General features: G+C 37.8%; 3 protein-coding genes across 6 annotated transcripts; 2 read left to right on the top strand and 1 right to left on the bottom strand.

Annotated features, from left to right (window-relative positions):
- The first annotated feature begins 98499 nt into the window (after positions 1 to 98499).
- Positions 98500 to 380169, top strand: PPFIA2 (PTPRF interacting protein alpha 2). The gene is made up of 32 exons (XM_030446493.1): positions 98500 to 98710; positions 110584 to 110834; positions 242552 to 242614; positions 267107 to 267208; positions 275384 to 275548; positions 286587 to 286661; positions 306545 to 306661; positions 314890 to 315111; positions 317305 to 317451; positions 319358 to 319492; positions 327824 to 327907; positions 328271 to 328402; positions 329192 to 329254; positions 330383 to 330474; positions 333659 to 333794; positions 334248 to 334468; positions 335397 to 335634; positions 339788 to 339817; positions 340702 to 340832; positions 341406 to 341560; positions 345549 to 345642; positions 361329 to 361410; positions 366023 to 366223; positions 368357 to 368419; positions 370038 to 370064; positions 371709 to 371884; positions 372744 to 372841; positions 374374 to 374549; positions 374644 to 374712; positions 375705 to 375864; positions 377775 to 377867; positions 380091 to 380169. The coding sequence occupies exons 2-31, from the start codon at positions 110586 to 110588 to the stop codon at positions 377831 to 377833; spliced, it is 3762 nt and encodes a 1253-aa protein (XP_030302353.1). The 5' UTR covers positions 98500 to 98710; positions 110584 to 110585; the 3' UTR covers positions 377834 to 377867; positions 380091 to 380169.
- A 4607-nt stretch (positions 380170 to 384776) lies between these two features.
- On the bottom strand, positions 384777 to 472246 carry ACSS3 (acyl-CoA synthetase short chain family member 3). 4 transcript variants are annotated; one of them, XM_030453486.1, is made up of 16 exons: positions 471572 to 472246; positions 466914 to 467058; positions 453668 to 453856; positions 448206 to 448340; positions 447774 to 447914; positions 444822 to 444902; positions 444641 to 444736; positions 431200 to 431351; positions 423363 to 423466; positions 407830 to 407925; positions 403908 to 403971; positions 391374 to 391455; positions 390338 to 390460; positions 385861 to 385960; positions 385606 to 385781; positions 384777 to 385336 (listed from the first exon to the last, which is right to left on the bottom strand). In XM_030453486.1, the coding sequence occupies exons 1-16, from the start codon at positions 471883 to 471885 to the stop codon at positions 385271 to 385273; spliced, it is 2064 nt and encodes a 687-aa protein (XP_030309346.1). In that variant the 5' UTR covers positions 471886 to 472246; the 3' UTR covers positions 384777 to 385270. The 4 variants fall into 4 exon arrangements, with proteins under 4 accessions (XP_030309346.1, XP_030309353.1, XP_030309364.1 ...); XM_030453493.1 differs by having other exon boundaries at positions 385606 to 385769; positions 471572 to 472242; XM_030453504.1 differs by lacking the exon at positions 385606 to 385781 and having other exon boundaries at positions 471572 to 472244.
- A 46090-nt stretch (positions 472247 to 518336) lies between these two features.
- On the top strand, positions 518337 to 564361 carry LIN7A (lin-7 homolog A, crumbs cell polarity complex component). Its single transcript, XM_030458750.1, has 6 exons — positions 518337 to 518619; positions 535785 to 535903; positions 552553 to 552624; positions 554976 to 555185; positions 560845 to 561057; positions 564309 to 564361. The coding sequence occupies exons 1-5, from the start codon at positions 518337 to 518339 to the stop codon at positions 561055 to 561057; spliced, it is 897 nt and encodes a 298-aa protein (XP_030314610.1). The 3' UTR covers positions 564309 to 564361.
- The last annotated feature ends 12355 nt before the right edge of the window (positions 564362 to 576716 follow it).

Raw genomic sequence — 576716 nt, 5'->3', positions numbered from 1 at the left:
AATGAGGTCTTTTATTATATCTAATAGTAATGGTCAGAGGGAACAGGTGCTGTTTAGTCATTAATTGAGAAAATAAATTCAAAAGAACTGTCTTATTACTGCCATTCCACAAAGCGGACTAAACTTATGATGGGCATTTAGTTCATTACTCTAAAAAATTGTAGTTGCTGTTACAGTACATTGAAAGAAAACGAACTATGTATGGGATGCAAAATATTTCACATTCAAAAAATTTCTTCAAAAATCACTCAAAAAATTGAACTTATTGAAGAAGAAATCAAGTTCCTGATTTCAATGGTTGACATTTGACTTATTCTTTCTGTCTAAATTCAGTTAATGTTCTAAGGCATTTTAACCTGATTTTAAACTTCAAAATTACTTTGTTAATAATGGAATTGGCATTATAGAATACATAAAACACAGTTGATTGAAAAGTGTTCTTTGCATTAATACCCTACAGTAATACTGTTCAATACTACACCTGTACTGCTGTATACTTTATACTGTACTGTTACTGTGACACAGCGGAGGAAGAATGTAGCTGAAAACCAAAAAATTAATTTCTCAAGACTGAGGAAATCACAAGGAGAACTGAAGGACTGTAGTGTGACTTCAATCCAAAGGTGTTCCTTCACTCTTGCATGAAGAAATGGTCCAGCTAGAATTTACATGCTGATTTACCAAATATATTCTTAGCAATTTAGCTTTCCTCCTTGATCACTCTTAAAACTTATTATCTGATGTGCAAATTTCTTTGTAATTTTTTTCCCAGCCTCATCAAGACAGATATTTATTGAGTTCTTGCTTCTAAAGGAAAGGATTAGGTCACAAGAACCTTCCCAATTTCTTCAGCAGTGAACACCGATCAGTATTTTTCCATTTCTATTCCTTCTAATGGTTTTGTCCTCTTTGTGCCTTCCTTCTATAGATCCTGATCACCAGTTTGCCCTACAGACTCTCTGGAAGCTTTCAGTCTCAAGCTGAGCTTGTAAAAGGATTTTATATTAATTTTTATTCTTTTACTGTTCATTCTTCACCTATTCTTCTAACTATATTTTTATATCTATTTTGCCAGAGTTGAAAAGTTTGGATTTTTTTTTTACTTTTTCTTATTTGCATATATCATCAGCTTCCTTTCACCTTGTTCAAGATTTTAATAGGGATATATACTTTTCAGTCAGGCATTTCATTCTTACTGTTCATAAGTATATAACTGTCTGAACTGTTCTTTCTGGCAACCTTTTAAACAATTGCCCTCATTTTTACCAGTTTCCTTTTTTTAACTCTCAACACTCCAATTTAGTGGAGTTTTGGCCTTTATTGTTATTCTAGGTATTTCCAGTTCTCAGTTCCCAATGACCAGTGCTACAGACCCACTCTTTTCCTGGAGCCCTTTGAAACAGAATCTGTGCATTACTCACAACCTAGCCTGGGGTTGCATTTCTTACTGCTGGCTCCCTAATCAACCATTTCTCTATTTCTTGCTCGAGCCACTGATAGTATCTAAAAATTCTTTCCTTTACATCCGGATATGACATTTGTCTAGTCTGTCTGAGAGTAATTAAAGTCTCTTGTTACAGCTGTATTTCCTGCTTCTGTATCTTGTTCAGCATATCCCAGTCAATGTTGCTCTCCTAGTTGAGTTGCTGATAAGACAGATCCAATACTACATTCTTAGTCTTAGGACTGAAACACCAATTCACAGGTAACCTTCTCTCTGTGTGACTTTCATTGGACTTTTTTCTGCATGGAGAGAAGCAGGGTATACACAAAATAAGAGTAAGCAATTATTTATTAGCTGTTGCACATAATAGGCAAACCAAGACTAGTGACCTACTAGGCTAAGCATTAATATGCTTACGTCCTCTTCACTGATGTAGCAGTAGAGCCTTCCCTTCTACTGTCTACGTCTGTGTTTTGTCTTTTTTATCTTGAATGGTTTACCTCACATACTTTCTTCTGTCTTCACAAGACAGAAGCCAAATCGGAGCCATGTTATGCCAAACCAGGCCCTGGACTGCAGACAACAGAGCATCAGGGCTGAAAGCTATTAATATAAGATCCCTGTAACTCACTGAGGTGTTTGGTTCTTTAATTAAAAGTCTGAACATGAGGGCCTCCTCTATGACTACTGGAATTTATTCTACCTTTTTTGCATATTTTTTTAACATTGCCATTAGCCATCAAACATTTTAAAAAGCTAGCAAAACAATGTCTTGATTTAGGAGTAGATTTCATTCTAGTTCTGTCAATTTACTTCTTAGTTTGCTATCACTGAAGCCAAAGTAGATCCTGATACTCTGGTTCCCTTTTGTGAGTTCCAATATGAATGGCACTGTATGTTTGATGGCCTGTGTGATAAAATGCTAAAAAGGAATGTTTTCAGAATAGAAGATTTGGCATTTCTTCAAGCAAGGTGAAATTGAATATGAAAAAAGATCGAATTAAAAAAAAAAAAATTAATGTAAATGTCTTTGAATATGAAATATGTTTCAACTTTGCACAGGAAAATGCTGTGGTTTTGAATTCTTTTCACTCTCAGCCCTGAGGTCTGCGACCCTAGAGATGACGCGTTTCTGTGAGCACTTGTGAGATTGCCTGTGTGGGAGAGCAGCTGGGAGGTTTCAGAGCTCAGTAAGAGCAGAGCAGACTGCTGGGATGAGCAGGCAGGAATCCTGATGAGGGCACTGCCCTGCCATCCCCATGGTCTCTGTCCCATGGGGAGCAGCCCCCTGCATCTGCCCCAAGAGGCTGGGACCCAGCACCAAGTGCTGCTCCAATACAGTTTCTGAGGACATGGGGGAAGTACACTTTCCCAAAATCTCTTTTCCTGCATCCTGGTCTGTGGCTGTACTATAGCAAAGCTGACCATGAGCACAGGCAGCCAATCTTGCAGTGGGAATGGGGGTAAATGAGGTTGCAGAGCCCACTAGTGCAACCAGGACCCTGAGAGCCATTATGGTTTAAGTTTTATTTTAATTTCCTTTTTTCTTCACAGTATTTTCTGGTGATTTTGCATTCTCAGACATGTTCAATATAAATTCATGAAGCATTACATCTTCAGCTGCCTTTCCAGCATCTTTCCTTGATTTGTCTTTTATCATTCCAGCCACCTCACTTGTGCATAGTTTTTGTTGGTATGGTTGGGAGGAAGGACACCCATCTCCTGTGTGCTACGTGTTGACTAATAACTGAATTACATTTGGTTTATTACTCCTCAGATATTTCCTCTTTTTCTTCCATTTCTGTTTTCCCACCTCTCTCTCTCAAAATGTAATTTTTTCTTACCGTCGTTGCTAGCCAAGGGACCACATGCTGGTTGCTCTTTGAATACAGGATGTGTCTGTTGGATCCTTCCCCCCTTCACCACGACACATTTAACCCAAGTTCCCACTTTGAGCCCCTATCTCATGTAATAAATTGAAGTATTTCATCCTTTATTTCCATATTGCCAGACAACCACTTTTGCCTCCAAATCAACTTTTAACTTTGTTTATTTTTCATTGCTCTACTCCTGGGCTCCTCAGCTGTCGTGACACCACACACCATCTGTGATGAGCTGAGGTATCAAAGACCCAGTGCTGCACCAACTCACAGAGCTACACACAATGCAACACGGTCACTCACAGTCTGCCCCAACTATCAGTTCCTCCATGTGCCTGCAGCTTTCAGCCATCAGGTGGTTGTCCCTAATGCTGCTGCTCTGCTGATACATCTTGGCTGCTGTGCAAGGCCAACCTATGCTCATGCTACCACCAACCAAGCCCAGCCCATGCCAGTGGCCACATTAATTTATTTCACCAAAGAATTGGAGAGAAGTCTCTCCATCCTTAGCTCTTGCATCTTTGGAAATGCGTTTCTTTTGTTTTAACTAGCCTAGAGATGTCATAGTTTGAGTACCAGGGCTTTCAGACTCTGAGAGGGGCGGATCACAGAGGGGTTTGTTCCCTCCCATTCCCTGACCCTACTCTATAAAGCTCAGGCAGGCCCCAGCCCCTCCTCTCTTTCCCCTGCTCCTCACTGTACTGCTGTTCCCCTGAGTTCCTTTATCCCCAGCTCCCCACCTGCTCTCCAGAATCCACATCCATCGGCTGCTGGGAAGAGCCCTGGAGCCCCTCCTGAGTCGGCCCTGCTGCAAGGGGCCCTCAGGCACCTATCCCTGCCAGCATCAAGATCAGGCTGGATATAGATGCTTGTACACAGTTGTATTTTTGTTCCTTATCCCATATATTACTGCCTTTCCCCTGTTTTATTAAATCTGCTTCTGTTTTAATTTCCAACTTTATTGCCTTATTCCCCTTTTATCTTCCCTTTGGAGGATGGGGGGGTGTGGGTGGCAGGTAGGGTGGTAGTAGAAAATAATTCTGTCCTCTGGCTTTTGGTCCCCCCAACCTGCTAAGCCATGACAGGACTCTTGAATCAATATTTTAACAATAATTTTTACTTTAAAAGACATATAGATATATATATACACATGTAACTGTATACATGTATATACATACAGGCACAGAGACACATATGCAAGTATATATAAATGCAATATAAAAGCTATGTGTGACCAACCTTTATACATGGAGAGCCTGCAAAACAAAGTAGGGATTCATACCAGAAGCAGCTGCTGCTCCATTCCCATGTTGTTGCCCAAGCAGTGAGCTCCTACAGCATTAGACTCTATAGTATCAGTGCTAGTAAACCAATAAAAAGTTGTCTGATATTTTAATTTCACTGATTTTTGTTGTAAGTAAGTAAGTCCTTTTTTTCCTATGTGCGATTGATACCAAATTATTTATTGGCCATTGCTACCAAGCATCCTGAGGTCCTTGTCAATTTTTGTAATGAATTCTTCCCAGCTAAGCACTTGGTTTTGGCTAATTGGAAGTCTTCCAAGTTTTGAAATTTTCAAGTTTCTGTATAAAATCTCAAGTGAGACTCCATTGGTGCCAGAGTTTACTAAAGGTGAAGAGGTTAGAGGTCAGATATCCCTGTGTTTCAATGCTTTCAGGTCTATCAAGACACAACAATACACAGCAAATAATTATCTATTTGTATGCCCACATTTGTATGCTGGTTTATTGCCCATGTAAATACTGGCCAATACATCACTTATTCCTTCAGTGTTTCAAATCAGCAGCAAAGATGAAGGTGAAAGATTTGGAGTTGGAAGCTGGGAAAAGAAGATCAGTACCTGCTGTACAGAACAGGTACTGTTGTTGACCCAGTGGAAGAAGCCGATGAAAAGAAGTGGAACCTGGCTATTCTTGTTAGGAAGAAAATAGAAAGTTAAATGAATGAGGGGGGAAAAGATATTTTTGATTTAAGTCTACTGTAAGTAAAACACAGTAATGATAATGAGACCGCATTTTCATATCTGTTTTGTCTTCACCTTTATCTTTTCTATACATTTGTGATGATGTAGTGTTTTGAATGCTATAAATAGGAGCTTGTGATTGTATTTCACCCACTTTGCTTTAGTTAGGTAATTTCAAGTAACTAGATTACATCAAAGACCTATTCAAGGTATAGTAAAACTGCCTTGGAGAAATTCTCAGTTGTAAGGTTGTGTGCATTACTTCTGTCAATGAAAATAACATATCACTCCAACAGCAAGATTTTTTTAATGACTGGATTTAAAGGATAATGTACAACTATAAAAAACTCAGTTTCTCCTGATCGTATAGAAATTATTTTCCTTTGTCTAGCTTTGGGGCACTTCTATGTGAAAAAAAAAGCTTTCAAACAGTAGAACTTTGTCCTGCTGGCAATCTTTAGTTCACAAAGTAGCATCAAAAATCATTGTCACTAACCTGATGAGTGTTCAGTGAGGGAATCAACACTTACTTTCTCCTCCTGCTTGAAAAGGAAACAGATGACCCTTTCATATTTAACAATATTATCAGTCATCTTGTAAATGCAGCTCATTTTTTATACTGTTCTAAAAATAATCTGTTAAGTCAAGAGAGCATGTGTATCACCAAGTTTGTAAAGAAATCAGAGACCCACTGTTGTATTAGTACTGATACTGATGTGCTTGTCACACACCAGTTGAACGAAGTATCATTTTTTGGCTACATACACTGGTTTATTTTGGATTTGGATATGAAAAGATCTCATTACTTCACTGCTGGTGAGTAATCTACACTGTATCTGAAATCTCAACCTTTTAGGTTTTGAATCAGTTCAAATTCAGATATGCAACAAGACAAGGATGTGTGGTATGCAGCAGTTGTTTTACAGATCTGCAGAACTACACTACTAATTAAAAATCTAAAATGGTGTTGGTGTTGTTGGCACTCCAGACAACCTAAAAAAATGTGAATCCCTGAACAGCATGATCCAGAGTTTTAAAAGTTCTTATAACTTACGATTTTGAAAAGAATGAATGGAAGCAGCCTTTTATGGGCTCTACAGAAGAGTGCATCCCTGGGAAGCACTTACTTTTGAGCATCCTGTAACTATGAATTGCCTTCAAGATCAGTTTCTGCTGCAAAGCAGATCTTCATATTGTTACCTATGATTTAAGTAGGTGCTGTATAAATATGCATTGCTGAAACAAACAGGCAGAGAGAGAATAGGAGCTTGGGATCCTCTTGCTCCCATGGTAATGCTCTTTCCAATACAGTAAATTTCTAATCTATGGCAACATGTTCTAAATGAAAGAGTAATATGAGCAATAACAAGGCATTGTATCTTGAATAAATGATCATAGCCTTTCCCATTGCACTAACAGCTTTTTCAAAACAATTAGGTTCAAATATCTTAGGATAATGACATTTTGAAAACACTGAATGTATGACATTTCATGTAAAGAATGCCCTCTGAAATGATTTAGTTGCCTAACTATTCAAAGATTATAGTTAAGCAAAACAAACTGATGACAGATTCATAATTTAAAATAGTAAGTATATTCTTTACACTCAGAAATTTCACTGAGAAAGTACATTGCCTCTACTACACTTCACTCAGTCTATTACCTGATCATAATCACACTTTTTTTGTGGAGCACTGGTACAATTCCATCCCTTCCAAGAGGAAAATATTACTATCTTGAATGGCTGTAGTGTAACCATAAACCATTCCCAGTTGTTTCCTAATTTTAAGATTTTATTGTTTGGGTTTTTTTTTTTCTTGTGTGCAGGATTTTGGCTACTTTAGCTGTTACCTTGGCAACTGTTTGGTCATTTATATTGCAAACACTGTTTTTAAGATAAGGAGACCTTTTTGAGGAGAAAGGGGAAAGATTAAATGATAATTCTTATTCTCTTTATTTATTTCTATTCTTATTCTCTTTAACCTTTCTATTTCTGCAATCCCTTGCTACCTCATGACAGAAACCTTGGGGACTCTACCTGTGCTTGAATTTCTGTCAGAAAGGAAGGGAGTGAGGGAAAAGAGTAAGTGCTTGTGAAGGTGCATTTCTGTAGTAGTACAAATTTGTGAAAGAAACATAAGACTTCCGAACCCATATTAAAATGAAAATGAATTATTAATATAATAATGATTGAGAAATTGTATTTTTACTCAGAAAGAGTGAAAAAGGGTAAAAGCTGTTGCTTATTGTGTAATGTCACCTATCATATATAGAAAGACCATGCTATTTCAGCTGCTGAAAAATCATAGCCTGGCAATAGCACCTCTACTCTCTTCTCAAGCAAGCTGACAGAACCAGTGCTGATCCCTCAGCTACTATCACAAAAAAAAAAAAATCTCCATCCTCTTGCTCATTCAAAGCCTACAGCAGTCTTTCAATCCTGCGCTGCTTTCAGCAATGTAGAATTAACTATAGACTATTAATCAAATAACAGTCAAAAATTCCAAACAAGATTTACAAACTAAAAGACTACAATCAAATCCAGAATTACTTACAAACCCTAGGTGACTGTATTTTGCTGTGTGACATGCTTAGGAATGCATTATGTCAGTGGCATTTGCTTTCTAAACACGGTTATGAAAAAAGCAGTAGTTCCTCTTCATATCAGGATACAAGTTGTAGATCAGTATTCCTATATGAAGGTATTTCAAATAATTTGGAAATCCCCAAAACACTTTGAAAAAAAGAAGATAATTTATATCCAGATATGAAGGACCTACATTTTAATTCCATAGGCTAAGGAAGACTTGAAACTTGCATATATTGTATGTGAATTTCAATTATAAAAAAATCCCTCCAGAAATATCAAGAAAATTGATAGCAAAAAGCTAGTATATATGAACTCACAGTAATAATTATAAGTCTAGTCAAAGAACACATAAAACTTGGTTTCAAAACGAAAGATGAGTATTAGAATGACACAGTCTCTACAGCACAATAGTATCACAGATGCTGCAAGAAGAGTAGCTGATTATCAGACAAACTGCTGTGTAGATAAAGAAACAGAAACAGAATTGATCATAGAATGTCAGGTTGGAAGGCACCTAAACGGTCGTTTCTTCCAAACTTGCTTGGCAAAATCATGGTCTAGAAAAGATGGCCCAGAACCCTGTCCAGCTGTGCCTCAAAAGTGTCCAGTGTTGGGGAACTTGAAATATGCTGCTGATTTGTTAGGGTAATTAGTTTTCAGCATAAACATGTCAAAAAAAGCCAACAGATGAAAAAATCTACCAAAAATCCCTTAATTTGCAGCTTTTAGATTTTAATGAAGTATTTGCCTTTACATACAACGATTCATTAAGATACTTTAAGGTCTACCGATGGAAATAAGTAGCTTTGAAAAGGCTTCACATTAAGATTAAGGTCAAACTGCACAAGCCAATAGTAACAGAAAATTACATCAGTGAGAATTTCTCTTACATCTGCCTGCATTGCCCTTGATTTCTGCATGGTAAAAAGCAGAGAGACTCATTCAACAAAGACAGCATTGAATTAAAAAAAAAAACAACCAACATTCCCCAGATTCAGATTTTCTAAGTGAAGAAATCTTTAGGAGGAAATTATATAAGGTGGTACTTCCAAAAAGTGACACAAGAACATGCCAGGAAACAATATTATCTTCCAGAATTACACAAACAGACTAAAAATACAAAAACCAAAGCAGTTCTAAAATCAGGTATGATAGTAGAAGAAAAAATTATACACAGCACTGGACCGTTTCTTTTCTCCAGTGGTAATGTGAATTCTGATAACAGCCAAAGAAGTAAAATGTCTAAATTGCCAAAGCAGCAGTTTCAGTTGATCACTGAAAATCCACTACTTAAAAAAGAAGACCTATGAACTTAATACCAGTGCAATTATTTCAACACAATGGAAATGGAAGATAGGCAAAATACAGACAGAACTGAAAGCTCTATGTAGTTAATGCAAAGTATTTTAAAATGCATCCATTTTTATCAAAATAAAGATAATTTTTCCACTACATTTTTTCTGGAAGATAGAAATTACTAGGTATATATCTTATATACAAATCAAGACGACCTCTAAGACTGACATGTGCTGTACATGGAGAGATATGAAAGACAACCTACCCAATTTGATGTAGAAGATTGACAAAACTAGGACAGACAATGACAGTGGAACCTGATTTATGTTCTCTGTCTCACTGGATGACAGAAACAAATCACGATTAACATAAAAAACCCAAATCTAATGATCATCAGGTTAGCTGACTATATCACTGACTTTGAATCTGCAGTATGGTTCCACATGTGCCATATCAAATTCAGGATTTAATATCATTGACTTGCAAAATTACACCTCTCATTGATCATGTAAGCTTTTTTACTACACTACTGTGTGAACAGCCTCATGTCTTCTTCATAGTATCTTTTATTCTTCCTTGAACACTCCACACACTCACAGTTTACAGCTTCTTCTCTGATGTCTAAGTCTTTTATTCATTAAAGGCATAAATTCAGCAAGCCCGTAAAGATAATTCATATGTTTAGACATGTATTTAGTTCTATTAAGTCAATACTTCAAAGTGATCTTTAAATGAAGCTTATGCCCTAAGGGTATTTTTGAACCAGAGCTACAAATCCCATCATTTCTTTCATGCAGACTTTGTTCCATTGTCTTTCAAGACTGTACATCACATTATCTAAGCTGCAGTGTGTGCTCAAATGACAGAATTGCCTCAGATTGTACCCATGGGTTTTATAAAGTAAATAGTTTAGGAAACTCCTCTTCTGCTAAAATACAGTATATCAGAAATAAAAACATTTATTAATTTGTGGGTAAAAAAAAAAAAAAAAAAGAAGAAAGAAAAAGAAAGAATGAAAGAACAAAAGAAAGGAAGGAAGAAAAGGAATGCAATTTTCTGTCATTAAGACAGAATTTTGAAGGGGATATACTCATTGAGATACTCAATTCTTCCTTGAAGCCTGAGGAATAGAGCATATGATCTCCGTTCTAAGGCTTTGGAAAAAACCAATAAAATTCATCATCTGATCCAGACTTTTAAATTGTGACCTGGGGAGCCAAGGCTACTCCTGGGGGGAGCAAATCAGAGGTCTACTTTCTATTTTAATATTGATGATAGAACTTGGAAGTCATTTACATTTTTTATGTTAGTACAATGTAAGTTTTTCTCCTTATTTTATTCACTGATTAAACTTTCACAAAAATTAGAGTAATGGAAACTGATTTGTCAGGATTAGGATTTCCTAGTGGAGCTGTAGTACTGATTGTTTCTAGCACCAAAGCCATGCAAATTTCCCTTCTCCCAGATACAATAAAATAAAACCAGACAGGCTGAAACAGCTTGAGAGAGCTAGGTTTGCAGAATTTTGTGCATATTTCAGCTGGCTGATGAGAGAAGGCATCATATGATGATCCGTATGTTTTTCTGGGCTGACAGACAATAACTTTCTGGTTTTAGTTCAACAGAACCTCGGAGTTCTATTTTTGCTTCTTAAGGAACCCAAACATGAAACTACGTTCTTAGGAATTCTACTCATTATTTAGGAAACAGGAAAGAAATCCAGAAAAAATAAGTTGTGCCTAGCTGTAAAATAAACCTTTTATGGTCAAAAGCAAGAAATTTTAACATAAGATTCTCAGCAACCTGTTTGATTTGTCAAAGGAATCCTCACCCATTTAACAGATTTCTGGCCATTCCTCTCTTAAATAATTAGACTAACTTCACCTGATGCATTGATACATTTAGTATCCCACAGGGTTTTGTAACAGGCAATCTCTCCCCTTGCAATTTTCATTTATAGATTCTATGTGTTTGGGACCCAAAAAGGATAATGGCAACAACAGTAGGGGCACATATTCTGAGCTGCATTTCTAGATTATCCCAAACAATGACACTATGGCCAATAAATCTGTTAGCCCAAGAGATTAATATCAGGAAGGATGAACGAAAGATTTGTGTGGCTTCTTCTGTACTAAAAAAAAAAAAAAAATAAAAAAAAAATAATAACCAAGCATGAGAACCTGGGGTGACACCCAGTTCTTCTAGTTCTTTTGTTCTATTTCTGTCTCACTTTTAATCTCTGAGGTCTAGTGTAATAAGGAATAACCTTTCCTGTATACATCCAGGCTGTGACCTCTACAGTTGCAAACTTGCTTTAAGCTGAACCAGCAGCCAACCATTTCATGAGCATGTTATTTCAGGAAAAATTACCTGGAAGAACCCAAGACTTTATAGATCAGCATCCTTCATCTGTATGCAGAATGTCAGCAGGTCTCTGATGGAAAATATTGTGACACCTTGCCCAGGAAAATTTTTTTGCTTGCTGCTGGGATAATACTGCATGCCTGTTTGGTTGTCTGGCTCTTCACCCAAAAATCTGTCCTGTGCTTGCTCATTTTACCTTTATTTCCACCACAGCTTCCTTTTCTAAGCTTTGGTTTAATCTGCCACTTAGGTTTCAGAGCCTACCCACACTTTTAAACGTTTCTGTATATTACCACTTTTTGCCTTTTCTGCCAACAGTGGGACCTTTAGCATTATTTTTTTGGCCTTGAAGAAGTTTCTGTCTCTTGACAACTGCCACAGATTCCAGAAAGTGCTTGTTCTGCAATTGTAATTTTGCTGCTTCATATAAGAGCAGAGCTTGCTCTGAAGCCCTTGCTATAAATAGAGCAGAATTTTCCTTGGGTTTCCTACTGATTTGCCAGATTGATTGTACCTCTGCTAATCAACTTGAATAAGACACTGGCATTTTCTTTTTCTCTTAAAATCCTATTGTCTAAATATTTTGCTTGGTGCTTCTGAAAGTTTGTTTTAAATAGAAGAGTATTATGTTTAGATGTTTCAACCCTAAATTTTACACTGAAATATTAGAACAGGTACGTGTCATTTTTGTATATATGTACAAGCTTTTTGAAGTTTAATTCCAATAAGGTGGCCTTAAACTAACTTTTCTCCTTCTCTTTCTGTCTTCCTGGATATCACTCTTCAAAACATGCCAGTAAAACCAAGGTGTTTATCAAGCATTTCAAATAAAAACTTGCTCTCTTCCCCTTACACTCCCCTATAGATGTCTTGAAAATGCTGTTTTAAATTACAGATTAACATCCTGAAAAAAATCATATATATAAGTTCATAAAACCAGTTGAGATATCTCAGTGTGGAAGGAGAAAGAAATTTTGTTAATATGGCTTTTAAAACTAATGCAATTAAGAATCCAGGTCATCAAGAGTATAATGGAGAATTGGTCATTCATATGATAATTTCATTATTAAGAGGAAATACGTAGGTCTATTAAAAGAGTGATTGACAGTGTAGCCTTAAGTATTTGCATAGTTTGCAAGTACATTTAAATAAAATGTGGTCTAATTTCCTTTGGAAGAAAATACTTGCACCTGCAAAATTTGCAATGGAAAAAATGAAGTAGAGATACAGTTTGCACTTTCATTACTACAGGAACCACTCTGGTGCAAAAGGAAGTACCTACACCTTTAATGAGATGCCTGACTGTTCAAAACAGATATATCAAATTTGTATTTTCAGACGATTGCCCAAGAGAGTACAATAATTAAGAAAATAGCCCAGGAATGAGACAGCTATTCCCCATTCCTTTGTCTGCTGTAAAATGTTACTGCTGTATATTTAAGGTGGCATTTCAAATCCTCAGGCATATATAGGAAATCTGTTGCAGTCTCTTCTGGGGGTAAAGAGAAGAGCAGGTATATTTTTGGGTGAACACAAGACACTTTCTATAGTGCTGATGTCTCACCACAATCTGAAGCCCCCCCCCCAGCAGTTCTGCTGGCACATTTGCACCTGATGCACGACAGACAGGATGGCAAACCCAGAGTGCCTAAGCCTGGCACTATTGCCAAGAGAAACAGAAAGCAAACACAGAAAATGAATGACACATGCATCCATCATTCATATGGGATTAGCAGGAATGTTTCCTCCATTTTGCTGAAACTGTCAGATCTCCAGTAATTATTAGCATATTGAGCAGAAAACAAGCCAAGAATACTGGCAGGAAAGGGATTTCCACATGCTTTAGCTAAATGAAGGTGAGCTCAGCACTAACCCTGTATTTATTTATATCCAGAGATGTTGCCTATGAATCAATAGGAGCAAAGGACATTCTAAATAGCAAAAGAAAAATTAATCATACTTCTGCTTAATTAAGGTGAGGAAGCTACTATTTCTTTTTCAGATGAGCACTAGGAAGAATATTTATCACAAGGCAAATACCTTGATGTCTCAATCATTAAAAAAGGCCATTTGTTACAATTGGCAGTTCACTGCAATAATTCCTGTTATTTTAATGTTATTTAGAAAAAATTAAGGTTCTTTGCACTCACCCTCATTAAAGATGGGGATTCAGAAGCATATAAATGTTCTGGTGCCACTGAAGATATTGAGCATATTTCTGTACGTTTACCCAAGTAAATAAAGCAGAAAGAAGATACAGACAGATTTGCTAAGATTACAAAGTGTGTCATTAATAGAGACAGTAACAGTAAAAGAAGTAATCATAGCTGGTCCTCTGTGTTAATGAGTATATCTCATGCACTGTCTTTCCAAATGCATGTGATAATGAAGAAGGTCTTTGTATCATAAGAAACCTCCTCCATACCCTAACTGTTGTGAATCTGCCTGTCCAGCTGCTTATTAACACAAACAAGCAGCAATAAACATTTAGGCAACACAACACATGATTAACTTCCAAGTAAGGCTCTGGACAATAGTTAAGGGAAGAGACCTTCACTGTACATTGTACATAAAACTGATGGATATGAAGTGCATTTGATGTTACCTCTTTTGTGTTTACCAGCCAAATTAAATCTATATCCAATATCTAGAGAAAGTAGTACTGCTTAAACAACTGCAGTATAAAATCAGTCATACACAATTTACAAGGCAGCTTTTGTATATCAAACGGGAGCTTACTGAATAAAGGAGTCCTATAGAATCATAGAATTGGCTGGGTTAGAAAGGACCTCAGAGATCATCAAGTCCAACCCTACACTCCTTATGGAGTGTAGAATGGAGATGTATGCATAAAAGAAGTGATTATCAAATATATGCATGAAGAAATGCTGATGGCTTTAAATAAAGTTGCAGAATCAAAGACACTTTTCAATCAAATTCCTGTTCAAATATACTCTGCAAACACTAACTATCATGTAATGACCATAACAAAACTGAAGGGCAGTCCAGTATGGAAATCTGCTATTTGTACAAAACAGGTCTACTTTTGTCATTTAGAATTGATAAAGCCTTATTTTAAAAGATGTCTCATTGAAGTTTAAAGATACCAAAGCGAATAAAGGTTTCAGAATCCATCCAGTAGCAATTAACACAAGTGCTTGTGAAAAGGATAACAACATACTCTTTGAATATGATTTGGTTAATAAATAATCTTTATGTAAACACAAACCCATGCACTCACTGAAAAATAGTGTTTTATTATATTTTTCAAGAGTGTGATTCTATTATCCCAATTTATATTGTCACACCAATTATTATACCCACAACAGTCAAACCTAGGAAGATTATTTCTAGAGTACAGAGAAATTTCAGAAATACACTGCTACCTAATACTGGAGATGACTTGAGTTTGTGATCCTAATCATATATCATATGTCATAGATGTATCACATATCATTGACCTTCCCAACTGCAATGCAACCAAACAGCCAGACGCAAAGCTGAAACTGACTGATAGTATTCTGCAGTTGACTTTGTTAGAAGGAAATTTTTTGTTAAACACTACAAGAATACACCTTGCATTGACTTCTCTTGCCTACTGCAGTGTTGTCCATAAGGTAGGCTCTTGAAAAACATATGCTATACATTTGATCCAAACAAATGATATTTGAGATACAGGAAAATACAAGCCAAGCATAGAAACAGTAGATTGGCAAACAAGAACAGATCTGGATAGGTATGAGAAGTGGCACAAAAGTTTTAAAGAGAAATAAAATTTCCAGTACCAATGTAAACAAAAAACCAAAAACAAAACCAAAAAACAAACAGATAGTCAAGAAATGGAGATAACCTCAGATGAAAGGAGAAGTCTTATGATAGAAATTTAGTTGGGCAGATTTTGGAAATAGAACTGAGGCTGGGTTTTGTACTTGCAGACAGATGAGTAGGATCTTGAACAATCATGGTATGGGTAGTACAGCTGCAATTATTAATTCAGGGAGAAGCCCACAGCATAGTAGGAACACAGAAAGAAGGGATTTCTTGAGTGAAACCTCTGCTGTTTTGCTCATGGTCCTACAGATTCTGTGGTATCTATCAGGGCAACATGACTGGCAGAACCACAACTTTCCTTTCATGATCTTTACTATTTAGCTGCACTTGTTTTGGGGGACAATACTGCAATTCGAGTAAATTGCCTCTGGAACTGCAAGATGATCCTTCTTACACACACCAAGTATTATCCAATTCCCATCAAATTTAGCCACCACAAATGGAGTTATTTGGAAGTTCTGTGTCACAGTTGCCAAGTGTGCCAAGACAGATGGCACATTTGTCTTGTGAATTCTCCTTTCCTTTAACTGGAATGTGAAGAGCTCTTATCATATACCAGTTTGACAAATATTTTGTGAGTTCAGTTTAGGAGAAGTAACCATTGCTATATGGGAAAAAGTGCTGCAAAGAACTGAGGAAGGGAAAGAAATACCTTTAACAAGCAAAGCAGTAGAAAGAACAAGGTGTTGGGATACACGGGAATGCAGAGCCTGGAGCATGAATTGTAGTTCAGTTTCCATTAGTGAGAACTGACAATGGAAGTGTGTGATCATTATCTCCTGAAGAGAGTCTGAAGGGCACGAGTGGGGAAGCTTTAAGTCAGTTACCATCAGCTCTGAGAGAGAGTTGCAAACATTACTGAAGTGACTGCATTTGTCACCAAGTCACCTCTCCTTAAAATAGGCGTCTGATGGTTGGCCAGCTAAATGATTCTTCATACTCCATTTGCTGTATCAGATGGCCATATTGATCCCTGTAGTGAAATGAGGCAACCAGGTGCCACTAATTGCCAGGCAGTGAGCATGAGCTTGTGTTAAGCCCACCTGTGCCTGATTAGGGTGGGACCCCACTGCGCATGAGCAGGACCAGGGGGCCAATAGAAGGGCCACTCAAGCCTCACCCTAATTAGGCACAGGTGGGCTTGACACAAGCTCATGCTCACTCCCTGGCAATTAGTGGCACCTGGTTGCCTCATTTCACTACAGATCCCCTTTGCCCGTAACACCACATCTAGCTCAAGCTAGATAACTATGTTTAGTCTTAATCTCAGACTGAATCCGACTCATTAAGACAATTTATCTAAAAAGCTGAAAGTCCATCTTAACCCCATTTGTGAATATCAGGATGTTTGGATGTAGGTCTTGAGAAGAACCTACTGAGACTGCTGTTAGCTCTCACTGGGAAGAAGGATATCATCCCATCTGCATCTGTTGTCATAAGTGAAAAAATAGGCTAAACTGTGATCTTCAACAGGTGTGTGTGTGGGGGGGGGGGGCTTATGATTGTCCAAATCATGAGCACGCTGGTTGTAAATTTTGATAACACTGACTAAAATTGAATCTCCAGAATCCTCCAGTGTATAAAGAGAAATAAGCCAGAAATACCAGTTAGTACATACATGGCCCATTGTGCTTTTGCACACATGCTATTTACATTCAGAAAAGAAGGGAACCGGGGTGGTGGGGGAAAAAATAACCAAACCCAAACTATTTTCAGAAAGGAGAAGGGAGTCTGGAAAGAAAATCCTGTCTGGAGGGAAGATTCTGGAAGTCAGGAGACTTCTTGACTCCAGAGGGTGGAGATTAGAGAGGTGCTGGATGATACTCTGGGTCCTTGGTGCAGTAACACCCAAGACTGGGAACCGTAAACAGCAGAAACCAATGTTTAGACCCACTGTCCTGCGTGGGAAGAGTTAATGCAGAGCTCTTCCAGTTTTTCAGAACAAACTGATAAGGCAGAGAATTGGGTAGCAGTAATCCAAAAGGCAAACATTGAAGTGCAATCTGAATCAGAATAGGAAGAAAGTGAGAGAATGCTATATAGTAAAATAGCAGAAACTGTAATGTGTTACCTTGTCACCTGTAGTGAAATGAGGCAACCGGGTGCCACTAATTGCCAGGGAGTGAGCATGAGCTTGTGTCAAGTCCACCTGCCTCTGATTAGGGTCAGGCTCGAGTGGCACAGCCTTCTAAGCCACAGTACTGTAATGCCGAGGCCCCAGGTTCGAAACACCCCACAACCTTACCCTGAGGGCGATGAGCACTAGTGGCGCCATGAAGGTAATACAGTGCTCCAAGAGCAACTGACCTCTCTGCAGACGTGCTCAGGACTGAACTGAGCTTGTGCTTCAGGCCTCGCCTTTTATTGGCCCTCTGGTCCTGCTCATGCGCAGTGGGGGCCCACCCTAATCAGGCACAGGTGGGCTTGACGCAAGCTCATGCCACTCCCTGGCAATTAGTGGCACCTGGTTGCCTCATTTCACTACAGTCACCCACACAAGAGCAGGGGGTTGCTGCACAGACCATCTAGCTACTGGCATTTGAGGTGTGCAGGTATTCTCTACACATGACAGTGATCTTTGGTCTTTGCATGTAGTTATTGAGGGGCTTTATTAGTACTGTCTCTATGTCAGGTCCCTCAGCACCAATCACAAAAGTCCTAAGAAGATCATACCAGGGTATTCAGGTCTGCTCCCGGTTGATCTTCTCTGCCTTATGGGTTTTAGAGCTAGGTTCACCTACTATTTCAGCAGCATCACTACTTTTGGGTTTTTTTACTACTTCCATGAGTACTAATATCATAATCAGAAGCTAGTGTAGCTCTGATCTTTTAATCAAGGTCAATTTAAACATTTATTGTTTTGTTAGTATATGGTCATATTAAGATGTTAATTGCCTCAGTTTCATCCTCCACGAAACTGGCTGTTCTACAAATATATCCAGCTGATATTTCTATTTAAAGTAGTAATATTTTATTTAAAGCAAAACAAAAAACCCTCACAATCTGATAGACATGTGAATATATCAAGGAGACCCATTACAAGGCAAGTAGGTGAAAGTCACTGTGACCTGGTAGTGCTAAGGTATGGGTCAACCACACAGTGAAAAACTCTTATAGCTGAAATATCTTAAGATGACATTGCAAATAATCTCACCGGGACAAAAGCTTAGACATGTGTGCATTCCAGTCCTTGTTTCAGCTTCCCTTCTATATTGATGCAGACCTTAAAGAATGATATTTGGTTTCCAGAACTCTGAGTTTTAGATTAGTTGTCATAGTGCTGAGAGCCACTCGTGTTTCTGTAGTAACAGGTGAAGGGATTTTCAGTTCCAAGTTAGGACATCACAGGAATTTAATATAAAATTAATGTCTGAAGAGCTCATCAGCCAACAGAGCCTCTCAACAGCTTGCTCTTTCAACTGAGAACACACAGCAGGTATATTTGTGTGTGCATGTATATATATAGTATATGCATATGTATATATATAACAGATGCAATTGTGTATGTAGACATACACAGATGGATGTATGGATGTCTGGTTGGATGAACAGATAGATAAATATAATCTGAAGATGCATATATTCTACCTTTATTTTTAATTTGTCAGGCCAAAACACTATCAAGCTTTACACTTTCCTTTTCTAACCCAGTCAGCAATCAAATCTTTTTTCAGTATTTCTTGATACTTATTTTTCCTAGTTACAACTCAAAGAACACATCATATGAGCCTTTCAGCTTCTCTAACAGATTTCAACTCCCAAACTTTATTTTGCGAACATTATTATTTTTATTTTCTTTAGAAAGAACCTGTTGCTTTTATTCAAGGACATCTCACCTCATATCAGTTCCTCCTCAGAAAAATCCCAACCTGTCAGCAGCCCTTGCTTCTGTCTTTTCTTGTCTTACTCTTGTAACCCTGTTGGTCAGCTCTATCTAGGACACATATGGTCCAGAATAAATGTATCTGAATCAGCTTTGGGGATGGTTCTAAAAACTCTTACATGGCAGGAAATGACTGGTATTTCTACAGAGGCAATTGGACTGTATGGAGTCTTACAGACTGATTGTGATTTTTCTGCCATAATTTTGAGCTACGGTTTTATCACAAATGAGACTACTGCTCAGTTTCTACCTCTCTGAGTTTCAAAGGTGAACCTGCTGGTGTTATTATAAGTTAAGCAGTCATACAAAGAGATGTGGGTTTTTTTCTTCATACTGATATTTTGGACTTAAGTAGTACCTATCTTTTTCCTTTTTTCTTTTTTCTTCTCTCTTTTTTTTTTTTTCTTTTTTTTTTTTTAATAGTGTTCCAGGGACTTATACATTATGTTGCCAGGGACTAATTTGATCAACTCCACTGCTGTTCAAAGTGCTACTGCACTGGGATTATGTTGTTATTATTACATTGTTCCTCTTACAGAGGTGCGCCCAGTCACCCCCTTTGGAAGGAGCTGGATGAAAGCCACGGGGGCAGTGTTGTCCCTTTGCATAGCTGCCAAATAAAAATCAGGAAAAGAAGTTAAATTTTAGCTTTATATTTTCAAGCTAATTGTTTTAACTTGAAAAACCCTGAGAGTTATGCCCGAGCAAACTAAGGTGTTTCAGATGCTGTTGTCTGTAGATAAGGAAAGAGATGTTTTTCCAGCTCCTTTATCTGCTGTACTAAGAAATAGCTACAACAACTGTGAACCCATTGAAGTGCAGAGCACAAGACCTCATTACCTGTATCGCCCTTCCATGATGCTTTTATTTATAATGAGCTTTAATAAGATGGTATTTTTCTTAACATCCTAAGCACAATGACTGAGAGAATATGACAGCAACCTGGTGTCATATTTTCCTTTTTATCTCATCAGATCATTCATCCTGGAAGGAAAAGGTGCAGTGTTATTCATTCAAATCCCCCCAGTCAAGTAAAGACTGTATGTTAAACTGTGTAGCTCTCAGATTTAAATTTTTCTTATAATTTTTGAGTACTTGCATAACAATGATTGAAGAGGCTGTGACATCTCTGCGTACAACAAGAAAGATTTCTTCCTCCTATTCGTGCCAGAACTGCTTATAGAAACAGTACTGAGCACTCATTAGAATAATTCTGTTGAAATCTATCTTCAGGCAAGTTTTCAGTGTCTCTTACCCTGAGTTATACCTCCAGAAGTCCAGCCTTTGCTCCTTGAGTGGGGAATGGTGGTGGGCCACAATCACACAAAGAACAAGTAAGTGAAATGCCAAGTTCTTTGTGCTTTCTTTGTCTTTCATTGAGCAGAACAAAATACAGCCATATAGAAAATCTATAAAAATCATAAGGCAGCCTGAGGCTACTTTTTTACTTTACCTTTTTTTCCTGATTTATCTTGCTCTACAATGGGCATTCACGCTTCAAGGGATTCCTCAGGAAAGAGAGAATAATTTTTTCCCCATTATTTCTTTGATCCAGACTGCAAAATCTTCACTTCTTCGTTTCACTCCTCGATGGGTAAAATGGATGAAGTCTAAATTTCTGAGGACAGAGGATTAATTGCAAAGATATTTGGTCTTCATGGTAATGTTGAATCTTTGCTATTAGAGATGAAACATCACAGGTAAATAATGCAGAAGAATCAAAAGCCTGGACTTTTGTAACTAATAACTCTTAACCTCTTCCCCCATCAGTCCATGTGTTCTGTAGAAATAAAAGTTTGCATTGTTCAAACAATTAAATATTGCTAGCCAATTTGAGAGAATGCTGACATCTAATTGATGGATTGGTTAATTACAATAAAATACAGGCATATAGTCATATAAACCAATTTTTTTAAAAAGCCATTCCCTAGCAGAACAGAACATTTAAGATTAAAATGTAAGCTTAATGTAGGCTACTGTGAGAAAAGAAAAAGAAGCAACAATATGCACCCTATCTGCTTTTTGATACTTCTCTGTGCATTATAATATGCTCACTCATGCACATTAGCCACTATTGCCCAAGTTGTCTTCTATTTTAACACACTATGAGTTTGAATGCAGCTTTTTATCTCAAAGAAAAAATTTCTGGAAGAATGAACAGAATAAAAGGAAGAAAATTCAATTATTCCTTCACATTCACATTTATTGAAGATATTCTTTTGTCTGCTACAAACAAAAAGAGAAAATTCACACAAAGGGAAGGTGCACTTTGGTTAAATATCTGAATTCCTTCCAAGTAGCTGCAATATCCACATATACTGTCATAACACTACAATTCATAAAAGTATATATGGGTTTAGTGGGAAGAAATGAAATGATTATTCAATTTACCATGAAAGCACACTCAACAGCTCATCTCCTGAGAATTCATTGCAGGTCATTGTTCAGTTTGCTCACAGAACAAAGACAAAAAGTCAATGAAAATAAACCAGGATATGTGAGAACTTAGCATTGTTTGCTAATTGATTTAAAGAAATTAGCAGTCGTAGCAGCTCATGCAGGTTCTAAGAAGATATATTTTAAGAAGATACAGCTTTCTGGAAGCATATTTGTCCATCACCTTTTTAGCCTTTGGTTCAAATCCTAATTTAGATGAGGTAATTAAAAGGAAACAAAAAGAGAAAAAGAAACAAAGAAAAAGGACAACATGACGCTTACTGATGTCTTCTGCATGCAAATATCCTTGTTGAATTTTTTTAATATTCTCCCTTCACAAGACATGCAGGTTTTTCATTCTTCAGTGAATTAATTTTTTTTCTCTGTAATATTTTGTTGCAGACTGATGACTATATTGCAGTACAGAACATTATGGAAGTTATCACTCGTTGAACATCTGCATGTGGTGAAGCTGATGTTAAAGAAACATCATAAAATTAATTCTTTATTTTGAAGCACAGAATAGTAAAATCAGCCTTGCTGTTGTTTGTTTGTTTTTCTGTCTACATTCCTCTGGTAAGTTTAAGCTACCTGGGACAGTATATTTTTTAATTGCTTTCCTACATCCTTGGGAAGTAAGATCTTAGGTATAGTTGATTGTTCCTTGGTTGTTTCTTTTGTCTGTTTTGTTTTTATTACTCTTCAGCCTAAAGGCTGACATACACATAAATACTGTTATTTCACCTCTGGGACAAATTACCGTCTCTCTCAGTAGCTTAAGACAATACTGTATCAAGAAATGTTTGATGAATTGGGCTTGAAAGAAAAAAAGTAGAATGTCTACATTTTATATTACCAGTATTTAATCTTCATATGTGGATACAGAATAAAACCCCAGAGCCAATATATTCTGATAACAATTTATTAATATGCAGTTTATTTTACAGTGTAAAAAGCCTATTTGCATATAAATACAAAACTGAAAGGAGTTGCTGTGTTCTTGCACTTTTTCTATATATTTGGAGTTTGAAATTTCTTGGGAGCTTCAGATACTGTCTTGGGCAGGAGTATATGGCATAACCATATAATGGAAAAATAAATTAATAATAATAAAAAAGTTGCTGCCATTATAGCATCCTGAAGTCTTCATGCACTGGTCTTTCTCACACACAGAGATTGACAGTCAGGAGCAAACTTTAGGTAAGAAATTAAAAAGTTTTTAAGTTGATGTATTCACTTGTATTATATATGTATATGATTATATTGAACAGGGCTTTGAAAATTCATCATGTCAAAATAATTCTGTCTTCTCTCAGATAAAATTAGTTTCCCCCCCCAAAAAAAACATGTGGAAGAAACTGTATTTCTCTTATGCTACTATTCTTCATATTCTTTTTGCCTTTGAGTTCTGAATTGTTATATTTGTTTTCTATGATTATAAATGAGCAGGACATTTCTGATGGAGCTTTTATGCTAGAAAGAAATAGTCAGAAAGAAAAATTTTCATTAATATCTTGTCCATCTCTTTTGGGAAAATTTTCCAACGTCTAAGACAGCAAGTGTGTCACAGGGAGAAGGTCAGACAGGTAGATTCCAGGGCTTTGTTATTTAACCTAAAACTATATGACAGAAAATTTTCAGATATACCGTAGGGTCATTCTGGACTATCTGGGAAGCCTATTGCTGCTAAAAGCAAATTGATTTCCTTCTAACTCTCACTATATAGTACTCATAATTTACTCATGCTAATTTGCCTTATGATGGCTCTTGGCTTAATGATGGCTTGAATTTGACATCGAACTTGCTCAAACCTCATTATTAATAAATGCAGCAGTTGTATATTAATCAAAAAATGGCAGGATATTAAACTTTCCGCTGAGCGTGAAGTGTTATTTATGTGCTTATGAAGTGGTATTCAGTGTTTGTAAAATTATGATGCCAGGTAAGTGTGGCTTGTGCATCTGCTTATCTCAGATTCACTACTTTGATGAATAATTAACCATACATACATTTGTCAGGATTAGCCACTATTTATCACTCTCTGCTGTGATGAAGTTTTCTGTTAAATAGTATTTTCCATTTCCTTCAGAGACATTTCTGTATTTCCAAAAATAATTAATAGTAATGAAATTCAACATTCTAGGTGAAGTAGTTTCATACAAAGCTCTGTGCCAGAACACATTTGTTGAAAAAGCAGTAGCCAAAAGAATGGAAAAAGGAGTTGGCCCATGATGTGACACAGGGAGAAAGCAGAGGAGACACCAGGCTAAGCAGGTAGCCAGCCAGAACCAAAGGCATAAAAGACCTGATGCTGCTAAATACAGCTGAACATTTCCTCACCCCATCATCCCACAGCTACACAAAAGGAGTAGCATAAGGCAGCAGCCCAAGCCATATGGGTATCTGCAGGAACTCCATCAAAGATCACAACAAAGGCAGTGAGTGAGCTGCCTGCCAAGAGATGGTGGGTTTATGCATCACAAGAGCAGACACTAAGGAAACATCCCTGTCCCATCACCTTCACATTAGTACCCTTCAAAATTACCAGCAAGTTCATGTTTTAAGTTCCCGAAAAAATGCACAGTATTAAAGAAACAGCCACCTGTACTGGTCTGTCCCAGGAACAGGTACAAGTCCGGTGAGCAAGCATTTACAGGAGGTAAAACACTGTTAATCTGTTCACACCAACAATAGGAAATCTGTCAAAAAGAGTAGCCTGCTACTAACTCTCCTGAGACAACAACATGGTGATTTTTGCAAATACAATTTTCCCCTTTGTACATCAGCTCTGAAGGTGATTCAAGGAGCCTTTGTCATAAGGACTCAAGAGAAGGAGGCACAAAGAGGCTCTGGGTGAGTTACTACTTCTACTCACTTGGAATCCCTTTCGCCTTCTGATTTCAAATATTTTCTGTAGGTTTTAGCTAAGTCACTTTACCTTTTTTTTTGTTTTTTTTCCCCATTATTTGCTTTCAGCTTTTGTAAATTACCAGCATTTTTCTATGGAGTGGTCAAAATCCTGTTTGATCATCTTCACAGATCTTTGTATTAGTCTAAGTAGATTTGCAGTGTAATTTTACAGAATTGCCACTCATTGTACATAAAGTACAGTCTGTTTTTCTTATGAAAAATCCAAATCTAAATGCTGTATTGTATTTTTAAAACAAGTTATGTGTCCCTGCAAGTAATTCCACTTAGCAGTGATGGCTTGCAAGGGGTCATCTTGTAAATGGAAAAAAGATAGTATTGCAATAGATCTCCTCAGGTTTCTAACAAAATGGTAACAGAAACTTGATGTATAAAGCATAGTATACGTTTCTTATCTTCATGAATATCAATCAATATTACTTACCTAAAGCTTAACACTCCCCTTTAAAACCAGAATAATAATATGTGTTCACATGTTTTGTTATGTATATACATAACAATGTTTTAGGAATAAGGACTGTATCTCTCTTTCACTAATCCCTGGGATTTATGCATTACACAGAGTCTAAGTGCTATATGTCTCCTGTCTTTTTCTGCCAGACTGCTATTTTTCAAGTCAGTAGCATCTTGTGACAGCATCAGAAACTTTATGGTAGTCTCACATTCATGCATGACCGATTATCTTTTACTCAAAGGCAAAATACTTTGCACTCCAGAACTGGTAAAAATTTTCCCGAGTATGGAGACTCTCTTTCCAGAACACTTGATGATGTCTGTAAGTGTAGGTAAGGTGAAATGAGGCCTCTTCTACGGGCTGCTCCATGTAATAAAGGAGAAGTGACATATTATGGGGCTGCAGTCCCAGGTGCATGCAGGTGACAACAGAAGACAGCAGCTCCTGTGGCTCTGGTCCTCCATAGGACTGCTGTTCTTTTCCACTTGTCCCACCACAAAGCTACATTAAAGATCCTGTAGAATGGACTGGCCTGGACATAGCTTGTGGGGACTATTCTGATGTAGGCATTCAAAGGTGATATGATTTTAGCAATCTAGATCTACTTAGAGTTTTGGCAAAGTATCATGAGCATGCCTGAAATGTCCTTTCTGACAAATAATAAATTCACCAAGCAATCTACAATAAATGTGTTTATACAGTGGATCAAAAGGATGCATTTTTGCTGCATTGAAAGAGAACATGGCATTAGGCAATGACTTTTCAGGATGACAGTTTCTAAGATTTCACACTCATTGTCTTGTGTTGATAGTTTTGCCAGCTGGAATAGAAAATATTTGTGCCTTTTTCTTCAGCCTGTACATGTAATTTTGTCAGAGGTTTGGATTACAAATGTATAGAGCCCAGGACAGTAATACTCATCACATTACTTTATACAGCATATAAACTTAATGCTGCCTTGCTACTAAATCGAGAATTGCTCTTTTTCTTGGACAGATGATAGATCTTCCATGAGATGAATAATATGAAAATATTCATGTCTTTGGAGAACAAAGTCTGGTATTGGCATTCATCTTTCATATATAACAAAATGATTGATACTAGTTTAAATATTAGCCCACCATACAAAATACCAAGGCAGTAATTCATTAGCATGTTGTTGTCCATTCTGTACGGACCAGGTGTAGGAAAACAGCTAGTAGAATACTTGAAAAAGTATTGGAAAACTGCATTGAGGTCACACAATAAGGCAGTTAATGAGTCTTGTTCCCAGCTAAGCCCAATTCAGAGCATGCAAAGTAGCAAGAAGAACAATTAATTGCTAATAAACCACCACATGTTATAATAAACTGGTAATGACCTTGGAGCAAGATGCAAATTCTGTTTTTCATTATTTGATTTTCAGAAGATAACAATAAGCACTTGCAGTGGTAACTTCTGGTTACCACTATGGTTTGTCTAGGTGACTGTTAGTTTAGAACTTGTCTGTAAATAATGTTTTTTCTATAACTGTGTTTGGAGTTTCCCACAGTTTTTAAGTAAATACAGAAATAGCCTTGTCTGCTTCACTTCCTCCTTTTGCTATGATTAAAGAAGGGACCTTTTCTAGAGATGTTTACAGAACTTCTGAGCCATATGATGCCATTCACTGCTATCATATGACCAAAATCTCTGATCAGTCTACTGGTTGCATAGTAAGAGGTCTTCAAGAATTCAGTTTAGACTAGATATTAGGAAGAATTTCTTAACTGAGAGAGTAGTTAGGTGTTGGAACAGGCTGCCCAGGGGGGTGATGGACTCCACGTGCTGGAAATATTTAAACACCATGTAGATGAAGCACTTCAGCACATGCTTTAGTGGGCTGAAGTGTACTCACTTAACCTCGTTCACCCATTACCTTGCTGATCATAAGTGTCATCATCCACTTCTATGGGAAAGCATTAGTGCAGGTTTAGGCCAATTTTATGGGTTCCTTTGAATTGATACAGGCAGTGATGATTGTCCACTCTCCAAGAAAGGAATGTAATACATGACCAATAGCAATTTTGACACATCACAGTCCCCAGTAGGAGCAACTATTCTTGGCAGCTGTTGAGACCAAAAGTCAGCCATTTCCACAGTTCTAAAAAACTTCCTGAATTCAGCTCGAATCCATGTCACTTAGATGTTTCTTACTCTTCATGCAGATATCCTCAGGGAAATGGGCTGCTCTAGGGAATACTCTGATGTCTTTCATCTGCCTGACCTCATTAGTGACAAGGCAGAGCTGGTAGCTAGAGGCTGCACAGGGTACAGGTGTGGTCACACAACAGGTAAATATTCCTTGGATGACACTACAGGAACTTCCAGTACCCAGGGCTTCCTTTTCCAAAATATTAGTTTGAGTGGCCTGCATATATTCCCAAGGGCCAGATGGGCAGGCAGCATGCTTTGCTTCCTGTCAGCCTTGCAATACTGTCATCAATGTAATGTGACTCTTAGCAAGGACTCTTTAAGTACGATTTTAGACAGACTCAGTTCCAAATTTAGCAACCAAGAGCCTCTCTGCTAAGTACTACACAGGGCAAATTCACAAACAATATGTTCCTCAACCTGGATGACCTCAAGTCAGGAGAAAGACAAAGCATAAGGGTCAATGAGAAGATGAACAGAGGTTACAAGAACAGAATTACAATCAATCTGAATAATTTTAATGTAAAATCCAGACAAGATTGGATGAAATGTGTATGGTTATGGGTTGAGTGCATTAAGCTGGTGTGGCTAAAGATATGAAGCTTTGTGCTACTGTTTAAACTCATCAGACCACATACAAAGAGAGGAAAAAAACCCACCTCACAGCCCTAAATTACTTGCTTAAATGAACCTTTTAAAAAGATAGTGATGTACAAGGAACCCTGCAGGATTTAGGAAGCTTATCAGCCTCTATGCAGAGCTGCTTGTTTCTGCTCTGTGTATCCAGCTTTATTCTAAGGGCTGGAAATTAATTTTCTCCTCTCCTCTTGCACTGTTTTATCCGTAGACTGTCAAAGCTGAGAGGTTCAAAATATGTTCCAACCTTGAAAATGCTTCTTTTTTCTTTTTTTTTTTTTTTTTTTTTTCCCAGAAACAACTTTGATAAGTTTTAGTCAATAATCCTGATCAATAACCCTGTATCAGGCTTTAAAACAGTTCTGAAATGCTAGCTTCTCAGGCATGGGAAGACAACTATTCAGCAAATCAAGGGAGGAGTTTCATTACAAGTGACCAAAAGAGCAGCACCTCAATCTTTATGTATTTTTTTTTTACTTTTTAAAAATGGTCCTGTCACTATATGAACATATATCATGCCCTCTGGGAACATTAGAAACTGCAAAGCTTGCCAGTTTAATTCTCTGCTATTTCACTAAAGTGTGAGGAAGCCCAGGCATGAGTATTCATTGTCTTTAAAACACACATTCTGGACAGAGTACCTCTGACACATCTGAGCACATCTGAGCAATCCCCCAACAATTTCAGAGCCTGCTTTAGAAAAGCTGAGCGTGAAGAATATGACTTTAACATTATTCCAGAATCTTTGGGACTTGAGTCTAGTTCAGAAGATAAGCCTACAGAAGCAGAAAAAAGTAAGATACCTCACATAGCCCTCTGAAAATACTATACAGAGATGTGTTAGGTGCATATTGCATAGCAAGCAATTTTTAAGCAAAATATGTAGGAAAGGGAGTGTGAGGAATGGATAGTGTCAACCTTCTGTGTCCCCAGAGTGTTGGATGGCAGAGATGACCTGAAGAATGCATCATAATTAATAAGAGTATAAGTCATAAGCCCGAAGCAATAAGGAGGCAAAGTGGAATTGAATTTTGTGAGTGTGAAACTACTTCTAAGATGGTACAGCTTTAACACCACATTTTGCCAGGGGCTCTGCCAATGGACATACTAAACCTTCAATGCTGTGTAACATCTTTCCCAGGGAAAAGCAGAGGGCTTTTTCATGCTGAATATTGTTATAAAATGTGACAAAAATATGAGAGGAAAACTAGATTCCTAACCAACAACTTACTGTGATTTAGGAATAGTAGCCAACATCCACTGTGATTTAATTTGTCTATTGACCAAAAGGCTTTCAGAGTGCATATAGGCAATTTCTCTGCACTGCTCAGTTCATTGGTGTAATTCAAACCAAACAGTAAAAATATTCATTTCATCACATGAATCAATGTGCAAATCATAGAACTGAGGAAAAGCTGCATGAGCAATGCAGAAAAGATGGAATTTATCTTGGAGATAAGTACTAAGACCAAGGGCTTAAGATACACACAGTACGTCTTAAAAGCACGTGGCAAACATGTTACATCACCCGTTTGTGGTTTCAGTCTGAGGCCAGCTACATCACTTTTCCAAGCAGAATTTAAGAGTATTGGAAGGTTTCATCATTGGCTCCTGGGTAGGCAGGCAAGGGATGGATCAGCTTGATATAAATACCCCCATTGTCAGTGATGGGGAGTAGGAAGGCAGAGGCAAGTATGTACAAGATATAAGACCTTTTCTGGTGTCAAATTCCAGGTTGCTTCTTTCCTGCTGTCAGGCTCTGTGAAAGGCTCACTGCAAGCTGGCATAATGGCTGAAAATGGGAAAGAGAGAAAACAGCAGTTTGAGAAAAATCTGCATTTATTCAGTCAAAGTTTAAATGGTTGCAGTAATCTTAAATAAAAAAATGTTATGCAGTCTACGGTAGAATAAAGGGCAAAGTTTACAACTTTACAGTTGCATATTTAAAAACAATGTTTTGTTTTTTTTTTTTTTAAAAAAAAACACCTTGTGTTTTAAAAACATATTTAATTCAATTAGTTTCCAAAACATTCAAGTCACATAGAGCAGCTATCATCAGGACCCCAAGGGGTGACTCCTACCTATGTTTCTCATAATGCTCACAAACATCTCTTTTTCTTAAAGAAACCTGTAATCTTGCATGGTTCTCATTTCCTTTCATTGCATTAGTATTGACTTCATTAGTACTAATTATCCTTTTGAGTGCCTTATTTCAGATGGCTAAGACACCCTGTAATGGAAGCTGCATCAATTAACTCTGTTCTGAACTGGGAGAGTAGATTGGAAGATCTTTGGGGCAAGAATTATTCCTTCTTTTTTATCTAAACAGCCCCTAAGAGTAACTATTTTTTCTGATCTTGGTCAAAGACTCCAAAGCATTGCTGTAATAGAAACACAACGGTCCACATTCCATTGCCAGTGAGTGATTTAATGTAGTTCACATGGCGCAGAGGGAATTAGGAGTCCTGAGCCTAGACCAGAAGAGATGCTGCATTGCAACTTGGCCTCTGCTATAATAACAGCTTTTGCTGTGCAGCCTTCCTCAGCATTGTTGACCAAAAGCTTACAAAAAACCCCATTGTATTTTGTTTGGCTTTACGATCATGAAATTTAATATAAGAATAATTTAAATTTCATTCCTTCTGTGACTTAAGCTTTGCATTTGTAGCCCATTTTCTCAACATTACAAAATAAATGCTTACAGGTAGAATAGGTAAACAGAATATTTTTTACATTTAGCCTCAGAACAATGTAAACCTGTCAAAACTAACAACTCTTGGTGCTTTCACTGCTAAAAAACACATAATCTAAAAAATATATATTATTTTATTTTTATTAACATTTATGTTTAGATTCTTATGAGTCAGAAACACTAGCAATAATTTCTGAGAGTGCACCATAAAAAGCACAATTAGGGGAATGCCATATCAGAGCTTTTCCTCAATCAAAGTGCACAGAAAAAATTTATTTCTACTGATCTGTGCAATAGTTATGGGAATAACAGCCTCAGGCATTCTACCCTTTAATCTCCAGCCACAAAATACTGCGTATAATAAAAAACTGTTCATGAGCTTGTGTGTATATACATAAATATTTACAATCCAGTCACCATTTCACACTCCAGCAGTGCTATACTAAAGACTTTCATAACTGCAATTCCCAGTAAGTGCAAATGTAGAAATTAAATGCTGCAGGGCACCGAGTGAAATGAGACACAGTTCATCCATTTAAGATTCCAGTCTGGAAATTCAGGTATCATAGCTATATCAGCAGCCACACATCCCTCTCATTAGTGGTGAATAAACTGGGCCACACGTCACATAGGATTAAGTACAGGCCATAGAGTAAAGGAGCAACTGGAAAACAAAAGAAAACAACCTGGCCCCCATTTCCTTCAACAGAAATAATCTTTTCAGTGAGCTGTGCTTAACTTGAGCCTTTAAAAAAATGCCCTAAGCAGCTGGCCAATGGGGTGAAATTCCTTTTGCTCTAGTTTTAGGTCATAGGACCTAGTTTTAGGTCCATAGGTAGCCGCAGGGGCATCAGGGTCCCCAGGCTCTCATCTGAGTCCTTAAGGAGGTTTGGGGGAGGTGGGACCTGCTCAGCAGGGCAGAGGGGAAGCTAAAACACCCCCATACCATGGCTGCAGTCAGGGGCTGGAATGGGATGTGGGTCTCTCCCACCAAGCAGAGGGTGTCCCCAGCCCCACACCGAGCCCTCACAGGGTGGCAGGGGATGTCCCCCAGCATCCACCCTACTCACCTCTGCCACCAGATTGATGGAGCCACACAGGGTCTCCTGGTGCAAGGCTGACAAGAGAAGCAAAAGTTCCAGTTTTACCCGTGTGCATGACCATGCTTTATCTGTAGGATGATTCACCTAGGAGGATGTCTATTTTTGTAGAGAAATCAAAATTTTAAAGCATTTATCTATTAAGAAACAGTATGTCACAGCTTAGCAGTTTGGGCAGGCCACAAACCTAATGACAGAATTCCTCTCTATTCCCACCCTCCTCCACAAAGGGAAGATAAAAGGGGAATGAAGACCGAAGACTACAAGTTGGAAAATCAAAACAAATGGGTACAGATTTTGCTAACACATGGGAAAGGCAATAACATAAAGGACAAAGTAACAAAGAGTACAAATGCATACAAATATGGACGTGGTGAGCTGGTGGACAGGGACAGCAGCACGGACAGCAGAAGAAAAGAGGGAGGAGCGGCTGACTTCCCAATTTTTATGGAGTATGGGCAGGAAATAGGAGGGAATAGATCCCTCCCTTTACGTTCCATCTCTTTCAAAGTCCAAAAGCCCTCCTGCTTTAGTTCCTCATGTTCAAACGATGACAGGGTAAATGCCTCATGAATAGAATTGGTGTGTATGTTTGAGTACATTTTTGCCCACACCAAATAACATCTTTATGTGTTGTTAAGTGTATGCTGAAAAGGATGAAGAGAGAGTTTCTCTGTGTGTTTGCAATCTGCAGTACGGAGTGATGAGTGAAGTTCTGATTAGCAATGTTTTATTGCACAACTGTAGATCACTCTAGGAATAAGAAAGAAGTCAGAGACCTCAACATGACCTGCGAAATATAGTAATGATTGGATTATTTTTATCATGACACCTGCACTACTAGTTAGTTTTTAAAACCTATCTAAAATGTGTACTTCAGAAATGTATTTCCCTAGAATACATCTATTTTCTGGTGCACATTTCTTGAGGCTGATGTGTTTCTCATACTTTTTTGATTGAGTAGTGCTGGAACAAAAAGTGAACGGATTGGATTTATTGGAAAGGACTGAGAAATAGCTATGAAGGGTCATAAATTGCACTGACAGCAGGAAAATTATATTGAACAATATCCAGTGATTGCACTGAAATGATTCTTCATGAGGCTAAATTTAAATTATATTTCTGAAGACTCAGGAAATAACTACAGAATGCTTAAAATTAGTGCAGGAAAATTGTTTCCAGCAATGAGCAAGGATTGAACTGGAAAACAATTCATTGTAGCACTGAATTTTTAAAAATAACTTTTTTTTTTTTTTTTTTTTTTTTTTTACCTTGAATTTGGCATTGAGGGGCTCTGAATGTCTTCTATCAAATTAAGTATTTGGGTCATGAAATCAGTGAGTTTTTCTCTCTTTGCTATAAAAAGGATGAGAACTTTCCTTCCAAGACAAAATTTCCATGTATAATCGACTTAGCATTCAGTGATAACTCATTATCATCACAGACTAAATAAAGCAGAATAGTCTAGTAGCTTTGTTTGCATTATTCTGCTCCATGAGTCCTGACCTAAACTTAATTCAGCTGAGCACAGCTGCATTGTCACTGTCTTTTGCAAATTGAGTTGATGTCCTTGCTACTTCTTCCAGCACTGATTTATAACTATTTAGTAAAATATTGCTAATCAACACTTCACCCATACCCACAAACCCACTCAAAACTGATCTTTCCATGCTCTTCAACAAAGAGTTAATAGTAATTATGGTAACAAGTCTTCAGAGAAAAGAATCAACAGAACTTGTGTAGACTATTGTAAATGTTGTTAGAAATTAAATAATGCTTCAGGAATTCCACAAACAATAGTATATGGCACTTCATTATTTATAAAAGTTTATTTTTATTTCTACAAAGCTATAAAAAATTCAGAGACTCTAAAATTATCATTCAGTCCTCCAAGTACAATAATAAAACTCCATTGCTTTGAAAATCATGTTGGCATTTATTCTGGTTTTATTTTTCAAAGTAACTTGTCTTTTCTTCCATCTTAAACAGAAAATAGTAGGAAGGTCCTATTAATAAGAAAACTACCTTACAATGAAAAACACGGAGGTCTTCTTTCTGTAGGTAAAATTAAAAAATCTTGAATTTCTGTTTTGTCTGATTAAAATCTCTTTCTGTAAAGGGCTGTAATTCTTTATGCTCCACCTATCAGTTTCAACAAATACATAAGCCATAAAGTGCATGAAATAATTAATTTGTAGAATTAAAGTGCTGTAAAATTGTTTTAATGCATCTAGTAATGAGGCCCAAGACTTTAAAAACAGCTGTGATCTCCAAGGGATTCTGTTAGGACTTACTTTATAATGGATAAATTGGCAATAATTTCTATGGAAGAATAGTTTGAGTACTAAGTTTTTGGTCACTTTGGAAATGTGTGTCTTACTCTGGCATTTATCACATTCAAGCAGAAAATTAATTTGTTTCCTTCCAAGTTAGATATTTGTTTGAATGGACACCATTTCCCACATTTTCTTTCTTTGCTTTTGTTTTTATTTCTCATTGTATAGCTAGATGAAATGAATCCCTCCATAGTGTCACTGTGTGGTTTCTTAGGAGAAAAGGCATCCATCCCTACAGAGAAATGTGTCTGAAATGGATGGGGAGAAAGAAGGGAGCAACTTTCTGAAAACAGTTGGAGTTGGCACACTGTCCAAAACTAAATTATTTAAAGAAGTCATAAACAAGCTATAAACAGGTCTAAATTCTGGCATTATTTTCAACATAAGCATGAGATATCAAAACATACTTTGTTTTTGTCACCCTAGGCAAAACATACTGAATATGCCACAAAATGCCATCAAGTAAAAGAACACAGAAATAAAACCACCAAAGTGAAGTTTTCTTTTACATAAGACTTCTTCACAGTGGGCATTCCCCTGTGTCCATAGCAGCTATTGATGCTTTCAGTTTTTGAGTTCATTCATTACTGTTGCTGATATCCACATGCAGCAGCCTTTTGAGTCTATATGAATAAGAGCCTTGACAGAATTTTAAGACAGACAGGGATAATACTATTTTGTATATATATATATAGTGTACTTTATTTTCACCAATTAGCTTTGACAGTTTTAATAAAAACTTACTAAACCTTTATCTCTTTTGTGTGTCTGAGTCAGTCTCATAAACACTGGGTAAATCCTCACAGACAACTGGATATAGGTGGTGAAAAGCAGACCCAGGTTTTGCACAAACAAGATCCTAACCCAGTTTTTCTGCGTCCTTCACTGAAAACAGACAAAATAAATGACAAAGAATTGAGGGCAATTGTTTTTCAGCTGCCTCTTCACTCTCCTGAAAAGCTGTAGAAAAATTGGAAAGAGCCAAGAAGATGACTTTTTTTGTTCATAATCAGTATAAAGGGAAGCTATGTAGTGTCTCTCTTTTCTTGAGATGTTTTACCTGCCAGACCACAGGTTTCTCATGAGAATAATATTTCTCATTGCACTAAATCATTTATTTCCAGATGCTGTTGTCCTCCCTCTTTGCCCCCCAGATTATCCTCAAGATATTCTGTTTATTAATACACAGAAAGGTCCTACCTTCCTTGTTTACAGTCTGCTCCTTATGTCAAGAAAGAGAAAAGACAGAAACAAAAAGTAAATCAAACAAATTGATGTACTTACTATGTGAAAGGGATTACATCACTTATCTTATTTGGTTCATAAAAAATGAAGTAGAAAGGCAATTATTGGTTCAATTCCATAAAAAATATTCTGGCAAAAATTGTAGGGCTGGTACAGCCACTAGATTCTTCATGGTATGAAAGGAAGCTTTTCATGCTCGTTTTAGCTTTCAAGTCTCAGCATACAAGTCAGTAGGCAGACAAGTGTTTCAAAACCTATGACTGAGACTGTTATTACAGCTCTCTTAAAAAACTATGGAACATAAACCAAATTTCCTGTAGAAGTACTGATGATCTCTTCTGGGAGAATCTCAAAGAGATCTTTTAGGTTTTTTAACAAGACATGCCTTCAATATCATTAAAAACCACCACTAGAACCCCTTCAGAACAAGTCTGGGAGTGAAACAAGGGAACAACTACTTACAGCTTTTCAACTGCTCCATTCTGTGTTCTGTGATCTTTTATCCTAAAAGGAAAGGAGAAAGTGAATTGTAAATACCTGATTCCCCAAATGCCTGCACACTTTTAAGAAAATGTGTCTTGGCTCCTTAGCCACTGTATAAATGGCAGGATTCTTGCTTTACTTTTAGCTTGCCAAAACAGCAACACAGTATGTGAAAATATTGGCTCTTACCCACTCATTCCTTTGGGGAATGGTTTTAGGTCTAGTTAACTTATCCTCCCGTATGGATCAGGAAAAGCTGCTTATCAGTATGGACACCACAGACTGTATGAAAGGATCTTAAGAAATACGGCACATATGTAAATGCTAAAAAGGCAGAAAATAATCACAAGCATCAGGAGTAGCTGGAAACGTGTGCAGGGGAGAAGTCTTGGGAGAGAAAGTCAGAATTCACCTTGTTGTGAACAACCTTAGCGCTGAGATGATGCAGTCTGTACCAGGCATTAAAGCTTGGAAATTGGTTTGTGTGCTTTACATTCAAATCCAGATGCAAAGTTAAAAGAGCTTTATTGGATGACATGGAAAAGCAGAGACTGTTTCAGAAATAGACTAAAGGCTTTGCTCGTATCTCTCTTCAGGACTGAAGGTGAAGTTAGTAAAAAAGGATTGTGAAGGGACAAGCCCCTGTGATTACAACTGCTGTCACATTACCCCTCAGGTCTTTGTTATGGTTCTTGATTTAAATGTAATTGAAAACCCTTCTCAGTAACATATTTGCCAAACACATTAGAACAGAGATCAGTCCTGGAATCAGAGCCTGTTGTTTGGGAGAGGAACAGGAATTGCTTATTGTAAAGGAGTAAGTGCATTTGCTTCGTGTCAGTTCTTATATTCACTAAGGAATAACTAGATCTTTATTCTGGAGCTATCAAAATCTTCACGCACCATGAAACTGCAGACCTATGTAGGACAGAGTCACATTTATGGAATGACATGCTAGGTAAATTAACAAGCAGTGGTTATGTACACACACACACATATATATGACATTGGCAATAATAAAGATACTTGTATTTCTTTATTATGCTAAATATGTATGTATTAAATGTATGTTAAGTACATAGACTTAGTAAGTTCTCCTCATTTCAAGCACTGATAATATTAAACATCCAGAGAAACAGCATTGAAAATCACATTATAGTTATCTCTGAAAACTGTAAAACTAGATCAGATTTCTAAACATATAAACAAAAAAATTACATCAAAATAATGAGAAATAAGAAGACATAAAATGCCAACTTGAACTACTTTATTATTATACAGCTATGAATACATCCTCTATGAGTAGTTCTTGAAGCTGCATTGCTCCCACTCAGATTTACTCAATCTGCTTTCTTAGAATTGGAAAACTGCAACAAGGAGCAGTTTATAATCATTACTTATTACTTAAAAACTTTTTAAAAGCTTTGTTTTCTTGTTTCACATATTCACTCTGAATACCTCATTTTACTAACAAGTTATTCCCCCTTTCCTTACTGTTATTAAGGACCAAAACTAAACAACACTTTAAAAGGAAATCCATTTGGCCCTCACTACTGAGCCTGTTATCTAGCCTTGTTTACTTGAATTGTTGAAATAAATTAATAAACTGTGTATCAGAAAGTTTGTGTATATTTAAATAAATTTACAAGTTACAGAAGTGGACACAAAATTATAAATCTAAACAGTCAAAGAAAATAAATTCCACCTTTTCCCAGATCCTTCAAGATATACTGAATAAGCTGTGGGCATTTGGTGGCTCATCCTTACTATATACTTCTTTTAAAAGTCAGCAAGTTTGTGGACAAAAGGATTAGGAGGCAGTTAGGAGGCAAAATACAAGTGACTGCAGAAATTTCCCTCCTGTTCTCAAGCAGTAGAGAAGAAACCTGTTCCCTTCTCTAGTGTATCACTTCTTATGGAGTACTGAAGATGAGAGTTACCTAGTTACTCTTCCCTTCATCCCAACTAAGCCAATCAACCCCTTCATCCCTTCTTATGGATGAATTTGAAATGCAAAAATGCATTGAAAGTGTGTTACATAATTCTGTTAGTTACATTTAAATATTCCACAGTATTAACTGTAAGGAGTGAATAGAGGCTACAGCATTCTTTAAAATATCTGAAATTGCAGTAGAATAAGTTAATAAAGATTAAATGGAGTTTTCATGTCAGCTTGAGAAAGAATAAGAATTTCAATATGTTATATTAGTCGTTCCAGACTAGCTTTGCAGTTTCCCAGGGAAACTTATGTAAATTTGGTATTAATAAAAAGTATTAGAATTGCACAAGATATGAATTTTTAAAAGGGACTGACAGATGGTACTGGCAAGCAGAGATTATAAATAACCCATTATGTTCTCCAAGTTGTTAAATATTTTGTTGTACTTTTAAATTATTATTTCTTCTCCACATGGTTTTTAATTGCTAACTATTTTTAAAAGCTAAGAAATAAGCCAAAAGTTATAATACATGAAGGCATTGGTTTCTCATTTCTGTTTCAACAATCAAAGCATGCAATTTATCTTGTTGACATAGGTCACTAGAAATGTACAGGAAGCCCCAACACAAACTTTCTAGGGCAAGTACTTACAAGGCAGCATGAGCTTTTTGTCATTTTGCATTTCTTTGCAGCTTTTCAGGACGATTGTATGAATGAAAGAGTGCATGAACATGGACAAGGAACACTTTGGGGTAGTCTATCTATTCTTTATGCAGTGTGCCAAGAAAGTTAAATGGAAGAAAAGCTAGATTGTTGAGGTCAATCTTTTGACAAACAGCTGAAGCAAGATTTTACCCTCTTTGGTGGAACCTTGGTTTAAATGTAAGTACTGAAAATCTGGGATGGCTCCATGGTATGAGACTGCATTGCAGAAATTGGAGGTAATAGTTGGAGAGTGTATTTATCTACATAAAATACACTCACCTCCTGGTATCTCAGCAGATTGACTACTGCTTTAAACACTGTTACTCCCAATTGTATAATAGTAAAACTCCTGTTGTCTTCTACATGAGCAGGGAAGGATTTTTCTCTCTTAAATTCTATGGGAGGGGATACCTAAAAATAATCACACTACCAAACCTCACCTGTGACATGATAATCTGGTCTCTTTAGACTCTGCAGTTAGGAAAGGTAACACAGACTGTCCAAATCACATTTCAGTTCTGAGCATCTTTCTCCTAGAACCAAACTCTCTCTCCAGTTCATGCAGAGAGAGCCTAGGGACTGATTTGCTGTTTAGGGTAAAGCAGGATTCTGGGAAATTTTGTTTTATTCTCAATTTTTGTATAAAGTGGAAATAATTATTAGACTTCTGAGTGATTGACACCACAGTCATGCAATTATGTTCAATTTTTGTTTTAATTCCTGCCAATTGCATTTTTATTACTCATTATTATAAAACCTATATATATTTTAAAATGTCTTCATTAGTATGTGAGCTCTGCTTCATTTTATTTGAATTATTAATTCCATTGAAGACAGAAATAGCAGGTATAGAGAGAATACTCTCAAATATCTGCAGTTTGCATGACTGTTTTGCTGCTACAGTTTCATTTTTCTGTCATTAAAAATTTTCTGAACATTTAACTCAACGATATCCAACTGTTTTCTGTATCCAAAGTTTTCTCAGCTGTATCCCAGACCCCTCTTAAAACAATTTCAAATCTCTTTTGAAGAACCATCTATTACCTAGTCTTTAATCTCAATTTCTTTTGTTGGTAAGGAGGTTGTTCCACAGGATTGCAAAGTGAGTGTAAAAAGGTCTTACTGACATTTTAAAACTGAATTTTAGAAACCTCTGGTTCTGATTTTTTTCCTTAGCCTTTAGTATTTGCCAGTGTTTCATCTTCCTTTATCCAGATAATCAATGATTCTAATTTTTTTTATTAGTGTTACTCCAAAGAATGTGCACAAGACAAAAAGCATTGCTGTAGTACTTCAAAGCTATCTAGCACTGTTACATAAATCTGAGTTATTACAACTTTAGAATCTGAAAACAGTCTGATAAAATTAAATATACATCCTAATTCTTAGAAGACACCCAGACATTCTCATTTATTCTTTTTCCAAAAGTCCTGCGAGTGACTTGAAGGGACAAAACACTTATTGCGTTCTCACCTTATCCTTTCATCTGCCCTTTTCCATAAAAAGCAACATATTTGTGATACAATTTTTCATCAAAATCTATGCTTTTGAAAGTGAGACATGCAGGGAGGGAATTTTTTACTTTTGTTTTCATAAAAGTAAGGTATGCATAAAAATGACTGTTGCAGCTTACCCATAATACTCCATGAGAAAAAAAACATTAGTCTTCACTGTGCATAATGCCTTCTTTTTTTCCAATAATATACATAAAGAAGCAAGTCTGTGATAGCTCAAGCATGGAAGTTGGAGTTCCCTGAGGAACTTGTTCTTTTAGCATTTTCATCAGTATGCAAGAAATCCTGTCCCTTCATTGAGAGAATGCTTTATTTTAGTCTGTTGGCATCTATGAAAAATTATTTAGAAAATGATGGTACTCATACTGTTCTTTCATAAAGAGAAAACAAGATATTTTTTATAATGGCAAATGAACTGCTCCCACTGTTTTTAAAAAACAAGAGTGCTGGCAGAACACTTATGCAGATATACACGTCTTTATACGTATCCTGTATGTGTTTAGAAACATCTGCTCTTGATTGAGCTGTTCAAACCCTGATTTAGTGAGATAGCTTTATGTTGCTGTCTACAGAGTTCTGAGCTGATGTTTCCTTTTAAAACTGGGATTTCAGTTAAAATGGTATTGTTAGCATTACATTTTTATTTTTAAATAAATAAATAAAAGGAGGTGCCCAGCAGATCCAAATCATCGTGACTTCTCAGCACAAATGAACAGTGAGCACTAAAGATCTAACTTCAGTAGGTAGTGGAGGCCATATAAAGACCAAAGAAAACATTTCCTTAGCTATAACTTTTGCTATAACCACAGATTTTCTAAAAGTAACAAACAGTTTGAGTAGAAAAACTGAATAACTAAAAATTTTCTAGTCACTGAGATGGTACTTCTTCTAGGTCTTCTTCTAGGACATAGAGAGAGAAGTAAGGGGATTATGGAGAGAAGTACTATTAACTGAATTTACTCATCCTGGGGTTTCTTTTACATTTGTGTTTTTGGTATAAAAAAGTTCAATATTTTATAATATTTAGCACTGATGCTGGTTAATAGGAAAGCCTTTGTTTCTCTGTTCCCAACTATGTGATGATCTGATGAGAAGGAATTCCAGGCATCGCCTTTCTATTGTGAAGTTTTCCTCATAAAATTTATACCTTTGTGAAAATTTTTTTTAAAACTATGCCACTAGGTTATTAACAATGATTTTTGCACTGTTTGTGTGCACTGTTTTTCTAATATGTAGAAAAATTATCAGTTCTTATTCAAGAGAAAGAAAGATAGTTTTCCACTGCTTTTGCTTCATGACTGCAAAACTTGTCTAAATGTATCAAAGGATTAAAATAGAATATAACATGGAGGATGACTTGATGTGAAAGGTTTGTGGGGGTAGAGAAAGCTTGGGAGAGAGAATAGGGAGAACAAAAGCAAGAGCACTCATGGGTTCAAATGAAACCAGTTTCATAGGTGAAGGAGTAACAGGGAAAAAAAATCCAACATGAGGCAAAGGAAATCATTGCCTCCCATAGGCAGCCTGATATCCCTCCACTGTCTGCACAGTAACCACCTTGGAGAACAAAACAACCTCCTATTTTTCCTCTAACCCAGATTTTTTGCTGAGTTACGATGTTGTTATGGTCTTAAGTAACTTATAATTTTTGCATCCACAAGAAAAATGTCCAGTCCCCAATGGTTGGGTGCAAGCATAAAGTTTTATTCGACAAATAACACAAGAAAAGTGATATAACCTCGTGGAGATATGGGAAACAGGTTGTGAGGAAAAAGAGAAAAGGAAAAGATACAAGGAAAAAAGAGAAAGAGATGGGAGAGAAAAAAGTAAGAAAGCAAGCAAGAAAGAAAAGAATGAGGGGGTTTGAGAAAGTCACCACCACGGGTCCAGAGGTGTCTGGCGAAGGTTTCCTGTTTGTGGTGCTGTTCTGATTCTGGCCCAGTGCAGGATGGTGGCTCGTTGAAGGACGATGACCCAATGTGAACCTCAGTATTGCTTATGTGCCCCTAAATTCCCACCATTGCAGGCAAATGATTCACTCCTACTTTGCTGTCCCAGGATGAGGCATAAGTTAGTCAGTTGCCCTCTATCAGCAGGAGAGGAGCAGAGGTGTCCCATTCAATTCAGAGACACTTTGCCCAAGGCAACATCTCACTGCAAATGACATTCAATTCAGTGTAAGTCTGCCCCCCCCATAAAAAAAAATAAAATTCCTGTTTGTCACATTGTCATTTGGGGCAAAGAAAATTCAGCCTTATATGCCCTGTAATATTCCTCTGGCCAATTGGTGTCAGCTGGCCCAGCTGTGTCCCTGCCCACCAGTCTGCTGCCCACCCTCAGCATACTTGCTGGGGTGGAGGCAGAGTGGTGAAAAAGGAAAGGCTTTGATGCTGTGCTATCACTGTTCTGCAGTAGCCAAAACATCAGTGTGTTATTGACCCCGTCTTAGTCACAAAAGCCAAACAGAGCCATAAGGGTTGTCATAAAGGAAATAGATTTAACAGCCAGGTTTATTTAGCTGTGTGGCTTGCTCTTCTCTCTAATTACATATCAAACCAGCAGACATACCAGCAGAGACAACAGATTTACACAGGATTTTCTGATGGTTTTGAGAAATACTGTTAAATCACTGAGCAACTTTCAACCTTTTTAGGGACAGTGCTGAAAATAAATGGGAGGAGGATATGGAACTGGTTAAATGCCAACAGATTTTCAGTAACTGTCTTTCCTGAAAGCTTTATAGAGAGTTGATTATGTTGTAGGCAGTTGTACATTCTTTAAGCAATACAATTGCTCAAGTAAATTTTGCTGTTTAGGCTACAGATGTTTCATTCTGTCTATAATCAAGCCTAATAAAAACTAATAAAACTGAATAACTGGTCATGCCATAAGGAGATTTGACTCAGCATACTTTTGTGTTTAAAAATGCTCTAGATACAGATTAAGCTTTATTCACTTGGAAAAGGTAATTTAAATTATGAGACAAGTGCTATCTCTTGTTTCATTACAATTCCTCTGCTTTCTCATATTGTATTTTTTTATTTATTTTCAATCTGAGGACGGATGTAAATCTTTCTCAGGACAGAGGAGACAGCAGCCATTAATTACTACTTCAGTTCAAAACTGAACAAGCCAGACTATTTCTCTAGCTAACCTTCAATTTGTAATGTTATGGATATGGATCTTCATAAAGATGTTGCAAAGCACATACAATAGCAATACAACTGGTATTTCTGGCAGATAGAAAGCAAATAATGAAGAATTATTTTAAGCACTCACGGAAGAATGGTTTTAGCACAGAAGACACATTAATTTACGTTGAAATTCAATGCCTCAGTCTGTCACACTGACCATGCCTTAAAACCATAGGCTCTTAGCCCCTGAACTCTTGCTTTTGAGCTTGCATTTGAAGCTTTTATTGCATGGGATGTTTTTGATTTAAAACTCTTAGTAGGGTAGAAGACAAAAGTACACAAAAACTCTTTCTCTATATATATAACGAAAGACCCCATAGCTCATAACAATATAATACAGGAGTTTTGCCCTTTCTCTACAGTGTCAGAAAAGTGGAGGTCTTTCAGACTAGGGGTAAACACAACCCTCTCTGAATTCTATACATGCAGAAGTATGTTACAGATAAAGTATCCAGATGTCATGGAAGGTATAATACATTTTTAATACAAGGAAAGATTAAAAATGCAACACTCTCTGAATACTGTATCTGTAATGACATGTTTTGTGGGAGGAATCCAGACCTCCTGAAAAGGTTATTATATTTTTAATACATGAAAAGATTAAAAATCAACAAGAACAACTCATAATGAATGATGTTTAGATTATATGAATTTACCCATTGTCTCTTTGAAAACCACTACTATTTCCAATTTACATAACTAAACTAATTGCCATATCAGCATTTGCCCACGTTAACAAGAAGGATGACATGGAAGCTTTACTACATGGCAGAATAACTAAATAGGATCATAATTGAAGATCTTCAAATGAAAATAATTCAAAATACATTTTAAAAGGGCAATAAATCATTACAGTAGAAGTTGGTTACCAGACAGGTGCATCATAAAATTGTCTCAATATAGTAATTTTTTAAAGAAACCCACAACTAAAAGTCCTTGTCTATCTATGCTGTAATGCGTGTCTGGATAATTTCCAGCCCATTTCTTGCTCTGAAAACAGGGAAGTCTCAAAACCTATTTGTTTCTGTGCACTTATGTTGGATATGGTCACCACTTTTCCCTACACATCCAAATCAGCAGCTGAGCTACTGGACCAGATCTTCTCTTTCCTCAGCAGCCTCTGAGGTCTCTGGGGCAATATCTTGAGCTATGCTTTGTCTTAGCCCATCTTGCACACTTTGTAACCCTGAATACTGTTTTTATTTCCTCTTGCTTTTCTTCTTTTGTAAATGATAGTTGGCTACACCCATACAGGGGCTGAGTATACTTTTACTGTGAATACCATGGAGTGTATTGTGCCTCTAGCCTAGAGACCTTTGTCAGAACCATGCGCAGTTCTACTTAAGCTACACCTTGGGTTTTTACTCAGTTTTTTCCAAAGCAATATGTCCTCTGGGGACTAAACCTGCCTGTGTATTGACAGAGCACTGCTACACCTCCCCTCCAGCCTGTCCTCTCCACAGCTTTAGAATATCTGTATTCCAAGATTCTTTTGTAACCCAAATATCCACTGAACTTGAAAATCAGAAATCCCTGGAGGCAGAAAGAGAGGGGAGTGGGTTAAGAGATGATTCATACTCTGACTTCCAGATAGCAAAAGTGGGAATACAGTGTTGTACACCCCGACTGCTACATGCCTACTTATAAAGCAGCTCACAGAAGATATTGGCACTGCCTGCAGAGACTCCAAATGGTAAAATCCCTGTGTTAAATATTTATGCTCCAAATACAGTTTGTATGAATAGAAATAGAGTACCACAAACTGAAGTATTCTCATTTTGAAAAACTATTACAATGTGCAATTAACTTGACAAAGGAACATAAGACCTATTATCTTTCCTCTGGCACTGGAAATCCAGGGAAGTTTTTCTTATTTGCAATGAGCTCTAAAGGTTGTAATATGATTTGAAGTAAAAAGTAATATTTTTTTCTTTTAGGATCCTGTTTTGATTTTTTTTGTTTGGTTTTGTTTGTTTAATTTGTTTCAGTTTTTCTGCTACTTCATTGCCAGTATTTTATATTTTAAAAGATGTTAGACAGTGTATGCCCCTACCAAATATCTCATAAAAATATACTGGTTTGTCACACAATAAAAAAAGCAACGTACCCATAGTACTGTAATATCTGAAATCATTACCACAGGTGTGGTATTTGTGAAATATATAAAAAGATTGTTCTGAAAAACAATTCCAAGCCAGACTTCACAGAAGTGTAGATAGTGAGTTTGAGGTTTCCTGAATTTTTTCTTCTCAGAGAGCTACAGGACAACATCTTTGTTGTCTGGTGACATGGTATGAAAACAAAATAATCCATTTTAACATGCAAATAAGTAAAGAGGGTTCTGAACTCAGGAAGGCATAAATGAAAGGTGAAAAAGAAGTGTGGGAAGAAATGGACTAGGAATAGGTGTACAGGCAAAGTGGACATTGCTGCAGTTGCAAGCAATAAGAGAATGGATAAAAGGAACTCCAGCCTTCCTTATTTTTTATACAGAAGGTGATACTCTCAAGCTGTTTTGCAGATGTGCTCGGGAGAAAAAATGCAATTAGTGAGAGCCCTGTTTTGAATCTTAGAAGACATCACATGCTGCTAAATACTCTGAAAAATATACCTTGGGCTTCTGCAATTAGCATCCACAGCTACTTATCGAAAATATATGAATTATCTGTATACTTAAATTCTAGGTGGACAAGTAGGTATAATACTTCCACTTTTTTTTCACAGAGTTGATACTAAAATACATGCTTTAACATCTCTTATATATTTCTTATAATGTAGAAACTGAAACCCTTAAAAACCAAGTAGCTGTGTTTTCTGCTCAGGATATCGACAACATATTAGTGAAAAGGGAATTTAGCCAGGAACTGCCTGATCTTTATGGAAAGCAATACTGAGCAACTATGCATTCAGTGAAGGATGCATGAAATCTGTGATGAAAGAACAGAATGAGAGCTTATATGTGAAATCTGAAATCCATAATCAAAGAGGATCCAAATTAAGGCTTAAGCAATTAAGCAACAGGAATTATGTGCTGCTCAAAAATTGTCTGCTTCATTCAGCACTTAAAGACCACAAAGTTCTTTCAACATAGGGAATCTTTCATGTAGTATTCATATACTTTAGAGAGCTATCATTCCCAATTATATTGAGTAAGTTGGTGCTGGTTGACAATAAATATTATTGCACCACAATTTCTACAAGCTATGCTGTACTCCTGAGGGTTTCTGAAAAGTTGAAAATGTAAAAAAAGGATGTTTTGCCTGGATGTAAAAAGACACCCTGCCTACCTGTTGTCAGGAGACAACAGCTGACAGCCTCACCAAGATTCAGGCATGCATATAGAAGTCAAAGTTCATTCAAAGATTTTGTAAAATGCTGGCCATGTGAAAGTAGAAATCATCAACTTATTAATTAGTCATGAGAATCTGCAAACATTTATTTAGGATTATCTCCACACAATTCCTTGTGGAATTACTGGTTTTAATTATTTATTTGTGTTCACAAACTGACTTCAGGAAAATAAAATATTGTTAAATATGAGACAAAGAATGGATTAATATTTTCTCCTGAGTTTCTGTTAAAATTTCTCTGATAAACACCTTTATATTCTAGCCATTCATCCTTTAAAGGTCAGGCCAGTTCATGTGTAGGAACAGTCTGATTAAACTTTTTCATAGGCAAAGAGCATTCACTTCCAGAAATATTGCATACTATGAAAAAAGCATTCTTCACATCACTTACCTCTAATTCCTTAGGTAATTGATTACATTTCTAACAGTCATCTGTAAGGACAAGTATGTTTTTCCTTAAGAAGTCTAACTTCCTGGAATAATGCTGAAAGTTAAAGTAGATGATAAAGATAGCAGATGTGTCCTATTAATATACTGCATACTTCAGTAAGGAGGAATGAGCAGCCTCTCAATGTGCTAACAAACAAAACCATCAGTTACACCAGAATACATTTTTTCCCACAGAAAGCATGAAATAATGTTGGTTTTCATGAAATATTTTTTTTCCAGAGGAAACTAAATCAGGAGGTCTGCTTTCTAAGTGCTTCAGGACATTAAGTTCCTAGCAAATGTGCATGTTGTACCACCACAAGATCTTTTAGCATATACTTAGCCTTCTTTATTTAGAAAAAGAGTGCAACCACATGAGTAGCTGAAACAGTCAACCTGAAGAATGGGTTGAATTACACAGTCCAGATTGAATTTATGGTGAAATAACCCTTGAACTATCATGTGGTGGGAGTGGGACTAGCCTTAGCTTCAATCATTTCTATTTACAGATCATTTGCCATTGTGCTACATTGCTTACTAATACAGACATAGAGAAAAATTGTTTATTTTTTTAGCACTTAAATAAACTTTAAAAAAAAAAAAAGACTATTTAGAAACCTAGGTGCAGGCACCTCTATGACATTTTTTTTTCAGTGGAAGGAACCTTGATAGAAAACTCAGAAGTTCTTTCTCTCATTCCCTCTTGAAATAGATAGTCAAGAGTAGACCTGTCCTTGCTGATACAGTTAAAAGGTCTAGAAAAAACAGAGTAAATTATTAGCAGAATTTGCTCAGAAATGTTTCAAATGTTGCTGATTTTTGAAAATCAAAAATTTCGAAAATCAAAAAAAGTCTTTTTCAGTGTCTATGACTTATAAAGTAAAGTTGAGGAAGCTAAGCATGCAATGTGGGCTGTGGCTCAGATTTTCTTAAACAAAACTGAGCAGTGCCATTAAGAGTTCTTTAACAAATCATTCTTAGTATGGATACTTTGAAAGAAATGTCTGTCATTAATCTAGAAGTCTTACTACACGATACTGGATTTAAAGAATCATAGAATCATAGAATCATAGAATTGGCTGGGTTGGAAGGGACCTCAGAGATCAAGTATTGAGGTCCAAGAGGCCTCAACATGGCAAGTAGATTTTTATTGATGCAACACTGGTAATTGATCCTACACTGGTAATTGTTAGAAATCATGAAATGTAAGTATGAAAACAACTCCTACAAAGTTAAGGTCATGTTCTGTAAGTTCCAGCATATGTATATACAATGTTACCTAGAAAGTGAAATGACTGCTGGCTTTAGATACTGAAAAGTGCTGGCATTAATAGTGATACTGATATAATTCAGATTCAGGCAAAACAAAAAAAATTCTATACAAATTTTAAAACAAGAAAAAAAAGTCTTATTTTAATTTACATAATATGTGTTTTGTGAATATGTATATCTGGGTTTTTTAATAGCTTATTACATTTTATTCTTCCTGAGTATAAAAGAAAATATTCCTTTTTCAGAGGCTAGTCTGTTGTAAACAAAAATATTTCAAATCCATCTAAAAAAACCCTTTTATTTTGCTTTATCCAGAAGAATGACTACATAATACGTGCAACGCGTGCATCTGAGGTCTGAGCCAGCAAAACAATACTTAGTAGATTTTGCCTTAAATTTCATGGGAAGAAAGGGCTTTCCCCATGCTCATTTTATGCTTGTTTGGAAGTGAGTATTATCAGCAGTAGGGAATGAAGGTTTTGAGGAAATAATAGTGGGCTGATGGTAGGCACAGTATGGTCCTTCTCTGGTCTGCATTCAACCCAGCAGGAGTGCCAGAACCGCAGTTTTCACTCACTCGTAACTGTGTGTTAAAATACCAGTTAAACTCTTTAAAATATTTTTCTATATTACTACTTTAAATTGACTTTCAGTGCCTGGGGCTGTCAGCTGCATGCGAAGTCTTTCAGAAAACAGCCTTTCCATCTCTGTCTCTTCATACATTGAATACTGACATTTTATAAAATGCAGGGTACGATATCCTTCCAACTTGAAAAACAAGAATTCTTTTCTGTTGCATTTATAAACCATTATTATAGCATTCAAATGATGTTCAGCAAACCAAAAGTAGGTTACAAAGCAATGCTTCAGCCTCTGGGACCTGAGGTCTTTAGGTATTGTATTTTTGCTCTGTGCCATTCCTACCTTTTTTTCTTAATGATCTGTCACTACTTTAAGACAATTTTAATTAAGTGCCAATGCATGTGGAAAACTAAAATACCTAATAAGGGACAGAGGGGTCTTCCATTTATAGGCCCAGTTCCAAAGGTATTGCAGGCAGCAGTTCTTGTAAATACTAATTACTTTCCAGCTGTCAGTACTGAAACAATGTTTATTCATTAATAATGAGAGTGTTTTTACTTGTGTGTCTCTGTAGTACTCCAAAAGCTGTCATGCTTCCAGTCTAATACATTGCTCTATGTTTACAGAGTTTACAAACCTGGTCATTTATATATGAGGAGAAAATAGGAACAACTCTTATTATGGCATTTGCTCTACAGTAATCCCTATTCACCGTAATTCCAAAATATCTGAGATGACATATTCATGGCTGTGACTGCCACTTTCTTATTTAAGACAGTTACAGCCTTCTTCTCATTTTATGGACCCTCTCAATCGTTCACACTGAGTTTTAATAAATATTTTTTGGGTCCTGAGCATCTTAAATTTCCTCTTAGAAATGCCAATATTCTGACACCTGTAGTTTAAAATTATATTTATTAATTCAAATGGTAGAAATAGTAAAACAATGGCATAATGAAATAGAAGCTTTTCCACTAATGTTAGCAGGAAATGTTTTTGAAGTATTTATTTAAAAAAGAAAAATCTGACAGAATATGGCATTAGTGCCTGACACAACACATATTTTAAATTCTTTAATTGACTAATTAATCACTGTGCCATTATTTCCCCTCAGATAAATATTGTGGGATGATAAGTAACTGGAAATTATAACACTCCAAACTAAAGAAAAAACATTTATTCTAAGGAGTATGTACATGGTGCAGAAAGTGTTGTGGGTTATTTAAAGTGCAAAGCCATTCAGGTACACAGAAGATATAACATTTTCTTGGAACCGAGCACTCAGTGAATCACACAATTAATTTTGATAATAGAGTAGACAGTCTATAAAATTCTACAGGGACTTTAGCAATATGAAGTATTTCCTAGAGAAAATATTTTCCTGATGATGTATATACTTGACCTTCAGAGAATTATTAGGTCTGACAGTATCAGTTGCTATTACTTCACTTCTAATAAATGAAATTGCTGATTGAGAACTGAAATATTAGAAACTGTGAACTATAATTGCTCGATTGACTACTTCACATGGTGGCTGTCAGCCAGTCAAAACACATATGTTAGGTTATTATTTAATACAATAAACTACAGCAGAATTCCAGCAGAAATCATAATACATATTGCCTAATTAAAGCATATCAAAGTGTATTGTTGTGGAGAAAATAACTCAATGTTACGGCAATAAACGTACCCTTACTGTTAATATTCTTTGAGTTAGGAGTGTTTCACTTTGCAGGATTAGCATAACAGTAGAACTATTTTCAAGACCAAATTTCCTGGCAAGGTTTGAATGCAAATTGCCACACATGATGAGGCCACTAAGTCTCTAATCCATGATGTGCTTCAGGAGCTGCAAGATCCACCTGAGTGGCAGTGGCAAGGCAGAGAGATGCTGAGCAACACGCAGCTTCCCCAGTCCAGCACTTCAAGGCTGGAAAATGCCATGACACATTGTTTGGATCTCTTTTAGTTTTTGATTAGTGTCTTTGGATACTGAGCTTGCTACCCTTACAAATTCAACATCCTACCTTTGTAATAGTTATGATAAGATCTGTACTTAGATCTTTTGCATGGCCATCACTTCATCAGTCTTTTTTCTCCCCCTACAACTGGGACTACCCTAATCAATGTGATACAAAATCCCTGTTGTTCTGTTTATAACTTTCTCTGCATAAATTTTGAGATTAAAAGTCTATTATTTGATGATTTCACATGCTGTCTAAGAGGACTGAACACATCATCATCTCTTTGTGAGGTAAAGAGGTCCCAAAGTCTCTTTCCTACTTTCTTTTTATAGCAGATTTGAAGGGGTGCATTTCAGAAGTGTTTTTTCACAATTGGGAACATCAAAGGCAAAATAATCTCGTAAGTCCTAACACAATGTCATGTTACATGCTGTTGGTTAGTAAACATTTTACATTGATTTTGTTTAAAACCATACTTTATTATACCTGCTGGAAAGCTGTGTCCATGTAGTGAATTTGCTAATGAAATAAGAGGATATGGGGATGAAACCCGCGATCTGCAGAAGTTTTTTTCATCTTCTAAAATAATAAACTTTAGCAGTTATTGTACAATAAAAAATAAAAATGGAATTTATCTGTCAAAATTTGTGTATGTATAGGAAGGAAAGATATTATTAAAATTTTCTTTCAGTTCGTGAATCACTAAGTCCCATTCTTGAAAAAGTGATATGAAGCCTCTCTCTACTGGGGCTGCAGTCCCTTTTCACACCTTTCAATTCCCCATTTCCCTGCTTTAGAAGGTGTATTCTGAAACTCTTTGAGTAGTATGTGCTAATGCTGCATGTGGATCCTGTCACTCTGGACATGTAATGTTCAGTCTTTTTGCAAAAATATCAGGAATACTGAGGACTGCAAGTGAGAATGAGGAACTGGCAGCTTTATGTCACTTGTAATTGGTAGCTGGACTGAGTCAAATCTGTGTGTAAGCTTATTTTATTATTTTTAGCTGCAAGGTAGTTACCAGCCAGTTACTAGTGGTTAATGTTAAAGAACAAAACAAAACAAAAAAACATCTGCATGCTGGTACTGGAATGAAAAGAAAAGTTTATAATGGAAATTCACAGTGACTCTAGTTTATTGGCTTCTCTTCTAATAGATTGTAATGCTCAACTCTACATAGAATGAAGTTATCTGAAACACATAATCTCCCAATGCAAAATCTGGCAGAATGGCAAGATTAAAAAGTTAAACAACTTAAACTTGTAAAGTTGTTGTAACTTAAAGCTATAAATAGTCCTTCCAAGTACAATGAACTGTCCATTGTTGTACAAGATGAAGGAAAATCAGATAAATTGTAATAATGATGCATTTAGCATTTAGTCTAGGTAGTCCTTTTAAATTTTCTTAAAAAACTACATTATAGCAAGTTTTATCAGCAAGTTGTAAAGAATAATGGTGAAGTTTTTACATGGAAAAAGATTTAACAAAATAGCCCCCCAAAGGCTGCCTTTTTTAATAGTTGAGGTGGGAGTCTTTTTTTTTTGGAAGAGCTTTTCTTGATATCCATGCCAGGTAAGATTTCCTCGGAATTGCACTGGTCTTGGTTTCTCTGAGACCTGTCTCCCCAGCATGCAATTCCATGCCATTGTTTCAGAAAATTTTGTGCAACAGCTGCTTCCAGAGGCTATGATGATGTTTCAGGCTTCACCATTGTTTACTATCTCTTTAATATCATAAGTGATATCATAAGTGATATCATAAGTGATATCATAAGTGATATCATAAGAGCCTTCCTTTGATGTCGTGTAATTTCATGCAAGTCATGAGTTGCATTCCTGTAAGAGAAGCACTCCTTTCATTGCCATGTGCCCTTTATATTTTGATGAAGACTACCTCTCTTCCATTCTATTAAAACAAATAGAAAATTCTTACTATGTCTAAAAATAAGGACAGTAAATTATATAGCATAATATACACTATTGGATTTTTTTCCCCAGTTCTGGCCAGGAAGTAATATGAGAATGATAACAAGGAAAAAAAAAGAAAGCATGAAACCAAAATGAAGAAATGTCTACAAGGGAATAATCAGGAAAAGATTTGATTGTATGGTTAGTATTAGAGCACCAAGCATATAAAAAATTAAACTTTCCTTCTGATTTCTCCTTTAGGGCAGAATTACTATTTGAAACTTCGCAGAAACTGGTACTTGTCATTTTTCCCTATGAGTACTGTATCTGTGATCATTGCTGTAGAAAAGGATATAGTTCACTGCTATGCAGCTCTTTACCCAAGCTTATCTTGAATAAATCTTAGATTAACCCTTTGAAACTTAAAAGTACCAAGGTTAAATATTTCTTTCTGAAGAAAGAATTGTTTGCATTAGAGAACAGGTGAAAGTGTCAATAATACATTTCCTTGGAATGGCACTGAATATTAGATCTGTTTACAGATGTTTGTCTCATTTTGTTTAGGAGTATATATGGAACATGATTATGATTTTAGGGGTTTAGCACAGAAATAAGTTTGGAACAAAGACAGTAAATGGACTGAGAAAGATTGCTCACAGACTGCCCATCATGCAGCTATTGTCAGCTGACAGACAAAGGTGGATGCTTTCAGCATCATAAACTCACCATAAATCAGAACTGAAAGCTAAATCAGCCCATCAATTAAAACTCATGCTATTTTTATACTCCCTGAAACAAATGTATTTGTTTCTAATTCTTTCCAGGTATGCACACTCTTGCTTAAGTGTAAACCTCATGAACATTCAAAATTTTCAGGGCTTTTTGAGACAGATTCTTCATTTCTCAGTTGAAATTGAGCAAGACGAAATACAAGCTTCTATTCCTGGAAAGTAAAAACTAGAATTTTATTTATTTATTTATGACAGGGGCTTGTTGGGAAACTGTCTGGAAGAAAACAGACATGTGAGCAATCCTGACTGAACATGATAGTAACTCTTGATTCTAGTGAAAGAACTTCTGCATATTTGATGTATTTATTTACTTACAACCGGATTAAACCTGATGTGTGAGGAGGACAGATGTTAATAAGAATTTTTGTAACCATGTGCATGTGCACATGAATACACATATACTAACACACTGCACAGTTGGACAATTCAATATTAAATAATTTTTTAGCTGATTTTCATTATGTTTAAGCTATTTAAAAATATATCAGTGAGCAGAAAGATCATGGAAAGAGCTGTCTCCAGAGGTATCTAAAATGAGGCGCTTATTAAAATACAGATTCCTTGTTTTAAACAGTAATTTTCTTGTTTTAAAAAAAAAAAATTATTGTTAAAACCAATTGAGGGCTCTGCATAATGACAGCAAATATAATTGTCAGTCATTCACAGAGAAAGAAAATGCAAAATTAAATCTACCATCCTGAAATGAATCCACTAAAATGTCCTTAGAAATAAAAAATTAATTCATGTTTCACTGCAAAAACCTTTATTCTCAAATATAAAAGCCTCACCACACTGGTTAGAAATTTCTCATCCAGAATAAGCCTCTTTGTGTATTAACACTCTCTAATTTACAGTTCGGTTTTGAAAAACAGCAGAAGCAACTGGACCGTGGAATAAATTATCAAGGGAAGTGGTCATGGCAACACTACTTCAGAGAGTGAAGTCTGTGACACTAGGAAGGATGGCTTAATGAAGTGCTGTGCCAAATGTAGGTCAAGTTGTACTGTACAGATGGATTATCTGATCCCCAAACCAAAAACTTCAGTTTCTACCATCATCAGTCTGCCCTTTCCCCTTTTCCCAGCCTTTATGTCTCATTCTAGCGCTTCTTCCAGCTGGAGGTGGCTGCTAGTGAAGGGGGATGGCTGTGGCTACATTATAGCCTCCACCCTGGTGGTACCCCTGGGTCAGGTTTTGTCTGACTGCTTTCACTGCCTTCTGTACCCCTTGAGAATCCTTGTTTCTTGTTTTGCCCCAGTGAGAAAGCAACACACAAACCTCAAGAGCACACCAGCCTGACAGCCTGCATCTGCCCACATAGTTACATAGACGAAGCAGGTGGCATTTGACATCTCTCCTCAAGAAAAAATAAAACACAGAACAAAACTAGCCAACCAAATTCATTAAGAAAATAAAGAGATGAGAAAAATCCTTCACCCTATTCTGTGCCAGGGACTTGTTTCAGGCATTTCTCAGGCTACTTCTGGTTGCCAGAGGCCAGAGCTGTGCCAGGGATCATGTTAACAACTAAACAGAAACAGAGAATCATAGAATCATAGAATGGCGAAGATCCCCAGATCTCCAAACTGCAAAGTCCAGGTTCTCATGCCATCGTTTGTGAACAGAAACTGAAACAAAACCTGAGCTTTTTCTCAAAGGGATGACAATAATCTCTGTTAGCCATGCAATATAGTGAACCAGATGGACTCTTCAGACCGTATTTTTGTTTCAGTACTGAAACTCCTCTGAATGGGCCTTTTTCCTAAAGTAGAATCCAGGCTCATGCCCAAAATTGCAGAGTGAGGGATGCTACTAGGTGTAGTTAATGAGCATGTTTGTGTGGGTCTTTGTGTCACCTTTATAGCCCAGAAATGCACACAGCCAGCTGAAGAACAGTTAAAATAGAACGTAATTACTTTCCTATAGTTTGCTGATGCCTCTAGAGCAAACAATGGCAGAATATTATATCATATCATATATCATATCAGGTCATCTTATAATATGTTAATTACATTATAATATTTTATTCCTATTTATCATTATATATTGCATTACATTATCGCACATTACAGATTTTATTATGTTATTATATTATATTGTTATATATCTTATATGATGTTTTAACATACTATTTTATATATTCTAGACATTTAAGTTTTTCAGAAGAATATGATTCTCTGCATGCCTCTACCTCCAAGACTGACTAACAAAATTTTGTACTCACACATTTTACTGTAAATGAAAACAGAAGCAGAGGAGTTTAAATCAAACCATTCAGGAGGAGTGGCTGTGTGGTGAGAAACATCTGCTGATAAACACCTCGTAGAAAACAGGTGACTACAGGCATGTAGCAATATTTGGAAGCAATATTTGAGAGTTTGAGTTGGTTTTCAGTCTGGCCAGAGGTCTTCCAGCCTCTCCAGTCCTCAAGGCAATTCAGAGAAAAATGCACTCAGTGATTTCTGCTAAGATCTGAATTTGTGGTTTGGGAGAATTTTGCAACATTGTACTCATATGTTATCATTTCATAGTAGATTTAATAGCTCTGCTAATTAGACCAAAGCCATCCTTACCTTGTCTTAGAAGTAGTCAACATCTTTTGTTACCGATAGGCTGACCCTGTAGAATTATGGCTTCCTTTCACAGCAAGGGGACTTGTGCAAAGCAAGGACCAAGATGACTTCACCTACGTTTTTGTTATCACAAGAGATGATTCTACATCGTGTAATAATTGAAGAGCATTACTCTAAGTGCTGTGCAGCTAACAGCTGCTATATTATTAGTGGGAAATCACTCTGTTAGTGCTTTCTGACAAGCTATCTGGCTTTGTTTGCATGATTTCAACAAAATATATTCTAAAAAGCATGAAAATAGACTAACAGAACATGTAATTTGTTTTTTCCATTTATTACTAAAGAACAAGTACTTTATAATTTTAAAAATGTTTCGAGTTGTGAAGTAAGATAATGCTGCTTTAAAGTTTTTAAATGGGTTTTCATGGATCTTATGTGTGCATAATGTATTAGAAAATAATAAAAGTTCAAAGTGTTTTAGTAAAAATCAGCAACAGATTTGCTTTTTATGCTTACACAATAAAATTGTTTGTTACAGGTGGTGGAAGTAGTAAAGCCTGTACTTAAGGATGCCTACTGGTTTCCATTAAAAGATTCAGTCTGTAATTACTTTTAATCTTGTCAGACTTAATGTACTGCTCAGACTGGAATTTTCCATGCTACCAAAGAGAGAATTTGCTGAGGAAATATCAGGTTAACCACTTTATCCATTGCCTAGGAAGAGATTAGGGAAAATATTTTCATTCCTTATATTAATAACACTCTTAAAAGCAGAGATTTTTTTTCCTGTTGAAGGATGTCATGCCTTCTTATTAAATATAATAAAATAAAGATAGTTTATTATTTCTCTTAATGTTCTCCCAAACTTGATCAGATGGTAAACTGTTAGCAAATTACAATACACAGTTGTCAGTGAAGGTTCTATTCTGCCTGTTGTGACCAATCCCCTCTCAGCTCATTTGTGTTCTAGCTTGGACTAGGAATATAGAACATATGTAGGCTGTTGACATATTAATGGTAGTAACAGGGGGCATGCAAGAAGCCTCTGATTCCAGAAAGTTAGTGGAAAAGCAGGGCTGCTTGGCTTCACAGGGGATGAGATAATTCCTTTGTTCCAGGGAAGTGGGAAGAGTTGTTGAGAGCTGCAGGAAATGACAGCCTTGTCAATTCACTGAGTGAAAAGGGAAAAGGTAGTTGAAGGTGAACATGTGTTACGATAAGGATGGACAAGTTCCCTGAAGGGATGGCACTTGGTGCCATCTTATTTTGCTAAGTGCCACCTCCTCCTCTTCCCTCCAGGAGATATACTATGTAGATTTCTGGCTGAAACTATCTAAACTGGCACTTACAAATATATATGGTGATCCAGGAAGAGGAGGAGGATGTACTCACAGGTGGCTGGAGTCAGGAAAGGATACCTAAAGGCTGGAGACCTGACTAGGCTGTAGAGCCCTCCTGAGAGTTACCAACACTATCCCAGAAATACTTTGGAGTGCTATGGGTTGGCAGGGAGCTGGGATGAGAGCTGGCATCCTCTGGAGGGAGGATTGTGCTGAATACCAAGAGCTTAGTCAGCCAGGGGAGAGGGAGAAGAGCTAGGTAGCTAAGCAATGGAAGAAGGATTTTGAAGGAGGACAGGATGTAAGAAAAAGTTCAGGGGTGGTTTAGAGACCGAGCAAGGAAGAGCAGAAGGGAAACCTAAGGAGAAGGAACATGAGGGAAAGAAGCTTGGAGTGATACAAGAGAGATGGGCTCTGGAAGGTTAGCCTGAAAAGGAGATGGGTTTGGGTATGCCCATGGAGAGGAATAAAAAGAGAGAGTGCTCACAAGAGCATGGTGGTCTCCTCCACAATAGGGTGGACTGCATATAGAGGAAAAAGGAGAGTCTGAGAATACAGACAGATCCAGAAACATTTTCCCCCCATGAGGATTAGACATTCACAGAATGTGTGTCAAACAAATTATTACAGAATTATTTACTATACAATACATAATTACGTGATCATGAGCATGAGCACCCTTTTCAACAAGAACCTGACCTTATTAAGTATGAAGAACAAAGAGAAGTAAGCAGATAGTAAGACTGTAGTAGGGCAAGAATAATAATGGATTTGTGGCCTGAATATCATTGTTGCATCCGTTCAGAAGAACAGTGAACAAGAAGGAAAATTAAAAAAAGAATTACGCCCTGGAGGAGTGGAGGGTATCCTTGCTTCTGCCACTAGCTTTTTGAGAGGCTGGACAGTTCATTTAAATAAGACTGCTAGTATGTGGTTTTGGATATCTCAAAGAACACACCTTAGCTTTGTTTTGTGGAAATGAAAAAGGAGCTCTGCTTTCTGCATATGAAGACATAAAATGCATACAAATGCTATCAAAGAACTAAGCATTCTGAAAGACCTCTATGTGTTTCAAATTAGCATTCTGAAGAATAGGTACTTACAATAGTTTTGGCCTTCTGTTATTTATGATAGCTCTGCATGTGTGGGATGGAGCTACCTTACAGAAGGATTGTGTAGATGATTTCATTTGCATCTTTAAAAAATGCACTGGATGCACTGCAAGCATTTAGAAAAGCTCATGAGAGAACGAACAATTCTGTGTTTAGGACAGGTTCAGTGAATAATGGATGGATCCATACACCTGGAATAATGAAGAACAAACAAATAAAATAACATCAAGCTATCCCTTCAAGGAATACTCTTTATTCTTGCACCTCAGCAGACAGGGTTTTATGGGGAAAAAAAAGAATGTAGATATATATACCAATCAAAACTGCACCATGATATATAGGAATCCTAGTTGATGTAGCCTTAGACAGTTCTGCATTTTCAACATAGACTTCAGGAGTGGGAGGAAATGTATTATTATATATGTTATACAATATCAGAGATTTCGATCACTACTTTATTATTTGGTGTGAATATAGCAAGGAAGAAAGGTTTTCCTTAGTAGATATTTTCATTAAAATAAAATGATTCCTTTTGGGCCTCCACTGAGGGAGAGGTAAAGCTTTCAATTTCAAAGATGGGAAGACTGAACCATACTTCTAAATGTACAGCGCACATTTGAGTTTTGTATCACTACTATTAGTCTTTGAAAAAGTCAGACTTTGGAACTGTACTCTTGTGTATACATTTTCTGGTGCTTTTAAAATTATTAATGACATCTGTGTGTATCTTTGGCACACTTTCCAGTTTTTCTCTTTTAAACACTGTTGCATTTAGTTACTCCATCTCAAACAGCAATCATGTCTTGAAACAAACAGCTGCTTTAGAATGTGGAAAATAAGATAAATCTGAATCCATTTTCTTAGAATTTTTCTCAGCATTAGATACACAACTTTCTCCAAGCCAAGGTTGACAGCATTTTCATGTTGTTCCAATAAATTTAATAAATCTCTCAAGCCCAGTTTTTCTACTTGGCATTTTCACCATGTTCCATTGTTACAAAAAAAGTTTTTAATCTTTAAGGACAGCTAGATCATTAGATCAGGTTCCTCAAAGCTCCATCCAGCATGGCCTTGAACACTTCCAGGGAGGAATCAGCCACAACTTCCTTGGCCAACCTGTTCCTGTGTCTCACCACCCTCAAATTAAAGAATTTCTTCCTAATGTCTAACCTAAATCTCCCCTCTTCAAATTTTAAATTGCTTCCCCTTGCCTCTCACTACACACCCATGTAAGCCCTACCCCAGCTTTCTTGTAGGCCCCCTTCAGATATTCGAAGGTTGCTACAAGGTCACCTCAGACCCTCCTCTTCTCCAGGCTGAACAACCCCAACTTGCTCAGCCTGGCTTCACAGGGGAGGTGCTCCAGCACCTCCAGTTGCTCTCCTCTGGACATGTTCCAAGAGCTCTGTGTCCTTTTTATGCTGGCGACTCCAGAACTGGACACAGGACTCCAGGTGGGGTCTCACAAGAGCAGAGCAGGGACATGGAAATCACCTCCCTCAATTTGCTATCTAGGAGTCTTTTGATGGTCCCATGGATTTGTTCACCTTCAAGTACTTTAGGTGATCTCGAACCTGCTCTTCATCTACAGTGAGAGGATCTTCCTTTTCCCAGTCCCAGCTTTTAGTCTGTGCAACATTGAGAGTGTGACCAGAGTTCTTGCTGGTGAAAACAGAGGCAAAGCAGTCATTGAGTACCTTGGCCTTCTCAACATCTTGGGTGGGCAGACCTTCTATTTCCTTCTGTAGTGGGCCCACATTTTCCCTAGTCTTCCTCTTATCATTGACATAGGTATAGAGATTTTTCCTGTTGTTTTTAACCCCCTACCCAGATACAACTCTCTCTGTGCTTTTGCTTTCCTAACTTGATCCGTTGCTTCTCTAACCACTTCTCTGTACTTCTCCCAGGTTATCTGTCCTTGCTTCCATCCTCTGTAAACTTTGGTTTTGTCCCTAAGCTTATCCAGAAGTTCCATGCTTATCCACGCTGGCCTCCTCCAGGCACTTCTCCCTGCCGTCCTCTTCATTGGGACACCTTGGTCCTATGCAGGAGGTAATCCTTATTCCTACAGAACTTCTGGATAGCTGGTAAGCAATTCTTATATTGTGAGCAAAAGTGAACATCAGAAATATGTTTACTTTTTTTTTTTTTTGAGAATGATGTCCAAAAACAAATGCCAAAATAAAATGTGGCAGCTTGTAGTACACCTTGGAATACTCTAGTGTGTTGCAGTGCCTTAGCCTTTGGCACTGTTAAAGGCCTTCTATGTGCAGCTCTCTAACCTCCCTTTTCTTTTCCCTTATGGCTAACAGCCATAAGGTCACTAATAACTCTTTGTACATGTAAACATCCAGTTTGTGCAATGTAAGTGAAGAAGGATTAAATCCCAAACCCTTTGGGTTTTAGATTGCTGCTTTGTGCACCTTATTACATGCTGAAATGTCTGCAAAGGTAGGGATGTTATGAAACACATGTTGAGACACTTTCTAAATGTTCATAGTGCTTTGATACTTTTTCATGATAGTAGTAGCTGATTACATTGTATGCAGCAGCAAGTGCCAAAGATAATATGCTGTTTAACAAGATCAAGGAAGGCTGTCAAAAGATGGAGTACATTTTAACACCATCCTTCGATGTTAAAATGCAACTTTGAAAAGAAATCTGCATTACAGTGGAAAGGTCTTCCTGTCAAGCATCTGAAGAAATAGCTAGCCCTCATGTCGTGAAGAGTAAATTCCAGAAATTATGTTTTATCTTTAACCACCTGTCAGTTGGTTTCTTTGGCAGCAATGTAATGGAATAGTAAGATCTCTTTCTAAAGCTAGGTGGAAAGGCTTCCTACTTCTGGCATGAAAATACAAAAACCTCCATGTAACTAAACAGCACACTTGGCAAGAACAAATATTAGAAATGAACAGTTCTGGCATAGCCATGCAAAATTATGCAACTACTAAGAATTAAAGTAGTATTCCTTCAATTACATTTACAAATTTAATTATTTCATGGTTAAAATAATTTTAAATATTTGCTCATTACTTTAGAAATAAAGACTCTGTTTTCCATGTACCATTAGGATTTTTTTCATGATTTCTCTCAGATCTTCAGAGTGCTTGTTCAGAACACAAATATGACAGTGAGCTTCATAAAGTAAAATTAAAGTAGAACCTGATGGTTTAGATTTCAAGAAAAATTATAATCCAACTTTTACCACATTGAGAAATATGCCTACAATTTCAATGCTTCAAAATAGCCCAGGTGACTTTATATTCACCTATCTGAAATCACAGATGAACAGCCAGCCTCTGAAAAGTCTCAGTATGTTGAGTCAGAAGATTAATGTGATCTTTTGGTCATGGAAATTAACTTTAATTAAGACAATTGGGTGCAATTCTGGGGACTTTTAAACTGAGTTTGAATGCGTTTTCCGGCTGCCTATGAGTAAACTTCATCTCTGTGTCCTTTTTCTGTCTTGTGAGGTTGTAAGCTCTCAAGGACAGAGCCATTGTGAAAAAAGAAGTTTCCTGCCTTCCTAGTGAGGGTGGGAAGTGATATCCATAGCTCTGAAAGGGGATGTCATGTGGGAAAGACTAATTGAACCTTACCAGGCATTCAAAAGACACTGATCTTGATATTGGTAAAGAAGGAGCTTGAGCATCAACGGAGACCTTACTATTCAAGCGTTCTAAACTCTGAAGTTGGTGAACTCAGAAGAATTGTTGGCTATGGAAACATGCCATCTGAAATAGCAGTGCTTTTCCTAAAGCGAATGTGGCTTGTTGCCCATTTATTCTAGACTGGGCTACTAGGAGGTTAGTAGTAGCCAAATCTCAGCTGCAAATTAAGTTGTACCTTCTGCTACCTTGGTAATGCCGCACTAAGAAAGCAATCATCAATTCTTGTGATTTTATAAAGTCAAAAGATTTCCAATTTCGTTATTTTCCAACAGGTTTTTAAATTTCATATTACTTATATACTACAGTTATATTTACAATGTTGCTACAACAGGAAATGCCCACTCACCTTTGAATTTGCCAGCAAATATTATTGCTATTACCAATGAGCAGTGAAAAGAGAAAGATCAAATACTCAGATTTCTGGAAAGCAGTTCATTGCTCTCTGCACATACACAGAATGGAAAGGAAATACTTGTGAAACTAGTAATGAATCAGCATATTAGTTGCTCATCCAAAAGCTATCAATTTTACATGTTACTGTCAGTAAGAAGCAAATGGAAAAAAATCACTTACAGATTTCCTGTTTAATCACTTGTCAGGCTACATTAGTCAATAGAAGTCTCAACTACTATATATAGGTGAACAATAATATGGGAAATAAATATTATATTCTCTTGAACATAAGTATATTAAAAGTCTAAAGTCTATTTCCATCGTTTGAAAACAGGTTTTGTGCTTACAGAATTGTAAGGAGGGTCAATTCCAATGCATGTTTTGCACGTGGTTACACACCTATATTTTAAGGAATTTACTGGTTTGATTTATATGTTTCTCAATTCTGTCGTGATTTTATTCTTGCTGCATGAGTAAAAATCCTTAACATTTCTATTACGTACAAAACTTGTCTCTGATCAAAGTGCTACACAGATGCATTTTGATAAAGTTATCTGAAAACTGATCACACCAAAATTGTCATCACTCTAACTCCTTGGGAGTTATTACTTATTCATATTAAGAAAAACAAGGCACTTTGTAAAAGAAATTATGTTCAAAAAAATCTGTTAAAAAGTATCTATGCTTTAAAATTACATTTATCCTTTGCAGTTGGGGGGGACTTAGAGTTTCCATTAAGGTTATTCACTTAAGCAACAATTGAAGATTTTGGCTCCCAGTATCTCAAATCTTAAACGTTTCTACATGCTATATTTGTTTGAAAGAACCATCTTACAAATGGCATTTTATAAAAATAAATAATGAGGCTTTGGAACATTTTTCCCCATTTTTGCTATGTTCTGCTTTTTTTCTGAAGAGCATATATGAGAGTAGCAGTAAATAATAACTAGTATGGGACTTAAGTGTCCAATGATTCTAAGGCTTAAAATAGAGGCTGCATGAAGGTGAGATCAAAGAATAGCATGATCTAGGAAAAAAATAAAATATCCTAACTTTTCTTAAAATATAAAAATAACATGGCTGCTCTTTTCCAGCCACTGTACTAACATGCTATAAACAGTGATGTCTAACACAGAAAACAGATGCTTTAAAAAATAGGCCAGAAGCAAAACACTCTGACAACCTCCACTGATGACAAAATATGACAAGGCATAGGAAGCTCCACTCAGTCAGCTAAACTGAGTTGTCCAGTGGTCTCTGAGAATCTCCTGAGCATCTGAAGCACTCACCTTGGACTTTTCTCCACACATCACCTGAAGGAGTCCCATAGCCTTTTGCACTTGCAAAGCTCAAGTATGATTCCACAAATGGCATTAGATGCTCCCTGTTTATAATGGAAACTCAGGGACTTGCACTTACATCAGCATCTGCCCAGCGAGTTCAGAGACACTTAAGAAAACAGCAATTGAATCTGCCTCTCACAATCCCAAGACACAGCCAAGTTGACTACATGGGTTTCCTTAAGAAAGGAGGGTTTCAGCCTACGTGAGAAGACCCAAATTTCTGTCTTTGAACCTGCATCCTTTGAGTAAACGCTGTGGGGTTTTGAAGGCATCAGTTTGATTTGCTTGCATCCTAGGTGATTCTGGAAGAATGGCTTCAAATACACATGGTCTGTCAGTGTGTCTGTGACTGCCAACATTATCTTCCTCATGGAAAAAGGAGGGGAAGGTAGCCAAGATTGTCCCAGAAAGAATGCACTTATGGAAACATAAAAGGACTCAAACTGTAACTGTTGTACAGGTCGATTAGGGAAATTAATTTTTAATTGTTTTCAAATTAAAGTTTCCGGTTTGTGTGAAATAATCAAGCATATGTCATTCATTAAGCTGTGGCTCTCAAGAATTCACAGGGCACCACAGAGTATCACAGAACTGTCATGACTGAAAAAGACCTCTAAGGTCACTGTGTCCAACCATAATCCCAGAAAAAGTATTTTTTTTGCCACCTCAGCTGTGAAGTAGCAAACACTTTACAGCATGCCTTCTGTGCATGGCTGCTGCTGCTTCTGTTTCTTTATCACAGCTTCCTTTGTTGTAGATTCAACTCTGAGTAAATTTGTAGGTCACAGCAGAACTGAAGAGGTCAACCCAGATAAAACTGTAAAGAGATCTGAAAAACAAACTGTAAGGAAACTTGAGATCTGCAAAGACATTTTTGTACTGTTAACCTCATACCAATAAGCAATGGAATAGATACACCATGGAAGCATACGACCAAGCAGCTACATTTATCTTTCTGTTCACTGGGAACCTATTTCACTAAAATAGAGGGTGGCTTAATTTAGATCTTTAGTCTTTTAATTTCTCTTAAGAGAATGCTTTGATGCCAGTTTATCTGACAAGGCAAGGCTTTAATAAATGAGGAAAAGAGCTTAGCAGATACAAGTGTAATCAGTACACAGTGCAAGCAGTCAAAGCTCTGTTTCTGCTCAAAAAACCAAGATAATAATGCAAGAAGCACTCATTTTCTCTTCTGCCTTATGCAATTCACATTTAAAAATCTTTACTCAATTATACAGAAAAAAACACCCAAGTGAAGGTTAAGTGAAATAACAGATGTAAAAAAGACTCATTTGGATAGTGCTTTTGTAGACCTCCAGGACTGCATATGAATATGAGTAAGACTAGTAGAGGTATCAGTGCTCCCAATAGGATTTTATTATGAAAACCACAGCTTCTGATAGCACAAAATCGATGTTAGACTTTTATGCAGTATGTATAATAATAGGTGTGTCTAGCCTACAGTATTTTTTCCAATAGTCACTTAAATGAAGAGAGACCCTCCTATTTTAGTTTTCTTTAAAAAAAAGAAAAAAGAGGTAATTAAAGATGAACTAGAGGTTAAAAAGGCAAACAAAAAATCTTGGTTTGAGTGACCTCGGATGCATTTAATTGAATAAAAGCATATCTATAGCTAAGGTTCTCCAGTCTGACTCACTTCCCATCAGTTTTCTCTCCTCTAGGGAAAATGCCATTTTTCATTAAGAGTTATTGTTAAGCAAGTGGGAAGGCAAAATAATGACTCAGAATAACATCCCACAGCAAATATTTTGAGGGTAGTTGCAGATGAGTCACTGAAGAGGCTAAGTTCAAAGTCCTGAATTCACTGCATTATTTTTCAGTGGACTGAGTCAAAAACCCCCAAAACACAACAAATCCAAAATCAGGCTGAGAAAGAGAAATTCAGTCAGAAATGAAATTCAAAATGGAAAAGGAATGGGAAAAGGGCTATTCAAAGCATTGGTAGAGAAAAAGGCTGGTGTCTGTACCAAACAGTGCAGTTCATCTGTGACTGGTATTTGTGTATCCAGTCTGATTTTTTAAAATATCTTGTTCTTCAATACAATGCTTAAATCACTTATTTAGATTAAATAATGTATTCACTTGAAGAAAATCTGCCATTTTGTCTGTTCAGCACTGATTACAGCCTCACAAAGGCAGGAACAGTTGATCCAGAAATTATTGTAAACTAGGATTCTGCCTGAAAACAAGATTGGGTAGCACAGGAGATAGAGGATGAAAAGTGTTAGCCAAGAAACTGTCTTCACATACCTAAAAAAGGATTATGTAGTGTCAAAAGCCCTAGGGACTGGTTTTGACACTGAGACCAGAGAGTGCTGACTGTCTGTGTCCACACAGTGTAGTATTTGGTCAGGGTAATTCTTCCCTCTCCCAGCCTGTGAGGAACTTGTGGCTCCAGATGAGCATTATTTGTTTGCTCTTTCCACTTCATATTGTATGCATCAATGTAAAGGAACATGTTGTATGGAACTATTTCATGTCATAAAACTGAATCCATCTATCACCTGTTCCTCGAGGGCACAAGAACATGCAGAGGTTGCAAAGCCCAGTGGGAGCATAGTGTTAAAAATTGATGTACAGTAGAAGGAGCTCAGGTTGGTGAAGTCTTGTCCCTGTTGCCTATTAGGAACAGTATCAGGAGCAAGCTATCATCTGACCTCTCCCTGGTGTTGTTCCAGGGGCCAGACACTGAAAAGGAAAATGGTAGTTGAGGCTGAACAGAAGATTCTATGGGTTACATTCACTATGCAGGATATGCAGATAGTAAGCAGGGCTGCCATCATCATCATTGTCATCGTCATTGTCATCTATTGCTTAATTCCCATAATGAGAGGAGAATTTTCCTGGATTTCTTGCAGCCTTATGGGATATTTAGTTAATTAATTTGCTGGGAAGAATGCTGGAGACATACTTCAGACTAAGAAGCACTCTTCCACTTTGCTAGTATTTTTGGTTGGTCAGACTTAGCACCTGACTTGCTAGTAAGAAGTTGTGTTCCCTGTTCTTCATATTTTCACTCAGAAGGCACTAAACCATTTTTTAGAAGCATGGTGCAAGCCAAAAGAAGCTTGACCAATGGGGGGAAAAAATGAGACTATGTATTGAAATATTTTAAAGTAATTATCAATATGTTTTTAAAATCCCATAAAAGAGGGACTATCATAATCTTAGCAAAAAAAAAAAAACCACCAAAACAAACCAACACATGGCCAGACTATGATGCTGTGGAAAATATGTGCTACGCAGCCAAGTGCCATTGTATTGACAAGGTAAAACACATAAATACAATTAGGACAACTCTTAAAAATATTAATTGTAATTTTCTATGTTTCATTACACTTGAGAATCACATTTTGAAAGCACAAATGCTTAATGAACTGGAAAGTGGTTGTCCTGCCTGAGGTCACTGTAATCTCATGCTAAGAATTCTTATATGTCACTAGAATTTCTACTGGCAACTAGAAAGAAATCATAAGAATAGCTAATTAGAAAGTATTAATTTTACATGATGATTCTTTTTTTCCATGTGCACCCACAGGGGAGAAAAAGACCCAATGTGACAAGTCATACAAGTTCTCAGGAAGATGGCTGCTGGATGGCTCCTTTCAGTCACCCAGGTAGAGACTGAAGTGGAAAAACTAAACCAGGAAATGATGAAACACAAAACTGTAGGTAGAGTATAGAGAAAATAAAGTGAAAAAGAAAAACAAAGGCAAAAAACTGGAAAAACCAACAAAATACAGTGGGAATAAAGCATTACCTCACTACATGTATGGAAGAGTATGTTATGTGTATGTGAAATAAGTGGGAGAGCAAAAATTATAATGAGATGTGCAGTAAGTCAGGTTCAGCTTGCTCCTCACTAGCAGCATCTTCTTTCCATTGAGCTGTTTTCATGAAACTTGTAGGAGCTTAATATATTTCACTCATCTTCCCTTCAGGGGAAACAGACCAGCCAGACATACCACATACAATGTGTGATAATGAAATATTATTATATTTGAAATTAGATATATTTCATTATCACAGCAGTGAAATCTTGTTGGTATAGTTAGCACAATGAATTATGGTTGAAGATTTTGAGTTAAACAACCAAGATTAGATAGCAAATAATGGTTTCTAGTAGCTAGGAAAGAAATAATAGAATCATAGAATATCTTGAGTGAGAAGGAACCTATGAGGGTCAGATCCAGCTAGGATTTACAGAACTCTTTTGATTCTGTACTTTTTTTAACTTTAAAAAAAAATATTCTAAATAAGCAGCCTAATACCAAAATACTTCACCTCTATAGATAATAAAGCCAGTTCACAAGAGAAAGCCAAGGCTCTCAATTACTTCTTTGCATCAGTCACCACTGGGAAGTGCTCCAGCTTCATTGAAAAGTCCACAGCATTTGAAAGCAGGAACTGAGAGATTCTCCATTTCTCCATGGGACCACTAATAAGATATCATTTCTCTGTACAGCTATCTATTTTCATAAATATTTAAATCATATCTTTCCAAAATTGAGGTACCAAGCTTGGTTGAAACTGGCCAATGTGATCAGAAAATACTGGATGTTGACAGAGGGGAGGTGTCAGACTCAGGTGTACAAAAACTGGAACAAAAAGAAAAAAAAAAAGGGGTGCAGTGTCTTCACTGGGAGAAAACATTTTCAGTGCCTTCTGGGTTCTAGTCCTACATCATGTTATTTTCAAGTTCATTCCATCTATATCTGAGCAAAAGAACAGAAACACAATCACACTACAGAATTTTACACCTCTCTACCCTCAAGGGGACACATGGGAAATAACTAGTTTTTAAAAGATGGGAAGAAAAAGAGAGACAAAAAGCCAGTTTCAGACAAGGAATCCAGTAGGGTATTCCTCAGAAAAAAACAGGAAACTTTGAAACTTTAGCTTCTCAACAGATGATCACAAAGATAAGATAGATGAAAACAGCTTGCAAAGTGAACTTGGTAGGCAGAATACTGTATCTGTCTGAAAGAAAATGACCTCCCTTCAGTTTGTCCAGACATGCTGCAACACAAATAAATATATATAGTTTCTAGAGGAAGGTGCAGTTATAGTGGGGCTGAAGTGTTTTGCTGTGTGTCTAGAAGACTTTGAGTCTCACTTCATACTCATGTCAAAGCTGGCCTTCAGTGGTCCAACTCAAAGGGATGCAGGTTATCAACTGGGCAAACAAAACTGCCTGGAATGTCAAACATACATCACCAGCTATAAAAACTTTTATCTTATAACTGTTCTTGCCCTACAAACTGCCTAGGTTTAAGACATAATTTGCCTGAATGGTAGAAATACCAGCCAGGTAATTTTAACCATTAGTTTAGAAAATTCTAAATGTTAGATGAGGGTTCACAGGGCATTTATGAAATTATTTTTAAGGTGCCTTCCAACCCTAGCCACCCTATGATTCTGTAATTCATGCTGCCATTATACTGCCCTTTCAAGTCTTCTGGAAAAGGTTCTGTTGGCAGCATATAGCATGCACAGCACATAGAGATCCTAGCCTTAACAGCCTTATCAGTGCCTTAACATGCTCTCTATATTTCAATATGTAAGATATTCTAAAAGTACACAAATATAGGTAGACTGCCTAAACACATCTTGCCATATGTCCAGTTTTGCCTTTGTAGCAGTTCTTAGTCCTTTTTGTGCTTTTATACAATACTGCATGAGACAAAATGCTGCATACTCAGTTGGATTTGTATTGAAGGCAGTGTATCATGCTAGAGAACATCTGCTGCCAGCATTGGTGAAGCTGTGCCATTAATTAATGCTTAAAGTACCTTTAAGATTAAAAGTGTTATGTGCTATTATTGCTTGCTGGGTATTAAATGAAATTAAATTAATGTGTATTAAATTAAAGTCTTGATGCTAATTCATGAAATATCAGAATGCATCTTTTGATGAACCATTAATATACTGGAACATTTACTCTATGGGTAAACAGAAAATAGGTTATTTCCTTCCAACACATCACCTGTAAGATAAATTATTTTTTTCTTAAATTAAAGAGAGGAAACATGAGTTAAAATAAAATTAAATGCTTAGAAATTCTATGTATTCTGTGATTTTTTTTAATCTTTGTTTTACTTCTAACAAATACCTTCCATTACCGAATAGTGAATCACTTCTCACTGATAACTAAATGCACCATCAACAGTTTTCAGCTGAGTTAATTGGTACCAGGATCAAACACCCTCTGTGACTATCTGTCAAATGGCACGGGTAACAAAATGCTGAGTGGTTTAATGACCTAGAGGACACAGAGCATGCCAGTAATTGCAAGTGCTAGCATAGTTATTTGCTAGATTTCAAATAATAAATTGACTATCAGAGGAAAAACTGTCTCTTGCTTTTTCACATGAGACCTACATTTGAGAAAATAACAAGTCTGTTTCTTTGTTTTCCATTAATGAAGAAGGATAATTTGGTTTTAGAACTTCCAGTTATTAAAAATGGAAGAATTTCAATCATTTAATATTTTCTTTGCAGGGGCAGGGGGGGGAAGGTATAAAAATGACCATTTCACTGCATCACCATTAGTACTATTTAGAAGGGGAAGCAGGGAGACAAATATTTTTTCTTCATTTCAGGAGAGGATTCAGCATTAATATCCCTAAGGACCCTCCTCAGGAGTAATTTCGACAATTTATAAATCAGTTTTAACAGTTGGTCTCTTTTCAAAGTGTGTTAGCTACATTGATTCATGTCCTTATGTATTGTCAGACTAAGGTTGTTGATGAAGATCCTTAATTTTTTCCTAGACTTTCTAAGCTTTTTGTATTTTAAAAATTCTAATTTAAAAAATTCTTTTTCATAAAAGCATCCAGCTACTACTTCTAGAAATTCATGGGAAGAAACAAACATGCCTTTGTTTTCAAATTATTATGCCTCTATCTTTCCCTTACAAACTTCAGGAGTATCTCCACATGTGAAATATTTGAGAGTAAAGTTTGGATACTTCTTGGTTCTAACAAAAGGTGGCTTTTTGCCTGTCATATTTTAATTTTGTCTCAAGAGAAGATTAAGCACCCTAGTAAAATCTGTTTCTTAATCTACATGAGGTATAAATTCCCTGGGGCTTGAGGAGTGTTCTCTCTAAATATGCTGACAGTGACTGCAGAGTGTTGCACACACACAGGTGCATGGTCAGTGCCAGCCCCTTGTGTGAAGAACTGGCTGAGCAGTAGTAGATTTGCAGGGGGCATATATCTGCTCATGGCAATTTGATTCTGCTTCCTTCTCCAAAGAGAGCAATAGGTTGGGAGGAAAGGGAGGTCATGTGGCAGCAGGGAAGACATTTGGAAATGAGTTGGTCAGAGTGGCAGGTTCCCTGAAGAGACAGGGGGTTGTCTAACAGAGCACAGGTGGTTGAGTGCAAGTACAGAAGCTTCTGCACAGTGATGTTACATTAAATCATTCTGTATCCATACAAACTGAACTGATGGCTCTTACCTTCCCCTGGCACCCCTTCCAAAGCCCCACCAACACTGAAGCTCCCTGCTTGCCTTAGCAACTAAAACTTCAAACGCTTGTGCCATCAGCCTCCAAATCCATCTAAATTCAACTCCTAATTTCTGACCCTTGAGGAAAGCTACTTGACACTGATACCCAACTGCAACCACCCAGCCAGTTCCTTATCAGACAAGTGGTCCATCCACCAGTCCCACATCTCTGTAATTTAGAGATCAGACTGTTGTGTGGGACAGTGTGAAATTCTTTGCACAAGTCCAGATAAGTGACATCAGTTGTTCTTCCATCATCCACTAATGCTGTAACCCTGTTGCAGACAGCCACCAAATGTGTCAGACACAATTTGCCATTCCTTAATGCTGGCTGTCACCAACCACCTCCTTATTTTCCATGTACCCTAGCATAGTTTCCAGGAGGATCTGCTCCATGATCTTGCCAGGCACACAGGTGACTGACTGCCTGTAGCTTATCATGTGTTCCTTTTTGAAAATGGGGGTTCTGATTCCCCTTTTCCAGTCATTGGGAACTTCAGGACTGGCATAATTTCTGAAATATGATGATGGACTGGGGCTAAGTAACTTCATCCACCAGTTCCCTCAGGACCATGGATGTATCTTATCAGGCCCCATGGATATGTGAACTTCAGGTTCCTTAGATAGTTTTTGAATCTGACCTACCCCTACCATGGTGTCTGGGTTTGAGAGGACCAGGATAAAAAAACCTGCTTGGGACACCACCTTAGAGTGCCTTTACCTTATTCCCTTGATCATCTTCCCTGGGAGGGTAGGGGGGAATAAACAGTGAGCACCTGTCACTGCCTAGTTACTGTCTAAAACTGTGAAACATGGGCAGCTCTTCATTCTCCCACTCCCTGCCTTTACCTTCTCTAACTTTAATGGTGTGGCTTAAGCATACTGACCCTTCACACGGGAGGCATGAGTGTAGACTAAAAAGATACTGCTCATATAACTTACATTTTGCAGGGTAATGCCATCGAAAGTCAGAAGCTCAGGTTTCAGGGTAGGCCTTTAAGAAAATACTTCCAGAAATTTAACTACAGGTATAACTTTTGTGGAACGAATGCTTCTAAGTATAGCTACAGTGAGTTGTAATGTAGGCATAACATAAGAACTCCCACAGAGAGATAAATCAAACTCTGAAAGTCAAATGCATTTGGTTTCTCAGACATGTTTCAGGTAATTTACAATTATGAAATTTGCACAGTAGGACTGCTGCTTCAACATGCTATAAGCTCCTCTGCTTATGCTGTGCTTCAGCAATTCTCTCTGCAAAAGGGAAAACTGGGATGAGATATTATTTTAAATTAGAAAAAGAGATGATAAAACAAGAAAGTAAATCAATCCAACACTTTCAGACAGCCACATATCAGATCACAGAAAGCTGAATGATTTGACTCAATGATTTTTCATGCCATAAAATGAGGAAACATATCTGCCACTATGATAAGGTTAATATTAGCATAATTTTTGTGCAGTAATACCTATTACTGGTACTAATACAATATTTTTTCACATTGTCTTTCCCTAATTATGCAGACAGCAGTACAACAGAAAGAAAAAAGTCCTTCTGTGAAAAATATAAGAACTCACTGTAGCAGATGGAACCTTCCTTGGGGCACGGCACTTCCAAGTCAAGCAGGTGTTCTTGTTGGGGTGCACAAACAGTGCTCTGACCTTGTCACCTTTAGACTTGGCTAACCTTGTTTGGTGCTCCTGCTCCAGACTCAGCTAACCTCCTCCTCTGGCTACTCGAGAGTGAGCTGGGCATGCCCTCTGAAGTTCACTTTTTGTTGGCCCCCCAACCCTGCTCATGCCCAGTTGGGGTAGGCCTTAACTGGGCACAGGTGGGCTTGGCACAAGCTCACGCCTCCCACCTCGTAATTAGCCACACCTGATTGCCTCATTGCCTCATTTCACTACAACTCACCATGGAATATTATGGATTTCTTCATTCTTTCACCTGGTTTTGGTGACAGGTAACAAAATTATATACTAATTTCTTGTTTCACACAGGTCTAAGGGACCTGAGAGTCTGGATTGACAGGAAGCTGAACATGAGCCAGCAGTGTTCCCAGGTAGCCAAGAAGGCCAATGGCATCCTGGCCTGTGTCAGGAACAGCGTGGCCAGCAGGTCCAGGGAAGGGATTCTGTCCCTGTACTCAGCCCTGGTGAGGCCACAGCTTGAGTCCTGTGTCCAGTTCTGGGCCCCTCAGTTTAGGAAGGAGATTGAGGTGCTGGAGCAGGTCCAAAGGAGGGCAACCAGGCTGGTGAAGGGACTCGAGCACAGGCCCTATGAGGAGAGGCTGAGGGAGCTGGGGCTGTTCAGCCTGGAGAAGAGGAGGCTCAGGGGAGACCTCATCACTCTCTGCAACTCCCTGAAAGGAGGGGGTAGCCAGCGGGGGGTTGGTCTCTTTTCCCAGATGACATTCAACAAGACAAGAGGGCACGGTCTTAAGTTGTGCCAGGGGAGGTTTAGGTTAGATATTAGAAAGAATTTCTTTACAGAGAGAGTAATCAGACATTGGAATGGGCTGCCCAGGGAAGTAGCGGATTCTCCGTCCCTGGAGATATTTAAAAAGAGACTGGATGTGGCACTCAGTGCCATGGGCTGGGAACTGCAGCGGTGGTTCAAGGGTTGGACTCGATGATCTCTGAGGTCCCTTCCAACCCAGCCAATTCTATGATTCTATGATTCTATATTTCTCATATTTATTACAGACAAAAATTTAGGCTAGTAAGATATACTTGTGAAGGTCAAAGAACAAAAACTAAGTTGATAAAAGTTTCCTCCTAATTGTATTTACAACTACATATCAGATGTGTATTACTAGACATATACATTACCTCTTTGATAGATTTAGCTAGAACACCCTGTTTATTTTAATTCAAAACTGGATGACATAGGGTATAAAGGCCTTGTGACCTCTTTTGTGAGACAACACTTCAGGCTAAAAGTACTCTAATGTGTTCATTAATCCAGTTAAAATCTAAAATACACTCTCTGTGTGGCAGTGCTTTCTCCTTGGCTGCAGACATTCAAAGTTACTAGGCATCTACAGCCACTGAAAAGGAGGTATGCTTTAACATACATTAGTTCATACAGGATGACAAGATGATATGAAAGAATGAATAACCTAAAAAAAGAAAAAAATATTCCTTGCACGTGACCAAGGTGACAGATGTTATTTCATGTTTGGCAGAGGTCTGATCCATTATCTTCTGAAGTCAGTGGAAATTATATGGCTTTACCGAGACTGAAGGAGACTCACAGAGCACTATGGACTTTTATATATCAAATTAGGTCACTTTGCCTAGCAGTTTAATTCATAAAGTTGTTCTCTCTGAAAGGAAAAAAAATCAATTAGTAAGAAGCATCTGTTCTTTGGAAGAAATCAGTTCCCAACAGTTATTCAAAGCTAATTGTGAATAATTTTGTGTAGTTTCATGTACTTCCAAACATGAACTACTGTTGTACAGGTGTTGCCATGACTATATTGCACTGTCAACAAAATTTTCTTCACTGTCAATTTTTTCAGAAATGTCAGTTCTTTTAATAATGCTGCAAACATAATACCCAGGAAGATGGATATTAGCAGAGTTGTAGATATAGTGACATTGATACCAAAGTATCATCTGTCTGTGACTTCCTTAGGATCACCTGTATGCTTTGTGAAGAAATCAAATTTCCATAGAGGACACAAGTTGGTCTTCTGTCAAATTATCATAACTTAGTAAAAAAAAAAAAAAAGAACTTAGAGGAAATCAAAAGCATGGATGTCCTATGTTGGTTTTAATATAAGGACGTGTCTATTCAGGTAGAGATAGAACATAATGGGCTCATGGCACACACACTCTGAGCCAAAGGGACTGCACCAAGCAAAGTCTGGAAGCCTTGGGAGCCGTGGCTGAGTCAATGGGTTTATCACAAGTAACAAAAGCAAGAACAAAGCAGGAAGAAGGATCTACAAAGAGGACAGAGGGGTGTATGCACATCCTCATACTCAGATCCCACGCAAGGTCTGTAGTTAGTTGTAGCACTTTCTGCCTCAGGGGCCTCCAGCTCTCCCAGAACTTCAGACTTTCTGCTCCAGGGCTTACCTGCTATGTTCTTACTTGCCAGAACTTTCAAGTCACGGTCTCTTCTTTGCTCACACCTCCCTCATACAACTTAATTATTGTAGTGCCCTACTACTCTTGTCCAAGAGTCCCTAGGCTTATTTAGTATTTGAGAGCTACTCAGCTGTCAGCAACCACTTCACTCACAATTTGTCCTCATAATGAACCTTCCCATAGAAGACCTCTTTCTACATTTGCCTGATCCAATCCTTTCCATTGAGAAGCTCATGTATCTTCTATCCACATTTATGATCCTGGAGATAATTCACGGAATTACAGTAAATATTGTCACAAACTCTTTGAACTAAGTAGAGAATTGCGTGTCTTACTAATAAGGAGATTCCTGAAGAATGTAAATATCAGTGACTTACCAAAAGGAAGATGTCCCCAAACAAGTTTGAAGAGCTGGGCTTCAGTGACTTCCAAAGCTTACAGAGGGAGCTGGTGGCAGAGAGAGCAATTACAGAATACAAACTGCAAAATTATCTTTTCTTTTGCAGTAGGTGACCTAACTTTAACAACACATTGTAGAAAGTGTCTTATATCCCTGGATATACCTCACTGAATTCTAAATTTTTCCAATGCCTCATCTTTCTCCAGACCATGCCTCTTCATTTATTTACCTTCTTGTCTTTGAGTGAATTTTTATGTTCTATTTAGCCACTCATCAAACTAGCCCTGAAAAAAAAAAATTATGACTTCTGAGAAGTATTAAATGCTTAATGTGTCCTGGTTTTGACAGGATCTAATTATAAAATCTTTTTTTCTGTTTGGAAAAACTGCAGTTTTGAGAGACTGCAGAGTCCAGTCCTATGAGAGCAAGAAAGATAAGATGCTCTGCTGTGCAGGTTTCCACAGTGACAGAGTTATTGTCAAGGGTACTTCTGAACCACGCAGGTACAGTGAGCTGGGAGGGGCAAAGCCCAGGGCTGATACCCCAAGCTGGCCAGCCCAAGGGTTCCATTCCTCAAATGTGACCCTCACTATAAATCAGGAAGTTTGCAAGTATGTTTGGGTTCCCTGCCATGGCTGCCTTCCCTAGAGGGTCCCATCTGTTTGATCAGTCATCCCACACCTGAGGCCATTGCTCCATTTGCTGGGGCTGTCGTGCTCTGGATGGAGCTGTGGGGCTGGCAGTGGGGACATTCAGCCTGCACTGCTGGGAGCACACAGCTCCCACTGCAATCTGGAGCTGAGTCTAACTTTGCCTACGAAATTAGCACTGGGGTTAACATTAGTTCGTGATTATTATTCTCCTACATCTATCTGTCTTCACTTCAGCCCACAGATCTTCTTTCCTTTTCCTGAGTCCCACTCTTGGGCTGGGGATGGGTGACAGAACAGCTGTCCAAACTATGACACAGTGCTACAGCGTTTCTTTCAAAACAGATTTACTTCACACAGGAAAAGGAATTACAAGTAGCAGATCTCTACCTGTATATACTCTTACTGCTGGCTTTCCCTGAAGCCCTTGCACAGATAGAATTTCATTTTGATGTTTGCAGGTGTCTTTGTGACAAAATTATAGCGTTTTTGCAACAGTATAAATATCACACTGGGACATCTGTTGGGCCTCTTCCTTTTCTTATAGGTTGAACACTTTTCCCTAGAGATTCTTTTGGTCTACAGATTCTTAATCTGAGCAAAAGAAAATTTAACATTTGGGTTCTGATGCTTATCAAAGCCTAATAGCCTTTCATGATCTCTACAGTAATTTAGCTTAAATAGTAAGCATAGCTGTTCAAACTAATATATATATATATATATATATATATATATATATTAAGTTACCTATGGTGCTATTCTCACAGTTGTGTTATAATTTTTCAGAAATGTTTGGGGTTAAACTAAGACTAGATTAAAATATCACAAAGTGTCATGTTTGCACTTTATTTTTTTTCTACTGGTGAAAACAATAACCAAGCTGTCTTATCTTCTTTTAGGTTGCTATTTAAATCTTTTTCAGTTATGACTCATATATTAAAAATAAACTAGCAATATTTATGTGTATCCTGAGTGTGCTTTCATAAGGAAAGATGAAGATGTTCTCTCTGAAGATCTAAACCATTCTGAGGGCAAGTTATTTTTAAAAAATTACATATTTTTGAATATGTGGAGATCCTGCCATTGTGGGACTATTTGGCTGCATTCAATCTTGGTACTGATTCCACCCATCTTGGGCAGAGTTATTTATCATCATGCTTATTGGTGTAATACAGATAGTTAAGGAGACAGTTTCCTTTTTTTGCCTAATGCAGAATTAAAAATTATATCTTCATTTTTAAAGCAATATAGCTATCCTATTATTGGAATCTATAGAAGTACATGGAAAGGCTTGTGATGTAGATTCCAACCAAGGCATTTTCTGTCCTACTATTAAACACTCTAAACCCAATTGAAATATAACTGATTTTTCTGTACATGAAACAAAACTGACACTAGGCAACGAGTAATCTTTTAAACTGATGAAATAAATATATTCATATATACATTTCATTATCAGTAGTTAATATAATTTGTAAATATATTAGTAATCTGCTCCTTCCACATAAGTGCCAGGGATTAAAAATTACATAGATTTTACAGTGCAAGCCAAATTATATAAGAAGAGAAGTAAGTGTAAGTCGTACTTTTTCAACAAATGGACCAATATGTTAAAATCTTACATTAAAATCTTACTTTGAATGCCCAGATAAAACCACTTGACTTTCACTACAATCATCTGAAAAAGCTGGCAAACAGTCTAGTGCTATAAAAGCTTAAGACATGCAAAAGTCTTTGATGCCTTATTTGTCAGAACAAGTAGTGGAAAATATTATCTGTTTCAGAGCGGGAGGGTGAAGAGTATGAAATGTGATGAGTTTGCTTTGCTAGGGTTATATCTGAATTTACTTCATGAATTAGAGTAAATACAGGCTCCAGAAGTTTTTCATTACTTGAGCCACGCACAAGAATTTTTTGGTTAACAGGTCTTCTAAGTTATTCAGCACTGCAGTAATAATCATAGAATCATAGAATAAACCAAGTTGGAAGGGACCCATCAAGATGATCAAGTCCAACTCCTCTCCCTGTGTAGGGCCCCCCTCACCTCCCTGGATCACACCAAGTGCCTGAGAGCACCATCCAAACACTTCTTGAACTCAGGCAAGCTTTGTGCTGTGACCACTTCCCTGGGGAGTTGTTCTACTGCTCAACCTCCCTCTGGGTGAAAAACCTTTCCCTAATATCTAACCTAAGCCTCCCCTGATTCAGCTTCCTACCATTTCCCCAGGTCCTGTCTTTGGTCACAGAAGTTAAGAAATTAGTACCAGTAACTCAGCTGCTATACTCAATTGTATAATATAGTATCATTGTTGAAATATATTCCAAACTTGCATTGAACTGCTATCTAATACAGATTTTCAAATCTGTTTCATGTTTACCATTCAGCCTGGATATGAGTCTGTAACTAGCTGTGGATATGATTTAAAATCTAGTTTTCCTAGATTTTTTTTCCTAGATCAGCAAAAGAAGGCCAAGATTCAGGCTTTGCCATAAAGTTTTAGGTAGCTTTGACTGGAAAATGCTTGCTATTAAAGAAGCTTACAGATTATACTAAAGCACTCAAATGCAGTAATTGTAATTCTGAGTACCGTGATCTAAAACCTCTTGCCATCTCACAGAGTTCCATCTCTGATTTAAGCATTCAGACCTGCCAAACTATGGAACAACTTGCTGAAAGGGAAAATCTGGAATGATTTATCAGCCTAAACCAATCATAAGTTGCAATGCTGAAAAACTGAGAGGAACTTAAGTTCGCTTAACATCAGATTCTTTCTGGATGAGATATCTTTGTAGGAATTCTCTTCTATTAGTTGTTCAGAGCTTGCTTTTTGTTAAGAAGAAACCAACATTATGTGCAGCAAAATGAGACAATAAATTAGCAGTCAAATTTCTTCAGCTAAATAGTGAAAACCAGTGTCAAAATTGTGTTTCATCCAGCTTAAAGCAGGGACTTCTTCACCATGAAAATTAGTGCTAAAACCATCATAGATCTGAATAGCACAATTCTCTTTCAGAACTGTCTGAGCAGAAATTTCTCCCAACACAATAAAATACCAATAATGGGCAAGTTCTTTAAATCTCTGCAAATTACAAAAAGAAGCTTTCACTACCATCACCTGTTTACATTCCCCAAAGCAATAAATATTACAACCTAAGCCACCCAATTAAAACCATTTGTGCAATTCATGAAACACTGTAAAAAACAACTTGCTTTTGAAATAAATAATTTTTCCTGTGATTAAAAAACCTACTAAGTAGTTCTAATTTATATTCCAGATCCCTCCCACACACTCACAAGGAGCCTGTTGTGTTTCTTCAACTGCAGAAGATACTAGGATTTATATTTCTTCCAAGCATAAACCACATGGAGACAAATTTCTTTGTATTGCAACTCTTGCTAATGTAAAAAATAACCTATTGAAAATAATAATGTCTGTTCCTGGTTGCAATTCTAAAATACATCAACACAACTAAGAGAATAATTAATATCAACATATTTAGTAACGAAACAAACCTAAATTTTTATCTCATAACCCATTAATTTCATATACACAGATATTTTTTTCCTTGAGCCATAAAAAAATTCTGCACTAGACTTTAAAGATGAAAACATTTCCCCCCATTAATCCAAGTATAGGTCCTTCTTTGGTTCAGATTGCTTTCAAAATTTATTCTGGGATTCAGCGTTGCTACAGCCACAAGTCTAAATAACCCTTAATATGATCTCATTTTTATGTGGTTCAACTGAAGATATATTATTTTAGTTAAATCAATGCAAAATTTAAATGTAGACAGGGCCTATATTCCAACTGTTAAATATTTATTATTGGTAGTAGTATGACTCAAGGAGGTATCACTGGTTGCTTGTATTTACAAGTAGGAACATACAGACTTTCTCATTCTCTTCCCAGCCATATCTAATACTTTCTAGTCTTCAAGATTTGTTCATTTGACATGGGGTATTAAGTAGTGACAAGAAAGGTAATATCCATAATGTTATTTTCATGGGGTTATTTCCAAGACCATTTGTCATTTCTTAGCAGGTCACAAAATTTGACTGAAATACAGGTTATTAGATCACACATTTATTTCTAACAATTTCATTTGCTTTCATATTTCCTTTTATTGTTCTTTCTGGAACTATACTATTTTGGATCATTTTTTAATGATACAGTTTGTGCTTGCTATTAGTAATCAATTTTTTTGCAGCTTTCCCAGTGTAAATTCAATTTTTCCTCAAGGAAGTTACACTCAGGAAATATTTACAGAGATATTCCAAAGATAGAACCTTTTTTTTTAGCTTTCTTTCCAAATTTTCTTAAAAGCTTGAGATCAAATGGCTCACTGCATGCACAGCATAGAAAAAGAAATTAAAAAATCCTGTTGATATTTCATTGATATTAGGTTTGAAGATGAACAGCATTCTACATCCTTCCAACCTAAGGATTTATCTTCCTAAGGGAAAAAAGCATTACAGAGCAGAAGAGACTGTAGTCCTCAATGGCCACAATGATACCTAGAAAGCTTTTCTTTAGTGTGTAGTAAAAAAAAAAATTAATTTTGGGATGTAAAAACTTTATCCATATTAGACTACAGAAAATAAGTAATGCTAAACACCTTAGATAGAAAATAAAATGCATTTTATTGCTTCTACCTTTTTTACTTATGTCCAAATCATCTTGTCTAAAGATTTATTCTTTTAAAAAGAATGACTTGGTACTTTCTTGAAATTAAATAGCTCACAACATCTCTATTGCTAGGCTGCGTTAGGAAACCAACCTTCTCATGTTGTCACGCTAATTTGTTTATTCTCTGTTAGAGCTTTTCCCATTTTTAAATTTTGTCCATTGTTACTTTATGTCAATTTCAGCTGTGCAATTAACTTCTATAATTTTTGTAGTCTAAGGATTACCTTTTTTTGCATCCTGCTTTTATACTTCAATTCTGTTCTCAGCCCATCCTCTCTCTAGTCACCAGGACGCCACACAGAGTTAGTGTCATCCAGAGCTAAGTATTGCAGATGCAGCCACTTAGGCTCCATAGACCAACTCAGTACTCATACAACTCAATATATATCAGCACTGAACTGGAGCTAAATGAAAAGGTAGAAATATTCAAACTAGACAGAAACCTTGCTCTTTTTTTTTTTTTTTGCAGATATGGTAACGATGGATTTGAATTGTTTGTGATTATTCAGCATCAGTTTTCCTGATCATAGAATCATAGAATCATAGAATCATAGAATCCTAGGGGTCTGTACTGATCTGTACTAATTCCTTTCTGTTCTGTATGTAGTCATCTCTTAAAACAGAGGACATAATTCTGCAAATTGTTAAATTTCCTTATAAATTTTAAGAAAGTTAAAAACATAAGTGAGGAAATCTGTACAAGCTTGTGTTACGGAATTGGTGGTCATTTTCAGGTGATCAAAATATCTGTAGTGCCATGCTCTTGTCCAGTGCACAACACTACTTATCCAGGCACACTGAATGAAGATGTCTAATAAAAATCATGATAATTTAGAGAAAATGAAGCAGAATAGACACATAGCTATTTTTCACATGTAACAGCATTCCTCACCCATTCAAAACCCTTTGCTGGCAAGTCTGAATTCATTCATTTGAGGGGCTTGATGATTCAACTTTTTTGAGATGAGCAATCTTCTCCTTGTACAGCAAATTATCTTTGTTGGGAACTGTTTTGTTTTGGTTTTGGGTTTTGTTGTTAGATTTTTTTTCCTTCTGACTTGGTGTGCTGTATGCACTACTTCAGAGTGAAAAATATGATACCATGTAAACATTACAAATGATAATGAATGTACTGCTATTCCAAAACTTCACTCAACTGAAAGAAGTTGTAAGAATTAATTCTGACACTGCTATAAGCTCTAAACATGCCACAGCTATTGCTGTCTGCAACTACCTGAAAGAAGAGGTGGTGGGGTGGGTGTTAGTCTCTCCTCCCAAGTAACAAGCAATAGAACAAGAGGAAATTACTTCACACCAAAGTGATTCTATGATTCCATTATTCCAATTAGACTAATCATCCTCAAGAGGGGTGCCACAGTAGGTATTGAAAAAGCATGTTCAAGTGTGTTGCAAGAAAAGAGGCAAGTATGATATAAGAAAGAGTACATGCAAATGAAATTCAAGCCCTGTAGCTGTAAATGTCATCCTGTGTTCAGCAAAATCTGAATATCAAAGATTTTCTTTTCTGCTCTATTTGCTGTCCTGGTGTAGAAGATATAAATATTCTGGGAAGAGAGGACACATTCTGTTTGAAAAATGATAGAATATCATGGAATATCACAGAATCAGCCAGGTTGGAAAGGACCTCTGCAAATATCAAGTCCAACCCTTGATCCACTGACACTGTGGTTCCCAGACCATGGCACTGAGTGCCACATCAGTCTCTTCTTAGAAATATCTCCAGGGATGGAGAATCCACTACTTCCCTGGGCAGCCCATTCCAATGCCTGATCACCCTCTCCGTAACAAAATTCTTTCTAATATCCAACCTAAAACTCCCCTGGCACAATTTAAGACCATGCCCTCTTGTCTTGTTGAAAGTCGTCTGGGAAAAGAGACCAACCCCCCCTGGCTACACCCTCCTTTCAGGGAGTTGTAGAGAGTGATGAGGTCTCCCCTGAGCCTCCTCTTCTCCAGGCTGAACAGCCCCAGCTCCCTCAGCCTCTCCTCATAGGATCTGTGCTCGAGTACCTTCACCATCCTTGATACATCCAATGCTTTGTTTGCTGACCCATTTGAACTCCTGCCATTTAGTATTTTACTTTTAGAACAGTTTCATTAATTTTTAGTCTGTCCCTGAGTCCAGGGAGAAAAGTGCCTAGTATGAGTTCTGATTTGGTTTTGCTTTACATCAGTGATTCAGAAGGAAGGACAACTGATATGTTATTTGAAAAGAAGTTATGTCAACTCAGCATGCTCCCACTTGCTGAAGAGTCATGAGGGCATATTTAGACATCTGAAATTTTAGAACTCCTTCTAGAACACTTTTGCTCAAAAGAGGACCATAGTTAGGTATCTGAAGGATTTCTGTCCCTCCCTGTCCCATCCCTACCCTGCCTCCCTCCCTCTTTTTCCCTAAATACTGGAACAACTACTAGCACTTGAGATGCTGGATACATGCCTACAATGAAGGACACAACAAAATTGCAAGGGAATCATCAGTGATGCAGATACAACTTATTTCCACTGTAACCATGGTTTCATCAGTGAGTACTTCTATTGTTAGTACACCATTTTAAAGGCAAAGAGGAAAACAGCGGGCCTTCCTGATAGCAAGATAGATTTGAATCCAACATGACAGATTGTCTTACATAAGGAAGACACAAGACTTAGAGAAGTATATTATAGTTCTCCTTATTGCCAGGACATTTCTGACTTAACTGAAAAAAATCACATGCTTGAAAACACACACTTGTAAAATGCCTTCACTGATTTCATACTGATTTGTAGAATACTCTGAACTTATGAAGACTGCATAACACAGTAAAAAGCTAAAATAGGACAACATATGCAGATAGTTTCCAGTAAAATCATCAGTATTGTATGTGCTCATCAAGTATTTTTTTTCTGTCCTTTGATGTAACAAGCAGTTTTGGATTAATTGAATGAATTTAAACTACATTCATTTCCAAATAGACACTTTATATAGACTACAGCAAATCATATTAATACATTTGGAAGACATTTCTGTTCCTCTTAAAATTTTATCTGAAACTTTATCTGAATCTTTAATCCTCACAGTTGGTATCTGCTTCAGATATAATGGCAAAGATTAATGCAATACAGACTGAAAAGTGAAAACTAGGGAAGGAATTCACCAGAAGAGTGAATAAACATACATGAAGGCATCTCTGTTTCCTAGAAATGCTGGCTACAAGATAATTAGTATGGTAAGGAGGTTGAAAATTCAAGCACTCAGATAGTAAGAAACTCCAAATATAAAGACAACCCCCCATATCATAGGAAGTATTAGCATAGCTGTATTTTACTATACTGTATTTTTAATATCTCATTCATTAGTTATCTATGAATATCATGGGTCAAAAAAGTTGACTCTCTGAAATCAAATAGTGTCAGGGTAGTAATGTAGTAAGAAAGTTTTGTCCCTTTATATACTTATCAATGAAACTCATGACTGACCCTACCATGACAGTGTTTAGAAAGTAATGAAAGTGTTTAGAAATTTTGCCATAGGAGTTTCTGTTTATCATCTGCAGAAGAGATCTGGGCTGTGGGAAAACCAGCTTACATCAGCCTCAGAACCACTGACAGGCATATAGCAGTGTTTTTCTTGATTTTAACACTTACATTGTGGAGGTGATGTTTAAGAACACAGATGATGTATATTTAGGTCAGTCTATCTACTATGGAATCTACTGTTTGTATGGAGAAGTCAGGACAAAGACTTAGCTATATCTAATGCAATTTTTGCTTTCCTAATTCTCCCAGGTTGAGATCATAATTTGAATCTTCTTGGAATTGTTTCATCAGGTTCAGATGCACTGACCCATGTATAAAAGAAAACCAAAATAATATCAAAGAGGACACAAGCGCTCACTGATTTTTTCACAAGCATCATGCTAGTTGTCCTTATTCTGTCTCTTTAATCCTCCCTACTAAAAACTCCTAGTTAGCACAATTTTGACATGACTATAATTTCAAATCCCAGAGTCATAAGACTGCATGGTGGTAAATTTAATTTTAAACAAAACGTGAAACTCTCTGGTTTATTATCTTACAAATGAAGGCTTGAAAACACAATTAAATGTAACAAATACAGCAGTATGTGCAGAAAACCTGAAACGCAAGTTGTGAAATTTGTCACAATCAGATGCAGCTAGAGAAAGAGCAAGGACCTCACAGCCTCTCTAGAGCTCATTCCTTGGGCATGCATCCCTTCAGCTCCATATACTATCTCCGTCCCTGGAGATATTTAAAAAGAGACTGGATGTGGCACTCAGTGCCATGGTCTAGTAACCGCGGCGATAGTGGATCAAGGGTTGGACTTGATGGCTCTGAGGTCCCTTCCAACCCAGATGATTCTATGATTCTATAATTCTATGATTAACTGCCTGGGAACCTAGTGACAGTGTGGCAGCAGTGACAGGAGAGGACGAGCTGCCTCTCTGGAGGTGAAAGGCAGAGAAACATCCCCAAGCAAGTGCCTGGCTTGCCCTGGGAGAGGTCCTTCAGGAGACACTGACTTGCATTGCAAGCCAAGGCCACCGAGGGTAGCAGTAACAAAGCACTGGGCACAGGCTGGAAGAATCATTGCTGGGGTCACAGGCTGACATACAGGCTCAGGGACAGACACATGGCTCGCCGGCAGCATACCAATGGATGCTTCTCCCAGACAAAGCTCAGTCAGTCACCTGGAATGCACCCTAACTTAAAAACCTCAACAAAAGCAACAAAAAAGCAAGAAAGCTGCATGCATTTCAGTCTCTTGTTCTTTAATTTGTTACCCGTTTATGTTGCTTGCTATTTAAAGCGTTCAGTCTTTGTGTATAGTCAGTATGAAGCTATCTGTAAAAGTAATGTGTGGTAAATTGGCAGATAAGTACCCTTTAAAATATAGACAATCTGTTGACCAATTTAGGAGAGATGCCATAAAATTTAATTTCTTACCTATAATATGTTTAACATTTTATGCAACATAGTACTTCATGAAAAAATGATAAAATGAAACAATAAAGATTATTTGAAAACGCTTGCAGGGAAGAACACAGAGTGTCCTGGCCTGTGTCAGGAACAGCATGGCCAGCAGGTCCAGGGAAGGGATTCTGCCCCTGTACTCAGCCCTGGTGAGGCCACACCTCGAGTCCTGTGTCCAGTTCTGGGCCCCTCAGTTCAGGAAGGATATCAAGGTCCTGGAGCAGGTCCAAAGGAGGGCAACCAGGCTGGTGAAGGGACACAGAACCTATGAGGAGAGGCTGAGGGAGCTGGGGCTGTTCAGCCTGGAGAAGAGGAGGCTCAGGGGAGACCTCATCACTCTCTACAACTCCCTGAAAGGAGGGTGTAGCCAGGGGGGGGTTGGTCTCTTTTCCCAGGCAACTCTCAGCAAGACAAGAGGGCATGGTCTCAAGTTGTGCCAGGGGAGTTTTAGGTTGGGTATTAGAAAGAATTTTGTTACAGAGAGGTTGATCAGGCATTGGAATGGGCTGCCCAGGGAAGTAGTGGATTCTCCGTCCCTGGAGATATTTAAAACGCGAGCGGATGTGGCACTCAGTGCCATGGTCTGGGAACTGCAGCAGTAGTGGATCAAGGGTTGGACTTGGTGATCTCTGAGATCCCTTCCAACCCAGCCAGTTCTATGATTCTATGACTCTCAGGACAAGCAAGGGCAGGGGCTGGGCTCACTGGGACTGCCCTGGGGCAGTGGTGTTCTGTACCAGCCCAGGGACAGGCTGGGATATCTGACCACTGGTGGGACCAGAGGCTCTGTGGAGCCCATGGCCAGGCAGGGCAGGGCTGTGGGAAGCTGGAGACCATTCCTGCTGCAGCATCACTGGGGCAGGGGCTGATAGTCCCAAGGGGGCTGATGTCTGGTCCTGGACCATGGACAAGGTTGGAGGAGCCTCAGGAAAGGGGTCAGGGACAACCAGGGTTGATGGTGCCCTTGGGGCCTTGATTTATTAAGATTTGATGGGAGGGAAAAATATCTACAAACAGTACTATTTTAAACTTTAAGAAAAAAACCCCTATCACTGATATTCTATGACTCAGAAAAAAACCCAAATTTCAGTGTATTTTTCCACAGTGGAGTTTATAGCACTGTGATCTGATGAGCTTATGGAATAGTAATATTTCACTACTGGAAACTTCCTACTTAGATTCACCACTTCTTAAAATTACATAAAGACTCAGAAGACAATAATAATCTTCTATTCACACTAAGTAATATGGCAATCAACAGCCCAAGTTGTCCAAACACATGAAGAAAAGGCCGTAGCAATTGTTTATGTAATTGTAAGTAAAAAATTAAATAGACATAAAGAGTTATTTTCTGAACATCTGAACACTGAAATTCAAAATCTGTGGAGGCTAAAACCCACACCTGTGTAGAGACAGAACTTCATCATGGTTATTTACATCAATACTTAACACACAATGTAGTCTCTTTGTGTTCTCATTGTTCTGTATTACAAACTATCTCAAGAAAGGAGCAATTATACAAAATATTCTTTATTTTGTTAAAACCGGTTTTGATTTTCAAGGTTTAATTTTTAAGGAAAGTAAATCATCTCTTTTTTGTTGTTGTTGTTCAGATGTTTATTAGATAGGGAAAAGAGTTGTTGGGGAGCTTTCAGTACCTGGAAACTGGCAAAACACTTGCCATATTTTTAAGTTCAAGGTCTGCAGAAACTTCCTCCATATTTAAATATATGTTTTATTGCTGGTTAGCATTAAGGCTTCATTGTTTTTCATTTTCTACATCTGTAGGTTTATCAGTAAAATGTTTTCTATGCCAAGCTCAGTTTTCTTTAACCATTTTCCTGGCAAGAGTACACTTAAACATATCTCTCCTTGTGCACCTGTAGCACTGAATATCCATAGCAAGGAAGTTCTCACCTTTGTAAGACCCAATCGACCCCACCATACTCTTTAGGTCTGAGTTAAGTGCTTGGCAAAGAGGTATCCTATTGCTTCTGATAAAATTCACAAAGGAAACTGAGCCAAGGACAGTTTGTCTCTGCAAAACAGTAGAAGATGCTCTCAAGGAAAGCAAGGTTTAGTCTTGCATTCCAAGAGGGCCATAAAGCATCATGGGATGAGGCCTCTCAATAAATATTTATTATGGATATGAAAAGACCATCCTGTAGTTTGTCAATGCTTTAATCACTGAACTCTGATGCTAGTGGTAGTAATTATTTCTACTCTTCCTTAGGAGAATGAGAATTATTAAAGTTACACAGCTTTGCTTTAACTGAGAAATAACTGACTAATTGTATTAATCATCATATGAATTATAACATTTTTTGCTTTGTTTTTTGTTGGATTTTTTACTTTAAACTGTGTATTTTTCTTCTTTGCAAATTTCAGATGCTCTTTTTTCCTATAATTTGAATATTATTATCATTTATAATAGTTATCTGTGCTTATTAGATTTGATTTGCTTTTACCTCAACAAATGAAGACAGACAGAAGTGAACTAACTGGAAGCAAAAAGTAAAGTTCCTTAAAAAAAAATAAATTAATAATCCATAATAGCTATTAGTTGTCATCTTCAGCTTTCCATTAATGCACTGGAAAAATATTTTCACAAAAATGAAACAAATGTTGAAAAGCAGGGACATAAAAGAAATTCTCCAGGAGATATAAAGGCGATATTGAGAAGCAGAATGTGAACAAGAGATAATTTCTTAGGTCAGTACAATTTCACCCTAAGCTGAGATTTCTGTTGTTCATATTTTACAGTAACATTTGCTCATTTTCACAAGATTAATATTGAAAAAAATACCTGAATAATATTTGAGGTTTTAATAAATTTATCTGGTAATTTTTTTTAGAATTAATACTGCACTGAGATTTTGTAGGCATGATTTTTTTTTTTTTTCTCTTGGAGATCTGTTGGTAGGTATGTATGCATGTATGTATGTATGCTGTGTGCATGAAATGTGAAGTTTCCTTCAGCTGGTATCTGCAAAGGATGACTTTTTGTTCATCTCCACTTTTTTGCTTGCCTTTCCTTTCCTTCTTTTGTTAAGTAATGACAGGAGGAGTGTGAAGCTTGTCATGCACACAGATGTTAAGAAATGTTTGCTATAACTGAAAATAGTTTGAAGGTAGCAAAATAAATTGCTAGCAACAATGAACATAATTAGCAGAAAATATGACTCATTTAAAGGGTAAAACTTAGAAATATTGCAAATACATGTTTTTCTCCCTACTACTGAATTTCTAGCCCATTGCTATTTTCTACTGTAATTTTTCTTTGGATAATTGAAAAAAGTAGAATTACTATTTTTATGTTTCTCATTAAATATAATGGGTATTAAATAGTTCTAAAGTTATACATTCAAAGGTAATATATTTAACACTTATGCCAAGAGTCTTACAGAAAAGCTTGGCTTTTGTCTAATACAATCCACAACATGCAGACAGGAGAATAAAGAGTAGGCTCAACTGAATCTTATGCAAATTTAAATTTGTACTGCTTCATGTTCAGTAGCACAACAAGCACTCTCAGTCCTTTGTTCATGGATGGCTGATTATTCCTATTACTTTACAAGTGTACGGAGAAGCACAGAAAAGAGCAAACCTGAAAGACCCATCTTGGTGTGAGGTCTGGCAAGGGGAGAGGCTGCAAGCTACCGACCCTGTTGCAATGAAGTTAATGCTGTTTGGGCCACATTATCAGAAATGCTTCTCTGCTTTCAAAAACAGTAGCATGCAAACCATTGTAATTTCTCTCTCTCCTTGTTTTTGTTTTTGTCTCTTGTGTTTGATGTAATACTGTATCAGAAACAGCGTGGCCAGCAGGTCCAGGGAAGGGATTCTGCCCCTGTACTCAGCCCTGGTGAGGCCACACCTCGAGTCCTGTGTCCAGTTCTGGGCCCCTCAGTTCAGGAAGGATATTGAGGTCCTGGAGCAGGTCCAAAGGAGGGCAACCAGGCTGGTGAAGGGACTCAAGCACAGACCCTATGAGGAGAGGCTGAGGGAGCTGGGGCTGTTCAGCCTGGAAAAGAGGAGGCTCAGGGGAGACCTCATCACTCTCTACAACTCCCTGAAAGGAGGGTGTAGCCGGGGGGGGGTTGGTCTCTTTTCCCAGGCAACTCTCAGCAAGACAAGAGGAAATGGTCTTAAGTTGTGCCGGGGGAGGTTTAGGTTGGATATTAGAAAGAATTTCTTTATGTAGAGGGTGATTAAACACTGGAATGGGCTGCCCAGGGAAGTAGTGGATTCTCCATCCCTGGAGATATTTCAAAAGAGACTGGATGTGGCACTCAGTGCCATGGTCTGGGAACTGCAGCGGTAGTGGATCAAGGGTTGGACTTGATGATCTCCGAGGTCCCTTCCAACCCAGACTATTCTATGATTCTATGATTATTTGAGATTCTCTGTCAGAGATATTTTGTGGGCAGCAAACTCAACAGCTACATAATAAATGTCTTGTGTATGAAAATACATTTGAATACATGAACTTCCAAAACAAACAATAATGTTGGCTTTTTGTAGACCCACGCCTTCCACTGTTTTTCTCTTATTGATGACTGTGAACCTAAGCTTGTGCTATAAAGATGTATGGTTCACACACTGGCTTCTCTTTCTCAGTTTTACATTACCTAAGAAAAGACTCTGCACTGATTAAACTTCCACATTCACTCTATTTTTTCTGGAAACAAAACTGGAAACCCTTTCAAAGTATCATGCTGTTAGCAGGGCTGTTAAGACATCACAGTAAATAAAGAACCCAATTTCTTTTTCTTGTTCACTTTCATGTACTAAATAAAATGAGTTCAGAAAGCAAGAAAATTGCTTTGCTTTCAGGTAATTCTCTTAACCAACAATTTGCACAAAAAACCTAAACCCAAAAAAACTCCAACTCAATCCAAACCTTAAAACAGTAAGAAAGAGATGGTACATGTATCTGATAAAGCTAAAAAATACCTTGGTGGGGTAGGCTTTACCTTTTGACAACCAAAGTCTTCATTCTCTTGGCAATTGATTATCTTACAAAGTTGTTTACTAGGATGAGAAGTTACTCTTCACTTAAATGTACCAAAGAGGAAGTGGATATGCTTTAGTTACACATGGAAGTAAATGGTTGATAGGTGGAGAAACAATTTTAAAGCAAAGATAAACAGGTAATTTTTTGTGAAAATCTGAGAACATTCAAGGTAAAATATTTAACCTACCTGGTTCCCTAAATCCCACTCTATAGTATAAAATTATTACACTTTTGAAGTAATTCACAAAGAATTTTTACTAACACTTGTTTTAACTAGCACCTCTTGTGCATTTTTTTTCTTTATCTTGTCACAGGGCAGAAGTGCACAGAACTGTACAGTGAAGTGTCTTAATCCATCAAGCTTTGTTGTGTGATTTTATTTTGGCATATTTATACACTGCTACTCAGCAACTAAGATGATCCTATGAGGGTCCTTCATTTTATTATTTTTGCTGAGCAGATGAGACTTTTCTCAATAATGAAACAATTTGGTTTAATGAATTAACATAACTATCAAACACCAAACTTTAATTAATCTAGACTACAGACATCATGCAAACCCATGGAATATTTGAATATACTGAGAATCAGAACTTGTTATAAAATTCCATATCCCCATGGTTACAATCTAGAGTGAGGAGTGGTGCATATATTTTAGCTTTCTCTGAGTAACCTGTCTGAAGAACCACACTGCATCGTAGGGCAGTATTTGCACTTTCCTGATCACAGAAGGATTTTTATCCAGACAAATAACACTTTTGTCGCAAAGCTAGAAGGTTATGAAAGTCAAAGTACTTGAAGCTATCTCACTGAAGTTATACTGAGATAGTTTACTAGCAATCCAATGGCAGAAAATTTCACCTGCATAGTACTTTGCATGGATTACCTCTCAAGTAGCTCCCAGTAAGACAAGAGGGCATGTACTTAGGCTCTGGCAAGGCAGGTTTAGGTTAGGTTTTAAGAAAAAATTCTTTACAGAGAGGATGATCAGACACTGAAATGGGCTGCCCAGGGAGGTGGTGGATTCTCTGTCCCTGGAGGTTTTTAAGAAGAGACTGATGTGGCACTCAGTGGCATGGTGTGGGAACCACAGTGGCAGTGGATCAAGGGTTGGACTTGATGTTTGCAGAGATCCTTTCCAACCTGGAAATTTGTGATTTAGTGTAAACCTGGATGATTCTGTGATTTAGTGTAAACAGGCTTGATTCATTTGTGTGTGAAGGAGCTAGGCATGACCTGAAACACCTGAGAGATGCCTCAACATTGTGACATTTTCAGGTGTAGACCTTATCAGCTATGTAATGGAACTAGAATCCTTGGGGTGGAAACGTAGACTAATGGTGTCAGTTAGGTTGCCATGATGTTGGCTGTGATGTGTTACAGACTGGATTGTTTCCTAATGGTAACATATTTCATTAGCATCAGTTATGGCTCTTGTTATTCTTTGATGATTCCTTTGGTCAGTTCTGAAGAGAAGGACTTAAGTGTGATGGTTGCCGAGAAGTGATGATGACATGAGCTGACAATGTGCACTTGCACCCCAGAAAGCCAACCACATCCTGGGCTGTATCAGCAGAAGTGTGGCCAGCAGACCAAGGGAGGTGATTCTTGCCCTCTACTGTTTTCTTGAGACACCACCTGGAGTATGTTGTTCATTTCTGGAGCCCCCACCATAGGAAGGACGTGGAGCTGTTGGAGTGAGTTCAGAGGAGGGCCACAGAGATGATCAGGGAGCTGGACCACCTCTCGTATGAAGACAAGCTGAAAGAGTTGGGCTTGTTCAGCCAGGATAAGAGAAGGCTCCAGGGAGACCTTATAGCAGACTTCCAGCACCTGAAGAAAAGAAGCTGGAACGGGATGAAAAAAAAATGCCCCTTTTTTTTCCAGAGAAGCTTGTAGTGATAGGACAAGAGGCAACAGCTTTAAACTAGAAGAGGGGAGATTTAGATTAGATGTCAGAAAGAAATTACTGACTGGGAGGGTGGTGAGACACTGGCAGAGGGAGGGAACTCTGAAGAAGAGTTCAAGGCCAGGTTGGATGGGGCTTTGAGAAACCTGGTCTAGTGAGAGGTGTCCCTGCCCATGCAAGGGGGTTGGTAGGAGATGATCTTTGAGATCCCTTCCAACCCAAACCATTTTACAATTTGAAGATTCTCTTTTTAAAATCATGATACACATTACTTAATCATAGTTTTGACAGTATTAATGTTTTCACATTTCCATGGATGAAAAAGAATCTCCTTAGTTGAGCGATGACAGGAATTTCTCTTAGACAAGGTTTCCAATCACAAAAAAATTACCCTTTCAGGTTTTTTGAGCTCATATACAACAGTGTACAAGTAATGGAGATTTTCCAGAAGGTCTTTACAACCCTTCAATCATGTCACCAGAAAAGGCATCCTGGAGAAGTGTAATAAAAGATTCTAGTCCAATCAACCATTCCTTACCCAGGAACTATAACCTACTCTGCATATCAGACTATCTGAGACAGACATAAAAGCTGCCCTTTCCCAGCTGAGGACTTTTAGCCGCACTGAAAGGTGCTAACTATACTATCAAAATCTCAGGCTTGTCTTTTATTGGTCTTCAGATGACTTTGAAAAATTCACATCTAAGTTCTAAATTTTATCTCCCTCCATCAAGGCCCTCCAAGGGTGGATATTTAAGATTACTGTGACAATTTTTGAGGCTGCATGGGGATGTTTCTTTGTGTCATTGTTTATGACAATCTTCTAGTAAAACACAGCAGTCATGGTATGGAAGATAAAAACCCACAACTGAAATAGGTAAGAAATTTAAAGTGAGGAGCTGCAGTGAAACTCCTAAAGCTATGATAATATGCAGAGAACCTTTGGGAAATAAGCATGAATGTAATTGTAAAGTACCATTAGAATTATAGCTCCAATTATGTTGGAATGTAATTTATTCACACAATATTAAATTTATTGTTTCCAGGCTCAGCTAAGATGCTCTAAACTTTATTTTTGCACTACTCTCTTAGTCTCCAATGGCTCTAATGGCTAGTTATCAAGTGACAACTCGCACTAAATATTTCTTGGCTTTTTTTTCCTTCCTGTGTAATATTTCTAAGACAGCTTATCCTTTCTCCATTAAAAAAATCTTATGCAGGCCTTCATGATGCTATAGTAGCTGTTGGTAGGCTTTAACAAATGAAGTGCTGTAGTATTATTCAAAACAGGGATACAGGAAACCACTTTCCCTTCTTAATGTTTTGGCTACATCATAAATCTTTGCAACCATTTCCTGCTTCTCAGTTTGCCCTGAATGGCTTGACAGCAAAGGCAAATCTTTTTCAAGCTCGTTCTTCACTTCCCTGTAAGATAAGATATTTCCCAAGAGTATGGTGGTGTCAGTTTCCTCTTTTACCCTGTCCATAGCAGAAAAATTTTGGTAAGTCTCCACTTCATCTTTGCTGGGAACAGCATGGCAACACAGAGGGGAGCAAGCCAACTTTCAAATGTGTGTTTGAAGTATTCTCTCTGACACAAGATTATATTTTCTTTTGCAAAATAGCCTGGCAAATGGCTAAGGTTCCTATGGTCTTAATGCATACAGTGTCACTGTACTCTTCCTAACTGTCTATACCCACCTAATTTATCTCCTAGATGTTCCAAATGCTCAGACATCAGAAAGATGACACAGAGCCAGTTGACAGAGACTGGGCATGTCATACTTTTAGGGTTATTAATAATTTTGGGGTTTAGCATACCTGGAGTTAAACAAGCAAAACTATGTTTTGAGATCTTATGGTAAATTCCAGTCAAGGGAATCTTAAGATTATAATTAAATAGCACATTCAGTACTTTTCAGTTCTGAAGTTTCCATGAAATACATTAGTATGCCTTCATGCTTTTGATCAAATTTCTCCATGCAGCAAAGTTTTGCCAAAAAGATGCCCTCTACTGTAGGGATCATTCCCTTATTATGACAAAGCCCAAAGGACTTGCTCTGTACCACCTTCAGTGGTTGTCCCACAGTCCTTCATTTTCCATTCTTTAGAGATGTTCCTTCTTCCATCTCACTTACCTCAAAAACCTCCATGCTTGAATAGAAGAAGATTCCTTTTTAAATTAGTAACATAAAGCACAGATACTAATTGGCAGCTTCAGCACTATGCAGTAACCTCTGCACTCTGAAACACAGTACTTCAGACACATTTGAGGTTTTGGGTACACTTGAATCTGATAACAGAGAAGCTCAGGGCAGCAGGTCAACTGGGATAATACCATGAGTAGCAATAGCAGTCTTTCAGTGCTGGGTTTTTGCTTTAATGATTGAAAGGCAGTAGAGAAGATGGGAATGAGAAGCTGGGAGCCCAACAGACTTCCTGCGATATTCCACAAATATTTCTAAATCAAATTACTATGAAGGAAGCATGTCTGCTATAACACTTTGCAAACAATTGACTCCTGTAGTTCATAAATCAGGAATTGGAATCTTTTCCATGTCAAGTACTGAAAACAACCACCTTCAGTGAACACAGACAGTGAGCTCAGATTTTCCACATGCCTAGCAAACGCTTTACTCAGTAAATTGATGTTTGAAAGAGGGGAAGAAGGAAGGATGTAATCAATTGCACTCATCTTTATCAATAGTGGGTGATACTTCCATGCATACAGATGTGGTTATAAAAAAAAAAAAAGTGCTGAGTTCTAGAGTTGGAGGCTGCAGATCCTGATCTGGCCTGATTTTTACGGAGAAAAATGTGTTTTAATGCCAAAAAAAAAAAAAAAAAAAAAAAAAAGGAAAAACAAATGAAGAATGGAAAAAAAGCCCATCACATAATGCCCTTCTTTGAAGAAGTTCATATTAGCCAGCCTACATAGCAACCTGCTGAACATGCTTGCCTTGCCTTCACAAGTCCTTTCTGAACTGCTTACTTTTTCCTCACACACCAAACTCAAAGTTTAGATTTTTTGTGCTAGTAACACGTATAAGCTCTGAAGCATGATGGACCTTGCCCTCAGCCACAGTGTCAGGTATCTGCTTCAGTGATTTGTATGCTGAAGATAAATTAAGTCAGGACAAGGATCTGGAATGGGCAAGAAAAGTGACAAAAAGCCATCTGGAATAGTGGGAACATAGTTGAATAGCTATTTTATTTTAACTCTTTTAACCCATACATTGTACTGAAGGGTCAAGTTCTGTAATCAAACTGTGGCACGGCACTAGTACTTTCTTTGCACTTCTTTGTAAAATGTCTGCATTGGCACCTCGTCTCAGCTATTTTCCTTCTACTGTATGCATGCATCCTCTGTCCATTATATATTCCAAAATGCAGCATCAGAAAGGAGCAAAATAATGAGTCAAACCTACTGTGAAGCGACCACAACAGAAAGCAGCATTGAGCCTTAACCTGTTGCTTGCCATGGCTCCCCTTACCCTCCTCCACCTTTCTGTGAAGTGACTTCAGGCTTCTGAAGGAAAAGTTTAGTCCTTCAGGGCTGGAACTCACCAGCGTAGAAGAAATGCAAGCAAATATGGAAATAATTCATGCAAGAACAAAGTTTGTGTCAATTTCATAACTGCACATCATTCTCACACTGGGATGAACTTTTTTTTCAAATGAAACGCTGTGAAACCCCCTATGTAGAAACGTTTTTTCATACTTTTTATTCACGATGCCCAGTTCTTCAGCAAGCCCTGCCAGTGTCCCGCTCTCCACGTTTCGTCTCTACCTGACCACACCGGGCCCCGTGGGCCAGCCCTGACAGGAGGAGGAAGGGGGTGCAGTACCGGCGGGTTAAGCAGCACCTCCGGCGGCAGCAGGCCCCGCCGCCACGCCAGGCGCAGAGGGCGTTTACCGGGAAAGGCACCGCCATTCCCTCGCCCAACGCGCTGCCCCTCTGCCCGCCGGGATCTCGAACTCCCGCCCCAGGGAGGGGATGGGACCGCCGTTGGAATAGGAATGGGAATGGGGTTGGGGCGGAAAGGGGTTCCCGCTCGCAGCCGGGCGGGCGGGGAGCGGCTGGGGCGGAGGGTGCCCTAAGGGGGCTAGAAGGGATCGGTTGTAGTGAGGGGAGGGGAGGACGCGCCGCTCTCCGGTTTTCCTTTTTCTCTCATTTTTTCTTATATCTATTTAAAAAATAAATAAATAAAAAATGAAAATGTGTGGGCGTGAGGGAATTAGCGCTGTGCGAGCCACGAAGCGGCAGCAGCTGCATCTGGGGAGCCGTGTGCGTGAGGTAGGGGGAGAAAACGTGATTACTTCAGAATTTATTTAAGGACTGGTGGAAACCACTGCGGCGCCTTCCAGGGGAAGTCCCCGACGACGAGGAGCGGAGCAGTGCCCGTAGCCGCTCCCCCCGCCTCTACCCCCGCCTCTGCCTCGCCCGCCCGCCCGCTGCCGCCCTCCGGTTCTGCACGCTCGGGCTTCGGAGCCGTGGAAAGGGCTGTGGACAAAGCCTGGCGTTTCCACGCGCGTAATATTAATTACACGCCTGGAGTATTCAGATTATAGCAGATTTTACCACTGCTTTGTCATGGTCGGATTACAGCACATGATACGTTTTATTACACTATATATCCGATTAGATGAGATGCACTGGTGTTTGCCTCAGCTTGAATGACAGCGGTCTAGAGCTGTCAGACCGCTTTCAGCATAGGCACCACCCAGTGCTTCTCCAGGACGAGGGCAGTTCGGCAGCCGATGGAGGGGAGCCGGTGTGGGTGCTCCGGGTGCAGGCGGCGGTCCCCTGGGTGCAGGTGGCTTTGCCTCTCGGGGCAGAGGCTCCTGGGACGCCCGAGCTGGTGGGTGACCTGCAGAGGGAGGCTCTGCCAGCTCCCGCTACAGCGGATCTATCGCCACGGCTTCTGCCTTGTGCCGCTGCGATCAGGCTCTGCACGGTGTCTGCCAGGCAGCGATGAGCTGCGGGCAGAGGATTTATTTCTGTAAAGCGAAAAAACCAGGTTTGCTTTTGATCATGGAGGCAGTCGTTCGTGCGTACGGACTTCAATCACGCATAGAGGCATAATTAGCCTGGAAGGTATTGAAGAACCAGAGAAGCCAGATGTCACTCAGTTAAGTTTAACAAAAGATGAGAAATAAAAGAGAGATGCGTTCGCCCTGGCCCCTCCCCCTGTAATCGCTCGCCTCCAGCTGCAAAGATGCTGTTGCTGGAAAGGGGCTGCTGGAGCTTTAAGAGCCGTCCCCCCCCTTCTGCTCCCGACAATGGTCTGAGCCGAGCTCTGCTTCCCAAAGCAAAATTTGTAATATGCCATTTTTCCCATGGATGCTTCTCTCCTTGACTGCCGACGAAGTGACCGAAGAAAATGCTGAGGTGTCGAGCAGCCAGTCTTGCCGGAGAACGGGTGCGGGGACTTGGGGTTTCTCGGAGCGACGCTTGTGTCACCATTGCTAGGAAGATGGTCCAGGAGTGCTCGGCTGTGTGAGTCCCCGCTCGAAGCCGGTGGAGACTGCGGTTGTTATTGATCAAGTGAAATAGCAGACGCCGAAATAAAAGCCACTAGGTACTGAACGTTCTATTTCTAAGTTAGACATCACCTCCTTAGCCCCAGTACCCTCTGGGAGGAGAGGTGCAAATGCAAAATCTTGCTGCCTGCCTCTTGCTGTAGCACTTGTATTATTTAAATGCATTTCTGTAATGGGAGTTGGGGAATTACAGACGTGGAGCCAACTTCTTATTTTTGGTATGGCTGAGGAAGATACGAGGCTGGAGGGATGACATAAAGAACAAGTAGTTGGAATGAGTCCCTTTTTTTAAGGTACTGTGTTGATCACCCCTCCTGTGTGGAAAGAGTGCAGGATGCTTCTTTAAAGGTGATATCATAGTTTAGTGGAGACTGGAGGGTAAGGAGTTAACTAGGAGGAGGAATATGCATGTAATGCAACTCAGACAATAGGAAGGATTTTCCTTATGGAATTACACCGTGCTGCCTAAGAGAAATCTTGCTGAGAAAATCTGAAAACAAATAATTGAAGTAAGAACTGTTTTTATCAGCCACTATACCTAACGATTTGAAAAATATAGCTCGTAAATGCAAAATACCCAGGGTGATCCAATGAAATGAGTTTTCAAGCTGATGTCACTGTGATCAGGCTAGAATATGTGGTAGTTAGATTTTTACTTCTTTTTCCCGCAGTAAAATTACAACTTGAAATCACTCCTCAACCCTGGTCTGCAAATCAACCACCTGACTATACAGAAAACAAGCTTTTTAAAAACAGTTATGGTGAGGAGAGAAAGGTGGGAGAATAAAATCAGATTCACATCTAAGGTAGTAGCTTTCAAGGTGAGCAAAATGAATTCTTGTCTAAGAGCCTTTGTCAGGCAGAAGCCAGGTAGTATTCTGGCTTTCATTCCCTGAGCTTACCCAAGTGAAAGAAATCCAGCTGGCAAATTATTCCCAGGCTACAGGAGATTACAGATAATGTTTATTACAGCAGGCACTTAAAATAATTCCAAGCTCTCGGTCAATCGAGATAAGAGAAGATGTCAAATAGGGTGGGGTCCAATGAGAAGAAAGACAACTTTTTCCTTTTTTGCCTTTATAGCATATGTACCACAGAAATTTCAATAGTTTAAGAAGTAGTCAGTATTGAGAGTGCACTTTCATACCTTGTCTGTATATGATCATCAGCATCTGTAGTCAGAAGATGGATAAAAGAATTGCTATCAGTTTGCTCTTTAATGGAGTAGCTCCTGAAAAGGAGCTTTATATAACTTTTAACCAAGGGTGGGCATAACCTGTGTTGTTTGTTCCAGTTATTGTCCATTAGCTCATCTGGATGCCTAAACTGGGCTGCAGAATTCCTCATTGAGCTAATATTGAGTTCACTCTTAATGGAGACATAATGCAGATGATTTATAGATTTGCTGTGACAGTTTTTCATACAGTCTACAACATCTGAAATACAATGATACTAAACTGTGTTCTTTCATAGAACAGATCACAGTTGTTGCTTTTTGCCAGTTAAATGTTGAGTGTTTCCAAGGGAAACCTGTTCCTGGTTTCTTTTAACATTGTAGGCAGTGGTCCCATAGCATCCCGCATGCTCCCTAGTCATGCATAACATATATTTGTGATTTTTATGCTCCTCTTTGGAGGTAGTGAAATGACAGAAGGTTGATGGATTGCCTAAGCTAGTGACTTCCCCAGCCACCTGCACTGATCCAAACCACTGAACTCCATTATAGAATTTCCACAAATTTTAGCAGTTATTGAATTAGGCTCCATGCAAATGATTGGAGAAAACACTGAACTAGGAACCAATCAGCCTGGAGTAGATTATGCAGTAGATGGTATTAGATACACAATGGACAAGGAGGAGAATGTATTTAGAGAACTTAAATGTGCAGCTTTATAGGCTGCCATGTGTATGGCTATAATACCTGAGCCCTTCAGGTCTAGAACTACTGTTAAAGTAAGTGCTTATGTTTCATTTCAAATTAGAAGAATTCTAAAGTTATTAAATTGTCTAAAAGTCTTCTAGGTGTTATGTACATGCTACCTGGATTTTAAGGAAGTAATAATTTGTCAGTATCCAGCTCCCACTTTAGAATCTCTCTCAGAGTCTGGGATAGTCATAAGGTGCTACAGAAGTTCAGTATCCATTTCAATCCTTGAGGTTTTGGCACTACATGTGCTCCCTGAGCAAGTGAATTGTAACGTCTGTTCTGTGGCTCCTCATGAATCTAAGACACGATGTATGTGTATTAACAGTAAAATGCTGGTGGCTTAAAGTGCATTTTACATTGAAGAATAGCTTTACTTAACCTTCAGAATATCAGGTAAAGAGGTTAAATTTTTGACTGCAGAGATACTAAGTTCTGCATCAATGGAGCTTTGTTTTTCTTTATAAAGAAACACATTTAAAAAGTCATTTTTTATTTAAATCAGTCAAGCATATCTTTAAGTTGTATTACTACAGGGCGAGTCTTCTTTTTACTTTGGCAAAGGAACACAAAATTTCTCTGTTTTTGCTTTGTATAATACATGTTTAGATATTAATGAAGCATATGTCAAGGCCTTTTCCTCCACTCCTTCCTCTTCTTCTCTGTCTTGGCTGTATGGGAAGTATTGCACAAAGCTATGTATGCAAATGCTAATTCTGTTTTCATGAACATCTGTGGTGTTGAAGATACAGGACCGAGGTGTTTAGTGTCTCATTACTTACAGTTCCTAACACCCACTTAGAGAAATACTATCTCCCTCACTGTTCTTGGATGCTTGTGTTCCCTCATATATAACCCTACATTCCCTCAGTCATACCCCAACAGTGAAATATAGCTGCCACTTTGTAGTTGTCACTGCTAATGTAATTCTCTGGCGTGTTCCTCACCTGCTCCTGAGCAACAGGGTGGTTATCTTCTCCCTCTCTTCCATTCCTCCCCTAACTTCTTTACTGACTCAGTTTTCGGAAGGGCAAGAGCCTGCAGTTCCCAAGTAGCACGAAGAGCTGTATGGACTTGCCAGGTGAATGGTTGGGCACGAGCAATGTAATTAAGTAGGATCTGACATACCAAATTAGGAAACCAAGTTTGATATCTGAAGTAGTACTTATTAATATTTTTGTCCTCTTTTTGTGTGACCAGAGTCTTGGCACTGAAATTCGTAGTAAATTACTTAAGTGGAAATTTACACGAACTCTTCAAAGCTGACTCCTGATAGCTGGTTGAATTTCTCTGACGTTATTCCATTCAACACCATGTATCTTTCTTATGGCATAGTCAGAAAAACTCCTAAATATACCCAGCATAGTGTGTCTCCATGTATATTTTAAACAATGACTTGATAATAGATTATCACCTTGAATAGGAATAACTAAGAACTAATGGGAAAATAGGAACGAATATAGGAAAAGTATTTATTTTGTAAATCTAGAAGAAGCACACACTACTAAATTACTGTCATATTGTACATATGTTTCCTTACCAAACTAGGATTCAGCAGTTTTTCAATCTTTATTCCGAAAAGCATTATTACTGCAATCCCCAGCATGGATGAAAACATGTAAAGCGTTAAATCTTTGTTCAAAACTTTATTTTGTTTGAACCACATGAATGATAAATAAAGTGGTGGAGAAGCCAACTAGCAGTGGAGCATTGCTGGATCTTGTCCTAACCAACAGGGAGGGCCTGGCTGAAGCAGTGAAGGTTGAGGGCAACTTTGGGTGCAGTGACCATGAGATGGTGGCGTTCAGGATCTTATGTGGTAGAAACAGGATCCCAAGTAGAATCATGACCCTGAGCTTCAGAAAGGCCAACTTTGCCCTCTTTAAACAATTTCTGGGAGAAGAAATTTCTATGGGACAGGGTACTAGAAGGTAAAGGGACCCAAGGTGGTTGGTTAACATTCAAGAACCACTTCTTCCAAGCTCAAGACCATTGCTTCCCATCCCAGTGGGAAGGAAATCAAGAAAGGGAACTAGGAGACCAGTGTGATTAAACAGGTAACTGCTAGATAAATAGATGAGAACCTATAGATTGTGGAAGGAAGGGCTGGCCACTTAGGAGGAATATAAGACTGTTGTCTGAGAATGCAGAGAGGCAACTAGGAAAACTGAAGCCTCCTTGGAATTAAACTTTGCGAGAGAGTTTAAGGACAACAGGAAGGGCTTCTTCAAATACATGGCAGATAAAACTACCAGTAGAGGAAATGTAGGCCCTCTGCTGAATGAGGTGAGTGCCCTGGTGACAGAGGATACAAAGCAGAATTGCTGAACACCTTCTTTGCTTCTGTGTATGCAGCTGGAGGATGTCCTCAGGCCCTTAAGGCTGCTGAGGAAGTAAGGGTAAAGGATGAGTTTGCTTTGGTTGGTGAGGGCTGGGTTGAGGATCAGTTAATGAGTCTGGACATCCATAAATCCCTTCCAAACCCTAACTCTCTGTGATTCTATGATTATATAAAAGCCAGAAAATAAAGGCCATACCTTGAATTTACAGTCTTTTAAAACGTTCAGATCCATCATGTGAAACATGGCATTTCATCATTCAGTAAAATACTTTTGGGTTTTTTTTGTGTGTGAACATTTTCTGAAGAGTAATTTCCTACATTTCCAAAAATAAGCACAGATTCTCATTTACAGTTTGGATGTCTAGGGTCTATGTGTCCTTTACCCATGATCTTGTGGTTGTGTTTTCAGGTTTCTTTGCTTTATATGTTTTTTGGCTGTTTGATTTCTATTTTGAAACATCACTCAGAATTTATGATGTTTCTTGTAAATAGCAAGGTCTGAAAATGTGGTCATACTTGTGGTCAAGCATAAATGAGATTTTTGATTTTTTTTTTTTTAAATGATAACTTTATTTACTTTTTGTAGACGTCTTTTAATTGTATAAAACTCCAAATTCTCCAGAAGGCTGGCCATCCTAGTAAAATAAACTTGGTTTTTTTTGTATGAATGCAATGACATGAGCCCTAAGGTGAGGTTTTAGTTTTCATTTTTTTTAATAGAAAATTTGCTTCCAACCTTAATTAAATATATATTAAATTTCAGAGTCTGTGGTAAATGAGTGAATTCTTCAAACTTAAAGCTCACTCAAGACATATGGAATTCTTCACAGTGAAACGGGGACCTTTGGAAGTCATCTCCCAACAGCTTGCCCAGTGGAGGGTCAGCTTCAAAATAAGATCCGATTGCTCAGTGGTGGGGAATGTTCTTCTAGAAAGAAGATTCAGTGATCATTGTAGATGCATGAACTTCGAGGCAGATATTTGTATACTTTGATTTTGCTTATATTTAATAACATTACCTGCAAATTGTTAGAGAAGTTACTTTGCCATTTAGAATTGCACCAATTCAATTCAAGCTTTTTGTTGCAAGCTTGATAGAAGAAATTCTGATGCTTGTCACACATTATCTTTATGCATTCCTCCTTTACTTGTTACTGTCACCTCTGAATACCTTTCCCCTAGTAGGACTCATTGAAGATGTGACTGTAATTGCCATGTATTTGTTGATAGGAATCATGAAATCTTTATGGTTGAAAGGACTGTTAAGATCATTAAGTCCAGTAGTTCACGTAGCACACTGGAATGGAAAGAATACGACTCTGGGATTAAAAAAAATAATCTTAATCTTGGAGCTGGTATGTGCAGAAAAAATGGAGAGATTAAGATACATGCACAGACTTGATGAACATACTTTTGCATCAGAATTTCAGCTTGCACTGAGGCAAAGAAAGCATTAAGTACCTCAGCCTTTCCTTCATCCTTGATGGCAATATGCTCCCCTGGCATCCAATAGAGGATGGAAGTTGTCCCCAGCTCTCCTTTTTATTGTTAATATATTTGTGAAAACATTTTTTGATATCTCCTTATAACAGTGGCCTAGTTGAGCTCTAGCTGGGCTTTCGCCTTTCTAGTATTCCTGAACAAGTAAAAGTCTGCTCTCCACAAGTCCACAGTAGTGGTTTTGGTGGCCTTCCTTCTTGCTTCACCAAGAATCATCAGTGCTGTAATTTCATGGTCACTAAGCCCAAGATTGTAGTGAAATGAGGCAACCAGGTGCCACTAATTACCAGGCAGTGGGCATGAGCTTGTGTTAAGCCCACCTGTGCCTGATTAGGGCAGGCCCCAACTGCGCATGAGCAGGATTAGGGGACCAATAAAAGGTGAGCTTCCAAACAAAGGCTCAGTTCAGTCTTGAGCAAGCCATCAGAGAGGTTAGTTGAGTCTGGAGCAGTAGCACTGAGCCAGGCTAACCAGTCCTGAGGGCAACAGATTCAGAGCACTATTTGTGAGTTTCTGCTGGAACACCTCTTGGACCTTGAAGCGCACTGCCCTAAGAGAGGTTCGTCTTGCAACACAAGATGGCCTCTGACGACTGCATCTTACACCAGTCCTTCTTTGTTTGTAACCAGCAGGTCAGGTGAGGCACCTTCCCTGGTAGGCTCACTTACCATCTGTGTCAGGAATTTACCTTCCATGCATTTTAGGATCTAGACTGTTTTCTCTTGCTGCCTTATATTTTTAGCAGATGTCCTGGAAGTTGAAGGCCCCTATGAAAATAAGGGCTATCAATTGTGATAGTTTTGCAAGCCGCTTGTAGAATGCTTCATCTGCCTCTTCATCCTGATTGGGTGGTCTATAATGGACTCCCAACAGGGTATCTGCTTTTTTGGGCTTCTCCTTTAGCCATAAGCACTAGACCTTATCCTCACAATTGTTGAGCTCTATAGGGTCAAAACGCTCCCTAGGATACAGGACAACCTCACCAACTCTCCTTGTTTTCCTGTCCTTTCTGAAGAGCTTGCAGCCATTGCTTGAAGGACTCCAGTTGAGCGAGTCATCCTACAATGTTTCTGTGATGGTACCATAGTTCTCCTGCTGCCACCACTGAATCATAAAATCATAGAATTGTCTGGGTTGAAAGGGACCTCAGAGATGACACCAAGTCCAACCCTTGATCCACTACCCCTGCAGTTACTAGACTACGGCACTGAGTGCCACATCCACTCCCTTTTTAAATATCTCCAGGGATGGAGAATCCACTACTTTCTGAGGCAGCCCATTCCAATGCCTGAAACTGCAGACTGAAAGACCTCTGGCACACCACCCCTCAAATACTCAGGAGCTGGGCCCAAGCTTATTCATAGCAAGCCTTTTGTGCCCTTTGCCTTTCAGCTCTAGTTAACAGCCCTCTTGATGAGCCCTGTTAGCTCTTGCACCAGTGTCCTTTCCCCTTTGAGACAGCTGTACCCTATTTGTTGCTAGCAGGCCTGACATCATGTAAATCAACCCCTGGTCGAAGAATGCAAAGTTCAGATGATAACACAATTCTTGGAATCAGGTGTTCTGCTGTCTCTTCCTGTTTATTCCCTCATTGTTCCCTGCAGCTGGAGGGATAGAGAGCACTGCCTGTGTTTCTCATCTCTTAACTAGTTATCCTAAGGCCTTGAAGTCTCTCTTCATTGCCTTTGGACTTCTTGTTACTACTTCATTACTGCCTACCTGGAAGATTAATAGTGAGTTATAAATCAAGGCCTGTCTATATGAAAATTAATTCATGCATGTATAGAGAAATGTATCCGAGCTGATAAAAACCTCTGTAAACTCACAGGTCAACTGCAAAAAACACATGGTAGGTCTAAAATGTAATAGAAGTGGGCCTGCCAATAGGTTTATTATGAACCTTTAAAAACTGCAGTATTAAATATGGCTGTGTCTCCCCTAGGAATACAGTTGAAAAAGGCATGCATTTTTCACAGAGAATTACTAATTCTAGTTATTTTACTAGATTTATCTCTTTAAGTGTTTAATAATTGGAATCCTTTCCACATGAAATACACTGTCTTAACACAGATTTATGGTCTGTGATTATTGGGTCAAGAGTAGGTAGTTACAGTGATTCCTTATGATTCCAGTGTGTAAGATATTTCAGTTGATTATACTGTGAAACCAGAGTAAAAATACTTGGGGTTCTGTAATTTTTTTTAATTACCAAAGTTAGGTTTAAAATTCAAAGTTATATAGGAGGAAAATGAGGAGTCACTTTCTTTCTCTGTTGGAAATATAAAAATATAATTAAAATTACTCCAGTTGTGACCACATTAGCAATCAGACTTAACTGTTCATAGCCATACATTTTTTTCTTTTATGTTTTAATGTGAATCCCACAATTGCTTTTATTTGCACTGTGTTGGCTTGGCTCTCTATGTGCTTTTGGTGTGTGCAAACTAACTTCCTTTCAGCTATAATTAAACTGGAAGCTTGCTCTTAAATCTAATGTCCTGACCCCATGTGTGGGGTCCATGTGTAGAACACATCATCCTGTGGTTAACCATGGGTTGCCCAATACATGCACACCATCAGAAGCCTCTGGAAGCTTCAAGAACTTTTGTAACTCCCTGACATGAGGGCTCCTACAGAAGCTCCGTAATAGGAAATGGGCCAGGATTCCTCTTTCCTATGGTCCTCACCAAGTATCAATGCATCATCCCTTTCTGTCATGCCCTACCAACACTTCTGATCTGGTCCAGGTTAGCATACAGGTTTTCTTTATGTGTCACTAAGCTGAGGATGGAATAATTCCAGTCCAATAAGGGATTTGATCCCTGACTTGCTGGAAAGCAGCATACACCACCAGACTGACTACAAGAACAGCTGTACCTTTAAAAGATTCTCGGAGGGCTGTGAGCTGTGGAATAAAACTTCCAAATTGTAACAGCCCATGTCAGGCACTTCCCACCTGTTCCCTGCCTTCTCTGTGGTCTCACTTATGACCAAAATTTTTACTTCTGCCATGAGAGGATAATGCAGCCCATGCTTTCAAAATAAGCACGCTATGTGGTTGACTCCCCTCCCTGAACACAGGAATTTAGACGGAGAAAACATGTTAAATCTGCCAGGAGCGTTCAACACATGGGTTTCACTGCTTCCCCAAAGCCACTTTCATGTATGTCTTCCAACATCTCCATAATAACTATAAGAGGAGATTTTTTTATCTTGTTTGAAAACAAGGTGCTAAGGTAGCAACAGCTGTCCACATAGATGTTTCCCTACTCTTCCAAAACAGACACTGACCATGTGTGAAAAAATGCACCACTCGCCACTGCATGTGAGCAGTGGTTGGCAAATGCTGTGCTGTTCATACCATAAAGATGATACAACATGTGCTGTACATTGGAGGTAATTTTTTGACTGATGAAGGTCTATCAGTGAGAATACCCTGAAGCGGGAAGTGTGCCCCATGAGATGTTGGTGATCATGAGGCCAGAAGGGTTCAGTGACAGTGTGAAATGTTTTCTTATGTTTTGAAGAATGGACATGCAGAGACGTTGGTCTTTGGACACCTGCTGCCTGCTGAAAAGTTATGATTAAACTGAGCAAGTGGCAGAAGGTCTCACTTGTTATAGTTATCCCTTTGCTCACCATGAACTTGATAATCCCAAACTGGTTAGCCACAGGGGGGAACCGGGTGGAGAGAATCCACAGTGATGGCTCCGTTTTGAGTGTACTCCTTCAACATTGTGAGATCTGGGAGGCAAGAGAGTGGCTCCCCCCTGCTTGTAGTCCCACATCTCAAGATATCTGTGGACAGTGGACAAAGCAGTTGCATCAGCAAGAAATTCCCAAAATCTGTTCTGCCTCTGCAGGGACATTGAAGTGCAGGAGGATGGGTAGTAATTTATTCAAGCAGTCCTGCTGGTGCAGCTGCAGTGTTCAGCTACTTCCCATTTATAGTGCTTCCCAGTAGACAATTTCCATACTCATAAAAGGAAGTGGTAGGTTCCATAAAAATAACTTGGTGAAGACACAAATGTTTTTAAACTTGAAGTTTTTTATGGAGATGAAGGCACTGATGTACTAATGTCATCTCAATATGAAAGGACATTGGGGTGCTTCCTATGGAGACTATAGCTTAGCTATATCTCAGGGGAGGCAAAGGTTTCTGGAATGGAAAGTTTTGAATCTCATGAGTAATGGAGATATGCAGCATCAAATCAGAAAATGCTGTGTAAATATACCTGAACAAAATATACTGGAGATGTGAGGAACTTCTCAGAATCTATCACTTCAAGTTATTAACTGCTTCACTTGCTCCTAATTAATTACAAAGTGGATAGCAGATGCAAACAACCTTTACCTGTCCTTTAGCACTGACACTTTAAAACCAGGATAAAGACCTATCTGACACCTCAGTAGCAACTATCACCCATGAAAGCTACACAGTAGTAGCTGATAACTCATGCAGAAATACCAATGTCTGGTACGAATTTTGCTAGTTGTCAAATCTGATGGAACAGTGAAAATTAAGAATACTGAATTAAAAAGAGACTGGATGTGGCACTCAGTGTCATAGTCTAGTAACTGCAGCAGTAGTGGATCAAGGGTTGGACTTGATGATCTCTGAGGTCCCTTCCAACCCAGCCAATTCTATGATTCTATGATTCAGAATATGATGAAGGCTAACTAATCTTAGCACAGCTACGGCATTTTCCCAGTATGTCTAAGCAGCAAGTAGTGTTTGCACAAGGGTTGTCTGTGACCTAGTCATGGTAGGAGAGGTTAGTTTTAATTAATATAATACAGTTGTCTTAGCTCTTTTGTTTGCTGGTTTATGGCCTGTCTTAAAGTTACATGCTGTAATAGATAGATCTTCCGTTTCTCATTAACACCACTTTCACATGTTCAATTTTCCTACTCTGGATAGGTGATGAGATTTAAGAATAGGTAGAGCTAATCCAGCATAGTATTGAGACTGAAATGGTGAGAGTGCTATTTAATGACACACTTAACAGTGGAAGCACATTAACCACATGATTAGTAGACAAAGTTCACATCCAGAAGGTCTGCAGCAAACTCCCAGGCGAAATATTTTAACTTCCAGTGGATGAACCAAAAGCACCCTGATCCCACTTGCTGAAATAAAAGGTTTCCAATAGTTACTACAATAAGAGCTTTTCCAGAAACTCTTAACTATGTAGGAAGTTATGCGTGGTATATTTCTTTAGTCAAACTAGAAGAACGAGTTCTGATTCTTTGGGTGATTTTTGTTGGGTAGATACCATCTATCATTAGTCTTTAGATTGTGTTTTGTTTTGTTTTGTTTTGGTTTGGTTTTTTTGGTTTTTTTTGTTTTGTTTTTTTGTTTTGTTTTGTTTTTTGGGGTTTTTTTTTCCTCTACCTGCTGAACCTAGCATCTCATAGCATTAGCTTTTCCCCATACATTAGCTAATTGACTAGGTGATATTATATGCTCCACTCAGGACTGTATTTAGGAGACAAACAACAGTGATTCTGTCCCTTGTAATTCAATTTGCACAAGATATCACAAGGATGGTAATTAGCAGAGATTTTCTAGTTCTTGACCTCTTACTGAACGAGCTCACTGGAGAATTATTTCCCCTGAGGGTGAGAATAACCAGATAGAAAAATAGATTAACATGGCATTGTTAAGGCAGCATGATACTGGATCAATGGTTAGCTTGAGTTATACTGTAGAAATGCCTAGAGTAGGAAAAATCTGGCAATTAATGGCAGCTATTGGCATCAATACCAACAATTCAAGGATGACATTAGGTAAGAGAGAAGAGGAGATCAATGATCAAGGGCACTACAATTGCAAAGGAAGTATTTTCTGTCATTATAAGGGAGCATTTTCTCAAAACTATTAATAATTTAAAATATTCTTTTATCTTTGATTTCCTTTCATTCTTTTCTTAGTTTAGGAAGCACATTCAAAGTCTTTGCTCTGTAGTATTAGTCACTCTATTTGATCGCTGTCTATTGACCATCTGATTATTACTGAAAGCTCAGAAGTTGAAAGAGGCACCAATGCAATAATCGACTGCGTGCTTGTGGTAGAGCTATTTGCTCTTATGAAATCAGATATTTTCCTACTGAAGAGTTTTTTCTGATTTGTGTCTTTTTTAAAGAAATGATGTGTGAGGTGATGCCAACGATAAACGAGGACACCCCGATGAGCCAACGGGGGTCCCAAAGCAGCGGCTCAGACTCAGATTCTCACTTTGAGCAGCTGATGGTGAACATGCTGGATGAAAGGGACCGTCTCCTTGATACTCTTCGGGAGACACAGGAAAGCTTGTCACTTGCACAGCAACGCCTACAGGATGTCATCTATGACAGAGACTCCCTCCAGCGACAGCTTAACTCAGCACTGCCTCAGGTAAGTAGTTTATCAAGATTTTCTTTTTTTTTTTATATTCACCATTTTTCTGGTTAATCCCACTTACTTTAAACCTAATCAGCATTTATTCCTTGAAGTCCAAATTCTGTTCTCATTGAGGTCAGCTGCAGAACTCCTATCTATTTAATAGTATCTATTTGATCTCTTTGAGGCCTGTCTTCAAAGTTATGAGTGGAGTAATGCCATTGACTTCAACGAGAGCAAGATGAAGGCCTGTAGCTACTGGTTCTTTTGGCTGTTGCTCTAGCATTTCCAACAGATGAGGGGTCTTCTAAATTAAAGATCTAACGGTGGGGATGAAGAAACAGGAATGAAGATGTTTCCAACAGACTCTATTGCAGATAAAAAATTCTAAATAGCATTACAACAAACAAAAACTAGCTTATGTAGTGAACTACATGTAATGAACTACACACAAACCCAGAAACAACTGCTGCCTTAATATTTTTAATAATTTTGAAAGTAAGTTTATAAATTTCATTATCTAAAACTACTTTGGTTTTTTTTAGGAGCTGAAGAACTCCTTACTTCAGCTAAAATAATAGTATATTATATTTGAAAAATATGTATCACAATAACATGTTTTTTTCAAAATTTTAGAATTAAAAGGAGAGAAACATCTCATTTCAGTCTGTATATCTAGCCAATGATTTAAAATACACCATGAGTCAAAGGGCAGTTTTTCTCTGTGCTATTTTATTTGCATATCCCTACTGTCACTTGCAAAAGAATTTGATTGTGAGTGCCCGGGCATACCTATTAGACAGTGCCTACAGAGGAAGGAAGACAGATTAAGCTGTGTGGTTGGAAGGAGATGGTAAGGATGAATCAAATCAGTGAGAAAGTTGTTAATGATAAAAAAAAAGAAAAAAGCCATTCGCTCATGTAAGGAATTAAAGCAGTTGCATAAGGGCTAACCCCAGCAAGTTATTGAAATATCTTGAGATGGGGCTGAAAAGGATAAAGACTGTCATCGTTTGAAGGGGAGCATTAGCAAATTCAGCATTAGCTTCAGACATTAATAATGACTACACCTGACTTCAGCTTAACAGAAGGGAGTAGCAGTGATCTTGATACATGGTAAAAACAAGGGTTTGCTTTTTTTTTCCTTCTCTAATTTCTGGGAAGTTGAGCTTCTGTCTCACTGTTGTCTCTTCATAGAAAAGTGTCAAGAAGTTAACTTAAAAATATGACAAGTTTTTTTTCAAAATAATGGAATATGTCAGTGTCACTCACTGGTATCAGAATTGTTAGACTAAGGAACTGTGCTATCCCTAAAGCAGATATCTTTTGAAGAGGCCCCATTTAAATGTAGATGTGAAATAAGAAATAAAAAGTAATTAGGAAGGTAAGTAATAAAAGAGAGGAAAAATTGTCACAGTAAAAATTGTCACATTGAAAGGATGGAAGGAGTCTAGTAGTATTAGTTGATTAAGAATGTGTTTTGGGATCAATTTTTGTTAATTCAAGCACGAGAAGAAGGAGCATGCTAGTGGAAATTTCAGATGACAGAAAATTGCACTGACTCAATTGACACTGACAGTGAAGTAATGGAATGAGTATGATATCACAGGAACAAGAGTAACAGAGGTAGGATGATATAAAGATGAAGTATAAAGATGAGGGCCCTGCATCTAGCCCTTATTAAAAAAAAACTATGTTCTGACCTTAAGGTAGCAGTATTAGGGATGGAAAATGCATGCAATAGAATGGTTGTAGGCTATGAGAAGTAGGTGTAAAAAGATTGAAAAACTTTCTGAAATGTATTATGTAAGTTACTGCTTTTAGAAAATAGATAAATATTAACACAGTTAATCTAAGAGGTGGTTTGAACTTTATGCTTGGGTTCTGGCTCAGTAATGATTGAGAGCCAACCTCAAGTTGGAAGAGAGTCAGAAAAAGACTACTAGAGCAAAGAGGCAATAGCATCTGCATGAAAAAACTAATTGAATCTCTTCTACTTCTGGGGAAAACTGAGTTTTGAGGAACTATGAGTGATTTTTTTCTTGGAGAAGCTGGCAGATGAAATGGCTAGGTAAATGATGAAAGAAATGGTTTAAGCCAAAAATAATATTGATGGAGGAAAAAATGAATATTCATCAGAAGAATTTAATTTTCCTGAGTTATCAGAAATGACATTCAAAATCTATTTTTCTTCAACAAAGACAGAGTAAAAACTCCAAGCTTTTTTCAAGATGAAACTGATGTGAAAGACATTATACATCATAGTGCAGTTGGTTAACCTCAGAACTTGACCCTTCTTATTTAATTCAGACATCACTGTGGAGAGTTTCCACATTGTGTGGGATTGTTCACATAAAGAATGAAACACAAGTCTGAATCTTTTTACTAAAACTATTAGAGTTATGTGCTAGTGCAGTTAAGAAATGTTCTGTGCATAACAGGTCTTCTGATATTAAGAATCTAGTTCGCAAGTGGTCTTCTTTATTCTTCCCAAAGGTGCCTGTTGACAGCAGAAGCCTCTACCAAAAGTGTATTTGGGTCTGCACTCTCTGTTCTCTTAGGTTAGGAATTTATTGTATTTAGGTTATGACTCCAGAAAAAACCCAATAACTGCTAAAGACAACACAATTCTACTGTAACGGGGAAGCATAACAAACAGTATGTTTTTATTTTAATGGAGTAAAATCAGGCCTTTTTTCTGTAGTGTAGCAGAGTGCAATACAGAAGAAGTTGGTAACTGTAGTTAGAAACTGTAACTCCTGTTCTGAGTGGTAGATAGGGGAAAATGTTCATTTACAACTTTCTCAAGCAAATTTCTCTATAATCTTCCCTCAGTTAACTTTCTTCCAGTTTGAATCTGGGCCAATAACAAAATTATATTGCATATGATTGCGAGAAATAAATTCCAAATTAAGTATTTTCAAATGCAATGTTTTAAATGTAAATGCTTATAGAATTTTAATTAAAGTATTAAATTCTTTTAAAGTCCTTTGAATCAAAATAGAATATTGACATTTTTTATTTAATATCAAAAATTCAATTATAGCAACATTTTGAAAGTTTTGTAACTATTTCATGAACACAGAACTTCTTATTAAATGTTGCTGAAGAATTTTTATACTTCTAACGTTTTCAGAGCTTCGAAAAATACTGTTACATAGCTGAAAGGCCTGTGATAAACACATGCTGAAAGGAAATTTAGTATCTGAAAAAAAGTACTTGAAAGTAGTAGATTGTGATCTGCATACATTGACTAGTGCTTTGATTTATAGGAACACACTGACTTTGTTCAGTCTTTGAATGAAAAAATGGGGTTTTAAAGACAATTCATAGATTGAGAATTTCATGCCATCACTGACATTGCTGTAGTTATGCTGATATTTTCAAGTGGCTAACATAATTTGGTAGATAGGTTTCGTTGCTTTAAGGCATATATAAGGTGTCTATTTTTTAATGTACCAAATATTCCCTTCATCTGTCTTTTGCTCTCTTTCACTGGACAGCTGCTGGATTTTTGTAATGGTCTAGGTTCTGTTTCACTGAGCATTTATGGCAGCAGATTTTATTTTTCCTTCCCTCTGCTAATAGCATTTTGCATGTTCTGTTGGTGAGAATCTGCATCCATGCTATGTCTTATTGTACAGTTCATTCCAACTAATAAAGCTGTCTAAAAGTTAAGGAATAATATTAAAACACTCTATAAAAAATGGGAAAATTAATTTCAGCTAAATTTACATGAGGTGAATTCTGTGTGTGGGTATAAAACTGTCTAAACCTAAAGTGGACCTTTTAAAAGTCCAGCAGTTTAACTGTGCTATTCTTTGTTAGAGATCATAGAATACTTTATACTGAGAAGTGACCATTGGAACTGTAGTGGTGCAGCCATCTGTAAAACAGGCCTAGCTATCCAGGCCTAGGAAGGTGTTTGTCTAATTCATATTATCTAATTATCATTATCATATCTAATTCAGATTATCTAATTCATATTATTCATGTTTGTCTAATTCATATTATCGTAAAATAGTTTGAATTGGAACGGACTTGTAAAGGTCATCTGGTCCACCTGAGACAGCATCCTCCTCTGGAATACTGTGCAGCAATAATAAATAACACTGTTAATGGGAGCTAGCAAATAAATGTGTAATTTTCACATGACGAAATATTTTAGAAAATTTACAACTTTATGAAAGGCTTTCTAATATTGCATGTACAGTAGAGCTTCTATAATTTTATTTATAGGATCTATACTCTGAATCTTTACAACAGACAAGGAAATATTCAGTACTAAAGAATTTTAAGTCACATTTTCACTTTGGTATTGATAATGAATGAAGAGGGGAAATGGCTCCAGTTTCTTAGTTTTTAATATTTTTTTTTTCTTTTTTTCCACCAACTTTGAGTGTACTGTGGTTCCAGTGAAAATTTCTAGTTGAGATCTAAAGGCTTTGTTCTAATTCAGTATAAATTCATCAAGATGTTGCAATTTTTTTTTTCTCTCTAATAAATATTATCATTAGCACTATTTGAAGATCTGTTCTTTTTGGATATAGATAGCAGATTCCAGCTAAACTCCGTTAGCTACAATAATTCGGAAATGAAATCAGTAATAGAAATACATTGGTAATCATTAAGGTTTTATTTCCTGTAATAAGGCACCACTTATTTAAAAATGCTTAATGGAGACATGATGGAAGGGAAAATCCAAAGAGAGAAATGTAATGACTTTGTTTTATTGAACTAGTTTATGTAATTTGATCAATATTAACTTTAATAGGATTGTTATTAAAGAATTTTGTTGATAGATTTGCAGTTTCTTCCAATACTGATGAACAGGGGTTGCTTTACTGCCGGGGATAAGAAAGTCGTAAGGATTCAACAGTAAATCAGTAGGGACTTATTCTGAGGTTTTATTTTCTGTTTAAATGTGTGTGGATATTACACACAGATACAAAATAGTGACATACTTCTATTTAGTGTCTTAAAGAAAAAATAATATAGCCCACCATAAAAAAATTAACACATTTTAAAATAATGGAAACTAATTTTTGCTCATTTAAAACCAGACACCTGCTAAGCAAGTATTTGCTGTTTGGGTAGAAGTGATAGTTTGACTCACAGTATTGTTCTAGAAATAGCTTTTGTTCTTGTGATGAAGTTGGATGATGGCTTTTCTCCCCATTTTCTTTCTGGCTATGCTGAATAACACGGAGAACCAATGGCATCGTGTATATCTGAATGGATAATCATTATTTTTTTTTTAAGTACCAGAAGCCTGATCTTCTACAATGGGCTTTTTTAAGATTTCCATCAATTTTCTTTATGTTGCAGGATAAAAGATTTTTTCTCACATTGAAATTTTTAATAATTTAAAAAGAATTCCAAGAAGTGGAGATCCTTTTACATGTGTCTGAAGTGGAAGGTTAAAGTTTTCTGACCCAGAAGTCCAGAGAGGCACTCAGTGTTCATGTGTAAAACTTGAAGTTTAATGCAGTGCTTGCTGCAATCTCTAGATTTCTACTGTCTTACAGTACAGTAGTACAGACTACTAAATAAAATATCTTAATTTTCAGGTATTTTGAACCCATATAGTTCCTACTAGAGGCAGTGCAAGTACCAAGACTTTGTGACTGCCAAAATCACTTTAGATTACTAAATATGAAATAAATACCTTTATAAATAAATTGGAATGATGCTTTTTTTTTTTTTGCTAGTTTTCTCAACTCATATATAAATATATGAGTATTAAGGAAAGCATGTGTGCAGAGGATTAATATTAGAAAAAAATAAAAACAATTCGAATAGAGTAAATAATGAGGAAAGTACATTTTGTAACAATATTTAAATATATGGTTGAGAGAAAGAGCATCTGGAATTCCAAGGAAGCTTGGCATTATTAAGCTACAATGGTTTATGTGGAACACAATGTTGAAATGTTAGTTGTGTCCTACCTTAAAAACATCTAGGAAAGATTTAAATGTTACCTGCCTCAGTTACTTACAGAGCATATGTACAGGGCTGTTTTCTCTACAGATCTCTAACAACTCTTATTGTGGTTAAGGACTCCTAACTAGCATCATCCATCAGAATAAATGACTGTTTGTGTCAGTGGTGTAAGCAGGACAATGCTTTAGCTGACTCCTCTCTAGACTCTTTTTAAACATCACCAGCTTACTCCCAGCAGAGCATAATGATAGGTATAATTGTACATACAAGCAATTACCCAAATTCTTTTCAAGCCTGAGTTTATTTCCTTGCTTTTGTGAAGTTGTGTTTACTCACTAGCATATTGCAAATATTTATAAGAAGGAGATTTTCTTGTTAAAGATACGGGTTTTGTAATAAAGATGATGATTGAAGAAGACTGGTTCAGCAGAAGAAAAAGCTTTTATATTAGCAAATATTTGCCTATACAAACATGTATTTGCTCGAAACCAAAACTGCAGTGGTAGTGGATCAAGGGTTGGACTTGATGATCTCTGAGGTCCTTTCCAGCCCAGCCAATTCTATGATTCTATGATCTTTTTGAGGCCTCTTCCAACCTGTAACTTTCTATGATTCTATGATTTGTTTGTATAGTCCCACAGTTTCCTTTTCATGAACTACTGTTTCATCTGGCTACAGCCATGGCATGCAGTTATGAGCATACAGTCAGTGATCTGCTCATATCTCGTATTTATTGTATAGATTCCTTATAGTGACTCAGTATTTGGACTGTACAGATGGATTTGAGGAGGTACTTATTTACTGAAAATGGCAACTTCAAAACATTTATTGGAAATTTCAAGAAAATGCTTTCAATGAAAAAAACATTTTCTCACACAATTGAACATATCTATGCATTTATAAATTCTTGGATTAAGTCTCCAGAAATAATACTGTGCATAGGCAGATGTTTTTATCTCCATGCGAATGGAGACTTCTGCATACTTTATAGGGGATCAGTGAAGATTATTTGCAAACCTACAGTTAAGTCTGAAAGTTGGTAATCTGACTTTCAGAGCAAATGCTTATACAAGACCTCAAATAACCTGAAACAAACTTGCTAAAATGTATACAGCTGCCAATAAAAATATCATTGTAGATTTCTAATTTCACTATGTAAGCTGGTTAGAACTCTGTAATTTAGAGATGCTTGAATCTGAACCATACAGTCACAGTTCTCTGTTTCATAGAATCAGAGAATCATAGAAAGTTAGGTGTTAGATAGGACCTCAAATATCATCGAGTCCAACCCCCCTGCGAGAGCAGGGTCACCTACAGGAGGTCACACAGGAACACATCCAGGGGGGCTTTGAATGTCTCCAGGGAAGGAGACTCCACAACCTCCCTGGGCACCCTGCTCAGTGCTCTGGCACCCTCATAGTGAAAAAATTCTTCCTAATATTTATATGGAACCACCTATGCTCCAGTTTGCCCCTTGTCCTACTGTTAGTCCCCCCTGAGAAAAGGTTAACTTCATCCTCCTGGCACTCACCCCTTACATATTTCTAAACATTGCTGAGGTCATCCTTCAGTCTCCTCTTCTCCAAGCTGAAGGGCCTCAGCTCCCTCAGCCTTTCCTCACAAGGGAGATGTTCAACTCAGTCATCTTGGTGTCTCTGTGCTGGACTCTTTCAAGCGGTTCCCTGTCCTTCTGGAACTGAGGGGCCCAGAACTGGATACAATATTCCAGATGTGGCCTCACCAGTGCAGGGTAGAGAGGGAGGAAAACCTCTCTCGACCTACTAACCACCTCCTTCTGATGCACCCCAGGATGCCATTGGCCTTCTTGGCCACAAGGGCACATTGCTGGCTCATGGTCATCCTTCCACCCACCAGCACCCCCAGGTCCCTTTCCCCTGTGCTGCTCTCCAGCAGCTCAGTCCCCAGCCTATACTGGTACCTGGGGTTGTTCTTTCCCAGATGCAAAACTCTACACTTGCCCTTGTAATTCATTAAATTTCTCCCTGCCCAGCTCTCCAGTCTGTCCAGGTCCCTCTGAGTGGCAGCATAGTCTTCTGGGGTGTCAGCCACTGCACTCAGTTTTGTGTCATCAGCAAACTCGCTGACAGTACACTCTATTCCCTCATCCAGGTCATCAACAAATGCACTGAATAGTCCTAGTCCCATTATGACCCTTGAGGGACTTCGCTAGAAACAGACTTCCAACTAGACCCTATCCCATTGACTACAGCTCTCTGGCTTCTGTCCTTCAAGCAGCCCCTGATCCACCTCACTACCCAGTCATCCAGGCCACATTTCTTCAGTTTAGTTCCAAGGAGGCTGTGGGAGACATTGTCAATGCCTTCCTGAAATCAGGATAAGCTATGTCTGCTGCTCTGCCATCAACCATCCTATTATATTTATATCCTGTTTATATCCTATTTGAATAGGATATATTCTATTTATATCCTGTTTGAATACATCCATAATAATTGTTCTTTGTACTTTTGTATTACAAAGCTATGATAGCTAGGATTAACAGAGGATTAGTAACAAATTAAGATAATAATAAAAAAAAAAATCAATGGTTTGATATATGCTAGAAGATACAGGAAAATATAGTTTTTGTTGCTGGTCATTATTTTTATTATCCAACATTACAGGAAGAGAAGTGAGAATAATCACTTCTGCTCTGAATAGAATAAAACCGAAAGTACTTCTCTTCTAGAAAAATACTTGCAAATAGCTATGAAGCATCTGAAATGCTACTTGTCCAAACCTAGTACTGCCTTTTTGAGTACTTCACTGTGAACTGTCTTTGTTTTCCAAAGTAACTTGTCTATATTACCTAATTTGCATGGTGATAATGGTATGCTAATTAAAAAAATCCCTTAAAAACCCACAGATGTGATTCTTTTACTCACAGCTTAACAAAGAAAGAATTTACATTTACACACGGGTTTAGGAGTATTTTAAAGATGCCTTGAAAATGCAAATAAAATTCTTATTTCTCACTGGTTATTTAAGCATACAAAAAAGTACTTTATTTTAAGACATATGGCATTGAGCTGAATGTAAAACAGAAATTTTCTAGGCCTAAACATTAAGAACTCTTTTAGCTTTACAGTTCTTTCCTTGATTTTTCCAGTGATGGGAGGATGACCTCAAGCATAGCATATGGAAAAGTGTTACCGAATTCATACCCCCATAGTGCTCATTTCTAGGGTGCACACACACCAGCTGCTAACAAGGAGTTGTCAGAGAAAAGGTCTAATGAGAGGAGTAACAACAGGGCAAGCACTGTATGTGGTATCTCCAGGATGCTTTCCTAGACTTCTATCATTTGCAGCTGAGGACAGGTTTTTAACTTCAGTTTATTTGCAACTTGTAAATTAGAAGAAGAGTGTTTGTGTTCCACAAACTGGTGCAGTCACTTTTGAACCCAAGAAATCATAGCATGGACTTCCATCTACTTTGCTGGGGTTTTTAAAATTTATCACTTATGACATTAACAGCTGATACCCTCACCTCCAGAAAGAAAATCAGGCTTGCTGTCGCTTTTTCAGTAGCAAAGGAAGTATTTAGATATTTGTAGACATGCCAGTCTTGTACATGAGTGTGCTTGCAAGAAATTAATTGAAGAATGCATACATGCTATGAAGTAGGATGATCCAGATGCACTGAAGTTCTGAAAAAAATGTGACCAAATCCAGTAGGAAGTTAAGCTTACTGGACTCATAAATTCAAGAGTTTTCTCCAAGTAGGGCAAAAATGAAAAGGTATGGATGCTACTGAATGCAAAATACTTTTGGGGTTCTCCTAATGACTGCTCATCAGAAGAGCAAAGCCACATCTTGTGAAATTTTTGTGTTGTAGTTTTTTGCACTGAACATACCCTTGAGGGAGAGCACAACATGCCACCTCCTCATGAATCGGGTGTGACTCATGATTGTTGTACACTGTCCTCCAACAGTGAGTCATTTTATGAGTATAAAGTGTGCCTGTGTATGAAGAACTGTCACACAAGTCAAAGTCACAGAAAATATTGTAAGAATAATTAGATGGAAGGCTTTACGTCGAGAGAATTTTAAGTGGTTTGTGACACTGGCGTTAAAAGAATGATGCTCAACATGCCAAAGATAAGTAATATCTTGATTTTTCTGACAGTGTGGCCATTTTGAAATGTAGTAGTATAAGTTACATAATTTCATTATGTTGCTCCTTTAGTACCCAGGATCCTTCTTTAGTAGTGAAATAGATATTGGTATCTATTTAGACTATTACTGAAGATTTAGGTTCCTTTCCGGCTGACCTTTTTCCCAAAAAACCTTCTGCGACTTGTTGCTTCTAAAAGGAATTTTTGGCTCATAGTATATATACTTGTTAGAAGCAGTTTTAATCACTTGTGAGAGCAGATTGGCATGGAATAAATGGAATAAAACATCGATGACTGCTCCAGTATCTGACTGCCAGCTCTGGTTGACTGAAGCTGAAACTTCTGATCTATGCTGCAGGTCTCAGCTTGTGGAAACGACTCATCAGATAGCTAAGAAAGTAAGATTTGTATGTTATTGTTTCCTTGGTTGGCTCATTGCTCAGCTGAGCATTTTGAAAGATATACAGTACATTTTGGAACACTCAGTTTTGCAGTAAATATTAATCCTTTTGCTGCCGTGACTTTCAAGGACTGATGCCATGTATCCTATATGAATATGTGAAAATGAAATAATATCTAAAATAATACACGTCTTAAATCCATCTTTATAATCACAATAAAATTTGTAAGCATATAATTCCCACTTCATATTAATACTGATACAGGTATTGATGCTGCTCAGGTTTATGGTAGGGTCAAATAAGTCTTTGCATTTGTAGCACCTCAGTGTGGGTGGGACTTCCCATGTTTTCTTCCTTTCATCAAGCTATCTCAGAAAAATATGGCTTGTTTGGGAGAGTTTTTTTGCAAAAGTCTTATCTTCTTGCTTCTTTTCATTGCTCCACTTGGGTGTCTATTAATTTCTGCTTATTTTAGGACTACAGTCTTTAAAAAAAGGGCACCATTTCCTGTCTTTTCTGAACATCTCTTACTTTTGGGTATGTAAATTTTCTAGCTGACTTAAAGCAGGAAAAAAGTGCCTGGATATACTGTAATTAAAAAAAAAAAAAAAAAAAAAAGCTTTAGCAGGACTAGTTGATGCAAAACTGTGTGGGAAAAAGTTTTGCATTGCTATTAAATGGGCATATTTAATACACTAATACATTTTACTGATACCCAATCTTACCAGATATCTGTGGTATTGAACTAAGTATTTAAGAGCAATGCAAAAAATATAAGGTGATCTTCAAAAGTTATATACTTGTGGCATTTATACAATTTTTTGGTTTTTTTTAATATTAACAGTCTTCATATTTTGTGTGACTACTGTAGATTTTTAGCATCTTGTTATGGCTGGGCAGGACAGGACTGTGAGGAGCTGGAGCTGGACCTGCTGCACCATTACTGGAGCAAGAGCTATTGGCCCTGTGAGGGTTGACACAGTGTCCTGGGCTGTGGGAAGGTGGGGGGGAGAAAGGTTAAGGACAGTCAAGACTGACAGCATCCCTAGGGCTTTGATTTATGGAGTTCTCTAGAAAAAGAGAAAAATCTACAAATGCTACTATTTTAACCTTTAGAAAAATTCTTGAGGTGATATTCTATAATTCGCAGGAAGAAAACTTCATTGTGTTTTTCCAGGGTGGAGGTGAAGTATTGTGATTTGGTGAGCTTATGAAAGAATGGGATTCCACTACTTGCATTGGGCTATGAAAGATTACAAATATAATGTGAAATGTGAAGACCTTTTTATTTTGCATATAGTAATAGCTCATGTTTTGTGATTAATTTCTCTGAAATACATATCTGAAATATCTGAAATTTCATATCTGAAATACGGATGGAATTTCACAGCCCAATTTTTTACACTGGCATTTATGTTCAAGAGCAGATTTTGCAGATTATAGCAAGTGGTAAGGTCTTCAGGAGGCTTCAATTGGCTGGTAGAGCCGATTGGATCTTCTGGAAAACCAGTCATGGATTGGGATCACAGATAGGTAACTCCTCCTAGAAGTTTAAGCAAATTTAAACTCTGTCACCCAGAGACATAATAATAAATAATAATAATAATTTGACTGCCTTTTTAAACTCTGCTAGCAGGAAGACGATGTAAGCCTAATTACATATGCTTGAGTGACAAAATAGTATAAATTAGTGTGGTCTGTTATCAATATCCATTTAGGTGATAACTGAGGTTTGTTAGACATGACAGTTCTCACTGAGATTTTAAAACAAAGATACTTCTCACCTAAATGAGTCTTGAAACTCCTTCATATGGGGTGTAAATTAGTCATTGATATAATAGTGAACTTGGGGCAGATGATCTTACCTGGAGGTTTAGTGCTTAATGGTCTGGAGGTGTTCCTTTTATTCTAACAGAGATACTTCATGTAATTATGTGAGTGAGGAGATATAATGCACTTAGGTTTATAAACCATACATCATTTTTACAGTCTTTGTTACATCAAGGTTTTAGTGGTTGTCTAGTATGCAGAAAAAGGGCCCTTCGTTTAATATGAAAAAAATAATCATAAGGAAGAATACAGCATTATTGTCTTGATAAATGCTGGTTAGTGCCTACTTTAACACTTACAAATGCTTGTCCTTCCTTTTAAAGCATTTGAGATTGGTGACAGCCCTTATTATAAAAGTGTCATTTCTGGAAACTAATAAAGAATTTCATTAAGAGCTCAGTGATTATATTAGGTTGTCTATCTAATTTAAGTTGCAAAAGTACAGGCTGCTATTAAGTGTTAAACTCATGCATTTTGATAATTGTGTAATTCTGAATTATTGCAAAGAGATGGCTAAATAAACTGTTAAAGATGCTTTTAACTCAGCGAATTGTTCACACCCCATTTATTGCCAGCTTCCAAATATAAATTGGAAAACAGGTATAGAATAAATCACTTGAGAGGCTGGGTGATTAACCTAGTTAGCAGGCTCACACAGTCTCTGCTGCTCCACATAAGGGCAGTCAGATGGGCATACATCAGTAGGGCAACTTTGTATCCTGGTGGGATGGATTGGCCTCATTCTTTGGGGCATCTGCACCATCCCGATCAGTTTCACTGACTTTAAATAATGGCCTAGATCCTTAACAGTATGAGCTGCCTGCTATTCCTCAAAGAGATTAAGCTTCACATGTATTGTGAAGCACAACCAGGCTTGTGATCCAAACCTCTAGTCTTCCTTTGTGAGCCCTGTACCCCAACTTTCACACCCACTGGCTTGGTTAAATACTCGTAACTGTGCCAGTAATTAGCTCGGAGTGCCTGGCAGCTGCACTCTGCAGCCAACAGCCTGCACTGGTGCAAGTTCTTGGAAAGGGACCTTGATTCCCCCTTTTGTCTGTTTTGGACAAAATTAAAAACCTATAATTTTGTTTCATTGCTTTAATTCAAACAAACAAAGAAACAAACCAGGTATAAAATGTAGGTGTCTAGAGCACTATATGGTTTTCTTTATTGCCTTCAGGCTGGCCAACCATGTATATCTGGCTGAGAGTGTATTATTTGTCTTCTCTGGCTGCTCAAAACTGATGCTGAATTGTGAATCAGAGGTCAGAGAGAGTCAGAGTACATTACGCTTGCTGTTCATCTCCTTTAGGCTGAGCTGTGCAAATATATAGCTTTGCAGTCTGTCATCTTTATTTCAAAAGGAAGTTGATCTTTTCTAATCTATAATTATGACTTGGCTTTTGGTCTGGATATACTTCTATATTGGGAGTATGTGGGTACTTCTCTTAAATATGGGTGTACGGTTATCACTGAAACACTCTAACTGGACTATTACCCTGATAAGAGCTCTGATGAAGAACACACTTTTCTTAAAAGCTTATGTAGTACAGACTTAGGTTTACATTAACTGTTAGATGAGGGTTATAGAATTTTAACCCGTAAATTGAAATTATGAAACTAGTTACCAGCTTCTTAAAGGCTCAATATGGTCATTAAAGTCAAACAGAAAACAGGACAACAAACTCTTGAACTGGCATTTGTTGTGCTTTAACCCCAGCAACTAAGTACCATTCAGCTGCCCCATGGCAGATTGGAGCAGAGAATCAGGCTAAAAGTGATAAAACTCATGGGCTGAAATACAGACAGTTTAATAGGTAAAGCAAAAGCCACAGACACAAACAAAGTAAAACCAGGAATTTATTCACAGCTTCCCATTGGCAGGCAGGTGTTCAGCTGTGTCCTGGAAAGCAGGGCTCCATCACCTGTAGTAATTACTTGGGAAGATAAATGCTGTTACTCCACATGTCTCCCACTTCCTTCTTCCTCCAGCTTTGTATGCTGACCATGATATCACAGGGTATGGAATGGCTATGCAGATATTTCTTTGAATGTTTATGATGATACATTGTAGATAGGAAAATGGATCTGAATTTTTTTCCTAAAAGATTGTCTTATGTTTTGTCATTTGCTTAAAAGCAATAACAATCTGAATTTATGCATAAAGAATTGTTTGGGTTGTTCTCTGTGTAAGGCTTCTGGAAAAAGAGAGGTTTTCTGAAAGTAAGGTCCATCTGTAATAGTTCTTGGCACAAAATCAAACAGTTGTTACACTGTGAAGTGAAATGGCTATGAAAATGGCCCACAGATAGTAAAAGCAGCAAGTAAACTGGAAGTCACACTGATCCATCAAGGTACAACCTAAAGCATTATGAAAAAAAAAATAGAAAAAACTAATGAGCAAAAGGTCTTCTTTTTGGATCACTGATTTTTTCTACTTGGTCTTTGTCATCAGTTTGATTGCAGTTTGGTTGGTTTCATTAATGTGTTGTAACAGTACACTTCATGCAAATGTGTCCCTATTCTGCTCTGTTTGTTTCTGTGTTATAAATTGTGTATCAGTATTAATAAAATAAAGTTTTTCTCTTAAAGTGTATTTTTAACACACTAGGGACAGGGGAGCACTAGAGTTTGCCTCATGCACAAACCTTGCTACTGCCATCCCATTGTACTTCACTTATCCTTAAAGCAAGTCCCATGGGCATATGTATAAATAGAAACAACAGCTTCATGAAGTATTCAGCCTCTGTTTGTTGTTTGTGGAATGAGAACATGACCTACTCCAGAGACAGAAAATTGCCTAGTTTAGAAGGAAGTATTTTGACAATTAAGTCAATTTTGTAATTTTGTATATTTTATGCATTTTATATCATTACCATGGCTTTTCTGGAAAGTGCAAAAGTTTCTGAATAGATGCATTTTAATAATTTTAAAACTGAGCACAGAAGTAGCTGACAACAAAGAAATAAGCAGAGGGATATTATACATTACTGATTTGTCTCTCAACATGATTGTGTGCTTTTCTAACTCAAATTGTTAATATATTGCTTTCACCCCACCTCAGCAGCTGTGTGACACAGCTCCAGGTCCCTTTAAATTATACAATGCTGAATGTTCATTAAACAAAAACCCCATGCTTCTGGCGCATCCAGTACAGATAAAACTTATGTTTTGGTTTGAAAGATCTTTGCATAAGAAAAGCAGTATCTGTAGTATCTGCAATTGTCATGAAGTATTAACTAACTAATATAAATAAAACCCCTAATGGCTGGTGATGAAGTAAAGAGACAACGTGAGAAACTAATCTGGAATAAAATCACAGGTTCTTTTTTCCTTTTATTTTATACTTGTTAATAGAAAACAGACCTCTTGTATCCCACAGATGCTCAGTTTGCATGTTCTTGAGAGGTTTTAATGTTAGGGAGATAGACAATAACCAACTGGCAAGCAAAAGCAAGGCTTGCAGTTGTGTGCAGGCAGTTTTTGTGGGTTGCTGGTTGCAGACTGCCTTGTGTCAGAGAGGAAGATTGTCAAGCCTGGGTTACTACTTTGGAGAGGGTCTGTTATGAGGTGGTTTCCAGGATGTAGTAGAAAAATCATTATAGCTGCTCTCATCTTGGTTGTGGAGCAACCTTGTGCTTCTCTACTGTCTCCTGTGGGGTTGGATACTGAAGTCTTAGCATTACAATAAGGAGCAGTGTTGCCATGGAGCAGGTAGATGTTGCCAGAGATCTTTTGAGTGAACTACTTGGGAAATACTAGATGGTGAAGTGGTGAGATGTTGTGCCATTGTCACACTTCTGCCTCAGAAATTAATACCTCAAACTTCCCTCAGTACTTCTGTGTGTTAATGCTCTCTTTTCTTCATCTCTCATTTGCTTTCATTAGCTTAAATTAATTTAACAATGCTCCATGGTGATTTAACTATATTTCATGTACTATTAAAATGAAAGTTCTTAGGTGTTATTTTTCTGTTATAAATTTGCAATATTAGGTTTTAAAAGCTTATATATATTTTTTTTCCTTTCTGATCTTTTTTACCACGAAGCCAAAAAGAATCTCTTAGCTGTGTTCTGTCAACTTTACAAGTGACCTTATAACTTGTGGAGAGAACTTCTTATGTCCTTCCCTGGGGAAGACAAATTACCCATAACTAATTTTCAACTCCCCGTTTGCATGATTTATTGATCATGTCACATATTTGCCAATCTTTTTGTTAAGCATGGGATTCAAAATCTTGATGATGTGTCATTTCTTTTCAGAGTCACCAGGCAAAATAACTTCAGTAGTGCCATCTTGTTTCATTATGTTTGTCTAAGACATGTCCAGTATTGATACCAGGCAATGTGCTGGTGGCAGTGAATTTAGAAATACATTGTTGTCTTTTACAGGTAAGAGAATGTCATTAGAAAAAGGAAAGTAGGATCAGGATGGACCTGTCTGTTTCTTTTCATGTTCTGTTGTGGAACTCTTGGGGTTTTTTTTGTTTGTTTGTTTTCTGTTGTTTTGCTTTTTTTTCCAATACCACCTCTTTTCATATTTCAAACTAGTTGTTTAATGTCAAATTAATGTAAAATTAGATGTTTAATGTCAAAATAAGTTAAAGCCATGTAATCATATGCTTACACTACCAGTTTATTTCTGAAAAGAATGAATTATTTGGGTTTTTCTTTACCTATAATTAGCTTCAAGTGTTTTTCTTAGAATCATAGAATGTTTTGGTTTGAAGAGACTGTGAAGATCACTAAATTACAGCCCCTCTGCCATGGGCAGGAACACCTTCCACTAGACCAGGTTGCTCAAAGCCTCATCCAACCCAACCTGGAACTTTTCCAGGGAGAGGACATCCACAGCTTCCCTGGACAACCTGTTCCAGCATCACAGGAAAGCACCACCCTCACAGAAAAGAATTGCATCCTAATAGCTAATCTAAATCTACCCTCTGTCACCTTATAACAGTTCCCCCTCAGTCTGTCACTCTATGTCTTGTAGAAAAGTCCATCCCCAGCTTTCCTGTAGACCTCCTTCATGTACTGGAAGGCTGCACTAAGATCTCCCTGGAGCCTCCTCTTGTCCAGGCTGAACCAGCCCAACTCTCTGAGCCTGGCTTCATGCAAGAGATGCTTCAGCCCTCTGATCATCTCTGTGGCCATCCTGAACTTACTCCAATAGCTCCATGTCCTTATTATGCTGGGGACTCCAGAATTGGACACAGTACTCCAGGTAGGCAGAATCACCTACCACAGTCTGCTGGCCACACTTCTTTTGATGCAGCTCAGGATACAGTTGGCTTTCTGGGAAGCAGGTTCACATTGTCCTGTAGTGAAATGAGGCAACCAGGTGCCACTAATGACCAGGTAGTGGGCATGAGCTTGTGTTAAGCCCACCTGTGCCTGATTAAGGCAGGCCCCAACTGCACATGAGCAGGATTAGGGGGCCAATAAAAGGGCACCAAAGGAGCTCACTTCCACTAGTGGCACCTGGTTGCCACCTGAGGCTTTGAGGAGCCTCGAACCCACAGCTCCAGGCATTGCTTGGGTTGTGTGTATAACAGCGTGTTAGCTGGATGCGCCACTCAAACCTCACCCTGACGGCAATGAGCTCTAGTGGAGCAATGAAGGTAGTGCAGTGCTGAAAGAAGCAGTTAAAGCCAAGCATGCCGAGATTGTGAGTTCTAGTGTGAGCTGAGTTTGTGTATCAGGCCTTACCTTTTATTGGCCCCCTGGTCCTGCTCATGTGCAGTGGGGGCCCGCCCTAATCAGGCACAAGTGGGCTTAACACAAGCTCATGCCCACTACCTGGGAATTAGTGGCACCTGGTTGCCTCATTACACTACAGTTTAGTATCTTTATTGATGATTTAGATGAGGGGATTGAGTCCACCATCAGCAAATTTGCAGTTGACACTAAGCTGGGGGGCAGTGTGGATCACCTGGAAGGCAGAAGGGCTCTGCAGAGGGACCTGGACAGACTGGAGAGTTGGGCTGATTCCAATGGGATGAGGTTCAACACGGCCAAGTGCCGGGTCCTGCACTTTGGCCTCAACAATCCCATGGGGAGCTCCAGGCTGGGCACAGAGTGGCTGAGAGCAGCCAGGCAGAAAGGGACCTGGGAGTCTGGATTGACAGGAAGCTGAACATGAACCAGCAGTGTGCCCAGGTGGCCAAGAAGGCCAATGGCATCCTGGCCTGTATCAGGAACAGTGTGGCAAGCAGGTCCAAGGAAGTGATTCTGCCCCTGTACACAGCCCTGGTGAGGCCACAGCTTGAGTCCTGTGTCCAGTTCTGGGTCCCTCAGTTTAGGAAGGATATCGAGGTGCCGGAGCGGGTCCAAAGGAGGGCAACCAGGCTGGTGAAGGGATCCAGCACAGATCCTATGAGGAGAGGTTGACGGAGCTGGGGGTGTTCAGCCTGAAGAAGAGGAGGCTCAGAGGAGACCTCATCACTCTCTGCAACTCCCTGAAAGGAGGTTGTAGCCAGGTGGGGGTTGGTCTCTTCTCCCAGGTAACTCTCAGCAAGACGAGTGCAGGTCTTAAGTTGTGCCAGGGGAGGTTTAGGTTGGACATTAGAAAGAATTTCTTTACAGAGAGAGTGATCAAGCATTGGAATGGACTGCCCAGGGAAGTGGTGGATTCTCCGTCCCTTGAGATATTTAAAAAGAGACTGGATGTGGCACTCAGTGCCATGGTAACTGCAGCGGTAGTGGTTCAAGGGTTGGACTTGATGATCTCTGAGGTCCCTTCCAACCCAGTCAATTCTATGATTCTATGATCTTGCCAGGCACACAGGTGAGACTGACTGGCCTGTAGTTCACCATGTCTTCCATTTTTCCCTTTTTGAAAATGGGGTTCTGTTTCCCCTTTTCCTGTCAGTGGAAACTTCTCTGGACTGCCATAATTTTTCAGATGTGATGGATAGTGGCTAAGCAACTTCATCTGCCAGATCTGTCAGGACCCAGGGATATATCTCACCAGGTAACATGGATTTGTTCACCTTCAGGTTCCTTAGATAGCCTTGAACCTGATCTACCCTACCGTGGGTAGACCTTCATTCTTCCCTTCCTTTGCCTTCTGTGACTTGGGCAGTGTGGCTTGAGCACTTCCAAGTGAAGACTGAGGCGAAAGAGTCATAGTACCTCAATCTCCTCCATATACCAGGTAAGCACGCTTTTTTCTTTCTGGAGAGAGCTCAGATTTTTCATCAACTTCCTTTTTTTCACTGACATACCTATAGAAACTTTTCTTGTTGCCTCTGATGTCCTGGACAAATTTAATTCTATCAGAACTTCAGCTTTCTTAACCTGACCACTGGTTTTGAACCCTTTTTCTTCTAGAAAAAGATTTGCTCAATATTCAGTATCTATTTCCCTGGAAATTGTTCAAGCACTCAAATGTCCTGTGGGGCTGGTGTGGATTGTACAGTTTGGTACTGTATTATATTTGAAGATATGCCATGCCCTCAGAAGCTGTTTATTGAATTCTCTATCATCTTAAAGTTATACAATCCCGTTACTTAGCCTTATTACTATATATATATAATGTGCATATATGTATATACCTTTACATGAAGTAAACTGCTTTGGATGATATAGTGGATACAGAAGGAAGAGAAATGGAAGGAAGAGAAATTTTATATTTTAAACTTTTGTTTATGTGTAAGAACAGGATAGATTATTGTCTGAATTTATCCGTACATGAATCTAATACTTTCAAAAGAAATAATGTAAAAGGCTTGAACTCCTAACTTAAATTCTACTAATTTTTTTACTTTTAAATTATTTTTTTAATCTGTTTGTTGTAGAAATTTGTATTCAATTGAATATACCACCAGGAAAACTTAGTGTAGTATCTTGGTGAAAGGAGTTGTTCTTACTGTTTAGGCTCTAGTTATACAAATCCTTAAGCAATGAAATTAGGAGGATATTTTTAATTAAAAAGCAGATTGTTGTTAGTTTTCCTGTAGTTCATCAGGGATATGTAAGGAGTTGCAGATTTTGATTTGTATGATGTTTTTTTGTATTTTGACAATATCATGCATGTTGCCATTGAAAGTAATAGGTTAATAAGCCCCTAATATCTTACTATGAAAGCTGAACTTTAAAACTAAAAATAAAAAATACTAGAGATTAAATGTAGGCTTGTAACAATGCTACCTATTGTGCAAGAGTCCAGTGAAAATAACCTAAAGAAATTTTAAAACAGCTTTTGGATTTGGCAGCCTTTTTCTAGTGCCTTCTCATTGTGATAATTAATGAGGTAATAATTCCAAGAGTTCTCCATTAAGATACTAAGATTGTTTTTCTTCAGGATTTTTTTTTTTAGCCATGTAAAACTAGGGAGTTGAAGATGTTTCTGCTGAAGTCTAGAGTTCTGATAATTAAGCTTTCACTGAGAATGTAGAATGTTTGCTATCCTCTTGAAACATACCACTAAGAAGAGTGGTAGCACTAAATCTTTTATCAGGAAGTCAGAAAATGAAATAAAAATGCCTTTGTGAGAATATGCATACATGGTTTTTGGGTATGCTTTTTTTGTTTAGCTTCCTATTGGTACATGAGGAAAGACTTTTTATTTCCTTTTTATGATAGTTTTAAACTAGAAAACTCAGTGATGTCAGATGTTCTTAATGGTCCCTTCCAACCCCGAAAATGCTATAATTCTATGTTTTCTAAAATTAAATCACACTGTGCTCGTCCTCTAAAACTACATTAATACATTAAAATTTAAACAATCAAATAATGCCCTGCTAGTATCAGTGAATGAGTAGAAAGAATAGCATGTTAAATTAATATTAAAGCAGAAAGCTTTTTGCTGAGGAGGACCATAACATTTCTCCCTTGGGAGGGGGTTGGTGGAGTGGGAAGAAAACTGGAGGGTAGCATGTCTTAGATTTGGTGGCTTAATTAAATTTTATTTTTCCCTCTCTGTCTTAACATTCAGATTAGGTACATTTGCACAACTGTAGACAGTGTCTGTTCTGCATGATCATGGATATGCAAATTGTCTATTTCAGTGAAAACTTCTTCATTTTTTCCCTGTTGTGTATTAAATTAAAGCAATGTGTAGTTTGTCCAAATTATTATTCTAATAATACAACACAATATACCACGCAAAATATACAACAGGAAGCAACTGAACCATTTTGCTTCTAGTTGTGAGCCTTTCTTATTTTACCAAGAGAATTTGAAAGCAAATAACAGAAAAAAAACCAACGCACTGAGCTTAAAGATATGAAAATTTGTTCTTCAGTTCCTGCAAGATAGCTTTTCTAGCATATCAAGTTTTTTAGATACCAGTGAACTGAAGAAACACAGTAGTGTTAAAAATCAAAACCAGTAGCATTTTACCTGAGGCTTTTTACTTGTCTGGAATCCTCTTGTTCTCTGTTCTGTTTCTACTTTACTTGTGTGAAGGTTTTTTCAAGACCATGTATGTTTGTATATGTGAATTCACAGTTTTTGTCTCTGATCAGAGTTACTGTGGATACATCTACTCAGCTAGGAGCATATTTAATTAGAGCCTGGTTTTAAATGTCTTTTTCACTTGCATCAGAAAATGCACACTGTGTTCTTTCTCAAATCTAGTAGTATTTTAGTCATCTGTTCATTCCTAATAGCACAACAGACTTACTGCCGTAGCAGCATCTTTGGCTGCAGAGAAGAATGGTCACCAGGCTCTGCTGTGTCCTCTATGGCTGTCACCGTTAAACCAAAACCTCAGTTTAATAGCAGCAAATCCAATGGGCGGTTGGCACTTTTAGTCTGAATTTCAAATGATGTCAAAAAAAGAAACTGACCCCTACCTCACTATAGACTACTTTCAGGTAGGTGCAGAGACCAATAACTCAGACCTTTTCTCAGACTACACAGCCCCAGTTCCCTCAGCTGCTCCTTAGAAGGACCCTTCACCAGCTTCATTGCCCTTCTCTGGACTTGCTCCAGCACCCTGATGTCCTTCTTGTGATACAGGGGCCCAAAACTGAGCATGGTATTCCAAGTGTGGCCTCACCAGTTTATCTTATTGGAGGCAGTAGGTATTGTGTGAAACTGCCTGGGAGTTTTGACTCCATAGGGAATGCTAAGAAGATTTAAGCACTGGAATGGAGCTTAATTTTATTTCTCTAACACTGAATTAGTTCTGATTGTCATTCCATTTGGTATGAATTGTCAAGTGCTCTGTTTTCCTTCTTCCTGCACGTTTAGACTGTAGTTTGGTTTTCATAGTAGTTTAGAGCACTAAATCTGTCAACAGTGAAACATAGATTCTCATGGCTAGAATGTGTTGAAAGAGCAGTTTTGTTTAGTTGGGTTTTGTTGTTGAAACAACTGAGGTTTTTATGTAAGGGAAGAACTCCAATTTCCTTGAAACACTGAAATGACATACATTACAACATGGTTCTTCTGTTACATTCTGAAATTAATACATTTTGACATAATATGTGCATGGATTCTGAAGGCCTATAGAGCATAAACATTAAATATTTTATTATCTGCAAGCTGTGCTATGCTGGCTGGAAGCAAAAAGTTACATAGGAGATGCTCTGCAATATGCAATTTCATAATTCACAATGCTGAGGACTTTCTGACAGGTACATGGGTTCCCTCACTTCCTACTAGGTTCTTTTTCTTTAATGCATTCCACCTGTGCCTCAAATTATTATTTATGTTGTAGCTCTGTTTAATATTTCTTCCTATCCCTAACAGTTTTTACCTTGGAGACTCAACAACCCTTGAAATCTAATTTTCTATGTAAAAATTTTAAAGGGTGATGTACAGTGGCGTAGTGGAAAGCAGATAATGAATACTTTAAGAGACTCAGAATACCTGTTATCTTACCAAATCCTATAAAAGGGATAAAAATTACAACAGCTGATGTATTTCATACATGTCATGACTCTCCCCATGACAGATTTTACAGGCCCACCATCTCTAGTTTTGTGACTTTGTAGAGAAGGTTATGTCAAAATTCTGTGTATGGAAGTCAAAATAGGGTTAACTGCAGCTGTGAAATATGGTGTAGAACTACTGAGATTCAGAGCAACCAAACAAATATAAAAATAAATTACTGTGAGTATGTCTCTTTGAACTGAAAGAAGATAACATGTTTTAACAAGATAAACAGTATTAGTAGGGTGCTAATAGGACTACCAGACAGATCTTGGAAGTTCAGTCTCACAGAGGTGGAGGGGTAATGGTTGTCAGAAAAGGTGATCTAAATACAATGCCTCCCACTCTTCACTTCTCAGACTTGATTTCATTTAAGCAAGAACTTTTTCATGCTTTATTAGAGCACTTAGCTCTTAGTGAGTAAGTAGCAGATTTGGAAGGTGGCAGGCTTGGTCAATGTTTATGATGTCATTGAAAGGATGTCTGACCCAACAGTGTAGTCACACTAACTCCAAAGTGTGGGTCTTTTCAGTATAAGGGTGAAGAGTAAAGAGTGAAGGTAAGGAATTACCAATGAAGATTCATGATGGCTGTAAGATAAAAACAGTGCAAACTACACTACAGGTGAAGTAATTAATGCATCTGTATCATATGCTGGCTTTGAATTCTTCTCCCCAGTATCCCTTCTTGACTATAAATTGTACTGACAAACCCAGATCCAAGTCACCTGTATGCTTCCAGGCTCACAGGAAGGTATTCAGTTTGATACAGTGTTCTGTCATCTAAGTAGGATATGAAGGATGATCATATACGCACTAGAACTATATATTCATCTCCACTGCTTGTGCTGATGATGTTTCAATGTGGATATTTTAAAGAAATAGTTGTCTTCTCTCTGCAGTTGTAAACTACACTTGTTCAGAAATTCTTAGTCTACATCTTACTCTTCATGGAGTGTGTTTAATTAGGAACTGGAAACTGAATCAATCCCTTTTGTCCCTATCAATGCTTGGCAGATCCATAATTTTAATCTGTGACTCTCTTTCCTTCTGCCTCCCTGCTACCTCCCTAATTGAATCAGACTATATCTTATGTTAGACAGAGATACTGTTTATAGCATAAATCAGGATTTCATAAACCAATGATAAATAAGCCTGAACTTTTTTGTGTACAATAGAGATTTGATAAACAGTGGGAGACACTTGACATTTTTTCTAGCTATGAAAATTTTGAGGTTTTGGGGCTCGCTTTGATTTGCTTTTTTCATAGACATGGCTACACACTCTCACCTCATGCATTTCGTTTCTAATTCTAAGCCATACTTGCCAATTGAAGTTTTCTGGATCAATTAATATCAGCTTTAACTGCTTCAGAGTCCCAGCTCTTTTACCCTTCTTAATCATTAATATCTATACCCTTCACAACAACCCCGTGGGGAGCTCCAGGCTGGGCACAGAGTGGCTGAGAGCAGCCAGGCAGAAAGGGACCTGGGAGTCTGGATTGACAGGAAGCTGAACATGAGCCAGCAGTGTGCCCAGGTAGCCAAGAAAGCCAATGGCATCCTGGCCTGTATCAGGAACAGCGTGGCCAGCAGGTCCAGGGAAGGGATTCTGCCCCTGTACTCAGCCCTGGTGAGGCCACAGCTTGAGTCCTGTGTCCAGTTCTGGGCCCCTCAGTTCAGGAAGGAGATTGAGGTGCTGGAGCAGGTCCAGAGAAGAGCAAGGAGGCTGTGAAGGGATCCAGCACAAGTCCTGTGAGGAAGGGCTGAGGGAGCGGGGGGTGTTCAGTCTGGAGAAGAGGAGGCTCAGAGGAGACCTCATCACTCTCTACAACTCCCTGAAAGGAGGGGGTAGTCGGGGGGGGGTTGGTATCCCAGGCAGCTGTCAGCAAGACAAGAGGGCATGGTCTTAAGTTGTGCCAGGGGAGGTTTAGGTTGGATATGAGGAAGAAATTCTTTACAGAGAGGGTGGTCAGGCATTGGAATGGGCTGGCCTGGGGGGAGGTGGATTCTCCATCCTTGTAGGTTTTTAAGAAGAGACTGGTGTGGCACTCAGTGCCATGGTCTGGGAACCACAGTGGCAGTTGATCAAGGGTTGGACTTGATGATCTCAGAGGTCCTTTCCTACCCGGATAGTTGTATGATTCTATGGTTATTTCTAGTGGGTGAATAATACATGCTGCATTAAAACCTCTAGGTAGCTCTTCTTTATTTTACAGGGTAGTTTCCAGGATAGTTTCAACTATCAGATTGAAATTAGCTTGCTGAATTTGTGTAGTGCTCCTTTAGTTGTAGTTTTCTGCAACAATCATTAAAACTTTATTTTTCATTTTGTAAAGCTAATCGCTCTTTAATTATTTTAGGTATTTCTTCAGTGAGCTTGAGATAAAAAGTCAACATATGAGTGTGGGAATTGTTTCATTTAAAACACTAGTCATTTTAGGAGCGCTCTTCTACTCCAAAAGCTGCTTAAATCTTTCTTCTCCACTTCTACTTTCATGGTGTTAAAAAAAAAAAAAAAGCCTTAGGCCCCTCTTTTCCCACTAGGAACCAGAAGGCACTAAAGCAAAGGCAAGCCATGTCAAATGCCACACAAAATGGGAGTGTATCTGTAGATGATGCTAGTCTTGTCAGTTCATTTTTATGATATGAGGAGTTTATGTGACAGTGTTCATGACTGATGACTGCTGAAATAAACAAAATTTTAGTTAGTACAGGGAAAGAGAGAGGTTCAGACTATATGTGCCCTTGTTCATTAATATTTTGTGTAAACCTGAGTTTCTGCCTTTGAAAATGTTTCATTATGTCACTTTTAAAAACGGTGTCTACATGAGTTGAATGTTTACAGTATTTCTTGGTCTTTAATTGACACTTCCTGGCAGATGCATCTTGCAGATAAGTCAGTCTCATAGGAAAATACACTGATTACATAATGTTGATCACACTGTAAAAACATATTGATGCTGTTGTCAGTTTTGCTGACCACATGCTTGGACTTGAACAGTCTGATGTAATTCCTATCTTAATGTGTTAAATGTCGAAGTTAATGTTGCAAAGACTACAAATTAGGCTGGGAGAATTCCAAGGATTTTTTTTTTTTTAAGCTGTCTTAAACCCAAAAGGATTGTTGAAGTCGTGTAACCTCAGTTTATGGAAGCAACTTGTATTGGAAAACAGTCAGGATGGCTTTATCATTCTGATTTTCTAGTATGACCATCATTAAAAAAAATTTCATAAAGTAAGGCAGCCTAAGTCTAGTCTAAGTCCAGCCTAACTAGTCCTTAAAACTGTTAGGGAAGATTCCAGTCTTTAAAATAATTGTTGTTGTTACTCTGATCCCACATCACAGCTGCAAGACTGTAATATATCTGCAGCATTTTCTATACCTTTGCCTATTTTCTTCATCAAAACTGACGAAAGTAAGCGTTGTAATGTATCATCCTTTACTGTGATGAGCCTTTCAGCAGTGTATATTGTTCCATTTTAGAACAGAATTGTAACTCTTTCAGCTGTTGGTTTCACTATAATTTGAGCACTTTGTGTCTTGTGGTGTATTCTCCCACTGATAAATGAAATATATTGGCTGCAGTAATTCTTTCATGCTTCAAGTAGATCAGAACACTGAAGGTGAATTCTGTTTACTTCAATATAAAATCGGATCTTTATTTCCTTATCTTGCATCATCTTGCATCAAAGATGTGCTATTAAAAAAGGACAGTGAGTTGAGGTAGCAGAGGAATTTAACTTGTGAGTGTTCATTGGCAGAAGACAATATTGATCAGAAAAGTAATCCAGGTCTGCCTGCATCATCCATTACACAGGTTTTTATTCTTATTGCAACAAAACAGAAGTTTACTAGTAGATTTGAAGGCAAATAGTACAATCACAGAAATCTGAGAGGAATTCCTTTCAAAAACAAAGAACAGTTTCAAAGATGTAAATTTATAGAACTACTCAAAGATGTAAATTTATAGAATGTCACATGTAAGCAGTGTTTTGTATTGTGGTGTGCTTAATGATAAACTCTCACTGAATCCCTTGTAGAATTTGAGTTAGGAATTTGAGTAGCTATCTCAGTAGTGCTGTGGTTTGACAGACAGATTACTCAAAAAACTTTATTTCTTTTTGAATGTAAATGCATCGTGAATCAAACAATTGCCTTTCATACTTTGTGCACGTGAGAAACTATATGGGCTGTTGTGTTTTTTGGTTTGTTTTATTTTGTTGTTTTCTCCCTGGATTAGGCAGTCTCTGTTATGTTGCTGTAGCACAGTTCAGTAGATTGCTTTCTGTTGAGTTCAGTCTTCAACTTGGTAGCTACTATTATGGACCAGTTGCCTTACTTTCCAAGGGGAAACACAGTTTGTTTTAGATACTTCTCACCAATGAACATCTCAAAAGTGAGTATATGTGGGAAGGCTCAAATGAACACTGTCTGAATACTTCTGCTGTGCATACAAGAAATGCTTAGAGACTTTCAGGAAGAAGTGTTTCTCCTGACTGACACGTTTTTAAAAAATTATTTGATAGCTGAATGATTCCCAGCCAAATATTGGAGGCTTTGTGTTTCTTGATGTCTTTCTCATAGACACTAAAAACAGGAAGGGCCATTTGAACACAAAAAGTCCTTTTCCAACATGGAGTTCAGAAGCAAACTTTGAACTGTAGCTCTGCACATTGATGGAAATGGGTGGTTATATATGATATTTCCTTAAAAGTCTCAGAGGGAAGGGAAAATACAATGTAAGGACAGTTCATAAGTTGTTTTTGTATTTTTACGTACAGATTTCAATATTCATTTTTATAAAAGGAAGGAGAATTTGTATACACAAACCTGTTTCTAATGTTAATCTGTGGTTGTGCGATTGAAAGGATTAAGCAAAGCAACAAAGAGAATTAAACATTGAAGGCTGCTGGGTGTTCTGTTTGCATAAACACTTCTGTATTCTGAATTAAATAGCATGCGATTTTCAAAGCCAAGCTGTTCTAACTTCCAGGCCAGGTAGTGGCAAAACTTGCTGAGATTAGAAGTCACATTTAATACAAAGTTTAACTGAATTGTGTGTGTAGTTATCTGCTTTAGGGCCTGCTCCAGGCCTGAGCAACCGATCATGTTTCTGAGATGTCCTAGCAAGAATAGACTGATTGAATGAACACAGATTCCAGTCTATTGGAGAACATTGTAATTAGCATCTATTCAATTTGGTATTAAATTAGCCTATACTGTCTTTCTGTTATTTTTGGAGACAGAATTTATCTTTGCTCTTTCCTTCAGAGTTGTAAAAAGCTTTTAACCACAGAGGGAGCTCAGTGGAATATTCCTTTTCCCTAGCAACTTTGGCACTGATGTAAGGAAAAGCATCAGGAAACAGCAAAGATGGAGTTGCAAACTTGTTTTTCAGGACTGGAAAGTCCTGCTACTTAGGGAAGCCCAGGGTTTTCTGCTCTAACTTTAGCTGAAAGCCTTTATGAGCACTGAAGCAGCACAGTCTTAGGAACATGCAATGACCGTGGCTCTCACCTCACTCATGGCTCTCAAGGACAATAAAAATACCATACAATGAGATGGTCTTGTGTTTCTGGAGCTTATACAGACACCAGCTGACCTCAGTGAGAGCTGCTTGTTCTCACCATTGCAGGTCTGAAGCTGTGAAGTAGGGGTTTTAGACTTGTTTTCATTCTCTATCCTCATCTCTTAGTGCTTAATAATCGATTCAAATGCTGTAAAATATGAATATGGGTTTATTCACCGAACTGCTTAGTTCCTCTGATGTATCTGTAAGCAATGTTCATTTCAGTAAGGGAAGACAGGCCAAACACAAATGAGTATTATGGGAACTTCCTCACCAGTGTTCCATTTTCCACAGCAAAGAAAATTCAGGCACGTTCTATGGCACAGATATGAAATGGCTTCCTAAAACAGGCAGATTTGTTATTTTTGCTTATAAACAAACAAGAAATCTTTAAAGAACGAGACAAAAATCTCCAATTAATTTCAAGTTTAATTAGTGTAATTAATTAGAGTATGTGAATTATCACTCATCTGCACATTGTACATTTTTAGCAGATTTGTCTTTTTATGTCATATCAGAATAAATTGCCTTCAGTTTTACTTGTCCAAAAATGTGAGTAATAAAAATTGAATAGACATAGCGTGCTGAAAAGTCTCAGCATAAATGTTCATACTCACTGGAAAAGAAAGGACATTATATTAGAAAGACAAACAGCCATGAATAATCAGACAAAACTGTCCATGGGACATAAGCAGAGTAAGAAAGAGAAAAAAGACTCATTAGTAAAAGAACATCTGTCAGAAGCACATGTTTTATTCTTTATGTCTCTCATCAGCTACAGGTGTCTTCTCTTATTGGAAAATTAAAATTGATACTGTCATTTGAAATAAAAACAATTCATTTAATTTGATTTAATTTGATGTATATACAGGAAAAAAGTAAGTTCTTTACAGTTCTTCAGGATAGTAATATCTATTAATTATAAAAAACATCATCTAAAAGCCACATAGTGACAATTACATAATGAATTTTTTAGATATTTTTTAAAAAATGAAAAACTGGAATGAATATACTCCCATTTCTATATGAGGCAAGAATCTGTAGGGAGGTAACATGATTTTTTCACAACTTTGTGATTTAACCATAGTAATGTTTTCTTGAAGCTATTCCACCAAAGTTATATCCCTTCTGTGAAACAAAATTGCAAAATGTGCTGAAACTATTTTGTTTTATTTCCAAAGGTCTATGAATTTATTTTTGTAAATTGTCACACACAGAGTTTCTATATTGGTCACTGAACTGGAGGCAATGATTGCTAGAAAAAGATATTCTATGCGGTGTCTAAAGGCTGTAATATTTTTTACCATTTAAAATTCAGAAGAAGGATCCCCTCCCTGTTTCTCGTTATCTTCTAGTAAATATATAAAGTATTATTACTCTCTGTTACTTCTGTCATGGTGGGAAATCATGTTTGTATGAATAATGTTTCTATCAAGAATTTATCATCTGGACTGGGCAATTTACTGGATTTTAGCGGTCAAAAGCAGTTGGTTTGAAATAGCATAATATACCCAGAGTCCTGCTTGACTAAAAAGAATACAAACCTCCTGTACACAGAGTGTTTATTTTGCTGTACATATTTTGAGGATGCTACAAGGAATTACGTCATTTTATAAGTTACCCTTTGGTATTTCAAACTGCGGGACTTTAGATTACTTATGATACTGGTGTGTGAATGGACAAATTTTTCTTTTGTTTTCTTTTCTCTTTTGTTTTGATTTAAGTTCATATTTCTTCTCGGTTTTTATGTACTAAATGACAGATTTCAGGCATCTTTGGATATTTTGATGGGACAAGTGAAACTGAGAGGCTATTTGGAGTAAAATACTAAAAGATTAGGTTAAAGGTCCTGTCCTTGAAGGGATAGTAGCCATTTTACAAAGGAAGCAGTGATGTTTTTCCACTATATTATTGTAAAAGCAAATATTTTAAACACTTCAAGACAACTGTATGTATCGAAGTAGATTGTTTTGCAGGATTGTAAATACCATTGTTTCCTATTGGTGATATTTGAAAGTGAGGATGAAACTTAGCAAAGATCCAAATAACAAAGTTTTGGCTCTTGCTGAAGTTGCCTTGTGGCTGTGGTGCCACCATTCTGCTCCTGTTCAGAGTGTTTGTCATATGTCAAATTATTTAGTTCATTTTTTTCTCCTCCCAGGAAAAGTACCTTTTGGCACTTGGTAGAAATTCCTCCTGGTTGATTGGGAAATCCCCTGCTGTAAAAAGCTGACTTCTTCATTCCCAGGCAGGTCTTCACCAAACTGAGCTCTTGGTCATGTGTAGTTAGACTGCACTAGAAGCTGCAGGCAAGAGAGCCTGTGCAGCTTCTCTGCTGCATAAGCACTCAGGTAGATGGTTTGGGAAAGATGCTGAGTGCTCAGCTTCCTTCCCTATCAGTTACCAGGAACTTCTTCCCTCTCAAAGAATTCTGCTCACAGCTTGGCAGTTCCTGGATTGATAGAAGATTTTCTTCAACAATTTGACTCCTTGTAGAGTTTCTCTTTGTACAGTAGTGTGTCAAGGAGCTCCTTATTCATCCAGGCAGGTCTCCTAGCATTCTTTCCTGCCTTCCTCTCTGTGGATATACTTTGCTCCTGGACACAGAGAAGGTGATCCTGGAACACTGACCAGCTATCCTGGGCCCCTCTTCCCTCTGGGGCTTTGTCCCATGGTACTTTGGCCAGCACATCCCTGAAATGGTGATCTCTGAGGTCCCTTCCAACCCAGCTGATTCTATGATTCTATGATTACTTCGGTATATGATTTCTCTGTGACTTTATACTACCTGAATTAAGAAAAAATATATCTGCAATTGTGTCATTGTGAGTTTGGTTGAAAATACTGTTATTACTACAACACTGTAATATTTCTGTTTATATTTGATATGCCCTATGTTTGGTTTCAGCGTGAGACATTCATTGCTTTTATTTCTGCAAATGCAAATGAAAAAACGCACCTCAAAAAGAACTGTAATTTTATTTATTGCTTTACTAAATTATGCTGCATGGGTTGATCCACAGTATTATACTTTAATGGAAAGAATAATGGATTTATTGTGCTGGTCTGCCTACATTAAATTTGCTTTTAAATTATATAGGAGAATTATCTAAGTGGTTTTATGTGTCTTCAGGTGTTGTTACAACAATCAACCCAGTACCACAACTTCAGCCATAATCCAGTCTACTTTTTATATATGTGGGTGTTTAAGTCTGTGATTTTTTAAAAATTCTGCTTTTTGCTTTTATATAGCTTTCCTTTTTTCCTTCTTTTCAGTATTATATAATTTTTTGAATTAACTATATAAGTTTATATGTGTTTGAGATTAACTGATAAATTCTTGTTACCTAGCCCTCAGTCTTTCTATAAGAATTCATATTATAAAAAACAGTCATTAAGGGTTACATTTTAATATACCTGTCCTGATTTGTTTGCGTTACATTTCAGCACTTGTGACTCCAGTGCCTTAATTTATATAAATTCTGTACCTAGTTTTAAAAAAAAAAAGTTTTTTCAAGAACACTAAATTTGAATAGTAAAAATTTGGTGTAATTGTTGAGCAGAGAGAGTACTATATATATGGCTAGTATTATTGAGAAAAAAAAAAGAAAATATGGAAGCTCTCAGGATCCTAGTTGTTAAAATTCCTTTTCTGTGAAAACTAGGGGGTATGTGATGTTCCTGAACTTAATGTGTTTAATGCATTAATACAGGGAGAGGAGCGCTTCAATAAAAGTAGAAGAGCTCATTAAGTGTTGAGGTTCTTTTGTGTTATTGATGAGTATACAGTGAAATTGTGATTGAGAGGATCTTTGGTTCAGACCAAATTTTTAAAACACGAAATTTTGATATTTCACCTTTTATATTTTATTGAGTAGCTAACTATATCTGGCATTTTAGAGTAGTTTCTTTTAAAACTCCTTGTGTAGTCTTACTGAAACCAAATGGATGGGCTTTTCTTTTCTGACTGGAGCTTCTTGTTCCAGACATACCTGGACCTCCCATCACACTAGTGAGAGAGAAATCTGTTTCATTGTAGGACCATTGAGGATTGTTTTAGAAGGAAAGAAGCCACAAGATGAGGCTTAGGCTGCTGATTAACATTAATTAGGAGCAGTTTGTTCATAATCAGAAGTTTTATAGCCTCCTCTATGTAGTTCAGTCCTCTCTGTGGTGGATGGATAGCTGGAGGGATTTTGGAGCTACCTGTAATATGGCATATTTAGTATCCAGATATATTGTTTTCCATCCCTAAAAATTTTCCTGAAGAGACTGAGGTTGCTATGCCTGTATAGAAATACTTTCTCAAAGATGCAGGAATAGAGTAAACATTTTAAGTACCAGATGTAAGGTACATGAGGAATAGAAAAATGAAAGAACATGTAAACTGTAGAAAAACTGAATTTATATTCATATTGCTACTTCTTTCTTAATTTTCCATAAATTGCTATACCTTAAAAGCACGGGATTTCATCAAAATGTGTTCTTATGGGTGAAGGTGAAGGAAAAGAAATTAAAACTTCTGGACCTGTCTCTGGAATATGCCACTTAGCAGAGGAATGCTTTAAAAATAGAATTCCCTTCTACTTCATCTGTCCAATGACAGAAACGAGAAATTTACTTACTGAGCATTTACTTACTGAGTGAAAAGACTGAATAGGAATTCTCTGCAACTTTGTTAGGTAAAGCAGTGAATTAAATGACACATTTTGAATTACCCAAGTCATGGACAAAGTTACAGTTAGGCAAGGCTAAAGACGTGATAGTCTATATATCACTTCTTTGCTATCCTCTCTCTTAGATCACATATGGTGTAGTTGTTATAGGCAAGGCAGTTCTCTCCTCCGTAGGATGACATGTCCATCATTTGAAACATGAACATGGTGCTGGTTTTAGGACACATGGTGTAGAACACATGGTGTAGAACATGGTGTTATGACACATGGTGTAGAATAGACACATACCTATTTTTAGTTGCTTGGTTGGGCTTTTTAATTCAATGAAAAAATAATGACATCAAGCTTAATATGTTTTTACTAGTACATGTTGATAATGATTGGTTGTTCATCTTGCAGCTCAACTCTAAACATTAGAGGGGCATTTTTTTTTTTTTTTTATGTCCTTCTAGAATGACAGTTGCAGGCATTGACAGGGTACAGTCAGAAATTCATGTCAAAGGTAATCCCACATCAGGGGATTTACCTGTCAGGAATACAGCAGAAGGATATATGGACATAGAAAACTGATGGAGGGTTTAAAACTTTGGATGTTGTGTGTATCACTTATGGTTTTGTTAAAGATGCATTTCTTCCAGTAGCTTTTGGGGAAAGAAGAAAAAGGAAAACTAACAACAAAAAATCTATCACTTTTATTTTCTTAAACTTGGTATAACATTTCTTTAATTTTCATTTGACTCAAGAAATTAGTTTCAGCTATAAATCTCAGAAGATAATTTTGTCCTTCGAAGAGGATGTTGAAATTGATGTTCTACCTATTTTTTCTTATCATTTTCTCTGCATGTATTTTGTGCATAGACTTTTACTGTGATAATGAATTACCAACTTTTTTGCCTTTCAAATCTGTGTTCTCTCAACATTATCTCTCTTGCTAGTGTCAGAATGTGCATGCATGCTTCAATTTAAATGAGAGATTTGAAAGACAAGTTTTTAATATATCATAGTACCATTGAACATGATGTAAATGTGTTGGAGCAGCCTGATGGGGTACTGGAAAACGGAGTAAGAATGGACATGAACCAATAAGGTTGCTACAGGGAAATACATTAGGACTTTTTATTGCATGCTTTGTAGCCTTTGAAGCATTCTAATGGAGCTGGAATTGGTGACTGTTATTTAAGACAACAATGAACTGGTGTTCCTTCATTTTCTGGGAAGAATGAGTCCTTTTTCTGCTCCTCTTCTCCCTCAGGATGTTGAAAACCAGCTTTTGAAAAACATCAAATGATGTAGCTACTCTTCTTAGCATAGTTAATAAGTGTAAAGAACACAATGAAGACAAGTAAGTTCTCTTCCACTTCCCAGTAATTCTGAGAGTATTAAAGATGGTGATTATGGGACATAAAAAAAAAAAAAGAAAAAGAAAAAAGAAAAAGAGACAAAGCTACACTTCATACTTCGTAGAGGTTGGTCAGTTTATGAAAAAGGCTACATTTGTCTTCATGGGCACAAGGAGATAAACCTTTTAGGCACATACTGGTCTTACACAGTTCCTTACTTCACAGTGAATTTTTATCAACTTTTTTCAGGGCCAGGAGTTGTTTGTTGTTTGCTTTTATTTCCTTCTGTCTTCTTTTTTTTTTTTTTTTTTTTTTTTTTTTTTTTTTTTTTTTTTGCCATCTGAGAAAGAAGAGGAGATCAGATCAATACTTCAGTATTTTTAGCCATAAAATTCCAGATAATTAAGGAGGCAATTTGGATAAAAGACAGAATATTATAGTCTCCGGATGTTGCAGCGAACATGTTGCAGTGTTGAAACAGTGTTAAAAAGCAATCAAAACACAAAATTTAATCTTTTGTCTACCCCTTTTTTCCTTTGAAAAAGAAGGAAATAGGGCAGAAAAAAGAGAATAAAAAAGTTGCATCTAAGGAAGAAAAGAAGGGAGTATGATTATAGAAATTACTAAAAAGAGTAATTTAGAGTGAATCTAAGTATGCACTGGGGCCTGAAATGTGCCTTCTTTAAGGAAGTAAAAACTTTTGCAAAGAAAAAAGTGGTAATTTAGAATTCTGAAGTATTTTAAATCAGGTGTAAAAATGATATGAAATATTTACACAAAACAAATGTTTTAAAGAAAATAAATTTGCTCTTTGTACAGCAGGTACTTTTTACACATTTACCATGACATAAAGATGATTGATTTTTAAATTATCATTCACATAAAGTTCACATAAGTTCATGTAGTTCACATAACTAGTTCACATAAAGACGGTTTAGCACAACATCTCTAAAGTTCTAAACAACATCTAGAGTTGAAAGAAATGAACTTTTCTGGCTTTGCAAAAATGTGTTAGGCTCGATTTAACTGCAGTTTGTCACCAGAGAAAACCACCACTGTAGAAGAACGTAACTTTACAAGCTTTCCAATTCATATATAAGTTAAAACCAAATAAACCTCTCTTGTGCCCTGAAGGGCTTTTTAAGCATAGTTTTCAAGTTTAAACTTATATACCAGTTAGTTTCTTCTGAAATAATATATTTTAGAAAAAGATAGGCTTTTTTTTTTTAGTTCAACTATACATACATATAGTACATGGTCTCTTCATAGACAGAATTTTATTACACAATTAGAATTGCACTATTTAGATAAATTTAAAAATCTGCTTTCATTTTCAGAGGAAGGCATCACATATTTTATGTTAAAATCAGAGATAATAATATACATTTATAGGGCTTTTATAAGGATTTTTGATAAAAGTAGAAAAGTGCTGTTGAGTTACTCAGCTTCTACTGAAACTGAATTTCTGATTGCCTATTTGAAAACCAGCTCTTGCCAAAATACAACAAAATTAGGATCCAATAAACAAGTGACAGGCAGTATTTTAATTAAACCGAAGACATAAAGCATCAGAAATAGATGCAATATTTATACCGAAATCATAAATACTACTGGGAAAACCACATAGTCCCTACCTGGTAACCTAGCAGGCATGAACTGTTATTTTTAGACTGTCACAAAAACTCACTTCTTCTTTCATACCATTGCTTCAAGTCAAGTTCATCTAATTAAAAAACACTCCTCTGAAGCCTAATTAATTATCAAGTACAGCATTTGGAGTGAATGTAAGGATGGGTAAATATTAACTGCTAACATTAATACATAAAAAGAATGATCAAAACCAGGTGTTCACAGCCTAAAAACTTACTTGAATTTGTCTTACAGGCAGCATAAGAATGCTAACTCTAACTCTTATGTTGCATAAAGATAAATCAGATGTTCTTTCTATGTTGATGTATATAACAGTGAAATCCATTTTGCTTAGTTTTGCTAAAGGCCTTCATTGTTTTTTTACTTACTATTAACAATTAAAATTCAAGGCTAAATTTAGGTAGAGTTGTCTGGAAAAAAAAACATTCAGTCACTGTCATACTACAGGTGGGTGTGTATTCCTCATGCATCTACCTTGTTTTACAGTAGGCTATGAGTTCTAAAGTTATTCCAAGCAGATTATTTGTCCTTGGACTTTTGACTTTAATACCCTTCTGTATCTGAAAATATCTCTGAGACTGTTTTAAGAATATTAAGTTATATATAAAAGAAACACTCCTTCTGTTTCCAGAGATCATAATAGAAATTTATAGTTCTGTTAAACATACATGTACTCTTCCGTTTAGTAGCCTTGTGTTTTGATGGGAAAATCCTGAAGAGCAGAATGTTTTAGGAAGTAGAATATCACTGATACACAGAAAAGTTTGTGATCTGAATATTGTTCTTAGCTGAACATTTTAGGGACTAAAATCAATCTTAACCTTCTTTGCAGATCTGCACTTACAGAAGCACTTCAGTTTTCATCAATTAAAATGCTCAATTTTAAAACTGAAATGTCTGAATTTATCACATTAAAATTTTATCTCAAATAAATTTTGATTTTTTTTTTCGAAAAAATCCAAAATATTTAAGTTGGAAATGTAGTGTAACAAGGCAACCAGGTGCCCCTAATTGCCAGGGAGTGGGCATGAGCTTGTGTTAAGACCACCTGTGCCTGATTAGGGTGGGCCCCCACTGTGCATGAGCAGGATTAGGGGGCCAATAAAAGGTGAGTCCTGAAGCACAGGCTCAGCTCAGTCCTGAGCAAGCCAGCAGAGAGGTCAGTTGCTCTTGGAGTAGCAGCACCAATCTGGGCTAATCAACTCTGAGAGCAGTAGGCTTGGAGCATTGCTTGTGAGTCTCTGCTGGAACACCTGGTTGGACCTTGAAGCGCTGTTCCCTAAAAGAGGTTCGTCTTGCTACGTGGAAAAATATTAAGGGTATTTCAACAGTAGGTGTTATGTAACGTTTCTGCTTGAACATGAAGTAAATGTTGAAAATATGTGTTTTTGTTTTCACAAACCAATGTGCTTGGGCAGAAGAACATTCCTCAGGACATCTTTCCCTATTAAAAACCCCTCTACTCAAATGGAGTATGAAAAAAATATGCATGTTTGTCAAAAACGCTGACATGTTTAAAAACTTTTTATTGAGAGAGATGTAAGTAAAGCAGCGCGCTGCAGCACGCTGGGCGGCCGGAGGGGCCGCAGTCCCACCACCGGCTCGCACCTTCAATAAGGTGAAGCCGGCCCTTTATACTTTTCACAAAGCCCTTCCCCTCAGTCTCCCATCAGTTCATCATTGGTTCCCAAACCGCGGGCTCTCCCAGCACTGGTTCGTGCTTCGCGGGCTTCTCTCTGTTGTCGATGGGAACGGTTTCACGTTTCGCGGGCTTCTCTCTGCTGCTGAGGGGAATGGTTTCATGTTACGTCCGTTTCGCGGGCCCCTGCAGTCGGCCACTCCTCCTGTTTGTCTGGCTTTTGTTCCTTAAACATACACTTAAAAATACACCCCAAAACAACAGGACACAACAAACCGCCTCAACAAACTGACCAAACAAACATTATTAAACTGAAAGATACACTCAACAAAACAATAACCTACAATTTTAAACCCGTATTTTTGACAATATTTAATTTTCTGGAGCACTACTGCCTCTGTTCTTGTATCTGTGCAATGGCATCTGACATAGTTACAATTTATTTTACCTTACTCCATCAAACAAGCTCTTTGTATTTTTCTACACTGAAATTCCTTATTTGCAGTTAAGTAATCCACAGGTAAGTTCTAAACTTTGCAGTAAACTCATGCATAAATTTGGGCTTTGCTTGAACAGCTTGTGTGTATGACACTATTCTCTACACATTCAGTTCACCCTTTTTGCACCTATGAAGAGTGGGGTGTATTTTATGAACTTCATCTCCAAACACTGCTTTTGTTTCCTGTCTCTTCCTTAGTTATTCTGCTGTACTAATGTGTACGAAATGTTGTACATTGTGATGGTATAGAAAACTCGTCATTCTAGCTTAAGCAAACCTCTCTTCCTTCAACCATTCTGTGCAGTGCAAGCAGTAGTTTCCTGTAAAATAAACCTCCAGAAGTCATGGCTGTGCTTTGAAAAACAAATATAGATTACCTTGGGCATTTGCCAAACAAGATATACAGGCAGAGAGGTATATTAGTGTTCTTGGTCTGCTCTTTTGGGCTTGCAATATCAGAGAATCTGTCACAAAATAATCACAGTGCTCTGGAACTGCATAAAGTTCATTAGTTGTAAGCTAAGCCTACTGCAAGTTGAAGGAAGTACTAAGGCTATTTTAAATTACATTTTCATTTCTGCTGTTAATGTTAGTTACACAGAGTTTTTCTCAGAGGTATGCTTAAGTACTGAATAAAGTTTAAACTAAAATGACACTGAAAAAGGATTAGGACATATCTGGCCAACTAGAGAAGGGTATGCAAAGAAAACAGTCTGCAGCCAAGAAGGAAAAATGGATTTTTCACAGTGATATTAACACAAGAAGCTGATGACTGCTCTGTGCTCATCAGTCTATTCCCTTATGTGAACCCATGTCCAAAGGGATAATGGTAATTTCTGTCTTGTCAAACTCTCCCTTTTCTGATTATGCTTGCCCCACTGATTCAATCATCTCAATCATCTGACATTCTGCTGCAGATTAATTTCCTTCTTGTGGTTTTTTGTTTGTTTGTTTGTTTGGGGTTTTTTGTTTTCTTTTTTTTGTTCAATTATTTGTGTTTGTTTTGTTTTGTAATGGAGACAGGGTATGGATGCAGTAAAGAAATGCAAGTTGAATAAATGCAAGGTTATATTTTTTTTTGCCATCTACATTATGTCCACATGCTTTTATATCAGCATCAGGGAAAGGGAAAAGGGAGGGAAATAAATTAACAGAGGTGATTGGGAAGAGAGGATGTGATGGGGAAATTGGCTACTGGATAAAATGGCAAGAGGACTGGGCTGTGGAAAGTTGCTCTGGTTTGTCATTTCCAGAGGACTCTGTAAAAGGATTAAGTGTGAAAACAGCGATGGATTCTTGTAAGTGTCCTTTCACTGTGAAAGAGCACACATAAAACACTGAACATTTTTCAGGGCTAAGTGTGAAACAGTACAGTTCTGAGGTGCATGCAAGAAGGCAGTGTGAGATATTCGGTAAGGGAAATCCTCTAAGGAGAATAATCCCTGCAGTGGGGCTGGGATGTTAGCTCCTGTCAGCAACAGCCATGGGTTGGCAGGTTAAAAAACAAATCTAAGGAAGTCCATAATGTTAGCCCCAGAGAAGATGGTAGGGGAGGAGGCCTTTGCAGATCCTCTCCAGGTTTTTCAGGGTGTAGTGGATCTTCAGGTGTTTTTCAGTTATCATGGAGGGTTGGGTCATGGGCTTCAACTATGACCCTTAATTGTTAAAACATAATTGCAGCTTTTTTATTTTGATGTTTTCCATTTCTTGGAGAAATATTCTCACAACATGATGAATCAAAGCTATGCTCCCTATGAAGCTCCTAATGAGGCATTTTAAAAGTGATGCACTTGCTTCAAGTTAGCAATTTGACTGATGTTTCTCTTAAGATGGATATTAATGTACAGTTAGAAATTAATATAAATATTTTATATGTTATGCATGAAGAATATTTTCAATAATCTCCACTTTTCCAGTTATCCCACTTCCCAGTGGGATATGCATATGTATTTCTTTTTGAACAGAAAGGAAAAATATTCCTGCTTCTATATTATCTTCCTTAATCTGAATATGTTAATAAATACATACTTATAAGGAAAATTTATATTGCAATCACAAAGGCACATCCTTTATTAAAAATATTATGTAGAAAATCTTTATTTTTTACTGAAATACGGTTATATTTCTAAACTAAGCGCTTAGGGACATCTCAAAGCCTTCTGTCATTATTGAAGTAATTTAATACATTAATATAAGATAAGGCAATGTTGCACTCAATAATGAAAAACCAAACGTGAGGGAATTTTTGATTACTTTCTTTACAGGCTCCTGATTCTTTGCTTCTTGTAAAGGACTTGTGTTGTTATTGCGTTGCTTCCTAAACTAAATATTGTATTTTTATAACTGATCATCTCAGGAGAATGGAGATGGTGTAACACAGCTATGTTTGCATTCCTTAATTGTGTACATGAAGAGAAATTAAGGCCATGCTTCTAAGGCACAGCCCCAGCCTGTGAGAAGCAGAGCCCCATTTCCTCAAGGGAAAGGCAGGGGGGTATCGTGTGCCTCAGGGCAGGAGGAACAAACCAAACAACTCGTTCAGCAAGAAGTGGGCTTAGAGCAGTGCCCTGAGAAAGATGTCATTCTCTTCAGAAGTTGGTGGGGGAGAGGAATAGCTGGCTGCCTCTAATGGCTTGCATTGTTTGGAAGGCTACACTTCTATTTGTGCTACAGCTAAGTGATGTCTGACAGCTGGATGAGTTGCAGCTGTGCTGCTTCTCCTCATGTACCTTACTGTGCCCTGAAAGTTACTCCTGGCTCTATGGATTACCAAGGAAAGATCACAGCATCCCCTCTGAATTGGGCCTCTTCTGTCGTCATCACTGAATTGGAAGAGTAAAACAAGGGTGGTTATAATTCGAGGAAAATCCACAGTATGACTGATTAGATTTTCTTTTGACATTTTAATCATCATAAAGGCTCATTGCTGCTTTGTTGCACTGACATCTTTGTGAATAGGATAATAAATACATGTCATATATTTGAAGCACGACTCCTTTCCCTGAAATTAGTTAAGCTTGACTAAGTGTTGAAAATGCTACAACTATCATTTGGCAAATAGATTAGATTTTTAGAAATGTTCTTATACTATACAACACAGTTGGTTTAAAATATCATACAGCTCTTATTTTCAAATCAATACTGTGTATTTTCTTGAAACTTAACTGCTAATGGACAGTTGATCTGAGCAGGTAATTACTATGATAACCAATTTAATGTATTTTAGCCTTTCTGAGAAATAGTTTTGGCAATTGACTTTATCCCAGTAAAATTTACATAGATTTCTGAATAATTTGCCGTGGATTTAGATACTATCCTTTCCATCAGCACCTAATTAGCACAAAAAAATATTAAAAGTACATGAGGAGTTCTTGAAAAAGTTGATTCCTTGTAAGTATGCTAGAATAGCTGAATAGCATTACACAGCACCCACTGTGTAACTATTCCCATTCAAGCTGCCAAGACTAGTGAAACAAGTGGATTTAACTTTCAGACATTGCTAACGAACTGCCTTATGAAAGTCACATAGGAAAAAGTTCTCAGACTGGTGTCCTAAATCAGTACATACCTTTTTGAAATTCAGGATGAGGTTTTACTTTGTAGATATCTATCTCTTGACTTACGAGTAGCATGTCTACAAGCACTGGCAAAGAAAATATGGGCTTTGTATTCTAATAGCACAGACATTATTTCTAAAAGTTGACATTTGCTATGAGCATTTATGACCAATTTTAATGCAACCAATTGTTTCTGCATAGTACCTCACTTTTTAATGTCCTGCTTAAGAATGTGTCTTGTTTGCAAAAATATGTACAGAACATATGTCTTTTCTGTTTGCTTTGTGTAAAAAACAGATTTAGCACAAATTAACACATAGTGACTGTTACTAATGCTGGCAGTAGTTTGGAATCTTTTGTTATTTGCATAGTGATCATGCTGAAAATCAATGAAGCATGTGAAATAGTAGACAGCAAAGTGGAAGCATTTACAATTCTCTCCACTTCTGCTCGCAGATTAGCTGATTTAATCTTAAAAAAAATAAAACCCCATACAAAATTTGTCGTATCCACAAAAGGAGATTAGTATCTGTTGTTCCAAAATTTCATATAAGGGGTTCAAATGATAAAGCAGTTATAAGGATATGTACTGTTTCCTGTTGTAGATGGTTTGTGCTCACTGATTTATATGCAATATGTTACTTGTGTAGTATGTGCATTTGTTTTGGTAGAACGAGAGGGAATGAAACAGCGTGGCTGAATTGCTCAAGGTCACTTTTATGATGTTAGTAGCGTAGGTGGGACTAGAAGTTGACCATTTTTGTAACTGTGATGCAGATCAGTCTTTCTCAGATTTCTATCTAGATGTATATATTCACCCTACATTACTGTGCCTTTCCTAAAGGACATAGAACTCCAAGCTTGATTAATGGTGACACATTACTTTCTGTGACAGAAACATAATCTATGAATGAATAATTATTTAAATGTTCTCAGCTGAGAATCATGCCCACATCATCCATGCTTGATTTACAAACATGGTCTCCTGACTGTCTACGCTTTTGCCCATCTGTTTTGGTGGCATAATGCCTGTTCTCAAGTAGGTCAAAACCTTGCCGTAGGGCATGTATGCCAGGGAACAATGGCTTTCAGTGGAAGACTGCATAACCCTGAAAGTGTCTTCACGTCTTCAGGAAGTTCTTTCTTTAGTGTAGGATTGAATCCTTAGCTCTTCAGGTTGATACAGTTACCCTCAGATATTCCAAGGCAGTATCTGAACAATAGGGATAAAAAGGTAAGAATGGCCTAAAATGATGGGTATGAGGCAAGAGAGAACGTTTCTTTGGCTTTGCCTCCTTAATTGACATGGTAATGCCAATAAAAACTCTGAAAAGAACGGTATAGTTTAAATGTTTTAAAGTGAGGAACCTGTGAGGCTAATGGGAGAATCTAGTACAGTATCTGGTGTTTCTCTGTCTAGTTACACTCCACATATTCAGTTCCCTGAGGCTGGAAAATGGGGAGACATTGGTCAATGCACAGACCTCTGATTTCTCAAGAAGACCACTTATCACAGAGAGAACAGGCTGTCTTAAAATAATTCTCATGAAAGGAAAGAGTGAGGATGTATACATAATCTTACTTAGCCTCACCTTAATACTTGCCTTGTTTATATCAGGTATGCAAAAGCACAGTATACAAACTGGTAGTAATGGAATTGTTACAGGTTATGACATACTCATTGTACGAACACTTATCTATAGATAGAAATATGTTTTTTTGCAGGAGACAGTAAAATGAGTAAAATATCTTGTATATGTTTATCAGTGTTGATCTCCCAATAGAGTAGAGAGGAACTGATCTTCTCAATCCAGTGGCTGCTGTACTTTGGAAAATATAAGCTAAGCTCCTTTAGGTTATATTAAATAATGATTTAGCTTTTCCATTGCAAAATATTTGAGATGCTGTCATGTTTATTGTATTTCCAGCAAGTATATATTAGTGTGGCAATATGAACACAAAAATGCTTAAAATTATGGTACAGTTTCAATGGCTTCAGTACACTGAGTCACTGAAAGGATTTAGAAAGGGCATCTCCTATATTTTTCCCTCTGCCATTTAAGATCTGCAGGGTTACCTCAGATATGTAGTCTTTGAAATTTATAACAACCAAATTTATAACAAACAAACAAAAAGACCCAACAACCCAACAACACTAAAAGCCTCTGAAGTTCAAATACTGCAAAAAAACTCCATTGTAGTATTAGTATTCTAATTCCATGAAAAAGGGAATTAGTAAAGTGCCCTCTAGTGTGAAAATCTTAGCAATACCTATTTATAGAGTATTTTATACATATATATGTAATCCACTCTGGTTTTGATGTGACAGTGATCTCAGCTTTTGATCTTTTTAATTAGAGGGTGACAGAGCACTGAACAGGCTGCCCAGGGAGGTTGTGGAGTCTCCTTCCCTGCAGACATTCAAAGCCCCCCTGAATGTGTTCCTGTGTGACCTCCTGTAGGTGACCCTGCTCTGGCAGGGGGGTTGGACTTGATGATCTTTTGAGGTCCCTTCCAACCCCTGACTTTCTGTGATTCTGTGATCTAGTAAGGACATGGGTAGGGCTGAAACTTTTTACCTTTGCTGATAACTTAAACATTTTTTCGGTAGCACATTAGTCTGATTTACTGGTTATAATAGCAAATTCAGGCCCACCATCAGGAAAAATCAAACAAAACAAGAATTAAAAGCCCCCAGACAGTATTAGACATATGCTGTCCTAAATCAGCATCAGTTTCCATTATGATTTACTGCTGGTCTTTCTTTGAACAGTGTCAGTTTTGCTGATCTCTGCCAATCTGTTGTGTTTGTTCCTTTTCTTCCTGCTTGCTCCATGCCATAAAGCTTTAGCTGAAATTACCAGTGTCATTGCTTTTCTAGAACAAAGTTTAATAAGAGCTAAAATCAGCAAGATGCATACCTAAGCTTCCTCCCCTATAAATTATAATTGGTCAGCTGTTCATTTTCTAGCTGTAGTACAATGCAATCTTTCAGTTACATTGTCCAAATTCTCCATCTGAACAATGGATACATATTTGTATAGATCTCCAGGTGGTCTGTCCTGGAGTGGTCTTGCTCTGTAAAGTGATTTGATGCATCTACATGCTGACCTGGCAGTTTTCAGACAGCTAGGAAATGCCACAGATCAGGTATTTCTGTGTGCACATGGGACTCCATGCTTCTCAGAGTTATTCAGGATTCAGTTATCTTCTGAGATGAAAGACTATTATTGAGTACTCTAAATGTTAAAATGGAGATTTGGGATCTTGGTTGTTCTCAGCTTAGACTAACAGTTGTGTCACCCTAATTGGATGACCCAGCCACCAGACTGCCAGCAGCTGTCAGCCCTCAGCATCCCTTCTGGGGAAGCTGTGTTACTGCTGCAGCCACAAGTGCAAGAACTTCTCAGATGGAACAAGGATGAGGCAAAGTGCAACCCAAGTCTGGTGAGACCAGCCAGCTGGGGAGGGGCAGGAGTTCCACCAACTGTGTTTGGGCTGATGGAATCACATAGAAAACCACTGAGTTACCTGCCCTTCTTTTGACCAAGTGCCCTAAATTCTTACGGTGTCTTTTCACAAAGGTTGATCTTGCTGGCTTTATTTCTGGATCTTTGCATTATTTTGCAGTCCCAGCATCAGCAAGAGCTATTGCAGGAGCTCTCACACAGAAGTAATTTGCCAGAAGTCATTTGGCAGTCTTCTTGAATCGAGCACTCGGGTTCACAACCACCTAGGCTGTGTTTTTGACCATTAGGACATGACTTCGAATTAGTATTTAGTATAGTCACATTATTATAGTTCACTGTTTATCCACATACCTCAGATGCATATAAACATTCTCAGGGAGCTAGAGATGAAATCTGACCTTCCAATAATTCAAAAAAGCACTAGGAAATGCTAGGTTCCAGTAATGCATCCCAAAATACCTCCATGAAACAGCAAACTGTCAGAGAATCAAAACCAAGTCATAGTCATGTAAACTGTTTCCCTTGTCGTTCTTCAGAGCTACTTCAAAACCACTTTCCAAGCTTGAATATATATGTTGGGTTTTGGATATTTTCAGAGCAGCTTAGAAGGATTTTACAAAATGCCCTTTTGTGTGCTTTTTCTTGCCATATCCCAGATATAACAGACATCCTCTAGAGAAGGCCAAACAGTTGTGCTCACAATGTTAGAACACATATTTCTTCATAAAATTTAGGAATGTGTATTACAGATGTATCAGAATATGTTAGCAGCATGTGGTCAGTAATGATGGCCTTTTGCAGTCCAGAGAATTGTTACAACAGACCATACAGACTGAAACAGCCCACTCTGAATCACCAAGGGAGAGCTGTGTTCTGTCTCCATTGTCCTAATCAATGGTGGGCTGCAACACAATTCCCAGTTGCATCAGGATTTTCTAAAGGTTTATCTCTCTACAACTTCAGACCACCCTCCTTTAACCATATGATTCATTTAAATTACATAGTCTGGAGGTCACTGTGCAGAGGAAGATCTGTAAAGGAAGCCTTAGGAAAACTAGCTGGCTAAATGCTAGGGTTAAGGACTGTGAATAATCTTCTATGCTTTTCTTCCTAAATTTAATCCTTTCAGTGGCAGCATTATAATAAGGGGCACTTACAGTTTGCCCTGTACCACTGTTATTAATACTAACTAGGAGCCAGTCTTTTTACAGATCTTCCAGTCAGCAGGTCTGTATTTATGGATGCTATTCTGAGATACCTAATTTCCTGTGCGCTCTGTGAAGCCCTGGTGCCTAATACACGGTTTTGGATTCCACCCCAGTGACCAGGTGCCTCCAAGTTACTTGTATAAGCACCTGAGACTTTTTGTTATGTTTAGCCATTAAAACAGAGTTAATCAGTCACTGTTGAGCTTCAACATATTTTGTCCAGTGACATGAGGTAGCTAGATGTTAGGAAACTATTAATAGAGTGAAGAAATTCCCAATGACAGACAAATGGGACAATTTTTACATCAGGAAGCACAAAATCAGTAAGTGGATTTATCATACTTTAAAAAATTTAGAACTGTAAAAATCAGCAAATGGAAATGTGTCTGTCAACCATATTTTTAATATGTTTCTAAAGAGGTTTAATATGAGTGACAGATAACAAAAACTTAGATTCAAGAGTGACTCCTTTTCAATTAAAAGTATTTCACAGAACATTGGAACTTTGCATAGAAGTCCAACCTGCACTTCATGTTTGGGTTAATGCCACATGAAACATCTATAATAAATCACTATTAATATTCAGGGTTCTTGTAGATAATAAAGGAATTATTGCTTGTATCACAGGAATACCAGTCAGGCTTCTGAAATGCTCATGAATGTCAGGGTTCGTCATTCCTGGATTCACTGAGTATGTGGTAGATCTGATAAAATATGATTTAGTCTCATGAAATCCAGTCAGACCAGGTTGCTGGTACTGACAATCAAAAGTACTCGGATTTGTAGCCATCTATGGCAAATGGAACTCTTTACAGAAAAGGTCAAGTATCAGTTGTTCTGAAAACTGCCCTATGAACAGAACCAATTCCTGGTTTTGATATTTAGTATCTGTATAATCATTGTCAGGGGAATAATCATTCTGTGGTTATCAAGAAGCAGCAGCACAAACAAAAGCAGGTTAAATGTAGGTTAAATTTAAACTCAGAGCGAATGAGGTCTGTTGTTTGGGCTTCCTGCTACCATCCCTTCTACTTCTGTTGCCTTTCCCCTTCTGCTGCAGAAGCAGTAACAATTATTAGGTGAATCCTCACGTACTTCATTTTTTATTGCTATTTTATTACATGCATCACATTTTCAGGATATTTTTTCCTTGCTGTTTATCTCTCAGCTAAATTTGGAAAGCTGTCTGCTGGCTGGTGTTCTGTTGAATGAAGTAGCTGCCTGAATAGATACGTGACGTCTACCAGTTAGGGGCTGTGAAGTAAGAGAACATTTCTCTGTCTTCCCAAGAGCCTCTTTACATATATTTAATATTTTCTTCTCATATTGTGTGAAAAGGCAAAACTAAACCAATAGTCCCTTTCCTGATGAATTCTCAGATATAGCTGGTAAATGGAAGGAAGGAAGGAAGGAAGGAAGGAAGGAAGGAAGGAAGGAAGGAAGGAAGGAAGGAAGGAAGGAAGGAAGGAAGGAAGGAAGGAAGGAAGGAAGGAAGGAAGGAAGGAAGGAAGGAAGGAAGGAAGGAAGGAAGGAAGGAAGGAAGGAAGGAAGGAAGGAAGGAAGGAAGGGAGAGAGGGAGAGAGGGAGGGAGGGAGAGAGAAGGAAGGGAGAGAGGGAGGGAGGGAGAGAGGGAGGGAGAGAGGGAGGAAGGAAGGAAGGATGCCTATGACTCTAAGTACTCTAAAATTTCAAATTCAGGACATCTAAAACTAAGATCAGCTACAAAGATCTACCCATAGTGTACTACTTCCTATGTACTGCCATACATTATGTCTGAAGTGAAGTGGCTGAAATCTCTTCATTCTGGAGATTGAGACTGAGTATATAAAACATTTCCAAAAATGATTTTGTTTTTTGATTTCTAAAGATAGAAGTGTTGCATCTTAATTTTGTTCTTATATGTGTCCAAGACAGTGCCAGAGACAAGAAGAAAGCAAACTTATATCTTATGCCTAAACTATTTAGATTTTGGACCTATTTTTTTATTCCACAAACAAAATTAACCAAATGCTTTGTTAAATTTCATATACATCTAAAATTTGTCCAAGCTTCAGTTCACAAAGACATTATTTCACAAGCTTTTAGCACAAAGCTGCTTCTGTGGGAAAAAATAAAACCAAACACAGTGCTGGAGAAGAGATGATGAACAGAAAAGACAGAAACAGGGCAGAGCTCTGAGGCACTTCAGCTATGAGGATCTTTACTGTGATACAAAAGGGAATTTGAAATGTATTTCTTGCCTCTCTGGCTATATTTAAAGAGCTATGTTTTTGAAATTCACACCTCTCTCAAACAGAGATGCTTTTGGGAATCCTCTAATCTATTCCTTTCTGGTCATACAATAAACACCTTGTGAGAGCACTCACATTCCTAATCATCTCGTTTTGAGGAATACATAAAATACTGCTTTCCCAGTATCCCATTTTAGATGCAATTCCTGTAATGTTTTCTTTATTAAGTGAAGGATCTACTATATAAAAGTCAGATTTTTATATGACATAGCTGAAACTCTGTAGTACAATAGGAACAAAATAAAAACACATAACTTTTTAAAGGCACCAGTTATGGCTGCAGCTGGCAGATAGCCAAAAATTCTGTAAAGAAAACTGTCACATGCTGCCAGCAGCTCATAACAGGCACACTCGAATCTTTGCATAATATTTCCATGTTGAATATCCTGCTTTTATCATCTGAAGTAGTCCTGAAATTACTTTTCCCTTAATTTTTGCTGGAAAATATATAAAAATGTCCAGGTCATATTTCCTTTTCATAGAATATTAATAAATGAGATTATTAACCAGAATATTACGTGACACGAAGAATTTTTTCAGTTATGCAAAAATGAATTTATTCGTTTTAGTTGTGAATGATTGCATCAGAGATGGATTTATATTATGCATAGAAGATGTAAGTGTGTCCATTTAAAATAAAGGGTGCAAGATGAGAATGTTATCTATTTTCAGAAGTGGCAACCAAGAGTTGTTCATAAAACCAGTAAGAACTCCACCTATTATTAAAGAAATGCTGAAAAAACAGCCTTCAAAAACATCAGTAGAGGTATAGTGAATTAATAATTATTCATTGTGTATTAGACACTCTGCTGAAGTAATTATTATTGCTAATAATAGCTGTCTCAGAATGTTTAGACCCTGAATTTGGATTAACTTTTCCATCTGTTCATCAAGTGGAAGTGCTTCATTAGGCAAAGATTTGGAAAGAATCACCAAGAACCATTAATTAAACATAGCCAGGACAATTGGCAGACATGAACCCTATCTTTTTACTATCTCTTCCAGTGGAAGGTCCACCCTGAGGTCACAGGAGATATATTGCTATTTTCCCTGTCTGGTAGCTGTAGGGTTTCTTGTGTTCTCTCTGGCTTTTTTCCCATGCAGCTGTTCACAATATCTCACAGGATGAAATTGCTACGTGTATGTTAGACTTGAAAGTACCCAATTCTGCATCACAATGTCTTGGGATATCTTCTAACGAAACATCATGGTTAGGAGCAGTGTAACTTGTCACATCATCATAGGCAAAACAGCATCCCAAATAATGTTTTAATGAAATTATTTAATTAAAAATTCCTGTGCATCATGGCATGCAGCAATCCATCCAACCCCTCACCAGCCCTGGAGGAACAGATCTCTCCAATTACTTCATTCTTATAAAAGATACTCCCAGTATGAGAAGGAAGGAAAGTGAGAAGATGTACAGTGGAAGGAGAATGGTTCATGGGACTTTTCCTTTCAGTGCAAGAAAAAAGCTGCCAGAAACAATATATATAAAATTAGAAGCTTAACTGGAAACATGGTCTTGCATTTGATTTGAAGAGTATACTTTGCTAATAAAAAAATGATTGTGTTTTGTAGTACAGCTTCAGACTACGCCCCATTTTGGTAATTAAAAAAATAATATGTATTCAGTACCCATTGTTCATCAAAAATAAGGAAACCAAAATGGTTCATGCTGCCTTCTTCTAGCTTCCTACTCCATCTCTTTTCATAGAATCATAGAATTGGCTGGGTTGGAAGGGACCTCAGAGATCATCAAGTCCAACCCTTGAACCACCGTTGCAGTTCCCAGACCATGGCACTGAGTGCCACATCCAGTCTCTTTTTAAATATCTCCAGGGATGGAGAATCCACTACTTCCCTGGGCAGCCCATTCCAATGCCTCCAATGCCTTCCAATTTTCTCCATGTTGAATTGGTTTCTGCTTCTCCTCCCAGCTGTTTAGAGACTGTTCTGTGGCTTTGCTTGCTTCGGCTTCACACTCCCAATTTGCTCTCTGAAGTGTCTCCTCTGCTGCTCCCCTTCATGTGTCAGCTGCAGCAAACTGTCACTGACAAATCTTGGAGAACACGAGGAGCTGGGGGGTTCAGTTTTTCCCCTTGCTGTGCCTACATGTGGAAAAGCAAGAAAACAAGGATGAGGGAACATGTTGACGCTTAATCTATTTCCCTCTCTATCCTGTCTAAATGATGCTACATACTGTGTTTTTATGTGCCTAAAGCATAGCACAACCAGGATACAGACAGGAGCAGAGTATTGAAGCTAAATAAACGAGACAGGAACTTCTCTCAAAATTTTGTGATTTCCTTTAAAGTACTGCCATAAATCCCTATTTGCTTCATAAAAGTAACTGCTGCAGATCTGCAGCAAAGTTGCAGAGAGACTGTCTTCACAAATTGCCAGAGGGTTTTCTTACTGAGACATACCATGAACATAGAAGGTTGAAATGATAATCATATTGGGAGATTATGTGATCTCTGCTATAAAGAAACTCTGTTTAAAATTTAGCATTTATATTAGACAAAGCTATTTTGATTGTTATATTCCACATCAAGCCAAGTTCTTATTTGAATACTTATTTTTAAGAAGATTTAATAATTTATCCATTGATCAATTGCTATTTAATCACTAACACCTACTATATTAAAAGAAATTACAATCTTAGCAAGCATTTTGGTGCTAAGCAGCCATAAATAATCACTGCTGTGATGTGAATGTGAGAAATGAGCCTACATAGACCTTGTGGTGGGAGTGGCCCTTCAGTATCAGACCTCTCCTTATTCCTATAGCATGCTCTCACTGAGCTGACAGCACTTGTGTTTAAAAAAGGGTTGTAGGATTTCTCTGTATCTTAGTCAATCCGGGACCCAGGATGAAGGAGCTGGAGAGACCTGCAGGGTCTGCACAGGTTCAGTGGCTTGATGGGCATGGCAGGGAAATAAAATCCTATTTTCCCCACCAGTATTTCTGCACGCTAGCTACAGTGTTGGAAAGTCTCCTGCCAGTTGAGCTCTCTTCTTATTGGAATTGAGAGAGCTACAGGAAACCAGCCACCTGCAGTATTAATTATTAAGACATGCAAAGCTACAAAGAAAACTTCTTAGCTTCCTGGCCCACATCAATGCTGTAATTTCAAATAATTATTGGGACATTCTACTCAATGAACCAGCCAGCTTGGAACTACGGGAGACTCTAAGTTAGCTGAAATTCAAGATACTGCAACTCATTAGTCATCCTGAACTTTATTGATCAGAAAAGGATGCTGTAGTAAGCTTCCCTGACATCTGACTTCTGTCAAAAAGAAGGGTTGAGCCACCTGAGCATCATTACCTCACCAGGAGGATGTAAAGGAGAATCTGCCAGTAGCACTGTGGCATCAAAGGCAGTTGACAGCTCTCAGAAACTGCCCAGTTCCTGGGGAAAAAATGCTGTCCTGAGGGCATGGAGATAGTGCTGGTGCACCATGCACCATGTTCAAGTGGGTGTTTGTAAGACTGGAGACAGGTGATAATCCCTTCGCATGCTGGCATCTTTTGCATACTTTCCAAGGAGAGGGGACAACTAAAAAAAAGAGAAAGTATGCACTATGGATAGAGCACCCTGGAGCAGTATCCCACAAAATAAAATTAACCTGTATTTGTCCTTAGGCTGGGTCCACTGAGACAAGGATCAGATTGAATGCTTTCTGTAAGCTGATGCAAGTTACAGTGATTCCAATAAATAGAGAGCAGAAAGAATAGAAAGAATTTCCTTTGCTTTATTTTTGCTCTTGATTTCTTAGGACATAGATGCACATGAATCTCTATAACTTTACTTTTTATGAGTATAAGTTGACCAAAGAGAGCAGAGTATGTCTGCAACAAACAAGAGGAAACTCTGTTTGCCCACCCTGTGCTGGGGAGAGAGGATGCAACCCTACTTGTTCCATCAGGTTGCACACATGCATTCTGCTCTTGGTGCTGGAGGTACTGCCAGGAGAATTGTGGCAAACCCTCAGCAGCATTCAAAGTGAAAGACTTTGTCTCTGGACTTCTGATTCCCAGTCTCAGTCCTTGAGGCTGCTTGTAAGCCCCAGGAGAAGGAGACTGTCTTGTGCTAAACCCTTCTTGCTTCTGAGCCCAAGGGGAGGAGTAGGGTGCCCTGTGTTAGTAAGGCAAGAGGGTAATGTGGAAAGATGGAGGAGAGAGGAGAGTGGTTTTCAAATGGAAGGAGATCTCCTGAAGGCACAGTTGTTTCCCAGTCTCCCTAACTTCCCCTCTGGCTATCTACCTGCTTCTACTCCTCATCTTTATTTTACCCATCTAGCTGAGAAGTCTTAAAATACCTTTTAATTCTGCTCAGTACCTGCTTGCACTGTCATGCAACATTGGTTGCTGTTTAACCTGCTTTTTTATGGCACTTTCTGCTGAGGAGATATGATTGCTACAGTATCTCTGTTACCTATTAAAGTCCAAGTTTATGTGTTGGAAAAGAAAATTTCATATAGCAAAGGGCAGTTCAGGTCACAAGAGGAAGGCTTTTTTCAGAGAAAACAAATGTCAACATCTGCGAGTGTTGCACAGTTAATGAAAATGGACTAAAATCAATAAATATAGTATGACATAGCCCTCCTTGGACCAGAGGTTTGGGTTTCAGACATTTTTGCATAACTTCCATGCAGCCTGTCTTCTTCATCAAAAGCAGAACTTCACCTTTCTATTAATATTTTACTTTGCTATGTGTGATTTTTGCTATAGATGTGTCCCTATAAGTAACTCACAACGTTATTGGCTTTGTGCTAACCTAATTCCCACAAGATTCAGATGTGCAATTGTCTTATATTTCCCAAGTGAGAAAACAAAATTAAGAGATACCATAATCCTAGTTTTGATAATTCAACTTACCCTGTGGAATTCCTGACTTTGGGAAATGGCATCTCTTCCAGTCACTCTTTTTCATGGAGCAAATCACAGCTGTTAGGGGCCTGAAAGACAAAGTCTAAATGTTTTCAGAACCCACCCAAGCCAGCATCTTAGTGTTGGGTTCAAAACCAGCGATAGGAAAGGTACTCCAGGCTCCCAGCACCCTGATACTTTGACACCAAGGAACCCATTTCCATCACACAGTTCTGTAGGTGATGTGTGCTACTTGTGAGAGGTGTGGGGTGCAAGTTCCTAGGACACACAGGAGCCATGGACCTGTGGTTCCTGGCCTGGCAGGCAGGCACAGGTCCTCACAGCCATCACCCCAACCCTGTGCCCACTCACTGCTGATGCTGCAAGACCAGAGCCAGGCTCCATCTGCTTCCCATTGCTTTACCTTGGAGAAGGTGTTGCCTTAGCATCTCAGGAAAGCAGGGAGAAGGCACATCCATGTGACCTCGGCTGCACTGGCTCTGGCTTTAAATCCCCTTTTCAGAAGCAAATTAGTATCCTTGTACTGTTTTTCATCATTGCTTACTGGTCAAAACGTTATAGTATGCAGTCTTGGGCGTCTTGTTATTGAAAATACATGCATAGGTACAATAGGGTTGAACCTCATAGTTTCTTGACATTTAAAATTGTTGGCCATATTAAAGTAGAATTTTTTAAGAAAGAGCACCATCTTGTGGAAGTAGGTGTGGAAGTAGGAACAGACAAAATCCTGTGGAAAGCAGTGCAGTTAAACTTGGGCAAGTTTAACTTACATCAGTAGTCTTTATAAAGTTTTCAAGTAAATAGTTAAGGAAATGAGAAAAAATAAAAGAGGACAATGGGATAACACACTTTTTTTTATAATCATAAGGATATATGAAGACTAATTTGGAAGCTTAAAAATAATTTCAGACCTTATTAAAGTAGATAAACTTGGATTAAATAAGGAGATACTTCTCTAAATGCTCTAGGATGGCAAAGCTAGATTAGAGACTAGTTCCTGAGAATATGAAAATTTTACTTGAGGTTTGTGCTTACTGCACATAAATTATTTTAGACTGTAATTTTAGGCTGCACACTTTCACATAATTGTTTGCTACAGCAAGTAATGCTCTTAAAAGAGAAGCCAAAGTACTGTCCTTTGCAGCAGACACAGCTATTGGAGGCTGGATTTAAATCTGTAGTGCATTCATTTTAAAGCAGTCACTTTTGTGCTGTATGTTGCTATGCTCAAGGAGCAGTCTTCTTAGCCCTTTAGATATGTTTGATATTTCCCTATACCTCTCTGTAATACCTTACTCATTTCATTCTTTGCTTCCCAGAGTCATTAAATATGAAAATTTAAAATAGAAGTGCTTCATTAAATGGAAATGAGATGATAAGTTTCCTCTATATAAGCTATTTTGTTTAATCAAGATATCACTTATTTACATAAAATCAGCACTTAAAATTTACATTCTTACTACACTTTATTTTCATAGGTGTGTGGCACTCTCAGATCCTCTAGTGTAGTTGCTATGGCTCTTAACATAGAGCAGTTATCATAGCTGTTGAAATCAGACCTGATGTTGCATGACCATGATCAAGTCTGCACAATTGTCTCATCAAGAACACCATCATTCACCAGGCAGCTACATCACATTAACATTGATCATTTCACATATCAGAAATGAAGGCTTTGTATGTGAGCATAAAAGCGTCTTGCTTCACAAGTAAATACAGAGTTTCTTTTGCCTTCACTTAACAGCAGAAGAGATTGTCTTATGACAAATAGATATTGCAGTGATGTAATTTTAGCATACATTATATATATGCAGACATAAATATATATATAATTCAGGTGAGTATTTTCAGATAGATATCTACATATCTGAAGAATAATCTCCATAATTAATTAATTGAAGAAGAAAACAGATTTACATTTTATGTCTTTTTCCAACAGATGACAATAACTGGTTTTTTGGTGGAAATGCATTTCAAAATGGATATAACTTGATGACTTACTAAAGTATTTGGAAGTCCCCTTTGTATTACCAGAGCTGAATTCAGAACCATGAAAATGAATGGTTTTATAGTATAATTTTTATACTCCCATTAAATGTTCTACGCATCCTATAAAGCCATTGATTGTTACTGTTGTTTCCTATCAAATGGTGTGTGCTTAAAGAAAGAGTTGCATCAGATTGAAACACATCCTTTAGTATGTGAATCTCTCTTTAAACACAAAATTTCATGAAAATTTCTATTTAACCTTTTAAGAGACTGAAATTATTTCTGACGTTTTCCTGAAAGCCTCCAAACTGTGGTTTTCTTTTTAAAAGGCAGCTTATTCTTACTATTGCTGAAAAGTAGACTAACGTGACTGACCTTTTACCCTGGAAAGTGCGTTTTGTCTGTGCTCAGGTAATGGCCACATGTGTAGCCTTGAAGTTTGGTGTGGCTATCTCCAGTGAACACAGATCAAAATGAACACAAGCTACAAATTACCCTTTCAGCTGAGAGATCAATTAGACTTTTTGACCCAAGTATGATAGAAAAATGCGGGTGCTGCTAAGCAGAGGAGACTGAGATGTAATAGTGTGCTGTGAGCTTTAACCATGCTTAGGGATACATACTTCCACAGAAAATGTAAGAAATTTTGAAGAGCATTTTGGCTGTACATTTACAATAGAAATGCCTTTTGGCTGATATTTTGTTGGTGTGTGGTTTTTGGTTGTTTGGGGCTTTTTTGGGGGAGGAGGGGGGTATTGTTTGTTCTATTTGTTAGTTCTTTTATGGTTTGGCTTGGTTTAGTTTGGTAATTGCGGGTTATTTTATTGTTTGAAAACTCTGGATTAAAGAGCCAGCAGTGTGCCCAGGTGGCCAAGAAGGCCAATGGCATCCTGGCCTGTGTCAGGAACAGTGTGGCCAGCAGGTCCAGGGAAGGGATTCTGCCCCAGTACTCAGCCCTGGTGAGGCCACAGCTTGAGTCCTGTGTCCAGTTCTGGGCCCCTCAGTTCAGGAAGGAGATTGAGGTGCTGGAGCAGGTCCAGAGAAGAGCAAGGAGGCTGTGAAGGGATCCAGCACAAGTCCTGTGAGGAAGGGCTGAGAGAGCTGGGGGTGTTCAGTCTGGAGAAGAGGAGGCTCAGGGGAGACCTCATCGCTCTCTACAACTCCCTGAAAGGAGGTTGGAGCCAGGTGGGGGTTGGTCTCTTCTCCCAGGCAACTCTGAGCAAGGCAAGAGGGCACGGTCTCAAGTTGTGCCAGGGGAGGTTTAGGTTGGATATTAGAAAGAAATTCTTTACAGAGAGGGTGATCAGGCATTGGAATGGGCTGCCCAGGGAGGTGGTGGATTCTCCATCCCTGGAGGTTTTTAAGAGACTGGATGTGGCACTCAGTGCCATGGTCTGGGAACTGCAGTGGAAGTGGATCAAGGGTTGGACTTGATGATCTCAGAGGTCCCTTCCAACCCAGCCAATTCTATGATTCTATGATCTTGTATTTGGGTAAGATATGATTTTATCCAGGATTTTAAAAAAAAATCTATTTCATTTTACTATTCTAAATATTATGTTCATTAAGATAAACGAGGAAAATGATCATTCTTCAACTTGTAACCTACTAAGTGTTAGAAATGAAAAGTCACTATGTATACTCTAATTTCTTATGCTTTGAATAGCTATTCTAATGGATTTGACAGTGCTTACCTTAAGTTGCTGCTACTTTGCAGCTTTGGAGAGAATGTAGTATCTTTTACTTTTCTCAAAAAGCAAGAACACGTTCTGAAACAAATGCCTGCAGCAGCTACAGGTACTGTCACCTCTCTACTTGGTGAGAGATGTCTACCTTTGGTCTGAGTCACCTCATGTTTGGAAAGAAATGAAGATTGTTTTGTCCCAGCCACTGAAAATCACAATCCAGAGCAGCAGTACAAACTAGTTGTATCAGTAATTTGAGCTAATATTACAGCCTACAAAGCATAATGTGTGTGAGGGAATCTTCATTTGTAAAAAAGGCAGAATACTATAAATGGGTATACATACATTCCTATGGGTTAAGAAAATCATTGCCTTTACTCACGTCTGTTCATGTTTAAGATGTGTGAAAAGTTTCTCAGTGTTAAGAACAGCTTTTCCTCTTTTGGTTTTAAATGTGATGTGTGCCTCCTTCTGAAATCACACATCTAAATACATCTGCTTGGAGTCTTAAGAGCCACAGCTTTACTGGAGAGGGAAAGAAGCTGGTGTAATTTTATCTTTGGTTTGTCTGAGGGCTTTTTTTCCCATATTCAATGATTTCTAATTTAGAAGAGTACATGGAGGTTTCTTCTGTTGTGTTCTTTCTTTTTCTTTTCTATGATCTGCAGTTATTGCATAATATTGAGATTTCAATGTGCACAGGAAATGTATTGAAATAAAATCAGAAAAAAGAGAAAAAAAGCTCTTCTTGCCCCTCTTATTCCCCAAATATAAGAAATTCTGGTTTCTATAATGACCTTGGCTTTTCAGAGTTACTCAAACTTGTAAAAGACAGATGTGTCTACTGTCTCATATCAGGAGTAATTGGTAAATTCCATTTTATTATATGTATCAAAGTAATTTCAAGAATCTGGCCCTGTATTATGTAATTTGTGAGAATTCATGCTCAGCCAAAGGGATTGTTAAAACAATTACATGCAAGCTGACAGGAAATCTCTGTTTAAACATTTTACATGTAGTACTTATTTTCACATGTTTCCATAAGGAAATGTTTCCTTGCCAAAAGCTGAGTAAAGAACTTTCTTTCAAAACGTGTTTACATCAGATGAACATTAAGATTCTTTCTGTTATTTGGTGAACTACCTAGATTCAAGTTGATTCAAGATCAGCCCAGTAGCTTTAAGTCTTAGTCTTTGTGTGGCCAACAAACCACAAAAAAAAATTTTCCGTAGATTCACCCCATTCCTGGCAAGTACAGTCCTTGCTGCTGCTGCCAACTTCTTGTGAGAGCCATGAGTCAATAAACTTCGATTTGCCAGAATTTGATTTTGCATAGAGCAATCTTTGCCCAATATTTAAAAAAAAAAAATAAAAAATGACAGTTTTGAGATCCATTGGCTTTTCAGTGGTGCCCAGAAGTCCTTTTCCTCAATTCCACTTCTGCAGGAAGTCTGTCTTTGTAGTTGGACATTTGAGAGCTTTAAGAATATGTGTTCACGACAACACTTCTATACATGTTTCATGCGTAAGTTGATTATTTCTGGCTCCAACACAGGTAGAAGTCTAGAGAAACTCAGCACCTGACACAAATTTTCCAGTTCCAGAGATCCTGTTGCTTTGGGTTTTTTTATCATTCTCAATTGGGGATTTTTGCATTTCCTTCTGGTTTCTATGAGTTTTCTCAGTTCTGTTTGTCCTGGTTGGGTGCTGTGGCGGATCCCCTGTCAGCAATGAGCTGGCAGTGCTCCATAGTGTGATCCTGTCCTGGTTTGGGCCAGGATAAAGGTGATTTTCTGTCTTGTACTTTTGCTTTTAGCTAAGTCTCTTGTAAGTAGTTGCACTTGCTGAAATTAACAGCAAGTTTCTCAGAGAGTGTGTGCTTCTAGGACTGATAACACTTGATGTTTATAGTTACTGCTAGAGACTGGTGTGCAGAGCCAAGGACACTGCTCAGCTCTGAGGAAAACTTTTACCCTCCAGAAGGAGTAAAGAGGTCCCACCTGCAGCCCTCCTCTGGGGAGGAATGGACAAGATAGATGCCAGAATTGACCAAACAGAGTATTCCATCCCATATATGTCATACTCAGTATAAATTTGGGGGATCACGAGGACCAAGCTAGCTTCCAGTTTCCGGCTTCCTGCCCTTCCTGCCTTTCCTGCTTCCCTTCCTTCACCCGGCATCCTGGGAGGATTCTGTCCGTTCTGTGCCTGTGGTCCTGATCCGTGCCAGCCCATATCTGTGTGTTCCTGCCTCCAGCTCCCGACTGCTGCCGACTCCAGGAGTCCAGCCTGGACTTTCCCAGGGCTGCCCTGCAGCCCTGGTGGTGACGTGAGAGTGAGAAAAGAGGGGAAGGAATGTGGTATCCATTTTCCTGTATATTTGTATATATTTAGCAATTTTTCCTATTTATCATTACTGTTCTATTAAAGTTGTGTAGTTTAGTTTCCAACCCATAAGTCTCTCTCCCTTATTCTCTCTCCTTTCTTTATCAAGGAGGAGAGAGAGATTAATAGAGAGCGTCTGTTACTCGGTTTAATTGCCGGGCCAGCGTTAAACCGTGACAGATCCCAACTCAGAGAAAAGGTGATTCTCACCAACATTTGCTTTCCTTGTCATGCGCTTTGTATTTTGCAACCCACTTACAGAGGAGGAGAAAGCTTGCTTCCCCAGATCTCAAGTCCATCATTTGGCTTAAAATAACTGTAGATGCACATCATGCACATCAATGAACATCTGCATGTTTTGATAATCTATGGAATAGATTCCACAGTACTGTGGAATTATTCCACAGCAATAAATTAAACAAGAAATGTTAGTACTGGCTTTGTCTTGTGAGGAATTAGCAATTTTGTAAACATTCTCCTAATGCAGGGACAATTCCTGAAAAGATTTCAGTCTCAGTGCACTTTATAGCACCATTGTTACAAATGTCATATACAAGTAACATGATACTTCCTCTAGAGAACAGATGTAATTATGAATTTTATTGTTGTTTATCTTGCATGAAACACAAGCACACCTAGTTCTTAATTTTTTTTTTATTTTTTTTTTTTTGCCAGGGATGTGAATACTTCTCCCACTCATTTTTGCTTTAAAACTCCTTCCAGTAAGACTATAATTGATGTTTGCTTTTTAAATTAGTTCAGCAGTCTAATACAAACTAAGATAAATTTCATGAGAAGTACTCAGTAGTCCTAACCATAAGCAGTTTTGAAGGCTCATCGTAACCTTTTAGCTGAAATATGTACTACAGACTACTGGTGAACTACAGTTTACTGGTAAGAAAAGTTGCTTATGTTTGCAAGACTGAAACTAGAGAATTATCATGAGTTAATTTTGGGGCTTTTTACCAAACTTTAAAATATCCAGGAATTAGGGAAACGATAATCTAAAATTATGTCCCCTATTTTTTCAGAGGAAACATTTTAAGTATGTATTAAAAATAGTTTACAATATACCTTACTGCCTTTTCTACTGAATTATGCAACAAACATATTTAATTTTGTTAACAGCCATAATAACCTTTCAAAGGATCCCTGATTTACTTCCTCTGTAATTTCTTTCTGCTGCTATTAAAACTGTGTATCACTAATTATAAACAATACGTAAAACAATGTTTTCTAAAATTATTGTAATTGCATATAACTGTGGAAGGACTATACATTTCAATTAGTTAAATGTTTGCATGTCTTTTTGACAAAAAGAAATCAAGGAACACGTGCAGAAAAGTTTGCTTTTGAATGTAGTTTCATGTATGACCTCTGTTGTAATAATGAAGTAGCAGACCAGTGAGTGGAATAAAACTTCAGCATAAAGCTTTCATGCTGACGCCAGTGGGTCTGGGACAAATTCTTAACTTTTTCCCGTTATTCCTTTGATCTTTTCCAATTATAGATTGAATAATCCACATGTATAGTGAGCACCCATCTCTAAACTGCTCATAGATTTCTTTTCCAAGAAACAAGCACCTTGCAGGGGAATGATGACTGGGGAAGCACCAACATCCGTCATTTTTTTCTATTATCCCAGTTCCAACATGTGACTTGCCATCTCCCCAGAATTACTGTCTCATTCTCTTTTCATTTGCTGAGGACCTGAAAGAACATCCTTAAATGATGGGGAATACTCTTTAGGGAAGGAAGAAGACTCACGGTGGAGCTTCAAGTCGTCCCGCCGGCAGGACCTGCTGGGATGCAGCGGGATCGGCCTCCCTGTGATTCCCGGAGTGGGCTGACAGCAGGTGGCAGTCGGGGGATGAGGATGAGGTTGGGGCTCGGCTGTCACCATTTGTTTTGCTGGGGTGAAGGGGTGTTACACAGAGCAACGAGATGGGAGTGCAGGAGAGGGTTTCAGCTGCTTCCAGAAAATCAACCATGTGGCTTCTCAGCTCTGAAATGTAATAGGTTTCAGTCCTGCATAAGATGTTACATTTTGCTAGGGAGATGTCGGTTTTCCTCATGTGATTTAACAAATTATTCTTGTTAGGAAGAAAACTTAATTGTGCACATAAATCCTGGCTTCAGCATCCATTAAAATGCAAACACTCCTCTAGAAGAGCATCAGTGTCAGCTTGGCTGTTCTTACCCTGGTGATTCAGCACCTAAGCCCGTGATAAATTTGTGACATGGATCACTCCATATCTGAGACATCATCGGATCCACACGTATTGTAATGCTGAATGTTTGTGGATGTCTGTTAACTGCATCCTGCTTGACAGAGTTTAGAAAGTGGGCCCTGACATTTTAAATAGGATATGCATATACTTAAATGAAAGCCTACTTAGTGACTGAGGGGCCACTTTCTAATCTCAGATACATAGCGTGCTCTGCGTATTTGCTATATATGGAAAACCATGATCCTGAGCAGAGATTAGTGTGGTGTTAAACCTGTGTATTCTGCAATAAATTGCACTCTGCAACCTGTATGATGGTAAACATTTTAAAAGAATTTCTCAAGCCACAGAGTGTTTTTTCTTTTTTTTTTTTTTTTTCTTTTTTTTAAGAAATCAGTAGCTTCCTCAAGCATTTTCCTAAAGCCTCTACTTAAAAGCCAATGTGCAGCTTTGATATGACCGTCAGTAGGATGATTCACAGCTTATTTTGGCATGAATAGTTTGATACCCACATTTGTTCTCTATATATCTGCAATTGCAAGTCATACAGGGATAAATAGTTTTGTTTTAGAAGCAAACACAGTGCTGTGGGAATTAATTCCTTTAAAGAATCTTCCTTTTTACTTGTTTTTGGCTTTGTTTTGCCATTGTTTTCCTTTCTTTCTTTCTTTCTGAAGAAACATCCTTATCTTTCTGAAAACACTCTCAACGCTGTATAATCATCAGAGAAGACCCATTTTTAAAGTGCCTCAAGTAATAGAAAGCCAGTGCAAGATATAGCGGACAAAGTAATATTTAAATATTTGTCAGAGTTTGATACAAAATTTAAATCAGCACAGAAGCCAAACCCTAAAGCTCTTCTAGTGATGTCCTATTTCAGCAACAAGAAATCAGAGTATTCTGTTTTTTGGCTAGAACTTTGGGAAGGGCTGCTGCTCACCCTACACAGTGCTGTTGTACTCATGTGCTGTACTGATGTTCTCTGATGACTGAAAACTATAGAAAATGACTGACTCTGCTTCCCCTTCTTTATTAGCTGAAGAAGAAAATGATATAGCTTCTGAGCATTCGTTGTGTTAGGCAATTCCTTTGAACACCTACATGTACATGAAGAAGTTTGCAGAACTGCAGAGAAAACCCAATGCAAGAGGGCTAAGTCCTCACTAGGATGATAGATGAAGTCAGGTTTTGGTGGTAATTGTGTAACCAGTCTCACAGTTGTTCCCTCATCCTTCTGCTTATGTAGCCTAGTTTAATGGAAAAATCTTCTCCCTGTCTAAGCTATTATCTCCCCAGTGTAATCTTTGCAGTCTCTATACAGCAATATTCTGTGTCAGCAGAAACACTGTTCTGTGATGCAGCCTAAACTTTGTAACAGTTTCGAGACCTTCTCAGATAACTTTTGTTTTAGCTATCCTAGTAGTTTATAAGTCATTACAGGATGCATTGGTAGTTGCAGTGATCATAATGTGTGTGTTTGTTGCAGGGTTAAGGCCTGTGATATTTTCTGTATCAGCTGGAGGAATGGAGTAAAAGTATTTTCTCTGTGTTTTCTTCCAGGGCTGATTCATTCCGGTGTACAGAGCAGAAATGGCTGCACAGAGTTGTACCATTTTAGACTTTTCTGTGTATAGCAACATTTCTGAATAGCCTTAGACACAACTTCCTGGCTTCGGTTATCTTCACAGTAAAACATCAAATGAGGTCCGAGCCACCGAGATTTTAATGAAAGCAACATTTTGATAATCATTTCTCTAAAATCTAGCTCAGCAAAATCTTGAAGCAGCCAATAAACAAGGGAAAAAACCCTAGGTTTACCAATGCCTAAACCAGAATAGTTCTGTTGCATAACCTAATAAAAATAGAACAAAAGAAGAAACAGAATAAAAAAATATATGTTGAAAATAACTCTTCTGATGGAAAAGGTCCAGTGTAGATTTGGCAGAAGCATTTTCAAAGACATTACAGTTAATCCTTCTTTTCTTAAATGAATGATTGAGCAAAACATTCACTGCTCTGAATTCAGACACGATCCTAGCTCAAACTTATATCCTAAACCCTCTAACAATCATAAAATAAATTATTATGAATTTATGTATACATCTTTAAGAGATTATTTAGGTAACACTGAAAACTGTTAAATCATGAGCGTCCTGTAAAAAGTTATTTACCATTATAACTGACACAGGACTTTTTGCTTTGTACTTCTAGATTTTTAGGGCAGTATTATTCACTACTGTAAGTAATTTATTTTAATGACCTGATTAAAAAATAAGGTCTTATCAGTGAATACCTTTCACTTAGCACAGCTATACAGACAAAGCTTTGTCCTCTTACTTATCATGGGTGCTGAGCACCCATCATTTCTGTGGAAGGTGGTAGGATATGAATATTCCAGTGTATACTGGAAAGGGCCTGTTGGCAGCAGCACCTCCTGGCAATCAATAATTGAAACAAAAGTGGGGGGGAAAGGTGTTAATTAAAAATTGCTTCTTCAGAGTCATCTGCTTATAGCTGCATATTGCTGGAGGGTGGAATAAGTTGTGAAACAAGCAGACTGAAAAACAAAATTAAGTTAGAAAGCCTCAATTCTTGCAAGCAGAGGTCCTTGCAGTTTTCTACAGTACTTCTGTTTGCAATAGTCAATATGATCTGTACCCTGGTGACTCAATCAGGAACACTTTGTGAAGGAGTACATCGGCTTTTAGACTCTGCTGTGCCACTGATTACAGCTGTTAACATGCTGAAGTATGCAAGAGAGCAAAAAAAAGAAAAATCTTGCCTTCTGGTTAAAGAACTTGAATGCTTCTCTATGCTGCCTCTGGTACAGACAGCTCCGGTGATTTTGATCAAGTCACAGAAACATAAACCTTGACAGACAGTCAAGAGCTGGTCTTGGCACATGGCACACACGATCTTGGCACACACTCTTGAGAACATCTATGATTTGCAGTCCTCAAGCACTCTCAGTAAGAATGACAACATTCCTTTGGTCATATAATACTGAGTTAGCTGGAAAAAAATTTATAAGGTACTTTATGTTGAATGTAAAATTAACTTAGTAATTGTCAAAGGGTGCCTTAAATAGGAACATTTTCCACCTTCTTAGCCTGAGAAAAGATGTGATATGTTTTGACTCATCTCCTCTATATTCAAGAAAACACTCAGTCCTTAAGAATAAGGTCAGATGTTTTAAAACTGAACCCAGCACCTTAAAAATAAACCAAAACACTATCAACTGCAGCCTAACAAGTCTCTCTTTGGTTTGGCTATAGCATGATCTAGATGTTGTCTTCCACGGACATATTCTTCAGCCATTTCTCTTGTACCTTATGCAAATATTGTGCAATATTTTTAACCATTCTGTGTCTCACTCTCTTTTTTAAATTTTATTTTTAGCATTTTTTTTTTCATATTTCGATAGCTTTATTTCACCCTCTTTTAATAATGCTAAAACTTACACTTTCCTAGGAATTTCTGCTTATGACATAATCCCTCTTGGCTAGACCACTCATGTTGTTGTACAATTATGTGCAATTTACATTATGAAAGCTGTCAGTTATTTTCCTCAATGAACCACTGTTCTCGAACTGAAACTTGCATGTAACTCCAAGATACTTTTAAGATACATACTTTGTTTGGCCAGTCCTATTTCTATATCATAAACTGTGTTCACCTCAGTTCTGACATCTGGTTACAAGACACAAGTAAACTCTGTGCAATATTTTGTTTGTATCTTTTTAAATCGGGTTTTTCTTTGGGGTTCTTTGCAAACAGGTTACCCCTTTAACAGGAAAAAAATCTCTATTATATTTTAATTTGTATCCTTCCCTGCTTTATCTCCACATTTTTGAAGATTAGTAGGACATACTATTTTCTAAATATTTGCTTGAGATAAAAGATGTTTTCTATCCCATTACCGTGTTGTGTTCTTCAGTCAAAAATGCAACCACCCCACTGCATCCAGTATGATTTATCTTGAGTGAAGTTTAATGTTAGAAAAAGTTGATTAATATTGGTCATTCCTATCCTTTCTTTAAATATTACCCTAAACAGCAAACGATTTTCAATAGCAAGACAGGAAATGCATTAAATATTTTATTATTAATTATAAGTTGAAATGTTCTGAAAAGTTCCTGTGCTAGTAAATCAAAGAGTACTGAAATATGCCCCTAGATGGTCAAACAAAATCATCTGTTTTGGCCCAGACTCTGGCACACTTTTGATTCACACAAATTAACACTTTTTTTTCAGGCAATTACTAAGTATAGTGTAGAAATAGGACTGTTTCAGGGACCATTCCCTATAAGCAGTTTGATGCAGCCTCTTTGGAGACCTCAGTGTTGACTGCTGTATTTGTACCTTCTGTGCCAGCTAGCCACAATGACTGGCAACTTTCCCAAGCACATGTAGCTTCCTCCTATAAATACTTTATAAATACTAAATTTCCTTTTCCCTCTAATAATACCACAGTTTCCAAACCAACTCTGCTGCCTCTTCTGTTTTGGTTTGGACGGAAGCTGTGCCCACATCTTCCTTGCCTCATTCAGGTCTTCTGCAACTCAGGAACTCCAGAGATGGGCAGTAACGGTGAAACACAGTGACCTTTGGGATGGGATTGCTGAGGAGAATGGTCTTTGTATAAACTGAAACAAGAAAAAAATTGAGCTGACAAGGAGTATGTGAAAGGGTATCCACAAAACAGATTTTCACTTGTTGAAAGCTTATTTTTAGCCCCCATGAGAAGGAAAGGCTTTTAACCAGGGACCTTGATTTAACATGTAACTTTTAATCTAGATGTAGCATTCAGCACTCCACAGCAGACATTTTGTTCTCTAATAACTGTTTACCTTTTCACCTTTTAGATTAATTAGTTGAAAAACTGAAATTGCAGAAATTAGGTTCTTGCAGAGTAAATGAAGAGTTTGCTGGTTAATTTAATATGTGAAAAGTTCAAAGACTTACGAAGCAATAAAATATCTTGTTTAGCTGGAAGGGAAATTAAGATAATTTGTTCAGATATTATGAGGAAAATTAGGGATGATAACAATCTCTAATAATATTAGGGATAATCACAAATGAGGCATTTTAAATTAAAAAAAAAAAAATCAGAAATTTTATTTATGTTGTTGTCTCATTCATGATTTATTTTCCCAACTGCTATATTTCTTCTCTGTCAAACCTCATCCACAGTCATCTTAGTTTTTTCAGTTAAACAGAGAGTACAAATGGAGAAAACTCTACTTTCTTTCTTGATCAATGTCCAAAAGCTTTGAGTTGCCATTGTGTGTGTATTTGTGTAAGCTGTTTCATATGGCACCTTTTTATTTTAAAGTGCAATGTTATTCAGTCTTTCCAAACCACAGCTAACTGCAATTTCAGTGCTGCTTTCCATGTACAAACTAGGTTTGTGTCTTAGTGAATGGACAGGAGTGTAGGATACAGTTTTTGCATTTGATTTCCATCTGGATGTGTAGAGAAGCAGCAAGACATATTCTCTCATGGTTAGCTGCTATCTGGAGATGTAGGGACAGAAAATGACAATTATAAGGGGCAAGAAGGAATTTTTATGTGAAGAGGGGTTGTTAGGAGTAGCATTGTTTGCTTATAGAAGAAATAAACCATAACATATTTCACAGAATCATAGAATTTTAGGGGTTGGAAGGGACTCAAAAGATCATCAAGTCCACCAGCCCTGCCAGAGCAGGATCAGAGAGTGTAGGACACACAGGAATGCATTAGGCCTGTTCACCTCAGTTCTGCATCTGGTTACCAGACACAAGTAAGCCTTGAGCAATATTTTGTTTGTATCTTTTTTAAATCCGGCTTTTCTTCAGGGTTCTTTGCAAGCAGGTTATCCCTTTAAATGGAAAAAAACCCCAACTCTATGGCATGGTTTTGAATGTCTCCATAGAAGGAGACTCCACAACCTCACTGGGCAGCCTGTTCCAGTGATCTGTCACCCTCACAGTGAAAATGTTTTCTGTAAATGTAACTGCTATAGAGGAGCTACACCAAATGCATCTACTTATTCCTTGAAAGAAAAGAGGCCAGTGGGTCAAGTTTACAAATGAAAAAATTTAAAACTGGTGAAATCAAATGAATCACATTCTGTGTTTAATTTTTCTATGGGTATCTTTCCCATAAGATATTGCTGAGAATACATGCTATGTCAGACTCAGGAATAGACTACACTTTCATATGGATATTAAAAGTTAAATTTGTGGTTGGTTTGTGCAGGTTTTGTTTCAAGTGAAAATTCTTCCTAATGCACTTCAATTAGGAACATTTTCTACACATGATAAATACTCTGATCTTGCTACTCTATTAGCCATAAGTGCATATATTTCACATATACATTTTAAGTTCATTGTATATCTGGTGCTATACAATTTTTTAGGGATTTTCTGTGCCACTTTAAGAACATAATAATTAACACCCTCATTACTTGACCCGCCAAAATTTAAAGCCGCTTGATACTATATGAAATTCCAAACAAAATACTGAGCTTTGCATTCTCATAAATTTATATTTTATCTATTTAATATACGTGAGGCATATTCATGTTGCAGTGAACATGAAATGCACACAGATATAGTAATAAGAATTAGGAACTACCTGGCCTGAGGTTGGCATGTTATTTAAACTTGTAGGTGTCATTCAACCTGTGTCACAATGTCTGCTTGCATAAAACATGAGTAATTCTGCAGTTAATTTTGCCCTGTTCCATAACTTTGTATCTTAGTCTAGGATGTTAGTTTTGCATGTGACTGTAACCAGACTGAATCTGAAGCCTGTGGGTTTGTTGCTGTGGATATTGCTTGTCACACCATTTGTTTGAGGAAAGGATGAAAAGCCATTTTCATATTTGTGTGATTTTGGTTTTGTTTCACATAGTTATAGGAGTCGTTATTTCTAATAGTAAATTTCCCTCAGGTATACTTAAGAAATGGTGAGCTTTTTTGTCCTTATTATGGTATTTTCTTACCATATTTCGATTACTTCTTTAACATTCAGTTCAGTCTCCTAGAGTAGAATTCACTGCACCTAATTTCAGACATCTACAGCGTAGGCATTTTTGTCTTTAATGCCTCCTACCTCTGTGGTGTGATTCATCTCAGAGTAAAATAGACCTCTATAATAGGTCAGAAGCAATACCCCTTGAAACTGCCTGTATTTATTGACTTTAAAGGGAGCCTGTAGTAACACACAGAGACACTGGCACTTACACTGCAAATAAAGTCCACCAGAAGATGCTGATGTTCATTCCTGCTATTGCTTCCTTGAAAGAAAGAAACTGGAAAACTATCTCATACATTGACAAGGAGCTGTCAATGTTGGGATGTAGTCCTGGCCAACTAGCAGCCACATAATTCTCATCCATATAATTCTCGGCTTCCCACCTGGCATCACTCCACCAGAGGCATTCTGTCCCCAAATAATGTTCTTCTTTCCATCAAGCATCTTTATAGTCTTGCCACTAAGCTTTCAGTAGTTTCTAAATGAACTATGAGTGCAGAACATCAGGCAGTAGTCATCTTCTGCCATGCAGAAGAATTTGTTTAAAGATGAAAGCAGTACCATGTCAGTAACACAGTGTTTAATTTAGGTTTGACTATATTTGTACACTTAGTCTTAATTTTTTTTATTTACACTTACACTTAAAATAGCTACTTAGTCAAGTAGCTATTTTTCTTGACAATCCAACTTAAGTTCATGTTTTTTGACCATGATCTTTAATAATGAAAGTTCTTTCTCTAGTTTGTATTGGGACATACATTTGTTACTTACTGATCTGTCTTCATCTTGATTTTCTAGCTAGAGGTCTAGATTAAGACATAAGAATGTTAAGAACATATACATTAACAGTTTATGGCACTTTTTAGATGCTTGGCAAGATAAATTGTGAATAAAGATGTTTAGTCACTTGCATGATGAATATTGAAGGGAAATTTTGTCGCCTTTTCATGTCATCCAGAATGAAAACAGAAAGGACATAAAAATCCTTTTATTTTTCCTGTATCTTATAAATGCTACCTTGCTTAATATCCTAGCCTACTTTTTTTAAAAAAAAAAACACCACAAAACAAGCAAAAGCAAGAAACTGCACCATGTTTAATGAAGAATAAAGGAGTGTATTCTGAAGATTAAGATTAGAAAGTCCTTTTTCAGAATTTAGCATGTTTTGAGCCATTCAGCCCAAAGGTTAGGAAAATGGCATTTTTACATTGTTGTCTTTTAACTTTTCTGATAGAATGAGAAAAAGGATAATTGAAAAGCATAATTAAATCAGAATTTATCATCTATGACTGCCCAAGTATAAATTACAAAGGAAATTAAGAAAATAAAAAAATAGTATTTTTAACTTGAATTCACATTTCCTAGCACTGGCTAAGTACCTTTCAACTCTATTCATTTGTAGTAACTTTCTTTCCAGAAAAATGCAACATTAGGTTTTACTTAATAGATATGCAATTGCTGGATCATTCTATTTTTTTTTTAATAGCTTGTAAGAGAAAGGTAGAGTCTGCTGAGTCAAGAGCTGGGACAGTCATTTGCCTTCAGGATAGGTATGACTGGTTTTTTTTTTAATCCCCTTTTTTGTGTTGCAAAGATTATTTTAGGCAGTGTCAGTACACAACCCTCCCACTGCACTTTTGAAAATGGAAACAGCATCAAGAGGTTAAGGACAAGTGCAGAAAAAATAGAATACACTATTGAAAGAGACACTGTTTCTGCTTTATACCATGACCACTTATCTTTATAAGGCTATATGGGTAACCGTGAAGAAATGGGCATGGTAGCAAAGTCTTGAAGTCTTTTCAAGCTCCTATGTCATTACTGATCTGTGGTATGTACTTAAAGGAAAAAACAATATATTAAAAAGTTTGATTGCTTGTCTTCAGCTCTAAGTGGGAATTTTGCATCTTCTGCAAAAAGCTACATTTTGTGAACAGAGTTGGAGCAGCAGGTGGGACACTTTCAAACGCTCAGTCACTCCAGGTGTCTGGCCTCTTATGTGTACAAGAGTGAGAGCTGATGCTCAGGATGGGCTATAGCAGCATCAGCAGGGCTGAAGCAACTTAAGAGAGGCCGTTCAAAGACTCAGCATCCTTGAAAATTAGGTAAAAGATGTCTTCAATTAAACAACTGAATTGATTGTCTGTAAGTATTGTTCCCTTTAACAGTCCTTTAGCAGATTCCAGTTCCAGGATTTGTACTCCCATTCGTAATCATTGCTCTAGGTAGTTTCAGGACAGAAAAGCTACTAGGGTAAATCTGCTTTTGGGAATTTTATTAGTACATCAGTAATATTTTAATTTTTTCCCAATGTGAAAGAAGTCATTATTATTATTATATAAATAATTATTATTACACAATATATATTATTACATAAATAATTATTAAATAAAAACTACATTATTATGTAGTTTTATGGGGTTTATTCTGGCTATTTCTGTTTATTTGTGTATATGTCCAGTTTATGTTCATTTCATTCAGAAAGATGTTCACTGACCATATAGAAAAATAATGAAATTTTAATGGAGAAAAAAACCAAACAGACCATCTTTTGCAAAAGCCTATTGATACTCACAATCATTACTCACGTGAGTAGTCCCAGTTCTGTGTAAAATATGGAACTAATGAGTTATAAATTTAAATTTTAGTTCAATTCTGTAAGGAGAAGTTCAGCAAGCTGCACCACTTGTGAAGACTAAATAAATTCTTCAGATAGAGCAGAAATAGAAGTAAATGACAAAGACAACTGGATGGGCACAAGCTTTCCTCACAGACCTTGTCTTCTTTACATAATTTTGTTACTCATTGTCATTAGCAGTTTACTCTCTGAATACTATTTGTTCCCTCTGAATACTGTTTGTTCTTGTGGAAAAGATACATCTCAGTTTATGTAAAGATTACAGAAACACTATAAAATAAATCAATAGAATGAAAATTAATAAAACAATACCACGATGAAGAAAAAGTATTTCTTGAATGGAAGAGAGGCAGTTTAGATATCTATTAGCTAGTGTGAGCTGTTCTAAGTTGCAGTACTTGAACACATTATCTCAAATTTGTATCTTCATTTGTTTTCCCATCATGTGGCCTCTCATCCTATTTTTAACTTCATGATGAGACACATAATGTAAGATGTTCACTTGAAAAGAAAAAAACCTCTCTGCTGAGGGTGATATATAGGCAATGATTATCATATCTCATGTTCTTTCATAATTTCTCTTATCCTTGAAGTACTGTGATCCTTTGCATTAATTTCAGTGATTTATATTCTACATTTAGTGGCCAGAAACAGTTCTTATTTTTCCAAGTCAAGTGATGCCGTTGTGTATAAAGTTACAATATAAACCACTTAAAGGATATAGATAACAAAACTGGTACCTAAGTGATTTGACACAGGCTGAAATCACAAGCTGTTTTAATTTTTTTGTTTGTTTGTTTGGTTTGGTTTGGTTTGTTTGGTTGGTTGGTTGGTTGTTTTTTTGTTACCATCTGGAATCACCTTATTTTGAAGGTTTTGGTCTTGATTCATGAAGTGTTAATATTAGATTTGACTTGAATTTTATTAAAAACACTCTTAAATGCAGTTACTGCTGTGAATCTCCATTAAAATGTATCTTTCATTTCAAGGAGTCTCTAGTTTTTTTCATGAAATATGTAGTTATGCCACAAAACAGTCTTTCCTGGCACCAAAAATAAATGGCAGAGGACATAGGTTCTGTCCTAAATATAGTTTAGTATCTGTGCTTTCAGCCCTTGAAGCTCAAGAGCTATAGAGAAAAGAAAAATATGTGTCTTTTCAATTCAAATAAAGTACAGCACCATGGAACAAAGATAAATCTTCCCTCATTTTTTTCTTTTTGTTTTTATTTTAATTTCTCTCACCTCTTCCATCCTCTCCTTCTGTAAGTCTCACATTATGCTCAATGTCCAGAACACTTCTCTATAATCAAGTGCTGTGCTTTCATTCAGTTTTTTTTTAGATTCACTCAGTGAGTCATTGTCATCAACACATAACTTAAAAATAGATTTTAAAAGTGGCTATATCAGATTCATTTAAGTTACCTAATAAGCTTTTGTGCACAATCTTGATTTACTGATGATCAGATTATATAGAGGAAAAACAGATCCACTTCTGAGGCCACTACTGCACAAGTCCTAGCTTTGGTCAGCTGCCTGACCAGCATGTGCAAAAGGAAGGGAAATTTTGCTTCTGCAAAATCAAAATCAGGAACTATCTTTGGGACTTACTTGCACTGGAGTTGTGTTTGGTGATCATTGATTATGTACTGCATGCTTGACAGGCTGTAGAAAATGCATTTTGAATTATCTCCCAGATTCATGAGCTCACTTAGATATTGAATCAGTTATTATAATTTTATTAACCTTTATTTTATCGACCTTTTATAGAACAGGGATAACCTTAAGAACATGAATTCTGAAGTTTGACATTTAAAAGAGAAATTGTTATAAAAGTTTGAAGTTGACTAGTTGAATAGTGGACTGTTTCTTCACAATAATTGCAGTATTTGGCAAACTGTCCCAGTATACACATCAAAGCAAGGGTACTTCAGAGGGGAATTACATTAATATTTGCATTTCCTCTGAGAACCTCGGTCATTCCTCTTGAGCTTGAAGGAGAAGCCATCATACAGAATACAACAGCTGGGACATGTTTAATGCGTTACTGTTGCTGACACACAGTTTATACAGGTAAAAGAAGTGTTTTGTTCTGCAGCATAGTTGCATTCATAGGTTACACAGATCCTAAAAGTGTTGATACGCCCTTAATTACAGAACGAGGATGAATAACAGGCTTTACTCACCAATGAGCCAAGGTGATCTATTTTCACAATTCTCTTTTTACCAGAAGTGTGAAAGGGGGCAAAAACTTCCTTGTATTGTATTTCATTTTTTCTGAATTTTCATCCCACTTCACTATCTAGGAGCTCTTCCAGCTGGGAAAGGTTAGTTTCTGGAACTTGGTATGGATGAGTTTTATTTGTCAAATAATATGTTTTTGTGTTGATTTTTTCATGGGAGAAATGGAAATATTTTTGGCGTAGAATTTAATTAAATAAGCTAAAAGAAATGTTAAATATTTCCATATGGAGAACAACTTGATGTGATTTATAATTTTATGAAGATACTCATTGCAGTTTGGTATTCAATTTTTATATCTCTTGCCTGAAGTGTGGTAAAAGTTTAACATCTTTTCAGCCATTAATAGTTGGAGATTAGAACTCCTTAAACATTTAACAGTTTTCAGCTTAGAGCCATTTCAAGGAATTTTTGTTAGATGTGTACTATATCGGATGATACTCCCTCTATATTGATGTCTACAACAGCGGATATTAAAGAAACATACATTCAATACAGTATTGTAGATTTTGGAAGCTTAGGAGCGTTTCTGTGGGTCTGTGAAATAAAAGTGATACAGACTGGGTTTAATATGAAACCTCTCTAATGTTCTAAAAATCCCCCGCTGTCACTGCTCCTGGAGGAGGGCTTATTTCTTTAACATGGTTTTCCCTGGTAGAGAAATAAGAACAGTCTGTGATGTAAAATTGATGTTTCTGGATAATTACTCACCCAATTTAATAAGAGCTGGTGATTTAAATCTTAACTCAAAACATCTGCTTTTCTATTGCACTACATATTCTGAAAAGAAACCGTATCACACACGCACTAGCTTATTAAAAAGTGTGTTTATAAATAGAAGAGTGCATCTACTCTCTCCAGACATACAAGTTTTAGTAATAATGTCCCTGAATTTTCAAAGCACTTCACTTCTTATTAGTTTGATATAGATATATGTATGGTTTTTTTATGTTTAACTTACTGATTTTGTATACATACATTTATATATACATACTTGCTTGTGTTATCTACATATATCAACAGGAACTTACAGTTTTGTGTCTACTATGCAAAATAGTAGGCTACAAATCAAAGGACACGAGTTTTTAAAAAAGACTTCAACCACACTGAAAGTTTTGGGGATGGGTATCTAATGTAAAGTCAGCATAACACATATAATAGAGACTCAGAGCTTGGTAATTCAATATTCAAACTAAATTCAAAAGTAATTGGTACTAAAGCCATGCCAGGAACATTGCCACATCTTCTACTTTTCATATGTAGGATTATTTTTCTGCCATTCAAGGGACTTTTTTTTCTATACTACAACTCTTTTCACTTCATGGAATAAATAAATCATTCACTGGAAGATTAATTGGCACAAGTATGTGAATTCCATCCTTTGTGAGCACTTCTACCACTGAGCTATAGTTACGGGATGTCAGTCTGTTCCTCTCTTCTCTTGGGTCTGTTTAGTTTCCTTTATTCCATTCTGCTTTCTGCTCGCTTTCAGGCTGTTCTGCTTGATATCCACTGTAGTGGTTATGGCATTCAATTAGACATGGGAGATCTGGTTTCAGCTCCTTTTTCCAAGGAGATTGGTGAATCCCAGCTTTGGATCTTCTGGCTTTTCTGAAACGTGGCTGTCCTTCTCTGAAATTGTGAACATGCATTCTGCCACACACCAGTTCATACTTTACTGAATTTCCCAATGCTCTTGACTCATTCCCGGGAGGAGGCTGGTTTGGTGGTTTTCAAAATGCACAGGCTTACTCAAATGTTTTCAAGTTGTTTGAGTGTTACATCAAAAATTACAGTCTGATCCCATGAGGGTTCTACAAGCATGGGGTGTTGGCCTGTTTTGTAGAGAGGGAAAGGGAAACATTGTCATTACTGTGACCATTTTCACATGAGGTGAGTTAGTGGAATGAGTGAACAACATAATACCTTCCCTCCAGATCTATACTGATTAGCCAGAGAGATGTGTTTATTGGAACTTAAATGCAAGGGGAGAGGGAGTTGCTGGGGTTTTCTGGTGGTAGTGCATTTTTCAGGTGCAAATTCTTTCACCTAAGTAGGAAAGCTCAAATGACAGAGGAAAGATTGGGAGAAGTATTTTGAAAAGCAGTAAGTTTTTCAAAATATGGGCAACTAAGTCATAGTGCAGTGTGATCCCAATAAGAGCTCTCGATGGAAGGCTGCAGCTAGAAGATGTGCAGTCCTTGAGGAATAAATAGGAAACAATTGAGTCAGAACACAGCAATAGCATTATGGTCATGGAAGGCATTACTGAGCCTGTCACCAGAGCTTAAATTTGTTTAATTTGTTTAACTTTGGTATTTATACATAAAAAGCATATATATATATATATATATATATATACGTATATAAGTTTAACTTTGTTATTGAGCACCACTTAGGTGCTGAGAAAATATTTTAGGAATGAAGTAGCTTAAGGTTTATCAAATGCTAATATGGAGAAATGAACTGAGCATCCTATATTCCTGGTAGAAACAGGGATGAAAATACGGTGAAAGTTGAAGAAAGAGAAATTCAAACTAATGAGTGTAGTCATTTAGCAGTGAAAGTCATTTTCTGGTGGACAAATGTTCGTGGGATTTTGCACATGAATTCTTCAAATTATTCATTTAGTGAGGAAAGTAAGGAGGTAAATTCCTTTAATTTTACAGGGCAAAAGATTTTAAGTGTCCATAAAATAAACTTTATTCATTCATAACTGCAGGGAAATAGCCCACATCTGGTAGGCAGATTATAAAGGAGAAAGTATCAGATCAGAATAAAAGGTTCTATATTGAGATTACCAAGAATCTGGTATCTTTCCTTTGACCAGGTGAGGGACCCCTTTGCTAATACCAGCATTCAGGTCTTCTGGAAAAGAACTAAGAGGGGGGGAATAAACTAATCTAAAATCTAGGTCTCAAGAAAACGTTCCAGACAGTAGTTTTGCTTTGATTCATTAAACATTATAGAAGTGAAATCATGGTAATTTTAAGAAATAATAGACATGACTAAGGTCTGTGAGGATTTTTTCTCTTTGTCTTACAAAATGCGATTATTCTGGTACAAAGTACACTGGCATACACATCGAAACAGACTGACTTCTCTGCATCATTCCAACTGCTTTCATAGTCATTCTACTTCAGAAGCTGTATTATCTGCAGCTGCTAAAAGCATTAAGGTAAAACAGAATAAAAAACAGAGGCAGCCTGGCAACAAGCCTTGACAAGTTTCATTTTGAAAGTAAGTACAATTTCTTTAGTGATTTCTCTTTCTCTCTTTTAAATCTTATGCATACAATACAAAGTGTTTGACAGAACATGTAAAGTTAGTTTTCCAGCCACCTTTTTTACCCTTTACTGAAACTCTCCTTTTCAATTTTTGCAAATGGAACACTTATTTGTTTTTGTTGCTAGAAGGTCTTAAGTTCTTTGAGTTATATTTTCTTTCATGTATTCTTGTAGTTCACATGATCTGTGGTGAAGAAAAAATGCAATGAATACTTTTTGGATGTTCAATGCAGGTGTTCACTAGTATTATCTAAAATAATAACTTTTTAAAGATATTCTGCATAGCTAATGAGCGAAGATGTGGGTCTATAGCTTTGTGAAGGACATAAGCCTGAAAAAAAATTTACTAAGTAAGGTTGGATAAACCTTTCCTAAAGAGACATTCAGAATAAAGGTGAAAAAAAGAATTAGAAAATAATGAGAAAAGAGGGTCTTATGTATTATATTTAGGCTGACTGTAGCTCTGTGAACAGCCTCACATATATTTATTTCCTGCTACTTGTGGGCTGTAATAGCACAAAAAAAATTAAGAAATACAAAAAATAGTCATTTGGAAAGCAATGCACTTTGGGGGTTTTGTTTTAGCTTTTTTTTTTTTTTTTAAAAAAAAAGGCAAGACAGTGAAAAAACACCCTGCTTTCATGTTATTTAGAGCAAGCTGGTATTCGATAACATAGCTGTCAGCAACTGAAATGACAAAATTATCCTTGTTATCAAATACAGCTATAAACTGAACACAAGGCATGCTTCAGGTTAGTCAGAAGAGGTCCTCTGTTTTTCACGAAGCATGCTTGCTTGAAATGGAACTGTGTGTTATTGGTTAACTGGGATGCTTAGCATAATCACTTTGCAAGGCTGTGGTGGAGGGAGGTGATTATCACTGAGAACAGATGGGCAGGTCCGAAGCATTGCCAGATTCTGCACAAGCTTCATGTACTGTAGGTTCTAGCTCTCTTTTCTTCAGGATTTTTAATTTTTATTCATTGTGTCTCTTTCGAAGGGCTAGCTGAGCTAGAAGTCAGGGGCTGCTGACCTTACAGTTTGGCTTGTAGAAACAGGAGTGGGGGATTCAAAGCATTGTCACTTACATCTGAACGGATGGGACAGACAGCATTTTGTACGACTGCCTCCCTAAATATATATGAAAGGATTTATCTCCGAGCTTAGCACTCTGCTCTGCATCTGTAGCTCTCTGTGGACTGTATTGTGTGTGTGACCAGAAATGATATTCTCAGATATGAACACTGTCTCTGCCTCTCCTAAAGTGCATCCTCCTAATGGGACTCGGTTTTATACTTTCCAGGTAAGTGAACTTTAATAAAACTAAAAGGATCTTTTTTGGTACTTAAATGATAGGTAAACTTTGAGTAAGAGTAGCTAATAGATTAAGAAGCTTATGTCTTAACTTGTTTTATGTTGGTAGAAGAAAGTATGTAAGAAATCAATATCATAACAGTAATTCTGCTCCCTTAAAAAAATCAGCATGTAAATTGTTCTTAAACATATGTGAAATTGCATTCACAGTGATTTTGCTATTGGTTCTCTTTCCCAGTTATAATATCCTCTGTTCATTATATTTGTAGTTCCTTAGATGGACCCACACTGCCTTTCTTTCTTTCATGTGAGCACTGTGCTCATTTTGGAATTAGAAATTCCAAATCCATATTATAAAAAAAAAAAAAAAAATTAAAAAACCTGGTATCTGTCTGGATTTTTTAATATTAATACTGAATGGAGTTCATGCTAGCTGGTGATTATTTTTAATTCATGTGGATAATAACAATATATGTGTAATTGACAGATCAACAGAATCTGTTGTTAGGATTATTAGGTTTTCAGTTTTAAGCCAAGTTTTGCCTCATTCAGGTGAATAATCTTGTGTGCTTAGCTAAAGGTAGGAATTCATTAGATGCTCTAAATCTTATGTATAAACCAGTCTAATTCCAACCATCTTTCAGTAGCATTTAAATTAAAAGAAAATCTTCAATGCCTTGGCTATGGAGAGATTAATGATAATAAAAAAAAACCCCAAACCCACAACAACAACCCTGCCCCAGCTTCTACTTACAGCCCTGTGGCCCTGCTGGGCAATTAAAACACTTCTCTACTTGAAAGTGGCAACAGTCTTCTCAGCTCGGCCTCTGATACAGTCAGGATTTAACTACCCTTCCCATTCCAGATTGTATGATAGCTTTGTCTTTTTTATTACCTTATACTATTGTACAGTGATGTCTTTAATATGAAATAAATCCTCTGCGTGCTATCATTCTGAGGCAATTAAAAGTTGGTCGTAAAATGCATGGCAAACTCCTTCCACCAAATGTGTTCTCTGGGTCCAAAAAAATGCATTTCATTCTTGTCTTCTTTTAATCCATTGTTTTTAATTGTACTGTCTTGCCCTTCTTACAGTGATGTCAAATGATAGTTGAGGGCTGTGCAGAAAGAGTGCCATCCTCCTAACAGTGACGATCTGCTGATCCTGGCAGTGATTCAGAGCCATGAGTGCCCCAGGCCTGTTCCTCTGCAGCATGACTACTTTTGTCACACACTGACATCTAGATATTCTGTACAGCCTCCTGTAGCTGTGCTCTTAAACACAGTTCCTGACCTCAGGTATTCCTTCTGAGTGTGTCAAGTTGAAAAAGTCACTAAAATTAGGGTGCTGGGTCGTGATACCAAATTAACTATTTTATTATGTGGAACTTTATGAAAGTAAATACTGACCATGGAGTACATGTGGTTTTTTTTTACAGTATGTATTGTTGCTACTAGAAATCTCTGTTATTACTGTAGACCTTATGCCACATATAAAAAATTCTGCTGATTTTTAAGCTGGGGGAACAACAAATAAATGGAAAATATAACCAACGTTCTTGTTGCATACTGTAATGAGCAATGTAGAGTTAAATGACCTTGGAATATAAAGCTGCTAATTCAGGACATTCTATCTTTCTGTTCTAGAACAGCTTGGAGTTACTAGTGCTAAAAGAGTCCCTGAAAAATTAAAAAATTGAACAAAAGAAAGCCTGTATTTTTTGTGTTGCCCTTTTAAAGCTATTTTTTAATTTATTTGTCTACACATATGCAGTGTGAAGGAAGATATGTGAAGCAACTTTTCTTTCATTGACTTCCTTTGCCATCTTTGGTATCTTCTGTTTCTGTCTTGAGTTACTTCGGACTTTGCTTACGAATGTAATAATTGCTGAGAAGGACTTCATGTGACTCTTGTTCATTGTTTTGATCTGTTTTAAACTCCTTTCACCTTTTGTTTTCTTACCAATTCTGTTGTTTCTGTATGTTACATTGTAATGTCTTTTAGACAGCTTGCAAAGTTATGGAACAGCTTAATGGTTCTTTATTTAAAACTCCTGTTCTGGTATTTAATCTAAATGTGTCAAAATAATCTCAGCAAAGCCAATGCCTGGCATCTTTAGAATGGAACAAATGCAAAAATCATGAGCCTGAACATTAGCTGATGGAGTGGAGTGAGTGATTAAGCTACTGGATTAATTGTAATGATTAAGCAGCAGAATTAATTGTACAATGATTCAATACCATAACACATTCTTTTGGCAACAAAAATAGCACCAAAAGAAGTAGAAAGCATATGTTCAAGTTGTAACTTTATTACTGGCATTTCACTGATGTTGTTAGTAAATAAAGCAAATAGGCCTCTACTGGCCAAGGAATCAGACTGGCCATACAGGGATGCATCCAGCAGAGCACTTGGGCTGGGGACTATCATAATTTACATATTTTTGAGCATTTATTAAGATCTTCATCAAATATTTTGAATAGTATACTGTAAAAACAACTTTAGGAAGTATGTTTACTTTATAACTGAGCACTAATTGAAATTAGAAGTCTGCTATATATTTTCAAATGCAAAGGTTCTCTTGTCTGATGAACTTTTAGTAGGTGATGTTAACAAAGAATGTCTTGAGAAACAATTACCATATTTAAAATTATATTTTCACCTGCAATACAAACAGGATGAATAAACAGCATTTCTCACTTCCCTGTTCTCTCCTACTTAATTGTGCTTTATTAATTTCTTTGGTCTCCAGGACCCCTAGTGCTCAGAGAAAGTATCTAGTTCTAAAATTACATCAATATATTCATCTATCTAGTAGCTATGAAATTCCTAATACACTTGTTCTGCTCTGGAAATCTGTCCTGAAGTTTTGCAAATGTTAAAAGCGTGATTTGCTTCAGTATATTTGCAGAACCACCTGCTATAATTAAAACAAGCTTAAGCTTTGATCCCTAGACTATGCTTGATAAAAGCAATTAAAATAAAAAAACTGGATGAGAGGAGGTCATATAAAGAAGTTATACACTGCATGAAAGAAAGGAATTGTAACACTATTATGAATAAAGTTTAGTTATGTAATAGCCAAGGCAATACTAAGGTTTAGTGCTTTGTATTTCAGTATCTTCCTGTTTCATCTCTTTGCTTATGCCAGGTTTGGCAGACATCTGCATCTATATAACAGAAAGTAATGATTCTTGTTCTTTTTTTTTTTCAAGCTTGAAAAAAAAAATAAATATATGTGTATATATTAGTTTGCCAGCAGTCTCACAGTGAGTCTGTGTCTTTCATGAACATTGTAAACTGATACCAGAGCCCAAGTAGTAACTTGCCTTGCTCTGTGGTTTCTCTTGTATTTCAGTGTATTTAGCGGGTTTTATATAAAGTAATGTTAAAGGTAGAAAAGTTTGGAGTAGAAAGATGTTGTTAACTTGGTTATTGGTTATGATATGGGAAACATCAATGCAATGGAAAAATATTTTTAATCTTTTTAATCAAGCTATTGTTGTAGAGAACATGAAGGTGGTTCCTTTTTTTTACAGAAGTGTAAAAGTAGTAGTACAAAGGAGATACGTAACACAGAGGAGACATCAGATCTTATTTTTGAAAGGTGTGCAATCCTGCTTCAGTACTTGAAAAGCAACTTAAGTTTACATTGCTGTCTATCATATCTAGTAAACATAATTTGTTTTCTTAGGCTTTTTTTCCTATACTAATATGAATACTCTCTTGCACAACTTCAAAACATTCAACATATCTTGACATTGTAAATGGGGTTCAGTTCAACAGAATTTGAAATTGAAAGAACCCTTTCTCCTTTTCAGCATCTTTGCAAAGTAAAAAAAAACCTGAAAAATTTCTATGAGCAGTAATTTTAACTCTTTTAACTTTATTTAATAACCTAAGAGCAAACTTCTACAGGACAGATCTTAGCACAGACCTAAAGGGTAGTTGCCTTGTCTAAATGTAGGTGCCAATAGGCAAGACTTGGGACCTGGGCATGTGCAGCAGGGAGCTGTACACTGGGGCTCAGGGATCCGGCTGCATCTTTAGCTTTGAAATCAGTGGTGTGTAGTGAAAGTTTCCTGAAGTAATAAACACAAACTTTCAAACATGTGGGAGCAATACTTGTCTATTTTTATCATCAGATGAGATTTGTGGTTTATAAATGAACTTTGGTACAACTGGAGTATGCTTCTTTTTGCTAGGAAGTAGTGAAATAGGGGCTGGTCTTTCCTGAAACCTAGGAGAGTTAAAGCAATTATTTTTGGTTGCCTGGTGATCAGAGGGTCTAAAAAGAAGTAAACAACTTTCATACAAAAGCTGCAGGAAAAACCCTAATATATTCATATGACATAGAGTATACGTACATTATGAACTATGTAAAAGTGCACTGCTGATCAAAAATTTGGAACAGAGTTACTGGGAAACTGGGAAATGCTTCCATACATAAAACATAACTACTACTATGATACCGATTACTGTTGAGTTTTATTTCTTAGCAACTAAATGTTTGTGCCTATGATTAAAAAAAATGTTTTTCTGGTACAGAATGTGCTTTGAACTGTGTGAAAAAAAAAACATATTCTAAAAGAAACACTATATACACTCATTAATTTTCTTACTAATTCCTATATTACTAGTTTAAATTAGCTGTATACGTAACCAAAACTTTTGGTTTATGCTGTCATGTAGTTTTAGTGTTTGAGTAATTCTGTTTTTCTTTCTTGAATCTTCTTTTACAGAACTAGTAAAGAAACAAAAAGCCTCTCCTATACAAAAAATAATTACATTGCATGTATTAGCATATCATTAGATTATCTTTTGGGCAGCTGTGCAATGGTACTCTGTTTAGTAGGCCATAGCTTTTCTGGTTTTGGCTATTTGACTTGCATATTTCTGTGCAATATAATTTAATATCAAAGACAACAGTTTTGGGATTTCTTGGCGGAAATGCACAGTTATTTGAAAAAAAATGTGGTTTTGTTGATGGAGATGGATTTTAGTTGCCTTGTATCTGATATGGTCACTCTTATCACTACAAAATTCTTGTAAAATGTTTGTTTGATGACTCTGTTCCTACTCCATGCAGACTTAATTTCACGTGTAGAAATATAACATGTAACATGCAGAACAGGGCCAAAAAAACTGTGTGTGCTTTCAGTGTTGTGTCACTAGGCTCACAGAAGGACTGTGGAATCTCATTTATTATGAACCATTCAGGTGGCTGAACATGTGGGCAGCTCTTCCCAGCAACCCTTTGCCAGACATTAGATTTCTCCCTTAGTTTTGCCCCAAGAAAGATCTTTCCCCTCTTACTTAACAGAACAGCACAGTGTGCTTTGGCAGTTTTTATGAATATGGTGTTCTGCATATTCATAAATATGCATAAACTGTGCAGTGAACTGGGAGGAGTGGCTTTGACTAAATACTAGCTGACTGTTTTGATGTGGAGATACATTTGCATCCTCCTTTAGATGGAAACACACCTTGCTTAAGGAAAAAAGGGGAAACATTATGGTTCTAAAATAAGCTTAATTGCCATCAATTTGGTAGTGGAAATCAGGAAAAATAATCCTTCTTTGTAAAAGCCACAAGATGAAATTAAACATATGCACACACACAGACACATGCTTTCCAAAAAAAAAAAAAAAATCAAACAGAGAAGGAGACTGTTTATAATATTTCTCCATTTTAGAGATGTAATAAATTAGGCTGTTTACTCAAAAAAATGAAATCATAATTAGAGTGAACAAAGAGTACAGAGCCTTAAAATACATACATAGAACAAAACACAAAAAGCTTGAAGGCTTTGTGACAAGTCCATATTTATGTAAATTTTTCTTTTGCCTATCATACGAAGATATTTTATCCACATAATAGCATTTCTTCATGTGCTGAAACTGAACAATAACCAAGCAGAGCAGTCAATTTACCTTTCCCATGAAGAATTCCTGTCATTCAGTGTGTGGCTGCTTCTACTTTTTGCAAAGTAACGAAGTAAAGAGTCAGAAAAGAGTCCTTTTTCTGCCAGAAGCACCAGGGCTGTGCAGAGCTTCTGTTTCCTTTGACGCTGAGTGTGACCAATAAAAAGAGGAGACCAGCAGGAGGAATAGCAATAGGAGTGGTTTCCTGCTATACCAAAAATAGGATCATGATACTGTTTCTAAATCATTTCTAGAAAACATTTCTGGCTTAATTTAGAAGTGCCTTCAGTGTTGGATTCTGAACTTGGGCTTCTTTTACCATAATTTGAATAGAAAATAAAGCTAGAGGGAGAAATATAAAGGTATTTTTCAGAATATTAAGAATATTAAGGATTGTTTCACAATACTGTGTGTTGGTTTGATACTGGTAGGTCCATTCTCTTAGCTGAAAAAACCTATATAGAGCAAGATAGCAAAGTGCTTGAATAACAATCCTTACTTATAGAGAAAAATAGAACAATATACACATAGCCTGTTCTGAGAGCACAGATTATGTCCCTCTACATGGGTGTCCTGAACACCCTGTATAAATTGTGATGATATGCTGTTGGATATGGCATGGGATGTTCCTTGGTATTTCCAACCTTACTATGCACCACTGCTGAAGTTTTCCCATTCCTGTTTGAGAAAAGAGTGTAATTGCTGGTACTGTACTTCCTGGTATTTTCTAGAAGACGGTGTTTGAACTGGAAGCTTTTAGCATTTTCTTGATAAAGTTTTAGTATCATATATAACTTCAGCCTTAAAATTCTTCTCAGAACAGCTTTTACTGTCTGAAAGCCTGAATTGATCTGTAGGAACTTCAATGTAGCCCTCTGCATCAGCTGGTAAGCCTATAGGCATCCTGCATGAGCTGGAAATACTGTGTATCAGTACGTAAAAAAAAAAAAAAAAAAGAGTTTGTGGAAAGATGCAGTCTAGAGAAAGATAAACTTGCACAAAAACAACTTACTAGACTTGGAAGAAAAATAAGTAAATGGAATTAGTATAATTACTATCTAGCACATTATTCACTTTGTTTTATATAAAGCATTTTTATCTCATGGCCTCTTTGTGTATGGTTCATCAACTTGTAAGGCAAGAGGATCAGTTGCTTTCCTGCTCTTTGGGTACCATTTACTTACACAGTTTGCAGTATGAACAGCGTCAGCTGATCACAATTGTAATGCACTTTGGCTGTTTCAAGGTACAGTGTAAAGCCACACGCTTTTGTTCAGGTGTTAGCAAGCAGTTGTCAATTGTTGGAAGTTTCTCACAGTTCCCCATGTCCTTTCCTGCTCTTCCAGGGACAGCAATACAAGGCAATACTTCACAGGCTGCACCTTATTTCCTTATTCTGAGCAGCACACTGCCATTGGAGGTCTATCTGCCAAAATCCTGTCTACCTTGTAAACTCACTGTCTGGCTAAAAATGATCCCTCAAGTTAAGTAAAATCAGGAAGATTGATTTTCATCTCCTGTTAGGTACTTTTTTAGCAAAGTGGTGCTTGCAGGTGTACCTGTAGGTCAGGTTGCATAGTCACTGTTCTTGGTATCACAGTTCAACATTGCTGGTCTCAAATATTTCCTAATTTCATTTCTGGATTTGTCTGCTGTTTTATTTGTTTATTTTGTGCTTTTTTCCTGAAGTATCATAATGATGTGAAATTTTAACACAAGGGTTTTGGAGTTCAGTGGTAAATTAATCCATTAATGCCTTCAAGAGCATTAACTTTTGAAAATAATATATATTTTTTTATATCACAGTAAACCATATAAAGCAGAAAAGTACTTCCAGCATGATTGTGAGTTGATAAAGTTTTTTATTCCTGACATTTATTCTGAAATGCCTTGGTAAAGCTTTACCCTGCAAAATTTGAGAAATGCACTTTCCAGTCTTTCTTATGCAGTACTTATTAAGCCACTTTTTCATTGGAGTATTTTAACTGGTAATTATATAAAAACTAAATGTACAAACATGAAGTGAAATACATGCATTTCTGGGTAAATATATATATATTTCACTAAAAAAAAATAGGACTGAAATCTGATATAAATGACAATGTCAGGAATCTTTGGATCACTAAATTAATTCTGAAGAGTAGGGGTTTTCTGGTAATTTTGAGGGATTTCAGAAGTCAGAATTCAAAAATATCTCAGGGAAAATATGAGCTCTTACAGATCTGCAGATGTCATTAGCTGTCACAGACCACTTAAATATGGTGTTGAGTATTATTTAAGTACTGACACTTAATAAAATGTTTTTTCAGGCAGTTTTGGGAGTATGGCAATCTGGTCTTACTTTGCATTGGTGCCTTCAGCTGAATGCTTATTGTGTGGCATCTGAGTAAAATAATGCACTAATAAGGTTCTGATATTCTTGTGGAAGTGCAACTGAAGCATCTGTTGTCACCTGAATAGTTTAGTATTATAGTATTAAACATAATGTTATTCTGGACTCTGCCATACCACTCATCCTGTGGATAAGAATATGATATATGTGAAATGCTTGCATGGGTCAGGATCTGCTTTCCACATTGTGGGGCTAGTTTGGAGCTCTGAAAACAGAACTTTTTTATTACTCATCTTTTTGACTACTTTCAGAATACCACTGGGTAAGGATGTATAGAAATTGGTAAAGAGAGCTTACTTTCATTTCCCCAGAGAAAACTGGACTGTCCAGGAAATTGTTTCTCATCATTCCCACTTATTATATGAACGAGGCAAACTTTGCCTTGAGACTTTTACCTCTTGGGGATTCCTGGCCTTAAGGAAGCTGAGAAAAGTCAGCATATAGTAGGAGCCAATAGTTCACACACATTTCTGTGTTCCCTCTCATTTCTGGGATGATGGATTTCAGAAAACTGCTCTTGAATACTTGATTTCAGTATTGTTGATCACCCATCAAGGAAGAAAGATTTCAGAGCTGTGAGGACCAGAGGCAGAAGGAGATACTACAATGACCCTCATTCAGGCTCACAGCTTTCACTAAAAAGCTAGGAAAGTATTCCTTAGTCTAAAGCCTCAATTAAGCAACAGTGAAAAATCAGATTAAGTACACAATTAAGCACCTTAAAGAACCTGAATATTTTGCCTGTCTTTTTTCCTCAAAGGTAGCCAGAGCAAGGGAATGAGGTATGTTGGCCATTATGTCCCTCCATAAATATGTCAACAGCAAAGGCATCAAGTCAGCATTTCTGAAATTATCCCTAGTAATTCCCTGTTCAATAAATAAAAAGTTAACAGACCTTCTAGATCTCTGCCATTTTGAAGATCAACAGTTCATGTAAGAGAAAGAATTTAGAGACATTAATTGTTTTATAAAGAGGATTTTACCAAGGAGACAATGAGCATTTGTTTTAATCTTGAGAAGCTTAAGTGAGAAGGACTCATAGTGTGGTTGAGGAATACACTGGAATCTTTCCTATAGCAGCTGCAGTGCGTGAGATGCAAATCACAAATTGGATTTCATTTCTCTCTCTCACACATGAAAAGATACGGATATTTTCAAATTTAATTCCCACTCATTTCGTGTACCAGCTGCTTTATCACCATTTAGTCTTCCTTTATTCCACTAACAGTTCTGATATAGTTACAGTTCTTTTAACATCTCATTGAAAATGACAAAAATATACATTCAAATAGCAGCTGAGTATACAATACAGTATGACTGGATGGTGTAATTACTAAAGCAATAATAACGTTTTTATTCCATATGTTCTGCACATTTGGGAAAAGCAGGCATGTTAACTCATTTTTCACCTTATGTTTGCATGAAACCAGCGCAAGAGTGGAAAGAAAACCCATTATTTTCTTCCTCTTAATTTTTTCCAAATAGCAGTGTTATATTACTTCCTGACAGGGTTTAATTAATGGCTCTGGAGATTTTTCCTAAACTAAGGTTTGAGGTTTGCTAAAAAACTCAAATGTGGATTTATCTGACCAGGAGAAAGCTAGCAGGATTGTTGTCATTATTTTATTTGTTACACAATCATAGAATTGTTTGGGTTGGAAGGGACCTTAAAGACCACCAACCCCTGTGCCATGGGCAGGGACACCTCAGGTTGTCTCAGGTTGGACCAGGTTGCTCAAAGCCCCATCCATCCTAGCCTTGAGCACTTCCAGGGTTAATGCATCTGCAGCCTCCCTGAGCAACTACTTCCAGTGTCTCACTACACTCACACTAAAGAATTTCTTGTTAATGTCTAATCTAACTCTACCCTCTTTCATTTAAAAACCATTCTCCCTTGTCCTTGTGAAAAGGCCCTGCCCAGCTTTCCTGTAGGCCCTCTTCACGTAGTGGAAGGCTCTAGGGTCATCTTAGAGCCTTCTAAGAAACCTTAGAGCTTCTTAGAGGTTCTGAAGCCTTCTCTTCTCCAGGCTCAACAACCCTGTCTCAGTCTTTCATCAGTAGGAGAGGTGCTCCAGCCAGTGCTCTCATCATCTTTGTGGCCCTACTGTGGACTTGCATCAAGAGCTCTGTGTACTCCCTGAGTACATGTGTCATTGTGCAAGATTTTTGATAGTTAAAGTAATTTCAATTACTTACAATTTTTATAATTTTTTTGCTAAGTGAAGATGCATTTCTGTTCCTCTTTTTAGAAACAAATGTGGATTAGAATTAAAGGGAAAAATAGTTTTCCCCCAGTTGTGTACGTCTTGGGGTCCTCTGAGGACTCATCTTTATAATATTAAAGTTGCATTTTCACTTTCAGACTAAGGTTCATCTCAGTTGATACTTGTAATTTCACTAACCTCTTTTCTGTGTAGCATTCTAAACTACTCTAAAAGTAGTTCTAAGATTTTGATGGCAGCTGAGGGTGTCTGTCTTTGATTTATTGCTTGCTAATTATTGGTCAAATCAAATTTGTCTGCAGTGTCCAGTGGCTTCAGAGTGAATGTTTGTTTTGTTTTCAAACTTAGCTCATAGTTTTACATTTTGAAAATTTTAAAGAGTAGTTTATTATTTATGAAAATCTAATGTATGTGTTCAGTGTATACAACCCCGAGGGAAAGCAATCTGAATATGAATATGAAAAATGTATATTCCAGTCACCTTCTGAAAAAAATGGGTAAGACTGGGGTTTCCAGTGGAAAAGAGATGTAGTTTTTAGATCAATCTTAAAGAAGAGCAGGGGTTTTGAGGGTAAAAATATAACCTTTGCCTTCAGCATGGAGTGGCAGCACTTTAAGTCTTGCGTCAGGGGCCAATTAGACAAGTAGCAAGATTATGTAGCTGTGAAACTCCTTGGTTCACAAAGACAGTTTATTCCCATATAGAAATCAAGCTTCTTGAAAATGCTTAAAAACTGAACAGGATCTGCCACTATATCAAACAATTTGTGCATAAAGCTGTAGACTAAAGGTTCTTTTCAACAAATCATTAGATGAAAGACAAATTGATCTCTGTTCTTATGTTTTCTTTCCAAGCTATCAGGTACGTTTATTTATTTAATGTAGCTTTGAAAATGTTTATAAGAAGTTGTTTTGTAGAAAAAAAGTAAAGCTGGAGAAGTGAGGCTCCAAACCAAAATAATCCTCTCTTCTTGCAAAGCAGGTATTGAAGTAGAATGATTTTGACTGTAGACCCACCAATCCAAGAAAGAGTATTTATTGCAGCCCCTAGCAGAACAGATGCCACTCTGTGCTTCTTGGCCTAATAATTAAACAAATATTAAATCTTGTTTCATATCAGCTATTGTTTATCTTTCTTTTTCTTTGTTCAGAGCAGTGACAAGAAAGCATATAGTTCTCTTTACTTCTCTTCTTTTTTTGCCTTTGCCTACCCTATGTGCTGATTTCCTTAAGAAAACCTAAAATTTTACATATAAGTTTTATGAGATAGAGGGTAAAATACTGTAAGAAATAAAAATTTCCTTCACAGCTTACAAGTTTTTGACATTTTTATGCTTTGTGGCTTAGAAATAACTTTCTATTTGAAGTCCTGCATTGGTAATAATAATGAGAGTTTTACCATCTACAGTGTAAGGGTAACTCTGTTGCAGGTATTCAGAATGAACAACTTCAGAGCCAACCTTTTCCATCTCTCAAATGAAGGATTAACAAGGCTGTCATGCCTTGTTCAGTTTGTCAGTGTTTTCAAAGACTATGAGCCCCCAAAGCTTTGCCACTTTTGTGGAGCTCATTCACTGTGTAAGTGACCTATTACACACACAGAAAATACTCCTTTATGGGAAAGGTGGTTGAAATACATAAGATAAATTACTTCCTTAACTACATCTGAATATTTTTAATACAAATTTTATATGAAACCATATTTATATAGTCAGTAATTTAGTATCATATCAATTATTCATTGTTGAATTTTCATCAATTACGTATTGAAGTACATAGCAACTTTATGCTTCTTATGAAAATAAACAACAAGATGAAGGATTCACAAACCTGTCATCTTTTGTAAGGAATTCAAAACACCTTCCAGTTATTTCAGCTGTGTCATTTTCCCCCTCACTTAAGCTCGTCTTAAACACAGACTAAGTTATTTCTCTTTCGGGGTCCTTTGTGATGCAGGAGAATTGAAAGGGTTTTGTTGTTTTGCATGCCATAAATACTAAACAAAATACTGAAAGATGGCATGTTTAGTCTTCCCTAACCCAGAAAGCAAAGCCCAAAGTTGTGATTTCTTTTCATAGTGCATTTAATAACAATATAAGACTACAGAACAAGTTCATGAAATATTTCTGGTTACTGAATATCTCTCTTGCTATTTTTCTCTGCTCAGAACTTATATCCAGTTTCATTAAGCACTTTGACTGTGTTATGAAAAGTATTTTAAATTAACAACACAGAAAAACCATATTCTTTTGCTCTCTGTAACTGACACACATATTTTATCTTTATATATGATATTTTCCTTATTCTGATGAGTTTTCAAAATACATTTTTTTTATGTAAAGAAACTTATTTTTCCTTTGCATTTAAATAAACACATATAATTGCATCAGAAAATATATCTTAATTGTGGCCTAATATGCCTGACTTTAAAAACAGGACAGGTTGTTTATTTTTTTATAAATGCAACCTTAATAATGCATGAAATACAGTAAAACTTTTTCTTTGGTAGATTTTGTTGATATATAGACTGTGTGAACAAGTACTTTTATTTAGAGAATAAAAAGTTCTGCAACATTTACATGGAAAGTTTGAAAGCAAATGACCAGCAGGCCAAGGGAGGTGGTTTTCCCCCTATACTCTGCTTTCTGGAGACCCCATGTGGAGTACTGTGTCCAGTTCTGGAGCCCCCAACACAAAAATGACATTTTGTATTTTGGGTGCAAGTCCAGAGGATGGCCACAAAGATGATGAGGGGGCTGAAGCACCTCCCAGATAAAGAGAAGCTCATAGAGTTGGGGTTGTTGCGCCAGGAGAAGGCTCCAGGAAGACTTTAGAGCAGCCTTCCCCTTCCTGAAGAGAATCATAGAATCATAGAATCGACTGGGTTGAAGGGACCTCAGAGATCATTGAGTCCAACCCTTGATCCACTACTGCTGCAGTTCCCAGACCATGGCACTGAGTGCCACATCCAGTCTCTTTTTAAATATCTCCAGGGATGGAGAATCCACTACTTCCCTGGGCAGCCCATTCCAATGCCTGACCACCCTTTCGGTAAAGAAATTCTTTCTAATATCCAACCTAAACCTCCCCTGGCACAACTTGAGACCGTGTCTTCTTGTCTTGCTGAGAGTTGCCTGGCAAAAGAGACCAACCCCCACTTGGCTCCAACCTCCTTTCAGGGAGTTGTAGAGAATGATGAGGTCTCCTCTGAGACTCCTCTTCTCCAGGCTGAACACCCCCAGCTCCCTCAGCCTCTCTTCAAAGGATATTTGCTTAAGTCCCTTCACCAGCTTAGTTACCCTCCTTTGGACCTGCTCCAGGACCTCGATATCCTTCCTAAACTGAGGGGCCCAGAACTGGACACAGAACTCAAGCTGTGGCCTCACCAGGGCTGAGTAGAGGAGCAGAATCCCTTCCCTGGACCTGCTGGCCACGCTGTTCCTGACACAGGCCAGGATGCCATTGGCCTTCTTGGCCACCTGGGCACACTGCTGGCTCATGTTCAGCTCCCTGTCAATCCAAACTCCCAGGTCCTTCTCTGTCTGGCTGTTCTCCAACCACTCTGTCCCCAGCCTGGAGCTCCCCATGGGGTTGTTGTGGCCAAAGTGCAGGACCCGGCACTTGGCCGTGTTGAACCTCATCCCGTTGGAATCAGCCCAACTCTCCATTCTGTCCAGGTCCCTCTGCAGAGCCCTCCTGCCTTCCAGCTGATCCACACTCCCCCAAGCTTAGTGTCATCTGCAAACTTGCTGATGATGGACTCAATCCCCTCATCTAAATCATCAATAAAGAGGCTACAGGAAAGCTGGAGAGGGACTATCAGACAGGACAAGGAGTAGTGGTTTTAAGATGAAAGTGGATAGATTTAGGTTAGATATTAGGAAGAAATTCTTTAGTGTGAGGGTGGTGACACACTACAACAGGTTGCCCAGGGAGGTTGTGAATGCATCAAGCCTGGAAATGTGCAAGGCCATGTTGGATGTGGCTTTGAGCAACCTGGTCTGGTGGGAGGTGTGCCCATGGCACAGGGGTTGGAAATAAGGGATCCTTAGTTATGTTTCACTTTTCTTGAGACCGTTTTTCTTTTGAAACATAAGTAACAAATACAAAAGATGGCATTTCAGTATAGTTATTTAATCAGAGGTGATTTGACCTATGAAGTGCTATTTCTCATACATCTCAAGATGAGGAAAAGTCAGTAGGATCAGTCAACTAAAACCCTTCAGGATGCTTCATGGGTTTGAGGATAATGAAGTAGAGGAATCAGGCAAATTTTCCTCTGGCAAAGTTTGTCATCTGCCTAAGACTCCTCTCAAGGCTGCTTTACAGACAAACTGAGGGAAGGTGGGGGCATAGGCAAAGAGCTATCAAATTATCTGGTTTGATCAAATCCTACAGAATAGAGGCTGTGTAAGAAGACTTTCTAATTTGCATTACCAAGGATATTATTTTTTTTTTTTTTAAGATAAGTTTCATATGGAGCAGTAAAGGAAATTTAAGTAGGGCTGAAAGTACAGGTCATGATTTTTTCTCCTTTCTAGGTGAATTTTTTTTATCTTTCAATATGATACTTATGTAATAATACATAGTTCATCAGATATTTCTGGAACATCTTATCTGATATATTTTGTTGAGAACATATCCCATCATGCTGTGTCTTAGAAGGTTTGATCAATAAAAGTTAAGGGGAGATGTTTATTTTAAATTCCTTTTTTTACCAACAAATTCTGTATGTAACAAGGTGGGGAAGCTATGATCCCACATGACATACTGTTTTGGTTTATTTTAATTTCAGTTTGATTTCTCTGAATTCAACTAAGTTATTTGTGTGATAGCCATAGCAAGTGTCACATGTAAGAATCCAGTATGAAATGCACAGAATAAACATGGATTACTATGCAGAAATTAACCCTTAAGGGAAAAATATTACTTCATTTAGAAACATAGTTTTAAACATAAGTTCATATTGAGGTTGCATATCATTGGAAGAGGTTTTTAAAGTATCATTTAATATTATAGGTCAACTATGTTGTAAATAGGCTAATGGCAATGTACCCCTTGAAACTGAAGTATCACATGGTCAGTTACAATAATAGTGCTATTTATTATTCATGAACTGCTTGTAAAGTCAGGGCTATAAATAATCCAGTGTACCTAAGACTGTCAAAAGGACACTATCAATCCTTATGAAGCCTTTTTATAAAAACTGATCCTTGTTCTGGGTTGCATTTAAAACGGGTAACTTTGTTTTTTCCTTTTCAAGTTTTTGGTGCAACTAATTCCATGGACTGTCTTTGCCCACCATTTGCTGTGGCAGATACCTTAGGAAATGCTCCCGATGAGCCTTAAATTTATTTGTGACTTCTTGGTTAGTCATAGACAATACATTTTCATTGTAGAAAAGCACAGAGGAAAAGGTCTGAAAGAGAATGCTCTTCCTATAGGCTTTCCTGGGGACGTATGGCAGAATGGAAAAAGCAAAACAAAACAAAACAAACAAACCAAAAACCAAAGACCACACACACAAAAAAACCCCTGCAATGGCCCTATTTTTAAAGTAACTTTCCAGCTTTCTGAAAAGAAGATAAATTTCTGCTGATGATTCTGAGGAGGAAGCACACACAGACTTATCAAAGAAAATGCTCTCATTCTCTGGATGGATTTGGAGATATGTTTCATGTTGCTCTTATTATGCATAGATGTTGGGAAAAATGCACAAGCCTCTAGTGCCTGAGCTTACAAAATGCAATTAAAGAGGCAAATATGTAGGGGACAATGAATTCCAAGGTACATTAGAGAGACAGTATAGGCGTATAAATTTAGGGAAACAATGAGATGCAATGACGTGGGTTAATCTGGGATTATACAGTAATATCTGCTATGTAATACCTAACAGGTATTAAAAAATACAGTAACAAACTAAGAGGAAATTTAATTTCAAATAGGTAAAGGCAGACTGAACCTTCTGCATATACATAAGAAGAGCAAATGTACCTGTTTCCAGAGGTACCTGTTCGACCAGATTGCCTATACCTTTAGTGTTTTGCACCAAACTTAAATTGCCATATTTTATCCCATAATTACTTTTTAAAAAAATCTGAAAAAGAGAAATTTTAATTGAAATATTTTTCATTTATATTTTCATACTAAGGTAATTTTTTCAGAGATTTACATCTCATCATTAAAAAAATCACTCATTAAAACAAAAACCTGTAGAAGGATATCAATCAGATTTCAGAATATGATTAACTCCATCGTTAATTTTATTTTTTGTTTTCAATATTTAAAAGATGTCTTTGAGCATCACATCCATAAAAATGTATATAACCAAACAACCATGTAGATCAAGAGGTGTCAGGCTTGTTCGACATCTCATGCATGCAGATCATTCCTTGAAAGTTTATTATAATTAATGTGGGTCATTGTTTTAAATGTTAGAATTTTATTAATAAATCCAATACATTGCTACCACAGGAATTGAATTCACATCTACTGTAGGCCTAAGGGAGTTGGCAGTGTCCAATTAAATGAAAAGCATGCCTAATACCAAGTGTCTAACAGAAACATAATTATCATGGATAACTAGAAATAACAAGATTAGAAATGAAAAAATTACACATTATAATTCCTTTCCTAAATTTATTGTTCATTAACTCAGTACGGAAGCCCATGCATAGCAAATATCAGGATTAGGACTTAAATAAGAATGGATCAACTTTTATTATTCTCTTTGCAGGAAGCAGGAACATATGAGACTAGCAGGTCCATACACATTCACCCACTTTCTAATATCTTGTCTAAAAACACTGCCATAACAAGATGTGCCATTGCCAAAATCTTCCTACAGCTATCCTTAGACCAGTGCAGATCCACGTTTTATTGTGCCCTAATTCACAGGTTTGCTCTTGCTGATAGTTGCAGCTGTGGGGGAATCTTTTTACTGCTATGTAGGATTTTTAAGAGGCATTATGAAACAAAGCTGCTTTCGATACAAAACCAGGACTGGGTGAACTAAACTAGGACGATTTCGTTATGTTGGGAAAATTCATGGTCTGATCAGACTTACCATGGGCTGTCTCTGTGCATGAGGAAGCTAATGAGGAACAAAATGTAGGTACTGTAGTAGTAGCAAAGCAAAAGATTTTGAACTCTTTTAAGAGGAGGGGGAAAAGAACCGGGCATGAAGATCCTTTATTTCCCACCAAAGAGAACAGCATCTGGCCAGTGACTGCTTTAATTAGTTTAATTTGAGGGTAAGTTTATTGATCAAAATTAGTCTATATGAGTTTATAGTAATAACTTACGGTTTGTATACAATATATGCTCATTAGCAACATTTTTAATGTGCCCCATGTTTTGCATAACTGCTTTGATCCTGTAATAAAATACCTGATTGTAATGCCCTTCCTTCCTCCCTCCCCTCAAGCAATTACAAAAATAGTCTATTATTTCTGATTTTTACTTGAAATTTGATCTAGTCTTTTTCTCCTAAAGACTTTTAAAATCAACTTTCTAGTGTGCTTCACTGTGATAATCCATTGTAACACTTCCACAGAAGACTGTGTAATTTGATCTTGAAATATGTCTGTTTATACTGAGCTTATCCAATTAAAAATAGTAAGGAATTCATTAATCCTTACAGGTTTGTACAACATGGTTGGTTACTGCACTATAGGATTGGCAAGAAAAGTAGTAATTATATAGCTGTAATATAGCTACAAGTGCTAAAGAATTCAGCTTAAATTTTTGGAGCCAAAGGATTCTCTCTTTATTCTGAGTAAACTTCTGCCAAAGCCATCAGTACTTTTTAATGAGTCCAGAGGCTAATAACTTACTGCTAATAAGTTCTCTACATATGCAGGAATAATTAACCTGTAGTCTTGTGATGTTCCGTTCATGGATCATAGGTCAGAATTTATTGCATTAAGGAAAAGTACATCAAAGAACTTACATGTTTCACTAGTCAAATGTCTTATTACACCTTCTCAAGGATGCACTACTATTAAAATTCACCATATACTTTTGTTTTAATTCCTTGTTTAATGCAGAACATATGAAGCCTTTATAAGTAAGTTAATACCTTTAATTTCATATTCATGCTTCTCTTACCCTTTACATTCTTAATAGTTTTATCATTTTGACAACTGGTGTGGTTTTACCAATACAGCAAATGGGGCATCCATGATGTGACAAACCTATCTGCTTCTGTAACAAAAATATTACTGAGCTGCCTAGTTTTGAGTCCATGTGCCTGGAATAAACGATCTTTGTTTATAACTTTTAAAGCAACAAGTTTCATTGAAGTGGACCGACCTAGTCATTCACCTAACATTTCTTGCTGGGTTCAAGTTCAATGATTTTTGGTCTTCATTTGATTCAGCTTCCCCCAGGCTGATCGGGCTGCAATTCTCTCTCTCCTTGCCTTTGCCCAGCTGCATGTCTGCTGTCCAGTGGCCCAGTCTGCTCAGGGTGGGTACCAAAGTTGTCCCGTGGCTCCTTTGGTCAGAAATGTTTGATCTTCAGCAATCCAGCTCCAGCTGAGTCATCCATCTCTCTGAGCACACGGACTCAGAAGTTGTACAAGTATTCCAGTATTGATCATAGAATCATACGGTCACAGAATGGCTTGGCTTGGAAAGGACTTTTAAAGGTCATCTAGTCCAGCCTCCCTGAAATGAGCAGGAACATCTTCAACTAGATGAGTTTGCTCACAATCCCATCCAACCTGGCCTTGACTGTTTCCAAGGATGGGGCTTCTACCACCTCTCTGGGCAACGTGTGCCAAAGTTTCACCACCCTCATGAAAAAAAAAATAAAAATCTTGTTTATGTCTAGACACCACTCACTTTTAATAGCCCAATGAAATAATGATTCAAGCAGAACAATACTAGGTTTGAATGTGTTTTCTCACAGCAGTTAATTACTGCTAATTAGACATTCCCTGGACTTGGAGGCTCATGATTTAAAAATTCAACATCTTCCTCCCTTTTGTTCTTACAGCATCTTTTACTGTATGGATCTCTAGATTCTCTTCTCAGCAACTGATGTTTTCCTTTTCTTATTCTAAACAACTGGGGAGAGTGTTTCAACCTTTTTCAGAGAGTCTTTTGATTAGTTTCACTCAGTCTTGTAACATAGCTATCTGTTGCCTGTCTCCCACTTCTCTGACACTGAGTTTTGAAAATGTCATTTAATTCAGCAGATTGTCTAATATCGTTTGATTATATTGCTATTGCATCATTATTTCCTCCAGAAGTTAAAAAGGAAACAAGGCTACACAGTCAAACACGGACAGAATTCCATTAGAATTGTTATGGTGTACCCTGACAGACTTCCCAAACTATCAAAGAAATAAGGAAACTAGAAAAATTGAATGCTGTTGGAATGCATGGTCTATACAAACACAGCCTTTGAAGGTCAGTTCTGCCTTGAGGGTCAATTTCTGTCCCTTCAGCTGGCTATTTATTTTTTGAAGCCACACAATGTGCAAATATAATTCAGTAAAATGGTCTTGTACATGCACACCTTTTCTGCAATTCCCAAACCACTTAACCCGGTACTCTTAAATTTTGAAATAATCAGCAATACTTTTGCAATGAGCAAAAGAAAAAAGATAAAGAAAAAAAAGAAAGATAAAGAAAATATTCAGGCGGAAAGGAGAAAAAGGAGTTATGAAGCACAATAAATATATTACATGGGTCCCTGCGTGTAATTTAGATGCCAAATCAAATTACACCACCAATTAAAATGCAAGTAAATTCCCAACCCATGGGCTGACAATGAAGGGAACAGGTAATTTTGAAAGTGGAAAGAGGCACTGCTGCCAGGTCTAGTGGACTTCATACAGAATGGAACATGAAATCCAGGAGGGTTTGGTTATCTTACTGGCTTACTGGAGCACAAAAGTGAAAATATTGAACTTTGGAAAAAAATGAATACCTGATTTTCCCTTTTTTCATGTCAGAAAACAATTTGAAAGCTGATGAAGACATCAAAACTTGACAAAATTAGTAAAATCTGTCATTTAATGAAAGTAAACTTGTAATTCACTTTTATTGACTTGAATCTCTGACTTTTAAATGTTTTTGTTAGAATGAAAAGTAAATTATTATCCTTTCATCATTTTTCCCATGACACGATGGTAAAATTTAGTAGGAGTTTGCCTTGGACCAACCTCTTTAAAAGTCTACAGTCATAAAAACCTTCATTCTTCCCATTGCTAGCAGTCTAAATGCTTTGTCCAAACAATCTCAAGCACTTACTTCATCTTTACATCTGAATAAAAATTACTTCACTGAAATACTGAAATGATGCTGTAGAAACATTGTTAAGCTACATATTGTATTAGGAAAATATGTTTCTGCATGTTGTATCATAGAATCAGCCACATTGGAGGGAACCTCTGAGATCATCAAGTCCAACCCTTAATCCACTGCCATTGTGGTTCCTAGACCATGGCACTGAGTGCCACATCAGTCTCTTCTTAAAAACCTCCAGGGATGGAGAATCCACCACCTCCCTGGGCAGCCCATTCCAATGCCTGATCACCCTCTCCGTAAAGAATTTCTTCCTAATATCCAACCTAAACCTCCCCTGGCAGAGCTTAAGTCCATGCCCTCTTCTCCTAATGACAGCTGCCTGGGAGAAGAGACCAACCCCCCCCTGGCTACCCCCTCCTTTCAGGGAGTTGTAGAGAGTGAGGAGGTCTCCCCTGAGCCTCCTACAGGTTGAACAGCCCCAGCTCCCTCAGCCCTTCTTCACAGGACTTGTGCTGGATCCCTTCACAGCCTCCTTGCTCTTCTCTGGACCTGCTCCAGCACCTCAATCAATTTTTTTGGTTTTGGTGGGGGTTTTTTTGTTTGGTTGTTTGCTTGTTTTTTGTTTTGTTTTTTAAAATTATTGTAGAATCAAAGAATATGCCAAGTTGGAAGGGACCCATTAGGATTGTCAAGTCCAACTCCTGTCCCTTTGTAGGACCCCCCCTGAATCACACCAAGTGCCCGAGAGCATCATCCAAATGCTTCTTAAACTCAGGCAGGTTTGGTGCTATGACCACTTCCTTGGGGAGCCACTGTTCAACTGCCCTCTGGGTGAAAAACCTTTTCCTGATATCTAACCTACACCTCCCCTGATTCAGCTTCCTACCATTTCCCCAAATCTGTCCTTTGGAAGTGAAGAAGTGAAGAAATTAGTGCCAGTCCCATGTCTTCCCTTTGTGAGGAAGCCATGTCCTGCAATGAGGTTACTCCTCAGCTTTTCTTCAAACTGAGCAATCCAAGTGACTTCAGCTGCTCCTTGTAAGTCATCCCTTCGAGACTCTTCACCATCCTTGTTGCTCTAACTATGTTCTTTGTACTTCAGATCAGGATGCCTAGGCCTTTTTTTTTTTATTTTGTTTTTTTGCAAATGTAACATGGTGACTTTTAGAAGGATGTAATAGTGATTAACTTCTACCAGAAGGCTTACATCTGGGAAAGCTCTATGAAATCTGCGTAATATGCACTATCAACCCACAGTACTCTGCTGATGAGGCCTGGAAAGCTTTCTTGAAGAAAACTGTGCAATTAAAGAACGTGGAGGTAGCATTTTGTGAGATAAAAGACATCTCTACTGATAGCCAGAGCTATAACAGTATTCTGCCAAAGACATCAAAAGAGAGTTAACTGACTTCCTGCAGATAAACAGATTAAAAAAGCAAACCAAACCAAAAAACAACAGCAAACAAAAATTAGCCTGAACACATTCTTGGTAGTCCACAGAGCCTGTAAGAGTCACTTATTCTGAGGTGTATCCCTTAAGTGCCTGTTAGCAACCAACCAACTCTACAGTCAGCTACAGCTGTAATTAGGAAAAGAGATACAGATGAAAAGCAATTTACTAACCCACTACTGCTGAATTTAATTTGAACATTCCTTATAGCTTTAGTGCTCTAGCTTTATCATGTATTATTTTATTTTCTCTGAATGTGCTAATGAAAAAGACTGATGTATGAAGACAAAAGAAAACTAGCAAAAAAAAGAAAAAATACAATACTAGGAGGGGGTAATGATATGTTGCCCAGAGTTCCACAATCCTTGTGTTTGTGGTTCTTGATTCTAAAAAAAACCTACATAAAGCATATTGAAATGTTTTTCAGGCTAACTAATAATACAGTGAAGTCATATTTTCTATTTTTTAATCAACATTTGGTTTGGACTGGACAAATGAAGCCACTGTTTTGTTAGTCAATTCTACAGACTGAAGCTTTAGGTTTGGTAAAGTATATTAGACATCCTTAATTTACTTGAACGTGATGACCTTCTGAAGCCAATGAGATTGGTTGAGCTTAAAATTAAGCACATGGTCTAGTAATTTACAAGGTCAGAGACCTTGAAGTTTGGCATCCACAAAAGCAGTGAAAGAGGAATAAGACTAGACTGTCAAGAAGCAGTATTTTGTTTTAAGCAATAACAGTTTCAATAAACACCAAATATACTAAAATAGCCTGAGATATTTATCTAACTGACTTCATATTAACAGAAAGCCTATCCAAGTTAAACTTATTATTAGTGTACAAAACAATTAATTAAAAAAATAGACATTCTGGCTATAAAAAGTAAGGCAGAGCTAAGCATGAGACATCTTGTACAAGTATTTAAAAAAGCATCTGTTAGATAATGAAATTAACCTTCACAAAAGAATAAATATTAGATCAACAGAATAAAAATACTTTTAATCCAAGCATCATAGGGTTCTTTTTTCTTTATACAAAATAGCAAAGCTAAAGTGTTTAAAGTATCTTGTAATTGAGAAAAATTCAAGCAAAATTATTTGAACAAGAAAAGTAAAATCCTATTTTACAATTAATGTAGCATTAGTAAATAATATTACTGAATTTTATATTGACTTAGCACTTATGTAGCCTGTACTTGCAAGTATTTTTCTTTCGGGTTTCTCAAGGAAATAAATTACTCAGTATCTTTTCTATGTTGTTCCTCATTGAGTAATGCCTACATAGTTCATCCAGCTACCTATAGACTTCAAGACTGCCCAACATTGAAGACAAATTGACTCAAAAAAGAGAAAAGAGGTGCTTTGAAGAGTAAACCTAAATAACTTTTCTTTCATCACCTGCAATCAGTTCTAGGTGGTCCAAAGTAAACATCTCTTCCCTTTGCCCAGGAATGACATGTGGCTACTTTATAGAAAATACTGAATCCAAGCATGCTGACCCTTTCTGGGAACATTGTGCCATATTTGTCTTTTGCAGAGTGGGCAAGCACTTCTCCTTTCTCAACATGGCATGGCTTTTCACTCTGCTTTGCAATGGCTTCCTAGTTTGATTTTTTTATTTTTTTTTCTTGCTAGTGTGAAAGTACAAACCGGTAACTTATGGCACTTACTTCAAATTGGTCTGTTTGACCAGTTCCAGGAAGAACCAAGGTTTTTAGATGCTTCTCAGCAGTTAAAAATTACTATTCTGAAAATTTAGGTGCTCCCACCTGTTAGTCAAGCGTGAAATTTGACTGGTTTAAGGCCAAGTAAATGGTGCTCCAGCTCTTTGTTGTGCTGGGGAGAGAAGCAACATTTTAGTTTCTGGACAGTTCCAGTGTTTTAGGCATCAGTGATCAGGAGGTTGCAATCATGGTATGGAATAAGTTCCTTTGATAGCAGCAGTTAAAAAAAAAAAAAAAAAAAAAGGAAAAAATCCTGTAAAATCTGACAAGACATCTTGGAGGCTTCTTTCTTATTCTTGTTGATGCCACAAAATTAGAGAGCATAGTAGTTCTCCAGCCATGTCATGGCCCCCAGGGCAGGCTGTTTGAAGTCCCAAAAACTGCCAAGCTCTTGTGCAATAATTGGAATGAGTTCCAGCAGAAAAAGGTAAAAGTTGACTGAGAGCTCATGAGAAACAAGATTAAGGAATTTTAGGCCCAGCAACTAGGGTATCTTAAATCCAGTGTGATCACTGAGGGAATTAAAGTTTTTTTGTTCACTTGTTCAGGCAGTACAAATGGTGCATCTATTAACAAGATGTTATGTGTGCATTCAAGACAGCAGTGTCCTGCTGCTTAAGTCTTTCCCTGTATTTATGTCCTGCTGCTTTTTGTGTGAGGGCCAGTTCATCATTTTCCTGAGGTACTCATCTGAGATCTGAGCTAAGCCCTCTGGGACTGTTATTTATGGGTTTCTTTTGGTGTGTTCTGTTATTGCTCTGTCAATGTTTGTTTTAGTATATGAAATATAAAATTCCTTGTTTACTTTCTGGCAAGAGATTAGCTTCATCTAGACTAAAAAGAATGCTTTGAGTGTGCTTCTGCTGCTAATGGTGGGGAGGATCCTCAGCTCCAGCTCTTTAAACCTTTTTATGAAAAGGAATTCATATGTATTCTTAAACTGACTAAACTGACTGAGATTACCATACCAAACAACCCTCAAATAGCAGAAAAGGTTTGACATGCTTCAGAAAAATGTACTCCCATCGTGTAATTGGAAAGCAATGCAGTGCCTAAAAATTACAAAATATCACAAAGAAAATTATAGCAAAAATTGGGTAGGATTTTTGCACAGAATTTTACCTGAAATTTAATGTGCTAAGTATAATAAGCTGTTATATATGACAAATAACATTTTTACTAAGGTCTTGGGAATGCTATTGTTTAATTATAGATAATATAAAGATGTTACCCATCAGATAATTGGATTAAGCTGTAAGGTCTCCTTGGTGTGTAGACTTAAAACTGGGAGGGGAATCCCAAGGCTGCCCTCTAATGGCACTTTTTCCAGTGATCCAGTGCAGCACAGCTGAACAAAACCAACTGATAAAATAACTAAACACCAGGAAGAAAATGTACCTTTCATCAAATGAAGAAACAGATTAAAATTTGTGGCAATTTTAATATTATAGAGTTCCCAGAGGGGAGAACGATTTAACTGTATTAAAAATAACTGTATTAAAAATGAAAGACAAAATTACCTATTTTATGGAGCAGTAGGCTCTGCTCTTTGCTGAAATGAATTTCATTTTGTCAGCACACTACAATTAAAGAATACTACAATTATTACGATGTGCTTTTTTTGATGCATGTTAGAGCTGTTTATTTATATCAGCTGGATACCATCCCCAAATTAAAGAAAAAAACATGTTCTGGCAGGACTCCAGACATGCAGATGCCAACTGATGCACCTGTGTGATGGGTGTGAGCTTTGCAAAGGGTCCTAAAAGCAGAAGAGAGCCTAATTATCTGTAACTATGGGGGGATTTTTTGGTTTGGTTTTTAAAGCTTTTTTTGGAGCCTTGGGAGGAACAAATTACCTTTTGATGAGAAATGTCCCTGCAATATGAAATAACAGGACTGTGTTCTGCTTCAAAATAAGCAAAACAGTCTTACTTTTCATAATTATTAAAAAATATATTAAAAAATCTAAAAAAAAAATTAAAAAGAGGGGGAGGAATTTGGGGAGACAGGATTATACACAGCATTCACATTGCTTTTGAGTACCTAAATAATGAACTTTATATACAGTTATTTTCAGGTACTATTAGCTCTGAGAGGTGATTTCCACTATTAGAATTTACATAAGCTTATGTCTCTGCTTTGAAGAGATTCAGAAGATTCTCTGTTTTTTTGTTTTTTTTCTCAAAAGCAGAGACTCTCTGCTTTTGAAGAAATTCAGTGCTCATTAGGAATATTTTATTTTCTGTGAAAATTAGATACCAAGTTGATATAAGTTTGGTTTCTGTGGATACCAGAGATCTGTAAGCTTCTCCAGTTTTGGTGGTGGTGGAGTCTGTTTCGTTCACTTAATGTTTCATGTTGGTAGTGTTACAGTGAGATAGAGAAGGTATTTACACCACTTACATTGAACGTTTAAGGTAGCTTTCCTAAGGGAGACAGAGAGGATCCTCCACAAGAGCAAACTCATCTGGTCTCATCTGCCCTGAGTCTCTGCAGACCCCTAACTTGAGATACGACCTGCCTGCAGTCCATGGGGCAGTCAGGGACCACTGTTCTCTTCTTCGTGACCAGAATGTGGCCTCAAGGTTCTGCATTGTCAGGACATCCACTGGGTGATTTAAATCACCCCTGTGGCACTTTGGGTGTGGTGCTTTGTTTTGGTTTTTAACCCCATGAAAACTTCTGGTTTTATTAAGTGATCTTTCAGAGGAGTCTAAGACGCAAAGGTGCATGCAGTCAGCATATGGAAATGGGCCTTCCCTTCCAGAACCTGGAAACTCTTATGTCAGTTCATTACATCTCCTGGAAGTGTACACTAAATCACCTCAGCAGAAATCCACCCTGCCCGCAGTTTCCTAGGGGGTACTGCTGGGGTAGTTTGGCTCAGTTAGGCAGCATTAGTATTGCCCTCACCCCAAGCCTCAGTGAACATGATGTTTTGATTTTCTCTGTGCCAGTCTTGCACTCTGCCAGTCTTTGAAGTCGAAGACCTCTTTCTAACCCAAACAGAGTCTCTAATTGCTAAACTGGTGTTATTTATTATGTCATTGCAGATGCCTCCTGGGATGTTGTACAGGCATTTTGATTATTTCAGTCACAACATCATTTTAATTGAATTTATGAATGATACTCTTTAAAACTTCAGAATACTTAGAGTATAAATTCAGAAAGAGCACAGAGCTCATAATAGTAAATGAGTAATGCATTTTCTTGAGCAGGTGCTTGCTCCAAGTATGGTACAGTGATACAGGCAGCTTCTAATACCTTTTCTACTTTATATTAATTCTTAGAGTCCTGTGTTTTAAGGCTTTTGGGGGTTGAGGTTTTTTTAATGTCCAACTTCCTAGAAGTTAACTATTAAAAGAAAAGGCTCTCTGAGGCATGAGACATGTTTATCAGTGTTTTCTAGTAAAATAGCTGCTAAGAGATATATAGTTTTCAACTTATCTCGAACAGTTATGTTTTAGCATCAAATCTAATAATGAATGCTGTCTCCTATATTAAAAATATAATTGGAAATTGGCAATCATGAAAAAAATAAGAAAAAAATTAATACAATACTATCCTTTCTCTCTGCAATCTCTATGTACGAAGACCAAAGAAAATCAGTAACTTCTTTTCCCACATAAAAAAATGAACTCTTCTTAGTACCCAAAATCTGCATGTCCATACAAGCTTGTGATTACTTCACAGTACAAAGCTGTTACGGTTCGATGTAACTTATTTGGAACCACGAGAACAAAGTCCAACCACCAGTCATAGAATCATAGAATCATAGAATCGGCTGGGTTGGAAGGGACCTCAGAGATCATCAAGTCCAACCCTTGATCCACTACCGCTGCAGTTACCAGCCCATGGCACTGAGTGCCACATCCAGTCTCTTTTTAAATATCTCCAGGGACGGAGAATCCACTACTTCCCTGGGCAGCCCATTCCAATGCCTGATCACCCTCTCGGTAAAGAAATTCTTTCTAATATCCAACCTAAATTTCCCCTAGCACAACTTGAGACCGTGTCCTCTTGTCTTGCTGAGAGTTGCCTGGGAAAAGAGACCTGGCTAGGTGCAAGCATAAAGTTTTATTTGACAAATGACAGAGGCAAAGTGATATAACCCCATGAAGATATGGGAAATAGGTTGTGAGGCAAAAGACAGAGAGAGAGAGATAGAGAGGGGGGAGAGAAAAGAATGAGGGAGAGAGAGAGAAAAAAAGAGTGATGAAGAGAGAGATACCAGCACCCATGGATCCATCAGCATACAGTGATCATTCTTCTTCAGGACAGAGATTCCTGACGTGGCAAAGGTCTGGTGCAGGGCAGTGGGTTGGTGGTAGATGATGAAGAATGAACACTTTGGTGTTCCTTATGAACACCGTGTTTCTCACTGCTCTCAAGGTTGATTCAGGTGCTTGGAATCTCGCCCCTTAAATTTCACACAGCTCTCGAGGCTGATTCAGGCTACAGGAATGTAACCTCAGTAGGGTCCCCTCTCCGCACTGAAAAGGCCATTGGGTCCTTAGCAGTCCCTAATGGTCACTGTCCAGTTCCAGTTTGCTGGTTCTACCTGGCGAGAAGCTCCACCGATGTTTCCAGGCAATGTGGCAATATTCCATTTGCCATACGGTCATTTGGGGCAGGGGAGTTAACACTGAATTGAGTTTACACTGAATGGAACCTCATAAAAGCCTAGAGGGCCTGTATTCTCATTTTCAGTACTTAAATGATAGATTGTCATTCTAATACTTTCTTAGACTGGCTAAGAGTCAGTTACACTTATGTATAGGATCTACTTAATTATTTAGAATCATGAAAAAAATTCTGTGCCTAAGGTACTGTAAATATTGGTTATGATTATACTTCAGGGACATGCAGAAATTTACAAGTAATCCAGGTTATTATGTTAACTATATAAGTAATACCTAGTTTTAAATCGGAAAATACATACTGTAAAATTCATTCTACATGTTCATTTTGTGCATTTCTCTTAAAGTGGCTTTGGAATAATTGAGTCCACTGCAGTGGTACAAAGTCAGATTTAATTTTCTTTTACAAAGTAAATTCTGTCCTAAACTATTAATGCATGTAGTTTTTGTGCATTTACACAATCGTCTACTTATTTTAAAATTTTCTTTTTAAATATATTCTGAGAAAATTCATAGTTGTAAGAGATTCGGACAGTTAAATATTATGTCAAATTTTATTTCAGGAGAAAGCTGAGGTGCTGATCTTTATCTGCCTATGTAAGAAGTGGTAATAATATTGTTTCTTATTTTCTGGCTATGTCATTAATTTTTTTTTTTTCATAGGAGTATGCTTACCATACCTGCATAGCAATAAGCTACTGCTACTAAGAGACTATATAAGAGGCACTGGATAGTCATCATGCAAGCTGCTCTCCTGCAAGCTGCCATGTATTTCAAAATTGTATTTTTGAGGAATCCTACCTGGTGCAACTGCATTGAAATTAGTTGATTTTTTATACACTAAACTAACTTAGCTGATACAGTGACACTCATGTAATCCCATTCTACAACAGGGCAGTGCTTCCATGCGAAACAACTGGTTTTCATTGCAATAATTCAATTTTCTCCAAATATGAAACTGTATGTGGTATGATTGTTCTTACTAATCGTTGGAAACAGCCTCCTTTCCCAATAAGATCCCCCACCTCTGCCTACAAACCTCTTCATATTCTGAAGCTGTATTTTTTGATGTGTTGGTAAAACTAACTGGTAGGGAGCAAGTGTTGTTGTAGATTTACTGTCAAGACAATGTGAGTCAGACACGAATTTATGTAATCTCTTTGATACTGTTATGCAGTAAAAGATTAGGCTAATAATTCTGACATTTCCTCTGTTTCAGTGTCTTTAATATTAATATGCCTTCCTCTTACTTCCATATATTCTAATAAGGAAATTATGTATAAACACGTGCGTGCCACATAAAAGCAAATAAATGTTTTTATTAATAGTTGATTCATAATTATTTTATTTATTAATAATACAATGCATTGTTATGTATATTATATATTATATATGCATTTTATATATTATATATAATACAATAATAATATGTACAAATATAGGTATATACTACTTCTTCATAGAATGTAGTGATTATTACATTAGTAGGCACATTTTGGTCATCACATTCTTTCCTTCATTGCTGTCACCTTGTTCAGACTTACCACAGTTAAAATTTATTCATATTATGGGATGGCTCTACCTACCTATAAAAAGGGAATAGGACTATTGGATATTAAGACTGGACTAGAACAGTGTACCCATGAGAATATTAATAGATATATTATGACACTTCTTTTGCTCGTACAGGGGTGTTGTCTGTATTGCTATAGACCTCCCAAGTGGATATATCTGTTTTGAGACAGATGGGAGAGTGGGCACTCTGTACCAGCTGTAGAAAGATAGGCATTAAGCAGCAACAACTTGGCTCCACTGTTACTTCCACATCTTGCCACCCCTTAGAATTTGCCTTTCTTAACCAAATATTTACAATTGCTATCTGTGGAATATAGTTGTTTTTCTGAAAATTGATTTTACCTTTTATTATTAAGCATTTGTTATGGGAGGACCATTATTCATGTACCTTCACAGCAGTAAGTGTAACTGGATATTAAAAATAACGTATTAAAGGAGGGTCAGGATGCAATACAGTAATCAGTGATATTTATGGACAAAGCTGCAGGATACAGGATAATTTTAAAGTATATAAGAACCTTTAGTTAATACTATTCAGAATACACATTAAGTGTTAATCCTTCTAATTATATTTAGATACTGTTGTTCATACCTCAATATTGCATATATAAAGATAGTCAGCATCGACACTGTGCTGCGCAAGTAACATTGTGTTACTTGAATAAAGCATAAGGACTATGATAGTGACTTTGGTAAAAATGTATTTTTAGTGCTTTCAGCTGAGGAGGTGGAAATAGCACCAAAGAGTGAGAGTGTATTAAAATCTCTGTTTGTTCTAAGTGTGAGCTTGTTTTAAGTTTTGTGTCTCCTAGGTAGGCATCTATCTGCTTGATCAGGAAGCAAGCAAAATGTTCTGCTGAAGCCACCAGTGTAATAGGTTACTGCAACTCACAGTGCATGTATTAAGTCAATGATCCATCCTATTTCACTTGCAATATTTGTTTTATTCCAAGAAAAGCTTCTGATGACTTGGTGTATCATTTAACATATAAGATACTGTAGCAGTGGTAAAATTTATTCTTTAACACATTTCTTAAATGAGGCATCTCAAATCTGCTGCACAAACACATCGTCTTTCCTGCACAGCATATACTTAAGGCTAAATTTAGCAAATTGGTGCTCAGGATAACTATCTGTTTTGCTGCTGTGAATTTCTGTGTCAAATGCTGAAGGTTTTCTCAGCTGAACACAATGTAAGAATAGGTTTAGCTTTAATATTACAAAGAGTGCCTTCAAGTGTAACATTGCTTGCAGAAAGGGAGAAGTATTAACTAAGAGAGCAAGAATGATTCCATTAATGTAGATGTGTCCTAAATTTCCCTGGAAGATCTCTGCCAATTTCATCCCAGTCCACATCATTGTCATTAGCTCATTGTGGTTTCAGTATTTATTTGATAAGTTGTCATGGCTTAGCAGTTTATGTGGACCAAAAATCACAGGCAAACTATGACATAAATGAGCATGAGTACCCCAGAAATAAAAGCACTTTATTTCAAAAAATTAATTGATTGTTTGTTATGAAATAAACACAGTTTAATCACCCCCGTTTTGAACCCTGTTTTACAGTGTTCATTTTATTCTTTTTTCCTACTTCTAATTTCCTATATCTTCTAGTTTAAAAAAGTACAGATTTAAAGAATAATGTATGCTCCTGTGGAAACAAGAGAAAACATTCAGTCTGAGAAGAAATTCTGCAAGCTATGCAAAAATAGGATTACCTAGTTTTACACAACTATTTCCTCCAGTTCTCCAAATCACTGGTATTGAGCATCTTGCACATGGAGATAGGGCGTATACAAGTGCAGTACATGGCATCCCTTCCCTTCAGCATGTCAGCTGCACCACACAGCTTGGGGCCATCAGCAGACTTGCTGAGGGTGCACTCAACGCCACCAACCATGTCACCAATAAAGATATTAAACAGGGCCAGTCCCAACACTGATCCTTGAGGGACTCCACTTGTCACTGGCCTCCACTTGGACATAGACCCATTGACAGCCACTCTTTGGGTGCAGCCATCAGTTCTTAATCCACTACATGGTCCATCCATCAAACCCATATTTTACCAGCTTGGAGGCCAGGATGTTGTGCTGAACACTGTCAAAAACTTTGCTCAGGTCCAGGTAAATGGTGCTGGTTGCTCTTCCCTTGTCTATTGGTGTTGTGACCTTTTCATAGAAGGCCACAAGAATTGTCAGGCACGATTCGCCCTTGGTGAAGCCGTGTTGATTATACCAAATCGCCTCTTCATTGTTCTTCTGCTCCAGCAGTGTATCCAGGAGGATCTGCTCCATGATCTTACAGGGCACAGAGTTGAGACTGACCAGCCTGTAGTTCCCCAGATCTTCCTTCTTTCCCTTTTTGAAAATGGGGGTTATGTTTCCCCTTTTCCAGTCAGTGGGGACTTCACTGCCCTGTATCCCACCAGGTCCCATGGACCTGTGCATTTTCAGGTTCTCCAGATGGTCACAAACCTGATCTTCACTTACACTGGACAGTTCTTCCTTCCAGCCCTTGCCATTGTCTTCTGTGACTTCAGGAGTGTATCTGGAGCTCTTTCTGGTGAAGACAGAGGTGAAGAAGTTATTGAGAACCTCAGCCTTTTCCATATCACTGTCACTGGTTCACCTGCTTCTTTTCTGAGGGGCCCACACCTTCCCTAATCTTCCTTTTGTTCTTAATATACCTATAGAAATTTTTGCTATTGCCCTTGATCTCGCTGCCTAGATTTTGTTCTAACTGAGCTTTGGCTTTTCTAACCATGTCTCTTGCTGCTCGGGCAGCTTCATTATATGCTCCCTATTCCAGCTGTCCTTTTCTCCATTCCTTGTAGAAATTCTTTTTGTGCATTAGTGTGTCCAGGAGCATCTTGTTCATCCAGGCAGGTCTCCTAGCATTCTTTCCTGCCTTCCTCTCTGTGGATATACTTTGCTCCTGGACACAGAGAAGGTGATCCTGGAACACTGACCAGCTGTCCTGGGCCCCTCTTCCCTCTGGGGCTTTGTCCCATGGTACTTTGGCCAGCACATCTCTGAAACGATCCAAGTCTGCATGCCTAAAGTTCAGAGTTGTAAGCTTGGAATACATCTTCCTGGATGCCCTGAAGATCTTAAATTCAAATGCTTTGTTATCACTGCAGCCAAGGTTGTCCCTGAGCCTCACGTTGGTCACCAGCCCTTCCCTGTTGGTGAGACCGAGGTCCAGCACAGCACCTTTTCTTGTTGGCTCCTCTACCATTTGGAGGAGGAAGTTATCATCTATGCATTCCAGGAACATCCTGGGTTGCTGATGCCTTGCAGTGCGAATACTTGAACATTTATCAGTAGGGAGTATTATTGCATGTTCCCGAGGAAGGATTCACACTTGAATGCACACTGATATAAGGAGAAAGATGAAGGGGGCAAGAACCAAAATCTTTAGTTAATCTGGCCTTTTGTTCTCACAGTATTACAGTAAATTTATTTTTGTATCTACATATTTAAACATTTTAATGTATTTAAGATATTATTAATTATAGGTTATTATATCAAATTGTATATTGTTATATAATCAATTACAATATCTTTAATATAACTGAAAATAAAGCATCTCTTGTCTGTAAAGGAGATCTGTATAAACTGCACCTTCTTACTCCACTGATCTGACTCATGCACACATTCTGAGTCATCCAAATGCACTTCAGGGAACACTATTTTTTCTCTGTTTTTCTTTCCTCTGTTGAATTATAATATCAACAGCACTCTAGGGAAGGGAGGTGCAATGTATTCCACTTGTCATATCATACCCACTAGCACTGAGTCCATTGTGATTTTAAAATGTTAATTGTTCTCAGCAGCCAACAGAAAAATAACCATTTCTGACTTTCAAATTCTGGTGTCAGTTTTCATACAGTGAATGTCTCTATGCCTCTTAACTGAAGCATGTTTTTTCATGCTAGAATTACTCTTTCAGTAATCTTTAATAGTAATAATAATATCACCTGTTGTACCTATAATGGAAAGACCTTCTGGTTTTTGGTTTGGTTTGGGGGTTTTGGGGTTTTTTTTTCGCATATCTCTGCAGAGGAAAAGCTCCAATCCAGCAATTATGTTTAAGAGATTAGAATTTTAAGTAGCTTTAATAACTTGCCCTTTTATTGTCAAAATTATTATTGAGGATTTGTTTTTCAAGAGTTATCATAAGAAATTCATGAGAGAAAATATATAAAGATGTAAAGGTTTGTAGCCACACATATGTGCATACGCCATAGATGTACGATGATATGAGTACTTTTATGTTTGCATGATATGAGTAGTTTTCAGTATTTACCAACTTTTTATACAAGGCTTAAGGTAATTTTGTAATCCTAATACAATTCCTGTTATTAGAGATCAGATATTTGAAAGAATTCTTTAGAAATGCTGCTATTGAGAAGTTCAATAGTCAGACAAAAAAATTCAAAAGCATTCACCCACCTGAAAATGTTTTATGTTTACTTTTCCAGCTGCATGCTGGTTTAAAATAACTCCTGAAAGAAAATTAAATAGGCAGTTTGATTCTTATTTTGGTGCTTTGATGCTATCTCCATTAATACCAAAATAAAAATGGATTAGAAGTTAAACCACAGAAAGATTTTCTGTGGGAATTTCTGTAAATATATTCCTATTTACTTACTTATTTCTGTGTTTAAATGAAATAGAGATATAAAACTGTATTCATTAGGAGCTTATCCCTTCAAAATCTGATGGAATTGAAGGACTTAAACTGTTACAAAAGGAAGATGGCTGGGAAATAGATTGCTATTAAATATAAAATCTAAATCTGTCATTTTGTTCTAAACATAAGAGGGTTAAGTAAGCTGCCGGTAGCACTGTTCAATTAAAAATGGCTTATATCCCATAGTTCTGCTATTAAAGTGTGTCTGACTTAATTCCACAATAAAATTATCCTGGTAAAAATTCTTGTAACAGCATATGGACAGGGTTTTATGTTAGTCAAGCAGATGCACACAGCATTCTAATATGTACTTAAGGAGATACCCTTTTAACAATATAAAGACTTAACCTATATTTACAGCTGGGATTTGCATGAGGGTTTATTCAGTGAGGTATTAGTGGCCACCATCATGCTACGTATGAAATTTTTCTTGTGAGTGTATTGAAATGAGAAAAAAATCTAATCAGCCCAATGAAGATTATGTCAAAAGTACACTTCTCTTTTTATTTATAAATATGGATATTTATGTGTGTATATATATATATGAACACCTAAATCAAACACAGACTCTGAACAAATTCTGTAAATGCTTTCTGACTAATACAGCACACTGCCAGCTGTCAAAAGCTTTTAATTTGAAATATGTTTCCCAGTACTGCTCTAAAAAATAAACACCAAGTGATGTGGTTTTTAAAAAAGTGGCTGAGATGCTTAAAGATCTTATACCATGAAGTTGTCAAACAAGGCTGTTCTTCTAGCTTTTAAGAAATATTTACAGAAAAGTGGTCAACAACAAGGATGTGCAACATACATATGTTGACTTGCCCTGAACTTTGGATGTTCCTGTGGACCCCAGTCATGTATTTGGTCATGCTAAGTATTGGACACAGGTGTGTACAGCCCAAAAGCAAGTTAGGTGAGATAATTTATTTATCATGGAGTTGGTTAACACCAAATTCTTAGGAGGGGCAGCAGGCGATAAGAACAGCATAATGGGAAGTGTACAGAGTATGCTACTTTTCATTCAGGCCACTGAGCTTTTAGAGGTTACATGAGAATATGAAGAGTAAGGAATATCAATGCAGAAGAGCTGTGGATCTGAACAAGAGACTTGTCATGTGTTTAAGTTGTTCCTGGGCAGAATGATATACAGTATTTGAGGAAAAGGTGGACGGATACATGACAGAACTGCAACTGCTGGCAGGATTAGAGATTAGGAGTATTTCAACAAGAACATCCACAATGAAACAAAGATAGAGGTACCAAACCTCTTATGTTAGCAAAATAAAATTACCATTTTGATGATAGCTCTTTGTTTATGTAGAAAAGCCTGGTGCAGTGAAATTTTGGACATAATATTTTAGGTTTAATTTGTAAAATAAAGTACAGTAAAAAATTTCAAGTTTATATTGCTTAAGATTTTTTAGTTAAGGTTGGTTATGAGTTCCTCTGAGGCATGTATTTGAGCCCAAAAAAGTTATTGGATATGATGGATACAGTATGACCACAATCTATAAAATATAGTGGATATTTTTACAAAGGTACTTGAGAAATAAAGGAGCACTCTTAGAACTCACGGTTCTCTCAGTGGGTGGTTTTTGTTTCTTGAAACTCATTGTTTTGTGCTGTGATGTGACACCATTCAGTACATAATTTCAGGTTTAACCTAGCTTTGCAAAGGATACAGAAACTCTTATCTCCAAAGTGGATGCCAATACAAAGAATTCTTCCTCTTTTTGCACCTGTCAGACTCATTCTTCAGCTTTGCACTTCTTTAACTCCTGCAGAAATGCAGAAGTGAAGCTTTCTAAAACGGGTAGTTGGCCAGCAGTAATCAGCCGTGTTCACAAAAGGTGCCTGCTTCTCTGCTTCTGCCTCATGATTTTACAGATTGATAATCCACAGGATTCTTCTTAATCCATCCCTGCTGGCTTTCATTTTTAAGGTTTTATTATAAGGTTATATCTCATGGAAAGACCTTGAACTAATTATAACATTTGTAAGGAACATTTTTATACATTCATCATTCTGACATATAACATTTGTACTCTTCAAAATTATTACATCTCTTTTTATCTGCAGGACTGTTATATGCTGCATGTAGTGTATGAACTCTTCAATACTGGTGATAATACTTAAAAATGTCTTGTTAGGAATGAGGTCCCATTGTTACAAGCAGGGCATAAATGTAGTCCTGGCAGCACAGAGCACACAGTGTAATAATTTGACACACCAATTTAATGGGTGACTGGAACAAATGTGTAAAAGCAGAAGACGATGCATTACAGCATAGGACATAAAAATGCTTATTGTATTTGCAAGTAGTGTTTGCAGACTTCCAGGTTTTTAAGGCATTTTATGTGTTTCACAGTTGGGTTTTATCAGCAGTGAATGTCTTTTTCTGGAACTATAACTTGTACTCTAAAAACATCACTCAATTTTCACTTTTGGAGTTCCATGAGTTTGTACCTCTCACTGCAGTCCCCAGGGTGCTAATGTCTCAGCAAAGCATGGCAAGTGGCATCTCTGCTTTGTATCTAAAAGCAGGGTGTTGTTGTTGTTTCTTGTTTACTGATTGCATCCTCTTAACAGGCATTGTGCCGCACTGGTATGACCACTCTGCTTCCCATTCTGGAGTTTGGTCTTTCAGGAAAAATTCGGGGGTCTCCTATTGCACAGCAATCAGTCCCACAGTCTTGTAGATTTGATAATGTAGATTTGATAATGGTACAGTCAGGGCTAAAATTCCTTTTGATTCTTACTATTTGCCCATGCTTACAAGGAATATGGCATAAAATGTGTTCTATGTGCAACTTGCACATACAGTCAGAGAGCAGGGGGCTCCAAAAGAGGACACCAAAGAAACGCAGTTGGTCTGAGGAGCTGAGCAGCACCTGAAGCTTTAGGGCTGCTGACACTGGCTGCAGGTACAAGGCTTTACTTGTACATAAAATTGCCAGGCTACTTAGTGAAAGAAGCAGATCAAAACTTAGCAGTTTCCTCTCCAAAGCCAGCTGATGATTACTGTTATATGTGAGTAGGGTATTCTTGTTTTTCTGCTGTGAGAGTTAACAAAATTTCAGCAATGTGTAAACGCTGTGAAGGAAAATTTAGCTATCCCATCTGCTTTCTTCTGACTAACATTTCTTCTGTCACTAAGCCTTCCTGATAGAATTAAAAATAGATAGCTACAAAGGAGCTCACGTCTATTCATTGAACCTTAGTCTTTGAAACTTACAACTATAAAAATCAGTGGACCAAAGCAACCATATATATAAATCGAGATTTTCATTAAGTGCTCCAGTTTCTGTATCTTATCCTCTTGAGAAAATTTTCTCTGGAAGTTCACTAAATTGATGAGGCCTGCACAAACTTGAAAAGGAAAAAGGATTAATTAATTTTAATTCCTCAGTATGGTGAAAGGCAGAAGGTGTCATTTATTCTGGCTCTCATACCAGCCCATGACTGCAGTATCCAATCATCTCAGAATCACTGCTACAGTAACAGTGCATAATTTATCTATTTTTATTTTTGGCAGAACTGTATAAAAATGAAAGAGGGTAACTGTTCCACTTGAAGCTTGTCATAGCAGAAAGGCTTACCTGGCCTGTGGGTGTGTAGAGGTCACAACTGTGGGTTCTTATGGCACATAGCAGTGTATGGCACATAGCAGTGTATGACACATAGCAGCGATCAGTAGTAGCATCAATCAATAATAGCAGCACCTAATAATAGCAGCAATCAAGTATATATATATATAATATTATAAATTACTACAAGCTTAGAACTGGTGAAGCAAACTTATCAATATGGAACAGCAACTATGTCAGAATACTTACATGTAACTATATGATACCAAGCACATTAGAAAGATTCCAGAGGGGGCAAACTCACCCCAGAAGGGGACCTAATCATCCCAGAAATGGCAGGACAAAATTAATCCACATCTTTTTTTTTCCTGTCAGTTTTCCTGCTCTTGCAGTTAGAGCAGCTAATGACAATTACTGATCCTTACTTTCTAGGGATCTTTTCCCAGACTATTTTTCTGATTTGATATGATAAATTGCCATTACAACATTCATAGATTTTGCACTTTTCAATGGTATCTCAGGATGTCTCTGGTTTCTGTGTACCCAGCTGCACTTCAAAGATGCCAGCTGCACTCCTGAGGAATGCTTCTGGTTCCCAGGCCTATTTCCCAGGCTGACAGCTCCCAGTCTGGCAGGCATGTTTTCTGACAGTATTTTAGTCGACATTTTCTTCTTTTCCCTCTAATCAGGTTGCTTTTATCGCTTCTCACATCAGTTGCAAGTTTTACTTTTTCTATTAATAACTTTTTTGGAAAAAAGTGAGATACATGTTTACAAAGCTGATAGGTTACCTAAGCAATTTAAATAAATTAAGAATGTGTGATAAGGTCCTCTTTTTTAATCTGTTCTCTAGTAGCTATGACATTGATCTACGATCAGACATTAAATCCAAGCATCTTTTAGATTCCTTCTGTGCTTGGGAAGATTTTGCCTCCATTTGCCTTCCATATGGAAGATTTGCTTCCATATTCTGGAAGAGGCTGCAGCAGTCAGACTATCCCTGGACCTTTGCTGATCTGCTTAGCACCAAGATATCACATGTAAAGCATTAGCAACTGAGTAGAGCAGGGATGAAAACCCGACGGCACCAGTACTGCAAGAAGTGACCCAACTACTCTGAAAGTAATTTTCTCTTCTGGAGAATGGGTCTGTATGTGAAAGGGAATAACTCAAATAGGAGCTGCTAAAGTCCACAAATATTTTGTGAACTTAATCATGTGGATTTTCACCTGAGAGGTAGCAGAATTTTGATCCTATCCACGTTCTGAAAATGCTCTCAAAGCATTGTGCATCGGCTCGAGGGTCTCTGTCTTGTATTGGAAATACTCTTAGTAACCAAGACAGAAGGTAAAAAGAGATACCCTTGCGGGGTGGTAGTAGAGGAAAGGAGTATATATATATATAGCAATTCCTAGCATTTCAATTTTATTGAAGCTATGGGCATAGATACAGATACATGGATACATGGAACTGAAGGCGATGCCTGACCACATAAACTCTCTTAAATGAATATGCATGTAAAATGTTTTCCTCTCGGTTTCACTGAGATGACAGTAGAAACAGAGTATGTTTTCAAAGCAGATTTACCTGAAATCATAACTATGATCTCCTTAAAATTCCTGTCTTATTGTAGGAACACTGGGGTATTTCTCTTGCTACACACTATTTAATTATTCAATGTCACATAAGGTTGTAAAGTGTCTTGATTTTTTTTTCCTTATAGATGCTTATCATTAACCCCATCAGTGTATTTGAGACAGCTGGATGAGTAAAACCATAAAGCTTTAAAATTACATTGGAAGAGGCAGAGCTGTTGATAAAAAGAGTGTGATTCTGAACTAGAAAAGACGACTTCCATTAAGCAAGGTTACATGGTAGCTAAAACTATCAAATGAATGCACTCATTTATATAATGTACATATCTTTGTTCCACAACAAATGTTGTGTTAATGATTAAAACTGCCACACTTCTGACTCATATATTATTAACAATGTCTTTTGCCTGTGCTAATCATGTATTCCTGTGATGCACACAAATACATATGCCAAGCTATTGTCTGGAGAGAGTGCTAGTTGTTATAAATATGGTGAAATTGTTCATAGGTTTGTTTTATTATTTCATTGAAAGATAATCTACTGTATTTAGTTCATTATTTGGTCAATTGCAATACTAAATTGCAATATGAATTACTGACTAAATGTCATCTTTTTGGTAATATTTTTTTCCTGAGGTTATTTTCTATAACATGCTATAATTTTAAGTAATGTTTCCAATTGTAGCATCCCATCCCCCTACCTATGATATGCTGTCACTGCTTTAAGTCCTTTTAAGATATTCTTGTGAGTTACTCAAGCCAGGAAAACTATTTATGCACACTGTTAACAGGTGGTACGTGCAAGCTAATGCAATTTAGTTTAGACCACAAAATATTAGTAGTGTTGTCAGATTCTCATGATTTACATTTTGGATTTTTACAATAATTACCAAAATACCTCTATTTTGCAGACTAGATTCTGTATATTTTATATATGGATTTGTCCATATCTTCAGTTATGATATTCTTAAAATCATTGGTTTTATCTGGATCTGCAGTCTTTCATGTTGCTGTGTGGGTGACTCTGAGAAAAAATATGGCTAATATTTATCCAGTGATGCTTTGATGCTAAGTCTTTGGTTGCTTGAATAAGTGTTGCCAGGGCACTATTTTACTCTTTTTTAGTTTTAATTTCATTGTAATCAGTAAAGAGTGTGTTCCTAAGTTTAGTGCTTTAAGTTGTGCTATAGTCTCAGTTTTATACAAGCATGACATTGGAATGGGCTGCCCAGGGAAGTAGTGGATTCTCCGTCCCTGGAGATATTTAAAAAGAGACTGGATGTGGCACTCAGTGCCATGGTCTGGTAACTGCAGTGGGTGGTAGTGGATCAAGGGTTGGACTTGATGATCTCTGAGGTCCCTTCCAAACCAGCCAATTCTATGATTCTATGATTCTATGATTCTATGATAATTATTATTATACTTCATAATCCTGGCACTTAGCTGGGTAGAATGGCTGAATGCAGAGAAGCAAGACTGCAGGTATCAGGAAACCTTTTATTCTCAGGACTCTTTGATCACTACTGCATCATCTGGGACCAGTAGCAGCACAGCAAAGGAAACTGGGCTTGTGTACATGCCCAGTTGTGTTGCTCACTTTCCTCAAGTCTCCTGACATACACACACTTTTAACACCTTTCTCATTATTTTCAATGTATTTTCAACATCCATTTCTGTTCATTTTCATAAAAAAGACATAGGTCTTCCAACACATTCTGTTAGAAAATATGGTCTGATTTATGCTTCAAGCATCTGGAAAGAATACTACACATAGAGAAAATTAAATACTTAAAGAAAAGTTCCTAAAACTTATTTCTTACTTGGAGCACTTCAGATCTGTGCTTTCAATCAGTGCAGAGTTTAGTTATGAGCCAATGACAAAGATGAGTGTTGAAAAAGAGTTTTTAAAAGTTTTTTTTCAATAAACACAGTGTTTTAATAAATAAAGGCACACAATCTGCTGGTCTTCATCTGCAAAGTTTCATAGTTAATTTAAGTCAAAATTATGTCCGTTCTTTTCTTTACAGTAGGAATTTCATTTCAATTTTGAATGTGCTCATCTTAATAATGCTTTTCATGAAAGCTTTTGGAGAAAGACTGGCTAATCTCCCTCTCCTACATAGCCAAGCTATCAAATGTAGAAATTTACATTTGGAGAAGAATAACCAGTTTTACATACATTTCATCCCAAAATAGATCCTGACATAGATCAGATTAATTTTGTTTTCTTCTTGGTTGCACAGATTTTTTTATTTTTTTTTTTGAGACAGGGATTTTTAAACTCCTTGGACTCTTTGGGTGAACAAACACATCAATACAAGAGGTTAAACTATATCTGAGTGCTAATGCAAATTTCCTTTTATTTTCAATCACATAGTTATAATACACTACTTTTAAGATTCTTTCAGGAGAGAGAAAATAAAGAAACTTCTTTTTTACCTCTTCCACACTCACAGCTGCTTTGTGTTCTCAGTGGAAGAACCTCCACCTCCTCTCCACTGATATCCTCCCCTTTTGGGCTGTTTTTCCAAGGTGTAGTTTCACTGCCTGCATCTGCCATTGCTTGTGGCTTTTTCAAATTACATTAATGTGAAGCTGAACTGATTTCTGACATCTGGCTGTTGCCCAAATTGTTATGAACAGCTGAGAAAAAGACCAAAGTCTTGGTAATTTGTCTTTGCTGCTGCTCAACAGCATCATAAGGAGCTCCAGTTCCTGAAACTGTGTGTAAATCATGAATGTCTCAGTGCAATGCTGTATATTTGTTTGGTATTTGGGTGTGGGTATCAAAAAGGATTTGGGGTGTGGAGTTATTCATGGCTTGGGTTTGTGAAAAAAGATTTAAGATGGGCCCAACCCACGTTTGCATACTGTTTTGACCCTCACCTGTCACCCCAGGGCTTTACAAGTGTGGGTACCCCCTTCAAGCCCCCACAGTGGCTTTTGTAGGTGAGGCACAGCATGCACAGAACTGTCCCCACCCTTTACTCTTAAGGTTCATCTTCCATGGCCTAGCAAGCTTGGATGGTGACAGGGAAGTCTTCAGGATGTAGGTTTAGTTAGTGTCCTTCTCTTAGCTGGATGGCCTTACAGGGCTAAACGAGCTCCATCTGCCCGGCTTTGGAGTTAGAGTTGTCCTTCTCCTAGGATAGTTGCCTGAAGGCTGCTGAGTCCATCCTGCCCATGGACACACTTTGTCTGACCCTTCAGTTGTGACCTGGCTGCCATGGGAGACCCTGCTGGAGGCACCTGCCTCTGCCAGCAGAGCGACCAACCTCACAAGGGCACGCAAGCTCTTACCCCATAACAAGAGGATGCCCGTGGAGGGATGCAGTTATAAATGCAACTTAAAATACTACTACTGAACTCTGTGACTTAGGCTTCTATACCCACCAGGTAAAGCAAATAAAGCAAAAAAAAAAAAAAGTGAGTCACATCCAACAAATGTCTGTGTATACCATGCATACACTGTTCATATATACATTAATATAATAACATTAATATAATAATATTAAATTTTCCCTTCTGCCTCTTTTCAGAGAAGAAAAATTCTCAGAGCTGTACTTGTACAATGCCTAGTAAATGTGATGGCAAGTTATGGTATAAATTACTTAAAATAATTTAAGACAGTAGGAGTGCTTGTGATTGTCCTGACCTGTTCAGGACCTGTAGAATATTGTACAGTCATCAGTGAGATGAAGGAGACAGATTGCTTGGAAGCTGGCCCAACAACGTAGCATTAGGTCTCTCAGGAATTAGCACTATCTTTTCATGTTCCACTGGTATTTTCAATAGTAAGCCTTATTTTTTCAGCAATTGTTTCTAGAAAGACAAACATTTTTAAAGCAAACCACCAAGCTAAAATAGTTCTGACAAAACTCTTTGCGGGCTACAGACATCTACATATCTGTATATTTTTTTTCTGAGGAGACAAACTGTGAGAAATATTCACGTACAATAGTGTTGGCCAAGTGTTAACTTGGCTTGTAGAATCATAGAATGCCAGGTTGGAAGGAACCTCAAAGATCATCTGGTCCAACCTTTCTAGGTAGAAACATGGTTTAGATGAGATGGCCCAGCACCCTGCCAAAGCTGAGTCTTTGAAGTGCCAGTGTTGGGGAATCCACCACTTCCTTAGGGAGATTATTCCAATGTCCAGCTTCTCTCTTGATGAAAAGTTTTCTTCTGATGTCCAGTCAGGATCTCCCCAGGAGCAACTTTTACCCAGTACCCCTTAGCTTTTCCACGTGAATGAGGTTATAGTTTTGAAAGTGGTACTTAGCATGTTTAAAAATAAAAAACAGAACTACATTCTTCTCATGTGGTCTAGGATTTACACTGATAAGCTCAGGAGACATATTGTTGCTATCCTTAAAATTGGTAGATCTTTAATAAAAAAAATGTCCTTCCTCTTGTATAATTAGGAGAGAGTGGTTTTTTTATACTTTTTATTTTCCTCTTTAATTTTCTCCAACTCTGTAGTTTTAAAAACATAGCTTTTTCTATTTATGAAGAAATATAGAGCAGAAATAAATTCTCTTAATAACTACTCAGTCAAACGCCAAAGGGGAAATAAACATAAATGGAAAGCAGCACTTTCTTTGCTGTAGATAACTTTACAAAATGTATTTAAATAAAAAATGGGCAGAGGGTAAAATAGACTACATTCTTTAAAATCCTTTTCATAAAGGATGAATCTTCTCAGAATTTTAAAACATGTATGTCTTAGTAGAATTTACAAATTATGTGAATCTAAGATTGAAGTTTGTGTCTTGAGTGGCTAGTAACTATACATTTCAAAGCTATACCAAGGCAAATTTCAGTTATGCACTCAATTTGTGCAAGTTGATTTTATTTTACTGTGCATTGACATCCTTCATATTTAAAATTTAATAAACCATCCAAGAAGTGCTAGATGTGACGTTTCCTACATTCCCCATACCTGAGCTTTACTGCAGTCTGTGATAGACATGCAGACCCAAAGTCAATGCTGCTTTTGTTTTGTGCCTGTAGTGAGAGTACAGGGAGAAATTATGAGACTGAGTTTAGGGAAGAAATTACGTCCCTTTTCCTTTGTAAGAGGAGTTAAAGGAGTAGTTTTCCATTTCATTGTCTGAAGAGGGGAATTCTTATCATCTGATATAACTTCCCTTATTTTTCCTAGGGGTTTTCATTGATCTACATTTAAAGTCTGGTATATTGAAGATTAATAAACCAACACAGTATAGAGAGTACATGCTCACACGTGGCAAAACAAGCAATTATTTGCAGAGGGGCTGGAGTAGAACATTTCCAGAAGTTTTAAAGAAATTTTTAATTAATACAAGTTGTGTTGTTGTGGTTCTTTTTTGAAGGTAAAGGATATGTAGGATAAATTATTACCGACGCTTAGCTGTCTATGATTGCAATTTCAAGAAGACTGTTAAGGATCAGTTTGCACTTGGTCAAAAAGAATTCAGTTTATATTCTGATAATTTGGCTTGGTGAGGATGTATCAAATAATTAGACACAGAAAAAATTCTTTTAGTTATATGTATGTACAGCTAAATGATAAATGTGTGTTAAGTGCCTTTGAAGAGTACCCTTACTCATACTTTCCTAAGTAAATATACAGCCAGGAATAGCAAAGCATGAATCTCTAAGATTCAATTAGCTTGCTCTCACTGTTGATGTTTGAGAATTTATAGTAGTGTGATTTTTTTTATGGTTTTCTCATCATAAGAACACTTGCTCAGTCATGAAGACAGATCACATACTGTTTAAAACCAAAAGTACAAACATTGATTGGCTTCTTTAGGGGAGAAAACCTCAAGCGTTTCCTTCTGACATGGTGGGAATGCTTAGTTGCAAAATTCCTCAAGACTGTCTTTCAAGCTTTTCATCATTCTTACAATCATGGTGTGAGATTTATTTTTAGCTGTAATTCTGGGAAATTACAAAAAAAACCAAAACAAACCAAGAAACCAAACCAAAACAAAAACCCAAAGAATAATTAAGCAGCTCAATCACTGTGATGCAGGTAGCCACATAAATATGAATTTTATTATCTCTTGAAAACACTCACTTGATGATGTAGTACATTACATTGTATCATCATGGAGCAGTGCTATGAGAAGATTACTGTACAGATTGCAAAATAATCCAGGTCTGTCTTTTTTACTTATTATTTACTTATTTACTTATTATTTACTGCTACAGGCAATAGGACAAGTAAAAACTACTAAAAACTCTGTCCCTGTCTTTCTTACAAGCCTCCTTTGAGTACTGAAAGACCACAAGAAGGTCTTCCTTGACTCTTCTCCAGGTTAAATGTCCTTAGATATTTCTGTTTATGGCATCTTATATATGAAAAAATACTATATACTCATGTAAACACAATGCCCTGGCACACCAATTCTGGTCATGCAAATGAGACTCCTTTTGATTTGCGTAACTTCAGAATATGGACACTTTCAACTCATTTGAGTTAAAAGTGCTAGGTTGATAATTTTGGACTATTATTTACTTCCCATAATTACAATGTCACTACATGTGATTGAATTGTTAACTCGATAAGGAGGTTTAATCAAAGAACAAGGTTTATATTAAATATTTTAGGTTTCACCTCACTTATGTGGGGCAATCAAAGTATGCCATTGTTGAAAATAATATTTATATATATATATTTAATATATATTAAATTTTTTTAGATGGAAAAAGTATATATGATTTGGTTCAACAACGAAAGATGACTTTTTGCACAGAAGTAGCTGACAGCTTCAGTTATCATAAAGATAACTTTGGTATATGAGAGCAGATGATAGCAAGGTAGGGCAATAGAAAGCATTGATTCAGTGAAGAGGTTATTTTTTATGTCTTTGATGGATTATTTTGAAGAAAATATGGTTTCCTAGCCCAAATGTTAAAATAGATTACAGTGACCTTTTTAGTTTTTGTTGTTTAATTTAGATGACATATATTTTTCAGGGATAACTGTGCATCTCCATTGAAGACACAGTGGTGGGATGTCACATTTTTTACTGAGATTTGCATGCTATGTAGGTCTCACACAGGCTGAGTTCCACTGTTAGCACAAACTCTGGTTTTGCTGGATGCCCCAAAGTGTGCTTAAGGAGATTTAAGGAGATTTAGCGTAACATTGTAGTTATGTTACATTTTAAAAGTGGAGATACAAATGCTGATTTAGAAACCCCAGAAGAGTGGAGTTTAATGCATCAAACCTGAAGAGCTCATTTTCCAAAATAAATACTAACTTCTTCAATTAGTGAAGTCATCCACTTGAGCATCCACATGTGAGATTCCTTCACATTTTTTTGTCCTCCCTGGTTATGTGTCTTTTACAGCAAAGGAGCATCCTCCTCAGAATATCTAAGTGTGCTATGATCTGCCTTCCAACTTCTTTTCCACCCAGAAGTGCACCTTGTAAGTGGGCTGTGAGTCTGAGCCACCAGGTGGCATTCAGTGTCCTGGTGAATCTCAAACTATTTGGTCCTAACATATCCCAGAAGCTGCAGTCAATCCATACCCAAATACCATACTGCATATAACAGCAAGTTTGGTCTTCACTGGGCCTGCAAGACTTGTTTTCATTGCTGCATTTCTTTCTAAGACAGCAATTTTTATATATCTGTTGGTATGTGAAGTGGCTGCAGAAGAGGAATGTCATTTGTTTCTAATGATGTTGGCAATGAGGTGAGACCTGAAATCACTTGGTTTTTGTCACAGACTTAATTTATCCAGAGCAAGCCCTGAGAACTTCAAACTTTTACACCACTTGAAACTTCTGGCAAGTGCTGAGCTATCACTAGAAGTATTGTCAGGATTAAAATTTTGTTGAGATTGTCTAGGGATAGACTGGGTAAAGTGGTAAATCTTCACATCCTTCATCCTTTGCTCTCTTTTATTGTAGGGATTCTCTGTGTTTCTCAACTGATAGGTATCAAATCTTGCATAATGAAATCCTATGTGCTGTAACACCGAATCACATTTAGGATTGAAAAAAAATTGATGCTTAGTACAGATAGATTCTCAGTATGCAGTTTGTGAGTTTTAAATATTCCTTTTTGATTATTAAAGTACCCTTTGTGAACATCTGGGTATCTCACTTATCATTCTCTTCAGTAGAGACAGTATGGGTGGCATCTGATATAATGTTTTTACTCTGAATTCATTTGACAGCTTCTCAAAGTTGGTGTAATAAAGTCTTAATAACTAAGATATCACATATATTTTCTGTATCTAAGGTGTAAGGTACCACGGTATGCTAAGACAGCCTTATGGTCTTTGATTTTAACAGCAGATATTTGTTTTGTATCATTACTTCTAGTCCAGCCTACACTTAAAAAACACTTAACAAAAAACCAAACCAATTGATTCTGAATTAGTGTAAAGCTTTTTACATGTCTGAATCAGTACAATCTAGATTGTAATGATTGTAGTGATTGTTGAAATCATGTGAGATGCATGGGACATTACATGAAACAGGGTTAACTTCAGAATCAGCTTAGCTACAGCCACTTCTCTAGTCGGAGGTCAGAGAAGAGGCAGTGAATTTCACTATGAAATATAAATGTCATGAAATATTGAATCTATATATTATGGAAGTTTTCTTTTTGGTTACATCTTGGATATTTTTCTCCACCTACTAAAGTAATACAGAATAGTTTCTATGGGAATGGCTTTAGAAAGGAGGCAACAGATATGTTCCTGTGGGGCTTTTTACCTTGATGACTGTTCATACTTGCTAAGCATGACCTTGCTTCGCTCCCCCATAAAGAGGTGACAAATAATGGAAAGTCCTTTTTGTGACATTGTTATGACATTAGTTTTACTAATTAATGTTAGTAAATAAAGTTTTCAGTACACTGAAACACCTAAATAGCATTTTGATCTGTGGTGAATGATATAAGACATTTCACCACAAAATTCTTGTCAAGAAATACCTAATATTTCTTTGAGGGACTATTTTTTGTTTCTGAGGGCAAGATCATCACTATTTTTCTAGTAATTAAATTCTACTTGTCACATTCCTACATTGTACAAGTCAAAGAACTGGGAAAGATTCTGCACTGGTTTCTTCAATACATCAACAAATCGGATATATTCAGTGATAATAAAAGCTTTGAATACCACTGATTATTATATACACTGGCCTTGAAATTAGTGCTGTACTGCTCACATCATAACTGAAAGCAGAGATTCCTGCTTTACCAGAGCTTTAACTTGGAACTTGCTGAGACGGTCTGGATTATAACAGTGTTGGTATTTAGGAAAATGTGTCTTGTTTCATGTGACCTGAACAGCAAGATCGTTTGAAAGCCTGGTGTACCAACCTGTAAAAAAAAATGTAGTTGATAGATGTTGTAAGCTCAGGAATATTGATTGAATACTTCATGAATTTTCACCTCTTTCTCACAGGTTAATGTACAGAATTAGCTAAAACTTTGTTCAGTTTTAGTGCTACCACAGAAGATTGAACCGGTGCTCTTATTCGTCACTTGTTCCATCTAGTTGTAAAATGCAGGCCGCTTTGGCCCATATGTGGACCATTATGCATGATTTTAGTCTGATATGGTCTAGAAACTCCAGGAGCTGTTAATTGGATTATGTACCTAGAGGGCTTTTTGTAGGTGATGCATTTTCTGAAAATGTTTTCAGGTGGGCTACAGCCTCACACAAGGCCCCTTCTTGAGAGAGAATGAGCCTGGAAACAGAGTCCATTATTAGGATACAGCTTGAGAATGTCCCCCTCTACTCAGCTCTCATGAGGCCCCACCTGGACTACTGTGTCCAGTTCTGGAGCCCCTAACACAGGAAGGATGTGGGCTGAGAGAATTTGTGGATGCCTCATCCCTGGAAGTGTTCAAGGCTAGATTGGATGGGGCTTGAGCAACTTGGTCTAGTAGGAGGGCTCTCTGCCTATGTGGGGGGTTGAAAGCAGATGATCTTTCATAGAATCATAGAATTGACTGGGTTGGAAGGGACCTCAGAGATCATCGACGCCAACCCTTGAACCACCGTTGCGGTTGCTAGACCATGGCACTGAGTGCCACATCCAGTCTCTTTTTAAATATCAGTATCACTTAAATATTCATGTTCCTTCCAAACAAAACCATGCTATGATACTATGATTCTATGAATCTGTCCTCATGGGATGGTTAACCATGTATGGTTAACAGCAAACAGCAGCTGAAGTGCTTATCCTGAGTAAGAAGATACTCATGTTCTAGACGTTCATTTTCAGAATTTTCTCTCCCTGTTGACCCTATTTTGTCATCTGATAAATTTTAATGCCGACACATTTTCTTAAGGAGGATGGCCAAACTGTTTCGTGAATCTTAATTCTAATAGGCTGTATTTAGTAGGGTACAAAGTACTGAGTAGATGCTATAATATTAGCTGCATTCCTCATTGGAGTGGATATTTTATCAACATGCATGAAATGGGAGTTTCTGCATTACATACACTGCATAACTCATTAATGGATTCTTTTTCTCAAAAGATTGCCAGTAAAATCTTCCTGATGTTAGAAAAATTATTTTCCTTAATATGCATAGTTTTAATACAATTTTAGAACGAATGCACAGATTTCATATGTTTTATTGAATATTTTTCTTTTGTTTCTCTTCTCTTACACTTGACACTTTTGGTGCTATGCATCCAGTTGGACACGAAATTACCGCAGCTATAAGAAAAAGGCCTAATGGCATTGAAATACCAGGGATCACTAATTTCCAGATATGTGAATTTTCCCATAGTGGGGTGAGGTCAAAATACTGGACCTTAGGAATATCAGCTTCAACAGTTGACCACTGTTCATTTTATACCTTTCTTCAATAAAACTTTGATCACTGTTTCACAAGAGTAAAAGGGGTTAAAAATGGTTGCAAGAGAATTTGAAAAATTAGGCTAAAGTTACTCAGAGAGCATTGCTGTTAACAGGGAGGTACAGCAAAGATTAATCAGTTAACAGAGCTCAGATGCAGCAGTCAAAAGTGTACAGTAGATCTACCTTTTCACACAAAAATGCAAAATCATCAGAAAACATAATATGTGAGATGCATAAATTTAAAATGTGCAAAAATATGCAAAATATTAATATATCAATCCAGGTGCATTTTCTTTCAACCCTTTTTTATTAATTGCATATGTATAAATACTGACATTAGATTGAATAACTGTTAAACTATATTCAAAGAAAGATGTGTGAAAAGTAAATGGAAAAAGTTTATAATGTGTATGTTTTCTTGTGCTGTGATATTGTTTATTTGAAACAGTGTCATCCTGACATAATGTGGATTGTGTTTTCCTTACAAAATTGTGGAGCAACAGTGGTGTTTAAAAATCCATCCTAAGCATTATAGATGAATTTACCATGAAGCTGCCTTGCATGGAAATGTTTCATTCAAAAGTAGATGCTTTGTATGAAGTGAAATCTCCTTTTAAAACCAGGAAAAATAGTTTTCAAATATTTAAGGATGTAAATCTAAAGAAGGGAAATCTGACACAAGCAAGTTAAGAACTTTCCAGTGTACATGGAGACTTTTGCTTAAAAGTCAAGATTTAATCTTTTTTTACCACTAAAAGCATAATTCTCCTTTAAAACATTTAAAGCTTAAAAATCTTTCAAATATTTAAAAACTGTTACAAAATCACAGTGTGAAATTTATTGGTAAAATGTAGTTTGTAGATAGATGAACATGGATACATGCCTGTAGCTGTTCTTAAATATAATGATAATGGGCACATTTTTGTATACTGCAAAGGTCAGTAATAATATAGAGTCAGGCTTTACTTCCTCATAAATTATAACAGTAAAGTCATTGTAAAATACATCTTGCAATTATATATATTTTCCAAATGTTATATTGTGCTATTGAAAGCATTTGAATAAAAAAACACTGTTGTTTTGTCACTTCTGAATACCAGGTTTACTGTATTGAGTTGGCAAATAGTCACAGAAATAAATCTTAGGTCAATATGGGCCTAAGTCAGTATTGACTTTGAGAGATAATGAAGCTCAACTATAATTACCATGAACATTGTATGTATTGTTACATATTCTCTCAACTATGAAAAAAAAAATTGCTTTGAGGTTTAGTCTAGAAATGGGGTTTTTTGAAATGGCAGACAGGGTAGACTGAACAAGAGGTTCAGTTTGAAAATTTCTCCTGTTAATTTCCTCTGAAGTATTGAGAGCTGAAGAAATGTCATCTGGTCAGATTGCCTACTAGTTGTGGTCTTTCTAAAAAAGAAAGTTATATGCAGGACTGCAAAAATAAATGGAAAAGTCATGAAAAAGAAGGAAAAATAGCATTCAATTCTAAAATATATACTTCTGATAGCTGAAAGGACTTCCAGATTTTTAAGTGCATGAAGCCCTTTTTCCTACTATTTTTCCACTCTTCTGACTGTTCGGTGCAACAGGGAAGTCTGAGATGAGAAGTTTATCAGTTTAACTGGTAACTTCTGTTTACTTCTTCTGATGCTTTTCTGTTTTAATTTGGGGGAGAAGATCCTGCTTTCTTCAAACCTCACAAACAGGGAAACCTTTTGCTTTAAGTAGAGACCTCAGATTAAAGTTAGCCATGGAGCTTCTCCATAGTCTCCTGGCTGAGTTTACTTCTGTGGACGCAGCACAGAACACCGAAGAGATTTACTCCTGGCTTGTTCTTAGTGCCTCGTGAGCCAGGAGGTGTAACAATACTTTCAATCTTTTTTGTGTGATTTTCAGTTGAGCCACATTTTTCTTCTCTGAGATCATCTTGCTTGAACTGGTAATAGCATCCAGCTTGTTAGCATGGTGTAATTTTAACTGTACTGAAGTGCTGTACAAAATTCTGTTCCATTCAGCGGAATCTCTGTTGCCCCCTTTTTCAGATGACGGTTGCTGCTGGTACGAGCATTGAGAATAACATTCAAAGGACCATATCCTGCCCTAATGTATGTTCAAAATATTTTGGATTTTTGAGTAATTGAAATGCAAAGTCTCCTTATTTGAATTTGGTATTTTGTTGCCCACAGAAGCTTCTGCGTCTCGAGGTTACTTCACATTATATATTTCAGAGCCAGTGAATATTGTACTACAAGTGAGGTCACAGACTACCAAAATGGCTGAATTATTGCAATGTTTTTTAATATGGTTTGTTAATGCAGCTAAATAAAGACAATAATAATATATCCACAGTTCCTTCCATGTTTACCATGCTTCCCACCCAGCTCAAGGCACCTTTTGAAATCAGTAAAACCTCAATAGGTAAATTGGGAAGCACAAGGAGAGGCTACATTTATTCAGCTTAAGCTTGCTCTAAATTGGATTTTGATATAAAGATGTGGAATACTAAATTTAGAAGGGTGGTAATTTCATTTTACTTGCTTAAACGGATATATCCTACATAAATAGAAAAAGGGAGGAGCTACCATAGCTCATGAATGGTAGAATAAAAAATTTGTTGTCAAAGAAAAAAGCAAGTTATTCACTTGTAGTATAACAAATTTTTTTTTTTTCTAAAAATATTCAGATAATGGAGCGTTATTGGGAGAAAATTGAACTCTTGTACATTAATGGAGAAACATTGATGAGAATGTGGGATGTACCACTGAGAAAAGACTGTGGCTCTGCATTACATAGAAGCTATTTTTTATGTTGTAATATGTTTAATAATTTATTTTACAGCTGAAGATTCTCATGTCTAAAGGAGAACTGGCAGAAGGAATTTCTGGATAGTATTTCCATATTTTTAAGTTCTTTTAAGATAGAACAAGTAATCAAAGTATAAAAGGAACATAGTTAAAATAACAACATAGTTAATATCTTCTGAATTTTTAGCACAGCTTTAACTTCTTCAAGGCAATTCTAGTATTTTGGTCTGCAAATAGTACAATTTTTAATGGAAGATAGTAATATGAAAGATAGCAATATGACAAAATTAACAAGCATGGAAAAATTCAGGATTTCAGATTTAGTTATAGAAGTCTATACCATTACTTTAAAAGTGTTTGGGGTCTTCTAGTTTTTTTTTCTTTTTTCTGTAAAATGCATTAAGTCATGCTTTAAATAGATACTTTCTTAAAGGAATTAAGTAAACCAACAACTCAGAGGTTACTTTTTATTCTTTGAATTACATCTGTTACCACTAAAATCAGGAAGCAATTCATTAACAACAATATCAAGAAATCAGATCTCTCATTGTAAAATACAGTTCTTAATTATCCCCCATTTTTAGTTTTGTTCCTTTCCTTTGGACTTAGGTCCAAAAAGAAATATATCGACCTCCACAAGAAAGGAAATAAAATTTAGGAGTCTTTAATGCTCTTCTAACTCTATCCCCTAACTTTCCTGTCTGTTGTTGAATTTGATGTCTGTGTTCTAATGACAGTAGAGGCCAGGTCAGTCTCACCTGTTGATTCTCTGAAGGTATGAGTCTTTCTCTGTTGATTAAAAGAGGACCTAAAAGGCCATCTTAGTGACCTTATTTGTAGGTGATGAAAATTAAGTAATGCAGACTCTGTTTTCCCAATTTAAGATGAGGCTTAGAACGTGAATTACCTCACCAAACTGCAGCATCCTAAATGCTTGTAGTTCAGTAAAGCTATTGAGCAACCTAATTTATTGCTGAGTGTCCCTGCCCATGGCAGTGGGAGTGGAACTAGATGATCCCAAAGGTCCCTTCCAATCCCAACCACCCTGTGATTCTATGATGCAGCCACTTCCTGTGAAGAAAACAAGGTATCCCATTAGAAGAACCATCCCTTCTTAAGAAAGCTTGGATGGATTGTCACTGGGGTTATTTTTCTTTTAGGTTAAGCAATATTTTATGTGAGTAGCTTAACCCAAACATCAAAGAGTGTAGTGAGACAGGACCAGGTGCCCTGAGTTATTGATGAGTGGGTGTGGGTTCACCTGTGTCTGGCCTCCCTCCTGAGCATGTGCAGGAGCAGGGGGCCAAAAAGAGAGCAGCTGAGAGCCACGGAGGGAGCTCTCACTCTTCAGTGAGGATGGAGAAGCCCACAGCTCGAGGAGCCCCAGGAGCAGGCAAGAAGGGGTAGATCCCGAGGCCTCAGGAACAGCCCTAGGACATCGTCCAGGAATGGGCTAAACCCCGAGGCCTCAGGATCAGCCCTAGGAGCAAGAAGGGCTCCTCCCGCTACAAAAGAGCATTCTCAAAAGTGAAACGTGGGGCAAAATACAATCCTGTATAGGTAACAGTGAAAAATCTTGCTATTCATTTAAAAGACTAGAGCAATATTTTCCTCTGAAATCTCTCCATGAATTAAGAAGGATTCCTATATGGTCTTTAATGAAAAACTTAGTTCCTATTCTAATTTCACTTTTGGTGTAAAGGCATTAAAAATAAAAACTTTATTTAAAGTTTAAAACTACTGTTTACATTTGTCTCAGGGGAAAATAAGGCAGTTCAGTCAGAAAAGGGGTGAAATAAGCTTTTGCCATTATTATTTAATTATACCTAATGTGGTCAGGTGGTCCTGTGGCATAATCTCCCTTTATAAATAGGAGCAAACGTCAAAATTCCTAACTCTGAAGACTCTTAACAATGAGACAGGGTATTTTCTCTCTTTCAGGCTTTTAAATTAAAGTTATTTTATGCAGATGTTTTTAAAATTCATTAATTTTTCAAATGTCAGTTTTATCAGATTTTTTGATTAATAATTATTAATTAAGAAAATTCCTCTTAGGTATTTAAAAATACTGCTCAGATAGACAGTAATCCATTTTCAGTTATTCTGAAATATTTTTTGGTTTCTTGTAATTACTATGAATTGCAACTTTGTAATTCTGCCTTTTGTAAAAGAACTAGCTTTGGAGGATGGGCTCAGAAGCATAAAATTTTCAGTCAGTAAGTATTGCACGGGTTCAGCATTTGAATTACCTAACATTAATTATACATTTATAATTAATCACAAAACTTAGTTCCTTAGTAGAAAAAAAGGCACAATACCTTTTGTTTGGCTTTTCTAGCTCTAAATGCCAGACTTAAAGGTACTTAGAAGTATTATCTAGAAGCAGAGTTTGTACAGAAAACACAGAATAGGTTGTTCATGAGTTATGTTTGATAAAATATTAAAAAAGGGATTTATTAAGGCTGAGTAACATCTCTTAATATTAATAATTGCAAATGTAAGCAGGTTTTTAAATATAAAGGGTTCATAGTATGTAATTTGATGATTTTACAGGTCTGTTCCAACCATAATGATTCTATGATTCTTTGACTTTGCTTAGCAGAAATACACTGCAAAGCTCGCAATAAAATCGAAACTCAAAAAGAAACTTCAATATATTAAAATTGAGGACTCAGACTTTACGATTAATTTCAAGGTATAATTTTGTGGGCAGTTTCCCACAAATGAAAAAAATATAATTTTCATGCTGTTCCGTGGATTTTATGCTTCCACAGTCTTCATTATAGGCCTAAATTTTCTTTTATTCCCACATAAATTTTCTGTTTTCCTTTTATTATTATTTTAAATTGTTTACTTGACAGAAGCTGAATGAAGAAATCAATGTTATTTACAAGAATGTTACACCATTGTAGTTTTTTTTACTTTTCTTACCAATTGTTTAGTGAGATAATAGGAAGCACATCACTGCTAGGTTTCATACCTTTCATGCAAGATATCCCAAATCTTGACTGTACCTATCTATATATGTATTATTTTGGTAGATTATTCTTTAAACAACCACTAAAGTTGCTGTGTACTTCGAAAATTTCTTGATAGGAAGTAATTTCTGTAGATGTACTCAAAGTATACATGCATTCTAATATGTTTGGATGGACATTACTGATGCATATAATAATTTTGACAGAAGAAGTCCATCGTAACCTGTCTCAAAGCCATTACTTGATGGCTGGAAACACTGCAAGCTAATGGTCAGAACAATGACAGGATACTTGGTATGCAAATCCAGTTGCTGTGATTGCATGATCTTGAGCTTCTGCAAAATGACATTAAAAATACTCATTTTTTTCCAGATCATCAAGGTCCACAGTAAAACCGTAAATGGCAAAATACAGAAGAAAACTGTAGTGCATATTAAACCTACTGTGTTTTCTTCATTTGAGAGAACAGGACTTAAGTGTTTTTTAAAAAACAAAATTAGTCTATGTAATAAATTAGAGCACACTTCTCTGCATAGAACTGCAAGCAAAACTAAATATTTAATTTTAATCAAGTCCAAAGCTAATGAATTTTTCTATTGTACCATCAGCTAGTCCACTACTCTTTCATAGGGACACTTTTTTTCTTTCTAAAGGGGTACATAACTTCAGGAATTCTTCACAGAGCTCATCACAAGTTTGAGAGTAATTACTTGAAAATGCAGAGTTTTTAAAATTTCAGAATATGTGTTTCAGGCTGTTATGTTTGGGTAGACATTTTTACTATTATATAGATAAATGCGTGCAAACTTGTAACATCAGTGTTTTTTATGATTTTAGAAAAGATATAGATCATACATATATAGTTACCTGCTACAGTAGTTCTGCGGGAAAAGAGCAATTTGCTTCTATTTTACTAAAATATAGACAGTGAGGAGAGAGACAGCAAATGTGTAGGTGACCAGGAGCAGGGCTGCAGAGAGTGCCTGAGCTTGGTTCTTGTATTGGAGGGTGAGGGAGGCAACCTTGGAGGAAAATCTCTCAGGGGTCTGTACTGGGACCAGTACTATTCAACATATTCATCAATGACCTGAATAAGACAGTGGAGTGTGCCCTTGGCAAGTTTGCTGATGACACAGAACTCAGAGGGGTGACTGACACCCCAGAAGGCTGTGCTGCCACTCAGAGGGACCTGGGCACACTGGAGAGTGGGGCAGGGAGAAATTTAATGAAATTCAACAAGGGCAGGGTTAAAGTCTCACACCTGGGAAAGAACAACCCCAGGTACCAGTATAGGCTGGGGACTGAGCTGTTGGAGAGCAGCACAGGGGAAAGGGACCTGGGGGTGCTGGTGGATGGAAGGATGACCATGAGCCAGCAATGTGCCCTTGTGGCCAAGAAGGCCAATGGCATCCTGGGGTGTAGTTAGTAGGTTGAGAGGTTCTCGTCTCCCTCTACTCTGCCCTGGTGAGGCTGCATCTGGAATATTGTGTCCAGTTCTGGGCCCCTCAGTTTAAGAAGGACCTGGAACGGCTTCAAAGAGACCAGCACAGAACCACAAAGGTGATGGGGGGAGTGAAACATCTCCCTTATGAGGAAAGGCTGAGGGACCTGGGTCTCTTTAGCTTCTACGAGTCTGGGGGGCAACCTCATTTATATATATATATATATATTATAAAATAAATATATAAGGGGCGAGTGTCAGGAGGATGGAGCCAGACCCCTCTCAGTGATGTTCACTCACAGGAACAAGGGGTGATGAGTGCAAGCTGGAGCACAGGAGGTTCACTCAGCAAGAGAGATAGCATAATCTCAGTTTTATTCTGTTTCAAGGAGCTGTATTTACTCTGACACCATCAGGAGTCAAAAGAAAGGCTACATCCCAGTATTTTTAATTGCCAAATTTTGGCTTACAAAAAGCACTACCAAATACAAAGCTGGCAAAGGTCAAAACTGTCCCTGAACAATGAAGCATTGCAAGAAAGTGTCCTTGGAAGATGAGTATTGTGCTTCTTAGCAAATGTGAGTGTAAATGGATTTAGAAAATCCTTTTAAATTTTTATTTATCTGTCTTTGCCACACGGCTGTCAAAGTCTGTAATGTTGCTAGCATTACAATGTAAAGTTATTTTTCATCTATTCAAGGCATGGATAAATGCCAATCACTATGAAAGTCTGATAAAATTCTCACTGACTGTCATCTGAGGCTAGGACTTAGATTACTTAGGTTATCTAGCAGTGTCACAGTCATAATCTTGTTTTTTTGTTTTAAATAATGTGTATTTCTATGCTGATATTTCAATTAAATTGAACTATCCAATTAAACATCTTCAGCTCTAATTTTAGTAAAATCTCCCCTCTGATTGCGTGTAACTTGATCTAATTACAGACTTATTTTTCTGCAACAAGTAATACTTCTCTTTCTTGCTTTACTTACATGTAAATTTTTATAGCTACTGAGGATGTTGATTTACTCCTGACAGTTTAAATAGTAAATTATTCTCAGAAAGAACATTGCTCCAAAATTTTGATAATTTTGAATCTTCTAAAATATAAAGTCTCCCCCAAGAGCAGTTCATGTCACAGTCCATGGTGTGTCTGAAAACAGGTTCAAATATTTCTGGTTTTCACTTTTTCTGCCCTACAGGTTTGGAAAGTTGTACTAAGTTAGGCTCTATTGTGAATGAATGAGTGAGTGAGTGAGTGAGTGAGGACAGTTTTAAGATAGACACATCAGTCTGATGAGTTAGGACCAGGACCTATGAAAAAGAAATCTACTCATAGTCAGTTTATTTTTATGTTTAGATCTTAAAGAAGCCCTCAGTTAAACTTAGAAACAAAATTTTAAAATTCCCTGGTTTTTTCTTCCTTTTATATTGAAACAGTTGATGGCACAGAATATCACTTCATAAAGCAATCAGGTGCTTTTTCATTATAATATTGTAATATCTTTATATGTACAGAACATATTTTTATGGTCACTGTCCAGAAGGTTGAAATTGTTTGAATTACACTGAAATAATTATTTGAAGTCTCAAAATCAGATTATTCAAAAATTGCAATAACTATGAAAGCTTAATCTTACATAAACTCATGGACATACTATTTTTTTTACAAATTATGACAATGAATTTTTTGATTGACTCTTCTAACACATTTTAAAACTGAAATTTATATACATATTAAGGATAACAGTAATAATCTGTGTTTAGCCAAAGTTTTAAAAATGGGATTTTACACCTTTGTGGAAATCTTTAATTTTTTATTAAAATGTATGCCTAAACTGTATAATGAAAGTGTAAAAGGACAGCCACAAAATTAGAGTCAACAGTTGGTTCACAGAACATCAGTATTAGTCATGATCATGCTACTTACTATGTAATATTGATGTTCAGCAGTTCAGTGATTTAATTTAATGTGCTTTTTAATGCTGAAAAGGCAACTGTTAGGAGAAGGAGGGATGTATTTCCCGTTTTTAAACTCACAGTGTTATTTTGACAGAAAAATGAGAAAGAGAATGGAAATGAGAGCTCCCACTGTGTCAAAAAGTAGCATGGTCCATGTTGCTGGCCCACAACTCTAAAGGAGGAGTTAGCAATTAAATGCCCTGATGGAGAGCACACACAATACAGTCCCATCAGGCTCTAGGTTCTTCTGTATGAAAGCATGCAATTCAGCTCTCTCTCCTGGGATTACTCTTTGTTTGACAGCCCAGGCGGCTGTGATGTCTTTCTTTCTGATTTCTGTTGATTTATCAAGAAAATTACTTGCATACATTTGCAGTATGTATCTGAAGCCAATAATTGTTGGCTTCAAAGTTGCAACACTGTCTCTGGCTTGTCCCTTGCAATTTACTGTCTCTCCTTTTATACTTAAGATGGTGATTTCCTTTAGAAAGAAACCATCTCTGTTCTACTTTCATACTACACACTATGATAAAATACTATGCCTGGGGGCAGGATTTACAATGCAAACTCATGAGGAGGATTTAATATGAAATAGATTTGTTGTGTATATCAAGTATTATAGCATTAGGGCTGAAGGGAAAGTTACAACACTTTCACCTAGATCAGCCAATATATTCCAATATATTTAACTTATTTAACTTATTAAGAAAATATTTCCAATTATTTTACTTCTGGTCATAAAAATTTCCAAAGCTGTGTATGCATGGGATGACATATTTGGGTTTCTTGATGTTTTCAAATTACCATAAAAGCACCAGCTTGCTTTGTCAACTTTTCATAGTCTAGTTCTTGTCCCTTCGAAATAAATTTAATGGTTAAGACTTCTAAGCACAACTGAATTTTGAGAGACATCTTAGGTCAGAAGTCAGGATAGAGGAATCTAACTATATAAATCAATAACTACATCGTTGCTTGAGGAATCCAGCCACTGGATTTAGGAATCAATATGCAGATTACCTTTTGGAATTAAAATTTCCCAGCATAGGCCGCACCTGGAGTATTGTGTCCAGTTCTGGGCCCCTCAGTTCAAGAAGGACAGGGAAATGCTTGAAAGAGTCCAGCACAGAGCTACTAAGATGATTAAGGGAGTGGAACATCTCCCTTATGAGGAAAGGCTGAGGGAGCTGGGTCTCTTTAGTTTGGAGAAAAGGAGACTGAGGGGTGACCTCATCAATGTTTTCAAATATGTAAGGGGTGAGTGTCAGGGAGATGGAGTTAGGCTTTTCTCAGTGATTACCAGTGATAGGACAAGGGGTAATGGGTGTAAATTGGAGCATAGGAGGTTCAAGTTGAATATTCGAAAAAATTTTTTTACTGTAAGGGTGACAGAGCCCTGGAACAGGCTGCCCAGGGGGGTCGTGGAGTCTCCTTCACTGGAGACATTCAAAACCCGCCTGGACACGTTTGTATGTGAGGTACTCTAGGTGGCCCTGCTCTGGCAGGGGGGGTTGGACTAGATGATCTTTCGAGGTCCCTTCCAACCCCTAGGATTCTATGATTCTATGATATTAAGGCATTCCTGGGACCTGGTTTAGCAAGACTTACTTCAAGGGGCTAACTTTCTGACACGGTTGGCCTTACCAAGTGAAAAGATCTGGCAGACGGTGTGGCTGATGTTGCACATCTCTCAGCTCAGCATGATTTTTTTTTTCTTGATTGAAAATAGTGCATTAGGTGCTAGAGGCATTACTTCCTGGTACTTTTAAGCCCTGGGGAATAATTTATGACATTACTGCTACCATAGAAACTCATTTCAGCTCAACAGAAATTCAATTCATGGAAAAAGCTTTTGAGCCTGAATCATTCATCTGTTATTTCTCCTAAGAGCTTTGCCAATGCAGTCGAGACTTCTGGAAACATTTTGCAGTCCCTCAGAGCTATAGTTTTCTTCAGATTCTTTGAAACTCTGACTTTATCTACTGTGCGGTCCCACTGTCTGTCCTTTTAGTAGAGCTTCAACATAAACATTCCCCATACATCTCCAAAATGTCATCAGTTCCTAAAGAAGAGAAGAAATCTGAGGGCTACTGCTGAGTTTTCATAATATCAGAGCCCAATACTCTCTATCCAGGTTGGTTTAGATATTCCATATGAGAAAGGTTTAATGATTAATACTGAATTTTCTTTTTAAAAGATATTTGACATCACCTGGTATTTTGATTAAGAAAAGTGAAACAGCAATATTCTGAAATCACAAAGCCAGCACAATATAGCAATGCATTATCCAGTGAAATCACGTAATGAAGAGAATTCCCATTACCATTCTGTGTATGTTAACTGTCATGGCATTGGAGAGGATTGCATAGCTCTAAATCAGAGTTTGCAATTGGTAATAGAGGTTGATGCAATTATTAATCTTTGCCTCATTAAGTTGAGTCCCACTGCTTTTTTCACAAGTAACAGAGCACATACATTCCCTACAGAATGAGAAACTAGTGATGTATATCATTTTCTGCTGGATTCCTGTTCTTTCTGTATAGAAAAATCTTGACTGGGAAATTAGTTTTCATAAATGAGTGGCTTGATACAATGTTGTAGCCTCAACTTATTAACTTTTTTTTTCAGTAGCAAAATGTACCAAATTCAGTTTCTCTTGATTGAAGTATTTATCTACAATTATAAGAATATTTACCTTTTACAAAGCCATTAAAAGATAAATGTTTGACATAAGCTGTTTAATACAGAGTATTGTTGTTAATTTATACAAACAAGCAACTGTTTATAAACTTTAAGCAAGTACAGTCTTCTGGAAAGGAGATTCAACTTTTCATTGAATTTTAATATCCTCTTGACTGTAATTATCTTTTTTTCCTCAACTTTCTCATATCATGACATTTTTGTAGATACACCAAGTAGTTGATGAGTAAAGAGAAGTCCCTTTACTCACTTAATTTACATTTATTTGTTTCGTACTATATGTAACAAATACTTCCAGATAATTATTTACATATTTATCTCCACCTTTTGTCCTGTTGCCCATCAAATAATGCATTATCCACACTCAGAAACCTGACAGATTAAGTTGTTTGAGCAAGTTAATTACTATTAACTAATAACCTCTTACCAGTTTATCAGGGCAAGTGCAGAGTTTAAATCAGGGCTACTGTCATGGATACTTTGGCAATACTTAAACATTACAATCTAAATCTGATTTGTGGCATTTAGACTCATGTTGTGGCTTGATGTGCTCTTGCAACCCAAAGGCAATGTGCCCTTGCAGCCAAAAAAGCCAACTGCATCATGGGCTGCACTAAAAGACATATCCAGCAGGTCAAGAGAGGTCAAGATTCTCCCCCTATATACTCCACTCTTATGAGACCTCACCTGAAGTACTGTGTCCACTTCTAGAGCTCCCAGCACAAGGATGACATAGAGGAGTAGGTCCAGAGAAGAACCATGAAGATGATCTCAGGGCTGAAGGACTTCTCTGAAGACAGGCTGAAACAGATGGGGTTGTTCAGCCTGGAGAAGAGAAGGCTTCAGGGAGCCTTTAGAGCAGCCTTCCAGTACCTGCTGGGGAACTGCAGAAAACTGGGCATGGAATCTTATACGGGCATGGAATCATAGGACAAGGAGCAATGGTTTTAAACTGGAAGAGAGTGGCTTTACGTTAGAGATTAAGAAAAAATTCTTTAGTGTGAGGGTGGTGGTACACTGGAACAGGTTGCCCCAGGAGGTTCTGGATGCCCCATCCCTGGAAGTGTTCAAAGCCAGGTTGGATGGGGCTTTGAGCAACCTGGCCGAGTGGGAGGTGTCCCTGCCCATGGCGGGGGAGTTGGAAGTAGATGATTTTCAAGGTCCTTCTAGCCCAAACCATTTTATAACTCTATGATCTCACACACTGCTAGCAGGCTGGGAAAAGTACCAGAGTATGTAAACCTGGCTAGAGATGGAGAAAGGAGTACCTGGATGACAGTCACCTGAGAGCTCATGGGCTCTAACTCTGGCTATAGTAAAAATTTTCCTTTTAAGTTAATAAGCTTTGCATTTATAAATTGGCTTCAAAGCATTCATAGGTTTGGTCTAGGGACTGAAATTTTGGAAACTAAATCCTCCAAAGTTTCTCCACTGTTGTGATTCAGCTGAATTCCAAAGGCTTCAGAAAGAGGGTACTAAGGCAAATAGAGAACATAGCCGTAAGGTTTTGAAGCATTCCGGAACTGCTACAGCACCCTGAGCTTCAGCGTATCTCATTTTATATTGTGGTTGCTGTCTTGTGGTTGTCATAAGAAATATAAACAGCTAATTTAGCAAAGATAGAATGTTACCTCATTTAGCAAAATTACCTGATAATACATACATATGCAAACAACTTTGGGAAGATTTATGAGGTTACAGTACTGAATTATTTCAACTCAGCTGACAATTATGAGCATGATCTGAAATAAGTATCCAACATCTGTAGGATTTCTTGTGTGGATGTTTACTTGTAATTTTTAGAATGATCCTGTTTCTGGATATATACTGTAAATGAATATACCTCAGGGAAAATATGTATATAACACACATTTTTACACAGTGGCTTGCTTGGGGGGGTTGTTTGAATTGCTGGGGGTTTTTTCAGTTTCTGAAGCTTGGGGATTAGCACATCTCGGAGAAATACAAATCATAAACTATTTTACAGTAAAATATAAGAACTTTGTGAAGTATTTCTGTCCAGTGAATCTGAGAGATATATCTATGGGCATGTGGGAATGAGATTGTATTCATTCTGTTTCACAGAGGAGGTATAAGTATGTTTGTTTATGTTGCAAATACACCAGTGTTTCTGAGAATACTCAGTGTTTCTGAGTATTATTAAAGTCATGTTTCCATTTCTCTTGATGTGAGTTACTATAAATGCAGAGTGATAAAGAAGGGCTAAGTTATAGTCTGAGTCTAGTGGTTTATGAGGTGTAACCATATCTATCTGGGGAAAGTATTTGACAATCTGTATGTGTGCATTTATGACTGTGCATTTATTTCAATAAAACACTGCCTTAGAAGGGTAATTTTATTTCCTCTTCTCTTCATATGACTCTTCCAGGTCTTGTGGTGATAGCCATAATTCTAAACTGAGGTTTCCTGAATAGAAGAGCTCAAAACTGTGATGTATACTCTGTCCTGACCATGATAATCTGTTTTTTTTTATCTGGAGACACAATGTAGTAAGAAGAGACAGATCTAACTTTGAATGGTAGTAATGAAGAAGGATAATGAACTTCAAAGAGAAACTGTAGCTCCAGAGCAATTCTGCTTGTTTGAAGTGCAACTTTCATTTAGAGCACTGGATCTGGATGAGCAAATCTGATTTAGTTTTCAAAGTGACAGATACACTTCAAATGAGTCCAACACCTTCTGAAGTGTGTGTGTGAAGATTGGGTAGCAAACCTTTCTATGGCACACACTTCTAAATTTTCCTTTTTATGGAGAAATCTGCATTGTGCTAGGTGGAGTCATCTAAGTTATATACCTGAACAAACAGAACTTTAGTTCATATATTGTGTAATGTTTATGTAAGGTGATTATATGCATACATTAATAGTTCTGGCAAGGTGTGCAATAAAACTTTGGAATATGCATTTATTTGTTATCAGAGCAGATACTACAGCACTTTTTAGAAGTCTGGACTAGGTCACAGATTTGGAGTACTGTCCTGCTGGTAGTCATGCATTCCACAGGCACCACACATGCCTGAAGGGCTAAATAACAAATTGTAGACTGAGAGGTGTGAATTGCCTGGACTCTCAGCAGAATCAGCCTCTGGGCCCCCTGTCCAGTGGCAGCTCAAAAAATTTTAGCTAATGAGGTGAATTTTTTAGTTATTGAATGCAGTCAGCAGAGCTCTGCAGAGCTATTGATATGCAGTATTTTTTCTTTTATATTGAACCTACTTCTCATACCCAAGAGTACACTATGTACAGAAGATGTAATTAAAATTTTGTGCTCCTTTCATGAATGCAGCATATTACAGAACATCAGTGAAAACATCCTTTCATCAAATTTCTGATTTAGTGTTCCTAAGTCAACAAGACTTTTTCTATTACATTAGCTGACTCAAAATAAATAAAATCCCTTAGGATAATAAATGATTTTATTATTCTCACTATTAACTACCTGGCTTTATAAATTGTTTTTTTTTTTTTAGAGAGGAAAAAAAACAAAAAACCAACTTTTATTATTATTCCCTTGTAGTGAAATGAGGCAACCAGGTGCCACTAATTGCCAGGCAGTGGGCATGAGCTTGTGTTAAGCCCACCTGTGCCTGATTAGGGCAGGCCCCAACTGCGCATGAGCAGGACCAGGGGGCCAATAAAAGGTGAGGCTTGAAGCACAGGCTCAGCTCAGTCCTGAGCAAGGCAGCAGAGAGGTCAGTTGAATCTGGAGCAGTAGCACTGAGCCAGGCTAACCAGTCCTGAGGGCAACAGACTCAGGGCACTATTTGTGCTCTTCTGCTGGAACATCTGTTGGACCTTGGAGTGCCGTGCCCTAAGAGAGGTTTGTCTTGCTACATTCCCTTATTTTAAAATCTGTGACATCAGATCCTTGTTGGTTGTGGGGTTTCTGATATGGAAAATGCCATTTTGTAATTTGGTGGTTTAGCATCTGTTGGAAAATAGTATATTTTTCCTAAGGACAACCTCTGTGGAAGTAATTGCCAGTTTATCGTATGGCTTGATGAATAACATCTGCAACTCATTATCTCATTCTTGCTGCTGAAGTTTTTAACTATAGTAATACTATAGACCCAATGAAAGATTACTGTTAGCAGACTTGGTGTATAAACCAAAGTTTGAAAAAATCTTGATGTTAACTCTATGGCATATAAAAACCAAAATGTTCTAAGTTTGCTGGGAAGAACAAAATTGGGGTTCTTACTTGAGGTAGATAGTTGTATTTTGTGGGTAGGTTAACTGTTTATAGATAACTGGAAAGAGATAAAGTCAACAAAAGAAAAAGCCATTTGTTTTCAGTGTAAGGATCAATTTCTACAAAACAAACCACTTATATCTTACTTTTCCTATCAAACAGAAATCAAATTAGTGAAATCTATGGCATAAATAAGCTCCATCTGAGAAACCAAGAAATTGCCATGTGCAAATGCAATTTCATTATAGAAGTCAATATATAGTATAGCCATCAAAATTAAAGGACCCAGCAATAGGAAGTAAAGTAGAATTTACAGTAATGAAACTGTATATAAGGAGTCATTTTCATGGGCACAAAAAAATGGAAATATCTTCCAAATGTCATTTATACTATCTTAATATTCTGAGAGAAGTCTATAAACCCTCACAGGTAGTTGTCTGAACTGTGACTGAAAGTGTGTCCCTACAACAATTCCTTTATAGCCAGCTTTATATTGAAGTCATCATCCCACTCTACTTGGTGCTTGTCAGACTGAACCTGGTGAACTGCATCCAGTTTTGGTCCCTGCTGTACAAAAAGAATGCAGAGAGGCTGGAGAGGGTCTAGGGAAGGACCACTCCATCAGGTCCATGCCCTTCCTGTATTGCAGGCTCCAGAGGTGGATGCAGTACTCCAGGTGAGGTCTTACTAGAGCAAAGTTTATAATTACTACCAATTTATATTTTGTACTTCTAAAATTTTAATTAATTTAAATTTAATTTAAATTAATGCTGGAGGAGGGGAGTGGTGATTGCCAGCAGTGACACCAAGTGTGAAGTGATCCCTGGTATATAAAGTTGTATATAAAGTTGAGAATTTTATTTACTTCTCTCAAAAAAACCTTTATTTAGGCTGAAGAAGAATCTTTATTTAGGCAAAGAAGAATGAGACATCTATAGAGCCGAAAAGGTAATTTACCCAACTGCCTTTATGGAATTCCTATGTAGAAAAATAAGGAATTCAAAATTGCCATTCTTTTCAACCTAAAAGAGATATGGCATGCTGGGTCAATCACATCCTAGAAATACTTGTATTCCTCTTTGCTGGTCTCAGGTGTGCAGTTTGGATATAGATTTTAATACAACATGCCTTCCAGATTTGGTGAGAGAAATCCAACCAAGAACATAGAATATTTGCACATTCAGGCATCAGTTAGCACCTATTCTTGCCATGAAAAAAAAATTATATTAAATGCAGTTTATGTGAAGAGATCAGTTGATGGATGAGGGCAGCTAGTACATGATTTTGGTTTTAACTTGACCAAGTTCTTTGATAAAAACTCAACTTTTAAACTTTCTGTTCTAGAAAAAAAACATAATATTTGCAATATTCTGAAGTTAGTAGAATTTTAGTCAAATAAAGGAATTAAGCATTTTTCCACTTTGTCATCTATAATTTTTACACACTTAGAAAATTCAGGGAAAATGGGAAACAGTTGAAAATAGTCAAGAGATCATATTTTTCACTTGATTTTATAAAATGAAAAATATAATTTTTAATCTTTTAACTGTCTTTAAAATATTGTTATTTACTATGCTATTTTAAATTCTGAGAGGGAAAAAAAATCATTTTACTGTGGAAGCAGTCTGAATCAAATCAGCAGTCTTGTTGACCTATTGTTAATAACTGAGTGATCATGGGTAGAATTTACCCAGAGACAATGCTACGGAAGGAGGAAAAAAGAGAAGTGTCAGAACAGGATGTGTTCCCCAAAATGAGGAGGAAGGAAAAGTCACACTGTATTTTGCCTGGAATAAACCAAGATGCAGAGCAGAGAAAGTTGAAGCTAGAGAAGTAAAAAGTTTGAAAAGTGAGTCAGGTGTGCTAAAAATCAGCCAGGGCTTGTAAACTGGAATTGACACCAAAATAAACTGCACGTTCCTTTCCAACATTGTAAGACAAAGAAAGCTTGTTCAGTTTACTGATAAATATGCATTGCTTCTTCCAGCCACCCTTCATAAAGGCTTTTTGTCAGGATTTATGTTAGGTTATTTCTCAGAGCCATCTACTGACCTCACACTGCCTATTAATGAGAGCTGTATATGTGTGTATATGTGCTGAAGCCATTGTACAGTCTGTAAAGCACTTGGATAATTTGCATGTTATCCAAGGTGTTATAAAAAAAATTTAGGGTAATACACAGAAAGTAACGTGCTGGCAATGAGAGGCTGTATATTCTTGTTGTTCCATATAGCCATTTATTCTTCACTAATGCTACTGCTCTGTGATCATTTCACATACTTAAACATCTAGGGAAATATACCTCTGAATTAGAATATAATAAATCCAGTTTTCCATAATACGTTTTTAAAAGTTACTCCCAGTCTGCCATTTTGAACCATATTTTGTTCTCTTTACTGATAAATGATAAATATCTAACTATGGAGTAGTAATTTGTAATCAGCACAATCATTTAAGACATATTGATATGAATATCTTTTAGTGACATTTGAAAAGAATAACATACCTTGAAATTATTTATGTACTTTTAGAAGTATCAAATATGATTATCTGCAAAAACAGGCATTATTAAATGCAGAAAATATGATGGTGCAGTTTCTCTTGTGATATAGCTGATTCACTTCTTAGTTCAGTAGTATGATTTGAAGGAAAATCATTACACCCCTAGCTAGCAACACTTTCATCACACTTGTTCTGCCATAGTGTCTTCCATGAGTAATACTTCTACAAAACAGAGTACACTATGTATAGTAGGACATTCTGAAATATGCCTAATTAAAAAAAAAAAGTAAACCGGTCTGCAGTTTCACCCTACATTTTCTATAAGATCATGTGCTCTTTAAAAGTTACCCACCTCAATGCAGAATTCAGCTTTATGATGTTTGCACATGTTTCTGAGTGATGTTTTATCCCATAGTGTTTCAGTAATAATCCAACAGCTGGTTAATTTGGTTATAAACCCTCAATATTCCCATCAGCTGGGAGCCAAGCCCTGAAGGCATTATAGTTGTCATTTTCAAAGTTACAGAGTATATCGTCCTCCACTGGGATATCTATTCCAAATGGACCAATCTAGGTAACATGAACTGCAAAGCAAGAGACTTCAAATTTGCAATTTTTTTTCTTTTTAAAGGGGAAAAAAGAAACAAACACCACTTTAATACCACTTTAATTTAACACCACTTTAATACCACTTTAATTTAACACCACTTTAATACCACTTTAATTTTATTCTTGTTCATAAATATAGGATAGGGAATCTAGCTTTTCATAACTGGTTTTGCTACATAATATTAAAAAAATAAAACTTGGGCTATATTTTTATAATCTTTAACATTTACTTTTTTATGGATGGAGGCTGCCAAGTTCTTTGAAGCCTCCAACTTTATAGCTTGATACTGGTGAGAAAGAAAGAACGTGGAATTTTTAGCATTTAGTGCCTTGTACTTGAGATTTTTTTTTTAAAGCTTTTGTGGACTTCTACTTGCTGTGATAACCTGAAGAGTCTCACAGAACACAGGAAATTTTAGATAAAAAGTAAAAATCTGTTGTCAGTTTTATCATAGCCTTTCCCCCTTATCTTTCTGTCTTATTATTACTGTAAGTGTGAAACCTAGCTTTGTTTTAAAAGACCAGTACCCATGGGGTTGACATTTTTCTCCGGGAAGCATAAATATTGCTGATCACTATACAACAGGAGAGCACAAAATCTAAATCATTTTAAAATAGAGGGAGTGTTTAGCAGTTTTCCATCGAAGAGCAAGTGACTGTGAAAAAAAACAGGAATGTCAACTACACTTTTTTTAGCTGATGTCATGTAAAATTTACATTTTCACATTATATTACACTTTTTGCAAGATAGCCTGGGAAGTAATGGAACTTGGGCTTGTGTTTGGTATTATTTAGAGAAATGGGTCATTATTTGTTGTACTACTTTTTAGCAGTGATTCTAAAGCCATGTGAATTACATTCATGTGATTATTGCCTTGGCTTTCAGTGAAAACTATCATAGCAGATTCATTCCGATGCCTTCTGTAAGTAGTGCCAGATTTCTTTATGAAGTCATCCTGTGTGAGAAGTCATTGCCAAAAATTGAGCACTGTCATAATACTGATGTTGTTGAGGAGATTTACTTTGGCTTCTAAAGTCTGTAGGAATTATCCTTTCAGTAGCAAGAAGGATATTGAGGTCCTGGAACAGGTCCAAAGGAGGGCAACCAAGCTGGTGAAGGGACTTGAACACAGATCCTATGAGGAGAGGCTGAGGGAGCTGGGGCTGTTCAGTCTGGAGAAGAGGAGGCTCAGGGGAGACCTCATTGCTCTCTACAACTACCTGAAAGGAGGATGGAGCCAGGCAGGGGTTGGTCTCTTTTCCCAGGCAACTCTCAGTAAGACAAGAGGGCATGGTCTTAAATTGTGCCGGGGGAAGTTCAGATTGGATATTAGAAAGAATTTTTTCACGGAAAGGGTGATCAGACATTGGAACGGGCTGCCTGGGGAGGTGGTGGACTCTTCGTCCCTGGAGACATTTAAAAAGCGACTCGATATGGCACTCAGTGCCATGGTCTAGTGACTGTGGCGGTAGTTGATCAAGGGTTGGACTCGATGATCTCTGAGGTCCCTTCCAACCCAGCCTATTCTATGATTCTATGATTCTAAGTGGGTACTATAACAGGAAAATCAGCCAGAATACATCACAGTTCCTGACAGGGGTATATTCTTCACATTATCTTTAAACTTATCTAGGAGTACTATAATGTCAACTAATGTTTAAACATTTACCATTTAGTTTCTTTTGGGCTGACTTGTAATATATTTTGAGTACTTTTGGCACTCTTGTTCTTCTAAAAAAAAATCATGAAAGTAACATGATACAGTGGTTGAATTCAGATGACATTTATAGAAAAATGAGGTTACATATGCTGCAAAGCTAAATGCATATCCAAATTCATTCAATATGTTCAAAAGCCTTAATCACATACATACATTTTATCTAGTATAATACTAAGTTGTCTAGTAGTCTCTTTGGGTGTAATCTAGAAGAAAATCTGGTTTGGGGTTTATTTTAAGATACTGAAAGAGAATTTTGGGGATCTTGGTTTTCCTCAGGGGAAAAGAAAATTATATCTGCATTAACTTGGAACAGGTCAATAATGGTAAAAATTCATGCACAATGCTAGGATATCTATAGAGAGGCTACACAAGTTTGAGATTTCTTCTACCCAGAAAGGGATGGCTGAGTAAGTAAATATTTGCATTACCTAGTTCAAAATCTGCTGTAAGTTGAACCAGGTATTTAAACAAGGAATTCCTTCTTTGTCAAAAGCTATACAGCAGTTCTCCCTTTGTCCAATTTTCTTTGTATGAATCTATTTTGAGTCTTGATTCTTGTAGATGTTATCATTGGGTCTGAGACTCAGAAAAGCTTGTTTTCTTTCAAGGAGCACTGACTCTGTGTATTATGTGTGAGTAACTGCATATTTCAGAATTTCTGTACATGGTTACCTTTCTGGAGAAAAATAAAAATACAGAGAGCATGGGGTAACAAGTCCACTGTCTCTTACATAACAGAAATCTCATCCTTTTCATTTTTCTCTGTAAATAATAACCTCTTACAGTGTCACATTTAATCACATTTTCCGCATTTTAGATGTTTTGCAGACCAATAAAGTACCCAGGATAACACAGTTAATTCCTTGATGCTTTGAAGCATGTTTAGTGATGATCTAAAAGCCACTAAGGTCACATCTGAAGAAAAGCACCTTATTCCCTGTCTCTGAAAATACTGTGAGTCAAACAAAGTAGTACTTGGTTAAAATTAGAAATTGAGTATTTTGGCATATTGTGGCCCACCATCATATTTAATTCAGGCCAATTTTCATGAAGGGATAAAAGAAAAAAGCCTACTGTATAAAAATGAGGAAAAGGGAGACTGAACTGATTTTAATTGACTTATTAGTGGAGCAGTATAGAAAATTCTCCAGGCAAACAACTTCATAGTGCAAACTGATCTGATAATACATTTAAGAGATTAATTCAGAGGCTACTGACAGTTTTGAAAGTATGATTTTTATAAGGACAAAGAGTTTTAGTCCTGAGATCTAAACAGATTTCCTGTTCTTACTAGGACCCTGATGCAATACCCTGTTTCAGGGTACAGATTTTTAAATCTAAAGTTGTGTGCAAGTGAAGTCTTATCTTGAAAAGAAATGCAACAATACACATTTCAGAACACTGGCACTAAATCTATACTTTTAAATCTTGCATTCAACTTAATCGAGAATCAAAGATGATCAGTATGGAGGTTGTAAATTTCAAAGATACACAGTGAAATACCTTCAGAATTTTGTAGTTTTTTGTCTTGTTTATAGGAGTCTATAAGAAATTTGTGTATGAGTAATAGAAAAAGTCCTACAATAAATCCTTGGTCATTTGAAAAGTGTGGAGAATTTCCAACATTATTTCCAATGACAGCTTGCCCAGGGGGTTTGTGGCTGCCCCCTCCCTGGATATATTCAAGGGCAGGTTGGATGGGAATTTGAGAAACCTGGCCTAGTGGGAGGTGTCCCTGCCCTTGGCAGGGGAGGTTGGAACTAAATGATCTTTAAGGTCCCTTCCAATCCAAACCATTCATTGATTCTATGGTTCTATCATTCTAACACTAAGAAAGAAGCTATAATTAGTTACTAAATAAGGGGTTGAAACTGTAAGGGAACTGTAGTACTACGCCCTATGTTGAAGGAATTCCATCTAATTTGTAGGGAAGCAAATAGCTTCTGTTGAATGTAAAATAAAACCATTCTTCCTCCATGCAAATACTTGGTTCAGTCATTCCTGAAGTGAACTGTGGTTCCAAGATGGAAAATATAGAGGAAGAGATTTTAAGCATCATCCCTCCATTGTTTCTCCAACTGAATTTTATGTTTTTTTTGTTTCCCTTACAAAACTTATCCTTGTTTTCAGTAGTTGCCTTTTTTTGTGTGAGGATGCTGAGAGGCTGTTTTTATTTGCATTTTAATTTTCTCTGTTCAGGACTGTATAAACAGGATGAACAATTAAGTATTGCAACTAGGTCTCATGCTTTCTGTGGCATACCATCAGCTTGGAGACTTGTTATACATGCTTTCTGCTTATTAGGTCATCAAAAATAAACATCCCAGGCCTATCCTGGGTACAATAAGCAAGGAAGGCAGCATTTGGTAAGCCAGCCCCTAGAGGCAGGTTTAATGGTAAGGGAGCTGTGGTCTGCCTCCACTGCACAGTCCTGCTGCCAACACATCTGGCAGCACTGTCAGCCTGCCTGTCCCCATGGCCTCCCACTCTCCCAGGCACCCTTCAGCCTCTGCTCTGACTGCATCTCAGCTGCTTCACCAGGGGAGGTCCTTGATTTTTTTTTTATTTTTATTTTTTTACTTTGAAATGCCTAGCCCTCTTTTCAGCAGCTACAAGTTTCTGTTGAACTTGTTTTCAAGGCTCCTGCCCTCTCTTCAAAGATAAACATGGGATGAACAAAAGGGATGCAAGTTTGAGTCAGCTGTTTTCCAGTAAGACAGTGTTATAGCCCAAATATTAAAACAAAAAGAGAAATGGCAGATAGGCTCCTAGCCTGAATGTTCTTTCAGATGTTAAAAAAACCTCTTTTTTTTAGGTTGTTTAGTTAGAAGATAACTTCATTAGTATTCTGTTGTCATAGTATAATATAAAAACAGTTCAAACAACTGAATTTTTAAAAAATAGTTATAATTCAATTTAGTTTTTAATTAGCTTTCTAGTCACACAATTTCTACATAAGCTTTAAGAGTGCAGTTGTGCCTGTCAAATCATATTAGTTATGCAACAGATACTACCTTCAGGGCTCCCAAAGTATGACTGACCATGCAAGATTTCTGCTGCAAATAATAATTCCAGATGACAGTATTCCCTTGACCCCTGTTTATATTGGAGGGAATTGCAAGAGCAGAGGTTGTTCTCCTCATCTTATTTATTACATACTAGGTAAAACAAAAATTGGCTTCATTTTGCTTCTAACCTAACCTGTGGGAGAAACATTTCCTGGAGCACTATCATATGGATATCATATCGCATGGATAGCTCAGACAAAGGGGATATATTTAAAATGAGTTTTATTTGTGGTTTTGGAAGCCTGAATTGAAAGGGAACTTATTGTGAGGTTTTATTCTAGTTATCAATTTATCAAAACAGATATGACAGAAACAATAACTTGTGAAGTTCTAGGGCAAACTCAAGTTTCCTTTGGGGCTTTTCATGTAACACGCTTATGGTTCAAACACCAAGAAAGAAAAACCTCTTCCTGTCATTCTGCTCAAAGTTCTTCACAGCTGAGAAGTCAAAGCCCTTGATGACTGAGCAGTCTCTAGTACTTCAGATGAAGAAAGTTGGCCACCCAAGGTACAAGGAGGTGACTTATAAATACTAGTGCTACAGATATGTCAAGGGCACAGAGGAATTTGCAAGACCAGCAACTAAATAATTAACAGGCTTTAAGGTGCTATATCACTGACTTAAGCCAAAATGTGTGAAATACTGGACACAGGCTAAAGTGGATACTAATAGTTATTATGAATGTAAGCTGAAGGTATTTTGAGGATGAGAGAACACTACATCAGGTATGAGATTCTCTTGGAGCAGATTTTTGAGCCATGTACATTTTTTAAGCAAGGAAAAACTTAAGCTGATGGCCAAAGAAAATTTCCATTGAATAAGCTCCGTCCTACTCAGAATAGTATGAACTCTATTCCTTGATTATTTGACCTTGTATTGACCAAAGCATCAGGACTGTAGTGCTGGTAGCAGCCTTGCCTCAGTACAGCAAAGAATATACAATTTGATAAACTTATACCTGTTCTGTTTCCAAGCAAAGCAACAAAAGGATCTTATCAGACTTGCTTTGACTTACTGTAGAAGAACCAGAACTATAAGTCACCAGATGTGTTTTGAGCTTAAAACCTCACTGCCTGCTTCATGGGATCAATAGCTGATCTCTAAAACAAAATCCACTGAGGATATCAGAACACCACTTTCCTTAACCATCATGCAAATTTCATGGAAGTTTAATGGAGATCCAGTTACAGCTGCTGAAAAATTAAAAAAAAAAAACAAAAAACCAAAAAAAACCTACACATTGTCAGAGTATTACTTGAAATCACTTTTAGATATATTATTAATAACATCACATACCAATAAGTACTTAGAAATTTACTTAGAATAGGAATACCTGCCACTCGGTTGAAGAATAATCTGTTCAGATTACAGCTACTTTCAGGAACTCAAAGGGAACCAGCAAACCAAGCCCTTTTGAGATCATTCCTAGCTTTTGCCTTAAATAAGTAGATTAGTCTCAGCTGCATCCCACTGGCTGATAAAATAAACCACCTGGGCATGTTTTGGTTTTTTTTCTTAAACTGCTTTCTTTTGGGGGAGAGTGATAATTAGGAATAACTTCAGTTTAACTCTGCTATTTGTGGGAGCTCTTAAGCACTGACTAATTTGGTCAAACTAAATTTAACTTATTTAAAAATAGGTTTATATCTTTGCTAAGTGGCAATGCTGTTGATCAGGGCATCTTTTTTTCTGACACATGATGACAGATTTTAAGGGCTCTTCATCCTTTGACTCACCATTTCCCTGAGATGTGTAGCATCTTTTTGCTGTAATGGATAAAATTAACTGCTAGAATTTAATATATACATCCACTGTCAGAAGCAAACATGTATGGAGTAAAATGCTTTCATTATTGAAATGAATACCAAATCTCTGCCCTTTGTACTGACAGAAACATATATTGTTGAGGACTCATAGCAGTGGTTAAATTCAGACATTTTAATAGAAATTTTGATGACTGAAAAGTTTGGTTTTTCCTCAGATCTGTTAGTTGCATATGTAAAACTTACCATTGGAAGCAACTGAAAATCTAGTCTCACTTTATGATGTTATTTCATAGGAAATTCAGTCCAAACCTCAATATTGCTGTGACTCATCACAAACTTTCACTATAATGCCCAAATACATTTTAATAGTAAAATTCAAATATCAAGTAAAAATTATGAGACTTTCTTTCTTTCACAATGTTGATCTTAACCTTAATTTTTTTCTCCCATGCCACATTGCAACTGCTGCCTTATGGAGACAAGAAAACTTGCTTAGTGGATATGTTGAATTGAACCTCATTATGAAATCTAGTGTCTTGGTTGCTATGAAATAGTCCAGTTTTATTCTTCTGGTGTGCTTCTCATAGCTTATGTATGGAAGATGATGCCATCATCTTGAACCCTAATTTTTTTGTAAACGTAAATCAGTGTTTTCCACCCATGCTTTGTATTCCATAGGCCAAAACTTGAAATGGTTTTAGTAGAACCTGATGCTTTCATATGACATCTTAGATCTTGCTGATGATTTTAAAATCCTCAAACTCTAGAATGCATATGGATTTAATTATTCTAGTGCTTGCATCTTGAGTAACTGCAGATATAATTTTATTCTCCAGGAATTTGCTGCACTGACAAAAGAACTGAATGCATGCAGGGAACAGCTGCTTGAAAAAGAGGAGGAGATTTCAGAACTGAAAGCTGAGAGAAACAACACAAGAGTAAGTATCCAGTAGACCTTTTCTGGGTATCATGCATGTGTAAAGCAGGAGAAATATATTTTTATATAAGTTTAGATCTTCTCTTACATAAATAAGACAAAATTCCAGCATTTTTAATAAGTACATAAGACTTGTAAGATTCTAAATAACTCGCTACAGTACCAGAGGAGATTGTTGTAAGAATAAGAAAGACATTACAAAAATAGCAGATTTTGTGTATAACATAGGAAGTCCAATGAGTTTAAATGTTTCCTAAAGCAAGGGACTCATGCAGACTTTAAAACCCCAGGGCCTGCATAAGTAACATGTACATATCCTTGCCTCTTGTATCAAGGCAAAAGGCAAAGTTACAACAGACCCAGCTTTCCTTCGTTCTTTGGATTTAGATGAGATGAAGGCTGCTGCACACACTGCAGTGAATCTGCTGTTTAGTTTGTATGCAGCCATGCAACCTCAGAAGTAAATATGATGTACCATACAGGTGAGAGAGGACAGCATTTCACTCTAAGTTTACTATAATCTATTTCAGTCAGAAAAATTTATTCTGTCAACACCTTCTTAAAATTCTCAAATGGTGTTGTCACAGCTTAGCAGTATGGGTGGACCACAAACCTAAGGACTCCATCCTCCTGGCACTCGGCTCTTACATATTTATAAACATTGCTGAGGTCACTCCTCATTCTCCTGTTCCCCAAGCTGAAGAGCCACAGCTCCCTCAGTCTTTCCTCTCAAGGGAGATGTTCCACTCCCTCAGTCATCTTGGTCGCTCTGTGCTGGACTCTGTCAGGCAGTTCCTGGTCCTTCTGGAACTGAGAGACCCAGAACTGGACACAATATTCCAGGTGAGGCCTCACCAGGGCAGAGCAGATGGGGAGGAGAACCTCTCTCGACCTACTAGCCACACCCCTTCTAACATAAGGGATAATGTAGCTGGATGCCAGCTTCAGTATATTAAAACTGCTGTGTACCAATACTTACTGTGGGTCTGATATAAACAATACAAACTAGCAAAAATCCCAAAACAGCCTGGTAGCCAAAGACAGTAAACTGCCAAACAACTGAGAGAAAAGGAAGATGTGTCAACTGCGAGTCATCGTCTAAGTCAGGCTGAGCTCTGTTACAGGCACTTTCTTTGCAAACAAAGAAAATATAAGACCATCCACTCTTATGCTTCTGGTGCTATGTAAAAGAAAAATCAGCAATAGATTTTCCAGGAGAACTAATACCAACGAATGAGAGTTATAGAGTGTGATAATCCTTGCAAGAAAGCCTTGCGGTTAAAATTAGAAAAATCTCTCCAGGTGTTTTCAGAATGTGGCTGAATCTAGGTATTGGGGATTAAAAGATCTAGGCTATCAAAAACATAATAAATGCAGGAAATGTTTCAGAAGACAAGAAGGGAAGATATAGTCCAAATTTTAATGGGGAAGGAGAAAGAAAAAAATGGACACTTAGTGACTTTGACCTCTAGCATTTTCATTAATACATTATCACTCCATCATGTCCTCACTAGTTTCTAAGCTACTATATACTAAATTAATTGCCAGAGTTTACTGTAATAGTCATTCTGTCTTATGTAGGATGCTGTACACTTCTTTTATAAAGTATATATGTGTATCTATAATTTTAGATACAAAGCTGTTGTCTTCAGAATACTCTTGATGACAAGCTAGTGATGAGATTTCTGCTAACATTCGTTGAGAAGACACTACCTATAAAGAGACAGTTTTGCAAACTGAGACTTATGCTGTTATTAATGGGAAATAAAATCTTATTTTGTAAGAAAATTGCTCTAATTTTTTTTTTCACTCAAAGTTTCCAATAAAATAAATTTTGGAGGACCAATGATGCACTTTTACAGTGAGGGAATTAAATATCTTTTCTAATATATACAGTCAGTCCAAATAATACTACTTTCTTCCATCACACACTTAACCCAACTCTAGCCTAACTATGCTAGCAAGGCTTACCTCCCTGCCCAGGGCACTTTCATGCATAATAATGCATATATATATATATATATATATATATATTCTTTATTATAGATGCATCCCTGTGTGTTTCTTTATTTCTTGGTGACAACTTTGTAAAGATTTTGCCTGTCTCCACCATTTTGTGCCAAGCTGCAGTGGCAGATCCTGGAAGTAAAATATGTTCAAGAGAGGGCATGCTGGAACTACATTCTTCAGGACCAATAAACTCCAGGTCTCATCCTAAATACCTGGGTTTAAGTCTTACTCCAATGTTAAGTTCCTATTCAATCTGTTTACAACTATCATTAAGCAAAACTCCCTACAGACTTTTTGCTTTGAATACATATATTTTATGGCCTGCAACAATTAACTTTTTTCTGACATACAACAGTAGAAATATTTTTATGTCAAGAATTTAACTGACAGCTTTATCTATCAGCATAGGAGGCAAAATAGAAAATTCAGAGGTATATGTGTAGCTATCAATTGGTGTGGCATTTCTAAGAGGAAGACAATTTTTCTCTGGAAAATCATTGTACTTGATTTTTTTGGAGTGTGCTTTGACAACTGAACACAAAAAATCTGTTACAACACTGATACAGGTTAATCTGTAGGTTTTTTCACTAGAACAAAAACCATATATATTCTTTTGTATACAGCAAAAAATATTACTTAAATTGGACTGAAGTGTTTTAGTTCAAGAGAAAAAATTAAACCGATGTTCATGAATGAATCACCAGTAACAGTGGTATTGTCTTTATTTTACTTAATACCTCAGGAGCTGAAGCATTTAATACAGTAAACAAGAATGACTTAGATTCAATTTTACTTGTATTTTATTGCCTCAATTCCTTAGTGAAGCATTTATGAAACATCTTCGCTTAGGCACTGCAGCCTCATAATAAGCATAGATTCGAACTAAACCCTATATGTTATGAGTAAACTTCCATTTTATTGTGTTGGAAAACTAAGAATATCTTTAAAAAGTATGGTGTTAACTCCTTTATTCAACTCATTTACTTAGCCTATTCACATAGTCCTATTCACATCAGTTTGATAGATGCTGACACAAAATCAGGCTCTTTTTCTTTTTTAAATGTTTTAACATGAGTTCCTATAGTCTGAAAGCATTGTACACATGAAAATAAGTATAACTGTTCCCTAGTTTTGTTAGTGCAAAAGTAGTGTTGCACTAATATATGACAGCAAATTTTCCTCTTTTTTTTGTATGATCTATCATGATCTATCTTCTAGACTCATGAGGTTCTTCTCCCATAAGAACTTGTTTCTTGTCACATAAGAACTGTGACAGAAAACAGGGTGACAGTAGGTAGTACTATATAATAGTCTGCATAATCTAATAGTTATGTTTGAGTTTATTACTATCATAAAAACATTTTTCTTAATTGCTATTACTTTGTATCATTATTCTGATTATTACAATTTCTTTTGTACTTTTGCTTCATATGTGTGTGCTTCCATTAAGGTTTTATGTCGCCTGTATTATCTTTTCTTTCTTGGATGTACAGAAAGACAGACATGGGACATATGCTGCAGTCAGGCTGTACCTGTTTTTTCAAAGAAAAATTTTCAAGTGTGATTTACCAGTGCAGTTATTTGAGGTCACCTCTCAAACTGATTTTGTGACAGGTTTTAGAGGTAATCTTCAATCCTATGTCTGCTTACTTGTCTTCTTTGCTTGCACCAGAGATGGAGATTCACTGAACAATGTGCATTCCAAATATAGACTGAAAAGAAACTCGATTTTGCCTTAGCTGGTGAGAAATTTTCATCTGGACCTTCTTAGATAATTGCCCATTTCCTTTAAGGAGTCCCTTAAGCTAATTCTGTCTCATTTTAGTAAATCTCTAAACTTCTACTTTTTTCTCCTGTATTGCAGTATCGTGAGTCTCCGTTTCTCTCCATCACCCTCTCACGAGTCTTTAATTTCTTCGTTTATTATCCTGCTGTGAATATTTTTTTAACAAATAAAAATTTATATTGTTTAATGTAATTAATCAATATATGTTACATTGACTAAAATCCATATCCTGGGGTAATACAGACTCTGCTGAGTCACACTAAATTCAGCTTACTGAGGCATCATTCCTAAAAATGAATGTTTCAACTTTTTCTCATTTTTCATATGTAAATCAGTGTCCATGTAGTAATGGTGGTGTAGTATAATATAGATAGGTGTAGTTTATTTATTTAGTTTTTTTAAACTTAGCTATTCATTTCAACTTCACACAAATCAATCACTTGCTTAGGTGTGTGAGAATGAACCTGGTTATATTTAATTTCTCTATTCCTATTGATTTACTTCTTTTTAGCATTTTAAAGATGTTTCATTCACCCACAAAACATTTTGCCGTTTTTAAATTAATATTTTTAAACATTCCTTGTACTCATGAACAGTCCAGAGTTCCAGAAACCTTGGTGCTACTTAGCTAAGATACAGCTATCAGCACATCACCTTGAGGATCCTAAAATTTTCACAGCATAAGAATAAAATCTACTTGTCAGATTATTTCATAATTCATTGTCAAGCATATGCTTTACAGTAGGAAAAGCATAGCAATGATGCGTGGGTGATTCTGTTCACCCTACTGCTGCTGATCTTCATCTTCTTTGCAAGCTGTCTGTCCCTCTGAGTGCTCAACAACTGTAGAAGCTTGACACTGTGTGAAGGAGCAGAAAATGCTCAGCAGCACATGAACTTTATTAATACCACATTTTTACCACACCATAACAAAATACCTAAAGCTGTTTCTAGCAAATCTTTCATAGCTTGAATGAACAACCAATATTCTTAGTGTTATTTTGACATGAAATCTTGTGGTTGTCTCACAAATGTTTTTATTGGGATAGTAACTCGAATTATATAGGGGGGAATCTGCAAATGTGTGATTTAGGTCCCTTAAAGAACCATTGTAAAAGGTGTTAGCAAAAGTGGCTTTAAGCTGCTGCAAAAGTGTGGCTTAGTGAAGTTTAATATCAAGGTTCATTCTGTCGCTTTATGGCCCAATCATACGGAAAGTGATTCAGAGGTACCAATGCTCAAATCAGAGTTACAAAGGCAAATTCAAAATGACCATACTACAAGATTATGTGTGATACCATTCACTTATCAATATGGATGACTTTTATTGGCTTAGTTTTATATGCATGTTGAAGCCGAAAAAGGCCAAGCAAAACTGTTTAGAGACAGAGTTTGAGTTTTTAAACAGCAAAGGTATTTATTTTCGGATCCGGGGAAACCCCCAGCTTGCACTGGACAAAGAGTTCCCAGGGTTAAGGGAAAGGGTTAGGATATTTATACAGTAAAAGGGTAGGTTACATCATCCTTACATACATATTCATAACAGGTGGAGTCTGGGCGGAGTTGTCTTTTTGGGGATGTGTTCGGGGGTCTTTGGGGGTCTTCAGATGAAGTAACGAAGTCTTCCTCAGGGTTGAACTTTTTACCTTTCTTGCTCTTGATGACTTCATCCCCTTGTTATAGAGGATAATTGGACCCTTGCAATAAAACTTCCCCTTATCTGCTAGTTCTGGCAGCCTCATCCTGCCTTTAGTGCCGGTGTTTACACTCCCCCAGTGCCCAGCTGTCTCAGTGGTGCCAGGACTTACACTTCTAATTATCTCCAAGACAGAAGTTAATCCCGTTAGGGTCTTGACATGTCTCATCTGCTTTTGGTCACTTCTTTCTTAGTTTATCCCTGAATTCTACTGGTTATGAACACAAATTCATTTACATATATTACAAGTTCTAATTTTACATAAAGTAAATTCACACAAACAGTTTGACCTGATCCACTCTCTTCTTCAATGTCTATATGCATGTTTCAAGCGTGGTGGTAACTTAGCCTGAATATGTTATTAAGAGCTCTACAAAAGGTTAGGGTGCTGCACTGTTAATCCCCCATGGTGAACTCCATGATCAGCCCATTAGAAATCCTGAGTTTCCACCACTCTACTATCATCTTATACTTGAAAACCTTGTTTAACTTTTTTTTCCGTCTTCCTCAGTCTTTTCAATCTCCATTTGCCTTCTTTAAGTAAGGATCTTGTTTTTCTTCACAATGACTTCAAATTTCCTGTTGAAATTATCTGTCTATACCAGTTCAAAATGAGGTGCTGGCTGCATGTTAGTTTTTATCCTGAGTTCTTTAGTTATCTCTGTGCTATAGATTATGTGTGATTCCTTCTGTCTTTAAAGTTCTTCCCATGTCCAGAATTCAGTGTCACTATAATTGTTCTCTTCTAAACCATATTTTCCCACTTTTCCTTGTAACTAAGACCTGCACACAGGCTCTCAGAGTTCTTCCTTTTGATTGTCACAGTGCTTCTTTGGGAAAAAAGTTGTTTGGGTAGTAAGACATGAAAAATGACAGCTCAGTATTAGTCCAAAAAATAGTAACCACGTTTTTTTTCTTTTGAGCTGTTTTGTGTCAGTTTGAGCTTCAGACTTATGGAAGGAATGAACATGCTAGAAGGTCACCTGTGTTTCAAAATTTTCCATTTTTTCCGCAGTTTCTCCAGAAATTTGTAGCATCAAGGCTGGGTTTAGACTGTTCCAGAAGCATATATGATGCACTGAAAAATTCCTGCATAAAGAAAGGCAGACAAGAGAGACAACAGAGCAGGATGAGCCAGGTTTAGTAGGATCAGCTGGCAAGTGACAATGACTGTAGAGAAATTTAAGTCCACAGTATAGATCGGTATGGCTACCCTAAGGGTACAGAATGGGGTGGAGTCCAGGTACAGAGAGAACAAAATGTTGCAGGCACACAGCCCACTGTAGAGAGTTCCTGATGCCTCTGTGATGGTCTCTTCATATTTGCCTATAATTTTGGGCTGCCTCAATTAAATATCCACTGGTATCTCCTGTCAGCCTTAGAGGGATTGAATGACAAAGTTCATTATTTCTTACTCATTTGCTTTCGATAATATTTGAGTTCAGAAACACTAGAAATATCCTCCTTTCTTGAACTATGTGAAGTCATTACTATTCTGAATGTATTAAGATTTTTTGTATGTATGTTCACTATTTTTTGTGAACAACACAGTTACGATAACATTGTAACCAAATGCAAATCCAGGCACAAAACATTTTACAAGCAAAGATAACATCAAACCCCAATAATTTCTGATTTAATAGCAGTACATTACAACCATAATGTGATTACACTGTTTTGTTCTTCTTTATCTAATATTTCATGTAACAATAAAGGTCGTTATGTGACTGAGAATAACTATGGATTGCAGATAAATCTATGTCTATAGTAATAGTAGCTTTATTAAGAACTCCATCAAAGGAGAAATAATAAACAATTATCCATGTAGCTTCCAATTTCCAGCTCATTGACTTTGATATAATTGTATGTTGTAATTACAATACATTTAACATGCATTGTGATTCATGAATTTAGCTACCCTGCTTTCAGTTTACAACTAATGAAGTGTCTTTTATGTTAAGACAATAAGAAGCCTTTGAAAAAAAATGGGGAATTTTCTGTACAGTGTCAACATATAATTTTATTTTTTCATTTAACCTCAGAGTAACAATGAAAAATAATTGTCATATGTGTTTATGATCGGTTAGTTATAGATTATTGTAAAGGTGTTTGCAATAGCCTGAAATTTCTCTTTATGGGCCTTTTTGTCTTTCATCGTGTTTGCAATGAGAAAATAAACATAATAGAGCATGTGCTAGTGGCAAAAGCATTAGCTGTGACATTTAGAATTAATAGTTATTAAAATGTAATAAAATTAACTGTTTGCTTTTACATATTTTGTTCAGTTACTTCCAGTACAAATTTAAAATGTATTACAGTTAGAGTGAATTAATTGTAAACTTCTTTAGTATTTTTGCATGATGCTTGAGGCTGGTTTTGTATATATTTTCAATGCTTATCAGTTACTCTCACAAATAATTTTGTAAGTATATATTCAATTTAGTTAAATAGTGACCCTGGGCTGAGTGGTTTGCTGTTCTCAATTTTCATACTAAAGTTTGTACTTGAAACATTAGAAGATTTCCTATTTTTCTGTTTATTCAATCTGATTTAGAATCATTAAATGTCAGTAATTCCAGTTTCTTCTACAACTGGTGCCACATGGCATGATTCACTTTGTAGTTACCATTTCTGTAGCATTTTGGTGCACAAGAATTGATAAATTTTCATATTAAATCCAATAGCTGTTACTGGAACATTTGGAGTGCCTTGTCTCAAGACACGAAAGATCACTGAGGATGACAGTGGTGAAAAGGCAAGCACAGTCTCCTTCAGGAGTTTCCAGTGAAGTTGAGGTCCTCAAAGCTCTGAAATCTCTCTTTGAGCACCACAAGGCTTTGGATGAAAAGGTACAGTATGGAAAAAAAGCTTAATGAATACATTCTTAAACTTACTTAACTGTGCCTTATGATGCATCAGAGCAACAGTATTGTTTATTTACTTCTCAAATCATGTCCTGTACGTAAAGCACTTACACACGTCAACAGAAATCCGTAAGAATATATGACCAATAGCTGTAATGCACTTTATGTTGCCTAAGATATCTTGTAAACAATAGTACTGACTTTTCAAAATAAGCTGATATCACCTTTGCTAGGCATAGTTCTCCTATTAGCACTAATAGGAATAACAGCAATTAACAGCACTAATAAGATAACAGCAACTGATGGAGTTTGTTGTCTGTATAATATGCTTTCAAGTTATTGCTGAGAAAATATAGGTATCTCAATTTTAAAAAAACCAAAAAAACAAGAGTGAAAAAAGCACGAGATATTTCTAAGTTTATAAAGGAACCTAACTTAAAAATTTTTAGAAGGAAAACCCCTAGGTTTCATAGATATTTACTAGCACTTAATGAAAAAGTAGTGTTCCCTTTACAAGTAGGGTATCTTAAGATTAGTATTAGATCCTTCATTATCTGAAGTAATGAAGAGTTTGCAGGACCAAGATAAAAATCAGTGATGGTAACTGCATCTAGTCATGCTAAATAAGAGCATCTTTCCACTAGATTCCTTATGTGCCCTGTGCTGGAAAGACTCATTTCTGTGAATGACACTTTTTCCAACTATGAGGTATGAATTCAGAAATTCAGTTCAAATCTAGAAATGATGCTATGATGAATCTGAATTAGTAACTGCCTCAAAACTACACATGCAGGGAGAATGTGAGAACCATTGCACATGGTCAAAGAACATAGTTCCATGTGGGGTTTGTCATGGCTGATTTGTTCAGCCTCATTCCTGCAGCTGATTTGCTTCTCTGATATTTTTGAGTAAGCAGGAGACACATTGTGCAGCACAGAAGCTGAAAAACACTGACTGCACAGTTGAGCTCTGCTGTGTAGAAGCAGTTTGATGGTCCCACAGTAATAAATTTAACTTTTTAAAATTCAGAAATATACTCAGAAATGTGACAGTGTTTAAGGAATTATTATTAAAAGAAACAGCTGTAGTTATATTGTAATATTTCTTTTTTATTAGTAATAAAGATGTGAAACACTGTGGGTTATAAGTCACTAACAGGTTCAACGTTAAATGAATTTAAGGAACTTACTTTGTGTTTAGGTATATCTCTTCAGTTACATATTCTATTCAGATCCATATCATGAAATTCTGCTTAAAGAAAATCCAGAAAAGGAAATGTGATGACTTCCAGCTGCTGCAAGCAATTAATTGTAGTAAGCTTTTGGAAGTCATAACGATCTACAAAATCCTGTATTATTAAAAATATCTTTTAAGGACCAACAAGGCTTAGAAACACAGCTTTGATAGTTTAGCCTATGCTTTAAACGTTAGTGAATCTGTACAGAGAGTAGAGAGCTGTCCTGCTTTGTAGTTTTCGATACTGTGGTGGATAAATATGAGAAATAGCAAGTACTGAAGTTTAGAGAGATTCTGAATATTCAGTAGTTTTGTACTTACTACACATTTTCTTTTCTGAATGCTTTTGTTTAGATACTATACAGTTTATTTTACAACTCATTTTGAAAATTATTTCACAGAATTAGATTGAAGCTAACTACACTATTTAGATCTATATTTTAAAGAATCCTAGTTTTATATTTTTTAAATGTAAGAGGTTAATCAATATTCATTTATTTTGAAAATATGGGAGTTACACAGTTATACGTTTTATGTAGTTAGTGTGTTTCTGTCCCAGTAGTAACAATAATTATCAGTGTAGCAAAATCAGCCATCTGCATATTAACTGAAGAAGCAAGTTTTAAAACTGGTTGACCAGACTTTTTTTCATCTGTGCTATTAATCTCTGCATCAAACCTTTTTTATTTTAATATAACAATTAATTTTTAGAATTTAAAAAATCCAAGATCAATCAAGGGAAAAGTTTAACAAAAGATTTTCAAAAAATGGTACAAACCAAGCACATATTATTTTTAGGTACAAATCTTGTACAAAAATTGTGTGTTTATGATGTAATATCTGTCTTTAGAAGGACTGAATCAAAGACATGGATATATAATCCACTTACCTGATAATATAATACTATCACATTATACCTCACATTATCACCATTTTTGGGATTTTTATTCAAAAATGGAAATAAAAAAGATGACATACACGCAAATATGCTGAAAAACCCTTATGGCATGTTAATCATCTCTTCTAAATTTTATTTGATAGAAATATTATATAAGTTTGATTTATTTCAGATCAGAAATAAGCTATTCATCCAGCTATGAAAATCTGTTTTCATTGTTTAGAGATTAGCAGAATGAAGTAGGCTGGACCTTCTAGAGGACATCTGGATTAAAGCAGGACCAACTGCTTCAGGTTGCTTACAGTCCTGTCTAATTACCTCCTTAGTATCTCCAGGGAAGAAAATCTATTCTGGTGTTTCACTACTGTCATTGTAAATTTTTTTCCATAATATCTGAATTCCTGAAATTTCTCTTTATGGTCCTTTTTGTCTTTCATCATGTTTGCAATGAGAAAATAAACACAATAGAGCACATGCTAGTGGCAAAAGCATTAGCTGTGACATTTAGAATTAATAGTTATAAACATGTAATAAAATTAACTGTACAGGTTACAAGACTCAAGTCTTGTACCTGTTCCCTCCTGTATTGTCACTGCATCTCCAAGAAGCAGCTGGCTTTGTTTTCTCCACATCTTCTGGCTAGCTAGTTTCAGACAACAATAAAATTTTGTATGAACTTTCTTATGTCTCCCACAGCATTCTCCTGAAGAAGCTGTCAGCCCACAGCTTGGACAGGGGCACTCTGCACTGGGTTAGGAACTGACTGGAGGGCCGGGCCCAGAGAGTGGTGCTGAACAGTGCTGCATCCAGTTGGTGGCCGGTCACTAGTGGTGTCCCCCAGGGATCAGTGTTGGGCCCGGTTCTGTTCAATATCTTCATTGATGATTTAGATGAGGGGATTGAGTCCATCATCAGCAAGTTTGCAGATGACACTAAGCTGGGGGGAGTGTGGATCAGCTGGAAGGCAGGAGGGCTCTGCAGAGGGACCTGGACAGACTGGAGAGTTGGGCTGATTCCAACGGGATGAGGTTCAACAAGGCCAAGTGCCGGGTCCTGCACTTTGGCCACAACAACCCCATGGGGAGCTCCAGGCTGGGCACAGAGTGGCTGAGAGCAGCCAGGCAGAAAGGGACCTGGGAGTCTGGATTGACAGGAAGCTGAACATGAGCCAGCAGTGTGCCCAGGTAGCCAAGAAGGCCAATGGCATCCTGGCCTGTATCAGGAACAGCGTGGCCAGCAGGGCCAGGGAAGGGATTCTGCCCCTGTACTCAGCGCTGGTGAGGCCACAGCTTGAGTCCTGTGTCCAGTTCTGGGCCCCTCAGTTCAGGAAGGAGATTAAGGTCCTGGAGCAGGTCCAAAGGAGGGCAACTAAGCTGGTGAAGGGACTCTAGCACAAGTCCTGTGAGGTAAGGCTGAGGGAGCTGGGGGTGTTCAGTCTGGAGAAGAGGCAGCTCAGAGGAGACCTCATCACTCTCTACAACTCCCTGAAAGGAGGGTGTAGCCAGGGGGGGGTTGGTCTCTTCTCTCAGGCAACTCTCAGCAAGACAAGAGGGCATGGTCTTAAGTTGTGCCAGGGGAAGTTTAGGTTGCATATTAGAAAGAATTTCTTTACGGAGAGAGTGATCAGGCATTGGAATGGGCTGCCCAGGGAAGTAGTGGATTCTCCGTCCCTGGAGATATTTAAAAAGAGACTGGATGTGGCACTTAATGCCATGGTTTGGGAACCGCGGCAGTACTGGATCAAGGGTTGGACTTGATGATCTCAGAGGTCCCTTCCAACCCAGCCAATTCTATGATTCTATGGTGTTTGCCTAGACTCAGCTCTCTCAGCCTTTCCCCATATGCTCTGTGGTCCAGACCATGACCAATTTGGTGGGCCTTCCCTCAAGTCTGTCAGTGTCTTTCTTGTACCAAGGAGCCCAAAACCAGATGCAGTCTCAAAAGTCCAGACTGGGCTATGTGTCTGGCCTTTTTCACCCTTAGATCTTTTGTGAAAAAATGCTTTCTCTTCCCCATGTCTGTCCTGTGGCCTGGAGTTACTGTATTCATAGTAATGGGGTGCCACATGGACTTTGTGTCACTTATCAGAAACTTTTAAGCCTTGCAGTCCAGCCAATTTTCAGTGCACTGAATAATCAAGCCATTTATCCAATTCATACCTCACTCTTTTCTGTAGGTTTAAGTGGAAGATCTTGCAAAAAGCCTTGATAAAGGCAAAGTGAAAAAATATTTTCTGTTCTCTCTTTATGAGCCAGTCACCTCATCCCACAAGGCAATAAGGGTTGCTGGATGTCATTTGCATTTGAAAGTGTCATCCCGGCTTTTCTCTTTCATCTTGTCTTTTATGTGCCTGGAAATGGCTTCCAGGAAGATTTCCTCTATAACTTCCTCAGCATTGACCAGTGTGTACATCCCTAGATTTTCCCAGGATAATTCTTGCCTGTGAGGATGGTGGACACAATATTTGTGGCTTTCCCACTCATCAGGAGTTGCGCTTGAGTGTCATTACCTTTTCAAGGTGAAAAAGACCTCACTATGATGAGGTAATCCAGTCTCTCAGCACCACTGAATGAAGCCAGCCTATTCCCTTTGACTTTGTTCTTCACTCCCACAGACTCTACCACTATGCCCGTGACAGCTCAAGGGTAGAACTTTGTAGTGAATACTGAGGCAAAAAGCGTGATACATGCTATACTGATGTCACAGGAAATAAACACTGTCCCATCAGAAAATGCATCCGCAACCAAAGTAGGCAACTGGATAAAGAGTAATAATAGAATGTTTTCTTTACTGTTTTTTGTACCAACAAATGTTAACATTAAAGCCAATAATTTAGCTGTTCCGCCCTCGAAAAGGCGTAGCAAGATATTTTCATGGAAATGCTTGCATTTTAAACTCAAAGCAATTCAAAGAATGTCTTTATATTCTTCCTGAATGCAAATTTTCTTTCATGCTTTTGTTTCCTACACTAAGACATCTCCAAGTTTTATATCAAGCTCTGCCACAAAACTTAACTGGTCATGCAAGGATTGCTATGCACATAGTCTTCATTACTATAACAAAATTAAATGAAAAATACAAAATAGACTGGAAGGTGGCAAATAATACATATTAATGTAGTGTTTGTATTTCAAAGGATATTACATGTGAGACCAAAGAAATCCTGACTTAACATTTCTAACAGCCTTGGCTATTCTGTAAGTTACTTGAAATTTGCTGCTGTATTCTTACAGGAGATAGTCTGTTGGAAATGTTTCTTCAGTTAATAATCCCTGACCTTCTTAATGCCTCAGTTAGCAAAGACTTCTTGTACTGCTGCTAAGTAGCTGGCATCTTTCTTTGGTTTATTTCATGCTAGGAAAAGTTGTAGAAGTAATAAAAAACAGCACTATGAAATATTTTTGTATATTGAATATAATATACATGATCTAGTTTATAACACAGCAAATGATGAAGACAAGATTTACTAGACATCATCACTAGAGTTCAATAGAAAGCAGAAGTTCAAATTAACTTCATTATTAGAATAGTCATTGAGTATAGATTAGGTCAGAAAGTACATTTTTCTTATATGCAATTTATTATACCATTCTATAGATATAATTGACTTCTAATATTTGTCTGAACATGTTTAGTTTTGCAGACATTATTCCTATTTTGCTTTTAACTTTGGGCTAAACATTTAAAATGTACATTTAAAAAGAAGAAACTGTTTGAAACAACTTTTCCAAACCTATTTTTTGGTCAATTTTTTTAAGAAAAGTGACAAGTTCATCTTCACAGATGAAAACTACTAACCTGTGTTATTGTCCTAGCTAAGATTCAGAAAATACTGATTCTCTTAATTCATGACAGAAAAGTATACCCGATATTCTTGCAAATAAAAGCAACCTATTCATGTCACTACCTTTTTATTCATTATCAGGTAGCTAAGAGAGCTTTTATTCAATAGTCTGTTCATGGACAAAAAGGTGATTCAATTCTAGCACGTGCAAGTGTTTTTTAAAAGCTTTTTGTGGGCTGTGGATCTGGAGAGAAAGAAGAAAGAAATTGACAGCAAAGGAAAAAAGTGGGAAGCAGTTGCTAGGAGACAGTGAAGGATGGGTGATATTTTGCAGCAACAGCAGCCCTAACATGACATTGACTGTTACATTTAAACATAATGTGGTTGCATTTAAAAGCCAGAATCACCTGGTTCATGATGGATATACCCTCTAATACAAAGAAAAACAACTGTTTTCAGCTGTGTCTGTGGCACTGTAATGGTAATCTGTCCTTTAAAAATGCATATTATGGCATATTCTCATAGATCACCCAATGAGTCTTACTTAATGAAATATTGTTTACTAAGTCTTTATGTAGTGCTCAAGAAAACAGAAATACATTGAAGGAGCATATAAAATTCAAGGAGTATAGTATTTCTGAAGTGATAAGCATTACCTTAGTGGGCTTCTGTTTACTTCTATGAACTCTGTTTATTCACTTTTACTATCTTTGACTTCCAGAAAAGAGAAAACAATGTAATATTCTAACCATTAATTTCTATTAGTCAGATGAAAAAAACCTTAATATCAGATAAAAATAGTTTTAATATTTTCCTGATCCTTTGCCTCTGACAAGGTAGTGAGCAGGAGCATCAGCCTTTCTTACACCTCTCAGAAACAAGAATGGTTCTATGTGTTTTGTACGCTGAAACATAAATTTCAGGAGGAAATCCAATACAAAACTCTTTGTAGAACATTTGTATATGTTTTTTCAGAGGCTTTAGTTGTAACACCATATTTAGATTGAAAGGTTATTTAATATGAATTTACAAGGTTCAGGAAACCATTCAGACAACTATATACTTATACTAACCGATAAATATTGCTCAGAGTAAAATAGTTTTCAAAGTATTTGTATACTGCACATAATAGTTTCTAATTTGTAGCCCCTATTCTTTCCTGGAATGTGAATGACCAAATATGAAAACTTTATTCAGCTTCTGTGTTCTTCCATAAGTGTATTTTTAAATTAATCGAAGACTGAAAATAAATTTATAGTGAGAAATTTACAATTTAAAAAGTAACAATTGCTGGGCAGTAAACCAGAGCAGATTTTGCCTTCAGATCATAGCACTGATAGAGCACTTTTCCTCTTTTCCACTGGTAGATTCAAAGATTTCCCTCAAATTTAATAGTTGCTATGCATTTAGTTGCTATGCATATGGTTGAACATTAAGAATTGGTGTCAACATTCCAATGTCACCATGGTAAACACTGAATTACTCTTTCACTGCTCTGATGAAAAGAAAAAAGAAGTACTCTGTGCCAAGGTAGAGTGGGTTTATGTTCTTTTAGCAGCTTATATTCAGAGAATAAATAAGGGCCATTAGACTGCAATTTTGGTTAGGTTGTTATAAAAAAAGGCAGTGCATTAGCTGTTTACACAGAGAGGAGAAAAGACAAGGCAAGGCAAAGGAAATAATTTCCAACTGTTGCTCGGTATCCCACTGTTACTGCTACATATTATTACTGACAATGGGAAAAGAATGAAAAAAAGAATATTTTAATATAATAGCTTGATATTCAGAATAAAGATATTAATTATCTACCTGATTTTCTGAAGTGTCATGGAAAAAATATGTCTCCTAAATATTCTTTGAAAAAAAATGCCTGTTATTTCCAGATACTGCTATTTTCAGGCTTTAAACTATCCATAGGATTCAGTTCTAAATTTCCAAAGCATATAAAGGTTAAGGATAAAATTTTTAATTCCTGTTCCTTGTGGATTTGTGACCTCCTCCTCCTCCTCCTGTGCAGTTTGGCCTTGTTGATTTGCGAATACTAGCACCATTCCAAATGAATGCTACCTCTATTTTTAAATCATGAATGCTCATTTATAAAACATTGAGGCTTGAGAACATCGAGGTTTCAGCAAACATAGGAAAATTTAAATTCCTGACTCATTGTGTTTAATTTCTGCTACTGACAGCTAACAGAGCTGTCAATTTTCTTTCAACCATCTTGTCCCTTTTCACTGCTTACATTCAAAAGGACTGAAGCCAGAGGAATATGCTATTTTTCCATGTATTTTTTTTACATTTTTTATGAAACTGTTGTCTGCCAGCTCACACTATACTCAGAAATCAGGCCTTTTGAGACAGGACTCCATGCCTCACTGGTAGGACCAGGACTTCATTAGTGGAGTAGCACTGAAAGACAAAAGTGGCAGTGGGAAGAGAAGCAAGATACAGAGTTTGGGATCCACAGAGGAATCCAGAACCTCCGGGAAGGCAGAAATTATTGTAGGAGTAGGAAGAGAAAAGAAATGTGAGTGCCAGATAGAGGAATCATACTGTCTTGGACTTTTTGTCCATCTGAACAGGGAAGCAGGTCATCAAACATCTGATGGGAATTGGTAGGAGAACTGGTGACGTGATACTGTTTGTCACGAATAATATGATTTTTAAAAATAGGAAAATAGAAAGGCAAAAGAAATGAGATACTTTTTCAGCTTCTTAAACAATTCCAGTTTTTCAACTACAGCCAGAATAATCAATGCATTACACATTCCATGTGAAGTATATGTATGAAAAATAGAACTAAATATAAATTATGAATTATACTTAGAAAATACATTTTAAACTATTCCACATATTTCAAGTTTGTTGAATAAAATTCTAAATGTGAGGATAGCTTATGTGCTACCATAAACCTGAAGCTTTATGAGCGTGTTTTCTGGAAGTGCTTTGTGATTAAAAAGTTTTACATGAACTTTGATGGGCAATAGTGCAAAAAATTAATAAAAAAAATGCTTTGGGTTCCATCACATATTGTCACTGCATTCTGTTGCTTTGGTGTAAAAAAACAGTTGAAACTGCCATGAAAATTTGTAGCAATTTTTACTCTTACCACTGCCACTCAGAGGTGAGTAAGTCACTGCCATTTCCAAGATAGCTTAAACTTCCTTTGCATCCCTTTCGAGACAGGCAGACCCAGTTACAGCAGCTTGGCTCTTGTTTACATAGCTATACCTTATAGGAAATATTCATTTAAGACACTCAGGGAACAATAACAGCTGATTTTTTTCAGTCTTATAGTGCTGGAGGAACAGAAAGAAATTAATAAGTGAGAAACTGGACTAAAAAATTGAAGATTCTCACTAGTCTAGGGCATTTCTTATATGTTACACTCTTCAACTAACTTTCCATTTGCTCCTTTGAGCACCTCTCACTCATGATTCCTGTTCTATTAATGCTAGCAACATTGCTAATGTTCAGTAAAACTACAGTTACCTGAGAGCATTCAAATCATTTATGTAATAACATAAAATCCTCTTTTCAATTTTTTTGGTTGGTTGGTTGAACTATGTAAAGATGACTAAAAACTCAAAAATACTGCATAAGCAAATAGATCTGCATTTGTCAGAAAGACCAATTAGTTGTATTCAGTGGTGTTCATTTTCTGAATATGTATTTGGTCGCTAGATTTATTTCATTTTAAAGTTTAATAGAGAAAAAAAATAGCATAGATGCTGTGTTACAGTTTTGTGAATAAGCAGTTTTCACATGTTGAAAGTCTAAGCCAGTCTTGGGGTGTACGGAGTGTAGTTTCAAAATTTAACTTTGCTGAGTAGTAATGATAAATAAAGTATACAAAGAAAATTAATGTTTCTTAGACTATGAGTTGTCACAGGAAAAAGTATGAAAGCATTAGGGCGTATGTATCCTTTCCAGGGGTCTCCTGTATTTGTCAAGGGTCTGAAAACAATTCTATATAGGTGAAAACGTGCAGTGTTTTAATGTACATTGAAGAATGATTTTTGTTTTCTTTGTTTTCCAGCTGCATCTGTTGGTCTAATAGAATATGCTCACTTTCCACACACAAATATTGCTAATAACCTTAAATATTCATGGATCATCAGTTGAAACAGCATGACCTCAGTGTACCTGGAATGGAAGTAGAAATATATCTGGAGTGTTGGCTGGTTAGCCAGTCTGTAAAGTCCTTTAATGTGAGGTGTGTAATGAAGTTGAGTAGATTAGGAGAGGAGCTGCCATAGGCTCCCTTCAGGGTCAGCAGAGAGAGCATCACCTACAGACAGCACTGGAGATCACTTTGGTTCTGATTTTGCCTTGCATGGAGGGACTGGCACTGCGCATTTCTAGCATAAGTTGGTTACCACTACATGAGCTGCTGCTGAGCTAGGGCACTCAGACGACAATAAATGTCTTCAGAGATATTAAATTGTTATTCTTTATATTAATAATGAATATTGAGCAGTAGATGTAATAATAATAATTCAGTAGACCAGAAACATCCTTAGAATGGTGTAGGTCATCTATGAAACTGGTACAAAGAAGTCTTTTCTGCCTATGAGAGTGTATCTTGTTTAAAACTTGTTGAAAAAACCCAAAAACCTGCATGATGATACCAAACATCTTCAGTATGTCTGCCAGAAGGCAATGCTGCAAGCTATTTTTCAATTAATTTGTTACGTTACTATTTGTTAATACTAACAGATTATTTATCTTTCATGGAGTGGACTTAAAACTTTTGCAGATGTCTTTTTTTTCCTTACCCTTTCTAAAAAAAGATGCTTGTGGAAAACATTTACTTTTTATGCCTAACATGGTTTAAAAATATTTGCATTTGCTATGTATGCCATAAAGTTATAGGCAAACTGTGGAAAAGCAGTATAGAATTTTAAAGTTTAACACATATTTTCATGGGTAAAGTCTTCTTATAGTTAGGTTTAAATGTTTACTACACAGTATGTCTCCAGAGAAGATGCAACTCACGTGCCTGTAAACAGACTGGCAAGGCATGCACTGCATATGGCAGATTACATAATCTTTAAAGACTGATAGAAATTATGTTACTGCACATATTTTGATTTTTTTTCTAGGTAAGGGAACGACTGAGGGTTTCTTTAGAAAGAGTCTCTGCACTGGAAGAAGAACTAGCTGCTGCTAACCAGGAGGTAACATAAAACACTTTCTCCCCTTTTGAGGTTCAGTTTCTTTAATATTCTGTCCCATGTGTTCCCTGTCACTTTTCTTAAAACTGTCAGAAAAATAAAATATAAATTATATTCTGAGTACGCTTCTCAGAGGTTGTTTAATGTGGTTGTAAGATTGATACAACCTTCTGTTTACTGACTTATTCCCTTTATTCCCTTCCCTTATGAGCAAACAAAAATCCAAGAGCTAGTGACAGATTCCCAAGTTTCTTAATTAAAAAAAGAGTGAATCAACAAATATGTCAACAAATGTGTCAGATATTATAAACCATTTAATAATCTCAATGTCCATTTTAAAATTAAATTAAGTAAAACACACAAACATATATATACACATTATATGGATCTTCATATGGATGGAGAAAGGATTATGGATGACTTTGAAATTTAGGTTTATAATCTCTTCCCTTTTAATTGCAGTGTATTGTGGTGAACTGGGGTGCCATATAACTAGTGTGAACTTAGACAAGAGACATTTTTTCCTGTATGGGGACAGTCTGCAGACTTTTCTCTTTTGTTTGAACAGCAACGTATACTTGTATTGCACATACAACTAAACACACATATAGAAAGGAATTTTGCACTACAGAGAGATGATTCTTTGGCCAGAAAATATAGGTAATTGGTGCCTTTACTATCCTTATCACATTTTCAATCTCCACCTGATGTGTGCTTCTCACACTGTTAGAAATAAAACAGAAAAATTATAGAATTGCAATAAAGCTGGTTTGGACTATGTCCTTATAGTGGTGTCATTTTACTCTGCCTTAAGGCAGAACTTGAAAACGGCCACAGAAAAACTTTTAGTACTACCAAATAATTCTGGGAAAATGGAATACCTGTAATTCAGAGTAATGTGTGATAGTGCAAAATAGAGACTCCTAAAGTATTTTTTTCCAATATTAAGCTGGAAATAGTTACTTTCTTAAAGTAATTCTTAAAAATAGGATCTGCAATTGATATTAGTGCTTCATTTTTATAAACTAGGAGCTAAATGTTTTGAATTATCCCTTTCATCTCAGAAAGTTAACTTTATTTGTGCAAAAATAAACTTATTTGTTCTTCCATTTCAAAATCTACAGAAAACTCACGTTCATGTTATTCAGTTACAGTATGTTGCATAATCTGTTATTTGCACTAGTAGTTATTCAATAGAAAGTAGTCCTTTTGGTCATCCAAGCCAACTGAGATGCATCTCACTTCTCTAATCCCTCCCATCCAAGATCAAATCAAATCCAAGTTCATTTCACTGGGCCTGGGACCAGGCCTTTTAACATCACCGTGCTTGAAGTTTAAAAAAAAAAACAAACATCATGAAACTTGTATTGACAGTAAGAAGTGAAAACATACACAATTAAACTCAATTGAAACAGGACTTTCATAGCAATTCTTGCCCCCAAACCTTCAAATTATTGTAGAGATTTTGTGTCTATGTGACACTAAAAAAATTTAGAAGATTTAGTCAAGCAGAATGTGATCATTAACACAATCTGAATACTGTTTTTGCAGTTTCCTAAAAGGAACCATTCAAGCTGAAAAATAGAAATTCAATTAAATAGTAATAAAAAAGAGCTAGATGGGAAGAGACATAGAAGAGAACAAATGAATTATTTTCAAACAGTTAATGCATTTGAACAAGAGTTCAGAGAATTTTCACAGAATGAGTAATTTAAACAATACAAAATTAATTATAGAGCTGCATTATATAAGCCTGGTTTTATACTAGATTCCACAGTGAATGCACAGATAATAAAGGGCTTTAAAATCTGTTGCACTATATGAAAATTAATGGGCAAAGCTTCCAAGGAAATTAAATATGTGGTTTTCAGTGTTTTCTGTATTCCTGTCATTCAGTTTCTGTTCTCCCATCAGAATTTAAATTTTCTTTTATATCCATTTTCTCATATTCATTGTAAGAGTGCATTACAAATCCAGGACTATATGTAAACATAACAGGGTGGTAGTAAATTGGTTCTCTGAGTAAATGAGTCTATGATTAAGTATCAGTTCCAAGGATAAAAAGTAGCAGAAATTTGTACATTAAGGTAGCACATTTCTCTGAGAGCTTATGGCTTTGTCTCTGACACCGAGCAATGAGGAACTACAGACGCTTCTGAGTATGTATTGGAAATATCCTTATATACAAGATAAAAAAAATTTTGAGAGATAGACTATAGCTTTCCATCACTAGGTGGTAAATAGCTCTCATTTAATAGAGCTAGTAGCATATTAGGTACATTAAAAAATGAGTAAAAACATCTGGAACTCTGGCGAAACTAATTCCAACTTTAATTGCCAATACCATCTCACAAAGCACTTCATATTTAATAGGGAGTAGTAACACACATTGAATTTTAACTGCAGGGACAATAGAAAAAGACTGTTGGACTCACTGGAAGAATTTAGCTTATGTATCTTGTATTTACATGTAATCATAAGAGGATAACAGAAAAGGGCTTTGGTCTGTGGTTCCAGTAGTGGCTACTGATTGGGACTAATTCACTGTCAGTGGTTCATCTGAACTTTTCAGAAACAAGACTGTCCTCCAAATGGTTCAGTGTAGTTTTGATTCGAAGTCTGTGGTGGCATTAGTGAACATGTAGTTTGGCTCCTCTTCACATAAATGCTGCACAGAAATTCTTTTGATTTTATGTAATGTTTTAAAATATGCTAACAATTTCTAGTATTTTTAAAAAGCCAATCCTGTTTACTAATTATGATATAAAATATACACTAAATTATCAAGAGAATCCTTACATTTACTGTAGGTTTAACAACGTCACAGGGGTAGAATTCACCAAACCATTTACATTCACCGTTCTTATGAAGCCTTGGTTTGAAATTGTGTCAAAGTGGAGGATAGTTAAAGGGTAAATCAGCTCCCTATTAAAACATATTTATGAGCAATAAATTTTATCCTGTAACTTACAGAGCACAGGATTCATCTCAGAATTAGGACTCTCAAGTTTGGGTGTCTAAATTTAGGTGTCTTATTCCTTGTAAAAAGCAGAAGCTCTCTGAATCAGAAAGTGGGCATCTAGATATGGGGGAGACAGTAAGTTGGATCTGTATTATACTTACAGAGTAAAATTAAACCTTTTTAAATATACATTTTACAGCGGGGAAGTGTTATTTGACTATGTTATTTTGCTGCAATAGATTAGTTGCAGTAGCAAGGCCCTTTAAACATAGCAATCTGGGTTAGAGGTTTCATGCCGAATTGGGCAACATAATTGCATACAGTAATTAAAGTTCACAGATATCTGTATAGTATTATCACCTGATATACTCAAAATTATCACACTTTTTTCTTTCGTGCTCTATGTTGGAAGCCATTATTTGTTAACAACTGGTAGATGTTGTCCTGTGCATTGTATCTCTTGTAGCTAATGTGGATCGTAGATATTGTTAACAACTTTCTGAACAATTTACCTCCTGTTTGTAGTTAAAATTACTGTAAACCATAGCTACATTTACTTACCCCTCAGGTGCTTTTAAAATGATGCTGGTTTTCATCAGGTTCCACAAAAACCATGGTCTCTCCATACAGTTTTGCTGCTGAACATTATAATTTGCAGCAAGCAATTAGACAATCTGCAAGTGGTATATCCAATATCAAAGCTCAGTGGTACAATAGTGTCTGCCTATGAACATTATGAAGACAAATGTGTTGTTTTTTCAGTGCAAATACGAACATTTTCAAATTCCAACAAGGTTCTGCTAGCCAACTTCTTTCTTGCACACTAATTGAATGAGAATTCCTTCCTGGTTTTGTCGTCCATGATCTTTATGGAAATCGACTTCAACGCTGAAATTGCTGACAAGATAGAGACTTTTGTTCCACAGCTTTTTTTTTTCTTACATTTATATTCATCAGTAAATAGGGATAATGGAGCATGCCTAACATTTCTGCACGACTGCAAGCAAGCATATCAATATATGACATAGAGCTGTGAAGCTGAAGAATTTGCCCCAGAAAGTGATGAATGGATCTTCTGATATCTTCTCTACTTTATTCCAGAGAATTAGAATTACAGAATAACAAAACACTAAGCTTCTAGCAGAAGTTTTGTGGATTTCTTATTTAACACATACTCCTCACCCATATCTCACCCATTCCTACACACTTGAAAACTCCAGATGATTAATGAAACTGGAAGGTTATTTCTATATGGTTATTTTAGGGATTGTTAGTTGTCAGCATGAGATTAGACACAGGGATAGTTGCAGTCTGGATTTAATGCTGTATGTTTGGCAGTTTACCACTCAATGGAGTGCAACTCTGATCAGCCCTGGTTTTGTGAGGTTATGTTAGAAAATCTTATTATAAAAACATCAAATTGCTAAAGTAAAAAACATAGCCTATATTTAAAGTCATGTTAAGCCGATTTGTGTTGTAGAACTCACTATTACTTGTACGAAGAATACCAGTGAAATATTCATGCCTAAACTTTAATTTGCTCACAGTGTGTACACAGTGAATTTCATGAGATATCAGGAAGAATATGTCCCTTGTCTTAGATCTCTTATTTTGGGATTCATAAACTTTGAAATGTATGTTATTTTGTCCTGGAGGTATAAATCCAACCTTAAGAATGAATCTGATTATCTGTCTGTCTCTATCAGCTTCAGGGTCATTTGATACTTGTCGAATGAGTTTTATGTAGATGAAGACAATTTCACTGCAAGAATCAGTCTTGTTGATTGTTTGTCATTAACAATCTTCTTGTGCATTCATCTAGATGAAAATGCAAAGCAAATATTTATTTTCCTCTGGTTTTAATCTGCTGGAACAATATATTTATTATCTTGTGTTAAATGTGCTTCTTCGGAATGATTATGCAGTTTTGTGTATATTTGTTAAATATTGCATGATTTGTTAGAAACATCTACATCCACTAAATCTCAAACCAAATTATAAATAGTATACCAAGATCACAGTACTGTTTTACCCATTACTTTACCTAATCTATTTTCCCAATGATGTATGAACCAAAACATATGTCATTTATTTTTCATATTGAGACACTTCAGTGAAACTGTCCAAATAGAGCTCTAAAAGCATTCTGCAAATTTCTAATGTAGTTAACTAGCAATACAGTAAAAAATAATGTCTGTGTACACTGTCAGCAATAATGTGGCATTCGAAGGCCTGTATAGGCCCTCCATTACCAGGAATCAGAACAATGTCCACGTGTGACAAATGAGTTCTAGATTTGTTACTGATAGGCCACAAAGAAAATTACTACTATTTTTCTACTTCTCTGCTAAAGCTAATAAAACAGCTTAGTGATAAAATATTTGTTAGAAAAATAGGAGCAGAGGCTATGCAGATGATGTGCAGGGAATAGATGAATCTTGGTAAATGCTTTCCTAAGTAGTCATATCATCAGATTTTTAAATTCAGGGTTTTTTCTTATTTTAGTGCAAATAAGTTCTCATAATAAGTCTGTAATATAAATAAATATAGAAATAATTTTAGTCAGGATCCAGCAATGTAAAAAAACATTTTGGGTTTGATGGTGGAAAAGTAGATATTAGCATATCTCTGGGAACTTAGTTGGAAGATATCAGCACTAGGAAATATTAAATTCATTAATATTAATAGGTATTATCAATGCATAGGTAGAATTATTCCAAGAGGAGTTACAGAGGGCTTGTTTTACTTGTTTCAGTCTATAGGAAATGATCCAGCTTGCTAGACATTGCACCTGGAGACTAGATTGAAAAACTTTAATCATATAGAATCGTATCACAGAATCATATCATATAATCATAGAATAGCTTGTGTTGGAAGGGACCTTGAAGATCATCTGGTTCCACCCCCTCTTGCCATGGGCAGGGACACTTTCCACTAGACCAGGTTGTTTCAAGATCTGTCCAACCTGACCTTGAACACTTCCAGCAAGGAGGCATCCACCGCTTCCTACAGCAACCTGTTCCAGCATCCCCATTTAAGAATTTCCTCCTAATATCTAAGATAAATCTACTTTTTTTGTTATTGTTTAAAGCAATTACACCTAGTCCTATTGCTACATGTCCTTGTAAAAAGTCCCTCACCAGCTTTCTTGTAGGCCCCTTTCAGGTACTGGAAGGCTGCTCTAAGATCTCCCCAGAGCCTTCTCTTCTCCAGGCTGAACAACCCCAACTCTCTAAAACTGTCTTCATAGGAAAGGTGCTTCAGCCCTCTTTGTGACCCCCCTCTAGATTCACTTCAACAGCTCCATGTCCTTCCTGTGCTGGGGACTCCAGATCGCACTCCAGGTGGGGTCTCATGAGAGTGGAATAGTGGGGGGAATCACCTCCCTTCAGCTGGTGGCTATGCATCTTTTGATGCAAACCAGGACATGGTTGGCTTTCTGTGCTGCAAATGCACATTAATGGTCATATTCAGCCATCAGCCATCAACACCCCCAAATTTCTTTCCTCAGCACTGTTGCAAATCCATTGTCCATTGTTACCCCAACCAAGGTGCAGAACCTTGCACTTGGCCTCATTGAGCTTCACATGGTTTGCATGGGCCCATCTGTCAGTGGCCTGTCAGGGTCCTCCTGGATGGCATCACTTCCCTCCAGTGTGTTGAGCACACCACAAAGCTTGGTGTCATCAGCAAACTTGCCAAGGATGCACTCAGTCCCACTGCCCATATCATCTAGAAAGACAGCAAAAGCAGAACTGATTGTGACTGAAAAAAAAAAAAAGAAAACAAGAAAACAAGAAACCATATGTATAATTTTTTCGTATTAGGAAATGGCTGTCACTTTAGATGCTTTTCTTCAGTAATCCCAGAATAAAAACATTAGTTTAGAAGTACCACTTATGAAGAATGTTCATTATCATGGAAGAAGATTTAAAAATTGTATCAGTTAGGACCATATCCTTGATTTTCACTGGAGAGATCTGTGGAAAAAAGTTATTCCCATTAGCAATGTGACAAATATTAAAATTTGACTAAAACTAAACCTGTACCTTTGGTTTAGTATTTGAATTATAGACTGTAACTCACTCTACTGTGATTTGATTTCAGCAGATAGGAAGGTAGATTTAAATTGGATTTCTTCAGTTCGTACATGCAGATCAAGATTGAGATATTCTTTAATTGTCATTCAAGGGTTGGATTCATTTCCTTTCTGGATTTTTACTCATATCCTATCCATCTGCTGTGGTTTTGTGTTTTGTACAATCAGTAGCACAGGTGGTGATTTTAATACAGATACACTGTATAGAAAAATCTAATAAAACTATACATGCACCAGAGTAGGGTTTTCATAACAGATATGTCCAGTCAAAATAAATCTAAATAATCTCAAAGTCTCTAGGTGACCATATGCTGACAAAGAATACATTGTGGAAGACTGTTTTTACTCAAAGAGAAATATATTAATTTAATGAGAAGAGGAAAATGGGTTTGCAGTGCAAATAGCTAAATACTTCATTTTAAACTGAGTAGGATTTTTCAAACAGAATTTTATGGCTTAAGTATGGATATAAAAAAAATAAAAGGTTAGGTACCAAAAGCAACTACAGAAAGCCCTAGAGGCACATTATTATATTCAAATTCAATGTGCAGGATACTAAGAATATGTTTATATGTCTAAACATGTATAACTGTGTGTAGTTATATGCACAATGTATGTAAATATGTATGTATATAATATCTGTATATATAAATATACACATACTACGTATATATATTTCAATAATTCATATATTATTGAAAACAGTGAAGATCATAATGGTTTTGCCAAATCCATCCCCAGTTCTGATCGTCTGTAAATTTGTTCCTGTACTACCAACAAACTCTTGGTATTTTTCATCCTAATTTAAATACATTACTAGTTCCTTTGTTAAAGCAATAATGAAAGAATAATAATTTTGCTGCTCTTTTGCTGAGCTTTGTTTAGAAAAAAACACAAGAAAAATTAGTCAGCAGGTGTCAGATGCATGCAGCCATACAAATTATTTTGTTATTATTTTTCTATTGTGCTAGTCTCTCTAAAAGACAGTTCTTTATGTTGTATCTCGTACAATTTTGTGACAAATAACAAGCAGCACATTTTCATTTAATTAAATAAGGGTTTCTGAATAAAATGTACTGAAATGTTCCTGCTAATCCATGAAAAATGTTTACAGAATATTTTTTTATTAATAGCATTTGCACAATTGCTTTAAATGGCTCCTGTTGAGTTTACAAAGCGTTGCCAGTAAACCATAAAAATAAATGGGGCATGGTCTAGACTATGTGCAATATTGCAACACAGTAGCACTTAATTTGATTCAGACTTCCTAATGAAGCAGAGGAGACTGATAAACCCTATTGCCTCATTACCAGCCTAAAATGTTAGTGTATTCTTAGATTCAAAGTATAAAAATGAGTGCTGATCCGGGCATTTAGTGTTCAGAAGGAGTCAGGGCTCAGTGATGGTGTAAGCAGTGACAGGAGGTCCTGCAGGCAGTATTCTGCTGCAGCCATCTGAGTGCCCCAGCTGGGGGCTACCCCTGGACCACAGTACCCTTGTCATGAAGAGAAGTGACCTTCAGCATGTCAATAAAGCAGTGGTGGCCAGGACCTGTCAATCATTATCACAAACACAAACCACCACCATGTGATCCTTTACTAAAGATCACGTGTATGTTTAGCATTTTCATGTTTTCTGGCTAAAATAATGAGGCTGACACAGATGCAGCACATCTTCTGTCATTTGTGCATGTTGTCATTCATTGTTTGCACTTCAGTGACATGAAAGCAAAGCCTGAAAGTGCAAGCCAATATATAACCAAAGCTGCCGAGAGTAGTGCCTACATCAAGGTTATAAGAATAAAATAATCATGATATACCATAAACTTTAAGATCAAGATGCTTTAGTTTTCTTTGATAAAATGTGAAGCATAGAAGGTAAAGACTTAAACTGTGAAGTAACTGTAGTGGAGGGCTGGAGCTCAGTGTAGAACCTTCTCCTTTTGCTGCAGGGTAAAGATCCCCTGACATTTTAAGTCAACTGTCTCTTACAAAGCTTCTCTGATCAGTTTCAAAACTGTTGCTGTAAATCTGTATATTTTCTTGCTGAACTTATGCTGCATTTGTGGTGATAACAAGGCAAAAACACTGCTTGCCTATTAAGAAGTCAAAGTGGAGAGATTCTGTTTTCAGTTTCTGCTATATTAAACTCTGTATAGCACAAATGTACAAGATTGCTTTCATAAGGCCTACAACTCTCTAATCTACAGGGCTCATAAAGACTCCCTCATCAGGATGATTTCACCTTAATGAGTATTTCTCCATAGCAATGAAAGCTAAAAAGCAATAATAATAAAAGGTCAAGGGAAGAGAAGAATTTGAGATGTAAAGATGTTGAAAAAATGTATTACTCATAACTCCTACAGATTTTTTTTCTTTGAATAAAGTAATTTTTTTTTTGACATGTCAGGACATATTTTAAAGGGCTCAATTGTATAACGTTTCTGGAAAGCTCATCACTTAAAAAGCAAGCAAATACACTATAATACAGGCAACTATAAAAGAAACCTAGCTAAGGTTATCAGTCAGACATGAACACTTAGTTTAAGAGTGAATTTTCAGAGTGCTATTATAAAAGTCTTAATTGCAAATTTGTCTGACTCTTTTTGTTTTAAATAGATGAATGGGAGACAAAACAAAGTTCAAAGTTAGATAAAAAAACAACTATTCCCCCAAACGAGCCCAAAATGTATTTTTAGTACTGGAAATTTAATTCCCTGCCTTCCAAAGTTACTTTTGCAATCTCAAAGGCTTCTTATCTTCTTTTTCTTTTTTCGTCTCAAGTTGTGGCTAATGTTGATTGCAATGCTCTATGGTCTATAATTATTTTATCTCCCACCTGTAGTGAAAATAAAATTCTAAGTCCATATTTACATGTTTAAATATAACAGATCACAAAGCTCGGAGTCAGCATTGCTGAACGGAAAACCTAAAGCATTTCAGCACTAAAGAAAGCCATTTCAGGGAGATTATTTTTTAAATGTTGTCTTAAAAGACTCTGCAGGGATTTATGATAAGTTTCATTTATGAAGACATAATTTATGAAAGCCTAAATATCATCTTGCATTCAGTTTCTCAAAGGCTATAAATATATAAGTATATATATAGGCAGTCCTATGCAGTTCATTTGATCACAATACTGAATCAGATTTTATCTTCCACTCTGGGAAGATCCACCTCTCTGAAAGCCACTTATCCATGTGGTTATATTAAGTTTATTTTTTACATGGATAGCTCTCAAGCATTTCAGAAACACTTTGGTGGTCTTATTAGTGGACCATGTTACTATATGTTTCATCACTGTTATCCAAAGACGAGGCAAGCTCCCTGCTTGGGCTCTTTCTTTAATCAGTGTAGAAAATTAAGTAAATTAGATTTTGAGACTCAGTCCCATTGACTGTTGGAAATAATTAAAACATCTTTATCTCAGGCTAAGAAAATAATTGTTAGCCCATGACTATAAATAGAGTTGGTTCAGTCTTCCTGATTAGCATATAGGTTTTTAGGAAGTCTTGTAAGAATTTAAATGGCAGGTGCCTGGATGATATTTGCCAGATCTACCTAAACCAGTGCACTGCTTTATGTAGTGAAATTCAAATAGGTCTTGCTGAAGTGCAGTCAGCCTGCTAATCCTAATATCTTTGTAGTGTTCCAAGTGTGCCTTTTCAGAGCAACAAGCACTCATTTGATACCTCCACTTCTTACTGCCAGAATCTGTGATACAACAGCTTCTCCTGCAGGGCCTGTGGTTACATCCATTTCTGTACGCTTTAATGGAAGACCCTGAAGCCTGACAAATGAAAGGCTTCCTCTGGGATCATGCCAATACTGTCAGCATGATAGAACTTAGAAGTATTTTTTTTTTCATGCAACATATGATTTATTGTGCCAATAGGTGCCATGTAATGATTCTGGCTTTCCTGCATGGTTTCTTGTCTCATTCCAGAGCTAGTAATACCACATAAACAAATACATTTGCTATATTCATATGTATGAATACAGGGGTTTCCCCTAGTTCTTCAGAACGTATATTTTAGGCATATTTGGAAATAGAACTATTCAAATGGAGTATGCTTTAAGTGGGTAATCTCCTTGCCAGAATAATTTAAAAAATTGTATAAGGTATCTACTTTTAGGCAAAATTTAATTGCGCATTTTAAAAACTTGCTGTTGTACCTTAAAACCAGATTTACATTCCATTCTTTTCATACTGGTTTGACTACTTCTAAGTCATCGCATTATAACACCTATGCTGAGTTTTGTTCATGATTTCCTGAGTGACCTGTTCTGCAAGCTTACCAGGGATTTATTCAATCATGTGAATATGTGTGAAAACATGCAGGTAAGTGTGTATTCTGCTATTCTGGAATTGCTATAATTTGGCAGCCATGAGGCTGCAGGTGATCAGAAAGCAGTGGGACAAGATGATGGAATGTAGGGCATGGAAAGACTTTCAGACACCACTATCACAATTTTTTTTGGCCTTTGTTTTGCAAATTGCGTTTACTTTGCAGACTGGAGGAATCTGCTAAGAAATTTCAAATCCCCAGCAGATATTTCTCTGTACCTGCATAACCTTACCCTGTCCCTGTAACAGAGGATGAATTTCTGTGCCTTGGGTACCACCCCTGTACACCCTGTGTGCAACAGTGCTGCCTCTGATATCCTGCTGAAAAACTCAGACTAAGAGGATGCAGGCACCAATATCTCACAGTACTGCAGTTAAATACATCAGACCTCGAAAGATAGACTCTTAAAATTGCAGTAAAAGCTGAAACTATCCAGTGGGATGCTAATTAAATATTGAAAGTCTTATTTGAAAAGGATTATTAGAATATTCCTTTTTATTCATTGATAACTATAACAAAAATTAATATTTTAACATATCTCAGGATTTTATGAAAGTCCTTCTCTTACAATTTAAATAAGTAGCCAGGTGACCACCACTGAGTGAGATGCATCCTTCCTGAACTTGCCCTTATGAGCAGATGAAACAAAAAGATCCTTTTTTATTGCCTGCATTTTCTCAGATTCAAAAAAGGCCATTTTTTTTTTTTCCTGGAAAGATTTTGCAAGTATGCATTCCATATGTAAGTTATATATGACATGTCCAGAAAATGTATGTGCATTTCTGGCCCTGTAACTAAACTAAAATATTAATAATGAAAAAATAACTGTAGAATTTGGACAATTGTAATCACTCTGTTGAAATATTTTTGAACTCTTCAACCAGTGATTTCTGAAAGGCTCTCTTGAGGTTAACAGAAAGTCAAGACATATAACAGGAATTTATGTTAATGAATTAGGATTTAAATTTTTTTGGAGGCAGAGGGAAATCACCTCAGGCTGTAAGCATCTTTTGTTCCCCATGCTGCACTTAATAGAGCTTAACACAAACAATCGCTGTGAAAAAGATTAAAGCAAAGTCAGAAGGAAGACCAGGAGTCTTAATTATTTTCTCAGTAAAATGAAATCTGATACTGAACACTGTTTAAATGAGAAGAATGTGGGACATACAAGGAGGCAACTTCACTGTACTCTGAAAGGCATGAGGAAGAACTGGGTGGAAAACTGACACAATCCAGTCACAGGAAGTTTGTTTTAGCACACTATCCATTTGAAAAGAAACAACTTGTTAAGAAGGAATTAAACAGAAGCCTTCTAATTCTGACAGATGTAGTAAATTAAAACATGGTGAGTTTAATTGCCTAGGACATCATGGATTAAATGTTGGAAGAAGAAACAAGTTCAGTGGTTTCAGGTCAGGCAATTTTATACAAAATAGCTTTTCAAAAGTTAAAATAAATGCCTTCCTTTACTTTAAGTGATTCAGATTTTTACTTTTTCAGGGGACTGTCTAACATTATATATGAGTGTTTACGTCCTCTGTTAAAAACAAAATACTATTTTGAACTTTTTCTAGAACTATTTAATTTAATTGAAATAATTAAGTAAAAAAAATTGCCTGCTGTTCTAAATATTTGAAAGAATTCTACAAAAAGAAAATTCAGTATACATTTAGTCTAATATATTTACTAATTAAATGAAATAACTTTGTATCTCTTAATGCTGTAGTCATTTATTCAATGGAAAGCAAAATTAAATCAAGATGATTACTGCAATTACATTTAAATCCTTATCTGGCAACTGTTTTTAAAGACCATTTAAACAACAAAAACATCAAACAAAAAATCAATAGCAAAATTAATCATGCAACTATTTCAAAAGTTAAAATAAGATTTCATTTAGCCTACACAGAGGCCATACACTTTTAAAACATATAACTACTTTTTCTATGGCTTTTTTTCTCTGTGTGTAGTATTCTGCACTATGAAGATTCAGGTATGCATCCATAAGGTAACTGGACCCGTTTTTAACACAGGGCCTGTGAAGTGGGCAGGACAAGGATAGTGTCTAATACCATATTACAGGCATGCTTTCTCCTTCATAACATGATTTTTTTCTGGAACTTTTGTCCTTTGGTGGTACTTATTTTGCTTAAATTCAGCCATCATAATGAGGACCTCTACTTTAAGATAATCATCTGGTTTTCCTCAGTCAGGAGAAAAAGATATGTATGTCTCTCATCCTACCTATTCCAGACACAGAGTCCTGCTGGCCAAGTTTCTCTCTCCAATATTTATAGAATGAGTCAGAAAACCACTTTAGTCTAAGCATTCAACATTTTGGCTTTTCAGTTATTCTGCTCTGTGCCAGCCAGATAAGTTCAAGATTTTCCAATCAGTTGTTGTAATTTTGCCTTACATCACTGAGTGATACAGGATGCCAAGGCTGAAACTTAGCATTTTTCCTCTAAGTGGACCCTGCTTTGTGCTGGGGTGAGATGCAGAGAATTAATTTTTTTTCAGAACAGTGGCACTGGGAACAAGGCCTCAGGAGCCATGATTTCAAGGACAGAAAATTGCTATAGGAGGAAACGTTCCCAGAATATCATCCTTGTAGCTTACAATGTATAATATACATTGATAGTAGCCAGAGCTTCTCCCTGAAGATGTCAAAACAATAACAGGGAAAGCCTACTGCTAAGGGTGTTATTTAGCTGGGTCCCTAGCTGGTCAATATCATCTGATTCACCCCAAATCTTAACAGGTGACTTCATCAGCGATCAGCTCAGACTTCCAAACTCTGAGTCTCCCTGTGCTTTCAGCCACAAAACTATTCTATGTCTCTAAATTCTTCCTTCCAGGAGTTGCCAGTTCTACTTAGGGACCAAATATCACCATGATTCATAACAGAATAGGGAGTGCCTTTAGTTCCTTTCCACCAACATGGAGGGGTTTCAGATTTTTCAAATTTCAAGGTTTCTTGGTGTTTTGTAGGTTAAGTGCTGCTTTTTTAATTAGAGACGACCTTCAACAAGACAAGAGGACACAGTCTTAAGTTGTGCCAGGGGAGGTTTAGGTTAGATATTAGAAAGAATTTCTTCACGGAGCGGGTGATCAGGCATTGGAATGGACTGCCCGGTGAGGTGGTAGATTCTCCGTCCCTGGAGACATTTAAAAAAAGACTGGATGTGGCACTCAGTGCCATGGTCTAGCAACTGCTCTGTTGGGTCAAGGGTTGGACTAGATGATCTCTGAGGTCCCTTCCAACCCGGCTAATTCTATGATTCTATGATTCTATGATTTATTATTTTATTATTATAAGGTCATTTTATCAAGAAAATAAGTAACTGGTTCAGTAACTGTGTTCTTGAACATCTGCTTGCCAAGCAATAGTAATCTTTTTGGTTTTTTTAGTACATGCTCACAAAAAATCTCAGAACACCAAAACATGGGTCAAAAAGCAGGCAAAACATCATACACTGCTTAATAAAACTGTAAGGAGTTGAAGAATTCTGATGCCTTGAGGGAAAGTCTGGCAGCAAGACAGTTACTTCTCATAGGAAATCTAATAAAAGCTTTCACAATGATGCTTGAAATATGTGTTCAGGAGTAAAAAGATGAAAGTGAAGTTCTGTAAACATAGACAGATTTTTGGATGGCATCAGGCTAACAGACTAACAAGTACATAATTAAAAATAGATCTATAGTAGGCAATTGTTAACTAAAAAACTATAGTAAGTTAGTAGGTTCTTTTCATTGCTATTACAGGTGATTATATTAAATATTCATAGTACATTTAATTACCTGAAAACTAAAACAATGAAGGCACTCGATTTGAAGTGCAGAATTAATTAAGTTTCAGCAGCATAGGTACCCAGTCATTTGGGATATTATATGTTTAAAAAAGGAGTCTGACCTCACACCTCTGAAATATATTCTAATTGTTTTGAAAACTACCCTAAGAAAATATGTAAGGGAAATGCTTTCGCTTCTTCATTTTCTGTCCTGTGAGAGACTGCACCATGCATAATCCATTGCATCTTCAAGTATAGTTTCTATGTTCCCACTTGTTTTTATTTTGTCCACTGAGCCTACTTGAAATGTTGCCGTCTTTTGAGTGCTGATTTTTCCTCTCCTCAGCGGTTACCTTTCATAGTTTAGTATTTTTTGCAATTATAATGTGAACCCTTTATTTATTTCACTTGTATGTCTTAGTGCAGAGAGCAGTCAGACTGTTCCCATTGTTAAATAGATTGAATTTATGCTATTGCTTACTGATTCATAGTTTAGTCATTTTCATTCATTATGGAATTATTGCATATTACATTATCCTTTTCACCAACTTTCCTGATGACTGTGGTTCTATTACATCAGATACTTCTTCTTCATTTCTGGCTTATGTATTGATATGTTCTATGGTGTACTTTAATATGTGAAATTAATATTCCTGTAACTTCCCTGAAGTCAGACTTTTATTTTAAAGAGTATAGGCATGAGGTGTAGATTTGGTCATTTTTGGAGGTGAAGAATAGTTGCCATTTTGAATGTAAATTTTTTTGTAATCCTATCTTAATTGTATCTTGTAATTTGATATCCTATCTTAACTTTGTATAATTCTCGATGTCTATAGATATTGGACACAAATCCTGTCGGGATATTTGAGAGTATGTGTGTGGGTGATATAGTAGGGATGTTTACCAGAATTATAATTAAGAACACGGGCATTTAGGGAAGTTGAAAATATTTTAGAGTTGAGACAAAAAGCTAAAAGTTGTGTAAGGATATGTTCAGAATGATTATGACAGAGTGGGACTTTAGAAATTGTGACATTTGTTACTGTGTACCTTTGAAATCCAGAAGACAGAATCTAAACTTATAGAAGTTCTTTAAAGTTTTAAAATTATGAAATTGTCCCTTGTCAGTCATAAAAACTGACTACAAAAGTGAGAGGAACATTGAGGATCAACATGCCTGTGGGAAAAGAACAAACTGAAGGAATGTTTCATTAGGCTATAGGATATTTTCATGGGTCTATGCCACAAAAGTTAAAAAGGTCCCACTAGAAAAGTAAAGCCCTGTTTTAATCTTATTAAACTGGAGTTTTCCTCAATCAAAAAAAAAACTGTTCAGTTCAGCAATGGCAATGTTAGCAGCAAGCTCAATTTAGGCATGTGAAAGGAAGCTGTCTTTACACCCAGCTATGGAGAGAGCAGCATCTCTGAAGCTTTACACTTGCTTTAGATAAGAGTCACATTAAAATGTGCTGCAGGGGTCCAGATCAAATACTGACAAGTGTGCAAAATAGGAAAACAGTGTCTCAGATAGCAATTTAGAAAAGGAATCTAAGCATTTGAGGTCTACAGTAAGGAAAAAAACATCTGGTATGTTTAACCATACACAACCAGATATTGGACTTAAACTTTAAGGTTGATTGTCAGTTTTGGGTACAACAGTGATACTTATCCACATTTAAAAAAAATAATTAATCTGTCTTCTTATTTTTTGATTCCTTTTTTTGGTTATAGCATATATGACTCCATCCACAAGAACATCACCTTTTACATTTTCAAAAGAGAATTTAGCATTAAAACTATTAAGAGTTTAACATTAGAGGTTTAAATAGTATGTGGGTAGTTGAAAAGCTACTGCAAGCTATGTAGTAGATATGCTAAGTTGGAAATCATAAACATAAAAGCATCAAGATGAGAAATAGGTACTTCTCAAAAGTAATATTACTGAGTTTTATCTATGTTGAACTATCACTTCATTACCTAGATCTGTGTTTTTATCACTGGCCACTCTTGTAGTGATCATTAGTATTCAAGAAGATTCAGAGGCTACTTAGGAAAACCTTTAATCTCTTCTGTGTCTCCACCTTTATGTATTTCATCATCATTATCCATTCAGGCATGTTTGGGCTGCCTGTGAAGAAAATTGTTCAGTGATTATATTAGCACAATTGGAAGTAATTTGCACATTATTGAAAGACCAAGTTAAATAACAAATGTGTAAGTACAAGAGTATGACAGCAATTAAGGACCTTTTGCTTCAACAAACCGTAAATAAAAATTCATGTTTATTTGTAAGACATGCAAGGGTTTCCATGCCTCCTTAGGAGCATTAATTCTGCCCTACAAGTATGAAAACAAGTCAGTTGTGTGGTTCTTCACAACTTGGATCTTAGACAATTAACATAGAGATGAAACTTTTGAGACATGCCAGACCTCAAATTTCATATTGTTCCTGTGTATAGGTACTCTCCATTCATAACAGTAATAAAACCATTGAAAAAAACCAAAAGCTTTTAACAATGATTTCTTTGTTAAAAAAAATTGTTCCCAAACATTCAAAAATCAATTGAATTCCCCAGAATAATGATACAAGATATGATGTTAATTTATTTGCCTTTCACTCTGAAGTGATAATTTGTTTATTTATTTACTTACTTACTTCTTTAGAAACCATGATACTAGGATATTTGAAGACCAGCAGAGTCTAACAAAAATAAATCATTGTGGAATATGTGATGAAATGATAAAATTTTGTGGTAAAGTTTATAAAATATTTTAATTGAGTTAAAGAGCAATTAAGGGATTGTATTAAACATAGGTGATAGTTCCAAATGAAGGTATGGTGAAGTCTACATTTTAATGGATCAATGAAGGACTGCCAGATAAAATTCAGATCTCTTGTTGGCTGCCAGTTAATGTATCCTGTGATTTTTACATTTCATTTTGCATGTTGTATAATTACTCTCCATAAACCAGAACTTTTTAATACATTCTTTGATGTATCTCCCTTAATCTACCTGATAGTCACTTTTACCACTAACTGATAGCTACATTGGCTTAGTGGGGACAATAATTTCTGTAGTTTAGATTTGAGAACCATTTGAAACATAAAGAACAAGAAAATTACTCAGAAAAAGAAAAGTTATTAAATTACCAATTGCTATCTACAGATTATATCTAATAATATTATAAAGAGCTTTTTTTTAATTTGAAACAGACCTCATGCTCATATTTAAGCAAAATGTTTTAAATCTCAGTGTATCTTTTAAATCTCAGACAGTTTTAATTCTCACTCATATTTTCCTGTAATTGCTTTGGGTGAAATGTTGCCCTCAAGTCTTTGTATTGGCACTGAAATCAGTGGGGGTCACACAAGTTCTACAAGGACTGTAACTTGAAATTTAGTAAGGAGTGAATCATCCTGACTCATATGACAATGTTTTTCAATATTTATAATAAGGAAGGGTTGTTTTAAGTGGTGTTTCCCTGAGATCTCACATGCTGATTCAAATTATCTTTGCAATCAGAACTGAAAAAAGAAAGAAAAAAAAGATAATATCTTTTATTTGCAAACTATTTTTTTCCCAAACTAAATTACTACTATTTTAAATGTAAATTAAATTAAATGTCCCAGAAAAATTTGGTTGCTATACACACTTACTTGGTAGTACTGCCTTAAATATTCCCTCCTACCCTACGCTTTTGTATTCTAGGACAGGACAGAGTCTTAGAGTGTCCCCGTTTCAGGATTAATGCAGAAGCAATTCAGTGACAGAAGCCTTTAAATTTACAGCACCTTTTCAGAAATGTCATCTATACATCCTGCTAGTGTTTCACCATGATTAATACACAATCTTATACATTCAGTAAAGAATTTATGTGCTCATAAAAGCAGAACAGTACAGAGAGATCTAACCAGGAAATTTATCAAAATAATTAAGTTTTATATTATACAGATCTTCCAGCTTATAGCAAAATTTTTTAGGACCTCAGTCTTTCCATCCTGTTTGTTGTCTGAGACTACGCTAAAAAGTCACAGAGAAAACAGCTTATCTTCCCCTGGCTGCATGGGATTTTTAACAGCACTACAAATAAATAAAAATTATATATCTAGTACAATAAAACCTACTTGCATATGCACTAAAATAGTCAATGAATGCCACAGTAGAGGACTTTTACATGCATGTTTTACTTAACAAAATCCACTTAAATTGTATATTGCAGTTACTAACAGATAGGTACTTGGCAGAAAGCCAGCACTTTTCAGTCACTTGGTTTTGATTCATAGACTTTTGGTACTGTTTTCCTGCAATGCTGTAATGCCAATTTTTGGCGTCCATTGTTTCTATGTGAAAGAAGGAGTCTTGTTCTTGTAGTGTTACAAAATCAATGCCAAACAGCTCTTTCATTTTTCAACCTAAAAAAAAAAAAAAAAAAGTACCCTAGCACAAAGTAAAGATAGAAGATAAAAAGAGACAATGTCAACTATGTAGATTCTCTTGAATTGTTAACAGTCTTTAATCATTAAGGTATTTGGTTTTTAAGCTTCTCTGCACATACAAGTATAACTTTGAAAATGCTACAAAAGGCCAAAATAAGGTCAAGATGTTATTAGCTCTAACAAATTGTCTGCTCAGTAGTTTTCTTCCTTCTCATGTATATTGACCACTTCCTTCCTCTTTTTTGCAGATCGTAGCTTTGCGTGAACAAAATGCACACATTCAAAGGAAAATGGCAGCTGGTGAGGGGCCTGCCGAATCAGAGCATATAGAAGGAATGGAGCCAGGGCAAAAGGTACATGAAAAGGTATAAAATGTTAGTTTGCAGTGAATCACAGGCAGTATAAGAAATAAACAGGTGTTGGACTTCTGTAAAATTGATATTTTATGGAACGTTCCTTTAGAATATTGCCTATCAAAACCAGAATAAAAAAATAAACTTGTTTAAATCATCTGTGCTCTTTGATAATGTATTAAGTTAGATTGACAAAGAACAATAATTGACTTTTCCTGGAATGTTTTCCATTATGCTACAATTGTGCTATATCCTGCCAAGTGATGTATGTTACATACCAGAGAGCAAGGTGCAGTGGTGTGTCTGTCTGAAAGGAAAAATATAAAAAACTGCTGTCAAAATAGCCCACGAAGAGATGACATAAATCTAAAAACCATAAAATGTCATTTTCCTATGCTATCAAATAGATACTCTTCACGTCCACATTTGCAAGCAAAGTAAAAAGCATTTTACTTAGTTCTCTTTCAATAAGAAATATATATATATATATATAATTTAGGGTAAGTATGTGCTGCTTGAGGATGAAAGAGAAGAAAGGTGGAGAATATCTTCCTCTCTTGCTTCACAGCTTTTAAATTAAAATGCAGGCATAACACAACAGTTGGGAGACAGCTGAAATCGGTAGAGCTGCTGCTTGGATCTCTAATTGTGCATTTTTGTCTAATGGTGTGTGATGAAGAGCAGCATAAATCATACTTATAAAAAATAACACTCATCATTACATATTTATTTCAGAGTCAATCCAATTTGCAAGTGTTCTCTTGCACTGCAATCATTAATTTTACATGTTTTGTGGTTTATTTTACGTGTATATTTTCCTTTGAGTAAGCGATGTGATCGAGAAACCTACAGTAAACAAACACTGTTTACAAGCTACTTTCCCCTTTTTTTACAAAATCTTACACTTTGACATATCTGCAAAATTTTTGTTAAAATAGTCAACATCCTACTCACTTGTGCTTTTAGATACAACCACACTACTTAGCTGAAGGTAAAAATATCTGTCCTTTAACAAATCTTCACATTTAAATATTAATGAAAGAGGAATGAAACACAAAGTAAGACATTACTGAAATCCTAAAATTTTAAATGTTATGTCCAGAAAAATTCTATACATACTAATCAAAACAATTTAAGTTGGTCTTGTTAAGCTAAATAAGGCCTATGTGGAAAACAAGAAAACTGGGTTATTTTCTGAGATTTAGTTGTTCTGAAGTTTAATATGCATTCTGAAGCTGTAATAACTCCTTGTGTATTTAGGAAAAAGATGTCAGCATAGATTTTAGCTCATTTGCTGATGGCTATACTCCTGGAGGAAAAAACGTAAATATTTTATTGCATTTCATGAAACAATGGAAATATTCTGTATTACTTCAATATTTAGAATAGGTGCTGAAAAAAGTTAGTAAATGCTTTAAAGCTACTTGCTCTCAAGACAATTGAAAGAGCACTCCAATAACTTCTCTGGGCCATTCGTTTAGTTTTAAAAAATTATGAAAATGAGACATTGTTAGAGAAGTGAAAACTCAGTGTCATGCAAATAATTAAAATGATATGAACAAATTTGCATTAGTCTCTTTATCTACACTGATACGAGCAGAATTATGAAAAATCTACTAATGATAATTGAGTTTTTAAAAAGCCAGAATATTTTAATAATGATAAAATGAAAGTTTATACATTTAATAAAAAATCGTTCATGTATATGTATTTTAATGACACAAAAAAATTGGTTCAAAATGAAATTGTCCAACTCTACCATAAACTGATTTCTATAAAGTAATGGCTCAGTGCACAATACTGCTCATTTTAAGGGAAATCAAGCTAGGTAATCTTTAAAAAAGATAAATCTTATCAATGGTGACAGGTTGTAATCATAAAGGGAGATTCATTATCAAATATAAATGAAATATCTCAAAAGAAAATAATGGTAAAAGAGAAGTAATGAGAAGTATTAGGTATGAATATTTATTACTTCACAAGAAAAAAGGGGAAAAAAGTAAAAATTTTAAGAAGAGAAGAGTGAATTGCTGTAATTATGATTTCACAGAACTCTAAACTTTGCAAGACATGTGCCATAGGAAAGTATTAGGGATTTCAACCTGGAGTTTATCCTGATTTAAGCAATACTAAAGAAAGAAAAGAAAAACCAAACAAACCAACAAAAACATCAAGGACCTTCTTGAGTCTGAATTTTTGTGCCTGGAACAGACTGCAGATTGCACCTACAGTTGCTTTCACTGGTGGGTGGATGCCAGGTAAAGTCACACATGTTTTGTAGTGGGGACCTCAACTATATACATTAAATTTTTTTCTCTAGAACAATAAAGCTTCTAAGCTACGTCACTCAGTGTGAGCCAAGAAAGGCAGAGTTCCAGTGAATGAAGTGCCCATGGGGAAATGTATTAGGAAGCAGGCAGAGAAACTGCAAAGGCAGTATTAGAGATAAGATAGAACCAATGGAGTTGGAACCATGGAGAATACATGGAGGGATGCTAAAAGAAAGAGGCTGAGCGTATGTGAAGCTCTGCAGTGGTGCAAGCTGTGAAGGAGTAGCTTGCCATTTGGCAGGGGTAGCTGATGTGCACCTCTTCTCAATAATTAAACAGGCAGCAGTGAGTGGCAACAGCTGAGCCCCTCTGGACAGTACAAGCAGGGCTATTGACTACACCTGATGTACTTCTGGGGGAACCTGAGTGCAAGGTGTTAGTAAAAGGTTACAAAAAGTTCACGTGTTCCTTCAAATTATTGCACCAGCAATGCTGCAGGAGGTTATTTACCTTAAGCAAACCCAAAATTATTATGAAGGTTTGGGATTAAGAAAGGTTGGTGTTCTCATCAGTTCTCGAGTCCTTGATAAGCTTCATGGCTCAGAAAGAAAGATCCATTATGGAAATGAAAGTGTGGCTGTGCGTTTGATGTTAAAAAAGATGAAAAAAGGAAGTCCATAGATGCATTTGACCACAGCCCTCTAGGTGGAAGTATATGAATTTTCATGAAGGTTCATAAATGTAGGTGGTTAATGGGACCATGTATAAAAAGGCTGTTATCATCTGGTGGAATACTAAGCAGAAAAAACATGCATTCAGATGAGGTTCTACTGTAAATCACAAAGGGGAAAGGGATTAAGTGTCTTATGAGTAACAAGTAGAATTATTTGGAAGGTAGGACCTGCACTTGGTTTAATGTGATTTGCAGAGGTAGGATCCTAACCTATGAAAAGAGGTCTCTGATAAATCCTCATAGTTCTTTTTTTAAAAATCATACAAGGTATGGGAAGACTGGAATGAACACACAAAATACCTATGTAATATGGGAGGCAGCCTTGTAATGATCCTGCAGAAATGGAATATGGGATTAATGGGGCTGATAAAAATAACATGGATCAACAGTATAAAGGCAAATGTCATGATGGGAAAGCTAAACAGAACTGGGAACTGCAGGAGGTGAAATATTCCCTGCCCTTCCTCAGCCCTGGTAAGGCTTCAGCTGAACCCCTGTATGGAGCTTTGTGTCCCACACTTGATAAGTTGTGGATTGTCTTGGGAAGAACTCAGAAGATAGCAATAGAAACAACCAGAAACCTATAGAACAAAACCTGAAGAATTTTTTAAATGTAGGCTGAAAGCCTAAAGACTAGTGAACACAGAATTGTTATCTTTAAATATAAAAAATGTAGCTTATGATGCAAAGGGAATCTCTTAAGGTATCTCAAACGCTGGAAACTTTTAAGGATTTTTAGGAGAACTGATTTACATTTGAGACAGGATACAGTGCCAAGAGGGTGGTGGGCTAGGTGGCCAGCTCTGTGATTCTGTATTACAGGGCAGCCAGAGAACCACTTATTTCAGTTCCTTTTTTAATATTTCTGTACTACAGAATTCAGTCAAGTTTATTTGACCTGAGAAATATATATATTCTGTTTCTCCCCTGATAACCTGGCCTTCATGGACAGTTTTTTGTAGGTCAGAAGGAACATCTCTAGTACTAACAAAGTTAAACATTATCTTTTTTCCCTCTGGGATTTTGGACTGTGATTTTCCAGTTTGTCTGCCCAAAACTGTTTATAAGCTTTTAGAAACTTTATGGCATTTCTCCTCTGCTCTTCCTCATTATTTGCAGGAATTGTCTTGTCTAAACATAACCTAGGTTACTACTACTTATCATGTTGTATTTCCAAAATATTTCTGAAGTGATTCGTACCATTGAAATTCTGTATATTTTCAATGAAATACAGGAGAGCTTTCACATCTCAGCTGCCATATCAGCAGTTGACTTGCCAAAAAATCTGAGCAACTGACCAAATGCATCCATATTAGTACAGAGCACCAGCTGGTATCTGCACTAGTAGAAGATGAAGGGAGATGTCTCATAAAATTAATTGAATCAGTGATGTTTCTTTAGGTTGAGCCTGGTGAAAGAGAGGTATCTCAGAGTCCCATAAATATAAGTGTTGGGGTCACGGGCTTATGGCAGATAGGAAGATATGTCGTATCTAGAGGCAGGTAACAGTATAATCAAGACTCCTAGAGCCTGCAGCAATGACATTCTGTTATTTAGAAACATCTCCATCTTACTTTTATAGCCTTTTCTAAATTTTGTGATGTTTCTGAAAGCAGTTTCTTGCTGAAACTTAGCAAAAAAATCTGTTGTTTTCTACTTGATGTATGTTTTAGATCATTGCTTTCCCATTTAATTTCATACTGGCAAAAAAAAAAGAGAAAACTTAAAAACCCTGATCTGGGTGTAGTAAGGCTTGCATAAACTTGTGTCCTTTGTTACCTACATTTACACTAGTTATATTGGTAAAATAATAATTAGCAAATAGAACTTACTGCAGACCTGTGACAAGCCATTTAATGTTGAATCTGATGTTGCAGGTCAAGACAAATATCTTTGATCAAAAACTTTTCATTTTTTTAAAGATAACTGGATTTTAACATAATTCTAGTATAACATAGTTTCAGAAATCTTTTGGGTTATACTGTTTGCCAGAGCTGGCCATCCTGACTAACAGAGACTTGAATATTAGGAGGAGAATCTGAGAGAATTTGTTCAGCATGAACTCTCAAAAACTACAATATGACATTATACTTATTCAGAAACACTAAAAATTTATGATGCAATGAATTTGATAGTATTCCTTTAGAGAAAAATTTAGAGAGGGTCTCAGTAAAATGTAGATGTGAGGGACACATTTTTAGGGGTGGGAAAAAAACAGAACAAAACACCAAGTGAACAAACAAGTGAATAAAAACAAAAAGTCAGAATAAACGTCCATAAACCCAGTGTTTACACTATAAAATATATCTTCTTTTGGGAATTCTAAGATACCAAATTTCTGATTTTTGAGCTTTCTTTCAATTGTTGAAAAGAACCTTGTATTTAGACAGAGCCTAATTTAGCCCTCAGTTGCAATGGTACAATGAAAAACTGAGAGGCATTAGTGAGGAGTTCTATGAAGTCTATGAAGATTATCTTCACTGCTGATTGTTCAGACGTAACCCCATAGGACAGTCTTTTTTTTTTCCTTATTACCACTCTCTGAGGTTAAATTGTAGCATAAAATATGTAATTAATGTAATTAATTACATATGTAAAATATGCAATTACTGGTTGATAATATTTAGACCAAATGTATCTGTGTCATGTATTTTAAAGCTAGAGAGAAAAATATCTCTTGGAGGTGCTTTTTACTGGTCTTGGGATTTGCCCTTGTAAAGTTAGTTTCTTCTGCCTATTTTTTTTTCCCTTTTTTTTTTTTTTTTTTTTTTTTTTTAAACTGAAGTGTATTTATCATCCTTTACTCGGTTTTCCTTCAGTATGAGTGCTAAGGCTTTTAATTGACAGAGCAATGTGAAATGGATTAACAGAATCTGTTCTGGGTTAGTCTTTTTTTACACTTTATCCTGGTGTTCTTTTTACTGTTGATCTTGGTTTTTACTAGTAAACCAGTCTGTGGATGGTTTTCATTTTATTATTTAAGAGAAAATAGGTTGGAGAAGAAAAGATCTTGGGGGAGGATTGATTGTTATATGTAACACTCCAATTTGCTGTCCTCCCTGCTGACACTCCTATATAGGCAGCAGATTGCCTTACTGCTGTGCTTTTTGGATCTTGAAAGAAAGAAAATCCAGTCCCAGGGACTTTTGTTTCCTTTTCATACTGTTCAGCAGTAGGGAACATGAACATTTATTTTCCTCCTCCGTTTTCACAGACCATAAGTAATTCAAAGAATTTTTCCCCCCAGACATTTCTTGTTTAATCTGTATTACCCTTCATGGCACTCAGTCCTACAGCATATTTTTGAACTTTGATTTCCTTCGTGGTGTGCTGCCTCTGTTGTAGTTAATACTGTCACTGTCACCAGGTTTACTTGGTGATGACTGCATCTCCTTTCTCTTTGTCCTCCTAGTTCATCTTGCTGTATTTGGACGAGTGTAAAAGCCTTCTTTATGAAGCACTTCTGAAACCCTTAGTGTAGGATGTGATTTCCCAGTTATTTATTTAGTATTTTGTGACATATCAGAAGAAGGTCTTCCAAAACCCCACAGCAGGTCTTCCTGTTGCACTTTTCCTCATTCTTCCCAGTGATGAGGAAGCAAGTGCAGTACTGCAGATGGGGACAGATGGAGTTGCTCCTTTGCATTTATTTGCTCTGAACTAACCCAAGCACAAAAGTCTGAGGTTGTGTTAGGTCTTTTAGGCTGATGCCAATCAGTCTTCTCATCTGTCTCAGTAACCCGTTGAATGCTTATTAATAGTTATAGCATCAAATAATAGCAAGGCAGAAAAGTGACAAATTGTCAGCTAAAATCCCAAGGTAAACTTTTAAAGTTTGCTTCAAAATTCTTAAGATACCAAATTTTAAGCTGAGTATTTATTTTTAATTGATTTTTTAAAGAAAACTTTTAATTTGAATCCCAATCTAAAATGTTGGTATTTTTGCTAAATTGACAATTTAAAACATAACAAAGAACAATATAATTAACTTGTATAAAGACAGCAATTTTGGAACTGAGTTATTTGATATAATGAACATTTAGAGTAAAAGAATTTGATTCCATGATCCACAGAGGGGAAGTTGATCCTCATCTGGGTCTGTTTTATGGCTGACTGGGGAAAGAATTTTGTTATAAGAATTTTCTTAAAACCATTAGGCAAAGTAATCTTCTTTGACTTTTCTAGAAAATTTCATTTTGACAATAGTAATACAGATGTGCTAATGCAAGCAAGTTTGGTTTGCTATTTTATATATGCACTGCTAAACAGCATGCCATCTGGAGGACAAGTGCTTTTTAAGACCAATATTCCTGTATTCTTCTGTTTTAAATGATCTTTACACTAAAATATTTTGTAGCTGTACTCAAAGATATAAGTTTAACCAATAAAATTGCACCTAGTCAAGAAAGGTAGTGACAAATTGGACTACTTTGGTTTTATTTTTTCATGATACAGTTCAAAGTCAGATTACCTTAGTTTTCCTTGTTGGTTTTGCCTATTTTAATTACATGTGGTAATTAAATTTGTATGAAACAATGGCTTAGCCCATACTAGAAAAAGCTCAGCATGTCTATTTATTAAAACAAGGCAATGCCAGGAAGTTCTGCTAGTGAACACACTTCTTTCCTAAAATAATTTATTTGCAATATTCCTAAAATCATATTACAAATGCAATGGGAGTCCCAGAGTCTTGATATTTTTTCTTTGTAACTATATTCATACCAGGCCTTGCCCCAGCACACCAATGACTTCAGCTGAACTTGTTTCTAGTGTAGAACTAACCAGTATATTTTCCCAACTCTAAGTGCTTTCTGGTGTTTACTGGTGAGTTACTGGTGTTGTTTCCTGTGTGCAGCATGGCCTACTTTGCAAATGAAATGGACTTTGATTCAGTTTAAATGCTGTATAAGTTTAGCTAAGGTGTAGGCATGGAATTTGGCACTTTGGGGGACTATTTTTGCTATTCATACTTGAATAACCTTAATGTTGTATAGTATTCTTAAGACAAACATTTATGTGGTGTGGCATCCTGGAACCTCATATTGAATGTTTATTGAATTATATTGAATACTACACTTTGCATTTTTTTTCCATAACCATGTCTGTTATATCTACAGTGACTTCTCTTCTTCTAGTTGATTTTGTAATTTAAAAAAATAATTTTTGCTTTAGGAAGTCTTTTGATAGAGTCCACATGAAAAGGTAATTAATTAATAATGTCACTTTTCTGTTAACAGCGGCTATCAAATGGCTCCATTGACTCAAATGATGAGGCCAGTCAAGTTGTTGAACTTCAAGAATTACTGGAAAAGCAAAACTATGAAATGGCACAAATGAAGGAGCGTTTGGCTGCACTGTCTTCTCGGGTGGGAGAGGTAGAGCAGGAAGCAGAGACTGCCAGAAAGGAGCTCATTAAAACAGAGGAAATGAACAGTAAATATCAGAGAGACATTAGAGAGGTAAGGAGTTTGCAGACTTACCTCATATTTCTTGACTGCACTTCCTGTGATGATCAGTACAAACTGAGGCCAATGGATACGGGGAGCAAAAGTGAAGGACTGGTAAGAACCCTTGTACATGGGAAACACAAAATTTAGATTAAGAAGTAGTACTAGAACTCTCTTAATAAAAACAGTTTCTTAAAAGCAAGTGTGCGTATTTGCAGGTACAATAGGAGGAAGGCCAATGCTTTTGTGGTTAGCATGATTAGAGTGCATTTTAGCAAGTTTTCAGCTGTTTCAACTTCTTAAGCAGAAGCTGGTTAAATAGAGATATTGGTCAGATAATCTACAGTATATTTTTTAAACTCCTGGGATGTTTTATAAAATGTCATTATTTATATCATCCATTGTGATATTTACTCTTGTGTGGTAACTTCATTAGAACTGTTATGATATGGTTTTCCCTTCTCTCAAGAAATGCAAACATAATTCAGATTTCCTTTACTCTCCTCCTCTCAAAGTTGTGATGCTCCTTAGTACATTCCAGAGTATCTTATCTAATATGGAGATCAATAAATTTGAATGGTTGCCTTCTAGAACCTATTTTAGTACTTTGAAATTTGATTGGTTAACTTTCTGTTTCACTGCTTTCTAAAATATAGGTATTTTGTATGAATTTATGTGTATTTATATATATGCACTTGTTTGTATGTATTTATTTAACCTGTTATTTCTAGTATTCTGGAAGAAATGTTTCTTCAGATCTGATGCCTGACAAAGCCTCAGAGTGTCTTCACATCTTGGTAGTCTGACTCTTTTTAAGTATTGTATCTGTTTTATCGGGTTACAAAAGATAGTTTGCACTGTGATGTTTCTTTTTCCACTGCTGCTCCATTATACCATCAGGGGTCTCTGACACTCCCCCAATCATCTACCTTTGAAAAATGCTGCTATCTCATGGACACTTGATTGCCACTTGCTATTTCTCCCTTAAATGCCATATTAAACTGGCTACAAGCTTATTGGCTTTCAGCCCTTTAATTCCTGAGCAAACTGAACACTAATGCATTCACATATAGAATAATTACCATATGTCAACATAAAATCTGCCCCAAAGGTATTTGTAAAGATGGATTTACTTGCCATTATTGCATACTCTACAAAAGCCTACCCAGTGCAGAAAATCAAATACTTGCAACAAGAAGGGTATTTTAGTATTTTGTAATTCAGATAAAGTATTAGATCAAAATTAGATCAGATTTTTATGGTCTTTTTTCTGGCAATATGCAAAAGGATCACCTGGATAAGGTTCATTTTAGGACTAGCAATTTAGATTAAATTTACATGTATTGTATCTTACTTGAAAAATAATTTCACTTCAACACTACTTTTATAATGTAATAAAGCAAGCAGCAAGACGTGCTCTTCAGTAAACCTTTTCACCTTGAAAGACTATCAATATGTAGGTCTTTTCAAGAGCCAGACACAAGTTTAAAACTAATAAAAATTTCTTCTTTGACTAAAATTAGTTAAAGAGAAATAAACAATGTAATAAACAGACTAACATATAAGCTAAATTACAGCTATTGACCTCAGTGAGGCCAGCTTCTAATACATGAATAAAAACTGCTCAAGATTTTGAAGAAACACTTATCCATAACATATATGGGTAACATACCCATATGTTATGGTTATGTTATGCATACTGTGGTCACTTCTTTTCCTGAAATTTCGGGACATCATCTGCTGTCTTTTACATGTACTTCTGCTGAAATTTTTTGCAGGACTTAGGAGTAAGAGTAGAAATGTGCATATATATTTTTCCTCAGAATGCTGCACTATGTTTCTACTATTCTATAATTCTATCAGGTTTTCTATTTTCTGATCAGGCCTCCTGTTGTTTAGGAACCAAACAAATAAACGTGAGCTTTGTTTGCTATGTTTTTTGCACTGAAAAATATATAAAAATATACCAAAGGTGAGGGCTGTTTCTGTTTGCTCTACTAAACAGCTACCACTTCAAACACCCTAGTAAGAAAAAAATCCCAAAGCATTTTTCTTTAAAAGAGAAAAACTACTGCTAAGCAATTTCATCTCTACCCACCATTGGCATGAAAATTAAACTGGTATAAATATGAACTGGTATATCCATATATAAAATTACAAGGTGTTTTAATCACCTGGTTCTTGATGGGTTTTTTCTAATGCTAGGCAATGGCACAAAAGGAAGATATGGAAGAAAGAATAACTACCCTGGAGAAGCGCTACCTCAGTGCACAGAGAGAATCCACCTCCATCCATGACATGAACGATAAGCTGGAAAATGAACTGGCAAATAAGGAGGCCATCCTACGTCAGGTGCAGTATCTGCATTAGTCAGCTGCTTTCTGTATGCACTGTGAAAATGAATGCAAAAAGTGGGCAGATCTACAGTAGAAGGGTTTGATTGAGTTAATCTGTTCATTTTTAATCAGCAGATCAGTTAATCTAAAAAGCCCTAAGTTGATCAGCGTCTCTGTGCTTCGTGACAGCCACTACAACCATGAATGACAAATGAATCTGTACATTTAATATTGCAAAATATCTGTGTATTTTGATAGTGTCTTAAATGTACATAGTCATATCCTCTAAGTAAAGGATTATACTTGCTTCTTACATAAAAAAAATCTTTGTTTAAAAAAAAACAAAGCAAAAAACAAAAAACCCAAACCAAAAAAAAAAAAAAATAGTATAAGCAAAAGGAGTTCCCTTCTGCACAAAAAATCAAAATTTACAGACAATATTATATACAAATTCCTCATATTAGCAGAGTTTAAATAAAATTTTACAAATCTAAACTATCCACGATTGTGTTTTGGAAAAGAGTATAACATGACTGTGCAGTTTTCTCTCATGGTAGTGTGTTTCCATAGTAGTGATTCCCAAAGCTAAAAGGTAAAATGAAAAGAAAAAAAGCCATTTGTAGATTGAAGAATACAATGTGAACTGAAAGCTAACATGAAATGAATAAAAATAAAACCATAAAAGATGCGATTCCACCTCTGTTTCAGACAACTATTGTCTTCAAAGACAAAAAGCCTGCATGATCTTATAATCTCTGCTTCTATGATTGTATGCAGATACATTTATACACACATGCACACATTCATCTGTATGTGTCTTTACATATACATATAACTGTGCCTTCAGGGAAATTAAAGCATCAGAACTCAAACTCTACAGCTTCTGCCAGCTTCCTTTGATTATTTTAGGAGATGTCTTCAATCGTTAGGAAAAAACCCGCAACACCCAGCAACAGAAAAGTAAGGTACCTGCATCTCTCCTTAGAGTTTTTATTGCTGCTGATATAAGCTATGCTGTGTTGCAGAGGTCTTCCTACTCACATCAGTGATCAATAGAAATAGGCTTGGAATATATGCAAGCAGGCTTAAAGTGGATTTGGAGCATTGCAAAATGAAAAGCCTGCCTTTTTATGCTTTTGAAGGCTTAAAAAAGAATCTTAAAGCACACTGCTTTTTCATTGTCTTCTATTATCTGGAAGGAACAGAAAAGCAGGAAACACTTACCAAGCCATTAAAAAAATATTATCTCGTGGTGCATCTCAGTAAGCCAGAAAATAATGCAGTTATCAGAAATCTTCCTGTTTCTGTTCAATGGTTATCACAGATTAATCAATTCCAATTGTACAAAAAAAGACTTATTTGTACTTTCATAATGAACAATATCACTACAGCCTTCAGCAACTAGAAACCCATATATGATCCTGAATTAAACTTCAGTTTTCACATTACTTAATATTTGATTGGCATTTGTTCAGCAAATTGCATTTGGCAATTTATTCCCAGCAATTTGTCGCTGGGAATTCTATCCTTCTGGAATTGTCCTTCTGTCCCATTTTAGCTCATGCATAAACTTGTCTGTGAGATAGACCCAGTGTTTCCATTTGGAAAATTCTCATTTTACTGGCACAATTGTTTTCTTCAGAGAAACAATACCTCCATCAGAGGAGCTTTTTGGTCATCTTCATTGCTACCATGTTACAGCCTTAGAAGATCCTTGAACCTCAAATCACTGCTCATTGAGACCGAGAGCCTGCATGGTTCCATGATTTAGTGAATACCTTCCCAATAAACTCTCCCAGGTTATGGGAGTATCTGTGCTTAAGTAGTGAGTTTTGATCGCTTCCCTGACACCCAGGAGACTGAAGAAAAATCTTCATTCTGATTTCATTTTTTACACCCCTTTATCTCTCTTTGGCCTTCAGCTGGAAGACAAAAACAGACAGCTGCAAGAGCGTCTGGAGCTGGCTGAGCAGAAGCTGCAGCAAACCATGAGGAAGGCTGAAACCTTACCCGAAGTGGAGGCTGAACTGGCTCAAAGAATCGCAGCTCTGACTAAGGTACTGCCCCGAGAAATAGGTTCACTTCAGAAGCCTCATCATTTAATGTTGATTCGTATCCTGATTCCTCACCTTGAGGACAAAACAAAAGTAGTATCAAGCTGATGTGAAAGAAGAAAAACATTTACGGATTAGCGCGTGCCGAAAGTTTAACCGGAAACGGTTTCATTGCTGTGTTTGTAATTCTTAGCATTTTGGTAACAGGAAAAGTAGTTATCTGTAAATTAGCTTAGACTGTATTTACAACAAAGTCACATGTTTCTGGAACATGTGAGCATTACTTATCCTAGGAGGATAAGAAGCTCTCCCACCCCTGTGTGTGTGTGAGGGTTTCTAATTTAAGCGGAGAGGAGTGGGGAGAACTCTCGTTCCTACACTTGAATCTTCTGGATGTTTTCATACATGTGTATGAAACAACAATTATTTTCGTTTCAGTAAGTGGTATAAAATCAAATCACAGTGGCAGCTGGTATCATTTCTAGTACACAAATGAAGACAACTCACAGTACATACTTACAAGATTTGTTTTGAATGACCCTTTGGATCATGTATCTGAAAACACGAATCGGAAACATTGAGAGGGTTTCAAACTGAAAAACGGAGGGTTTTTCTGAAAAAAAAACAAGAAACAAACAAAAAAAAATTACATGGCACCTTTCTTACAGAAAAATAAGAAGGTAAAATTAAAATTCCAGTAGTCTGATTTTCATATTTCCCTTCTAATAGTTTCAGGTGTGCATGTAGTTAATACTCAGGTATTATCAACTCAGGTATAATCAGCTTCATAAAAACACATAAAGATAATATGTTTAATCTCTTAAAATCAGACAAAGAAAGAAAAAATACATTTAAGAGATTGTACTACATATTGTTATGATTTACCTAAGCTTATCTTTCTCTATTGCCAAGGAATCCTGGCTATTTTTGTTCCTAGCCATTTTTAGATTTGATGGATTTTTTTCAGTTCTCGTGTTTTTCACTATATATATAAGCTTTAATTGTGGAGCAGCTCACTAATAAAGTCTGGTTTCAAAGTAATGTAGTTAAATTTAGAGGGTGAGAGGGAGTGAGAGAGAGAGGGAGAGAAAGAGGGAGAGAGAGGGAGGGAGGAAGGAAGAGAGGGAGTGAGAGAGAGAGGGAGAGAAAGAGGAAGAGAGAGGGAGGGAGGAAGGAAGAGAGGAAGGAAGAGAGGAAGGAAGAGAGGAAGGGAGGAAGAGAGGAAGGGAGGAAGAGAGGAAGAGAGGAAGGGAGGAAGAGAGGAAGGGAGGAAGGGAGGAAGGGAGGAAGGGAGGAAGGGAGGAAGGGAGGAAGGAAGGGAGGAAGGAAGGAAGGAAGGAAGGAAGGAAGGAAGGAAGGAAGGAAGGAAGGAAGGAAGGAAGGAAGGAAGGAAGGAAGGAAGGAAGGAAGGAAGGAAGGAAGGAAGGAAGGAAGGAAGGAAGGAAGGAAGGAAGGAAGGAAGGAAGGAAGGAAGGAAGGAAGGAAGATTACCTACTTTGTGGAGATTTGGGTTGAGTTTTTTAATTTTATTAAGTAAATATCATTATTCAGTAATCAGTATTTTGTGCTGTCCGCTTTATGTTTATGTGAATGGGTGGGAATCTGAATGGGAGACTGAAAGTGGTGGGAAAAAAAGAGAATCAGCAAAAAAAGAACTCCATGAAATATCAAGCAAATATAATTGCATTTTATTAAAAACTCAGGTCCACATAAGAGCAACCCCAAGGCATTTTAACATTTTGTTTTTCAGTTGTTTATGATTCTACAAATAATCACATTTTCTAATGCCCTCAGTAGATCAAAAGTACTGTTTTCTATTTTAAGAGGATTTTTCCTGAATAATTTCTCCAGCAATTAGGCACCAGTAAGTATTTTGCAGTCTCAAGCATGTCTTTTCTTGCAACTGCATTTTTCCTTGGACATATATTATTGACAGAATTGTAAGAAGAAATCCCATTTCAACCATGCAGAGCACTCAGGTACTTCCATGAGATGCTGTTGTTATTGTGACCTTAAAGCTGCAGTATACATCTCTGTTTGTCTTCTTACATCATTTCATGGGATGAAGTTAGATAGCTGTGAACAGAGATGACACTCCACTCCATTTCACTTTGATTTATGTTAAGTTTTTGCCAAGCAGGAAGCACTAAGAATTGTATTATACTGTAATGCTGATTCTGTTCATTTCTCTGTGATTGCATGAAACACTGTACAGTGTAATGAAACACTGTACTTTTATCTTATTTAAAATTGTGTCTTCTTGGATTACATAAGATGAAGAAGAATGTCTGAATTTGGCCAGTAGGCCAAATACCTAAAAGTAAGCCAACAGGCCAAAAAAGCCTGTGGTTTATAGATCTTGTATATATATATTAAAAAAACTGTAGACCTTACTACAGTGCTGGTTTGACATCTCTGAAGCCTCAATTCTTTTCATGGATCACATAAATGTAGTTCTGAACCAAAGATGATGATGTAGTCACTGCAGCTTACTGAAGTAGTTTTAAATTAGCTACCTGGTAGACTGTTACTCCACTAGCTATTTAAAGCTGGAAGACCTGCCTAAGAAGATGAATAATGTCTAATTATTTTTGCCCTTGTTGAGCTTTTTGCCAGCATACATATTGTCAGGAAGGCTCTAATTAGCTGGATTCAGACTACCTGAAGTCTGTCCACCTGAGCTATGATCACTGCATTTCCATGTGTACTGAATAAAACATGAGCCACCTGAATCAGCTAGATTTTCTGCACTGCAAAAAAGTCAAAACTGATTCTCCTTTCTTTTATATTACCTCAATGAAAGTGGCTTCTCTGAGATTAATGGGGTAACAATCATATGAAAGAGGTGAGTTAAACCTATATATTTTATATGTTTTTTAAGGAAAAGTAGTATGGGATAACTGGAAACCATGACTGCTTCTCTGTGGGTAAAATATAGGACCTGTAATTTACAAGAAGAGGTAAAACAGAACAAACATGTTCTGGACTTGGATGTGATGCCCCACCACTCCCCACACCCACATTTAAAATATGCATGTTACAATTCTGTATTCAATTTATTATACTCTTCCTCATAGTAAAGCAGGGTTGGGATTCTACAAAGAAGAATGTAGAATGAGATCTTTCTATGGTATCAGTTTTTAAAATGAGTTGTTTCTCTTTTTTTATATATATGGGCTAGTGAATGACTTTTGCTACCTTTCCATGCCCAAAACTAGTTCATAAGGACTGAACTTCCAAAAATCTGGACTATACAGTGAACTCAGATAAGTACTCATAAATTTCCCTGATTCATTTGAACTTTTCTTTGGCTTTGTTTTCACTGTGTTCTCCCCATTGGATGAGCAACTGGAGGGTTAGTCAGCCTGTGGCAGACTAACCTGGAACAGCATGATCCCATGTGCTGTGCTATCCTGCCTGGCCATCACACCGGTACCCGTCTGGTCATGACAAGTAGCACAGTTCCCAGCATGTATCCCAAGATTTGGACTGCCATAACTCATTGAGCCACCTTGTTCTCACTCTCACACTATTGGTCTGTTTGCCTGCCCCAAAGAAGAGGCACTTGGTAGTAGAAAGAGCCTCTCTCCAATATTAACTAAACCTCAGAAGGGTTGGGTTTTTTTCCTCAGGCACTGGAGCATCTAGAATCTTCAGATGGTTAGTCTGTAAAACGTGGTTTCTCCTTGCATGTATTTAAGGAGTACTCCAGTGGAGATAACCAGTATCCACCTTTCATTCACTCACACCCACTGTTAGCCACTATCCCCCTCAGGTGCCTGTGCAACAGAGGTACCATATCACTTTCTCTGATCACAAGACAGCATTTTATTCCATCATCCCTCTTTGCAGGTCATCAAGCACCAACAGTGCTTTTTAACTGCACTGAGATGGAGAAAAGGAAACCATAATTATAACAAACCACATTTAGACTAGTAACACATTCAGTTTATTTTAAATGTGATAAAAAATGACTTGAAAATTGTAGGCAAGTGGGACACAATGCTTATTTTGTGACAATGTGAAGAACTGGTTTGCATTAGGTAGGGAAGGAGTTGCACGAAAATGAAAGGAAGTCTGTTGTGGAAAGGATGATAAGGATGGAAACTCTCCTGGAAATCTCTCTGAGAAGAAAGAAGAGAGAGAAAAAATGATGAGTTAGATGAAGAATGAGGTTGATAAATCTTCTGGGAAAAAGAATCAAAACAATACAGTCTTCTATGGGGAGGGAAGCCTAAGAAAACTCCACATTTGCCACACATTACTGTCTTCTCAGACCATCCCTCTTCTTGCACTTCCCTTTCCACAGAAGAATTTTGTCCTGATAGGAGGAAGAAGCAAGTTTGACAGAGCTAAATGGAAGGAGTGGCTTACTAAACCTACAAGATGTAGAAGGTGGTGGAAAAATGAAGGAATGGCATGAATGTGTAGATGTCTAGTGACTGAAAAGTTGGTTTTGTAGAAAAAAGGGGTGACTTAAGCCACCATATTTTGTCACATTTCAATGGAGTAGAAGTAACCACGTGAACAAGTAGCTGGTAACTTTCTAAGCTGTTGTGACTCAGTCACCATGATCATCTGTTTTCACCTGCAGTTGCATAGCTTGATTCAATAATGTATTATTTCTTCTGGAATAACTCATTCTAAAAATTAACCAAAGGACTGTGTGTTATAAGAAGCCAGTAGAAAAACTGGAGACAGCAAGTATTGAAAAGTTGAGGTCTCAAAACTGTGGAAATCAGCTTGTTCAATTGGAAGAGTTTAGATTTGTTCCTGCAACCCAGCATGAGGAAGAATAATTATAGCACCTGTACTGGACAGGTGCTTTCTGCATCTGAAATTGGATTTTTTTTTTTTTTTCAACTAAGATGCAAAGACCTAGAAAATGTGCAGTGCCAACATTAACAGATGATGTGAAAGCAACTTTTTTTTTCTTTTTTCTTTTTTTTTTTTTTTTTTTTTTTTTGTGGTCACATTAACAGCAGGATTTTAACAGGGTTAGAGAGCAAGAATACAAGCTGTTTTGGAATTCTCTCAAAGCAGAATTTTCCTGTGTGTTACTGGCTTATACTGGTTATTTCTCTGCTGCTTCTTATCATATAGATTGCAAAGTGAGCATTAAGACTCATACTAGTATCTCACAGGGATCAGACATATTTTCTTGTCCATATATTTTTAATACAGTCTAAGATACACATTTAGCAAATCTGTTTATAACTGTCTGTGCTGGCTAAATGCTTTAAAAGCCAGTTGCTGAATACCCCACCATGTGTCTGGCTAATCCTCCTGTACAGAGTAATATTGAACAGGCATGCAAGTGATATATTAAAATGAAGAATATAGGGTAAGATCTGCCAAGCCATTAGTCAAGCAAGTTCCACTTTAGAAAGTTTTTAGCTGAGTTAACTCTTGGCAAAACAATTTGTAAGAAATCCAACTTCTGTTCTCAAACATTAGAGCCCATGATTGTCCTTTCTTTCTCACTTTTGTCAGAAATTCTGCTATGGCAATGGGACTATCACTGGTGTCTCAGCCTCTGCCTCATACCATCAACCCACAGGGCATAGACTGAACCATCCAAGGCTTTCATGGCAGGTTTCCAAGTCTGCCAAAGAGCCTGTTCTGGTGGATATGTCTGGGGCTGACTAACACAGGGAGGGGGAAGCCAAAATTGCCTTGGGCAACCTGTGCCAACATCTCACCACCCTCACAAAGATAATTTTTTCCTCAACTCTAACCTAAATCTTCCCTTTTCAAGTTTGAAACCATTGTCCTCTTCCTACACATACATGTAAAAAGCCCTACCCCAGCTTTCTTGTAGGCAAAAATAAATAGAAACAATGAAAATTAAGTAGCTTGCTTTTAGAGTTTACAGTCCTCTAAGCTCTTTAGTTTTGTAGGATGGTACATCCAGTGGGTTCTTCATCTCCCTCAATGAAAATGGTTTCAAAAGAGGTAAAATTACTTAAGCATTCTCCGTCATCAGCTCAGAGCTTTGATGATTTCCAATCATCTCCCGACCTTTGGAGACACTTTAAGAAAAGGTCTTGAACCAATAGTGCAGCCAAGACTCATACAAGGGGAAAAGTCTGTCTTCTACAGAGAAGGATAAATCTAATCTTGACCCCTTAGTGGAGGAGTTAGCATGATTTTTTTCTGCAGTTACAGGGACTTTTCAACCCTATTTTTTCATTTATGCAGTTGGGAGACAAAGCAGGGCATTGGAATTTGTGTGCTAAAACACATTACGATGTAAAGCTAAAAGATAAAACAAAGAAACTCATAAAGGAACCATCATTGGTCCAAATAATAATAGACAAACAAGATAGTTTCACATAGTGAATAAGTTCAAATGTATCACAATATGCCTGCTTTATGATCAGAAATTACAACTGCTTTTATTAAATGAGCTTAATTACAAAGTATATTGACTTTCCCTTAAAGTTAGCAATAACTTGAGTTTTGAGAATATACTTAGCTCAAAAGAATAGCAGTGACTGTCAAAGCTAAGCATTCTTTTATTTATACAAAGTAGGATTTTGTCATATGGATGTCTTTGTATAAAACATTGCAGTTTATATTTATAAATCTCGAGATAACAGGCTTATTTTATGTCTGGTCTTTAGGCTTGATATATTATTGAATTTCAGTTTTGAGTAATTTTAAGTTATGAATTACTTTGGTGTCTGTTCCTAATTATTCTGATAAATCCTAATCGATAACAGCATGAAAAACAGCCTCACTAAAAAATATAGTTGTAAAATTAGTGTTTCTTGTACATTTTAAAGTTTGCTTGTCTGAAGATGGATGAAGATGGAGGTCAGGATGTCTTGTTGAGAGAGAGTAAATCTGACAGAGGGAAATAGCATTTGACAAGCGTGAGCTCACAACAGACTCATCAGACGCTCTGTCTATATGCCTTATGCACATTCCTGTTTCCATAGCAACAAATCCAATATATCCATTTCCCTTTCTTTAAGGGCTTTTTTTTTCTCATTTTGAATGATAACATAGACTTGTTTGATATGACAATAACATGAATATTCATGTTTTACAAAAAATTACCTAATTAAGGTTGATTTCTGTCAGAAGTAGTAATGAATCTTTGGATGAATTACTCTTTCTATACTCAGTAATAACTTTTCATTCCTATTAATGAATTTTTATTTATAGGTTCTTCTTTCTTTTATCTGATGACCTTGACCTTCCAGGGAGATCCACCAGGGTGGATCCTTTCAAAGGGATGAAACTATATTGTTTATTTTAATGAAAGGGCTTATGTAGTGTATTCTATAATGGAATACTAAAGTTTGATCTTTAGATATTCTTCCTGTTTTCTAGAAAGTAGGGAATGTATCATAACATTGCACAGTTCTGTAACTGGCTGATCATTAATTTAGTATTTATATATTGTTTTCATTCCTAGAAAACGATAGAAGATTTATAAAGAACTTTTTGACATTGTCCTCGCATAGTCCTGTTCTGATGTTTAGTTTGCCATAATTCCAAAAAAACCCAAACATTAGATTAGACAGTATTGCTCTGAAATTACTCTGTAGTGTCATCAGCCAGCCATCACTAACCTTGAACTTCCATGTGTAGGTTGATAGCTTTTTTAGCATTCCATTATTTTGAGTTTCTCCACATCAACTGCATCATATTCACCAAAAATCAGTGTAGTTTATTCCATGTAAAAATCTGTCAGTTAAAAGTATTTAAATTTTCAATCACACTTTTCTTTTAAGCATTCTGTGCTGTATTCTGTTCAGTGTCAGTGTCTTTAGTTCTGATTTTTCAATTTTGTCCCTCTCCTTTTCCTTGACTTGTTAGTCTGATCCAACCTCTTCTACCTCATCTGATGATTATCAATATGTTATGGAAGCTAAACTACAAGAAATGATCTCCATACGTAGGAAGGTAGTCCTACTGGACTTTACTTTCTATTGCTAAATAGAATCCATCTGACTTGTTTTAATTTCTTTAATTTTTTTTTTTTAATTGATAATCAACCATCGTGCAGTTCAGTGCTTCAGGAGCTTACAATTTTACAATGGCAGGTTTGTGTTCAAACCATGCACAGTCTGCATGTTACATTTGGCTGATTTCATTGCTCATAAATAACTCCAATGTTTTGCTGATGCTTGGATGTAACAGGCCTTTGTAGCTGACACATTTCAAGCAATGCTGTTCAGCTGCCTGTTTAAATAAAGTTTATTTTTGGAAAACTAAGTTTGCAGTTAGTAGTAGCTTGCTTTATGTTTTATTTAAATCTTACTGAGATAAAAATTTACAAAGCCACTTAAATTACAGAAAGAGTCCTTCTGTATTTTGCAGGCAGAAGAAAGACATGGAAACATTGAGGAAAGAATGAGACACTTAGAAGCTCAACTTGAAGAGAAGAATCAGGAACTTCAAAGAGTACGTGTCTTGCAGACAACTTCTGTGCAATTTTCTCATTTTAATTTAATTTGTCAATATAACCCTACATTATGCACCTCAGCACACAAGTCTATCTACTGGTAAATGTTTCATTTATAACAGTGATGGCAGCATCTTCCCACGTTACTTATCTGTCTTCATTGTTTACATCTAGTTGCAGATTTCAAAGATTATTGCTGATACAACAATGAATGTGTATTACTCAGTAACTGTTTTAGTGATTCCTGTGGAATTTCTTTAGATAGCTGCAGTTACCGTATTTCATTTTACATTTTTTTTAAATGAAACATGTCTGTACTGCTTTATTTTGAACCCTACCAATCAGTCTCTTCTATATTAAAGGCAAGGCAAAGAGAAAAAATGAATGAGGAGCACAACAAAAGGTTATCAGATACCGTAGACAGACTCTTGACAGAATCCAATGAGCGTCTGCAGCTACACTTAAAAGAGAGAATGGCAGCACTTGAAGAAAAGGTATGGTGCAAAGGGTAATGTAAAGTTGACCTTAATAAAGATTCTTCTGTGGGAAACATGGTCCCACGTTTATCGGAATGGATACATCATGCTGATTTGTATTACCGAATATTACCACAAATATGGTCTCACTTACACATTCAACAATTCAAGAGTGGACTCAAGAATCTTCTCAGAGGTACTGCAGACTGGATAAACTGAATATTCTGAGTCCCTGTCCCTTATAGAATAAACATCTATCCCTGGATAGGGAATTCTATTTACAGGTTTTCTGTGGTGTGAGACGCAATGGGCCTGTAAAATTCAAATCCCATGAGTTTATATTCACCCTTCGTAATCCTTCCTTCTTCTACTTATTCACCTGCACTTTAATCTGAGGAGAATCTTTCAGTGTCTTTCAGAAAGACATTTGAGAATCTCTCAGAGGATGTACTTCTGTTTTTTATCACTGAAACAAAATGTTGTGGAAAGAACGAAATAGGTCTGGCAAAAGAAGAACCTGGGAGAAATAGTTGTGTAAGAGCATGACAGTTTCTAAATTAAAAATGCAGTGTTTACTGTTTTTTATAGGACATTGTCCTACATGTTTGGATTACTTCCAGTGTTTTATCTTGAACATGTACTTAAACTGAGGCATTCAAGGATTTTCTTTTTAAAGTCCAGTGAAAGACTTATTTGTTACTTAAGCTTCCTAACTTGTACATGGAGGTTACATGTATGTGGTGATATTTAGCGAATCTCTAATTTCTTTCTGGGTTTTTTTCTTTTCTTTTTTTTCTTTCTTTCTAGAATGTTTTGATTCAAGAATCTGAAAGTTTCAGGAAAAATCTTGAAGAATCTTTACATGATAAGGTACTGCATTTTTATCTGTTTTTCCTTAAAAGTTATGTATTTAGAAGTAATTATATGGTATATTAATTATCCAACCAGCATGCAAAATCTTCTCTGCATCAATGATAATTTCTTTAATCATCCAGATATCTTACCTTACCTCTGAGGGTCTCTAAAAATTGTTCTGAGCTAAGTTCATGGTTGAGATCCTAGCCTCAGGAAGGCAAGATAAAAATTCTTATTTATTTATTTAAATTGCACTTAGATAAAGAAACTGTTGAAACAATTTTAGACGTTGGCATAAAAGCAGATATTAATAATATCTAAATACCTGGTAAATTATATAAGCAGACTGACCACCGATTCATCTTTATAATTCTATTCAATGAAGAAATAGTGTAAAAATACTGTAATAAGAATTACTGAATATGAAAGTAATTAAGCGCAGATCCCTTTCGTTCCTAGATTTTGAAAATCTCAATATTTTAATCCTTTGGAACAGCAGGTTGCTTCTTCATCCCATGTTTGCTCCTAATTTGTTTTAAAATTCTTAGACTGTCATTTGTAGAATTTGGGAACAGTGCTGCTTTTCCTAGTAGCTGCTGTCAATAGACATTTTGTTAGTTGGTTCCAGAAATCCATTTTTTGCATCCGCCTGTCATTTTTTACCAGCAGCACCTGAGTTTCATCAGCTCCCAGGAGCGAGCTTTAAAAATGCAGTCCATTAAAGGACCTAAAATGTGGTTGTCTCTAAGTCTATGTCTATTCATAAATAAAAAGCCCAGGACACAATCTCTAAAGGACAAATGTTGTGTTGCACACTGAACTATGCCTAGGCACAGAGAATACAGCTATTGCACAGATCAGTGCTGGTTCTTTTCCTGACCCTAGCTGTATAAGGAAAAAAGTAACTTTCAAGTCCAAACCAGTTTTGCCATCACTTCAAGATAGTGGAAGAACACTAGAGTGCTGTACAACCTTGGTGCATGCCTTGCAATAATGAGAGTTAAACAAGTTCACTGCCTTCTCCTATTATAGCTGGTACTACTTTCAGTTTATCTTGCTTGTGTAGTTTTACAAGAACAATAACTCATAAAGTTAATATATTTTTTATCACAAGGAATTATATCTTACCATTCTTATTTCCAGGAAAGACTTGCTGAAGAAATTGAGAAACTGAGGTCCGAACTGGATCAAATGAAATTGAGGGCTGGTTCTTTAATTGAACCAACCCTGTCAAGGTAATATTAAATAACAAAAATTTCTACCCTTTAAGTTAAAATGGAACATAAATACAAGTGTCAGGCCTTCACAAGAGGTATTTTTTCTGACCCCACATACAAGTACTCATGTATTTTTTAGAATGTATAATTCGTGCAATGATTATTACAGCTGTTTTTTATCTTTTTTATAGGAAAATGGGGCCTTATAGCAGTGAGAATAGACCTAAATCTTACTGAGATTAATTTGAAAACACCTTCTTTAATGCTGAAGCTGATCAACATATCTGTGATATATTGATAGGCTATACGATATGAGCATATGATATGATCATATTTGATCAATTGTATCTAATAATGATTTTTATTAGGAAGAAATAACTCAGCTTTTCTTAGTATGTAGGACCAAGCCACAGCTCTTCAGGTAAAGATGAAGGCAGTATTCAAAGACACCTGACAATGTCATAACAGGACATTAAACATTGTGTCTTTTTTTGGCAGAAAAGCAATATGGGAACCATAATAAGATAGATATAAAAAAATTCCTAATAATAGCTGAAATTAATTTATAATGTTAGAAAGTCCTTCTTGCCTAAATTTATCCCTCAAAATAAAAAAAATTAACTTGAGTGATAAATGTGTGTCATGTCCTGTTTTCATACAACAACATTCAACATGTAATCTTTAAAAAGATGGCAGCCAAAGCTCTTTGACCAAGATTAAATTCAGAGCACTCTAGTCCTCTGAATTTATTCTTTTTGGAGATTTTTTTTGCTTGCATCAGGTATTGTTTGCATACTGTTTGCTCAGACATCATTTAGAATCTGGACAAGGTTTCTCCCTTGACCTTTTATTATCTCTTGGAATAATATTTTTCTGTACGTGGAGAAGTGTAAATCACTGATATTCAGAATGTTATTCTTGTAGTTGTTCAAATTTGGTTCCTTTGGGAGTGTGTGACCACGGGCTCATAAAACACTGTTTTGTGAGTGTGCTTGCAAGTACACAGACTGCTGAACTGCTGAAGCTACCAGTAGAGGTGGTTTTGGAGCAGCCATCCTTGGTAAGCAGCACCTCATGCTGATTAGCTCATGTGCTGTAAATAGGAGTCTGATTAGCCCTGTCAAAGGGTTGTTTGACCTTGATAAACTGTCTGAATGTCTTGGGAACCTAGCAGGTTCCCCTAAACCAGTATATTTCCCCTTCCATGACCTCACCTCTCAATGCTGCCGGCCCCTTTGGGAATAGGGAGCTATCAGCCTTAAATCCTCATTGTTCTCAGCCCTTCTGCAGTATTTGCAGGAGTTTGTTCTTTCAACAGAATGATGAAGCTGGTGAGTAGATAGGGATTAGATGGCAGAGACTAAAACCTGTACTGTTTCTGTTTTCCTGCCAACTTGCTGTGCAAGTGTCAAGTATTATCAATTAGCAGAGTAAAGTTGTGTTTCAACAAACACAGTACTAGCAGAAAACAAAAAACAGTCACTGCCCTAAATGGCTTACAATATACAGACAAATTAAACAAATGAAACCCCAAAATATATTATCCAGTGCTGTAGATGGAGGGCTTAGGACATCTGTAGCCTAACTGCTATCAACTTTCTTATTGGTATAATCAAAAAAGTGTTTTTAGAGAAATTCTTAAAAGGTGAAATAGTGGGAAGCACAGAGAAATAAACTAGTGGTTGTTCAGAAAAGGACAATAGTATGAGCTAAAACTCTAAACCATCATTCAGTATCTGTGACATTTTTATAGATCTGATTTGATTACTATGGCACATACCTATGTTTCAGGAATTCTAGTACCTCTTGGTTCTAATTGTTTCTCTAAATGTAAAGAAATTTTATTTGTTTATTTATTGTTTATATATTTTTTCTAAAACAAACTGGGTTAGTACTTGAAATTCTTCCACTATTATTTTAGATTTGTCACAGTACTTACACTTCTTCATTACAGTCTGTCAAAGTAGCTTGGAGTAGAGGCTTTCATGATTTTTTTATGGTTATCAATAAGCAGAAACCAGAGTTGTACCATATTATCTTTCACTTTTAATTTATTAAAGTCATGTCTGAAATCTGAGACCAATGCTTCAGTCTTCCAAGGATGAGTATGTTTTAATTGAAATTAAGTACCTCTCAAGGAAAAGTTAATCTCTATGTTTAGAAATAGACACAACAAGAGCTCAGGTGAGCTGTCAGGCCCCAGCTCCCTCAGCCTCTCCTTTTAAGTCTTTCCCCCTAGTCCCCTCATCACAGCCTCGTTGCTCTCCTCTGGACCCATTCCAGCACCTCAGGGTCCTTCTTGAAGTGAGAGGCCCAGAACTGTAGAGAGGACTCAAGGTGAGGCCTTGTGCTGAGTCCAAGTGGAGAATTATATCCCCAGTCCTGCTGATACAAGCCAAGATGCCACTGGCAGTTCATGTCTTTTTATGTGCAGATTGCTTACATGTTAAGAACTCAAAATTTTTCAGGTCTCCACTGCTGTGGTTAAATGCTCAGATGGTGCACAAAGCCTTTGCTCTTCTTACTCAGCTACAGATCCATGGGCAGCATTCCTGAATTGCACCATGAAGCAAACTTTTACTGCTGTAGCTTGACCAAGGACAGAAAAGCCAAGGACTGTGTTCTGTGACCAAGAAAAGATATGACAAAGTGTGCATGTCTCACCACAATGTCCCAAGACTTCTAGGGTTACAGGCAGAATTGGAAGTTAAAACTCTCAAAAGTGTTATCAAATAAACATGAACCATTCATAAGTGATGTTAGATATTGCAAGGCAGTTCGCTCACTTGTGAATATGTAGCACGCTTACAGTAACCTTACAGATAGTCATTCAGGAAAGTAATGGAAGTAAAATATACAGGATAGTACATTCAGCAGCCAGTTATCTTAATTATCTTGTCCTGAAATCTGCTTGTTTTTCACATTATAATTTTAGACAATCACTTTTACTATCTAAGTTCTTCATTTTGAAATAGCAAAGGCTTTATTGGTTTTTTTTTTCCTTCCATTAATTTTCTTACAATACATTTTCAGGTTTTCATTTTTAAATTCTATTTTGTGCATTGTTTCTGTAATTTGTTCTTATGCATAATAATTTATATTTTTTTTAAAAAAGGCATTTGTGTTCCTACAGTGAAAGTAATTGGATTATGCTTTATTAAACTACTATTGTCTCAGTTTACTTCTGTGGTTCTTTTTATAGACCTCACCTCGACACATCAGCAGAGCTGAGGTACTCTGTGGGCTCACTGGTTGATAGCCAGTCTGATTATCGGTCAACTAAAGTGATAAGGAGACCTAGAAGAGGCCGGATGGGTGTACGCAGAGATGAGCCAAAGGTGAATCCTGAATTTCTTCTCCTGTTTTCTCTTAGAAGAGATTGCATTTCAGGCTCTTCAGCTTACAGTTTGAGTATTTCCAGAAAACAAACAAAAACCAACAACAACACAGCAGAGAAACCCGAACAGAAATGCGAGAGTGTTTTGTTATACATACTAAAGACAAGAGTGCTGTAGTACTAAAATGAAAGAAGACAAGGCTGAAATTCAAGCATCAAAGTTCAAGCATATTTGACTGTCTGTCTTTTCTGGGCATATTTTTATGTAAATTTTCCTGAGAATGAATCTTACACAGCATTAGAAATTACTTGAAAAAATATCATTTGTAACACTGCAAGTATTAATCATGGAATCATTTTAAATGTTAGTTGCTTTCCTTTCCAGTTTTATAGCATTTCAACTTTGCTGTTGTCTTCTATGGAATAAGCCATGTATATCCTAATTCCTACTCAGGTAAAATCACTTGGGGATCACGAGTGGAATAGGACCCAGCAGATTGGCATTTTGAGCAGCCATCCGTTTGAAAGCGACACTGAAATGTCCGACATTGATGATGATGATAGAGAAACACTTTTCAGTTCCATGGACCTCCTGTCACCAAGTGGCCATTCTGATGCCCAGACTCTGGCCATGATGCTTCAGGAGCAGCTAGATGCAATCAATAAAGAAATCAGGTACGTAGCCTGATTCTTAAAAATTAGAAAGCCACTCGTACTTTTAAACATCATGTGTCCATTTTTCGCTGGAGGCCCATGGAGAGTTGTTTATTTCCCTTACTGAAGAAGTTTATGCTGAACTATAGGCTTTCATTACTACCACAAGCATTATTAAAGAACCAAGTAACTAATTTTGCATTCCTTAATATATTTCAGAAAAATGATTCTACAAGGATAGTCTTGAAAACTCTGTTCCATTTCACATTGCCTTTATTGTTTGGGGTTTTTTTCTTCTTTTTATTGACAAACACTATAAGGGTTTATCAAATTGTTTGAGTTATAAAAAGAGATTAAAAAATATTTTGCCTTGGTTTTGTGCTATTATAAAAGATGATTCAGAATTTAGATTACTGAAATGAAAAAGACTGTTATAATTTCTTTTCAAAATATTATTTTACTTTCTGCCATGACTCTCTTCAGAAAAAACTGTAGACGTTTTTTAGAAATTTTGAAATGGATCTTAAGAAGAATATTTATCACAGCAAAGGAATTTGTAGGTTTCTGTTTACAATACATTATGGTTTCATTTATTGTAATTCCTTCATTACAGTTAGAAAAGGATGCTTCAAAAAAAAAAAAAAAGAGAGAGAGAATAACTCCATTAAGACTGGAGTCTGGTAAATCAGATTGTTAACTGCCCTTCACCTTATATATGAAGTCTGGTTGTTGGGCATATTCTTCAGCTTTTAAAGATAAAGGAATTCAGAAAAATAATTTTGTCATTCTGGTGATTAAAAATACCATTTTCAATATTTTGGAGTTGATGGCTGCTATTTGTATTTGCTTTCTTTTTGCTTTGAATCTTGTATGAAATTAAATATGTTTTAGCTTTGCTTTTTGGTTTTGCAGAGACAAATATAAACACATTCTGCTTTTATTTAACAAGGTTAATCCAAGAAGAGAAAGAGTCAACAGAACTGCGTGCTGAAGAAATAGAGAACAGAGTAGCCAGTGTGAGTCTGGAAGGCTTAAATTTGGCCAGAGTCCACCAAGGTACATCCATCACTGGCTCAGTGACAGCGTCATCACTTGCAAGCTCATCTCCTCCCAGTGGACACTCAACTCCTAAACTCACCCCACGCAGCCCAGCCAGGGAGATGGACAGAATGGGGGTTATGACGCTGGTAAGAAACTTCACGGTGCCAGTTTTACGTGTGGTATTTCTAGTATTAAATACTTGATCTTGTCACTGTATGAATGCGTCATCTCTAATTCTTTATTTACCTCTTCATCATACATATAGTTAGCAAACTCCCTGTAATATGGATGGTTTCCTTTTTTAGTTGTGTTTTTGTGCATTGCACCATTCCCCAGGGACCTCTTGATCTGAAGATCAAGGGCCTTCAGGCAGCAGAATTAGTAAGAATCAGAACTGATCACTGGAATTACTGTAATCACTTTATGTGTAAGAAATATGAACTAATGAAAAGCTCTGAAATGATACAGTCATTACACAGTACTCTGTGGGACTATTGGTGAGTATAAGCATCCCAGAAATGTCTGGAAGACATTAAAACTTGCTATTACTTCATGTGTATGATTATTTGGATCTAGCTGCATATTTAGTATACTCTGTTGTCTTTGCAGCATTGTGTATGTATTAATCATTCATCAAGCACATGAGATAAGTGCTTTGTTTTCCGACAAGGTTTCATTGAAACATTGCAACACAACGTGTTGCAACACAAACAGATACAAAGTTGTCAAATTATCATGCAAAGGATTTCTAACATTCCTCTACCTTTGAAGTCACATCCTGAAATATCTAGTTTGACTTGAAAAGGGACTTGCAAAAAATTAGATTTTGATCCTAGTCAAAAATATTCAATGCAACAATATATACAATGAATATGCAAGTGTTTGCATATTCAAGGTGTAAAACTGATACTGATCAGAGTGAAGACAGAGGATGCAGTTGGTCAGTGTGGGCTGCAAAGCAGATTGGAGCCTGGGAGAATTCATTCCTTTAAGTACTAGGAGAGAACCAAAGCAGCCCACTCTGGTGATCTCCATGTACGGTGGGGAGAATAGGATATTTGTGTCATCATTCTTTATTTGCTATTTCTCTGATAATCTAAATGTCATCAATGTCCCCTTGTGGCTCATTCCTGGGAAGCAGCAGCACTCATTCCCTGTGGAGCCTCTTAGGAGAAGGGAAATGAGCTTTGATCTCACCAAAAACCAGAAATCAACTCTTCCTAGCCAAGAAGGTTGTTAAGAACAGCTGGGAGTGCAGCCTGGCTGTTCATTCTGCTCAGCTGGGAACAGGTACTTTTCTCTACCATTTGAGTAGAGAGTGAGTGAGTACAAGCTGAGTACTCACTTTTCCTGAGAACTGAAAACTACTGGCATCCACCTCTACCCCTTCTAGCTTAGGATGATGTTTGCTGCCTTCCTGGAAACTGAGGACAATGCTTTCTTATTACAATAGGAGGTCAGGCCTTGCAAACTACAGGCCTAATTCTTTGCTCTTCCTCTCTTCCTACTGCTGAACAGGAAAAACAGAAGTGTTGATGGCACAGACACTTGTGGAGGAGGTGGGTGGGCAGGCTACTGTAGTGGCACCCACTTCCCCAAAGCAACACCTTCTCCAGTATGCAGTTTGGCTGCATTTCACTGGCCATTTAAACTGAGCAATCTGGCTCCATCCACATGGCAGTAGTTAAACTGACCTTCCAAAAGAAACCTTGACTACCTGATTGCTTTCACTTGGGTCAGTAGGGTCACCAGATTCAAATACAAAATGACAGCATGGATTCTGCACTTCAGGTTACCGTGGCCTAGTTGGCATTCATCAAAAGTTCAGCAAGGGGTGTCCATATGAGTTGCAGCTGAACCCTTGACATACCATAAGCCATAGGCACTGAGCCATAGATGCCATAGGCACAGTGCTCAGCAGCACAGCCCACAGCTTTCTGGAGCTTATAGAAGGTGACAAGAATCTAAACAGCCCCCCTGTAATCCTGAAGGACACAGTCAGTGACCTACTGAGATGCTTGGATCCCCACAAGTCTATGGGACCGGATGGGATCCATCCAAGGGTGATGAGGGAGCTGGCAGAAGAGCTTGCCAAGCCTCTCTCTATCATCTACCAGCAGTCTTGGCTCACTGGGGACATCCCAGATGATTGGAAGTTGGCGAATGTCACGCCAATCCACAAAAAGGGCCGGAAAGAGGACCCAGGAGACTCCAGGCCTGTCAGCCTGACCTCAGTGCCTGGCAGGGTCATGGAACAGATCATCCTCAGTGCAATCACACAGCACCTGCAGGATGGGCAAGGGATTAGACCCAGCCAGCACAGGTTTAGAAAGGGCAGGTCATGCCTGACCAACCTGAGCATAGAATCATAGAATCATAGAATTGGCTGGGTTGGAAGGGACCTCAGAGATCATCAAGTCCAGCCCTTGAACCACCGTTGCGGTTGCTAGACTATGGCACTGAGTGCCACATCCAGTCTCTTTTTAAATATTTCCAGGAAAGGAGATTCCACTACTTCCCTGGGCAGTCCATTCCAATGCCTGATCACCCTCTCCGTAAAGAAATTCTTTCTAATGTCCAACCTAAACTTCCCCTGGCACAACCTAAGACCATGGCCTCTTGTCTTGTTGAAAGTCGTTGGGCAAAAGAGACCAACGTCCACCCGGTTACAACCTCCTTTCAGGGAGTTGTAGAGAGCGATGAGGTCTCCCCTGAGCCGCCTCTTCTTTAGGCTGAACAGCCCCAGCTCCCTCAGCCTCTCCTCATAGGGTCTGTGCTCGAGTCCCTTCACCAGCCTCATTGCCCTCCTTTGGACCTGCTCCAGGACCTCGATATCCTTCCTGAACTGAGGGTCCCAGAACTGGACACAGTACTCGAGGTGTGGCCTCACCAGCACTGAACACAGAGGCAGAATCCCTTCCCTGGACCTGCTGGCCACGCTGTTCCTGATACAGGCCAGGATGCCATTGGCCTTCTTGGCTACCTGAGCACACTGCTGGCTCATGTTCAGCTTCCTGTCAATCCAGACTCCCAGGTCCCTTTCTGCCTGGCTGCTCTCAGCCACTCTGTGCCCAACCTGGAGCTCCCCATGGGGTTGTTGTGGCCAAAGTGCAGGACCCGGCACTTGGTCGTGTTAAATCTCATCCCATTGGAACTAGCCCAACTCTCCAGTCTGTCTGATCTCCTTTTATGCTCCACTTCAGCAAAGTGTTTGACACCGTCTCCCACAGCATTCTCCTGAAAAAGCTGTCAGCCCACAGCTTGGACAGGAGCACCCTGTGCTGGGTTAGGAACTGCTGGAGGGCCGGGCCCAGAGAGTGGTGCTGAACAGGGCTGCATCCAGTTGGCAGCCAGTCACTAGTGGTGTCCCCCAGGGATCAGTGTTGGGCCCAGTTCTGTTCAATATCTTCATCCTCACTAGCAAATGCAACAGCCATTTCAGGGCACTTCTGCCATGCTACATATTTCCTTCTCCTTAGTGGCTGGGGACAGATACAACAGACTACCAGCTGGGAAGAGCTGTGTAGAGATCTCATCTCTAGAGCCCAAATTGACAAATGATCCTGCAGGGGTTGGCTGTAGGAGCAATATTAGTTGAGTCTCCGTCGCCCAGGCCATGCAGTAAATAAATTCTGCAGAGTTTCTTCATCTTGCTTGAATGAACAAGACCTCTGCCAAAACCAGAAATTAAAAGGGGGTTGATGAAGACATGTTATAGCAGCCTTCTACAGCCAAATAATGCTGCAGGGCAGAAGATAAATGGATTTGTATCCATTTACTGCAAATTCTAGTCACATAAATATGGGATAACTGGAGACAAATACCCCCTTTTTAGCCCTGATATTTTTTGATGATATTTTGTGTTCATACTTGGTGAGTCAGTCTCTATTCTAAATGATACATTTCTAATACTAGATAAAACTAGAAAAAAAAAACCAACCCAAAACAACATAATTTCTGCACTGGGAGTAGTGGAATGATTTATATGAAAATTCCAAAGATAATGAATGTTACTATAAGCTTTCATTGTCCTAGTCTTTTCTAAGCTTATTAAAATTAAGGAAATAATAACTTTGGAAAAAAATAACTGCTTTCCCAGGATGCCATACTGGTCAGGGGTAATCATGTTACAGCACCAAGTGCACAATTAGTATCTAATACAGACAGTATTAAATTAATGAAATCTCTGCTTCCCATTTCTGAATGTGACAAGAATGAATGTGTGGCATTTTGTTATGCTCATATAAGAATTATTAATTATTCTTTTGTTCTTGCTGCTGCTTTTGTTACCACTGTAAGCCAAGCGACCTCAGGAAACATCGGAGAAAGGTAGGATTCTGTCTGGGTTTTTTTTACTTCTGGGAGAGTACAACAATCATTTTCCTCTGCTATTTCTACAACTGGCTTCCTTGACAGCCACTGCATCCCCTTCACTCACTTCTTAGTTCAATTCCTGAGCATAATAATTTTAATTTAAAAGCTTGGAGGGATCACAGCTAAACCTCCAGTGGTATCTTGGATCCCCTCCAGCACAAACTTAAAGGCATAGAATTAAAAATCAAGTGTGAACTTGGAAGCATTACTTTCAAATGTATTTTGGCCATTCTTCTTGCTAGAGTAAGCAGAGTCAGACTGGTTGAAATCTTCTGGAGTATCATGAAGTCATTTACAGAACTGGTATTGAATATGGCATTTATCCTTACGTGAAAGGAAGTAGTATTTAAGATAAATTGTTATGTGCTGGGACAAATTTCCTTTTTGTTCATGCTTATATTTTCAAGCATTCTGACAATTCTGCTAACAAGCTTATGGAGAGAGTGGGCCTGTTTATGTCTGTATTTACTTTCTCCCTTACTTCCCTGAAAAACTTGTTTTACATTAATAAACCTATTTAATTCAATAGACCCACTCATATTTAAGGCTATTTTCATGTTTAGAGCTTTACTGGATCAACATTTTTGGCATAAAAGGAATAAATTTTTTCTCCAAATATGATATCTTTCCTATCAAATACATACTTGGAATATTTAGACAATTACTCTTTTCCAATAGTTGCTTTAATAGTTTCTTTCAAAATTAAGAATCCTCAGAATTTACTCAAAAAATTGCACTTGAATCCACACATGCTTCAGTTAACTTGACAGATTTGTGTAGCACATGTTGAAACTTTCTTGAAAAGTTAATCTGCTCTCAATGGAATGTCTGTTCCCCAGATTGCAGTGGTAGAAGAAGATGGGCATGAAGATAAAGCCACAATCAAATGTGAAACTTCTCCTCCTCCAACACCCAGAGCTATCAGAATGACTCATACCCTTCCATCTTCATACCACAATGATGCCAGAAGGTATGGAGTTTGTAACATAAATGGGTACTTTCCAGTTTTCCCATGTGTTATCCCATTCAAATTATGTTTTTGTTCAAAATTTATTCCAAAATGACCTGATTTCTCCCTCTTTCTTCTTGGCAATGGTTTTCCCTGCCATGAGAAAGAAAGCCTTACCCTTTGTTTCTTGCATGACTCTAAGACTGTTTATCAGTGCTAAAATACTTGATAGTTATTTTTGTTTTCAGATACAGTTTTGATGACCACTAGAAGTACCAATACTGCAAATCCTAGGAAGAGAAGCAGCAGGCTGATCCTTCTATTTTTTGCCAGCTGTTCTTAGCAAATTAAAAAATATCTATTTTCTGGTTTTTTTTTAATAAAATCCAGTCAGCCTGATACTGAAAATGTGATCTTGTATTGCTTTACATGTTCCTAAATAATTTAAAGATTATGTGAATTCTTCTTATGTTGGGTGATCATTGCTAAAATATAGCCAATTAATGCGTCTGCAGATCATCTCAGAAGAAAGTGAAAAATTACCTGGAAATTTTTACATGTCATCTTTTCCATTTCTTTATTATCATTTTCTAGTAGTTTACCTGCTTCATTGGAGCCAGAAAGCATTGGTCTTGGCAGTGTCAATAGCAGCCAGGACTCCCTGCACAAGGCTCCCAAGAAGAAAGGCATCAAGTCTTCAATCGGACGTTTGTTCGGTAAAAAAGAGAAGGCTCGACTTGGACAGCTCAGTAAGGAATTAGTGGTAACAAGCCACAGTCACCATTTCACAATCATTTTCCCATTTTTAATTTCTCTACTTTTCAGTTTCCCATTTGCTTGTTCTTCTCTTTTGCTTGGCAGAACCTTCCCATTAAACTTCATTGCTATCAGCAGTTACACTTCTCATGAGGTTGCTGTGATTGTGACACAAATGAGAGGAGACTTCTGGCACAGATTACTGGGGTCATCCTCTTCACTGAACCTACTGATTCAATACTTTCTTGAATTAGGTGCATGCCCAGATGGGTAAATACATCCTTAGCTGTGGTCCATCTTGCTAGGCTATCTGATTAGTTAGATGAAGATTAGAATCTTGCCAATGATGCCAACACAACCATCAAATTGTTATAGGTGTGTCAGTGAAGCAGAAATACTGGCTCCAGTCGTGGAGACATCACACAGTCAAAATTTGTGGAGCACTAAATTTTTACTGCCACGCTGACCACATAATACTTTAAAAAAAATGTTAAGAGTCTGCAGTAACTGTAAATGCTTAAGCAATATATAAATCTGGAATTAAAAAATTAAGTCAATATCAAAACATGTCCTTATCACAACTAGCAAACCAATCACTAAAATAGTAGAGAATAAAATCAGGTAATATTAAATTCAAAGTATCAGAGTAAAATCAAATAAGTGAGTATTCACCATTTATACTCCAACTTCTCTCCTCTCTGTGGGAGCATAGTGTTCTTGAAAAATAAAACTAATTTCTAATAACTAAATATAATTCTAATAACTAAAAACTTATTTTCTTACTAGGGGAAAAATGAAACTGATTTATTCAGTCTTTTTCATAGTTTAATGTATTTCAATATTTGTTGTATGAGTCCCTGAGATATACTTGCATGTTACCATTTGCACCGATGGAGAGTTTTAGAAGTCCAGACTGCATTCTTAATTCACATTTACATTTCATAAAATCAATTTTATTAAAATGGATGGATTATGCATAATAATCTATTATTTCACAGTAACTCAGAAAATTAGAGGACAAAGATGTCTCGGGAGCAATATAATCTGGCAATAGATTAATTCATAATACTCAACATGATTAGTAAAACATATGTAAAACTGGGTGAAGCTTATTTGTAATTTCCAAAACTAGTTCATGACATTGCAAAAATCATAGAATCATAGAATTGGCTGGGTTGGAAGGGACCTCAGAGATCATCAAGTCCAACCCTTGATCCACCATTGCGGTTGCTAGACCATGGCACTGAGTGCCACATCCAGTCTCTTTTCAAATATCTCCAGGGATGGAGAATCCACTACTTCCCTGGGCAGCCCATTCCAATGCCTGATCACTCTCTCGGTAAAGAAATTCTTTCTAATGTCCAACCTAAACCACCCCTGAAAATATATTCATATATTGAAGATTTTGCATTTAAATGAAATTTGTGGCTTCCATTCTTTAGCTCAACAGCAAAGATTTCAGTGTCAGGCACATTTTAATTAAGTAAACTGGGTTTTCATGTATAAATAAAATTAAAAGTAATACTGGTAACTTACCAAAAAGTATGAGCAAAATATTTTTGGAAACTGAGATGACATTGAGTAGATGAATTACAGAGTAGTTTTTTCTAATCTTTATTATTAAGATACAAAAAATAAAAAGATAAAAAACAATCAAGTGACAGTTTCCATTCAATGGCAGTAGTTTAAAGACAGAAACAAAATAATTAAAGAATAGCAGTCATGGCAGTCATGGCAGTACTCAAATCAGTTCCATGACAAATATTATGCTATCTGCACAGCTACATAATTGATAGTTCTGTTTATACTAAGATACTGCCACATGAAATACATGTCACATAAAATTAGATAGTCCTATCATCACTGCACTTCAGTATATCTGTATACTTTTCATAACCTAAAATTACAATGAAAAATCAAGAATAGCATCTCATTTAATTCCTTGCTTACATTAAACATTCTAGTTTGATATAAATATACACCTCTTATACTTTTGCATTAAGAAAATACCTTCTCTTCAATAACACATCAAATACTGAAGACATAATAAACAATTTTGAGCCTCAGAAACAGTAATTTCTTTTCTTATATTTGAACATGTACACAATAATGCTTAAAGGAGTACCTTAAAAGTTCATGTCAATGCAAAGGATATTAGGAATCCCAGTGATATTATCCATTGTAAGTGCACACAATACTTCTGTAACTAATTCTGTAATATCTCTAAGAGCACACAGTATGTATACACATATTTAAGAAACAATATTGAAGCCTCAGAAGTTTTATCACTAACTTCAATAGATCCAGGCCATCACCCTAAATGCTCTGCATTTGATGGAAAAATCTGATATTACTGGTTTTCACCTGCTAAACTGCTCAGAGTTTCATTATTTTATAATTTCCTTCTTTTACCATCTCTGCTACACCCTTTGTGTTGTTGTCCAAAACCAAGTTCACTTCTTAAGAGATCTTTCTTAGAATCTAGATTCACGATTTCTAGATTCTTCAGGATTTCTTTTAATTATCAGTAAAAGGGAAAATAATGTTGCAGGGAGCACAAATGCTTTATTTATTTATTTATTTATTTATGTGCTTGATTTTAAACTTAGCCTGTTCTCTCTGACTTGTGGAATACCACGCTAGACAGTTACATATCCTTCCTGTGATACATTTTAAATATTCTAGTCACTAAAAACCTGAAAATATTACAGGGGTTTTTAGCCCTGCCCAAGGAAGCTGATGTATATGGTGTATGCAAAGGTCAGCTTGTTAGGAAGCATTTATCGTGGCTGTCTGCAAGATCCTGACAGGCACAATCACTCAGTACAATACAGTGTGCCCCAGGTTATTCAAAGAGCCAGATGTGTATGTCCTGTGGTGAAGTTCATTATGCCCAGAATACTTTCCAATCTGTGATAAACTCTCCTTGCACTGCACTCCTGCCATCTCTATCTAACATGTTGTGAGCTGATTTCTCAGAAAGGTGTGAGTTTAGTGGTACAACAATTGAAGGCTTACTCCAGAGTCAGCAAGAGTTATTTCATGAGATAAGATACTCGGTAAAACTTTGAGACAGATGAAGCAAAACGTGTTCTGCATTTGTGTCTAAAGGCATCATTCTCATCATGGGACTTGCAGAAGCAATGCCCTCTTGAACAGAGAAAAATTCTGATTAGCCAAGCAGGAATGTTAAAACTCCACCTGGTTTGAAAGGATATTGTAAAAACCAGTCAGCAGGTCCCTTCTGCTTTGAATCCAGGCAGCAATAAAAAACTCAGAGCATCTTTCCACTTCTGCACCAGGCAAGTCACAGTAATGGACATGCTGTATGATCAGCACAGATCATACAACACCAGTCACACCCTTAGTTAATATGATTTTATTTTGAGGTGTCCTGGCTTACTGCAAGCTTCCCTTGTCACTCTAGGCAAATTATTCAAGTTGCCACGACTTCAGCAGGAATTAGGTGACTAAAAAGCCCCTCCAGGGAGATCTAGGAGGCTTTGTGTCTTCTCTGGCTTGTGTGTGCAGGTATAACCACATCAAAGACTCTAAGAGCAAAATGGAGACTTTATTATTATGACACTAAGACATGTATTATATCAATAATAATGAGATAGTGTTTAAGAAATCACTTTAATTTCTATATTTCCCAACTAAGATTAAAAAATGGTGATGACAATGTTTGCTTAAGACCATGAGACTATAGGGGGCAAAGAAAAACAGGCAAAAGATATCAGGGAGCTCTTCTCATATATTTCTGCTACACACAAGGAGAAGGAAACATTTTTTCCCCCTACTTCTACTTTTTCCCATGTAGCCATTTCTTGCTAGAATTTACTGCTGTAGGTGATAATTGTTCTTGATGAACACCAGCTGGCATGGCTTAAGGAAACAAACATGTATGATGCTGGCAAGGGGGAAGAACTGTGAAAGAGCTATGGGAAAATATGGTGGGGTTTATTTTGTTTTGCTTTCCAGGAGGTTACATGGAAACAGAGGCAGCAGCTCAGGAATCTCTGGGATTAGGCAAGCTTGGAACCCAGGCAGAAAAGGACCGAAGACTAAAGAAAAAGTGAGTACCTTGTTCATGTAACTTTGATTGGCTTAAACTTGATTCAAATGTCAGTTCTTGTATTGGTTTTATGCAGTCATGTAATGAAAATCAAGACCACCTACTCTAGCAGTTACTTAGCACATTTTTTTTTCTGGTGTAAAACATTTTAAAGCTGCCTATGAGATATAGGGGAGACTGTGAATTGTACAGTCTTGTTTCATTTGTGAAATTAACCAGAGACATTTTCTATTTCATGTTGCTATTAATTCTGAGCCTTTTGTATTCCATGCAATTCTTAAAAAATAACCAGGCCCTTAATGACTCACTACATAGATTTTTCAGAAGGAAAAATAATTTTTTGCATTCCCTATTGGACACATGGCAATTTCTATCTATAGAAGTTAAAGGCTCTCCATAAGCCCAAGCATCTTCACTTTGTTTTTTGTTTGTCAGCCAACGGCAACTAGCTTTTCATTTGCATAAATTACTTAATAATTTAATACTGTCTTTGGTGCACCCCCTTGTAAAACCAGTACACTGACTAATAGTAGCTGTCAGGAGCTAAGGAGAACTATTAAAATAAAATTGCAAGCAAAAAAGAAACCTCTTGGCAGCACACAGTTCCAGTATAATTAGAGGGTGACATTCTCCAGTGACAGAAAAAATAGATGGTACTTTAAAATGAGTTTGCAAATTCATTCTATACACTAACAGGTTTATTTGTCAGCCCTAACTGTTAATGTTAGTGGCATTATTTGCATTCTGAAAGCTTTTTTTTGCTTTTTTTTTTAATTTGCAGGGTTTTCAGGTTTCTCTTAGTCTTTTAGTTTTTCTCTGCAAAGTCTCAAAAGAATTTGAAACTTTGATCCGAAGAACCTGGGGATAGTGTTTCAGCTTCTCTTAAATTTTTTTCTATTTAAATTTATATATAGTTTGTTTTTATTCACTACTTTGATATAAAGCTTGGGATGAAATTATAACTTCAAATTTACACATCTATGTTATGCACAAATGTAAGTGTTCCATTTAAATGAGCCTCAACTTAGAAATTAAGGATCAAGAAGCAATCATTGTGCTACCTGAAGAAGAACCAGTTTTTGAATTCAATTAAACTCACAATGACATTCTCAGGGATATTGCAGTTAGTGAGTCTTCTTCTGGCATTTTTATTTATACATTTTTATCCACTCTTTAGTCATGTAGAAAGATATGAATGTAAAGAGTATATTACTATGCTTTTTTACTAAATCTAGAATGCATCTTTGAGACCATCATTACCATTCAAAATGACTGTAATTTAAATTTCAGCAGCCTATTTTTTTCAGTTCCTATTTATCTTTCAGCACTGTGGATTGAAAGTACCACAGTGTTGATATCACTTTGAAGGGAAGAATATGTCTCTTTTGTTCACTTTCTCACATTTGTTCTTTAAACTGAGTAAGAGAAAATAACAGAAGACTTGACACATAGTACTGCATATATGATGTGGCTATGTAATATAACAGAGTGCCTACCAAGTTTTATATCTGGAAATAGGTGTGCAGATAATTTATTATACAAATTCTGTCTAATCTCACACAATTAGACTTTTCCATGCTTTCTGCTTTTCAAGTCTTTCCTTTTGTTTTCCTGTGTCTGTCCTTGGTTCTTTATAGATTAGATATGATCGAAATGTTCTCTTCAAGAAGGAGAGAAATCTTTCCTTTGTAACTATGACTATTCATCTAGTCTGGAATGAATACTATTTACCCTAAGTATATGTTGTATACCTGTGTCATGACAATTGCATATCTTTTCTGGTTTCTTTAGATTTTTCTTATTTTTCGTAGTGTCTCACTTTGAAATAAGCTTAGCATACATTGCTAGCTTATATATAAAAACTATGCAGTTGTAGAGGAACTGCAATATGGGAAAAATGCAACATTTTGCCTTAGAGATAATAAGTTTCTACTTAGTGTTAGTAGTCATCTCAGTGCCAAACTACCAATTGGGTGTAAGAAAATGAGTATTTTCCTGTTAGAAATGCATTCATGTATTGGCGTGTCTTACCTTGGAAAGTATCAATTTGAAACAGTCCAGAAAGTCTTTTTAAATGAAAAGTTTGTCTCAGTAGGTCACATTGCTTTTTGCAACACTTAATAACAAATAACTTGCTCTTGAAGTAAATCCTTCAAATACATTCAGTAGCTGCAAGATTACTGATCTGGGTCATGCGAATGAGGATAGTATGCTGTGCAACATTAAGAATGATAGTAATGGTCATGAGGCCTTTATAAGGGGAATTAGGAGCAGTCTGAGAATCATTTGCTATCTTGTGATGAAGCAATAAGATTTAAGTCCCAGTATTCTATTTTACTAATTAACAGAACCTACCCTACAAACCCTGCAGAGATGGTCAGCCCAGTCGCTGGAACAGATTGAGCAGAACACTTCAGTTTATAAGGATTTCTATGACTATTTTAGGTTAGGACATAAAACCTCAGGAGAACTAGGCCCATCGAAAGGATAGACTAAAGCAAGGAAGCACTCCTTACTTTTACATTTCAGGTTTGAGAGAGCTTTCTTCATGCAGGCTTTACCCTTACATTAGCAAAAAAACCCCAAATAGACAGTGATCCTGGGGCTCTTTTCTATAAAGCAGAAATTATACTGAACTTGTGTTTCTCTCTTACATGCATTAAGTCAAGTGAAATGGCTTTCAGCCCTCCTAACAGGTCAGTAAACTTCTCTTTCAGTTCAGCGGTAGTTCTACCACACCAGAGCTGGCAATTAGCTTTGAGTTAGTAAATGGAAATAGTATTGAAGTGATTACAAAAGGACAAATTCCTTTTAAAATATTATCCCTGGTATTTATCTCAGCTGAATTAATCTCTCAAGAGAAAAAAATGCCTTAAAATGCTAAATTTCTATTTGTGCATTTTTAATGTGTTCAGCTAAATTAGTAATTCACTAAGGATGCCCCCACCCCAGAGATGAAGCAGTACAAAGTTTCACACTCTCAGCTGCTGCAGCCCGTAGGTGCGAATGGTCAACCAGGTGTCCTGGCCACCTGCTCCCTGGGCAACACCACTTCCATGGACCCTCCTTTGGCCTCATGGAATTACAAACACACTGCAGCATATTATAATGTCTTAGGGCTGTTTTCATGCATAGTATAGGTGTCAGGGTTTAACGCTGGCCTGGCAATTAAACCAAATAACAGACGCTCTCTATTAATCTCTCTCTCCTCCTTGATAAAGAAGGAGAGAGAATAAGGGAGAGAGACTTATGGGTTGGAAACTGAACTACACAACGTTAATGAAACAGTAATGATAAATAGGAAAAATTACTAAATATATACAAATATACAGGAAAATGGAAGCCACATTCCTCCCCCCTTCTCCCCCCATTACTCTCACGTACTCTCACGTTCTTTTTTCTGTACAAAAGCTGTTTATATTTTGTATGTAATGCCTTCTGCCTTTTGTCTGACTCAGAACATGTTTTCCTAATGAGTAACTTCTTCAAGAAAACTCAAGAGTTTAGGACTAAAAATATTAATGGCACTAATACCTCTCTGTCACCATTATTTTCATTGGTGTCCCCTAGTGATCCAAAGAATTTACAGTCTTCTAAATCATAAAAATTATTTGATTAAGGTGTAGTCTCCAGAAGGCACCCATCACCGAAATAAGAAACGGAGCTTTTCTCTTACTATTTCTTTTTCTAGTGATTAATCAGTCTCCCTGTGAAAAATGGTTACCTAATTTACAATTATCAATGTTGTACTTCATTCCAGCTACTGTTTATCTGTGGCTGTGTATATACTATCCCAGCTGTGCATAAGATCAGCTTTTGTAGATATTTTTGCACCAAATAAAATGATGGTGCTTGGTAACTTGGCCCTGGCATTTACTCGGGGTTGTTATGAGAGCCCAAGCTATGACACAGCATAGGAAACTTCTGGTCAGTCCAGATTCTATCACAACTCCTATAGGTTCATAGAGGGTTTGGATCTGAGGATAGAATCCTCTGGGACAGCAGAAGTTGATCACTGTGTGTCCTGCAAGGCAATTCATACCTCAGCAAAAGAGCAGGTTACAGTGTACCCAGAATCAAATAAGCCCCTTAAAAACATGTATCTCCACTGATCTCATATCAAGACAAGGCACTTAATAGAATCTATATAAATGCTCTACTCTCCTTTTTTCTAAAATCCCATATGATTAATCCATTAGAAAAAGCTTCAACAATGACCTCTGATAAATGTGAAATGTTATCAACAAATAGAACCATGTTTGCTTCCCTTTTTGCTCTACCTGTCCTAGAGAATAACTCATTGTCGACACTTTTGCATAAGAATGATATCAAATTATCCTTACCCAAAAGCCTCTTTGGTAGCAAAATACATCTAGAGAATCCTGCTTTGTCTTTCAAAGTACAATATAGCTCAGAGTGCCAGTAATATATATATATATATTTATATATATATACACACACACACAAGAAAATTTGGTCTGCAACAATATGCAATGCTGCAGCAGGTAACTGTCTGAAGATGGAAGCCTACTGAAGACAGACAAGACATATATGTCTATTTGCAGAGGGACCTGGACAGACTAGAGAGCTGGGCCAATTCCAATGGGATGAGGTTCAACAAGGCCAAGTGCCGGGTCCTGCACTTTGGCCACAACAACCCCATGGGGAGCTCCAGGCTGGGCACAGAGTGGCTGAGAGCAGCCAGGCAGAAAGGGACCTGGGAGTCTGGATTGACAGGAAGCTGAACATGAGCCAGCAGTGTGCCCAGGTGGCCAAGAAAGCCAGTGGCATCCTGGCCTGTATCAAAAACAGCGTCACCAGCAGGTCCAGGGAAGTGATTCTTCCCCTGTACTCAGCACTGGTGAGGCCACACCTTGAGTCCTGTGTCCAGTTCTGGGCCCCTCAGTTTAAGAAGGATGTAGAGGTCCTGGAACAGGTCCAAAGGAGGGCAACCAGGCTGGTGAAGGGACTCGAGCACAGGCCCTATGAGGAGAGGCTGAGAGAGCTGGGGCTGTTCAGCCTGAAGAAGAGGAGGCTCAGGGGAGACCTCATTGCTGTCTACAACTACCTGAAAGGAGGCTGTAGCGAGGTGGGAACTGGACTCTTTTCACAGACGACCTTCAACAAGACAAGAGGACACAGTCTTAAGTTGTGCCAGGGGAGGTTTAGGTTAGATATTAGAAAGAATTTCTTCACGGAGAGGGTGATTAGGCTATGGAATGGACTGCCCGGTGAGGTGGTAGATTCTCCGTCCCTGGAGACATTTAAAAAGAGACTGGATGTGGCACTCAGTGCCATGGTCTAGCAACTGCTGCGCTGGGTCAAGGGTTGGACTAGATGATCTCTGAGGTCCCTTCCAACCCGGCTAATTCTATGATTCTATGATTTTGGGTTAGTATGGAACGGTTGGTCACAAAAACTGATATTTCACAGGGTGAAAGAGAAACACAAGGTTTGAGAGATTTTTAGGTTTTTTCTATATTGCCACATTGATGGATTTGACCTTGTGCATGCTGCTGGTGCAGTCTGAGACTGGCCTGTGCTATCTGCTTCCTCAGCAATGCCAAACACTAATTATTGTCATGAAAAAGATTAACATGCAAGACAGGTAGCGTGGATCATACTGACAGGATTCCAGCCCAGAAGGTGATAAACTCCACAATTTATTAATATGAGCATTTCAATAACAGTCTTTACTTACCTCATAGACAGTGAAATAACTGCATTGCATCATGATGCTGTCCCATTAATCTGGCAGTGCTAGGATGAGTCAAGAGCAGAGCTTTAGCTTCACTTTTTTCTTCAGTTTTGTTTGATTTAACACTGGGTAAGAATCTACTATTCAACATTCCTGAAATTTATGAAGAATTTAATGTCTCAAGTTTGTATTTCCCAAAGGAAGTCAAAGTAAAACCATTCTTTTCTATGAACCTGTTTTGTGGAGGTTTGCTCCACAGGTACAGGTTTTTGCTTGCCAGATAAATCCTCCTGCCTTCAGGTAGATTGCAGAAAAGCCTTGATATACATCCACATGCTTACATACATGAATAAAGACTTGTAAAATCAAGACCTAAGTAATTATCACACTTAAAATTATGATATAAAAAGAAATTCTTAGTATTCATAGCCTTATAATTAAACTTGCAGAAAAAACCTGCAATGCTGTTAAGTCTCAGCTGACTGCATCAATGTACATCTCAAACAGCAGTATCCTCCATATGAACAGAAGAGCATGATGTATGCACTGACTCGCGTTCTTTCCTATATTTGGAAAAAAAGCAGTGATAAATTGCTTTGCTAAATTTAACAAATTCCTAATAATGCTTCAGTTTTCACTTGTATTTATCCTTCAAAAATTGGGAGATAAAACTACTGTTTGTGACTTGTCTCTAATGTGATAATCCTCATGAAAAAGAAAACAAAACATTGGGTATCAGATTTGCTTGTAGAAAATATACATTTTAGATCCCTGTCAACAGGCTACTTGAAAAAATTGTATAAATAGATCTTTTTGTGGACTAAGTTTGAAACACTGTAGGACCCTTTAGTTGCTTTTGAAGCCAGTGCCCCTTTGATTAAGTTTTAAGTGTGCAATTGGAATTAGAATTTGACACGTTCTGAAAAAATTAATACAATTGCATTAATTAAGGTCTTTTTCCATGTCATCCATCTAATGTCCCTGTATACTTAATGCTTATTGAACACCGTCATATCCTAAACTTACATGATTTATTTTTTTTCAGAAGCTCTTAACAATACAATGCCCTTTCCCCCCAGTCATTTATTTATTGAATCTGTAGGAAAACTGAAGTTTTGCATTTAATTTCTTCCCTTTCAACTTCAGCTATGAGAAATCACCTGATATTGTATAGCACCTTTCAGACTGATCTCTAGTTCTTCCTCCTTTTCCAGCAAACAATGCTGTGATCACAGTCAAAGCTTTTGCAATGTTAAAAATTAACCTTGCTGTTATGTCAGACACTTGGAGGCTTTTTAGCATTACAAATGTAAGGATACATGGGTATTTATCTTGCAGAAGACTACTAAAATTTACACAGGTTATTCTGAGAATGAAAAAATTGGTACAACCTATCTTATTCTATATCCAACTTGGTTATTTTTAATATTTTTAAATAATATTTTTATCTTCTGCAGTTTTTTCATTCTTTTCCTTATAAAAGAATATTTTTACCAACAACTTGCAAGTTTTTAATGAAATAAAACCAGAACAAAGTCCCAGTCCCTGTCTTATCTACACATATAAGCCTATTGTCTATTGTAATTTGGGATTTCTAGGCATTTTCCTCATGCCTACAGCTGTCTCTCTATTTTATGATCTCCAACAGCTGCAAATATTCTGTCAGATTAACTGTAGAATTAGGCCTTCAGGAAAGTATGGATAAAACACTGCAGAAGAAAAAAAATCTGCTTATCTTTCAGCTGAATATGTGTCTAAGGGAAATCATTGTTTCTTCAATAAAATGGTGATAAAATTATTGTCTTGTGAGAAGATGAAAGCTAGAGTTTAAAGATCCATTTTTTCTGCTGTGTTTTTTTATTCTGAGAGAAAGATTCTCAGGCAGTGAAGGAATAACCCTTGATCTTTGGCTTCTGTCATGGGGAAGACTGAGTTTTATGTGTCCCATAAATTATTCCTGGGCAACTGCAAACTGGCAACCCCTGAAAGCATTCCAGTTAATTCCCCCTGTTTGTTCCCCTGTACCCATGCCCAAGGGAGTATTCAGACGAAGATGTAAGAAGTGGGAGCTGTGGTTCAATGGACTCTGAAAGGTCCAAAATTGAAAGCTTTTCCAATAAAGGTGTTCAAGTCAGACTTTACAATTAGCTCAGTAGAAAAAGAGCATGATGGGGATTTTGGCCTCAAAATCAAAAATGCATATTCAGATCCAATGGCACTTCCATCGTATTTAGTAACTGAATAATTCTCTTCCATTAAGTATATTACATGCCTTTGTTGATCTTCCTTTCCTTAATTTTCCTTTCTTCTCTGTATAAGTTTGTCATTTGTTTTCATCTACTTTCATGGATCACACTTGCTGTCCTCTTTCCCGGCTGTTCTGCTGATCTCGCATACATGAAATCAGAATTTAAAATCCTGAAACTTCTCCCTTCCTGAACTCATTGAGATGTCTGGAACATATTCTTAATTAATGAGAGCACAGGCTTTTCACCCAAAAGTTTTCTACAGCTAAACCTACCAAGCATTTTTATATCTTGGTAAATAATTTTTTAATAGAAATATAAATTTCTGAAATGTCTGCGTTTCATTCAGGTGTATAATTTTTCTTTTTATGATGGCAATTAAAGGATACCGAAGAGAGTTTATTATCAACTAGGTCATACTGCTTCCTTCTACAGACAGTGTTACTGATTATATTTGTAAGAATAGGTTATCTAGAGGTCAAAACACTTATACCAGTATTATTACTAATATAGTGTGAGTATGACTGCTCAAATTAAAATGCTGCAGGACATGAGTAACTATTACAAATGTTAGTCACCTGAAGGCATGAAATCAAGATTTTTAAAAAGCCCTACACAACAACAACAAAAAAATGCCAGAGAACACCAAGTCAAGGTTATGATTATTGTAAGATATTTTCCTAAACTATTGGTAAAGTGCACATAGAAAAGTAAGCTTTGGTTTGAAGTCCACTACACTTTACTGTCTCTATTGTAATTTGCTTAAATCCAAAGATTTGGGATTTTCAAGACTTTTGGTGTTACACAAAAATCATTATGAGATTATTAGGTTCTGGGAAAAATGCTTTGATTTCAAAACCTATTCTACATTCACTGTGAATACACAACTTTGTCATGAATATTTATTGTAGATGGTAGATGTGCTATGCTGAGTGGTACCTGACAAATGGCCAACATCATTTTAATGAAAATCTCAAATGTTCTTGCACCAGAAGACCAGTTTGAAAGTTTCCCATAGTTATAATGGTTGTATTATTTTATCTACCATATGATTTTTATTTTTTTTAATGGACTATTATATGTTCATTAACATTTATGTGCTTTTTTTTCCATTCATCTCTCTCCATCTCATGAAAAGCATATCTGGGTAAGTTAAAACACCATGGCTGCTGAACATGTTCATTTTCAGCACCATGTTTATTTTCTATGTTTTATTCTTTTTGTTTCCTGTGGACCTTATATAAAAATACATGGAGAAAACTGTGAGAAAACTTTCAAAGTATTCATAATAACGGTAAACATCTAAAGCATAAAAAATTTCAGGTCAGAATTTGCTCCTATGGGGCTTAAGATAATGGATTGACTAATTGGAGATAACTTCTGTCAATTTTTAAAAATAAAAACATGTTGTGAAGTCTAAAGTCCAGAATATATATCTGGAAGTTTAAGAGAGTGAAAAAAATAATGACTGACTATATTAACAAATGCTATTAAGAAAGAAATTTACATCACAGATGACTCATAATTGCAAATACATGTAATCCAGAGTATACAATTTCTTTTTTTCCATTTGAAATACAATAGTACTTCATTTTTTTCACACAAATTTGCTCTTTCTTTTTTCACCATTATTTTTTTAAATGTTGGGATTTGTATTTTTTCATCCTGTTTTTTGCTTGTTTCTTTCTTTCTTTTGATTTTTAGCCTGATATCAAGTTTAAAATCTAATCTCCTCTTTGATCTGTTGTGCAAATATAATTTTTTTTCATTAACAATTTCTGGAAATTGGGAAGAAAACTTCAGGCATTCAACGCATGTATGTGCTAAAGGTGGAAGGATAAAGAGAGCAGAGGGGTTATCACATTAATTCAGACTACCTGATTATGAAAGGACTTTATAAAATAAAATTTGAAAATATTTAACCATCCTGGGAACTATGAGGTTATATATTGTGTTTATTTCACAAGTGGTTTATTGTTTTGGTGCTTTTTTAATTGTAGCTCTCCACAGCAAAAAGTTGTTAGGATCTATATTAAGCATTCTTGACCATGCTTCACTAAGCTTAGTCTGCAGAAAAAAAAATGTTGCCCTTCAGTTTGTATACACCTAAAATGCACACCTACATAGAATAATTACAGGATTGTTTAATCTACTTTGCTAATCTGTTTTATCTGGGATGCTGTTCAATTTTCAATTAGACTTTCTTGCTCTGTTGATTTTAAAATGTTACGTATTTACTGCAACTTGAGTTCCATATTTCAGTCATTCTCTCCTGAGAACTCCTTAACATTGGATAAAAAAAATTTCCTAAAAAATTAAAAATTAATGGTACCCACTGTTTGCTGTCTGACCACTGTATCCAGTATAAAAAAGGAGAGAGAATAAGACTTCAAATTATGTTAAAGTTGAGTCACTTAAGTACCAAAGATGAAAAAAAATTAATTTATTTTTCAATTAATGCAGTCTTTAAAATAAATAGGTACTTTCAGATTAAATTAAGCTACCAATATACAGCAATATCAGTTATATAATTAGATAAAATGTAGCATTATTTTATAAGACATTTTACGTAATTATTCATTTCTACAAATTCAGCTACCTTATTTTGACATCCAATGACCTTAATTACAGAATTCTACCCTCTCTTAAGTATTTAGCAAATGAAAAGATAAAATCCAAATCCATCCTAATTCATTAGAAATCCTCTCTCCTAGATTTTCCAGTCATTGAATTTATGTTAGCTTTTGAGAGGCAGATGTGCTTAATCTTTACTTGAAATCATAGGTTTACTTGCACAAATCTAGCACATTTGGTCTATTGTTTCTATTTCATTCATAGAAACTTATTGTATGCAAAAAATTTTGGTATTTATGATAATTTTTGGTAGTGTCAGTAATAGTAGAAGTTGTAGTACTGCCAATATATAATCAGAGGGTAAACACTTTTGTCTGTTATCTTTTTGAGAAAATGTCAATGGGTTAAGGCCATTTCATTCGATTTAAATTGCCTATTAGCCAAAATTTTAAAGTAAATTCTGCATGTATCTATAGCCAAATCTAACATGATGTGGCTCTTGACTTGCTGTGCCTCCTTTCCAATTTATCTCACATTAAATAAGAAGCATTTTACAATGCACAATATGATATACCTGAGGACGTTTCATGTGAACCCTACTAGAGCTATCAGAGGAAATTCTGTTCTTTGCACAAATATGAAGATTGATATTGAAACATTATTTGAGTTTCATCAAGACAGTGTCTGAACTTTTCGTACAAGACCATGTTTGCATTCCATGTGTCAGAAATCTTAAGCTGTTGTTTCTTGTTTGCTTCATGGGGGGAGCCTCATCTTCATAAAGAAAACTGAATGGCACTAAATGACACACTTTAAATGAAGATGTTGTTAGCTTCCCCCACAAAGTCTGTTTCAAGGTTATTTTTGATTTTAGCAAAGTTCATTGAGTTTTATACATTGAGTCAGTAAGGGCTGCTGATTCAGAGCTAGAATTTTCTTGGTGCCAGGGAAGGTTATATATGAAACAGAAAATTTTGGGGATAATAATATAGTTTGCTGATATCATCCCCCAAGTCCTTTTGCTCCCATGTACCTCTGATACCCAGAGAGATAGGGAAGCATTCACAGATAGTACCCATGGTATGAAACAGTTGTGCTCTCAGCTTGCTAGGTTGTTTTGGGCACTTGTACCTGTCTCTCAGAAGAATGATAATAAAGAAAATGGTCCAATGTACCTGTAACTTTAGGAGGTGCTATTTGGGAGGATTAAACATCAGAAGTTTGTTCTAGGGAGACAGCACCCTGTCTTTGACATGTGCCTCCACAACACAGCTTGACATAATGTGGCTTTTTTTTCTATCTTTGATAGAAGAGTGAAGGGGGCCCATTTATGAAGCACTCTCTCTAAAACAGACTAATACAAACATCTCAAATTTTGGATGAGTGCTAAATGCTTCATGTTGATGAAATTTATTTGCTTTGTAAAACCAGGCTTGTGGTAATGATATATTTAAAATAGCATATGGCAGTTACTCCCATAACACCTTCAGAAAGAGGGTTTTATTCTCGAACTGTATTAATGTTATCTTTAAAAATACTGCTTTAATTTAGAATTCATGCCAGTGGTAGTAAGTGGTTTAAAGCCTTATCTGCAAAATAATAACATTTATGGTAATGCCTAATTAATGTCAATGCTTCTTTATCGGCATGTTTTTACGTGCTGCCAAAAAGTAAACAAGCGTGGAAATAATTATAGTTTAAATTCCTACCTCCTTACCAATGCAAAGTGGAAACATTAGACCATGTAGTTCTCTTTTGACAAAGTCTTAGGAGGACAAGATCCCCACATTCCTCTGCAAAACATCTTCCAAAGTGGAGGAAATGTGTAATGTTTTCACAATCTTCAAACTATGTTCGTAATGGAAGAGGTAGTGACAAACTTTAGGATATTAGTCTCTTCTACCTCCTCTGATCAGTTGTATGATTAATTTTACTGGTGATTTGCACTATTGATCAAAACAATATGTTTTTTTCCTACATTACACTGTAAACTTATTTTGAGAGAGGGGAGTTGTAGGTTTGTTTGGTTTTTTTTCCATAGTAACGGTTTCTATAAAAAAAATCCAAGCATTTTCTTTGATTGCCAACTGAACAATATCTCTCAGTCCAAAAATAGAAATTCTGGATGTAGTTCTGATTTAGAAATTGAAGGTTCAAGTTCCACAGATCTCCCAGTGTGTACTAAAAAGTAGTTAGAGAATACTGCTCAAAAAGTAAAATATAATGTAAATAAACTTTAATATAGGAGAGGTGTTTAAATGAGACATCTGAAAGAAGCAAGTACAAGTTCTAAAGCATAAAATTATTTTTAAAGGAAAGCAATGTTATAAAAATCCTTTTAGTATTCTTCATCAGAATGTGAGACACAGACCTTAGGAGGGCTGCATTCCCTGTGCATGCCTGAGGAAAGGATTTTAACTTTACACTAAAAATATTTTCAACCCAAAGCATTTTTTCTTCTACATGCCAAGACCCTTTGGATTACGTTTATCAGACTGTAGTCTTTGGCTATAGCATATGCATAGGGCATCCTGTTTCTGGCCTGGCCCCATTTTCTTCAGCCAAAACTGATAACCACAACTGTATTTTCCTGTAGCTCTGAGCCAGGCTGCCTCTGAAGTAACAGAAATGCTTTCCTGCTTTGGAAGAGGATGCTTGTATGAGAAGCACCGGAATTATGCTAAGCCTCCACACCATGCCTCAGGCCAATGCAGCTGTTGCAAAGTCCCAGAGGACCCCCTAGAAATATGGACTTTGTAATTCCAGCATAAAGGAATTAAGATTTTCAGGGAAGTGAGACCTTGAAGTGCCAGTGCCTCTTCTGCAGGCACCTCCTTTCCTGAGGTCACACAGAAATTTAACACTAAATCAAACAGACCAAAACTTCCTCCCCATCTCCTTGTGTAGAACATGTGCTGCTGCTGTCCTAGCTCAGGCAGGAAACAAACACAAGCCAGTCAGTGGTCCTCAAAGCCATAATTTTCATTTTTACTTACTGTGATAGCCAGCCCTGCTCTTGAAGCTGATATGGACAAAAAGAATACCCTAAATATGGAAAACAGGTTCCTCCAAGGATGGTGTTTCCATGGGATTCACAGCTGCAGAAGGGACCGACCCTTTGGCTTAAGTTAGTTTTGTGGAGGGAGCAAGTTGCACAGGGTTTTGTGAGGTCTGTGCCATTGGACACCAAAATAGGCCAGGTGAGCAAGAGGCATCCCTGAAAACTTGGCTTTTCCTGAGGACAGCCATGGCATCAGCAGGAGCCATGCAACCCTGGTGTGGCACCTGAGGAAGGCACAGCATGGTTGTAGCTTTACAGGCACTGCACAGAGCCAGAGCCAGAGCCAGAACCAGAACCAACCTTCTGAGGGAAGGCTGCAACCCAAATACCTCATCCACAGGTAGCTGGCAGGTGGCTGTATTTGGCCCTGCCTTAATTCTGCTTTACTAAGCAGCCACCTATGTTTGTCTCCCATCTAGTGTGGGGTTTCTCTACCTCCTCCAGCTGCTAAAGGTAACGTGGCATTTGCGTACCCAAAGAGCAACTTTTTCTCATTTTATGGATTTTGGTTTCATAGAAAGCAAGGATAAATCTGCAATGTCTTTGGACATCTGAGTGATAAAGGTTAAATTATGCTGTGAAAGATGCGTGGGAGGAGAAGCTGGATAAACCTCAGTAACGCTATCAAGTATTTGTAGGGTTACATTTTACAGAAAGAAAGATAGAAAGTAAAGCAGCTGTCTTTCTATTGATATTCAGAGTGAGGGATTTAAACATGTATGGAAAATTGCTACTTGAGATCCATTTCCTCCTAAAGCCAAATTCTGAGTCTATCCCCTCAGCAAAGTAAAAATCCCAAAAGGAGTACTCCATACAAGTAAGATCACTCCATCACTTTTATCTCCTGTGATTTTGTAGTACATATATTTGAGAGGCTGCTCAGGCAGTGAAGAATTGCCAAGGGATAACTGAACCACAAAGACTGTAGTAGCAAAGGAGGACAGAGCAAAATTGAAGCTATAATTCCAAAATTATTTGGGAATGTAAGCAAATTTTAATATTGCATTAGCACAGTCCCTGTTTAATTTGTTTTTCACTACAGCTTGTTGCTGAGCACATTCTTTAGTCTTTTGTTCAGTAGGAGACAGCTGAAAATATGTTGTCAAATAGCAGAAAAAAGACTGTTTCTTCTCTGCTGCCACCACAGTGGATTCTTTATAACTGCTTCAGGAATAAAAACATCTGGTTAAATGGTTGACCATGTTTAGTATAGATCATTGTCTTTATAGTCTAGCAGACCGGCCTATAAATAACTTCACCAAATATTTAATACTACTGCATTAAAATTATATTTTAGTTTTGAGAATGATGTTTTACAGAACACGCTCATTTCAGTCCAGAGAGGCTGCAGATGGAGAAGCTGGACTGGTGTCTGAGCTACTCAGTAGAAATATATGTATGTATGTATATGTATGAAAGTGAGAAGCCACATCAATTCTGTAATTATAAAAATGTATACATCAGTAAACTATCTGGATTTCTTATATATATATATGTATATATGCAAAAATAATTTTTAAAATTGGAACTGTTAAAGGTACAACCAAGTAATAATTAACCATAGGTGGCTTATTTAGGATGCAGAACAGCTATACTTGAGAGACGCTAGAACCCTGCATAGCTGGTCCAGCAGTGTTTAGTGTTTCAAACCTGGAGACCTCACATACCCTCCTGCATTTCATCCTTGATGAGCTAATATCTAGAAGTTGGTAATCTTGGATCTTTCCAGGTTATTACCAAACCAGAGGTAAATTAGTCTCAGGAGGAATCCCTCAGTTTCCTCTCTTCATCAGTGTCTTCTATAGTGGAGGTGATACTTTTGTATAAGATATCCTGGCTCTGTATTTCTTCAGCTAAGAACAGACTGAAGCCTTGCCTTTTCTATGTCAGGTATTTAAAGGCATGTCAAAAAAAAGAAAACAAAAAAAGTTGGGAACAGATTATTACATTCAAAAATGGGAAAGAGCTGTGTTGTCCACTGGTGTTTTGCCTTTTCTGTGCCTGTCATCGTGCTTCACTGTCGTTGCCTGTAACAAAAAGGCAGAGTATTGGAGTATTGTCCCTACTCACTCCTCTGCATATTTAACAATTTTTCATCCATTTCTAGACATGAACTTCTGGAAGAAGCTCGGAGAAAGGGTTTGCCTTTTGCACAGTGGGATGGTCCAACAGTGGTTGCCTGGCTGGAGGTAAGTGTTGACCATAACTTGGAAACGTGAGTTGCTTTTTTTGGCTGCTTCTGTGTGCTCATCTTCACAGATTCTGAGACTTAAGGTCTCCTCTTCTCTCTCCTGTGCACTGTGTCACAAGAACTAAGCAGACACATGAAAAATGAGAGGCTAGAGCTGAAAAAAGTAAGAGAGAATTACACAGTGGGATGAGGACAGGGAAATTGGTTATCAAATGCACCCACAGCCCAAATTTTTAAAATCTTATGATTTCTCAGTCTCTCAATATCTAGGAACTCCACAGAGAAAGTGTATATAAGATGATGTGCTAAGGAGAAAACAAAAATTAACTGTCACATTTAGAGGTTAATACAGAAGCCACAGGTTCAGAATTTTTAACAGATTTTAAGAATTTCTAATTTTCTGCCTTTTTAAGATGCAATGGGAAAGGGCTGATTTACCTAGATAGCACTCAGAACAGGAGAAAGTGTTGTTTCCCTCAGCACTTGCACCTGGGAGGTGCGAGATCAATGTTGAAAACTCTGATTTGACAGGCAGTGCTTTCATGTCTAAAATCCAGTTTGCAGAGAGCTCTCTTTTATCTGGACAGCTTGAATGAAAGGATTTCAGAACCCATCCAGAGAAACATTCAGCAGAGCTGTCTATCAGTTTTGACAAAAATCAGTGAATGTTTTAGATGAAGGAACTATTCAAAAAATACTTCACCAGGTGCTGATGTGAGGAGAAGGAAGGCAGAGAGTCTGAATGTTCTTATAAAAATACCGAGTCACTTTTACAAAGCAAGGCTGTGTCAGTTCACTGCAAATACAAGGTCTTTTTTCTTGGTGCAAGGAACAGGTGTCTTATTTCTTGTCTTTTGTATTCCTGCCTCTTCTCATGTATGTTGTGGGTATCATTCATTGATCATCAGATAGAATTTGTAGAGTTTTTCCCCTCAAATGATAACTAAAAAAAGGTCCCTCTCCAAAGCTTTAACAGGAGTATGATCAGGGAATAAATAAAGGATGAGGAATGAAAGCAATGAGGAATGAATTTCTGCTTCATGTTGGAATTGCTGAAGGTACCTAAAGTTGACATGAAAACTGCAGAAAGGCAGTTCAAGTGTTTGTGCATGACCTTTTAAAATAGGTTATCTTCTTTCTAAAAAACATTAATTCTGTTAATATGGAACATTCATTAGTTTGGCCACTACCTGACTTTTTTGTATGATTTTGAGAGTTCTCTATCCTTATTTGTATCAGACAGAAATACTCAGTCAAAGCTGAATTCCTGGAAGGATGAATATACAAAGATTTATATATATATATATATATAGATACGCAAATCAATTCTAAATACTGAGAAAAGACTGCCCTTCTTGTCCTCCAAGGTGATAAAAAATCTTAAGACATCTCTGACAAATTAAGCCCTCATCTTTTTTTGCCTTGATTCTTAGCTGCAAATAGAATATGCTTCCACTGTCTCATACAGGGGCTCTAAAGAGCACTTGATGTCCAGGAACTTCTTGGGAAATAGGATGAGGGTAGCACAGGAAAGCCTGTGAGGAAATTTGTGTTGCAGTATTCAATGCAGATTGAATGCTGATGATAAAAAATATGAGGGTCAAAGTACTGAAGTTATTCAGTGAGCACTGGTGCATTCAGTCAGCAAATAGACACTGTGTGCATCTCATAGTCTCCTGGGATAAATATAGGATGTAACCCTTAGAAAATGAAAATAATATTAAATGATGCAGAGGCCCAAATTAAAAAAATGTGCATGGATTTTGTAAGACATGATTGTGACATTTCTAAACTTTTGCTGGATTAACTTTTCTGCCTTAGCATCCATTACTGCCATTTGTAGGCACAAACATAGTTGAGATATAGTTTAAGAACTGTGGATTTTCTTAACTAGTTCTGGAAAAGCATATCAATCTTGATATCTGGGTTCTCTGCCTAGAACAATTATTGTGCCCTCTTTTTAGAAATTGTTTTCCTCTAACTACATCAGCTGTTAAGAGACAGCTGTTTGTTACTTTGTTAAACAACCTAAAGAACTAATATACATAATGAGCAGCAAATGTGTGAATCTATTTCCGCAGGTTGAATAACTCCCAATATTTATGCTTGCCTGCTTTTCAAGAGCATGCATGAAAAAATGTTGAATTAAATGAGGATATTAAATATATTTTAAAGCTACATATAGTTTCCTCACAGCCTTTTATTTAAATGCAGCTAGCTGTGATCTTTTAAAAAATTTTCATTTTTGGTCTTTCAGAAACTTTGTATTTCATTACAGATAGTTGGAATTAGATATTTGTAAGGTTCAGACCTTACAAATGGGGGGCCTGGTCCCAGCCTGGCTAGTCCCAGACCATCAGTAGGAAGGACTTTTTGAAACATGCAGTAGTTGTTCCTCAAGCCACGAGATACATCATGAGTCAGTACAGAAAAGTCTGAGAACTTTTGGAATCTAACATTCAATAACCTGACATCTGTCTTTTAAGTAGTTATGTTCCAGAGTAAATAAGTAAATGTGAAACAGAGTGCAGATTTCTTAATACCCACAGAGTACTTCCCTGTAGTGTGGGAAATGAAATAAAAATCTTTTCAGTTTGCTTGCTTTTCAGATTTGCTGGTGAATTTACTGATGGCATATTTTAAATAATTTTTTGACTTTGTGTCCTCTTTTAGTAAGCCATTATCAGCTAATTCTGGTGGCTTATCCTAGATGCACAGAGAGACAGACTTCTGGATGACTTCACTTACAGTCACAGATGCCCTATCCCACTGAAGTTTGAATGAAAATAGTCTTTAATAGCCATCCAGAATTTAAAAAGAAATAAAATGTTGAAATTAAAGAAAAGCTGAAAGTGTAGAACATCATGGCTACTATCACATAGTATCACTGCATTGTATGCTGATGGTCAGGTTTCTGTTTCAGAGAGTAGAATAGAGTAAGATGGTATTAGAAGCCATTAGTAACTCATTGGTACTTTTGAAAAGTGTTTTTGATAATTTATTTTTGAAGTAATTTTATATAGCAGTGCAGTGAAGTGCAAGAGGTCTATAACTAACAAAATTAAGTAACTGTATAAAAATTTATGAATACAGGAATATACATACCCAGATATACTGGAGATCAACTAATGAAGGGTGATTTGTGCACTTCTAATTCAACACTCCTTGTTGAATATAGAACATTGGCTGTTTTGCTGCAGTGGAAATCTTTTGTTAAACACTGTGCTTCTTCACCCCAGTGGGGAGAGCTGTGTATTAAAAAATGTAATGCACCAACTCATGTGCAATAGCAATGTAGAAAAGACTGAAGAGGGAGGGCAGGGAGGGGCTACCCTCCAGGGAGAAGTATCTTCATCTCTCAGGTTTCACAGAGCCTAGCAGTCCTCTGGAGTTAAACTCCTAGGAAGGAATGGCCTTTTTTTGCATTTCATTGCCCCTAAAATCTCCTTGATAATGGCATTCAGCATTTATGTCCTTCTCACACTTTATAGCATAATGTGACAAACACACTGTGAATAAAACCTTCCCACATGTATTTATCCCTATTATCTCCTTCAGAAGCAAAGATCTGTAAACACCAACAATCATGTTAATGAGGCAGCACAAAATGAGAATGCTGAGAAAATCTAGGAGAATTAATACTCAGTAGATCCCAGGAAAGACCCCTGGAAGTGGAGAGTACCACTTACAAGAAAAAAAACTGGTGAAGAAAAGGGAAGGGCTGTTGCTGACTAGGGCTAGTAAGGCTAACATAGAGTCATAGATTGGTTTAGGTTGGAAGGGACCTCTAGAGGTCACATAGTCCAACCCCCCTGCAATAAGCAGGGACATCCTCAACCAAATCAGGTAGCTCGGAGCCTTGTCAAGCTTCACCTTGAATATCTCCAGGGATGAGGCTTCAACCACCTCCCTGGGCAGCCTGTTCAATTGTTCCATTACCCTCATGGTAAAGAACTTGTTCCTCTTATCGAATTTAAATCTGCTCTTCTCTAATTGAAATCACAAGTACCTGTCTTCTAAATCTACAGGTTATGCAGCTATGCTTACATTTTGCTGCAATGTCTAAACTCTGTTTCTAGCTGGAATATGACACCATAGACTGTTCTCATATTTACAGTAAGCTCAATCCTCACTTTCTACCATGAAAACAAAAGCTGGGAAGTGTAATACTGTGACCCATGGGGAATAATATGCAAGGAGAGAAAAATCCATTTTAGTTCAAAAGCAAAGAAAATTATTTAAGCTATCCCTCTTAGTTTGTTTTCTGCATATGATCAGACTATCAAATGGAAAATAACACTGACTTGAGCCACTACTTGCCTATTAAAGGCTTGGGGAAGAAGTAGCCAGACCAGGTGATGGAGCCCATAGCTCTAAAAAATATTTAAAGCACTGTAAAGGTCTGCTTACAATAAAAGAAACAAAAAGAGTTCACACAAAGCCATGATAATTTCCAAGGTTCTGAAACAATTTCATTTTATTAAAGGCTATGCTAATCATACTTATTTGTGTGTATCACTGTGCTTATTCAGGTTGATAGATGTCTTGATGGTAATTTCATTTGAGAAATGGAGTAATGCTTTGGATGAATGTATTCTTTCTCTCACCAGCTCTGGCTGGGCATGCCAGCCTGGTATGTTGCTGCCTGCCGTGCCAATGTGAAGAGTGGGGCTATTATGTCTGCTTTGTCTGATACTGAGATCCAAAGGGAAATTGGAATTAGCAATCCTCTTCACCGCTTAAAGCTCCGATTAGCCATCCAGGAGATGGTTTCACTGACGAGTCCATCAGCACCTCCAACATCCAGAACAGTGAGTCCTGTTCAGCTGACTTTTTCTTCCCTGCTTCACCCTGCAGGAGCCTGTAGAAAGATATTTGTGGCACAAGAGTGGCTCTGTGGTAACACACACTTTACAATCAGTAGGAACTGTCCCATGGAGATTTAGAAGGACCTGCTCACCACTCACTTGATTGTTCATCACTGGTATTTTTCCTTTAGGAGATGCTCCTTTTTTTTTTTTTTTTTTTTTTTTTTTGATAGTGCTTTTGATTAATCTTTATGTTATCTAAATGATCAGCATTGAGCATCTTATTTTTCCTCTTTCTTCCTCCAAGTCAGCTCTCCCAACCAAATCATACTATTTCTCTTCTTTTCTTTTTGATTGTGGGGTGGGGAATTGGCAGGAGGGAGGGAGGGAGGAGAAGGAGGGAGCAGTTATGTAAAAACATAAAAACACAGCTCTTTCAAATCTTGTTCCCATTCTCCATTTTTGCCTCCTTTCAAATTTTCTCTGATCTGAGTCAGCTAGCTTTAGGTTCTCCATGCTTTTAAGAGAAGAAGTGGTTGAAGGTGTCAAGGGAGAGTCTGGAAGGGAGAAATGGAGCATGTGCATTTGGTAAGGAAGAGAGAAGGGAGAGAATGGCAGCAGAGCAGTAAATGGGAAGGAAGCAAGTAAAGGAGAAGAAAGGTACATGGCTGAAAGGGGAATATATCAAAAAGAGCAAGAAAATGCATTAGGAGAGAGTAATAATGTATGTACTGTAGATAAAAAAACACCTTTTAGTGGAAAGTTAATTAAAACAGTCCAACCTGAAGAAGAGAAAAGGAAACGCTGATGAAAAGGGAGTTCTGAACTGAGAGGCATGTGGTGGTGGCTATAAAAGACACGACAGTGTAACAAAAAACAAACAAAAAAACCCAAACACCACACACACACACACACAAAACCACCCAAGGAAAAAAAAGTCAAATCAGATGGAAAACGTGGCACAGAAGTGAAGGCCAAAGACTACTACTCAAACAGCATAGTCCAGACTTCTAATACTAAGATAATAATGATAATGTTAATAATGATATTTGTATTTTGTTATCTCTCATCTTCATGGAATTAATGGAGAATCTTTTGGTGGAAATGAGAATTGAGATACATTTAAGGGGTACCACAACTACAATGTTCCTATTGGAACTGACCTTTTATTTTCACATTGCTAAAGTTCATTATTATAGTTCCTATTCTGGTATTTTCTCTCCTTGGAATAGTTTTATATGCCACAACCATGATAATGCTATGAATCAGAATGAATATCACCTAAGTAAAGCATTATAGACCCGATGTGATGTTGAAGTAGTAAAAAGAAATTTTTATTATTATTTTAAACGCATAAGAGCATATTTCAAAGCATAAACACATTGACACAAAAAACCAATACATTCAAGCTAGAACCACTGAGAATAATTTAATAATTTTGCCTTTTTTTTTTTTTTCTTCTTAATTCTCCCTAGGTAATTGGCAGCACAAAGCTGCCCTGCCCCAGTGTGTGCATTTCTGTGTCCCAAGCCTCCACTCTGTCTCTGGAAAGGAGTTAATTTACTTTAGAAAACACAGCACATTTCATCTTATGTGATCCACAACCCCTGCATGCCTCATTCCATTGTCCCAGTAATAATATGACAGAAAAAAATCAGATGAGGAAAAATAGTTTTAGAAGGGAATTTTCTTGATGTTTTTGATTTACAGAAATTTGGGTGAAGTAATAATTATTTAAATTACAACACAAGCATAGGATGTATGCAGTGTATTTAGTCTGGAAAATCTGTGAGAACTGAAGCTGGCCTCCAGACAGAGCTATGAGCTAAGGGTTGTCTTTGCCACTTGTGTATGAAATGCAGATTTAATAACTCTTTCCTCTGTGATGGTGATCAGCGGGATTTCATCCATCAGCTCTAATTGCAACACACCATCACATCTGTTCAGAATTCTCTCAGGAAAGACACAAAACAACCTGTCTAAAGTTGTCTCTAGTTGCAGCTTGGTAGAGGCAAGGCCGTGGTTGTGCTGATGGTGATGCTATACGCTGTTAACTTACAGTGGTGCTGCCTTTCTTCTTTACCACTGCTTACCTAATGTGGATCCCACCTACCTCCCTGTGGGCCTTGTCCCCAGCCCTCAGGCAATGTTTGGGTCACCCATGAAGAGATGGAAAATCTTGCTGCTCCAGCTAAAACGGTGAGTCCTTCCACTTCCATTTAAACCGGTTTCGGTGCTCCAAAGAGAACTCGGGTGGATCTGCTGTAACATCTTCTGCAGATGCTTCCCAAGCTTGCCATGAGGAAGTCGCCTGCTGACTTTAAAGCTGAATTTAAAAAACAGTTGTGTCATTTCTCAGCAAGAGAAGTTACAAACTGCACTGCCACTGGAAAAATTGTGTGAAGCTAAAAGCAGTATCGGGGTTTTAAAGTTTCACCGTCAGTGTGAAACCTCATTTAGACAAATTAAATGGTTGTAGTTAAAGATGCAACATGTCCTCTGTACTCTATTATCTAGTACCTCTTCCAAACATATTTTTAGATCTGCTGAAATAGAAATAAGAAAATCATAGAATCATAGAATTGGCTGGGTTGGAAGGGACCTCAGAGATCATCGAGTCCAACCCTTGAACCATCGTTGTGGTTACCATGGCACTGAGTGCCACATCCAGTCTCTTTTTAAATATTTCCAGGGACGGAGAATCCACTACTTCCCTGGGCAGCCCATTCCAATGCCTGATCACCCTCTCCGTAAAGAAATTATTTCTAATATCTAACCTAAACCTCCCCTGGCACAAAATACTTGAGAATAGAGCATTAGACAACTCAGTATTTTCATTAATGTTGAACTTATTATGAACTTATTAATGCCAAATATTATTTCATTAATACTTGTGTTTTCATGGTCTTTGATTTAGGGTTCTTAGAGTATTTCATTTCTTTATTGATATTTGTCAAACCTCTCCCTGCTTTAGGGGAATGTAAATATATAGTAGTAGATTTTATTTAATGGTTCTGACATTTTTCCTTCACTTGGAACATATGATTTTCTTTTTAGCACTACATCATAAACATACTCCATAACTGTGCTTATAAAACATAATAGAATCCTACATTCAGTTGTCTGAAAAATCTTTGGTTTGGAAAACTTTATTGTCAGCCCAATGCATAGAGAAATGGTGGGTGAGGTACTGAAGTTAATTTCTGATGCAGTAAAAAAATTATTTCTTAAAAGTCTATGCATGCTATATTATTTGAAGTTTTCTCGTGAACAGCCATGAAGTAGATCCTCATTATTTTTCCCCATTATTCTTCTTTCTATTTACAACTTAGTTAATTTTCAGTTTTATTATTGTTGGTAAAGATAAATACAAATTTAACAGCAACTGATCAGAAGTAGGCCCTGTTTGTAGCTGGCCAGCATTATTTTGCCATAAAAAAATATTATATAAAAGCTTCTTTACAGTGCATGCACAAGAAGACAGCTTCTTATTGTGACTGTTGCAAAATCTAACTAGAAACAATGGTATCTCTGTTATTTAATTTTCTAAGTAAATGGTTGTGTTTGGATTGTGAAACCATTGAGGTGTTTAAAATAATACTGTCAAGTTTCACCAAGTTATAATGATTTTATGTCTTGAAAGACTTGCCCTGCTAAGACTTTACTGACTGGAGTTGTTATTTTATTGGCACATTTTTCATGTATGTTTTCATCTGTACTAAGATTAATACCGACATGAAAACCTCATCTATTTATAACCCATTTTTATTGTCTTTTTACCTGCTTTACTATTTACTTCCTGCTGATAACACAGAAGGAGTCTGAAGAAGGCAGCTGGGCTCAGGTATGACCCTTTCACACGATTTTTTAAAATGAGAGGCTAATAGTAATGTAATTAGCCATCTATCTGTATGCATAGAGGATTATACTATAGTGACAGTATCTCAGTGATTGAATTATGATGCACACAGTTTAGAATTCTAATAAGAAAATAGTCTCTGGACACGTTTGTTTGGTAAAGCACAGAGATATATAGGCTGTAAATATTTTTCTTGAAAGGAGAGACATCTACTTACCCAGCTAAATCTATAACAAAGTTTTCCTCATTATTGAGAACACAATAAGAGCTTGAGATCTAACATTTCTAAAATGACACCAGGTTTTTAGAAAACCAGGTTTAGAAACAATAGAATAATTGTTTACATCCCACCCTACTGACCATCAGTCTACAAACAGTCTTCTATACTTAGGAAGAAAATTTTTTCCTTTAGTTAGACTACCAGTTACTTAGATTTTTCAACTTGTTTCTCTCTTACACAGTGCACACTCATATGCAGTCTTACTGTCTTCTCTTATGGGATTCTTTTTCACTTCAAATTCTCATAAGAATGAGAGATGAGAGGACTATACTTTCCCCCACAGAAAATATATCCAGCTCACACTGTGTCATCTGTTTGACTTGAGCAACAGAAGCAAAACCAGAAGTATAGTTGGGCTTGAAAGTGATGCTCAAATCTGGGGATGATCCTATTGCGGAGATAATAATCTTGCAATTCATGAGTTCCCTTTTCTCTTAAGTTTTAGCTATACCAAAAGAATTGACAATAGTGAGATGTAAAACCTATTCACATTTTAATTGTGCAACCCGTATAAAAATGTCTCAACATGCATGTGCCTTTTTATATATTTTCTTCCTCAACTTACTGAAATTTCAGCTAAACAATGAAGGAGCTTAATACCTGAATTCTAGCTTCTAGAAGGAACCTGGTTTGCTCCTATCTTAAATAACTAATAGATTTAGCTCTCCATATGATGCACTCAGGCTTAAGCTGTTCATAGCTGAAAATACCTCATTAATAAAATGCATTTGGCCACCTGCTCTGACTGGTGGTGAACATAAGCTTGGCTGATAAGCAACTGAAATTAACTTTTGGTCTCAACAGGACTACAGGTGTGTAATCATGTAGTGTCATTAGATCCTCATTAGGAAATCCTGGCTACCATGAAACAGTGACACAAAGTTCAGTTGACTCCCTGGAGCCATGTTTGTACTTCTAAGCTAGATGTAGGATTTGCCCAGCATAAATATTCTAGGTCAATTGAAATCAAATAAGACTATGAAACAAACATTTAAATTGTGTGATTTGCAAATTTTACTTGTGTGAAAAGTTTGCTTACATTTAAAACTCACGATTGAAACTGTGACTTTTTTATTACAAAAAAAGTGCTTAACGTTCAGAAAGAAAACAAGACACAACAGGCAATACTGCTGTAACAAATATCTCACAGTGGCTTTCAACTCAAATGTCAAAATGATGTAAAACCAGGATGCTTTTCTTTTAGAAAGGATTCCAAAGCTAGGAAGTCTTGCTAGAAACAAGCATAGCAGATAGATGTTCTGTCTTCAGTCTGTGGTGCAACCTTGAACAAACTCAAGAATTTATTACCCTCCTCTCCCCCCCTTCCTTTTTTTTTCCCCCCCCTGTAGACCCTGGCTTATGGTGATATGAACCACGAATGGATAGGTAACGAATGGCTCCCCAGTCTGGGCTTACCTCAGTACCGAAGTTATTTTATGGAATGCCTGGTGGATGCCAGGATGTTGGATCACCTGACGAAGAAAGATCTGCGTGTGCACTTAAAAATGGTGGATAGCTTTCATCGGTAAGTTGGCACAAAGACTACACCTAGAAAGACATTTATGTGTCTGCACAGGATGAAACCACTACTTTCTGTAGTTCTGGCTTGGAAAACCACACTGAAATGGGTGCTGAGTGTCAGAAATCTGAACTGAGAGAGATTCTTTTAGCAAGAGCAACCACATTGCAATGATGTCTCTCAGAACTAAGATTTTGGTGCAGATGAATTTCCTAATGAGCAGGTGTCCTGTTAAACTGTGACAGCAGGGTCAATACAGAACTAAAGCCTTGATGAAACAGAAAAGGTATTAATTTAATAAGTGATTTAAAGCATTGGAAAATGGTAGCCTAAGAGCTGAAGTTCAGACGCTTCATAACAATGAGGCATTATTGTCTGTAGCACATAGAATCTTTTAACAGTACAAGCAAGTTGACAGTTTTTTGGGTTAGGAAGGGATATAGACAGGAAGTTATATTGGAAATACGGAAATAAAGGCATTTAGACATCAGGGAGAATGTTTATGTGGCATAAAGTGTGGGTTTTTTTGGTTTTTTTAAATGTGCTGTCTGATTTGTCCTTTTTTTTTTTGAGGCCTGATTTGACAAAACATTTCACAGCTCGCAAGGGCTGACCTTTTCTGAATGCAGTTTTTCATGTTTTATGTTTCTTATGCTAGAATGTTTATTCAAACATATTGATCTTGGGTTTGTCCATTTAATTTTTGAAGTCTGTAGTGTATTTTTAATGGCACCCCCCTTTGACTTCAATATTGGCTACATGATCACCATGAAATACATTTTGAAATGAAGGAAATGCATCCTACATATGTTCCCATCTTCAGCATGATTTTTATTAACTGTAAATGTTTCTTTTTAAATAACAGAACAAGCTTGCAATATGGAATCATGTGTTTAAAGAGGTTGAATTATGATAGAAAAGAACTGGAAAAGAGAAGAGAAATGAGTCAGCATGAAATAAAAGGTGATAGTTCCTGGGAATGAATACTGGGAATGTTTCTTCTTTTGAAGCTTGACATATTAACCCTTTGTCATGCCATTTTAGCTAAGCATTTAAGCGTGCACTTTAAGTAAACCAAGCCTAAGTCCATCTGTCTTTAAAACACAAAGCATCTCCTTAGATTATGCATAAATTTGGATTTTGGGGACAGAACTTATACCAGCCTCTTTCAGTCTTGGAAGCAGGTCAGGTTGCAATGGGATGTGCTGGTGGAAACACTGGGAAATTGGAGCACTCAGGACCCTAACAGTGGGCTCTTGCTTTTCAAAACCTTTGCCTTTGATTTCTTACTTCAAAATATGGACCACAGAGAATGTTTCTTGGAAGGGTGACCACTGAGGCAGTTGGCTGGTATGTAAGAATAGCTCCTAACACAACTGGTCATCTTAGAAGAATTAACAGCTGATTTAAAAGATTTTTTTCGGTGTAAAGCTTTCTGTAGTAGGTGCAAGCTCACTGCATGGTTCCTTATATATATAACTATTAGGATTGCTGGGTTTTTTTCTGTTACCATAAGTGAGTCCTTTGATTGCTTTAAGCATTTCCAGCTTTAAAGAACTGCAGCAGATAACACTTCTCAAGCACAATGTTGATTGGAATAGCTAAAAAAAACCAAAACCAAACCAACCAACCAACCAAAAAAACCTGTGCACTTGAGCAAGGCATATAAGCATGCACTAATGCAAAGACTGCCTTGGATGTGGAGGCATCAGTGTCAGCCTGAATTTGTGGTGTCAGAGGCTGATGGGGGGGAAAGTTGGTATGCATCTCAAGTTCTGTTGTTGCTTCATTGCTAGACAGCTCTAGCACAAGGGTTAAAAGCCCACAGCCAAAGCCTCAACCCTTAGCAACACAAAATTCATATTATGTTTCCCACTGCCAAATATAAAAATCAGCATAAATAACTTGCTTTTAATCTTCTAGGCACGGTAGGATGCTTTTTTATAATAGCCAAATCCTCAAAAAAAAGGGTCCTAGCTCATTTTGTTGCCTTAGCTTTATAACTGGCGTGAACCTTAACAGCTCAGCCAGCTTTCTGAACTGAAAATAGCCTTAGTCTCTAAAATTGTGAACTCATCATTTGCTTTATGGCATGTTATAAAATGGTATGTGCTGACCCAACTCTCAAAATTGTCCAGTGAAGCCTTAAGGAATGGATATTTCTCCTGTGCCCTTCCACTGTTAAACTGGAAAATCTTGCTTGAAAATTGAAACGGGTATCCATAGCACGTGGAAGGAACTGCATTCTGGAGATGCCCTCTGGTGGCACCTTTCTCCTTTAGAAACATTATTTAGAAAATACATTGAACTTAGAAGGTAGCTAAAAATCACACAGTCCTCCCTATACCTTGAGAAGGAAGTCATCAAAGCTATATGAATAGTTTTCTGGCTTTTCTCATTTAAGAAATAAACGAGTATGATGCCCAGTGCCTAAACATGTATAGTTTGGAAGTTCTGGAGTATCAGGAGATTGAACTGGTGTTATGTTCTTACAGATGTGCTGGTATGGAGCAATGATCGAGTCATACGCTGGATACAAGCTATTGGCCTCCGAGAATATGCAAATAATATTCTAGAAAGTGGTGTACATGGTTCACTTATAGCACTGGATGAAAACTTTGATTACAGCAGTTTAGCTTTATTATTACAGATTCCAACACAAAACACCCAGGCAAGTTTGCTCATGCTACTTCTGGTTAATCTGAAGCCATTGTTGCCTTTTATTCCTCTTCAACCATTTTAATTTTTTACTTTGGTATCTCTAGGCACGGCAGATCCTTGAGAGAGAATACAACAACCTTTTAGCACTAGGAACTGAAAGACGACTTGAGGAAGTAATTAATTTTATTTTCAGTATTTATAAATTATCACAGTAAAATATAAAAATCTGAATGCATGAAGACATGTTAATTAGCAGATTGTTAAAAAGAAACAGTAGCAGCTATAAGAAAAAATTTGAGAATTCCAGTTAAGTTTTTTTAAAGTAACCAGACTATGGCTGCATATTCATATGATTTTGTATGCGACATTTGGCACTGCACTTTTACATTAAGGTGAACATTTTCCATAGAGGAAACATGCAAAAAAGGAGTTGAAGTTTCAATTGTCAGAGTAAGTGGCAGGGTGGGGATGAGGGATGCTTTTGCAACCTGTTCTTTAGGACACTTATAAAAGGGCTTTTTGGTGGGTTGGGGATTTTCTGTTTTGTTTTGTTGGGGGTTTTTGGTTTTGTTTTGGTTTTTTTTCCTTTGGTTCTTCAAAGGTATCAAGATGTTCATAGGGTGGGATTTGAGGCAGTTAACTAGGATGAGGAATTCCCAATCCACCTGTGGAAAATATTCCACTTAAGGTAAGAGTCCAGTGCAAACAATGTTCAATTCTTGGACTTCTGCACAGGAGGAGGAATATACTTGTAAGCTCTAACTGAAAATGTGAAATGCCTGCAAATTCTGTGCATGCACATGAGTGTTTAATTCTTTATTAGCACTTTACATAGTCTCCTAATGCAGTAGGAAACCACTGCATTTTCTGTCACTGTATCTTGAAGAGATCTGACTTTCTTAAAAGTTCTACTTTAGCTGATACTACAACCTTCTATTATATTAAGCCAGAGATTTCAGAGCAGTTTTCACACTAGGATTTAATATTTCTACAGGATTTACTTTTACAAGAGTGCCTCAAATGCACTGCAGTTACTGGATACAGTGCACCAGAGCAGGGTAGTTGTTATGGAATACATTGGACAGTGGGAGAGGCAGCAGACAGCAGGCAAATGAATCAAAAAAAATCACCCTGCTTTATCAAACACATCTCTGTGTGTTGACAGAGTGACGACAAGAACTTCAGACGGGGCCCCTCCTGGCGGCGACAGTTTCCCCCGCGCGAGGTTCACGGGATCAGCATGATGCCAGGCTCCTCAGAAACACTGCCAGCAGGGTTCAGATTAACCACAACGTCAGGGCAGTCCCGGAAGATGGCAACTGATGGTAGGTAGTCATTCCTGCACTTACTGTTGAAAAGCAAGAGGCTTATTCTACCCTGCTAAATTGACTTTTAGTGCCTGTCCGCCTTAGAATCATAGAATCGACTGGGTTGGAAGGGACCTCAGAGATCATCAAGTCCAACCCTTGATCCACTACCGCTGCAGTTCCCAGACCATGGCACTGAGTGCCACGTCCAGTCTCTTTTTAAATATCTCCAGAGATGGAGAATCCACCACCTCCCTGGGCAGCCCATTCCAATGTCTGATCACCCTCTAGGTAAAGAAATTCTTTCTAATGTCCAATCTAAACCTCCCCTGGCACAACTTGAGACCGTGCCCTCTTGTTTTGCTGAGAGTTGCCTGGGAAAAGAGACCACCCCCCCCCCGGCTACCCCCTCCTTTCAGGGAGTTGTAGAGAGTGATGAGGTCTCCCCTGAGCCTTCTCTTCTCCAGGCTGAACAGCCCCAGCTCCCTCAGCCTCTCCTCGTAGGATCTGTGCTGGAGTCCCTTCACCAGCCTGGTTGCCCTCCTTTGGACCCGCTCCAGGACCTCGATATCCTTCCTAAACTGAGGGGCCCAGAACTGGACGCAGTTCCTTGTACCAGAATGGCTGTATTCACCTAACTACAAGGAATGGAACCTGGCAGAGTTGAATTAGCATCTCTAGCATGTGGAGTGTAATTTAGAGAATGAATTCAGAAAGGGCTATCACCTTTATTTCCTTTTCAAACTACCTACCTTAGCATTGGCTATCAAATAACTCCAGTTTCTAACAATTAAAAACAGTCAGATGGGTAGTGTAGTTAGTAAATAGTGCATTTCAGGTACTAATTGAGTTAATATATACCAGACTTATTTTTCTCTGGAAATCATAAATAACTGGAAAAGTTATAAGCAGATTATAATTTTAAGTAAGAAATAAGGGAGAAGGAACAAATACCATTGCAGCCAGTCCTCCAGGTATATGTATGATAAAGCCATGTATACCTTCCTGAAGTTCTGAGAAGTACCAGTACAGAGACTGGCCCACTCCAAATACTCTTGGTTTTTTCTTCCTAAGAGAATTTAGGTCTCTGAATTTACATATCTCAAAGTAATTTATTGTACTGCTTGTAGTGATAACATTCCGTAACTCTTGAATTAACTTGATATGACAATATTGCCATCTAAATTCCATTAAAATTTCTCTTGCCTTTGAAGAAAATACTTTATAGGTGCAGTTACAGATGGAATAATTTACTGATTGCATCACTCAATTCCACTGAGTCCACTGCTCATGTGCATGCTTTGCTTTTAATCCTGCAGTTTCTGGCAAAGATGAAGCTGTTAGACAAGAATCCATTCCAAGGCAAATTCCATGTCCAAATAAAGGAAGTAGTTCTCTAGGCATTTCCATTGCCCATGTCACTGTAGTAACTAAGAACCTTACAATCATTTATGGCTTTCATCTTCTGGCCATGCCATGATGTAGAAGGTACCATTTCAGTTTTAGAGGTGAGGAACTAAGGCACAAGAGAGATTAAGTGATTCACTTAAAACTTCCAGTTTATTACTGATCTGAGTGCTGAACTCAGTAGACATAAAGGTAGATAGCTTTAAAGAACTACCTATTCATCCAGGATTTGTCTTCCTATCTCCCAGTACTAAGAACACTATTAGGACTTCCAACAAAATGAAGAAAAAAATGAGTTTTAAACTGTATTCACTTAAGACAGATTTCAGTAGTACACCAGACATGAAGAAACCTGGGAGTTCCTAACCAGGCTGTGCCAAGATCATGTCATAGAAAACCACAGAGCAATTTAATAGCCAACCTTCCTGTAGGAAAAAGACTGGTTTATTTTCTTCGTGATTCTAAAGAGGTTCTGGTTTGTTTGTTTGTTGTTTTTTTTGTTTGTTTTTTACAATTTGCAGTTGCTTCATCACGACTGCAGAGGTTAGACAGCTCAACAGTTCGCACATACTCATGCTGACGAGGCCTAGCAAAGAAGCCAGCACTGAATTGTTGTGAGTATTTGTAAGGAGCCATCATGAAAGCTCTTTATAATTGTTCATTATATCCAATATTCCTTGGCATTATTCAAGCAATGAGCAGAGGGCCGTTAGCCAGCATTAGGAGCAGACTCAATAGGATGGTCATTTAATTGTGACAGCAGGCTCAAGCTCAGTCCATCTCAAGCTCAGTTCTCATCTCAAACAGTAGGCTCAGTCTGCTGAAACACCTTCAGCAGATAAACCAGAAGTTTTCAGACAATTCTGTTAAGACTATAGCTTGTAGCAACCATAAAGTATTCTGTACACTATTCAAACCTAAAGCTGGAACTGTGAGGACAGCAATAGACACAGTGAGTAAATTTACTTTTTGAGAAGTATTTCTACCAGGAGCTTGGGAGGGGAGGGGGAAGCTAGTGTAGCAGAAGAGATTTACTTTTTTTTTTTTTTTTAATTAGAAATATGACTCAATTTTGAATATCAGGTAGCTACATAAAGCTAGAATAAAACTCTCTTTATACAGAATATCATCTGAAGTTCTTGTACTTCTCAAATCGATCCAGAATTGCACAGGGGCAAGGAAAGGAGCAACTTAGGAACAAATCTAGTAGTGGAATTCATGTTGCATTTCCCACTGCTTACCTTTGGAATATGGCTATGAATCTTACAGATTCACTGTTGCAGAATTCTGTGCAGAAATACACTGTTTTCTGCCACATCAGAAGTTTTGCAAAAAACACCAACATGATGGGAGCTTTCATCAATACAGCACCATTTCATGCTAATATTTTCTCAGTAAAACTGTTTTCATTTAATTACTCAGGGGATTGTGAGGGAGCTGTAAAGAATATTTAGGTAGCACCAAAACCTTCCCAGGCATTTCGCATGCTTTGCTAGCTGTTACATATTGTAGGCACGATATTACCTTATAGTCCTTATTTTGATTCCCAAGAGAGCCTTGAGGCCATCGAGGCTTGACTGATTCCAAAAAAATGTTCAAAATAAGCTTAGGAACAGCAAATGTTGCCAGTGTGAAACATAGATTGCTCAGGATGCTATGGATGACATAAAGCTTATTTCATAGCTCTTTAGGAGACTGCAAGAATGGAAAACCTTAATCTAGTAAAAAAGGGAACTTTTCATGCCATTGAAAAATAACCACAGGAGATGTTTTGGGTTTTTTTTTCTACAATAGGTAAGTTTAGCAGCTGGCCCTACAAAGATGATGAAGCATGTAAACCTTATAAATCTTTTTATCTGGACATAGGTATCAATTAGAGCTCAGAGCCTGGCACTATCACTGGGGTAAAAATTGATAGCAGAGATGCTGATCTTTTCTCCTATGTCCTTCAGAATTGTAATGTTAAAAGCAATAAAGTATGACCAAGAAATAAAGTTCAAATGCCAAGCTATCTACTATGCCAACACCAATGGGCCAGACATATGAAGCAGTATGTTCCTATTGATTTCAAGAGTGCAGCAAGGGCAGAAGTTGAAAATAGGTAGGTTAACAAAAATGAATTTAATATTACCCACCACTTTTTTCTTACAAAATACCTGTAGTGACCAAGTCAGAAGGCTCAACTAGGACAGTTTCACTGCCACAGGCTGGAGCAATAAAATATAGTAGGTTTACTTTTGTTGTAATTAAATGTCAAAGGTGATTTGGCAAAATAGATGATACACTTTATCAATGAAGAGTTCTAAAGAGGATCTGTAAAGACAAATGGAGAAGACTAGGTCCAAAAAGAAGTAAATGGTAATCTGGAAACAGCTTGTCCATGGGAAAAAAATCACCAGGGTAAAAAAGGCAAATGTTGCCAAGCTGCAGTAAACAAGGAGAATTAGGGTACCTACCATCTGTACCCTTGAAATATGTATTCAGCCTTGTGCCAGACAGGCAGAGGTATCCAGATGCTGGAAACTAATCCCAGTGCTGAATCAAAACAGTAAGAAAACAACTGCAAAATTAATATAATTAGAAGTCTGTATGGGTCCAAGACAAAAATCAGTATACATTAGTAAAAGATTAAAATGCATCATGATTAGATTTTAAATAGATGTTTCATATCTAAAAAGCAACAAAAAATGCATGTCTCCCTCACATACTGAAACCTCATCTTTTAGTAAAAAATACAACAGCCTACTTAGAGCTATAATATTTTCTGGTATTATTGCATCCTAGACCTAATCAGAATCAAAGAATGTTGCTAATTAATGTTTATTTTTTCCCCTTAGATATCATCTCTTTCTTCTACTTTACCTGAAGTGCACTACCACTACGTAGGAAAAAGAGCATTAAAACTCTCAGCGAGAACAGGGTAATAGTGAAGAGAATACATAAGGTTTATCAGATAAACAGACATGATGTTCCTTACCTGTATTGGTTAGTTTAAAAGAAGAGAAAAAAACCCCAAATTGCTACAAAAATAAAAGGAAAACAAAGCAACCTCCCCCCTTCCTCTCAGCATCTCTGTCATCAGAAATTTGGCAGTAGTGCACATCCAAAGCTTTTATCAAAAGAAGCCACTCATTTTTACATTGTTCCATTGTTTTATTGTAAAATACTAGACATTTACGTATTTACTGTGTATGTATTTCTTTTAAAATGTGTAAGTCTTCTGTAAATGGATATAAATATGATTTTTTAAAAATAAAATCTATGGTACATGGGGTCTCAGTGCAAACATTTGACAATACAGTGTCAATAATACTGTTTGTATCTTTCCATTCCACCATTTTACACTTTTTAGATTGTAACAGTCAAATTAATATGTTTAGCAGAGTTAGAAGCTTCAAAATGTTCCTACTGAGAAAAATCTGTCAATATTTAAAGCTGAACACCTGCCTCTGATGATGTATAATAGAGTGACATAGCCTGGAACTGGAGCCAAAATGGGCCTCTAAAGACAAAATGGAAATGTCACCTATCTATAGAGAATCTCCATGATGGCTCACCTCTAAAAAACAAATAAACCCAGAAGGACTGTTTATAAAAACAAATCTAAACAAAAACAAACAAAAAAAACCCCCAACCAAACCAAAAAAGGATAAACCCCCCACAAGTCACTGAAACATGATTTATACAAAACCCCAAAACTTTCTTCTATGTTGCCTGTGGACCAAGAAGAATCTTGCTTTATCAAGAGCCACCTTTTCATTCCAGGATCTTCAGACACCAGCCAGCATCGGAAAATTAAATCTAATATTTGCACAGAAACAGATTCTCATATCCAGATATAATCAACAAAGAAAATGAAGGGAAAAAAAAAAGAAAAGAAAAGCCAAACCCCACTTCATTTCTTCATTTTAACTGGGCATTAGACAGGCTCCTGTCTAACATTCTTTTAGCCAAGATGGCCTTGCTGAGACTTCACAGAAGTCAATTTTATCAGAGGAAATAACTGAAAGACAGAGTGATTAATATATAGTGTATAAAAGTTTAGAAGAGCAACTATTACCTGCTGTGGCTTCATTTGGTGGTGTTATTGTTGTTTATTCTTTGTTTAAATGGGAAGTTTCAAAGTAAGACCTACTTAATAGTCATTTAACTATTTGCTATTTTTCTGCTGCTTGATCTTAGCTCAAGACCTGTCTTTTAGTTATTTCTTTTAGCAGTTTGATCTGCAATGTTTGCACGTACATAAGCATTTGTTTTGTCTATTTTCATTTGGCAAACTTCAATCGGATGGTGAAAGATTTTTCTCCCCCAATGTCAATAAAAAAAAAAATAATTCAGTGCTATTGGTGTTTATAAGCTTTGTATGTAGTAGCATGAAAATCCCAGGTACTTACAGCTAAGCCATAAACACAGTTTGCCACGAAGAGGTCTGAGTGAGGATGCATTCACTGGTCAGACTCTGCCACGAGAGGGAGCATTGAACTTGCTGATGGCTGCGAACACAACAGCTTGGGTTAGAACACAACAGTCTCGTCTCTCTTACCTACAGTTCCTCAGGCTTAATTGACACGGCTCCTGCTGTTACTTCTTCTCCCTTAACCTTCTTTTGAATTATTTTAGTCCAGAACATCACCAAGCAAAAGCAAGGCAAACACCATTTTCAGTGCTTGCACACGCTGCCCCCTCCTCAGCACCTGCTTTACAGAGTTTATTTTTCAGCCCACACTGTTGCAGCTCATGCTCAGATTCAGGGGGCAGAAGGGAAGGAGGTGTGTAGGGGGAAAAGAATGAGGAAGATCTTATGACCAAAGCTGCAGGTTTCCTAGGAGTATAGCACCCCTAAATCGTTTATTTCCACAGGGGAAGAAAACAGATCAGAAGAATTAATTTATTTTTTTTACGGTTATTACCATTATTTCAGTTTTTATCTAAGGCTAATATATAAAAATCTTTGTCTCCCCCATACGAGCTGAAGTGCTACTCATCAGCTAGAAATTGTCTAGTTGGCTTGGACCTTTTCAGTACACTGAGAGTAATTTCAGTAACTCCCTGACCATTCAAACCTACACACATGCTTCTCTCCAGCAACAAAATTAAGAAAATTATTGCTCTCCTACCACTCCTACTCCTATATCAGTCTGATAGTTTGTTTTATTTGATCTTCCCTGATGGCAGAATCAGTCAGATTGCTGAGCAGCACCAGAGAACTGCTCAAGAAGGACCACTTCCCTTTCTCCAGCTGGGCACAAAACTAAAGCTGTAGACAAATTATTCTGCCACCCTGGTTCCTCTAGAAAACACAAGCAATGCCCATGAAACAAGTATTTTTTCCACACTGTACTGCTGCAGTGGGGTAACATTCTTTGTCTGCATTTTCTGAACTCTGGTAAGAAGTTCAGAAAAGAGACATTGGACATTTCTGTAATCTTCCACAGTACCAGAGTGGCAGCAGAGTAAGCAGACCTGACCACACTCCGACCGTCTCTTTTACCCCAGTCTTGAGCTTAAATGATCCTCACCAAAACAGAAAATAATTTTTTTTAAAAAAAGAGGAAAATTTTTAACGTTTCAAATTTTAGGGGGTTGTTTCGTTTTTTGTTTGTTTTGGGTTTTTTGAGTTTTGTTTTTGTTTTTTTTAATTTTCTGCTTCCTCAGGAGGCAGAAATAGGTTATTACAAACCCTTATTTTGTCATGGAGATACTTCAGTTCAGATGAAAAATATCTTTCTTGTCAATATTAATATGTGCAAATAGCCCCTCAGAAAGGTAAGTGCCTAAATATCTATCACTGATGGGTCTGGTTGTTGTATTAAAAAAGAGACTGACAGTAATTCTCTGTTCCATAAAAAAAAAAGAGCCCCAAACTAGAAAACAGTTTACCTTTCCTTACAAATGGCAAAACTGGTATAGGACAACAAATGTCATTACAAAAACTACAGAAGATACAGTAAATTGATTCTCCTCTCCTACACCCAATGGCATCATCTTTACTACAGGGCTTATGCTCTCACTAATTAGTTCTCTCCTGCTTCTACAATTGAAACCTGATGGCTGCAGCCTGTATAACTACACAAACATACACAACATCTCAGCTTTCATTGTATAAAAAAATAGTCACGCACCTTATGGATGTGCCACAGGTTTCTCTGTGATAAGACCCTTGTAGTTTCTCATGGTTTTAAAGAGTCCATCAATTCCAGGTACCAGGATCTCCCTCTCTGTAGCTGTTCAGCATAGGTTTCTAACTTTAGCACTGTGAAACTGAAAAATACCAGTCTCTGCAAGGCACTCCTCTATCCTGCAGTGGGACTCCTATTAACATCGTGGTACTTGAATAATCCTTCCAAAAGAAAATAGTATCTTAAACTAACTGCAACTTACATAAGAATTTTAAGAAAGTTATCAGGATACCTCTGAGGATAATTAAAATAGTAATGTATTAACACCATAAAGCATCATTAGCCTTTATTCAGTCTTTAAATGCTCTCACTCCCTGTTCAGATTACGATCTTTGACTAAATCAAACAGCTGAGCAGCTACCTTGTGCTGAAATCCTTTGGCAAAAACAAGTACAGCAAAGGCTCAAAATACACTGGTTTATTATGTGACCATATGTCCTGGTTCAATATGGTTCACTCGGCTGCATGCAGTCCCTAGTGAAAAGCACATGGATTTACTTATTTCCTCTGGCACCAGTACAGCTCATTGACTCTACAAAGAAGGTCACAAGCACAAGGCAACACTGGGGTATGGTTCATGTTAATTAGCCATGTTAATTAGCCATGTTATCTACCCCTTTTAGCTCCTGTATCAGTCTGATAGTTTGTTTTATCACTTAGCACTGCTGTCATCCTTTCTTCTAGGCAACAGTAGGAAACAGTATTTCTGGATTCTGTAGGACACGCTGCTGTAAGCAAAATACATCTACACTGATCTACCTTAGCTTAGCCTAAACACAGAATCTCTCTTTTATACCAACATCATCTCAATTTGCATTTTGCTTACTGTTCTCTGTACTTCTCTGCTTTTACACTTTTCTGTGAATATGTACTTTTAAGAGGAATTTTACATTTATTGTTCAGTTAAAACCCTGCATCTTGAGGAGAAACACATTTAGAGAGTGTATCCTCCATATCTTGGTATGTTGAGAACTCTCTAAGTATTTTGAACTGGCCTATAAAATCAAGAATGGATTTCCTAGTATCTGTATTTGCTACATTTCTTCGTTACATATATATCTCAGCAAACATAAAATATCTCACTATGTGAGCACATAAAGCACATTCTGATTATCCTTATAAAATATGATACAAATAATAACAAAATTACAAGAAAATGCAAAGGATAAATGCCTGCCTTTATTTAAAATGCATGGGTTTTATTAAATATTACCATGAACAAATCAAGATTTTCACAGATACAAAAGCAAGATATTATCTATCATTCTACAAAAAAAGACACCTCAGGAAGTTACTGATTTAAAAAAATACAGGAATTTGGTTTATAGTGCAAAGACTTAGAAAAAATATGTGGAATCAAGAAAAATAATTTTTTAATTTATAAAAAATTAATATGTAAAAGATCATAATTTACAAGTGAGGAAATTTATGTCTGCAATCATTCCAATCATTCCTATTTATTCCTCAGTTCATGACTTACCTTCTGTAAGCGCTTTTAGACAAACTCAAGTCACTGGTCACATTATACAATGATGAATTTAAATGTAAGGTTATATAACATCATATGAGATAATCCAGACACTCCTTCACTTTAAGGCTATATAAATGCATTAATTCTATTTGCAATTCTTATAAATCTTAATATCCACTATATAATGACAACATACAGAGACCTGAGTATGCTTAGTCGGCTGTGACCACATGGTAAAGAACACAGCAACTTTTCTAAAGTAAAAAAAGTTAGTCCCAAATCACCACCAGTTTTTAAAATGTGGTATTTCCTAGCAGAGTCTCTTTTTGTACTTAACAAGCACCTTTGTTATCAACCTGTTACTCATTCAACTTTTCTTTAGCACTTCTTCAATGTGTTTAAACACACTAGCATCTTCAATGGTTGGTGTTATCTGAAAAGAAAGCATATAGAAGCATGTGATAGTAGATCACTGTTCTTACTTTTGAAGACATTTTCATTCAGAAAATCTTCTAAATCTATCTTTCAAGATCAATAAAGAGAAAAGTATCTGGAAATATCTGGAACATAAAAATCTTCTGGCTAAGACAGAGCAGAAATAAAATATAATGTACTACCTGATGTGATAAACCAGTTGCAGAATGGTCTAGCAAATCAAAAACCCATGACTTTGGTTCATTAAAGCATACATCTCCAACTCACCTTGTATGGTTTCCCACTGACAAGTGCAGAAAGAGCTGAGCGTGGTATCTTGCCTGAGCGGGTTTTTGGTAGCTGTTTTACAAACACTCCCTTCTGGAAAGCTGCTACAGGACCAATGTTAGTTCTAACTTGTTTAACAATCTCTTCCAAAATTTTCTCCTCTTCTGTCTTTATACCTAGTGAAGATGTTCATAACCTTTAACCTTTCTGGGACTTTTGTAAGTCTGAGTAACAGCAGTAGCAGCAAGCTCTCACCTTCTCTCAGTACACACAGCGCAAATGGAACGTGTCCTTTTAAAGGATCCTCCAGGCCCACAACAGCACAGTCTGCCACAGCATGATGGAAGAGAACACACTGAGGGAGAGCAAACAGATCTAAATTGATCTAATAATAACTGAACATTCCTGTGAAAAAAATCCATAAAACCCCAGATGTTTCTTCAGTTTTGAAAGTGAAAAAGCATTTAGTTGGTACACCTCAGAATTCCAATTACACGTGTTGCAGATACATGTGTAAGGGAGGAAGTCCTATTGACCTCTCTCCTTACTTCCCCAAGAACTGAAAACTCAACCAGCTCATGGTCACTTTGTCCAAGATGACCACCAACCTTTACATCTCCCTCTAGTCCCTCCCTGTTCACAAACAGCAGATCTAGCAGTGAGCTTTCCCTGGTTGGCTCAGTCACCAGCTGTGTTAGGAAGTTACCTTCCACACACTCCAAGAGTCTCTAGGACTGCTTCCTGACTGCAGGATTATATTTCCAGCAGACATCTGATAAATTGAAGTCTCCCACAAGAATAAGAGGAAGCAAATCCGAAACCTTACCCAGCTGCTTGTAGAACACTTCATCAACCTCCTTTCCCCAGTTGGATGGTCTATAACAGACCCCTAATATGATATCTGCCTTGTTGCCATTCCCCCGATTCTTACCCATAGGCATTCAACCCAATTATCACCATCATTAAAATGCTCAAGACAGTTGAGACCTTCTCCAACATAGAGGGTCACACCCCCTCCTCTCCTTCCATGCCTATCTCTTCTGAACACCCTATAGTTTTTTAATCCCTCTATATTTCTGTAATGGCAATTATATCACAGTTTCTTTGTTGGACAATAGCTTCAAGCTTGTCCAGTTTATTGCCCATGCTACATGCATTAGCATAAATGCATTTTTAGCTGCTATAACTTTCTGCATGGGAGGGGTCTACCCCCTACTTGGAGTTTCTCAGGTCCCAAGGAGCACTTCCACTGCTCATCACTGACTGATTTATTACTGTGTGCATTGGTGTTCATGTACTTCAGCTGGGCTGCTGATTTCACTCTTAATTTGAACTTTCCACCCTTAGGCTCATCTCTGGAGAGCCTGGTTTCAATCCCTGCGCCCTTCAAACCTAGTTTAAAGCCTTTCTGATCAGTCCCACCAACATGTGGGCTGTAGTCCTTTTGACCCTGCTGGACAGATGAAGCCCATCTGATTTGAGGAGCCTGGGTACCAGGGAATTTGCCCCATGGTCATAGAAACCAAAAGCCTGCCACTGACACCAGTCCCTAAGCCATGAATTTACCTGCTGGATCTTCCTGCTAGTTCCTTCATCTGTCACTATCAATAGAGGGATAGAGGAGAACACAACTTGCGTGCCTGATCCCTTCACTTGTCCCAGGGCCCCAAAATCTCTCAGGACTGCTTTTGTAGATCTTTTTGTGCCGTCAGCATGAGGAGGAAGACATGAAAGGTGCAGAGAAGACAGAAGGGAAAAACCTAAAGAAAGGAAAAGCTGAAACACTGCTATCCCAGTTAAGAACAAGGAGATTCTCATGTGACCTGGTTGTGAAACCAACCAAGGATAGAAAAATTGAAAGGGTCGCCCGTAACCATTCCTAAATATGGACTTCATCAGCTCAAAGTTTTATAGTCAAACCAGGACTGGCTTTTGTGCCATAATCACTATAACACACATCCAGCAGTTTTGTAGAAAAATGGATCTGCACAAATTGCTTCTTGCCTACTTTGTTTGACAGAAGTTATGGTAACTTTAAAAACTATGATCCCAGAAATGTTCCATGACACAAGAAAAGCAAGTGGGAAATACTTAGTTTAATTAGAAGCACACTACACCAAAGTACAAAACCATGGCCGTTTACGCACACCTTTTGAAACTGGATTTTCACAGCAATGACATAGCACGTGCACAAGCCATGTTTAGAACAGCAAGTGCAGCAGCCTGGAGTTTGTTCTGGCTGGGCTCAGAACTAGAAAGGCAGAACAGCCTGCTGCAAAAGTACTGAATCTAAATATATGCAAGTGCACTTGAATTAAGATGCAGTTTACTTTATCAAGAAGTCATTGTATCCAAACTAACTAAGCATTCTGGAATGAATCTTGACCAACCCCAAATTTCCATGGTATTTCAATGCATCACACACTCATGGTCTTCTAGTCCAGAGCCTCATTAATGCATTCCATTTCCTGCTATAAATACCCATTCTTCCCTGTTCTGACTTACTGACCCTGACTACAGCAACTTGATTGCCATAGAAAGAAAAAAAAAGGTAGGAAAAAACCCAAAACAAAACAAAAAGTAAATGCAATGAATTACGGAAAGTAAGACTAGAAAGGTCTACAACCAGAAGAACTGTTCTTTCTACAAAACCCCCTACAGTTGAGATATAAATGTTGACAGCTTGCTTTGTAGTATTTTTTTTTGTGTCATTCCAGTCTGTCACTTGTTCATAAACGTTTAATGTTCTTTTTGAATAACAGGAATATGCAGTCACTGTAATGCTTTTCTTTATTAAACTATCCCAAATTCTATCAATTTGCCACTGACTTTGGGACAGCTAATTTCAAATGACTGAAAGTGTAAGTACCAATAAACTTTTTAAAACAGCTGGAAAGAAGAACAGGATCAGCACTATTTAAAAATTGTTTGAAAGAAAAATCTCAAGTAAGCGAAATGGCATTCCCGAAATGATGACTGGGAACAAGTATGGATGTCACATTTTGGCAGCAGACATAAACCTCACTATCAGGAAGGAGATCTCATGCTAAATTCCTCAATTTCAAACCTGTTGCCTCATACAGGCAATATTTTGTTTGAGCTTTTCAGAAACAGAGAGAAGGCAGGCAGGGACACGGTAGATGTACAGACAAGAGATGGATGGATGGATGGATGGATGGATGGATGGATGGATGGATGGATGGATCAACAGTAGCTGAGGTTACTGACATTCACTGATTAACAAGATAAAAACTAATATCTACTGCACTGCAGTGAAGATGGAGACCCAATGATACTAAGATACCTCAGAAAAAGGAACTAATTGCAATATAATGGAGCTGAAATTCTTTGCCAAAGTGCTAAGGAAAAACTTGCTAAGCTTATAACACAGCTATAATGTAAATGCAGGTAATGTGCTTGCTCAACAAGGTGAGTGTTGCTTAATGAGGCGGCGATTAAGTGAACCTTTAATTCTCTATTTACTGGTCTTACTGAAAAGCTAATTGTGGTCTCATTAATGCTTCTCCATTTAACTACCAATTTGCTGCGCATGTGCTAACACTACTCCTTTTTTAGCTTTGTGCAAAGGGTGAATGGAAAAGCTTCTAGAATTTTGTATGGAACATTTTTTGTTTCTAGGGGAAAGACCAAACTAGCAGGAAAAAAAAAACCAAAACAAAAAAACCACTGAGCTTGGGACGACGGATACAAAGGATACAAAGGTATTACAGATAAGGAAGTGATTCAATTGACCATTTGTTAGATTAGTTTCTGATATAGGCTGAAGTGAATTAACCATGGGCAGCTCAGCCCTTGAACAGTAAGGGGTGGTGATGAGACTCTCTGCTGTGCTTTAGTGGAGCAACACAAAAAAACCCCTGGCTGCAAAGGCTGATTGAAAGCTGGTTGAAAGCCACCTTTATGGCTTTACAGACCCACATCAGAACAGCAACCTGCTCAGCTCCCTGGCTGACCAATCCTCAAAAGATTGCCTTTGTTTATCTGAATTTGTTCACTTCTGTGTAATCAGAATTTCTTCTAAGTTGTTTTCTAGCCTTTGAAAAAAAAAAAAAGATTCTAGACCAATAGACATTACAATGCAAAAATTACTGACAGATTCAATGAGCAGTTAAATTCACAATTCTTAAAGTGTATTTTTCCTTTGTACATGAGTAGCATACATTTTCCTATACTCCCTGAATAACCAATTGATATGTCATCAGGGAAATTTGTAACTGGCAATCAATCACAGCAGTTCCAGAGAGGTGAGTGAACAATGATATGAAATTCAGATACTTTTATGAACTGCACTCTTTTCAACTTTTTTGAGTTGCATGGGTATTACATTAATGACTTTCAGTTTAACAGCAGGGTTTTTTTACAGAAATTTTCATTGTTCATTTAGCACTGCTCATATAATAGGAGACAAAATTAGTATTATCAGAGCTTCCAGGAACATTTCCCATGCTAACATAGTACCCCTTCACTCCACATTCAACTGGCAGATCCTGCCTGCTTTATCAACCCCATGATAAAAACTGCTTATTGTTAGCAGCCAAGTTTATTATGATCCTTAAAAGAAAGTACCTGAACTAATTATTTTTTTTTTGTTAAAAGTACCAACACAAATGCAATCAAAAAGAGCAGCAAGAAAATGAGAGATCTTGTGAGATTTTCAGTTGCAGCTTTATTCATCTTTCATTCTTCTGTCTTACTGTTCAGCAATGCTTACCTCTTCAATTGCTCCTGCTGAAATTCGGTGTCCAGCGACATTGATCACATCATCAGCTCGAGACAGGACATATAAATAGCCATCTTCATCCATATAACCTGCATCCATAGTATCATAATATCCCTAGATACAACACAACCAGAAATAAACTCAGGAATATCCATCAGTTTTCCACGAAAACTGGAACAAGAGTTAATTGTTCCAAATGAAATACATTTTTGGTGCCGGACATAATTATCTAATTTTTTTGACCATTTTTATGTCATAAAATGTCCTATGTACAGAAAAGGTTTTGTAGTTTAGTTAAGACAGAAGACAACACATAAACCTGGATTTTTTCCTACTCTGCTTGTTAGACCCCTGACGGCCTGGAGAAAGATGCTGCCTGAATCTACAAAAGGAGAATGAAATTTTTCTTGAATGGAACAATAGAACTGTTGTAAAATTGCCCCTGAAGGAATGCAAATGCACACTAAAAATAATTTGTCTGATTGATTCACTCATTTACTTTTACTGAACAAAACCTCCCATTTTGGACATTCACATAGGGCCAATCTGTCTATTTCTAGAAGGAAAAGAGGAAGCCAGGCCTTAAATAGTTCATCTGACAAGAAAACGTAAATTCAGTAAGAAGTCTCTGATGTATTTACATGCACGGTGGGCAAATGTGTATTTTGGACTGATACCAAGTCAAAATTACAGTATGTCAGCAGCAGTAGTATATTTGAAGCTATGCCAGTCTAAGGTTGTGAGGCTTCTATTCTTTATTAGATCAAATTACATCAACCAACTTTTATCTAAGAAGTTTGAGTTTGCTTCTTCTGTTTCAGATCTTAAAAAAGAGTGTGCCCAAAAACTTGAAGTATCTATGAAAAAAGTTTTACCTTGAAATACTTTTAATTCTGTAACACCTATTTCAAATATCTCCCATTAAAATAAGATATGACAACTTTGTCCATTATCTAGACTAAATATACTATCATTAAGTTCTTCAGGATTATGAAAAGTTTATACAAATTAATTTTGTAATTCTTACTGGAAATTTCTGGAAATACAACTTATGAAATGTTTCCTGATTTTCCCAAAGACCTGAGAATGCTCCAGGAGGCAATGGCAACCTTAAATTTAAAAGAAGAGAGTGAAGTAAATAGAAACATAGATATAAGTGAGTGCAACTTCCACGCTTCCCATTCATACTTTTTGTTCAGATTAATAATATGTAAAATCATAAACCAGTTTTCTTTAAAAATAGGCTGACAACAGATCAAAAAGATAATAACTTTGCTGTAATCACTTCCACATAGCTCTGAATTTTATGGAGACCCTACCTTTCATATAACATAAGCATCTCTGTCATTCAGTAAAATAAGGTTTGGTCTTGTAAATACTACATACTGCAATATAAATACCTTATCAGCATTCAGTTTTCAACATTTTCATAGATTAAGTGTCTGGCAGATATGTATGACACTAGGTTATTATAGGTACCTCTCTAATGCACATACACACACAATTCAAATTACTTCATTGTTGAAACATTTAATATTCTTTTTTTTTTTTTTTTAAACTGTGCATAGTATTATTGAAATTATTGGAGGAGTTCTTTGAAAGTATATTTTAAAAGGTCACTTTTAGAACTTCTTAAAGTAGCTGAACTTAATTTTTGATTTTTTAAGGTGTGAGGCTGCAAAATTTTGGATTGCCTGGTTAGTTGAGATTTAAGTGAATAGTATAGACCATTCTTCAGTCAAAGATACAGGCGTGACAAAAAATGGGATATTTCAAATACATCTCTGCCAGAAGAAGAGAAGCTACAGAAGTTCCAATTGCAAAGAACTGGCTTTTTTTCCCTTCAGACCTCTGTTAGGGTTAAACTCAGCTTACTTGAACTGCCTAGGAGATACATATTCAGACACATCAAAAAAAGTTTTACAAAGCTTAACCCTAGTAACAGAGAAAGAGCATGCAAGCATATTTATAGAAAAAATAATATATTACTCATTCAGATTTTAGTAGTATATGTCTACATTCCTAGCCAGCAAATTTTTAGCCAGCAGTTGTTTTTTTTTCACCTCAACCTGTGATAGTGTGACACAAAAAGGTAAAATCTCCAGCACTAAAACAACCTTCTGTAGCATAGCAACATTGGTAGCATTACAAGTCTCCTACGATGTTCAGGTGACAAGAGCAGGTGCTATCAGCTCAGTGACATACACATTTGTAATATTATATTTATTAAAAGTATAATTATATATACTTTTTTTATCTAAATATGATAAAAATATTACATGCTGATTTGTAAAGGACGTCATCTAGAAATGATTCAAAAATACGACTTTTAAATCTTCCAGCTTAATTCAGCTTTATTAGCATAATAGAATCTATATAACTATAACTACTACTGCTACTATATGCTACTGAGTATTCTGGCTCAACACACCGTATATATCACATTCCCTGGAAGTATGGTAAAGGCAAGGCCAGAAATGGCAGGACACTTCCCAGGTAGTTACCCAGATGTGAGAAAGGCATGTTGGCATCTGCCAGTCTGGAGGGAATTCACTGGCCTCTTTTCAGCCTTTCAAGCTTCATAAGCATCCTTGTGTTACACAGAAATGACATATAGAGTATTTGTCTCAAAAAATTAAATATATTGACCCCAGTGTTTGCATATGCATGAGTTTAAAGAAAAAATTGCTTGTTGACATTTAAGAAAAACCCCTAGAGAATAGCAGTCACTATGGTTGTTGCCTGGTTGCTAACAGCATAGCAATTCCTAATAGCCTCAGACATTGCAAATTTTGCACTTTCAATTTATTTAACAGTCTGAAACACCCATGTGATGGGAGAAAAAGGAAAAGTTGTATTGACGAAATCTTTAATAATTTCTCCAAAGCTCTATTCAGTTCTTTGCAGTTAGTCATTACATAAAGGAACCAATTTTATTGCTGATATCAGAGAAACATTTTCTTTTCAGTAACGGTAGCTGTTTGGAAATCTAAACACAGACATGTGTAACACATATATTTTTATAATGCAAATTGCAATGGTAAAATACATCCACAGAGTGCACTTTGTAAGTCCGTGGAAACTCATTACTAAACTACTGGCTACCCCAGGTATCTCTGTAGCACAAATCACAGCCCAATACAGACACAGTCTCAAATTGTTTGTCCTTAGCTTCCTGTAAAAGATTACTTGCAGTTAGGACTCCACTCCACCTACTAAGTAATAACTGAATTCCATCTTCCATGTGTCCTTTCTGGAAAAATAATTCCAGAGCAACGGCCACATACAATGTTTCCTTGATAGTAAAGTTCTTAGCATCATGACTGACTAGAATTTCTGGGTACTCTGCAAACACAAGTAATTGATAAAATTAATAAAGAAAGAATCCAGTTTGCTGGAACATAATTACATATATTGAATTTTTGCCAGGATATGAGGATTAAAATGCCCAGAGACAAAAATACCTCCATCCCACTGCTGCCAGTGGGAATACTGCCATAAATTCCAAAGGAAGAAGAAACTGGATCATAATTACGTGAAAAGAGCCAGAAGAGAGACAATCAAACAATCAGAAAATAACAGCAACTTGAAAGCAAACATTTCTTCCTTTCCTCAATACCTCCATTAAAAAAAAAAAAACAAACTGTTGTCTCTTTGTCCAAACACTGAGTTGATACTCAAGGCCTTTGGGGATTATTTTTATTAAAAAGATATACTTCCCAAAATGGCAGCAGTGCATATTTCCCCAGACATTATCCTGCTTCCGGTTCACAAGCAACAGAAGCACCTAAGATGAAGACAGAAGGTGCTGGGTTCCTTCAACATCATTTGCACAATATACAAAGAAGGTGCTTTGCTTGAGTTCCTTTTTGGATATATTTACTGTATTTCTCTAGCTACCAGTTAACTTCTCTCTCTCATCCTGCATGCCAAGTGACAAACCAAGCAGTGCTGAGCCTTTGCCTCTGTACAACTCTTGCTTGGGTTTTTCATATGGTTGTTTCTCCCTTCTGGAGAGAACAGTCAAAAGCTACAACGAATACAAATTCAAGAGAAGCCTAGAGCTTTGTCAAAAATAAAGATGTGATAACATCCATACTGGGTCAGGCTAACTACAGCCAACTCATCCCATTTATACAGCAAAGAACATGAACCTTTACAAACACAAGTCTAGATTCAAGCCAAAAACCTACATTGAGCTGAATCAAAACAACCTGAACTTTAGAGAAGTTTACCTTTTAATTTCAAATTTTGAAAAAATTCATAGGTCTGAATTTTTATCTCACTTAATGCCAGTTTTTCACTATTGCAGCAATAGCAGCACCAATTATGCCATACTCCACTAACTCCAGTGAGATTAAGGTGAGAGTTGCTGGTACACGGATCCAGGCCCGTTTCTCATTTTAAGGTTGAATATATTTAAAACAGCATAAGGAAAACTAGGTAAACTGTGTAAATTAATGATGTAAATTATATGGGTTCAGTTTACACAGATTCACTCTAATTACATTTTACAAAGATAAGAAGGCAGTATCATAATGAAGTGGAGAAACTAAGATTAGGTGAACTTGGCAAAATACAGGAAAATTCTTAAGTGCTTTCACAGTACCTGTTTTCTGCTAGAGAATTTTAAATTACAATCATTATCATTTTTTTCAAGGATTGTTTTACAGTCTATTTTTCATACAACAGTGGATGACCTTACATAGAACAGTCCATCTGTAGCTTAGCCCTAGAAAATCTGACTCCATGTATCACATCATTTCAGTATGCCACTCCTCAAAATTATGAAAGATTGCTTGTTACTGGAACAAAGCAATTATAGACACATCCCTCAAAAGGAAGTTTAAAGAAAAAAGCAGATTTCTAAAAGCACAAATGAAAGCCAGAAACTATTAGAGATGCTACCTTCCTGAATTTTAGATAAGACATAATTTTATTTTATGGTAGACTATGGTACTCATAAGCCGCTCATTATAGTCAGTCAAAGCAAGTGTAAGAGTTTGTCCTTCTGAATGGAGCTAAGTCAACTTAACTGGCACTATATTATTATATTATTACTCAGAATTTATGTAGTACTGTGCATAAACACACTTAAAAACACAACTTTTGACTGCCAGTTCAAAACCCATCTGAAATCTAGAAGCTTTTTCATATAGGAGGAACAGCACTGGAAAATGGGTGGAAAGAGGCAACAGAAGAAATGGCATGTCAACCATTCACAAGTCTTCATGAAAGAGCTTTTTATAAACTGAAAGAGGTCTCAAAAGTCATTGGTTCCAGGGTAGATTTTGCAGGGAAAAAAACTTCTACACTCTAGTGGGGAAGAAGGAAAGCATCACGCTCTAGTGAAAGTGCTTGGAAAAGGTTCAAATGTTACTCACATGTACTCAGCCATAAATCTGTTAGAGTACCCACACCTTTGGCTAAAATGCTTCCACACTGAAAGACCTACTCTATTTCACTTGTAAAGGGAAAAGACAAAGCTGAATTTAAAAAAAAAAAAGACATGTAGTCTGGCAGGGAGAGAAAATTTTGCATGGATTCAGCTAACTGTCTCATCTGACCTCCCATACAGCACAGCTAAAAGGATGTCATCTACTAATCCTGTTTCAAGCCCATAACTTTTAGGTCATGTGTCTTAAAGGCAGATATCCTGGTTTGACATAGAGGTGTCAAAGAAACCCACTATATATCCAAGAATTTGTTCCAATAGCTTAATACTTTTACTGTTAAGATTATGTGTTTTACTTCTCATCTGAATATACTGAGCTTCAGCTTCCAACCTCTGTAATGCTAGATTAATTAGCAGTCTCTCAGATGACTTTGTTCTGTGGGTATTTCCTGACCTTGATAAAGTCATTACTTAAGTGATCTTGGAGAAACTACATACCACAAATTAAACTATAAATTTATTTTAACCAGGCTTTCCAGCACTCAACTCTCATTCATGCCTTCACCAAAATCCAGAGTTTCTCAATAGCTTTTTGAAACAGACATAACAACATTAATACTTTTACTAAAGTCATGTCCACAGATAATAGTTCCTTTTCAGTCTTCTTGCTGAATGACAAGGGATCACACTGCCTGCTCAGTTACAGTTCCATTTCAACCAGATTTCTTGTGTATTCAGAGGTATATGCATTGTGACATAAAGATCTCCTTTGAAAGTCACTACTTTCTAGGGTACAGTCCTTAATTTTTAAAATGTTATAGATTTTCACTGTTCCTAGGTGTATGACCTTTATTTAATAGACTGTATTGCAAGTGGTCTTTACACAGTTCTACAAGCAACACTTTTCTCCCTTCAGCAATCTTCCTTGAGAGCAGCCACACAGATGGGTCTGCAACATCCCTCAGTGCAGCTGCCTTTCATTTTCTGACACCTTATGCAATTTTTTTATTTCATTATTTTATATTTTTAAAAGTAATAGGGAAACATTAAAACCTCCCTTCCAAAACATCATCAAACTGACAAAATAGAAAAACAATTCTAGCAATTGAGGTATGGCTTAATTCCCTCAGACACACTAGAACAACCACATATGACAAAGACAGATGCTTCTTAGAGTGTCTTAAGTACTTGAATTCTGGAGATAATTACATTCATAGACAGAAATTTCAGAATATTGAGTACTTTTTTATCATTAGAACAAACTGACTGACAATAGACTATTGTTTTAGAAGCACTGAATGGAAACAGTGTCACACACAAAAAATAAAAAATTGACAACATTCATTACTGAGACAATACGTACCAGTAGGAACTTCAGCAGCTATTCTGAATCCCAGGTAGCTTTTATTTAACTGTCTTTCCTCTGAGGTAAGGCCTCACCCCCCTTTCTTGGCTTCAGTGGTGTCCCCCCTTCCTTACACTATCCAAAAAGCCTGCCATTGCCTCATGGCTTCCTTTTCTTGCTGGAAGAGCACAACTGAGAGCTCTGACCTTTCTCATGAGTACCCCAGGCTAGAATGCTCTTATATTGACACATCAAATCTTACTTTTCTTTATTCGTTTTAATGGGATACAAAGGTACTGCAGTATGCTGTAAAACATTCCATCTTTTTCTTTTCCTTTTCTTCCCTTTAGGCTCATTTGGTTAGCATTTCTATTGTGCATCTTAATGACTACATTCCTTGTTTCAGGTTGCTTCAGACTTCCACACAGATACTGATTTTTTTCTTTTTTAATGCATTATAAGAAATGTTAAATAACTAAGGTTTTTATGGAACATGCATTTGCTGTCTGAATAAAATATATATAAGATTAAACACAGTATCACAAATAGTAAAATTCTGAATGGGTTTTTTAGTTCTGAACAACATCTCTTCCACTAATGGGTATTAACTTTGTGGTATTTGCTTCACAAGTCCTGTCACATTTACATTCAGCTAACTTAAAATTCAAAATTATAAAAAACTGTAGGCTTAACATTATCCCATCTATGTAAAACCTCTGAGTAAATATTTTTTAAAGTTCTACAGCACTATACATAAAGTTTTGCATTATTTTGGCCTATATGATGGGGTGGGTTATAATTTGAATAATTTTAACTATTGACAAAGCATTAAAATTTCCTTCCTCTTCTTCCACTAATCACAAATTCTTTAAAAAACCACAACACATTAACAGTCTCCAGAGCCTCTTGCACATTCAATATTATTAAACAAAACTAAACTAAGGCAACCAAAGAATTTCAGAATCACTGCACAATATAAATACATTGTCTCACCTCTTTATAAATATGGAACAGAAACATTTATGTTATTCTGTGCAATGGAGATCTATAAAACAAATTTGTAAATACTCACCTCCTAAGCCTTCATTATTATGGCACAAAAACTAAAATAAACACTAGAGGAAGTGTAACTAGAGTCTAGTGGGAAATTTACTGGCAGGCAATACTCTCTGGATAGAATGAGTGAATGTAGCCCTCTTGCTGTTGCAGATGAACATAAAGAATAATGCTAGCTAATGAGGCAGTGCTGAGAACTCCTTCATAAAATAAATGTAATAGTTTTGCAGTATTTATAACATACAAGAGCAAAATCGAGTTTCCAACTGCAACAGAATTTAAGGGGGATTTCTTTTTGCTAATCTTCCTTCTGAGGACAAACAACTCATGAAAAATCTCATGGCTAATCATTGTTACACATACACACATGCACACGCATTTTTAAGAGTGCATTAATTACAGACAGGTCAGAAAAATGCTGGCATAAGTGTGTCAATAAATCAGGCTGGTCTTGCTAATGGGAATGGAGGTCATTGCTGGAATGATTTTCTGTTCAGAACAAATCTTTGGTTAATTACCTTTCATGTCCAAAGATTTTAGCCAAAAAAATGTAAATTTAGAAACAATTCATACAAGCCCATTATCATCAGCTGCAGTCATCTTCATTTTTCCTTGCCCTTGCATCATAAATGTTGTGACAATGTATTTGATTCCTTTATCCTAAAAGACTTGTTAACTCAAAAAGATTTTTGCTCTGTCCAGGCAAATTAGCTTGAATGAGTTCTTATCAGCAAAAACTTTCCTAAAGGGCATAGATAATGATCATATATTAAAAAAAAAAAAAAAATGAAAACCAGGTATCAGTTGGCAGAGGAATAAAGTCCTTGTAGCAGAAAAATAGAATAATTAGGTTTAAAAAAACCCAACTTTCTGAAGTATTGGACTTTTGGAGAATAAAATTAAAGTTTAAAACTCTCTTCTAAGAATAAATATTTTAAATACATACCTATAAGCATTGCAGGCCTCAAGCAGCCCCCAGTCTTTTCCAGGAATTAGACTAGGATAAAAATTACCAAGAACAGCAGCACAGCACTTTTGTTTGCACAGCTGGTACTGTAAGCAGCATGTGGCCATTCCCTTCTCAAAGAAATACCAAATAATATTTCTAAACTCACATATGCTGCAGATAAAGTGAATACCTGTGGTTTTTTTCTAAAATGGTAAACCATATTTTGCTGCTGACACTTGGACAGAGTAATAGTCACAACTATCCAGGCTCCTCCCTTTTATCTGGCTGCACACAGACATGTTCCTGGAGTGACAAAGAAACACTGCAAGCCCCAAAATTTTTAAGGGGTCTGTACATGTAGAAGTCTGCTGAAGAGATGAAAAGAGGAAATAATTCTTTGCAGGAGGGCTGTATGAAAACCAGCCCTACCCAAGAACTGAAAAGTTTTACAGCTAAATAACTGCTTTACTGAATGAAGCAGAAGATAGAAAATGTGATGCCATAATCTAACAGTCACAGATTTTTATGACCAAAGAAACAACTCACTACTGCAGCAAATCATCACTTACCAGAATGAAACCTGGAACAAAATGTTAAGGAACTGCAAAACTAAAACAAGATTCTTTTACCAGTCCAAAGATGCAAATGGTGGAAGCGTTAAAATATCTTCAATTGGCACGCTAAAGTTTATCAATACCTTTGCCTTGTTTTCTTCATCTTTTTTTGGTTTTTAATGGCTAAGCTGCTGAATGAACTTTAAGAGATCTCACTGTCTTAAAAAACTAAGTCAAAAAAAGGCTGAAGGAGAAAAAGGGGTGATACTTAACCTATCACAGAACTGGCTCCATATTAACTGTGTTAATGATAAATTGTAATTTCTTTGCCCCCACTCTAACCTCTTTTTCAGAATGGATATTAAAATAAATATGGACATGATAAAATAACAGTATTCCTGTGCCATTAATCTTTCTTGAGTGACACAATGCAAAACAAAAACCACACCCTATTTCCTCTGTCAGTTTACTTGATGGCAGCAGAAGTCATGCTGGAGAAGATTAAACAAAATAAAAAAAGAAAAACAACTACAACAATAAATATATAAACATATTTGTAACCTTGTAACCCCTGAAGATGAATGCCTAAATGTGGGGTCACACTAGAGAAGATAAATTCTGGCTTCAAGGATTTCACAATAACCCCAAAGAGGACATTCTAACGTGACAATATCCACTCCTGACAAGCACTTAAAGAGAGTAATGACTCAGATTGTTCAGCAGAGTTGCTAAGGATTGAGCTTATTTCACTTTGCCTTTCGTAGGTAACACTGAGCACTGACCCTGAGTTAGCTGTGTCATGCCTGCAGTCAGTGGAGAGACAGGAGCACATCTGGAAGGCAATTTATTTCATTTTAGCTAATGCCTAATACAGGTAGGATCAATGTTCTTACAGAATACTTTTCCCCGTCTCCACTGTTTTACTGTGGCACTACAGAGGTGAAGGCTTTGAAATACGGCCCTCCACTGTGACCTGGACTGCTGATACTGTAAACCAAGGCCTACGAAAGGCCAGAGAAATTTTAATTATTCATACTCAGCTATGGAATGATTGCACAACCTTACATATTTGTAAGGGACTGGATGGAGGAACCAATTTAATTACTCCTGTAGACCCTTTTAGGTTGGTCTGCAGGGATTGGGGCCACCCAAGCCACCTTTGCAAGCCCCCCACTCTCCCACCCTGCAAGAAATCCTAGTTAGCGCTTCCAAAGGGATCTATCAACAGATAAGGGTCTGCATATGGCCTAGGGCCTCTGCATAGAGATATGACCGAGATAAGGACTGGGGAGCAAAATGAGTGGCAGTCTGCTCTGGCCGTTCAATCTGATATAACCTCAACCACCCTTAGTAAGTAAAACAGGACTGTAAAAATGAGGGGCTGCGTTGGTGGGCTTTGGGAGTTTCATTGACACCAACCCTGCCCCGCTGGCTGGCTGAACATGGGTCCAGGATCACTGATTTTCTATTATCTCAATTTTTCTTCTACTCTCTCACTTTCTCTTTCCTATAATGAATACGTAATTATATTTTTTTCCAGATTACGCAGCATTAACATCCACATATCGCATTTTTTGTGATCTAAATAATCAGCCTGAACTTTTATAACAATAGAAGTATCTACTTTTGTCCTTTTTTTCATTATATATATACATACATACAACCATGCTTGTGGCTGACCTGATTTCCCTAGGAATTGCTCCAAAATAACCTTTGAGTAAGAGCAACAAAAATGCTATTTTGTTTGTAGAGAAACAGACCTTGAGTGTCATTTCACCTTGATCTGATCAAGGGGTATTTGGAAGGTCCAAGGGGGCTGTCATCATTTGGTTACTCTCAAAGGGTAACTTCAAAGGGAAACCCTGGCCTGGGAGTTGGAATCTCCTTTGGCTGTCATCTGAGTCAGGTCATGGGATGTGACAGCATGTCATAGGAAATCTTCATTTTAATGCATTCAAGGAAAGATAGTGTGTGCACTTAAACACATGCCCACGTGTCCTGGTGGCTTGGCTTAGGTATCAGAACAAAATGTTCCACTATGAGAACTGGGCACCACTAGAAAATTTTTCACCACATAAAAAAAAGTTGGATATTGGAATAATCTTCCCAGGGAAGTGGTAGATTCCCTGACTAGAAACTTGAAAGTCTCAGCTTGACAGAGTGCTGGGCTCTCTCATCTAAACCATATTTCTATCTAGAAAGGTTGGATAAGATCATCCTTGAGGTCTCTTCCAACCTGGCATTCTATGACTCTATGCTAAAAATTAGGCAGGCTATAGACTTCATCCTGAAAACACACATCTGTGCCACACAGTACAACCATTCCATCTGATTCTATTTTAATCTCCACAGGGGTCTAGTTACACTGGATCAATAGTACAGCTAAGCAAAGAAACCTCCACACCTTGCCAACTCCAACTCCCAAGCAAGCACGACACAACCTGCTCACATTTTTATCACTGCCTTTCTGCAGCATCCCCCAGTGCCCTCAGCTCTTTGGTGTCTCATCTCCAGCTCGATCCTCAGCTAACTCTTCTCTTTAGCAGCCCATCAATATCAGTACATTTGCCTCCTGAAAACAAGTCAACTCACTGAACGTTAATGTTAAACTTTTTCTTTCTATTCATCCATGCAGCCAATGTAGAATCCAAGATACCACAATTCTCTTAAAATATACAACTACAGAAGTGGATGAATGCATTTCTTGTGGGGCTTGTATTTGCTGGCAGTTAAGAGGAGTTCAGAAGGGAAGTATATTCCATGACTGAAAACCGAGGTGGCTCCAGCTAAGGTGTTAATCACAAAATAGGTACCTATCTGAAGGAACCCCCCCCCCCCATTTGCCAGAGGCAGCATGGGCTGTGGGGGGAGTAGGACCCTATCAAGCTTTACAGAAGGAACTGTTCTGGCAGCAGTGAGATAGCAGAAGGTAAGAGAAGATAAATGTAACTGATGTAACTGATGTACTTTCAAAAAGAATATTAAAGCTTATGGAATTTGTCTGATAGAAGTCTAGTAGAAATCACCTAAGTGACGCACAGCGATGTGGGTCTTTGGGGTTTTTTACTTTGGCTTGTTGGGTTTCTTGGTTTGTGTGTGTGTTTTGGTTTTTTGCTTTTTTCTAGAGTTCTTTTATGTATTTTTGCACAAATATCAACAAAATTGAACAGTGTTTCATGCAAAGTACACTCAGATGCATCCTGCTGTTTTTACAGATATCAGAAAACCCACAGGTTTAGGATTTGTGATCCTTCAGGGTTGTGCATCAGTTGGGATTAGGAGATGGAGGAAGAGGAGGCAGTGTCACACCAGTAAACCAAAGCATATCAATCTGCATTGTTATACTATATCACTAAACTGAAAGATACAACAGTGAAGAGAATGAGTCCAGTGTCTTGCTCATATATCCCAACAGGAAGGCTGAATCCTGTGCCAACAGGCTGGTGTCATCGTTTGATTTTGAGGAACTAAAGAAGTAGGGCTTTAAGACTCCCAGAGGGGCAAAACACAAAGGGACGGGTCTATCCCCTCCCCTTTCCTGCCCATACGCTATAAAGATGGGGAATGCCAGCAGCTGCTCCTCTTTTTTTTCTGTTCATCCTCGCTGCGCTGCAGTTCCCCTGCGCTCCTTTATCCCCAGCTCCCCACCTGCTCTCCAGAATCCACATCCATCGGCTGCTGGGAAGAGCCCTGAAGCCCCTCCTGAGTCGGCCCTGCTGCAAGGAGCCCTCAGGCACCTATCCCTGCCAGCACTGAGACTGGGTTGTATATAGATACTTGTATAGATTGGTGTTTTTATTCCTTTATTCCTGCTGTTACTGCTTTTCTCCTGTGCTAGTAAATCTGTCTCCAGTTGTTTTCAATTCCCAACTTTGAGTGTTCAGTTTTTATTCCCCTTTTATCTTCCCTTTGGGGGTGGTGGTGGTGGGGTAATAATAATTTGTCCCTTGGTTTTCAGACCACCCAAACTGCTAAGCCGTGCCAGCTGCTAATTAAGAAAATAGTAAACTTTGCTGTAGTGTATGGAAAAAAAAAAAAAAACAAAAAACCAGCAATCCATGCTCATTCCCCTGCACAATTTCATCTGCAATTTTTAAGCACTAATGGACATTAAAAGTTCCAGCAGTTTGGTATAATTGTCAGAAATAGACATGCTTTTCAACCCTCATTACTTCCGTTTCAGTTACCTGTATATATGTCCCAATCAAAAGACAACTCATGAGGGAAGCTTTTCTTAACTGTAAGAGACTTAGTTTGCTTACTTTACCACAATATTTCCTAAAGCCTTTGCCTTCACCGGTTTCTTATTTTCATCCAGAATCATCACTGCAAAAAAGCAATATAAGAGATTGCCTGTCAAATATTGCATCTTTGGGTGGAGGACAGCATCTTACCTTCATGGATAACAAGTTATGTCACACATTAGAATGGCAACACACTGAGCAACAGAAGGACATAATTAAGTCGTTTGGGAATTCCACACTAGATGATCTCATGACCTTATTAACATTCAGCTTTAAAAGTCTTACAGAATACTTGTGCTTTGGGAACAGAAAATACCTCAAGGTCAAAAAGGGAAAAATATAGAACTGAAAATGAAGACACTTTCGTTCTGGAAAAATCTAAACTTCCAAATAGTAAATGACCTCTCAGATACATGACAAATACAAGAAAATGCATAGAGGTAACATGAGTGAAAAAACAGCTAAGGTTACTGGAGGCTAACCCAGTTTGTGGAGAAATACTGTTCTCAGTAAATAAGTGTGTCTTGTTTTCAAAGACCCTCAGGACACCCAGAAGGATGCTCCCAAGCTGAAAAGGTTGATTGTAGTCTAGCATAAAGAGGTAAAGTAACTCGAAGAATCCAGAGGTTCCAGCAGGATCCTTTTCCCTGGATGACACTGTCCAATGGCTTTCAGGGAAAATGTTGTATCCTGGTACTGCTGTTCCTGAGGAAAAAGAAGGGAACTATCCTCTGCCATGCAGCTATCTGGGAAATCTACTACAACCACCTATGCCATCTGAAGGTGTGGGCATGAGGAAGGAATGGCAGATATCAACTTGGCCTGCAATAAATGAAATTAAATAAACTGAGATGACTAAAACATGGAAAAACAGGGAGGAAAGGATTCCACAGACTCAGCTTATATGGATTTAAAAAATGTGCCTTTGGAAGCATGCCCAAGCAAAAAAAGCAATGCTCAGCTGGACCTAAATTAACACAAATAATCTTATATTCTCTATTAGAAAGTTTCAGAGGAAATGGGGCAAAAAGAGTAACAAACTTCTGATTAAAACCCTGCTAAGGCACTTATGAGTAGTATCATATCCTATCTGTTCAGAAATTGCCAAACATCTGTAATTTACTATTTCTCAGTGAAGCCACTCCTTCAAAGAGAATGATAATTTTTAAGTAATGGAAGATGCTGATGAAAGCAATGACTCAGGACATAGACACAAGGAAGACCACTAGGCCAGTTTTACAAATTCAGCGACTTGGAAGGAGAAACTGGGATATGAAATCAAAACTATTAATGGAAACATAGAAGGCACTTAGAAAAAACTGCAAGAATGGCATAAATAAAAAGAATTTGTAATCTGTAAATACATTTTTTTTCTTATGTGGAAGAATATATAAGAAAAACCATAGATCGTGTAGATTCTAGACAATTTAGGCTCAGAACACACATTGAAAAAGACCCACTCACATCTAGCTTTAAAAACTCTACTATTTTTACTATACTAAAGTAAAAGTCATTCATTTTATTGTAACTATTTGATCAAGGTTGCAACTCCAGCATTTGTTCTCTTCCTTGCAGGCACTGTATTTTAATGTACAGAATTTGGAGAAGAGACATATTCCTGATTTACTGAAGAATGGACTTAATTCTTAAAAATGTGGGACTTTTTTCAGTTTGAAAACAATTGGAATTACTTGGAAAGGGTTCAAGAAGGTCAAATGGAAAGCACAATATAAATGTCTAATTTAAAGCAACAAAGCTAGAAATTGAGGGTATCTTGATTAATTTCTAAATGCAATTTGTGCCACTGAACTTTGGTATCATAGCTAAACACTGCCTTTTTTCATTATATTCCAAAAAATCAGCAAAGAAATCTGTTTATTTCAGCAATATTGGGACAAAAAAGAACTTGTTGTGTTTAAAAAAAAAGTAGATTTTTGAACTTTATATTGCAGCATAAATGTAACTTCAGGAAAGCCATTAAGTACTGCAGTGTTATCTAAATATATGGAATCTAGCTTATAAATGGCATAAGGATCTCTTCTAATTAATGTCCTAACAGCAGCAAAAAGAGGTGGGTGACAGCAAGATAGCCAGCAGCACAGACTTATTTAAAAACCCACTACTTTATGAATGGCTGCATCACAGGACATCAACTGACCTCAAACCAAAGACTGAAAGAGGTAAAATTCTTTCCAAATCTATAGTGAATTTCATTGCTTATTTTACATTTCATTTTAAGGCATACTTAAGACATTTCCTTCATTTTATTTGAAGAAATTACCAACTTATGCTATGCCTAATATTAACAAAATCTTTGTAGGAAATGTATTTAGTCTTGCTAGTCAAAATTTTTGCTAGGCCTGACTATCATCAGGATAGGATGTGAGAAGCAATTCCATTCTTCTAGTCTTTCATACTTGTACAACTGTGGACAAACTTCACAGCTTTGTTTTAATGGTGTTTTGCAGTTTTTGCTTGTCACAACTGTAAATGCCAAAACCTAGAGCTGCTGAAAATGCTTTTATTCAGCGTTTGGTTCTGCTTGGTTTTATTTGGAAAAAAAAAATGGGTCAGCTCTCTCTTCCCAATACTTTTCCTGAAGATGGTTTGCAGTTTAATGTTTAGGAGTTCAAGTAATTCTTGAAAACTAAGTCAAAATTAGAGTTCCAATCTATGAAAATATTTTTACATTCTTAAATCTGAGCCTGTACCCACAGAATGCAAATACCTTCCAAACACGGAATGCTTATTCTTTCAATGCTGGACCACAGCCTACCATTTCTACCAACTGAAAATAAAAACACTTCACCATCTCTTAAAACTATACCAGGAGTTCAAATAGTTTTATATCTTTGCCACATATTTGTGGAAGACATACACCTCAGAAAGAATTTTCCTTATGTACTTCAGATACTTGTCATATAAGATTGTAGGACCAAAAGAAAATTCCACTAATTTCAATGTGTCTTTGAGAGACAATTAATTTGATGTATGTTTTCCAAAATAAAACTAGTCTCTGAAAATGGATAATACAGGTATAACGGAAGACTCAAAGTGTGTAAGTTTTAGCAATTATTTGTCTAGATTTCCTCTTCTGCTAATGGTTATTACTAACATTTTTCTTCTTGATTTGCCAATGCAGATTTTACTGCTGCTTTCACTTAAAACAGTGAAACTGCAGAGAAAGCCTTAAATCACAGTATTTTTTTTCATATCTTTGTTGCATCCAGTGTAGAAATATGTGCTAGACCTTGCATATAATAAAGATAAGTTGATCAACTGAGAGCCACAAAAATGATCAGAGAGCTGGAGCACCCCTACAAAGCCAGGCTGAAGAAGTTGGGGTTGTTCAGCCTGGAGAAGAGGAGGCTCCAAGGTGACCTTTTAGCAACTTTCCAATACCTGGAAAGGGCCTACAGGAAAGCTGGGGTAGGGCTTTTTGCCCTGGTATGTAATGGGAGGACAAAGGGGCAATGGTTTCAAACTTGAAGAGGGGAGATTTAAATTAGGCATTAGAAAAAAAATTTTTCCTGTGAGGGTGGTGAGACACTGGCACTGGTTGCCCAGGGAAGCTGTGGCTGCCCTCTCCCTGGAAGTGTTCAAGGCCAAGTTGGATGTGGCCTTGAGCAACCTGGTCTAGTGGGAGGTGTCCTTGCCCATGGCAGGAGAGTTGAATCTAGATGATCTTTAAGGTCCCTTCCAACCCAAACCATTCTATGATTCTATAATAATTTTCTTGACTGTAATTCCAAATTTCTTATTTACAACCATCTTCCACAACACAAAAAAAAACCCCACCAGAGCTTGCTGTTCCAGTAAGGAAGAAAATGTGTTAAGAACACTGCAATTAGCTTTCCCTATGAGGTTTGAAAGCTAAACAGCACTAGATCAGGAATATAAGCAATATTCTTTACTAGTAGGATGTTCAGCACAGTCTTACCATTGTATCCTGGCACTGGTTTTCCTGCCTGTCCGGGTGGAGGTGTTGTAGAGTTCCCCAAACCAATACAGGAAGCAGTAATTGCAGAACCAGATTCTGGTAAGTGAACACAAATGTTCTCAGTTAGGATTGTTCTTAGTGTTATTAAGTATTTATTAGTTCTAAGTTTTACTTCTAGTTTTAGCACCTCAAAATAATAACAAAATCCCAGAAAAGCAGCTGAAGATTTAGAATTCAGGAGCTTTTCTGTATGATCTGATGCATTTAAGTTCATTATAGAAATATGCATTCTTCAAAAGGGAACTTTTTCCATTCCCTAGAATACAGAAGTAATCTGCATTTCAACTGTAGTTTATTCTGCTATGGCTATAAGGTTATATCACACCAGTTAGAAACTACCTACAGCAAAACCATGACAGAAATACGGGGTTGGGCTGATTTACTTCAAAGGTTATTTCATAATTCAATATCCTTGAGAAGAATGAATTCCATCAAAAAAGTACCAATCTGTTCTTGTTGATTATCCTGTTCTTGAAGAACAGTATCAAAATGTTTGTTGTTCTGGTTTTGATTTATTTGTTGTTCTATTCCAGTGAGACACAGGAACAGGCTGCCCAGGATGGTTGTGGATTCCCCCTCTCTGAAAGTGTTCACGGCCAGGCTGGATGGGGCTTGGAGCAACAGGGTCTGGTTGGAGGTGTCCCTGCCCATGGCAGAGGGATTGGAACCAAATGATCTTCAAGGTCCCTTCCAACCAAACCATTCTATGATTCTGTTTTGGTAAATAAATGCTGTATCTTGTTCATGACAATACCAGTCAGGAAGATCAGAGCAGAGGTAGTGCCTAACAAAACTTACTCGAAATCATGAAGTTAGGAATACATCTTCTCTAATCCTGGAGGTTTCACTAGTATTTCTTGGTGAGAAATGTTTCAGACAACGAAAAGACTCAAAAAGAAACAGGGGTTGAAAAGTCAGACCTAAATTTCCAGTGTTGCCAAAACAAGCTCAAAAGGATCAATCAAAGGAATGGGAATAAAACTGCTGCAAGATTTTATGAGCATAACCCAGGTACTTTCTCCTCCACCACCTAAAAACACCTATGTGTTTTACTAACTGCAGCATTTTGGACTCTTTTGGGAATGCTGGAAGGGGAGTGGGAGAAGATGATGTAAACTTTGAGCCACAGAAAACAAAGTGCATGTGGCTGTAAACATTATCAGGAATCCCATATGAGACTTTATAAATATGACTTTACCATTCTGGAGATGTCTCAGGTCACTTGGCCTGGAATTCATAGTCAACACCATCCTCAAGTATCAGGAAAAGAAAGAAGATTTGTCTTAAGCTCTCTATTTATATCTGATCAGTATGGTCAAAACTATTTTCAGTTCTTTTGCATTAGGAAATTACAGTTGTTTTGCTATGAATTCTCTCAGTTTCCATAGCATTCATCTGCCACTTTAGAAGTTGTCAAATGACTATTCAAGTGCTAAAAGAAGCAAGAACAAGAACAAAAATACAGAATATGTGGCAGTTTTAGTTGTTAGTAGCTGAAAAATTAGCATTATCACAATTTAACTAAGCTCGGGCCTAACTCCAGCTGTGGGACACAGAATGAGTATTGTCAGGCCTAAATGCTAATAAAGATGGGCAAAAAAACCATGCTTAGCTGATTCCTCATCTTTCTCAGCTCCTTCTTCTACATGATGCACATTCCCCACACCATTGCAGATCCTAACTCTTTCTTCCAACAAGCAGAACACCCAGGCTACTATTACAGTGGTTACATGATACCAAAATGACCCAGAGTACCCAGTCCATGATCACTCTGAAAGTTGCAGGAAAAGAAACTCACAGCTTATTGAACAGCTTAGGAGCTTCGTTTTATGAACAGTATCTATAGTGAAGACTTGCTTTCCTCTTATCCTCAGAATGAAAATCAGTATTTTTCTTAGAGACTACTGAATCAGAAAAGATAGTAGTAGGGAAAGTTTCTTTTTGACTTTGTTAGGAGGAAAAGTAGTGGTAGCATGGACTATATCTTGCTTTATATATTGCATGGCAAAAGCTAAAAACCATTCTGTGACAAATCAGCTGAGAAAGATACTGATCACTTTTTGCTGCTGAGAGGTAGGGAACACACCATTACTGTTAACCTGATATACCAGTAAGATTTGCATGAACTTGGAACTGACAAGCATTCCTTATCAAAAGTTCTCCATCCAAAAAACCTGAGGGAGAGGGGGAATCTGAAATTTCTGAAAATTAGTTTGGAGTTACTTGAATCTCTTGTACACTGCTAATGAAAACAATATGAACTAGAAGGGATACTTCATCATAGTAATTTGCCTGTCTTTGTCCTTGCTTTTTGGACAACAGTGAATAAGACCAAATGAAATCCTACTTATTCTAAATAAGAATCACAAGTTCTAAAACTTGGTGAATAGATCTTTATAATCACTGCTGTTTCTTCTATTGTCTTCTCAATTACCAGTGGATATATCATTTTTATATTTACACAGAGATCTGATTTCTAAGCTGTACACTTGGTTCCCATGGGTCAATAAGACTTTTTATATACATGAAAAAAATACGGGTTTTGGTGCTTAGACTAGATATTAAAGATGGAATCTCAAAAGCATCTGGTCTTTGTGTCAGGTTAACTATTCCTGAATGCTAAACATTCTTTCACAATGTAGAAGAACAAAGGAATGCAGTCAAAGGCTAGAAAGAATCTTTACACTGTACACTTTTCGGAAAATCAATGCATGTCTTCCAAATAGGATGCTGGACTGAAATATCAATTTACTAAATCTATCAGAAAATAGCAGCCCCTTCCTAGGACAGCATTTTTATCACAGAAAAACAGTGTGGCTTAGAAGTAGTATTCAATTCAAAATCCTACCGAAAACAAATCATCACTGTGCAGAATACAGAAAAATAATTACTGGTGAGTTTAATTACTGAATTATTTGATAATATTTAATAATTACTGAAAATTTCCACACCAATTATGTGCAATACAAGTACTTTGTGGCCCTTTTACAAATATTTTCAGAAAGTAAAGTTGCCTAAGAATCTTTGTTTTCAAATAAGGTTGGTTTCTCTACAATTCAAATCAGGACATTTAAGCAGGTTACAAGACTGAGGTCTGAAAGTAAAAACAGCAGCAGTTTGAAGAGAGATTAAGGCCTATCAAATGGACCTTGTGTACTGCCTACCCCTTTCATCAGGTTTCTGAATATACAGACATACCTTTTGTTCCTGACACTGACTGATACAGAGTTACAGAGTCCCCAGAATTAATGCACAGTGTTTAGTCAGATTCCCAGTGATGAAGTCTTTAGGAACCTCAATATTTTTAATGTAAGGAACAGAACAGTAGATCTGTCTTCCAGTCAGTCCCTTCTGCAAACATTTAGGCAGTAATCTTCCACTCACTACACAAGCAAGCTCACCCTCCAGCTTTTCATGGAGATCTGGATCATAAAACCAATATCCTTTTCTCATAACACCTTATAATGTGAAAATGAAACAGGCATTTAGAAGAAAGTCAATGAATAGCCCAGTACAGGCATTTATACTTTCTGGTAGGAAATACATGGGGAAAATACACTGCATTCTGACATTAGCATTTGAGTTTAGGCTGCACTAACTGAAAAATATAAGGCTGATTGCTCTGAATTTCTCAGGATGCAATGGAGAGACACTGGAAGCATGCAAAAGAGGTGGAAGTAGCTATGTGGCAGGAAGGAAAAAAAAAAAAAGAACAATCACTTGTCATACATTAACACATTAATGAATGTAATAACTATAATACACTAAATTCTCACTGCAGCAGTACTGTTCTGAACCATTCTCCTGGAAAAACTGCCATTTTGGCTGAACAGAATTAGAATTACTACAGCAAAGGACAGAACTGATAAAATGGAGAGAAGTTTCTATGGGAAGGAGGGAGATGCAGCTCCAAAGAGACTACTTGCACATGTTCCTTCCACATAGTAGTGATTTGAATTATGCCAGAAAGGTGGAATGAAGAATTCAATAAGGTAACAGCAACATGCTTTCCAGTATGGAAGCAATTACTGGGCAGCCAGGAAAAGAAAAATGGAGTATCAGATGATTTACAGCACTCAAAATCTGTTACATGGCATACCATACATCTTCCTTATAATAAAGCCAAATCTAATAAATAGCAGAAATCATATGTACTAGAAGGGTCCTGAAGATTCAGGAGCCAGATTATCCCTTATCCCGTATTCATACAGCCCTCATTTCCTTCATTCTTCAGCATACAACTGTACAAAACAAAGAAGTCAGTTTCCCAGTCAGTTCTTCATTGCTAAAACCTGAGCAAATTCCTAAGTCTCTGACTGCACTCACAGTACATGGCCTCACTCATAACTGGGGAGTTAGCACTGTGAACCCTGTCAGTTTCTCTCTAGATAGCCAGGATGGAGGCTGGTAGCCCAGCAGCAGTTTAGTTTTATGATTAGTGGTCTCAGAAGATAATTTCAGAGAACTGCTTTCACTTCTGTACAGCAGAACTCAGTCATGCCTTCAGCAAGGGCTCAAAAATATCCACTGTATTATTTTGCCATGAAGTCTTCTTCATCACTTCCCTGGGAGAGAGCTATACTCTGCCTAGCTCCAGGTTGGTGCATGAGATAATAGAGACCAAAATACACCTGGTTAGTGCTGGGTATTTAATTACAAACAACCTGATGCTAATTGTCCACCAACACCAAAACAGGGAAATGACACCTGACCACTGTTATCCCAGAGGACTAAAGGGCACAGAAAACAGGTTGAAAAATCCCAGTGCAATGGGATGTGTGATGCTGAGCTGGTAGCTGGCAGACTGCCACAAAAGTCCAGAGTACAGTTGCATCAACATTGTTACTATATGTACCACAGACCATGTTATACCATATACCATAATTTTTACAACATTCTAAAGGTACAGGCAAGTTAAAAGTACTTTTTAGCGTTTTTCAGATCTATGATAACCATATAATGATCCATGTTACTCATTTCCTCTTCATTTTGCTTAGCTCTGTTGTCAATTGGTGTAAAATTTAATGATGGCGATTATACTTACTGAAATTCTTGTCTTCTGTTATATTTAGGAGGGTACAAATTATGCAGCAAATTATGACAGAAAAGTGAGAGAAGTGAGAGACAACAATGACCGAAGAACTAGGAGAACTGTAAGTTCTTAAGGATTCCCTGATTCAGTTTTATCAACTGTCAGAAAGCAAGTGTGAAATTGAATCCAACTCACACATTATGCACAATTAGGTTAAAGACAATCTGTTATCCTAAACTGTGAAAGACTTTGCTGGCTAGCAGTGAAACTTCAAAAACTCTTTCATTCACAGTTTGGTATTTCATTTCAGCCCTTATTTCTGAGGAGTTTGACAGATGCAGCAGAAAAATTCTTGAAAAGTGATGGTAATTATAATTTATTTTTACTCCATCTGACTTCATTGTTAACTTATTCCTCTTATGAATCAGCCACACGTACCATCAACACAAGAAATACGAGGTGCATACCAAACACCAAAATACAGTGAGTAGCTGTCGAAATCTTAGCAAAATCTGTCCAAAATACCAAATTTTAGATGAGGTCTGAAAGTTGAGTGATTTTGAATCAAGATTTTCATAGTTGTCTTACAAGTAGTTTTCAGTTAAGACTTTCTTGCATGTTATTTAGAGAGACTATCACACCTACAGCATGACCTTGTCCATCAGGCTCTATACAATTTAGACTGCATTAATTTGGCAGAAGATTGGAATAATTTGCTACCTTGCAGTGTGATGGCTGCAAATCATGTTCCTTCATCTCAGTAATACTCTAAAAAAGAGGATTCAAACCCTCTGTATGTTAACTGTAAATCTCATGGAAAACCAAAAGAGCTTTTCACCTATTCTTCACATCCAAGTGAAATTAAATTTCACTTTTCTTACTTGGTTAAATTGTATCCAGAGCCTTAAAAAACCCCTCTACTTAATCATAGAATCATAGAATATGCCACGCTGGAAGGGACTCATCAGGATGATCAAATCCAACTTCTGTCCCTGTCTAAGGCACCCCTAGGATCACACCAAGTGCCTGAGAGCACCATCCAAACACTTCTTGGACTCAGGCAGGTTTGGTGCTGTGACCACTTCCCTGGGGAGCCACTGCTCAACTGCCCTCTGAGTGAAAAACCTATTCCTAATATCTAACCTAAACCTCCCCTGATTCAGCTTCCTGCCATTTCCCCAAGTCCTGTCTTTGGTCACAGAAGTGAAGAAATTAGTGCCAGTCCCATCTCTTCCCCTCATGCAATGAGGGGTCAGTTGCTCTGATTCTGCCCAATATGTGGCCACATGCATGGTAGGACTGGCCAAAGGGGTATGAAGGCAGTGCCAGAGATGAAGGAGAGCTGCTTCACTCCCTTTCACACACCCAGTTACACACTGCCATCACCAAGCTATTTATCTCAGTATATTTCATTTAAAACAGGAATAGTAACACAAGAACTTCCCCATAATCAATTTGTCCATTTAGTCTGATTCATGATTTAGGGTATCACTTTACATTTTACATGTCAAATGCAACACACGTACACATTTAAACACAGAATCATAGAAATGCTCAGGCTGGAAAAGCCCTTGAAGATCATAGGAGTCCAACCTCGTCCTAACCCTATTACCTAATTTCCCATGACCAACCACTAAACCAAGTCCCCAAGCACCTCATCCAGACCATTTTTAAACAAATTCAGTGAGGAAGACTCAACCACCTCCCTGAGGAGCCTGTGCCAGTGCTTAACAACCCTTTCTTTAAAGAAGATTCTCCTGATATTGAACCTAAATCTCCCCTGATGCAACTTGAGGTCGTTTCCCCTTGTCCTGTCATCTGTCACCAGTGAGAAGATGGTGACACTCTCACTACAACCCCACTCTCACAACCCCACTCTACAGCCTCCTTTCAGGAATTTGTAAAGAGTGATAAGGTCTCCCCTCAGCCTCCATCTCCCCAGACTATACAGCCCCAACACCTCAGTCACTCCTCACAAGGGATGTAAACCCTTCACCAGCTTTGTTGCTCTTCTTTGGACTTGCTCCAACACCTCAATGTCCTTTTTGTATTAAGGGGCCCAAAACTGAACACAGTACCTGAGGTGTGGCCTCACCAGCGCTGAGTACAGCAGCAGGATCACTTCCCTAGTCCTGCTGGTCACACAGTTTCTGATACAGGCCGGGATGCCATTGGCCTTCTTGCCCACCTGGGCACACTGCTGGCTCACATTCAGCCAACTGTATATCAATTCACCAAGGTCCTTTTCTGCCAGGCAGCTTTCCAGCTACTCTTCTCCAAGCCTGTAGCATTGCCTGGGGTTGTTGTGACCAAAATGTAGGACCTGACACTTGATCTTATTGACTTTGATACAGTTGGTCTCAGCCCAATGATCCGGTCTGTCCAGGTCACAGAATCTAGAGAGGTAAGTGCTTTCCTAAGCCAGGTAATTTTTCTGAAACAAACAGCTTTCTGAAAGCTCATCTATGTCATTACTCTGTTGGTTAAATTTTATACCAAATTCTAACCTGCAGTGGTACCAATGAATGCCTCCCACCGCAGCTGGGACACTATTTCCAATCTGTAAAAGGAAATACTATATTACATTCCGTGTTGCACTAATTATGTTTTTCTTTAAGTAAATGACCTAGCATTTCCATATTATTATGTATGTATACAGCACTGAGAATGACAGCTTCAAGCTTGTTTGCACAATCTAGGAATTATGATGTTAGAATTAACCTGACTGAAGCCACATTAAGACACGTACAACAGTTGTGCACAGCTAGCCAGGAGTAGTGTTTTCCTCATCTCTTGCAATAGTATGGAAGCAGAGGAAAAAAAATAAAACACAAAATAAACTAAAGATATTTTGAAAATCTGAAGCTTGTTTCTCAAAATAAAATCCATTTTGTTGATTATGTTTTATTTTCTGAAAGTACCTGAGTTTCCCTGTTTATTCTTGGAACTGAATGTCAGAAGAGAAACCAGCAATTCCTTTCTTATTTTCACAATGCCAAAATCACGTCTAGTCATAATGCAATACCATGAATACACAGAACACTTGTGAAGACCAAATACTACTTGTATAACAGTTCTATTACTATATGCAGTCCTCTAATTTAAAAATAAAATCAACCTTCAAAACCATTAAAATTCCCCCAAAGTTCCCTTTCACAATCCTATCCAAACACAGAATGCATTTACAACCACATATTTGTGGTATCATACACATACACAAGGTTTCTTGAGGATTTCAAAGCACATCCAGATAAAATCTCCAAAAGTAAACGTGCAAAATGTAATTATAAAGAAGTGCTCACTCTCTTAGATAAAGGTTGGTAGGCATGACAAATATTGAAACAAAACAAGGAAATAAGTTTGGTTATCATGAACTGGCAAGCTAGTCATAAAGCACCAGAAGTTAATGCATTCATTTTGTTAAGTATACCAGGCTCTTTTGGCTCCAAATGGTAATTTATAATGCACATCTTATAAGTTGCCTATAGCAAAATGACAGCCAAGATAATCAGAAGATGCTTTTTGGTCATATTTGGAAGATGTCAGGTGGCATGCTTAAAAATGCCTTAAATGTGCCAATGCATGGAATTATATTTTCAAACTAAAAATCAATTTCAAATTTTTATTTTCCTCCTCCTCTAAGCTCGTAGCTGATATAAGATTAAATACTATAAGATAAATGGAGATCATAAAAAGTAATTACACATCTCAGTGCTAACTGTTTACAGATTAATCATTTTGGGGAATCTTAGTATATTGTATGCATAGTAATACTGCGAAGATGGGAAACATAGATAAAATTACTACTGTTAAATTCCAATTATTATTTTTTTTGTGTATCAGGGTCTAACATTTTAGAAACTCTCATTCTCCCTTTTTCTACCTTCCCTGGGCAGCTTTTAATCCTGCAAAGGATCATTCCTTCCACGCACTAGATCCATGCAGCTTACTCGTAGCTTTCCTGTTCTTTAATCACCAGGAAAATCATCTACTTTACACTAATGAGGACTATTCTCTGAGCAACAACAACAACAACAAAAAAAAAAAAGCAGTTGCCAAGCAACAAGAATGAGATCAGCAACCTATAACATCTCTGCACACACACTAACTGGAGGTGCTGTCACAGCTTGTCACCTTCAGGCAGATGAGACAACACTATTCTTATTTAACATATTCTTTCCTAAAGGTGTCCCCTCTTCTCCATTTACCTGTTCAGTGCACACTAAGCATCTCTAATGGCTGAGCTCTGTAATTTAAAACTGCTTTACAGTTCTTTTATTTTCAGTCATCTAAGCCACATCAATAAAATCTTAAAAAGGAGGAAAACATTTATACTACTTCATTTATATTAATGCATGTCCCTGGCTGTATGTGGAAAGACACTCAGAAAAGAGTAAGATTAATAAGCACTGAGAAACTGAAGTAAAATGAGAACAGAAAAGCTTAATTCATACTTTATATCAATTCTAGGTTAGAAAATGTCAGCGGAAATGAGACAAGAGTGGTGACAGCACAGCTGATACTGAATTTGTATCAAAACAGAAGAGCTGCTGGTCAATAGTAAGAAAAAAGAGCATAGCCAGGAGGAAAAGGAAACACTGCCAACCATTTAAAGTGCAGAGGTGCAAGGGTGTCTTCACTAGAAGGACCTAGCATGCTTACTGAATTAATTATGCCCAAGCTATAATCAGTTCCATTAATACAAAAACAAAACAAAAAATAAAAGAATCCATCTTTTTGTCAATACAAAAACAAGGGATCCATCTTTTTGTCACACCACAACACTCAGTCCATATCTGAACCAGTACACTATTTGCACCATGATGCACTTCCCAAAATGCATGGGAGAACTGAAAGCCATGTGAAATGCACATCTGAAATAATCCTCAAGAGAGAAATATTTTTTGAGGAGAAAACACACTTCATGAAATGGGGGAGACCACACAGACTAGCACCACAATAAACCTGTGCTTCTGTAATGATTCATTTAAAGTAGAAACACCTTAGAGAATATGTATATAATCCAGACAAATATTTTTTCATGTCCAACACACACCTAAACATAGTACATAATAATAAGACTTTTCTGTAAAAAAATTATTTCACACTTTAGCAGATAGAGTCTAAGCTTCTGCAGGAGAATCCTCTTCACAGGGATTACACAGAGAAAACTGATGAAAATTCTAGACTAGAAGATGAGTATTGATGCCTGTAGGACAGAAATGCTACTGAGAGCAACACAATGATGGAAGGAATGTCACCCATTTCACTGAGGCAGTGTCACCAGTCATATAGGATGGAGATGCTAACCTCTGTTAGCATGAGCAGAGAGCAGGTATTTACCATTAGATTAATAAGGACTACACTAATATAAAGCCTGGTTCTGAATACCATCAGTCCTCAGTGCTTAACTCTCTTCTCTACCTGCCTGGAAACAGGGGGCTCTGAGGTTAAGGTTTTCACAAGTAAGCAGTTTCACCACATTTACAAATAAAGCACCTTCTGTAATTCTAATGCTCTGTGTGACTTCCCCTATAAAGACCTAAGTAGTCTATATCATAATGAAAATCCTTTAACAAAAAATAAATGTGGGGTGGAATAAGAGTGAGGCTGAGGAAATTTTGGCTCTGCAATTACAGTACACTCCTGATTTGTACACACAGACCAAAGGCTCTGATGTTCCATGTAGAGGAAGCGCAGGTTTCCCTACTTTTTCCTCCACATCTGAGTGATAACGTTACTGGAATATTGGGAGAGAGAGGCACCAACTGCTCTTCACAGGTCTAAGAGACTGGCTGGCTCCCCAAAGCAATTTAGCCCAAATTACTTGGCTCATTAGAAAATATGAGTGCCAAACTCCAATTAAAATCCATGTCCCTCCTTTAAGTTATGTTAAATTATCACAAGATTAGAATTGAAAGAACTATCAAAGCTGCAACTTCAAAAGAGAGTTTGGAATGAGTTCCTTGATTTTGACAGAGATTGACAAAATAGACAAATAAAATATGTACATAAAGGTTCTGTTCTTCTTCCTTTCTCTCAAGATAATGGTAAAGACCACTGTACAGAATGAGACAGCCACACACTAGTGAAAGGCCAGTCTCTGCCTGGGTAATGCCCATGGCCCCTGAAGAAAATTCTTCCTCTTTTTGCTCCAGGAAGGACAATGAAAAACCTGGGTATCCTAATACGACACTGGAGGAAAGACAAGTGACTGTAACTAATGACACACAGTCCACATCTGCACAAGCCTCATTGCTAAGCAACAAGCACGGGCTGAAACAATTATGTTCATACCATAGAAAGCCAAAATGCAAGCCTCTAGGTAAAGACGTGATATATGACCACTTGTCTCCTCTTCCTTGACATGAATACCTGTTTTAAGTTCAGTTTTCCAGAAAATTTTGCTCAGAGGACTCTAATTCAGGGCTGCAGAAGTCTCTGCAGAGTAATTCCCACTTAAGCAGAACTCTTCTGCAGGACATCAGCTTCCAGTAAAGAAATACGAACCTAGTTGTGACATGATAAACCTGTCTTCAAACAGCATGAACTGCATCTACACTGAGACACCATCTGACAGCCTAACCAGTAGCCTGGGCTTTGGAAGAAATTTGTTTAACCTTTTTTATCTCAGCTCCAGATTATTGGGCTCTATAATTCCAGAATTAAATCCCTGGCACTCTAAATAAATAAGTAAGTAAATAAATAAATATATAAAATCCAAGATTTTACTCTTTTGCTGAAAATTAAAAAGTCACCCTTTCTTTTGTCTCTTGGTCTGAAAATTTCACCATATTAAGGAATGCACAGGACTTATCTGTACAGTTTTGAAAGGGTTAAACCAGACTGGAAAAAAATCAAAATCTAGTAACCAAATGGAGGATGTGATGGAAGTCTAGATTGACAAGGTAATTCACCTGAAGAACAGTTCTGTAGTGGATAACTGGAAAAATTAGCTAACAGAATTCAGCTGCAAATCCATCTTTCCAGATATTCACGAGATGATTCACAATGTTGCCAAGACAACACAATGGAAACTGGAGATTGGGGACCAGTTCATGCTGCTTGGAGATCACAGTAATAAACTCTTCCCCATATATGACTGTGTTAAGTAGTACTTCACTGAAATACATTACACTGAGTACACTTTACTATGTTTCATATTTTTTGCACTGAATTCATGATACTGTTGTTTTGTTTGTATAGTCCTAATTAAAAAATCTGTATAACTATTACTCCTCTGTGGAATTACATAATAATTGTATGTCCTAATAAAAATATTACCAACATAGCATTTGCATGTTTTAGTGCTAGGACACAGAGAAGGAACAATTTTAAGTGACAGAGTATATTAAGTGTGCTACTTGGGAAATTACTAGGAGTAAATTTGACCACACTTTTGTCTCAGACTACCCAAGATCTCATTTCAACATGCATATACTACAGCCTTCTTTTTCAGCAGCCACAATGCAGCAAGCACTATGTGATTTTGTGATTTTTGTCCTCATGCCTGCTGCAGACACCCCTTGCTTAATGTATGAGGCAACTCACTGAGGCAACACCTGCTAGTGACTGATACTTAGGACATAGAGGATTATCCCCAGTTTGAACGTCCTAAACTTGCATGCTCTTTCACTTTGCTTCCTATGAACAAAGATGCATGGAAACGTGTCTCTTGACTGAGATTTTGACATGCATTGCAAATTTTATCACTGAATTTACAGTTTCAGTTCTGTTTTGCCTGAATTTTCCTATACATCCTCAAAGATGGATTCTCAAAATGTTTCTGTTTAGAAATATCAAGAGAAAAAAACCTTTACATACTTATTAAGAAGAAATGTAAATGTAAAAGAAATGTAAATGATGCAGTAGAGTTTAATTTTATTTCTTTTTACTATAAAAATATGGGATAACATGAAGGGATTTGAGTATGTTTAACAGAAGCCTTCACAGCCTTCCTGCTTCCACAGTTTATCGCAATCTCATGGCTCTTACACTTTTTTTTCTTCTAAAATCCAAAGCTGGCTCCAAAACCAAGGTAACCCAGATTCACATTTCTTTGTGTACTGGGGCCTCTCCCAAGGATGTGACAAAGCAGGTACAACCCAAACACTATTTAGGCAATTTAAAATATATTTGGGAAGGTGTTCTGTAACATGCTTACCTGAAACACTGAAACACAGATATTGAATGAGTTTCTTAAAGCATAACTACACATGGAGACAGAACAAGGTCCAAAACATGCATTCCTCTTCACTTTTGGATGACAAAAAATCATTAAATATACATAAATACGACATGAAAAATTATCTTTGAGCAAGAAAAGCTCCATTTTCTAAAACTGAATTTGCAGTGGTTTTCTGTATAGCCTGGGGCAATATACTTGTCTTTCTCAATTGCACATCCACATGAATAACTTTACTTACTTCACAGGGGTGTTAAAATAGTTGTGTTTGCATAACCACTCTGAAGATTAAAACTGCTATTTAAATATTAAGTGTCATTGCATAGAAGTAAGTAAAAACTAAACACCTGCACAAATCCACTATCCTCTCTCCATGTACAGATGGGGAGACATCATGATCACAGGCTCTCATCCTGCTGGGTGATTTTAACCACCCTGACATCTGTTGGAAAAGTAGCATGGCAAGCAGTAGACAATCCAGGAGACTCCTGGAGCACCTAAACGACAAGTTCTTAAGAAATTAAGGATAGGGCTTGATGGTCAAAAATGCAGGTGAACTTATCAGGGATATTAAAGCTGAAGGCAGCCTGGGCTGCAGTGATCTTGCACTAGTGCAGTTCACTGTCCTAAGGGGTATAAGACAGATGAAAAGCACAGTCAGGACTCTATAAATTTTAGGAAAGCAAACTTCCAGCTCTTCACAGAGTTAGTAAACAAGATCCTGTGGGATACAGCCTTCAGGGAGAACAGAGCTGGCAGACCTTTAAGGATGCTTTCCATAGGCAAAATGGACCTACAAAAGCAGTGGAAGAGGGACAGGTATCCTTGGAAGAGTATAGGGACATTGTCTGGTTGTGCAGGGAAGAGGTCAGGAAAGCCAAGGCACAGCTAGAACTGACTTGGCAAGAGATGCAAAGAAAAACAAGAAGGGCTTCTACAGGTCCATAAACCAGAAAAGGCATACGCCCCTGATGAGGCACAGTGGTGAACTGGTAACAACAGACAAGGAGGAGGCTGAGATTCCCAACAAGATGCCATGGCCAGCAGACCAAGAAAGGTGATTCTGCCACATTGCTTTGCTAAGACCTCACCTGGAGTATCCAGAGCATCCAGCTCTGGAGCCCTCAATACAGGAAGGACATGGATCTGATGGAGCAGGTCCAAGGGAGGGCTAAGAAAATGATTTGGGGCTGGAAGACCTCTCATATGAAGAAATGCTGAGGGAGCTGGAGTTGTTCAGCCTGGAGAAAAGAAGACTCTAGAGAGACCCAATAGTGACCAATCAGTACCTGAAGGGGGTCTACAGGAAGGCTGATGAAAGACTGTTCACAAGAGCTTGTAGTGATAGGAAGAGGGGAAATGGTTTTAAACTAGAAAAAAGTAGATTTAGATTGGATATTAGAAAAAAATTCTTTACCATGAAGACAAAAAATAGAGCAGGTTGCCCAGGGAGGTAGCTGAGGCCTCATCCTGGATATATTAAAGGTGAGGCATGGTGAGGCTCTGAGAAACCTTATCCAGTTGAGGATGTCCCTGCCTACTGCAAGGGGATTGGACTGGATGCCCTTTAGAGGTCCCTTCCAACCCAAATTGTTCTATGATTCTTTGATGACCTTTCCTCTCTACTCAGCACTGGTCCACACATCCAGAGGGATGCAGAAGGCTTCCTAGAGAGGTGGCTGATGCCCCAAGCCTGTCAGTGTATAAGAAACTTTTGAATAATGCCCCTAGTAACATACTTTAAGCTTTGGTCAGCCCTCAAGAGGTCAGGCAGTTGGGCTAGATTGCTATAAGTCCCTTCCAAATGAACTATTCCATTCTATCCCATTCCATTCCAAAATAATCAACAGAAGTTGGATGCAATCCATACAGAACAATATTAAAATCTAATGAGCCTGTAAGTCTATTCTGTGCTTCAAAGTGTTCATTTTTTTAACTAGATAAAATAGATCAAATACTCACACAGGCAAACAGTATAAAAATGCATCTGGAAAAAGTGCTGATGGAGGTTATATTTTTTAAAACAGACACATCAGAAAATGCCTTTTTTTTCCTATATAGGTTTCAAAAATTGTGTTTGAAATACATCCTGTCATTTTTCACCTCCAAAAAACATTCTTCCTGCTTGAATTATTTTCACACTTAGTCCTGCCTTTCAAAATGTTCATGGAAAGAGAAACCAGTATTACCTGCAGATTCAGTAAACATGCCTGAACATAAAAACTATAGTTAACAAGTGTGTTCTACAACACTCACCAGTTTGCCACCAGTGATCCAAGACAGGAACCTTGAAGACCTTTTTTGACCATTCCAGTGTGTCCACATCACAGTGCTCACCAGCTACAAATAATGTTCTGAACCTTCAAATAAAAACAGAGAAGTCTGTATCTTGATCTAGGTGGAGAAAGACATACAATAACATATCTGGTCAGTGTCTGAGATAAAGAGAAAAGGAGAGAGAGAACTCTTACTCTTTGTATGGTCCAATTAGAATCTTAACAATACTGATTTATGGTACTTAATACATCCTGTAAAAAAAGTTTTGTTATCTGAATGCAAAGATCTTGGGAGACCAGAGGCAAGTAACTGTCAGTGGAAGTAAAAAATAATTAAATGCTCTATACAGAGGAACTAGGCAGATATCCACTAGGCAAAACCTAAGTAAGAAATACCAAGAAAAGGTGAGAAGGAGATATCACAACAATTATTGAGTAAATACCAGAATAAGAGGAAATACCTGTAGCATAACTCTTAGTTTTAGGTTCTTAATGATGTTGTCTTTAAAGAGATTACAGTATTTTTTGAAGTGTTGAGTCATCTTCTTATAGGCCTTTGGAAATGAGTTTTTAAGGAAAAAATGGAACAAAGAGCCATTTTCCTGTGGAGAGGCAGGCTATGTATGGATAAATAAAGTAAGTTTAAAAACCCAGTAATCCTACTAATTAATAGCAGTAGGAAAACATTCAGCAGCCTTGGGCCCCTAATCACAGTAGACTTCAGCTCATTTGACTGGGCATTCTGCAGGCAGCTTTATCAGAGATGCAATGCCTGGCAATCCTGGCAGATGTGATCCATATATTTGTACCATTGAATTAGGTAGTGCTACATAAATAGGTATCAAGCCCACACACAGTCTTTAAAGACAGAATATTTTATCAAATGTTTAGTCACACTTCATTGTCCTTCATTAAGCACTACAAATTTACTTCATGCCCTGTTTAGAATGGCAAAGTCCCCTATGTCCCCCTTTCTTAAACATGATTATCATAAGCCAGACATTACCATATATTACTGCATGCTGCAAAGGCTCTGACCTTACTAATGTTTGCACCATAATTTTTCTTCTTGTCATAGCAGGTTTTTTGCACTTATTTCCTAAGGAGCAATTTAAAACTCTGTTGAGCTGCATAATGTGCAGCCTATACCTTGAGCACTGTGTGCAGTTCTGGGCCCTACATTTTAAGAAGGATCTTAAAGTCCCTGAGTGCATCCTGAGGAGAGTAACAAAGCTGGTGAAAGCACTGGAAGGAATGTCCTATAATGAGTGGCTAAGGACTTTGGGTTTAACTAGTCTGGAGAAATGAAGCCTGAGGGGCAATCTCATTGCTCTCCACAGCTTCCTGAGAAGTAGAGAGGAAAATGCTGATTTGTACTCCCCAGTATATACAGTGTCAAAACTAATATAATATAAATAATCTATTCTAATCTGTTATTTCAATTGTGTTCTCTAGTCATGGATGCACATGACAGTGGCCAGACATGGTCACCTAATATGATATTAAAGAGAAGAATCATTTATAATATTGTCCCCACTCCACACCTCCAATTAAGAAAAAAGCCCAATCCTCTTCAGATAGAAACAGAAAAATTTTAATTCAGGTTCATGATCACAAAATCATAGGATCATACAATCACAGGAGCTTAAATGTTTTGGGTTGGAAGGGACCTTTAAGATCATCTAGTTCCAAAACCCCTGCCGTGGGCAGGGACAACTCCCACTAAACCACTAGATCCAACCTAGCCCTGAACACCTACAGGGATGAGGCATCCACAAATTCCCTGGGCAACCTGTCCTAGTGCATCACCAGCCTCACAATACAGAATTTCTTCCAAATGTCTAGTCTAAATTTACCCTCTCTCAGTTTACAACCATTATCACTTGTCCTGTCTCTCCATGACACTTTAAAAAGTCCCTCCCCAGCTTTCCTGTAGGCCCCCTTCAAGACACCACTAGGTCTCCCTGGAGCATTTTCTTCTCCAGGCTGAAAAACCTCAACTCTCTCAGCCTGCCATGGGAGGAGAAGTGTTCCAGCCCTCTGATCATCTTCATGCCCTCCTCTGGACTTGCTCCAAGATGTCCAGATGACATACAGATGAAAACAAATGGCCAACTATACTAGATGAACTGCTGGTTTTTATTTTATACTTTGTCACTAGTGCATGCCTAGTCTGTGTTGTGGTACCATCATTTCTTTTGACTGCAATTCATGGTATTTATCTTACTTAGCTCTTACTACCCAAAAAATATGTCTATGTGGAACTAGCTCTCTAGGCTTCTTCTACAATGAATAAAAGACAATTTTAGAGAGTAATTTACCTTTAAGAGACTCAAAAGAGTTCCTTTTTCACAGAACAAAACCAAAATGAAAACCAAACTGAAACAAAATCCAAGACCCTAGAGCAACACTAACACATGACTAAGCTACAGTACACTGACTTTGTTAAGTTAATGTTTGAAAAAAATAGCAACAGACATTAAGTGACTGCACTGTAATTTGGAAGGGATGTTCCTGCACTTCAGAAAAAGGAAATCAGGAGTATCTGAAAGATGTGGACATTCTTATTTTGTTACATGCTTCAACATGTTCATTTAAGGAAGACTTTGAAAAAGAAATTATATATTTGGGAAACAAATTCCAAACCAGAGGGAAAATTGAGACATAACATTTCTGGGTTGGTTTGAGAGATAAATCACAATGGAAAATTTCGCTTCCTTCCCCAGAAGGCAGGTGTGGCAATCTGCAACAATTCAGCTACGCCAATGTCTGTTTGTAACCACCAGGTGCAACCCTACCCTGAGAAATAATGTGCTTGATAAATGCAGAGCTGCCAAGCACATCCCCTGTCACTACAGAACAAAGAACTTGCTTCTCCTCTGCAGTATCTTCACAGGGTGGGCTCAAGCCTTCTCTCCCCCTCTCCTGAATCCTCGCTACTTGGCATAGGACCAACAAAAACAGCACTTTAATTTTACCCAGAGAGGCAATTTAAAACCTGAAAGAGCTGAGAGAAGAGAGATAAGAGGCAAACACAGATTCAGACTCCGTATCAGAAGAACTCAGTTTTTTCTTTCTTTTACTGAAAGCATACAGGTATACACACACTGCAAGTGACTAAACATTTCGTTAACAGTCTGTCACTCCAAAAGAAACTGCAGAGACATTCTGCCAAGTGCTGCATCAATCCTCAAGGTTTCTGAGATGACAGAATGCCTAATTAAGATACGAACAGAGCTTCATGTGGCTCAATACCAGACTATGGAACTAAAAGTACTTCTGCAAAACGTCCCCCTCTTAAAGCGTGCTCTACCACACCCAGATCAATTTCAATGACATTTTATTTCACTTCAAGTCTCCATACAGTCCATTATGAATAAAGACAACTGCTGAACTTGACCAACCAAAGGACTTGACTCTTGTCATTCAACAATGGACACAAATGGCATTGATTTTGTAAAACCTGTGGGCTTCCAGGTGCAATAAGACAGAATTCTTAGGTATGGTGGGCATTAAAAAATATTCATTTCAGAGGCATGTAAGAAAAAAAACCTACAAGACTCATCTTTTCATCTACATGAAATACAGAAAGCAATTTAGAAAACTGGGAGAAAATTAAAAGCAAGTAACTCTGGGGTGACGGAAATGAGAATGAGAAATGCACAGATCATCCTGTCAGACCACAGAACTGGTAATACCTCTAGGAGGGACCCTAGAGACTGACCTCTAATCTCCAGACAACACACATCCCAGAACAAGGCTGCAGAAACCAAAAAACATACTTTGAATAATCACACTCTATTCCTCTTCAAAGGATAGGCACACCCTGTCAGCATAAAAGGCAGCCTTTCGCAGTGTAAGGACTAGGGACATCCTTGCTGTGGAGATGCCATGTAGGAGAATGTAGAGAGTAAAGCTACCTCTGGAGATGATGCAAGTAAAACATGGGATGCAAGTAAAAACATGATGCAAGTAAAATCATGAAATGCAGGAAGCCGTGTGCCCTAAAATTTAACAGAGATTTTTTTCTGCAGTGACACTTGGTCAAGAAACTTTAAAACTGATGAGTTTATTGCCTTTTGGATACACTTACAGATCCATAGTTAGAATACAGAAACACCAATTTTCTCAAGCAAAATATTTTAGAAACTCTGATCACCAAGGTAGGCACTCCTATACCAGCTAAATCTAAGGGCCTGAGAATGGTGTTATTGGTGTAGTAAGTAGAAATAACAATCATAGGGATAGCCATAATAATAACTTTGATAAATGAAAATCAGCTTACTATGTATCTAGTTACAAACCTAGGAAAGTCAGAAGATCTTGGAAAATGTTACCATGCTGAATTTAGAATCATCAGGGTTGTAAAAGACCTTTAAGATCATCGAGTCCAACTGTCCACCCTATAGCCCCTAACCACTAAATCACTGCAGCTCTTCATCTACCCATCTTTTGAACACCTCCAGGGATGGTGCCCCCACCACCTCCCTGGGCAGCCTGTTCCAATGCCTCACCACTCTTTCTGTGAATAAGTTTTTCCTAATATCAAACCTGAACATACCCTGGTGGAGCTTTACCCCATTTCCTCTTGTCCTATCACTGATCACCAGGGAGAAGAGGCCAGCTTTTGTCTCACTACACCCTCCTTTCACGTAGTTGTGGAGAGCAATGAGGTCTCCCCTCAGCCTCCTCTTCTCCAACCTGAACAGCCCCAGTTCTCTCAGCCTGTACTCATTAGGCCTTTTCTCCAGACCCCTAATCAGCCTCATTGCCCTTCTCTGCACGCTCTCCAGCACCTCAATGCTTTTTTTATACCTCAGTGCCCAAAACTGCACACAGTACTCAAGGTGTGGTTTCACTAAGGCTGAGTATATCCCTGGTCCTTCTGGACACACTTTTTCTTATGCAGACCAGGCTGACTGACTCTATGCCACCCCTCCTCCTCCCCATAACAAGAAACCAGAGCCACGCCTGTGAATTTACAGGGACAAACAGCCTGAGGTGACAATGCAGCATGAAAAATTTAAATGCTCCCTTGTTATCCGTTCTGTTCCCTTCTTCCATACCTTTTTCCTTTTTCTTTCTTCCTTTTTCCTTTCCTTTTTTCTATTTTCCTTTCCTTTTTCCTTTCCTTTTTCCCTTCCCTTTTTCCTTTCCTTTCCTTACCCCTTTCCTTTTGTTTCCTTTCCTTTCCTTCCCTTTCGTTTCCTTTAATTATTCCTTTCCTTTCCCCTTTTTTCCTTTCCTTATTCCTTTCCTTTTTCATTTTCCTTTTTCTTTTTTCTTTTCCTTTCGTTTCCTTTCCTTATTCCTTTCCTTTTGTAATTCCTTTCCTTATTCCTTTCCTTTCCTCATTCCTTTCCTTTTCCTTTCCTTTTTCCTTTTTCTTTCCTTTCCTTTTACCTTTCCTTATTCCATTCATTTTCCTTTTTCCTTTCATTATTCCTTTCCTTTCCTTTTTCCTTTTTTTCCTTTTTTTCCTTTTTCCTTTCCTTTCCTTTTTTCTTTCCTTTCCTTCCCTTTTTCCTTTTTCCTTTCCGTTTTCCTTACCTTGTTCCTTTCCTTTCCTTATTACTTTCCTTTCCTCATTCCTTTCCTTTTCCTTTTTCCTTTCCTTTCCTTTCCTTATTCCTTTTCTTTTTTCGTTTTCTTTTTCCTTCCCTTTTTCCTTTCCTTTCTTTTTTCCTTTTTTTCTTTTTCCTTTCCTTTTTCCTTTCCTTTCCTTTTTCCTTTCCTTTCCTTTCCTTTCCTTTCCTTTCCTTTCCTTTCCTTTCCTTTCCTTTCCTTTCCTTTCCTTTCCATTCCTTTTGTTTTCTTTCCAACAACTCTCTCCCCAAAGTTTATGCAAAAATATTTCCTCTTGTAAACTTGTTTTTCTTTTAAAGGCGGTGTCATTTTCTCTCTTCCCTGAAATAAATCTTCGTGATTTGCCTGTTACAGTCATAAAGCCTGTTATTTCTGTAAATTCACATCACGTCTATGAGTAGTGGCTGATTTTTTCCTCACAATCAAAATATAAAACAACAGCTAGGGACTGTAACAGCTCCAAAGGGTTTTTCATCTATGGATAAAAGTCTTCAGATATTGTAATGACTTAAGTAATGACTTAAGACAATCCAAAAAAAATACCAGATATTAAATACTGCCTTAGATCATTTAGTAAAGAGAAGTCACATTCTAGAGAATGACATGGCCAAAGCTGACAGAATTAAGAGACAATCAAATTTACAGACAAATGGAGAAGCTCATTAACTACACACTGAATACAAAAAAGATCACTTTAGGGCAACTGATACCAGAAAGGAGACTCTTACCTGGAATTCTAATTTGGCCAGAAAATGTAACATTTTACAGAGCAGGCTAGCAGATTTTCCATTAAATAAATGCTCTAAAAACAGGCTAAGTAATTTTAGTCATTGAATAAAAAATGCTGAGGAAAAGCATTAAATTTCTAGCATCTGAATTACCTTCTTGTCAATAAAACATCATGAAAGGATAGTGCTTTAAGTTTGCAAATGAGCTTATTTCCTATTTCAAGGAGGCATATGATGATAGTGCTTAAAAGAGGTAGAAGATGATGAATCTGTAATGAATACCTCAGGAATAAATAAATAAATAAATCCTAATAAGTAAAACTTTTCTGTGCATTTAAAAATGTGGAGGTCTAATGAATCTATGTAGCTTTGCATCTTCCCCCTTTTTTTTTTTTTTTTGGAGAAATCTGATAAAACATGCTTTATGACTGAATACTGCCTATACAATCTGACACAGCCCTTGTTTGACACTGAGTTAATTGTTCAAGATTTAATGTGGCCCAGACCCACAATTCTTTCATTTTCAGACTTTTTGCTGTAAGTTACAGAAACTCAGCCTATAGAAATACCAACCACTCAACTGATGCAAGTCAGTGTGAGAGGCTATTAACGTAATGCTAATAATGTAATTTAAACAGAAAATGCTAAGAACTCTGAAATAGCCATAGTTCAGTGGCTTAGACTGGATATTCAAAACTAATAGAAGAGTTTGACCTTAATCTTTTTTGTGCCTCAGCTTCCCATCTGCAAAACACAGATAATACCACTCCCTCATCTCACAGCGGATTTGTGAAGATGAACTCACGTCATGATTTTGAAGCATGCTGATAGTATAGAGATTAAGCCCTTAAAACATTACGAGATTGCAAATGCTGCAGTCTTTGGAGCACAAAACCATAAACAGTAACTAAGTTATTGGGAGATGAACAAAGCATTGTGTTAGAAGGCACCTTTAAAGGTCTCTAGTCCAACCCCTCAATAGTGAGTAGGAGTAGGGACGTCTTCAATTAGATCAGGTTGCTCAGAGCCCTGCCCAACATGACCTTAAATGTTTCCAGGGATGGGATTTCTATCACTGCTCTGGGCAACCTTTTCCAGTGTTTCACCAGCCTCATTGACTAGCTGTTTATTAGATGAACACTGAAGATCCTAAGCACTCAGTGAAATGAGAGGTCATGTGGGAAAAGAGAACAGCATGTGCTCATGTAATGCAAGACTTTTACAGATTATAAGTACAGTGGAGTAAAATTAAGGTTGAGCAAGCAACCCTAACTCAGTAAAAGCTCTTAACCTTGGAGCCATAGTAATTTTAACAGTTTTCATCTCCTCCAAACTATTAATAAATTGTAATCATATAAATTTATAAGTGAAATATACATGTACACCTCAATTGTCATTTGAATTCTTCTATGCAGAGGTGGGCAAAGCCCGAGACACTCTGCTATTCCTAGTTCATTCAGCCTGTTTCTGTAAGGAATTGCTTCCAGTGTATCCTTAGCTCACCTTTTCAGAGAGTACTGCTTTCCCAAGGCTGCCTCAGGGTCCTGCTGACGGATTGCTCTAATTGCAGTTGGTGAAGTAAAGAGGGCACTTACTTCATGCTCTGCTAGCACACGGAAATAGGCACCAGCATCTGGCGTTCCCACAGGCTTCCCCTATGGAGAGAATAATTTAAAATGTCACAGGATAAAAAAAAACAAACCTTGTAATTCCTTGATGGTTCAAGGATTGAACGCGTACCAGCAGCGGTAGCACAGGAACAGAAGCAATTTCAAGTAAGACTTTTAAAGAAGGCTTTGTTAAAAATAATAATACCGTAAGCATATTCACTTGTAGAAATAAATTCACAAGCTTTGGGCACAGTCTCTCAAGAGAACACACCACATACTAGCTGCTACTTAGGAAAACAGGCCAAATGGACAAGCAAATGAAAAGACAGACACAAAGAGCTGTTATTACACTGGCAGCAGAGGGAGTCATGGTTACACCTGCCCTTACTCTGAAGCAGCCTGTCAAGCACATGGTCTCACTGAACCAGAAGTCTCTGGACAGAGAGGTAGTATAGCTATATCCCCATGCACAGACCTACAGGATATAATACCAGCTGGTTCTTACCTAGAACTTTCCTCACAGTTTTGGAAAAATTCCCACTTAGCTGCTTACAACTGGCTTCTTGGCAACTTTTTCTGCTTCTTCGCATGACACTGGAGAGAATTCAGAGACCCCTTGTCTGGGCTGAGCATGTTACCAAGCTGCAGTCTGGTTTGTGGTTATTGTTGGGTTTTTTTTTTTTTTAATAAATAAATATTGTCTTGTGCTATAGGGCATAACCAGGAGAATTATAAAAAGAAGTGATCAAATGTGACATATTGTCCAAAGGTATGCAAAAATAACAAAAAAAAAAAAAATTAATTTTCTCTGGTGCTGCAAATATGAAAAGCAGTCAGTACAGGATCATGCAATCACAGTCATACTGTATGCAGTCACCACAGTGCATGAACTGCTCCATACATATTCTGAAATTACGAAAGATGACATTAATGTAGAATGAGCTTTAGCTCTACTGGTATTTACCATAACCTTTTCACTAGAAAGGCCACAGTAGGAAGGTGAACTTTGGCAGACAACACAGGTTAAGGGAGACATACAATCTTCATACTGCAAATGAAGCTTTTTCATTGCTTTATGAATCCCCAGCCATAAAGTTTCACTATTGAAATGTCTCCATCTTCACAGCAGCTCACCAGCCACAAGGCAAATTCATACCTTCACCACCCTTGTGTAAAAGCAAATCTGAAATAGGTAAATAGTTCCAGCATACAAAACTCTAAGTAACACTTTTCATTTTATCAAGATGCAAAAGGAGCACAGATATTTGAATACCTTGAAGAATTTACTGAATTCACTGTTTTTATTCTGATCATGAGGCACCAGTAACACAGTAAATGTCTTTATGAAAACACACACTAATGAAGTTCCTTGCCGCATCCCAATGGAACAAGCAGCAGGCTGGCTGTGATGCAGGCTGACTGGAATTCATCCTGTCCTGGTTTGAGCCAGGATAAAGGTGATTTTCTGTCTTGTACTTTTGCTTTTAGCTAAGTCTCTTGTAAGTAGTTGCACTTGCTGAAATTAACAGCAAGTTTCTCAGACAGTGTGTGCTTCTAGGACTGATAACACTCGATGTTTATAGTTACTGCTAGAGACTGGTGTGCAGAGCCAAGGACACTGCTCAGCTCTGAGGAACATTTTACCCTCCAGAAGGAGTAAAGAGGTCCCACCTGTAGCCCTCCTCTGGGGAGGAATGGACAAGATAAATGCCAGAATTGACCAAACAGAGTATTCCATCCCATACACCTCATACTCAGTATAAATTTGAGGGATCACGAGGGCCAAGCCATGATTTCCTGCTTCCAGCTGCCCTTCCTGCCTTTCCTGCTTCCCTTCCTTCACCCAGCATCCTGGGAGGATTCCATCCATTCCTCTGCCTGTGGTCCTGATCCGTGCCAGCCCATATCTGTGTGTTCCTGCCTCCAGTTCCCGACTGCTGCCGACTCCAGGAGTCCAGCCTGGACTTTCCCAGGGCTGCCCTGCAGCCTCGGTGGTGATGTGAGAGTTACTGGGGGAAAAGGGAGGAGGAATGTGGTATCCATTTTCCTGTATATTTGTATATATTATATCATTACTGTTTCATTAAAGTTGTATAGTTTAGTTTCCAACCCATAAGTCTCTCTCCCTTATTCTCTCTCCTTTCTTTATCAAGGAGGAGAGAGAGATTAATAGAGAGCATCTGTTACTTGGTTTAATTGCCGGGCTAGTGTTAAACCGTGACAATCCCTTTCCCTCTCTCCTACCTACCCACCCCACTACAACCCACTCTACACTTGCCCTGCATCCAGCTGTGCTTGAACACTGGGCAAGAGCCATTTGCCAGATTTAAATACAGCAGGATGCCCGAAGTCAGATGCCTCCCATTGGCTTTATACACCCTATGGTGAGAGACTGCTGGTGAGAGGGGTGCTGCAGCAGAGGAGCACCACAAAAGGAAAAAAAAAATACAAAACAGATGCACACTAGAAAAGTTTTGGTTTGTAAGTGATGGAGAGGCTAAAAGAAGCAAATGGAGAGAAAATAAACAAGAGAAAGACAACCTAGCCAAAGTGGAAGGAAGAAGTATCGTCAAAAAGGCTCATTTTGCTAATACCTTATCCTAAACTATCAAAATTAAATGCAAAAGAATGCTATCTGCTTTTCAAAAAAGTGAGTCATGCCACATTTTCTGTCATATAATGCATAGTTCTCAAAGAAAAAATATTTCACCTTCTTTAAGCATTGTCCTTACACACTTTATTACAGCTTTCATAAAGTCATCCAACATTTGTGAACCTGTTTATTCAAGTCTGTCATCTCTGTATAACCTTCACTATACCTGTGGATCTGCCCCCATCTGGTTAGGAGTTTAAGCCCACATGACTAACAGGTAAAGAAATGGTCTCAGACTGAAAAACTCCATATTTCCATATACTTCTCATTAATTAAAATACTTAACTGATCTAACACCATTTGTAATTACCTCAGAGAGCAACAAACTTGGCTGCAGAACAATATGAATATGATTAGCATCCTAGTAATAATGTAGGCTGTCATTTCTGAACAAATGGAAATGTCCAGAGCTTATAAAAGGGCTCTGTGGTTCCCTGAGCACACACACAACCTCCCAGGGGCTCAGCTGGTGATGCTGCTCAAGGCCAGGTTTGCCATGCTCCAGCTGTGTAACTTTGGCTAAGACTACTGGGAAAAGGAGAAGAATTCTGAGAAGAGCTGAAAGGAGCTTCCCCTTGCTCAGGAGGTGATTTACACCCAAGCCCTTGCCGTTGGTCCCTGCCCAAGCTATACTGCAGCTGTGCCTCTGCCCTGCACCTCCAGCAATCCTGAGCCTGAACACATCTCCAGCACAAGCAGCTAAACCTTCAAGAGTGTGTGGGTAGAGATGCAGGGCTCCAGCAGGTTGCTATTTAAATGTCACAAGTAAGCTACAACAGATTTGGTTAGGGGAAGTGTCATTCTTGGATCTGTGAGGAAAACAAATAAACCAGAAACAGCATAAGGAAAGTAACCAAAAGTTGTTCTGACAGTCAACAGGAAATAATACCCAAAGAATAAGGTGACACTTAAAATACTCACTTGGGGAAAAAAAAGTCTGGCCCAACTGTAAAATATTCCTACTGATTCTGCATGAAAACTTCCCTGATGCCTTGGCAGCTGTTCACAGACTAGAAAACACATAAACAAAACCTGACACAAGTGAAACAAATCTGAGACAGTGCAAATTAATTTCAGAGCCTAAAACACCTGAAAAAAAAAAAATCACCAAAGAGATTTCTTGTTCATTATACAGAAATTTAGGAAATACTGCAAGATGATGTAAGAGGCTTATTATGACATTAAATTTTGATTTTTAAAAAAGTTAGCAGTATAAACAATAAAGCACAGGGCAATTTAATTCAGAATCTGCTCACAGATTGCTGAGTCTGTTGGGGAATATGAGTAAATGAGATGCTTCCACTGGATTTCTGCAGGGATAAGTTCAGGACCTATTGCTATTCAATATGTGCATCAATACTGATGATGAAAATTTATCTTAAAAGCTACTGGCAGTAATATGTGTGGTGGGCATAAACTGAGAGCATAGTAAAAAAGAACAAGACAGTCAGAAAGAGAGTGATCTGCCTCACTTAAAGAGGAGAACTAGAAATAGACACTTCTATGAGTTAGGAGGATTCAAGTAGCAATTACTTTCTTTAATAACCTACCAAGAGACTCCGAGACAACAGACAGATAGGAACATCTTTCTGGAAGTACCTAGATTTAGCATTTAATTTATCACGTCTACCAACTGAGCAGATATCCTCAGGCAGAATGCATTGATGGATAATACATGATTATGAAAGAATATTCATAGTCAGGCAGCAAGAATGATCAAGGGGATAGAAAAGCTATCCGGAAGATTTCTTCAGGATAGAACCCCCGAGGATGGATTACTTGATGAAAGACATATAAAAGGAGCTTTACTAAAATAACCAACAACACATCTCTAACATCTTAGCAAGTCCCTTTCTGTTAACCCCTAACAACAATTAAAGATAAATTCAAGCTTCTTCAATTAAAGATAAATTCAGAATTACGAGTAAGAAATTCTCTCTTCATTCCAAATATTATACATGGAATTCACTGTCACAAAAACCTGCTGACACCAAAGCACACATAAAATCCTGATGCATCAGGATTCAAGAGTATGTTCATCGAGGCAGTTGCATTTCTGCTGCCATGCTGCCAAACCTCAACTTCTGACATGAAATGATACATCCTACCAAATTTTCTCCTTAAATACAGTCAGTATGGATGACAGCAGAATGACTGCAAAACTGGCATACTCCAGTGGTAGTGCTTGCTTTGTAAGCTCATGATAACGGCTTGCAGAACAGTAGAAAGGTTGGAAGTCCCAAAGTTGCTAACAGCTGTGGCAGATGAGAGTAATTTTAGCCATGCTGCTGCTGTTGCACACCTTGTGGTTTGGTGCAACATCAGGGACTGGAAGGACACCACAGAGCATCATGAGGAAGGCTCCATATGCACAGCAATGCCTTGCTACAGCTCTGTGTGGGACAGTAGCTCCTTCTTTGTCCCAGACCACTCAAATGAAGTCCTTAATTCGTGGCTCCTTAGCAAGTATGGGCATTCTCTACCTTACTCTAGCTTTGATTCCAAGACCTAAGAACTGGTACTACTAAAGTGCCTTTTTCCTGACATCACAGGATCACCAGTAGTAGCTAGAGACTTTCTCCTCGTGCTGCCCTGTTGCTTACAGCTTGCAATCCTTTTTAGCAAAAGCAACCCAGAGTGGGCTGTGAGACTTCAAGTGCCTTATTTATAGCTGAAGTTTGTCATGCCTTGGACAAAAACAATCAAGGGCAGGTTATAAAAAACCAAACCAAACCAAACCAAACCAACCAAAAAAAAAACCCAACAACACAGCTTGCTGTATACTCAAAAGAACTCACTACTGTTTTCATATTCTTGACAATGGTATTACAGCAAGTAAAAACTGAAAGCACATAATTTCCATTGCAATTGTTAAAACAACAAGTTGTCACCTACTGAGTAATTTAAAAATAAACAAATCATTTCATGAAGTGAGAATATGAAGTCAATCTAGTTTATATTCAGTAGTGATTGTCCCTAGGTAAAGAGGATGAAGTGCTCTTTCCCCATAACTAAACAGAGCCTACTGACACCCCCTAACCCAAAGCCCATCATTAGGCAATCTGTGAGGAAAAACTTTGACTACAAATTTATTAATATTCACTGCTACGACAGATTTCTGAGCAGAGGAAAAATTATTCACTATTCCTCTTTGTAAACATTATTTTTCTCCCTGCATCCACTGAAGTCTTCCTTTTCTTCCCATTTTTCATCTTCAAAAAGATGACACTGATGTCATGAACACTGTCTGAAGACCCAGTTGGTGGCATCTCAGACAAAGAAAAATGAGAAATGTGCTATTACTATTTAATAGTTCACACCAAGAGCAAAAAAACACAAAGCAGACACGTACGTCAACCAGATATTAACTCTTCTTTTTTTTTATTACTCAGTGTTCAAAGAAATAATTTTTACCCTTTTATATTTTTCACAGCCAACACACTTGAATTTCAGAGGTACATTTAGAACAACAGTAACCATCCTGATCCTTGGGCATTCACACAGAAACTTCACTGTAAGATGATCATGTAGACAGAGATTGTTGAAAAAACACATCACTTTCCTCCTTCTTCCTGCCTTATGGTACACTTACTAGAATGGAAATCTATTAATCCATATATTTTAGTGATTCTCTTCTACAAAGTTCATGCAGCAGTTTTAATGTGGCCAAGGGTATCAGTGGTGAAAAATATCTACTATAAAACTATCAGTCTTTTCCTTTTCTCTGAGAAACTGACATTTTTCTTACACTTCTTTCCTTTTCTTTTTAACTACCATGGTGGTGGTGAGTCAATCCCTTTGGAATGAAAAATCTAATTAACATATTTTAGTTGCTTAAACATTAATTAGACTCTAGCACTTTAATATTCAAGCTAATACAATATTTGATTCCATAAATGTGCATTTCTTCTACCAGGTGAAGTTTTGCTCCTTGTTATTTGGAATATTGAAGAAGTCAACCACAGAGGTCCCCAGCCCTTAAATTCTAGTAATTTAGTGGAAAATCACTGGAGTTTTACCAGAGCAACTGGAAAATGGGACTCTTATGCAATAGAATTAAGCTTTAAAAGAAATTAAAAATATTAATTTCTATTTTTTAGTATTTTAATTTTTTTTACTGAAAGTCATTTATGATGCAATTCTCTGTTTAATTATTTGTAGAGATCATGACAACACCAAAGTCCCCCAGACTGCACACTAGAGCTATGCTGAGCACTGGGGAATTAAATAAAAGTGGAGAAATGTTTCAAAAACTATTGAGCATTAGCTAAACTGTGCAAGTCATAAAATCAGCCTAGAAAAGAGCTCAGTTTCTTTCTTCAGCTGAACTCATGCACATACTCATGCGATACACACCACGTAGGTATGTTATGTATTCACTGCCTCCTAAATTCTGTGACTCCATGAACTTCTTGATTAAAAAAGCAAGAGAGCTGAAGTAGGATTGTAAAATAAAAATAAAAATAAAAATTTAAAAAAAAAAAAAAAAAGAGAAAAAAGAAAAACGCAATACTTTTGACTAGTGGATAGAGCAGCTGAATAAATGAAACCTGTGGATGATTAAATACAGTTAGAGATGTGACAAAGTCATATACATTAGGAGGGAAAATGAGATTAGTATTTATCTAGGTATATTTACATAGCATATAGGCTTACCTTTATGAACATCAGTCTGTGTATGGGAATGTGTTTTATACTTCTATACAAGTGTGTATAAATATAGGTATGTGAACAAATGAATTGTGTAAAACTTACTGTACTCCCTTCTCCACAAAGGGCCACAAAGATGATCAGAGGGCCAAAGCACCTTGCCTATTAAAACAGGCTGAGAGAATTGGGGTTATTCAGCCTGGAGGAGAGAAGGCTCCAGGGTGACTTATAGTGACCTTCCAGTACCTTAAAGAGCCTACAGGAAAGCTGGGGAAGGAATTTTCACAAGAGCATGGAGTGACAGGACAAGGGGAAATGGTTTCAGACTGAAAGTGGGTACATCTAGACTAGGTATTAGACACATATTCTTTAGTGGTGACACTGGCACAGACTGCCCAAGGAAGATGTAGATGCCCCCTTCCCTGGAAGTGTTCAAAGCCAGATTGGATGGGGCTTTGAGCAACCTGGTCTAGAGGGAGGTGCCCCTGCCCACTGCAGGAGGATCAGAACTAAATGATCTTCAAGGTCCCTTCCAAACAAAACCATTGTATGACTCCACAGAAAGACATAGTTACTAAGGATTCCCTTCTGCAAGAGAGCTCAGTCTGACTCATGAATTTAACATATTCTTTCACTTACCCATTCCTCTTGAATTCTGCCTTTTTCTTGCTTTCCTAGGACTTTGCCCCACTGGCTTTAAACACACTCATTCCACTTTTTTTGTTTTTTTAAATTACTTGGTTACTTTTGATTTGCAATGTCCTAGAAATTACCTTGCTTCCTCACGTCTGTCAGAACTTTTATGTGCACTAAGAACCAAGCGTCACTCCTGCAATCAGCAAGATGACACTTGTGATTGACTCAAAAGCTTTTATAAGTTCCACATTGAGCTGATCTGTAAATTCACAGAAGCAAGTCGATTCCTCCAGTTTACCACACCAGAGACTCTTCAAAAAAGAGCTGAGCATAAGCATTTCTCAGGCGAATGGCTGAATTTTATTGCCATAGTTGCAATGATGATATTCTCTGCATCATGTATTTCAATAAGGCATTGATTGCAAAATGTAACCATCAACACTCCCACCAAGCAAGTCAGTAAACTTTATCTGGGCAGAAGGCACACTGACTTTCAAATTAACAACAGATATTTGTTTCAGTTTTCTTCCTGCTGCTGCAGTCATTGGTTGGGAGCATTAAGGCATGTGAGCTTCTCTTGTCTTAGGCTTTTAGGAGAAAAAACCCTCTGTGCCCGTTGTTACAATTGTGGACTTGTAAGATTTAAATAAAAATACCTGTTTTGCAAACCTGCTTTTTGGAGTGATTGCTGAAAAATCAAACTTATGCATACAAGTTAAAGAGCCAAATTATTTGCTTTAGACCCTACAGATCACTATATTATGTGCAATTAAAACATCCTGATAAAAACTCATTTCCTAGAATAACTTAACACAACATCCAGTCTTTCCAAGAAAAGAAGAAAAAGTTAACACTTCTAAAAGTTAACCACAAAGTTAAAAGTTAACCACAAAGAAAAGAACAAATTCCAAAACACACTTTTAAGACCTCAAGATTTCATTTGCTTTTAAACACTGCATTTTGTTTCTTATTTTACATATTTCTATTACAAAAATAATAAACAGGATTCTGTTCAAAGCAACACACACAAGTGTCACATAGGCACAGTTTGCTGGTCTGCAATAGATTACCAGTGTTATTCCTACTACATGCACCAGTAAACATAAACTTTGTACCATGTGAAATAACATGAAACATGAACAGGAGAACATATATTACCACACACTTTGCTTACAGAGCTAGTAGTGATGTGAATGAGCACAGATTAGTAGATCCAATCATTTCATGCCAAAGCTGTTTACCTCTTCTATTAGATGTTATTTGAGGCTTGTTTTAGACTAGATTTTTGGACCAAAACAGAAGTTAAAAGTTTTCTGTTGGAAAGCTACCCAACAGATCTTTGCTCTCTTTACTGAAAAGCCTTCTTGTTTAGGAAGTGCCATGCTGTCACTTTTATCTGTTTCATGCAGATGATAGTACCATGTCAGTTCACTTGAAGACATCAAGGTCCACCATAAAGTTTCTGCATTACCTATCTTCCATATGTGTGGTCACAGAACCAAAACACAGGCCAGTATCTTCCTGCCAAGAAGGGACAGGACCATTCATTATGTTCTCAAAGCCTATAAACATTACAAAAAATGCTGCATACCCTTGTACCCCATGCCATAAGGTACACTGAAAAAAGTGAAGCACAGTCCTGATTTAACTGTGCTTTTACTGAATGCATAATGGAACCACAATCTACATTTTATCATCTGAAAGACACTGGGCTATGCGGGACACTGTGCACGTTCCCAGTAACTTCCAAATTCAGGGTATCACTTTTAGTCTGAATCACCTGTGAGGACAACTTTGCAACCTTCCTTCAGACTGAAACACCAAGCATTCTGCATCCAGAGGTGGTGCATCCTGCAATTCACTGATGGCAGGACTTTGTCTGCTCCTTCACTGAAAAGGGTCATCAACCCACTGAGCATCCAGGAGGTGCATGGATTGGGATGAGAGAAAGACTTGTATATCAATGTCTTTGTATCTGGCATATGTTATTATGCAATAAAAGGCATTGATCCCAAATACTCTCAGTTTTTTCCTTCTCCACATTTGTGCATTTCACACACTCCCTTTGTGCCTTCAATCATGTCTTGGGTAAATCTGGCTAATCCAACTATGCCTTAATCAATCCCTTGATTAAGCATACTTCCCTTTATGACCTTTCCCGAGAGTGACTTGAGGCAGAGGAAAATTAATATATTGCCAACAAATACTACTTTAACCACTGCATTTCAAAGAAATGGTATTATCCTGAATGATATTTGTTGTATAAGCAGCTGACTGCGGAGCAGGGATGGGATCTGACGTGCTCAGAAGTACCAGCACTGCTGCCACCACTGAGTAGGTCTTAATACACATCATTGAGGAGAGGAAGAGCTAGTGTGGCTGGGGTTTGTGCAGGAGCTTAGGAGGTTTGTGTCATCAAGGCACACAGGGTCCACAGCTTATGCAGCTGCCAGGACTCTGCCTGGCACACAAGCAGAGCTGGGATGGGGCACATGGTCTGGGATGGAGCTTGCGGCCCCACAGAACTTCCCGTACAACTTCCCTGGGAAATCATCTCTCAAGGCACAGCAGCTCTCACAGTCAACCTAGAGTCTTACACTGCCTTTCCACAGCTTTGCAACCAGTGTCCTGAGTCTGCCAGAAACCTCCTAAACACAGTGCCCCGTTCAATACCTGTAGAGGACAGGAGTAGGTACACTTACTGGGGCAGGCATCCAGACCGTGACTTTGCAGTTCCCATTGCCTGCTGTGGCAGAGATTGGGCTGAAGGAATGTTCCAGCACGTTGCCTGGCAAGGGTCAGGGTCCTCTGGGGGTTGCAGGCATGTGGACATGTGCAACACAATTACCATACTTTTCCCTAGACTGTGTCCCAGGACTGGTGACATCAAAGCAACAGTTCTCACTATTGCAAAATGCCATATTAGGAAAGGAAGACTAATTTTTATAATGCTTTTGATACTGCTGATAAAGAGGAATGGCAAAAGAAATAGGGCTGGTGAAAATGGCAGAAGCCACTGCTTGGAAGAAATAAAGTAGCAGCTGAAGGTCAGAACAAGCAGACATTTGGCAGTCATTAGCAAACATGAAGCTGCCCAGAGCACTTGGCCTTTCTGCATAGCATGAAGAGCCGTTCAGAATAAGGGGGAGGTCTTGACAGTTTTAAAGCTTTCTGTTGGCAAGGGTGCTTTTCCTTTGCTCTTCACAGCAGTGAAGTCCCACTCATTGAACTCTATCCTTTTTATCCAAGTGACATGTCTCCTGTCTTTAGCTTTCTCTGTAAAAAGTATCATTCGTCTAAAACCACTCGGTGAACCAAATCTATAACTAAAAACCATCAGACACTTTTTTTCAGAACTACACTACTGCTGTCATTTGAAATACCATGTAGACTCACAGCTAACTACAATTGTTTTCCCAGACTTGAGGATCCTTGAAGTGCTTCAATAGGCACCTTATGCTTGTCAGAATCCTTCTTGATAGAGTGAACTTCGAGCAGTAAAGTATACTTCTAACTTCCAAAATAGGATGTAGGAAACACTAGCCAGTTCTGTTGCAATTGGTGCAGCAGCATCCAATTTTGGAAGCAACCTCGCCTTACTACAACTGTTCACACTTCTTCAGTATTAACAGGATTGAGAAACACATTTACTCATGACTCAGGCACAACCCCTTTACCAGCTACCCACCTCCATCAGTGTATCATTTGAAACAGTGAAGCACATCTCAACCAGTACCAACTTAACTGGCTCTGCAAACACCAAAGAACTGTTCTGTTAATGCTTGCTCCTGAAAACATTTCTGTTCTAGTATGGTCATCTTCACTTGCATGGTGTATTAGCAGAAAAATTGAGAAAGTTTAATCATAACACACATTTCCTAAGGCATAACTTCCATGCTTACAATGATCCATATGTTTCCACCATGTCATGCCAATTCTCCTGTGTAGTGGAACAAAGCGACCAGGTGCCTCTGATCATCAGGAAGTGGGTGTGAGCCGCTATCAACTCCACCTGTGCCCAGTCAGGGCAGGGCCCCTATGGAGCATGTGCAAGACCATGGGGCCAATAAATAGTGAGGCTCACACCCACTGAGGCAGCTCATTCTGGAGCTAGTTGAGAGAGTGGCTGGTTGCTTCCATAGCAGCAGACCATCTTGCTAGTTCCTCGCTGTGGGCAATAGACTCAAACCACATCCTCCGAGTCTATACTACCATATTGACACCTCGATCTCGGACTAGAGACTCCATTTCCGGTTACACTCCTGTTCCACAGACACTGGGTACAGGTGCTGCTCTAACCACTGGTTTATTCACAATGTCATCAAAGCTTGTTTCAAATGCTTTTTCGTGTTCCCAGCATATTCATTATACTTTTGTAGTTCTTGTAAGCTCTGACATGAGTTGCCACTAGATTTCCTTTAATGGTTCACACATTTCTAATTACCACTACAATTCAACAGAGGTTATCAGCACGCCACGATGGAAGATTTAAACCAACTTCTGCTTCTAGGACTGCTGAAAAAGACAGAGCAATGATTAGGTTGGCTTCACTCTGCACAGTGCTGGAAAAGCTGGGATATACCAAGAATCCCTAATGTCAAGTCAGTGCAAGTGCCAAGTTTCAGCATGCTTTAGAGCTAACAGTGTTGGTGTTTGTACATAAAATATCTTTCACTGTCACTGGTGGATACTGGATTCACTCCCTGAAGAGTGAAGATGGTTCAAGAAACAATGTATCTTCTTGACTGGTGATTAGAGAATCAATAATAACTTCTGACAGAATAGCAAAACAGACAGAATAATTGCTTTCTTGAGCACCAAAGTCAGAGGGCAGCAGGCCATTCTTTTCGGACTAGTCACTGCTTCACCCTACTGAGTTTCATCCCCAAGGGGAAAGACCAAGCCTTGAATGCCATCGGAGTCTTAGCTTCAGGTGCCTTGAGTGGTAGAGGGAGGCAAGAAGACAAATTTTCTTAAGAGTTCTGGCTGCAACCACAGAGCTCCCAGTTGCCTCCAATACAGATCTAGTAAGAATTTGTCACCTTCAGCCCCACAAAACACAAAATCCTCTCCTAGATCCACAGTAGGAAGTTTAACAGCCTGTGGCTGAAGCTGTTACCCTCCACCAGCTGCTATTCCTACTTCTCTTGGTTTGGAGTTCCTTGCCCTGCTGAACATCACCAGTGACTTAGATGAGGGAGACAAGTTTGAAGGATAGTGAAGTAAGTTTTCCTTAAGAATTATTGTAATAGATGGGAGTGTATTAACACTGAAGGCATACACACAATATAAATATATACGTGTAAAAAATGGACAGGCATAAACAGGGTCATCAGGATCAACAATAAGAAGAGATGCTGCTTTTCAAAGGCTTGGTTTTTAGAATGGATCATACCTCATACAAAACTGTAGTATTCCCATGGAGAAGAGGTCCATAGCAAATATAGGAATGACCAACAACCCAGCCTAAGTCAGAAGCTGCCCACCACACCTAAAATGACATAAAACCATATATAGAGAGAGGATTTCTTTAAGAGAAGTTCAAAAACATTAACATGACATTTAAGCAGAATTACCTCACCAGGTTTGAGTCCATATACAGCTGACATTGTCCAGTTCAGCATAACTGCATAGCCACCTGTTGGTCTGACAACACCCTGAATGAGAGAATTCAAATATTTATTTGAAGGATGCAATGATACTCCTGTCCTCAACTAAAATCTAATTCTCATTTAAATCAGATATACAAATATTTAGAGAACAGATGCTGAAAAGAATAAGAGATTGAGTATTTGCCTCACTTAAACTGGCTATCTAAATGATAGGCATGTTTTAGTTTCAATGCCTAGTCTCTCTGTATCATCACTGGAAAAGAGAAGCTCTTGTGGAGTAGCCAGTCTCTTAAAATAACTGAATTACTCCCTGAAATGTATCCCTCTTTCTGTACTGACTTTTTAAAAGATGTCAGAAAATCAGTGTCTATCTTTGAAAGATTTACTTTCTGGTTTGAAATATGCACATGAATGCAAAACATATTCCTGATGTCTTGAACTGTATTCCAGGTTAAGATACTCATTTGCCCAAACAAATGTCTACAGTGCAGTCATTACAATGAATCTACCTATCTATGCTAAGCACAGTACATTCTCTCCAGGTAATTAATAGAAACAGGCACTTCCAGGCCTCATCCAAGAAACAAAGGATGGTAGAAAAAGAGTAACTCATTAAAATGGAGATTGCCACAGCAGAGAATGGTTAGCTAACACTTAACAAATTTCAGAAGGCACACTGCTTTTGTTAATCTCAGCTTGTAACTCGTTCTCTGCTCTAAGATTAACAAAAGTTTTGTTATGAAGGTTGCAACTGAGTAATTTCACTTACATTACCATCTAAAAGCAAGTTCCTTAAATGCATAAAAAACTTATTTTATTCATTAAGTTATTCACTATAGCTTAGTGCTAGTTGAAAATCTTCCTTTTATAAGGGTCATTCATTCATTCACTAAGATGTCTGTATTATTCTCCAGAGCCAATAGAGTGATGTAAACTTCTGCAAACTTTTATCCCTGACATACTGTATTTTGAAACTAACAGTCAAGTTACCTGTTGTACCAAATTATCTTATCTTGGACCTTTTGACAATATATTGAAATAATTCAAGGCACATATGTTGCTTTAAAGTGTTCATGTTCAAACCAAAAGCAGAAGACATTTTTCTTAGCAAAAATTTACATTGGTTTTCCCTTATTTTGTCATGGATTCTAAACTTTACAGGCCGTATCAGTAAATAATTTTCTAAGCCCTGTGTTATACAGTCTCTGAATTTGTGGTGGTAAGACTCAGCTTCTGTTCTACACTTTGGAAGAGAACTGTAAGTACCAAGCAAACACTCAAATGTTTGCTTTTAAAATAAGATCTTTTAAAAATGTATCATTAACACTAATTGAAATTTGAAAGCGAACAATTTCAAAGAATGCCCTATGCTAGTTTCCAATTACCCAGTCAAAACATTAATTTTCATGGGAATGATGTTCTCAGAACTGTTCAGTAACACAGGCCTTTAGAACATGCTTAATTTCATTTAATCTGTATTATCGTTCATTACATATTACCTATGGGAAGAATACCTAATATGGAAATAATCAATAATGACCTGGGTTAGTGTGGTGGTATTTTGGAAAAGAGGGGGGCCAAAGGGGTAGCTCCTGTGAGAAGCTGCTGGAAGCTCCAGTGGTTCCAATCCCTGCCTTGCCTCTGCCCAAGGCCAAGCAAACATGGGAAGCTGGATGCTCTTCTGCGAGTAGCATATTCAACTGCAAAAATACTTTAAAAAATACCCATAGAGCAGAGAAGCAGGTGAGACAGAAACACCAGGGCAAAGACACCAAGGTCAGTGAAGAAGGACACGGAGAAAGTGTCTGAGCAGAGATTTCCTCTCAGCCCATGGTGAGATGGCGGCTGTCCCCCCGCAGCCCATGGAGGAGCACGGTGGAGCAGGCCCTGAAGGACCATGGTGGGGTAAATGTGGATTTGTAGCCCCTGAAGTGTCACAGGTGGGCAGACGTGAAGAAACAGCCTATGCAGGATTGCAGAGAGGGGCAGATGTGGCTCTGCAGCCGTAGAGGAACCAAAGCCAGAGGAGGTGATTGCTCCCCAAGCAGCCGTGACGGCATGGGCAGCCCAGGCTAGAGCAGTCTGTGCCTGAGGGACTGCACCTCATGGGAGGGATTCCTGGAGGAGTTCATGAAAGACTCTCTCCCAGGAGAGGGACTCCACATTGGAGCAGGGGAGGAATGTGACAAGTTCTTCCCCTAAGGTGGTGAACTGACCCTAAACCCTCACTCCCTGTCCCCCTGTGCCACTGAGAGGGAGGAAGAAGTGAAGAAGTCCAGGCTTGTAAGATGGGAGGGGTGGACAGGGGGAAGGTTTTAAAATCTGGCTATGTTTTCTCTTTTTCCTTGTAGATTAATTTTTTTTTCTTCCCAACCTGAACCTGTTTGGTTTTTGCCTGTTACCATAATTGGAAAATGCAAACCTCTCTACCCTTGTCTCAATTAACAAGCTTTGGGTGGATTTTCTCCTCCCTGTCCCACAGTGGAGGTGGGAGGTGAGCAAATGGAAGTCTGGTTGATACTGGCTGGACCTAAACCATGTCAAGGACTATTCAGCAATAAATGCAATCATACAAGTGATATATTAACTAATCCTCCCATTAAGTGACTGTACTATACTTATCTCAAACAGTTAAAACATGGAAGATATAAATGTATAAAAGATACTCTGTTGCATTCAAAAGTCTATCCTGTACAAACATTTTGAAGTAAATGCAGTTTTGCTTTATGTTACTACAATTTAATATGATTTATTCCTAGGTGACTTGAAAGTAGTGAAATGTGAAGACACGAGATTAAGCAATTTCTAGCAATGCTTATCATTTATAGCACTGACCTCTGGCAAACATTTTCAACCTTCTTAATTAAACTTCAAATAGGCTGGTCACAGACACTTAGATTACAGATAGTCCTTTACCTTGGGCAAGCCTGTTGTTCCAGATGTATACAGAATATAAAGTGGATGATCTGAGGGAACAGAGACACATTTTTGATACTGTGCTTTCTGAAGCTCTTCTTCCCAGTCAAGATCACGACCTGGGGCAAGAGGAACATTGCCCTGCCCATTGTAAAACAGAAAATGGTCAAAAGAAAAACAGATGGGATAAATGAGAATGGGTCAAAAAACAACATAATACTCTATTTTCTACTTTCAATTTTCAGCACAGTAATCCCTCTACTGCATTAGTTCTATATACTATGCATATCTTATGAATTTAAGGTTCCCCCATACAATTAAAAAACAAATTACAATAGATACAATAACAAATTCACTTGTGAAAGAAAAAACAAACACACTCTACAAACACATCTGAAAGTCAAACTAAAGGCAAAACAACTATACACCTACCAAATTTGGTCGCTGGTAAATGAGAACTTTATCAGGCTTGTTCTGTACCATTGCCAGTGCTCCTTCTAGGAGAGATATGTATTCCACTTTCCTTTTTGGTTCTACTCCAAAACTGGCTGTTACAATAAGCTTGGGCTAAAATAAAGAATTTACATTATTAGTATTTAAAGTTCAAATATATTTTAAGTAACTTAATAACATGTTTTCCATTAAATTATTTGATAAAATCAATCCTCGCATAATTAGAATCAAGGGTTCATATCAGTTTCCTAAGGAAATCAAGCTTGTGTGATCTTGCTGTCCATCTGTTTTTTGTTAGGAGCATACTAATCACTTCTGACACTCTCCATTTTTAACTAAATTTGACTATTAAGTTCTTGTAATCTGCACAGAAATTAATGTACAGAGAGAAAAAACCATCTCCATTTAGCACCTCCATTAAGGAAAGGTGGTGCAGTGATGCCAATAATTATCTGTGCTGTTCAGCCTGATTTCTCATTACCTGCCTGTACCTAATGATGCATTTCAAAACTAGCTGTAGCACTTTGCTGGCTCTTTTCCAGCCTGCAATGAAATGGCAGAGGAGACAAAATAGGGGAAAAAGTAGCAGGAAGACAAACAAGAGGTTAAAGGTAGCTGGAAATACAGAAGAGGATAAGCTAAAGTCATAAGGCACATGAAGGAAGCTAAGACAGTCAACGGATACTTGCAGGATTCAGGGCGTGAAACCACCAAAAAAAAAAATAAATTTCTACAGTTCTGTGGGTTATTTCTTTAAGAATAATTTCTATTTCCAAACATGGATTCAGCATCTTTGTCATTAAATTAACCTCAGATTTTCTGTAAGATTTCCTGAATCAAGAAACCTGCATACAATTTTGACTTAAGTCCCAAGCTTAGTGGTTATGTTTCTTGTATTTCATGAGACAGAGGTAATATGAAAGAAGCTGCATATTAGAACACATTTAAACTGGAGAAGAATGAGTCTTCAATGTCTTTGCCTTTTGGAGTTTTAGAAGTGCATTTATCATACAGCTCTCAGTCTGATCAAGCCAGTTTACTAATTGCATGCATTAGCATAAATCTCGTTAAGCAGGGACAAATCACAATGATACAGTTAAGGCTGCACAGAAACACAGATTAAAATGTGTTCTTGTGCAATAATACAATGTTTCCTATCAAAACCTGCCTTTCGGGAAGTTTTGCCAATTAGTTTTTATTCTTATCTATCTTATTCTATTTAAAATTAAGATTTCAGATGCGCTTCAGAACTTCAGCGCTTGTCATATTTTTCTTTGGGATGCACTCATTTCAAGATATGACAATAAATGCAGGTAAACTGAAAATTAATCTGAAGGATACCCTGGTATTGGACTGTAATTTATGTAAGGTATTATGACAGTTCTATTCAACTGTTAAGATAAAAGACTGTTGTCAACACTAGATTTACAGTAATTTGTTAATGGAGCTGCCTTTGCTCATCAACTGCTTTGAATGCAGTAAGGAACTTTAAAAGTAAAAAATACTAAATTATCTAAAGTCATGTGAGGGTTGCTATTTGGAAGCATCATGGAAGACTCTTTGCAAAATAAAGATCCATTACCAGATTTCACTGCTGTTTTCTGGTATTTTGCCTCTGCCTACTGACATTACTTCCCCTGCATCTCTTCTCCCTATTGCTTTTATATACCCATTTCACACCTCTTCTGTGGCTCCGTGAAGTCCTTCACCATAAGATTAGGCAGAAATGTATGTAATATCGGTAGTCTGAAGAAAAAACAGGAACATCCAAAGGTCTGCTGGAGAAGGAAGGCCAGTGATAGTGAGATGTAGGAAAAAAAGCAGTATGAAGTAAAAAAAAGATAAAGCACAGCCCAACAGATTGAGACCAATTTTATTCTCTTGTAAAGATACCTCCTACAAATTCTTCTATAATGTCTAACAGAATAAAAGGCAAAATTTAGGAAAAACAGTAAATACATTTTATTGGTCCAACTAATAAATCTGCAAAAGCCCAAACTGAAAACTAATTAGCTTTGGGGAACAATGTGACAAGAGTATTTTACAGAGACATCAAGCACTCAGGCCCTCACTATTCAACACACAAAGCTCCATCCTTGGCTGACAAGAAGATGGAGATTTCCTTTTTACATGGAGCCACATGAAAAAGTGAAGGGCTAATGGGTACAAGTTACTTCTGAAGAGATTCCAATTGGATTCCAGAAGAAAATATTTCACCGTGAGAAAAATTAGACATTGGAGTAATCTCCCAAGGGAAGGGCTGGATTCCCTTACACTGATCAGTTTTAAGAATCAGCTTGGCAGGGTGCTGGGCCACCTCACTTAAACTATGTTTTTACCTAGGAAGGTTGGACTAGATGATCCTTGAGGTCCCTTTCAACCTGGCATTCTATGATTCTGTAATTTTTCCTCTTTGTGTCCCAGCCGTGCACCTGATTAGAAGCCAATGCTCAAATTTACTTAGTTTTTGTTGCCCCTCCCTCCAGAAATCCAGTGCTTCTGCAGTCATTATAGAGTCTTGCTGCATCTGCTGGTACTACTCTGGCTTTGTCGTTAGACAACCCATGTCAGATTGCCATGCACATTAAATTCTGCCAGATCTCATGCACTTCTCTAAAGAAAGAGACCTGAATCATACCATACAATAGTTAAAACTGAAAAGCAAGCTACTGCCTTCTAATCTACAATACATATTACCCCCAAAAAGCAGGGCTTCAAGACAAGAAAATGCAGGACTATGAATATCATGAGGCAATTGTGCACCTTAAGTATCAGCAGATGAGCTTGTTTTCCAAGGAATCAAAAGGCTGTATCATCTTACAATAGAAGTAGGGGGAACCATTCATAGCCATACCTGTATACAGGGGTAAACTATTCAAAATAAACTTTTACAAAATAGTAGGTCATTTTTTCAAGTTATTCTTATTAAAATGTCAAAAGTGTACACTGTAAATAAGTGAGGATTGCTCAATGGAGGACAGTAATAGATAGTTTTCAATAAGTTGGGTGACTTGTACATTTTGTATTTCAAAGAATTGTTCACTTGGAAATCATAATGCTGCTTCAGGGAAGCATTTTTTAAAGCTCACATGTCTGAAAAACTGTTTCTTGCATTTTATTTTGCAGGGTTTGGATTTACAATCTAAAAAGCCCTCTGGAATTTCTATATAATTACCATGATTCAAAAAAAAAATGAGAAAATTGGGTTGCTGAAGGCATAGCAACTACCCTATCAAACCAGTATATAAGTATGCTATTCTTAAGCATCCTTTCCAGTTTTCCTTGTTTACTAAGATAAAGTATTTAAGCAGATGTCATGTTTATATGCAAAATATAGTGCCCTTCAAAAGTATCAATTGTTTCAATATTGCAAACTAGGCATTCCTAGATTCAGGTGAAAGATGACAAGAAATTACTGTACTCATGCTCTTTATCACTTCATCATGATTCACTGCAGAACATCTGTAGCTGCCAATATCTGACAAAAGTAAAAATATCAGCTGTGGACTTTGCAGTATTCTCAGACCTATTTAAAATTCGAAATAAATTAAGGTAAGATAGTGAAGTATATGTACCTCTTCATAGTCACTAGGAAGTGCTTATTATTTCTTTCACTTAGATCTTAGAATGTAATTTGTCATTGCACCTTCTTCCACAAGAGCATTTCATAGCCACCTTCCCATTCCACACCTTTAATTGTTTCTAATTAATCTTACCAACATTGGGTCCTGTGCTGCAGCATCTAAACAAATTCACATAAGAGCCTAATGGAAAGGTTAGGGTTTTTTGAGACTGCTTCAATTAAATTTTGAGTCCAGCAAAATATCATCTATCACACCTACTTATACTGAGATCTTAAAATAATCTCAGTAGTGCACACTCCACTTATGAAGAAAGCTTCACAGTACTGCAAAATTGGGGCATGTTTTGAAATTTAGATTGAGGATCTGGATTTTTTACTTATACTTTCGTTACATAGCAGATGGAAGAAAAATCATGCAAAATAATTAGATGTGCCTTAAGAAAAAAAAAAAAAAAAAAAAAAGGCAATGTAAATTAGGATTTCATCCATGGCCTGTAGCTAGTAATTCTATAGCTAAACCTGCAAAAGTCTCATGCTGTGACCTTGAGTAAATTTTTTTGTTTTCTTTTTAATGCATGAAGCATGTATTATGTTTACTGTGCTGCCTCCCTTTCTTCCTCAGAGAAAGTCCATTGGGATTAAGTAGTTATTATTGGCAAAATAATCTACAGTAAACATGTTAGATGATTCACATTGTAGAAACTTCCATTTCTGAAGTCTGACATTCTCTCTTCTATGCTATTTTTCCCTAGTAAAAAGCTTCTATGAGTTAAAATTAAATTTTATAGCTCATTGAAAGAGTGAGGGAGCAGGAAGAAAGACAGGGAAAACTGTGGAGCTGTCATTAAGACTTCCCCCAGCCCTCTTTCACAATTCCAACAAACCATGTCAGTTGTATTATTAAATTCTGCTTTGTTAAAATGTATGAGGGAAGAGGGAGAATGCATTCAACTTTCTGTTTAAAAACATTCACAAAATTCAAGCCTTGGGGATCTGAAAAATACTTCTGTATACAAAAAAATCTAAATAAAAGTTCCAGAAATCCTGGGGACTTTAGCCTGTTTATACACCGAACCAACGTGATGCAGTGATAGATGGCTACCATGGATGGTCTGAATGATCCAGGTGATTGATCAAGATGACAAAACCTTTTGTTTTGTCCACTGGTAGAAAAAAAGAACAGCAATTTCCAGTACAAACATTGTTAGCTGACTTGAAACTAATACATATGCAAACTACTTATATGCAAATATAAGCTACTAAATAGCTATGCTAGTAGCTTGTTAAAATGCTATTTGCATTTTCACTCATAAAGACTTACATAATGCTTCATAAACAAGTTCAATTTATGCTGAACTTGGAAGCCTTTAGAGAATTCACTTCTATTAATCATGTTCTCTGCACAGTCGCTTATGACAACTGGTTCCCTGGCTGCCTTGATTCATGTACAAATTAGATGAAGTAGGTATATAGCTGAAAAAGGTGCTAATATGTATAAACATTAAGTAAATTTAGAGTTGGCAGCATCTTCCTCCTACACTCGAGGAAAATTCTGGGTGAGAAAGGCTGAGACTGACAAATGGGAGAGGAAAGTATACTCTAAACAGAGAGCAGTGTGTTAAACTGATGCTTTTTTAAAGGAGGTCAAAATTTGTATTTCAATATCTGCTATGAAAGTATCCCCCTCAGCACAGAGGCACTACTTTGTTAACATTTCAGTGTTAGGTTCTATAAACAAATTGAGTCTGTGTGCCACACAAAGAGCAATGTTATCCTCCCTGGAAAAGAAAAAGGATGTTGACATTGATTTGCAGGATTACCTAACGTAATGGTGGCTGTTGTTCCAAATATGCATTACCTTTGCGTGATCAATGCGAACAGAAAGCTCTTTGGATGCAAATCCCCCAAAAATCAGGCTGTGGATGGCTCCTATTCTTGCACAAGCCAGCATACAGTACACTGACTGTGGAATCATGGGCATGTAGATGACCACACGATCTCCTTTCTTCACACCATGTCTGACCATGACATCAGCTAACTTGGAGACCTGTACTGACAAAACAGTCACAACATATTAGAAGTTTTTGCCAGATCTGCTGCTGCCCCATCAAAACAACTTTTTATGCAGCCAACAGATGGTAGACATTAAGGAGACAAGGCAGGATGATACAGAAAGTAGATGAACAATGCAACCCAGGTTAAAAAATTTAGGATAATTTCCTTTTTGTAAAAAATCACTGAAATACAATTCTTTTTTCTTTTCTTTTTCTTCTAAATGACACTGTGACCGTTCCTTCTTTTATCTGGATAACTGCTTGTATTTCTCAATTTTAGTTTTTAAGAATGGACGTCAACAGAGCATTTCATCCCACAAATTCTGTCCTAACTTGCTAAGCCTGAAACACAAATCAGTACATAGTAATATCTCTACTACAGTGCTGTAAATCTCTCAGAACCCAAGACAAGAAATCTCATCCCCTGAACCAAATGTAAATACAAATTCAGATAAATAAATTTAGATATAAGGAACAATTTTTCCCCTCATTTAATTTTTAATATGCAGAAGCCTGAAGACTGCATGGCAACAAAGGACTGGAATTCAAGGGATATGATAGATTAACCTGGTAGGGTATAGCTTTCTGTCACAAAAGTAATATTGAATATTTCATTAGTACACCAGGACAATTTACTACATATAAATTCTGCTAGAGTGAGCATGGGAGCCTGTGACAAGCACTGTGCACTTGTCCTTACCTTCTTGTTCCTGCATGGAAACATGGCATCTTCTGAAGGAAAAGCAAGTTACTAATTCCCCAAGAGCAACTGAATGATCTCAGCTGTCAGAGGTTTCTCATGCTCCAGAGGCTGAGAGCTGTGTAACTCTGTGTCTAAAATGACTGCCTTTAAATTTTTCAATTAGACATCAGTATTAGAGGTGTTTAAGTAATAGAGGTAAAACTGCATGTAACTGTGCATAAAGCATAGGCTAAGGAGTTTACAGGAAAAACTGTAGTCTAAGAAGAAATGAAGTAGATGAATAAGCTAATAGCAAAAAGCATGAAAGTAGAAATATCCCAGGAAGTCACAAACTGGAATGCTCCAGACACAAGGTTACACACAGGTCATGTGTAACAAGAATAGGAATTTTGCTTGCAATGGTGTTATATTAGAGATGGAACTAAAAACTTAAATTCTCTAGGATGTTCTCGGGATATCTGAAGACAGGTAAATCTAAGTTGAGAACAAAGAAACTGCTCTGTCATACACGGGAACTCTTCTTACCCACTGTAGCAAAACTCTTCTTTAAAAGAGTTGCCATTCACTAGAAAATACTACAACAAAAGCAAGAAGTTTAAATATTCTCATTTCTTCCACTGTCAATGTAATACAAATCTACTTATACATTAATTCCTCATATCTTACTTGTACTGCATTATTCTTTATTTATTATATGTTTTAGGCAGTTCTGTATGGAGCAGGGAGTTGGACTGGATGTTCCTTAAGTTTCTTCCAAATTGAGATGTTCTGTGATTCTATGATAAGTTTTCAAATAAAATTCAGTCTCCTAAAAGACTCTTTTCATCAGGTACTGTCAAACTGGAGAGAATGGAAAGAGGAGATAAATTCCCAACAGCAGCAAGGCAATGTTCCTAGAAAATAGAAAATACCCAAGCTTCTGAAGCAGTAAGAGATGTTTTCAGTGCCCCAGCAAGTAATACAAGCAATAGGAGCACCCTAGGCTGAGCAAACAGGACAGAAGGGTGAGCTAGTCAGAAGGGTAGATTTTCTTTGGAATTATTCTATTGATTCTTTTGATTATTCTATTAACCAAATTTGAGTTTTCTCTGTTTGAAGAGATACCTTATTCCAGCTTAATATTTCCAATTCTAGTAACTGTTACTTTCCAGAACACCTGGGGCAATTACATCCAATCCCAGAAGCCTGCCAAGTATGACTAGTATAGTCACTGCTTCTCTCTTTAGTGGGAACACATGTTCAGACTTTCAGCAACCTGAGACAGTAACACTCAGAAGCTCCAGATGCATCTGGCCTGAGTTTGTATTAAATACACATCTCATACACTATCAAACTATTCATACTTCTACATTTTCCTCACTGCCTGAGGATTTAAACAAACAGAAACATAGAAGCACCAAGCATGCATGCTTGCATCAGAAAAGCATAGCTTCATGTTTTTATAAGTAATGGATAAATCCCTGCTGTTATTTTCAGCTGCAAGAGAGAATATGTTTCTAAGGCAAAGTCATCATCATACCAAGATGAAAACTCAATACAAACCAAGGTAGATTATTTATTTGTAACAGATCTCTTATATAAATGTTCCTGATCATCCAAAGAAAATATATTTCATTTGAGACCTCTTAATACCTATCAGTGCTCTATGAAACAGACATATGCTATCAAAACCCAACAAAAATCACCAAGGCCAGAACATGTTCAAAACTAAAATTTACTGCCATATCACCAGCATGTACAGTCATTTCTAGACAGGATTGGTGAAAGTAATTGTAAGTCAGGATAATATTCTACTTCCAAGGATAAACTCTTTTTCTACATTGCCTTTTGTGAAAACATTACAATCTGCAAAATTGTTGTAACAAGACCTAATATTATCTTATCTCGGAGATCTGAGAAAACTAATCCTTATCTTTGCTGCTTGTGTTGACAAAGCAATGTTGACAAAGCAGTGCCCAAGCAGTGTTGACAAAAAGGCCAGAGGCAATGAAAACAATATTTAATGAGTAATTTTAAAGTCAGTGTAAGAGTGGATAGTAGGCAGGAAGTAGTTAAAACAATGGGCAGATATTGCAATACATTATTATTTTTTATAATCACTATTGATTATGAAAAGGGCACTGTTTGCCATCTAAAGGAAGAAATCATTTAAAGATCAGAAATAGTAATTCTGTAATTAAAGACTCCCAGTACGTGCATAGAAGCTATACAACTTTGGTACTTGGCTGTGGGAGGGAAACAGGAGATCTGTATGCACTGAAGCAATTTTTATTGAAAAAATTTACAGGTAAATTTGTACATATTGCAGAACATATGTTGCATGCTGCAGACAGGAACCACATGTCTTCCATGCAAACCCAGTAATCTCTTGTCTGCACATAACCTCCCCACTCTGTAGAGTTTAATGTCACTGAAGACAGTAACCCAATACAATACACAGGTATCTGTCAGATTACCATGTGCCCTTTCCTTCAGCCTTCTGACAGTTATGGAGCATTTGGACTACATAATGTTTAACGAAACCCTGTCTCTATCTGCAGCTATTGGGAAGACCAGAGAACATCATAAAGCAGGTTTACATTGCCCTTAAGATTGATGTGGAAGTCCTGAAACATCCAAGCAATGTGTATTTCTAAAAGGGAGAGGGAAGAAAGAGCGACTAGTGACATTTCATTAAACTATCACAAGCCATGAAATCTTCTGCTCTGTTAGTGTGAGTTGTCTTTTATGGTTTACTGTAAGACAGCATACTTTATCACTCAAGATTTCACAGTTGCTATTTTCCTACCAGCAGGCTATTTCTCCACTTTTCTTCAAGTTGAAGATTGCTCTATCACTTTAACATATTTAACACTTCACTAATAAAATCACCTGAGACCAAGTGATATAATAAGAAACTCAAGTAGGCTTCCAGCTTTGAAGATCTGGACTTTAAATTGCACTTCTGCTAAATGCAAGCCCACAGTGAGCATGCCTTTATTTTTACTCAGCCCCCCAAAAATACTACACCAAAGAAGTATGTGACCTAGCTGTCCCCAGTAGCTACAAAAAAGCAGTTTTGGTCCATGCCAAAAAGAATTCTTAGAAAATACAAAACCAGAAATCCTACTCAAAATGCTCAGAAGAGGTATTTCAAACCTTCCCAGGTTAAACGAGTCCTTCAATTCAAGCTAGCCACAAAGGGGCTATTCACATACCATAAGCTCCTGAAACACCTTGAAGTGAATCTCTTGATTTAAAGAGCTACATCACATACACATTCCTCTAAATCAAACACAGCAAGTAAAAATACGCTCTTCTGTTTCTCTAATGTGTCTTTTTTCCAAGAAAGTACTCCTCACCCTCTTCACTCTTAATTATTAACCGCTCTTAATTATTGTTTCATCCTTTTCCTACTGATTCAAAGTCTTCTCCAGCACTTGCACCACTCTGTTGCCAGTGTCAAACCTACTGCCAAGACTGACAAGTGGTGCTGCATCATTTCAAGGAGGTGAAAACAAGATTCTGAAGAGGTGGGACAGCTGCACTGAAGAGGTGGCATGGTGTCTGTGCCCCTACCACAGAGATCTTGAGCAGATATTCAGGGGAGGAGAAGCATTCTACCAAGACCACTGCTCATCCACAGCCATCCAAGGACACATTCCAGGGAATAACATGTCCACATGCCTGCAACCCCCAGAGGACCTTTGCCAGGCAAGTGCTGGAACATTCCCTTGGCTCACTCTCTGCCACAGCAGGCAATGGGAACTGCAAAGTCATGGTCTGGATGCCTGCCCCAGTAAGTGTACCTACTCCTGTCCTCTACTGGTATTGAAATGGGGACTGTGTTTAGGAGGTTTCTGGTAGAACCAGGACACTGGTTGCAAAGCTGTGGAAAGGCAGTGTAAGTCTCTGGTCCTTTCCCCAGGGAAGCTACCAGGGAAGCTGTAAGGGAAGTTCTGTGGGGCCACAAGCTCCATCCCAGACCACATGCCCCATCCCAGCTCTGCTTGTGTGCCAGGCAGAGTCCTGGCAGCTGCATAAGCTGTGGACACTGTGTGCCTTGATGACACAAACCTCCTGCACAAACCCCAGCCGCACTGTTTCAAATGCAGTGCATGAAGAACCTAGTCAGTGGAGGTAGTGGTGCCACTACACTTTTCCACAAACGTTAAGACATAAATCCACATGATTTCTGTTTCTTTCTCATACAGCCAGACAGCTGTTGGGATTGCCATTAGTTATAATAATTTTTCCAACTTTCTTTCAGATGCTAAATTCTTTGGATTTAGAGCAAAATGGGGATTTTGGGGAAGGGCCTTCTTTCTTCCTGGTTTAGGAGATTAGATGTGGCTCCATGGAGGGAATGAGATGAGATGAGATGAGATGAGATGAGATGAGATGAGATGAGATGAGATGAGATGAGATAAGATGAGGATTCCACAATACTTATAACGGATTGATTGTTTGATTGGAAGTGATTTATTTTGCAGAAAAAATCGGTTCCAGCAAGCATGTGCCTCAGAAGGAATTTCTGGTGCTTATGAGGGACAGCCCAATGTCCTGCACAACTCCTACAACATCTGTGATCCCCTGTTTGAACCATTATTTGAAAAATGTCCACTTGGAGTGGGTGAAAAAGAAGTAGTGAGACATGAAGGGTAAGTGTGGCACTTGCTAGAGGAATATCCAAGTCAAGGAAGCAAAGATTTGTGGGATACCTATGTTCAGACAGCTTTGAAGCAAGCTTCAGTTCAAAAGATAAAACTAAACCTAGTTCACAGTAAACTCACAAACCACATGCAGTGGAAATGCCAGAAGCCTCAGTAGTTAATGCAGCATGCCTTTGCTTCACTCATCTGTTCAAGCTGCAGCAAATTATATATTACTGTAGGCATCAGAGATGTTGACAGGCTGCAGTTTAAGTATCTTCAGTCAGGGAAGATCAAGTTCCAGCTGCATCTTTAGACTTGTACAGTGTAATTTGGGGGTGTTTTGTGTGAAAAGTGAAAAACACAAGATCCCACTCTTTGAAAATTCCTGATTAGTCTCAACCTTTAGAGAATACTAATGATGATAGTTTTGAGGAGCTACTCAACTGACACAGTAGTTAAATCTTCCTAGGACATGCACTGAAGAATGACATATTCAAGAAAGGGAAAATGAAACTGCAGAAATATAAGAAAAGGACCCCCACAGTGGAGTAGAGTATTAAGTAAGAGAGAAATGTCAGAGAAAATGCATCAACGTCAGTGAAGAAAGACAGGGAGAGGTGCTCGATCAGAGATTTCTCCACAGCCCGTGGTGAGATGGCAGATGTCCCCCTGCAGCCTGTGGAGCAGCATGGTGCAGCAGCCCTTGAAGGAATGTAGATTTGTAGCCCCTGAAGTGTCACAGGTGGGCAGACGTGAAGAAGCATCCATTCAAGATAGCAAAGATGGGCAGATGTGGAGGAACCTGAGCCAGAGGAGGTGACACTTTTCCCAAAGCAGACCATGGCTGCACCTTACGGGATGGACTCAGGCCAGAGGGTTTTACAAAGAACTCTCTCCCATGAGAAGGACCCCACATTGAAGCCAGGGAAGAATGTGAGGACTTCTCCCCTAGAGGAGGAAAAGTAGCAGAAACACTGTGTGGGGAACTGACCCTAAACCCTCACTCCTTGTCCCCCTGTGCCGCTGAGAAGGAGGCAGGAGTGAAGAAATCCAGGCCTGGAAAGAAGGGGGAGGGAGGGGAAGACGGTATTAAGATCTGTCTGTGTTTTCTCTTTCTCCTTGTACATCAAATTATTTTTTTTTCCTTCCCAAGTTGAACCTGTCTGTTTTTTGCCTACCCTTGTCTCAATTAATGAACCTTAAGGTGGCTTTTCTCCTCCCTGTCCCATGCTGGGGGGAGGAGGTGAGTGAGCGGTGGCCTTCTTGATACTGGCTGGCCCAAACCACAACAATAAGACAAGGAAAACCACCTTTAAACAAGATATATAATACTTAGCTGTCACATCCCAGATCAGGAAACCTAGGAAGATTTGGACTGAACCCCTTTGCTTTCTAGTCTCCTCAGAAACAAGCCTAGGTCCAACTGGATCCAATCCTCCTCAGAGGCCTGGTTTCCCTAGAGAGGGTAACCAAGCTATGATGGCCCAAAAGAAAACTCCATCGTCTGATACCCCTTGGTTGGATTACAGTGAAATGACACCCAAGGTCTGTATTTGAACATAAGATTTAATTATAACTATGAGAGGAATAAAAGCTGATACAATTATTATTATATATGCTCAGGCTGCACAACATAAAGGCTAATTATTTAGATCACAAAAGTCACAACACATGTATATTAGCAACATGGAAAAAAATTCTGCTTCCTTAATGATTTTAGGAAAGAGAAAGCGAGAGCAGAAGAGTTAAAGTTAAGAGAGATAGGTAACAGAAAACCACTGGTTGTGGATCTAGGGCCAGCCAACAGGGGAGGTTGTTGTCAATGAAACTCCCCAGACTACCAATGCAGCCCCCTATTTTATAGGTCTGTCTCCTTTGCTTCAGAAGAGTAAACGTGGCTGAGTAATCACAGCTAAGCAGCCAGACTGGACTTCAGCCCCTTCTGCTCCTCAATTGTTATCTTTATCATGATATGCAAGATTCAGCCCATATGCAGACCCTTATCACTGTGACCTTCCTTTTCAGCAATCCCTTTGGAAATGCTAATGAGAATTTGTTCAGAAGTTTGCAAAGGTGGTGTGGCACCTCTCCCTGTGGACCAGTCCTAATGGAGTGCTAAGAGGTTCTGATGAAAGAGTTACAACAGTTCCCCCGTTCAACCCCTTACAATACTTTTATCAAGATTAATGTTGCTTTAGGAATGAACAGGATAAAAAGCTGGGTTGGAAGTCTCAGTGTGATTTTCTGTGTAGATACTCTAGTTTTGAAGCAATTCTAAAGCAATTCTGAGAAAAAATATATTTAAATCAAAGTCACTATTTTTAGCTAAGAAAGAATTGGTCATTTTTCAAGGTAGGAGACAAAGAAAAAAGATGTAGTAAAAAAGGAAGAATGAGAAAGACTATTAAAAACATAACAATCTGGGTAATTCCTCAGTCATACACAGGAGATTTAGAAAAGCAAAAACAGATACACATATAAATCCAAACTGACAGCTGTTTTGGAAGAAGATGCTTTTAAGGTGGATAATTATGGAAAAAACCTTCTGAAGAAGAAATTACATCACAGCCCATCTCTTATAAAGCCTTTATCCATATTTTTGTAATATTTAATGCTGCCAGAGGCTTGGGGCAGGAGGGGTGCGTGTGTTGCTTTTTACCAATCCCATCACATTACTGGACTCAGAAATTCTTTATGATGGCACTGAATTCAACATCTTAACTATATATTGTTATTAAAAAGAATCACGAAGAAAAATACTGCTTTTGTGTACATGTTTTGGCAACTGTCAGCAACTGCAAGTAATATGACTCTCAAATTCTAGAGACTTATTTTTAGCAAAAGAGGCATTCTACAAGAATGTTTTTTCCACCTACCTACCTACCTTTGTTTTAACTTGAAAATGGAAGGAATTTTAAGCAAGTTTGCAGATGACACAAAATTGGGAGGAGTGGTCAATTCCCTCGAGGGGAGGCAGGCCCTGCAGAGAGCCCCTGACAAGTTAGCTGGGCTGTCACCAGCCACATGAAGTTCAACAAGGCAAAGTGCCAAATTCTCACCTAAGATGGGGCAACCCTGGTGGCAAGGACAGACTGGGGAATGAGTGGCTGGAGACCACTGCAGCAGAGAGGGACCTGCCTGGGGGTCCTGGCTAATGGCAAACTCAACATGAGCCTGGCAGCCAGAACACTTTTCCTGGCAGCCAGGAGAGCCAACTGTGTCCTGGGGTGCATCAAGCACAGAGTCACCAGCCAGCCAAGGGAGGTGACTGTCCCACTCTACTCCGCACTGGCACAGCCTCACCTTGAGTACTGTGTGCAGTTTTTGGGCACTGCAGTATAAAAAAGACATCTACATTTTGGAGAGTGTCCAAGGGAGAGCAACAAGGATGGTGAAGGGTCTGGAAAGAATGACTTAGGAGGAGCAGCTGAGGTCACTTGGATTGCTCAGTTTGGAGAAGAGGAGGCTGAGGAGAGACCTCGTTGCAGTACATGGCTTCCTCATGAGGGGAAGAGATGGACTGGCACCAATTTCTTAACTTCTGTGACAAAAGACAGGACTTGGGGAAAGGGTAAGAAGCTGAATCAGGGGAGGCTTAGGTTAGATATCAGGGTTTTTCACCCAGAGGGTGGTTGAGCAGTGGAACAAGCTTCCCAGGGAAGTGGTCACAGCACCAAGCCTGCCTGAGTTCAGGAAGTGTTTGGCTGGTGCTCTCAGGCACTTGGTGTGATTCTGGGGGTACCCAACACAGGGACAGAAGTTGGACTTGATGATCCTAATGCCCTTCCAACTCGGCATATTCTATGATTCTACTCCGCTCTTGTGAGACCCCACCTGGAGTACTGTGTCCAGTTCTGGAGTTCCCAACATAGGAAGGGAATGGACTTGTAGGAGTAAATCCAGAGGAGGGAGGTGAAGATGATCTGAGGGCTGGAGCACCTCTTCTATGAGGACAGGCTGAGCAAGTTGGGGCTCCATGGGCAGCTTATAGCAGCCTTCTGGTACCAGAAAGGGCCTACAGGAAAGCTGGGGAGGGACTTCTTACAAAGGCATGGAGTGATAGGAAAAGGGGTAAGTACTTTAAACTGGAAGAAAGGAGATTTGTGTTAGACATTAGATAGAAATTCTTGTCTGTGAGGGTGGTGAACACGGGATGGTTGTGGATGTCCCCTCCCAGAAGTGTTCAAGGACAGGCTGAATGAGGTTTTCACCAACTGGGTCTAGTGGATGGCAGAGGGGGTTGAAACTAGATGATCTTCAAGGTCCCTTCCAACCAAAACCATTCTATGCTACAAATCTTTATTTCTTCTGGATATCTTTGTATTTCCCTAATAATACACAGATTCAGTAATCTTTTTAACAGAATTTGTGTCTCTTTTATATTTTCCTGTCATCTCACTATTGGTATTGGAGAATCTCCCAAAGCATACTCAGAATTTTCACCTACATCCTCATTCCACTGGCTTTCATTCAACACCATAATCCTCATTTAAAGGCCTATAACAGGCATTAGTCAGTACATTCTGGAAGACTCGCGTCTTAAATCTGCCAAATTTCTCCTTTCTGCATTTGCAAGTTTTTATCTGTAACAACATATATTTAACATGCTTAAAATGTGTTAGTTAAAGACTTTCCAATTGTAAAGACAGTATAGTTGTACAGAATATCAATAGAAACTGATCTTGTCATTATTTATAACAATAAAGTATTACTGAAATTATCCTGCAATCTTTTTATTCTGCTTCTGCCAAAAGAAAAAAACAAACCCAACAAATGTTTCCACAGGTTGGGCACTCAGAATGCACAAGCTTCCAACATTTCTCTCAATTATTTACAGTGTAGTGGTGCTTAACTTTAAAACTGCATCATCCTGTAGCTCTTAGATCTGCAAAGCAATGCAGCAAGTAAAAGGCATAAGGATAATATGTAAACAACAGGCTCCCTAACTACATAGCTCAAGCCATCCCATCCACTCTAAGGAGCTACATTAGGTCCAGTCAAGCACCTATATCCTTTTTTTATCCTTACATATGAGTTTGATCCTGAAATAAATTATCCAGCCTGCTACAAAATCATGCACCTTCCCAACATGTGGCCTACAGTTATCCTACATAACTTCTTGTGAACACATTTACACACTTCTCTTTTATTATCAAATGACAGACAGAATCCCAACACTTCAAGCACTGATCTCTTGTAAAGACATTTTCAACAGGCAATGTCTCTAATAAGAAACCCTCATAACACCATCAGCTCATTGGCCAGACAGACTACTAAACATTCTTCAAGACGTGGACCACCCAAACAACACTTTGCACACAGGTACATGTTGTCAGGCTATTTTAAATTCAGGAATGAAGTCAAGAAGGAAAGCAAAAAGCTTCTTCCCTCACCAGGACACTCATCATCTTTGTTCATATGTCTGATCTGCACTCATATTGAGCTATAATGAAACATGTAGAGCACTGAGAGTATATCACAAAATGACAGGATATAGCACTTTTAGCTTATACTGAACAGATTGTGAACACAGTGACAGGCTTGGACTGATGGTGGCAAGCCAAACATCATCGCCCACACTCCACAATGTTTAGAAGGCCTTTTCTTAAAATCTCTTCTAGACCCTATAGGACACAAAATACAAAATACACCAGGCCAGATCCTTTCCATTTTCAGTATATCTCTTTGTGAGCACCTTTGTTATCAGGTGTCCATTGGTTACCAGATAAACACAGTTAAATTTCTTCCACAGAATGGACTAGACAGCTGCAACAGACAAGATAATAAACACAAATCCTGCCTTTCACTAGTGCTCCCTTTTGATTAAGGAGACAAGCAAACTGCAGAGAACTAAAAAACCAGTATTTAGATAGGACTCAGCTGCCAGCAAGATAGTAAAGAACTTCTGAATGAGTTCTGCTACATACCTCCAGAAAACTTAAACCAATTCTTCCATTTTGTTTGGTAATGCTGCTGTAAGAGAAAATATGGAGCAAAGAATGTGTATATCAACTAGCAAAACTTTCTCATTCTGCACAAACCGTCTATATCCCAAAACACTTAATACACTAATGGACATTGCAGAGAAACAAATTTAGGAGACCTAATACCAACATCAAGCTTAAAAAGCAAAGCAAACACTACTTTTCAAGTGATTTTCAGAGGAAATTTCACAGAATCACAGCATTAGTGAAGCTGGAAAAGATTTCTGAGCTCATCAAGTCCAGCCTATGACCTAATACTACCCCAACAGAGTACACTTAAAGTAACACTTAAAGTAACACTTAAAGTGTTGCATTACTTCATTAACATAAAACGTGTACATATATACATATATACAGGTATGTATACAATGTTTTAATATATACACATATATATATTATGTATATATTATGTCAATGGAATCATTCGGGTTGGAAAAGACCTTTTAAATCACAGAGTCAAACCACTAACCTAGCTCTACTAAGACCAGTGCAAACCCATGTACCTAAGCACCACATCTACACCTGGTAATTCAACCTTAGCAGCCTTTTCCAGTGTTTGACTACCCTTTCAATGAAAAAGTTTCTTCTAATATCCAATATCTTCTAATATCCAACCCAAATCTTTAGCTCAATATGAGGCTATCTCCCTCCTGTCCTATCACTTGTGACCGGGCAGAAGAGACCAACCCCCACTTCTCTACAATTGCCTTCCGGGGAGCTGTAGAGTGTGGTAAGGTCTCCCCTCAGCCTCTTTTTTTCCAGACTAAACAACCCCAGATGTTGCCTCAGACATTCCTCATAAGACTTTTCCTCCAGATCCTCCATCAGCTTTGTTGCCCTCCTCTGGACAGCACCTCCAGCACCTCAGTTCCTTTCTTCTATGAGAGGCTCAAAACTGAAGACATTTTTTGAAGGGTGGCTGAGTACAGGGAGACAACCTTGCCCTGATGAGAACCAAGGCAAGCAATTGAGAGACTTCTCTCAGATGCCTATAGGTGCAGGGTCCTTTTAAAGTCTTCTGATTACTGCGTTTGGAACCTTATTTCACATTTTAAACTGTAGGTTCACGTTACTTCAAACATTAGGCAGCAGAACTGAAGTAGAGTGTGTTCCATTCACTGTAATGTATCTTGCACATTGAGATACATTAAGGAAGAATATGAGTCTGACTCCAATAAGGTTTCTTCGTGTCTACTGTTAAGTGCAACTGCTACATATAACTGGATTAAAAAAGCCAGAGAAACAGAAGCAGCAGCCCCACTACAGCCTACATCAGGCTGGGTGATACAGCTCTACAGAGTTCCTTCCTTATACATTTCATTGTTTTACGCTGTTATGAGTAGCAATAGTCAAGGTGCAAATCTTCATTTCTACTGGAATTGAACTGTTTCATTGCAACAGCTGCCAAATGACTTGACTTAACATTTTGCTTTACCTTTTAAACATGAAATGAGAACTGCTAGAGGAGAAAAAAGGAAATCCAATAGAGAAAAGTTCAAAATTTAACCAACCAAGGAAAAAAAAATAAACTGCAGAAGAAAAAGAAGTATTAGAGAAAGATCAAAACCTCTTAGATGCAGTATAATGGGATACACATAGTGAAGCAGTATTTAGCACAGCAAAAGGAATAAACAAGAAGACCATTTCTACCTGTGTTACCAGGTGCCTGTATGCCTGTTGAGCAATATTTACTGCTCATTTTCAGTAACAAAGTTATTCTCAATCATACCTGTTCAAGAAGTTCCTTATATGTTATTTTCTCTTTTGTATTTGTTACAGGACTGTCATAAATAATGGCAATTTGGTCTCCTCGTCCATTCTCAACGTGACGATCTACAGCATTGTGACACATATTCAGCTCTCCACCTACAAACCTAAAAAAGAAGTTGGAAGTACATAACAGACAGCCTTTGAAACTAATAAGGAATGAGAGCATTTAATTAAAACATAGCTCATAAAACATGACAGTTCAGTTCAGGAAGTTATTTTTTAATCTATATTCTTACCATTTACTCACAAATTTAAATAAGCCTATTAGTGAAAATAGTTGAAGTACTTATCTTAACTGACTTCACTAAGAAGAATCTGCCAAATTTGACCTTGATTTAACTTAACTTTGTATCAGTCATTCTGATTTTTACACTAAGGTTTCACAGAAAAACCATACATTCACATAAAATAATCAGACATTATTAAAATGTGGTATTACACTACATTTTATTGGCATGCACTTGTATCTTTTTTCAGAACAGGTTCAGGACTCAAAATACTCATTCCTCTCTTGGCAATAACAGTTAAGCACACAAGCACCTGTATCTAAATGAACCTGACCCTAACAGTTATAAAATCTTATACATTTGTCTGATATTTATAACACATTTGACATCAACATGTTTTTTACATCAGTGACTCAAAATCCTCTGTAAGGTGTTATGAGTCATAGCCTCTAAAACAGCCAGACATATACAGAAAATTCTCATCTTCTAATTAAAGAAAATACTTCACAAGCTCATGTTTCATTTTTATTGTCATTTTACACAGAAAAAGAAAATTTAAGCATAGCATAATCCTCAAGTAAGAAAACACAGAAGGCATCAGATAGAAAGATGGCTCTGCTAACTGAGGGATGACGCAGAATCTGAAAACTAAAGTTCAGTTTAAATAACACTATTTACATTTGTTTTTCTATCTGCACATATCTCTCTACAACAAAAAGAAGAGCAGCACAGAGAAAAAACACGCTTGACTTTCCAAAAAGTTCTATGGTGACATTCCCTGTGACAACGTGATACTGTTATTATGTAACTAGAAATACAAACAGATGGCCTAAAGTAGCCCACTACTAGTTCTTCCCCTTTCACCTCTAGTGAAGGACTCCTCTAAACTAAGATATTTCATATTATTCATATATCCATCTGCACAGATGCCAGAGGATGGTCTTTATTGTCAAAGAATGGCAATTTTTAAACTAAAAGCAGTTAGCATCTTTAGGAAGCAGCAACCTTTTCTTGTGACTCCTTTACAATGCCATTTATAAAGAGAAAATGGGGGACTAGGAAAGTAACAAAAACATTCTGTACTACAAACCCTTCCCCATAAAAGGCAAACTGATATTTAGATATTTTGATATAATATTTGATTCAGTCGAATTTCTTAAATCATAATAAGCACAATCTGAATAGCAATTTGTGCAACACTGCCAAAGTTCAAAGGTGATTTTATATTGCACTTATAACTTTGACCCATGCATTAGGAAGAATTGCTTATATCACTCCTAATGGAATAATTGCTTGACCTTTCCAACTGGGATTCCATAAGATCCCAAAATAATCCCTTCGATTGTTTCACTACCTTTAACATTAAACAGATTTTTCTTTCTAAAATACACATCTCCCTTACTGCAATTTAAGATTTCTAGTTTTTACCTCTTCAAAGCCAACGGGGGGAACAGTTTTTCCTTTGACTTTGTAGCCAAATTCTCTGTAGTTCAATTATATGTGCTTCAAAGCTTACACCTCCTTTTTGATTTCCCCACCCAACAGTTACAATTTCTTCATCCTTTTCTTGATAATCATGCTTTTTTCCTCATTATTTTTTATGTGGGCAAAACCAGATCATGTTTTACACCCCACCAAGGCAGGGTAGAGCTGTCAATGGTATCCTGTGTTACTGCTCCAACAAAACAACCAGGGGATGGTGACACTAATCATATAGCTTTCAGAAATTATTTTGCAATCCCCTGACCAAACACCAGTTTTCCCAATGGAAAAGAAAACACACTAGGACGTGCTGTACATTTCTTTCATGCTCTGACAGTATTTAGAGAGAGCAAACTGGTATTTGACCTACAGCTACATTTTAAGTACACTAATGGTCTCCTTCAACATCTTCGACTGAAGTAAATGAGACCAGAAAATAAATGAGAACTAGCCCTAAGTCTCATGTTTGGCAACCAAAACCAAAGATACTGAAAACAAATTAATATTTAGCTGACTTAATAATATGTCCCTGAAACAAGAGAAACATTCTAACTGAAGAAGCACATACATTAACTTCTCAAAACTATTTTAAGGTTTCCATAAACTGCTTCCTAGGTAAATCTCTGAACAGGAACTACATCTTTAGCCTTTTGGAGCAGCAAGCTATGTTCTTCTTGGAAACTGGGCCCCTTCCTCAGTTTTATTCCACCCTCTTTGTTTTTTTCTTCAGCATGTCCTCTTAAAGACCCCTGTCTCTTCTATTTTATATTCAGTTTTTTCCTCAGAGAAATTATCTCTGCCGAGCACACTGAACACTGGTAACCATTTGGGACTTCAGAGGCATTAGAACACTACATTATTATTACGTAGAGCCTGTTAGTAGTTCAGGTGAACTTCTGTTTAAAAAAAAAAATTAAATTGCATGTTGCATATTAGCACATTAAGGAGGATTACACAAATTTGAATTGCTTAATGTTTTATTATCCACAGCAGAGTAACAGATACATAACATTCAAACATAACTACGGCCTAAAATTGAGTCTTCAGAGACTTGCATCTTTGCATCATCTCGCAGAATCTCAGCCTGGTCAATGTTGGAAGGGACCTCTGGAGGACACCTGACCCAATCTCTCTGCCCATGCAAGTCCACCTGGAGCCAGCAGACCAGGACCATGTCCAGATGGCTTCTGAGTATCTTCAGGGACGGACAGCTGACAACCAACTTTGTGCCTGATCTCAGTCACCCTCTACAAAAAGGCTTCCTGATGTTGAGAGAACCTCCCGTGTTTCAGTTTGTGTGCGTTGCCTCTTGTTCTTTCACTGGGCACCACTGAAAAGAGTCTGGATCTTCACACTACCACTTCAGCTATTTGCCCCCATTAGTGGGATAATACCAGTCTCTGGCAATCCCCATCCCCAGAGGGATGGACAGAAAGACTCCTGGAAGGTAAGTCTGACTTCAGCCCATGAAATTTTATCCCTGTCATAAGACCAAATGTCATGGTTTGGGCAGTGTTAAACCTGACACCAAATAACTTCCATCTGAGTAGTCACAATGCTTTACAAAGACCTAATTATGTTACTTTCACCAAACAAGCTTATCATGCTCAACAAAACCAACCACATTTGTTTGACAGAATCTGATAGATAGCAAAACCATGCTCACTAGTGTATATTACATCCTCATGCATTAGTTCCTAAAAAGTGACCATTGCATTGACTTCTTCATTATTCTGTTCAGTAATGCCAGAGTCAATTCAGCTGTCTTTCTGAATAGTGTCATGACCTAGAAATCAAGGTCAGTGGACAAGAGGTCTCTCCATCCACCCATTTTAGGACTTCTGTCTGTTACCCAGTCCTCTTTGGTGCCCTTTAATATTCTGCTTAAGACAGATAAACAAGATTCACTACTTGAAGTGCCAAGCAATAACATCAGACACCTGTAAGAAAACAAGTTCCACTCTCCTGATTCTGTACCACTTCAGTCAGGAAGATCTGAGAGTGAGTAACATTTTTAATTATATTTTGAGCATTACTAGTATTTTCAAACTAAAATCAAACCAGGAATATATAAAGATGGAAAAGAACATCAAATTACCAAAGATGACCCTCATCCTATGCTGCCTCTTTTTTCCTGTGTCAGCTTCTCCTCGAGAAAAAAACCCAAAGACCATAATGTCTATTTGCTGAAAAAGAGGTGATGTTGGCCAACACAGATTTTCAAGATGTTAATCTCCTTCAATAAAGTACTGAAAATCCTGTCCAGCACTTTATAAGAAGCATATAATATTCTGTCTTATGGCAGTTTGCCACACGAAGATATATATTACAATGCCAACGTTTCACCAAACGCAAGCTTAACCACATCCTCTAAATTACGATCTACTCAGGTAGCTCCTAAGATTAAACAACTTCAAATGCTGCCGCTCCTGTGTTTCCATACGTACACCCTCCCCCCACCAGCACCTGATGCCCGGCGCCCGATGCCCACAGCAGCCTCTTCCGAATCCAGGCCCAGAAAGAGTTGGACCGAGGGGAGCACCAGGCGCCCACATCCCCCAAACACGCGGGGACACCATCGCGCTCGCACACATACGTGTGTGTGTCACACCTATGACAGTGCAGGGTCACTCCCCTCTCACCCTGACACGCACCCCTGCTGCTTGCAGCCATTTAACAACCAAAACCCTCCACGCTCTGCAGTCCTCCATCACTTAGCGCGCTCTGACCACCCATACGTACTGGGGTAGTACTGTGTTCACCGCATGCCTCCCGCCAAGCCCCACCATCCCCTCGGCAGGACGCTCAACCCTGTACTGCTCAGCTCGTTCCCTCCCCTCCCGCGGCCCCTGTTCCGTTCCCGGTTCCGACCCCTCTGCCCCAGCGGGGGGGACACCGCTCGACTCACCAAGAGGCACTCCCCGGGGGGCCTCTCTCCAGAGCCCGTACCCAGGGCTTGTACCACTGGATCTGCTCGGCGGCTGCTCCCCACACCTTCTCGGGCTCCGCCACGGATGACCTGAAAAGTTCTTCGTATTCGCCAGGCGCCCCTGTGGAGGAGGCACGGCGGCCGGCCGGCGGATGGCGGGCAGCGGCGGCCCAGCCCGTCAGCGAGCTCCCGGTCCATGGCCGCCCCGGCCACCGCCAGGCACCGCCACCGCACCGGCCCGCCGCTGCCCCAACAAGTTTGGGCAGCGCCGCCAGCCTGCCTCGGAAACCCATTCTCCGCCGCCTTCAAGTGAGAGGCGGCACGGGAGGGTTCGGAGAGGCTCCAAACCGCCCTCGGACGGCACCAGACGGAGCTGCTGCGGTGTCGGCTCCAAGGGTAGAGGGGGCACAGTGGGGCTGCCCACGGAGCGGGCCGAACCGCCCCCGCTCAGGCACTGCCCCCCAAGGAGAACTTTGCTTGGCAGCGGCCGGGAGTCTCAGGGCTGCGGAAGCTACGCGGAGCAAGACGAGGAGTTTCCCCTTGGCCGTGGCTGGAGCCGCGCCGAGCCGGGGAGGGAGTCACGAGTGGGTCGGGGCGGTCGCCGTGTCGAAGCTCCCGCCCTTCCAGCGCTTGGCTGCGAGCGGCGGTGGAGAGGGGCTGAGAAATGAGAAACCTGAGAAATGAGAAAAAATAATCAGGGATTGGTTTTTTACTTAATGATTTACATGGCATGTAGCCGTGACGCTCCCCAGGTATTTACCTGGAGAGACATTCTTCCCCTGAGAAAATTTTCCTGTGTCCCAAGACCTACTGGTTTGTACCAGGAGAAAATAATTCCTCTGTTTCCTGAGGGCCTTCATTCCATCATCCGTGATTGATCTTTTCGTTTGCACATTTTATCATAAATTTAGAAATTTGTCCTCAGTTTTGGTGGTAATGTTTCAGCATAGAATCATAGAATCATAGAATCATAGAATCATAGAATTGGCTGGGTTGGAAGGGACCTCAGAGATCATCAAGTCCAACCCTTGATCCACCGTTGCGGTTCCCAGACCATGGCACTGAGTGCCACATCCAGTCTCTTTTTAAATATCTCCAGGGATGGAGAATCCACTACTTCCCTGGGCAGCCCATTCCAATGCCTGATCACTCTCTCCATAAAGAAATTCTTTCTAATATCTAACCTAAACTTCCCCTGGCACAACTTAGACCATGCCCTCTTGTCTTGTTGAAAGTCATCTGGCAAAAGAGACCAACCCCCCCCCTGGCTCCAGCCTCCTTTCAAGGAGTTGTAGAGAGTGATGAGGTCTCCCTTGAGCCGCCTCTTCTTTAGGCTGAACACCCCCAGCTCCCTCAGCCTCTCCTCATAGGGCTCGAGTCCCTTCACCAGCCTGGTTGCCCTCCTTTGGACCTGCTCCAGCACCTCAATATCCTTCCTGAAGTGAGGGGCCCAGAACTGGACACAGGACTCGAGGTGTGGCCTCACCAGGGCTGAGTACAGGGGCAGAATCCCTTCCCTGGACCTGTTGGCCACGCTGTTCCTGATACAGGCCAGGATGCCATTGGCCTTCTTGGCTACCTGGGCACACTGCTGGCTCATGTTCAGTTTCTTGTCGATGCAGACTCCCAGGTCCCTTTCTGCCTGGCTGCTCTCCAGCCACTCTCCCCAGCCTGTAGCGCTGCATGGGGCTGTTGTGGCCAAAGTGCAGGACCCGGCACTTGGCCGTGTTGAACCTCATCCCGTTGGAATCAGCCCAACTCTCCAGTCTGTCCAGGTCCCTCTGCAGAGCCCTCCTGCCTTCCAGCTGATCCACACTCCCCCCCAGCATATTATGATGTTCAAGTCAGCTAAGACACTCACTGACTTCAAAGATCTCTTTTTCTGCCCATTATGAAATTATTTTAGTGTTATAGTAGGTCTGTCCATTACAAATCTCTCAGGAAATTCTTCTGCAGTCATGTTATAAAAAAAGTCATATGGATATGGGAAACCCTGGTAAGCCTGCCACTGGTGGACTCAATGAGAGGTATCACTCCCTGAAATCAAATCGTTAAGAGTTACATGATGTCCGACCCCAAGGAGTAACCCTTCATATTAATTGCCTGACGAGCTACTTTCTTTCAATCACCAACACCTTGATGCCCATCTAGTTGGGGAGGTACTGACAGCAACGGGATGCAGCCTCTGGGTGGTGATAGCAATCTGTTTCTCAGCTGGAAAAACATCACCCTTTACTGGGGAGAAAACTGTCCAGGACAAGCTAGCTAAAATATTTAAGTGTGTGTGCTCTCCAACACTTCAGCTGTAGGCACTAAACTAAAAAAATTATCCTGAGATTTAAACACTTAACAGGTTGTGTCTGGTGATGCCTAATATTTCGGGTAGTGTTGACGAGCAATGTTAACCATTTTTCCACTCTGTCAGTAGTGTGTGTTTAATGTACAAGCATTTGGCAAAGGAATTGGCATTGCAACAGTAAACACTCTGGTATTCATTTTGAATCTACTTTCTACATGACACACCAGGAGTGTAGGGGACACAGATGAACTTAATCAGAACACAAAGTGCATTAAATTCCTATTTTAGCTAAGATCTGTTTCCTGACGGACTGTTTCTAATTAGTATCTGTGGAACATACTTTGTTAATTAAACTCATCACAGCCCATACTGATAGCTAAAAGGGTAAAGATGGGATTACTAGTTCTCCCATGCATGCTAGTAATTTAAGGTTCGCTTAAAAATACCATCAGAGCAAATTTCTGAACTGATGAATTTTCTCTCTAAGGATTTTTTTATTTTCTGCTAAACTTGGTACTCCTGAAATTCACACTCAACAAAGAATTTTAAAGCCAGGTCAAGTGCTGTGTGTAGGAATTACCCTTGTAGCTGTAGACTTCATTGGAAAACATTTGTATGTTTTTAGGCATAGATCTAGCAAAGAATAAACTGTGAAACATGGCCTGGGTACTTCTGCAACTGCAAAATAATTTATCTGCAGCCTTTCTTTAATGTAATAAAGCATTTTTCCTCGACTTGATCTTTTAGTGTAAGGCATGCATGTATGAAAATATATGTATGTTGAAAAAAAATTTAGCAAAAAAGTACTATAATCACCTGTATAGTTAATGCTCTGACTGTCCCAGTATGCAAGAATTCTAAGCTTTGATAATTCAAATCCAGTTAGAGTCCTTTAGTAAGCACAAAGTATACCTGTAGTAGAAGAATTAGTACATACGTTAAATCACTTTCCTATGGTTTCATACCACCTTTTATCCAGCTCTTGGATTGAAACAAGACAGTTTCTCTCCCAAAGAACTACCATTCTTGTGTAAGTTGCACAGTCCTGTAGACCATTGATTATTTGCTCCAATTTACAAATGCCACAACCTAAAAGCAGTTGGGCACTGCTCCTTGGCCAAAATCAAAGAGGAAAGCATCTAGTTATGCATACAAACAAATAATGAGACTGAATCTCTGCATCGAAATTCAAGAGAGCAATCAAAGAAAGCCCTGAGGCACCATAAACTGGTGCCATAAACTGGTTTCTGATGGCACTGAACTTAGGGCATACCCCGACCCCTCCCAAGGGCACCAGGTAACACAGGGCATCTGAATTGCTTCCTAACTTTATCTCCTGCTGTGTGAGGGGGCCAACCAGATACAAATCGAGCTGGGGAAAATCAAAACACCTTCTACCAACAAGGCCTCTTCAGTTACTTGAAAGACCTTTTGCACACACTGCTTTTCAGGACAAATTTTGAGGGATGAAAACCATGAAAGTCTAAAAAACCAGAGGCAGTCACAGTTTTATGCAGTATGCAGCAGTGTGCAGTTAAAGTCAAAATAAACTTTTCCATGTTCCTGAAAGACAATGGAAATAGTAGCAGTAGTAGCCAGCACCTACTCAGGTACATAATTATGTGGTGAAATGAGGCAACCAGGTGCCACTAATTCCCAAGGCCCCCTTTTATTGGCCCCCTAATCCTGCTCATGCGCAGTTGGGGCCCACCCTAATCAGGCACAGGTGGGCTTAACAAAAGCTCATGCCACTCCCTGGGAATTAGTGGCACCTGGTTGTCTCATTTCACTGCATAATTAGATAAAATTATTCTTATAGTTAAAATCCGGTCTTAAAATATTACACATATCACAGCTTTACTTCAAATCCTCAAAAAATGTTGTAAAGAATTTAAAATATTCAAATTATTACTTGAAAAAATACATATTCTGATAGAACTTTTCAAGCAGATATTTTGACCGACTATTTTAGTGAGTATAAAAGAGGGTATAATTGTTTTTTTTTTTAACACTGGTAAGATCTGGTCATAGGGAAAACCAAACCAAAACAAAGCAAGGAAACAAAAACAAGACCGAAAAAAAAAAACAAACCTGCACAGAAATACCTGTACTCACCACCTTTCTTTGCTGCCTTTCAGCCTAAAGATGCCTTCATGTCAGAGGTCTTAGTTATACTCTTCTTTTCAGGATAGTGATGCAGTGCTGAAATTAATGTCTCTGTGGTGCACAACCAGGTTTCTGGCTGAAGAGTGGGGAATTTTTTTAGCTTCTATGCTTTTCTGTCTTCTGTAATGAGTGTGTAGTATGCTGGGAGACAAAGTATGAAAACATACAAAAATGCTAAAATACCTCTGCAGGCAGAAGCCACTTCTACAGACTTCTGGAAAGTGCTGAAATAAAAGTCTGATGCAATCCAGGTGCAAATGAGCTACAGGTTCTCTGGGATGAAAATTCTATTTTGATATCAATTATTATTCATTTTATCATTTGACTCCTCCCTGAGGAGGTTTTACAGTTCAGGATAACCTGTATTTCATCAGTATTTCTCAGATCTATGTTCTGTTTCAGAAAGCCTCTCTGGCATATGCTTAGCTTTATTTGTGTAAGTAATCTTACTCTCATGAGACCCTGCTAAGTCTGCATCAAATGTGCAGACAGCTTTGATAAAAATCTGCTGGGCAATGAACCTGGATACTTTTAAGTTCTGAGAAGACTTGAAAATGTGAGAAACAGATAAATAATGAGGATTTCCTAATTTTTTATAAAACAACAAAAAGGAACACACCACCTAAGCAATCAAGGGCATGAAAGCAAATTAGTTTCATGCAAAAGCAAAGTTTATGATGTGTTCTTCAGTATTTAGGAATGCTTGAATAAAAGAGTTCATGGTAAATTTCTTGGAGGACAAGTGGAATTTTAGCTTCTGCTTTGCATTTTTGCTGCTCTTAGTTTAACTTACAAACTTCATGATGCAATTTTACAGACTGACCTTGAACTTTAATTTTTAGGTAACCTGTGTCACTGAGCTGCCCAGCTGTCTGAATTTTCAGATTATTGATTATTTGTCTCTACAAGAATAGATTCCTTGCTATGCCTCTATGACCATTTTCAAGATCAGAACCATCACAGGCACAAGCACTCTTACTACAAAATGTTTAGCATTCAATATACATTCTTTGCAGGGAACAAAAGGACTTCAGGCACTGGCAGTCTTCCCAAAGTTCCTTTTGAACTTGGTAACAAAAATTACCATAGATTTCACAACCGGTTTTTACCCAGGAAGGTTTGTTTGTTTTTTTTTTCCACTGAATTAAGAGTCCATTAGCTCCCAGTCTAAGTGTTAATGTCACTATTGAGAAAAAAGAAAGTAATTTTAAATTTATGTATTATATCAATATTTCCTATCAGCAAAACATTCTCAAATTGAGAAAAATCCCAAGAGGTATGAAGAAGTTAGCCCCTACTTGATAATCTTTATGCTTAAACACTGCAGTAACATCAAGTCCTATTTTCAACCTTCTTCTCCTAAGATAAAATAAGGAAGCTGATAGATTTTTTTTTCCAGGATATTCAGATTTGCCTCGGTCTGATATACAGAGATTGTGTCTCCTGTCTCAGAGGGTTTGGGAAAAATGAGGGGAATATGACCTGTATGTAGCTAAAGATGGAAAGAAAAAGGAAGAGGAGAATAAAAAGTTTTATGCTTGAGTACCTACAATCTAGTACTTACCTGGTTTTGCACCCAGATCTCTGTCTTTTACACAAGAACTCTGGGTACACAACAAGTGAAGAACTTGTATTATTGGCTGAGTTAAAGACTCCTAGGATGCTCCTAGGAACACAAAGTTAGTTATTTATCTTGTCCATAGTCACATCTGTCTGCAAGAAGCTATCATTCATATTGCAAGGGCAGCAAACTTGTCCTAGTAGTCTGGTCCATTGCAAATCATGGCTCAGCATATTCAGACACACTTGTTACGATCCGAGTTATTATTTATATTTTGATTGCGAGGAAAATTCAGCCACTGACTCAGAGACGACGCTCGAATTGACAAACAACCAGACTGCTGGATTTAAAATTAGTTACAAAAGTTTATTCTAAACAGGGAAAGCCGGTTATACTAGCAACAAGACCTTTTGTATAAAGTAACCACCTTAATCGATGGTCGTTAAGAGTAACAAAGGGAGAAACAAAAGAGAGAAAATATCTCCGTCCGCGCAGGGCCAGCCCTCGGGCTGGGGGCTGCTCCTGGTTCTTCGCCTGTTGAGTCGCTGCTATGCCTTTTCGTAGCTGGAAATCGGGGTGACGAGTTGAGGATACGTCGAGCCGAAGAAGCCCACTTTTCCCGTCTTTTCCTAGGGTTATTTATCCCCCAAAAAGAAAGGGGGGGGGGTGTCACTTCATTCAAGATGGCCCTGATACATACAAATCTCCAGGCTTCCTGGGATGAGTCAGTTCTTATCTTTGTGTCCTGGAACCCTGCTAGGTTTGGGCCACCAGGTGTCTGTCAGGCATTCCTTGAGATAAACATATGGTATTTACCAGCCGGGTGAAGGAAAAAAAAACTGGTCCGAGAGACATATTTTATATTTTCAGTTCCACATGTATACCACAACACTGAAAGACCTGTGTTTGTACAAATGATTTTGGCTTAGTTTGCTTCATTTCTGGTTATCTTTCAAGGTTCCAGTTTTGCAATCCTATTTTCAACAGCTGCTGGGTTTTGTCCTTGTAACATTTCATGATTCTTACTCCACTTTATAACTGTATTCCACATATGACAAGAAAAGCTCATGTGGCAATGTGCTAATTTAGGTCATCTGCAGAATTACTGTGCAAGCAAACCAGATGTTAACACCTAAATTGACTAAGTGCAAACTCAATAACATATTTCATTAAAACTGTCATTTATTAATGTGTGCTGTATTTTTAAGATGCTAAGTTCATCCAGAACCATCCAACAAATAATTCTGTGAATTTCTTGAATGATCCCAGTTTTGAGCAGCTTAGACTGGTGAAGGATGGGTGAAATTTCACGGCAGCTTAGGAAAGAAATAGTAGACTGCTCCAAATAACATCAGTAATAATATCTGAAAATAGCTTTTTCTACAGCTCATCTTGAAAATTAGCATGTCGTGGGATTTTGAAAGGATCTAAATAAAAAAATAGACAATAATTGAGGTCCAAGAATCACTATATGGAGGAGAAAATCTCTCACTGGTTAGCTAGCAGCTAAACTGTATGTCCAAATACATTCAATTGTACCTTCAAGTCCACATTTTTTCATGGCCCCATTCTCTTCTGGTTCTGAACTAGGCTGCCAGACATTTACATCTGCATCCTTGGAAATTAAGTTCCAGGATTAAATTTCATGGCTGTGGGGATTTTAGAATGCAAGGTAAAGTTCTAGACTCTCTAAATCTAGTGGCCAAAAGTAATTGCTAATAGCAAAGCAGAGGCTCTATACCCACCCTCAAAGGCAGAGAAGAATCTTCTCCCAATAGATGAACTACTTAAGAAAGCTCCCTGGAACTGGAAAAAGGCAAGAAAACCAATCTCTCTGTCAAATCACTATCACAGAAGTGGAATTCAATGAGGCAGAAATACCAGATTGAAACCTAGCTATTTGCTTTATCACTGCTGTCCTATTTTTCATTCTCCAAGCACCTCGAAGTTTGCTGAATAGCTGAGTTTTTTTCAGGGTCAAAGGAAAGAATTTCAGTGTGCACACTGCATGTTCAAATATTTGCTCACCCCTATTAAAGGAAAGCAGTGAATGACTTCTGGGGGCACGCTTTAGACATGCACAATATTGGATCTTACAGATTTTTTTTTCAGTAATAGCTTTAGAGGGTTCATACTCAAATTTTAAGCTCAAAGGAATATATGGAAAAATATAAAGGACACTCAGCTGGTTCTTTCTCAGTTATCCACTGCTCGTATTTGGAATTATATTTTACTGTGTAATCTAATAGCAGAGGATAGATTTCCCATTCATTTTGAAGGTCTAGATCTCTAGTGGACTCTTCTCAAGCCATACAGTTTTCACAGCCTTTGGGAAGACTGAATTAATGAATATTTTTGTGAAATGTTTAGGTGTGCATTACAGAAGGCAGATGAAACATCTAATGGGAGGCTGAGAATCTGTTAGATTTTTAGACCCAAGTCTTACGGGCTATACTGAAGCAGATTGTTTTATTAGCTGTCAGCCCCCAAACAGCCCATTTAAATTGTCATGTCCATGTATGATGGCCAAAGTCCAAAGTTTGACTTCTTGGCCTCTGGGAATATTAGGCAGAAAAGCCAATGTCCAGCTTTACATCTCACAGTGAATATAAAAAAAAACTTTTAATTCCTTGACTAAAAGCTGAGTCCTTACTTTTTAAACAGATTCATTTTTCATCTCACATAAAAATTTTACATGGACTCATTGACAGCTGAAAATCCTTTTTATATGCAGTTAATTCTTTGATATTTAAAAAAAAAATCTCTTTTCTTATAAAGAGCCACCCTGAAGGATGGTTTTCCCTCATGAGAACACTATGATATTGCATTCAAAACAAAGACAAAAAACATCCATCATTGTAACAACTAGAAAAGCCAGATGGCATCTTCTGTAAAATTCACTTCCCAAAAAGTTGACACTTTTCTTGGCAGATAACATATTTGATGAAAAATGAACTCCTGGGATTCTGTTTCCTCAATAATACTTTCTTCCTTTTTACACCACTTATGGTTTGCTACTAAGTGTCTTCTTTCCCTTTAGTATAAGTATAGGTAAATCTGGATAACTAAAGCTAAAAACCTCCTCTTGTTGTGGCACTAACAGAGATGTGACAGTAGATAAAACATCATGAATAAAATAGAATAAAATCGAATAAAATAGAATAAAATCGAATAAAATAAAATAAATAGAAATAAATAAATAGAAATAAAATAAATAGAATAAAATAAGATGAATAAATTAGAAAAGCTATTTCTTCCTAACTTCACCCTAACCAAACATCACAAAATTCAGTATTAGTACCTGCACAAACAACGTAAACCCTGTGAGCCATAGAATCCATAGAATCATAGAATTGGCTGGGTTGGAAGGGACCTCAGAGATCATCAAGTCCAACCCTTGATCCACTACCGCTGCAGTTCCCAGACCATGGCACTGAGTGCCACATCCAGTCTCTTTTTAAATATCTCCAGGGACGGAGAATCCACTACTTCCCTGGGCAGCCCATTCCAATGCCTGATCACTCTCTCCGTAAAGAAATTCTTTCTACTATCCAACCTAAACCTCCCCTGGCACAACTTAAGACCATGCCCTCTTGTCTTGTTGAAAGCTTTCTGGGAAAAGAGACCAACCCCCACCTGGCTACCCCCTCCTTTCAGGGAGTTGTAGAGAGTGATGAGGTCTCCCCTGAGCCGCCTCTCCTTTAGGCTGAACAGCCCCAGCTCCCTCAGCCTCTCCTCATAGGGCTCGAGTCCCTTCACCAGCCTGGTTGCCCTCCTTTGGACCTGCTCCAGGACCTCGATATCCTTCCTGAACTGAGGGGCCCAGAACTGGACACAGGACTCAAGGTGTGGCCTCACCAGGGCTGAGTACACAATCTCTGACCAACCTGAATTACTTTTTAAACTGTAAGAAATTCCTATAAAAATATTAAACTATTGTGGATATTTTCTGAGTGAAATTTGATCAGCCCCTACTTCCTATTTCTGTCAAACAGTTTTGAACACTAGGAAAAATTATGAATACCAGATCACACCTCCTTCCAAAGCCAACACCATACACATATGTAGATTAACATTTTCTGGTCAATTGCAGGCTGGTTTTCTATACCATCACTATCTTGTTATGGGATTTTAAAAGTGTTAAAAATCTTCCAATTCAAGAACCCCGTGTATGGAAAAACATTCCAATCACACATATTTCTTTACATTTCAGTAATGAAACAGCCTGAATAAACTCAAAGAACTAAATTAATTTTAAATAAAGTTGAACAGAGAAACAAATACTTCTACATAAACTTTGCTGATAATTTGTTGCAGTAAAAATATTTTTTTCCTGACAAATCCAAATATAAGAACAGAATGGCAGTCTCACAACTACTAGACTTATTTCTAGCAGTCAAATTAAGGATATATTAGGGTAAGGATCAATCCCCTCTGATACATGTTGCAATGTAATGCCAATTCAAGCAACAGTCTTGCCTGTAGACTATACAGTTAAAAAAAAAAAATTATCCACAGCCTTACTCTTCATAATGAAGGCCCATAATAATTCTAGTCTAATTTCAATGATGACAGTTTAGAAAAAAAAAATCTCTCCTCTTTATATGCTGAATATTTTTGCATATATTTTCAAGGCTTTTAGAATTTTTACAAGGTTTCCTCTAGATCTATGAACATTTTGCAAAAGCATATTTTAAAGAGGAAAAAAAAAAGGTGCTATTATAACATGCCTTCACTGATACACTGATAGTGGCCTTCAGATTTTTGTTTCTTTCTGTACTTCTATATCATTAGGATTAGGAAGTGTCATGAACAATAAAAGAATAAAAATCAGACTCTAGTATAACTTCAATTTTAACAACTTACCCAAACATGAAATTTTGTTTTCTATCACAAACTTAGCACCAAAGCAAGGAAATACCAATTCCACTTTTTGTATTTCTTACACCCTGAATTTACAGAGAGAAAGCTTCCTGTGATGGAATTGTTTATGATGCAATTTCACCCATTCAGTTATGTAGAATCTCTCTCAATCTTCCATTTTTTCCATCTGTCAAAAACCTTCGGGTCTTCCTTCTACCAGAAGGAAGCTTGGCATTATTGTCTTGTCCTCTGAGGGCTTAAAAAATTTCTCATTTTCACTGTTCTAGTATATGCACTATTCTTTAGAGCATTTAATGGTAAAGTCCAAGATTTTGGGGTTTTTTATTTCTGTGGTTCAATCTCCCTTCTGGAGCTCTGACTTTTGAGGCATTGCAAAGGCTCATTGTCGCAATACAGATTAAAATACAAAGGCTTGAATATGCCTATGAATACTTTCCATATCTTCAAAATTAATTGCGTATTTGACAGCTCAAAATACTGCCAGATAAATTTTCTGTGTCAAGAGTCTCTTAGATGACTTTGCATTTTGAATGCCTTCATTTGAGAAGCATAGCCATCCTATAAGCAGGATGTTTGCTGTGCAAGGGTAGGACAGTAATTTGGATATAGGAGCTGGGTTTGCATTTCAGGATTTGGGCTTGGAATTATTTCTCACTGCAAGAGCAGGAAACTGGTCCCATTCTTCTGCTCAAGCAAGGTCACCTGGAACCAGTAGACCAGGGCTATCTCCAAATGGCTTTTGAATACCTCCAATGATGTGCTAGTGCTCAGTCACCTTCACATTTAAAAAGTGTTTGCTGATTTTTGTGCCTCCATGTAGACTTGAGTCACTGACCCCCACCCTCTGGGTTCAGTCATTCATCCAGTTTCAGTCCACCTTACTATCTGCTTGTTCAACGTATTCAGACATCAACAAATGTTTTTGAGGATCTTATGAGAGACAGTATCAAATGCCTGACTGAAGTCTAGCTTGACAATATCTGCTGCTAGCCCCTCAACTACCAGTCATTTCATCATAGAAATTTATCAAGTTGGTCAAGCATGACTTCCCCTTGGTGCAGCCATGCTTCTTAATCCTGACGATTTTCTTGTCCCTGATGACCCTGGAAATGTTTTTATCACTTTCTGAGCAATGAAGGTGCTCCAGCACTACAGACTGACCAGCCTGTAGTTCCCTGGGTCCTTCTTCTTGCCCTTCTTGAAGATACAAGTGACAGTTTCTTTCCTTCAGTCTAAGTGACTTCCCTCTGTTGCCATGACTGATCAAAGATTATTGAGAGTGACCTTGCAGTGACATCAGACAGCTACTTCAACACTTGTGGGTGCATCCCATCAAGACCCATGGACTTATGCATGTTCTGTTTGCTTAAGTATTCTCTGACCTGATCCATCTGACCTGGTCTGGAGCAAGGGCTCCAGACTTTTGCTGTGGTGTCTGGGGCTTGGTATTCTTGAAAGCTGTTCTTGCTAGTAAAGACAAAGAGAGCATTTAGGACATCAGCACCTTTCCATGTCCTATGTAATCAGGTCCCCTGTCTCATTAAGCAATGAGCCCATGTTTTCCTTAGTCTTCCTTCTGTCTCTTATGTACTTTCTTGCTGTCTTTTACATCCCTGCCTGTAGAGAAACAAGATAAACCAGGTGCCTCGAGTTGCCAAAGAGTGGGCGGAAGTCCACTTGTGCCTGGTTAGGGCAGGCCCCTATTACCTGGGGGTAATATTATATTATTTATATTACCTGGGGGTATTATAGGGGGCCAATAAAGGTGGGACACACACCCACAGAGAGAGGGCTCACTCTTGTGTGAGGCAATGGAGAGGCCAGCAGCTCGTCGAGCCTCAGGAGCAAGAAAGGCTCCTCCCGTTACACCTGCCCAAATAAAGTTAAATTTGAGCTTTAGCTTTTCAAACTTCATCCCTGGATGCTCAGGCAGTGTTTCTGTATTCCTCCCACATTACCCATCCCTCTTTCCACCATCTGTATGCATCCCTTTTGTGTTTTGAGTTTGGCCAGAATTTCATCCACACTGGCATCCTGGCATTTTTTTCCACACCAGAAATACCCTTGATATTTGGTTTTATCCTATGGATTTTATATAAAAACTGCAAAAAGGAAAAGAGACAAAACTATTCCTCACCTACTTCCTTGCCTAAAAAAGACACTCAGGCATGTGACTGACAGTGCTAGAGGCACTTGGTGAACTTTGCAAATTACACCACCTGGTGTCTTCCCCCAAAGAGAAAGTTCAAAATGCAGATTTGGACTTAATTGCTTCACCTACCTAAGCATTGATTTAAACTAGTTAACCATTTCTTAATTTTTTTAAACCCATATAGCCCTTATGTCATTGCACTTCAGTCATTTGAACCTGAGGACTTTTAAACAAAGCGCTATTTGTTCATATAATCTGTTGAACTGGAACTCTTTACATCCTTGAAGAAAAGTGTACAGCACAGTTATGTTAGAGTATATCCTGATTTGTCATCATCACAGAATCATCAGAGAATTATCTGAACTGGAAGGGACCTTAAAGACCTCCTGCCACGGGGCAGGGACACTTCTCACTAGACCAGATTGCTCATGATTCCATCCAACTTGGCCTTGAACACTTCCAGAGAGAGGACATCCACAACTTCCCTGGACAACCTTTGCCAGTGTCTCATCACCCTCATAGTGAAGCGTTTCTGGCTAGGAAACTAGCGTTTCCTAGTTTAAAGCAGTTACCCCTTGTCCTATTGCTACATACCCTTGTAAAAAGTCCCTCCCCAGCCTTTCTCTAGGTCCCCTTCAGATACTGGGAGGCCTCCATAATGTTCCCCCATAGCCTTCTCTTCTCCAGGCTTGACAACTCCAAGTCCCCCAGATTGTCCTCATAAAAGACATTCTCTGATCATCTTCATGGCCCTTCTCTGGATTCACTCCAACAGGTTCATGTCCTTCTTATGTCAGGGATTTAAGAACTGGACACAGTACTGCAGGTGGGGTCTCACGAGAGTGGGCTAGAGGGGGAGAATCACCTCCCTTGACCTGCTGGCCATGGTTCTTTTGATGAAGCCCAGGATGCTGTTGGCTTTCTGGTTTGCAAAAACACGTTGCTGGCTAACACTGAACTTCTCATCAGTGTCAAGTCCTCTTCCTCAGGGCTGCTCTCAATCCATTCTTTACACAGCCTGACTTGGTGCTTGGGATTTCCCCCACCCAAGTGCAGGATCTTACACTTGGCCTTGTTACACGGAACAGCATTTTTGCACCTGTTTTGCATGGGTGTCACGATTGAATAAAGCACAAAGCAATAACAAATAAATCCTCTTTTCAGTTTTTGAAGTTGAGATCTAGAAATGATTTATGGTAGCTCATTAATCAGGCTTAGTTATTTATTTCACTCAGTTCCAGGACTTATGCTCTGATGTATCTTTTACAAGAAAAACACATCCTGGTTATGTTATAGCTGCACGTGATTGCAAGATTATTTGTGCTTTGTTGTTGATTTTAATCATCTTTAAATTTACTACTTCTTGTAAAGAACACTTATGTATTTACAATAATATTCTGTTTACCCCTTATATTAGTCGTGCCTAAGTGTCTAGGTTGCAGGAAAAGGTTTAATGAGTTTCAAGAGGATAGCACTGTAAAACCAGGAATAATATAAACCAAATGTCTGAATACTAATGGAAGCCTCTAGCTAAAACATGTCATCCAGGCCTTTGACAATAGAAAGTCCTCCCACAGTGTATCTCATTTTTAATTGAATACCCTTATTCCTAATTGTACAGTAGCTCCATACATAATGTCTAAATGAACCATACTATAGCTTGCATTTCAACAGAGCACACCCTAAAACTGGAATGGTTTCATCCACTGTGACTCTTTTACATGTAACAGCTCCATATGTTAGAAGGCTTTTCTGGTTCATGTCTTGACTTGCAGAAAATTTTTTGTCATAGTGACTCTCACTGGAGCACTGCCACAGTGAAACTGAGTCTTGCCATATTAATGTTTTAATTAGACTCATAATTCCATAATGTTTTGCTTATTGTTTTTCTTCAGGAAAACAGAAATTTCACTTAGCTGCTTACTTATTTTTACAAAATATCTTTCTCAGTGCTAAATTTACAATTGATCTTGATAAAATGAATAATAATTGATATCAAAATAGAATTTTCATCCCAGAGAACCTGTAGCTCATTTGCACCTGGATTGCATCAGACTTTTATTTCAGCACTTTCCAGAAGTCTGTGGAAGTGGCTTCTGCCTGCAGAGGTATTTTAGCATTTTTGTATGTTTTCATACTTTGTCTCCCAGCATACTACACACTCATTACAGAAGACAGAAATACATAGAAGCTAAAAAAATTCCCCACTCTTCAGCCAGAAACCTGGTTGTGCACCACAGAGACATTAATTTCAGCACTGCATCACTATCCTGAAAAGAAGAGTATAACTAAGTATAACTCTGACATGAAGGCATCTTTAGGCTGAAAGGCAGCAAAGAAAGGTGGTGAGTACAGGTATTTCTGTCAGGTTTTTTTTTTTGGTCTTGTTTTTGTTTCCTTGCTTTGTTTTGGTTTGGTTTTCCCTATGACCAGATCTTACCAGTGTTAAAAAAAAAACAATTATACCCTCTTTTATACTCACTAAAATAGTCGGTCAAAATATCTACTTGAAAAGTTCTATCAGAATATGTATTTTTTCAAGTAATAATTTGAATATTTTAAATTCTTTACAACATTTTTTGAGGATTTCAAGTAGAGCTGTGATATGTTTAATATTTTAAGACTGGATTTTAACTATAAGATTAATTTTATCTAATTATGTAGATGAGTACGTTCTGGCTACTACTACTACTACTTCCATTGCCTTTCAGGAACATGGAAAAGTTTATTTTGACTTTAACTGCACACTGCTGCATACTGCATAAAACTGTGACTGCCTCTGGTTTTTTAGACTTTCATGGGTTTCATCCCTCAAAATTTGTCCTGAAAAGCAGTGTGTGCAAAAGGTCTTTCAAGTAACTGAAGAGGCCTTGTTGGTAGAAGGTGTTTTGATCTTCCCCAGCTTGATTTGTATCTGGTTGGCCCCCTCACACAGCAGGAGATAAAGTTAGGAAGCAATTCAGATGCCCTGTGTTACCTGGTGCCCTTGGGAGGGGTCGGGGTATGCCCTAAGTTCAGTGCCATCAGAAACCAGTTTATGGCACCAGTTTATGGTGCCTCAGGGCTTTCTTTGATTGCTCTCTTGAATTTCGATGCAGAGATTCAGCCTCATTATTTGTTTGTATGCATAACTAGATGCTTTCCTGTTTGATTTTGGCCAAGGAGCAGTGCCCAACTGCTTTTAGTTTGTGGCATTTGTAAATTGGGACAAATAATCAATGGTCTACAGGACTGTGCAACTTACTCACACAAGAATGGTAGTTCTTTGGGAGAGAAACAGTCTTGTTTCAATCCAAGAGCTGAATAAAAGATGCTATGAAACCATAGGAAAGTGATTTAACGTATGTTACTACAGGTATACTTTGTGCTTACTAAAGGACTCTAGCTGAATTTGAATTATCAAAGCTTAGAAATCTTGCATACTGGGACAGTCAGAGCATTAACTATACAGGAGATTATAGTACTTTTTCATATTTAATTCCTTCTTTCACTCACCTGTAAGGGCTTAGAGTTTTCTTGAAGTTTTTTTGTATTTCCTCTGGGATTCCTGAAATCTTCTCTGATCTCAGTAGTGCCACAAAGTATCCTGCAATTGGTTTCTAAAGTATGCTAAATATGCTATCCCTACAAAGTCTTCTGGTCCCACATTATTGAAGGCCCAAAGTTTTATGAGAGGATGGCCTCTCACCCTTCTGCCTTTGAAATATAGTTTGTCTCCACTGACTGCTAGACGAAAAGCTTCACATCTTCAACTATTCTTAAAATCACTTCAGTTTCTCCTGTTTCCTTTTGACCCACAAGTTTGCAAATGCAAAAAAATTGAACAAAATGAAATCACCTACACAACATTTTCATCCACCATCTGTTGATGTCATTGCCTATGTCTTCTTATTTCCAGAGGCTCTTTGTCTCATTTTCTGTTCCTTCAGTAAAAAAACTTGAGATTGAAGCTACCCCATCTCTTGTCCTGGATGACTGAATACGCAGCAGAGGCTGGCATTGCACACCTGAAGAAAAAAATGTCATGAAAAGCTGGGAGAAAAAATGGAAGCTTTGGCTAACACTTGAATCTAACAATAGATCTAATGTACTACTTTCACCACATCTTCTCTGATCAATGATAGGGTTTTGTATATTTAGTCTTATTGAAGTTGCAGAGAAAGGCCTTTATTCCACATTGACATCATATTGATTCAACAAAAATAACTCATGTTAATGAACATGAAGAAAATCAGTTTATATAATGATAGATATGCCATATAATCTCTCGCCTCCCATTTTAAATAGCTCTGGAAAAACTCATGTTGCTCTGTAGGTAAAGGTATAGAAGAGGTATCACAGCCAAAGCTTAGCAACAGGAAAGCACAACATGGAAGGTCCTATTCACCAACCTGTTTGCTGGGTGGTTTTGAAAAGATGAATTGTACAGCATTTTTATAGTGATCCATTCATGGGCCTCCCAGACAAAGCTAAGATCTCTGTGAAAAGATGCTTTCAGAACAGAATGACAGTTTTCTAGTTTCAGACAAAAGCTGACAGTCATACTTCTGTCTATTGCCTTGTCCCAAGTATTAAATTGTTATCAACAGCCAAAATGCATTAAATTCACCTTGGAGCACATCTTCTTTATCACTGTCTAAAGGGAATTCAGCTTGCCTGCCCAAGGTCTGGTTTGTCATGTGAAAATTCAGAAATTGTCACAGATTCTGCCATGCTGAATTTCTTTCTCAATGTGTTACAGAATTTTTGAACTTCAGACTGTGGCTTTGCATTAAACTTGAAAATAAGGTCTTGAAAGGTTTTGTGGTACCAGCCTAGCTCCTCTCTCCACCAGAAGTTTTGCTGCCCAAGGCCAGGAACTATGGCTGAATGCACTACTGGCTGACTGGTGCTCAAATGTACAATGTAAAAAGGCAGACTGACAAAATAAGTTAGGAGCTTGAATGTACTGAATTGTTTTCTGCTTGCTGAAGAAATACTTCTCTGGTTGTCAAACACAACAGCTGTTAATTTTAGAGTCTGCCTTTTCTGTTGTTTGTTTACCATGCATTATAACATTTGTAAATAAATCTTCTATTTCAGTGCATTTCCTCAAAAGGAGACTGATTAACAAAAGGCAGTTTTTTCCTATGAGATCCACTTTCATCTTTCTTCTTGACAGTGATCTGGCTCTGTATCAACCAGCACTCTTTGCAGTTACTGAGCATTTGATAGCTGCCCTAGCAGTGATAAAAATGCACAGAACAAGAGATATACTGATCCCTACTGATTCTGATGGAAGAACAAAAGAGAACAGAAAAGAAGAGAGAAGCAGAACTTCTTCTGGAAACTCAGGCAGATAAAGCTCAAGAATTCAGTAATTAAGAGGACAGATGATTGCATATATTAAATTGTACTGATGCAGAGGAGAAACGTGGCAAATCTTGTGCAGACTTGAACAAGAGGCAATTGGAGGCAGCACATCTGCCTCCACTTCCAAAGAGCTAAGAAAGGAGAAATTAACCACCTCTAGACTTTCCAGTGGAAAAATGGAACAGACTGCCCAGGGAGGTCATTGAAGCCTCTGCCCTGGAGATATTCAAGGTAAGGATTGACAAGACCCTGATCTAATTGAGAATGTCCCTGCTTACTGCAGGGGATTTGGACTAGATGACCTTTAGAGGTCTTTTCCAACCCAAATTATTCTATGACTTTATGATTCTATGATTTAGGCATCCTTCAGCATGTACCACAAAAATCTGTCCAGTCACAGTGAAAATTACCACAATCAGAAATAGATCTTTTTTCTGGAACACATTTTCAAATAGAAAGATAAACTTCAAAAGTTCTTTGTATGAATTACTTTTTTTTGTTTCAATCTATAATTTTAGTATCTAAGCTGATGCAATTTGATCCCTATTTGTGAGGGAAATGCTGCAAAATTGACTGTTATATGAAGATAGCTGTATAGTCACTCATGGCAATTATTTCACTCACATTAAATCATCTACTGCTTTTTTTTTTCTCCATGACATTTTTATAGGCTATCTTTGAAATATTTATTATTCCTATAAGAAAAAAAACCCCAATGAAGTGATGTGGCCAGGAGAGTATTTATGAAATCAGGCTTGTTTTTGGCTAGTATCAGCAGGATTTCACTTAATCCTAATATAAGAAATGAAAACCCTGCCCTTCTAGAAGAAGTGATATCTTTTTCTCTTTAAGACATCCTAGTGGTAACTAAACACAGGTCATAATCTTTCCTCTCATCTCAGACCAGACTTAAAAGCTGAGCAATTTCCAAGGCACTAACTCACTTTCCCATTAATACTTAGGGTACCCTGTGCTAGCAAAGAGAACTCCGCTTTCTACCACCCATTACTAATGGATCACAACTGCTAATGTGTTGCAATCTGCTCACTTTTATGGCTAGTGCATTATCAATATATGGGATACTGCTTGAAGGAGTTCTGCCATTGTGCCAATCACAGAATCATAGAAGGGGTTGGAAGGGACCTCTGGAGGTCAACTAGTCCAACCCCATTGCCAGAGCAGGTTCACCTGGAGTAGACTGCACAGGAAACAAGATGTTTCTCACCAAATTAGGTCTCCTATCTGTTACTCTTTGAGCTTCCTGCATCATTCCCCAGCAATACACTGCACTGTCACGGTTAAAAGTTACTGATTCCCAAGACAATTTTGATATGAGTGCTTCTAATGAATACGTGAACCTTCCTGAGCCACACACACACATGCACCCAAAAAAACCCCCCATGGTCAATTAATCACAATTAATAAATATACAAATGCATACTTTGTATATTGAAGATCAGAAGAGAGGTGCACATAAATGAGTGAGGACCATAGGGAGTCCAGTGCTCCAGTAAGGGCTGGGACAGAACTGAGAATTGGGATCTTAGTGCAGCCACTGGATCAGCTGCTGGATGCCCAGCTGGCTCCGCTCCTCCTGCATCTAGGGCTCAAAGTATTCAGAAGCTTCCCTAGTTGCTATCATGCCACTGCCAGCTACAGGAGCTGCATTTGGTCTACTTGTACATGTATGCAGGACACACAGGTGGGTCACCTGTGGTTTTGGTCTTGCTTATTCTCATCAATGAGAGTCCTGCCTACAGAAGAAGCTTAAGATGCTCCAACACCAGAAATGTCCCATAGAGTCTGTTTTCAGATCAAGGAAATCAGTCCTTTTACAGAAGGCTATGATGTAGAAATTACATAGGAGTGTTGAAAGGGGACTAGAGAAAAGACATTCATTTGTTTTGAAATGACAAGGAAACCATTTCTCCCTCAAGACTGGTATTTCCCCTCCAAGCACCTAGAACCAACATTAAAATGTCTTTTTAAGTACTCAAGCCCTGCCACACATGTAAAGATACAATATTTTAAACTCAGTCAGGATCCTTCTGCTCTCTCATTGAAACAAGAAAGGAAAATGGAAGTGTGTAGGTGCTGCAAGGATGAAGAGGAAGGTTCAAGGAGGCCCTGGGCAAAGCACATACTACTTCCTAAAATTTCCATTACATACATTTTTTGCAGTTTACAGAGCACACTCATGGAAGGACTCTCATCAAGCTCAATTGTGCCTCTTCCTCAGACTGCATAGGGAAGAATCATTTAAAGCAGTGCCTATTCAGAGCAGCAAAGCTTACCTTTCTCCAACTGTTCAGGAAACATTTTCAATCTAGACTACAGTTCTGAGGTCAGCCCAGATGGGAAGTACATTCATGATGAAAGAAAAGTAATCTTCCTTTTTATTGTATTAAAGGGAGAAGATTCATTGCTGTTAACAGGTGATAGATAAAGCAGTGCCTCACACCAGGTGCTTATTCATCCATTTGTCTAGACAAGTTTACCATGATACAGGCAGATTTTTTTCAGCTATAGACTGTGTCCTTCTAACCCCACCATAACTCCCTCTAATCACCTGAATAAATCAGATTAGTTAATTTCTAGGATTTCTGGACCTTGTTTCAGAGTGAAAAGCTCCAAAAGCATAATCAACTTACAAAGATCCGCCAAAATTTCAAATGTTACTTTATTCAGAGATATTACTTCCTTACTCCTGGATCTGGCAGTTCCCAATGATGGAACACATTTTGCATGAAACTTCTTCCATTGCAATACCTTTCATAACTTCATTTCTAATTAGGAAAATCTTCATTCATGAAGATGAAAGGGCATGAAGGTGCACTATATGAGGTGCAGAGTTTGCCTCCGGTAGCAACAATGAATTTTCATGATGTTCTTCAAGTATCTGGTGGTTTTGGTCCATTTTCAAGGACAGCAAATGCAACTTTTTAATTCACTGACTAGTACTACTTCTGTGCATTCAAAATACCCAAGAAAATTCTCTCTCTTTTAATTTCTTCTGAGAACCACATGTAATGGCTTTCAGTTTATTCCTATGATTGCTAATATGGAACTAATTTAAAACTCAGTATCAATACAAAGTTGTCAACCTATCAAATAATTTCATGGATTCTGTTGCAAAAGTGTCCAGTAAGAAAAGATTCGCTGAATCCCATGAGTGGAAATAAGATTTTTTGCAAAAACTATTTCTTCTTTCTGCTTTTAGACCTTACTTTGGACTTGTTTAAATCTTAGTTTAGACTTGGTTAGATCTCAGTTTGGAATTTGAAATCTGTTTGTTGATTGAGTACCACGGCTGCCTCGGGTTTCCTGAATGGGCTGTAGGATAGTATTTGGCACAAACAGTCTGATGTTGAAGCTTATATCTCTTACTGCAGACAAGAAATTCACTGGAATATATAACTAATGAATGTGGCTGGGGATCTCTGCTGGCACTACTGCTGGTTCTGCAAGCTGCAGGAGGAGAAACATACACTGCTCCATGTTTTTGTTGTTAGTAAATAAAAGGAAGATTGGAAATGAAGACTGGAGAATGGGAAATGCCTCTGTCTCCTGGAAAACCAGAAAGCCAGGCTGCTTTCCCACCCCACTTAGTTTGGCAGCAGCCCAGTATGTCCAGTATGATTAGGGGTGTCTCGGGTCTTACCATTAGTGCCTCTCCACATAATATTACTATTATAAAAAGACCATTCCAGCCTTCTAAACAGGAAGATTAAGCTGCTGTAATTGGAAGTATATGTCATTCATTTTGCCTGTGTTTTGTTTTTTCTTTCCCTTTGGCTACTGAACAGAACTGACATTTTCCTACTTCAGCCACCCAGCTGGAGTGTATAACATGACATCTCACAGCACTCCTCATGACAGACTATAACCCTATTTTCCTGACTGTGCAAGTTAACAAAGACTATTTGCATGAATAATTACAATGTCAAAAGGAGATAGAGGCCTAACCTGTATGTAAGTACCATCTCAGTGTGATCCTTTTTCCTATAGAAACAAAACAAGCCAGTCACGACAAATAAAAAGCTTGACTACCTTGGGCTGTGTGTCAAAGCAGCGCTTGTGGTGAACTCTTGTTCCCTATCAACCTCTTTTATAGTTTACATTTGAAAATTTCAGCTAAAGGTTCTAAGTTAAATTGCTTCAGCTGTTCATCTGAAGAGCCACCCACTCGCAAGTAAAAATTACTACTACAGAAATAAAATCCTGACAGGAAAATAATGAAATTCGTGACTCCCAGGACAAAACTAGTGCTTTATTTCCAGTAGTTTTTTGGGGTTTTTTTTTATTTACTACTTTACTCTTTATTAATTAAATAATTATTATGGTTCTTGTACATAAAAGCTGTTCAATCTTTGTTTCCTGGGATTTGCAATGGCCTTTCCATCCAATGCCTTTCCATTCCTCCATACGAGGACTGCCTTTGAACAGAATTGTATTTTTCCATATGATTTAATGGTTGCATATAACATAATGCAACAAGAAGAGAATCTGCATGTATTTGATTAAGACTACCAATCTGTCAGTTCTATGGCATTCACCTCTAATTGTGCTCATTATATAGTTTGATTGTGTTTGATTCTGCTAGGTTTCTAAATTTAGTACATGCTGTAAATAGTGTTGCCCATGCAATGGGTCTCCTGTGCAGCATTCAGGTCTCCCTGCAGTACTCAGGTCAGCAGATTTGCAGGTATCCTGTGCCATAAGTGAAAAAAAACATTGAAAACTAACCTTTCTAGTGCATACAATGTTTCTGAATTTAGAAATGTATTCAACAAAGCTGACTGGACATAGCATGATACTTGTGTCCCATAAGAAACTAAGCACATCACATAGCTGATAGCATGTACAAAACGCCTCACTTTGTTAAATCCTGTTTGGGGTTAAAAAATGCAACAAAAGGATGAAGGCAGGATTTATTTCAAAGCCCATTACTGATATTTGCAAAGAGCATTTATGAATCAGAATGCAAAATTTTCTCCATGGTGACTTAATTTGCCAGCCAAGAAGTGCTCTCAAGCTCTGCTAATCAAAAGACTGAAATGCAGCCTTTGGGATTAGGCTGAGCCTATTACTCAAAGGCTCAGAGAATGTATTTCAGATACCTGACCAACGTAAGAATACTTCTGCTGAAACACCCTTGGCTTTTATGCTTTGCCACTCCAGTAGATTGAAACCTCAGCACAATGCAAGACTGATTAGACATGCAAATGCCTATTAAAAATAAAGACATGTAGGTGTTCAGGAAAATTACCATGGTTTCTAAAGGCCTTGTGGACTTTAGAAGCCCATTGCTGAATATGCTATAATCTTGTTATTTAAAGGTTAGATGACGAATCAATGAGAGTATTGGCTATATCAATATTTTTTTCTTCAAATGGATGCCTTCTAATGCAATGATTTTATTTTCCTCTTCTAATGCAATTTATTATTTTGTCTTGTTTAGAAAGTTAAACAACATTAGACATCTCTCCTCTTGCTTATTGTCTCATGTAATCACATAAATATCTTTCAAAACACTTCTAGTGAATTTATTAAATTACACTGTATCCTCTTCAAAATTCATAACTAGCAATAGTGAACTCTTCCTTTGAATGCTCTTTATGTCTTCAACAGTGGAAAACCAGTCAAACTGGCATTACCAGTACTAACATTCTCTGCAGATGAACGTATGTAAACTCACAGACAGAAATGCACCTGTAGCTGTGCTTAACTGGTAGAATAACAATTTGGTTGCAGTTGGAAGGGACCCCCTGGTGGGTACCTGGTTCAACCCCACTGTTCAAGGCCACCTAGAGCTGATGATGGTGATGCCCAGGACCATGTTTAGGGGGCTTTTGATTATCTCCAAGGAGGGAGACTCGACAGCCTCTCTGGGAAACTTGTACCAGCACTTGGTCAACTTCACAGTAAGAAAGTGTTTCTTAATGTTCAGAGGAAACCTCCTGTGTTGCAGTTTGTCTCTGGTCCTGTCATCAGGAACCACTGAAATAAGACTGGTCTGCTTCCATCTTCTTTATATTTTTACCACCATGATGAAATACCCCTGAGCAGCCTTTTCTCTTGGATAAACAGCCTCAGCCTTTCCCTCATCGGCGAGATGCTCCAGTCTCTGTCATCTTACTGGCCTTTCCCTGGACTCTCTTCTTCATGTCCATGTCTTTCTTGTACTGAGGAGGCCAAAACTGGACACATTACTACAGGTGTGGCCTCACCAGTACTGAGTAGAGGAGAAATGTGCCACTATACTGCACTTCACACTTCAGACATCTAGCAGCACTTTTTGCAGAGAGAAGTTTGGTTTTTTACTTCCAGGTCTCAGGACAATCTTTCTGAATTACCAATCTTTTTCAATTACTGAACTGTTAATTATTTTAATAGAACAGACTGTGTGGTAAATTCACCTCTTACATGCAACTCTGTACTGACATACACATCTATATTTCACACAGGAAAGAGATATTCAGAAGACCCCAGTTTTGCTGAATTTAGTATCGTTTTATGCAGCGTCTCAGCTTTCTCTATGTTACCACAGGGTTTAAGTCTTTGTTGAATAATTCAGCGCTATACTTTTCACTGTTGGAACTTTCATGTATGCTGCTATTAGGTTCTCATCTGACTGACAGCTATGGTCCTTGTAACTCTTTTCTTACCTGAAGAAGTAATTTTATTTTCTTACCCAGTGCTCATGCTAGCCATGCATATCATTCCCCTTGTCTCTCTTTCTGCATAGACATTTTGCCTGACATTTGCTTCTTGGATTTCTTAATTTTGGAGAAGGTTCATGCCAATGGCTACTTAAGTGACCTTCCGGTATATACATTCTCCAGCAAATGTTTCTATTTAACCACACTTCCTAAACTTCAAGGATTGGCCTATGAGCAACCTGTAAGATTTTTTTTTTCTGCTGATCCAGAAGGTTATGTACTTACTTGAATTTTAATATCTTCTCTTTCATATTTGCATAGACCACCTGAGGTCTCTTAGTAATTCTTGAACACCATTTTTAAAGGGTTGGAAGATTATCCTGTCAACAAGCAAGTAAAATAATATATGTCTTGTGTACAAAGAAAATTTAATCCATTCCACATCAACCACCAAAGGAAATCCTGTGAGTTTTATACAATTCTCACAAAGTAAGTGATCTGAAAAACAAACAACATGGGGAATTTTTTCTTTGAAGACTGCTGTCAGGCATCTATGTCATTTAATAAGTACATAGGCAAATGGTCATGATATGCACCATCCTCAAATGATGAATAAGGGTTTCAATATCCTCCTGCCATCTGCAAACACTCAAGCTGACAGGCTTCTCCAGAACTCTGAATAGTGCTTTGCTGATTTTGATCACATTAATATCACTGAGATAAAACTCTATCATCAATGTGTCAGTAAATATAGCCATGGGTAAATTGAGAACTTTATGTATTTCAGATTACATCTGTCAATGTTTTATGTTTAAATACGTACTGCAACAAGTTGTCTGTGGTGAACTGATACTATTTATTATATCAGTTCTGTATGAGACAGACGTTAGATTGAACACAAAATTTTGATATATTCAAGAGATAGCTTAGTACCAATTTATTCATACTGATTTCAAGGCCATGCAAACATACAGAGAACTCATCCTCTTATCAGAAAATTCCCTGTTATCAGAATGCTTTCTTCAGATGTTTGCTATTTTACTTTACTTATATTCATAAAATACCTGTTGAAGAAATGCCATTTTCATATTGTAAGAAATTCTGCCAAGAAATGATTAGGCAGGATCTGAATGTTAAGTAGAGGCAGCACGCAGAGGTTTCATATAACAAGTTCCTTTACTTTTAATACTTCTGTAATGAAAGGGTTCAATGAAGCATCCATCTGAAATACCCAATATTAAAAACACCACAGTAATTAATACTACTGCATGTTATGTGGAAATAATATAAACAGGGCCAATAAGGAGACGGCATTTTGCTCTCTCATAACAAGAACAGATTCAGTTGTTAAAGGGACCTATACACAATGAATTCACAAAAGGTTAAGCTACTAAACTTCTGTTTCCTAATTTGAAAATAAGTAAAAAAGACATAACTTTTATCCTAAAAGTTATATTGAAAGCTGAGAAAAAATCACCAAGCAGAGAAAATTAAATAGCTTAATAGTAAAAACATGTGTTACGTTTTGAGGGGACAGAAACTAATTTAAGGCTATTGATACGATGATCTCTGATGGCCAAGCCCAAGAGAGACAGACAGCATTACTTAGGAATACCTCATGATCCAGGGGGAAGAACAAAGAATGCTGGATGATCTCTGTATTCCCTCCCATTTTTTTTGCCATACCCCATAGAAGGCCAGAAGGGGGGATGTCTTTCAGCAGATATCTTGGAAGGAGGCTCCCTGCTGTCTGACTTCAGCTCACCATGTGCTCCACAGAATCCAATTCCATTTGATGCTGAGAAGAGTCCTGCGTCCTTTTCCCCACTTTGGAAATTCTGTGCCACAGGGGACATTCAGACTCCTATATCAGCTACCATTAACATCAGATTTTGTATATATATATATGTGTATGTGTGTGTTAACACAAAAAGATATTTTTGCATATTTTTCATTACTTTCCTACTTGTCACTATCCCTTCCCTGTTCCATTAAACCTATTCTAGTTTTAATTTCCAATCCTGAAGTCTCCCTTACTCCCTCTTTTATATCCCTGTGGAGTGGTGGGGAGGAGAGTAATTTCTTTCTCTGTGTTTTGGTTCTCCCTAACCACTAACCCAAGATAACATGTTATTAAATTTTAGAAATATATATTAATGAAAAATTATACTTTAAACAAAAGTGGAACAAATTCTAGTCTTTTTCACATTGCTTTATCCCTTGAGAAAGAACATATTAACCTACACAATCACCAATGCACCAATGCACCATGGATCTTCAAGTTTAAACCTCATTCAAAATCGACTTTACACCATGAAATAATACCCCAATGCACAGCGCAAGAGTTCCAGTTGGTTTATAATCCAGGAATTTTAGAATAGCTGGGATCTTTGTTATAAAAGGCTTCTACATGGGAAGTTTACAAATGGCAGATTAAATGGGACTTAAAAGCATGCAGGAATCAAGTACACACATGCAATCCTGCAATGTACAGTGAGCTATCCAGTCAGTCATCCCACCCCACCCCCCATCCCCTGCCCAATCCTAAACAGGATTTTATCAACTGTCTTCGGCTTGACACCTAATCTGATAGATATTCTCAAAACGCATGCAGAGAACTGGACCTAGGAAAGAAGGAAGTCAGCCCACACCTGATCTGAAATTCATCATGGGTCTCAGACAGGTTCTGAGTAGCCAGGCAACACAAGCCCGTGCATAGCCACGTTCAGGATAACTCACAGAGGCTTTGTGTCCCGACCCACAAGGTGGGTGCAGCACTGTCACATCTCACAAAGTGAGCAGGGCTCCTCAGATGCGAGGGCCAAACCAAATATCACATCCCACAGCATGCCTAAAGCATTATGTCCCACAGAGTGGGCATGGATAGAGTTCCCCAGAGTGGGGGAACCAGGGAGATTCAGATTGGACCTCCTTGCTTTCTAAATTCCTTCAGAGAGGAGTCCAGATGTGGCTGGGCACAATTCTCCTCCTCTAATTAATTTAACAACCCATTCAGTGTGATTAAGTTTGTGTGGTACTCAGGGATAAGATTATTACCCAGGAGGTTTGTAAAAAAACACAATTTTACTTAAAAGTGAGTAAAATTATAAAGCATGTCAGATTACAACTGGCAGGATTATAAATTATGGTAGTTTCAAAGCAATGGATTACAATTTAGCAAAATTTAAGGAAGTTGTCAAAGCAACAGGTTACAACTAACAAAACTTAGCAAAGCAATGGGTAGTAAAACTTAACAAAGTTAGAAACTATGTTACCTTCATGTGCTGAGATAAAGTTAGACACAGAGAGAGAGAGAGAGAAGAGAGAGGAAAGCTATCACCACTAGTGATGATCTTGGTAGGAATTTTGAATGTGCCTCTTTTATGCCGCCTGACCCCACCATTTCGGGGTGGGCCTTGGCATATCTTGTGAAGCCAAGTGTTCACTTGGGCACCTCCAGATGGGATGACACAGCAATAACCTGTATTTCTTCACATGCCCCCTCTCCAGTGGCTTTACCCAGGGCACACACAAGATGTCACTCAGCCTCCTCAGGGTGCAGCTTGTCTGCCCCTGTCCCTTATGGAATAAGGACAGAGTCCTGCCTGTCAGGGTGGCATCAAACAGCTCCCATTGCAAGGACAGTGTTCAGCTGATCGGGATGGCCACTAAAGGAGGGGCTGCTCTTGTGAGAATAAGGCCCTGTTTATCAGGGTTGTTCCCCAAATGAGGGTCTCTCCCTGAGAGAACAGAGTCCAGGTGGCTGTGGAAAGAGGCCTCTACCTGAGCACAGTGTCCACTTTGTCAGGGTGGCTGTTTTGAGACAAATTTTTTTTTCAGGATTCTACACCTGGGCACTGGAAAGGCTCAACAGATCTGAAACTTTAAGCATTTCATTATGCCCAAATACTGCTTTTACCTTCATGGAGTAACCTGATTTCCTTGTATCTCTATTGTCAGTTTCTGGGGGCAGATCTGCAGCCTTGTAGTCCACGAAATAAGGGGTTCCCCTTGCTTGTAGACAACAGCCAACATACTAAGGTACCAACACAGACCTCACCTCTCATGAGGCTCTGATCTTGCCCTGGATTGTCTGGATGAATGTTTTAGTTTGTTTAGCTGTAACAACTCCTACTGAATCACAGAATCACCTCGGTTACCAAAAACCTTCAAGATCCAACCATAACTTAACAGTGAGAAGACCTTAATTCTTAACTAAGCCATATCCCTAAGCACTATGTTTATACAACTCTTAAATACCTCCAGGGTGACTTCACTACTGCCCTGGGCAGCCTATTCCAGTATCTGGTAACCCTTTCAGTAAACAACCAGGTGGCTCCTATTCTTTTAGGTTTTGCTAAGATTTCATAGACTCATCAGATTATTTAGGTTGGAAAAGACACTAATATCATGTCCAACTGTTAACCTAATCCTGCCCAGTCCATCAAGAAACCATGTCCCTGAGCACAGTAAATACACATCTTTTCAATACCTCCAGGGATGCTGACTCAATCTATACTCTGGGCATCAGGGTCCAATGCCTGACACCCTTTGTTGTTTCCTAATACCCATACTACACCTCTTCTAGAGAAACTATGATACTGTATGGTAAAATAACCTCATATGGTTCTCATGTAATGCTGTAATTAACAGACCATAATAACTAATAGTTACTCTTGGGGGTGAACTACTTTTAAGACTAAAATGATGTAGTATGGAGGAGTAAAAGCATGAGATGACAGCAGGGACCTTGCAAGTATGGGCACAGGATGATAATGGAGGCTGCAGGTCTAGAAACAACTCACCAGCAGTCAAATACCATTTACTGAAGGAATGCAACCTAGGGAGCTGTGCAAAACCAGAGTTAGGTTTAATAAAACTTACACATATTTAGCATATGTAAACCACAATATACTTTGCAAAGATACATGGAAAATTAATGAAGAAAAAGCAAGGTGTAGCATGTGTGAGCAAACACATGAAAATGAGCCTAGGAGTGAGGAGAAAAGCCTGTAACATCAGCATCACAGTCATCCAATGAAAAGATGATTAACACTTAAATCAGATTAATGATAAATTCTTCTTTGCTTTGCCTATGAGGTCCTCCTTTTTTCCAATAAAAAGATTTTGAGTGTAACAAGTTGCTGGGACTTCAATAAGCTATTCTGTAACTCAAATATGACAGACTAGGAATGAAGTGAGACAGTTTGAGGTTGCAGAAGGGTGGTAATTTGGAAGAAAGATAAATCCAGCAGTTTAAAAGGAAGAAAAGTATAGCTGCTACTTTCAAACTAACAGAAGTAATTTTTTACTTATATAAGTATATTTTAAAGATATTTGTGTATATATATATATATATATATCATTATATATATATATATCACTATATTAAGGAAGGTGACATTATTATAGTGTGCCAAAATAATAAGTACCCTTTTCTTGAAGATCTAGAGAAGAGAATAACATCAAACCTAAAAAGCACATTCAAAACTAAGTTTTAAATTGCAAAGAGGTCTGTAAGGAAGGGAGAGGTGATAATATAGTTTGTGGCATTTTAATGACAGCCAGCCTCTCATCCCTCTCTGCCAGTCACCAAGAACAGCAGCAGTCACCCAGCAAGGATAACTGATTAGAGACAGTGGAAAGTAAGAACAAGGAGTTTGTTCTTTTGCTGGGATTCCTGCATCCTCAAATGCTGAATATTTATATTAACTTATCTCTGCAATTCACATATGTCAAATGCAATGCATAAATTATTGTGTGTTACTGAAAAAAAAGAAGGTATTTTATTTGCCATTAGCTATTCTGGATACAATAAGGTAAATCATGGTTAAAAATTTGATGTCTTTGTTGCTATCTTTTCTATTCCTGTGAGTGGTTTGTGAGAGTAGTGACTTAAATTTCTAATTATGATGAATCTCTATGGAAAACAGATCAGATCATGAAAGAAAACACACAGATTCAGGTAGCTGCTGTCACAAGCCTCATGTAAGATGACATCATCCAGTGCTAAAAGGCTACAAAGACAAAATATGCTTTAAAGGTGCATACACCAGTCTGCTGGTGCCTGAGATTGTGAACGTGTGTTGCTAATAGATGCTCCAAGGATTATTAAAGCCCCACAAGCACTTCCTTGTAAATTTTGCTGGTACAGGTCACAAGATCCTTCTCTTTTTTCCTCTCTCAATTTGAATTACTTGGATCATTTCAGAATGAAACCTGAGTGTTCCCTTCACTTCCAAAGCTCTCACACATGCAGTTTCTTAAGTCTTTGCTCAAATTTCCCAACCAGTCTTACATTTTTTGAACTTTGTCAGACTGCTGACAGGATGAAATACATACCAGTTCACATAGACATTCCTTGCTTCCCATAAGCTACATTAAGCAGCAGCAGTATAATTCATATTTCTTCATATGTCCCAAAGTCTGACAGCCTCAAATTTTACATCAATTAGCTAAAGCTGAATCTCTGCTGTGTTTGGAGAGGAGTATAAAAGAGGAAATAGTTCTGAGGAATTTACTTCCTTTGAAACATCCTCCACTATTGATGGTCCTTCATTCACATTTTAAGTCTGTCTGCACCAAAAAAATCCTTTTGGGTTAATTCAGCGTTTCTTGATCCCTAAATATCAGTCAGGAAAACAGAAGAAAAAGTGTAAGTAGTGAAAAAGCAGTGATCTAGCATTGACACAGTTATGCCAACAGTGAGGATAACCAAGCCTCACCCTTGCAACACAGATAGAAACAAAGGCCTGAAGTAAGCAAAATTCATCTTCATACAGCTGTCTCAGACTCACAGAACTGTCACAGTTGCAAAAGACCTCTAAGAACACCACATCCAACCGTCAACATCCCCCTCCCCCAGTGAATATCAATATCTGTATCACCCACTAGAGCATGTCCTAAAGTGCCTGATCGACATGATTTTTAAATACTTCCAGGGATGCTGATTCCACCACCTCCCTGGGAAGCCCATTCCAACCCCTAACTACTCTCTCCATAAAGAATTTCTTTGTCAGATCTAGTCCAAACCTATGCTGGAGCAACTTTTCCTCTAGGAAAAAAAAAACCAAAAACCCACATTTTTCATTTTAGGCCATTTTCTCCAGTCCTATCATTTTTCACTTTAGAGAAGATGCCAGCATCCCCTCATGACTATCTCCTTTCAGGTAGCTGTAGAGAGCAATAAGGTCTCCCCTCAGACTCTTCTCCAAACTAAACAATCTCAGTTCCCCCAGCCCCTCCTCACACTTCTCCAGATCCTTCAGCAGCTTGGTTGCCCTTCTCTGAACTCTCTCCAGCACCTCAATGCCTTCCCTGTAGTGAGGGGCCCAGAAATGGACACAGGACTCGAGGTGTGGCCTCACCAGGGCTGAGTACAGGGGCAGAATCCCTTCCCTGGACCTGCTGGCCACACTGTTCGTGACACAGGCCAGGATGCCATTGGCCTTCTTGGCTACCTGGGCACACTGCTGGCTCATGTTCAGCTGGCTCATTCTGTTGACCAACACCCCAAGGATCTTTTCCACTAGGCAGCATTCCAGCCTCTCTTCCCCAAGCCTGTAGCATCACATAGGGCTGTTGTGACCAAAGCACAGGACCTGGCACTTGGCCTTGTTGAACCTCCTACAACTGGCCTTGGCCCATTGATCCAGCCTGCCTGGGTGTCTCTGCAGAACCTTCCTAGCCTCAAGCAGATCAACACTCTTACCCAACTTGGTGTTGTCTGCAAACGTGCTGAGGAAGCACTGAATCCCCTCATTTAAATAGGTGATAAAGATACTGAGCCCTGGGGACACCCTTGGTAACAGGCCACCAACTGGATTATAACTCCATCCACCACAATTCTCTGGACCCAGCCACCCAGACAGTTCTTAAACCAGCAAAGACTAAACCTGTCTGTGCCATGAGCTGACAGCTTCCTAGGAGGATGCTTTGGGAGAGGGTGTCAGAGGCTTTACTAAAGTCCAGGTAGGCAACATCCACAGACTTAGCAGGCAGGTCATTTGATCACTGAATGAAATCAGGTTGGCCAAAAAGGCCCTGCCTTTCTTCAACCTATGTTGGATGAGCCTGATCCCCTGCCCGCCCTGCTAATGCCATGTCAGGTCCCTCAATACAGTCTGCTCAGTAAATCTTGCAGGCACCAAGGTCGGGCTGACAGGCCTACAGTTCCCTGGATCCTCCTTCCAACCCTTTTTGTAGATGTGCATTACCTTGGCAAGCCTCCAGTCATCTGGGACCACCCCTTATTTATCCACACTCTTGGTAGATGATGGAGAGAGGCTTGGTGGGCTCCGCTGCCAGCTCCCTCAGTACCCTCTGGTGCTCTCCTTCCTTTGCTGGAGTGTGGATGTGCTGGAACCCTCAGCAGCAATGCTTTCCTGTACCTAGATAGTCCTGGTCATCAGCTGGATTGCTGAGTGACCACGGATGGATCCCCATAGGAAGCTCTGTGAGACAGACACATCATGCCAGATCTAAATATTCCAGGAAAACTCACAGCAGCTTGAATATGACCTCTAGGCCTAGCACTGACCAGTCCAACATACTAAGCTGATACTTATAATTTCTGAAATCTCTGGCCATCTGTTCTCTAAAGCTTTGTAACATTTATATTCTGCACATGTCTAAGCAACAGGGCCAGCTTTGTAGTTGGCTCATAATCCCACTCCCTGAAATTACTGCATTATATTAGGAAAGTAGTCTTAATAAAAATGAGGGTGGGAATCTTTTCCCTTTTAAATTGCTACATCAAACATCTGGAGTGTGCCCATCGTTGTTTATTCTGTTCTTAATGACTGAAACCAAACCCCTAATGGGTATTATTTAATGCCTGCAGTGTCCTAACATTGCACTGGCAGAAATATTTAAATTCCCATTTTTGAGATGATTGAAGCTTGTCTTAAACAGGCTCCACAACATTCATTTTGGTTTGAACAAAACAATAATTTTTCTCTTTTTTCAAATTCTCAGTGGTGCAAATCTAAAACTACCTCTAGTGCCAGCTACATTTTGGTTTAGGTTTAGTGAAAAATGAAGAAAATGCCTTTAAAATGCCTAACAGCTAATGATGCAAGCCTCATCCAGGAGATTCTCTACACCTTTAGTTCTGCTTTTCCCTAGTGACCATCTCTGTATTTAAATTTTTACCAACCCACCAGTGGGCAAAACATATCTCTGCCTAGTCTCTTGGATTTTTTTCAGTTCTTCTGTCTGTGGGGATGCTACTAATCTATTCCATTATTAATAACATCAAATCTCTAAATAAATGAAATAGATAAATTATATCTCAAAGAGTACTTGCTATTCTCAGCATAAAGGCTAACTGTTCTTCACTTGTACACAATGCTGTTTTGTTAAGCTAGTCTGTAAAAATAATGCCCATTGTGTTTTCTTTCGCTGAACTCTGTGTTATTTTTGTTTGCATGGGGGAACAAGAGGAGTGGCTTTGAATAATGCAGGTTCAAAACCCCAAGAGTTCTCCACTGAAGCAGCCCCCTGCAGAACTTTCCAGGGAATTAGCACAGCTCAGTATCTTGCAGCACTGAATCCTAAAATATCCTTCATGCCTCACTGCATTTCATTTGGTGAGTATACATGTACACAGAGACTCAGCTCCTGCATGTATCACTGAAAGTGCTTTTAGACTTCATTTCTCAGGGATTGAATGCCATAGAAACACAGTTTAAAAACATTTTCTGCTCTTATTATTAACAAAGTCCCTTTGCAAGCCAGTCTCACAGCACAAAATCCACTTAAATACTCCACTGAATACATTACAGTAGATTTATGGTTGTAAATAGCCTTTAGCTTTTATCAGATATACCAACACAGGCATTAAGAACAGTAGCACTGGGACCTCTAGGTATCTCAAGCATGGTATTTTAACTGGGGAGGGAGGTGTATGACTATCAAAGAAACTAGGGCTGGGGGGGTGGATTCTGGGGAGAGGAGTCAAACATTCTCAGTCTTGCTCAGAGAGGCAGTCTTACTGAATCAAGTCATCAGACCTGACAGAGCTAGCCAAGGGATATTTATTTTAAAACAAAAACAGATTAAAAATTGACTTGTTTGTATGAAGCCATGTGCTTTTAAGCCCACTTTTTGTTGCCAGACCTTTAGAACCATAGCCACTTTCCACCCTGCAAAATGTTTCAAGGTTAAACACGCACCTGTTTTATCAAACCTTGTATCAAATGCTCATCTGTAGACTATCCTACTCCTAAACCCAGAAACTAGCTAATAGCCATTTTCCTTCTGGATGGGAAACCCTTTCCAAAGGGAAGGCCAGTCAACACAGGAATTTTGAGCAGCAGTCTCAGGAAGTGAAAAGGTGTTGTCTTGTAGAGTGAAGAGGATGCTACTTTGTGGGCTTCTTCAACAGGATCAGCTGAGGAAAGTCTGTGATCTGTGACAGAGCAATGTAGCTCGCTTCATTTCTCCTATGAATTCTCTCAGTTATTTTAGGGAGATTACCCCAGTTAATTTTAGGATGTTACCAGCAATAAAGAAAACAAAAGGGTTCCACCCACTGATCAGATCTGCCCTGCCTCTGTGTGCTGTAGCCTTAAGGTATGACCATACACTGGTTACCACATTACTCCACATGAAACAATTTCCTTCAATACAGACATCACTCACAGCTGGAAAAAAACCCAACAAACACCTGTGTTTTGGTATCTCCTGCCCTCAGGATTGCAACAGTGTTCAGTTTTACAGCACTAAACAACTGGCACAGAAGTGGAGGCAGCCAGTGCACTTCCAAGCACATTTCCAGGGCAATGTGGTGAGTTCCCACACTTTCTTCTCCTAAATTAAGTCAGGCAACACCCTACCAACAGACAGTACGTTGTCATATAACACATATAGGGGCTGTATGAGCCCTGTCAGGATGCTATCTCTTGCTGCACACCAGTGTTCCCCACAAGCTGGGCGTGCTGGTTTTTTGCATAACCTTGGGGACCAGGAACGCAACAAGGCAGGGATACACTGTATGCTGCTCTCTTTATTTTGTTGCCCACGTTGGTTATGCTCGAAGCCACCTCTGCTTCTCTAATTAATTTAACAACCCATTCAGTGTGATTAAGTTTGTGTGGTACTCAGGGATAAGATTATTACCCAGGAGGTTTGTAAAAAAAAACAATTTTACTTAAAAGTGAGTAAGATTATAAAGCATGTCAGATTACAACCGGCAGGATTATAAATGATGGCAGTTTCAAAGCAATGGATTACAATTTAGCAAAATTTAAGGAAGTTGTCAAAGCAACAGGTTACAACTAACAAAACAAAGCAATGGGTAGTAAAACTTCACAAAGTTAGAAACTATGTTACCTTCATGTGCTGAGATAAAGTTAGACACAGAGAGAGAGAGAGAGAGAAGAGAGAGGAAAGCTATCACCACTAGTGATGATCTTGGTAGGAATTTTGAATGTGCCTCTTTTATGCCGCCTGACCCCACCATTTCGGGGTGGGCCTTGGCATATCTTGTGAAGCCAGGTGTTCACTTAGGCACCTCCAGATGGGATGAATGGGCAATAACCCTTATTTCTGCTCATGCACCCTCTCCAGTGGCTTCACCCGGGGCACACACAAGATGTCACTCAGCCTCCCCAGGGTGCAGCTTGCCTGCCCCTGTCCTTATGGAATAAGGACAGTGTCCTGCCTGTCAGGGTGGCATCAAACAGCTCCCCTTGCAAGGACAGTGTTCAATTTATCATGATAACCACCAAAGGAGGGGCTGCTCTTGTGAGAATAGGGCCCTGTTTATCAGGGTGGTTCCCCAAATGAGGGTCTCTCCCTGAGAGAACAGAGTCCAAGTGGCTGTCAAATGAGGCCTTCACCTGAGCACAGTGTCCACTTTGTCAGGGTGGCTGTTTTGAGACAAATGTTTTTTTCAGGATTCTACACCTGGGCACTGGAAAGGCTCAACAGATCCGGAACTTTCAGCATTTCATTATGCCCAAATACTGCTTTTACCTTCCTGCAGTAGCAGGGAGTGCTGTTTTTTTGCATAACCTTGGGGACCAGGAACACAACAAGGCAGGGATACACTGTATGCTGCTCTCTTTATTTTGTTGTCCAAGTTGGTTATCCTCGAAGCCACCTCTGCTTCTATATCATCAGCGTGGAAGATGAGCAGAGTGTTGTGGGAAAAGCTTTTCCTTCAACAGCTACACAAAATGAAAATATAGAGCATACATAATTGATGGGGGGTGGTATTGCAAGGTCTTGATATAGAGCAGAAAATCCTTCCAGCTCCACACCTTATGGTTCTGATCCTGCACCGGAAGATAAAATTGAATCAAGATCCTGAAATCCACAGCTCTTCTAAAATTATCTGTTTGCAGTATTAGTCCTGTTCTCTTGGAAATACCCTGGAGTACATCCAAATTCAGCAGTTTTACATAAAAATTGTTACAAAATCCCGAACAAGCAAGGAAAACAGACATGGCTTTTCTTTTGTATGGATACAAAGAATCCACAGGTATCTATAGAGGGAAAAAAAGAAAAGAGACTTTAAATCCCTCAATGGCCCATCTGTGTGATAGTTTCCCTTCTTGCTGCCAGAGAACTCAAGCTCAATATAGTCTGTTCAGTCTCGCTTCAAGTGGAGGAAAAAAATGAATAAACTGCAAAACTAAGACCTTTTGCAGGCAAAGCACAAAAGAAAAAGTGACAAGTCTAGCAAATTCCCAACCCACAACCTGCTGAGAGCAGTGCCCTTCTCTTGCTATTGTCCTCAATTAGTTTCTGGATTTTCCAGTTTTCTGCTACCCAGTTCTCCCCATCTGAAATCCACTGGCATTGCCATAGTCATGCTGTCTTGGTTTGGGCCAGGATAAAGGTGATTTTCTGTCTTTTACTTTTGCTTTTAGCTAAGTCTCTTGTAAGTAGTTGCACTTGCTGAAATTAACAGCAAGTTTCTCAGACAGTGTGTGCTTCTAGGATTGATAACACTCGATGTTTATAGTTACTGCTAGAGACTGGTGTGCAGAGCCAAGGACACTGCTCAGCTCTGAAGAACATTTTACCCTCCAGAAGGAAGAAAGAGATCCCACCTGAGCCCTCCTTTGGGGAGGAACAGACAAGATAGATGCCAGAATTGACCAAACAGAGTATTCCATCCCATACACGTCATACTCAGTATAAATCTGAGGGATCACAAGGGTCCAGCCGGTTTTCCTGCTTCCAGCTTCCTTCCCTTCCTGCCTTTCCTGCTTCCCTTTCTTCACCCATTCCCTGTTTCCTTCAGCATCCTGGGAGGATTCCATCCATTCCTCTGCCTGTGGTCCTGATCCCTACCAGCCTGTATCTGTGTGTTCCTGCCTCCAGTTCCCGACTGCTGCCGACTCCAGGAGTCCAGCCTGGACTTTCCCAGGGCTGCCCTACAGCCTCGGTGGTGACGTGAGAGTTATTGGGGGAAAAAGGGGGAAGGAACATGGTATCAATTTTCCTGTACATTTGTATATATTTAGCAATTTTTCCTATTTATCATTACTGTTTCATTAAAGCTGTGTAGCTTAGTTTCCAACACATAAGTCTCTCTCCCTTATTCTCTCTCCTTTCTTTATCAGGGAGGGGAGAGAGATTAATAGAAAGCATCTATTACTCAGTTTAATTGCTGGGCCAGTGTTAAACCGTGACACATGCACATCCATGTCAAACTCTAGTTGCCCGTGCATGTTTCACACACAGCACTGGAGAGTGCAATACAGAGACATTCAGTACCATGAAGTCCACCTCAGTTCAGCAAAGCTTTTTATTTCAGCCTTAGTAAATGACAGGCACTGTACAGGTCCCACCCTCCATTCCGGTTAGGAACTCAGAAGAGTAGGAAAGGAGACACTCACCAGCTGGCACAGCTGAACCTGATCTGGAGACATAGGGAAGAGCTGCTAGACTCAAACGTGTTCTCTTCACTTGGACTTCTCAAGTTCTTCTTTCTCTCCTTATCATTAGATGATAAAAAGAACAGCCCAGATGGCAATAGGAACTGCAGTCATAGGCTACAATAAGAGCCCAGGTGTCTTCTGGACATGTCTAACCTGCATGTCATTGCATGGGGGGCCTCATCCTGCTACTTTTTTAGTGGTGCAAGTGCACTACTCACTTGCAGGTAGCAGATTAAGTCAGTGAGTGTATCTAGAGGAGAGGATCCTGGACAGGGGAACTAAATATATTCCACAGATGCAGAGGAGTGAAATTCAAGTGTAACAGCAGGTAGTGTGATGGACAAGAGCTAGATATGAAAGGCCTCCTCTCAGGGTATGAAATTTCCCAAGTGAAAATAGAGGTGAAAACAAAGATCAGCAACACTTTTGCTTTTTCTGAGACAAATCCTTTTGAGGATTGTGAGGATTCATTCCTCTAACACATAATCAGTGCTGTTCCTTTACTGATTTTATTAGGTAATTTATTTAGCTTCATGGCTGCACCAGCCGAAGTAGACTCATCTAACTTTGCATAATTTAATATGTAAACAGCCACTGAGGGCAAATCCTCAATGCATCTGGGGTAATTTAGTACATAAAATGCATATACCAGCCAGGGTAAAGGTACAGCAAGGCATTAAAAAAAAAACAAACAAACAAACCAAAACAAACCAAGCCAAACCAAACCAAACAAAACAAACAAAAAAACCCACCCCAAAACCCAAAACAAACAAACAAACAAACAAACCCCCACAAAACCCAAAAAACTACAAAACAAAACCAAAATCCAAGCCAAAACAGTATACTTAAATCACATACAAAGTTGAATTAAGAAAAAATAAGCTACAGGATCAAGCCAGGAGAGATTTCTCTCTTGTAATTTCTCTTCCTGACCCTGCCACCTCAGCCTGTGGCAAAGCAGAAGGCCTTGGCTGGGGATACCCTTATCTCTGCTTTCCTGTGCTACTGCAGGGAACAAATCACAAGGTAAATCCCACTGGGTTCCTATGCCCATAATTGATTCCAGCACAATTCCTCAACTCTCATAACACTCACCAACTGCTGCAGGAGTGACTTCATTGTCTCCTGTGTCTCAATGCAGGTATTGTCAGAAATCTAGATTTTTCACAGCAGAAGGGTATTACTAGAAAGATGCCAAAGAGCCCTGTGAATTGTTGCCAGGCTGAGGTACAAACAGTGTGCAGCCTGGAATGCCCTCACATGGATTATCATCAGGAACAAGCTGGCAACCATCCAGTGGTCACTGTACTCAGAGCCACTGCTTCCAATGACTGCTCAGGGAACAATTAAATATATGTCCAGGAGGAGAATTTGCTTGACTAGGAGAAGAGGTGCAACAGAAGGTGGCTTCTTGTGCCAATGAAGGGAGATGATACCATCCATCAGAGCTTCATATGAAGCACTTACAGGCCCATTGCAGCCACTGAGTAGATGAGATAGATGACCATCACTGCAATGACTGAGCAGAGCTAGAAACTGAAGACTCATTGTTTGATGATAGCTGCTGATGTGATGGGAGTGGCTACAGAGAGCCTTGTTCATCAGCAGTGGCTGTGGAGAAAGCAGGTGACCAGCAATATTTGTCTATGTAAAGAAAAAGTTAGGTATAGAATATTGACAGTGCTACAGCCATTAGAGTGGAAAAAACTGAGAATTTGTTCTCTGGCCTGGAATAGACCATGGGTCAATTTGATGGCAAATTTGATGGTTTTGAATGAGAATGAAGATCATGTTTTCCAGAATGGTATCATGTAAGCAGATGGACAGCACCATGCGTTGGAGAATACTGCTAGTGTAATGCCAAGAGGAAATGTTCCTCTGAATATTAAAAATGAGTTATCCAAAAAATCAGCCAAGAACTCTAACTCTGTACCCTGAAGGCATTCCTCAAGGAAAATACTGCATATGCCATTTAATTAGATTCTAAACTGACTCAGGCATGTGTTCTCACATTAGTTAACTGCCCTGAAGCAAGTAAGTTTGTTATGAGAGCAAAGATAGTGTATGCCCAGATGTTTGCTGTTTCAGTCTTGCAGACTCAGGAACTAAAACCTGAAATTTCCTCTAGACCAACAAGTTTACTAAAATACTGTGACTACACACAGTCGTGCCAGCATCTGTGCACATCTAAAACACACACATGCTGTGAACCTGGCTTTGCCTCTGGGATGCACAAGAAAATAGAATAACTTGTCAAGTGAGCATGACTGCATTGCTGACTAAATGTGATTTAATTGTTAACAATGTCATACAGATCATCCCTGAGGTGCAGAGATGACCATTAAACTGCTTCTTAGACCAAGACAATTTAATCATATCTTTCCTTGAGTCTCCTTCTTTCCAAAAGCAACTATCAGTAGCCCTGACATTCTGGTCCCCAGCAGTACTTAAATACTGTCATCTCATGTGAACATGTCACTATAAAAGCAGAGGAAAGCTTCTGTCTTATGAAAGCTAAAAAAAAAATAATCAAACTTTTTTCTTTTATTTTAGTAAAAATCAGGACTGAAGCAGAAATGCCACTGAGTTTCATGTTAGTCACAAAACTCTCCAAGTTGCCAGCTTTTTATTTTTCACTGGGTTGCTGGTGCTTTTAATCTTCAGATTGACAAACCTGGTTATCTGTTGTAAGAGTCTGCTGATCTCACTGATTTTACTTCAGACCATAACACCTGTGTAGTTTCATCAGGTAATCTACAATTTCATGTAAAATAGTTAACCTTAGCTTAAACCTCTTACGTCTGTAAAAGTTATCAGCTTTTCAAGCAGATTGCTTTTCTTCACTTCCTAATTAAAATCTGAAAACGCAGTCTAGATCCCAAAAGAGTTTTGTAATCATATTTTAATTTTTATGGCTCAAAATGTACTTACAGAGTATATGAAAATCAGTGTTAATTACAATAATTCCCTGCAAAAAAAGGGTCCACCCATTTTTTGATGCATATCATAATATGACTGATCTCACATGAAAATTAACACAGGACTTACAGTTTTAGGATATACAAGGTGGATAGCCAGTGTTATTTGCTGCACTGTGCACATTACCAAATTATTTAGCTGTAGCAGTTGTATGGAATGGCAGTTTATCCTTCTTTTTTTTCCCTACACCTACATACTTGTGACTATGCAAGGAGGTGCACAGTCACCACTGATAATTCTAAAACTATTTAAAATTGTATGTTCTGATGGTTTAATTTCCTTTAAAGCTAATTATCTATTTCCTGACTACATATTTTTTCTCTATGATTATTCTGTATACGAATGTTCCGATGAAAGCCATGAAAACCCATTAAAACATGATCAATAAATATGTTCCCATGGACAAGTTGCTTTTGTGTGTGTGTTACCCATTGGGCTTTTGATGTCAAATAAGAAAAGTCACTTAGATCCAAAAATTCTATCCAAAATGCATATTAATAAACTGGACAAAGAAGTCAGGTTAATGATAATGATACTGCTCTATGAAGACAACAAATAAATGCTTTTATTCAGTTGTTGTAGTTGTTCAAATAACTACAAACTGTATGAATTTATGTATCATGGGTATGCTAAGGCTACAAGCATGGAACTTGCAGATGTCACTTAAACTGGCATTGAACTAGTTAAATGAAGATGTCAGTGGCCTCACAGTCTCTTCTCAAAGGTCCTCAGTACTGCCAAACTTAGGTCAAGACCCAATCATTAGAACTGTCAAAATCAGTCATTCATGGGAACAAAGTGAAATAGATTCAAGCCTCAGATATGATGAGCATCCAAAGGTGAGCATGGATGAAGATCCAATTTGTAATTGCTTTTAAACGGCCTCCCTGCCTAAAAGAAAGGGTGAACCCTGCCCACCAAGGTGCAGCCCACTTCCCCAACCAGAATACTTAATCCTGACAGCAAGGGGATTGTTTTCTTCCTTAGCTTTTTCTAAGAAAGGGTTTTCTTAGTTATTTTTAAACACTACATAGACTAACAGGCTTCTACAGACTATATGCAGAAACTCACTGGACTGAGCAGACCCTCTGGCTGAACTTCAGTGTAGCCGAAGATTTGATACTGCAAAACTTGGTCCTGGTCTCCCTGTGTTGAACAGGAGTTGAAGCTTTAAGAAAAACAGAAATAAATGAAGTATTTTTAAAGGTCGAATTAGTTTCAGTGTTTGGGAAAAGAGTAATTTCACTGTCTAAAAAAGCAATCCTTTACACCACAGTAGGACATAAAATGAGTTCTGTAGGAGGGTGTGGTCCTGTGGTACAGAGTGGAGCTATGGAAACACAGTAAATTTTACACAGCCGTGGCCCTGAAGGAGGATCTTCCAGCTCACCTAAAACATTATTTAAGATGATCTGGCTCTCCTGGGACCAAATGTACAATGTACTAGACCAAATGTACCAACTGTATGTATGAGTAATACATATAATTCTCAGAAAGCACTAAATCATTTCTTATGGGAAACAGATGCAGTTCTCTGCCCAATAAACAAACTACTGTTAAACAATTAGGTGTCTCAAATAGCAAGTTCTGCCATGAAAAATGCATGGAAATAACTGATGATTTTTTTAAAAGGAAGGATTCTTTCCCCTGTGGGTGCAAAATACAACCATTTACCACTGTAGTCCAGTCATGGGGCAGCATCCTAGTTCCAGTTCCATCCTATTTATCCCACTCAAAGCTTAGGACAAGGGGAGATGTGCTACTCTAGAAGACAACAAGCACATTCAGAGCCACACACTGCTGTGCAGAAATGATTCTTGGGCCCTTGCAGCACCAAATCTTAAGGTGAGCCAAAGGGTCCTAAAAGTAATGAGAGTAATAGATCACAATCATTACCTCATCCAACCTCCTGAATACCTCAGCCATTATATTTTTCTTTAGAAGTTGGATCAAAGCAAGCCTCTTAGAAAGATCTGATTTTTTGTTAAGATTTCAAGCAACAGTGAGTAATTGCTCCCAACGTTATCCTTATTGCTAGAATAGAACTTCTTAGTCAAGGTTAAATTTGTTAAACTTCCAGTCATGGAACCACCCTCTGTCATAAGGCTATAATTTAAAGACTATAAATCCCTCCACTATTACACCTCTTCCATAAACACGGACCTACACACAGTGATTTAGTTCTTCTTACCCTTTTCTTTGATAAGCTTTGACTGAGGTTTTCAAACCTCATGCCAAAGCTGATTTGCTATCTTGAAAGGAAAACACCAGATCTGTGCACAGTATTCCAGTTGGTTGGTTAATAGATTATATGCACAAAAGAAATATAATTTCCCTGGTGCTATTTGCTATTCCACTTCTTTACATATTGAAGGATCACGTGAGCCCTTCTGGCAACACTGTACCACCACCACTGAGACTGAAATATAAGAACAGCCCTCCCCCCCAAAAAAATCTCCAGGCCTGGAAGTACCCATTGTGTCTTTCATTGCTTGGTGGCAGCAGCATTAAAAGGAATTATTTTTTAAATTTCACAATTCATTACACCTTGTCAGAGAATTCTTAATAGTAATTTGGATAATTTATTACAGAATGATAGAATAATTTGGGTTGGAAAAAACCTAAAGAATATCCAGTCCAACTTCTTACTAAAAGCAGAGCTAACTTCACAGTGAAAACAGTTGCCCAGGTTCTTTTCCAGTCAGGTTTGAAATCCTTGAAGGCTGGAGATTTCACAGCCTCTCTGCACAACTTGTTTCAAGGGTTACTCACTTTTGTGATTACCTTTTTTGGGGTGTATAATCTGTGTTTTCTATAATGACTGAAGCCACTATATCCACATTTTAGATCTTTGAACACCATTCAAGTCTGTCATCCAAGTGCCAATTAGCCCCTGTGGCAGAGCACACAAAACCTGACCAGCAGCAAATAAAACATGGATAAATGCAGACTAAGCTCATTGCTTTCCACAGGCACCCTGCTCAAGCCCAAACATTGGTTTCTATGAAGTTAAATGTTTCTAAAAATTTCTCTATCTGGCAATAACACTGCCTATTTATTAATAGAAAAGTTACCATTTAGCTGTATTTTGCTTCAAAATGTCTGCAAGCAAGATGGAAGCTTAAAAGAGAAGTCTGATGGCTAAGAAGTCCTGTACGGAAAGCAACCAGGTTGGCTAATTAACTTGGCACATTGGTTTTAATATTTAAACACACGCTTACATCTGTAATAGATCTTTTCAAGTGTCATAACAGCTTGAGAGTTTTCAGATTAGGCTGTTAGAGCTCCAAATGTGCACTTCTCTGTTCAAGACTATGGATCCAGTATACAGTAACATGACTACTTAAGAGGTGCTATTACACTTTATGTCAATCCAGCTGCTATTCAAGTACATAAAATCTGCATTATAAAAATCTTTATGTTAATTTTTATTTTAAAAGATGACTTCTTGCCAGGAACTGATTTCTCAACTTAGATATTTCAGCCAATTGAAACATATTCTTGTCAAGACATCCCAAAGAACTACGGTTTAGTAATTTGAGAAATCTGTGATGAATTCAGATTATCAGAAGATGTGGGGGATCATATATATTTTTTAAACTTCTCTAATTTTAAAACAGCCAGATGTATTTTTAACCTGCTCTGGAAACTCTTAATGGCAAAATTTCCACCGTTTCCCTAATTATCTATACTAATGCTTAATTACCCTTGCAGCTGAAAGCTTTTATTGATGTGCAACCTTGAACTGCTGTATCTTCAAGTCCCCTGTGGTTTTTGACATAGTGGGTAGGTGAGAACTCTCCACCCTGTTCCTTGGGCAAACACAAGACAGCAAGCACTACACAAGGCCAAAGAGGAGCACCATTCTTTGCACAGTCCTTCCTCTACATCGCTGCCTTCAGGAAAAAGGGAGCAGAAACCCTGCGGGACACTCACTGCCACACCTTTCTGGGGCAGCGGATGAACCTACCAGGTTCATTCCGCCTCCCGTAAACGCTGAGAGCAGACAAGCAGAGAGAAGGCTGCCAGCAAACCCTGCAGAGCTCCCATGTGAAACTCCACCTTCACGGACAGTCTTCTGTGAAGGCCTCCAAGCTCACTCAAAGATGCAGCTGATCTGCACGAAGTGGCCACCACACCTCTGGGACCATCCTCTCAGCCTTCCAATGTCGAGACTTAAACCCACGCTGCGGAGAGGTGAGGGGAGTGCTACAGGAGAGGACACTGAGTCTCTCCGGGATGACCAAGCCGCACCCAGAAGAAGTTAGGACATCCCTGACGGGAGGACTGATGGTGAATCCAACAGTTTGGTTCGCCCAAAAGAGCCGCTTCAGATCACGTCCCGTTGCCGGAGGCACCGCACGGGGCCCAGGTACCTGCTCTCCCGGCTTCCCCCCCGACACACACTTCCACCCCTTGCTGCCAGCCCTTGGTGCCGTGCCTCACCCGCACACACCGTCCTTCCCTGCGGCTGACGGACCGCCGGCTCCGCAATGGGGCGGTTCGGCCCGCCCCGCCGCCCCCGGCCCGGGAGAGGGAGGCCGGGCCGCCGGATGCGGCCCCCGCACGTCCTCCCCGCCCTGCGGCGCCGCGGAGCTCCTCGCCCTCACCCCTGTCTCTCCTTGCGCCGGCCGCTGCGGCACCCCCGAGGAGGCGGCGGGACCGTCGGCGACCTGCCCCCCGCCTCCGCGCACGGCCGGGGACAGTCCGGCATCTTCGGGTTCGGGGACTCAGCCCCGAGGCGAGCTCAGTGAGGCGGGAGCCTCCGCCGGGCCCAGGTCCAGCGACGCAACGATGCCGGCAGCCCGCGCCGGGCCGCGCCGGGCCGCCCTGCGCCCGCAGCATCGCGGCGCCCCGTCCGTGGCCAGCCGTCCTCTCCTGGGCACCCTCTCCACCCCGCTCGCCTCCTCCTCCTCCCACGGAGCCACCCTCTTCCTCCGCCCCCTCTCCCTGCCAGCCTCCACCCCGCCCTTCCCCGCACTCCACGCCGGTGCCGGAGCCGCGCGTCACTCGGGCTCCAGCCCCGCCGCAGACATGGCGACACTGACAGCGGTCCAGCCGCTCACGCTGGACAGAGGTAAGCCAGGATCCCGCCGCCTCGGCCTCCCCGCCGCAGACCCCCCACCCCCGACCGCGCCTCCCCGGCCGCCCCTCCGCTCCGCGCTCTGCCCGGGCAACCACCGCGGAAGACAGAGCTCGGGCAGCTGCCCCCGCAGCCCCGTCGCGGCGGGCGCTACCGCGGTGGCTTTCCCGGCCCCGCAGGCTGCCGCGGAGGGCGGTGAGGAGGCGCCTTCCCCCAGGGGTCAGGTGAGAGGCAGGAGAAGGGGCGAAAGGGGGGAAATAAAACTTTGTGCGGGCAGGGGTCCGGCGGCATCAACCTGCCGGCGGGAGAGCGGCAGTGCTGCGGTCGCGGGATGCGGCTCCGCCGCCAGTGCTCCGCTCCGGGGACGCTCCTCGGTGCCGCTCCGCCTCCTCCGCTCTGCGGAGCAGCCCTTTGGGCTCCCGTCTCCGTGGCTCGGCTCCCAAGGCCTCCGCTCCGCCGCCACCGCAGGTGTCTCCGTGGGGGAGGATGAGCCGCACCGGGGACAGCGATCCCGCGCCCGCCGTTCCCCGCAGCGAGTTAAAAGCCCGCACCTCCTGAGGAGACGGTCGTTTGTTGGCAAAACGCGGTGGTTTTAGGGGGGAAGGGCACAGTGACTGCAATTTGTTCGATGGCGTTAATAATAATATTACCCGAGAAAACAGCTCGTCTGCCTATTACCGAGACAACTGCTCGGGAGAGCGGCTGGTGTTCTGCTAACCTTCAGGCTGTGTCAGTAACCGTGCCGAGGTAATGCAAGAGGGCGCCGAAGTCTTGAAGTTATGTTAAAATTCAGCTTTTGCATCCAGGCTGTAGGAATTGAACCTCTCCCTTGCAGTGCATTTGTGCCCGTAATAAAGCTCAGCATAAGTTATTACATTTCTGTGGGTTGCAGAGGGGAGCCACTTACATTCTCATTTGTTTTGCTCCTCCAGCTCCACCAGTTAGGTTCAACAGCTCCTCATACAGCATCCTGAATTGCCGGGGTGTCCTTCTCCATAACTTGCATCCAGAGGCTCTGAGAGGCTCCCAGCATGTATAAATTTTGTACTCTTGAAAGCACGATTAGGGCCAGTGCCTTTGGTTTTTAAATGTTTGTGGGTTTTTTTCAGAGGATTAAGATGGGCTTTCAAAGCAAGATAAGGAGCTTCTTGCTGTAAAGCCTATGCAAAGCAACCTCATGAGCTCAGTTTCAAAATCATAAAGCAGAGATAGGCACCTTCACTGCAACCCATTTGAGAGCAAAACATCCCACAGACTACTCTTACGTACAGTGTGCTGAATGACTTAAATTCCAACATTAGCAGAAAAGGAGAATCTAAAGATATTCTTATTGAAATAACAAAGTACTAGCATGCACTTTAAATTAAACTGCTCAGAAATCCACTCTATAATCTACAGTTTCACCCTAATACTGTTTTCAGTAAGCAGGACAAATCTATTTCCTGGCAGAGAGTTGAACAGATGGCAATCCATTAGGAAACCTGGCTTTTCGAAGGAAAGTATTACTATTTCAGAATTACACATTCCTTTTCATTACTGAGTCTTTGCTTTAAAAAGTCCACAATACACAAAAATGCAAATTAGTCCCAATTTAAATATAAGCATCTCTTGTCTGCGTCTGGGATATGCCTAAGCATTTGGCAGGGGTGCCAACATTACAGTCTCCCTGGTTGTCAGCCAGTGCTGATGTTAGTGTGAGGGAGATAAAACATCACAGAATAGTTATGTGTGGTGTACAAAAGGAAATAGATACAAGAAGAAATAGATTTAAATACTGCACTTGGGTCTGCAGAGGACCATTTTATCGGAATGGATGCACTTTTTCACCTGTAACTGGTGCACATGTCCTGCTATGTCACCTGAAGAGGGTGAGCCGAAGCAACCCCAGAAACCTCTGGACTAAGCCCAGTGCTTCCAGATATTTTCTCTGTATTCTTTCTTTCACAGCTACAGAAAAAGGAAAGTGATACATGGTGAGATTTTCCAGATTCCTGTTGCTTTTATTCAAGCAGACGCAGCTATGTTTGCTGTCACTCTGCTTTGCATGGCTCTGCTGTGATCTAGACACAGGCCTGAAAAGTCTTGTACACTCGTATCTACTTTGCCATGTCCCATTGAGAACTTAGCACTGCCAGAAAAGAGCCAGCATTTCACGAGAGGCAGCAGGAACTGCTGCTTGGTCTCTGGTCAGGAAGTGCTCCACTTCTCCCCCTGCTTAGGGTCATTGAAACAGTGAAGCATTTTACAGATACATACATCAGAAATCTGAATTGTGCTCTGACCTGGTCTTCTCCTGGACAAAACAAATACACTGCATTCTAGATGAGAGCTCTGGATGGGAGCTTTTTTTAAAGCTTGACATAAATGGCATTCAAAACCCGTATGGTAAAACGAATTGCCATTTAAAGGTGAAGGGCATGTTGTGTGAATGATTGAAAGCCAATTATGTTTTTGAAGATTACTTCAGTCCAAAGCGCAAGAATTAATTTCCTTAATTCCTGTCATCATGTGCCTTTCTACCTGCACAAATGTGTGTAGGTTCCATTAAGGCTCTTTAATATGTGGAACAAGTTCAAAAAATAATGGAAATTTTAATCACTTACAATTTAATCTCAAAGGCTTTTGCCTGACCTTTGCACGATGCCCCGCTGGGAGAAGAGGAAGGAGTCAGCAACTGTTTCAGGGAGGAAATATAAAGCACTGGAGCTACATGTGAGAACCAGTGAAGGAATTCAGGTAGTGTGGCCTGGGCATTTCAGGAGCTCTGAGAGGGGGAAGAGCCTGCCTGCCAGACAGCTTCCAGTAGCCAAGTAAGTCTCCTCTGTAAAAAAGCACTCCCTTCCTATCTTTATCGCAGATTTTTTTACATCCTGAATTGATACCACCTGTCAGTATTCCTGTGTTCATCAGGGCTCACTGGTAGAAATTTTTAGACCCATTCAAAGCTTAAACCCTGAATGTGTAGGAAACTATATCTGGTTCCAGGTTGAGACAGGAAGCTACAGTGCTGCCTTTCATAAAACAGTAAGCAAAAAAAGTAAGATAGAAAAAAAATTTTCTTTTTCATTTTATGTTCAAAGTTATGGATTTTTAAGTACATTCCCAGATTAAGTGGCCTCTATTAAAAATTGCCAAAGCAGTCACTTCAACCCAAAAGACAAATGTTTAAAACACCTACAAAATTATTTTTAGCTTCTTCTACAGGTCTGTCTTTTGAAAGAACTTGGCTGACACTGATCTTAATTATAGGGAGCTCTGGTACCAATTAGTTGGCACTTTCTGACAGTATTTCTTTGTGTTGGCATACCACTTGTCACATCTTGTGCATCATCTTCTCTGTTGTGCTGCCTTTGCCTCTCCTCTCAGTGCCCTTTGTCTTCCAAAGAGCCATTGCCTCAGCTTACCCCTTTATTATGCAGAGCCTCCTGTCTCCCGTGCATGTCATCTTCTGTTGCCTTGCTCTTCTCAAATCATTAATGCAATCAAGTCCATCCCTCCATGCATTGACCATAACTCTTACCTATTTTCATTACCAGCAACCCAATGTCCTCTGTTCTTCTGCAGACTCACAACTCTCAGCACCTCACCAGCTTGGTGTTGTCTCAAAAGCAGCATACACATCCAGCAGCAATTTTCTGCTTTTCTCCAAGAGTGGTGTCATCTCCTCGAGCCAGCTTAGCCTCTTTGCTGTTCTCTGAGGACCTCCTGTATGCCGCAGGCAACATCATGAGCAATTAGAAACCAAAGGAAGCTTGTTGTGTCAGGGTATGCTTAAAGGGTGCATTAGCATAGTCTGACAGAAGCATTTTCTTCAAGTACCATTATACTCCCAGAAACGTGCTGAGAGGAAAGAGATTTCTGTGATTCTCTTGGCTCTGGTTTTAGGAGTGGTCATATGAAGTCCTGCAAATTGAAGCAGACATCTTTCTCACTGTGCATAGTAGATGTGCCACCCTATCTGAACTTATCTATTTTGCTAAATGTCTGGCTGTTTTCATTATACTACTTAGAATTTTACTTCTGCTCTTCCTTCCAAAATAAAAAGCTGCTCCAAAAGAGACCTGACTGTGTATTTTTTTGGATTGCAGATAACCTCAGCGCCAGTTCCTCTTTGCAAAGGACCATGAAAGTGGCAGCCTCAGAAGTGGGCTTTTAAAAAGTTCTTGTTTTTAAAGATATTAAACAATTAGGTGGTGCAAAGATGATCTCATGCTTAAGAGCAAGGGAATATCTTTTCATGATCAGAGTGTCTTTCAATTCTCTTCTTAATAATCCATGTACTGTCATGTTTTTCCTTGCGTAGTTACTATTCATGTCACTGATGGCTTTGCTTCTTCATGTGACTGATGATAAAAGAAGTAATTTGAATAGACTGAATATAGAGTGCTGATATTTTAATCTCTGTGAAGTTTTTATCAAGGTCATAGCTATTGGCTACTGACAACTGAATTTCTCTTTCTTTCAAATATTTCCTTGGAAAAACTTCTTGTGGTTTGGTTGTAATGTGTAACTGGGTCCTCTTGGTTTTTTTTATTAATTCAAACAAATATTTTCGCCTGTGGAATGTATGTCCCAAAACTTCCTGAAAATCTTTTACAAAGCACCATATTCAGTGATCATAAATATGACTATGAATGGGCTTTGAATCACCATTGGCTGTTAGAGGTGGTAAACAAACTGTGCCAGATGTGGTACTAGATGGTAGCTGACCATTAATATACAGTGCTCCTCCTTCCATTCTCTGCTTTTCCTATCATTTTTCTTCTCATTACATCCTCATAGCCTACATTAATGTGGATTTTTTTTCCCACCTGTGTCCACATACATGTAGGTAACAGAAATTGCATTGAACATAAGTTGTGGTAGACTGTGCATGTATTAGTAAAATGTATATTATCTTGCAAAAAAATATGTAACATACTAATGGGGAGAAGAAAATCAGATTCATACAGTGTGAAACAGTCCTTGGCAGAGGTGCAGCATAAGGCCAGATCTCTCTTGCTCAAGGTGAAGCCCCCGTGGAGCAGTGCTAAACGATGTGCTGCTCCCTGCCTAACACCCTGTCTGTCACCAGGATGTCTTCTCTTGCTCTTCAGCCTAGTGTGCTAAAATAGAAAAATATTTTTGCAAGTGGCACACACTTTAGGTCTAACCACATGGTTGAAACGTTGGTTAGACCTGAAGTGTAAGGTTCACTTATGCTTCCTGCAGCACTGGGGCTGGAGTAGCAGCAAGTACCTATCTAAACATCACCTTTGGTTTTCTCGAGCGGTGTAAAAATACATGGTTTTAAAAAGTTAGATACACATGTCCAGATTAAACATCTCTGGCAGTATGGGCCTGACCTGAAGAGGTTCTCAGGCACATGGCAGAAAAGGGGCTTTGTGCCAGGCTAGACATGGGTGAGGTGCCCACAGGAGCACATCCCTGTGGCTGGCCCTGCCCTCTCAGAGAGAGCCCTGTTCTCCACTTGCAGTGACTCACGGTCATGTGGATATTGAGCTGTGTCAGGACACAGCAAGAGGAAATGAATGAAAGTTCATTAGACTGTTTTCAGTGGGCAGCAGGTGCTACAGGAGCCTGGCACTGCTGGTGGTCCCAGATCTGCACCTGGTCTCAGACACATGGAAACCTGTCCTACGGAATTCATGACATCATTTAACATTAAGTCTCCTCTGTGGAGTGTAGAGAGGGAATATCTTAAATTTCCTGTCATGTTTCCTTCAGACACGTCTAACTGATAATAAGGGGCATCTCTATAGAAGCTGGGTGTGTGATAAGGCAATGTTTGTGAGACCCCTTGGAAAGAGCAACCAGGCTCATAGCTGACTGATAACTGCAGTTACCTCGTGCTCCTCATGCTTTGTCAGGCTGAAAATATTCGTCAGACATGGTAGCAGTCAAGTAGTTGATTTTTTCTATCTGAATTTAGCCTGCATAGAACAATGTTAAGCTGAGCTTGCCCATATCTGTCCTGCTTCTCATCCTTCAAAGGGGACCTTCTCCTGCAGCTGGGTAAAGTGGATGCTTAATTTCATCCTATTGCTTGAGCTGGACCCTTCTGATGATGTTATCAGACAAACTTTTTTTTTAAAGTGTGACAGATTTCTGAAGTCATCAGCTTTGTGCAGAGGATAATTTGTCCTTCTGAGTTCCCCTTTTCAGGACACATACATCCACATCTCTCCTTAACATAGACAACAATCAGTCAAGTGCAGAACGATATAAATAGAAGCTTTTGGCTGATGTGTTTTTGAGATACAAAATAATGTTTTTGTAGATAATTCAGTAGAATTTGAAATATGAATTATGTAAAATTATCTAATCTAGTTATTCATTAGAAGCAGAAATAATGAGAAGCTGAGGATTTAAGAAGACACTAAGCAAAGACAGGTGGTGTTTTGAGAAGCACATAATTGTAATTTTTTTGTCTGCTTTCCATCATGCACAGTTAATTTGTTTCACATGATGCATTTTCTACATTTTAAAAATAGTACTTACCAATGTACTGTAAACTGTACGTGTATGTAGAAATCCAGGCATTTCCAAAGTTGATCTCAGTCAGCTTTATTTTCTTTAGAGATTTTTTTTTTTTTTTGCAGGAGAGTCAGCCTCTGAATGAGAAACATTCAACATTACGTCTTTATTCAGATGAGAAGATTTGACTTTGTAATGCACATTTGCAGACTAACAATGTCTTCTTGAATATTTAAACCACAAATTCAGATCTTATATGTGTTAAATACAGAGGGAGGTTTGAGATCATTTCACCAGGGTCTGCAACCAAAATAGAGTGGTTAAAGGAAGGAGCCCCACAGTGGGGCTCCTTTAAAAAAAAAAAAAAAAAAAAAAAAAAAGAGATTGGAAAAATTATCTTTATTATTTAAAAGATTGAACAATTAAGTATCCATAAATACATGGATACTTAAAGCGTTAAAGCAGTTATTTTAATTGTTTCTCTTTAAATGTGGATAATTGTATAAGGAAGAGCCAAAACAGGTTTTTATCATATTTCTTTTATCATATTATCTCCTGAACCAAAATTTCATTTTGCACTGGTTCTTTTCAATAGAACCCATTTAATTGCTACTCTTTCACATCCACTAACTCTTTAATTTTCTGAAAAAGACTTAATCTTTTGGACCTTAAGGTATCTATTACTCAACAATCACTTAATTATTGGGAAATAAGGTACTCAAAATAGATTAGGTGGATGATTGTGTCCATCAGCAGCAATATTAGCTCTCGGAAATTTATTCACCATCATGTTTTCTCTTTTAGTAGTTCTGGCAGCAGTGGTTTTATCAAATAATATTTCTTTACTGTGAGGGTGATGAGACACTGGAGTAGGTTGCCCAGGGAAGTTGTGGCTGCCCCCTCCCTGGAAGTGTTCAAGGCCAGGTTGGATGGGGCTTCAAGGAACCAGGTCTAGTGGGAAGTGTCCCTACCAATGACAGGGGGGTTGAAACTAAATGATCTTTATTGTGCCTTCCAACCCAGACCATTCTATGATTCTATTTACTGAACTGGTGCAGGAACAAAAGGATAATATAGCTGTTCTTTGTTATACAGAGACAGACCAGGGAAACTTGAAGAGTGCTTGATGGCTTTACAAAGCAGTCTCTGAAAAAAGAGGTGGTTGTACATTTGATCCCTGACATAGCCAATAGTCTTGTAACTCAGTAGTAACAAGTCTGAAATTTCTGCTAAATTATACAGCCCTTTTTGCTTCCTAATACCACAACCATGTCACAGAATCACAGAATTGTCACAGTTGGAAAAAACCTCTAAGATCATCATGTCCAACTGTCAACATTCCCCCCAAATAAAATATCTATATCAATATCTGTATCACTCACTACAGAATGTCCTAGAGTGCACAGTTTTTAAATGCCTCCAGGGATGGTAATTTTGCCAGCTCCCTGGGTAGCCCATTCCAACACCTAACTACTCTCTCAGTAAATAAATTCTACCTTCCTCCTAATCTAAACCTCCCCTGGTGCAACTTCAGGGCATTTCCTCCAGTCCTATCATTGTTCACTTGGGAGAAGAGGCCAGCGCTTATCTTTCAGGTTCTCTTGTAGAGAGCTCTAAGGTATCCTCTCAGCCTCCTCTTCTCCAAACTAAACAACCCCAGTTCTCTCAGCCTCTCCTCATACAGCTTGTTCTCCAGTCCCTTCATCAGCTTGGTGTCAAAGTATGCCAAGTATTCTTCTCCTGTCTTAGGCAAATACCTTCTGAAATCAGGCTGCAACCCGAGATGAGTTCCAGTTCACCTCCTATACTTGGCATCGTTCAACACAGAGGACACCAAGAAACAGCACTGCAAAGGTGGTAGTGAGCTCCCTGTTTCTCTCAAGGGGGTTCTGTATCAATGTGTTGTTCATAACTTGCAGCAGCAATTCAACGTTGTCATGGCTTTCTTCTAAAATATTTGTTTCAAAGTTGAAAGTTAACAGTGGTTAGTGTTGACATTTACCAGCAGTGTGTCTGTAGTGCCTAGTTTTGGCAGGGATTTATTAACAAACAGTTTTATTTATATTGCTTCCTTCTTGCTGCCGTAGCTTTTCACATACACACTTTCAATGAACAGGGTTTTTTCCTTTCCTAAGAAATTACTAATGTGTAGCCAGCTACCAGAGGGATTCACTCTGAAAAAAAAAAAAAAAATATCTGTAAATCTGCTAAAATTGAAGAGAGAATATTAACTCTGTTCTTATTACCTGAGCCTACAGATAAAGTCATGTTAGGTACGTGTACACAATGACTACGTTATTTCCATTGTATTGCACAAATGCCATCTTCTCACTAAAGTTTCAACCCACCTAGAAAAGCAGAAGATAAAATCATGATGCTAGACTTCCAAGTGACAATTCGATTTGTCACTATTGCCAGTAGCCCACAGCCATCTCTCTCATCTTTCTGGTAATAACAGAAAAAGATTTAAGACTACGAGATCTTTGAGATTAGCTGGAGAGATAAGAACTGAGGAGAGGCAGCAGGAGACTCTAGTAATGACATATGAGCAAAGAAAGTGAATTACTTGTTTGGCTCAAACATGCTGCCTGTTGTGAAGGAGAATTAGCATCCCTAGGTTAACCTCACCTCCCTTTGCGAGACACCTGTTGGGGCATTTTTTTCCTTCTTCCTGTCTTCTTCCCTGCCAAAAAAATCTCTCTGATGCAAACAAAAAACCCAGCTGAAATTATCAGTGTGGGAAAGGCATGAGGTTGCCCATATGGCCATTACTTTTGTTTTGTGATGTGCACATAGGATGCGTAAATACTTGGTTTTGCTTAGGCAGGGGAGCAAGAAAATGGATTCCAGCTAAGAAGAAAGTGTGTTGGTTTTCAGCCTGTTTTTCTTTGTTCAGGCAAACTTATCCCTGATAATTTTTTCTGGTTTTTACTTCTTTAGCTTAGTCAATTTTTTCATTCCTTCACTGATTTTAGTGTTTTTCTCTCTATGTCTATGGTATTCTGTCAAGAAGGGGCCTTGAGTTATGTTAACGTACCAGCCTTTTTTTCTTTTAAGCTAGGATTAGAACCTCTGAAGTGTTTATGCTTGCAGTTTCAGCCAAGTGTCACTTGTGCTTTTGTCTAGTGTTTCAAGCAGCTCCACTCCAGAAGGGTGAGCAGTCTCTGCTGAGGCAGAACTGATCCTACAAGATCAAGTGATGTTGCTATCAGGACACAGTTGAGGCTGGTGGAGAGTTATCAAGGCATCTCTTTACAAGGTATCCATGACTACAGGAAACAGTACACAGGTTCCTTATTTTCACATAGTTGTAGGAACTGAAATAATTGAAACCAGGTCTGTTGACCATACTGAATTTCTCAGGGAGTTATAACATTGCTTTGGAGGATTGTCTTTTTGTAATTGCACAAGGCAAATAATTGCTTTAAGCACCTGAGGCCTCCCCCCCCCTTTTATTTTTCTTTTGTTTGCTTTTCCTTTTTTTTTATACTTAGAGAAATTAAAAAAAAACATGCAGAAGTCTGAAAGTACAAAATATCCTGCTTCCTGCAGGAAACAAGTGCTAGAATTTTTTCTTTAAGGAATGAATTTATATGTTTAGATACTCTTAACTTATATAAGTCTACTTGAATACAAAATAAGTTTCTCTGCTAAGTCCAAAAAGCTGTTGCCTTTTTCTGTCATATTGTAGCCACCTGTCTCAAGTCAAATAAGGGCAAGAATCTTGCCTTACCTGTTCTACTCATTACTGAGTGGCTAGCTATAAATCATAGTTATGTTCACAAAGAGCTGGTATCATTAAGCAATATAAAGCCAAAACTGTATAAAATGGGGGTGAAAGGGAATTTTACCTTCCCTTTTGTCCACAATTAATGCAGAGGAAAAATCATTACATTCTTTTCTAAGTACTGTGTAAGAAAATACCAGAGTTTTCAATGCTGTTCTATTCTTTCCAGTTTGAGCTTTATATTTCAATCTTTTCTCTTAAAGCATGATTTGGTAACTTGTTTTCACACCACTGCCATGATTGATGCCTTTTATAGTAAAGCAGTGAATGCTGTCAAATGAAAAGGGGTTGTGTGTCTAATGTCTTGGTTTCTCAAAGATGGCAAAATCTTCTGGTGAAAATTTTCAGGTTCACATTTCTGTACCTCCCCATCCTGATTGCTGTAGAATAAAACTAATAAATTGGAAGAACAAAAATTATATCAGTGTTTTGAAATTACTAGATTTTATGATTAATGTTAAATGCCCATCTTTAAGAATTCTGAATTTCACTAGTGCTCTTGAGGCCTAGAATTCAGTGAGTGAAACTCATCATGTTTAAACAATAACAAAATACCTATTAACTCAGTCTTAACTGTTTTGGGATTTATTGTTATTCCTTTAAAAAACAATTGTGGAAATGTAACAATACTTTCTCAAGTTATCCAATGAACTCTTTTTAAGGACTGTATAGATTTATCTCACACCCAAAAAAGCAAACAAAATCTGAAAATTGCCAGCAAAACTGCTCCTCTGACTTTTATCAGTTATGTGAAGGCTTAATGGTAAAACTGAGGAATGGCTCTATCTGTATAAAGTAATGAATATGCTAAGATTGACCAAATGAAAGCAAATCCGATTCTCTGAGTTGGCCTTCATGGTAGGTTAAGTTTATGACAAATTCCTAGCTGAGGAAAAGAACAGAAATCACTATGTAAAAATTAGGAGTTTGGGAAGGAAGGGGGAGATCACTCAGGCATCGTAGACATTGTCAGGTTTAAAGAACATAGAGAAGCATATTTTTTTTAGTTAAAAGAACCTTTTGAATGTTGAATATGAAGAAGGTAAGTGGAGTATTCAGAAGCAGTATGCCTGAGATGGCAGTATTTCAGTATTTCAGGTAGAATACCTGAAATCACCTAAGTGACTGAAATTGCTGGAGAGCTCTGAAGGGCTTTTATGATATTGAGGATGCTTGATGGACGAGTCCCTACAGTTTGCTGTCTGGTTTTGGATGAAAGGTGACAGTGCTTTGCCTGCAAAAAAAAAAAAAAAAACCAAACCTTTTTCCTTTCTAGAAGTTATTTTACAAAACATCTTTGTTGTCATACACCCACTAAAGCTGCTGGGAAAACTCATGGTATTTAATCATCTCAGGGTGGACAGCAGCCAGGTCTCAGGCTCTGTGGCTGAGAAATGGAGTGAAGCAGAAAATTTGGTTGTCCATGGTGTGCCTGAAAGGCTAGAGCCAAGCAGAACCTGGATGCAGCTCAGATAGACAGAAACATATAGGCCAAAACATGGTCTGATGACCAGCCAAAGAAAAAGAGCCTGCCCCAGGCAGTGAGGGAATGTATGTAGAAACATATGCCACTAATGTAACTGGGAGCAGTCATTTCACATTAGGGAAAATGAGACATACAAAGGTACACTCAATCATATCTCATGGTTGATTTTTTTCTCATAAATTAACAAGAAAAAAAATCCATAAAATCAATGGCAAAGGCAGTTTTAAAGGCTTTAAAAAATGCATTGACCTGCCTGCTAACACACTATTCTTGTCAGATGCAACTGTTGTGAAGTATGGTGTTTCCTGGACCACACAGAAGCAGATGTGTGTGAGTCATTCACAACATATCTGGACACTACGAGTGGTTTTCATCATACTGATGTAGATGTCTAACATGTAGGATGCAGGCATTTACCTCTGAGCTAATCCTCTAGTCTCCCTTTACAGTCAACAAAGGGAACAGGCAATCCCAGAGTATGATTCATCTCTAAAATAGGTCAGATGAATTGCAGCCTCAAGTGTCTTTTTTTCCTCATTGACTGTAATGGCAGTCGTGGGTGAGTCACTGAGCTGTCAGTGTCTACAACAGAAGTATGGCAAGTAGAAACCCTTACCACAAAATGAACTGTGAGAGCTCTGTACTGTTGTGCTTTGCTATATTTATTTGTGCATTCATAGTAATACTTAACCACAGGAGTGTAAAGTAACACTGCAGTAAATCTGTAACTACTACTCATATCATCTAAATTATTATAAGAAAGCACTGGTATTACTATTTTTGTTGTAATTAACTTGAATGGACCTCTCAGGTACACACTATAAAGTGCTGAATAATATTGCTGTATTCTAATAGCTTAATTCCCTGCTTCCTACACATCAAGTCTGATTTACTATGGTGAAGTACACCCTTATGCTTATTGATAAGCATGAAATGCAAGACAAGCATTTTGACTTAAGTGGGCGCAAAAGGCTGTGCTTTTCTTTGATTTTTATGAACTCTCCAGATTAGATTAAATAAATATATTAAATTACCGGAAGAGTTATTGTATTTCAGGAGAAGACTGTTGTTGATAGTAATGGAAGTGAATGGAAGCATAGTGGGCAGTCTGGTGTTTGACACTAGAATACGAATCACCCCGTTGTACATAGTGACTGAGAACAGAACTCTGCTTAAATAGAAAATTTTCAGAAGGTACACACTGAAAATTTTCCAAAGCTGGTGCTTTAATGGTGAAGTCACATAAATTGTTATGTTGTTACAGTGTACTAGGGCTACTGGCTATGAATTATGAATGAACTTTGCTAATCACCATGGAATTCTGATTACCCAACCATTGATTACCTGCTGTCATTTGATAGTGTTTGGAGATTGTTGTTTAATATAATAAAGCATCCTAGGCTTTGGGAATTATGAGAGAAACTTGACAGAATAACATTAAGAATTCTGGAATGTATCCTCATGACTTTAAAGGAATAACAAAACAGGGATGAAAGTATAGAAGGAATTGAAAACTACTGACAATTATAAGGACCTATTATGTCATGCAAATTCTCCACCTTCAACCTCATTAAGGGTTGAATAGAGCTTGAAAATTGCCAGGATTAATATTATATAATGCCACGGTGAAGCTACTGAATATTTTAGAGTCTCACTCAGTATCTTTCCTGTCAATTTGTAGTGATGTTCCACCTCTTTTAGGTACCAAAGGGCAGTGTTTATGCAACACATTTACTTTTCCTAGTAACCAGCATACTAATGCAGTGAAAGTCTCTGGAATTAACAGCAGTGAGGCACAGAGAGACATCGAGAACATGAGAAGACTGTTCTCAAATAACTTGTTAATGAACAAGTGGTCACTGAATTTTGGCTTTGGGAGCAACCCAACTACATGATTCCAGAGTATTGATCAAAGTAAAGAAATACTATGGTTTTGAGTAGTTACTATTTGAACCCAAACTAATATTACAGAGCATTGTAGCTACTGTTTAACTCCCTAATAGTCTCTTAAGTCAGAGGATAATATGTTTATTTAAAGGACTGCAAACCAGCTCACTCATAGACTAGTTTAAGAGGAGACTAGTTCGAGAGGGAAAGATATACAGCAGTTTTCACATTTTGCAGTACAAAGCATGCAAGTACATCCCTTTTCAAGGGTCACTCTGGTATTAAATGGGACACATTTAGTATACTAAAATAATTTGATACTTTTTTCTAATAATTTTCAACCTGACTAAACTGAAACAAGCATAAACAGAGCTCGAAGTCTACCAGATTGAAACCCCAGACAGGGCAGCTTTGACAGAACGCTGGAGCCTGGTCTACCCATGGCAAAGAGTACCAAGTTCCAACCAGCCAGAATTCTTACTGTGGATCCATAATTTGGTTTTGAGTTGTAAAAGCAGAATTGCAAAGTACTGGAAATAGCTTTTACTTTTCAAAACCTTCATCAAGTTGAACAGATCAGTTTACATTGTGTATTGCTAGATATTTCAAAAAAAGGAAAACAGCAAGTGAAAACAGTATAAAACAGAACAAAGTGGTTACTAATCCAGATGACCTTTTTTTCCCAACTCCAATATGCAATCTGGTTATGTATACATGATTCAGCTTCATTTAGTATAGCATGGGAATGTTCCACCTCTATCCATGATATGGTATCTTGCTAGTTCTCTGTTGTGGTGATCCCCCTCTTTCTTAGGGTTCATGTTGTAGCCTCCTGCTTGTGTCCTGCTAGCACTTTAAATGACACTTCATTCAAATTAAAATACAGAAAGAACACTTGGAATAAGATTATTTTTTTCTCTGAGAGTCATGCTTTTCTTTTAATGAGTGCACTTGATAAAATACCTTCCACCCACAGCCTCATGCCTCCTCTGTGTTTCACTGACAATGTGACCCACCACAATGAACCAGTTTTATTTCCTGAAAGGCTGTTGGCAAGCATGATGATGAGGAGACAAAAAGGGAAATGAATGTTAAACAGAATGGGGGAGAAAGGAGTTGTGCTGATGTATAAAATAATCAGGAAAAAAGGGTAATAAAAAATGTGGTTAAAGGTGAATGTAATAGGAGGTGAAATAAGTCCCATTAAAGTGTATGCATTATAGAATTCAGAAGTATAATCCTATCCACATCATTACTTAAAACTCCCACCACTTTTAGTAGGACATGAATGAAGATGTACATGAGGATAGATTTCAATCATGTTAACATGAGTTTAATATTAGTATAAGGGAGCTGATATTTTTCAGAATGTTTGGAAGTAGGCAAAGCAATCCTTTTCAGAACCTGTGTTAAAAAAAATTGCTTAAAGGAAGGGCAAGTCAGAAATAAAAAGCAAAGATATTTTATTTACATAGAATGTAACTGTTTTTCACATAATTCCAGGAATTTTTTATAAACACATGCACACACTCTTTTCATCATTTGGCACCTTCCATGAGTATGTAAGAAAATGGTATTTAAGTATAAACATTGGTGATGTTTACAAGCAAGGCTATTTACATTTGTAATCAAAGGAGGATTGGAGACAAGAAAAGTACCTCAACTGAGGAGTACCAGTCCTTCTCAAACAAATGAGAGTACTGCAACTGACTTCAACAGCAGTGGATTCCATGAGGTTTTTTGACATAACTATGAAATCTTCCTCGTTATCAGTCATAGAATCATAGAATCATAGAATCATAGAACTGGCTGGGTTGGAAGGGACCTCAGAGATCATCAAGTCCAACCCTTGATCCACTACTGCTGCAGTTCCCAGCCCATGGCACTGAGTGCCACATCCAGTCTCTTTTTAAATATCTCCAGGGACGGAGAATCCACTACTTGTAACAAATCACTTTGAGCAAGCACTGATAATTTAGTTTTTAGCACACTGGATGAATTTGGTAGTGTGGGAAATCAGAATGCTCTTGGGATACTCTTTGTGGTACTGCAATTTTCTTTGTGCCAAATCACTTCTTAATCACAAAGTAATCAAGTAGTGGCAAATGACAACTTAGTGCCCAGTTTTCTGTATGGGTGTATGTACTGAACACCCATTAATTCATGCCAGACTTTTGAACTGGAATATGAATTTAATATTTGTATTGTAACATTTCTCACTTTAGAAGTGATTAATTATCATCTAGAGCATGGTTCATTCCCTGGGCAAATGTTAAGATGTGTAAACTCCTCTAGAGTGATCAGTGCACCTAAAGCTACTTATGTTTCCTTCTGGATCAGAACTAATTTCTCAATCAGTGCAAATCTTTCATTGAGTAATATTCAGGTCAGGACCATAGCAAGTGTGGAAAGATTTACAGTTTTCAGGTGTGGAGTTGAAGGAACATTAAAATCTGTCATCTGTCGAACTGACCTTATACAAGTATAGTTAGTGATAAGGAAAGAGAGTTCTAAATTTACCTGACCTGAAGCTGTAAGAGAACCTGGTCTGATTTGGAGTATCTGAAAAGCCATCACATATCACATGAATTTCATAGGCTTTATCTCATTATGGGGGGCTGTTGAAGCTTCTTCAGAATGAATAATCTAATTACTTTCTTCTGCCTGACATACCAGTTTGCACCAATGGATATTAGTAACTGGGATACGTGGGTTTTGTATTTAGCTAACTGGGATGGGAGTTCCAGACTTTAAAATAAGAATCCCGAGGTAAATGATTTTGGCTACTTACTTAAGCCTTCTGGACTGCTCTTCAGAGAAACTTTGATATTTCCCTTGACAATACACAGGTGCTTAGGGAGAATTCAGGCCATCAAAATATTATTCTGTGTATTTCTGCGGGTTATACTGGTTTTGGCTGGGTGATCCAGTTGGTTGGGAGTCTTTGCAGACCTAAACAAGAGCCTTACACAGTGCTTTTCTATAGCAGAGTTCCTCGTCTCCCCTGGCAAACTTCTGCTTCCCTTTGGATGACTTTGTTTATCAGCAGTTGATATTTAGATTTAGATTCACAAGAAGAGATCAAATATTTTTCTTAGGTTTTGTCATTCTGAGAGTGCTTTCATGAGGATTCAACTTCATTCTTTCAGACTGAAAGTGCACCCCATACTGCTCCTGTGCAACTTGGTCTTATGCAGAAAGAAAGAAATATTTTAGGTTTAGCTAAATACGGTTTAGCTGCTCTGAACTGGTAGCTTTGTTTCAAAGAATGTTTGCAACTAATACTGTGCCCCAGTGTGTGTGTCTGTTGTGTGTGTACATGGGCTGTTTGTCCATCCTTGGGGATTTGGAGCTCTCAACAGGAGTGGTTTTGCCTACCTGAGGCTGGTGTAGCCCAAGATTATTACAGTATGTAGTGACATAGTTTAAATATAAAATTATCATCAGTATGCCACTTCTAGTCACTTACTAGCGAATGCTTACACTGGTCTGTATTCCTGTTTTGTTTTTTTTCCCACTCAGATGTTGCAAGAGCAATTGAGTTATTGGAGAAACTGCAAGAATCCGGAGAAGTACCGGTACACAAGCTACAGTCCCTAAAGAAGGTGCTGCAGAGTGAGTTTTGTACAGCTATCAGAGAGGTATGAAATTGAGATTTTTAGTTATTTTTCAGAATAACAGCCCTCTCCTGAAGAGAAAAGTGTATTTGCCTTTTAGTGCTGGAGAAGCAGGAGTACCTTGTATAAAGGATGATTGGTTGTGAGATGTGTCTGTAGCTGCCTGCTACTATTGCAGAAATGCTGAATTTACCGTAAGTCAGACACAGAACCTTTGAGTCAGCAAGGCATCAAGCCTGAGGCAATTAGCCTTGCTAAGGAGAATGGGTGATTAATTAGTATTTTAGTATTCTGTTCCTGCTGTTTCAGGGTCTATACTAACCTGCACGGCACTGTGCTGGGATATGGGGACATTCCAGGTTGGGTCAGTGCAAGCTTAAATGCCTCTCATTTGAGCTCAGGTGTGTGCTAGGGATGTGCCAGTAAAATGAGATTGCAGTGAGAGTCCAACAGTGCAAGCACTGAAGCTAAATGAAGCTGACAGGAATCTTGCTGTTGGAGTCAGTGGTCAAGTCCCAGTGGATCTTGCTCCATGTTCAGAAATCCTTGTCAGATTGCTGAGAACTGTGATCATTACCCTGCCAGCCATAGTCAGGGGTCTTCCTAAGCTCTGCCCAAGAGCAGATAAATAATGAATGTTTTCTTCTAATCAAGCTAGAGGAAAAGCACCCCCCACCTTCCTTCATGCATACAAGCAGTATCTTTAAAGCATTTAAATTACAAATGCTTCTGTTAGAAGTTTCTTAAACAGAAACCATGAATTAATGCAACGTTGTCTCAGACTTGTTACATACTAAACTGAGTGCTATTAGCCTGCCAGACAGGAGCAGCTCTAGATGCCTTAATGAAGGCAACATTTTTTATCTTTTCAGCAGAAAATCTGTAAGAACTTCTGTTTCAGTTTATCTATCTAGTGCCTGGAACTAATCCTCCCCCACCGAAATCAATGGGGAATCTAATGTTCCCTCTATGGTAGCAGGATTGAACTCTGGATAACTAGGCAACAGCAGTGCATTGATTGACTAGACTGCTGGGTGGCTGGAAGGAAGAAAGTGGGGGACAGACATTAGTTTAATAAGCAAAATTCAACACACTCTTTGTTTTATGAAATATATCCTTCTCTGTGAGAAACAGAGAGAGGCTTCCACTTAATTAAATGGCAGTTTTCAAGGCCTTTTAAAAGGAATAGTGTTCCATGACAAGGGCACTAAGTACCCTGAAAAGCTGACATTCTGACCAGTCCATTCATTTAACCAACTAAATGCTTCTTTAATTAAGCAAAGAGCATTGAAAAGTTCTGGGAGTTTTCTTTAGTTTGTTGGGTTTGTTTTGGTTTTTTTCCAGATAGCAGAGCCTGGTACTATAGTTTTTATAGGCAACTTTCTATCTTTGCAGCATTATCAGCACAATCTTGCTACATTTATATTCATCTCTCTGGAAAACAGTCTTAGCAGAAGCAAACCCAAAGTTTGTTGAAACGGGTACAGACCCTAGGAAGTAGGAAAATGGCTTAGACAAATGCACTCTCAGTTCAGTGAACTGAAAGTAGGTTTCAACAAAATCCTCTCAGTGGCACAAAAGATCTTTGTAAGTGTTCTGCAAAGACAACCTGCACATGACAGACCATCTAATTACTGCTGGATTCTTACCACCAAATAATAGTCAGTTTAGGAAGCCTGGAGCTAGTTGTTGCGCGACAACTGAGTGATGATGACTGAGCAGTTAGATCAGTTCTACTGATTTCAAAACAAACCCATTTATTTCTTTTTACCTATATATAATTTATAATATAACCTAATGTATCAGTATCAGGGAACTAAATTTCTACACGCAAAGAATTATTAATGCCATCCATCACTATGTATGTGAATCTTTTTTTTGAAGAAATCTTCAAATATAAAAGGCTCAGTAACAAATCTTTTCATTTAGAAGGAGTGGGAGAATTGGCATATATACATTGCTAGTACTTAAGGTTGTTCAACATGTGGCTCCTCTTTTCAGTTAATGCCATTAAGCCCTTGTCAGACCTTTAGAATGTAACTCCCCATTTTTTTTTTCACCGATTGAAGAGTTGTTGAAAAACTGCAGAAAATAATTTCTTACATTTTTTTAAAAAGCCTGAGGAAAAGCATGGAATATTTTGGCCACGTTAGATATCTCCAAGCACTTCAGCAAGGGCTTGAAGGATATCTGAGCTGAGTCTTGCTGCTAATCAGGGTTGCCCTTCTTGCATGTCTTGGAGTTTTTGAAAGACTGATAGCTACTTTTGTTGAGCAGCATTGTTTATTCTGAGTGTATTAGAGCTTGAGCCAGCTGAGGCTAGACAGGTATCTCCCTGAAAATGCTCCCTCCCATGATTTATCTTCTCTCATCCCAAGTACAAGGTGGGAGAGTGTGGTGATTACCTTTTAATTCCCACTATTATCATCTGCATAGACTACAGGAGAAAAGTTGTAGAACTTACAGGAGGAACCATGACAGAAGTAATGAGGAAAGTAGGTGTTGATTGGAACACAAGAACCTTCCTGGAGAAAGTAGTGACCAAGAAGCAGACCATGTGTGAGCAGGAGATAGGAGTAATCAAAATGGGATGAGGAGTAGTTGAAGACTTTATATTAGTCTGAAAGGGGCTGCTTTATATCTATGCATTATATGTATGCAGAGATTCATATCTGCAGTGTGGTGTGTTCATTGTGTAATGCAAAACCCGAGGCTGTATTTAATCAGAAAATCTAGTAAAAGAGGTTGATGCTGATTACTTTAGTCCTATAAACTCCATAATGGAAGAGCTTTAGAAAACAGACATTTTCTTTTCCAGTCTAAGAAATTATGGACACTTAACTTCCCAGTGAGTTTGATTTTTAAAATAAGTCCCAGGGAAACTCAGTATTGGGCTGAGTGCAGGTAAAAGAATCAAAGAGAAAATATAATCCATATAGTACTGATTGAATGTGACTTGTGCTTTCTATCAGTAGGAATTCTTTAACTACAGAAGCAGGAGGTCCCTTTCATGATCAATTAGTCTTTTAAGATATGAGATATTTTATTAGAAGACATGCATTCCAATCCAAAATGTAGGAATATATTGTCTGTAATTAATTGTATTTGTGGGAACTTCAGTAAATCAACCCTCCAATTCAAATCCCCACACTAATATCCCATAGAAATAAAATATTTTTAAAGTGACAGAGTGAATGAAATTTGGAATACTTTGGAATTTTTCTAGGCTGCTCTGTCAAGAAATGGTGATTAATGGTTCTCACTTACCAAAATAAAAGCACCACCAACTGAAATATTCTGTCTGGAATTAGGCAAGAATATCTATTAGCTCTGAAAATAATAGACCTAATTGAAGTATGTAATGGCCTCCGTATTTTCTTTTCACCTGAAGACCCCCTAGACCAGGAAACAAGTTTACTGAAGCCTGGTTACCTTAAAATAGAGTTTTGGAAAAAAAAAATTGCATTTTAAAATTACTTGTTTCAAAATCTCCCTAGCTACATGAAGATTAATTAGACCTCTACAGCCTTGTCACCTGGCAAAATATTCATGAATTTTATCCATTATACCATTAAGTCCTTTACCCGTCCATGTGTTTTTGCTGTGTATTCAAACCTCTTGCAATGTCATAGTCTCCTGAGTCCCAGCAGGTTACTGAAATGGATGAAGGGCAAGGCTGCAAAAGTGAATGCATAATTGATCTACTGAAAAGATATATTCATGTGGAACATAAAACTAGGCAATTGATAAAGTGACTTCAGTTGTTGGAAGTGAGTAAAAAGGAAGTTATGAGAACACTAATATAAGGTGACCTGGTCTAGCAAGAGACCTTGAAGAGCTATAGGCACAGAAGATGAGATAAACAGTTGAGCAAAACACAGTGAATTATCAACAAGAAAATGTGGCACATGTTAGCAGATTATGGGAATTTCATTTGCTGTTCTCATGCTAGTAATTGGTACTGAGACAACAAGAGAGTGATAAATAATAATATAAATAATAAAATAATAATAATACGTGAATAATAATAATAGTGTGATTAACCTCTGCATCTCCTGATGATCTCCCGCATCTCCTTCGCTACTCTGGTTTCCATTTCAACATTAAGTATAACATTGTTCTTTTTGGATATTATTTAAAAGAAAACCCAACTGGTAAATACTTGTGGTGAAATGTTTATCAGTACCAAATATAATTAGATCAGAACGTCTTTATAAAAATGTGGTGTGGCAACCAGACATGCAAAAATAATCATGATTACATTTTGTTAATTTGTGACTGCCACCGAAATATCAGGTCATAGCAGAAGAGCACTTTCTCAGGACCGGGTCACTGGCAGTTATTTCTTAAAAGGACTACAAAATACAGACATGTAGGATTTTAATGTAGGAGTCATTTAAAGATCTGGTTTCGCTGTGTTTCAAGATTCTCAAGATTTGTCTGTTCAGGGAGCAATATAATGCTGTTTCTCTACTTCCCACACTTAGCCTCTGAAAGCAGAGTTCCATTGTTTTCTGCTTAATGAATCCCATTCCCTGGAAAAATAGAGGTTCACCAGGCCAAACACTCATGGTTGGCAGTGACAGCAACCCCAAATCCTGGCCTGCATTATTCTGTTTCACTGGAAGCTGAAGATTTGTTAAAGAAGGAGAAATACAATTCCAGTCAATCTTTTATCTCTACAGGGAAAGCCTGGCTTCTGAACTTTTTAAATTATGAGATGCTCCTTCAGAAAATATGTATCAAGAAGTCTTGCTGCTGTAATTCACAGCACAGAACTGTGATTAAGGCTCAGTAAGAAGCCTGACATGTGGAGTCCCCTGCTGCCACATTTACCCATGCAAACAGAGGTGTTGATCAGGATTAAGCAAAAGTAGTATTTTGGATTTACTGATAAGGTAATTAGTAAGTAAAAGGGCAATAGGACAAAACATGAGTAAAGCAAGTGAGATTTATCAGATTTTATTTATCAGATTTGTAATTGAGGTCATAAAAGCACATGGTTATATTATCATGATGCCCCATTTAGCCTGCCTGGGAAGCAAAGATCTCCTTAGGCTAATCTGATAACTTGTTCTGTTCTGGTGTTGAGGATAGCTTATTCAGAATTTCTGCACCATTAATTAATTTAACAGCAGCAAATGCAGAATTGTGCAAATTGATCAAATCCAAGTGTTCAAGGCCAGGTTGGATGGGGCCTTGAGCAACCTGATATGGTGGGAGGTGTCCCTGCTCATGCAGGGAGGCTGGGACAAGATGATGTTAAAGGCCCCTTCCAACCCATTCAGCCATTCTATGATTATATGATTATATGATTTTCACATGCTTATGCATGGATTGATTTGTACCTTTTCATTAAAATTTGCATTTATTATGCTAATTGTAAAGTTTTAGCATTTTATATTTTTTTTAGATATTGTGGTGTATTATAATGTCACCTGAACCAGTGCAGGTTACCTGAATCCTGGGACTGCAAAACATCTGTAAGAATTATTAACTGTAACTTTCTATCCCTTTTCCATTACCAGTGTCCCAGCAATGAAAAGCCACATGGTAAAATGATAAAAGTTTTCACTAAATCAGTATCTCAGTGTTTGGAAAGTGCATTACTTAGCTCCACTGGAAGGTGATGGTATGGCAAAGTAGTAATGTTTTCATGTTTTACAGAGTTTTACTTTTCCTCTCCTGATTATAAGTACTGTATCTATAATAATAAGCTGAGAGGATTTGTTGTAATATAAGTAAATTAGGGCAGGAAAAAAATCAAATTTTAAAAGATGGGCTGCCCACTTTTTGTCTTGCCATCATGTATATTAGGCACTTAGGAAGTTCATCAGAAAAACTTGTTAGCAGTAAACACAGAAAATATTTTTTTAACACAAAATTAACCTATTGTGTTTAAAAATGTGCTATTTTCTAGGGTGAATGTAACAAAAAATACTCAAATTTTGGAAAACAATGAAGTGTCATTTACTACTTCACCACAAGTAATTGAAGTAATTACTGGATGGCATGAATGAGAACTTTTGGAACCATTACCTTGTCTCTCAGCAGATGGCCTTCACTAATGGCAATTATGTGAATTTACCAAGCTGCCCAAGCTTTATCAGGGAGAAAGCATTACTGAGTCTCTGTGCAATTACTAAGTCCCTACGACTTCTGTGACTTCACTGCAGGAGATTTAAAACAGCTGCTATAGTCACTTTTTTTTTTTGCCTGCCTAGAGCTAAATCCATTGATTTCACAGATGTAGTACCCCAGAATCTGGGGCTTGACCATATTACTGGTCTTTAATCAGTGCTTTCTCCCATTCACATTTATGCTCTGCTTGCATAGCTGTGCTTGTCACAAAGGATAAATCCTTTTGTGCTGCGAGAGTCCTGCAGACTCAAAGCAATACAGAATCAAAGCAATGACACCTCTTGCTTATGCTGCAGCTCATCTGGACTGTAGTACCATATTTACTAAAACTCTCTGGTGTGTGGTGCTCAGGTGATGATCTGAATTCTGCACCTGGCTTCAGTTGCCTGTGCTGCAGAGGGTGAATCCAGTGGAGTGTGGCTGATGCACCTCAGCACCTTTTTTTGTCTTCCTCACGTTAGCATTTTCATTTGTTGTTGCAGTATCATATTTGATTACATAAAACTCTTTTAACAGAATAACCACTGCTGCATTTCATCTCAAGCCTGCTTCTTCCTCTTGAGAGAAAACGGCAACAAGGTGAACTAGCAAGGAATATTTACCCTGACAGATTGTTGGAAGTCACTGCACCACTGCTTCTACCTTGATAGAGTCTCAGTATCCCCGAGCTTCTGCTTAACTGAAGTCACTGATGAGACTCCTGAAAAATGCTGCCCAATATCCATTTTTTAACCGTGCCTTCAGAAAATAAAAAAAATTGTAAAACTGTTTTAAAACACCATTTTGGCTACATATTTTGCTGGTATATATAACAAGAGATATCATCTCTTTTCCTCCTTCTCCCTGCCTTCTCAGCTCAATAGGAACACTGGAAGTGAACTTGCATGATGGACTCAGGTCACATCACATTTTATCCAGGTGCTGTTCTTGGCACAGTTTTGCCAAATCTATTTATGTTTGGGATATGGTGCTTGCATACAGCAGCCCCAACCAGCATACTGATCAAGTGGGGGAAATTGGTGTTAATTCTTGGCATATTTTTGAACTCAAAAGTAATTGACAGTGAGGTTGAAGAGAGAGCTTTAAATTATGAGCTCTGAACTCCCAAGTGGTCTTATGGGAATTAACTAATCACGTATGTTGCTTTCTTTTGATCACAGTATATTGCAGTAGAAGCAGCAAAAGAGATTTTTGGGACAGTATGTTGCTAAGGTTTAGTGACTGCAAAGTGATAAATTTCTGAGACACCTACAACATTGGCTTCAAAGATGGCAGGTCGTAATTGCCACTCAGAGCATAGAACTGTGTGTAAAGGACATAAAATAAGCTGAATGAGGCAAATATTTTTATTGTTCTTTAGAAAATTGTTTTATTATTCTCAAGAGGGAGCCAAGCAACCTCCTATTCAATCAAATTATCAGATGATGTTTCCAGACAGAATCAGTGTTGCAAGGAAGAAGAAGGAGGACACGGAGGTCTTGTGTGTCCTAACAGCAACACCAGGAGTGTTCCGACTGACTCATCCAGTATGGGCAGGAGGACGTGACAGCATGCATTTCCTGCTACATCTGCTATGTTCTTCTGCTCTCACAGAAGGGAGGAAAGAGATTCTGGCCCCAGCCTGTAACCCCTGGTGGGTTGTTTCTTGGACAGGCACAGCCTCATGGCAAGAACTCGGGGAGCAAAAAACTTGGTTCAGTTTTCAGACAGATACACAGATAGATTTCTCACAGATACTGTGAGAGCAGAGTGAGCACCCCCTTTTCCACACTTAAAATTAAAAAAAACTGGAGCAAGAAGTATTTTGGCATTCTAACTGGAGCCTCCATAAAGCATTCCACCTTAAATTAAAATAATATAGACTTACAGTGATTATACTTCATTTGTTTTTAACAATCTTCCAGGCCTGTGCTATTTTTTTTCCTACTGCCTAAGGACAGCTTAATAATGCATCAGGTTTTTTTTCCACTTTGGTAAAACTGACCTAGTTTCCTCTATAACCCTGTCAGTCCAAAGAAGGAAACTTTAGCTAAAAAAAATCCTCTATGAAAATGTAAGAGCCAACATTCATAATATTTCTTCCACATGTTCTGAAATTAAAACTGTCTCATCTCCTCAGTTTCTTAAACAAGACTGAGTTTAATTTACAAGGTAGAGCATTTTAATAGGTTAACATCTCTACTGAATAAGGCAACATCCATGCTGTGTTACTTCATGAAATAAAATTGTTATGAAAAATATGGAAATTATAGAACAAAATTATACAAAATCTTACTCAGAAAAATGTACAAAAAATTTGAAAATAGACTCCCACAGTTTTCCCAATACAAACATTCAACTGTTAACAGGCTAACGAAATCTTATAATGCAAAAATATTCAGAATGCCAACAAACTTGAATGACCACATTCTGTCAGATATAAATGGATCATTAATACAGACTAGTTGTCACAAGGCAGCTTTTTATATGAGTTGTCCAAATTCAGTAGCTGTAGGAAATAATTTATGTAATAAAGTCCTTTTTGGTACTTCCAGTAATCTCCATAATATATCACCTACCTTACCCTCAAGGTACTTTTCAACTGCTTTAACATCACCCTACTCACAGGCATCCATAGACTCATCCCTTAGACATTGACAACAAGGGGACATTTTGTCAGTTTGCTATCAGAGACTGAGTGAAGACCATGTATAGCAGACACCATGAACATGGGTGTGAGATTGCCTAATTTTGCTTCTTTCAGGACTAATCAAACCCCTAACAAAATGGGCCGTTGGGATCCTTTTGCTGCAACCATGTCATTTAGGATGAATCTAAGTTTATCATAACCTTGAAGTTGCAGTGTGTGTAGGTGGCATCCATGGTGTTCTTCCATAGCCAGTGGTCTTTGAGGCTGTCAGAGTCCTCTGCATGGTCTGCTGTTTAGAAAGACAGTCTTGTCAAGTTCTCTTTAGCCATCCAGCATAGCCCCTTCCCCATTTTTTAATTAACTGCTATGTTACCTGCTTACTTAAAAAAAGAACTGTTAACACAACGACAAAAACAGTATTAACAATTTTTTTTGAGTCAACTTGATAGAAAAGAAAATCAACCTGCTTTCAACTTTCTGGTGGAATTAGTGTCTTCTCAGCTATGGTGTGTGACCATGTTTAGTACGGTATATTAGCTAAAGGCTGTAGCTTTGGTGGAGAAAATAAGCTTCTATGATGTATCCATGCTTCTCACATAAGATAATTTTTTAAAAAGCAGAATAGAGGCACAAAACCAGAAACTCCAATACATATTCAAGAGATGAAAAAACCAAGATAAATACTCTATCACTAGAGATTTTCCATTTTTGTTCAACTATCATTGAACTATGGCTGAATAGAAGTGTGCCACTACGTTGGTTTTGAGCTTGACTAAGGTTAGAGAGGTAAACAGTCATTATGAAAACGAAGGGTGGTCTGTTAAGATGCATACTTCCAAGCTACATATACATGGTTTTGGTTCTGTATGACTTGTTTTCCTTCTTTTATGTGCTCATCTGTTCAGATGTCATCTCAAATGGACAATTAGATGGGCTTGCTGTTTTGTTTTGGTTTTCTGTAGAAAACCAAATGAGTTTTGAAATCGTGACTAACCTATCATAAAGACCTACAGATATTTCCAGTGGAGAAGAAGTAAAGGTTAGCAAAAGAGATGAAAAAGATACAATTACATCAAACAGCTATTATTTGGACAAATTTATCATAGAAATAATCCATTTTTTATTAAATGTGGTTAACCAGTTTACTGATTTCCTAAACAAGCTGGAGGCTTGACATTCACAGACCTTTCTAAAGACTGTAGTTCAAGCAAAAAATATGATTGGTGCAGAAATTATTAGATGAGGTTCCATGTTTTATGGTGTACAAGGGGTTGAGAGTGACCTGATCTTTGTAGTGTTTATAATGTCTTTGCCCACTGACGTGGTAGAAGTATGACCTGAACTGAGCACTGAAGTACAGGTCTGGGTTAGTCTATCCAAACATATGAACCAATGCATTCCCCTCCAAAGATATAAATTTATTGGCTTTCAAGAATGGAAGCTACAGGCAAGAGGTTGTGGGTAAGGACAAAATGACAAACGAATTATGAGGAGATAAAAATGATGAAGAAAAAAGCAGAGAGGGAAAAAAAAACAACTGGTTTGTGATGCAGGTGGAAGGTTGCCCTCAGAAACACGTCATTCTCAGGCACCACCATGGAGGTCAGCAGCTCTCCTTTAAGTGTAGTTAACACTTTACACTGGTGACTTGTCCCTGTCACAAGAGGAGGCATCCTTCTGTCCCACAGAGCAGCCCACGCACATCAAGTGATGCATGGTCTCACTTCTTAGGTCAGAAGGAGGAGGCTGAAGGTCTGAGAATCAGCTGCAGATTTTGGGAAGAGTGGAGGAGAGGGGCCAGTGGCTATGCTGAATACAGCACATACACACAAGCATGAGCTCCTCTCACCATGGTAAAAGACTTGAGATACTCCTTTCCGCTTGATGCCTTAGAAGGCAGAAACATTAACTTCATCCTTTCCAACACATGAAGGCAATTAGGAAAGACAGGGATTCAGTACAGTACTTGGCAGAAGCATCATAGTGAGGCTTAAATAAATAATAATTTATAGCTTAGCCTCCGTTCTGCAAGGTTGCACATATGTATAATTGTTCCATTGACACGACAACAGAAATGCACTGAGACCAATTCTGTATTCCTTGCACGGGTTATTCTCAGGCTCTCTCTCCTCTGTCAGGGTCCTGTCTTCCCTTCCTGGAAAGACTACTGCAGACAAACTTAAGAAACAAAGCCCAGATGGTGCTGATATATATGTTGAACATCATCATCAATCTCTTTGCAGGTTGCTTCTTTATTCCCCCCTTTAACCTGTTTAACTATTGGCACTTTCTTAGGTTGTGACTTCTTGAAGAAGGAGTTTTATGCCTTTTTACATATGAACATGCTGCAGGCACTCTGGAACACAGCTTATTAATATGTTACTTCTTCCATATGTTATGTCATGTGCTAGGAAACCACCTACATTTTTGAAAAGTTTGCTTCCTCATATATAAATCTCAGAAAAGTTTATATGGGCCTACTACTTTACAAGTATAAATTGCAATGTCCTTGGTCTTGCTTTTTGTCTGTGGGTTTTTTTGAACACGTTCATTGTTGCAAAATTATTTCTGCCTTGCATCTCTTCCCTTCTTATGTTTAGACTGAATTGTCCTAACATCTGTTTGAGAACCATTATTGTAGTTACAGTTGCACTTAGAATTATATTTACGTCATCAGCGTTGAATGCCTCTTACAGAAGTTAATGGTAAAAAATCAGTTTAATTAAAATGGAACTCTGAGAATTCATCAGAGAGATGCTTCATCATCCAGGTTGTAAACAGAATGCTGCTTCTAGCCTCCTTTCCAAACCAGGCTTCTGAGTGCTCTATAATTCCTGGACCTCCTCCTATAGCTTTGCAATGGCTTAAATAGGCTAGCCAAGTATGTGTTGCTTTGTTATGAGTCTGTATGGAGTAATTTTTTTATTTTGAGAAGCTAGCTACTAAAGTACCAGTAAGGCAGTACTCCTCAGTAATTCTAAGCTTTCTGCCTTGCCTCCCAGCTGAATACGTGGGATGAGGAGCATCGTCATAGCAATAATACCTGCTGCATCTGGCTCACTACAGCTCCTGCTGGGAGAAGTAATAAAATGCACATTTCTTTGTGCCAGCAAGAGCTGCTGCTGTAGAAGGAGGATTCACTTCTAAGTTCAGATTTGCTAGCTGTAATTTTCCTTCCTTGCACTTTTTGTATGTTTTGAGTATTGTGAGAGAAAAACTTTGTGTTATGGTGTCTCAGACTACCTGTAGAAGCTGAAAAAGTCTGAGATCTATATTTGTGCTTTCAGGAATATTTCTTGATGGGATGCTGTATGCTTTGCACCACAGGAAAGAGAAAACAAAGCCAAATAGGTCTAGCTCCACAGCACAAATAAGAGCTGTGTGAGCAAACCCCTGTCTGCAGCACACTTTTACCCAATAAATGTGCAGTGTACAGGCACTGATGATCTTAGTAGAAATTGCTGTAGGGGAAAATTATCTGAAACATTACCATTTCCCTTACAGCTGCAGCTTTGCATCTTGAAACATTGACATTTCACCTGTAATTTAATCTCTATTATCAGTGACTTGTGTAATCTTTTCCCTAGGCACTAGGCCAACAGTCTGTGTATAGAGTTTGTCAGCAAATATTGCTAAACACCCATGTAGTCTTTTAGACACTCTAAAAAGAAACAGCTTTACATACAAAAATAGATATGCAGCTCTCTTTCAAACTGTTAATATCAAGTGACAGCCTAGATACTGTCCTGGGCAACTGGCTCTCAGTTGCACTACTTCATCGGGGGGGGCTGGACAAGATGACCTCCAGAGATGCCTTCCAACCTCAGCAAGCCTGTGATTCCGTGATAGGATAATGCTCTTTTCTCAACCCCTTTGTATTACACAATGATGTCTTTCAAAATGATTCATCTGTCATGGTCATCAAAAGTCACTGTCTTAAAAGACTTCTTATGTAAATATCCTAAAGGAACTTTTCAAATCCTTATAGTTAAGTTCTGCACCTTTGTCTTTTTCTGTACTAAATCAGATTTTGTCCAAATACAAATATGTACAGAAGATCTTTTAAGGACATCTTAAGGAAGACCTTGTTAGATTCAGGACAATTGCTGTATGCTAAAAAAATAATCAGATGTACAGGTAATAGTAGGCAATGAAAAGAAAGATTTTGTAAAACCATTTCAATTCCTTGCCACATACAATGAATTGAACAAAAAGTGATATTCCATTCTGAGAGGAGTGTTTTCAGATTATCTGTTGTACTGTAGTCAGATTATTCTGTGTACATAGAAGATGCAGCAGAATGGATTCATTGTGTACAAATCATGGCTAAGGTGGTGCTGAGAATAGAGTAGATAATGGGGTTAGTGTGAACAGGCAAACAGTGATTGTTTATGGACTTCAGTGTGCTTTTTGTGCATTGCTAGAATGAGTAATGATTAAACCCAACCCTTACAAAGAGTTTAAGAGGCTTGGTGGAACAGGTACAATTAATCTGTGGTTGTTAAACTGACTTAATGATAAGGAAGTCTTGTAAGTGAGTGTTTTATCCTTCTTAAATCAAATTATATTTAACATTGGGCGACATTCAAATAGTAGAATTAGATTTATGAATGCCGTGAGCCAATACTCAAGGCTGGTCATGTCTGTTGCCTATAGAGAGATTCAACAGGCAAGACATCTTCTTCCTAAGATAGAGATATAATGATTGCTGTTTGTAGAACAGCATTTTATCTTTGAGAGTTTACAAGTGAGCACAAAGATTTTATAACATTATTGATTGAAATTTTCAAAAGTTTTTGAGCCAGTTGATTCTTTTTTTACATACTGGTTTAATCACACACCAGTGAGTTTATTCATTCACCAGTATACAAATTAGTTGCAGTGATACTGGACATTATTAAGCCTACTAGCTATATACTGGTACAATGCAGACCATATGTAGTTACATGACATCAAAACTAGCCAATAATTGCATGATCTTGTCATTCTCAGCTAACTTTGTGAATATGCAAAAATAATTGCATGATTTTGTCATTATCAGCTAACTTTGAATATTCATTTAGTAATGAATATTTTAAAGAACTACTAGTCCCTGTTCTTATATCTGAAATCTTGTGACCTGTTTTCATGGCAATTTGATGTCAAAATAGTTCAATAATCAAATATATGCTTTTCGACACTATAGAAAGCCACAGTATTTATAGCTGTGTAAGCAAAAATGGTATGTACAATCAACACCTAAGATTCAAGATAAAGAGGAACTGGGAGATATCGAGAAAATAAAACTATTTATTTTATAAAAAATAATATGTTAGTTCAATACAATATGGGGTTTGGAGTAACAAGTACTTAATGATTCATTACTGCAATTACACAGTATTCTTATGTAATGTAGTGGTTGTTCTTATTATAGAAGCATCTGTCCTATGGCATTGCACAATAAACATTAAACTGATCTGTGCAGGATAATGTTGGATATGTCGACTCAATCCATTTTTATGATGACATCATCCAGTACAAAGACAAAACAAACCAGGGATCCCTTAGAGCCTATAAAAGAGCCTTGTTTTCCATATTTCTTAAATTAAGGGCAAATTCCTGTCCTCTGCTCAGGTCAATGCCAGTTTTAACAATGGAAACAATTAATTTCAAATGGAGAGCACAAGAAACTTTTTGCCATGCTCCCCCTGTGTCAGCTTTCTTTACTGGCCCAAGTTTTCTAAGTTCAGTCCTAGAATGACTTACATGCTGACAATAGTCAAGGCAGGTAATATTTTGCTGTGTTTGCTAATCACTATAGAAGTGTTTAGCATATTTTAGATCTCTAAAATGGATTGTTACCTGCTTTCCTTTTTGCCTTTCCCTTGTATATGATATCCCTCAAAAAAGGTTTAGGGATCAGTCATTTCACACATTTTGCCATTCAAGAGTGTTTGTCTGTCCACTGAGGTCAGAAATGAGCCACGTATCTTAATACCTTTCAGGTATTTTTACCAATATGTTCATCAGTGCATATGTTCTATGATAATAGGCTAAGTGGGAAGAAATACATCATTATGATACTGGATAACAAGTTGTCAGGACTGGGGGATGAGAAACATTTGCCTATAAATGGGACAAGCTGTGCTTTATAGGTCAGTTGAATACAGGATCTGATTCCTTCCCTGTCAAAACAGCACTGGTATTACCAAAGCTTTAGCCCTCCAGCTAAAATGTCACCAAATCAGTGAAAGGCAAATATATTTTAGAAAGTATGATTGAATCTGTACTCCTCAAGAGCCCGAAGAAAGAGATTGCTGTAAAAGCTAACATATTTTACTAGACAAAGGTTCCCTCTGAGGAATGCAGCCTGAGATATAAAGTGCATGAAAAGACAAAATTCTTTATGAAGCAGGTCAAGAAAATACCCAGCATAGTGACATATAGAAATATTTTTTTAGCTTTGGTGGTTTTATAAGAAAATTAAATAAGAGGTTTTGTTTGTTTCCATCCACCTTCCTATTTTAAAAACTCCACATGCTACTTTAAAAATTTTTTAATTTTTAAGGTTGATTTAAAACACTGGTTAGTTAGATATTTTTCCTATCAGAAGTCTGGCAAATCTCAATGGCAATGTGAGAGATCATTTTCCTTTCTCCTTAGTGATGATGTTTAAAAGGGAGCGTGGGTCAAGGGTGTATACCAGAAAAAACAACAGACAGATAATTGTACATATGTCTAGTTTATGTCATTTAGGTAAATGTATTATTCCCACTGTCCATGTCTAGCCTACCAAACTGCAAGTCCTTTTCTCCATGCTTACCTCTGGTTGATGGAAACCAGTATTGTGACCTTTTTCCAAAATTTAATTTTCACTTCCTATTTTAAGTCATCTGAACACTGAGCAACTTAATATTTTTTTTTTAACACCTGAATTCTAAATCCTAAAGTTTTAACACTTGAATCCTAAAGTTTGTAGGAAAGTTCAAAAAACAAGGAGGTCATCAGTAGAGGCTAAAACACCACTCAAATCATTTCAGATCATCTGCAGTCAAACCAGTTGCAGGGAGATGCTAGTTTTTTGTAACATAGAACCTAATCTGCCCCTGTACTCAGCACTGGTGAGGCCACACCTCGAGTCCTGTGTCCAGTTCTGGGCCCCTCAGTTTAGGAAGGATATCGAGGTCCTGAAGCAGGTCCAAAGGAGGGCAACCAGGCTGGTGAAGGGACTCGAGCACAAGTCCTATGAGGAGAGGCTGAGGGAGCTGGGGGTGTTGAGGCTGGAGAAGAGGAGGCTCAGGGGAGACCTCATCGCTTTCTACAACTCCCTGAAAGGAGGGTGTAGCCAGGTGGGGGTTGGTCTCTTTTCCCAGGCAGCTCTCAGCAAGACAAGAGGGCACGGTCTCAAGTTGTGTCAGGGGATGTTTAGGTTAGGTATTAGAAAGAATTTCTTTACCGAGAGGGTGATCAGGCATTGGAATGGGCTGCCCAGGGAAGTAGTGGATTCTCCTTCCCTGGAGATATTTAAAAAGAGACTGGATGTGGCACTCAGTGCCATGGTCTAGCAACCGCAACGGTGTTTCAAGGGTTGGACTTGATGATCTCTGAGGTCCCTTCCAACCCAGCCAATTCTATGATTCTATGATTCTAATTATCCTGACTTTGGAAATTATGTGCTAGAGGTGGGGAGGGAATCATACTGAAACATGCATAGTTAAGTTTGTGAAGTATCATGAGAAGCACAGATTGAAGTTTTCTATAGACCTAAGCATGCACAAGTTCAGCAGATGCCTAACTTTGTGACTGCATGAACGCGGCCTTAATGAAGCCTTGTCTTATGAAGGAAAGGGACTGTCCTGTCTTTATATAAAATCTTTGTTTTGTTTCTATAATTAATTTCATTTTATTTTCATGAACATTTTAGGTGTATCAATACATGCATGAAACCATAACTGTAAATGGCTGCCCCGAATTCCGAGCCAGGGCCACAGCAAAGGTAGGATACGTGCAACTGTTGAAATACGTGTTACCAAAGTGACCCAGTAATTGACTGTGCGCGTGTGTGTTTCAGGTATTCGTGTGTACACTGTAAGAAAATTTAGACATCAGTGGCAGCCCAGAGTCTAGAACCAGTGCTACTTCCCAGGTAACAATCCTAATGGAAAATTTCAACCTTTATGCTGCTTCTGTAGCTTAAGAAAAGAGAATGATTTATGGAAAATAATGCTTTTTGAAAAGTCGCTTTGCAAAAGCCGATCTACTGGTTCATTCTGTAAAAGTCTGCCTGCAACAACCAATATCTTAATGGACTATTTTCCCATACAGTTCATCCAGAGAGGACATAATGATTTGGGAGATAGAAACTAAACAGCCAAATTCCACTTTAACTGATAATAAGTGTAGGTACCAAAAATCGGTAAGGAGGGACAGTGACAAAAATGGCTTGATCAGGAGACTCCAGAGGCAAATACAAGCTCTTTTTTTTTTTTTTTCTGAGTCTCTACCTGATGTAATAAAATATATTGTCCTTTTGTCCATGTGGACCTACCTTTCTCATATCCTTGGGCCATGACAGCTAAATTACTGCCACTACTACAATGATAATTTTCTAAGGGAATTCACCCAGCCATGAAAGACCCTTCCTATGTGCCAGTACAAAATATGCTCTGTATTTTCATAACATGCACAAAGATAGATACTTCCAAGTAGCTAGGTCCACCATGGCTTTCTTTTTCCCCATTGTCATTTTGTACTCCACGCATCTTCTGGGTGGTATAGTGGATGCTATGCTAAACAGATAAACCTGCAAAGGCCATAAATATTTTTAGAGACATTTCTCTATGGCCCTATTCCGGTGAAGTTAGTGACAAAATTCCCTTCAAATCTTAGTATCCTTTCTTTCTGTTAAGAGATTTTCATTTAAAGCTGGATCAGAAGATAAAGGTTGGGAGTATCTTTCAAATAATTTCTATGGGATTTTAGAGAAATAGGCTGGATAATAGCCAGCAGATAACCTAGTATGAGCTAAATTGCAGCGCATTCTTACTAAGTAGAATGTTCCTTTCTGTAGGCTGCTCCTCTGATTTTCACCTTTTTCTAATGAAAGTTAACGGACAATGGAAATTTTTAAGGTCTATGCTACTATAGAGAGAAATGTCTCTTTGTAATCCTGATTTGTCTACACTGCAGGTAAACATAGAAATTATTGCTATGTTGTATAGTAAATGGGGAGAAACCTAATTAGTGTCTGCCATTCTCATTTCTTATTCATATAGAACAGCAGGGTTAAAGAGCAATGTTTCAATATCGCAGTATTTCCTGGTTATTTCTGGGCTGTCTGCATTGCATTCTTCCAGTGCATTCATGTCTGACATAAAATGTATGCATGATGACAAGGTCTGCATGTGCAAAAACATGTAACTGAGAATGATCCATTATGTCCCATCATCCATTAGCTTCTACTAAGCATAAGCATTATTAGGATGCTTACAGAAACATTCACATAATGCAGAATTGTTTGAGCAGTTTGGACTACAAACATTTTGAAAAGGATAAAGTATTTTCTTAATGTCTAGAAAAGGTTTTACTGAAATCCATAAGTAGGAAAATACTTGTAGTCAAAACAAAGCATAAGATGCAATATTTTTCTGGATGCAAGCATTACAGCTTGTTGCATGTTGGATGGTTTTTTTACCAGAGTAAAATGAACAAGCTGGGATTTTTCTAATTGATTTATAAACCCATTCTCTTAAGATTTAAGTTTTCAGTGAAAGTTTTGATGCAATTATATTATAAAAACTAATACTGCTGCTCCATGAGTTACTTTTACAAGATTCTAGAAAGACTTTGTAAGATTTCATACATTTTTAAAATATAAGTATTTTTTAGTATTTTTTTCTGCGCCCAAAGAATAAAATAAAAATTCTGTATCTCTGAAAGCAGAGTAGAGAGTTAACAATTCAGTTTACCCACTTCAACTCAGAACACAGTACAGATCACATTATCATATCCCACAGTAATGGTTTCTTTCTGTGTGAAAAAGTAAAGAAGATATTCCATGGTGATCCTAAGTGTTCACCACTACCCAGTCAGGCTTCCAGGTGCCTATTTCTGGCTCTGCTGCTAACTCTGTTATCTTCGGCAAGTCACTTAAACTCTTTATTCCTCTTCTAGTCCTCTATTTCAGAAGTACTGGCATGGAACTTAACTTTTAAAGATGCTTTCAGATGATCAGAAAAAGTCAGAATGAGATACTGAAATGTTTTCACAGGAATGAATTCTTCCTGCAAATGAATGTTCTCCCTACATAGCCAAATCAGTCTTTTTGGTTTCTTTTTTTTCTTCCAGGCAACAGTTGCTGCTTTTGCTGCAAGTGAAGGCCATTCACACCCACGAGTGGTGGAGCTGCCAAAGACTGATGAAGGCTTGGGCTTTAATGTCATGGGAGGAAAGGAACAAAATTCACCTATTTACATTTCTCGCATCATTCCTGGAGGAGTGGCAGAAAGGCACGGAGGGCTCAAACGAGGGGACCAGCTGCTTTCAGTTAATGGAGTGGTATGTGGAAATTTGATAGAGCTTTCATTTTCATCTGGATTTTCGTTTTTCACAGCTGTTCTAATACTGTGACTTAAAATGCAGCCATATGAAACAAAAGGAATTAGCTCTGTGACAGACCTTCAGCATGCATCTGTGCAGTGAGGCAAAGCTGTATCAGCAGCTTTGTGCTGCTACAGTTTCTGTTGCAATGGAGGGTACTTGAGGAGCTTCATTTTAAATCCACACTACATGCTTAATTTACAAGGAAGTTATGTCTTTCTTAATTGATAATGCTTCAAATTCCTTTCTCAGTGAAAGCATAGTGACAGGCTTTGTTGTTCCTACACTTAATAGCCTCTGAGGTGCACAGCCCCTTTCCAAGCACAGTGATGCCCTGGTGGCCCTTGTGCAGACTTGTGATCTTCAGAGCACGTGAACACATAAAATCTAAAGAAATGTGGTAAGCACATTTGGTGCTGATTTGCAGTGGACCGTACATTCTGGATTTCTTTCAGTGACATCAGTGTGTTTTCAGTGAAATCAGCTGTAGACACAAGCACATACAGCAAGCATGTATCTTCAGTAAAAAAGGTACATTTTTTACATAGTCATTTTTCATGTAAGTCAGTACTTCAGAGTCAAGTGTTTTGCAGTAGTTTCACTGTGAGTGTCATGGAGGTAAAAATAAAAGGTCTTTTAGAGTAGAGAGGAAAAAAATAAGGCTCTGACAACATGGTATGGGTCAAGTTGTGCCTTTCATTTTCCTTTTTGTTCCCTTTTACAGGGGACTGTAAAGTACTGAAAGGGCAAACATACTCGTTCATACAATCAAACATTTCTCTTAATGAAAACACAGTCCTTTTTCATGCAAAACCTCCATCTGAACCTCATATTTAAATACAACAAAGGCACATAGGAGCAATCCCTAGGAGCATAAATATAAGACTTTTAAACTTAAGTTTCCTCTGTGTTGCAAGCCCATAATGAGTGAAAAGATTTGTTTTCAAAAGACATTTAAAGAAAGGGAAACCTATTCCTTTTCTCTTGAAATAAGATATCAGTGCAACACTTCAAGTGGATATTTTGCCACTTCTTCTATCAACCATCATAATTTCAAGACAGTTAATTGGTATGGAAGCTTAAGTGCTGTATAAAAAGATAAAAAATATATACAAGACAAAAAACACAGTGAAAATATTAGTCTTAGGGAAAAAAACCCCAACTGAACATCTAATAAGTAAGTTGCCTGAACTTATCTGATTGGAAGTAGATCAAATATCTGCATTGTTGTTATCCAGCATTTCTTTCAACAAGTTTGTAAAAGTCAGATAAAAAGAGTTCATATTTGTTAATTGGTGGATGGTTCCTTTTGCTGTCAACAATGTCTAGGCAAATACCAGGAAGAAAAATGGTGAGCTTTCAGATGGCAAGATATATTGAATTTGACTGTTGTCTCCTCTATTTCATGAAAGTCTGCTCAAAACATATAATAAGTTTGCTCTAAAATATATATAAAGCTAATGTAGGAAAAAAGGGCAGTATAAAATTCTGCTTTGCATATAGGTACATAAGAAAGCTGATTCCAAGATGGATTTATATGTTCAGAGTCTAAACAACAGAATGTGATGTTTGAATTGCAGTTGCATACTTGAAATAATGCCTATGAGCAACTGTTTGTGTACCAATCTTGGGCTGAATTAAGCCTATACAATATAATTCTTAAAAATACAAAAATTATAGATGTGGTAATTTGTTTACAGACAGCTTGAGACAGGAGGAAAAAGGTTTAAATTTTGCATTGATCGCTGAGACTGGTTAGTCTGTGCTTCTCCCAGTTCAGCTGGGGAAAAGCAAATAACATACAGTATGTACAATATAACAGACAGCTCATCAGTGGAACATGAAATGAAGTATCTATAGCTTGTTTGTTCTCAGAAGCTGGTGGTTATCCAACTTTATAATTATCAACATAACATTAGAGCTATGTATTCAGAATCCAGATTTGTTATCCCAGGGATGACTGTTCCTTGAGCTGTTTCACCAGATGTTAAAAAACGTGTTTTCTCATTATGTCGGGGATTTTGTTACATACTTTCATCCCACACCACCTAAGAGCAGAGAAAATTGAAAGCAGCAAACCCTGCATAGGGTTCTGCAAAGACACTTGCTGATGGCTGTTCATATCTGGCAAAGATTCTGGTTTTGTCAAAGACCTGTTGTCAGTCAGATACGGAAAGAGATACAAAATAGGATTATAATGGCTAATTTCTTACCCAAGCATTTGCTTACCGACATCTAATAGAAATAATTCTTCAGCTTGTAGGGTAGAAATCAGATTATGGTTTTTGTCTGCTAGAGAGTGGGATGTTTTTCTTTCGTATTGATGTAAAGGCTGTGAGCCTGGATACAGTAATAGGTGGTGCTTCCCCACACAATATCTGCAGTGTTTCAGCAGCTGTTTTCTAACTACAGTATTTTGCACTCCTATTTTTGATGCAATCTGCCAATGCAATTAAGTAATGCATGTAAGGATATATAAAGATATAATATATATAGATAGATACATATATTATATATATAATAAGTATTAAATATTAAATAAAGATACCCATTCTGAATCAAATCTATTAAATCCCATGTTTGGTGGGCACTTCTAAAGTAACGTGTTAGATCCTCAGAATGTTCCCAACCAGTGTAATCCAGTTACCAAAATCCCTTGTACAGGCATGACTGATACCAGTAGGTGTCCTTTGCCAGCACAGCCTCACAGTTTTGCAGAGGCAGAAGAATTAAAACATCAGAACAACTTCCTTTGCTGCTATAAGCTCCTTTTCCTAATCCAAGGGTCTCCTGCTATTTAGGTTGTCATCTACCACTATGCAGGTGAATGATTTTGCAGTGCTTTGGAAATATGATTGCAAGCAGCAATGAAGATATTAAGAGCAAGTATAGCAGTCATATTAATGGCAGCTGAAAACTGTAGTTGTTAAAACGTGGGTTAGATATGACTGGAGAGTGGTATTTGTATTTAGCAACACTATCTTTTACTTTGCCTTTGTTATTTTCCCCTCTTTGTTTATGGTTTAGGGCTTTAGGCTTAATTCTGTATCATTAGTGTTCAAGTCAATAGGAGTTTTCCATTGAACTGGATAGCAGCAAAGTCAAATCCTTCATTTCTAATTAGAAAATACTGTCTGTAAACTGGAAGAACAAGGCCGAAGGCAAATGGAAAAGAAAACAGGCAGTCATTAATTAAATGCAGTTTACAAAGTTGTATGAAGTATTAAAGTTCACCATCTTGTTATTCCCCTACAGAACAGAGACAATCACAATTGCTTATTGGTGTCATTTAGCACCAGCCAATTCTTTGAAAGCAAGTGAGTATTTTAGCTACTTTATGTAGCCTGGGAGGTTTTGTTCATAGCTGGATCTAAGTTCATACTTATTCCACAGCAAAACTGATCACAACACTGAGCACACTGTCATTTTCTCTGGATGTTCATGCCACATTACACTGATCACAATTCATAAGCAAAAAAATGAAATGTAAAACACTGCCAAATTTTATACAGCTCCTCCTAAGCCAAGAGCTGTGGTCACAAAAGCCAGTATCAAAGCAATGAGTTATGAAAGATGGCTAGTTGCAGTATGTGTTTCTTAGGATCACCTGTTCTAACACTGAGCAGTAATTGGGTAGGGAACATAGGAAGAGGTTTTAATTTGCATCTGTGGCTTTTTCATTAAAGCAATTTCACAAAACACCCTGTGCATCTATAGCTTTTTATTTTAGCTCTCTTTGGAGCATTGGATACATTTGCTGGTTCATATGCAATGAAAATTTCCTCTTTTTCAAATAAGTGTAATGAAACTCCTTTCTCTCCAAATTACTTCTGGGTAACAGAGCTTGTTCAGCAGATTTACTGCAACCATAGATCACGAATTTCTCAAAGACCTTTAAACAGGAGATGTACTAGATGGATTTCATAAATTTACTCACAATAAATTTACAGTTCTAAAACAGAAAGTCATTTATTTCAAAAATCAAATGTCTATTTACATCAAGTTTTCCTCTGTTTCTGGTAATCATTTTGGCATCTGGAATGACATTCATGATTTCTCCAAGTTGCAGTAACATTTCCAAGGCATTTTAACATTTCTGTAGAACTTCCTGAATCCAATCAGTTGACTCAGACATGAAACACTAATTTGCATTATATATTTCATAGACTCATAGAATGATTTGGGTAAGAAGGGACCTTGTTGTACAAACTCCCCTGTATAGGCAGGAACACCTCTGACAGAAGATAAATAGGAAGGTGATAAACTTGAATTATGTTGTTTATGTTATTTACCTAGAAATTTATTGTGCCTGTTTTTTTAAACTTTTAAAACATTATTTCTAGCTCATAGTGTTCCACAGCAGAAGTAATCTTTATTCACCGTTCCTGCACAATGATACTCAGTCAACTAGGAGAGATGAAAATAGAAAGAATTTTCTTCTGACAGTTACTATAAGAGTGCCAAGTTATTCTATAAGCATGAATTGAACTTCAAATATTTTTAAATGTTGCTTCTCTTTGGATGCCTATGGGAATAGTTTCATTTTTAATAGTACGGTATAAATAAGAGTTTTAAAACACAGCATGCAGTAAACTTTGATTTATTTTACATGGAAAGAAAATTATTTCTGTTCAAATAGTCTAAAATCCATGTGAAGATTACAGTTGTACCATCTTTTTCTGTGCAGAGATACTGCTGTTTGTTGTAGTATGTCCTACAATGCACATGGGCAAAGATACACCATTAGAAAAATTCTCCCTTTTTCTTAAGGTGTGGAACAATCTACATTCCTGAAAAGCACTCTTGTTAATCTACTTAATGGTCAAAACTAAATACTCTTTTCACAGCCAAGTCACTTCTCCCATTTGGAAATGTGCAGTTTCAAAAAAATATTAGCATAGAGATCACAGCTTGAGCCCCTTTGGGAATAGTTTTTATTTCACAGCAGATACCATCTTACTGTAAACCATTTTCCAGAGAGGGAGAGAAAATACATATTCCTCCAGCAAGCACCTGCCATGTTTTAATTGTTAGTGTTTGATTGCTTGCAACTAACTGGATAAAAACTAGTTTATTTACAATAGAGAACACATATCACATAAATGTTAAATGTGTGAGTGATGCCATTAACAAAGACCAGGCTGGTCCCATGGAGTGGTGAGTACGCTCCTTTGCCTGCAGCTCAGTCGCTGCAGAATTGCCACACGTTTTCTGCTGGATACAAACAAGGACAGGGTGTAAGAAAAGAACTACCATTTCAAACTTGCAATTTTTTCATGTATTACCAACATTTAAATATTCTTTTTCTGTACCTTGCAAATAATCTTTGCGTTTTAAATGTGGCATCTGGGGTTTTTGGTTCTTTTGTTGCTGGTTTTTTTTCTTGTTTGCATAAAGCTTGTTGAGTATTTTCCATCCTTTTCACACTGATCAGAAATGAGGTTTGTAATGCAACATTCCCAGCAGTGAATAAATCTTACTTCACCATAATAGTCTCTTGAAAAATGTTAGGTGTGGAAACTTCCTAAAACCCCGACAGCTCTTCCATATGAAAAAAGGAGAGAGCTCTAAGTCAAAGCAGCACTTTTGCTGTTAAATCTTTTTTCTCTGCTTCCAGAGCGTGGAAGGAGAGCACCACGAGAAGGCAGTGGAGCTGCTGAAGGCAGCTAAGGACAGTGTCAAGCTGGTGGTACGCTACACCCCCAAGGTGCTGGAGGAGATGGAGGCTCGCTTTGAAAAACTGAGAACAGCCCGGCGCCGGCAACAGCAGCAACTGCTCATCCAGCAGCAGCAACAGCAGCAAACTACACATCAAAACCATATGTCGTAGGTGAGAGGATTCATTGGTCTTCCCTAAAGCCCACCCGTGGCACCTCACCTGGCCAGCAGCTCCCAGGTGTGGAGATCTGCCAGGGGAGGGCCAGGTGTCCCAGCCCCAGCCAGGAGCCAGGCAGATGGAGGGCAAGGGGGCAGCCCCAGCCCTCAGCATCAGGTACCTCCCTGGGGCTTGCAACCTGATGAGGCCAGGCTGGACCCAGCCCAGTGGGGCCATGGCCAGGCAGAGCAAGGCTGTGGGGATGGCCCAGCTGCAGCATCACTGGGCCAGGGGCTGATGTAGACATGTGAGAGATGTTCCAGAGGATGGATGTGGGATCCTGGGACAGGGACAGGGTGGGGGCAGCCTCAGGAGGGGCCAGGGACAGTCAAGGCGGGCACTGCCCTCAGGGCTCTGACAAGCACATAGTGCAGGGAGGATGATCAAAGCTCAGTCAGGTACACATCCACATGGTCTGCTCCAGTAAAAATGCATTTTTAAAATAGGTGAAAGACCCTAAGGAATTCTTGAGCAAATTTCCAACTAATAACCCTGAGATGACTTGCCACTATGCAGCTCTGGCTTACCCGCAAGCAAAACTGCTTAAGTCTTTAGTTATTGGGAACATTTATTAATTAAAAAACAGAGCATTTGTGACAGCTAAGAATATCCTACTAGATTTATACGTAGTTTAATGTATTTTCCAATAGTCTGTTACCACTTTGCAACAGAACATTGAGGTTTGCTGCTGGTACATGAAGAAAGCCCCTTCCCTTTTACAGGGAACCTAAACTTCAACCTGCACTTCCTCTTCAGGGAACCCACAAATACTTGCTTCTCATCCCCATTTTGGTGGGAAGTATTTCATTCACTCCTGATTGACATTCGATATTACAATAGCTTCAGAGAGGCTTGCAAGTTTTCCGATATAAGTCAAAACACATGGCATTTGAAATACAGACATTCCCATGTGAGGTACAGACATCCTCCACACCCACAGTTTTTCCTGAAATCAGTGAGATTTTCTAACATAAATACATTTATAGATCATTTGCCCACAAGTAGGAAGTGTATCATAGAATCATAGAATCATAGAATGGTAGGGGTTAAAAGGGACCAACCAAGATTGCTGAGCCACTTGGATCCTCACAAGTCTATGGGACCAGATGGGATCCACCCCAGGGTGATGAGGGAGCTGGAGAAGAGCTCCCCAAGCTGCTCTCCATCATTTACCAACAATCCTGGGTCACTGGGGATGTCCCAGGTGATTGGAAGTTGGGGAATGTCACAGCAGTCCACAAAAAGGGACAGAAGGAGGACCCAGGAAACTCCAGGCCTGACAGCCTGACCTCAGTGCCTGGCAGGGCTATGGAGCAGATCATCCTGGGGGCAATCACACAGCACCTACAGGATGGACAGGGGATCAGACCCAGCCAGCACGGGGTTAGGAAGGGCAGGTCCTGTCTGACCAACCCGATCTCCTCTTAAGCTCAGGTGACCCACCTGGGGGATGAGGGGAAGGCTGTGGATGGAGTCTGCCTGGACTTCAGCAAGGCCTTTGACACCGTCTCCCACAGCATTCTCCTGGAAAAGCTGTCAGCCCAGGGCTCAGACAGGAGCACTCTGTGCTGGGTTAGGAACTGCTGGAGGCCCCCAGGGAGTGGTGCTGAACGGTGCTGATCCAATTGGCGGCTGCTCACCAGTGGTGTCCCCCAGGGATCAGTGTTGGGCCCAGTTCTGTTTAATATCTTCATTGGTGATTTAGATGAGGGGATTGAGCCCACCATTAGCAAATTCACAGATGAAACCAAGTTGGGGGGGAGTGTGGATCAGCTGGAAGGCAGGAGGGCTCTGCAGAGGGACCTGGACAGACTGGAGAGTTGGGCTGATTCCAACGGGATGAGGTTCAACACGGCCAAGTGCCGGGTCCTGCACTTTGGCCACAACAACCCCATGGGGAGCTCCAGGCTGGGGGCAGAGTGGCTGAGAGCAGCCAGGCAAAAAGGGACCTGGGAGTCTGGATTAACAGGGAGCTGAACATGAGCCAGCAGTGTGCCCAGGTGGCCAAGAAGGCCAATGGCATCCTGGTCTGTGTCAGGAACAGCGTGGCCAGCAGGGCCAGGGAAGGGATTCTTCCCCTGTACTCAGCCCTGATGGGGCCACATCTTGAGTCCTGTGTCCATTTCTGGGCCCTTCAGTTCAGGAAGGAGATTGAGGTCCTGGAGCAGTTCCAGAGAAGGGCAAGGAGGCTGTGAAGGGATCCAGCACAAGTCCTGTGAAGAAGGGCTGAGGGAGCTGGGGGTGTTCAGCCTAGAGAAGAGGAGGCTCAGGGGAGACCTCATCACTCTCTACAACTCCCTGAAAGGAGGGGATAGCCAGGGGGAGGTCGGTCTCTTCTCCCAGGCAGCTCCCAGTAAGAAAAGAGGGCACAGACTTAAGCTCTGCCAGGGGAGGTTTAGGTTGGATATGAGGAAGAAATTCTTTACAGAGAGGGTGATCAGGCATTGGAATGGGCTGCCCAGGGGGGAGGTGGATTCTCCATCCTTGTAGGTTTTTAAGAAGAGACTGGATGTGGCACTCAGTGCCATGGTCTGGAAACCATGGTGGTAGTGGATCACGGGTTGGACTTGATGTTCTCAGAGGTCCTTTCCTACCTGGATGATTCTATGATTCTGTGATCTCTGGAGATCATCAAGTACAGTGTGCCAGTGACTTACATCCTAGTCCTCCACATCTCATACCAGGTGTTCTCAAAACAGAATGTTTGCACAAGTAAGATTCTATAAGTAACTCAGAAAGTCCCCAGCTCACCAGAAACAGAAACTCACAGTGATGGTTTCATTGTTATTAATGTTGTCACTGACCTCTGTTGATATTTAGGGGAAAAAAACACTGTGTGGACTCCCTGTCCTGTGACCACCAGAATTCCAGTTTTGTTGATGTAAACAAAGACTCTAAGTGGGATTGGAGTCCCACCTCAGGGCCTCACTTCAGGCAGGAGGTATGAACAGTAGCATTTCATGAAGTAAGCTTTGGGTTTCTATGTGTTGTTATACATTGCAGTAGACAAACATTCAAATGGCACAGTGTCATGTGATGTTTTTCATTTTTTCAGCTACCTAAATCTTTTAATTAGCACATAAGATATTTGTACTGATTTAAAATTTTTCATTATATTGAAAGGTAAGAAAAGCAGGCAGCCAGCCATCAGCTTAATTCCTCTGTTTCTTGTGCTTGCTCTGAGTAATGTGTTTCTTTAATTCTAGGTTATTCTCAAGAAAAAAAAAGCCTCAGTCCAGAGTTCAGTAATCAAGCAACCAGAACTGTTCTTCAGTACTCCAGCAAAAGGAAACAACTACAGGAAAATAAAACAGAATTCATCTGGAGAATGTGCTGTACAAGAATAATGTAGTTAAGAGAGCCATAGGGTGGTTACCTTCATGACAAAGCTTTTCAGAGCATGGCAGTCACAGGTACGTGGTACTACTGTGACTCTGTGCCTACTGAGAACGGCAGGATAGGTAAACCCTATGAAAGAGAAGTCCAGGTATCTAAATAATTGTTCGATCTAATCTTGCCCTCCTTACTCTCACAAATTGGCTTTCTCTAGTCTGTGAAATTTGTTTTAAGGGGATCAAGATTGGTTGACAGACCCTTTCGCTACAGTTATCTCCAGAAATGAACAACTACATCAGTTCAAATTTTTGCCACAGACATCAAACTCATATATCATGCTTCATAGCCACTTTGTACTATATATTGTAGAGCTGTTTTAACCTAACTTCCTGTTTATAATTTTCAATTTTCCATCTGGAAATAGCAGTTTACTATATTTATAAAGTATTCCATTTGTAGAAGCAATTGGCTTTTTACTCTTGGTGTTTCCATATATTTTATTATGCATCAACAAAGTGAGAAAGTTTTAGGTCAGTTTTAATTTTATTAGTAGTAAAGTTAGGGAATCCTAGAACTGTATTTTTAAACTTAGATATTGCTTGTATCTATTATAGTTACTATTCAGAAATCTATAACTGGATATATTATATATTTATTCCATAAAATATATATTGTCTGAATGTACCTGTTAGAGAAGTAGGGTCTTTGCTTAGCATGTATTGCCAATGTAGTAAGCTAATGTTAGCAAAAGACCAAGCTTTGTTTGGCAGATATTACTGTGATAGCATAATCTCAGCATTTCTGTATTTAATTTATTTTTCCATCCTAATGTTAATATATTTTAGAAAGGAAGAAGTGTAAGTTGTTTCTTTTAAGACTCACACATTATAATTTAAATCAATTAGAAGTTAGAGTTCTGATTTTTTTTTTAATCAAACCAAATTGAAATGTGCAAACAAAATATATAACGATGTTCCTAAGTTTACATGTCTGCTTTTCCAAAGAAAACAGTTGAACCTGAAAGGCTATATATGTCATCTGCTTTTGAGAAAAAATAAAATGGAACCCCCGAATTCTAAAAAAATAATAATTTTCAGCATGCCTTCTGTGCTTCGTGAGAAAAGGCCAGGAAAGCAAAAGAGCTTAGGGGAGAACCATACAGTCCATGAATGTTTAAAACTCCAGTTGATATTGGTGAAAGTTTAGTAGCATGAGGAATGTAGAAATGGTCTTAACCAGTATCCTGCTTGTGAACTTGGAACAAAGTCAGAAACAATATTCTGAAGGATCTATTCTCAAACAGAGAGAATCAAAGCAAATCAGGAGAAACTGGTGGTGTCATAGCATGTTAGAAATCAAATGCAGACTAGCCAACAGTCTTGACAGTGATTAGTGTAAGTAGCTATTGAAAGGAAATTACTCTATTTTTTAAAATCAAACAGCTTGAATTCATCCAGAGAAGCCTCGTTTTATACAGAGATTTAATTCTGTCCAGTGGTCATTGGTGACAACATCGATTAAGACAGTGGAGGTTGAGAACTACCAGAATTCAAGATGAAATACATTTTATTGTTCTCTGCACTATGTCTTTTTATACTTAATAAAATTATACATACCTATTTTAAAACTGTATTCTCAAAAAGATACTGCTATTAATATTGACGATATATATATATTGTTATTATGACTGCATATAACTTTTCTGTACCTCAACAGTATGGTTTGAATTACACTGATACCTTCATTTCCAGAAACCAGGTATTCAGATTTAGTCAGCCCACTGTACTGCATTTTTCCAAACCACCTCTCCACCTCCTCCCCTCCTCTTCCTCAAAAAATTTAGGTTTAATGGAGTGGAATGCACTGATTAGTAAATTTCAGTAACAGAATGCCATTCATCTAGAGAAGCATATCAAATTCATTTTCATATATTTTTATTCAATAAATTATTTATAAACACTAAAATTAATATTCTGGTCTTTGACAACATTAAAATAAGATTAAAGAAAAATATAAGTTGAATACAACTGTCAATGAACTTGAAGGGAAAGCATGGAGAAATAACATATTAAGGGTCACTTTTCATGCCCCTTACTGATCAATAAGACATGTAGCCCCTAATTCACATAATAATCTATGTTGCTGAACCTATCATCTGCATTTAGTTGTAGGCAGTCTTCATTTGTGATTTAACTGTCATTGATCCTGATGCAACAAGACACTTCCACACATCCATTGCTGAATTATGAGCTAAAAGAAATACAGGGAGGATAACACTTTCCACATGCAGGTCTGGAGGTACTTGTGCATCGTATTTTAATGGATGGGTCTCCTGGCGTTTTCTTAATTACTACAATGAAATTGACATTTCTTCAGTGACCTTAGTGAGTTTTATTGCTCATATTTACTCTTGGGGCTCCTTCATGTTTCGTTGCACTGACAGCAACTGAGGTAGATCCAGCAAATCTTTCCTGTCTTTATTACAATAACCAAAGGGGTGCCATGTGGCTTTTACAAGTCCTTTATAATGTTCTCTTATGCCAAAGACCCATATATATAATCTAATAATATAGATTCAGGAGTTGTTGCCATTTACTTACTGAAGCTGATGGATCTGCTTTGCTAGCCACAGTTTTTCTGTTTATGACATCTACTCTGGCACTTTAAATGGTACTGAAGGGTACTGAAGGATTTTATAGCTCTTGATAAAGCAAAAAGCTCATCAGGTTGCATTTTCCTCTTTTACTTCTGCAGTAAAAACTCATAGCTGAAAGGTCAATGAATGCCTATGAGTGGAAGAAATTATATAAAAACCTACCTGTAGTTCCCAGGTGAATAATATTGCAGAGCTCCTAGTCCTATACATTGTACCTTTTATATATATTTATCACAGCCAAGCTTCCAATCTGACTTAGAATCCATTTGGGACTCTTGTAGAAGAAACAAAATTATATGCCACATTTGCAGGAAAAGAAACTGTTTTTTCATCTACTACCTTCAGGGATTTTAGAGTTCTAAATGAAATTAAGACCTCATGAGCAAACAAGGTCCTAGAATAAAAAAAACAAGAACACAAAACAAGAAGCATCTTTGCCTGTGTTTGAAACAGTACAATATTTTAAGCATAATTTCAGGTTTTAAAATAGTTATTACGCTCATAAAAGATGTATTTTATTACAGGAGGAGACACTGTACCAGAAAGCAGTAATTCATTCTGAATCTTTCTGAAAATGGGATAATAAAAGAAAACTGACCAAACAACTTCCTTATGCAGAACTGTGTGTAGAAGAGCTAAGGAGATCCTTCAGTGTATGAGCAGTTATCAGCTAGAAGTAGTACTGTCCCTTTGTAAGTATAAGTGAGACCATTTCTGTATCCAGCATTCAATAAACCAAGTTTTAAACTGGGAAAGTATTCTAGAAAACTTCACAAGAACTTGCTTGCTCCCTGCTGTGGCACATGTCAGATGAGAAATATAGCCCATTATGCTTGTCCATGGGAAGGTGAGGATGAATTAGGGATGTGTTCAAGCAGTCTTGCAAACACATCCAAGATCACTCTGCTTTTCTGTAAAGCAAATGCAATCTTGTGCTCTGAACCAGCAAAAAAGATTTAGATATATATTTGATGGGTTCATTGCCTCTGCCTTCAGCTGTCTAACAGCAAGCTGTGGAGCTCATGCTGATTGCTTTCTCAGCCAACAGAGTTAGAGGTACCCCTCAAATGTGATTCATTCCACCTGTCTCTGACATCTGTCTTAAAACAGGGTAAGACATCCCATGAAAGGGTTTATAAGCAGAGCCACTGACTAAATAAACATCCTAAATTACTAACTTGAAGTATGTCAGGTCTTTAGGGGTTTTGAGCTGCTTCAGTCATACAGAGCTTCCTAATCAATAAATGAATATCCAGGTCTCAGTGCCTGAATTCCCCAATCTAAAACCTCTGCGTGCATAGCTCAGATGACTGACAGCCCTTAGACATGATTTGGTTTGTAAGGAGGTTCCTCTTGCTATGGGTGTCTGTCCTGAAACTTTTTTAAAAATTTAGGAGCTCAGTACAGGTATCCTTAGCAAAATGGTTTGGCTGTGGTGCTACAAGTTGCAACCTGTGAATGGTAACAGCAGAAGTCTATACTGCCACCTGTAACACTGAGCTGGTGTGTGTCCGGATTACTATGGATGCAACCAAAAAGATGCACAAAAATGAAACAAACTTCTAACAAGAATTTCTGAAATCAAGAGTTGTAGTAAAACTTGACCATTTCTGAAATCTAAAAGTCTGGAACTAAGATTAAGTAAAAATGCTACAAAAGCATATGTCTATAAAGAGCAGCCAAAATCAAAGAGAAAAATAAAAACTCCTTTATGGATTTATTATGTGATCTGCTTTAACTTTACTTTCTTATAGTTAGTTTCACTCTTACTAACTCATCAGATCAAAGGGGAAGCATATGATTCAGCAATTGCACTTTTATCAAAACCATAAATTTCTGATAGGGTAGATACCTCTTCCCTTCCTTCTTCTCTCTAAGGCTTGGATGAAGCTGAGTTCTGTCTGTAAAAAGGTGGCACCCAAACACATCCCAGTGCTACAGAGTTTCTGTCAGATTACAGTTCTGAATTAGTCAGATTACAGTTCTTTCCCACCAGCAGTTCTCAGTATATTGCCTCAGATTGAGCATGTTTTATAAACCCACAAAGCCATATTTATATCAAGGAAAACTCTGTTAATCCTGAAGCTTTAAATCTTGCTTTCACTGGTTTGTATTCCATAGAATAGAAATTTCAATAATTTATTCGAAACCATGTTAGATTTGTTTCTTCTGTACACGTAGCAAGCTTATAGCTCATTTGAAATAATATATCTAGCTGTCCTTACCTGGTTTTTGACTATGCTGAGCGGGGCATTGGCCCCGTGCATCTCCCAGCTGGATAAATGCGCTAAGGGAGACGCCTAGTGTGAGCCCATGTCCATAGCACCCCCAGCTGCCACTTCCAGTGTCAACTCTTATTTTCTGCTGGCATTAAAAAGCAGACACGCACAGATGTACATAGCAGTCACTCAGCGTATTTCCATACATTTCACAGTGCAGGGGCAGTTCAAAAAAAGGCTTTATTTAACACGTGTGGTACTATCACATGAGTGAATATCCTGCATGCTATCAATGGTGAAGAGCAATAGGATAGCAACAATAAAACAATATTTTCACCCGAGTAAGAAATCCACGGTGAATGTAAATATTGCTTAATATGATTAGTGAAAGGCACGCAGTCACGGTCTGATCACACTGCACCTGCTGAATATCACACATGTGCTAATGAAAAGAATTACACAAAGCAGCATTAGGCAAGTGGAACACCCACACTGATGCAAATGAGCCATGCAGCACAAGTCTGTGCTTTGCTAAAGGGAGCCATGTGAACCAAGTGCAGTAATATTTGGATTCAACTTGCAAAGATAGTAATAAAATGTAGTTTCCCTTGTAGCTGTGATTTTTCTCAAAGATGCTATCAGTCTGCACCACTGCCTGGGACTGCCTTCCTCAGAGCAGAACCCCAAACACAGTCCTAGATCATTAGATCCAGGTGTATCTATGGGCTACCTGTAGAAGCATTTTATTTCTCCCTTTCTAGACACTCCATAGTTTTTCATCTTCCTCTCCAAACTCTAACCACAGCTTTGCTCTTCAGATAAAGTATTCAGGTATTTGAAAGTTTTCCTTTTTTTTTCAGTAGGGAAACCCAACCAGGAGCTACAGTTTATATACAACAGCCTATTTCCCAGGCAGCTTCTCTCTGGAAGAAGGCAAGACCCAAAAGAGCACCAGTTTGACAAACAAGGGAATCTTTAGAAACAAGCACTGGTGTTTCAAAGAGAAGAGGACATTGCCAGAAGAAGGCAATGAGGATGATAAAATAGTCCTTCCTTTTGCAAGCTTTAGTGCACTGATAACCTTCACATTTTTTTCCCATGAAATGTAAAGTGCAAAGAGCATGTGGGATGGAAGAAACAGCCACATCTCCTGTTCAGTCTTCATGTTCTGAGTATGGGGATTCATAGCAGTCCAAATTCTCCAGTTCTGTTAGAAAGGCTCTTACTCTGATAAGGGTTACAATCCTGGACAAGGAGGGGTGAAACAAGACCCAAACTCATCCTGGAATTGGCCAATGTCACTAAATAACTGTTTGCCAAACTTAAAGTCAAAAACTTAAGGCTAGGTAAGGCTAAACCCACATTCTGACAAAACGTACGTTGATTGCTTGAAAGCTTCAAATAATAATTTCCTGACATCTGGAAACAAATATTCCAGGGAGGCTGGGGCAGCTGGGGTAGGTTGGATGGTTAGCTTCAATGGAGCAAGGATGTGAGAAATAAGCCATTGGCTCTAATGCAGTGCGAATGATTTTCATGAGATAATGAAGAGTTTCCAACCAGATTCTTTACTGAACTAATGAAGCCTTGGCAGCTAGCTGCATAACAATTATTACACCTTTGAAGCATGATTTAGAAGCAGTCATCTTGCCTTTAGTAGATTATTCAGCTCAGCTACTCAGAACTAATACTGATCTGGTTTATTAAGGAGATGAGTGTAATCTTAAAGCAAATTTGCTCTGCAAGCCAAGAGTCGAAGATGGACAATCCTCACAGCTGGAGAAAAAATAGGAAGAAAGAATGCTTCCAAATCTCAGATCAGATTAAGATTTGACAAATAACCAGCAGGTCAAGGAAGGTAATTCTCCCCTCTCAGCTCTCTTGAGACCCCAGCTGTTCTAGAGACCCCAACACAAGAAGGACATGGGCCTGTTCAAGTGAGACCAGAGGAGGACCACAAATATGATCAGAAAGCTGGAGCTGGAGCACCTCTCTCACCTCTCAGCCACAGGCTGAGAGAATTGGGGTTGCTCATCCTGAAAAAGAGAGGGCTCCAGGAAGACCTTGTAGTGACCTTCCAGTACCTGAAGGGGACCTAAAGGAAATCTAGAAAGGGACTTTTTACAGGGTCATGTGGTGACAGGGCAAGGGGTAAGTTTTAAGCTAAAAGACAGTAGATTTAGGCCAGATATAAGGAAGAAATTCTTCAGTGTGAGGGTGGTGAGGCCAATCAAAGAAGGCATGGGTGATGCTTCCCTGGAAGTGTTCAAGTAGCCAGGTTGGATGGGGCTTTGAGCAACCTGATCTAGTTAAGAAGTGTCCCTGCCCATGGCAGGGTGGTTGAAACTATATGATCTGTAAGGTCCCTTCTAGCTAAAACCATTCAATGATTCTCTGGCTATGAATGTAACTGTTGAAGTGGCTGAAAGTGACTCAGGAGTCAGTCAGAACACATGACATTATTTTTAAGTCAGAGTCAGGGAAGGGGTGGATATGGATGATGGGGATGGAGGGGATGGTTTTGATCTGTAGAGGACAGATGTTTCATGTGAAGTAGGGAGCTTAGCATCAGGTTTGAAACTCCCCACTGTTCCCATGGGTACACACTGGGGGTCAATAGATAGGCTGGGGTTTGCTCGCTTCCTGCCCTGCATCCTGGGGGTGGGGGTCCCAGGTTTAAAAGGGGGAGAATGACTTCCGGGATAAGGTTGGTTTTGTCCCCACAGAAAGTGGTGTTAGAGGAGGTTTGCTTTGTGTGTCAGGCTTATAAATTACTGTTTGTAAGTTACTTGTATCTGTATGTTTATAGCTGGGATAATGGAACCAACTGGTGCTAATAGGTGCATAAGGAAATTGTATTTGGGATTATTTGCTGAGTCTCAGACCAAACTGAAACAGGGCGATTCATTACCGCTAACCTGTCTCTAAAATAGAAGTTTCTGGTCTAAGCCAAACATGAGCAGTTAATGGAGGAAAGAATTATCTACAGGGGGAGATTCATCTCATCTGTGTAAGGGTTGCTGACACAATATAATTTTTTTTTTCACTGAAGACAGCAGAAGAATTTTCTCATTATCCACCTCCATCCCTCTCCTCTCTGCATCAGTTTTTATTCACACCCCAGCTTTAGCAGAAACAGCATAAAACCTTTCTCTCACCTTCCCTGTTGAAAGCACTCTGGTTCCTTGGTCTGATTGTAGGAATATCCTACTCCCAACTTGTCCCTGCATAAAATATATTGGGTAATTACATCTCTCCCATCTCAGAATATTTTTAATCAGAAATGTCTCTTTTTTCTTCCTTCACTACAGAGGGAACCCAGGTGAATAGTTTAGATAGGAAGCCTACATTTTAGGTGCTACATAATGCAACAATCTAGCTGACAAGCAGAAAAACACCTAACATTGGGGCAGTAACTGCCAAAATTTAGTGTGTAGAAGCCAAGCAAACTCTCTGACACTAAAAAGTGAATAGGTATGAACTGAGACAAAGAATCATCATAGAATCATCATAGAATTGGCTGGGTTGGGAGGGACCTCAGAGATCATCGAGTCCAACCCTTGAACCATCGTTGCGGTTGCTAGACCATGGCACTGAGTGCCACATCCAGTCTCTTCTTAAATATCTCCAGGGATGGAGAATCCACTACTTCCCTGGGCAGCCCATTCCAATTCCTGATCACCCTCTCTGTAAAGAAATTCTTTCTAATGTCCAACCTAAACCTCCCCTGGCACAACTTAAGACCATGCCCTCTTGTCTTGCTGAGAGTTGCCTGGGAGAAGAGACCAATCCCCCCCTGGCTACCCCCTCCTTTCAGGGAGTTGTAGAGAGTGATGAGGTCTTCCCTGAGCCTCCTCTTCTCCAGACTGAACACCCCCAGCTCCCTCAGCCCTTCCTCACAGGACTTGTGCTGGATCCCTTCACAGCCTCATTGCTTTTCTCTGGACCTGCTCCAGGACCTCAATCTCCTTCCTGAACTGAGGGGCCCAGAACTGGACACAGGACTCGAGGTGTGGCCTCACCAGTGCGGAGTACAGGAGCAGAATCCCTTCCCTGGACCTGCTGGCCACGCTGTTCCTGATACAGGCCAGGATGCCATTGGCCTTCTTGGCTACCTGGGTACACTGCTGGCTCATGTTCAGCTGTCTTGATGCTTAGGGCTGCCCTTGCACCTGCTGACCCCCTGGGCAGCACTGCCCAAGGGATGCTCTGCTCACTGCACCCGCACGCTTCCTCACTGCACATGTGTATGTGCTGCCCTACAACATGCATAAAATGTTAAATCCTCCCTTCTGTCCAGTATGCTCCCCCTGAATCCAAACGCTATGTGTTTCGTTGTACAGCTGCCATCACTCCATTTTATATCTTTAAGCTAAAGAATTTGTGATGCTTTGAAGAAAATCAAAAGTGAGCAGGAGCTGTGTCTGAAGAACTGTTTGCTCATGAAATGGTGATCCAGTGCTGTATTTTACAAATGTTTCCCCAAATCCTCTAAAAAGACAAATCCAAACTCTGTCTGAAATCCATTCTCTGAGCATTTGAAGCACCACCTGCCTCTTGCTAAAAGAAAACACTCCAGAAACCAACTCCAGACGGAAAATGTTAACCATATCTAGGCAGGATAAATTAATTTTACTGAAATTCATAGCAGATGGCACATAACACCACAAATCATTCTGCAGAAATGTTAGCAGTATTAAACCAGATACAATGGCAAGTTATCACAGGAACACTTCATGTACAAGTTCAAGATACTATAAAAAAGATGACAGAATGACACTTAGGCATTCAGCATGACTGTGGGTTTTCAGCACTTTTAAAGTGTTATTCTTTTCTAGGTAGTGATTATTTCTTAAAGATACAATCACAGATCAAAACTTAATTGCACTTTATGGTACCCAAAAATACAAGAAATTATTGCCACCTATAGCCCACAACCACAACCAGGTGTGTGCTATACAACCACACACCTGGGTGCATAATATATGTCCCTGGCTTCACCAGGTAGTTCACACCACCATAAACTGGCCATGCACAGAAATATCCTCATTATGAATTGCTATTTGGTACCCATAAGTAGATGCAAGATCCAAGGACTAGATCCCAAAGGCATCACAGGAGGAAAATCCTTTCTTTTAACCATTTAAAAAAAATTACTTTTTTTTCCAGGATAATCCCTCAAATATTGATAACCCCAAGGGTATTGATGTTTACCAGTGCCTCAGTTTCCACAAGGATGTTTCCAGAAGCCTGGTCCTCCTAACAGTGCCTTTCCTCATCTCACTGTGTTTCACCTTCCCTGGTGATCCTGAATCCCAACCAGAGAAGCTCCCACATCACTCATTCTCCCAAAAGAGTCAAGTGGCCACTGCAGACTCTTGTCCAGTCTACTTTGTGTGGCCTTTTGTCCCTTTGTGGCATGATTTTCCCTGTACTACTATTATAAAGCCCAGCAAACCATTGGCTGGATGAAACAACTTCTCCTATGTAAGCATTTCTGCTGTGCACAGCCACTCTATACCAAGATGCTTGTTTACTAACCTGGTGAGCAATTAGTAAATGGAAAGCATCTGATGCCAGTGGTTGATGAAATTTGGGGTGCAGAGTCAGGTTGGGGGTGACAGTTTCAGGAGGGCTGAGCACAGCTTTAGAGATGCTATGAATCAAGTTACAAATATGAATTCTTAAACTGATAAATGACTGTACCCAGCTGTGGAACTCCCTCCACATGCAGGACATAAACTGTTGGAGCGAGTCCAGAGGAGGGCCACGAACATGATCTCCTCTCCCATGAATACAGGCTCAGAGTTGGGGTTGTTCAGCTTGGAGAAGGCTCCTGGCAGACCTTGTAGTGACCTTCCAGTACCTGAAGAGGCCTAAAGGAAATCTGTAGAGGGACTTTTTACAGGGGAATGTAGTGACAGGACAAGGGGTAAGTTTTAAGCTAAAAGACAGTAGATTTAGGACAGATATAAGGGAGAAATTCTTCAGTGTGAGGGTGGTGAGACACTGGCCCAGGTTGCCCAAAGAAACTGTGGGTGCCCCATCCCTGGAAGTGTTCAAGGCCAGGTTGGATGGGGCTTTGAGAACCATGGTCTAGTGGGAGGTGTCCCTGCCCATGACAGGGTGGCTGGAAGTAGTATAGAATCATAGAATCATAGAATCGTCTGGGTTGGAAGGGACCTCAGAGATCATCAAGTCCAACCCTTGATCCACTACCGCTGCAGTTCCCAGACCATGGCACTGAGTGCCACATCCAGTCTCTTTTTAAATATCTCCAGGGATGGAGAATCCACTACTTGATCTTTAGTAGATGATCTTTAGGGTCCCTTCCAACCCAAACCATTCAATGATTCCATGATTTATGACTGCACCAAGACAAGTAGTCAGGACAGTCTCAGTCATCTTTAAGGGTGGGGTTTGACACTCTCTGCCCATACATTTGCCAGTTTAAAAAAGATTACTGTGTCTTTCTCCAGTTCCCCAAAAAATGTGTCCCTTATAAACTGGTTTCCTGATTTCAGTTTTAAAACACAAACTAAGCAGCCAGGTTTGCGCTTTTCTTTATCTCAAATATTCCTATCATTTGTGGGGCTGATTTTGACCAGTAAGTTCTTTGAAGATGCAGACTTTTCCTAGCTACAGTGGAATCATGTATTCTGCCCATCTTTACTCCACCATGCTTCCTAACACATGCAGAGCAAAGTCCTGGAAACCTTAAGAATGAGATTAAAGGACATTTTAACCTGATGAAATCCAAAATTGCAAAATAGGACTGTGGATGGAACCATAATTTGGAGAGATTGTACATTTGGTGTATCAGCATTATTTATCATTGAAAAGACTGAGAAACAGGAGGAAAAAAGGGTTCAGTTTAAATGTACAAGGAAAGCATCCACCTTCATTAATCCCTTTTCCCAGTGGCTCAGATGGGAAATTGTTTTGTGCATTTTGTTGTCACTTCATATCTCAACAACTTCTGAAAAATAAAAGTTGCAAGCTGGCTCTTTGTTATTAAGGCAGTATACACTTTTCAAACAGTTTTTCCTTTGGAGAGAGAGAAGCAGGTAGAGGCAGGATAAGCAGTTAGGAGCATGATGTGTACTTGTGGGACAGACATTGCTGCTTTAGCAAAATCCCACAAGTCTGACATTGGTGATAGCCACCACGTTGTCACCTCATAGGATTTTAAACATAAAAGTTGATAAAAAAAAAAAAAAAAAAAAAAAAGCAACAAATGCTGGTACCAAAAAGTGCAGGCACGTAGGGAATCATTCCAAATTCCAATTCCTGTGGCTCAGAGTGGACAAAAAAGTATGCCTGGACATAGCTCACATAGCTCCATCCTTCAGCATTATGCTGTGAGGGACTGCCCACACACATTCATTCTGAGGGCATTCAAA

The sequence above is a fragment of the Calypte anna genome, chromosome 1 (genome assembly GCF_003957555.1).
Source record: "Calypte anna isolate BGI_N300 chromosome 1, bCalAnn1_v1.p, whole genome shotgun sequence".
Lineage (NCBI taxonomy): Eukaryota > Metazoa > Chordata > Aves > Apodiformes > Trochilidae > Calypte > Calypte anna.
This window is presented reverse-complemented; position numbering and strand designations above follow the sequence as displayed.

What these genes read in the sequence shown, in the direction of transcription:
- PPFIA2 (XM_030446493.1), top strand. Translation starts at nt 110,586, where the DNA reads ATGATGTGTGAGGTGATGCCAACGATAAACGAGGACACCCCGATGAGC. An exon ending in AAGAAGGCAGCTGGGCTCAG is followed by an intron (nt 370,065 to 371,708) that starts GTATGACCCTTT and finishes CCCCCCCTGTAG; the next exon opens with ACCCTGGCTTATGGTGATAT. An exon ending in CTGAAAGACGACTTGAGGAA is followed by an intron (nt 374,713 to 375,704) that starts GTAATTAATTTT and finishes GTGTGTTGACAG; the next exon opens with AGTGACGACAAGAACTTCAG.
- ACSS3 (XM_030453486.1), bottom strand. Translation starts at nt 471,885, where the DNA reads ATGGGTTTCCGAGGCAGGCTGGCGGCGCTGCCCAAACTTGTTGGGGCA. An exon ending in TTCGCATTGATCACGCAAAG is followed by an intron (nt 448,341 to 453,667) that starts GTAATGCATATT and finishes TCTTTATTTTAG; the next exon opens with CCCAAGCTTATTGTAACAGC. An exon ending in ATGGACTCAAACCTGGTGAG is followed by an intron (nt 444,737 to 444,821) that starts GTAATTCTGCTT and finishes ATGTCATTTTAG; the next exon opens with GTGTGGTGGGCAGCTTCTGA.
- LIN7A (XM_030458750.1), top strand. Translation starts at nt 518,337, where the DNA reads ATGCCGGCAGCCCGCGCCGGGCCGCGCCGGGCCGCCCTGCGCCCGCAG. An exon ending in GAGCCAGGGCCACAGCAAAG is followed by an intron (nt 552,625 to 554,975) that starts GTAGGATACGTG and finishes TTTTTCTTCCAG; the next exon opens with GCAACAGTTGCTGCTTTTGC. An exon ending in TGCTTTCAGTTAATGGAGTG is followed by an intron (nt 555,186 to 560,844) that starts GTATGTGGAAAT and finishes CTCTGCTTCCAG; the next exon opens with AGCGTGGAAGGAGAGCACCA.